General features: G+C 34.0%; 8 protein-coding genes across 11 annotated transcripts; 4 read left to right on the top strand and 4 right to left on the bottom strand.

The window, feature by feature from the left end:
• The first annotated feature begins 39969 nt into the window (after positions 1-39969).
• Positions 39970-63181, top strand: LOC118190428 (carbohydrate sulfotransferase 11-like). The gene is made up of 5 exons (XM_085810382.1): positions 39970-39981; positions 43238-43364; positions 52010-52047; positions 53213-53374; positions 60622-63181. Exons 1-5 carry the CDS (start codon positions 39970-39972, stop codon positions 61297-61299), a joined length of 1017 nt encoding a protein of 338 aa, XP_085666508.1. The 3' UTR covers positions 61300-63181.
• A 7678-nt stretch (positions 63182-70859) lies between these two features.
• On the bottom strand, positions 70860-94285 carry LOC146999596 (uncharacterized). 2 transcript variants are annotated; one of them, XM_085808733.1, is made up of 6 exons: positions 93991-94244; positions 79364-79545; positions 76577-76695; positions 76344-76388; positions 76150-76260; positions 70860-71459 (listed from the first exon to the last, which is right to left on the bottom strand). In XM_085808733.1, the coding sequence occupies exons 1-6, from the start codon at positions 94110-94112 to the stop codon at positions 71364-71366; spliced, it is 675 nt and encodes a 224-aa protein (XP_085664859.1). In that variant the 5' UTR covers positions 94113-94244; the 3' UTR covers positions 70860-71363. The 2 variants fall into 2 exon arrangements, with proteins under 2 accessions (XP_085664859.1, XP_085664860.1); XM_085808734.1 differs by lacking the exon at positions 76150-76260 and having other exon boundaries at positions 93991-94285.
• A 20744-nt stretch (positions 94286-115029) lies between these two features.
• Positions 115030-116721, bottom strand: LOC146999595 (E3 SUMO-protein ligase ZBED1-like). The gene has a single exon (XM_085810371.1). The coding sequence runs from the start codon at positions 116719-116721 to the stop codon at positions 115030-115032; it is 1692 nt and encodes a 563-aa protein (XP_085666497.1).
• Positions 116722-130186: 13465 nt separating this feature from the next.
• Positions 130187-154124, top strand: Cox17 (Cytochrome c oxidase copper chaperone COX17). The gene is made up of 2 exons (XM_085808732.1): positions 130187-130501; positions 153903-154124. The coding sequence occupies exons 1-2, from the start codon at positions 130422-130424 to the stop codon at positions 153985-153987; spliced, it is 165 nt and encodes a 54-aa protein (XP_085664858.1). The 5' UTR covers positions 130187-130421; the 3' UTR covers positions 153988-154124.
• Positions 154125-154155: 31 nt separating this feature from the next.
• Positions 154156-377554, bottom strand: pont (RuvB-like helicase pontin). Of its 3 annotated transcripts, XM_035358769.2 has the most exons (14): positions 377434-377554; positions 370568-370691; positions 282350-282483; positions 214543-214652; positions 168855-168941; positions 168397-168529; positions 167344-167427; positions 164186-164343; positions 164041-164085; positions 163366-163534; positions 159312-159510; positions 159119-159221; positions 155024-155115; positions 154156-154428 (listed from the first exon to the last, which is right to left on the bottom strand). In XM_035358769.2, the coding sequence occupies exons 5-14, from the start codon at positions 168900-168902 to the stop codon at positions 154269-154271; spliced, it is 1191 nt and encodes a 396-aa protein (XP_035214660.1). In that variant the 5' UTR covers positions 168903-168941; positions 214543-214652; positions 282350-282483; positions 370568-370691; positions 377434-377554; the 3' UTR covers positions 154156-154268. The 3 variants fall into 3 exon arrangements, with proteins under 3 accessions (XP_035214660.1, XP_035214659.1, XP_035214658.1); XM_035358768.2 differs by lacking the exons at positions 214543-214652; positions 282350-282483; positions 370568-370691; positions 377434-377554 and adding exons at positions 174804-175467; positions 178849-178970; XM_035358767.2 differs by lacking the exons at positions 214543-214652; positions 282350-282483; positions 370568-370691; positions 377434-377554 and adding an exon at positions 178849-179089.
• A 77343-nt stretch (positions 377555-454897) lies between these two features.
• On the top strand, positions 454898-474737 carry LOC146999594 (uncharacterized). Its single transcript, XM_085808719.1, has 3 exons — positions 454898-455096; positions 473684-473745; positions 473915-474737. Exons 1-3 carry the CDS (start codon positions 455024-455026, stop codon positions 474050-474052), a joined length of 273 nt encoding a protein of 90 aa, XP_085664845.1. The 5' UTR covers positions 454898-455023; the 3' UTR covers positions 474053-474737.
• A 6530-nt stretch (positions 474738-481267) lies between these two features.
• On the bottom strand, positions 481268-513723 carry LOC118199244 (uncharacterized). Its single transcript, XM_035371050.2, has 6 exons — positions 512398-513723; positions 511159-511274; positions 507641-507936; positions 495324-495449; positions 484326-484459; positions 481268-481666 (listed from the first exon to the last, which is right to left on the bottom strand). The coding sequence occupies exons 1-6, from the start codon at positions 513636-513638 to the stop codon at positions 481465-481467; spliced, it is 2115 nt and encodes a 704-aa protein (XP_035226941.2). The 5' UTR covers positions 513639-513723; the 3' UTR covers positions 481268-481464.
• A 9457-nt stretch (positions 513724-523180) lies between these two features.
• RpL10Ab (ribosomal protein L10Ab) lies at positions 523181-540882 on the top strand. The gene is made up of 5 exons (XM_035371049.2): positions 523181-523317; positions 523482-523637; positions 531752-531900; positions 532864-533036; positions 540675-540882. Exons 1-5 carry the CDS (start codon positions 523313-523315, stop codon positions 540843-540845), a joined length of 654 nt encoding a protein of 217 aa, XP_035226940.1. The 5' UTR covers positions 523181-523312; the 3' UTR covers positions 540846-540882.
• Positions 540883-557995: the final 17113 nt, after the last annotated feature.

The following is a 557995-nucleotide window of genomic DNA, read 5'->3' as shown; positions in this document are numbered from 1 at the left end:
CTTTCGGACAGATTATGGAGGACTCAAACATCTGTTTTGCATATTTTTCCATTCTGCTTTAAATGTTCTTGGATGGTCGAACAAGGTTGGTTAAGAGTGTTTGACAGTTTCTCCATTGTTTGACATGGATTTGCTTCCACTTCTGCCTTTAGCACGCTGTTGTCTAATGTTGTTGTCGACATGCGCAGAAACGACATTACTTTCCGGTCCCCCTATTAACTATGTAGGAATCCGCCACTTACTTTAACTAACTTGCTCTCTATTCAGACTGTCAGGTGACTTATTGCCCCATCTGTTAAAACAGCTACAAATTCACAAGAAGGTTTAAACAAGCCATTGTGTTTAAATTTTGAACTTAACAAATGCATTTTAAGCATTTGTTGAACTTAACAAATGCTTAAAACTTAAGTTAAAATTAAAAGTAATTTAACTCTGGAGTTTCACAAATGCAAAATGCCTCAACCTAATCGCAAATGCCTCAACCTAATCTAATTTGTACGAGTAACTTAGCTAGCAAAAGGCTAACACTGGTCAACATTAATTCTCAGAACTGGGCGAGAAATAATACAAAAGTCGACCTCGCTGCCATAACTCTGTCTCTAATATTCAAGAACTCGGTTCTATACGTATCTAGTTTGCATCCTGGGAAGGGCTTAAGAAAAGTAGAATTTATAGGTTACCTAAAGAAAATGGCACTCAGAACTATAGTTACCATAAACCTCAGAACTATAGTATACTGATTAGGGCGGCGGAACATAATGCTGTATATCATTATTATCTTATCAACTGAAGCAGTAACTTAAAAATATTGCTCTATAAATTAAATAAATAACATGTCTGCTACTGCTTTAATTGTCGAGAAATCAATACATAAGTGGTTTTATTTTTTCGTACATTTTATGAGAGAAACTATGAACTTACTCTTCTGTCAGCGAATATTTCTGTAGTAATTTGTGGATGCAGAAATCCTATAATAAAAAAACGTTTTTTTCAATTAGAAACTGAAAGAAAATAACGTGTATTTTAATGAATAATCATTTTTCTGCTCCTATAGGTTATACGATGAACTTCCGATTAAATTAGGGTTGTGCACAAACAGCGAATTCTCAAGTAGAAACATGTGTGAGAGCAGTATAGTTTTAGAAAAACTACACGGTGAACATTCAGGATTGTCTCTTCCAGTTAAGCCTTAATGTCACAAAGTCAGACATTTCATTACGCACAATTGAAGAAGGACGTGCGCACCGAACAAAAAGGAAATTTTCGTTTCTGGAGATAATTGTTCACGTCGAGAAACGAGTTCCGAACGAACTTGGTATTAAGATATGCTTCTTTGATGATTTTAATTGTAAATAGTTTTTTTTTTTTTTTTTTTTTCGTTTATATTTTAATCCAGAAAAAATGGTTTTCATACCTTTATTTCTGCTGGGAAAGGTTTAGAAGGGACAGATTCTCTGAGACTAAAACTGTGAGAAAGTTTTCACAGGCTTAGAAGGGAAAGTAATTAGTAAATCAGTGTTTCATTCGCCTGATTTTGAGAAAGAATTTGTAATGCAGTGTGACGCGTCAGATATGGTTTAGGGGTTGTCCTATAACAATGAACTAGTACTGATGTGCGACTATAATGTATGCTGTAAATAACTGAGGTTTTACCTTTATGGCTGGCTTTTTGTAATCCAAACAGATCATCGTACTTTTGCATGGCTAAATTCTCAATCAGGTGCAAATCGAAGTTTAATGATTTAATTATTTTAATGAATTTTTAAACAATTACTGTATGGTGCAAATGTTTAATGTGATAAGTAAATGTGTTAGAAAAAGTGTTAAATTCTTAAAAGTTTTAATACTGTGAAGGTAGTACCTATTGTAAAATGTGTATTGTCTAAAACCTCGGAAGAACCTTGTACACAAGCTGAATTTAGAAATGTGTAAATATTATTTGACTGAGACGAAGCAAATTTTCTAAATTCTTAACTCCTAGGTCAGAGCCAAATAAAGTTGTTAGTTAGCCGAGCAGAGCCGTAGCTAAGGTTTCCAGCCCCCGATGAGTGAACGAAGTTCAGGTTTCTGTGGGCTCCTGGGTTAGAAAACCCTCATCCCAGTCGAATACATGGATCTGTTTCCGAACGTTGTCGATCGTGAATGAAACATAGATAAGCATTGAGGTAAGGCATAAGTTCCTTTTCATGAATCTTGTAGAAGATCTTGAAAGTCAATTCGAGTCTGGGAAGCAGAATAAGCAATATGGCAACGGGAACGTCGATTTAGGATGATTACCATCGGAGAGTGTCGATCGAAGGAGCTCGCAGGCAGCAGTGGTGGCGGCTGAAGGCTGAATGATAGAGCTGGAGCAAACCGCATGTATTCGTTACCGAGTAACGGGTACAACGGTTGACTCGAAGTACCGATTCGGTACTCAAATTCATTTCGGTTACTCGCATCTGTCGTACGATGCGGTTTATTCGAGTACGAATGATGCGGTTGCTATGCGAATATGAATGATGCGGTTGCTGTTCGAATACGAATGAATCCATGTGAATTATTTTTTGGGTGACGTCTGTACGTACAAACACATTTTTTTTTTTTTTTTTTTTTTCCCCAGAAACGGATTGTTAAATGTAATCCCATTTACTCTAAGCTGATACTTATGACTAATGATTATGATTTCAAGTTGATACTTGAAAGGGATTTTTTCGCGATGTGTAAGTACGTATATATGCATTTCGCATAACTCAAAAACGATTAGAAATTTTGTATATGGGCCCATTATAACATCTAGATGTGCACCTCCCTTTTTATTGCAATCGGTAATACTACAAAACGTAAATATGTATATTTTAAATAAATTATAATTAAATGTAAAGTACATATATATATATATCCTTATAATTAAATGTAAAGTACACACACACATATATATATATAAATATAAAATAAAAGCCAAGTAAGGCGAAAATAAAAGCCTTGGTTTTTATTTTATTTATTTATCACTAAGTAAGTTACTTGGCTTTTATTTTCGCAATCGTTGGTTGTAGTCAGGACTTAATTTATAAAATTAGAAGTGTTGGAGCTCTATGGAAGGCCATCAGGAAAGATGAATAAATAAATAAATAAATATAAATAAAAAACAAATAAAATAACTAATGCAATAATAAAATAATTAACAACTAGAATATTAAATGATTATTATTATAATTCAATAAAAATGCAAAGACAAATGAAAATTTAATTAATTCTTAAATTAATGATGAACAACTAAGTAATGAAATAAAATACCAGACATCGTCTGGTTTGGGGGCTGTGGCTGAAATTGCAATTTAAGAACCAAGCCAAGCATTAGCTAAATTTAGGCCCTTGATGAGCAAATAATGTACTGTTTACCAGAGTATAGATAGAAATTTGGTTATGTAGCCTATTCTTCTAAAACGATGTTTCGTCGCTTCCTTCCCCCACCAATTCCCTTTTTTTCGGTTTCGGATTATTTGGTTACGACAATGCACACTAGGGCTATTGCCTAAGGAAAGGGATTCCTTCGTGGAGGACTTTTTAAATGAAACTGGCTCATATGCAAGTTACACATGGGGAAAACCCCGAAAACGCCCGTGCAGCCAGCCGTTAGACGGGAATTGAAACCTGGACCGAACTATTAGTCTTCAGCGACTTTACCGCTGAAGACTAAGACCGCTGAAGAGCACTGGTGGGCTCTTCGCTGTTTGAAAAATAGGTGTTCACTTTTCGATAAAGCAAGCCCTTGTTTTCTTCAATTAAAACAGGTTAGACGATATGACTCTTACTACTTCATTCTCACTTAGCTTTTGATTTCTAATATTGATTCAATATTTTCTGTAGGCATTCTGATTAGAATAATGGATTTCAAACATGTGCAAAAGGTGTGTATCTGGATATAATTAGGTTTTTATAACATAGGGCCCATTTTATTAATTTCTAAAGCAATAGAAGCACATTATCGCTGTTTTGAAAGAAAGCAAAAATGTGACAAATGTATAATGAACATTAATATACATGCTTTACTAGAAATTCACCCTTTCGTCATTAGCGGTTCTGATAAAAGGAATGGGGAGCAGCAGCAAACGAAATAACGAATAACGGACAAATAACGAAATCTAATCTTTAATGCGGTCTTCCAGTTTCTTTAGCCCACCAGCGGCCGAGCGGTAACGTCGTTGAACACTGGTAGTTCGGTCTGAGGTTCGAATCCCGCGAACGGGTTGAACCCTGGACGATCCCATGCCAGCAGGTGACTGTATTTTGGCTAATTAATTGTTAATTACATTAATTTAAATCTCATCTATATAATGGGTAAATAAGGGCATTATCAGACTTTTGTACTAGGAAAATAAAGAGTTTTGCTTTTCATTAGCAGCTTTGATTTATGAAGTAAAAACCCTTCTTTGTACGAGATTGAAACATTTTTCAAAGCTATACAAGCATTTATTTTATTTAATATTTTTCTTATCTTACGCTTATTATCTTCTAATTCATTCAACTAGTTGACGAATTTGTAAATTGGCTAAAATTGTGTGACTAACTTTATGGCTCATAGGTAGTGTTCTGTTCTTGAATAAAAAGGAAACTGAAAAATGAATAACCTTTATGGCTGTCGTTTACATTTTAAGAGCAGGTAGGTACTGTTCTGCGAAATGACAGTTAAATGAAGCCTGTTACTTAATTCCTGCTTGTATGTTGCGTGTTTTCGTGGTTTTCGCCATGTGTAACGTGTATACGAGCCATTTCCTTTAGAAAGTCCTCCACGAATGCATCCCTCCCTTTAGGCAGATAGCCCTAGTGTGCTTTGCCATAATTAAATACACCAACACCAACCCAGTTTATTTATTTGTATTTGGGAAAGTTTTATTGTCATTATGAAAAGTGAAATTTCATATGGATACCGCATAACTTTTTAAATTATGCTTATTTTTGCTGTACTTCATTTAAATTTATTTCCTCGAATTATTCTAACTTAATTAAGCGATACCCGAAGGCAAGTTACAAATGGCATCAAACACTGCAAATTTTGAAATTAAATTTCCCGGTCAATCTCTGTCTACGGAACTCAAACTTCTTGTATTTTTATTTTTTCATAACGAGTATAAAACTTTGCCAGCTATAAATATAGGAACCAGAAGACAACATTAAAAGTTAGATTTCATAATTTGTCCAAAATTAATTCTTTTTAAAATTTGACATTGACAAAATATGAATATTTTCGTCATTTAAAATACTTCTGTATTTTTGTTGCACCGTATTTAAACTTGCTTCTTCGAGTTATTGACACTAAATTACATTAATTCCGTTATCTATTAGAAAATAATTATAGCAAATCATCTAATTACGACATCTCTAAGAGGTCACTTTCTAAGAAATCTGTATTTTTGAGAACATAAACAAACATTAGTAGTGAACATCACCTTTTTAAGACCACGATATTATATTCAGATACAACACCTTCTGAGCACGTCTGAAATTCATTCTTCTGCTCAGCATAATTCGTCTGCATAAAATAATAAATAGTATTAGAAATCAAAAGCTAAGTCGAAGTAGAAACAGCCATCTCTTCTAAACCATTTTAATTGAAGTAAACAGACGTTCGTCTTATCGTAAAGTAAACACCTATTTTTCAAACAGCGGATAAAACGAAAAAGAGGGAATTGGCGGGGGAAGGCAGCGAACGAAATGACACTTTTTGAAGCTGGGATGAAATGAGAAAGGACGAAAAGGTACCCTGGACAAGGTCCAGATAATAAGACAAGGTCTGGTATTTTACTTTATAATTTAACAATTCATCATAAATTTAAGAATTATTTTAATTTTTATTTGTCTTTACATTTTTGTTAAATTTTACTTATAAGTATTTTATTTCAGTTGCTAATTATTATGTTACTTTAATTATTCATTATTTTAATCACTATTTTTTATTATTTTAATTATTAAGTTTTTTAATAAGTAATTTTTTAGTATTTTAATTACTAATTAATGTTATTATTGTAATATTTATTTTGTTATTTATTTTTTATTTTATTTTTTCCTATTTTCCTGACGGCTTTCCGTAGGCGCTTCTGACTTCTAAGACACCACAAAAAGAGGTGAATTATTTGTAGGATTGTTAACTTTAATTATGTTTGCAAAGAATCGCTTTGCGATTTTAATCATAGTCTCAACTAGTTGAGGTGTGTTTGTTTCTCTGTGTAAGGCTTCATTTCTTATGTAATATGTGCTATTGTTGATTTGTCTTAATGTGATGTTTTGAAGTCGTTGTAGTCTTATTAGTGTAGTATTACATACATAGCCCCAAACTGGGCAGGCATAAGTAATTATTGGAACGAGCATGGCTTTATAAATGAGTAGTTTTGGGTCTAGTGCTAAAATGCTGTTTCGAACGATTAGGGGGTGAAGTGTTATTTTACTAACTCGAAACTTTGTAATTATGTGTTTAATGTGGGACTTCCATGTGAGTCTTTGGTCAAGTACTACGCCTAGGTATTTGACTTCTTTGGCCCAAGGGATGGAAGTATTGCAGAACACTAGATTTCCTTCAATTTTCCTTTTCTTGGAAAACATGACAGCAACCGTTTTATTGATGTTGACTTTAATTTTCCACTGAGAGAGCCAGAGTTCAAGTGCATGTATGTGTGTTTGTAGCTGTTGGATAGCTGAGCTAGAAGATGCATTTTGTGCGAGGATCGCTGTGTCGTCCGCGTACATAGCGAGTGTTGTGTTATGCATGTGTGGAATATCGTTCGTATATAAATTAAATATAAAAGGAGCGACGAGTGAGCCCTGAGGCGTGGCCGCGCGGATTATTCGTTTAGTGGAGAGTGTTTGGTTGATACGAACGATAAAATATCTATCGGTTAGATAGGAGCGGAGTGTTGTTATGATGAATTCTGTGAATCCCAGAATGATTAATTTGTAGATAAGGCCATCGAGCCAAACACGGTCGAATGCTTTGGCTATATCTAGGAAGATAGAAGCTGTGCAGAGTTTAATTTGAAATCCAGATGAAATTAATTCAGTCACTCTGAATAATTGATGAACTGTGGAATGTTTGCTGCAAAAACCATATTGCTGTGGGAGGATGATTTTTCTGTTTTCGGCAAATTTCTTTATTTCCAGGAGGATGACATGTTCAGCAATTTTGCTACATGATGGCAGGAGGCTGATTGGCCGATATGATTCAGGTTCATGAGGAGATTTTCCAGGCTTTGGGATCGGTGAAATAATGGCAATTTTCCAGCATGAGGGAAAGTAGCGTAAGTCAATGATGAGTTGAATAATTTTAATGAGGCGACAAATCATCAGGAGTCCCATTTTTTAATCATAATGTTGGTAATGGTATCATATCCAGGGCTCTTTTTCGTCTTTAATTTTTCAATATAGCCAAGAACATCCGATGGATTGACTGCGATGCTGTTGTTAGCGTGTGTTTTTGAGAAAAATTGGGTAATGGTGTTTGTGACTAAGTTTTCAGTGTATGGATCAGAAATGTTGTTTGTGACAAACTGAGTAGCATAGTAATCTGCTAAAGACTGAGCTTTCTCAGTTTCTGTGTATGCGATCCCGTTTTGGCCTTTAAGGGGCGGAATAGTTTTGTAGCATCTTTTTAATTTATCAGCGGCTTTCCAAATGGAGTAATCATCTGATGTAAGCCTTTCTAATTATTTAGCCCAGCGTTTTTGTGTGTGTAAGCGAGTTTGAACTCTGACTTCCTGATGTAATTTATTTAGAAGTTTTTTGTCATCTGGGTGTCTAGTTCTTTGCCAGGATTTTCTTGCATGATTTCTTCTTTTTATTAGGTCTTTTATGTCAGCATTCTGAGTTTTTCACAGGAATTGTTTTGGTATTATTCTGGTATGCTGTATTGAGGTCATTAGTGAATTTTTTGACTAAGTCGTCTAACTCATCACTCGTATGTATTGTGGGGATAGAGTACTGGGTGTTGTTTAGAGCTTTGGTATAATTTGACCAATTCGTGATAACGGCTCTTTTGTCTGGTGTGCTATGGCAACTTATGTCTAGTTCGTATATTAAATTAAAATGAAAAATTTGAATTCAATTTCGACTGGGTTGTGGTCCAAGGAAAGCTCATCTAATGTTTGAATTTTAGATGGAGCTTGGATATTTTTTAAAATGAAGAAGTCGAGGGTAGAAGCATAAGTAGATCCATAGCGTGTTGGGGGTGGGTGATGCTGCAATATGAAGGTTGGCTGTATTAGCAAATTTTCGTAGTGTGGTGCCTAAGAAATTAGTAGAACTGCAGTTCCAAGCGCGGTGTCTGGCGTTAAAGTCTCCTCCAACAATGGTTCGATTGTTGAGTTTGAATATCATGCTTAAATCTGCAATGATATCGGTAGTAGGTTTGGATGGTGGTACTGAGAGAGAGACTAATGTGTATGGTGGTGTGGTGGGTGGTATGATGGGGATAGCTACTGCCTCGGTGGCTAAAAGCTGTGGGATTGTGATTGGGTAATGAGTGATGGGGCGCTTAATCAAGATGATGACACCTCCAGCTGTGCGATTCGTGCGTGGTCTGTCATATCTATGTAAATCATAGTGGTTTCCAGCCCCCGGGGCCAACTGAAGATTTCGCGCCCCCTTCCTGTTTGCCAAGAATGGAAAACTAAATTTCTTGGCTTGGAAACTAAACTTCCTATTTCTTGGAAACTAAAATTCCTTCTAAAATTTCTTGGCATCAGTTAGACGCCCCCTGGATGCTGCGCTCGGAGACAGATGTCCTTCCTTGTCGCACCCCCCTGTATCCGAGTTAGAAATGTTTATTTTGTTGAGGTTGTTAAGCAGCAGGACTCTATGGCATTGAATTGTGCGATCAGGATAAGGGTTTACTTTCTTTAAAAACTTATTTTGCTGAGGAAATGAATTAAGGACAGCGAATTCTCATTTGCCAATGCCTGTAGGCAGTTAGGCTTAGAATTTTCAGTTGGTCTAAAAAGAAACAGAGTTCGCAGAGTTTAGCTGCGCATGTTTGCAAATCCAAGCTTCGCTAAATGTCACGAGTCACCAATAAGAGGGCAGAACAGCGGTCTAAAGCAAACATTTCTCAAACTATGGTCTGTCACGCGTTTTGGCCAAAGAATTTTAGAACAGAACAGTGGTTCCCAGCAGGGTCGGTATACTTTGGTCCAAGACAAAATTAGAGCGCGCTAATGACCAACTGCCGCTTCCTGGGCAATATTCATAAGCATGAGCTGAAAATTGTGATTAATGCTAAAAATCATTAAATGTGTTTCAAGAAATAGTTCTAAACGTCTTTTAAACATTAGAAAGCCCAATCTCGGCCGTTTGGTCAAAAAAAAGGGGGGGAGGCGAGAACTTACGGGCCAACCCAATATAATATAATACACTTCACCTAGGAAGAGCGCAATCGGATCACTGTTTGAAAAAGTGGGCTATGAGCCAAAAAATTGGAAAACTAAGGATTAGATTATTAATTTCTGGAACTGGAGTCGGCGTCTTTTTTCCTTAAAAAGAGGGCGGTAAGTAGTATTTTTTCTAAGAAAAGGACAGTAAGGTAAAAAAAGGTTGGAATAGAAGAAAGAGGTTCAAGGCAGAAATTTAATCTTCGCAGCAGTGAAATTTCTCTCACCCCTGTAAATCATAATAGCATCCCCCTTGTATTGAAGAAGCAGAAAAATGTGGGATCGTATGTTGCACGATGCACGAACAGCACGTCTAAAATGATTCCTGAAATCGCAATTTCATGCATAAATATTAATTTTTTCATGTTCAATTTCATTTATAAACATGTTGAAAAAAAATCTCCAAATCATATATTTTCTATTCAAGTTGGTAAAAGAAAATCTCACTAGCAAGTAATAATTAAATTAATTTCACTCTTTCTAACTCGTATCATTGTTCTTTCACAATCAGGCAGATTTCATTTTCTGAGAGCGGTGAAGACTGGGAGCTCTCTCTAATCTTCTTGCTTTTACCACACTCGAAAACAAGGAAGTTACATATCCCCGTTTCATCCTCTTCTTGCGTTGTCATGGAAACAAGAGCATGCAATGCAGTTAAATTCTTCGCATTGGATAAAGAAAATGGGTTGTCTAGGTTACGACTAGGTTATTTATACCTGTTGATCTTTGATCGTGGTTGTTCTTCAGACGTAACAGCCATTTAGGATTTTTACCTGCAGTTGTAGGGCTCTTAATCCATTGACGTTTATTACAAAATAAGCGCATACGCGCCATCATATAAACACGAATGGAAGCTTCTCGATCAATATGATTATTCGGGGGGGGGGGAGGATGTAGCTGATAAACTTTTTTTTTAATGTTTTATAAACGTTTTAAATATTGGTACCCAACAATTTTGCCCAGAACTGAATTATTTCAGTCATCGAAATTACACTATTGGTGTGGAATTCCCAGCTACTAACTTAAATCATATTGGACCACTCTCAAAAATTTCCGCTGGAAAAACGTAACACTTTAGATATATCAATAATTTGAAGTAGTAACACATGTAAAACAAAAATTTTAACTGGCATTGGCTGTGGCGCTCCTCAGGATTTTTGATCAATTTTGATGCAAAGAGATAAATTAAAATTTAATAAGCGATTTGCAATACGTTTTTATTGCAAAAAATAAACTGAAATTGTTGTTCAGTTACATAAAAGAAGCGCCGGAGCCGAACTCTGGTGCAATTTAAGCTCTGACAGATTGTCTGTACATTTTATGTCAAAGTATCCATTGACCATTTTCAGTCTACTCCTCCGATACCATAATCAGACTTAACTCTGTGATTAAATTATTTGCGGCGATGAGATTAAAAAGCACTGGCCTGAGAACAATTGATTTGTTTATTTATAATTGAATGGGAAAAACGTTTGTCACCTATACAGTTTTTCTAGATGTCGGATTATTACAAGAATTTTTCTTGGAAATAAATTATTTCAGTCATCGAAATTATATTTCCGGGGACTTCACGGTTACCTACCCATGAACTATAAATATACGCCACTAAAGTAACTGTTGCTTTATTTTAGATATTTTATTTATATTGTTCTTGATTTGAAATGTCATTACAGCTAACATTCGCAGAAATCGCTGGGATTCGAACCCGGAACTTCCAGTTATTAGGTTTACATTTACACAACGAGATCAAACATATATTATTCCTTTCATTCATCTTCTCTTAAGGCGACTGGGAGAGGAACAAGACTAGTAGATCAAACTCAAGCGACGATGAATCATCGTCCAACCTATTTTAGTTTGGGTGTCACTGATTTTTATATACGGAAGACATCTGTCTACTTATCTACATTGTGAAGTTCTGCTCCGTTCGCTGAAGAAAACTAGGGGAAAGCTGGAGACATGAAAAATCATATCTACTGATGCTGAGATCTGATAAATGAATCTGCCAGTTATTAATTAAACGTACTGATTATTTGCAATAGAACATGCATAGGGTTAAAGAATAAAGTTACAACTCAGTGAAACAAAATTATGCCTGCTGAAAGCAATTTTAAACTTAAAGTTAACGAGCTTCATTAAAATGTTCTAGATAAAATTTCAATATTCACACTCGACTGGAAAAAATTAAAAGGCCAGTTAAATCTTCCATCAACGCTTAACAAAGTAATCTTTTTATTAAAATGTATTGGGTCAGTCCATAAATTCGTGCGCATTTTTGGGTAAATTTTTAAATGATATAAAAAATTACAATTTAATATTTTAATCAATTATATATTTTCCTCCATTATCTACAATGTCTAACCATCTTACAGGCAGCATTTTTATGCCATTGCTATAGAAAGACTCTGGTTTTGATGCAAAAAATACTTGAAAGTTCATTGTGTACATCCTGTTTAGAATTTAATTTTTTTCCCAGTAAAAAATTTTTGTCAGGCACGGAATAAGTGAAAATCATTTGGGGCAATATCTGGGGAGTAAGCAGGATGTGGCAAAGCTCCCATTTAAATTCACTCATTTTTTGCAGCGTTGTTCGAGCCGTATGCGGTCTAGCGCTATCACGATGAAACAACACTTTCTTGATATTCACTCATCGTGGGCGTTTTTTGATCCATTCTGAGTTTAGACGGCAAAGTTGTTCACCATAAACTTCTGAATGAATCGTTTGATTTGGTTCTAACAGTTCAAAACGTCCTGAACAGGGTTTATCATCCATGCTGCGTTTTCCAACTTTAAATTTTTTAAACCATTTCTGGGCAGTCCTTACACTAATAGTGTGTTCACCATGTACACATTAATTTTTATCGCTGCAAACCTGGCAGATTCACCACACGAAAATAAAAAATGTTGCACAGCACGTTTGTACTGATTATCTATATTCATCTTCTATGGGTACTAAAATGCGTTCGATATTTACGAAAGTTGGTGATGAACTGAATAATATGTTAGTCAAACGATGGCAAGTTTCAAAATTGTATTGTTTTAGTAAATGCGTCATAGTGAATTCCACTCATACTCTTAATGCGCACGAACTTATGGACTGAACCGATAGATTATTCTTATGTCAGCGTTTTAAAATCTAGTATAATAACAAGAAATGAAATTCATAAGTACGCACTAATTCGACTGACGACGTTTCCCGTTGGTTTGGTTAATCAAACAAACGATGTAGTATGTAAGCAAGCATTTTGAAAGATAATATCCAATTATCTTTTATTTGTTGTTTTAAAATTTTTTTTCTTTGATATTAAAATAACTATTACATGATTGATAATATTCTTTTGATAGCTGAACTTATCAGGTTCAATGTTTCTTCTAACCTTCTTCGGAAACATACAATGACCTGGCTAGAACAGAGAGCTTACTAAAGCTATGTTCACTAATTGTAGTAAGTAGACAGGATACAGACGAAGGGTATACAAAACCCTTTATTTTTTCTTTATATACAATGACTTCCGTACTTCGGAATACAATGACCCTCCACTCGGGGTCTAACTTAAAAGATATCAAAATAAAACTAAACTCTAATTTAAATTTAGAATAAGATTGGCCTTATAATAACAGAAAGCGTATGTAGCACAGAGACTGTGAACACTACAATACGTTTAATTTATCAAGAGGATTAAAACCTTTGGCCTGGAAGGCAAAGTAGCAACTGCGTAACTTCTAAGGTAAGCGGCCTGCTTCGAACTCACGGCTTCCTCTCTTCTGCTTGGCAAAAAGGCCACACTTAAATACTTGGCGTTCGCCAGACAACTTTGCATAAACTCCTTCACGCTTATAATTCTGGCCGGAAGTAGAAAATAAGAAGTGATAGTAAAGATTTAAAATAAAATAAGCGTTAGTAAAACTTAAGATCCTTACATACTTCCCGCCAGAGTTAATTAGTTTGAAACTGAGGTCTAAAACGACCTTGTTGAAAACTTTTAGCTCTAGAAACTAACGCGAGGCCAAACTTTTACAATCATAACTTAGCTAGAAACTAGAAAATTTTAAAAGAAAGAAATTTGTTACAATAGCAGCTCCCGGAATATACAACAATCTTTTTTCTTTTTCATCTGTACTGCATCAAAACAGGAGCTTTATTCAATTCTGGTTCCTTCCAGAGATCTGGAAGGAAAACTAGTTTAATGAAATGTTACAGAATGACATTGCAAATAACATATAGAATATACTTTTCTTAACATTCTTATTTCATTCATGACTATTTTAATTATCTCTCCCCGTGCACTAATGTGTTAAAATTCAACATACGAGACCTCTTAACACACCCTAATTTCAACTCTAGACCCTGAGGTACTATTCTGAAAGTGGCTAACTCTAAAGTGTAGCGTCAGAGAGCCTAACTACATCATTCAACCTTTAACACATATTCACCATGATTTAATCTTTACAGTCACACGAATAACAAATTTTTAACATTACTTTCACTTTTACCATATCACAGTATTTCTAAACATTCAAAATAACAGTTCACATGTATACAAGAACATATCAAGATGCCGTTAATTTTACACATTTGAAAACATACATTAGTAGTACATTGTTAACTTCTATTCTTTTCAAATCAAGTGCCAATTCTTTCTACATTGAAATAATACTACATTTCAAAAAGTCTTTCAGACTAAAACTTCTTTCTTGTTAGAATGTTTTAAATAAAATTTATACAATAACTTTTTACAATATTTAAGTCTTTATACAACGCTATTATACATCAACTTTAGTTTTACGCGCGAGTAATTGAAAAACATAATAAGAAAATCGGTCACAACTCATTTCTCGCCCTTTTGGCGATAAAGGTAGACCTCGCATGAGGTAAAACTTCTTGAAATCTGCCACTTGCAGTAAGAATGAAAGATTAACTTAAGTTTGTAAAGTAACATAAAATTTTACTTATCTTTGTAATATTCAGACATCCTTTTCTGGGCCCAGTCTTTAAAGGTGCTGCAGACCGTAGCTTGGTTGATCCTCCTTCTTGTACGGGCTCGCCCTTCAGTGCTTTCCTCTGGAAGCTTCCGTTTTTCACCACTACGGCCACCCTTGAACATCTTCCTTCTGTCCTCTGCTTGTGGTCTTGGCCGTTTGAAGGCAGCTGGTCTTGGTGGAACCGGGAAACTTCTGTCGTGATCCTGCTTGGACCTCGTTGTTGGCCGTTCAAATTTTTCTTGTACTTTTTCCTCCGCCGCTGATGGCCCTTTCGCAGTTCGGCGACTTTTGCTGCGGAGAGTTCTGTCGGATGAGTCAATCTTCCGTTTCACAGCCGGGTTATAGTTGCCGTCCTTTCTCCCGGTCTTTTCCACATACGTCGTCCTTCTCCCTTCTTCATTCTGGGGGTGTTCGTGAACTCTGTTTTTTGGACGGTGGAACGGCTTCTTTTTCTTTGTACCTTCAATTTTTCCGCGGGGCAATTTTCTTTTCACTTGCTTCTGTCTCTCATTGGCTTGCCCTTGTACTTGTCGTTTTCCCACCTCTGGAACTTGTACCTGCGGTGTCTGCCGTACCGGATCCTGCAAAAGATCTGAAAAGATTTGCATTTTATTACGGTCATAGAATGGTTTTATCTGGTCAATGTTTGCGGAACAGGTTTCACCATTTCTTGCCTTTAACACTACAACAGCGTGAGTTATTTTTTCTATAACATATGGTCCTTCAAAGCGTGGAAAAAATTTGGCAGTTTTATCTTCTGGTGCTGAAGAAAGTGAATGCTTAATTTTTAGTACTTCATCCCCTACTTTATAAGTTACTCCCCGTCGTTTCAAGTCATAATACAATTTTTGTTTTCTTTGTGCTACTTCCGTATTCTTTTTTGCTTCTTTTATTAGTTTTTCTATATCACCCATTTTAAATTCTGGGGCTCTTTGTTGCACATAAAATAGTTTATCTAACGGTGTTATAACCTTTCTGCCTAGAAATAACTCAGCAGGAGTTTTGCCCGTTGTATCATGTTTTGCGGTCCTAAGGGCGAAAGCAAATTCATTGACATAGTTATCCCAGCTTTTATGAAAATTTTTAACATAACTACGGATAATTTTCACTATATTTCTGTTGACCCGTTCCGCTATATTTGATTGCGGCCGATACGGGACCATTTTTAAATGACGTATGCCCAGTTTTTGGCACATGTCTTCAAATATATTACTTACAAATTGAGGACCATTATCCGATATGACTTTTAGGGGCGCCCCGTATTTTAAAATATATTTATTTAAAATAGAATCGGTAACTAATTTCGCGGAGGCTCGTTTTAAGGGAACAATTTCGGTCCATTTACTAAAATGATCAACTATAACAAGGAGATAGCGACTTTTGTTTAACTGACTTTTTGGGAAAGGGCCCAATAAATCGATGCCGATTATTTCATTTGGAAATTCGGATTTAATACTATTTAGAAACCCGGCCGGGAGGAAATTAATATAATTAACGGCTTGACATGTTGGGCAGGACTGGACATACGCCCTTGTTAACTTTTGCAGTTCAGGAAAGTAGACTGCCTCGCGTACGCGTTGAGTAGTTTTTCGAATACCAGCATGAGAAGCTAAAGGGCTGTCATGGAGCTCTTGCAGGATATTTAATCTAAGACTAGCTGGGATAACAGGTCGAAATTCGTTGTTGGAATTCGTAGTTTTTGTATAAAATAATAGACCATCTATTAGTTCGTAATGGGCCGCCCTATTTCTTATCGCCACAATATCTTGGTGGCTAAAATTTTCAGGATCCTTCAAATACTCATAAATACTTCCAAACTCAGGATCCTTACCCAGTTCGGTTATTACAGTTTCTCGGGAATTTATTGTACACGCTGTCAGCATTGCAACTTTTACGGTATTACCCTGTTCGTCTAATTTAATTCGTGACAGGGCATCTGCTACGATATTTTCCTTTCCGGGGGTATGCTTGATTACCAGATTATATTCTTGCAGCTTGAGTGCCCATCTTATTAACCTTGGAGATAAATTTTTTCCAGAGTACAATCTAGTTACCGCCGCATGATCAGAATATACTGTTATCGGCGCCTTTCCAAAATAGACTCGGAACTTTTGCACTGCTAACAGAACTGCAAGTGCCTCTCTCTCGGTCGCGGAATAGTTTCTTTGTGTTTGATTTAAAGTTCGGCTAAAAAATGCTACTGGCTGCTGCTTTTGCGAAAGTACCGCTCCTACCGCATAATCCGAAGCATCCGCTGAAATTTCTAAATTTTCATCCTTTTCAGGAAATTTCAACACAGGGGCTTGCGTTAATGCTTGTTTTAATTTTTCGAAAGCACTATTGGCTTCGGCCGTCCACGAGAATCTTGCCTTTTTCCTTTTTAATTTTAACAATGGCTCAGCGATAGCCGCAAAATCTTTTATAAAGGACCTATAATATGAACAAAGTCCTAGAAAAGAAGAGAGCTTATTTGCCGTGTTTGGAGTCGGATACTTTTGTACAGCGATTATTTTTGATTCATCTGTCTCGATCCCTTTTTGCGATATTTTGTAACCTAAATATTTTAATTCAGGGGCTGCAAATTTGCATTTTTCGACATTAACTTTTAGACCGGCCTCATTTAATAAAGAAAACACCTGTCTTAAATCCTGTACATGTTGGTCTAGATTATCACTAGTAATAATGATATCGTCTAAATAGATAAATGTGGACTTTCCGAGAACAGGTCTTAACACAATGTCCATGCATCGCTGAAATGTTGCTGGGGCGCCTGAAAGGCCAAACGGCATTCGCAAAAATGCATAAGTGCCAGACTTGGTTATAAAAGCAGTCTTAGGCACGTCCTCAGGCCTGATCCCTATTTGAAAATAACCATTCGTTAAGTCTAAAGTTGTCATAAATTTGGTTGATTTTATGTTCCTTAAAATTTCTTCTATAATCGGTAACGGATATACCGGATATTTCGTTATGGAATTTAATTTACGGTAATCAATAGCGAATCTCCACCTTTTTGGATGCTCCAAAGGATAATCATTATTTTTCTTACATAAAACCACCGGACTAGCATAACTACTTGAGATAGGCGTTACGATCTTTTTACGTAGCATATCGGTAATATGCCATTCTATAATTTTTTCCTTATTCTTATCATACCGGTATGGTTTTTGACGAACCGGCAATGCATCTCCGGTGTCAATACTATGGTTAGTAACCTGGGTAAATCCTGGAATATCACTAAATAAGGAAGCAAATTCACTTACCACTTGTCGGATTCTATCTTGCTCGTCATTAGGCAGGTGGTCGAGATTTAACCTTGGCGGTTCAACCTTTTCTACACGCACTGGTTTCATCGTCAGCTTAAGAGACGCTTCATTAAAATCCAGTGTAGCTTGTGCGTCTGAAAGAAAGTCTATTCCTAGTATTAAGTGTGCTTGCAAATTCTTTACTATAAAAAACATCACCTTTACTTGTTCGTCCTTGATACGGATGTACAAAGGTACTTTACCTACGCACTTACATTGTTCTCCTTGCGCCGCTAATACTGTTGTATTATCCGCATTATATATGCGGTATTTGCGAAAATACTTTCTAAAAAAGACTTCTGCCACACAGGAACACTGCGCGCCGGTATCCAGGAGTGCGGTGGCCGGGATATTATTTACCAAGACTTCAATCTTCGGAAGAGTTAAATTTTTCACCATTACTGTATTTAACTTGTAGGAAGAGGGGTTTTCGTGGCCTTCGGATTTCCGCACCCTCTCGTCAGCAGAAATCCGTTTTAGTTTAAATTATTTTTCCTTTCGGTGCTTTCCTTCTTTCTCCACTGGCCTTGAGACTTTTTTCCTGGGTTGCTATTGAACTGTCGACGTTCGCCGGCTGTTTTTGAATGCTCGGGTTTCCTTGCCCACTGATTCGCTTTTTCTCCGTAGCCATGTGCTTGAGTTTGCTGTAGTCTTGGCGTACCAAATTGGTTTCGCTGTTGATATTGGCGTCTTCTTTCGACGTCCGCCGTTCTTCTACTTTCAAACTGGATTGCTAGCTCAAATAATTTTTCCAGTGTAGTCGGATTTCTCAATTCAATAAAGTCTTGCACTTGGGGTAGTAACCTCGGCAAAATCACTTGAATTATTTCAGGATCCGGACGGTTTCCATACAAGAGCTTGAAAACGTGAATTTTTCTTAAAATAAAACTCGAGATGTTTTCCATTCTTTGTTGATATATACTGAAAAGTTCTGTTTCTAATTTCGCACGATCCCTTACAACAGGGAAGGCTTTTAGTAGGGCAGTCTTGAAATTTTCGTAGGTATAGGTGGGACTTCCTGCTTGACCCAAGAGACTTCTGCCGATACATTTGAACCAGTTAAGCGCTTGGCCCCTCAAAGCGCTGGTAGCTAAGGTAACTTTTTGAAACTCGTGCACGGGGTAGAGCATGAAGTGGTCATCCAATTTTTCCAAAAAACTGGTTACCTGTGAGTTTCCATTAAACGTTGCTTCTGGTTTCATCGAAGCGCGCATGGTCTGGACAATATACCCAAATCCTTCCAGGGCGGCAGCTGGCATTTCTGGATTCTGAGCTGTTTCTGCAGGCAGCACAGGTTCTTCTTGAAACTCGGCCATGGTTATTCTTCGTCGGGCGCCACTATCAGGTTCAATGTTTCTTCTAACCTTCTTCGGAAACATACAATGACCTGACTAGAACAGAGAGCTTACTAAAGCTATGTTCACTAATTGTAGTAAGTAGACAGGATACAGACGAAGGGTATACAAAACCCTTTATTTTTTTCTTTATATACAATGACTTCCGTACTTCGGAATACAATGACCCTCCACTCGGGGTCTAACTTAAAAGATATCAAAATAAAACTAAACTCTAATTTAAATTTAGAATAAGATTGGCCTTATAATAACAGAAAGCGTATGTAGCACAGAGACTGTGAACACTACAATACGTTTAATTTATCAAGAGGATTAAAACCTCTGGCCTGGAAGGCAAAGTAGCAACTGCGTAACTTCTAAGGTAAGCGGCCTGCTTCGAACTCACGGCTTCCTCTCTTCTGCTTGGCAAAAAGGCCACACTTAAATACTTGGCGTTCGCCAGACAACTTTGCATAAACTCCTTCACGCTTATAATTCTGGCCGGAAGTAGAAAATAAGAAGTGATAGTAAAGATTTAAAATAAAATAAACGTTAGTAAAACTTAAGATCCTTACAAACTGAATCGAAAAGATAATTTTTTCATTCGAAAAATCCAAAGTCTTTGAAAATGTCTTTTTCATTTGTTGAATTCATTGAACGAATTAGTCATCAACGTTATTTTGCCCACTACCGGATAAACTACTATGTATTGGTCTTTGAAAACTAACTACAAATAATAACTTAAAATTAAAACAACAATCAAAGAAAATCTGAAAACTTTCAGATTTTATATTACGTCCAAAGGAACGTTAGCCCAGATGCGGTGCGGGTCTCGAAACGGTTATTTTGCGTCGAAGTACTAAAAGCGTTGAATCACTTTTCAAATTGTTGCCACCAAATGTTATCGCCCTGCATTAATAAAATTAAATAATGAAGAATCTGCATTAATGTATGTATGGTTCTCGCATTGCGATAAAACAACGGTACCTTGAGCCACCAAATTTTGAATAGGGTAGTCCTCCACCAGAATATGCGTATCTGGAAGCCCATATTGTGAATTTGGTTTATTATCCATTTCATATTTTATTAAACTTTAATGAATTTTTGATTAAAAAACTCAATAATTTCGAAATGAGCAGTGGCAACACGCTGTACAGAGTAAAAAATTTTTATCTCCAGTGCGCGAGGTTGTCCGGAAATTCTAAAGGTACGCTGTTTCTAAATATTCTTAGCCGAAAGTGGCATTAGCCCAAACGCTTTCGAAACGTGTATGTGTGTACAAATGAAAAAAACGCCCTTTTGGCCGTAATATAAAATCTGAAAGCTTTCAGACTTTTTCTTTTCCACTTACACGCTAATATACGTTTCGAAAGCCGTTTCGATAGCATTTCGGTTAACGACCCAAATGCCCCAAATGCTGGAAAATATCACTTCAGTCAGGCTTAGTGCGCCTAGAAAAAGCCGTTTCGATCTCCAAAAAAATTATTGAAAATTTTGATCCCGGTGAGAACAATATTTGTCTGCATCTGGTCATGTTTGAGCGCCAAATAAGGCGTGCGAATCTAAACAAATCGGAACGGGTTTCGGTTTTATTGACACTCTTACCAACTGACATAGTTCAGCTAATTATGCGAGAGCCTGAACAGCAAGCTTATGACAGGTCGCGGACACTTAGCCGACGAGACATTTAACCGACAGGACATTTAGCCGACCCAGACCACTTAGTCGACACGGACACTTAACCGACTAGGACGTTTAGCCGACAAGAACACTTAGCCGACAGGACAGTTAGCCGACATAAAGTCTCTCTCTTCCCAATGCTTTCAAATTTCTAATACTTTCACATTCCATTACTACTTTGCTCAATACATCATGTTACATTCATTCCTCTACGTCGTTTCGCTCCTCTCACTAATAAAATATCCTTTTCCTGTCAGGAAGAAAAGTGATTCGTCCTAATCCTCGCCACTCTGGAACTAATTTTTTTTCTGAAATGCTATTTACACCCTCAGAATGCTATTTACACATTAGGCATCGCATATTTATTAATCTTTGATAGAGCTCGTGATTAATCTTTGATAGCCTCGTGGCCTGCAGCCACCTAACAGAAGTGGATTTAGTTTATGTCATTACGGCAAAGCCAGAGGGTTATCTGCCTAAGGGGAGGGATACCTTCATAGAGAACTTTCTAAGGAAAATTGGCTCGTACACATGTTACATATGGCGAAAACCACGAAAACACCCATGCAACCAGTCCGTTCGAGGGATTCAAAATTCGGAGTAACTACCAGTGCTCAACGATTTTACCGTTCGGCCGCTGCTGGGCCTAACAGAAATAGAGTGACCGTTTTACGTAATATATAACCAGTCTCTTCCAATGAAAATTGCTTTTTTAGGCTAAACCCTTATAAAGGCGTTGCTAGAAGATGAGAAAAATGTTCCAAATCTGAATAGCTAAGTAAAATTCACTATTATTCTTGAATTATGCTTTTAAAGAAAATATTGACGATGGAATGTTAAATTAGCATCTCTATTTTATTTTTTTATTAAAAAATAATAAAAAAAAGAGAATTTTCAAGATTATGGTGACTGACCAGAGATGCTTAAAAATCGTTGTCACCAGGCAGTTCATTTTACCATTCTTAAGATAAAAATGAGCAACTCTAATAAAGTGTCGGAATCAGGCATACTCATTTTTGCTTACCAACTTTGCCCATTATAGGATACAACTTTAAAAGTTAATACTGAGGGGGCTGACTTATTGCATAGATGATTGCATATACTATATACTTATAGGGAAGAAAGATGATTGTATATGTGTATACATATACACACGTAGCAAAGCTTATGTATTAAGTTCCGCGTACTAATACACTTCGTTCTATGTTGTTCTGTTGTTCGTAACCTCTGTAATAGGGCGACGCTTCGTTCCGCTCTTTTAAGCTAAGAATAAGCAATTCGTCTTACGTTTGTGGGATTAAAAATCTTGGAATTACATAAGCGGTTCTGTAACGTAATTCTTACTGATCACGCCTCTCGCTTAAAACGTTACTTAGAATGGTATCATTTTAGAGAAATAAATTGTTGTGTAATGCCATATAATGATAATTTAGAAGAAAAATATTATTAAAAGTCATTTTATTTTTCAGTATTGAAGCAAAACCTAAATTTTCACTCTTCGTATTTCGAAAAAGACGCTGACATCCAACTCCCCTATCCAACTCCAGCTAGACTTTCTTTTACTTTAAACCCACCCGCTAAACAACCATCTCTTTTTACTTCCTTGTACGAAGTAAAAAGGAAGTATTGTAATCGCGAAAAGTTTCAGGCAGCATATTTCAACGAAAATATCCATTTTGACGGCTATCGAATGCAATTTAACGATGTTTTTGCGTGATATCTGTACGTAAGGACAGAATAAAGACACTTTTTCTCCAAAAAAATTATAAAACTGCTTTAAAATTAATTCTGAAGAGAATTTTTCGTGGCGTCTGTCCGAACGTACGTACGTACGTGCATATCTTGCATAACTCAAAAACGAGTAGCCTCAGAACGTTGAAATTTTGTATATAGGTCTGCTATAACATGTAGATGTGCACCTCGTATTTTGGTTGCAATCGGCCGCACCAAACGTATATAAATATATTTATATATATATCCACTCTGTTACCCGGCTCAGTGATCTCAGTTTCTTTACTCTTATATGTTTGTAAATTGTACATTTTTTGCTTTAAAAAGGATTGAATTATGTTGTTCTTATCTTCCGGTTAAGGTTTTTTATGCCTTTAGTAAATCTGTATGCAATATTTTTAGAATTATCAACAATTTAAAAATTGTTTAAGTGCCGCTAAGCCTAATAATGTTTTTGATGGCGGCCATTGCTCTTGTTTACATTTGAAACAGCAGGATAGCGGATTTGTTGCCAATCTAGAGAAACTTAGCTTCGCAAGAACAAAGACAACGCCTTCATTTATTATTTAAATCATGCTTAATCCTTTCTGGAATTTTTTCGAGGAAATAAGCGTTTAAGATTTACTTCGTAATTTTTAATACAGATATTTTGAGTTTTTATGTATTTTTGCCTTGTGGCGAAGTGAAAACTGAATTAATTGAATGAGAAATACTCAATCGTCTGTGAAAAACTGTTTCTTTTTTGTTTTGTTTGCTTAATTTCTTTTATACATCGTTCTAGCTTTGTTATAGTATTTGAATAGAATATGTGGCAACGATTATATAATTCTTTAAATGATATAAATTTTGTGCATTTTGAGTTATAATATGAACGAAATATAATACTATTAAGTAAACCTAGCGCCAGAGTGTCGCTATGGTAAACAAAGTGAATTTTAAAGAATGCATTTATTCTATTGTGGTTTATGCGCTGTCGGCGAAGTAGGTTTAATTCAATCTAATCAGTTTAAATGAAATGCAAGAAAAAATGCGTATAATTTTATATTCCGTACAAGGAAGTCATCCGGTGTCCAGATTTTTGGTTATTAAAACAAATACTTTATAAAATGTATTACGCGTGGTAAAATGTTGCGTCTAGTCTGAATATACATAAATGCACACGTGGCTGGGTTAACCACTATCTTAATTGGGCCTTATCTGTAAATTAGTAGCTCATTAAGTACGCCCTAAATTCAGAAAAATATAAATGTACCTTTAACAGACAGTGTTCAGTTTAGAATTTTTGTGATATTTCTTCAGAAAGATTAATATGGAGTTTTCACGAATTTTGCCAAACAACTTTTGGCATTTGAACGACTTTTGGCATTTTTATGTTTTTTTTTTTTTTTTTTTTTTTTTTTTTTCTAACTTTATTCAGAACGTTTTTTGGCGGAAAACTTTCGTTACAACTAGATATATCTAGTCTTGTTTGATGTTCAGAATGTACTGCTACCGAAGCAATCATCATTAGTATTATTTCAACTTTAATCAAATTATCTCGTTAAAATTTCTTATTCATTTCAATAGCTATATGCATATAACATAAACATTTCTTGATATACATTTGTAGAATATTTTATGTTAATTAGTCAATTATCTTATGATTTTGAACTATTATATTATCTCTCATACTTTTCTGTAGCTCTCACCAGGATTCAAATAAGACACGTGCATTTCAGAACAGAGTTCTTGAAATTTAGACAGCTTTGGAAGCGACCCTGACTGTGGTACCCCACTCTGCGATTTGAGTTATCCGTCGTTAGCCATTTTGGCAGTCAAATTCAGTCGGCATTTACTTAAAACTGAGCCATCGTTTGTTAGGCTTTTGCAGCTGTAAATCTTCAGTAACAAATTACTTTGAATTTTAAGTTCGTATATGTGTTATTTGAAATCTCGTATTTAAACTCAAGCTGTGTATCAAAAATGCTTTTAGCGATTCATTTGTATTTTTAATAGTTAAAGTTGCATAAATTAAATTAACTTTTAAAGGCTGATCAAATAATGTTTATGTATTCCAAATAACATAGAATTAAATTGCTTCCTGCAATAGATAAAAAACAACTCTCAAATATCCTAACATCATCTATTATTTCTGTCGTTATTTCACGCACTTTTTCCCTTTTGTATTCGTCATATCCACAGTTTCGTTTTACGCCGATGGTTTTGACAGTAGTATTTCCATCGCTACATAACAAAAAAAAAAAAAAAAAAAAAGCTTTTAGATAGAGTTCGAGTAATCCGCTCTTGATTAAGAAGATGATTGTAATAGCTACGCTGACTTGCATAAAAGATGTGTATGTAATAATTGTACTTACTCTTCGTATTCGACGTATCTTCGGTTGTTTGTCAACACAGTCGAAGCATTCTGAGAAGAGAGAAAAGATTTAAGTATATTTTTATATATATATTATGTATGACATATTACCTTTCCCATACCAGACATGAATTTTACGAAATATTTTGATAGAATCATGGCAGCGAATGGGAAATTTATTCTGGTACTGGTCTTCTAGTAACTGGTCTAACTCTGGTATTCTAGTAACTGGTCTAACTCTACGTTCGAATCACTGTTAAAATTTTTGTGATTTGTTTCCAAAAATTTGTGCAGATTATGAAAGCATGTTATTCTCCTTAAATAAAATGTAAATAATGCACTGATAGTTAAAAAGAGAGAGAAGAGAATGGGTCAGTTTTCATATCTCCTGTTCTGACTGACCGACAGCACTTTAAATTACACTTTTTCCTTTCTCGAAATCGGGATTTAGAATTTGTAGTAAATGAGTCTGATGATGAGATGTCTATGGTCCAGTGATCCTCATCCAAGCGGGCGCAACACCCGCAGTCCTCGCCCGGCTTTGTACAAAGCATTGGGCAAAGCTCTAAAACTACGATGCAAGTATGAATACGCTAGTCATTTTTGCTTCCGGGCACCACTCCATCGGCATCAATGTTGTCTATTAGGTGCTTTGTTCACTCTGCCAATGTCCGTCACAAGAATTGAATGGAGTCAAACCCCCGAGGACTTGGTCGGTGATCTTCGATCTGGCTCCACAAGGAACGGACACGACAGTACCAATACGGTCCCTAGCAAGGCCGAACCAATCTCCGAAGGAGCAGTGGCCTATCCTGTGAAGACCGATTATATAGTGCAAAGAAATAGAGAAAAAGAGCAGAAACACATTAATGGGACAGAAAATCTTTTATTGACTGCAACAGGTGTTCGAAATTACGACCAACCCAGAAAAAGTCCATGCATGATAGGCTGGTGATCTGGAAGGCCAATGAACCGGGCCACCACGACCTATCCACCGCTGTTCAAAGGTTACGTCGAGGTGTCGGCGGATATCCGTCGTGTAATGTGTAAGAGCCCCGTCATGCTGGTACCACATGGAGCGGCGCGACGACGGTGGAACATGTGCTGCATCAAGAAGTTCGGACAGGACTTGTTGCAAGAAGATCAGGCATGCCCTAATGTCCAAAGGATTAGGCAGAAGGTACGGTTCAATGAGGTAGTCTCCAAGAATGCCCGTCCAAACATTGACCGAGAAACGCTCTTGAGCTGCACATGGTTGCGTACGATGAGGGTTCTCCAAAGCCCACACATGGGCTTTATGCTGATTGAAGGCTCCCTCATGGGTGAAGTATGCTTCATCTGTGAACAATACGGAAGCAGCAAATGCGCTGTCTGTAGCACTTGTTGCAAAAACCATGCAGCAAACGTCCTCCGGAATGGATAATCCTCAGGCTCTAATAATTGGACGGGATGAAGGGGGTATGCACTCATTTGGTTTGCTGCGAGTATCCTCAAGACAATGGATTGAGATAACCCCACTTGTTGGGCTATCGCTCGAGTACTCGTACTTGGATTGTCTTCTGCCAGACGTAAGACCGCCCTTCATTGCCAGGTGTCCTCGTCGTTCGCTGTCGATTCATCGTAGCTCTCGTTAAATAACCAGTCTGATGTAACCTCCTGTTCGCACTTGAGAAGGTCGTTTGATGTGGAGTATTCCTGTTCGGGTAACGTTCCTGATACAACCGCCAAGCGGCATCTCCTTTACAATCCGCATGCCGACCATACGCAATCAGCATGCCGACCAGTTAATCGTTCGCATACGCGTTCATCCTTCTACCTCGGAAAATCACCCCGAGGGTCGACGTAGAGAATTCTGCGAAGCTACTGGCTAGGATCTGTACCTAGGCAGTCTCGACCACAGGGGTATAAAATTCATGAACTTGGTGGTTCTGAAGGCCCTGGGAAAGGTCACGTTTTGACCGGCCTCGGGGTCTGGCATGTTCTGAGCGGTTGGATCCGTAGCCGGGGGATTATCCCCCCGGTTTGCTTAGTAACAGCCTTCTGCGACGGGCTCGCCCATGCGACTGGCAGGTAGCAATTGACGACCAGTGATGCCTGGTGACGTATCCAGGTGGTGCGCTGCTGCTCTGGAAGGGTAATAGTGGAGGTTGAACCTTCACGAAGTGCCCAAAGGGGGAATAGACCCGTAATGTGATTTAGTTCACGAGGCGAGGCAGCCAAAATTACCTTACGTCGGGAAATGGATCCTAGATGACGACTTCCAGCAGCATCGTTGTTCACGCAACCTTCCGTTCAGCGGCATCTACTGCAAGATTGTCGGGAGGAATCTTCCAAACCGTATGGAATTCTATGCAGCGCCGCTGTCAGGCCAGCCTGACAACTTCTGGTCGTAATTTCGAACACCTGTTGTTGTACAACCTTTCAATAAAATGATTTCTGTCCCATTATTGTGTTGCTGTTTTTGTTTTTTTCTTTGCTTCTGTGCATCATAGCTCGCAACTACAGCCTTTGCGACTCTGCATTCCTATGTCATTCTGAGTAGTCTCTGTACCCCCTACGCACCCTGGAATTTTGTCTGTCTAGTAGCGAATCACCCAGTATAAAAAAAAGGGCATTTAATACTTCGTTAGATATCCTTTAGTTAAAAATTACACTTTCTATGCGCTTTAGCATGGATTTAATTAATATTTTCCAGTAAAAATGTAATATTTTGATCCATTACTCCGGAAGAACTGCTGTTAGTAGAGTTTTCAAAAAATATCATGTTTAATTACTCTCTTCTCTAAATTAGACAGCACATATGTTCTATATATGTTAGACCTCACATATATTCGATAGGAATTTAAGTCCGAAGAATATGGAGGAATTTTGATAACTTCAGAACAATTGTATGATATAATTACTAGCGAATCTTTAGGGTTTGAGATGAATAATAAGATTGGTTGAACTTTAGGGAAATCAGAGAAGCGAGGTTTAAAATTATTTTTCAGTGCAATTAGGTTTTCCGAGTACTTCTCTGTTCAATTGTCTTAAGGTTATTAATATGGCTTGATAAATTCTAAAAATCGGTGAAATTTCTTTCTTTCATCTGATTTATCCACAAATTTAACTTTATCTGAAAAGAAGTTACAGTCCCAGTTAATTGAGAAAAGGTTTTTTCTTTTCCCTGGAAATTTTCGTTCAGTTTAACTTTTATAGCCGTGAGAAAATACAGATCGGATAACCAATTATTATCTTCCAATTCTTTATAACTTCCGTTCCCGGATTCCCAAAACTGCTTTATTGGCGAAAGAAGTTCTACAAATCATTGAAGTACTTTTACCCTGCTGAGCCATCTAACATCGGAATGAAGCAATAAGATTCCATGTTCGCTATAAAGTTAATCAGTCAGAAATCAATTATTTTATAACGTCTTGCAAGATATCTCTTATGACTGAATATAAATTCTTAACATTTTTTAACAATTAAGAAATATAAATGAATGGTTTATTTTTTTAAATATTTTTTGTTCATAGTACCTAATCGGGCTGGCGAGCACATGCAAAACGATCCGCGAACACACTTGTGCTCGCGAGCAAAAGGTTGGGCACCGCTGTGTTAAGGATCGTTATCCTGACAGAATTTGAATGTATTTTGCAAATTTCTTGCAGATGCTTTCAGGTATTCAATAAAAATATTTATGTATTTATGCTGACCCATATTATTTTCCTTAAGAAATAAACCTCCCACCCCAAAGGCAACAGAAACATCCCTAAACTATTATGCCTGCACCGTCATGCTTAACAGCAGGTTTTTCGGGTTCTATTCGTCATTGCGGTTTGACCACCATGTAATTCGTCCATGGGATGGAAATATTGTTCGACACGTCTGCGAATATAAGATTGTACCTCTATGATAAATCTTTGCTTAACGTGGATTTCTGAAATACCAGGCATATTTTCTTCTTTTTCTTTGTGAAAAAGAATTACCTTCTTGCTAATTGCCCTTAGTATCCATCTGCCGTAATGACTGAACAGATTCAGTGCCAGCTTTTATTGCAGATCGTTCTTCTAAATTCTCGGCAACTTTCCCAGCACTAATTTTTGAGTCCCGTTTAATTTTTTGTCTGCTCACGTATATTTGAAAATAGGTCAGTATATGAGACAGTAACGAAATATTTCCAGATTAAAGGATTAGATTACATCCTAGCATATAATATAGTTAGGGAGGCTACAAACTCTTTAAAAGCCATTTCTAGAAACTTCGATTTAATATTTAACGAATCAAAATCATTTGCAATGGATTGCAATAATAAATAATTAGAAAGGTTGGGTTTGATGTAATTAAAGAAGAACTACCTGCTAGAAGATGCCGAAAAGTGCAACAAATGGACGACGAAAAATCGTCCGACTATAATTTCAATTACCCTATCAAACAATTCGAAGTTGCTGTGTTTAACCCTTTGTTGCATACAAATAATCTAGAGAACATAAACGAAAATGTTTGTATTTTTTCTACTTAAAATAACCTTATTAATAATAAAAAAATTAATTTTATTCAAATTTTGTTTTAAATAATTGCTACGGTTTGTTCACTACAGTGGACAGCATGCATATACGTACATGCATACAAAACTCTTCCCAACGATTTACGGTCATTGCATTTGAAATCCTTTCCTCCCTTGTTTGCAGTGATCATTACCATCTTCTAAATGGTAAATCTACAACTGACGTGTACATACAGATCCCCCAAATACCTTCATTTCGTTGATTGTGATTGAATTCATTTTGCTACGATTTTGTAACCTGTACCTATTGGATTCAAATGTCAAATGTTCTAGAAATTCCTTGCCAAACATAAACATTTCCGGTGGTGTTTTCGCTTGATAAGCAGTACATTTGGGTTTCAAATCACTCTTTTCGGTAGATCTTTATCTACCCACTCCACAATTTTCTCAAACTGACATTTAAAATAAACTGTCTAAAATGACTAATTATGAATAAAAAATGGTAGTATAAGAAAATGTAAGCAATATTATATAATGTTTACTATGAGAAATTGTACTAACTTGGAAACAGAAGTAGCAGCCATTTTCCAAATAGCAATGCTATACAGCCATCTATGATCGACAGTTGACAGTTCTAATAATATGGAATGAATAAACACAGGAATGGAATCTGTTAAGGCATTTACAGAAGAATAAACAAAGTTAAACTTTTGTCTACTAGAGTGGACATGATGTAACAAAGAGTTAGTTTTATAATGGTTAATGCCATTTCATTGATGGAAAGTAGGTTTAAAGGGCAAAAGAAGTTCTATGAAGACAAAATATCACTTCTCGATCCCCGAAACTTTCCGAAGCGATTGTCGCCAACTTTCGACTATTTATGTATGTTATTAGGTTACTATGCAGGTGTAACAATTGATAATCTTAAGGATGAATATCAGGACTTAGTAATTAAATGGGAAATACTAAAAAATTCAATTGAAAATCATTATTTTAAATCTGAAACCGAGTCAGAAGGAGAGAGAGCTCTATCTATTAATGAGCATTCATCCAAAACTAAATGCAATTTTTTTTTTCAAATTTTTTTTAAGTGTATATAAATTACTCTTGAAATATAATTTATACATTTAATGCGTGCGCCAGTGTCTTTTTTGCTTATAAGTTTATATTCACCCTATCTATAACGCAAGTTGAATGCGAAAGAGCTTTTTCAAAATTAAAAATTGTAAAAAGTAGATTAAGGAGTACTATGAAGCAGGCTAATTTGGAGTCATTGCTGTTGATGAACATAGAGGAGGATATTTTGGCTAAAGAAAAAATTTAAGATATAATGGAGGAAATATTTACCCAGGCACCTGAAATTAAAAAAATATTTAAATGGATAATTATGAATCAACCGCTGTTTTGTTTATATAATTATTTAGTCACTGTCATTTATTGTTTGTAGTTTATTTGCATATAGATATAGATATACGAATAAAGTGTTACTTTTCTGCAAAAGTATATTTTTAATTTTATAAAATTATTTCTTCTGATGAAGATGATGACCATGCTAACTTATATGTATAATGACATTTCATATGGGGCCTTAGGACTGACATATTTTCCCACCACGGCCGATTTCTTTGGCCAATCCGCCACTGATGATGAATAATTAAAATTATAACGGAACTTATCGTTGATTTGTAGTGTCTTGCCAAGACCAATTCATGTATAGTGTTTATAAATTTTGCTGAACAAGTACTAATTTAAAAAAGCATAAACAAAAATAACTATGATTTAAAACAAAAATAACTATGACGAGAAGCATCGTCTACAGATCTTTCGAGTGTCCGAATTATTATGTGAGTTACATTTTGGATAAATTAGTATTTGACATTGTATTTAGCATAACATATGTATTTTCAACAAAACTGGATTTTCTGAAATGAACACGACTCTTTTTTTCACCTTAGTAGCTTGATTTTAAACTCACCTTAGTAGCTTGATTTGAGTAAACTGTTTCCGACATATTTGCATTTAAAATGTTTTTAAATTGGTGCAAAAAAATTTCACTTGGAGAATTTCTACTTCCCATAAGTTTTTTTTTTTTTTTTTTAAACCTCTTCAAGGAATAATATGACTTTAGTTAAAGAAAATCTAATTTTAGTCAAAGGTATTTGATATTCCATTATTTTCATGTTTTTATTAAATATAAACCGCCAGTTTAAAGTGTTCGAATACTTATGTGAGTTCATTTTCAAAACTTTTTGAATGAACGTTTTTCTTTTTTTAAACCATAAAGATTTCGAATAACATTTTCGAAAACAAGGAGGTTTTAAGAAAGATGATCCGTGCAAGAAAAGCAAAGTTATTTCGCTAGCGCAAAAAGTCCGAAAGAAATACGAGCCTGTTCAATTAACGTGTGTCACAGTTATTCTTTTTTGCAATGGCAGGCACATGTCATCATAGACGTTGGCCACTACTAAGACCAGAAACGGTGCTCACTTTATTATGAAATCGCCTTACAGATGAGCCTCCTATAAAGGGTCAGACAATTTACATCCATGCCTTCTTCGAGATTCGAACTCGGACCCTTCGGTACAGCAATCAGTGTCACTACTACCTTCCCGTCTGGACGACATATCACAGCTATCATCTCGTTAAAATGACCACCACTTGAAAAGTGACCAATATTCCTCAGAAAATAATCAGAAAGAATTTAACTATTCTCAATTCGAAAATTTCAGACGGACAACTCAAAAAGAGCTAACCATTAAAATAGTTTAAATTAAAAAATATAATTAAATCCAATAAATACTTCAGTTTCTTCTTTAAGAAAAAGTATCTGATGTTGTCAATTCGTAAATCTAAATTTTTACCGCTGCTGATTAAAATTAAAACGCAGTTCAAAAATAATTTTTATTTTAAAAGTTTCTTTGTTTGTTGTTTTATTTCTTTTCTGAGCGTATAATAATGTGAGCAGAAGAATATAAAAATATATTAAAAAACTTCAAAATATTTTGATTTACCATTTGAACAAAATTAAAAGAAATTTGCAAAAAGAAGCTCGCAATGTGTATGCTGCCGCAAAATGTTATCATTGCCTTTATGTTATCATTTCATTTCTAATGCAGACACGCTAGTATTATTATTAGAAATCTTACAATCGATAAATAGCCATGTGTTATCGCAACATTGCATATTGCAACCACCTTTTAACAGGAATCTCCATTTTCAGGAAGCGCAAACTCTGCCAACCACGCGCAAAATAGTATCTTCAGGTAATTGTGCGCATGGCTTTCCCACACAACATTGTACCATTTTCGTATGACCAAACTGAATAAGATGTGCGATATTTCTCTGTCGATTAGGCGCTGTCTGTTTCTGCTGTGAATGCTCTTTGCTATTTTTAAAACTGCGCAGGGGCAGCAAAAATTTTTAGTAGCAATACATAGGGAAGGTAAAATTTTTAGAATTAAGGCGAGGCACTGAGCAGCAAAATTTAGGATAGTTAGATATTTAGGTTTTCAGCAGAATTTGTCGCATCGAAAGGCAAAATGCTTAGCGCTGGCTCTAAAAATGCATACTTGGATCAAAAGGGTCTGTGCTATGCAGGCGGGTGCAGAGGAAACGGTACACAGGGTTGAATATTCTGTGTTCGGAGATGCGTTTGGTGGGAAGCCGGTAAAACAAATCGGATATAAATAATAGATCTTACCTGGTTCTTGATCTTCTTAGTTTCTAAAGACAGTACTTGAAAATTACTTAGCTCTGAATCCTTTATTGACACATTATGCGAGGAGACAAGAAACATCTTACACATTATTGTTTTTTCTGCTTTGGAACCAAAAAAAAAAATAGTACTTAAACGTTCCTGACATATCACCTCCAACTTTAATTACGAGATATCTGTTTATCAATAAAAGTTCTTTCACTCCCTGTATCTAATAAACATTTAATTTTCACTTCTTGTTTTCCTTTAGTTAGCATACCTATGGCTGTCTGCAAATATATGTTGAAACCCTCTCGTCTTGAAAAGAAATATCAGGTTGTCCGGAAAATAATGCACGTCTTTGCAATTGTTTATCTTTCCTGTATATTTTTAGCAACAAAAATATTTTGAATTACATTGGTTTATATATCATTTTGAAGCTCTATTTTCACTCTATATTTTTATAATAATCGTTTTATTCCAAAATTATTTCCGAAAATATTTATTAGGTGTTTTTGTTTAGGTGTTAAAACGAGATTTTCTGCAAATTTACTTTTATGAGTACAAGCTAGGCCCCAGCGCAGCACAAACGGCTCGAAATGTCAACGAAGTATGCGGCGAGGAAAGTGTTAATGAATCTACAGTTCAATGGTGATACCAAAAGTTTCGTCGTGTAGAATTTGACCTGGAAGATCGAGAGCATCGTGGACGCTCTTCAGCTGCTGATGACGATGATTGGATGACTTTCGTTGAAACAAACCCGTGCATAATTGTTCGAGAGCTTAGCGTAAGCAAAACAACGATTTCTGATCACTTGAATCGTATTAGAAAGTCAAAAAAGCTCGATAAGTGAGGGCCTCACGAACTGAGCGAAAATAAAAGAAAAATCGCCGTTTTGAAGTGTGGTCTGTTCTTCTTCTCCGCAACAAAAATGACCTTTTCCTTGATCGAATTTTTACGTGCGATGAAAAGTGGATTCTCTCTAACAACTGGCGACATTAGGCTCAGTGTTTGGATCGCTGTAAGACACCATATCACTTTCCAAAGTCAAATTTGCACCAAAAGAAAATTATGGTTACTGTTTGGTGGTCTGCGGCCGGTTTCGTCCACTAAGCTTCCTAAATCTGGGCGAAACGATTACGGCAGATAAGTACTGTCAGCAGATCAACGAAATGCACCAAAATTTGCAACGTATGTGCTCGGCATTGGTCAACAGAAAGCGGCCAGTTCTTCTCCATGACGATGCTCGGCCGCACGTCGTGCAACTGACCCTACAGAACAGTTGGACGAATTGGGATACGAGACTCTCCCTCTTCCCTCATATTCGCCTGACCTCTAGCCGACCGATTACCACTTTTTCAAACATCTGGGTAACATTCTGCAGAAGAAATGCTTCAGAAACCAAGACGAGGTTGCGAACTGTTAGTTTAGCGTAAGTTCAGAGAACTGAGATATTTGCGGGTAGCTTTCTCTTTAGATGAGTTTTGCATTGCATGTGTTTGAAGAAGAGCGTATTTTATTCCCGAGTGTCAAGATGTGGAAACATTTTTACTCGGCTTCTGATAAGCAATCTGGGGGAAGTTGACCGCTAAGCATCAGCTTCTTTCTTAGTCTTGTATAGGTTCTATTTGAAGGACTCTGTAAATGTAAGTGTTTGGAATATACCAAGGAGTATTGACAATTTCTCATAAGATTTTATTTTGTAGTACTTGTTTAATATTGGTTTTAGCTGCATGTCCCCAGGCCGCAGCTGCACAAAGGAGGGCTGGACGAAGTATGGAGTGATATAAAATTAAATTGTTTGTTGTAGATATGTTGTTTCTTCTACCAAGAAGAGGTCGCATAGTAGCTGAGGTGATTTAAAATTTTTGTGCTACTGAGCGGAAGTGGGTTCTGAAGGTAAGTTGTTGATCCAGGGTGACTCCAAGGTACTTGGTTTCATCAATATTGCATGTGTTTAACGTTCTTAGTAGTTTGAAGTGTAACTACTGATTGTACGCCGTGATACTGTGAAAACCTGTACGAGTATTTCTGTGAAAAATTCCAGGACTCTGAAATGTTACTTGAACTTATCATCGGACGTGCGGATGGGCCGAATAGAAAAAATGTTGTCTCCTACCCTTTTTTTTTATAATTTTTGCGAAGTTATCGCCTTTTTATGAAATAAATTTAAAAAACAGACGTTAAGACAATCATTTATATTGCTACTGCTTATTACTATTACGTTGCTACCTACGCTCCACAAAATTTTGAGTTCGCGGTAAATATGTGAACAAAAAAATTTAGTTATGGCATTTAATTTACTTTTATTTTACAACTAGATATATTTATTCGTCAATATTGAAAAATTAATTTCCCTCAGTTTTAAAACTATAATTTTAGCAACCTGTGTTACTCTCAAAATTATCAAAAATATTTGACAACCTGCTCTGTAATTAAAGATTTAAGTCTATTAATTTTGAGATATAAATTTCAGATTATGATAATTTAAATTTTTGGATTTAGATATAAATATTTTCATTGACTGAAACATTGATTAGCATTATTCTTGCATATGATTTCAATCTTCTACGGAAGTGCTCGTTTTAGATTATGCTCAATACCGATGTTTATTTACGTTCTCTGAAATAATGAACGCAATTGTCATTTTAGATATATGGTCATCATAAGAGGACTCATTGTATTTTACTAAAATATTTCTGAGTACCTGCAGTACACAAGGTAGTGTTGCGGCAATGTTCATCTGGCAGCTTATGCAAGACGTTGTTCCTGTCAATTTGTCGTATAGTAGGCTCGCATGGATGATAGGTGCTTCTTTTAACATCGGATAGATGCACCCTGCAGAGAGATGGATACTTCTGAGCGTATTCAGGAAATTTATTTAAATTCCTTTCCGAATGAAAATCATGTTCATTGGCAGATCTGTGACTACGTCTCATTCTCACTTCAATTTTTTTAAAAGATTTTTAACTTTTAGATGTTGAACAGTTCACTAAAATCTAATATAACGCGGATAGGATTATATTTGAATATCTCATGTTTAATTTTATTTTCACGCTTAAACGTGTTTACTAAAGACCTCGTTTATGAAAAGGACACTGAAACCAAAAACTTTAAAAAAAAAAAAAAAAAAAAGTATCGAAATAAAGCACGGATCTGATTTATTTTGTTTATTTATAACTGTGCGTTTGGCATCATCAAAAATAAAAAATGAAGTGAAGTGAAAAAAGTGATTTATTTAAAAATGTTAATGAGGAGATTTAATAGCTGTCATATGTAAGAAATACGAATTAGTATTTGCATTTTTAAAATGATATCTATAAATCGTCATCGGTTGTATATGTTTATAATTTTCATTCTAGTTATTGCTCCATTTTATATTGCTTTGTCACGATTTCAAGGTAAAAATTAAAAATATTTTGTAAGCTGTCTTTTAGATTGATCGCTTAATAATTATGTCTTTTTAAATTATCAGTATCCTTTTATGTAAAATGTATAATATGAATAGTTTAATTTTCTTTTAAATATATATTATTTCTTTTTTGCTAACTGCAATTTTAATTAAATTAAAATTTGAATTAACTATAATGAAAACCATACCTTGCAGTAATTATTCCAATCTATTTTAGAATTCTGAAATACCTAAAAGATATTTGTTTATTTATTGCTAAGTGAAGGAAGTAAAATATTTTGCATGAGAAGTTATGTGAAGGAGACTATCATAATAAAAAGGTGTACTGTATAATATTAATTTTCCATTATCATATGTTTTATAATGGCAGTAGTGATTTCTTAACAGGGGCAAAGAATGATCTTCTAAACTTCTGAAACGATGACCATGATTATTATACCATCTTGAATTTAAAACTTTGAAAAACAAGAACCATGAAACCCCAGTGTTTTAATCATAAATTGTCTTTTACATAATCATTCCTTTACATAAGAGTAAGTTTGGGTGAGTAGATTTAACACGCCATAATTTCGGAGACAAAAAAAAAAAAAAAAAAAAAAAAAAATCTATAAGACTAGAGTTTTTATATATTTCTCTGTTTTATTATTACCCAGTTTTGCAGGGGGATTATTACAAAACCCTGCCCTCACGAAAAAGCAGTCCTTAGGTGACTTAGTAAACTGTCAAAAAACTTTTGTTTGGCTATCTTTACAATTTATTGGTACTATTCTATTAGTAAATAATAACAATTTTCAAGCATTTTACCAGAAAAAAAAGTTATAAGGGTGGAGGGACTCTTAACAGTGATATGGCAGTTAAAAATAAAGCATACAAATCCATATATACCCAAACATGGTTCTACTTTTGCAAAAGATATTTAATTACTTTTTTTATGTCCGTGCATTCACATATATTTTCCGTATTTTAGTAAAGGCAATGCAAATCAAAACTCTGTGGCTGATCTTTGGAATATGGTAACAGGTAGTTTGGTGACATTTTGGAGGCGATAAAGGTTACTACCTAGGACTTTGGGAATAATGGGAGAAGTACTGAGTTCCGATTACGCATTATTTTGTGTGAGGGAAATGAGAGATCATGAGATATGTCATGTGATCACATGTCATGTTCTTTAATCGGAAAAGGGTGTAAATTTTTAAAAATATCTGCTGTACAGCATTAGTTTCATTCTATGTTCTGTGAAACAGTGTTGTTTAATATTTGGATCCCATGGCCCTATGTAAAGTAAATCCGAAATTTTTATTCCATTTATGTGTAATTGAAAAGAATTGCTTAATTGCGGATAAGTATGAATGTCCAACATGTGGGTATGAAATGAAATTGTGTGAAAGGAAGGATATTACAGATAGTTTGAATGGCGTTAGATAAGTTTGAATGGCGGTGCAAGAAATCTGGTGAAAATGGACATTTTGTGATCCACCATGCAATCAAGATTCTGTAGAAGATTAGGTAAGTTAGTATTTTTAATTATTTGAGGATATTATTTTTATGCATTGTTCTAAATGTAAGTAGTAAAATTAATATGGTATTATTGGAAAATTGTTATTAGCAATGATTTAGTTTAAAGTAATTAGGATTGTAAGCTAATGTCGTGTTTAAAATATTTTTTTGTTCAAAGTTTAGGTTCTGCAGTTTTTATATTTTTGTTTTATTTTAGGAGAGAAGTTATGATTATTTTAGGTTCGGTTGTTCTAACTTATAAATTGGGAGGAGGTCCTTTTTTTTTTTTTTTTTTTTGATTTCCTTCAGTTTGTGAAGGGGTAGATTGAATAGTATGTTTTATATTAATAAGATTACAAAAAATTATCCCTTTATTAATTATAGTTTTGGTAGTAAATGGTATTTTATGAATTATGATTATAATTAGATTAATTGTTGGGGTAGAAGGCTCTTTTTCTCAAAGAAGAATTAAACGATTATTTGCTTATTCATCTGTTCATCATATTGGTTGATTAATTATATGTCAGATTGAAAAAATAGGATTGTGATTATATTATTTAATTGTTTATTCAATAATTTTGTTAAGAGTAGTAATTCTTTTATTAGAAGAAGAAATTGTAAGAATAATAGATGTAGATAAAATTAAGAATAAATGACTATTTGTATTTGGAATGTTAAATTTAGGAGGAATACCTCCTTTGTTAGGTTTTTTTTTTTTAAATGGTGAGCTTTAATAAGATTTATTGAGTGTGATTTGGTAGTAATATATATAATTATGTTATCAGTAGTAATATTTTATGTATATTTTCGTATAGTCTATGATGTAGTAATAGGATTTAAGATGGAGAGAAAATGGATAGAATCTTTTTTTTTTTTTATAAAAATAATAAAATTGATATATTATCGAATATAGGGGTGTTGTTAGGTTTAATAGGTGGAGTAATTTTAAGAATTTTATAGAATAATAAGATAAATATTCTATTAACTTTCAAGGTTAAAAGTGGAAGCTAATATGAATTTACAGTTCATCATCAATATGATTTCTAAAGTTAGTATATTAAATTTGCAATTTAATGTTTTAATTAAACTAAGTTACTGCGATGAATTTATTCAACTAATCATAAGGATATTGGGACATTATATTTAATTTTTGGAGTTTGGTCTGCAATGTTGGGGACTTCTATAAGAATAATTATTCGTACTGAATTAGGACGAACTGGAAGATTATTAAGAGATGATCATTTATATAATGTAATTGTTACTGCTCATGCTTTTGTAATAATTTTTTTTTATAGTTATACCTATTATAATTGGTGGCTTTGGAAATTGATTAGTACCATTAATATTAGGAGCTCCTGATATAGCTTTTCCTCGAATAAATAATTTAAGTTTTTGATTGTTACCACCTTCATTATTTTTACTAATTATATCATCTATAGCTGAGATAGGAGTAGGAACAGATTGGACTGTTTATCCTCCTTTATCGTCATTAATAGGACATGCAGGCAGATCAGTAGATTTTGCTATTTTTTCTTTATATTTAGCTGGTGCTTCTTCTATTATGGGAGCAATTAATTTTATTTCTACGATTGTTAATATGCGTTCTTACGGAATAACTATAGAAAAAGTTCCTTTGTTTGTATGATCAGTATTAATTACTGCAGTATTATTATTAATATCATTACCTATTCTTGCAGGAGCAATTACAATATTATTAGCTGATCGAAATTTTAATACTTCTTTTTTGATCCCTCCGGAGAAGGTGATCCTATTTTATTTCAACATTTATTTTGATTTTTTGGGCATCCTGAGGTATATATTTTAATTTTACCTGGATTTGGGATTATTTCTCGTGTAATTAGTGCTTCTGTAGGGAAGCGGGAACCTTTTGGAAGATTAGGAATGATTAATGCTATAGTAGGAATTGGAGGTATAGGATTTGTTGTATGAGCTCATCATATATTTTCTGTAGGGATAGATGTTGATACATGAGCTTATTTTACTGCTGCCACTATAATTATTGCGGTTCTGACTGGGATTAAGGTATTTAGATGAATAGCTACTTTGAGTGGATCAAATTTTAAAATAGATGCTCCTATATCATGAAGTATAGGGTTTGTTTATTTATTTACTTTAGGAGGAATTACAGGGATAATTTTATCTAATTCTTCTTTAGATATTATTTTGCATGATACGTATTATGTTGTTGCTCATTTTCATTATGTTTTAAGAATAGGGGCGGTGTTTGCAATTTTGGCTGGAATTACGTATTGATTTCCTTTGTTTTTTGGTATAAAAATAAGAGAGAAAAAAAACAATTTTACAATTTTATTTAATATTCATTGGAGTTAATTTAACTTTTTTCCTCAACATTTTTTAGGATTAAATGGAATACCACGGCGTTATTCAGATTATCCAGATGCTTATTTATATTGAAATGTAGTTTCTTCTTTGGGATCGATTTTATCAGTATTTGCTGTAATATTTTTTGTAGTAATTGTATGGGAAGGAATAGTAATAAAGCAGTCTGATTTTATAATTTATCATGTAAATTCTTCATTAGAATGAATAAATAGAACACCTCCTTTAGATCATACTTTTAATCAATTAAGATTAATAAGTGATTAATTTTTGCCAATTTGAGGAAATTTATATTTTCAAAATGCTTCTTCACCTGTAATAGAACAATTAATTTTTTTTCATGATCATACTATAATAATTATAGTATTAGTAGGTTATATTTTATTAAGATCACCTTCATTACGATTATTATATTTAATAGAAGAAGTTGAATCTCCAGAACTAACTGTAAAGGTGGTCGGTCATCAGTGATATTGATCTTATGAGTAGAGAGATTTAGGTTTGAGAAGTTTTGATTCATATATAATTTCAAGAGAAGATGAATATTTATATTTTAAGTAGTGTTTTTTAATTTAATTATATTTTAATTTAATGATCGTGATTTTGAGAGTTATATGTTTGTAGTATTTTGGAATACGTTTGAGTAGAAGTAAATGTGCATGGAAAGAATTTAAGTATTTGACACTAAGTATTTGGAACCATTTTTAATGTTTGCGTTAGAAATTGGTAGGTGAGGTTTATAATAGATAATTTAGAGGGAAAAGTTTTTGGATATTTTATTTATTTTATATGTGCAAATGTTCATCCTTGGAAAGGGTATATACTTTTTCACGATCAGGTAATTTCATATATGTCCTTTTTACCGAATTTAAAGATTCACAAAATTTTCATGCACTTTCGTGAAATTTTTCAAATTTATGAGAAAAAAGCAATGTACATGGATATAGTGAAGAGTGTGCGCAATGCCATTTTTGTGCAATTCTGGGATGTTTTTTTAAGTAAAAATAAGTCGACGTGTACATGGTTTAATTATATTTTAATTAAATGATAGTTATTTTGGGAATTATATGTTTGTAGCAATTTGGTATACGTTTGAGTGGAAGTAAATGTGCATGGAAATAATTAAAATATTTGACACTAAATATTTGTAACCATTTTTAATGTTTTGTTATGCATTCGTTGGTGACGTTTATAATAGATAATTTAGAGGTAAAAGTTTTTGGATATTTTATTTATATTATACGTGGAAATGTTTGTCCTGGGATAGGGTATATAATTTTTCGCGATCAGGTAATTTCATATATGTGCTTTTTACCGGGTTTAAAGATTCACAAAATTTTCATGCATTTTCGTGCAAATTTTTGTAATTTATGAGAAAATAGCAGTTTAGATGGATAAAGTCAAGAGTGTGCGCAATGCCATTTTTGTGCAATTCTGGGATGTTTTTTTTTAAGTAAAAATAAGTCGACGTGTACATGGTTACTGTGTATGTGCGATTTTGAAAAACGCGGCAAGGAGTTTGCGATTCTGCACTTTTTCCCAATTTTGCAGTTAATATTTGTCATGATTAAGCAGTTTTGTTCCATAAAATTTCTAGCATAAGTGTAATTCGGCTAGTAGATTGTTGGAAAAAGTGTTGAGTAAATAAAAAGAAAAGAAACATGTCTTTACTTCGTGAAGACAAAATTACGCTGAAAAAAAAAGTAGAAGGTTGCTGTAGCAGAGTTGATTGCCAAATTTTCGCCAAATTACCATAATCCAAAGATTAACCAAAAGGTGCATAAAATTACTTTTTTAATTAAAAAAAAAAACAGAGGGTTGCTGTAGCAGAGTTGGTCGCCAAATTTTCGCCAAAAAATCGCCAAGCTACCATAATCCAAAGATACCAAATCTGTATATTGTATATTATTTTTTTATAATTTTAGAATATCATAAATTATGATTAAAATTTATCTTCTTCCCCTTCCTGGCATCCCCCCCAAAAAAACACCATTAAAAAAACTTTTACGGAATAGATTTTACAGAAACTCTATCAATTTCAAAAGCAAAATGATACAGCAATCATTTTCTCAGAAGCAAAAAATTTTTATTTGTGTATTTCTCTTTCATATTTGTTAAAATTATTAACGTTTTTCGTGTAAAGATATTATATATATCTTTATATTAAAAAAAACTAGTTTAATCTTCGGATTATGGTAACTTGTCGATTTTTTGGCGAAAATTTGGTGGTCAACCCTGCTACAGCAACCTGCTAGTTTTTGTTTGTACGCCATTTTGTTTTCACGAAGTAAAGGCATGTTTTGTTTTGTGTTTTTTTTTTTTACTCAACATTTCCAACAATTTGCTAGCCGAATTATGCTTATGCTAGAACTTTTATGGAACAAAAGTGCTTAATCATGACGAAGATTAGGTGCGAAATTGGGACAAAGTGCAGAATCGCCCACTGCTTGCCGCATTTGTACGAATTGCACATACACGGTATTATCCATGTACACGTCAACCTATTTTCACTTAAAAAAACATCCCAGAATTGCACAAAAATGGCATTGCGCACACTCTTGACTATATCCATGTACACTGCTAAAGTCCTAGCTAGTAACCTTTATCGCCGTACCAAAATGTCGCCAAACTACCTGTTACCATATACCAAAGATTAGCAAAAAAGTAATTTTAACCAATATCTTTTACACAATTGTATTTACTACATCTGGCAAGAAACAAGCTGAAATTGTGATAAGCATTGATTTAGGCCATAATTATTTGAATTATTTGTTACCATATAATAATGGAATAAACTTCTTTTATTCATTTATTTTTACTAAAGTCTGTGGTGCAACAGCCCTAGTGGGCCACGGCCTGCAGTGCCCTTTTTCTGCTTTCTTGAACTTTGGGCCTCAGAGTGCAACAGCATATGCCCTCGACAAGAGGTTAGCTTGTCGCAGGGCCCCTGGTGTTTAGTCCCCAAGTGAATTTTGTACTCATTTTATCAACCCACTCAAGGGATGAAAGACTGAGGCAACGTTATCCAATCCGGGGATTGAACCTTGGACCTGTGGTGCAGCTGCACGACATGCTAGCCACTGGGTGCTTCATTTATTTATAGCTGAAAGATTTTCAAATTTCTTCCCCAAACAAAGTGAGTAAGTAGAGAAAGCCATCTAAAAATTTTTAAATCTTGTCTATTTACTAAGCAATATTTTTCATACATTCATCATTGGTTAACTGAAGTGAACTGCATCCTATTAAAAAATTGCAGTCAAGTTTACTATGTTACTGTCCTGCAGTCCAGTTACTGTGACCTTAAAGATTGTGGCTCTTTCTTTTATACTGAATTTATAATTTTTAGAGTTATTCTTTGATATAATGCTATGTACAGGTTGCAGTGTACGATGGCTCACAGCTTCAGTCAGTACTTATTTAATTTATATGTTACAATCTTGTATTGTTTTGAATGTTAAAAAAAATATTTTTTAATTTGTTACAGAAAGCTAGATACTTCTCTAGTAAAATGGCTACTGTAATTAATCTCCAAAATTGATAAACTTAATTTCCAAATTTGCAAAATCTGCAAAGGTTTGTTGTTGACTTAATGCCCACTTGTCTGACCTATAGTCAGCCTAAGCCTACGAAATTCCTCGTGGCAAGAAATGCAAGATATGCCTGTCGTTGGCCTCAAGCACCATAGAAGTGACAGTGTGATTTTGCTCAGTTCTATCCCCAATTTTGATGGAAAACACCAAGGGGGATGGGTCTGAGGGTCTGCCACTTCACTTTCCCTATCACCAACCTCTCGAGAGGACTTTTGGCTCACAGCATATTTAGAGCGTCTCCATGCCACGTGGATGCTATAAATTTACAAACATCCATGCCTTCTATCTTCTTCATCCAGATCCTTTGGCACAGCAGTGATGCTAACCACTATACTGGTTGGGTTGCTCCAAAACAGAAGTATTTTAATTTTCATTCGGTGTTCTCACCCTGCTGTAAATAAATATCAAAGTCATTGCCTATATTTTAAAAATGCATAAATTATCAATACAACAAAGTTGATAATTTAAAAAGTAATTTTATGCACCTTTCGGTTAATCTTTGGATTATGGTAATTTGGCGAAAATTTGGCAATCAACTCTGCTACAGCGACCTTCTACTTTTTTTTTCAGCGCCATTTTGTCTTCACGAAGTAAAGACATGTTTCTTTTCTTTTTATTTACTCAACACTTTTTCCAACAATCTGCTAGCCGAATTACACTTATGCTAGAAATTTTATGGAACAAAACTGCTTAATCGTGACAAATATTAACTGCAAAATTGGGAAAAAGTGCAGAATTGCAAACTCCTTGCCGCGTTTTTCAGAATCGGACATACACACTAACCATGTATACGTCGACTTATTTTTACTTTAAAAAAATCCCCAGAATTGCACAAAAATGTCATTGTGCACACTCTTAACTTTATCCATGTACACTGCTATTTTCTCATAAATTACAAAAATTTGCACGAAAATGCAGGAAAATTTTGTGAATCTTTAAACTCAGTAAAAAGCACATATATGAAGTTACCTGATCGCGAAAAAGTATATACCCTTTCCAAGGATGAACATTTCCACGTATAAAATAAATAAAATATCCAAAAACTTTTCGCTCTAAATTATCTATTTTAAACGTCACCAATGAATTCGTAATGCAAACATTAAAAATGGTTGCAAATACTTAGTGTCAAATATTTAAATTATTTCCATGCACGTTTACTTCTACTCGAACATATTCCAAAATACTACAAACATATAACTCACAAAATCACGATCATTAAATTAAAATATAATTAAATTAAAAAACATAATTAAAATATAAATAAGCACATACATTAAATTAATAAAAATTAGCTTACAATCCTAATTACTTTAAACTAATTCATTGCTAATAACAAGTTTTCCAATAATACCATATTAATTTATTTATTCCTTACATTTATTCCTTACATGCATAAAAATAATATCCTCAAATGATTAAAAATATTAACTTACCTAATCTTCTTCAGAATCTTGATTGCATGGTGGATAAACTTTTCTTATAGATTCAATAATCCAGTAGTCAACTGGCAGTCTATTCACCCAGTAATAAGAAATTAATAAAATTTCACCCATACTCAAACGACTTTCAGCAAAACACATACCCTTCCTTACACTCTGTTTCACAAAATGTCCATTTTCACCAGATTTCCTGCACCGCCATTCAAACTTATCTGTAATATCCTTCCTTTCACACAATCTCATTTCATTCCCACATGTTGGACATTCATACTTCTCCACAATTAATCCTACACTCATACACCATTCAAGCAATTCTTTTTGATTACACATAAACGCAATAAAAATTTCGGGATTTACTTTACATAGGGCCATGGGATCCAAATATTTTTACAAATTTACCCCCTTTTCTGATTAAAGAACTGTGATTCGTCCATAAATGTCACATGACATATCTCATGATCTCTCATTTCCCTCACACAAAATAATGCGTAATCGGAACTGAGTACGTCTCGCATTATTCCCAAAGTCCTAGGTAGTAACCTTTATCACCTACCAAAATGTAGCGAAACTACCTGTTACCATATTCCAAAGGTTAGCCCACCTTTCTTATTAACATTTTGTTAAAAACATTATTTTTATTGTTAGTAGATTATGAAATTTCTAACTCGGAAACTTTTTATGTATACTGTGATCTGCATCAAAAATAAAATATTTATGTATTATCCTGTTGACCATGAAAGTGTCACTAAGCAGTATGATTTAGCACCAATTATGGATAAGCATAATGTCGCAGCACTCATAAAATCTGCACTTGCATTTCATGTAATCCCAATTGATTCTTAATAAGCCATCTTCTGTTTTTATGAACAAGTTATGTATAGGTTGGTTTTTTTTGAATCTGACGCTTAAACGAACCATCTGGTAGCTTGATCTGTCAACTGGAATGCCACAAATTTGCTAGGGGGAATACGATGACATGGAGAAAAAAAGATTCTAGGACAAAAAAATGTTCAGGAAGTCACCAATTAATGGACTTTTGGAATAGTTGTAGTCTACACAGCTGAAATTATTACAAAATGCTAGTAAAATTCAAAAATGTAAATGGCAGCAGCAACTAATAATTCAGTCTATAAAGACAAGGGAACAAACACCAAAGGGCAATGGCTGCCTCACTTCTCGGATCTAACTCCATGGGACTTTTTCGTGTGAGGTTATTTTAAATCCAAGGTCCATCTTAGTGAAGGTCTACCTTCCAAGATCTACCTTGACAGCCTTAAAACACAACATATTGTTACGAAATGTACAGGCTCAGTAAGATGGCTTCCCCGCAAAGGTAATAAAATGGCAAGGGAAAGCAGGGTTGCCACATTTGGTGAGAAATCGCCCATTTGGCGACAAAATTGGCAATATACCATGGAGAACCTTCTGGAATGAATTTTTACTGGTTTAGCCCAGAATGTTCTCGAGCACAAGCTGAAAGCTATATAAACCCTGCTGGTCCGCAGTCAGGCAGTGTGTGTCTCGTCGAGAGGGCGAATGTGTGTGCCTCGTCTAGAGTGCGAATTAGTTAGTATTGAGTTGGTGTCTCGTCTAGCGAGTCAATTCCCTGCGGAGTCGATCGAGTCGACAGCCGTGCAGTGAGCGCCGAGTGGGTCGTCGAGTGCACCGCAAGAGTCTCACGATTAGTGCAATGTCGAGAGAGCATGTTGAGCTCCGGGAACAACTGAACCGAAGAGTCGAGAGCTGTGCTTGTGTGTCGTCGAGTGCATCGCGAGTTGTAGTGTTGAGAGTCTCGAGAGCATGTGGAGTTCCAAGAACGACGAAGCAGAGTCGGGAGCTGTACCAGCACCTTCTACATACAAAGCCACGGCACAGCTGACACTACGTCACTAAAGTCGTCCTTATCTACAGAGAGAATGGTTGTCACATGAAGCCACTTATCGCTGTTATTCCCTTAAGACGAGAAAATGAAATGTAGTCCCCCCTGCAGAAGGCTTATATCATTTGGTTTTAAATAAATAAATATGTATATCTGATTTGCCCTTCATCGACTGCATTTCCTAATTTCAAATACGTATCTTAACTTTTCTTAAATAATTTTACACTTAAAATAATAGAACAGAAATTGATTTAACATACTTCAGACGGTGGTAATAAAATACATGTGTAAGATCTGGCTGTTGCTAGTTTGTTTTTTGAATATATATTTTACTAAATATCCTCTTCCTTAGTAAAAAGGCAACAATAATGCATAATGACAAGTTAACAGTTGATTAAAACTAAAAATCCCTAATCCTAAATTTATTAATCGTGTTTTATTTTTGCAATATCAGTTTTTAACATTTGCTATTTACACGTATTTGTTTAGTAATTTTCCGGTTTTGATCTTGTTCACTTCACTTCACTGAAGGATTGAATTTTGTAACCTATAATAAACCTGGAGTATGATTTGAATACTATTTTTGAGCAATATGAAAAATACTGTTTTTGAGCATATATTGGTATTTATTCAGTGTTAATTTTCAATATAGGCGCTAATATTTAATAATATTTAAGCTTTTTTCAATTAGATTCCTATTTTTGAAGAATATGTAATTGCATCTTTCTCAATAACGAAAAAGGAAAATTGCAAAAATTCAACAAACTTTACACTTGTTTGGAATTCAAAATTCTCAAGTTTCATTCTTATCATTTAATGTCTGTAACATCCCTTTTGTTTAATATGTACATATATAATTTTCTTGTAACTAGTAAATTTTTGTTCCTAAAAATCATTTAATTGTAACTTATCTAAGAATTTTTTAGCAAATGATAAATATGAAGTTGTATAATTGATATGCACTTACTGGAATTTTTTTATCAGGATAATCAGCAGAAACTTTTAAAACATCTAAATAGATCAAATACCCTGAATTTTTAGAATTGTAAGGAATAAGGAGTTTAGTGTTAAGGTAAGATTTAAAATTTTCAGAATAATTTCAGATCTTTATTAAGAAAATAGCACAACTAGGGTGCAAAATGCATTAAAAAAAGACTTATTTTTTACCTGAAAGTTTTCTACCAGTACAATTATAACTAGAAATAATAGGAAATGACACCATGTATTATAGTGAGAAAAAGGGGAGTAAATGTTTATTTAGGCAACTTCATGCTACTTACTTTTTATTACAGTAAATCCCTTTGAGAAAAAATAACTTAGTACAAATGTATGAGGCCTTACAGCTGGGAAGAAATGAAAGTACTTTTTTATTCTAGTTTATTTTTTATAGAGTTATCAGATGCATTTTTCCCTGTATATGTGCAACTATATTTCTTTGACAGAATTAAACATAGAATATAATAACAATAATATATTAGTAAATATCTATAAAAATTAGTCATCTGGAATTGTATTTGACTACAAATTGTACATACTTCCTTCTTACAGTTTAAAATTAATGTAACAAACACATCTGTTTCAATTAAAATAAGATTAGAAATTTCAAGATATTGATTTTAAAATATAAACGAAAGTAATATTAATTGACAAAGTATTTTATCTTCAAAAATGAATACTCTTTAGTTTATGATGAAAAAGCTTAGTATATTATATAACAGACCTTAGAGCTTTAGCACTTTTCTATGATAATTGCAAATATTTCCCTCTTTTTTTTTTTTTTTTTTTTTTTTTGAGTGTAAGCGTGCATGCATTTTGGAATAGGTGGCAAAGATTTCACAACACAAATAGAAAAAGCACTTTTTTATTCAACATATTATACACATTCTGCAGAAAATATTCATTTAAAAAAATGAATTACAAGTCTGAAAATATTAAGAAAAAATAGGTTAGTTTCATTATCTTATATTGTACCTTAAACACATAACATATTTCATTTCTGCTACATACATAAACTATTTTTTTAATGTTTTCAATTTCCGTTGCTTAGTTAAATTATTGCTTAAAAGATTATCATTTAACTTTTTGCAGTAATTATTTAGAAAAATATTTGTTGATGATAGTATGATATTTTTCAAAATAATCTGAGGGTTATGAAGTTTTGCACAGTCATTCAGTTCCAAAAAAAATTTTCATGAAGTAAATTTAAAGTAATTTTACACACTGTATCTCGTGGATTAGCCGAAAATAAAAATTTTTGCTCATATTCATCTGAAATTAGTTTCTTCACAACAATAAAATTATATATAACAGCATGTAAAATATCAGGATGAGGATAGTGGAGAGACGACTTTTGTGACGTCAGAACGTTCAAGCAACCCTAGAGCCTTGGCTTTGTATGTAGGAGGTACTGGCTGTACTCCGGAAAGCAGTCGGGTGCTTTGCAGGAAGCTGTCGCCACCGTGATAGCCTGATAACCTGAAGGCTGTGTCGCTGACAGCATGTTAATAGTAGTTCATCGACGACTGTAAAACAAGTTCTGGAGCTGTCCTGACAATACTGGTAAATAAAGTGTGTTTCGATACTTCATCAAGTGTCGTCGTTATTCACTCCAAATCTACAAACCCCGTATGAACGTGAAGAAAGAAAATAACGTAACAATTGGTGTCAGAAGAAAGAAAAGAAAAACGCAACAATATCCTGTGCTATACAGAGCATTCCTGGTGAGATGTTACATTTAGCCATTGAGAATGTTGCATACATTATGCAGTGTATGAAGACAAGAAGGGTAGTCACATAGAGGTCTATGCCCTTATTGAGGAAGTGTTTTAATAAAAGGCTATGGTATACTGAAAAAATAGTCTCTATAAACCTTTGTGACAGTTCATTTGTAACATTTAATGTTGCACTGAAATTTCTTTTTTATTCCTTTATCTAATTCTAAGCTGTGCAGATTACAAGAGTGCTGCATTTCCTCCTTGTAGTGAATTTTGGAACTAATTTTTTTTTTTTTTTTCACAAAATCTTTTCTCCCTTGCAACCATTAGTCCTCCTATCTTGTTGGCATTTCAGTTGATAGGTCAGTCTACAGATGGCTCTGAGTAGTGTTAGTTTATTTTTTTTTTAAACATATACATTAATTTTTATTACTGTATTTTTTCTTACATTCTGAAAAAGTGAATTTGATGGCTGTTCAATCACTTTTTTGATTGTACTCAGTTCATTTACAGTTGGTTGAGAAAATTAGAGAATGTGGAGTAGAACATCTGGATATGGCTGACAGAATAACAGTAGATTAGAACAATCACCACTGGGGCTCATACCACTCTAAATAGAGCTTCTAGTAAAACTAGTGGGCCTAACAAAACAGTAGCAGTTTAGGAAAGTAAGTTTACGAAGTGCAAAATCAAATTGTGTCGATTACTTTTGCAACAATGATTATGTGGTGGATTGTGCATAGAGACTGATAAATGTTTTATTGTAAGAGTAGAAATGTAAGTGTGGTTCGGAATTCTGCGGGAAAGTTCAACACAGCTTTGACGGGATATCTGTTAACTTTCGTGATTTGATGGCTTTCATGGCCGATGGATAATATGTAAGTACCAGTAAAATTCTCAAATGGAAATATGCTTTGCATTATTTGGAACTACTCTTACATGCACCCTCAAGTCACCAAATTTCTTGCCACCGAGGTGCCATATTACTATATAAATTTTTGTCTACATTTTGAACTTTAAGCCTAAAATGTCACCAAAAATGCGGTTTTTGCACTTGCAGAAACCACATTTTGAACACACAATTTAAGCTAAAAATTAAAAAAAAAAAAAAAAAAAAAATTAGATAGCAAAAACATAGTTTCTAACCAAAAATATTTGACAAGAATCCATGTACACGATATGCATACATGCAATATGTTTTAACTCTAAAAAAAATCTACGAATTGCACAATCTAAGCAGCGAAAGAATCTATGAACTACACACACCTCACTTTAATAAATTAACATAACAATAATAAATTTCAAAGACTACCATGTACACAGCATTCTGTTTCAACTTTAAAAAACATCTTCGAATTGCACAATCTAGGCACTATGCACTAATCAACAAAATAAACTAACTAAAATAAATTTCAAACAATTAAAAAAAAATAATAATAACGACAGAAATTCATACTAAAAGAACAATGAACATAACATTCTACAAAATAAGAACAAGAACTTACCATGAATGAATACTTTTTCGAACAGCAGAAATACGAATTTCATGCTGCCTTTAACATGCCGCCACGTATTCACTATCGTATTTATATGACTGACAGACACATTATCCAGAAAATTCATACTATGGTTCACAAATAAATGTTCAAAACCTTCTTTTCCTAAATCCCTGTAAGTTTTCCAGCCATCCGAAAAAATAGTCGTACAAGGCTCAATCCACTCTTTAATACACTACATCAGCATTTCCTTACTTGTATCATGCACAGCCACTAAAAATAATCTCCCAGACTCTCTTGCAACCACATCTCTCATTGCAACATTGGCCATTTCAAAATACGAACCATTGATTTAGCAAAAGAGTGTTCAATGTCAAAAGGGTTGCGATACAACATGCAGTCGTGCAAAAAACCAGTGCAAAACACATATCGCCACATTCGGTGATCTTAAGGCGCATTACTTTTTCAATTTATAACATTTTACATTCTGAAAAGAAATATGCAAACTAAACCTAGAGCTTTCAAAGTGGGAATTCTTTCATTTTGAATTCGTTTATTTTAATTTAAAAGTTTAATTTTGTCATTTGGCAATGTTAAGTATTGTATTTATTTATTCAGTGCTAAGTCATAACTGAGAAAAAAAAATATTTTTTATTGTTTTAGCTGATCTAAGTAAAAATCTTGAGAAGTCAAAAATATTGGTAAGTACAGATTTCTCATGCATTTGTTTAATAACTGCATAAGAGATGTTCTTATTAGAATGATCGTATATGCTTAATTTCATTATATCTTTATATGGTAGAAGTTCAATAATCTGGCATTCAGTGGTTGAACTTATTTGACAATCTGCGATACATGTCCTCAACCTATATGCTGTCTGAGGGCAGTGCAAACATGTCATTTAGTAGCACTATTTAGAAACATCCGGAAATTGCTTCAAAGTCTTTTTTTTTTTTTTTTTTTTTTTTTTTTTTTTTTAAGGTATGTATAACTGATAATTAAATAATTTTAAAAATGGACTTTCCCTTTTGGGACTCCTTGGTTTTCTGCTAAGGACCTTTCTGTCTTGAACAACTGTAGGGCTATTTCTCTGACTTCTACATTCTTTCCAAAAATATAACACACCTAACACAGTTATAAAAGTATGAGAGGATTTTTAAGTACAAATATCAACATTCATTGAGCAAAATTTATCAAGTTATGCCTGTAGTGTTGAAGAAATTATAAGTTCAAGTCATATAAAAGCAGTTTTCGTTATTGCTTGGAAACATGTAAAGAGTGAAACTTGTAAGAAACTTATTGAAAATTATTACAGAATATTAAGGAGCAAAATACTTTTGAAGAAGGAAAAAAAATACATCAATCCTATTATCATTTGCTTTGAAATGCTGAAAAGCCTTAATCTACTGCTCAGTTAGCCCTGTGGGTCAAAGCCAAATATTCATTTCATATATAACAGCTCTCTGTTCAATGCCCTACAAAGCAAACCAAGAAACAGACTTTAGTCTTACAGAAGCTAGACGGATTATCATTTGTTTTTGTTCATTGAGTTTGCCAGCTTTCAGTATGTGTGTGAATAATCAGAAAGTACCCATAAATTTTATAATTTCTGTTTCCTACCTGAATTAGTTAATTCTTTTTTAAGTGAAGACAATTTGCTAATGATTAATGTAATTTGGACTATGCAATTTAATGTGGCATATTTTCTTGAAGGTATATTTATGTAACTTCATTATGAATATTTATGTCCTTTTAAAATATGTTTTTAAAACTTTAATTTTTCAGTTGGCATACATTTTTTAAATTTATAAATATAATTATTCTATAATTTGTTATGTACTTATATTCGACTTTGTCAAATTTCAGTCTTATAACTTTGATTTTGAACAAAAGAGAAGGAAGAAAATTATTGACCAGACATGCAAATTTTTAAAAATAAACCAGAGTATTGCAGATATTCAACCTGCCTATTTGGATCATTTTATTGTGGATGATGCGAATAAATTAATTTATTGCTTTGTACCCAAGGTAAAATCAAATAACATTATTGTTTTAAAATATAAATTATTTTTTCTTTTAAATCTCTTTTAAATGTTTATATTATGTATCTTTTCAATGTACACTGCTCAACATTGAAAATGCAACACCAAAAAGGAGTGATCAGAAATTTATGACAGTGTCTCACAAAAGTGATGGGACACTTGTGCTTTACAAAAAGAAACTGTAATAAAAAAAATTAAAAAAACATGTAAAAATTTTTGTGGGTGTGTTTCATACTTAAATTTAGTAACAATTATTACATAATATACATTTTCTCAAAATATTAAAATATTAATTTAATAAAAATACAATTGTTTAAAACGGAGCAACAGCAGATAGACGATTTTAAGAGGGGTATGGTGATCAGACTGAGAAGGGCGGGTTGGTCCTTACGTCAAATTGCAGCTGATACGTACATGGATGCGAGCACGGTGCATCGGCTATGGTGAACATGTTTGGAACAAGGAAATGTGGGAAGAAGGAAGGGTGCAGGTGCAGCCAGAGTGAAGTCAGCACGCGTGGATCAACTCATCCGCCGATAAGCTGTGGCGGTCCCGCAAGTCACTCGTACTGCGATTCTGCAGCATGTGCAAGATACCGTGGATGTTCTTGTGTCGACCAGAACCATTTCCTGTCGATTGGTTGAAAGTGGCCTGCACTCACGGCATCCATTAAGAAGATTGCCATTGACCCCACAGCATAGACGCCAACGTTTATAATGGTGCCGGACTGGAGCGATGTAGATGACGAAATGTTGTGTTCTCAGATGAGTCACGCTTCTGTTTATCCAGTGACAGTCGCCGCATGCGTGTGTGGCATCGACGTGGAGACAGATCTAATCCGGCAGTAACTGTGGAATGCCCCACCGTGCAAGCACGTGGCATAATGGTTTGGGGCACTATTGTCTACGATTCCAGATCACTTCTAGTTCATATTCAGGGTACTATGATGGCCCAACGATACTTGGATAATGTACTGCAGCCAGTAGCAGTCTCCTACCTTCAGGAGCTGCCTAATGCAATTTTTCAGCAATATAATGCCCGACCACACAGTGTTCGCATCTGCCAACATGCTCTGCAAGGTATACAGTTGCTTCCCTGACCACCATACTCTCCTGTCCTGTCACCAATCGAACATGTGTGGGATGTGATCGGACGCCGTTTGCAGACACTCTGCCCCTGCCTTGTTCAGAAGAGGAACTGTGGCAAATGGTTGAAAGAGAATGGAGAGCCATCCATCAGGACACCATCCGCGTTCTTATTGATTCTATGCGTAGATGTGTTTCTTCGTGCATCGCTGTCTGCGGTGGTCCTACATCCTACTGAGCCAACACTGTTCTCGCTCTGTATTCTGACTATCATTTTGAAATAAATATCACTTATTGCTGCTTGCTGTCTCTGTCTTTTTTCCAAATTTCATCACTTTCTGACCATTCCTTCTTGATGTTGCATTTTCAATGTCAAGCAGTGTTTATATCCTTCTTCTTCTGAATCTATTTTGAACATATTATTATTATTTTCTTGAGGGGGCTAAAATATGTAATTTCTGCAAGATAAAAGATATAAAATCTGATATTACTTAATGAAGTTAAAAATCTATCTTGAGTATAAAAATTACAGGGTACAGTCAGCTTCCGGTTAACAAGTAATACTGAAGATTAAATCCGTGATTAACTCAAACTCATGGTCAATCCAAAGCCAGTTAAAAAATCAAAGAGGAATGCCATTTTCTATTATAATAAAATGAAAAATCTATGAATATTTGAGCCCGTTTTGCACAGCACAAAAGATGATAAGTCCAGAGCTATGGAATTTGGAACATATGCTGCATAAACAGTGAAGATGCACTTTGAAATATTTTTTTTAAAAAAAATTAAGTTTACATTTTTAGCTCAAAGGAGTGTTAGCCCAGAAAGGCTATTTGTCTTGAAACGGCATTTTGTGTCGGTTCACTATAAGCGGTGTTTCAGTTTTTAAATTGTTGCCACCAAATATTATCACCCTGTATTATATTTAAAGAAATTAAATTATGAAGAATCTGCATGAATCTCACATTGTGAAAAAATGATGGTACCTGGAGCCATGAAATTTTGAATAATGTAATCCTCCACCCGAATATTGGCACCTGGAAGCCCGAATTTTTAATTTGTTTTATTATCTATTTCATATTTTGTAAAACTTATTTTTTATTAACTAACAAATTTTTCATTAACAAACTCATTGATTTCAAAGCAAGCAAAGCGACGTATGTGGGGGAAAAAAATATCTCCAGTGCACAAGACTGTCTATCAGAAATTCTAAAGATATGTTATTTTTAAATACAGTCAAAAGTCGTTAATTCGGACACCCATAATTCGGAATGATCTATAATCCGGACATCAAAACTAAAAACTTTCTGCGCATGCGCCGCGTTGACACATGCGCAGAGGCGTTCACGCGTGCGCGTAAGACCTTTTACGACTGCGCATATGAGTGTGCGCAAGTGCAGAATACGTTTTCGCGTGCGCATTTTATGTATAATGGACGTATAAGCTAAATAATTATCTATTTCAGTTAATGTTGATGATTGCGTTGTTCCTTAATTTTCGAATTGCATCCGGCTTATTATTTTTTGCAGACTGTAAGAGCAATTTTATAAAAGTAAGCTTAAACTTTCGATTATATCAAATAGAATTTCCGATATATATTTGTTAATATGTAAAGGATCTAAAGCGAAAGTATGTTTTGAAATCCGAAATCTGTTTATCAATTTCACGCTGCTCGGCGGCGGGCGCGTAATGAATTGGAAGTTGATTTGTCAGCACTATCTTTATCTCTAGCGCAGATGTTTTTATTTTATTTGGCTTATAATTCCTTACCAAATGTAGTATTTCATCTCGATATGCTCCGTCTTTGATATGATTTAAAACAAGTTCCTCGTCATTATAATTCGCTTCCGATAGCGAAGAAAAGTGACAGAGGTTATTGAAAACAAAAAAAATTTCGATTGACAAATTAGTCGGTGTTCTTGACACAGCAATTATAGGACTTGAACGGCGGAACTTTGTAACTGAACAAGAAATTATGTCTGTTTAATAGAATTAAAGAGAAAGTATTATCACATGAAACGAAGCAAAACTTAAACAACTTACATTGAAAGAAATGTTTAATAAAGTAAACAAATAAATATTAAGCTTTTTCTTTTTGCAAATTTTGATACCCTTTAGATCATAATTGTTCTTTATTTCATAAATTACGGTTTCATATTTTTAATTTTAGAATTTCTGCATGCCATCTTACGAGATTTAAACTGATGATCTATAATCCGGAATTGCCGAAGTCCCGACGAGTCCGGATTAACGACTTTTGACTGTATTTTGTGATATTGCTGTTGGATTGAATTTTGTGTGGTTAAGTGCGAAGAACATGATATTTAATAAATAAAAGTAACATACAAACCGTTAAAAAAAAAGCCCCTTTGGGTGTATAAATTCTGAAAGCTTTCAATTTTTTTTTTTTTTTTTTTAATATAATGTTGAAAAAATTTTTTTACAAATATTGCTTAACTCTCTGGCTGCTCATCCCGCGATTTCCATAGGCAACTCAAATGTAGCAAAATCTGCTCATCCCGCGATTTCCGCGGGCATGTCTTTTTCTTCCTTTATTGAGGAGCGCATCCCGTTTAACCATCGAAATAAATTATATACAGTATTTGACGTATAGTTTACGTTTTGGCCAACATATATCGTTAGTTGTCCACTAAATCGCGGGATTTGAAGGTACTTGCTATTACAGCTCAAACTTCACTTTTTGCCGCATTTTTCTTACAGAAATGGCTGCTAGAAAACATTCAGCGATTATTTTGATTATTTAATAAAATTGTTGAATATTAGTTCGATTTATTGATTAGATTTATAATTAAATTGATTATTAATTAGATTTATTGAATCTGGCGCGAAGACTGTGAAGTTGGACTTTGCCTTGAACCCTGTTTTGAACTCTATCGTACTAAACTGCATTTCTAAGGTATTTTTTCCTCAGTGCTTCATATTTTCTTAAAATTTATACATTTTACTTTTTTATATTATGTAATAAATATAAATTAACTGTAATTCGATTGAAATTTATTATTATTATTTTTTTTTTTTTTTTTTTTTGATAGCATCTGAAATTGGTTTTTCTGGCAACTTAGTTTCTCATGATAAAAATCTATATAAAAGTGTTTTCTAGAAAGAAAAAGTGCATTTTTCAACTTTCCAATATATATAGATTTAAAATATGAAAAAAAAAAAAAAAATTACACATTTTTTGAAGCGATTTCGGTCCACAAATTGAGCAGTCAGAGGGTTAATGAAAAAAACTAAAAATCTCGGAATTTTACCGTTTGCACCTTCAGGTAGAGTAAAAAGAATTTTTAAAATTAAATTTGTACCGAATTTTGGTACTTACGTATTAACACCACCGCTGCAGAAGTTGTGCCGATGCGCCAATAAAGAGTAATCCTGTAGTTCACACGCAGTTGTCTTTTGGATTCCTTTTTGCCTTGTTGTTTGCTGATTTTTTGCACAATTTTTTAGTCGTATGAAAATGCGTCTTTGGGATTTGCCAAGCACAGAAGATGCAATTTTATTTTTTTCAGAAGCGAAATATTTTACCAAAAAAATGAAAATGTACCAACTCGCATGATATGAAACTTTATTTTGGTAAATGTACATTTTGGAAATGTAATTTAAGACAGTGTGATCAGCAAGGACTTAGAAAAGACAACTGGTTTGAAGGAAGCCAAATTCCATTTTGTTCAGCTTTGAGATTCATATACTGCTAGTGCTAGGAGTTAACGTCGATTAAATTTTGTGAAAAGCAACTTGATTTATCGGATAAAACTGTTATAGATTGGAACAATTACATGCGTGAATTATGTGTCTTGGATATGGAGAATAAACCAAACAAGAAGGTAGGTGGACCAGATTGCATTGTGGAAATTGATGAAAGTTTGTTTACTAAGTGTAAAAATAATTGTGGTCAAATATTACCCGAAGAGTGAGTGTTTGGTGGTATATGTAGAGAAACAAAATATTCGTTTATTGTCACTGTTCCTAATAGAATTGGCTCTACCCTTCTTAATAAAACTATTGAAAGCATTGCAGATGATAGCATAATTTATTCGGACAGTTGGAAAGATTACCAAATAAATAGAATAGAATAAGGATTCCTACATGCTAAAGTTTCCAAAGGTTTGACTTTCTGATTTCTGATTATTTTCATTATTATCATCATTCTCCAAATTTATGGAAGGTACAGAATCACTGTTGCTATGTTCATAATTAATTTAGTTTTGTTTTTTAGTCACAGGTAAAACATCACTGCAACCCGGCAAATCTATAAAGCACTCGTTTGCCGCGTAAATGACAATACAGTTCCCACCAAGCATGAAAGAAGCAACAGCATTGATCATGTTTGGCAGCAAAGAAACAATAGTACTCCCTTACAATGCTATAAAACCTGTAGCGCCATCTAGGTGCAAAATGAAATGTAAAATATGAGTACTATTACAGTATTCTTAGCCTACACAGAGAAAAAGGTGGGATACATATTGAAAATAAGAGAAATAAACTAAACGTATGCTATTTTCACGGGACCCGTATTACGAGACTGATTTCATATCCTGTGGAAATCATGGCCGCCGTATGCGGAAGGTTAACAGTCCTTGACCTGTGACACGGAGCCCAATCTGCATGAAAATTAATCATCTGTGAACATCCATGTTAAGCTTCAGCTTCTCATGAAACAAATTAAGGTACCAACTTCCGTTTATAGTTGTTTTAGGTGGCAGAAAAAACAGAGCAGCATTACCAAACATTGCACCCCATATCATTTGGCGTGGAGAATGTTTCACAGTTGGAGTTATGTATCTATCAACTTTCTTGCTACTGTCATGTGCAGAAAAGCCAACTTTAAGCTGGGTCATTATTTTTGCACTTTTTACAAAAGTAAGTGAAGGATTTTACCCATTACAAAAATAACTCAACAGCACAGTCTGTGACAAAATCCAATAGACAACTAGTAATAAATCTATCTATTCTGTTCACAGGGATTGTAAAACAAAGCGCATCATGTCTGGCTCTATAATATAATGCTACTAGAGCACTTTGTGTAAGTAATTCTGTAAAGGAGTTTCCAATGAGAAATCGGAAATTGAGAAAAGAAAATGATATTGAAACGGAAATTGAGAAAGAAACGAAGCCAACTTTAAGCTGGGTCATTATTTTTGCACTTTTTACAAAAGTAAGTGAAGGATTTTACCCATTACAAAAATAACTCAACAGCACAGTCTGTGACAAAATCCAATAGACAACTAGTAATAAATCTATCTATTCTGTTCACAGGGATTGTAATACAAAGCGCATCATGTCTGGCTCTATAATATAATGCTACTAGAGCACTTTGTGTAAGTAATTCTGCAAAGGAGTTTCCAATGAGAAATCGGAAATTGAGAAAAGAAAACAATATGCCATAAACCCATGAGCCATGAATACTGTAAGGCAAGTCAGAAAATGTACAGAAGTATGAATAAAGGATATGTCAGAATGCTGACAAGAAATATCATGCCATGATGAATATATGCAAAATACAGTTCAACAAAGATATATAAATACAAGAAAGTGGAAATGAAAGAAACCTATGCAAAAGGAAAAGCAGTGAAATATATACAGTATGTACAAGAAAGTATGTGTAGAAAATAGTCATGTTGGAAAATTGCTGTTCAAAAAATGAACCTCAAATGGCCAAAGATGTTTGTTAAGTATAATGTAGTTGAAAAGATTAATGGCATTTAAATGGCCACAGTTAAGTGCTTTTATGTAGAAATCTGTATTAATTTTATTTATTGCAGTAGAGTGTGTCAGATGCAATCAACTTATGAGATAATGCAGTAATCTGTTAAAAGGATGAAATGTGTTAAAGTACTGAAAATCGGCTACCAGTCTTAAACTTTTGCAAATGACTGTATATATATTATGGAATTGTATTATAGTATACCTTAAATTTTGTTTTGCATGAAAGTTTTTTTATTTTTTTATTTATTAAACCATGTATGTGCAATTGCTATTCTATAGACATACAATTCTGTAACATTTATATGGTTAATGGTTTAATGCACATTTATAAACTGAGACTATAAAATATAATACTTTGTTATAATTACTTGTTTCTTAGGTATTGCAGAATGTGATTTTTTCCCCCATCTGTTTTTTACAGGTTGCATGTACAAATTGGAAAAGAGTCTTATTATCATTACGGAATTCTGAAACAAAAGATCCTCTATCCATAAGTGGCAATGAAACACACCAAGCAAATGCATTTCAGACATTAAATCTGTATTCACCAGATGAAATTCAACAGAAATTAAGACATTATTGGAAATTTTTTTTTGTTAGACATCCATATGAAAGGATTCTGTCTGCATATAGAAATAAATTAGAGGAAAGTTATGTGGATTACTTTAGGACTCGTTTTGGAACTGAAATAATAAAAAAATTTAGAGTTAATCCTTCAGAAGAATCATTAGAAAAAGGTCATGATGTCAGATTTGTTGAATTTATTCAGTACATTACAAGTCTGAAGGTAGATGATTGGAAGAAAGCATTTAATGAACACTGGAGACCTATATTTGATTTGTGCTTTCCTTGCCATGTAAACTATGACTTTGTAGGTAAATATGAGACTCTAGAGAGTGATGCAAAGTATATCCTAGAAAAAACTGGTATATCAAAATATGTTCAGTTTCCTGACAGATTACAAAGTTATAAAAAAACACCTACACGGAATGTTATGCAAACATACTATAGAAATATATCCACTGAATTACACAGAAAACTTTTTGAAATATACAAAGAGGATTTTACTTTGTTTGAATATGAATCATTGTATTTATGATCTAACTTGTATTCAAATTGAATATGAATAATTATATTTATGATCTAACTCATGTTCAAATTGAATATGAATCATTATATTTATCAAATTGAATATGAATCATTATATTTATGTTCTAACTCAACTTGCATATTGTTATGTAAATTCTCATCTGAATTACCATACGTATTTTTATCAGACAAATCATACACAAAATGCCATATTTCCCCCTTTTAATCATTTATTGAGTTATTAATTTTGATGTACTATTTTTTATATATGGTACAAAGTAGCAATCATCAAAATTTTGAATTGTCATTCTATACTTATATTATGTACATATATATTAAAACATTCTTACAGGTTTGAAATATGTTATTTGTTAAAATATCTGGATGCTTTTTCTTTCGTAATCAACTTTTATTCAGAAATAAATAGATGCTAAATGAGAGGTGCCTTAGTGAACAATATTTTTAAGGGAATTGTGCCTGTATTAGCATTATATGAGCAAAAACCACAAAATCTCCCACACAGCCAACCTATTTACTGGAATTTGAACTTAGTCAAACTGCTGGTGTTCAGCTGTTTTATCACTCAGCAAAGGTAATATCACCTTATTATTTCTTTGAACTTTCATTTTGCAATAATATTAAATGTACAGATGTGTTAAAAATACTTATTCACAGTGTAGAGTCTTTGTCATTGACATTAATGATTTCTTCCCAAACTTTAAAAACAGAAATAAGGAACATTATGCTATTTGTATCAAACTTCAAACACATGATATATTAAGGTATCTCTCAAAAGCAGGTGGCAGGGGAAGAAGAAAATGAGACCCTCAGATTTCACCCTTCCAATGGCTAAAGTCAAAATTGAGATGAAAGTAGCCCATGTGTGTTTGCCTGAATTAAGTCATCCAATCCAAGCTTGATATGTACCATTCATATGCAGTTTTCAAACTGAGATTTGCCTATCAGTGTGCACAAGATAGTAAACCATGGCCCTAGTTAAAGTTTACTGTGTTCAAATAATACTTCTTGACTCTCAGCTTATGTAAAGTGGACATATGCAAATGTCGTTTTTGTGTAACTTTTTAACCTTATTCCGCACAACATAGTAAAGCATGGCTGCAGTTAAGGTTTACTGTATTCAAATAATACTTGTTGACTCAGCTTATGTAAAGCTGACATCATGCAAATGCCATTTTTGTATAATTTTTTAAAACTCTATCCCCCCCCCTCTGAAGCTCTTGACTTGTTCATATTGCTTTCAGAAGAATTCAGATACATTACAGGTAATGCTGAGTGTTGTAAGTTGACTGGAGATTTTGTTCCATCATTTACTTCAACATTCAACAACAGCCACCTTCTGCATGGATTACTAATTCTAGATAGAACAATTGTTTTACTTAGGTATTTTTTAAATCCAATTGTTGTCATTCAGCTTGAATCAAAAAATTTATAGTAGCAATTGATATCTTTTGATCTTATTGGGTTGACAATCAGAGCTCTGCCTTTATGTCCCATCCTGCTGAAACCAGATACATCCTTCTGTTATTTGTCAAACCTGTAATTGTGATGCAAATATAAATGTCTGTTTTGAGAGAATATTCCAAAAGTTTTGATTAGCAATAAAAAAGTACAGAAAAAACTGATCAATGCTTATATAAAAAGAGATCTGTGAATGTAATATCAGCTAGTTACTCATTTATGCCAAATGTACATATTTTTGTTTTATAACTTTTAATCTATGCTTATATGTAAAGTATTTTTATACTTTTTTTTTATTAAATATAGCTTGTAAATATATACCGTTTTATATTGGACTATATTATGTGTTAAAATTTGCCTGGTGTTAATAAAGTTCTTCAAGAAAATGAACAAGCTCTGTCAGCAATCTATTACTTAGATTTTTTTGTTTGTTTATTTATTTTTTGGTTTTGCTCTTAAGAAAACTGCATTTAAAAAAATCGAAATAACCAGTTTTGTTTTCCGACATTAAATGTCTTTTATTTGTGATGATTCTCTGACATAAAATTTGTTTGATCAATAACCCATCAGTGAGAAGCACTTGAATTCATATGACTTTTTTAAACTTTCTAAAAATGAAAACATTATGAACTCTCAAGTACAGTTTTTAAAATCACTGTTTAAAATTGCATGATTTTTCTCAAAAGAAAATTAATATTTTCTGCTAAAAACATCTATAGATTATGAAACACTTGTTTTTATAAAACCATTATCATGTGGCCTTTTGATTCCATTGTTAGTTAAAAGCCTAATCTCTTAACTGAGAGCTTTTTATATTTATATTGTTTTTTAAGATTTCATTTCAAAATGTATGAGTTAAGCAGTTTTCAAACAATAAAACAATGTCCACCTTTTTTTGAAATGTTAATCTTTATATATATATATTTCATCTGGGGATTAAATACCTCTTTCTTATGTGAATTCAGTTAGTTTCATTAAGACATAACAATCTAAAATGAATAAATATCATACTTGACAGAAGAATCGATACAAGTTTTTTTTTTTTTTTATATATAGCATATAACCTACACGGTCATGATATACCAAGCATATGCTAAGAGTATATAAAGTATTAAAATGCACATGCTGTGCCAGTAACCAGGTTGGAAACATATTTTAAAAACTAGAATCAGTCTAAAAAAAAACAGAGGAAACTCATTTAACCTAGTGATTAATGAATACATCAGTGGTGTCAAACTGGCGGCCTCTGACGCAATTTTTCACAGCCTATGAATACATTTCACTGAAATTAATTAGCATTATTTTTGTTACCAAAAATGAACATGAATAAAATCTCACAGAGTTTGTTTACATTGTGTTATAAATCTTATTCAGAGATTTTGAAGACACAGATTTTATTAACTTTTATTTGTACTAGTCAAAAGATACTTTCACTTGCGAATTTTTGCAATAGAACGAAATCTTTGTTTGGGAGTATACTGATTTGTAAACTGTTACCCCCAGTTGAAAATAAGTCTAGGGGAAAAAAATCAGACTGATCGATGAATATTTACAGTTCATGATGAAGACAGTCTCTAGTAATTTTTCTGCGTTACAAACTGTACTATAATCAGAATGCTATAATATAGTAAGAAATAAAAAAGTCTATTTGCATACATGTGTACTTTTTCTGCATGCATAAAAGAAAATTTAATAAATAAAAGACAGCACAAGTTGTCAGTATTTATTCTGAAGTTTTGTCCAAGTTGAAAAATTTTTATAATATTGTGTATTATTAACTTTAATTAGTTATTGAATGTATTAGAATTATTTGAAATTAATATCAGTCTGAAAATTTAATACTTAGCTGTCAATAAGTTCGAATTACATAGTGTAACCAGCAGAAATTTCTTGTAGACCTTTAGATTTCAGACCAAAAATAAGTATACATTTGAATTTTTTCTCTACACCATTATTCTCCATTACTCTTCTATTTTCCTATTCACCATTACTCTTCATGTATGTTTTGGTATATATATATAATTACAAAACAATTTTTTGAAAACAAAACATGCCTAGTATTTTTGCGCATTAAGCTGCTGAAAAATTATCATTAAAGACATAAAGTAAGAAATTTAGAACTATTTTTTCACAAAAACCAAAAATTGAATACTAAAACTTTTTTTTACTAATTCATGGTTTTAATTGAATTTCTGTTCTTTGGAGATGGTATATAAAAAGTTTTCTAATTATAAATTATTGGTTTATACATATAGTAAATAAAATTTTTAATTTAATTAAAAAAATTCTGGCTCCTCAGCTGCTTTTAGATCATGTATTCAACCCATGTGCATTTTGAGTTTGAGACCACTGGTATAGAAAAACAATTAGTTGTAGTTAAAAACTTGTGCAATGTTAAATACATGATCTGGATTAAAAATATAAAAAATTGAGTTTTACTGTAAAAGCCTGTATGTTCTGAAAGTGAAACAGATTTAAAATAAGAGATTCTAATTAATTGAAATACAGTTGAGTTGAAAGAACCAAAATGTTCCAATTTAAGACATTTAAAATTTAAATAGCCGATTAAAATGTGAAACATAGAATAATGTGGTATTATACTTTGTACAGATTGGGATATTTTCCCTATTGAGAGATGCTAATGAGTAATTTGAGAATAATCAAATTGTAAGCATGTCGGAAGAACTTTTCGATTCAATACTTCATATCAGGCTTCACACTTACATGTTTTATTTACAGTAGTAAAGCTGGTGCCATTTCAGAATAATTTGCTGCTTCACATATTTTTTTTTAATATCTGTATAATATCAGGTACCCAAGACTGCATCAACAGATTTGGCAGCACCATGTGCCAGTTCATTGCCTCTTATACCAGTGTGGACAAAAATCCAACAATATTGAATATAATAAAATCTTAAGATATACATGGATAATTAATGATCTCAGTCATCAAGGGATTTCCTGAATGACCTCTAGTACTAACGATATCAACACTTAGTGAGTCAGAGTAAGAGATGAATATCCTTTTTTTTTTTTTTTTAAATAAAAGTGCTTGAAGAATAACTGTAATTCCATCAGAAAAATTAGAATAAGTTTGTGCAATCAAATGCCCTTCATAATAATGCCACAAAGAAATGCCAATCCAGCATGATCATTAGGCTTTGAGTTATCAGTTAGTAAAGGAGTATAATGATTGTAAATATTTTTGTGATCATAAAAGATTTGTCATAATTTCACCTATTAGAATTGGAAACTATCCTATTAGAATTGGAGTCACTCCTATTAGAATTGGAAAAATATTCAGGAGCTCAATTTTTGCATTTATCCATGGAGGAATAATGAAGCTCGTATTAGTTTTAGGTTTAAAATCATTCAGTGAATACTTCTCAAGATATAAGCTGATTTAGAAACAAAAAGAATATAAGATGGCCTTGCTTGAAACAGGGGAAATCCTGTATGAAAATTATCCTGTAGAGCAGAGTTTCTTAAACTTTCAGTCACGACCCCTTTTTATCACCAAGATTTTTTTGCAATCCCCCAGGACCCCATAATATTTACAAAAATTTTGTGGGACATAAGTATTGTGCAAATCCGACACACACGAGTGAAACTCAATTTTTCACTTGTGCTGTAATATACTATTGCAGTTTTATGTCATTAACTTTAATTTCTAATTTTAAGACGTAGAACAACATGAAAATTTTAAATAATTAACAGATGAAATGACGCGTCACATGCAAAGCAAGGAAAATGAACATTTATGATATAAAAAGAATGCGTCAAAACGTTTTCGTTTTTTTCTTTGTCTGTACTGTTTTATCTTTATTTTCAGATACATTGTGTAAAAATATCTGGTAATTGTAAAATTATTATAATAAGTTAAAAAATATCAAAACTGCTAAAATTTTTGGCGACCCACAGTTTAAGAAACCCTGCTGCAGAGGTATGTAAGAAATATGAAAGAAATTTTACCCCTGATAGCACCAAGATGAAACAACTCTATAGACAGAGCTTTGGATTAGAATATAGGTTTCCCTTATGAAAAAAATGGGCCTTCTGGTTAGAAAACTTTATTTGCCTGTTCAAGATAGTTTGCAACTGTCTTTCTATGCAATGCATATCAGCACCTTGGCAGGTTAGCTGAAGATTATCAATGTATAAAGCTCCACTTATTGTTAAGGGGAGTTTGCGAGTTCTTTTAAAAATGAGGCTAAAAAGAGTAACATTTAGCAATACATTCTTGTAGCACATTGTCTTCTTGAATGGAGTTATCTGACATCAGAGAACCTAACTTTACTTTGAATGTTCTATCCCTCCCCCCCCCCAAAAAAAAAATCTGCACAAAAATTGGAAGCTTGCCATGCAAGTGGCTACAATATAAATCACAAAGTATGTCATGCCTCTAGATCTTATTGTAAGCTTTTTCCGTATTACAAAAAAAAAAAAAAAAAAAGTAAACTTTGTGGTTCCTTTTCATAAATGCATTCAGAATAGCTATCTCCAAAAGCGAGATATTATCAATAATTGATTGACCACTTCGTAATCTCCTTTGATAAAAAGAAAGGAGACATTCTGCTCAAGGTAATATAAGCCAGCAGCTAACCATCTTTTTCAACTTTTCAGAGGCAAATGGGTGATAGCTGGTGGGATTCTTTGGAGCCTTACTTTGCTTTAATATAGGGATATGAAAATTTTTCTTCAGGCTGTTGGGAAAATATATTGCTTCCACACTTTGTTATGTGAAAAGGACTGTCAAGAACTTAAACTGGATAAATATTTAATCATTAGATAATTAATGCCATCAGGATCCAAAGTAGTCTTACATGTCTACAATAACTCAAGCATGCTGAAATCCATATAGCTTTCTAGTTCTAAGAAATTGGCACCATGAAAGCATCAGGAAAAGAAAATTTTATCAAAATAACCATTAGCTGATCAGTGTTGCAGTGATTCAACAAACTGTATTTGCATATTTAATACTCTGGGCAGAAGTAATTGGTTTTCAACCTTTAAAATGTTGTTTAATATAAGACTTAAAAAGTCATTAGAAGATATGCAAGGCAACAGACCATATCAATTTAAAGGGATGTCATTTAGATTATCACTGCAATATTAACACATTGAGTGCCACACAAGTTTGTAAGAAAATCTCCTTTTTGCTACACCATGCATCAATTGTTTCTGATCATAGGAGTTTAGAATGTCCAGTACGAAACATTTGGGGGCATGCATTCAGTTTAAAATATTCCGTCAAGAACAAAGCATCTAAGAAATGGAGCGAGATTCAAAAATTAGTTCTTCTTTTTCAAATATTTCTTCTGTAGTGACAAATAGTTGATTTTTTTTTTTCCATTAAAATTGTCCCAACTTTTTGCAATGTCTAAAAGAAAAATGAAAGAGTCATTTTTAAGTGAATCATATAGCAGTGAAAAAGAAACCTGCTGGATGGCAATAAAAATTTGAATAGTAGCGATGAGGAACCGTTGAGATTTTTCAGAAAGAAAATTATACACAAAATTACATCTTTAGATTCTGATTGGAATACTGATAAACACAGTGATAACAAATGTGGTGTACATACTACTGATCATATCTTACAAGAACTGATTGTTTAGGAAGAAAGAAAAGTTGATACCGAAGAAAGCACAATTCAGTTTAGTGAACAGAATGAATTTAACTATCGGCAACAATCATTTTCATTTCTTTCAACAATCGCTTTTTCAAACACCTACTTTACCTCATTTGAAAATAAAAGAACTGTCACCCAAGTACTGATGACATGACCTTATCAGAATTTTTGCTGTCGCTCGAATATGGATGACATGGCAGTCAAATTAAAGTGGCATTCCACTGTTTAATGAAAACAGTTTTAAGAAGCTTATTTCATTTATATTGGTGGCATTATAGTAATGAGATGTTGGGTTTTTTTGAAATGGCAAAGTCATGAGGCTATCTGCATAAGAAGAGGGATGCTTCCATGGAGAAATTTCTGAGGACAACTGAGATTCATATTCATATTACACATGGGGGGAAAACCAATCATGGAGCTAGCCCATTTGCCTGGGTTTGAATCCAAGTCATATTAAATTACCAGTATTCAGTGGTCTTAACCACTTGGCCACTAGTGGGCCTAATCAGATGTTAGAGAAGGTTAGTTGTACAATCCTGAATCATCTTTTATCATTTGTATTGTTAAGCCCGGAAATTTGGGACTAAAGACTTTTTTTTTTTTTTTTTTTTTTTTGCTAATGCATAAGAATGCCATGTAGTGATTTAGATCAGCAGTCACCAACCGGAAAAATTTTTGGTGGTCCGCAGAAAAATTGGGACATTTATATTTTAATGAAGATTCAATTTAAAAAATGATGAGTAACAAAATATACTATGGAATATGGGTTATACTTTTCTTAATTTTAGCTACTACTTTTGCAGGTGTATCTTGCGACATTTGAAAGTGAGAGTTGGCATCCATGGATATGCTGCTGTTATCAATAATAGCATGAAACTCTAATTCTCTTTTCTTTTGAATTACAGACATATTGCAGTTGTTAATAATACAGTTTTTCTCCTTGTCAATAGGCATCTTGGTGGATTTTTATGAGAACCATCTGCATTCTTGTTTATAATTGCATCACTGGAAATTTCCACTTTTATTTTGTCTAACTGTCTATAGATGGCGTCATTGCTGAGTAAGTGTTATTATTACAATAATTAAAAATTAGCGGCATAACATTCTTAGTTTATTGATATTGCTTTGCAGTTACTGGTTTGTTCTTGCTTTTCATGAAGTTCCTTTACAGTGATATGGAAATATGAAGCTTTCTGTACAAGAAGGTAAGATTTTTGTACTTTTCATATAATTTTTCAATGTGAACGAAATATGTGTTAATAGTGTTTTAATTGTTACTCATAATCAGGGGTGTAACCTGAATTTACATAAAGGCATGCTGCTGAACACCAAATGTTTTGAAAATTATATTAACAAATAAAAATCAAAACTACGTGTATTGCAAAGTTGAATATTGTTTTTGCATATTAATATGCTGTTTTTAAGGTCTGATTTAAGGTTTTTTTTTATTTTTTTTAAATTCATATTAGTGTTTCACCAAATATAAAATTATATATTGTGAAGATCGCCGATTTAGATGATCTTGGGCTATAATGTTCATTTACTATGAGTTTACTTTTTCAACTTCACATGCAAACTCTTTAAATTCAGATATGTTATGCATCACTGGATGTGCTATATTTATCTCAGTACCTTAAGATTTCAGATATTTTTAGAAAACATTTGTCAGTTAACCAAAAAGAAGACTAGCACAGCAGATGTCAAAATGAAAACTAGATACAATGTCAAAGCAACATATAGAAATTTCAGGGAAGATGACCAACTGTGGTTGTGGAACTCCAAACATCTCTAAGGATTGGATTGGATTGGATTGGATTATTCAATTATTGCAAAGCACACGAGGGCTATCTGCTTAAAGGGAGGAATGCTTTCGTGGAGGACTTTCTAAGGGAAACTGGCTTGTATACACATTACACATGGGGAAAACCATGAAAACGCCCATGCAGCCAGCCCGTTCACGTGATTCGAACCTCAGACCGAACTACCAGTGTTCAGCATCTACCGCTCGGCCGCTGGTGGGCCCCATCTCTAAAGAAACTCACTGATGTACTGTACATATTGGAAAAGGTCCTCTCATTTAATAAATAAATTTAACAGTTTCTTGGTGGGTGTGTGTTTGTGTGTATAGAGAACTTCTGAACAAAAGTATTGCAATATGATAGATTAACTTTATATATTTAGGACAATATACCTTAGTAATGTATTTTTTAGCAATTTCTTTTAAAATATTTTAGTGTTAAATGAGAAATTTGCAAAAATAATTATCTTTAATTTAATTTTTATCACATGTGTTCACATATGCTATACATGTTTACATCTAAAAATGAGTGCGGATTGCAAGTACTCGTAAATTATCACTGTAAAGCAGTAAAGTTAATATATGTTTCTTTCTTTCTTTCTCAGCATAACTTTTATATTAATATCTAACAACCATCTAGTTTACAAACAAGTTATAATACAAATTCTCTTATACTATACTTTATGTTTGCATTTTTTGAAAGCATTATTAAACATATACATAAATATTCAATTTCTTATCCACTAATGGCATAGTAAAATATTTAACATCACAGGTTTACATCAAATTTCATACTTGTTTTTAGTTTTTTACACCATAACTTCACATGAGAAACACATCCATATATTTCATTTCATGTATTACTGCATACCATAGTGATTGATTTGAAAATCTACGGTACTATTATTGACAAGTTAGCATTCAGAAAATTTAGTTTTTATTCAATTAATATCTATTCTCAAAATCTACATATTACAAAATATTGTATCAATTCTTAAATAATGTTTACTATCTTTAACATTATATTTTAATAAGCTATAATTTAAATAACAATGTTCTTATTTCGAACAATTGCATTTTAATTGGTTTTTATATACAAAAGATTACAAATTGGGATATCTTAAATAAATAATGAACAATAAAAATAAAATCTGAATACAATGAACAGTTAATCTTGAGGGTACAGAGTTCTTAACCACGGTCTTGGAATGTATTGTGCACCATCATAATTCTCAAAATGATCATCTAGAGATGGATGTATGATCTAATCAAAGATAAAATTTTAATTATTAAGAAAAGGATTATTTACACTCAGCATTACCTACATAATTATCAAAACAATGCAAATTAATATTTACACTACTTGACAATTGCTGAGGAGCTACTGATTTACGCAAAGTAATATCCCAGCTGTCACATAACCACAGAAAAAATGGATATATAAAGCATTATAGGCAAGACCGTTTACCTCCATAAAAGGCAGCTCACAAGACTTGTTTATTTATTCCAAATCTCAAACACTGAAATACGAGGATGCAATGAGATAAGTTTCAGAGGATAAAGCTATAAATTTTCCTTTTTAACAGCAAAAATTTAGTGCAAAATGTTTACAAGCCATCATGCTTACAATTGTGAATAAGCAGTGGGATGGCTTCAGGAAAAGCAAAATGCCATTCAAATTGTCACAACATTAAGCATGCTGAAAAATATTATCTGATGGATAAAAAGGGCTCCAGAAGGTAGAACTGCTCTGCATTTTGGAGGCCATAAAAGTAATACTTCAGGATGATGGATATGCATTACTAATAATGAAACACAAAATACAAATCTTGCATCTGACCAGATAACAAGAGACTTAGCAAACATTATTGGCACCTGCTATTTGCCCACACTGTTTCTTGTTAATTAAATCATGTTGGCTTGTACACACTGAAGCCTGTTACCAGGGTTCATAGCCACATTTTAGTTAAAAAAATAAGCACCTCTCTAATTACATCATACACAACTGCATAACCTTAAAAATTAGACTTGTAATTTAAAATATGAGAAATGCAGCACTTATTAAGAGAGAATAAGCATTACCTCAACCATGGAAAATAATTACTTTTTTGTTTTTAATTTTAAATAATAGTTTAATTTACAGAACTAGTTTACAATGAGATAAAAAAACTATGAAGAACTAAACTATATTACAAGATTTAATAATGAAATTTTAGTTCAAAATAGAGAAAATAAATAATAATAAAGCAAATTCATTGTATTCACTTGGAACTTAATAATAAATACAATTTATTTTCCCACTCATATTGATATTTAAATAATTTAAATCTAAATTCTGAACATTTTCTAAATTTTCATTGTATATCAGTTTTCCCTTAACAGATATTGCAAGAAAAGTAATTTAAGTAAAAAAGAGGAACATTTCTCAAATCAGAAGACAGAAATTTATTTCATGCAGTCATCCTTTAACAGTAAAAGCTTAACTAACCTGCAGACTTGGAAATTGGCGAATATTTGGACAGTCGAGTAAAACTTGAAGGAGCGGAGGGGGGGGGGGGGTAGACTGTGGCCGCTCTTTAGATTTTTCCGCTAAATAAATGCTTTTGACATTTCGATATGCACATCATATAAAAATAAACCAACAGAACTAAAAAATAATCTGCTTACAAGCACAGTAAAACTCTTAAGTGTTCATAAACAAATCTCGCACTGAACATCAAAATTAATTATTTCTGCAAAATATCGCAAACGTTATTGCGCAATACGTGCGCCGTAATTCTTCCCTACATGATATTACGCAGTTGGAATCAACAACTGCCGGTATTGGGAGAATAAAGAACTAAATAACTGGGGTGTTTTTCATTCTAATTTTCAACATACGGTGTTAAATTTCCGGAATAGAATCATTCTTCGCTTGATTTGGTAGACCACAGAACTTTTAGCCCTATTCAATCCAGATTGGAAAGTGACAAAAAAAAAGGGGGGGAGGTCCGTTGCTTGTTTTGCAGCGAACTGTAACAGTTTCAATATTCAAGATTTTGAGGAGAAAGGGGAGAGAGACCTTCCAACCTTCCTACTGTATAATGTATTGGCAAAAAAATGAAATTATTTTGACTATTCGATTACTTTCCCTTTATTTAAGCCAATCCAAATATTATTCCTTAGAAAGCTAATCTGTGTTAAAACACAACCATTTTTGAAAGTTTACTATACTTCAGCAGTTACTGCAACTATGTTATTATAAACATTCATACATAATAAACACGAATATGAACTGACCAAGCAGAACGAGAATGCAAATTTTTAAGATCTTGATAGAAATTCAAACGTGTGTAGTATTTGGGTGGGAGGAAAAGAATGCCGAATGTATCAGAATTTTCTACTGTTTTCGCAATTCTTTGACCAATAGAACGACGGGCACCTGTCTGTACTCTTTGTGCACACCAAAGGTTATGTTAATGCAGAGAAAGGGGGAAAAGCTATTTCCGGGAGTATGATTCACCATCTGACATTCCATATTAGGAAGAAAAGTTGTTTATTTAGTTTTGGCTTTGGTACAGGGAAAAATAGTGCGTTCAATAAAAAAAAAAAAAAAAAAAAATCACTAAGAGCAAAAAAATAAACACCAAAAACAAAAAGATAAGGGCTTTAAAGAAAAAGTAAGCACCTATAAGGGCCTTTATATTTTATTTTCAAATATATGGACTTATACGCACTTATAAGGACCGCTACGAACCCTGATTCCACTAACATATGATCTGGAAAGATTATGTTGATGTAATGAATAAAATTCATTAGCATTAGCAACAGTGATATTTTTAGACAATTCATGATTCACCATCAGTAGTGATTATGGATACCAACTAATATGTAGAGAGAAGAGAATCTATTACCTGTCTGGCTTTTGTTCAAGAAAGCATGTCGGTGACTTTTTGAACACAAACCCAACTACTAGATTCTGACCAGATTTACGTACAAGCTACACAAGCTAAAGCTTAATTCTCCGAGCATTATGGGTTTAGCCCTGAAATTTCTCAAAATGTTATGAATAAATGGTATTTTCTTGATTTTAATTTTAAAAAAATTACTCTCTCAACCTTATACCTTGATTCTTTTTCTTCCATATACATTTGACGCAAAATCGGACATATTTAAAACCTAGTAGAAAGTTCCATGTGTAATGAATAAGAGAAAGCCACCCTTCTGTGCGGAATTTTATGTCTATAACGCTGAGAGTTGAAGAAGCCATTTTTGGAAGCACTTCCCAAAAATTATACCATATAAAAGGAATTGTCCCTCATCTTTAATAAAGGGCCCTTACAGCCTCATAAAGCTGGGCCTGATCCTGACCTCACAACTGGAAGCTAATAACCAACTAGTTTTATATACCCCATATATGTTTATAGCTAAAATGACACTTTACATGATGAATGATTTAATATAGGAAAAATCAATGAAAAATTAAGATCCTTCACCCACCATACTAATAATGTTCAAGACACCTAGTTGTAGAATATAGAAATCTGTTTAAAAAGTTAGTTGTTAAGGAAGCCCACCTGAAGTTGGAAAGTTTAAAATTCAACAAGCAAGTACAAAAATTTCTATTATGGAAACTAATTTTATATACATATGCAAATAATTTTCATCGTAATTCTCTCTTATGTTTTATAAATAGCAAATTATCATCCTCATTATCAGAAGCTATGTGGTAGAGCTTATATTATGTCAGGAAAAATGCAATAACGTAATAGGATACCAAACATGCCTTGGAATAACACTATCTCTCCTTCCTCCCTCAATGAAATTCACAATTTTTTAAATATTAAATTTTCCTCTGCTTTCATTTTATCAAATCACTGAAAAATATTTTGAAAATATGCTTATTTTGATATTCAAATTATAGATTTTTTTCATACAAATTATCATTAAATAACACATTTCCAATAAATTTATGTGCTTTTTAATTGACATCTGAATTTTATACTGATGCAACAGAAATTTTTTTTAATAAATAAAAGTGGAGTTTATGACCATCTTTCCTGTGGTACAGCGAGTTCTAATTTTCTGTTCATGAATGACAATGTTTGTCCATGTAATCTGAAGAAATGTTCCTATGCATTGGAAAGGAAAGATACTGAGCACTCAATAGCTTACTATTTGCCTGGCTTAAATCCAGCTCAACATGCTTGGGATGCTCTTGGAAGATGTGTTGCACCCTCCCAGAACTGTATAAGAAATCAGAATTGCCCTTTGAAACAAAAAGACAATACCTTCCAACTCTCCTTAGCAATTTAATTGACAGCATGCATATCAAATGCCAAACTTGCATTAGTATCCGAGATTACAAACTCATATCTGACACTCTCATCAGAAGGAGTATCTTCCATGACTATTTTAATGAGCATCTTGCTGTCTTTTTTTTTTTCCATGTACCACCCAGCTGGTATATTGGTTAGTGATGACGACTGTAAAACCGATGGACCAAGGTCTAAATCCTGGAGAAGGCATGGAGTGGCAAGGAAGCACTCAAAAATTGATAGCGATCCAAAAGTCCTCTCAAGAGCTTGGTGGAAGGGGAAAAGAGGTGGGAGACACTCAGACCACCCCTGGGTGTTCTCCTTCAAAATTAGGGGGAGGAAAAATTTAATGCAGCGGGACTGTACCTGTACAACCAATGGTGAAATTCTGGTATACTGCCTACTTCTACTTGTACCTGTCTTTTTCTTATCTTGGTTTTCCACATGGCAATATCTGCATCATTTTGCATTATAAAGAATATACAGTATTCTTACCATATAATGCTAAAATTCACTTCTTCAATTAAGGTTTGTTAATAATTATCACTAAAAATGTCTTTGTTTCTAGCGAAGCAATGTATTTTGAACAAATTACAGTATATTACGGCACTGAATAAGCATATAAATATAAAAATATTCGTTCCTGCATACACTTACCCTAACATTCTTTACAACGTCTATATTTTCTTGAGGTACATATGTCATTTGTGGAATAATTCTATCCCTGATGTCAACTAAGATCGAATAATTTGGCATGTTTCGCCATCGCTATAAGTAAAGAGATTTAATTTTCTCATTAAATGAATCTCATTACAATCAGAAGTCTAATAATTTTACATAAAATTACTTACTTTGTTCTCAGGCCCATGCATGTTATCCAACCATTCTTCAGGTGCCTAGAAATAAAGAGATAATACAAATAATTAATCACATAAAAACATACAAATAAAATAATAAATATCTAAAACAAATACAAAAAATATTTTAATGAATGGCAAAAAAATTATAAATTATAAAAAATATAATACATAAATTAAAAGATATGCTTTTAAAAGTTTATAAATTATCACTAAGTATTGGATACCTTTGCTTTTTCATCCCATCCAATTACCACACCTCTGTATTTCCAATTTTTATGTATTACTACTTGCCCAACACGTAATTTGACTTCTGGTGACCTGTAAGTTCTTGGCTCTGGTGAAACTAAACAGATTATTACAATGTTTAGTATACATAAATACACACATATACTAATACAGTTTTTAGTAGGTGAAATATTTAGTAGAAAAGTTAATAATTTCTTGTATCAAAACTAATGACTGAGTATTTCATAAGGCAAATTACACTGCTGGCCATTAAAATTGCAACACCATGAAGAAATGAAAATACAAGAAAAGATATTGTACGTAAACAGTATGGCATAAAGATAAAATGATTAAATTTGCAAGCAGTTTCGGGGTTTACAGGCGCAAAATTAGTAGAAACAGTTGCCACCTTTGGCATTTAAAACGGCCCTTGCCTGGTTAGGCATGGAGTCGAACTGGGCAACTCATTCCATGCAGCTGTTCAAGTCTATGCCACATTTCATCAACAGTATTAGTTGGAGAAGGATGGTGGGCCAGTCTCTCAGCAACCCATGAACTGATGTTTTCAATGCATGACAGATCTGGAAACTGTGCAGGCCAGGGCAGAAATCAAATACCCTGTGTATCGAGGAAGGTCAGAACACGATGTGCAACATATGGTCTTGCATTATCTTGTTGGAAAATGACATTTGCATGACTCGTTCGAAAAGACGACGTTTTGCCACTCCTATATCCAGCTTTGTCGTTTGGTGCACCAGAGTCGTTGTCTCTCTCTATGCTGCACTGTTAAGGGAAGCCAAAGTAGTGGTCACCGTGTTGAAAGTCTGCAAATCTTGATGCACCATACAAGTGGATACTAGGCATGCTGCAAACATTCCCATTTCCTGACCAATGGTCTGTGATGTGGTTGTAGATTTTGCTGGGCTGACCTCACAATATATCTGTCCTCTTGGGTGTTAGTCATAGGAGGCCACTGAGATCCTGCATGCTGTTCATTATGACCCTCAGCAAACCATTTATTCCATATTCACATGACAGTGGTTGGATATTGACCACTGCGAAGGGCAATATCATGGAACGATAATCCACACTCTTGATAGGCAATGATCTTGCCTCTATGGAATTTTGACACTTGCTGGTAAGCATTTCTTCTTATTATTCGAGACATAACACAATATTTTGAGCAAACTCTGACTTTACAAAGCACTTTCCGAATGAGAAATCCATTACACAACTTTTCTTTTTTGCAATGCTTTCAGGTGTCGTTTCTCCCTCCTGCGTCGTCTAAATGGACTGAAATACTAATAAATAGTGAAGAAAATTCAATATAAATCACTTGGCATAAGGTTGGTGAAGCATTAAATACATTTATGAAATTTGCTGAAACAACTAAAAATATATAATATTGAAGAAATAATGAATATTCATATTATATGGTATTTGTTTTGCAAGGTGGAAAGCAGAAGCAAATGGCTATTCAAATTTCATTTGGAAAAACTGTATGCAATATCAGTATTCATAATATTAATGATAATATTTATTGATATCTTCAAAGCAAAAAATAATTAAACAGAATTAAAATCTGAATAAATTTATTTACTTAACTGGTTAAATAGGTTTTCAGACAATTTTTCTCATCCCTCAATGCATTCAATAACATGAATTTTTTTTCACTGCATTACAAAATTTTGATTCAATAATAGCATCATTAACATCCTGAACATGCCAAATTACTGGACTTTTGCTGTAGATTTTCAATAAATTCAACACAACAACATTTCCTTTTGATGGAACAAAATCTGTATCTTCAAATCTTTGAATAAGATTTATATCACGCTGTAAATTAATTAACAGCATTTATAGATTTTCAGATGTGTGTTATTCATATTCTTTTTAATGGCATTTCACTTTTTTTCAATAGAGAACTATTTTGTTGTTATTAAAGACTACCAAAGTAATTTAGATATTAAACTTTTTCTTTCGGACCAGATGTACACTGCAAAAAATAATAATAAATAAATGGGACAGTTCTGTATCTCCAGGTCTACTGGCCCGATTGACGAAATTCAACATGTGTTGTATTATATTTATATATAACATTGTTTTAATATAGGTATTTTGACATAAAATCGGACTGAAATGACATGCCAATGTTTTTCCATATTTCAATTCTACAACTCAAATTACGCCAAACTGCCAAGTTTTGCAAAAATCGAACGAGTAGTTTTTAATAAGCTCTCAAAATTTTAGCTCCTCAATGTTACTTGAGTTTGGTATATATTTATTAATCTCTCTTTTTTTTTTTATTAAACTTATACGACTCTCCCTTTCACATTTCAAAATTCAGGTTCATTCCAAATAAAATTTGCCCATTTTTAATGATTTATTTTTTAAATTTGCATTTTAAAATAATTTTTATAAATTTTTCGAAAACAATTTTGAATTATAATCTACAAAATTTTTACCATTATCTTAAAGTAGACGTATTTCTAAGCATACCAGCAAAAAATTACAGTTTTTTATTCAAAATTTCCGAAGATATACTGAATTTATATATTGGCGCGTTTTAAAATTTGGCATACTTCTTGAAAGTGATAATAACATCAAATGTGGTTTAGGCACTTTGTTAAAATTATTTGAAAGGATTCAAACTGATGATCTAATATCCAGAAAAATTTGGAATCACCAAAGTTCTGACAAGTTCAGATCTAAGACTTTGTATTGTATATGATTTTAACATGATGAAATGAGAACAACATATATGTAAAAAAAAAAAAGCAACTTACAGGCAAAAAATCCATTTTTTTGTTTGTATTTCATAACTTCGATAGCTGGAGATTCTCCCACATCATCAGAGTCATCCGTCAGGGGGTAAAAATATCCAATTTTGAGCAACTGAAAGAGCCATCTCTTCCAGTTATTAAACACTAAATAGTTATCCCGAAATTCGACGAGACGATTAATAAACCTGAAAGAAAATAACAAATCATATAATTATTAGACAACTGAAACTATGGTATATCAAACAAATTAATATGGTTTAATACAGTGAGAAGTGCTTTGCAAAGCTTTTCTTAAATTATTTTTTTCTTTTCTCAACACTTGTTCCAAAGCATTCATTGGGAATGGTAGTTGTTTAGCCATTTTACCACCAAGAATGTTGTCCAGGCTGCACTATAGAGAGAAGTCCAATACAACACACAAGGAAAAAGGGAGGGACAAACATACAATTAAGATTTATGTGGAATTCAAGCCTATATCCATTACTTCAGGCATTTGACTTCCATTATATCATCCAGAGGTGTCTAATATAAATAACATAGAAGCATTTTACAAGAAAATACAAGAATTGATGGCCGGGTAAAAGCCCGCTAGAAGAAAGCACACAGAACAAAAACCCCACTGTGAAAATTACGCACACAGCAAATACCCACACAAATGGAAAGCATGCAAAGATAAAATGCCACACTGATAGAAGTCCATATGGATATAATAGGGCAACTGGAAACTAATGTCACTTTTTTACATTAAATTCAAACGAATAAATTTGTAACAAGTTTTTATTTTTAATCAATAATATAATCACCCTCGTTATCAGCAACCTTTTGCCATATAGTATGCAGGTTTCAATCCCAGATAAATAAAAATCAATTGGTTTTTGAGTAAAATATCTCAAGATGGCATTTTGGACATACCAAATTTTCAAATTTTTTGCCACTAAGAAAAATGTTGTAAGGATTGGAATAAATGGAAGTCCGAGGTTGAGATATCGAGTGAATATGGTGGGTGAGTATGGCAGTACCTCCCACCACAATTTCATTATATTTTTCCAGTGTTCGTCAGTGCGGTCTTGCATTGTCATGTTGCAGAATGACACCTTTTCCGTTTACGATCACCAGATATTTTTCGATTAAAGACTGGTTCACAATAAAGGTCTACATTAACAGTTTTTCCAGGTTTCAGCAATTCAAAATTAACAATTCCACGAATACTCCATCAAACACCCAGAAGTGCCTTTTTGGGATGTAAACCCTTTATAATCCCTATTGAAACTGCCTTTTGAGTTTTGGATTATCATATAGGACTTATTTTTTTTGTCTCCACTAATCAAACGATCAAAAAACGGTTCTGTATGGTGCCGTTGAAGCAATATGTTGCATGCGATGGATAGGTTGGCTTTGTTCTTTTCGGACAGATTATGGGGGACTAGAACACCTGCTTTGCTTATTTTTCCATTCTGCTTTAAATGTTCTTGAATGGTTGACCAAGGTCGGTTAAGAGTATTTGACATGGATTTGCTTCCACTTCTCCCTTTAGCATGTTGTTGTCGACATGAGCAGAAACAACATTACTTTCCGGTCCCCTTATTATATGTATGCCATGTACACAATAATAATTTTTAGTTTATATAAAGTAAGTCCAATAAAAAATATGGATAAAAATTAAATTAAATAATAAATAATTAAATGATTAATTAAAATAACAGAACACATTTTATTTGTCTAAGGATGAATTTAGTCTTTTATATACACTCGTGTGTAAAATTCAGAGAATTTGAACATTATGCCAAATTTCTGAACAACTAATGGCTAGATTTTGATGAAATTTGGCATGAATACACATTCAAAACAGAGAAAGAGATGTACCATTAAAAAGTCACTTTATGCATGCATAATTATCAGTAAAGCTCATAATGCAGGGATGTCCAAAATCCACATCGTGATATTAAAATTAAAATGAGTCTACCCTCAGACAGGTTATGCAATGTAACAGCATACTGGACAGGAGGCAGTTGAGGAATCTCTGTAGCAGTCGATCCCACTCCTGAAGTAAGGCCATTTTCAACTCCTGGATGGTTCTCGGAGGGAGATGGGAAGACAAAACTATTATCCCAAGAGCATCCCAGACAACCTGTACAGGGTTAAGGTCAGGAGATCTGGCTGGCCAATCCATGCTGTGAATATCCTCCCTTTCCAGGTAATCGTCAACCAGCTGAGCCCTATGTGGATGAGGATTTTTGTCCATAAACAGGAACCCAGGGCCAACTGCAACCTCTGGAAAGTTGGACATAGTGCTCCAAGATCTCCTTTCTATACCTCATAGCAGACAGAAACCCTTGGTCAAACATACACAGGTGCATGTGGCCATCCAATATAATGCCTGCCCACATAATAATATACATTCACCACAGTAATGATCCTTTTCCCTGATGAAGGAGGGATGGTATCGTACTCCAGCCTCTCTCCATATACAGGTATGCCAAGAATCAATGCCCAGGCTAAATCTTGACTCATATATAAAAAGAACAGTACTCTAATGAATTCTGGTCCAAGGTTCATGTTATCTGCATCATGTTAAATGCACTGTCTTGTGTGTTATAGTAAGCAGGATGCAAACAGCCAGTCTTTTGGCACACAGCTGTATCTTTGGAACCCTTCAAGCAACTGCAGATCACAAAACTTGGGTTCCAGTGGCAGCATACAGCTTATGTGAGAATTGCAAACCTGCAGCAGCCCTGTGTCACTGCACTGAAAGTGCCAAATAAAGATCCTCTTTAGTCATTGTGAATTTTGGTCAACCTTCTCCAGGTCTTGATATGTCCTGAAGCTGTTTCTAGAAACTGCAGATGACAATGGGCATTACATTGAGCTCTACAGCCACTGTGCTTTTGACTGGCCTACCTAAAATGTACTGATAATTCTCCATCATATTCTGCCATCTACATTCTTGTGAGAAACCGGGCAAATATCGTAAAGGTGTACAAGCACTCAAATCACCAAAAACCCCTTATGTGCTTATACCATCTCCACAATCACAGCTCTGCAGACATTCATATGTGCACTTGTGCATTCTACTCTGAATATTTGCATAATTGCTTGGCATAATTAGTACTTTTGATACAACATTTTTCATAAAAATAGACATAATTTTTAAATTCTCTTAATTTTGCACACGGATGTACAGGGTTATCCAAATTAAACTTCCCCAACTCAGAGGCCTGTGCAGTGTTGTATGGGTCATAATGTGATGAAATTTTAAACACAGACACTTCAGATCATGGGCTCAAGATTTATTACACAAAAAAATTAGTACAAGAAGTTGCCGATAGGTGGCGCTGTAACACTAGTAATATGCACATTGCAGCAACGTGATTTGCACAAATAAAGCTTCTGCGCAACGTATCCAAAAGACGAGCCCTACAAAAGTGGAAGACAGGCAGTTGTTTCCAGCTCGCTGATGCACAATGGCGACTTTGGAAGACAAAGCTCTGTTAGTGAAACTTTTCTACCAGAATGACGAGAACTCCTGTGCTGCGATAAGAGCATTCAATCGGCTGAAGATCTTACGCTGAGGACCAATGACACCATGCGCTCTACGAGACATGATGAAGAAGTTCAAAAGAATGGGACAGCTGGGAATTATACCAGGTAGAGGACGACAGGTTGTGGAATCTGCATGCATCGAAGACGTTGCTTCGGCAATCGTGGACACCACTAGCCAATCGCCACATGGTGTTATCAGTGTGCCAACTGTTTCTCGTGCTGTTGATATGCCCTATACAACCATCTGGCGTGTGATGCGTCGAATCCTCGGTTATTTTTCTTACAAAATCCATAGTCGTCATCAGCTGTCCAACGGGGATTCTGTAGTTCGGAAAACATTTGCGTTGCAGTTCCTTGCCAGAATGGAAGTCAATGCTGCTTGGCCGTGGAACATCCTTTCGACGGATGAGACCCATTTTCACCTGAATGGTCAAGTGAATACGCACAACTGCCGCATTTGGGCAAGTGAAAACCTGCGCGTAATCCATCAAGTGCCCTTGAACCCTCCAAAGGTTACTGTATTGTGCGGTTTCATTGCAACATTCGTCATTGGGCCTTATTTTTTTGAAGAGGTGACTCCAACAGGGTTCAAAACCTGCTCTGTCACAGGAAAATGGTATCAGGACATGTTGACAACGTTTGTGATCCCTGACCTGCAACAACGTGGCCGCCTCCAGCACACGATATTTATGCACCTCCCCATATTCTTCGTGGCATTCAACAGGTGTTACGGGCAACTTTTACCGATGCACATGTGATCAGCCGCTCTTTCCCTACAGCTTAGCCTCCCCGCTCACGTGATCTCACGCCATGCAACTTTTGGACTGCGGTCCGCTGTGGAACACACAGCTTTGCGAATGGAAAGAGTTGTGGAGAACCACGGCACACATATAGAACATCTGTAGAATGTCTTGTTTATCTGCAGCACCACCTATCGGCAACTTCTTGTACTAATTTTTTTTGCTTAATAAATCTCGAGCGCATGATCTGAAGTGTCTGTTTTTAAAATTTCATCGCATTATGACCCATACAACACTCTGCACAGGCCTCTGAGTTGGGGAAGTTTAATTTGGATAACCCTGTATATCTACATAATGCAAAACAAATTAAAAATATGTTTAAAACCCATCCCACATTTAATTAAAAACAAACTAAACAAACAAAATAATAATAAAAAAAAAAAAACACTCACACACAGAAACACAGTGGCAAATTACATGATAGGTGCAAAAAATGGAATGGAAAAAAGAAATTTACATCTTTCACTGCCTCATCACCAGGGGATTGGTGCAGCAAAACAAGTAAATACATCAGCCTATTTTTGAAGCAACAAAGACGCAAATTAAAGTTTAATACTTAAAATAATGGTTTCCGAATCCAAGTAATTCAATTTTTTTCCTTTTACGAACTAGTCATTTTTACTACATTTTACTTAATGTTACATCAGAAGATTTTTTTTTTATTATTATTACTAATCAGTTTAAAATTTTTAATTAATCTTATTTCATTACTTAGCACAAATCTTATTTCATTACTTAGCCTTAATATAATGGTCAATTGCTACTGGGCATGCAGTATTATTATTATTATTATTTTTTTTTCTTTTCAAAACTTTTGTTATCTAAGATTACAGATTTTAAGAACTAACTATTCCTTTTATTTCTATTTTATGTCTTTTGGATCAAATTTTCATTTATTATTTTTTCATATGTTTAATTGCTGTTTACATTTTTTGTTTTTTGAATCTGATCCACTTAAATGGAATATAATTTTCATTTGATTTTTAAAACGTTTTTTTGTTTGTGATTTTGATGGTATAATTTTACAAAAATTTTTTTATTCCAGCCTGTATGGTTTGAAGTTTTCAAATTTTGATACATTACTGGCAGGCAAGCCCACTAGATGAGTGGCATGCAGCCAAAGCAAAATTCATAAGGTGTACATCTGAAAAGAAAATGTATAACAATATTTCAATATGAAGTGTTTCAGCTTTATTTTGGCTTGATTAACAATTTTCGGCCATACAAAATAGGGTTGTATAAATGTTGTTAAAAAACAATCTGTGACTATAAAACTGTTACTCTGTATACTGCGGTTTAACTCTGAATCCTTGACCATCATGAGGAAAGTAAATTACATACGTCATCAGTTCCAAGTTAAGATTGAAAGTATTGATGTTAATGGGACCAACACCTCTTGTATGTATTACAATATCTCTGTTTGATGGAGAAATGCCATTTGCACTCTTGAAAACAACTGCAACCTCATTTTCTTTTGGAGTATTATAATGTCCTCTGTGCTCACTTGCAATAACATTTTCGTCCTTGATGTACATATGGATAGCAGCAGCAGTTTCAGCACCTTGCTCTCGTAGAGTTCATTCAAATTTTTTTCAGCATCTTGTAAGCTTTTGCATATGGATTCACATTCCTTAAAACTACATCCAATTACGTCAGCAGTTCAGAATTCAGAGCACCATTTTCAAGTATATTAATTCTCTGTCCGAGTGCTGGATCCAAATTCAAAATATACAGCTGGGTATACTGTTCTTGATCAGGATGAGGTGGATGAAGGTGCTTTGCTCAATGATATACAGACAAAAGTCTTTAATCGGACTCGTCGGGACTTCAGCTATTCCGGTTTATAGATCCTCAATTTAAATCTGGTAAGATGGCATGCAGAAATTATAAAATTAAATATATGAAATTGTTGGCTTTAGTTTTCCTCATGCAAATTTTGATCGGAAGTCAATCGGCGGTAAGCTAACGTGGTTGCCACTGATTGGCCGATGATGTCAAGATCGGCAGGTTGGACAAGTATTATATATATGTACACTGGTATCTGCGAATCTGTCTTATTATGAGTTAGCATAATGCTAGTTTTTTTTCACTCAGTGATTTTAAATGTAAAGGCTACAGTGTTAGCTATTTCTTTTTAGCGTATAGACCCATTTGCTTCCTATAATAGTTTTATTTTCTGGCTTTTTGACTAATTCTTTTCTTCATAGTGTCAATTTCTTCTTTCATTGCCTTATCCCATTCTTCGGCATTTACTGATTTTCGTGCTTCTTTAAAATTTTGTGGGATAACAATTTCTACGGAATTTGCCTTAACTTTCCCCGAGTATTCGTTTTTTTCACTAAAATCAAACTTATCTTTTTCAGATTTAATATTTCTTGCCTCACAATACTTTTCAATATCATTATAGGATCTAAAACGGGTGTCTCTTCCCTCTACATAATAATATATGTTTGTACGTGTTCCGTTTGGCCTTTTAACTGCTTTTCTTTGTTAGTTTAAGTCTGATACTTCTTTCGGAGTAGATTTGTCATCTGACAATTTTATTTCTTCTCTAGAAGTTTCCTGTTCTTCATCTGATTCTGCTAATAGCTCAGATTGCTCTAGTCTTTTAAACTTAGTTTTTGATTTCTGTTCCAGGATGCCATTTGCTGCATTCAGTTTTTGATCGAACTTCACATTACAGGTTTCTATTAATCTGCGTTCTTCTGGCAGTCATATCCTATAACCCCTAGTTTCCTTCGCATATCCTACCATGATTCCTTCTTTTCACCTCATTTATAATTTATTTCTAATCTGTTTTGGCATGCCAACATAGGTTTTACAACCAAATATTTTAAAATAAACAATACTGGGTTTTCTATTTAGGACATTTCATAAGGGGTTCGGTTGCTTTTATGACATATTCTGTTCCACATATGTACGAAACAGACAAGAGCTTCTGCCCACCATTCTATTCCCATTTTACCATCATCAAGCATAGCTTTAACTGTGTCTTATGCCGTTCGGTCAAAACGTTCACACACACTGTTCCCTTCTGGGTGTATTCATTTGTGCGTTCAACACTAATTCCATTTTCGGCTAAGTACTCATCGAATTGCCTGTTACAGAATTCCCCACCATTAACAGTGTGTATACTTATTAATTTTCTATTCGTCAGTCTTTCCATTTGCTATGATAATTCTTAAAGTTATAGAATGATTCATTTTTATTTTTCATACAATACACTGTTACTAATCTACTATAGTCATCCATAATAGCAAGGAAATATTTACTCGCACCCTTAGATGGAACTGGGAGTGGGCCACAAACGTCTAAATAAACCAACTGCAATGGTTTATCCGATCTCTTTAGAACAGTTTTAAAAGTTATTCTACTAGATTTAGCAATAATACACAGTTCGCACCTCTCCATTGGTTTTCCAATTTCTGGTAACCCTTTCATGCTTTGATTCTTACTAATATTCTTAATATAATCAAAATTTACTTGGCTAAATCTTTGATGCCATAGCATTGCATCGTCTACTTTATTTAACTTTCCAATTTCTATACCGTAACTAGCTTCCTTTTTACCTGTTGCATATCTAAATGGTTTTATGTGATAAAGACCGTCATATCGTTTAGCGTAGCATAATCTATCTCAATTATTAAAGTATATCCACATCTTACCTTTTGAAATCACAAATTGAGCACCTGCTTTTCTAACCTTGCTCCCAATAGTAAATTTCTTCTTAGATTTGGATTATATAACACATTATCTAACTCAATCCAATTTATTCGATTGCCCACTTTTACTGCAAATTTGATGGTACCCTTTCCTAGTACACTCAAAAGTCGTTAATCCGGAATGATCTATAATCCGGACCTCAAAGCTATAAAATTTCTGCGGATGCGTCAACGCACAATGCATTCACGCATGCGCATAGGTGTTTACGCACGCGCATAATACGTTTACCCATGCACGTTTAATGCATGTGTTTAATAAAATGTTTAATAGAGTAAACAAATAAATATTAAGCTTTTTTTTTTTTTTTTTTTTTTTGCAAATTTTGATACCCTTTAGATCATAATTGCTCTTTATTTCATAAATTACGGTTTAATATTTTTAATTTTATAATTTCTGCATGTCATCTTACCAGATTTAAACTGATGATCTATAATCCGGAATCGCCGAAGTCCCGACGAGTCCGGATTAAAGACTTTTGACTGTACTTTACTTGCACAATTTCCTACAGCTAAAGACATACGTATATCGTTTTGTCATTAAATTTCTATTATTACAGAAATGAGTTGTAGCTGCAGTATCTATGATCCAATTAAATTACCTCTTTTATCAGTAGTTGTTACATAATTTTCTACTAACATTAATTCTTTATCTTTAAACTGTCCATTTTTATCATCTATTTTAAATTTCTGATTTTTACTTACATTATCTTTACATTGAGCCATTAAGTGTCCAAATTTATGACATCTGAAACAAGGTCCTATTCTCATATTCCCCATTTTTTCTTAGAATTATTTCAGATGCATGAGGAAAACTAAAGCCAACAAACGACCCTCTTTTCCTCATGCAAATTTTGATCAGAGATCAATCGACGGTACGCTAACGTGGTTGCCCATGACGTCAAGATCGGCGGGTTGGCCGAGTATTATATATATGTACGCCGGTATCGGCGAATGTGTCTTATTATGAGCTAGCATAATGCTAGTTTTCTTTCACTCAGTGATTTTAAATGTAAAGGCTATAGTGTTAGCTTATTTTATTTACGGAATAAAGCATACATTTTATTTAGAGTAGTCTTAGCTTTATTTAAGGGAAGCAAAATATGCTTTGCCTTTATCTCCACTGCCAACAGGGTTATGGGCCCAGTGCCAACAGCTAATCTGTCATCCAGTTCACATCCAGTTCAACTCAGCATTGAAGGAATGTAGGTGAAGAGGGCCATTATCCACGAAAAGAAGCTGACCTGTCTTAGAAGTTTGTTAAAGTTTTTGTGCTCACACTTAATTGAAGATGTCATTACTACCTGAAGGTTTTGAGCTGTTAAACCATGACAACAGGGCCCATAACCCTGTTGGCAGTGGAGATAAAGGGAAAGCATATTTTGCTTCCTTAAATAAAGCTTAGACTAATCTAAATAAAATCATGCTTTATTCCATAAATAAAATAAAATAAGCTAACACTGTAGCCTTTACATTTAAAATCACCGAGTGAAAAAAAACTAGCATTATGCTAACTCATAATAAGACACATTCGCGGATACCGGCGTACATATATATAATACTTGGCCAACCCGCCGATCTTGACGTCATCAGACAATCAGCGGCAACCACGTTAGCTTAATGCCGATTGACCTCCAATCAAAATTTGCATGAGGAAAAGTGGGCCATTTGTTGGCTTTAGTTTCCATCACGCAAATTTTGATCGGAGGTCAATTGGCGGTAAGCTAATGTGGTTGACACTGATTGGCCGATGACGTCAAGATTGGCGGGTTGGCCGAGTATTATATATATTTACGCAGGTATCGGCGAATGTGTCTTATTATGAGTTAGCATAATGCTAGTTTTCTTTTACTCACTGATTTTAAATGTAAAGGCGGTTGATCTTTACAATATGGTAACTGGTAGTTTGGTGACATTTTGGAGGCGATAAAGGTTACTACCTGGGACTTTGGTAATAATGTGAGCAGTACTCAGTTCCGATTACACATTATTTTGTGTGAGGGAAATGAGAGATCATGGGATATGCCATGTGATATTAATGGACGAATTACGGTTCTTTAATCGGAAAAGGGGGGAAATCGGGAAAAAATCTGTAAATTTTGTATTTGGTTTATTCTGTGTTGTGTGAAACAGTGTTCGTGAATTTTTAGATCCCATGGCCGTAACTAAAGAAAAGTTTATCGGACACGTAATCAAGATTCTGAAGAAGATGAGGTAAGTTAGTATTTTTAATTATTTGAGGATATTATTTTTATGCATTGTTCTAAATGTAAGGTGGAAGTAAAGGAATTTGGTATTATTGGGAAAATTGTTATTAGCAATGATTTAGTTTAAAAATTGTTATTAGCAATGATTTAGTTTAAAGTAATTAGGATTGTAAGGTAATTTTTATTAATTTAATGTATGTGCTCATTTATATTTTAAGTAGTGTTTTTGAATTTAATTATATTTTAATTAAATGATAGTTATTTTGTGAATTTTATGTTTGTAGGAATTTGGTATACGTTTAAGTTGAAGTAAACGTGCATGGAAATAATTTAAATATTTGATACTAAGTATTTGTAATGCTTGCGGTATGAATTCGTTGGTGACATGTATAATGTAATAGATGATTTAGAGGTAAAAGTTTTTGGATATTTTATTTATTTTATATGTGGAAATGTTCATATTTGGAAAGGGTAAATACTTTTTCGCGATGAGGTAATTTCATATATGTTCTTTTTACCGGGTTTAAAGATTGAGAAAATTGTCATGTATTTTCGTGAAATTTTTCTAATTTATGAGAAAAAAGCAGTGTAGATGGATATAGTGAAGAGTGTGCGCAATGCCATTTTTGTGCAATTCTGGGATGTTTTTTTAAGTAAAAATAAGTCGGCGTGTACATGGTTTATGTGTATGTGTTATTTTGAAAAACGCGTAAGGAGTATGGTATTGTGCACTTTTTCCCAAATTTGCAGTGAATATTTGTCATGATTAAGCAGTTTTGTTAGATAAAATTTCTAGCATAAGTGTAATTCGGCTAGTAGATTGTTGGAAGAAGTGTTCAGTAGATAAAAAGAAAAGAAACATGTCTTTACTTCGTGAAGACAAAATGGCGGCGGGGAAAAAAAAAATAGAGGGTTGCTGGAGGAGAGTTGGTCGCCAAATTTTCGCCAAAAAAACGCCAAGTTACCATAATGTAAAGATCAACCGTAAAGGCTACAGTGTTAACTTATTTTATTTTATTTACAGCAAAATGCATGAATTTTATTTATATTAGTCTTAACTTTATTTAAGAGAAGCAAACTATGCTTTGCCTTTATCTCCACTGCCAACAGAAATAAAGAGCAATTATGATCTAAAGGGTATCAAAATTTACATAAAAAAGCTTAATATTTATTTGTTTACTTTATTAAACATTTCTTTCAATGTGCGCATGCGTAAAGCATACATTACGCATAGTTTCTATATTGGCAGCCCAGGAAGCAAAACTAAGAAGACAATTAGTTATAAGTACATATGGTAGCAAAAAAAAAATCTTGAGAAAATTAGCGGCTCACATTCATTAACTCTCTGACTGCTCAATTTTTAGACCAAAATCGCTTCAAAAATTGTGTAATTTTTTTTAAATATTTTAAATCCATATATATTGGAAAATTGAAAAATGCAGTTTTTCTTTCTAGAAAATATTTTTTTATATAGATTTTTATCATGAGAAACTAAGTTGCCAGAAAAACCAGTTTCAGATGTTTTCACTAAAAAAAATTTTTTTTAAATAGTTTTCAGTCGAATTACAGTTAATTTCTATTTATTGCATAATATAAAAGTAAAATGTATAAAATTTAAGAAAATATAAAGCACTGAGGAAAAAATATCTTAGAAATGCAGTTTAGCATGATAGAATTCAAAACAGGGTTCAATGCAAAGTCCAACTTCACAGTCTTTACACCAGATTCAATAAATCTAATTAATAAGCAATCTAATTATTAATCTAATCAATAAATGTAATTAATAATTCAACAATTTAATTAAATAATCAAGATAATTGCTGAATGTTTTCTAGCAGCCATTTCTGAAAGAAAAAAGTGGCAAAACGTGGAGTTTGAACGGTAATACCACGCCTTCAAACGTCGCAATTTAGTGGACAACTAACGATATCTGTTGGCCAAAACGTAAATTAAACGTCTAATACTATTATTAAGTTATTTCAGAGATTAAACGTGGAAAAAACGGGATGCGCTTCTCAATAAAGGAAGAAAAACACATGCCCGCGGAAATCGCGGGATGAGCAGAATTTGCTATATTTGAGTTGCCCGTGGAAATCGCAGGATGAACAGTTAGAGGGTTAAATTACCCCATTCTTTTGGATATATTATTTCCGCTTCTACAATTTACTCACTGTGACAGCAGTGCACATATCTTCCCTGTTCCTTTCTTTTGAAGAGAAGAGTCTACTGCAGAGATCGCAGCAAGCTTCCACTGAGCCGACACTGTGTTGCTCAACGTAAACTTCGAGTCCCCATCTTCCTGCAATGTGAAGAGTGCTACACGAATAGCATGCTGTACTCATGCGGAGCCTGTCTTCTTGTATAACCATTGTTTTTTCAGATTGGACATGTATGTTAAGTGAAGCGCCTTGCACTCGTCATTTAGTGGCATCCTGTTCTAAATTTGCTCAAATTTGACGGTGATGCCGAGTCTTGTGTCTACTTGGAACTACTTCTGTCTCTTCATTATGCATATTCTGTTGATGTTCCACTTGTCTGATGAGCCTCCCACTCGTTTCTGCTTTAGTTTCTTGAACATGTAAATTTTCTTTGTTTTCTGCTTGTCTGCTGAGCCTCCTACTAGTTTCTGCTTCAGTCTCTTGAGTATGCAACGTTTCTTGAATTTTTGCTTGTCTGCTGATCCTCCTAGTGGTTTCTTCTTCATTTACTTCAGCACGTAAGTTTTTTTTTGTTGGTGATGCACTTGCTTGCTGAGTCTCCAAGCAGTTTTTACTTCAGTTCCTTGAGTAGGTAAGTGTTCACGTCATTGTGCTTGCCTGCTCAGTCTTTTAGTAGTCTCTTCTTCATTTCTGTTACACTCACCATAACCTTTTCCCCTCAGATCTTTGCCTTCTTAATGCATCTCCTGTAATGCCTCTGTTGCGCTTTGGCATTTTAATCAATTTTAAAACAAATACAACTGTACTTAAATAATAATTCAACTAAAATACATTAAATACCTAAAAAAGTTTAAACTGTACTCAAAAGGAAACAATTAAATACTTATAAATAAAATTATTAAAATGCACTGAAAAACTGAAAACAAAATGCATAAAAACATTTCAGTATGAATCAGTTCATTCTTTCCAAGTGACAACCAATTTGTAAATAAATTTTTTATTGTCAAACCAGAAAAAAAAAAAAAAAAAAAAAAGCTTTTGATACGTCAAGTTGATACTTATGATGAATATAAGAGTAGAACCACTTTTTCTCAATACTATGAATAAAAGACTTAATGTGGCATTAATGTATGCTGTCAATTATACTAACCTGAAACACAAAAAGTTGCCAATAGCAGCTATTTATTTAAAATGCTAACATTAATGAAAAATTTTCAACATACAATGACGTCGCATGCTTTATTCAATATCAGAATATGACCTTATGTAATAATAACATATTTAATGTTTGGCAATGTAATGTTTATTTCATATTTTGTAAAACTTACAAATTTGTTATTAACAAACTCTATGATGTGATAGTGAGCAGTGGCAACAATTTTCAAAATAAGGCAGATTTTTATTTTCAACATGCAAGACTGTTGCCACTCGGATAAACGAGTCTGAAAATTGGTGTTTTCAGAGTTTTTAATTAATATCTCAGATGATTAAAGTCTTCTGAAAATGAGAACAGTCGAAATGGCATCCCTTGAATCTTTGGAATCCAGGGGTACCTCAACTGAACTCCCCGCCGTTCCAGAGGAGATAATGCCACGAACAAACTGACAGCTTTCACTCGACCTTCTCAAAATAAAAATATTTTTTTAAAGTTTTCTTATGATTTTGATGCTATAATTTAGCAATTTTTTTACACTACTTATGACCTGTACGGATTAAAGACAGATTACTTTCATTAAGATTCTGGGATTATTTTAAATATTAAACTTTGTGTCTTTGTTGGTTCAGAAACAGGGTGATTTATCTTTTTCATTCTTAAGACGCTGTGGAAGATGGCAAAATACGACTTTTTTGGGAAGAAGGAATACGGATAATCAGAAAGTACTAAATATTTTAATATCGTACAATGATATTTGATTCTTACAAACTATCAGTTCATATTGTTAAAAATTTACATAATCATCCCTCATAAATGTATGGAAAGACAACAACACTGCAGTTTAAATTTTCAATATAAACTATTATTCTAAAAATAATAACATCTTATAATTTCAATGACTATTAATTTTTTTAATTATATAGTTAAATTAAGCTCTATTTTAAGTTCAGCCCGTATAAATATGTTATCATATATATCCAACATTACAACAGAAATATATAATTTAATGACTTTCAAAATATCTCAATAATTATACACAGCTTACTAACCTATTTATAGCATATGCTCTGCTTGATTCCGTGTTCCCCCAGTTTTGTACTAAAATGTACTGTAATGGTACACACGAAAACAGCACGACAGCTACTAAAAAATCCGGCAAAGTTAACGTCATCTAAATCGTAGCTCTCACACATTCATACTACACATAAATAATGACGACACTTGTCATCTTAACGACATAATTACGCTTGAATAATAACAGATGAACATGTTGCCATACTGAAATGAGAATACTTCGACAAATTATGAATAATGGTTGAAAAATAAAAGAAAACACCTTTGTTAGATGTATTATCTGAGAAGGTCGAGTGAAAGCTTTTAATTTCTTAAACAGAACTTTCCTTACTAAGAAGAGCATTAGGTATATCATTCTTGAATATATTTATATAAATTATATGATAGTCATAGTTATAGTGCTTTTATCCAGAAAACCTTTATTTCTAGTGCTGTAGAAGTAACGAGAAATTGTGTACCCGTATGTATTCGTTACTCGGCCCAAGGCGATATTTTCCGGAGTACCTTTGCAACTTAATGCAATTACCTCCACAACTTCGTTAAGGAAAACTGAGGTGATTAAGACAAAGCACTGGCTGAAGGGTAATGAAGGAGACCATTAAGGGTTTACAGAGAAGGAAGTGAATAAGGAGTCCGTACTATGGACGATAAATTCTTTCTGCTTTCAACGCTAGGTTGAAAGAGAGAGAGGTGATGGATAAGGCGAATTCCTGAATGCATTGCATTAATGGAATCGGAAAGATTGAAAGACAATTAGCCGGGAAACATAATTTTCCAGGGCTCGGGAAAGGTATATTAGGTAATACGGAAAACCGCAGTAATCGCTAATGCCTTGGGGATGGGCTGGGGGGGAGAGAGTCTTACGACTAAAGCTCGGAGCAAGGGATGGTGAAACGAAAAGGGGGGAAAAGGATTCAGGAGGCGAAAAAGTTCTCCTACCGCCCGTGAGAGTACAATAGGAGCAACTTTTGAAGCGGAAAGAACCGTGAAGAAAGTTAACTGTAGAAAAGACGGAGAAGTTTTAGGATAGTTAAAGGGAAGGGAAGCAAGGAAAAGTGTTATAAGTTGGAGAGGAGAGGTGGATTAAAAGGGGAAAGAAATAAAAATTGGGACAGAATTAACCAAAATTACCTGATTGCATTTGGTGTTTGAAGATATGCAAGCTTGTATATATGCAGATTGCTGGAACAAAAATTCATGAAATAAAAGTGTTTTGAGTAGCATATGGGGGAGTTAGATTTAAAAGATTAGAATATTAATTTAAATTTCAATAATTAAGCAGTTTAAGTTAAATAATTAAGTTAGATGATAAAATAATAAAGAAACGTTAAAACTATTGCAAATCTGATTTATAATTGTCTGGGCCGTGTTTTATGAAAAGATGAGGTCTTGGCAAGTGGAGGGGCATGTGACCTATAGCAGCACGGATATAAAACCGAGAAACGAGGCCGAATTAGGTCCGGCGGGCATGTGGAAGTATAGAAATAATTAAGGGTCGTCGGGTTAGGCCCGTGAAGTGCTTGTTAATTTAAAAAATTTTTAGAAAGAATTCCTAGTCAAGCAGACACCTCCGCTTCGGCTTCCTAGGAAAGATGTTATAAGTTCTATCAAGAACGCTCCTAGGTCGCTTAGCTGAGCTGGGCTCAGCTGGATCATAAGCAGGAAGTGAATGCAAGACTGGATTTTCGATCTGTGTTAATCTATTAAAGAATTTGGCCGAATTTTGCCTGAAAAAGGCGTCAAGGGGAAGAATTTTGAGGTCGTTATGAAGCACTTCATTACGGACGAAATAATGAGCATTTGTCAGAATACGAAGCGTGACGCTCTGGAATACTTGAATTTTCTTCAGGTGGCTATTGGCGGCAGTCGACCAGACGACAGCTGCGTAGGTCAGGATCGGAAGGATGGTGCTTTTGTACAGGAGGATCTTGTTGTTGAGAGAGAGGTTGCTGGTTCTATTGAGAAGGGACATCAGTTGAGTTCTTGTAGTACGAGCTTTGGATATGGCATAATTAATGTGTGTATTCCAGAGCAGCTTCGCATCTAGATATACTCCCAGATATTTGTAGGCTTCCACCCAGGGTACATTTTCTTCAAATAATCTGAGTGGAGGGAGTTGACTATGGACGTTCCTCTTTCTGGAAAAGAAAACTGTGGCGGCACTTTTTGCGACATTAATTTTGATTTTCCAGGTAATGAGCCAGGACTCCAAGTCTGTTAAATACAGCTGTAGGTGGTTGAGAGTGGCATGTAATGTTGAGTGCTGTGAAATGATGGCTGTGTCGTCTGCATAGAGTGCTAGGTCGACACTTGGTGTTTGTGGTATGTCATTTACATACAAGTTGAAGAGCGTAGCGCTAAGAATTCCTCCCTGAGGCACCCCAGCCAGGATAGGGCGAGGAGAAGAGACAGAATATTTAACTTTAACAGAAAAGGTACGATTAGTGAGGTAAGAGTGCATTATGTGCACAAAATTAGCCGAAATTTCAAGTCGCATGAGCTTGTATAAAATTCCGATATGCCAACATCTGTCGAAAGCCTTTGCTACGTCTAAATAAACAATAGCTGTAGGCTTTCCACTGCGAGATCCTGTATGAATGATTTCTACTACCCTCAGTAGCTGGGCCTGAGTTGAGTGTTTAGCACGAAAACCGAATTGCTGAGGAATAATAATATTTCGGTTTCGGCAGAAATCATTCAGGTATCTAAGCAGTATAGCTTCGTAAATTTTACTAAGTGAAGACAGAAGGCTGATCGGTCTATAATTTTGAGGGACCTTTGGGTCCATTCCAGGTTTTAGAATAGGAATGACTAATGCATTCTTCCAGCTATGAGGATAATATTTTAGCCTTAGCATTGAATTTATCAAAACTGCTAGGTAAAATATGAATTTTACTGGTAAGTTTTTAATCATGCGATTAGAAATCCTATCCAGGCCAGGTGCTTTTGCAGGGGTGAGATTTTTGACAAAAGCAGAAATCTCAGTCATTGTTGTGGTGATGGGTTCCTCAGAATTTGTATCTGAGGAGAGAAATTCTTCAACTTGGTGTTGGACTTCATGCGTGTGCTCTGCACAGGAATCGAACATGAGTCCAGTGTTAGGTGAAAATTGTGTTTGAAGGCTGTCTGCTATGCGTTCAGCCTTTTCGGTGTCTGTTAGTGCCATCCGGTCGTTGACCGTGCCCATTAGGGGGGGAATGTCGTGTTTTGGTTTGCGAAGCCGTGCGCTAGCAACCCAGAGGCTATTGTCAGAAGTCTTTATGGACTTAAGATAGTTTGCGTATTTTTCGTCTGTGTATTTCTTAATGTCAGACTTGATCTCATTCTGGATCCTTCGCAGTTGCACTCGAAAGTTTTCCAAACGTGTATTTTGCCAATCTCTGCGAAGGCGGTTTTTAATTTTGATTTTATCTTTAATGTGATCAGGTAATTTATAATAATTTTGCCTGAATTTGGGTTTGGAAGCGGCTGTAAATGCGCTTCCTAGGGTTTGGTTGAGCCTGTCAATGGCAAAATCAACCTCCTGATTATCGTGAATTTTGATAGGGGGGAGAATACCATTTTCCAAGACATACCGAAAGTTGTCCCAATTTGTGGAGACTTGCGCCGGTAAATTTTGGTTAATTTTAGATGTTTTAAGGGTGAGGTGAACCGGATAATGGTCAGAGGACAATTCCGGAATCACTTCGATCGAATAATCTACTGGGATATTTTTAAATAAGGCCAGATCAATAATGGAAGGAGCACCTAACCCCCCAGGAAACTGGTAATGGGTAGGTGTGTTTGGCGCAATAATTTGGATACGGGCGTCCTGAGCCCAAATTTTGAGTTTATCGCCATAGTTGTTGGCAGTGACACAATCCCAACTTCTATGACGGGCATTTAAATCTCCTGCGATAATCAGGTTATTTGCTACACCACTTAATTTTCTGAGATCAGAGATAAATGCGGGTCCCTGTCTCGGAGGCATATAGCAGGACGCTACTGCTATTGGGGGCCAATTTGGAATATGAATTTGTACTATAGTCGCTTCTAAGGCCTCCAGTGGTGGCGTGGGTATCCTAGAATGCTTTAGGGAGCGTTTTACATAAATGCTAGTACCGCCACTAGCACGAACAGTGTCACTGATGCATACCTCTCTGTCATTTCGGTAGCAGAAATAATTCGCGATGTTCGCGCTAAGTCCCTCAACCAGATGTGTCTCCTGAACGAGGAAGAGGTCCATGTGATGCTCATTAATAAAATCCCGGACTTCGTGAATCTTCTTCTTGATTCCGTTAGCGTTCCAGTAGGAGATCAGGAGAGAATCTTCACTAGTTGCACAGTTGAACTTGAGGCCTTTAGTTTAAGAGGCCACAGTATGCCTCATAAATATAAAATGCTCTCTCAGGCCCCGTGGAGACATTTCGGAGCCTAGGGAGAGCATTTCTAAAAGCCTCGAGGAGGATCTTATGTTCTATACCGAATTCCGAGGCGATTTGGAAGACGCTCCGGAGGGTATCTGTGCAGCTTCCATCATCTACGGTCGGGGCTGGAGCCTGGGCCGGTGGAGTTGGCTGGAGGAGAGGACTCTGCTTCGGCGCTTGCTTCATCACAGGAGCTTTCTTCGGTTCCTTAGTAGATGATGGTAGTCCGGGATTTTTCCGTCCGGAAACGACATCACTAAATGAGGGATCCGTGCTGCTAATTGGAGCTTTTACCGGAGCCGGTACAAATTTTGAATTCCCGCTATCCGATCTAATAGGGGGGGTTTTATTTTTATTGGCTGGGTTTCGGGGACAGTGAAACCAGTTGGCTGCGTGCCGCCCAAGGCAGTTCGCGCAGGTGTTGGCTTCCTCCGGGTCTTTGGTGCATTGGTACGCGTAATGCGGGCCGGCGCACCTCAGACACCGGATTGGCAGTGTGCACACTGCGGAACTATGGAAGAAGCGCCTTGGCAGCGCCAACACTGGCTCGGCCCCTTCTTCCCAATATGCTTTTCGAATTTAATTTCAATGCCAAACATCGTGGTTTCTTCAAATATGTCATAGACATTTAAGGCAGGATTTAATTGGACTAAAAATAATGGCATTGGATAGCGGGACCTGTGCCTACGGAGTTGGGTTACAGATATGACAGAATAACCTAGGAGTTGTAACTCAGCCTTGATTTTATCTGCTTTTGCGGAGTTGGGTAAGCCGCGTAATATTGCCTTTACGGGCCGATCCTGCTTAAGATTAAACGACTTATATTCGGCGCCCTGATTGTTTAAAATTTGGGCTACCGAACGATAATCTTCTTCGGTCTGCATTTCAATGCGGAGAAACTTACCCTTCATCCTACAGATGGCCGTAGGCACAGTAGCTTGCACTAAGGACGTAAGAAATTCAAAGTCTTTTGGCTCTACAAAGAAGAAAGGAATTTTTCTCTTTGAATTCTTAGAGCTTTCAGTAGGGGGGGGGAGTACCGTCTCCGGGTTGCTCCTCGAGATCGTTTTTCTCTTCCACCCTAACCGCAGGTTGGGTGGGAGGCAATTCCTCCTCTGGTTGTTCGCTCCAAAATGGAGGCAGGCTATTGTTTGCTTGCGGTTTCGAAGGGGAATTTGGCGTACCACGTGCTACAAGATGGCGAGGAGGCTGCTGAAATCCTTCATCGTCAACTTTTCTAATTTTCTTATTTTTAGGCAAATCGTTAATATCTCTTGAGTTTAAAGTTAATTTTTGAATCTTTTTAGCACTATGGAGGATTTTTTCTGCGTTTAACTTTGCAGGTTTTAGGATTGGGCTATTGGATTGATTTTTATTTAAATTTTGAGTTTTGTCAGAATTAGCGTTATTTTTTCCCGAGATAACATCTTTAGTTAGTTCTTTAGCCGATTTGAGTAATTTCTTTATACATTCGTCCTCAGTTGGGGGAATGGCAAAGAGAGGCAGATTTAGGCGTTTAGCAAGAGTGGTAAGATTAAAAAGCGTTACCTTAGATTCTTGTTCCACGCACTTGAGATCGATGCTTGCAAGAGGAGTTGATCTTCGAGCCCTGGACAGATTCTGCTCCAAATCTGTAAATCTAGCCTTGAGTAGGTAGAGTTGTTTGATCTGGATGAGTAAATCGTCCGGATTTACCTCTGGAACTGGATCTGAGTCGGAGACAGGGACGGTCGTGTCCATCTCGGCGCTGATATCCGTGGGGTTGCCGGCCATGATTTCCGGCGTCGCGTCGCTGCAGGTGGCATGTGGGGAGTCGCTGCAGGTGGCATACTCGTTACTTTCGGTAAAATCCATCGGTATCCGTATCCTGAGCCTATTTTATCGGGGAGCGACTAAATTTCAACTCGGCAGGAAAATTTGATTGGTCAACGGTACACGTCACATGTGACGTCAAAAGCGGGATGTTTTAGATTTACCCCACAGGATTACCTGCCATTTTCGGTTGCTTGTTTGCTGAGCTCTGCAGTTATATTTTTTGGCGGGCTAAAAGTGTTTTTTGATAAAATATTTTAATTGGTAATTTAGGTATTGTTTGCTTGTAATTAAACATGTGATTACAAATTATTGTAAAGTATTTATTTTTGAGACAAACTTTTTGTAATCTATTTATTTTTCATATATTGCCTTTTGAGAACAGATAAATTTAGCGGAAATTCCCTTTGTTGAACAAAGAAAAATGAAAAATGTTTCAGAATAGCAAGCCGTGTTAGTTTCAGTCAAACATTAAATATTTTCATATGCTACCATTTTTTGTGTCAAACATTAAATATTTTAATATCATATGCTACCATTTTTTTGTGTCAAACATTAAATATTTTAATATCATATGCTACTAGTTTTTATTCATTTCTTAATATATCTGATGACAAAATAAGTTTTTATTTTCTATTGCAGTACATAACTTTTTGTTATAACAATGGAATATGAAAAGATAGCAGTATTTGAATGTATGTACTGCTGCAAAAAGTACAAAAAGAAAAAGGTTTTATATGAACACATTCGGGAAGTACATAAAGTACCTGTTGTGGCTGAAGGAAATTTGAAATGTCCTATTAATGCCTGCAATTTTTCATGTAGAACGTTTGAAGAGTTAAGAAATCACGCAAGAGATAAACATGGATACACTCTTAACTCCGTTGAAATGACATTTAATACATATGAAGGTAAGATATTAGAAATTTGCATTTTCTGCGATAAACGTTTTTAATTTGAATAGCCCCAAACTGAGTACAAATTACTATTTTTGCAAATTCATTCATCAAGCTGGGGAATAAAATACATCTATTTTTGTGAGTATAATTGATAACAGAATAATTTCCTTAGCATCTTGCTTTTTTCTGTTAGCCTGATAAACCCCCATTATTCTTCAGTAAAAATATTTCAAAGTAATATTTCTCTTCCTCAACTATTTGAAATATGAAGTAAACATTTTCTAAATAATAAAAACATATATAGAGATGCACTGCTGCATAATTATTTATACGTGTAATTCAGTGCTTCATTAAAAAAAAAGACTATCCTGTTATTACACAAATGGATCTCTTAATGCATATGTATATTGAAGATATCAAAAATGATGTGGACCTAATAAAAAAATTAGTAAAATCTTTATTAAAGTGGCAACCTTCAATTGTAAGTTTAGTATCATAATGATAGACACTTATTTTATTATATGTAAATGAGGCTTAAAATTTATTATATGTTATTTTAAAACTACTTAAAGAAATTTATTCGATGTCTTAAAATTTTAATAACCTATACACATTGTATCAGTTATCAAGAAACAGGCTACAATGTTTTTTTACTTTAGACATAGGCCAGATGACACTCATGTTATGGAAAATGTCTGATGACAATTTGTCTCTTAAGAATAAATTTCTTGCATTATTATACAACTTTGGGGAATATGTTTTAAGTCTTGTTTAGCTGGAACACGAGTACTAGTAACTGTCAAATAAGAAGAAAAATATGCCAATGTATAACTTAAAACAGAGTCGTAGCTAGGGTTTTCAGCACCCAGGGACAACTAAAGGTTTCGTGCCCCTCTACTGCTTGCCAAGGATGAAAAACATTTAATTCTAAAATGTCGTAACATCAGTTTGGCGCCCCTTGGATTCTGCGCCCGGGGACAGATGCCCCCCTCTAGCTACGCCTCTGACTTAAAATTAGGCAACTTTATTTCAGTGTAGATTTTAAATAAAACTATCAGTTTTGAGAGCAATTAGACATAGGTTCCTCTTCTTGAAGAGAAAAAATATTCTGCTAAAGTGACCAGTATCTATTTACAATCAGTGCCAAAATAAGATTTTGGTTAGTTTTAAATTAGTAATTTTGTTTTAAAGATTCACTAGTTCACAATTATAATGGGCTTTTATATTGTATGTAGGCTAATGTTTACCCTTCAAATTTAGATTTCTTACAATGGAAAAGTGAGGAAGAACGAAGAGAAAAAATTTCTTACTTTTTGAGAAGTACAATAACTCTTAAAGAAGATGGGAAAAAGAGTTACTTCCTTTGTAATCGATCTGGATTTTATAATTCTAAAAGTAAAGGTGTAAGAGCTATAAAATCACAAAGTACCTGCAAAATAGAGGGGCACTGTCCATCTACTATTGAAGTTACCAGTAATGGCATAATTAAGATTTTATATTTCCAAACACACGTGGGACACACAGTAGATCTAGAACATTTGCCATTAACAAAAGATTTGCGAGAAGTGATTGCAGGTAAGTTTCTTTATGAACTTGATTGTGAAATTCAATATAAAACAGACATTATTATACAACATTATCATATAAATGCAATATTTTCAGGTAAATTAAATGAAGGCATTCCACCACAGAAAATATTAGATTCCACAAGGAATAGTATTAAAGAAGACATTTACAGGGAGCATTTATTGACAAAAAAAGACATACATAACATTTCTAATTCTTACTGTATTGGTAATGATGAACAATATCATCCAACTGATGCTGTCAGTTTAAGGATCTGGATAGAAAAAATGAAATGTTTAGATGATAATCCAGTTCTTTTTGTAAAATTCCAAGGAGAAGCAGCAGATCAGCACTTGGAAATTAGTGACTTCTGCATCATCATAATGACAAACGTTCAAAAGCATATGCTTTTAAAGTTTGGATCCGATAGCATATGCATTGATAGCACACATGGGACTAATGCTTACGATTTTCAATTATCGACAGTTTTAGTCATAGACGAGTTTAATTCAGGATTTCCTGCTGCTTTTTGCCTAAGCAATAGAGTAAATTTAGGTTCAATGCAAAAATTTTTTCAGTGTATTAGGGACAAAGTTGGACTGCTGTCTGTAAACTGCTTTATGAGTGATGATGCACCAGTATATTATACTGCATGGACATCAGTAATGTGTGATGCCAAATTTAGGATTCTATGCACCTGGCACGTTAAAAAGGCATGGCTGCAAGCAGCAAATTCAATTATCCCCTCAAAACGAAAGGAAGTTTTGAAATTTTTAAATGTAGTATCTGAATGTCATGATATAAAAGAATTTGAAGCACTGATATCTGATTTCCTCAGCAAACTCTTTGCTGATAGAGATACAGACAAGTTTGCTAATTATTTTGCTTCAAATTATGCAAACAGATGTGAGTTGTGGGCTAAATGTTATAGAAAAAGATGTAACATCACAACTAACAATCATCTTGAAGCACTGCATCGAGTTTTAAAATATTCTTATCTTGATGGATTGAAAAACAAGAGGGTTGATAGGTGCGTTGCGAAGCTTATTAATATGGTGCAAGATAAATGATTCCAGAGATTTATCAAAACAACAAAAGGGGCAAACACATCAAAGATCAACCAAACAAATTTACGACACAACAGAGCAATAAATTTTCCAGCTAATAATATCACAGAAATCAATGAGTTTTCTTGGCATGTGATTTCAGAAAGTGACCCTACTCTTGAATATACTGTTACTCAAATACATACACAATGCATTAATTGTAACATTGTTTGTAAATGGTGCAAAATTTGTAACGATGCATTTGTATGCACATGCACAGATGCCACGATTAAAGGAAGTGTCTGTAAACATATACATGCAATAATTTTAAAGACAAGATTACCTAATAGAGAACAGCCAGCTAAAACTAAAGAATCAAATGATGTAAAATCCTTTCTTGATCTATCAGCACAAAAATTTAAAAAATCAGGAACCAAGCACCATATTATAGATCAACTGAGTATCATATCAAAACTTGTAACATCAACAACAGTAAATAATATAACTTTGGGAGATATTGAAAACACACTGAATAAAGTGATTACAAAATTAAAGAACGAAAAGCCGAAATTGAAAATGGTGAACTATGAACCTACAAATAAAAAAGCAGAGAAACAAAAGAATTTCTTTTCTACGAGAAAGAAAAGAAAACGTCCATGCAGTACTGAAAATGTTGCAACAACTTCATACAAGAAAGCTGCTATACATGCCATTGGAAATAATGAAACTCTTATAATTCATGATTCTTTTGATCATGCATATTGATATCTCATCATGTAAATATATTGTATATAAAATAATCTCTAAATAGTTTATAAATTAAAATATAATGAATTAAAAACAGTATATAAATTTAAAAGGCTCTTAATCTTGTCACTACTTCATCCTTGCTAGTTACACAAGTAATTTATTAATCAATTTTTGATCTGCATATTCTGTCGCAGTATTTCACTACTAAATTATTAGTGTAAAGTTCTCCAGTTGATGGTACACATACAGTACAGTTAGCAACATCATTTTACAAAACATCGACATATAATGTGTTTATTAGGACGTATCACAACAATATGTGCAAAAGAACTAAAAGTTTCAGCATGAAATATGCAGTTACAGATTCAGTCAAATATAGATAGTAACATCATATACAGATAGAGAACATAACAGGAATAACAATTGCACTTGATTATTACAAAGGAAAATCATAATTTAGTATCTGCTGACAAATGAGAGCGTGCTGGTATTTCTCTAAATAAATGATTAAAAATGCCACAAAAATATAATAAGTGCTTTAAAATTCTTAAATTCATATAAGTGTAAATCTTAGTGTTTTTGAAAATGCTACTGTATTTTGTTATTGAGCATTTTTGAATCGCTAGTTATTACAATAACAATTTATGAATAGTGAAAACTTAAATTATTCCAAGAGAATTGATTAATAAATTTCATACAGTAAATAAATCATTGGGCTGCAAAAGTATGCAGATATATGACAACCAATAACAGAAATAAAAATAAAATCTTTAAAAATTTTATGAAGTGGCGAAGCATGCAAGAGCTATTTATTTATCTTGTAAACAATACATTTTCAGTAGAATCAGTACTTTAAAAAATTGATATACTTTGGAAACATGCTCTGCAATGTAGTTGTTTTGTGATGAAACTGTTAATAGTGATGCTTTGATAATGCTTTTGTTGATTTGCTCCACACAGTAAAACTGTAGAATTTATGTATACATAGTTCTTGCTTTTATGTATGGATGCAAATTATACAGCTTTTAATTTTTCATGAAACTTGCATACATATTAAAGTCAAGTGACTTTTCAGAATATTACAACATTATAAATCTCACACCTTGAGATTACTAAGGCTTATACACAGATTTCAAAGGAAAATATTATTGATATAGACACAAGTATATAGTTTCCATTAATTAACACATTGTTATTGATGAAGATCTCTTTAATGATTCTTACATAAAGCTATTTGGATTTTTTTCCAGAGGAAAAACAAAGTTTCATTTAAGAAAATAAACCACAGAATATTCTTAATTTTATTATAAACTTTCATTACATCACATGAATCTGTAAACACTGAACTAATCGTTTTTAATTTAAATCACAAATGTATTCTTCATATTGATTTATTGACAGTATGAATAACGACCAAAACTTAATATTATCTGTATATAATAAGAAATCATTGATACATAAGGTAAAAATAAGCATGAAGCTAGACTATATTAGCATGCTAATGGATCAACTAATGGCAAAAGACTTAAAAACCTTTACCTAATCATTTGTACAAGATTATTTAATGAACACAAAATGTATAGGAGTTACTCCAACCCTTTTTTGACCGTGGACACATTCTAACATATATTTTGAGATCTTGTACCCTTATGACTAAACATTCAAACAGATTTCAGGCATGAGACTTTAAGTGCTTCTTTGTCATGAAATTACCTTATGATCATTTCATTCAACTACTACAAATCAAGGAAAGGAGAATTAATTACCAGTGTTTTATACTTTTAGTCACTTGATAACATTACATAATATGGATTAACTCAAAGCACATTCTACTGATTATAATCAGATAATTGCATATCTCTTCTGAGAATTTAGATTCTTCCGCATTCATTTCTTTGCAGATCTTGCTCTAAATGGATTTCAATACATATTTACCACTAATAATCGCAAATGATAGTAAATAACAAATTAATTTTTATTCTAAACATGATTTGGGATGGCTGCATAGGCGTTTTCATGTTTTTCCTCATGTGTAACGTGTATATGAGCCAGTTTCCCTTAGAAAGTTCTCCAGGAAGGCATTCTTCCCTGTAGGCAGTTAGCTCTCGAGTGCTTTAATCAAATAAAAACCTATTTTAAACTACAATTTCAAATTTCGTATTTTGTCCTTATTTATTTCACTAAATAATTGAAGTCCTCTTTAGTACATACACATATCAGGCGCTATTTTATCTTCATTTACAAAATAAAACAGTTGAAGTAGTTTTAGGACTTTTCTCTCATGGGGAAAAAATATCTGCATTTTATCCAATTTCCTTTATGAAAACTGAAGTTTTCATACCAAACGACATTCTTACAATATAACCTTCCTTACGAACTCTCTTATTTACCATATAAACCATTTCGGATCTTTGCTTTGGTAAATGGTCTAAGGCATTTTACCAGTATATAACTCCTAAGGAAGCATATTAGAAAAACAAAACGGTCAGCTATACACAGGGTTTAATTTCAAAAATTAGAAGTACCAGAGCCCTATAGAAGACCTTCACGAAAGAGGAACAAGAATAAATAAGAGAATAAGATGACTAATAAAATCATTAACAATTAAAAAATTAAATAATTCATTATTAAAAAATTAATGGTTGAAGTAATTAAATAATTAAAATTTAATAAAATGCAAAGTGATAAATTAGAATTTAATAAGCAATTTTTAATATAATTTTATTATTAAAAATAAAGCTTCCAAGACCAGGTTTCTACTGAAATTATTGTTCAGTTACATAAAAGAAGTGCCAAAGCCTTCTTATTTAGGGCTCCGGCTAAAATTATGAATTTTTCCTAAAACTAATAAGTATCTGAGCCAGCCTCCGGTGGGCTCAGACGCAATTTAAGCCCTGGCTATACGGATATCTTGGTAAAGCAAGAGAAGAACCCATCTTTGGTCATGACCAAACATGGCGCATGATGAGTTTTGATTGTAAACCACATGAGAGGCGGAGTTTAAATACGTTGAAATGACGTCACCAGAGCCAACCAATCAAAATTTCCTGCCAAGTTGAAATTTAGTCTCACCCATTTTATCGGTCGCATCGCATTGAATCACGTGAGCTTTTCTACCCCGCGGGAACTGGGTAGTGCTGCGATAGGGAGTTTTGCGTCACATTTTTGAGTAGAAATAATTCACTTTATTTTGGCTATTATTTTTTGGTGCACTGGATATGATTCATTATTAAATTTTCTATTGCTGTCAGGGCTTAGTTTTTAAAGTCAGAAGCGCCTACGGAAGGCCGTCAGGAAAATAGGAAAAAATAAAGAAAGAAAGGAAATAAATATGACAATAATAACATTAATTAGTAATTAAAATAATAAATTAAAAAACTTTATAATTAAAATAATAAAAAATAGTGATTAAAATAATGAATAATTAAAGTAACATAATAATTAGCAACTGAAATATAAAATACTTATAAGTAAAATTTAATAAAAATGTAAAGACAAATAAAAATTTAAATAATTCTTAAACTTATGATGAATAGTTAAATAATAAAGTAAAATACCAGACCTTGTCTTATTGGCTTAGTACCGTTTCGTCCTTTCTCATTTCATCCAGAGCTCGAAAAAGTGTCATTTCGTTCGCTGCCTTCCCCCACCAATTCCTTCTTTCTCGTTTTATCCGCTGTTTGAAAAATAAGTGTTTACTTTACGATAAGACGAACGTCTGTTTACTTCAATTAAAATGGTTTAGAAGAGATGACTGTTTCTACTTCGACTTAGCTTTTGATTTCTGATACTATTTAATATTTTATGCAGACAAATTATGCTGAGCAGAATAATGAATTTCCGACGTCTTCAAAAGGTGTGTATCTGAATATAATAGGCCCACCAGCGGCCGAGCCGTAAAGACGCTAACACTGGTAGTTCGGTTCGAGGTTCGAATCCCTCGAATGGGCTGGCTGCATGGGCGTTTTCGTGGTTTTCCCCATGTGTAACGTGTATACGGGCCAGTTTCCCTTAGATTCCTCCACGAAGGCATCCCTCCCTTTAGGCAGATAGCCCTCGTGTGTTTAGCCATAATTGAATAATCCAATCCAATCCAATCTGAATATAATAACATTTTTGTTATATAGTATCCATATTTTTAATTTCACACATTTCTAAAGCAACAGAACCACGGTATCACTATTTTGGCACACACACCAAAAACATGTTTAATTAAGATTAAAGTTACATTCTTTATTAAAAGTAATGGGTCCTCTTTAAATGCAACCATTCATGCTTTTAGAGCATCTTACATGTGGTGGTCTTAAAAATGTGATGTTCACTACCAATGTTTGTTTATGTTCTCAAAAATACAGATTCCGTAGAAAGTGACCTCTTAGAGATGTCGTTTAAATAGCTGATTTGCAATAATTATTTTCTAATAGATAATGGAATTAATGTAATTTTAAAAAAATGAGCGATTTATGGCTCTAATTTTTCTTTCGCAATTAGCTGTTATGCGAGTTTAATTCTTTTTTTATACTTTTTATTATACATAACTGAAATATTTACTTTGAGACAGGCACACACACACGTAATAATAGTAAATCCTACATATACAATAAACAAACACAAAAAATACTCTATTAAATTTTTATTTCAGCACAGCAGATTTAAATTATTTGGAAATTAATATGATATCTCTTTTTGAAAAAATCTCTACATATAATAAAAGAAAGTGTCTGTGTGTGTGTCTTTCGTTCGCGCTGCGCATAAGCTAATAGACCCACGGCTACGAAATTTGGCACATAGTAAGTGCATCTAGTTAAGAGCCAGTGCACCTCGAAGCAGTTTTTTCGAAATTAGAATTAGAATTTATTTTATTTTATGTTTTGTGACGAAATCGCGTCATTTTGAGACATAATGGGCTATAGGAAAGCGAGATTTTACTCTACACACTCCATTTTCACATCGTCATGAAACGTAAGTACTTAGCTATTTTACGAACTTAAAATAAATTCGTCTTTCAATAAATCGATTCAGTACGAATTTATTTAACAAAGGGAGCTTAACACCATTTCAACCGGATTTTTTATAAAAAGTTTTTTTTTCTTTTTTTCTTTAAATGTACAGTTTATTTTTCTTTGATTTTTGGAAACATTAAACTTTCATCCTTGCAACTGCTTTTGCAAAAGAATTTTGGAAAAATAATAATATATTGTATTTTTAAAAATTTTTTTAAATGAAGCTTCCGAGTACACTTCTCAGATCTTTAAAAATGTGATTTTGGCAACAATTTTCCTGTCTTATTGTTGTTGATAGATTTTTGATGAAATCTCATCATTTTAAATTGTTTCATTTTTTTTAGAAATATGGGTTTGGCAACAATTTTTCATCGTATTTTTTATGGTATTTCATCGTTTTTAAGAGATTGGCATATTTCATTGTCATTTATATATATATATAATACATTTTTATTTTGCCCTGCAAAGTAAAATTCCGCGCGGATTTTTTTTTTTTTTTTTTTTTTTGTTTTTGTTTTTGTTTTTTTCGTGTTATTTTTTGTTTATTTCATTGTTTGTAAGATATTGAAACGTTCCGCATGATTTTTTCCCTTCAACGAAAAGTTGAATAATTTTTTATTAGGATAATTAATATTTTTATTAAGGGATATAGCTTATTTCATTGTAATTTTTTTCTCTTGAAAATATAAGATAAAATATCATTAATTATACTTTGATTTTCAGAATTTTTTGTTTTTTGTATTCTTTTATGTTATATATTGCTCATTTCACAGTTTTTAAGATATTGAAAAGTTTTGAGTGATTTTTTTAGGAAATAAAGTTCTTAACCTCCTTTATACCATTTGAGTTCTTAAGATTTTGCAAAGGGAAGTTGGTTAATTTATTTATTAGGATAATTAATATTTGTATTAAAGGATATTGTTTATTTCTTTGTAATTTTGTTATACGTAGTAACTTTTTTTTATGAAGTTGTTCTGCAGAGTAAAATTCTACGCAGTTTTTAAATTTAACATTTGGTGTTCCCTTCAGCCATTTTTCCGGTACATTTAAAAGCCAGACGAAGGCTGGCAGCGAAGCTCCTAGTTAAAAATGAAAATTATTTTCTTCGAAATCTTTTCTCAACTTATATCCTTTCATACGTTGTTATAATAATAATTCATGTGCACACAATAAAGTTCGTTCGAATACAAAAAATTGTTTTTGATTACATTTTTATTTCGGCACAACAGATGTAAACGGTTAAAAAACGCAGTTCCTTTTTCAGAATATTTTTTTCAGCATAAATCATCTACTTTTTTCTTGTATGTGTGAGGGCCAATAAAGGCCCGAGCGATAAAGTCGCTGAACACTGGTAGTTTTGTGCGGGGCTCGAATCTCGGTGGACGGACTGGCTGCATGAACGTTTTCGTAGTTTTTCCATGTGTAACGTGTATGCGAGCCAGTTTCCCTTAGAAAGTCCCTCCACGAAGGCACCCCTCCTCTTAAGACAGCTCTAGTGTGCTCCTCTTAAGACAGCTCAAGTGTAACAAACCAAACCAACTAGTATGTGTGTGCGCGCCGAACGCACATATGATGACTTTTTTTCAAGTGTTTTTAAGTTTAACAACAGTTTACACTGAGCAGCGAATTACTAAAAATTTTCTTAAATGAATAAAACTGTGCTTATTGCATTATGAAATAGTACTGATTGACAAATTTTGAGCTTTCTGTTATCCCTAAAAAAAGGTAACACAAATATTTTCTTACCTTTTAAACATTTCTTTTTTTCTTGATTCCTACTTCATTTGTATATTTGCAAATGTGTGTATCGATGTTTGGTACATAGTTGACATTTGCTATGTAATGTTCCCTATGTCAAGAAATGTGCCTCTCAAGAACGACTTTTTGAAAGGGGGGTTGAATTGGGGGAAAGTCCCCCGTCCGTGAGTAGGGGTATTGATGAGGGGGTGTTGAAAAGCAGTGGACGAAATGGGGAAATAAATTGTCAGTAGGGGTGTCTAAAGAGGGGATGAGGGATAGCAGCGAATAAACCGGTACGATTTTAATCACAGGAGGAAACCGGGAAATCTTCGTCTTAATTGGGGATGTGGATGAAATTACAATTTCGCAAGAACTAAAGCTCAGCCGAGCATTTGCTAAATTTAGGCTCTGAATGAGCAAATAATATAATGACTCAAAGGATGATAGAAACAAAGACCATGATTTTTACGGCATGCCAATGAAGAAAGGAAAACAATCAAAGCTCCACTAATGAGAATATAGAGAATGCTGGAAATAGTACTAGTGTGTGGATGGAAATTTGGTTACGTAGTCCTTTCGTCCAATTCTCCCCCATTGTCCTAATCTCAGCCCATGTGCTAGATGGAGAGAGAGAGAGGGAGGATTTTTTTTTAACTCTATCTAAGTCTTCATTACTTCTGTTTTCTTATCTTTAACTTACTCTGATATCTACAGTTAGTAAACTATTTTTTTAAATGAGTTTCATTATTGTTAAAATACCTTGTTTAGATTCTTGTATTTTTTATTATTATCTTTTAATTTTAAATCAGTTATTGCTTAATTTACATATTTTGATGATTTATTTACATATGTAAGCGATTTTAGATCATAAGCGTTGATAAGAAACACAACAATTCTTGCAATAAATAAGAATAGTAACATCCTTTTCATATATAAAATTTCCACATACATATAAAACAAAGTTAACTTTTATGCAATAACGAGGCATTATTTGTTTTTCATTCCCATATTCTCTCTATTCAATGTCAAACGCGATTGCTGCAGAGTAATATTTCGAGAATGGTTATTATAGATACTTTTTGAGCTGGGGGAGAATTGAACTATTTGATTAGTACAATGTAACATTTCCTGAATACCGAAAATTAGTCACTCACTGGGGGAAAAAATTACTAGACGAATATTATTTTGATTAAAGCCCTAAATAATAAGTTAGTATGCTAAAAATTTCTTTTCGTCTGCCTACATTTAAAGCAGAAATAGCTTAAAATTCCTTGCATCGAAAAAATTTGCATATTTTCATGCAAAGTAACTTAAGTAAAAGACTCGCAACTCGAGATTTTCCATATGCATAACGGGAAGATTATTCTCTTTCCGGTAAACAGCATTCTACGAATACAAATCTTCTGCTAGGCTGATAGTTTTCATGTATCCTGCAATTAATCAAAATTCAATCTTCCTCAAAGGTAGACACTCCAGTCAAAACTATTTTGCGCTAGTTCCCAATCAGATCCGCATTCGTCTTCTCAATTTATTTACTGTTATATCTTTATTCTTGAAATAAACGTAAGAAAACTTTGTCTGTTCAGGTAATCATATCTAGAACGAGGTCGATCGTGAGCTACTAGTACATCATCACAACACTCTTAATAGCTCACATATAAATATTTTTTTAAGGTAATATAAAAAATAATATAATAATGAATACATGATTATATACTAAATTCAAATCATAACTCGAAAGTCGTGAGATAAACACAGCAGTTATATGACTTAAATGAATACAGAGTCGGCATTGCGCGACTCTCTACTCTACCAGCGTTCTTCTGTCCACTTGATATCTTTGCTTTGGTCTATACAGCCGAAGATTAATTTATTTGCGGCAGTAGTTAGAATTTTGGGCTAGCTTGTTAGCTAATTAATTTAGACTTATTTGTTATTTACTTAAGTTCTGATTTTGCGTTATTAGCACATTGTGTGCGGATGAACTTGTGAGGCCAAGTAGGCGAGCTTTGTTAAATTCTTCTTGTAAGTGAAAGGTTGATTTATGGCTTGGCAAGATAAACCTGCATGCAATGAGTTAAACTACCAGTGCTCTACAGTATTATCCATTCAACTGCTGATGAACACTAATTATGAAAAATGGTAACAATTTGTCGGAGTCTGAAAGCTGTTTGTCTGTTTTATAGAACGATTTCCACTTTACTTTGCAGCAATATCTTTGGATAAAGTTACGATTACATGATGTATCATCATTGGTATTTTTTCATTTCAAAACTGATTTGGCAGTTGCATTTTCTTTCCTTTAGAAGAATTATTCATAGTAGTAGAATAACTATATAAATATGATTCTTTATAATTGCTTTTTTTCAAGCAGATTTAATAAACTATCATCATTCAATTCATTATACTATCTACTTTATCACAAATAGGTGCGTATTTGAGAATAACTATGCACTTAGTTACATAATTAACATTAATATACTGCTTTACAATGGTTACACTAATGTTATGTTTTCAGAATATCTAATGTGTTAAATGGTCTAAAGTCTATTTTGCTTGGTTTAAGGTTGCTTTCTAAGAACCATTATAAAATTTAATTAATTTGTTAATAAATTGAGTGTGAAATATTAAATTAATACAAAACTACTTATTTGTACATAAGAAACAAATACTTGAAATATTCTTACTTCAGGTTGTATTTTGTGATTATACATATGACACCGTGTGCAAAATATAATATCTCTGCTGAAAATTTCTAAGAACAAACATAGAATACTATTATGAAAGTTGGTAAAGATAACATATGAAACCTTTATTCTCCTAAAAAGTACAGCAACAAATTTTTTAATAGAATGCTATATTATTTTACACACTGTAAATTTAGAAATAATTATATATAATGTTTAAAATATATAAAGAACATACATGACAGGCAATGTATTCATAGATTGGTTGTTATATAAAATAGTTAATGTGCATGTTACCTTGCTTATTTTAAATTTTATAAAATTATTTTAAAAAATCTTTCGCGGAGCCGGATTGATAGTCCTGAAAAAACATGCAATGAACATTTTTGTTTTGTTTTATTTTTTGAGATACAACACCGTAAACAACATACACTAATTTATTTACAAATGCATTTCTTTCTTTTGATCTCCAGATTTTTATTACCCATTTCACATGAGTATTCTACAGATTTTTTATTCACTTCGGTATCTTTTCTGAGAATAAAATCTAGAAAATTATTACAGAAAATTATACATTATTAAGTCATTTATTTCTAAATAAAAATGATAATATCAACTCAGATACATAAAGAGGCATTTGAGTGAGAGACGAATAAAAACCAACCCCTTAACTTGTTGATATAAAAAACTGCTCACCAAGAGTAGTCTCCGGCAGTGTCTTATTCTGACTGGGTCAGTTTCTTCAATTACCGGTTGGTTTTAGCAAACTTTGTACATATAAATATTACATATTATACATATTTTACACATTTCTGTATTTTGAACTATTCTTGTTTTGTTATTCTTATTCAGATCCCTTTTTATGTTGGCCTATTGATAAATCAATGATTATGATTATAATATGATATGTAAAGCATTATGTTTGTTCAGGTCGATCATAACAATTCCTAACATTGTTTTAAATGACATTCGATTCGACAACATTAGGAAAATTATATATGGACATTAAAAATTAAAAAAACTATGAAACATTTTATGCACATTTTAAAAAACTTACAAAAATAATTAAATTAAGCATTACAGAAAGAACAATTTCATATTATTTTTAGCGAAGTAATCTTTTGTTCATGTTTAAAAATAAAACTTTTCCCATTCGTTTTGGTTGAATGGAACAACGTTTTTCACTTTGTATTTGCCCCGATTTCGAAAACGTTCTTTCGGATGGTCCCGAGGTAGCCATGATCGATAAATATTTCTCTGCTAAAGTTGAAAGTTCGGGGTAGAGTAATGCCCGCGCCTGCCACCATTTTAATGGGCACTCATTCCTAGAAAGAATGCGTTCCTCAAAATATTGCCTCATAGTGACGATGCTGGATACAGTTGAGTTTGAGACGGAGTTTGATGTCACTCTTGCATCAAAGTCTTTCCATATTGAGTCCTCGTTAGTGTCAGTGAATATTGCTGGCGTGACTTTATTTGATTGCACTGTCTGCTGTTTGTCAACATTAAAATATTTTTCAAGTTCAGTTTTCAGCAGAGTTTTAGCACACTCATAATTTGATTCATCAGCTAGTCTGAATGCCAACTTCTTAAACCGCGGGTCTAATAGTGCTGCTTTAGATAATATTGGGTTTCTATAACAATTTTTGAACCTGTATTTGAATTCTGTTATTATTTCATTAGATAGATTTTTTCCAATTTCTGTATTAATATTTAAATTTAAATTTTCAAACATGCTAATTACACTTTCAGTCGCAGCTAAGACCATTGAAACAGTAACCTTATTTTCAGACGACATTTCTTCGGTTAGCTGCTTAAATGGTCTTAAAATTTTAATTACATCTGGAAGAGCCTGCCAGTCACTTTCTGACAGATTTGCAACTGGATTGTGTAGGAGTCCAAGGGCCGCTTCTAGAGGCTCCTGAAGGATACACATTCTTTCTAGCATATCCAGGTTGCTGTTCCATCTGGTCACTATGTCCATTTTTAATTTAAGAGGCTTTTCGCCAGGCCTCAGCTGCTTTTGCACCTCAGCAAATTTTTTCGTTGCCAACGGACTTCTGTGAAAATGCTCCACGATGGTTTTTATTTTTTTTATGAGGCAATCTAGTTCAGCGCCCTGAAGTCCCTCACGCACAATTAAATTAAGCGTATGCGCGACACAAGGCAAATGTTCAAAATTGGCCAACCGTATGGCTGCTTTCATATTTGGTGCATTGTCTGTTACGCAGACAAATATTTTATTTTGTAAATTCCAATGAAACAGCAAGTTACATAATTCCTTCTTTATATATTCGGCTGTATGTCGCTCATGACATTCAAAACAGCCCAATAGTGCATACTTCAGCTCCCAATTTAATATATAATGGGCAGTAACGGCCTGATGTGAAGTCGCTGCTCGCGAAGTCCAAGCATCGGTCGTAATTGATACAAAGTTTGCACTCTGCAATTCTTCTTTTAATCTGCTTTGGACTTCAAGGTACTGAGCGTCCAGGAAGGTATTACTAAATGTGTACCTTGAAGGTAATTTGTAACCAGGTTCTAAATAATTAATTAGCTCTTTAAAACCAGTATCTTCAACGACAGAAAAAGGCTGTAGGTCTTTGACTATCATATTAAAAATTAAGTCATTTATTTTTTTTTCCCGTACTACACTTACGGGGAGTTTAAGGAAAGTACTCAGCGTCGTTTGTTTTAAATTTGTTTGAGATATCAGTTCTATTGAATGATTAATATGTTCAGTACTTGCTGCTGATGTTGATGACACAGGAACTTCTTGAATTATTGTATCCGACATGGAGCATAGAATGACGTTTTCGTAAGTTGACCTGTGTTTTTTTTTAATTTGTTGTTGAGCCACCTTTTACTGAATATAGCGAGTGGCAAATATCACATTTTGCCTTCTCATCGGTAGCCTGTGTAAAAAACCTCCATAGCCGACTTCTCTTCCTATCCATTATAGATTGCACTCTAACATAAAATAATAAAAGCTCGTTAAAAATGTTAGTGAAAATAAGTATCAAATATAAATAATAAATGCAGTCTATATAAGTTGAAATCAGTAAAATCTCATTCAGTCAGTCTTAAAATAAATTACTTATATTTGCATAATGAAACTCAGAATCGTAAGAAGTGAACGTGCGCCAAGCTATATATTGGCTAGAGACTGAAGGTCGTAAGATCGATCCTCAATTTGACTACCTGTATCTTGTATAGGCCTTACACCTACCTTGTACTTGAGCCAACGGTCTCCATCACTCAATATTTTCTCTTTCAGATACTGTATTAAATTATGTTCCTATTATTATTGCTAAAATAGGTAAGCCTGATGATATTTAGGCCTGATAACGAGTCTATGTAAGTTATTTTTTTAACACTTCGATTTGAAATGTCTGTGAAGATTATTAATTTAATCTTCGTTATACTTAAGCAAAATTTTTTTGAATAGTATTATTATTTATATTTTTAATTACGATTGTATATACTTTCTAACATCCCTTCAGGAAGCTATTAAAATTTTATTCAAAAATAGTCTATCTGATAATTACTGTTTAACTTAAATTAAAATCTTAAAATCTAGAATATTTCCTTACGTTGATACCGATATTTAATGACAACAGTATTACACTTAAGGAAATACATCTTATTGGCTGGTACTGCGTGAGTCAGTAATGAAAATATGAATAAGCATCTAATTTCTTCCATGTAATCTTTAAAGTAATTTTTAAGAGCAATAATATTACTAAACTAATCTTAATTTTCATTTTACACAATAGTTTTGGTTCTAGACACAACACAATAAAAACTTTAACATATAACGTAACAAATTACTTTTATATGCCATCAGAAATTCATAAACCCTAATTTTTATTGATTACACACGATATTGATCCTTAAGCGTTTGTTTATATTTTACTTTCCTTTCAGCCATCATAAACTTCTCATTAGTTCAAAAACCGCTCTATTTTCCTTGACCATAAAATTTTCGTTACCTTGAGAAAACATATAATGACGTTTTCATTAACTAAGCACAGTTCAGGACAATAAACAAAGGCCCCATTCAGATTCCACTCACTGATAAGGAGAGTTCCCCCCCCCCCCGCAGTGCAAAACCCATCTAGGTAAGAAAGGAAGGAACTCTGCACTAAGTGAAGCACTGCTCCGAGGCTTCTTTCTCCAGATCGGGGGGGGGGGTGTTTACATTCAGAAGCTTCCTTGACAGCGCTTTGATAGTATTTCGACACACGACAGTTCCATACAAATCAAAAAACGGAACACTTTCGCATAAAATAAACATTCATTGTGTGATGGATAATAGCAATTTGTACAGTTTAATGACATTTAAGCAAAAATCACATCTTGGTTATTTTTCGATAACTAACAACAGCGATTTTGATTATAAATTTGTTTTATAAAATTGTAAGCTGTTGAAGTACAAAAATATAGATTTTAGCAAAAATGTTCTTCTTAAAGAATGTGTGTGCGATTATGGCAAAGCCTCGAGGGCTATCTGCCTAAGGGAAGGGATGCCTTCGTGCAGGACTTTCTAAGGGAAACTGGCTCGTATACACGTTACGCATGGGGAAAACCACGAAAACACCCATGCAGCCAGCCCATTCGCGGGATTCGAGCCTCGGACCGAACTACCACTGTTCAGCGACTTTTCCGCTCGTCCGCTGGTGGGCCTGCTTAAAGAATGAAAAATACCTTACGTTACCTTTAAAACTGTATACGCCTTCTGATACCCTTGATAGAGTATTCGCTGCTTTTATTTTACGCTCCAAACGCCAAATTTTTTTAAATAAAATAAACTTTTTTGTTATTCACATATCATTATAACGTGTACTTTTTAAAAATTTTTAGAGAACAGGCTTTATAGTTGCTCATTTTGAACTCATCATTTTATTTTTATATAATTGAAAAATAATCACTTTGGGTTTCGAAGAAAATCTGATCTTTGAGTGGGTATTAAAAATAACGCATGTAATTTTCATTCAAATTATATCTATACATATTTCTTATGTAAAAATTTCGGGTTTATGCTAAATTATTGTCAATTACTTTACTCGAAAAATATAGTGAATGCACAGATTTATACATGCCGGAAATGAAAAATATGAAATATGTATGGGTATTTATGCAAATGCTTGCAAAATGCATGTATCTGCCTTTAACAAAATACGTAAATATTTATCAAATTATTTATAAATGTGTTTGAAATTAAGGATTTTTTCATTCACAAACTCCTGTGAAAGTTACTGTGAAAAAATCTAATTATTCAATGCATCTAAATTTATAATAACCTTAACATTGAAATGTACAAATAAATTGAAATCCTGTTGACAAATCCGTTTATAAAACTACTTAAGCAAGAATTTTTCGTACAGGAAATCGTACAGGAAAGCAATCTGTTAAAAGGTATTGTAAAGTAAATTCTATAAGATGCGTACTTAAGAAAGTAGTAAAAAAAAAGAGTTTTAGAATATGTATTGTTGAAATTAAAGGTAGAAAAAAAATCTGATAAGTATAATTAAAAGAAATATTCCTTTACATGTTAAAATAACTCTTACATGTTTTAAATAATATATAAAAAAAACTAAAGAGTTGGTTGCTTTAAGAGTTCCGCTTTAAAGGTATCAAAGGCATGTTGAACATCTTCTAACCATTTAAATTTTTCCTTTTTTTAAGTCAGTTTCGTCAGAAGTCTCTTTAAGCAAAATTTAGAATAAATTTACGATAACACCCAATTAATCTCAAAAATCTTCTAACTTCCTTTTTGTTTGAAGGGAGCTTATATTTTTGAACCACTCTTAGATTCCTATCGTCCGGTTGTATAATTCCTTTGGACAATTTATATCCCATATACTTCACAGTGAGCTATAAGAATTTGCATTTGTTGGTTTGAGGCTATGCATATTTAACCAGTCAAAGAAAAATTTTCAGTTTTTCTAAATAATCCTCAATGCTTTTGAACCATTTACAATATTATTGTCAATATAAATTCTTATTTGTAATGGGAACAAGCCGGACAGTGTCCATTAACCGCTGAAAGGATAGGAACTCGAAGCGTTTTTAAGACCGAACACCACTCGAGACCATTCTTAATGTCCTGTGGCAGCGGAAACCTATATTTGAAGATGCCCGACGGGTGCATCTTCATCTGAAAGAAACCTAAAGTCGAGGATAATTCAAACAGCCCCCCAATCCTTTCATTAACCATAATGTGTTCGGAAGGGAGAAACTATCTTCCACCGTCTTTTCGTTAGCTTCCTGAAATCTGTGACTAATTTGTGGGTATTTTCGGGCACTATAAGCAGAAGTGCTTTCCCTAATGATGTCTGAGATCTGTCTATTTAATTTATCCCTCAGGTGACATGGCACTTTGACGCGCTGAAACGCTGTCGCGTAACTTAATGTTATGAAGAATAGCTAGACATCTCGACAATTCCAATACCGATAAGGTTAAAGATATGTCTATAACGACTCAATGGATCTTGCAGCTTTTCCTTCTGAGCTGTGGGTAAATGTGATAGATCAAAATCACTTCTCCAACTTTCAAAATCTTCTCCCACTTATTTGGATTTATTTTAATTATGGGAAAGCTTTTGAGGGCAGTCTGCCTAGGGGATGCCTTCGTGGAGGCCTTTTTAAGGTAAAATGGCTTGTATACACGTTACACATAAGGAAAACCACGAAAACGCTCATGCAGCCAGCCCATTCGCCTGAAATCGAACCCAGATCGGAAATACCAGTGTTCAGCGATTTTACCGCTCGGCCGCTGGTGGGCGTAATGAGAAGGACTTGTGATTTTGGAGAAGCAACAGCCTCTTGAGATGGGGGAATAGTCCTTGTGTAAAAACTGACAATAACAACTCCAGACGGTGTGCTTCTGAAATTGGATCTTTTTGTCTATCCAAGATTACAGATACGATACGATTACAGATACGATAAATTATACGATAAAGCTTCGACGCGAGCTGCATTTTGTCAAACTGATTCCCGAAGCTTCTGAAAGGCTTAGATCAAGGCTCTGTAAAGCGAATGCAAATTTTGAGTGGTAGAAAATCTCTGTTTAAGAGATTCTAACACAAATTTTAAATCCGTTTTTCTTCGTAATCTGGGATTATTGCGAATGAAACTCACGACTTATCCTGTTAATGTTATTCTTTGGCCATCAAAGTTTCTGAGTCAGATTACCCGATATGCGAATCTATAAGGTTAACTCTATCTATAAAATTTTAAAAATAACAATCTGAGTCGGAGCCTGAAAACTGTGGACTCTAATGGATCAAAGCCGGAAACACGACTGAAACGATCCTCGCTTGTTACACCGAGTACATCTTTTTGTCTAACTCTTCCCATTTCTTAAGTTTCTGAACCCACATAGCACCAATACATAGTTCTAAATATAATTTGTACTTAACTTTCTAGCAATGTTTTTGAGAACAACTCAGTACCAAACAACTAAAGCAAAAATCATTAAACAATAGCTAAAACACATATACATAAGTTATAAACCACTAATGCAATGGATTGAATAAGTAAATTCCTAGTTTTCAATAACATATTTAAACAGTCAACGCTCTCTCCAATTATGATGAGACTCTAATGTTTATCGCTTATTTTGGCGGCGCTCTTCGCACTACTTCATCACTATAAATTAATACAAGCGAACAGCCATAAAGTTAGGTACTTGTTTCTAATGAGATGATTCGATTCGATATTTAAATAGGTCAGTTCTAAAGTTCAATCCAATATGCACTCGTAATAAAAATAAGTACTTGCAAACAATACACAAGTTATAGCAATAGTCATAACAATGAATGAACACGTTTTAACAATGGATGAACTGAATAATTAGGTAACGAACTTTCATTAAATTAAGTAAATAAATAACTAATTTTCAGTCGAATATTCATACACAACACAATAATCTTCATAAAATTATTTGTAATTAATTAAACTAACCATAAATTAATTTTATCTGTCCACTCACATTTACATTTAACTTGCAAATCATATTCAGTCTGGTAATTAGGGACTAATATTATGGTGAATTTTTGGGGTGAAAAATATCAGTCACAAAATTGTGAAACATATTAAATCACTTTTTCCGAATGAATAATTAAATAATCAATTACAACTGGAAATAATTAACAAAAGGTTCTTTCACATCTACAATTTACAGTTCCTTACGGGAACATTGAAAGTTAGCATAACCGCAACATTACAACACTTTGATAAATAATATACAATTAACAATACGTTATTGTGTTGTAGTGGACAGAAAACATATTCTTAAATAGCCACATATCCTAGTTATAAATTATTCATTTTTATGTATAGAGTCCTAAATAACATATTAACACCTTAAGATCACAATAAATATAGGAATAGAAACATTTCCTTAATCTCGGATTTAACTCTTTAATACATATTAAAATATCAATAATAGTTTATATATAGATCACTAAAAGTAAGAGGAAAAATTGTACATACCTTTTCAGACTTTGTTCCCACACAATCAATAAAATCAAATTTCTCAGCTCTGAAAGGTAATAAATACACTAAGAGTCAGGCTATGGATGAATTTTTATATTAAGTCCTATATAATCATCGACTCATACAGTCAGTCTTTAATTGTAAGGCTGGTTCACCGCGGTCAGGAACTTTTATCGCTCAGTCGATTTTCAGCTGGAACTCTCCTTCACAATCTTTTTCTCTCCGTCTTGACTTAAAAGTCTATAAACAAGTACAATCCATCTTAAAGTCTATAAAACATGACATGATAAAACAGGAGCCTCTATGAATCAGTCTAATCTAAGTCATCTCTCCTTAAGTCATTTATTGAATATCTGCAAACCATCTGTAATCATTCGGACAGGAAACTTTACCAGTCCTAAACTCATTTCGTAAAGCAAAAAGGAAGAGAAGCCCATTTCACCATCTTTAAAAACTATATTTCTTGCGATTTTTTCAATTTTCTAACTCAAGGCCCAAGCAAAAGGACAGGCATCATTTTTCCAAAATCTTCCTATTTTCCTCACTTTTCAAGGTAAAGCGACATTTCATTTTCAAGTCTCCAAACCAAATACAGGAAGAAAAAAAAAAAAAAAGAAAGAAAAACTCAGACTAAAAACTCTTTTCGACGAAATTTTTCCCTATTTAACTCCCCACCTAATTATTAATTAAAAGTCATCTTCTGACACACCACGCCTCACTTGAATTTAATTGGCGAATTCCAGTTTATCACAATCTACTCTAGGCCAATTATAACCACGCAGAAATTAAAATTAGGCGTCGTGCAAATCTTCACAGTGTCCTAAAAGCGAGGGGCTAAAATTTTCCTCTTTTCGTTTGCCGTGGGAAATTCTCAGTGATTCCCGTTCTGACAAAATGTCTCTTTGAAAATAATAGGTTTGTCTATTCTTCTGTTTGCTGTTAGAGTAATGTAATATGGAGACAGAGTAAGATCCGATTAAACAATAACTGACGCCAACGTTAGATCAAGTTTTTTTTTTTTTTTTTTTAACAAGGTTGCCGTATCCGTTTACCTCCTCTTACGACGAGAGGCTATTTGACAATTTTACACATAAGAAGCTTTTTTCAAAGTACTCCTGCCCCCAAGAACAACCCTATGGTCAACTTCTCATTAACGGAGGAGCAAAGTTACTCTCTGTTGAAATACTCAGAAGAGAAAAGGGATATTTTTCTTTTATTCGCAATCTAATTGTTTAATTCTTACTGGCGCTCCCGCTCAGAAAAAAAACCCTTGAAGCCAAATTCGCGACATATCAGGGTAGGTGAGGATAATTAGGATCATAGTACTCTAGTGATACGTACTGTTTGTTGTCTGTGAGATTTTTACTTTCTTTTCATTCATTAGATGGTAATACTAATCAATAATAGGTTTGTCTATTCTTCTGTTTGTTCTTAGAGCAATGTAATATCGAGACAGAGCAAGGTTCTATCGTCCAAGGTCCGATTAAACAATAACTGAAGACAGTGCTAAATCTTTTTCTTTTTTTTTTTTCTTTAACAAAGCCGTCGTATCCGTTTACCTCCTCTTAGGACGAAAGGCTTTCCGACAATTTCATACATAGAAAGCTTTTTTTCAAAGCGCTCCTACCCCTGAGGAAGAACCCCGTGGTTCATTTCTCATTAAGGAAAGAGAAAACTTACTCTCTATAACATACTCAGAAGAGAAAAAGGATCTTTTATTCCCAATTTAATGGTTTAATTTTTACTGGCGTCTCCAGCTCAAGCCCTTCCTTAGTCGGCCTTTCTTGTGGAGGAATCCACAACACTGAGGATAAACCTTGAAGCCAAAAGCGTGATATAGCAGATCTTTTCCTCTTCTGAATTTAACAGGGTGGGTGAGGATAATTGAGATCATAATATTCTATTATGATATATACTTTCTGAAACTTTCTTTCTATTCATTAGATAATAATACTAATAAATAATATTTTTTCATGTTGATTTTGCATTATCCACATGTTTTATTTTCATTCTCAAATACCCTTGCTCACTTGACATTTTTATTTCGATGTTTAGAAACATTTCATAGTTTATTTCATAGTTCTAGACTTTTATTTTATGTTTTAAAAACTTTATTGGAATTATATTAAATTGGGACAGCAAACATTATTGAATTTTGAGGAGGAAACTGATAAGTGATGATAGTTTCTTATGAAAGAGACTAAAGTGATGATTCTAATGTGATTCATATCTTGCAAGTTTGGGGAAAAATATTAGCCCAAAAATGCTGTTAGTCTCGAAACATTAATTTTGCATTGTTTCACTTTTCATTCGAAAACCCCCAAGATATTATTCTGTCATATCTAATCTGTTACTAACTAACAAAGATCTGATGTAAACACCACACACGGCATCCTTGTAGAGCCTTTTAAATTGCACACATTTTTTGCTGCACTTCATTTAAACGTTTTTCAGTGAATTAATCTAATATAATAACTGATCTCACAAGGCAAGTTAAAAATGACATCAAAAGCTCCAAATCTTGAAATTAAATAACATGGTCAATTTTTGCCGCACGGAAGTCCACTTTGACCACTCCCGAATTCATTTAAATGATTTTTTTTTTTTTTTTTTTTTGGTGTGTGTGTGTGTGTGACATGTGTACGTACGAACTTAATAAAGATTCTTTCTTCCAAACTGGTTGTTAGATGAATTGAAAAAGAATTTTTTTCATGACGTCTGTACGTACGTATTCATGTATGCATAATTTAGAAACTATTAGTCGTAGAACGTTGAAATTTTGTATATAGGATTATTATAACATCTAGACGTACACCTCCTTTTTTTATTGCAATCAATAATACCAAACGTACACACACACACAGAGAGTCGTAGCTAGGGTTTTCAGCGCCCAGGGACAACTGAAGATTTCGCGCCCCCTTCTGCTTGCAAGGATGGAAAACATTTAATTCTAAAATGTCGTAACATCAGTTTGGCGCCCCTTTGATTCTGAACCCGGTGACAGATGCCCCCTTGCCCCTCTTTAGCTACGCCCCTGCACACACACACACACATATATAATGAAAGTAGAAAGATAACATGAACTATATATATTCTCTCCTCCCTGACCTGGCTTTTATTTTCGCAATCGTTGGTCGTAGTCATACATTCCCAATTACAGAAGTGCTTTAATTCATGAAAATATTCATGATTTGCAATGTCAAATTAAAATAAAATAAATTCTGAGCAGATAACGAAATCTATCTTTCAATGCTGTCTCCCTATTCATATACTTATATTTGGGAAAATTTTATACTCGTTATGACAAAAAAAAAAAAAAAAAAAAAGATGTTTGACTTCCATACGACAAAAATTGATCGGCATATTTTATTTAAAAATTTGCAGTTTTTGATGTAATTTTCAGCTTGCCTTGAGGGTCTGGTGAATTAATTAGAATAACTCGAGGAAGCAAGTTTAAATACGGTGCAACAAAAATGCAGAAGTATGTTAAATGACAAAAATATTCATATTTTGTCAATGTCAAATTTTAAAAAGAATTAATTTTGGACAAATTATGAAATCTAAATTTTAATGTTGTCTTCTGGTTCCTATATTTATATCTGCCAAAGTTTATACTCATTATGAAAAAATAAAAATACAAGAAGTTTGAGTTCCGTAGGACAAAGATTGGCCGAGAAATTTAATTTCAAAATTTGCAATCTTTGATGCCATTTGTAACTTGCCTTCGGGTATCGCTTAATTAAGTTAGAATAATTCGAGGAAATAAGTTTAAATGAAGTGCAGCAAAAATAAGCATAATTTAAATAGTCGTAGAAGGAAGTCGTGGTATCCATATCAAATATTCACTTTTCATAATGACCATAAAACTTTCCCAAATACAATACAGAAACTGGGAGACTGCATTAAAGATTAGATTTTGTTATTTATCCGTTATTCGTTGTTTTGGTCGCTGCTTCCCCCCATTTCTTTCATCAGAACCGCTAATGACGAAAATGTGAATTTTCCCCGATTTATCCCCTTTCCAAAAACTCTTTGTTGAGACAAGGAATGCTATATGATAAATGTCAAATTGCTTTTTACACTTAACAATATGATCGATAAACACATTTGCACATGTATAGGTTAAGTACGAATTAATAAAGAACATAAAAGAAATTTAGAAATTTAGAAAAGGTAGGAAAATTTTTATGTTACTTTATTAGAGATAATAGTGAAGCACTAAATATTTCAATCGGTGTTATTTCATAATATTATGAGTATAGCTTCATTCATTTAAGAAATGGCCCACCAGCGTTCGAGCGGTAAAATCGCTGAACACTGGCATTTCCGACCTGAGTTCGATCTCAGGCGAAAGGGCTGGCTTCATGGGCGTTTTCGTGGTTTTTTCCACGTACCTGCTTACAAGCCAGCTTACCACGAACCATACGAGCCGGCTTTCCTTAGAAAGTTCTCTACGAAGGCATTTTTCCTTTTAGGCATATAGTGCCAGTGTGTTTTGTCATAATCAACTAAACCAAATCATTTAAGAAATATATCAGTTGATCACTGCTCAGTGTACATTTGCTGTTTGCTTACAAAACACTTTGTAAAGACATTTCCATTATTTTGCTAATAATTCTGGAAGGCTCATAAAATCCGAAATTATTTTACACTAGCTAACAGAGAACTTAAGACTTAAGTCTGCTTAATGCAACAAAAATTTGCTTAACTTGCTTTCATGTCTCTGGGAAACTTAAGTATATGCAGAAATAAATATTAAAATCTATCACGCCTATTTGTAAGGATGTAAAGCATACCGTTTTGGTTCACGATAATGATAAATATGCATCATGTTACGACAGTTTTAAAAGATTACAAATAACTATACATATGCTAGACTTCTAACAAAATTTCTGTTACAATATGAATACGCATTTATTATTATATGAGCCGATAAATTCAGTATTCGTTATTTTTAGATTCTAGGTATACGGCAAATTTTTTTTTTTTTTTTTTTTTTAAATTTTTGTCTTGTTTTTAAAAATTAATTCACTTCCTTTTCTTCAATTTATTATAAAGGAATAGGAGTTTAAAGTTTGATTTATATATAATATAATATAAATTCATCATTCATTAATAATATTATGTATAACAGAAAAATTATTATTAATGTTTCAAAATTTAATTTTTTAAATGATTTGTCTTACATTTGTTATTTATTTGTTGAATGCGTAACTAAATATTTCAATTGTACACAATAAAGATTATACAGAAAACAATTCAGCTAGCATAACAGCTAATTGCGAAAGAAAAATTAGAGTCTTATTGCTCTTAATTCTTAGTACAAGCAGCCATTTTTAAATTGACGTTAAAATAAATTAATTCTATTATCTATTAGAAAATAATTATACTCTATCATTTATTGACGACTTCTAAGAGGTCGCTTTCTGAAAGAGACCCGTATTTCTTGAGAACGTAAACATACTTTGATAATTGAACATCGCTTTTTTAAGATGGCAGAGCAAATGCACAGAGCTCCCAAATCATTCTAAAAGCATAGACGGTCACGTTTAAAAAGGCTGACTACTTCTAATAAAGCATGTATATTAATGTTCATTATACATTTGTCACAATTTTACTTTCTTTCAAAACAGCGATACTATGGTTCAATTGCTTTAGAAATATGTGAAACTAATAAAATGGGCCCTATCTTTTAAAATCTAATTATATTCAGATACACACCTTTTGAACATGTTTGAAATCCATTATTCTAATCAGAATACTTTGTCTACAGAAAATATTGAATCAATATTAGAAATCAAAAGCTAAGATTAAAGTAGTAAGAATCATATCGTCTAACCCATTTTAATTGAAGTAAACAGGTGCTTGCTTTACCGTAAAGTGAACACATGTTTTTCAAACAGCGAATGAAACGAAAAAAGAGCCCAGCAGCGCTCGAGCGGTAAAGCCGCTGAACACTAATAGTTCGGTCCAGGGTTCAATTTCCGGTTAACGGCTGGCTGCACGGGCGTTTTCGTGGTTTTCCGCATGTGTAATTTGCATATGAGCCAGTTTCCTTTAAAAAGTCCTCCACGAAGGCATCCCTCTCCGTAGGCAATACCCTAGTATGCTTTGTCGTAACCAAATAAACCCAAACCGAAAACAAAAGGGAATTGGTGGTGGAAGGCAGCGACGAAACATCGTTTTAGAAGAATGGGCTACATAACCAAATTTTTATCCATACTGTGGTAAACAGTACATTATATGCTGATCAAAAGCCTAAATTTAGCTAATGCTCGGCTTAGTTCTTAAATTGCAATTTCAGCTACAACCCCCAAACAAGACGATGTCTGGTATTTTATTTCATTACTTAGTTATTCATCATTAATTTAAAAATTAATTAAATTTTCTTTGTCTTTAAATTTTTATTTGTCTTTAAATTTTTATTTGTTTTTAAATTTTTATTTGTCTTTAAATTTTTATTGAATTATAATAATAATAATTTAATATTCTAGTTGCTAATTATTTTATTATTGTAATAGTTATTTTATTTATTTATTTATTCATCTTTACTGATGGCCTTCCATAGAGCTCCAACACTTCTAATTTTAAAAAATAAGTCCTGACTGCAACCAACGATTGCGGTTTTTATTTTCGCCTTACTTGGCTTTTATTTTATTATATATATATATATATATGTACTTTACATTTAATTATAGCCCACCAGCGGCCGAGCGGTAAAGTCGCTGAACACTGGTAGTTCGGTCCGAGGTTCGAATCCCGCGAACGGGCTGGCTGCATGGGTGTTTTCGTGGTTTTCCCCATGTGTAACGTGTATACGAGCCAGTTTCCCTCAGAAAGTCCTCCACGAAGGCATCCCTCCCTTTAGGCAGATAGCCCTAGTGTGCTTTGCCATAATTAAAATACACCACACATTTAATTATAAGGACATATATATATGTACTTTACATTTAATTATAATTTATTTAATATATATATATACATATTTACGTTTGGTAGTATTACCGATTGCAATAAAAAGGAATGTGCACATTTAGATGTTATAACGGTCCCATATACAAAATTTCAACGTTCTACAACTAATCGTTTTTGAGTTATGCGAAATGCATACATAGGTACTTACACATCACGAAAAAATCCCTTTCAGGTATCAACTTAGAGTAAATTTAACAATCCGTTTTTGGAGGAAAAAAAAAAAAAAAGAGTCCTTCATTGTGTTCGTACGTACAGACGTCGCCCAAAAAAATAATTCACATGGATTCCGTAATAGTCAAAAATGGATATTTCCGTTGAAATATGATACCCAAAAGTTTCCTGGATTACAATACTTACTTCCTTTTTATTTCGTACAAGGAAGTAAAGAACCTATATTAACCTACATATTCTTATATAAACAATACCTCAGTACAGTATATAAATATTTCAAATCAATAAAATCTCACCATGATACGCTCAAGAAAAAAAAAAAAAAATCAATAATCATCTAAATTTCCAAATTACAAACATAATATGCACTATAAATCTTAATGTAAAGAGAAGTACAAAATAACGCTTCACGCTATCAAAATTGCTCATCTTTTTAAATATCAACTAAATAATATTTCAACTAAAACACATAATGTAAACAAGAGTTTTCCCGATGCCCAAAAGAATTCAAAATTATCAATGAAAAATACGAGCGCATTGTGACGCAACTGTATCATTCGTATTCGAACAGCAACCGCATCATTCGTATTCGCACGATAACTGCATCATTCGTACTCGAATAAACCGCATCGTACGACAGATGCGAGTAACGAAAAGATGCGAGTAACGAAATGGATTTGTGAGTACCGAATCGGTACTTCGAGTCAACCGATGTACCCGTTACTCAGTAACGAATACATGCGGTTTGCTCCAGCTCTATATTTCTGTTTTTGGAATGAAAACAGCATGAATCCTGCGTAAGTTACCGTTTATATTGTGCCGTCAATAAAGTATAGATTTTACATAAGTATGCCAGGTGAAGCGGAACAACCAAAGAAATTAAAACCTTGTTGTGCGTGTCCTGAGACGAGAAAAGCAAGAGATGCGTGGTAATTTTTCTATCTGTTATTATAATTATTTTGTAATATTTAAGTTTTTCGGCATTTGTTTAGAACAAACTTGTTTCTATTGTGTCTGGTTATACTCTTCAAAAGTAATGTTGGAAAACTGTTTCTTTTATAGCGGAAAAACAGTATCTCTCCAAAAGAACTTAAATTGCTCTATAGCTTACCTGAGCCCTAATGTTAAAAGCCTTTTTCTGTATTTATTATTTCACTCCAAATTGTAATGTTTAATTTTTAGAATATTGAAAATAGTTTTCACGTGTATTCCAAAGAAAATGTTTGTAAGATAAAAATAATTAAGCAGTTCTATACATTTATTTTCTTTTTACTACTGTATGTAACTTCTGGGTAAAATCCAAGGAGAGCCCCACACCCTTGGCGACAAACTGGGAAAGTGCAGAACCACCCAGTTCTCCACACATTTCTCAAAATCGCCTACTTGAAAATAACAAGTCAAAAAATTGCACAAACTCTGTATCCATGTACACATCGACCTATTTTCCCTTAAAGAAACATCCCAGAATTGCACAAACTTGCCATTGCGCACTCCCTTCATTTTGTCCATGTACACATTGATGCGTGCCATATAAGTGGGCGCACCAAGGGTATGGGCTCTGCTAGGATCCAACCCAATTTTACACTTTAAGTTAGCTTTGGCTAATCTTTGGAATATGAGGTAGTTTGGTGACATTTTGGTTAGGCAATAAAGGTTACTAGCTAGGTCTTTAGCAATAATCTGAGAAGTACACAGTTTGAATCGCAGATTATTTTGTCTCGGAGAAACGAGAGATCATGAGACATGTAATGTGACATTTTCCGGAAAATTCCAATCAGGATTTTAGCTAATAAGCACTTAGAAACAATTTCGCTGATAAAGTGCAGAATTGCCCACTTATTTGTTTGGCGCTTTTTACAAGAGTATGAAGAATTGGATTTTTGTCAATTTTCTTTGACTATTTAAGTGAAAATAGGTCAATGTGTACATGAATAAAGTCAGGAGTGTGCGTAATGCCATTTTTGTGCAATTCTGGGATGTTTTTTTAAGTGAAAATTGGTTGACGTGTACATGGATATCGTGTATATGCAATTTGTTGGAAAAAGTGTTGAGTAAAAAAAAAAAAAAAAAGACTAGCAGGTTGCTGTAGCAGGGTTGGTCACCAAAGTTTTGCCAAAATATCACCAAGTTATCATTATCCGAAGATTCACCTTAGCTTTTTATGTTGATATTCAACACCTAAATAAGAGGGCTCTGGCACTTCTTTTATGTAATTAAACGACAGTTTCAGCTGAAAATCCTTTTTATCTCGAAAATTTTATCCCAGTAATAGAATTAAAATAAAAATTGGTGTAAAAGTTTACAATTGGGTGCCCCTTGTTTTTTAGCAATTCTTTTTTGATACCAAGATCGGCACCAGGAAGGCACAATTTCAAGATGGCCCATACACAAAACCAAAGTAAAAAGGTCACAGAATTGCACAAACACTGTGTCCATGTACACATCCATCTGTTTTCACTTAAAAAAACATCCCAGAATTGCACAAACTAGGCATTGTGCACTTCCTTAAATTTGTCCATGTATACATCACTCTATTTTTAAAAAATCAGGAAGCTAAAACAAAGCTAAAACTATCATGGTAACCAGAAATGAGGTTTAACCGCCAAAATTCTTTAAAAAAATTGTCGCTAATTGAAGGGGCACCCAATTCTACACTAGAGCCAAAATTCGGTTCTAACTTCTGAATGCATTCTTCTTTTCCTGTGCGAAACAAATCCTTTGATACTAGTTAACACATGTAAGGAAAGAAGAGCCTCCCTTAACATGTAAAAGGGTTATTCAGAAAAAGTATGAATTTATGGCAGTGGGTAAATTTTGCGTTCCAGTTTTTGTTTCTTGTTTAAAAAAGCACTTGTCATTTTGGAGTAATGTAACAGGGCATAAAAATTGTCACAAAAATATATTTATGGGCGCCCCTCATCGAAAATTGACGATTTTTGACTGTATATGGACACTGAGTTTGTGCAGTTCTTTGCTTTGTTATTTTGGTTTTGTGTAGCGGCGATTTTTGCACCAAAAATTGCCGCTACACAAAGCCAAAATAACAAGGCAAAGAATTGCGCAAACTCTGTACCCATGTACACATCGACCTATTTTCACTTCAAAAAACATCAGAGAATTGCACATTCTTGGCATTGTGCACTCCCTTGACTTTGTCCAGATATACATCGATCTATTTTCACTTAAGTGAAAGGAGCACCCAATTCTACACTAGAGCCAAACAAAAAATATATAAGCTAAGTAAACTACATTTTAAATCAAGCAATGAAATAACATTAAAAAAAAAGGAAATTCATCTTGTACCATCTAAGCAATACACAAGGAAAATATTTACGTACCTTATTTAGAAATTTCAGCGTCTTCAGTCCGTGGCACTCAAAATTCCTTAACAGCATCCAAACACTCACTTTTTTCACTTTATTCATATTTCCTTTCTAATGGAACACTTTATATGGTGAGCATTTGAACCTATCCGACAAACCCATCTGAACGATCTTTACGTTCGACCATATGCATTTCTGGTACTACTCTCTTATATATGCCCTCAGGTCACCAAATGTGGTGATATGTGTTCTGTGCTGGTTTTTGGCACGATTGTGTGTTCTACGATGGCTTTGGAACGATGTTGGTTTCTATGGCAACCCTTTTTGCATGGAAACTTGGATTTGACTGTAGTGGTTTTAGTTACTAGTTGGTTTGAAATGGTTTATGATGCAATGCAAGATGTGTTAGCAAAATTTTAGTCGCATGTTTGCTGCAACTATTTTTTCGGGTGGCTGAGGGTTGATCTTTGGATTATGGTAACTTGGCGATTTTTTTGCAAAAATTTGGCGACCAACTCTGCTACAGCAATCCTCTATTTTTTTTTTTTTTTTTCCCGCCATTTTGTCTTCACGAAGTAAAGACATGTTTCTTTTCTTTTTATTTACTGAAAACTTTTTCCAACAATCTACTAGCCGAATTACACTTATGCTAGAAATTTTATGTAACAAAACTGCTTACTCATGACAAATATTAACTGCAAAATTGGGAAAAAGTGAACAATCGTAAACTCCTTGCGCGTTTTTCAGAATAGCACATATACATAAACCATGTACACGTTGACTTATTTTTACTTAAAAAAACAACCCAGAATTGCACAAAAATGGCATTGCACACGCTCTTCACTATATCCATGTACACTGCTTTTTTATCATAAATTAGAAAAATTTCACGAAAATGCATGAAAATTTTGTGAATCTTTAAACCCGGTAAAAAGAACATATATGAAATTACCTGATCGCGAAAAAGTATATACCCTTTCCAAAGATGAACATTTCCACAAATAAAATAAATAAAATATCCAAAAACTTTTACATCTAAATTATCTATTATATTATAAACGTCACCAACGAATTCATACCGCAAACATTACAAATGGTTACAAATACTTAGTGTCAAATATTTAAATTATTTCCATGCATGTTTACTTCAACTGAAACGTATACCAAATTCCTAGAAACATAAAATTCACAAAATAACTACCATTTAATTAAAATATCACTAAACCATGTACACGTCGAATTATTTTTCCTTTAAAAAAAAATCCCAGAATTGCACAAAAATGGCATTGCACACACTCTTCATGTATCCATGTACTCTGCTTTTTTCTCACAAATTAGAAAAATTTTCCGAAAATGCATGACAATTTTCTGAATCTTTAAATCCGGTAAACAGAACATATATGAAATTACCTGATCGCGAAAAAGTATATACCCTTTCCAAAGATGAACATTTCCACATATAAAATAAATAAAATATCCAAAAACTTTTACCTCTAAATCATCTATTACATTATACATGTCACCAACGAATTCATACCGCAAGCATTACAAATACTTAGTATCAAATATTTAAATTATTTCCATGCACGTTTACTTCCACTCAAATGTATACCAAATTCCTACAAACATATAATTCACAAAATAACTATCATTTAATTAAAATATAATTAAATTCAAAAACACTATTTAAAATACAAATAAGCACATACATTAAATTAATAAAAATTAGCTTACAATCCTAATTACTTTAAACTAAATCACTGCTAATAACAATTTTCCAATAATACCATATTACTTTATTTACTCCTTACATTTAGAACAATGCATAAAAATAATATCCTCAAATAATTAAAAATACAGTCAAAAGTCTTTAATCCGGACTCGTCGGGACTTCGGCGATTCTGGATTATAGATCATCAGTTTAAATCTGGTAAGATGGCATGCAGAAATTATAAAATTAAAAATATGAAACCGTAATTTATAAAATAATGAGCAATTATGATCTAAAGGGTATCAAAATTTACCAAAAAAAAAGCCTAATATTTATTTGTTTACTTTATTAAACATTTCTTTCAACGCGCGGATGCGTAAAGCATACCTTACGCATAGCCGAAATTAGAAAATTGCAACCAGAAAACTATTTGATTTGTATTTGTGGTATTTATAATGACGAGGAATTTGATTTAAATCATATCAAAGACGGAGTACATCGAAATTAAATACTACATTTAGTAAGATTTCGGAACGGTTAGATAAACAAACAATATGCCTTTATCCATTTTTTGTAGCAATTCGTTTTTTGTTTGATGGACATCGAAACGTACTTTCGTTTTCTAGATCCTTTGGGAGCTCCAGCATCGGAAATTCTATTTGACATAATCAAAAGTTCAAGCTTACTTTTAAAAAATTGCTCTTACAGTCTGCAAAAAATAATAAGCCGGATCCAATTCGAAGATTAAGGAACAACGCAATCATCAACATTAACTGAAATAGATAATTAGATAATTTTAGTTTATAGCGTCCGTTATACATTAAACGCGCACGCGAAAACGTTTCTGCACTTGCGCAGACGCATATGCGCAGTCGTAAATGTCTTGGGCGCACGAGTAAAACGCCTTTGCGCATGCGCAGAAAGATTTTAGCTTTGAGGTCCGGATTATAGATCATTCCGGATTATGGGTGTCCGAATTAACGACTTTTGACTGTACTAACTTACCTAATCTTCTTCAGAATCTTGATTATGTGGCGGATACACTTTTCTTTTTTCCTCCGCTAAATAAAAAGCAATCGTATGTGCACCTGTTTCAGGATCTTTAAAATCATGCTTATAGTTCACAGCAAGATGTTGAAAACTTTCATCCTCCCAACAGACTTAATAAAACTTAATAAGCTATCTTTACTTCTGTCTCGTACAACCTTAAAAAAACACTTATTACTACCCCTTTCAATCCCACTAAATACCCATTTTGAATTCACTTTAGATAGGGCCATGGGATCCATAAATTAACCAACACTGTTTCACACAACACAGAACAAAGCTAAATACAAAATTTCCAGATTTCCCCCCTTTTCCGATTAAAGAACTGTAATTTGTCCATTAATGTCACATGACATATCTCATGATCTCTCATTTCCCTCACACAAAATAATGTGTAATCGGAACTGAGTACTTCTCACATTATTACCAAAGTCCTAGGTAGTAACCTTTATCGCCTCCAAAATGTCGCCAAACTACCAGTTACCATATTCCAAAGATCAGCCCTATGTTGCCTACTTATTATGGAAATGTGATTTGGAGTTTTATTTGGTGGTTTTATATGTTTTTCCATCGTTGTTCTGAAACGGGAGAAGATGCTTTCTATAAATTTGTGTTGAAATTGTTTTGATGATGTTTGAAATTGGTATTTCTGGTGTTCGAAGAAGCATTCATTCTTGAGAAGTACATTTAAATCTTGTTCTTATTTTGTAGAATGTTATCTTCATTGTTTTTTTTTAGTATGATTTTCTGTCATTATTGTTTTTTGAATTGTTTGTAGTTTATTTTGTTAATTAGTGTGCAATGTCTAGATTGTGCAATTCGTAGATGTTTTTTGAAGTTTAAACAGAATGCTGTGTATATGGTATTCTTTGAAATTTGTTGTTGTTATGGTAATTTATTTAAGAGAGATGTGCGTAGTTTGTGCAATTCTGTGATTTTTTTTAAGTTAAAACAGATCACTGTGTACATGGATTCTTGTCAAATATTTTTGGTTAGAAACTTTACGTTTTTACTATCTAAATTTTTTGTTTTTGTTTTGGAATTTTAGCTTAAATAGTGTGTTCAAAACTGCATTTTTGGAGACATTTCAAGCTTAAAGTTTGAAATGCAGACAAAAAATTTAGATAGTAATATGGCAACATGGAGTTTCTCGCCAAAAATGTTTGCCGAGAAATTTGTCGCCAAGCGAGGGCATACATGAGAATAGTTCCACATTTCCTTCATAGAAACAGAACACTTATAATTATATTGAATTACATCCAACAAAGTTTCCTTTCTTCTGTCCTTAACCACTTCCGCTCCCTCATTCTATATCACCTAACACCCATTTTACCACTGGCAGCCATTTTACGATTCACAGTATACAATACGTTACATACATCCTAACTGTCATCCAACAAATATTTTCGCATCAGTCAAATTCACCGGTCATGCAACCAATCATGCCATAATAGGACCTGTCACTTTTTACTTGAGAGCTCAAATTATATTAGCAAAAGATCGTAATCAGAAAGTGTTGAACTCTTCTTTCTCTGTTTCCATACCTCCATAACCTCCGTTAAAATTTCCTTCATACTTTATTACTGTTTATAGCATTTTCTTTATTCTCATTAGTAATGCTGTAATTATTTTAATTCTCTTTATTGGTGTGGTGATCCCTTGAAGTAGTACATTGTAATCTTCAAGACGTAAATTCAGGTAGAGTCCAGGAGTTCTTCAGTATTTTTAGTAAAACGCCAGTCAGCCCCAAAGAGGACAATGCCCAGTATTTTATTTGACTATTTAATTATTTGCCCTTAATTTTAAAATTTATTAAATTTTTATTTATCTCTTTACAGTTCATTAATTATTTTACTATTTTATTTATTTATTTTTCTTCTTTTCTCAGATCCGTAGCTAAGGTTTTCAGCCCCTGGGGACAAGTGAAGATTTTGCGCCCTTTTCTTTGTGCCAGGAATGGAAAACATTTCATTAAAAAATTTTGTAATATCAGTTTGGCGTCCCCTGGATGCTGCGCCCGAGGACAGATGTCCCCCCTTGCCCCATCCTAGCTGTGCCACTGTCTGTCCTGCAGTCGTCCATATAGCTACGATGCCTCTAATATCGAAATTAAATCCTTCCTCTCAAACCATTCCTCTATAAGCATGATAATGACTGCTACAGATAAAAGGTCAAATCCTCTTGTTAATATCCCATAATTAACTCTGTGTGATGATGACAAGTTATGTGTGTAAATTAGCAGAGGGTCACTATGACATTGAAGTGACTGTTTTAAAGTAACAAGCTATAGCTTGTCAATGTAGAATATTTCATTTCATTTTAAACCTAAAACTTTTTTTTGTAATTTTTTTTTTCCCTGTATTTTTGTGATTTTTTTAAAAAAAACTTTCTTTAACTGAAAAATTACTGACCCTTAAAATTATCCAGTGTTTCGGATGATGAAAAATATTTTTACATTACTGTTCTCTGTGTGCTATGTAAAGGTTATTTGAGGTAGATATGACACCCAATTTTATGACTAAAAAAACAATAAGAATTTATGTGTCCAGTATTTAAAACAAAAATTTATGTATCCAGCATTTAAAGTTTCGTGAGTAATGAATAATGTTGGGCAAAATGATGATTAAAAATAAAACATGTTAATCACATGCAATAAAACATGGCTGCTATTCTCATGCATGAATTACCATATTTGACGGCATATAAGACACACCTATATTTAGAAAACCACACACAAGGAAAAAAAATTTCAATAGTCCGCACGAAAGCGTGGTACCACAATAACTTAAAATGTGGTTTCTTTTAGTTCTCACGTTTCGTAAAAGCCAAATAAACAATAATTGAATGCAATTACCAAACATATTTTTATTAAGGAAAATTAACAAATGGCAAGCTATTTTGAACATGATATGTAAATATCAATAATAAATAAATGAATGAACGGCAAGCAATCAAACATAATACAAAATAAAGCAGAAACAACAAAAAACACAGATTCAAGGAAAACGTTGCCTATCATGAAATTAGACTTTAATCACTTTCAAAACCATAAAAATCCTTTTCGCTATCATCATCATCATCGAAAACGAGAATATTGTCATCACTACTGTTTCCGTCATCGCTAGTATCACCTTCTTCGAATAATGCGTCGTCTTGTGTTCCGTCAAGAACATTACCGATTCCACACTTCTTAAAGGACTCAACAATTACTTCAGCCTTTATTTCCTCCCAAGATCTTTTTATCCACTCGCACACTTGTGAAATAGAGGGCCGCTTCATTCTACGAGGGCGTGATGTGGCTCTCCTATCCACTTGTTCCATCGTTCTCGCACTTTTTCCTTAAATGGCTTATTCACTGATATATCTAAAGGCTGCAATAGGCTAGTCAGTCCACCAGGAATGACAGCTATCTGGGTTTTTAATTCTCTCGCTTTATTCTTTATGGTTTCGGTTCTATGGGCGCTAAACTGATCCAAAACCAAAAGAGAGGGCTTTCGTAACCACTTGCGCTAAAAAGCCATGCCACGCACATTGAGATGCTTTTGTTTCACACCGCGAGCGGCGTGAACACCCCGTCGATAGGTATTTAAACCAAAAATGAAAATAACGTGGTGCACACATTGCCTAACAACGAGATTGTTTATTTCTCCAGTTACAGCTCTGGATTGCACTCCCAGACATGGAGTGCCATAAATGAGATACTTTACTGCTTGTTATATTGTATTGTAGCGCACGGCACAGCAACCCTGAAGTTTAGTCGTACCGCAAGTGGTTAAGGGTCCACCAGGTCGCCTCGCCCATACTTTCTTTAACCACAGTTTCATTCTAGCTTCATCTATCCAGCCTTTCGGATGAACATGAACAATTACACCCGTTGGAAGTTTTTCTTTCAGATGAGTTTTTCTTTTGAATATGAAAAACGGCGGTAATTTTGTGCCATTAGCACAACATGTTAGATCTACCATATATCGGGTTTTTCATGACGTGTGGTCTTTTTTATGGTTATTGATTTAGACCCTTTAATACTCACAGTCTTGTTGGATGGTACATCAAATGTGAGTGTAATTTCATCCATATTTCCTATCTGACCGAGCTCAAAAGAAGTTTTCTTGTGTGCATTTATAACAAACCTATGAAATGCTAGTATTTTTTCTTCATAATCTGCTGGCATTTTCTGTGCAATAGTTGTTTTTGTGCACATTGATAAGCCTTGCCTTTTCATAAACCTGTAGCACCAGCCCTCAGTCCCTGAAAAGTTCTGATTCCCATGTTTTTCTGCAAATCCTTTGGCCTCATTTTGGGTGAAACACTTATCACAGATTTCCTCTTATCTATCACCCGCATTTTTACGGCATTTTCAAGTTCAGGCCAAGATGGAGCTACGCATCGAAAAGTTACGTTTTTGTTTTTTAGCAGTCTTCATTTGATCTTCCTGCAGTCGCCAAGTATGTATCATTTTTTTGGTAGGTGGTGGACCAAAATGCCTTGCTGCTGCTCTGTTTCCATGCACTTTGATGTAGTTTAACAGTCCTAGTTTATACTGAATTGTATAGCTTAATCTCTTGTTTCCTGTGGTCATATTTTCCAGGTTATTTTTTTAAAACAAATAGTTTTAAGCATCGATACCGTCACATTTATACAGAGTAGCAACCGATACCGACATGTATGTTGGCTGAGTCAAAGAAAGTCTATGTAAAGAAGGAAAGGCTCCATAGACGTAATGTAACCGTCGAACCTGTTCCAACTTCGACATCAGCTCCGAGCTTTGGCGCTTTTTGGCGACAGATATTTCACGCATGCACAAAATAATTATGGATGATGTAGAAAAAGTTGTGTGTCTAAAAAATGCGGGTGATAGATAAGAGGAAATCTGTGATAAGTGTTTCACCCAAAATGAGGCCAAAGGATTTGCAGAAAAACATGGGAATCAGAACTTTTCAGGGACTGAGGGCTGGTGCTACAGGTTTATGAAAAGGCAAGGCTTATCAATGTGCACAAAAACAACTATTGCACAGAAAATGCCAGCAGATTATGAAGAAAAAATACTAGCATTTCATAGGTTTGTTATAAATGCACACAAGAAAACTTCTTTTGAGCTCGGGTCAGACCATGGAGGTAGGAAGTAAGATGGAGTCGCCCTAAACAAGTTTCTCCTGTACCCTGCTCTGAAGCACCGGCGATCCCTACGTGGTGACCAAAACATTGGGTCATTTACCATTGAGTTCAATGGGATTTGACGCGTTCGGATGTAAATATTTTGTAATTATGTCGTAAATATACATATAAATGTATATATTTTCTTTTTCTACAACACTTCAGAGTTCTAAGTATGTGAAAACATATTTTTAAACATTTCATTCTGAACGGAATTAAATGCTATACTTTTCACAGGACTGTTTTTTCAGAATGGTTTAATTTGAATGAAATATTTTCACAAGTTTTCGTTAATTACATTAGAAAAAAAATTAAGGTAATTCGATTTTATTAGGTTTAGGTACAAAAATTAAGATCAAAGTTTATTGTATTATTAATATTAAAATTATACATTATTTCTTTTCTATTTATAAAGCTTCTTCCTAAAATACTTTCTTAAATATGACATGATTTTTTGGCTTCTGAGGCATCTTTTAAATCGAAAAATGTAAGTCAATTTATAATTAATGCTCTATTCGGTTCATTTTAATTAAATAGGTATTAAATAGTACTTGACTTTCTCTGAACATTTCTGAAAGGGAATAAAATAATTTTTTTTTGGGGGGGGGTTTGCTTTTTGTTTTTGTTTTTTTGTTAAGTATTATTTAAAACTTGTAACTGAGTTATTATAAAATGTAAGGGGAATAATTCTTTTAATTATACTTATCAGATTTTCTTTTAACCTTCATTTCAACAATACATATTCCAAAACTCTTTATTACTTTCTTAAGTGCGCATCTCATATCATTTGCTTTACAATACCTTTTAACAGATTGCTTTCCAATACGAACAATTCTTGCTTAAATAGTTTTATAACGTATTTGTCAACAGGATTTCAATTTATGTTTACAATTCAATATTAAGGTTATATATTTAGATAACATTTATAATCATTATAAATTAGATACATTTAATAATTAGATTTCTTCACAGTACTTTCACAGTTGTTTATAAGTGAATAAATTCTTCATTTCAAATACATTTATAAATAATTTAATGAATATTTAAGTATTTTGTCAAAGGCAGATACATGCTTTTTGCAAGCACGTGCATAAATACCCATACATATTTCCTATTTTTCATTTCCGGCATGTGCAAATCATTAATTTCTGTGCATTCACTATATTTTTCGTGTAAAGTAATTTACACTAATTTAGCATAAACCCGAAAGTTTTACATAAAAAATTTATATGAATATAATTTGAATGAAAATTATAATTATTATTTTTAATACCCACTCAAAGGTCAGTTTTTCTTCAAAATTCCTCCACGATGGCATCTCTCTCTTTAGGCAGATAGCCCTTGCATGCATTACTCTATTTAATAAAAACTTAATCTGACCTATGTGCCTAATTACAAATATTTTAACATACGTAATTTTATATTTATAAAACGTGTAAGCCCAAAGTGATTATTTTTCAGATATATAAAATTAAAACGATGGGTTTAAAATGAGCAGCAGTAAAGCCTCTCCTCTAAAAAATTTTAAAAGGTACATGTTACGATAATATATGGATGTGAAAAAAAATTGTTTTATTTAAAACATTTTGACGCTTGGAAAATAAAATAAAAGTAGTGAATACTCTATCAAGGGTATCGAAAGATGTATACAATTTTAAATGTACCGTAAGGTATTTTTCATTCTTTAAGCATAACATTTTTCTTAAAATCTATATTTTTGTAGTGCAACAGCTTATAATTTTATAAAACAAATTCATAATCAAAATCGCTGTTGTTAGTTATCGAAAAATAACCAAGATGTGATTTTTGCGTAAATGTCACTAAACTATACAAATTGCTGTTATCCATCACATTATGAATGTGTCTTTCATGCGAAAGTGTCCCCCCTTTTCGATTTCTATGGAACTGTCGTGTGTCGAAATACTATCAGAATCTTGTCAAGCGAGCTTCTGAATGTAAACAAAGAACACCCCATCTGGTGACACAAGCTTCAAAGCAGTGCTTCACTTTTAGCGCGAGTTGGCCCCTCCTCCCTTTCCTACCTCCATGGTCTAGACCTTTATCCGGGCTAAAAATAGCATTCGGTATTGAAAGTTAACCTGTATCCTTCATGTATAAGACGCAGGTAACATTTTTGAGACCAAATTTAGGGAAAAAAGTGCGTCTTATATGCCGTCAAATACAGTAACTATTTTTATACATATACTCAAAGATATACTTCATAATGGCAGTTTTACTGTGTGTTAAAACTGAGCATGCAGGTATTTGGAAAGTACCAGAATGCTAATTGTAAATTTAGTGAATACGATATAAATTCAAAAATACTGCTGTGACATTTAGGAGAGACCATGATTTTTGTTTGCTAGGTCTTACTCTCAGTGAATTAAGACACATACAGTACGAGATCTCGTCTCATATCAGAGAATTTTTACTGTATATATCTTAACTCGCTGATTGAGACTAGATTGTACTGTATGTATCTTTAATTTTCATCCTTAATCAAAACTGGTATGAATCTTAAGCAATCAGCTTTGTGTTTTGCCTAATTACATAAACTGTATTCTGGTATCAGGACTGGATTCAGGAGTGTATGTATGTGTCTATGATACATATATACACACATGCATGAATACCTATATATACATGCATACATACATACATTTTGGAACCTAGTCTCCTGATAAGAGAGAAGAGTACCATATAAACTAAGCAATTTCCATTGACATATATTGATTTTTCCTTAATTACATATGTAAACAATTATTTTTAAATATTTAGTCTTGTAATCCATTAATGTTTTTACTAAATAAATGCCTGATAAAAAGATGTTGGTAAATGAAATTTCCTGAGTAAATTATGTACTTCTACTGAATCAAGTCTCATGATTTAAAACTATTTTATATAAGCTGTTGGTAAAACATCTGCTTTTATCTGGGAGTTTTCAATACAACATGCCAAAATATATCATACATTAGTAAAGCATTTTCCTAAATTAATTTTTGCCATATGCTTTGATTGCAGCAGGGTATTTCAAATGGAGAATGAAAGTTTGCTACAGTCAAGGCAAACAAATGTTATTGCTAGTATATACAGGGAGGGTAAAAAATAACTCTTTGATATGAGTTGTTAAAAAAATCACAGCATTTACAGGAAATAAAACATATTGTGATCCTTAAAGTGGAAGAATTGTAATGTTAGTGTCTCATTTTATTTCAATGATAGGAGCTATGCAAAATAACTCAGCATTTGGCAGAATGACCTAATACTGAATTAAATACTGAAGTCCGAAATCCGGGCATCCATTATTCAGAATGATCTAAAATCCAGACCTCAAAGCCACAAACTTTTTTTTTATGCTTAATGCATGCACATTTAATTTTTCCTTCCATAATAAAACTTGTGGAGATTTTTCACTTAAAAATTCTGATTCTTAATTTCATTCAGGCACTAAATAAAAAACCTTGTTATGGAAAAACAATCATGTAAGCATAAATTTGTGAGATTAATAATTTGGCTCCATAGCTGTGTGTCGGCTTGGCATACCCTAAACATTTATCTGTTTTATATCCCTGACCCCGACCTGGCCAGTCATTATTTATTATATTTTGCTTTCATCACCTATGTTTATCAATACATGACAACTTCAGTAATAAATCATGCATTGATGTCTAAACTTTTTTTTTTTATATATTAGTAATTGAATAGCAAGAGTATGGCAACTTTTTATGCTAGCATTATGCTTGGCGATGATTATAGATTTTTAAATGCTTCAAGAAATGTTGATGAGGAAAAATTCAACAAAAATTTCTTTTCATATGCTAAAAATAGATTTTGTTAATGAAACTCATTCACCAAAAGATTACATTTAGTGCTATTTTAATTAAGAATAACTGATATGTTATTCACCATAAACTCGGAAGCAATGGCAGAATATGTCAGCACCGGTCGACAAAATTTAGGGAAGATAAAATTTTTGGAATTTGGTGAAGCACCGAGCGGCAAAATTAAGGGATGAGAAGTTTTTTATAATGCAAACTTTTTGTACAGAAAACATGCACGACCTCGAGCATTTAAAGGACTAACAACATTCTCATATATCGTGCAAATTAAACAGCATGGATGACACAAGTGTTCATGAATGATTGGTTTGAAAATCATTTTATACCCAGGGGATGACTAAAAAATAGTCCTGATTGTATAGACAACTGTTCGGCTCAAACTTTTAGTGAAAGATAATGTATCCATATTATTCTTCTCTCCAAAATTGTACTCCTGTCATTCAGTCTAAAGAATCAAGAATTTTGCAAATATTTAAGCATAAAATCTGCTCTGTGGTGCATCGCAAGACCGTGGAAGAATGTGTCTCCAACTACGTTGAACAGTTAATGGATTTTGTAAAGAAATGTGGAGAAGCGGTAATAAATGAAGATGTATAACAGAAGTTTTTCATTGCGATGACAATGCCCCAATCATCAATCAATTAACGACAGCGAAATCTGTAGTATGGTTCTAAATCCAGAAAATACTGCTACAAATAGTGAAGAAAGTGACAGAGAGGTTACTGAAAATGAAAAAATTTCGATTGACAAGTTAGTCGGTATTCTCAACACAGCAATTACAGGACTTGAACTGTGGAACTTTGTAACTGAACAAGAAATTATGTCTGTGTATAGAATTAAAGAGAAAGTATTAGCACAAAAAACGAAACAACTTACATTGAAAGAAATGTTTAATAAAATAAACAAATAAATATTAAGCCTCTTTTTTTGGTAGATTTTGATATCTTTTAGATCATAATTGCTCTTTATCTCAAATTACGATTTCATTTTTTTAATTGTATAATTTATGCATGCCATCTCACCAGATTTAAATTGATGATCTAATATCCAGAATCGCCGAAGTTCCAGCGAGTCTGGATTTCGGATTTTGTACTGTACTTGTATCAGATGCACCTGGTTATGATATGCAGTAATCTGTAGTGAAAGAGCAAACATAGTGGTACAGTGTTAAATGGGTTTTGTATTTCAGTTGATGCCAAGGTCGTCTTAATGATAGTCAAACATCATAACAAATGGTTATGCCATATTCATAACTACAGATCTGTGGGAGACCTTTGCAGGAGCAGTTGTCCCTCAGCATCTAAAGAGGAGAATACAACTGTTCAGGAAATTTCATACAAAGTGTGCAAGTCAGAATGCCATGTTAAATGTGAAAATTGTTGTCTATGCTGCTATTTTCACAGTAGAAGCTATTTTAAATAAATAAGATTTCCACATGCCTTAACAAGATGCAATTCTATGGGATTTTCAATATGAGATAATAACATCTCTTTTATATGAATTTTCCTGAGCTGTATTTGATATATTTGAAAAACTGATGATTACCCCCCCCCAAAAAAAAGGTTATCCTGCCTTTTTTAACCTTTTTTTTGGGGGGGGGATGGATTTGGATTATCACCAAGTTGTTTCATTTATGGTAACCTGAGTAGTTGAATGTTATTGAAACCCTATTATCATGCATGATTGCATGATTGTGATGAATTTGACTGATGGGAAAAGGGTAGAGTAAACTTTAAGGTACCCCTTGTATTATGGCAAAGTTGTTGTTTGATTTATCGCCAAGTTGTTGTTTTATTTATGGTAGCCTGAGTAGTTGAATGTTATGGAAACCCTATTGTGACGTAATCGGGTGCAAGATTCTGGAAAATTTCGAATCATGGGATGTTTTGTAAGAGTTTTTGTGGTGTGTGTTGGTATTATTCTTTAGACGGTAGAATGGAAGAATGTTGTAAGATTAATTTGAAGTTTCTGTACGATTTAGAGCAAAAGGGGAAAAGAGCTTTAATTGACTGGTGTGTAAATGAAGGTTTACTTAGTAGCCATTATAAGTTCCTGTATGTAGGAAGCATATGCATCTAGTCGAACGTAAAAACCATTTAGATGGATTTGAATGGGTTTGTAGGAAGAAAGATTCAGATGGTCACTATGTGAAGCGTTCGATCAAAAAGTGTACCTGCTTTGAAAAAGTCATTTGAGTATGATTGATATTTTGATTTTTACGTGGCTCTGGGTGTATGAAGTGAACTCGAAAATCATGATAAGTGAATATTTGCTGTTGGTAGTGCTTAAATGTATAACATGTTTTCCTTTTTTATATTATTTTATTGTTTGGTTTAAAATGTATTTTATTGAGATTATGTATTTTTTGTTTGCCTATATTGTAGAATTTGGTGCTCATCAAAAAGTGTACCTGCTTTGAAAAATGTGTATACTGTATGTTGTGCGACTGTATGTATACTTTGTGTAGCGGCGATTTTCGCTACACAAAGCCAAAATAACGAGTCAAATAATTGCACAAAATCGGTATCCATGTACTGCCAAAAATCACCAAGTTTTACCAAGGGGTACCCTAAACTACTTTTACCTGGGAAAATATTTGTTAGATGTCAGTTAGGAAGTACGTCACATACCATGTGCTTTGCATTGTAAAATGGGTGTTGGTCGAACGTAAAGATCATTCAGATGGGTTTGTCGCAAGAAAGGTTCAAATGCTCACCATATAAAGCATTTCATTAGAAAGGGAACATGGTTTGAAGAAAGTTTTTAGTTGCTGTTAAAGAATTTTGTGTGCCACAGACTGAAGACACAAAAATTTCTAAATAAGGTAAGTGAATATTTCGGTTTAGAATATATTTAAGGATGCCCGTTTGATTATCACTAAGTTGTCGTTTCATTTATCACCAAGTTGTTGTTTCGTTTATGGTAACCTGAGTAGTTGAATGTTATGGAACCCAATAATGACATAATTGGTTACATAATTGCGGTGAATTTTAATGATGGGGAAAATATTTGTAAGTGTGTTAATGGCTGTTTGTGGTATGGTTAATTTGAATTTCTGTACAATTTGGAATGAAAAGGGAAAAAAGCATTAATTTACTGGTGTGTAAATCAAGGTTTTCTTAGTAACCATTATAAATGTCCTGGGTACTTTTCCGTTTCGCCGGCGCAAATCTCGTTAAGCAGACTTTATTGGCGACAACATACAGTATACACATAAAAATTTTTTACAAATGTTAGTTCTAAGAATTTTTTATTTTGAAGGCATAAACATTTTAATATCGTTTAAACTTTTGTAAAAAGCCAATAAATTTGTAAAATAACATTAGTTTAAGAATTTACTATGCTTTCATAGTTCAACGTCCTGATTCGCCGGTTCATATCACGTGACCCCAAGTGATCTCATCTCACATAAACTATGCTATAAAAATCTAATACTCTCAGTAATTATTAACATTAATTTTCAGTTAAATCTTAATTTGGAATACAAGTTTAAATGCAAGAATTTCTTCAATTCGTACGAATAGCTTATGTAAAGCCGCACTGTTTTATTTCGCTAGTGCATTCTCATTAGAATTGATGAATTTAACCCTTGACTTTGCCTTTTCTATATTTTCACCTTCGGGTGTGTGGTGTGATGACATCTTAATTGACTTAATTACCGCGAGTGGCCTTAGGGCATAAAATTGAACTATCTGGTAAAAATTCTAGGTAATTGTATGCCAGTATTGGAAGAAACAACCAATCTGATAAGAAATTGCTGCAACTTCTTTTGAAAATAAGGTGTGAAAGGTTACCAGTGAGGATATTCCGTTTGGCATCAGTTGTACCATTATTGGCGACTTTATCACATGCCCGGCAAAACGGAAAAGTACCGTGTCCAGTTTGTAGGAAGGAAATGTGTATGGTCGAACATCGAAGGATGCCAGCACCATGGAGGATATTTTTGTGAATCTATGTGGTGATGCCAGTATGCAGATTCTAGTTCAGATAATTTTAGGAAGTTTTTGGATGCTGTTAAGGAATTTTGTTTGACCGAAGACACATAAATTTCTAAATAAGGTAAATGGATATGTCCTTTGTGTAGTGCTAAGAGTAATTTCTTTCTTTATGTTATTCCATTGTTTGATTTAAAATGTGGTTTGTTTTGGCTGTAATGTAGACTTGGCTGCTGCTTGATGTTTTAAGTGAAAATAGATAGATGTGTACATGGACAAAGACAAGTGAGTGCGCGTTGCCAAGTTTGTGTAAATCTCTGATGTTTGTCATTGTGTACATGCATACTGAGTTGTGCAATTCTTTGACTTGTTAATTTTGGCTTTCTGTAGCAGCAATTTTTCAAGTCAAAGAATTGCACAAGCTCTGTGTCTATGTACAGCCAAAAATCGTGAATTTTCACCAAGGGGCACCCATAAATATATTTTTATTAATATTTCTTGTGTGTTGTGCATAGGTACAATAAAATTTATTTCCTTTTTTATGTTATTTTATTGTTTGATTTAAAATGCAGTTTGTTGACATTATATATATATATATATATATATATTTTTGTTTGCCTCTAGTGTAGAATTGGGTGCTTCTTTGATTTTTAAGTGAAAATTGATCGATGTGTACATGGACAAAGTCAAGTCAGTATGCAGTGCTGAGTTTGTGCCATTCCCTGTTTTTTTTTTTTTTTTTTAAAGTGAAAATAGATCGATGTATTCATAGACAAAATCGAGTCAGTGTGCAGTGCCGAGTTTGGGCAATTCTCTGATGTTTTGTAAGTGAAAATAGATCGATGTGTACATGAACATGAAGTTTGTGTAATTCTTTGACTTGTTATTTTTAGTTTTGTGTAGCAACCATCTTGAAATTGTATCTTGCTGGCCAATTGCCAAAGAGCACCTTTAAATATATTTTCGCAAAAAAAAAAAAAAAAAAAAAAAAAAAAAAAAAAAAGAGGATAACATTAGTTTAAATTATTTTCTGATATTTTGCATGAAATTTCATTCTTCTTGGCATAGTCATGCAAGTGGCAGGTATTTTATCATTCGGTGAAGCAAATGCAATTTTTAAAAAGTTATTAACATTTTTTATAGGAAGCTATTTTTTACTTGCCATGTAATTTAAGAGATGTCCAATACATTAAGTCATAACAAATGCTAACATTCCTTTCTGTAAATACCTGACAACCTTGTATCCAATGCTGTAAGTGTCTCAAATACGCTTAACCACTTGTGGTACGACTAAACTTCAGGGTTGCTGTGCCGTGCGCTAAAATACAATATGACAATCAGTAAAGAGTCTCATTTACGCCGTTCCGCATCTGCGAGTGCAATTCAGAGTTGTAACATGAGAAATAAATAATCTCGTTGTTAGGAGACGTGTGTACCACTTTATTTTCATTTTAACGATAAATGCCTATCGACGTGGTGTTCATATCACTTGCGGTTTGAGACAAAAGCATCTCGACGTGCGTGGCACGTCTTTTTAGCGCAAGTGGTTAATGTGCACAAATACAAAAGTTTACATTGCCTGCAAAGTGCTATGCCTGTTTGGGTCTCCATATCTAACCTTTTCTCATACCTCTTGTGGAATATGAGAAAGAGAAAAATTTGTGCTATTATGTCGCACATTATTCAGTGAGTAAAAGAGAATATTATTGCTTCAGCTGATGATATCAGTCATACTTGGTTCACCTGCTCAAAGATGCCTCCTAGAATAAAGTGGTGCCTTCAGTGTTTGTTGTGATGCAAAGCACTGGATATCTTTTAAAATATGTTTTACCAAAAATTGATGCTTTATTACAATAAAATGTATAGTAATACAAAGTATTTCTTCCACATTCTTAACGAGCCTTCGTGGTGTAGTGGTCAGCACACTCAACGCGTAATCGACAGGTCCGTGGTTCGATTCCTGGCGAAGGCATTGCTAATTTTTCATCCTGCCTGCTACCAAAAACATCCTAATGTCTCTACAGTAATTAAAAAAAAAAAAAATACCCTGAAAATTTAGTGGAATGTGGTAGAATTTTTATTCATTTACTTGTACGATATATTCCATTCAATTTTTTTCTTTCAAACAAGTTAGCCCAATAAAAAATTATTATTATTACAATTGAATATTTTATAAACGAATAAATTTTTCAATCAAGAAAAACATAAAACTTCATATATTTAATGTTTTTTAATTTGTGTAATTAATGTGTCTAATCTAGTTAATAAAGAATGAATATTAATGAACAGTTTAGCTACTTCATTGTGCTTAAAATGTAAGAATTTATTGATTTATAAAAATGTGTAGCTTTATTAAATCATTCATTTAGTTCTGAAATATGATTGTCCTGTTAATTCTCTTGGCGGCAACTCTGTGAAGAGATATTAAACGTTTCATTTTATACTTTGAATTCTTTTGGTTTATTTTTTATGTTTTTCTTGCTTAGAGATTACTTTAAGTTCTTGCTATTCTGAAATTATTGTAAATTTATTAATTGTATTTAAATTATTACTGCTACTAAATTTATAGCAACTTTTAAGTGTGCTGTTTAGTTTTAAAGGCCTTTATTTAAGCTTACTAATTTTTCATTTTTTAAATTTTTAGCATAAGTATTGCCTCCCCCCCAAAAAAAAGCTAGTTAAATTATGTAAATGAAAGTATTTAAAGTAATATAACAATGTTATATTTGAATAAAGTAGATATATAATATAAATGTGAAATAAGTTTATGTCCTAGTAATTCTAAATTTATGAAATAAAAGTATCTTATAAAAAATTTAAAAAGAATATAGCAGTCATGTAATACATTCATAAGAACACAATTTTTCATAATATACATGAAGATACTGACATTGAAGAACTTGACTCCTTCAATGTATTTTTTACAAAATGAGAATAGGTATGAAGCATACTAAATTAAAAATGAATTGTTTTCTCTCCTCGATAAATCCAAATGCAAGGTGTATTAATATACTAATGTTCCTTTTATTTTCTTAACATGCTTTTCGTTATATTGGTAGAACACTGTGACAGTTTAATATTGTGATTATTTAGGTATACCTTTGCATTATATTGAAGCTTCCAATTTAGTGTATCGGAAATGGGATGAAGGGATTGTTATCATTAAATTTTTAGCAGTTAATAGAAAAATGTCAAAGTAGAGTAATCCTACAATATATGATTAGCATTCATTTTGGATTAATAACAGATTTTTCTAATATGAAACTTAAGTAAAAATGAATTTTAAAAATATTTATATTCTGTGCTTATGATGTACGATAGATTATGTTGTTTTGACCCTATGGCAGTCAAATTACCATTTAACTACAGAATAACAGTGTATAACCATTTTTATAAGAAAAGCATGTTGGTGTCTTAATTGGCTGACTAACTATTTGCAGTTGTAACTAGATCCAGGCTTGCAGCAGTCTATTTATTACTTTATGCAAAGAGGATTTGAAATACAGATTCTTTCATGATTTGATGCTCCTAATCCTACATCAGGATTGAAAATTAGATTATTAATTAAATACAAATAATATAAAGTGTATTATTTTATTCAATAAAATAACTAGACTCTTTTTATTTATAGAATATGGTAGTTTTCATTTTGCCTAAAATCGCCAGTAATGGTAAAACTGATGCCAAACGGAATATCCGAATATCCTCGCTGGTAACCTTTTATGCCTCGTTTTCAGAACATTTCGCAGCTATTTCTTATCGTACTGATTGTTTCTCTCAATACTGGCATACAATTACACAGAATTTTTACCAGATAGTTCAGTTTTATGCTCTAAAGCCATTTGCGGTAATTAAATCAATTAGGAAGCACCATTTGACTCTGCTTGAAACTCGCTTGGTATCAGTGCCATTCAAAGTTTGTCCAATACAATTTGTTGTTGTGTAAGTTTCAAAATTCTTAAAGCTCTGTTCAGATGGTAGTATAAATGTCACAGAAGCATATTCATAAAACGCGGGAGTTCCATTCACACGTGCAAGACAAAGTCTCCAATTTAGAGAAGCTAAATTTGTGCATGTGTCTACAGATTTCCTGCTCAATAGGTTTTGCATATTTGCTCTGATTGGTTGACTCTTATACCAAGTTGGCAGAAAGTTGGGATGAAACCAATTTTTATGACGTAGCAAGGTGTGGCTGAACATACATAACATTGTCATTGAAAATGCTTATATTGTAGCTTTTTACTGCTTTATTTAGAAGATATTGTTATATTAAAATTTTGCATCTTATCTTATTTTGCAGCTGAAAGAACTAGGATCATATTCCGTTGAAGACATTTCTTCCACAGTAATATTTTGTAGCTGTTTTCGAAGATCATTTTTGTAGTCCTCTAGGTAACTGATCCACATCTTTATTGTTAATTTCCAAGCCCTTGATTTTGACTAAAGACTCGATGCCATAGATAACAAAATAATCGCAATAATTCCACCAGTGCTTCAATACCATTGCTGAATTCAAGATCCGTAAGTCAAATTAGATTTCCAGACGTCCCCGAGTATTAATTTTGTGTCATAAGTTCCCTCAAAACATCTACAAATAATCTGAATAATTTGTTACTGACTTGGGTGTTCATAACTTGAGACACTGTTCATTATCCAAGACATTTTTTTAATTAAGATAATTTTTTCATGATTAAAGGAGTTTGTAAACCAAGGTTTTATTTTGGATTCTACTTTTTTTTCCCCTCTTTTGGGTTACCTTAAAAAAAAACAATAAACCTCAGGAAGAACTGAGCAAGAAGCATTATGAAAACAGTAGATGCCTGTTCCAAGGAAGAAGTTGGTCTATTCAGTAACTGTGTATAATTGAATTTAGATATATCTATTCTTGTGTACATTTTTCTGTTAAATATATGTAGCCAAAGATAATTGTGTTCATATAAGTATTATACATAATCATTTCATATATTCATTCTGAACAGCTTTGGGTACATGAAATTTATTTTGTTGCGACACAAATAATCTTTATAGTAGAAATTTCAAATGTATACTTTTACTTACCTTTATCATTATTCTTAGATTATGTATACATCCAAAACTTTTCAGAAATTTTTAATAATCATTTAATCTTTCTGGAAGAATTCTTATTTGCATTTTAAAAATGAGACATTTATCATCTGTAGAATAATTTTTTCAATAAAATTTCACCTAAAAAATCATTATGTGCTTCTGCCTGCCCAATTTTACAGAGGGAGGAGGGAGATTAAAAGCATATTTTACAAAACTTATTTTATACCATTCTAATTTATAAATTTCTTTTTCAGTTTAGTTGAAAAAGGAGAAGAAAAATGCTTTCATTTAATTGAAGCTCACAAGGAATGTATGAAGAAATTAGGCTTCAATATATGATGAATTACATTTTGTAAACACTGTAAAAGCTTACAGTATAATTAAGAATTACCTCTCAGCAGGAATTTGTAAAACTACTTATGTATATAATTGTAAAATGATTTAGACTGGAAAATAAAATTTCCAGTTTAAAAAAATGATTGTTTTTATATTATTAATTAATAAACATTCAGATGATAATCAACTTTTTAATTCAGAAAGCTCATTTATAATATACACTATTGCAGTAATGATGCATGAAAAGAATTACAAAATGAAAACATTATCACCAGTTATAGTAGTTATTTCAGATATTTGTCTTTGTGTTCAACTAGGAGTTTAGCTGAAGATTTTGCATCACGGAAAAGGGAACAAATTTCATCAATATCTTGCTTCTTGACGGATGTTCTGCCATTTACTTTAGCTAGCAAACTTGCAGGACTTAATAACTGTACTGCATACCTTCAAATAACAAAAAAGAAAAGCATAGAATTTTTAATATGACTGACAAACTAAGACTAATAAAATGGCAAACTGAAAGCAATAATACTTATTCGAAGAATTAAACCTGTGCGGTGATATTAAGTTTATACATAGGTATGCAGGTTGGAATTAATTTTCATTAAATGAAGAGCAATACATAATGTGCAAGATTACGAAGCTTGTTAACTTATTACACGGTCAATATAGCTTTTTGCTGTGGCTGAAAGCTTTGGTGGACAAGAGTACACAAACAATCGCAAAGGGTTGGGAGGAGAAAGAGTTCTATAGTGTTGAAGGAACTCCATAAAATAGTTTAAATGAAAAGCAATTTTTTCATTGCAGAACTTGTCATACATTTACAACATAAATGAGCTGCTATAGAAGCTATCAGAATTTGTTAAATCTTTTGAAAATCTTCAACTGAATAATAAAAATATTAGTACTAATAGAATGAAACGCTGCATACAGTTAATTTTTCAAACTATACTATACAATAAACAACTCTGCATAAAATCTAGTATATTTGAACTTTAATTTTTGGAACATATACTGGAAAATAAGAGAAGGAAATTACCTTAAAGTAGTTTTCATTCCTATTTCTCCTAAAGCTAGAAGTGATTCTTCATCAACTGCTATGCCTTCTACATTTGCACGAATTTTCAGAATCTAAAATTAAATTTATACAAAAGGACATTAACTTTTATTATGAAGCAATTATTATAAAATTGTCTCAATCAATAATTTTTATAATTTAAGCAAAAAATTGAGCAGCTACATAAAATCGATCACAAGGATAAACATTTTGATTTATTTGTAAAATATCAGTATTTACATTATAGCATTTAATCCTAGTTTTACTCTCTCTATATATATATCCAGTGTAAGCTTAACAAAAAAAAGGGGTAAGGTAAAATTACCGAGATCGAAAAGCGGAAAAAATAGAAAATTTATCTTCACCCCACTAGTGTTTTAAATTATGGTAAATTTCTGGAATAAAGATATCAACAGAAATAATTTGTGATTTTATGCAAATATGTAAGCAAATTCACTTGGTAACAGGCATGTATGGACTCTGAAAATTTTCTAAATTGTTTAATAAATAAACATTAACCATTTTTAGATATTAATGAAAAAGAATATAGAATGAAATAAGCTAAAAGGAACTATCCATTTTTTACTTCTTCAGTGAACTATAAAGGATAATGGAATCTAAGAAATAAAATGCAGATGGTTGAATCCGTAATGAACAGTGAAAATTTTGATGTTGCAGAATGCTGAAATGCCAATCCACAATGAATAGGAAACTGGCAGCTCAGGCAGATAAAAATCTCTTATTTTATTTCAGCAAATGTGTTGTGGCCACAAACAACTTGGCACATTACTTGTGCCTATTTTCAAGAGGTTTGCGTTTTTAATAACTTTGCAGTATGAAGGAAGCACCAGTTCAGCTATATCGAAGAGTAGTGAGTGAGTGTGTTATGTTCAGGGTTAAATTCGGACTGAATTAGAGTTTTGGTTTTCAGTGCAATTTGATTGGATGATTATACTGCTATAAAGTTAATGTGCATGAAAAATAAAGAATACGTAAAAGATAAAATTTAAATTAGCAGAGTAAATTAATTTCCCTTCTGTATTCTAAAAACAGTAATCTCTCTTTGTATTGCATCATTTCAAGATTAATTTTGAATGGCTAGTACTAGGCTGCATTTTTAAGCACTCGCAGCAAATCTGTAAATGAATTTATTTTTTTACTTTTTCGTATAGCTGTTAAATTACACTGCATTTATTAAATCATTGAATATGCTGGATTAAATTTCGAAGAATGGATTTTTCGCTTAAAATATTTATAACTTACAACACACTTCTTTTGGAATGATTGACTTGCTGATTATTCTCTACATAATTCTGATGATGTAAATGGAACTAAAACAGCCAATAACTTTACATATATATGTATTTGTGTGTGTGCATGAAAGAAAGTTAAAAATTTATAGGAGTCCTGCATGAGACTTTCCTCACATGTAATAGGAGCCAGTTCCCATCAGGAAGTCTTTCTTTCCCAAGAGTTTTCCCCTCTTTTAGAAATATCTCTAGACCGCTTTGCTATCTTAAAATAAACTTACAATTTCGAAATACTTTAAAGGCGAAAGGTCTTTCAGAGAGAAATGTTTAATTTAAAAAAAGGGGGAGTACTCTTCTGTCATCAAAACCGAATTCAGAAATGCAGGTTTTCGAAATACTTTAAAGGCAAAAGGTCTTTCAGAGAGAAATGTCTAATTGAAAAAAAAAGTGAGTACTCTTCTGTTAACAAAACCGAATTCAGAAATGCAGGTATGTATGCATGTATATATATACTTTCATTAATACATACATTTTTTAATCCAGTCTCGATAACAGAAGAGTACCCCCCCCCCCAAAAAAGGAGAAATCAACTTGGCAAGCATATTTACAAATGTATTCCATTCTATAAATATTGAACAAAAAAAACTTCCTCGTGAAAGTCAGGAAGATAGCATCAAACTAATTTTAAAAAGAAACACATTTAATGAAAAGTTCTCTAGCTTATTTATTGTGGTTACTTTCCTTATTTACTTTTACAGTATAGTTTTTATTCATTATTACTTTATAATAATGACATATCTGTACATTATATGCACTGAACAACCAAAACATTATGAACACTTAAACAGTGATGCATTCCGCGACCTCTAGCCTGCAATTCGCCTTGGCATGGATGCCAGAAGTTCTCAGTAGATTACTGCAGACATGTTATACCAAATATCTAAGCAGCGGTCACACAAAATCGGGATAATTCCGACATGGTGGTATTTGAATTCTGCTCTATGACATCCCAAATGTGCTCTGTCAGGTTAAGATCCAGAGAGTTAGGTAGCCAGGACATTAACTGGAATTCATCCTCATGCTCCTCAAACCACTCCAACACAGTTTGAGACTTGTGACGTGAGGCATTGTCCTGCTAGAAGATTTCATTTCCAATTGGAAAGATAGACACCATGTAAGGATGAAACTGATCCACAATTATTTTCAGATAGTAAGCAGCTTTCACAGTCTGTTCTACCACAACTAAGAGACCCAGAGTCATCCATGAGAATGTACTGCTGTACGGGAGAGCGGGGGGAGTAATTGTTCGCCTGGAAGACGACATACCCTGACACAATCATTGATGCACTCAATGAAAAATCTTAATTGATCCGGCCAGATAACTGTTCTCTACTTATCCATGGCCCAGTCTCAATGTTTCCGGGCCTACTGTACACGTAGTTGACAATGACACTCGGTCAACAAAGGCACACAAGGGTGAGATGTCTGCTACGCAGTCCCATATCCAACAGTGTCCACTAAATTGTGTGTTCTGCACTGTATTGGGCAGTCAGCTGAGCTACTGTTTGGTTCGATTTTGCTGTACCAAGCAGGACAGTCTCCAATGTCCTTTTTCTTTGATGACGCGTGGACATCCAACATCTTGGCATCTACTGCTGGTTTCACTGTCATCTATCCACTTTGCATAAATACTAACAATGGTGGATTGTGAATAACCTACCAATCATGCAGTTTCGGAGATACTTGTTCCAAGACCATTATAAGTTGAACTCTACCAAATTCGCTTAGATTAGCTGCGTTTCCCATCACATGCAAAAGTGCAAGAATAATTCTTTACTTACTTCAGCAGCAGTTAAATCCCACTTAACTATGTGCCCTCCAAGTTATCCAGACAAGTTCACTGAAATATGTGGGGATGGTTATAATGTTTTGGCTTGTCAGTGTACAGCACATAAAGAAAAATAAAATTCACAAATGCTATTTAATAAAAAGACATAGAATAATGAGAATTTTACTTTTTCCTCAAATAAAAAAAAATTACAATTATCATTAAACTTAGCTTTATTCAGTAGCAAGATTTAAAGGTCTTACATTTAAATCTTGCTACTGAATAAATGAAAGGAAATTTTTCTTTATAATATTGCGAAACCTCTCATAATATCTCCAATGTTTAAGATGATTATTTCCTTAGTGGACCATAATCATTTGGAATTATACATGGTCACCATAGGGGTCATCACCACTAGAGTTGTTTTTTTATTACAAGTTTTAACTGTTATGTAAGAAAGCATAGTTAACTCAGATACAATGTGATAGACATTTTGGTTCTTTCAATGAAGAAGTACATACAAAATACAGAAAATTATAGTTGCTAATTTAGCAAAACACACTATCATGTGCAATTTGAAACAATCAAATCATCACATTTTATACAATACTTTGCTCTGGATTTAATACCGCTTAAAGCATGCTGTATAAAATAACGTTAAATTTCTCCTTATATGAGAAAATTTTGTAGAAAGATTCGATTCATTTGCAGCATCCCGGACGTATTATGTGTTCTTCGGTGTATGATTTTATGTCAAGCCTTGTACTAGATAATTTCCAAAAGAAATTTACTACACATTAAACACTGAATTTTCACAAATAAAAGTTACTATCCTATTAAAGAAAAGGGATGGGTTTGCAAAATATTTTGAAGAATTGTACAAAAATGTCAATTTCTATCATTTCATTAAATTCTTGCAAAATTACTTTAACATTAGTCTAAAATTACTGATCTATTATGCACTCATTTTAAACTGTGTTTTCAAAAACAATTGCTCACTTGAATCATTTCAGAACTTGTGTAAGGCAAAGTACGGATAATCATGAGCCGGTCCAGAAGATCAATGGGAATACCATGAGCTGATATAATATCTTCAGCACCTCTAAATAACAGAAGAAAATAGATAAAAAGTTACAAAAAGACAATGAATCACTGTTGTTCACAGCAAAATATGTTAACAACCATTACATACCTGATGCTACATCTACCACGATTTGTAGCAAATATGACAATAGGAGCTATTGATGATTCAAGTGCTCTATGTAGGTAAGTAAAGCATTCTATGTCTAGCATGTGCACTTCATCAATAAACAGAACACCAGGTACAAGTTCTGCTATTCCTTGATCAATATACTTATTGACAACTTTATTGATTTCCTTCCTTAGTTTATCTACAAAGAAAATATTAAGATTCTCACATAACCAGTATCAATACACATTAAAATAAAATGCAAATAATTAATTACTGATGTGGTAAGCATGTGTGTAACAATTCTTTAGTTTTAACAAGCAGCAGCATCATTTTCATAGGCATTCTTTTTTTCTTTTGCATTTCAAGCTATGGCCATAAAACAAGTATGTAGATAGACAGCTGGCTATTGCAAAGCACAAAAACTATAATCAGCTGGCTATTGCAAAGACGAGGCTGCACTGGGGACTTTTAAAGTTACAAATGGGCCTAAGTTAACCCCAAAATGCACAGAAAAGGAATAGGCAATACACATCTGCCGAGTATAGCAGAAAAAATTTAGCTACTAGTGCTCATTTAAGGAATTGTTGATAAAAAGAATCAAGGAATAAACTAATGAATAAAATTTAATCTAACAAATTTATTTCACCTTTGACTCATCAGCCATATAGTGGGTTTTTTTTTTTTTTCCTGATTTTTGATCTCTGAAACTTTTCATTGATATATAGTGCTCTTACCAATCACTTATCTAATTTTTAAAAAAATCTTTTTGAAAATCAACCAAAGAGAAAAACTTAAAAATTGCTGGCAAATGTTTGTCATACAACTATATTCATATGATAAATCTTTTCTTTGAAAACTACTCTTTTGAGTATTTTTGTAAAATGCATAAAATAGAATATATACCTCATTAAAAAAATTGGTAATAAGAGGTAAATATAAAATTATAAATAAAGCCAATCCACTTTAAACAGAAGTTTTAGGCTTAAATAAATGAAACAATAACTATCCAAATTTCATACACCAGTCGGTACTTTTCCGTTTTGCCGGCGCAAGCGATGAAGTCGCCAATAATGGTACAACCGATGCCAAACGGAATATTCTCGCTGGTAACCTTTTACGCCTCATTTTCAAAACAAGTCGCCGCTTTGTCTTATCAGATTGATTGTTTCTTTCAATACTAGCATATAATTACATAGAATTTTTATCAGATAGTTCAGTTTTATGTCTAAGGCCATTTTCGGTAATTAAGTCAATCAGGATGCAATCACAGCGCTTACACGAAGCCGAAAATATAGAAAAGGTAAAGTCAACGGTTAAATTCAGCAATTCTAATGAGAATGCATTAACGAAGTAAAGCACTGCAGTTTTACATAATTTCTGTGTAAGCTATTCGCACGAATTGAAATATTTCTTGCATTTAAACTTGTGTTCCAAATTAAGATTTAACTTGAAATTAATGTAGATAATTACTGAGAGCATTAGATTTTTGTAGAGCAGTTTACGTGCGGATGAGATCGCTTGGGTTCACGTGATATGAACCGGCGAATCAGTATGTTGAACCATGAAAGCATAGTAAATTCTTAAATTAATGTCTTTTTACAAATTTATTGTCTTTATTTATAGGCTTTTTATAAAATTTTAAGCGATATTAAAATGTTTATGCCTTCAAAAAAAGAATTTTTAGAACTAACATTTTTTATGTGTATACCGTATGTTGTCGCCAATAAAGTCTGCTTGGCGAGATTTGCGCTGGCGAAACGGAAAAGTACCCACCAGTCTTAAAACAATGCTCAACATGTAGCAAAATGTGAAAAATTTTAGTTGCATATTTTTCCAGTGTTCTCAGATTAGTTTATATTTGTCTTAGGAAAAGAACGAAAAATTCTGGTCGACACTGGATAGCTTCAATACAGAGTAAAATTATTACTAAAATCAACACTTTAGCCAAGTAACCACTTAGGACCATCCATAAAAGAAACTACAGACTCAAAACTAAAGAAAAACACACCAAAGTAAAACATAAAATTCACAAAGAAACAATCTTGTGTTGGCATAGTAGTCAAGTTTACCAATTTCGTTTAGTTTACCAATTTCGAGGGAAAATAGGTACAGATCCCTCTTCATCAGGAGCAAAGAAATCTGGAATGAAAGAAAAGCCAGTTGTATTTATACCCAACAGGAGTAAAGTAAAGTAAACGAGAAGTTAGTACCATCTGTCAGCAGAAACAGTAATCAAAATTGAACAATAGAATTTTAAAAGTGTTTGGAAGGACTGGATTGGAATTAAGTCATTAACTAAACAAGATAAATCTTTATGAATGTGAAAAGCTTTAAGAAAATCCAATTCATAATGGAAGAAGCTTTCTGGATAATTTTTGCTGACCTGAAGTCAAAATTACTATTAAATTTCGGAACTACTCTGATATGCGCCCTCAAGACGCCAAATATTTTTGGTGAGAAACTTCACGCTGCCATATTACTATCTAAATTTTTTGTCTACATTTCGAACTTTTAGTCTAAAATGTCTCCAAAAACGCGGTTTTCGCACATGCAAAAACTACGTTTCGAACACACAATTTAGCTAAAAATCCGAAACAAAAACAAAAAATTTAGATAGCAAAAACGTAAAGTTTCTCACCAAAAATATTTGACAAGAATCCATGTACACAGCAACATGTTTTAACTTAAAAAAAAATCTACGAATGGCACATATAGGCAATGAATGAATCTACAAACTACGCACACCTCGCTTTAATAAATTAACATAACAACAATAAATTTCAAAGAAGACCATGTACACAGCATCCTGTTTAAACTTTAAAAAAAATCTACGAATTGCACAATTTAGGCAAGGAATGAATCTACGATCTACGCACTCCTTGCTTTAATAAAATAACATAACAACAATAAATTTCAAATAATACCATGTACACAGCGTTCTATTTCAACTTTGGAAAACATCTACGAATTGCACAGTCTAGACACTACAAACAATTTAAAAAACAACAATAACGACAGAAATTCATACTAAAGAACCAATGAACATAACATTCTACAAAATAAGAACAAGGATAAAATAAAATGCACTTACCATGAATTAACGCGTTTTCGAATAGCAGAAATATCAATTTCATACCGCCTTTAACATGCCGCCACATCTTCACTATTGTATTTACATGACAGCCAGACACACTATCCAGAAAATTTATACTATGGTTCACAAATAAATAAAATTACAAATCCCTACTTCTATCATGCGCTGCCATTAAAAATAATCTCCCAGACCCTCTTTACACACTTCTAAATACCCACTACCCCTCAACAGGATAGCCACAATGATATTTCCTTTTGCCGAACTTCAATTCAACAACTACCATTTTATCTTTCCCTCCCATCTTCTCAGACACAGAGGCGAATCAACGAGCTCCAGCGAAAGTTTTTCAATGTCAACAGGGTTGCCATGGAACACACAATCGCGCCAAAAACCAGCGCAGAACACATATCGCCACATTTGGTGAAATTAGGGCGTATATTAGAGTTGTACCTAAATTTCCAACTATGATTAGCTAAGACTTATTAATTTTGCCTTTTTGGACATAAGTTTTTTTTTTTTTTTTTTTTTTTTTTTTTTGTGTGTGTGTGTGTGTGCAAAACTTTTGGCCAATATATCTCAAACCATGGCTTTCCCTTCATTGCTCTGATGAAGAGGGACCTGTATCTGTTTGTCCTCAATATCAATAGTCTTGACTAAAATCTACACGAGGTTCCTGCATTGTGAATTTCATGTGAAATTACAAAATATTAACATATGCTTATTAAACTACTCTAAACCGCTCTTACTGTGCTATACTGAATTAAACAAACAATAACAGAACTCTAATACACATAAATTAATAATTATAGTACACATGAAAAAACATAGTGGTAATGAGAAAAATATGATAATGTCTGTAGTTTATTACAGATGCAACAATAAATAAACTAGTAATTACTAAAAAGGTCATTTTAGGTTTGGAACTATTATTACATGTTTTTATAATATAAATCAAAATACCTGTAATTTCTGTCTTTTTCGGCTTTATGAGCATGCCCATGATCGACAAAATATCTTGACCACCTTGTGGTTTAGCATTTGCTACATCCAGATCATGAAGCGTGACATCTTGCACAATTTCTTTCTTTTTATGTACATCTCCTTTAGGCAGAGGAACATATTCTTCTGCCTGCAATAGTACAATTCTTTAATATATTTTATTCACAATATACTAGTATAATAGATAAAATACCTCTCTATTTTGAAACAATTTCACTTCAGATGATTATATATTGAAAATAAAGAAGTAATATATAAAGATATTAGTCAAAGTAATTTAAATTTAGAAAAGAAAATAAAAATTAAGAACTGATAAAAATTATGCATAAAATTTTGCTGTGAAAAAATTTTCGTCATTTATGTTGGAATTCAGTTATAATTTTTCAACGTTTATTTCCGATGTGATTCAACATCTGAGTAATCACATACTTTACATAGCTTATATTTAAAATTTTTAGATTTAATTTTCTTTCTTTCTCCCACTTATTTGTACTTTTAATTCTAGTTACCACTTAAAGATATAATATTTTAACACTTCTACACCTATATGTATTACAATAACATTGAATTCATTTTAATATCAATACTTTAAGAATAATTAAGAAGCAAATTGATATGACAATCTTTTCCATTTACCTCTAAATCAAACTCAGTAGCATATGTATCACATCTTCCTTGTCTCTGAAAAAAATACATCATATAAAAATTGTATCACAAAAAAAAAAAAAAAAAAAATGTTAATTATAACTAAAATTAAAATGTTTATGAATGTACAACTTACCTTAACAGCTCCACTGTTAGCTTCAATATAAATTACATCACCAACAGCAACCTTCTCCTTTTGAATACTTTCAAAAATTGTTGGATCTAGTTTTAATTTCTTGGAACCCTTCGCTGTTTTTAAGCCAACTGCTACATGTGTTGTTGTTTTTCCATAACCTATAATTTGCAAGAAATGTATATTTTATCTATTTCCCATTCAAATTTTTATGCAAAAAGTATTTAATAAACTAATCAGCACATCACCAACCACAATAGCTTCTAGGGTTGTAATTCAGGCAGAAAAGCAAATCTATAGGTGGACTGTGAACAACTGGGTCTTAGTTAGCACATAAATACTATTTGATTTTCCCCACTTGCACGGATTAAATAAGAGATATCTCATAATTTTCAGTTAAATTTATTGATTATTTTACACCAAACACTATTTAAATAAATATACAAAAATTCATGGCTCATAATTTTATACTAAAAACTTTTAATACTTATAACAAAAAAATTCACTTAAAATATATTAAACCCTCATTTTACTTATTTAACCTTAATAACAAGATTAAATTATCTCACTGTGATTACAGTGACCATGACTATAATTTATCATAAATGCTGATCTAGACTGACTTTCTATTTCTTGGAAGTTCCTCATAACAGGCAAAATGCTTTCTATTCTTGTTTTTGACTGTTGTACTCACTCCTTATCCAAAAATCACAAGGATATTTCTCCTAGCTACAAAAAGATTTAAAAATTAATCATTCTGGGATTTAAACCCTGAAGTGAAGTATCAGTGTTCGGTAGTTTTACCCACCCAACACTAACAGGCAATGTTTCCCAAAGACTACTTTTTAAACAAAAACTGAGGTAATGATTTCAAAGAACTTGCCATCATTGACTCTCTGGAACCACATTTTTATCAAAATGCAATTAAGAAAAAATAGTGATTTGTTTTAAAACTCCTAACAGATAACAGTGATTGCAAACTACCCTTTTGTTAACACCATTAACAAGCTCTGAATTTTATGAACAGTTTAACCCTTTGCGACACGCATATTTAAAATATATTTTAATCTTTAAAAAAATGCCTTAGAATAAGTCAGATGGATTTACTTAAGTGCTTGAAAAAATTTCTGCGCTTTATTTTTTTATGGGAGAAGGTGGGATACCGTTTGTCCCACCATGCAACTAGCGCATGTCTTATAGCATATTGGTGTATAGCAGGGAAAAAAATCATATGTGGAATAAATAAACAAAATAAAGCATGCATTCTAAAATATTCATTATAAACACACTAAAATGCATTTTGTACTTATTGCATATATGCATGACTTGTAAAATTCTGCATATGCACATTTTGCATATATATATTTAATATTTTTAAATTTTAGGAACAAAAGAAAATATTTTCTTGAATATTATTTTAAGATTAAAATTTGATACTCATACATATGATACTAAATAAAATATGAAAATTGGCCCTTGATTCAAAAACATTTATATATGATTAAAATTGAAAAAAGTCATTTTTCATGAAACTTTGAAAAACATGTTGTTTCATTCTTTTGTAAGCATAGAGGCACTTCACATGTTTCACACATCCAAAATGTTCGTCGTTCTTCTTTCGATGTGCTGCAATATGCACATCTTCTCCTGCTCGTTCTCTTTGGCGTACGACTTGCATTTTTTAGTCTCTTTTCTGGTTGTACGAACGGGTTTTTAGTTTTTATTTGAACTGGGTATTTCTATTTAAGTTTTCTTTTCAGCTCTTTCTTGCCTGCAAGTGCCATTAGACCTTCTATAACTGAGAGAAGAAAATCTTTCATTGTTTTTACATCATGATCTCGTTCGCGAACAAACTTAAATAGAATAAATGCGTTTATTATACTCGCATCTAAAAAGTAAAAAAAAATCATGTGCCACCATTTCTTGCTTCTGCGGTTTATTCCATATAGTCCTTTCAGTTGATCAATCAGTCGACATATCCCATATTCTTGTTGTATGAAATAATGCTGTTTGGGCACAGTACTTTTTTGTCTTTCCATCTCGTTCTTTTCTATTAATTTCTTTCATTTCAATTGCCTTTTCCAAGCAAGACAGGATAGAAACGGATCATTTATCCTTCCATTTTATGCAATAAATTGAATCATCGCTAACTGAAAAGTCTATATATTCTCTTGACATAAATTTGTCTTTTAAATTTTTGGGTAGATACTTTCAATTCATATTTACAATGCCACATGCATAGATGGGTCTGTGTCTTTAAAAAGCGAAACAAATTATATAATTCCCTTTCTTCTTCAGCAATAACTTCAACCTCAGTTATTCTCTCCTGGATTTCAATTTCACCTCAATAAGAACTGATATCTGAAGCATTTGAGTCGCAATCGGATAAGAATTCAGCAAAAAGATCCAAAGCTTCCTGAGTTGTTAATTTTTTTCTAGACATTTTAGCACATCAGAGCATACAACGGATGTAAAAGCGCGCATAATCACGAAAAAAGTAGATGCAAAAAAGAAAAGAAAAATAATCGTGAGTGCTGCCATCTATTGAGCGGAAACTCAAGTGTGTGGTGGGACAATTTTTAACCCACTTATTTCAAGTGCAAAAATAATGTTATAAAATATTGAATCCAATTAAGATTTTTGAAAATAAAATACCTTTGAATATTAAAAAGAATCATACATATCATAAATTGTATACCAAAATGTTTAAAATATTGAAAAATGCGAGATGCATGGATATCACTCTTGTGATCCTGTTTTGAATATTTTTTGCTTATAAACTTAAACCGTGGTATAGTAGTAACATCTACTGAGAAAAATAATAACTAAAATAGATTATTTTTAAAACATTAGAAAATTTCTAACGGAAATTGCTAACTGAGAAAATAAATATTAATTAGGTGGGACATATATTGACCCACCATGCCGCAAAGGGTTAAGCAATCCCAAGAAGTTAAAACCTACTCTATATTATAGTATAATAATGAAAGCTATAATAGATTGCAAAGTACTGTGTTTAAAAACATTAAATTGTTGGTTTTAACCTTCTATAACTATCTAACATTGGCTATAAAACTGCAAGAAAAAGGTAGATACACAAACCTTGAAATTTTTCAAATAGGCTACACAAATTATTTCTGTAAATAAACTAATAAACATACCTCCCATAGGATTTTCACTTTCAACAGGGCTGATTTCTGTAACTTCTCCTTCATAAATTTCTTTTACTTCCTTAATTCTCAAACCTGCCGAATAAATAAATAAAACAAAATTTTTCTTTAAAATATTCAGCAATGAATATCTCAGCTGTTTTAGGTACTTTTTCAGTATATTTCTCATTTACTTTTATTCCAAATAAAAATGCATTATAAACTGACATACAGAACACAAATACTCAATAATGAAGAATGTAAATAAACTCCTAAAGATTTCAGATATTAAAAAAGTAAAATTAGTGAGTACTACAATGCTACTGGATACTAATATTCCAGTTATTTTAGCTTTTAAATTAGTTGAATATCAGATAGCCAGGCTTTTACTGTACTTAAATATCAAATAGATAATTTTAAATTGTTTACCTCTGATTTAAACAATTTTAAATTAATTTTGAAATCAATTAATAATTATTTATTACATTCTGGTATTCTAGAAATACATAAGGGATAAAAGTAAAAAAAAAAAAAAAAAAAAAAAAAAAAAGAGGAGCATATATTAACTTTATTTGAAAATTAATTACATGGAAATGTGTACAAGACAATCAGAAAAGGAATGATAATTAAGATACTAAGTAAAAAAAAAAAAAAAAAAGGAACAGTCCTTTCAAATTCAAATTATTTTATTCTAATCAGAGCTGTAATTTATTATGATCATCTTCTGTTATCCCTATGATAGGTGATACCTAACCGCTGTCCCTGCAATGTGGCACATACACCCTCAGAAAGTTTGCCAAGTGCTGGTTTCAGATGAGAAAATTAATAAAAATTTTCTCAATGTACAACATAAATTAATTCAAATGCACATAAAACTTAAAGGGGGGGGAAGATTAAGTAAAAACATTTTTATAACAAACTAAAAATTTAAAAACATTTCCAAATTTTAACTATGTACAGATGCATAATGAATAAAACATATATACATTATTACTATATGCTTAAGTTATCATGAACTATTCCTATTTTTAGAGACTTAATGGAAAAGTAATTTTTTTTTTTTACCTATGGCACGACGAAAGTTCTCCATTAATACCTCGGTCTTCTTGATTTCCGATGAGTATACTTCACTACCAACCATAGGACAAAATGGTACTTTTGATCCTAATTCTTGAGCAACAGCTAGTGCAATAGCAGTCTAGAATAAAAATTATTAGACAACAGTTTTAGAGACACTTATTATAAATCCATAAATATTCCTATTGGTACTTACATATTAGTGCAATCATCTTGGTGCAGTTTAGCGATTTTTTACAGAAGAAAAAGATGATTCAGTGAATTTTAGAATTGCAACTTGCAATAGATATAGTTACCTAAAGAATTGTTATGTGCATGGTTGCCACTAGTTTGATGATTAAGGTGGTTGCAATAATATGTAAGTACCTTTCTATTTGTCAATAAAAGACCCTATTCTCGCTATTGAATAAAAATTTAACAAATAACAGAAATTGGTTAATTCTTACCTTCCCCGTGCCAGGAGGTCCAGCAATAAGTAGAGCTCGACCTGCCATTTTTTTAGCATTTATTAAATCTACAACAATTCCAGCAGCCTGAAATATGAGGGAAGGTTAAAAACTAAGAAATGCGAAAAAATTTTTAAAAGTTTTTATGGGCAGCCATGAATTTTACTGCTCTGAAACACATTTGATAATTTTCATTATTAACAAAATTAATACTGATGCAAATACATTATAGAATGATGATTTATTATTTAACTGACTAAAATAAATCCCAATTATTTTTCAATTTACACCACCACTGAAATTCCAATATGTTTCCTATTTTAAAGTACACCGTGTTTGAAAAAGAATATACATATTACAAAGTGTTTTTTCGTCCAAACTATCGATCACTGCGCCTCGGCTCGACTATTGGCAAAACAAATACATAGTCTAGTTTATATAATTAGCGTCTAGATGTCAATTGTCTTCTGTTTTGCATGGTAACCGTCACATGTTTATAATGGCTACTCCGCAACAGAAATAATTTTGTGTTCTCGTGTTTGAAAACCTGTGACTTCTTCCTGTGGGGTTTGATTAAAGACAACGTTTATGTAGCACCACTCCCACAGAACCTGGAAGAGGTGAAGAACCGGATTCGTACTGTCATAACATCAGCGACGATGGACTTGCTTGCCCGAGTATAAGAGGAATTTGAGTATCAATGTGATATTGTTCGTGTCACTGATGAAGGACATATTGAACATCTGTAATCTGAACTTGAGAGGTTTATACATATATGTGTAAAGTTTCATATTCGTATATCATACAGTTTAATAAATATATGCATTCGAAATACATATATTGTTTTTGAAACATGCTGCATTACTAAATGCCTTCAAATAAAACTCTGAATTTTTTAGCAAATAAGCTACAAAAATTGTCAGACACGATAACCTATATAGACAATTTGTTTATATTTACTGGTAAATCACAAAATTATAAAAAAAAATCTTTAAAATATACTTTAAATTTAATTATCACATTACTGCACATATTTTTCACTACCACATATTTCAAACAGTTTTATTTCCATGTAATACTTTTTAAGTAGAACAAAATATTTGAATATTTTTTATGTGGAAAATACAAAACTAGATGCATGGTACAAAGTCTGAAATCCGGTCCGATACCTAGACCACCAGCCAAAAATTTAGGGTTGCAAAATGTTTAACATTTAGGGAGGTAAAATTTCAGATCTACAGAGAGTTCACTAGGCCACAAAATTTCTAGTGCTTAGTCCTGAGTAATTAATTAATTAGTCCTTAAGTTACATATGGGAATTTATGTATTCAGAAATGGTGAAGCATGTGTGGAAAATATCCATTCAGTATAATAAATAACTAAATTAAATCCGGCTTACTTTGTCAGTGTGTGACAGAAGAAAGACAAAATGTCTTTAGTGACAAAGATCTCGTGATCTTTAGTAATGATCTCATGATATATCACCAATAGTGTGTATACTGGATGCAAGCTAAGATGTATGATGACAGCTGTGAATTTGAAGGTTTTCAAATGCAAAAGAAAAAGAAAAGTTTTCCAATGAATAAAATTTGTGGAGAAGGAGTAATAAATGAAGATGATATAACAGAATATTTTTCATTGCAATGACAATGTCCCATTATCAATCAATTAGCGGACAACAAAATCTGTAGTATGGTAGCCAGAAAATATCGCTACCAATAGTAAAGAAAGTGACTGAGAGATTATCGTAAAGGAAAAAATTTCGAATAACAACTTAGTGGGAATTTTTGAATCTATAATTACAGGAATTGAACAACGGAACTTTGCAATAAAATATATTTAGCTATAGAATTAAAGAGAAAGTTGTAGCCCAAGAAATGAAGCAACTTAAATAACTTACATTAAAGAAATACTTAATAAAAACAAATAAATAATGAGCCTTTTTTTAAATTTTGATTTCCTTACGGTCATAAATGCTTCATTATTTCACATTTTTAATTTTATAACTTCTACATGTCATCTTACTGGATTTGGTACTTTTCCATTATGCACCTGCCATGCTTTTTGACATCAGTAAAATTGTATTGTTGTAACTAAAAACTGTTTACAACTAAAATACTTTCCAAAATACATAGAAGGTGCATAATGGAAAAAATACCCTAGATTTTAAATTGATGATGTAATATCTGGAAAAATTCCACATCCAAAATCGCTGAAGTCCTGACAAGTCAGAATATTGGATTTTGCACAGTACTATACTGATTGAAGATATCGAATAACAACCTGTAATAAATGAACTTGATTTTCTTTTTAATTTTCAGAGAATTCACACTTAGCAAAAATATATTATTTATCCACTACTTAATAAGGAAAAAATTTAATTTTTCTGAATAAATATGTCAAATTTTAAAATATTAAATCAGTGCAATAAAATGAAATCTTTTATTCAAGGAACCTTAAAAAAATAAGTACAGTCAAAAGTTGTTAATCCGGACTCGTCGGAACTTCGGCGATTCCGGATTATCGATCATCAGTTTAAATCTCATAAAATGGCATGCAGAAATTCTAAAATTAAAAATATGAAACCGTAATTTATGAAATAAAGAACAATTATGATCTAAAGAGTATCAAAATTTACAAAAAAAAAAAGCTTAATATTTATTTGTTTACTTTATTAAACATTTCTTTCAATGTAAGTTGTTTAAGTTGCTTCGTTTTATGTGATAATATATTCTCTTTAATTCTATAAACAGACATAATATCTTGTTCAGTTGCAAAGTTCCGCTGTTCAAGTCCCGTAATTGCTGTGCCGAGAATACCGACTAACATGTCAATCGAAATTTTTTTGTTTTCACTAACCTCTCCGTCACCTTCTTCATGCCTTTATCCATTTTTTGCAGCAACTCCACTTTTTGTTTGATGGATATCGAAACATACTTTCCTTTTGTACAATCCTTTGGGAGCTCCAGCATCGGAAGTTCTATTTGACATAATCGAAAGTTCAAGTTTACTTTTAAAGTATTGCTCTTACAGCCTGAAAAAAGTAATAAGCCGGATCCAGTTCGAAGATTAAGGAACAACGCAATCATCAACATTAACTGAAATAGATAATTAGATAATTTTAGCTTATACCGTCCGTTATACATTAAACGCGCACGCAAAAACGTATTCTGCACTTGCGCAGTCGTAAAGGTCTTACGCGCACGTGTAAACGCCTATGCCCATGTGTCAACGCGGCGCATGCGCAGAAAGTTTTTAGCTTTGAGGTCCGGATTATTGATCATTCCGGATTATGGGTGTCCGAATTAATGACTTTTGACTGTATTATTATTTTGCTCATCCAATTTTGATATTTAAAACTTCCTCAAAAACGCAGAAAAAAAGTATGAAAATATAGTAATTATGATAAAAAACATTGCTGTGAATTTTCTAAATATTTTATAGATAATATAATACCACTAGCAGCTTCGCTGCCAGCCTTCGTCTGGCTTTTAAATGTACCGGAAAAATGGCTCAAGGGAACACCAAACGTTAAATTTAAAAACTGCGTAGAATTGTACTCTGCAGAACAACTTTATAAAAAAAAAAAAGTTATTACGTATAACAAAATTACAATGAAATAAGGATTATCCCTTAATACAAATATTAATATCCTAATAAATAAATTAACCAACTTCCCTTTGCAAAATCTTTAGAACTCAAATGGTATAAAGAAGATTAAGAACTTTGTTTCCTAAAAAAAATCACTCAAAACTTTTCAATATCTTAAAGAAAGTGAAATGAGCAATAAATAACATAAAAAAATACAAAAAATAAAAAATTCTGAAAAACAAAGTATAATTAATGATATTTTATCTTATATTTTCAAGAGAAAAAATTACAATGAAATAAGCTATATCTCTTAATACAAATATTAATTATCCTAATAAAAAATTAACCAACTTGAACCAACCCTTGAAGAAAAGAAAATCACGCAAAACTCTTCAATATCTTACAAACAATGAAATAAGCAAAAAATAACACGAAAGAAACTCAAAAAACAAAAAATTCCGCTCAGAATTTTACTCTGCAGAACAACTTTATCACAAAAAAAAATCAATAAAAATGTATTATATAAAAAATGACAATGGAATATGCCAATTTCTTAAAAACAGTAACATAAAAAATACGATGAAAAATTGTTGCCAAACCCATATTTAATAACGATGATCGTGGGTTCAACTCCTTATGTGGAGACTTTTCCCCCCCTTTTCTATCTTTTTATATTATTATTTTTCCAATTAAAGAGGTGTATAATTTATTTTATATATTTATTTATACAAAAAATGCCTAGAAAAGGTAAAAAATTGGGATTTCGGACTTTTCATCAAGGGATTGTAATTAAAGTGCATACTGAAAGACTTTGTACATGAAAATTCAAAACTTTATTATTTGACAATCCCTGATTTGCATGTGTCAGGATGATATTTATCGTAGAAACAATAATTATTTCTGAATCTACACTCACGTTTGTGAAAATTGCAACACCAAGAAGGAATCGTCATAATTGAATGCAATTTAATACACAGTTGAGTGGTAGTGGTACAAATAAATGATTAAATGTTCAAAGCAAACAAACAAGAACAAGAGATCAGAATCAGTATTTTGTGTGGCCACCACGCGCCGCAATAAGTGCTGCTACACGACGTGGCATGGAGTCAAACAAAGTTTGAATGTCTGACTGAGGAAGAGCATTCCATATCGTTTGTACGCGTACCCAAAGTTCGTCTGCAGACGCAACAGGACGAGGATCACGAGCAAGACGCCGACCAATGACATCCCACACATGTTCAATTGGCGACATATCCGAGGAACACGCAGGCCAAGGAAGAAGCTGTACCTGCTGCGCTGCAAAGAAGGATTTAACAATCCGAGCAGTATGAGGGCGGGCATTGTCCTGTTGAAATACAGCGCCTGGCAAGCTTTGAAGGAAGGGAACAGCTTCGGGCTGTAGAATTTCACGGATATACCGGTTGCTGTTCAGATTGCCCACAATTCGTAGCAATTGAGATCGTCTATGATATGCTATGGCGCCCCAGACCATAACTCCGGGTGTTCGTCCACTGTGGCGTTCGATAATGCACTCCGGAAGGTGGCGTTCACCGGCATAGCGTCTGACACGAATGCGGCCATCATGGTACCACAAATTAAAGCGGGATTCGTCAGAAAACACGACATGCTGCCAATCAGCACGCCAGTCTCTATGCTGATTGGCCCATTGTAGCCGCAGGCGGCGATGGTCGTGCGTTAGGGAGATCCTGTATAAAGGAGTCCGTGCGCGCAGTCCACACTGCAGCAGACGTCTATGAATTGATGAAGCACACAATGAAACACCTGTAGCTATTGACCACAGTGCTGCCAATTGTCTAGAGGAAGCTGTACGGTCCGTCCGCGCCATGCGGACCAGGTGTCTATCATCGCGAGCTGTCCGACACTCGTCTGTCCACTGCTTCCAAACACGCATCACTGTGCTGCTGTTACGCTGCACACGAGAGGCTACTGCACGATACAACAATCCAGCTTCACGAAGGCCGATGATTCTCCCTCGTTCAAACTCTGTAAGTTGTTCAAATCTCGCTCTCTTTCGTCGACGAGGCATAAGTACAGATTGAATTAACGTTTACCACTAGCAGATAACCACCGATAACCATACACGCCTCGCTACAGCCGTCTATTTATTCGGATCCATCAGCCGTTCAGAGGGCGCTGCTCAGCATACGCATGCGCTATGGATTTGCAATTCTAATCATTTGCATATCATGCGCTACTTTGCATTTCCTGAAAATTTCAGCTCACTCGCGTAAGTCCTTCATGGTGTTGCAATTTTCATAAACGAGAGTGTAGCATAAGTTATAACGCCGGATTTTTACAACCACATTGTTGTTTCAACATCTCCACAGAAAAACATACCTGACTGACATTCATAAAGCATTCTCTCTCATCACAAAGTTTAGAAGCAAACCACATGTAACGTAACATGTTACCGAATATTGGCATGGATAATTGATGATGAACAATCGAATGTATTTTTATGCAGTCTTCTCGGGAAGTTATTTCCTGTTTCTTGCTTGATGAGATAAGAGCAATTTTATATTCTTTTAATAAAGTTTTTAACCTGACGATAAAAATATATATCGCAGGGTTGCACCAGTGGAGTACACTTAGGGGAATTACTTTGACACCAATCCTTCTTCATCTTGCAAGAGTTTGTCGTATAATTGCGGATTAGTTTGTCCTCCCATGAGTTAATCAGCAGAAAAATTTGTTCTCATATACGTATGGCTTCAACACATCCATTAAAAATTTTGTGTACAATGCGGTTATAAGTTTTCCAGATTTTGAAGAGGTGATGACGATATTCTTGTATTTTGCTGCATATTCATCCACCATTTTTTTAATCCTCGGTCCAGAAGAGCCAGTATTCTCTTGCAAGCATATGTAAATGTTTGGCAATAGCTTTCCAGAAGGGCTCATAGCATATTGTGCTATATATAAGTAGGTCACTTGTTCACATCCTTTCTTTTTTACAAAAACTGTTCCAGGGTTCGGTTATATGTTGACAAGTGCTGGCAACCTGGAAAGATAATATACATATGTAAATTTATTATATGTGCAATTAAACGGAGTATTTCATTTGAGGTAGACAAATAAGAATTCTTGACTTATCTGTTTGATCAGTGTTAATAACAAAATCCTTGTAGTATTAAGGAATGAGAATTTGAGTTTGGAGTCGGAACTTATCTGCCACAGCAAGGATTTCCTCTTGTGTAGCCGTCTCTTTTTCTGATACAAATCTTGTATCCTCAATTGAATCTTATGCCTTTGTTTAAAGTCCATGCCCCACGATTTGGAGGCTTTGAATTCCAACTCTGGAAATTGACTGGCAGCAGACAGTGCCCATTGTTGCAAGTTTCTTGTGGTGATTTGCTGGTTACATCGCGCTTCTACGAAACGATCATGTCCACGAATCAATTGTATTTATCCTTTCGAGTTATACCATTTTAATATGTTGTTTCTAAATTTTCAAATCTCGCATATGCTTCAAGCGAGATGATCCTTTCGTTTGCAAACTTTTTAAACTCTCCATTGGATGCACTTTGGCAAGATTAACCACCATTATTTTGTGCTTGACAATGATATGGCACCCTTCAACATCTGATCTTCTTCTCGTTCGATTTGTTCATGCCACATCCAACTCTCTGTCGCATATAAACCGATACTCCGATAAAACTTCCACTATTTTCTTGTGTATTTTATTCTTCATTTGAATGGGTTCTTCGGTTACCACTTCAGAACTTTCTGATGAGATTAGATTTTCTTCGGCCAAAAGATGTAAACTATAATCCCTCACCATCTTCAATCGCTGCTTTGACGCTTCACCGTGCATATTATTGTCTGGCTCCTGTTCTTCTTCCGCTGACGTTCCAGGGATATCAATAGTTTCACTTTTTTCTGACATTTACGATATTTCTTCACAATTGTATTTCACAAAAATGTTGATATCTTCCAGAACGTTTTCACAGCCTTCTCGCACAATTCAAGTTACTTGGCCAAGAGCTAGCAAACGAATGAGTTCACTATCAAGCGCCGTCCCTAAAGGTCAGGTGTGTGTGTGTGATTATGGCAAAGCCTCGAGGGCTATCTGCCTAAGGGGAGGGATGCCTTCGTGGAGGACTTTCTAAGGGAAACTGGCTCGTATACACGTTACACATGGGGAAAACCACGAAAACGCCCATGCAGCCAGCCCGTTCACGGGATTCGAACCTCGGACCGAACTACCAGTGTTCAGCGACTTTACCTCTCGGCCGCTGGTGGGCCCCCTAAAGGTCAGGAAAATCTTCTTTCTACCTGTGACAAGAATCTGTGGTTAATCTTTGGATTATGGTAACTTGGTGATTTTTTGGCGACGAACCCTGCTACAGCAACCTGCTAGTTTTTGTTTGTACACCATTTTGTTTTCACGAAGTAAAGGCATTTTTTTTTTCCTCAAAATTTTTTTCCAACAATCTGCTAGCCAAATTACGCTTATGCTAGAACTTTTATGGATTAAAAGTGCTTAATCATGACGAAGATTAGGTGCAAAACTGGGCGAAAGTGCAGAATTGCAAATTGCTTGCCGCGTTTTTAAGAATTGCACATACACGGTACCCATGTATACGTCGACCTATTTTCACTTAAAAAAACATACCAGAATTGCACAAAAATGGCATTGCGCACACTCTTGACTTTATCCATGTACACTGCTAAAGTCCTAGCTAGTAACCTTTATCGCCTTACCAAAATTTCGTCAAACTACCTGTTACCATATTCCAATGATTAGCCGAATCTGTTGTTTGTGTACAACTGCCAGGAATGACTTTCAGGTGAAAACGAATCTTATTGTGAAACAACTATTCACGTTTACAGCAGATTCCCCAAGCAGTAGGAAATAGCCAATAAAGGAGAAAGAAGAATTCCCGTTTGAACATGTCAGGGTAGTTCACAACTTGGCCATCTGAAGTTCTCACTTCAGGTACTTTCATTTCCATCAAAGCCCTACATGTCCTATAAATCTGAGCGAAATTGGTGATGACAAGTAGGGAATGGCCCCTTGCTAATTTTGCCTCCAGTTTTGATGGGAGAGCACTCCAGGAGAACGGACAAGATGGTCTCTCTCCACTCTTTTCCCTACCACCAACCTCTTGAGAAGACTTTCAGCTTGCCATATATTTAGAGTGACTTCATACCGCAAAGGTACACATTAAAAAATATCCATGCCTTCTCCGATATTCGAACCTGGACCCTTTGGCACCATAGTAGGCTCCCATAACCACAATACCATCTGAGCAGCTAGTCGAAAGTAGTGACAAAAGTTAAAATGTGGTCAAAAGTGATAAACAAAAGTGCGCAGTCAATCACTCAAAATTTTTCAAAAAAAATTATTACTTTATTCTAAAACTTATAAAATTAAGCTTCAAAAACTACTTTTATTTTGCATCTCTGGTTGTTAGAAGCAAAATTAGGGTTGTTCTTGTTCTACACTGTGAACCAGTACTTTCTGTTTAAGAACCTAGAAGTTGATGTCTAAGGGTAAACAAACTACTCTAAAATGAGAATTTTTAATTTCAAGTACTTTTGATGATGTTCAAAAGATGATTTTGAACCTTTCTGTTCATTATTAAGCGCTTAGGAACAAGTTAAGTTTCGAATTTAATTTTCATACTTGGTAACATATTCTTTTCCTTCCCCTTAAGTTTGCATTACATTAAACCTATTTTTTTGTTAAAACTTGATTTCTTAGTTGAAAAATAACAAAACTAGGTAACAAAAAATTTTTAAAATATTACTACAGTTAGTTCTGTTGCAAAGGCAAAAAAAAAAAAAAAAAAAAAACTTAAAATATTACAATAGTAACTGTATGAAACTGTCCACAAATATTTTGAATTAAATGGATTTTGCAACTTTGCAAAAGAAACGAGAAATTTCTGGAAAGAATAGCTAAAGTATGTAGTAGGTCTTAGTTTGTCACATAGATTTTAGTCCATTTAATTACTTATACCTTAATAAATACAAATGACAAAATTAAAAGCAAATACTGAGAAATATTTCTGACGGAACATATCTAGTAATAGTGATATTTAACACATTAACTCAAAATGTAAGAAAAATATAAAAAAAATACTTTGATAACATGTTTATCGCCTTTTCCTATGATTTTAAGTAACCAAAGTAGCACCTATTATTTTTCTAAATAACACCAGTAAGAGATTTATTTAGACTATTTTCCAAAATCTGCGTGTCGAACGTAGTCGCATACCTTAATCTCTGCACAAACACTTAGAAAGCAACTGTGATAACTTCCGGCTCTTATATGTAAAATAAATAACGACCGAAATAAAAATAATTGTAAAAACCTGCATTTAATACTATTATAGAGCACATTTAAACATTCCATTTATTAATTCAGTTATCATACCTCACGTGCTGCTGTTTGACCAACAAGACCGGCAGCAACATCAATTGCATTTCCATTGTCATCTAGACCCAATCCTTTGACATGGCTATGAGCAGCAATACGCTGAGCTTTTGTTGTACTCCTAACTTCCTCAATTTTCATTTCAATGGTACTTAATATGGTACTTTGATTTACAACTAAATACTCCGTCTAACCTCCGTATACGAAAGAAATTCTAACTTCAAAAACACAACACAATGTCTGTAGTAGAAGTTGAAGTTTTATGAGACATATTTTTATAGTCAAATTAAAAATTACTAATCGAAGACTAGCGACTGTGAAGTAAAACTGCCACTCTATAGGCAAATTTAAAGTTCCTCTGAATTCAGATTACTGTATATAACTATGAATAAGATATGAAAACACACATTGACTTATTTTATAGCACTACGATATGAAAGCACACATTGCAAGCAAGAAAATACAAGAAAATGTTTATAGATTACTTGCAATCAATGCACATAAAATAAATACTAAAAAGCTATAGAATAAACCATGTTTGAACATCGATGAGTACAGGGAAGCATAACAAAGCAAATGAAAACAAAAAATAAAGCATTAAATAAATATTTACAGGTGTAAGACACTTATTTTTACATATATTATCAATATTTTATATTTTATTCAATTATGTGCTATTTCTAATTTAATACTCTTTACTTGATAAGTAAACAGCAAACATAATAATATTTTCTGAATAGGTATCCCGATCTGCTGCTAGGAATAATCCCTTAGCAGGGAAAATGTATCACGCTGTCCTCCTAGAAGAAGTACGGATAGCAACCATAACGTGGTCTACCATAATAAGCTGTTTCTCCCCGTTTTGGCGTTAAGGCTGTTCTCCGAACCTCTTATCCGAGATCACTTTTGAAAACGAGTGATTTTTCGTATTCAATTGAAACACCTCACTACCAGACGAACTTGTAGAGGTTTTTAGAGGTTACTTGATGAGAGATGTTGTTTATCACGTGTGTTTGGGTAATACCAGCTACAACTGAACTCTGTAAGTTTTATGTTTTAAAAATAAGCTCTACAAAGAACATATAGTGAATTTGAGTTTCAGAAAGCAGCTCCTCCTTTTACTCTGTATCACGTGAAGAACATCAGTAAAACAAAAAGACGAAAGTAAGAGTCAGGTGGCCGCCATCAGTTGACGAAAAAGGTGAGTATCTGGTTGAAGGTCCAAATCAGTGAACTGAAGAATCTAGTATAAGTAAAAAATGTTAAGGATGGAGAATGTCAGATGGATATTTGTGCTTTTCTCTGGGAAATGGACAACATCTAAGAGAGTTGATGCAGTTGTTAGGATGAGTGAGAACTGAACAGAAGAAATTTATGGCAAGTTTTTTAATATAATCTTGAATTTTATCTACTATGAGATCACGGTGGATATAAGAACTTGGAATGAACCATGGCGCGTTGATGATATCTCTCAGTGCTTTGTTTTGAAGAACTTGGATGTGTTGAAGGTGAGTTTTGGCAGCGTGGCCCCAGACAGGACTAGCATAGAGTAATGCTGGTCGAAGTATAGATTTATATAAGAAGAGTTTATTAGAAACAGAGAAGTAGGCGCAAAGTTGTAAGCGTGATATTGATTTTTTTCACAGTTTCCCTGAGATGTTTCTGAAAAGTCAATTTTTTATCAAGAATGACTCCTAGATATTTAACTTCATCAACCCAGCCAATTGTTTCATCAAACAGAAGAGGTCTAGATGGAGTGAAATATGTTTGACCTTTGCGAAAAATTATTGCTTTTGATTTTTCGGTATTAACTGCAATCCTCCAAAGAGTGAGCCAATTTTTTAGATAATTGAGGTAATGTTGAAGAAGGAGCTGGACATCAGTAACAGTAGAAACTTGGGTCATAATTGCAGTATCATCAACGAAAAGAGCAAGGGTAATTTGTGGGTCCTTAGGAATATCATAAATGTAAATGTTATATAAATATGGAGAAAGTACAGATCCTTGGGGCCCCAGCGAGTATGTTTCTCGTGGAAGAAACAGAACTGCCAGTTTTCACTGCAAAGATTCTGTCTTAAAGATAGGAAGCAATAAGTCTAATACAATGATTGAGGAGGTTTAACTTGATAAGTTTGTATATAAGTCTACGGTGCCATACCCTATCAAAAGCTTTCGCAATATCAAGGAAAATGGCTCCGGTAGGGAACTTACAATTGAAACCGTCAGTAATATAGCTGATGACACGAAGCAGCTGGAGATTAGTACTGTGAACATGACGGAAGCCAAACTGTTCGTCTGGAATGTAGGAGCTCTGTGGAATAATTTGATTAAGATCGTAAAGAATAACTTTTTCAACTATTTTAGAAAGTTGACTGAGAAGGCTGATTGGGCGGTAGTTCTGGTAAACGTTAAATTTTGATGCGGTATTGGGAAGACGACGATGATGGCGTATTTCCATATATTAGGAAAGTAAGAGAATTTGATGATAGAGTTGATTATCTTAGTAAGACAAGTGATGTCATTGATAGGAAGATGTTTCAACGCTTTGGTAGAAATACCATCAACACCAGGAGCTTTTCTGGGTTTTAAGGAGCTAATATAATCGGCAACCAGCTTAGGTGTGGCAAGGAATGTAAAGTTCATAGGACCTAGGATTTTTAGGAAGGTATTAACAGCATCATTAACTTTGGAGATATGATTGTTGTCGTAGGGGGTAGTATTGGGAGTAAACGTTTCTTCTAGTATATCTGCAAAGATGTTAGCTTTATCTTCGTCTGAATAAATCATTCCGTTGGTACAGTGAAGTGGCGGAATTTGCTTGAAGGGTTTCTTAAATTTCTTTGCAATGTCAAACAGAGAATTATCTTCAGTTGCGAGAGAGTTCAGGAAGTTTCGCCAGCGTTGCGTCTTGAAGTTGAGTTTTTAGCCTTGGGTCTCTTGTATTTCGTCAATTTTTCCTAATACGATTTTTGCATTTGATTTTTTGTCTTATGCTGGCTGGAAGAGGAAGAAAAAAATGGGAAATGATGAATTTATTGGTTGAAAAATTGATAGCATGTTGAATAAAGGTGGTAAATGTTTTGATTTCAGACTCAATATCGTCTTCATTGGTAATTTTGGGATTTCCAGGAATGGTATCTGAAATGATTTTTGAGAATTTTTTTCCAGTCTGTAACGCCAATACTCTTGCCCAGTGAAGGTAAGTAACTATTTATGCTTTCAAGAAGAATGCGATTATGACCAGATGAGAGAGCTGGAATAACATAAATTTGGCAATTATAGTCGAGGTTGTTAGATAGAAAAAAGTCAATAATAGAAGAACTATTATAGCCGTAATGCGTAGGTTCATCAGAGTCATGAATGGTATAATTTTTATTTTGAATCATGCCAAAAATTTCTCGTCCTTTTCTATTGCTATCTCCTTGATTCCAGTATTGATGCTTAGCGTTAAAATCTCCTCCAATTAAAGCAGGAGAGTTAAAATCCAGTAGCTTTTCAATTTCAGAATGATTAGACTATTATTAGGAGGTATATAGATATTAGAGATAAGGAATTTTTTGTGCTCAATTTGAATTTCAGTAGTATTACTTTCAAAAGAGGTAGAAAAATTTTGTTTGAGTTGATGCTGGATGCTTCTTTTAACAAAAGTTATAATTCCACCTTCGCGTCCGGTTTCTCGATCCGTACGGTAAATAGAATAATTTGCGTAGAGCACTTTTAGCGCAGGTTTCAAATGCGTTTCCTGTATAAGAATTACATCAGGATCCAGTTCCATAAGAAGATTGCCAAATTCATTATTTTTTGGTAAGAAAAAGGCCATTAGCATTCCATGAAAGAATTTTGATGTTTCTCCGATTAATACTGCGTGGCATGTTAAAGGCAATTACTATTTTTGTCAAGAATGTCCACAATTACACTTATTTTGTCTATAGGCGAAGTTTGCTTCTTCATAGTTTTGAGGTCTTCTATAATAACAGTCCATATTGTTTTTAATGAACCCAAATAAAATAATTCTGAAAAAGTGGAGCTTGTGGTTGGAGTTTCAGATAAGTTGGAGTTCTTATTATTTTCAGGCTTCAGAGAATCTATTTCTTCGTTGAGAAGTGGAAAGTTGTTGTCTTGTATATTCCAAGGATTTTTGGTTGGCGGATTGCTGGGTGTAAACTTCTGCTTTGTTTGCGGTCTGGCTGGAAACTTGGAGAAGTTAGCTGGATGTGGACCACCACAATGGCAGCAAATGGCAGGCTTATCTTTGTCAACTGGACAGTTTTTAGGCTCATGATTTCCACCGCAACGCACACAAACCCAGTCACGAGTACATAAAAGTGAGCTGTAGAAGTATTGCAGGCAACGATAAAATTGTGGAGGCCAAACCTCCGTTTTAAGGCATCAGCAATGACATTCATATATCCGATGTGCTTGATGTGATAAATCTTTTCTGATGCTTCAGTCTTAGGAAGGTGAAGTAAGAAAAGCGGCATTGGCTTATTTTCCTTTCTGTTTCTCATGATAGTGATATGATTTATGGTAAAGCCTTGGTTTGTTAGTTCTTGGACAATATAATTGGGGTTCATGGTCACTAGCAGGCATCTGAAGAAGAAATGTATGGGCTTTAAGATGTGTTTCTTCTATGATTTTGCGAATAAAACGGTGAGACTCAGCATCTGGGGATTCAATTTAAAGTCTATTTCCTTTAAAAGTGCCCATTATCTTTCTTCCAGATTGATTACTTAAATTTGCAAGAAATTCGTCAGCTTTAACAATATTATCCACTATTATGGGTGGAACTCCATTCTTTTGGGTTTTATTTTCAGAGTTTTGGGTTTTATTTTTTGGGTTTTATTCTTTTTGGTAGATTTTGGAATAGTGACGCGTATAGATGGTTGACTAGAAGTGGGTTGGTGGTCTTCAGTATCATCTAAATTCATTGAGTCATTATCGGTTTGGAGAAGTTGAAACTTATTATTAGTTTTAAGATTTGGTTCGTCATTTTCGCTCTCAGAATCTGAAGACTTTATTAGTTGGCGTTTCCATCGTTTACGGAATTCACCTCCAGTTTGATGAGCTTCGCAGTATTGTTTCAAGTCGTTTATTTGTGTCTATAAAAAACCTAGCTCCAACTACAGCCCCCATCAATTCCAACCTAGGGAGAGACCACTTTTTTAACAGAGCTATCCTACTCTTCGACATTATAAACGGCGTACATACCTCTCTCCTCTCTTATTCTTATATGTAACATATGCCACCGCTCCATATGCCACTACTGACGCATCACTGAAAATATGAATTTCAACCGAATGACCTTTACTTAGAACTTCTGTAAAGTAGTACCTCTCTATTTTCAACGCGTTTAATTTCTCAATTTCAGCGCACCACTTTATCCATTTGCACCGTAACTCTTCTGGCAACTCTGAATCCCACTCCAAACCTCTCTCCCATATTTCCTGCATCAGTCTCTTAACTCGCACCACAAATGGAGAAATAAATCCGACTGGATCAAACACCTTAACTGCTGTGCTTAACACCGATCTTTTACTATTTCTCAACGATTCTAAACTACTCAACAATGATGTAACGTCTACTCTCAAACCATCCTCTTCTAAGTTCCACACCAAGCCTAAAACTTTCAACTTACTATTTCTCTCAAACCTACTTTCTTCACACAACCCTTTCTGAAGCCACAAGTCATACAACTCTTTAGAATTCGTGTTTAGCTTTCTCAAAGTGAAACTCGCATCTTTCAAAATAGATACCGCCTCTGATGAAAGACTGAAAGCCGATCCTACACTTTCCCCTCCATAACACAAATCGTCTGCATACAGTGAGCTATTTAACATCTCGACACAGTTTTTGTTTGTTTCCGCGTATTTCTTTAAATGATATTTTATCGTTGCACTCAACGGTGAACAATTACATCTAAATAATAATCTGTTCATTTGCATAATTTTAAAGTCCTCACTGTCATTATCAGGATACCACAGAAATTTTAAATATTGCCTATCTTCCCTTGCTATCCCAGTCATCAAAAACGCCTTTTCTATGTCGCCGCAGAATCCAATTTTAAATTTTCGAAAAGCAAGAATGATATCCAAAATATTCGAATTTAGGTTTGGCCCCTTTTCTAAGCAATCGTTTAACGATAGCTTTCCTCTTCCGCAACTGCTGCAATTAAATACGATTTGAACTTAAGTGCTTTTTTTATCTTTACGGACCACTGCTCGGAATGGCATAAAGTACCCCTCTTTCGTATCCTCACACTCTTGAATAATATCGTTTTGTGTTTGAAATTTAATTATTTCCATAAACTGTTCCCTTATAAAGCTGTTACTTTTTAACTCTCGCTCCACCCTTTCGAACTGCCTTCTCGCTAAATCAAAATTATTTTCCAAATGCTCTGGACTCCTATTCCACAACAAGCGAGCCTCATACCTCCCGTCTACATACAGTGGTGGCCAAAATTGTGGATACTTTTGGAAATTTTTATGTTTTTGAACTTTGTATGCTTATAGAAAATGTTACGTTTCGCAAAATGCAAACTTGTATATATCATTTTAAAGAGAATTTATTACGGAATTCAATACAAAACACAGAATTCAATTATTTGCTATACGGGCAATATACATACGGGCAGCGCAGCGCCCTCTATCTCTTTTTTTCTACAAAACATTCATGCAGATTCTTCATTATTTAGTTTCTTTAAATATAATACATGACGATAATATTTGGTGGCAACAGTTTGAAAAGTGAATCGACGCAAAATACCGTTTTGAAGTTAATAGCCCTTTTGGGCTAACGCCCTTTGAGCTAAAAATAACGTAGTAGCTAAATTAAACTTTGTAATTTCATTATTAATGTTTGCCTCACACTGAAATTATCGGGCAACAAAAACAAATTATTTTGTACAAATGTTTTCGTTTCGAACATTATTAAGAACATTTTTTAGAGTTTTTTTACTGTGCAACGATTTCCCTGCCATATTTCATAATCTATAATGTCTGGTGCATTGTTTTCCTGCCATTCAATATGCGAAAATTTTGCTTCAGAGTATATTTATAGACCACCTGAGAAAAAAAAAAGCAATAATAATTCAATCTGTTTCCTGTGTGTCCAGAACAGAATTCGCGGCAAAGTTTTTCTGAATTTCAAAAAAGAACAGTGGATTAATCTTGCTGTTCTCTTTAGATATTAAGAGAGCTAATGTAATAGGGTTTACAATTCTTCTTTTTTATAAATGCGAAAATTTAATAAAAATATGCAGTTTTTCACCGTAACAGACAATGGCTAACAAATACACTTCATGATTTGTTGCTTCATCCTTTTGCTTGCTACATTGCGCAAACGATAGTAGAAGATTAACGTTGTTTATTATGACACGGAACATATGAATTGCAACAGCGCCGTAAGAAACATGTAAGAAAAAATACATCCTCCTTGCTTTGACATTTAATTTGCAGAGTTTAGGCGACTTCCGCCTGTCAAATATTAATCCTTTCCAGCTTCCTCTTTCGGACGAGACACTCCCATTCTCTCTCGCAAATCCTTTTATCTTCACAGAATCCTTAAAATAATACTCATATCTCAGGAACAAGTAGATAAAAGTGACTGTATATTATTAGATATGATTAATACATTCAATAATATTTCTTGCGGAGTGCTATAGAATGTCTGAGAATTTCATTGAGCACTGTGTTAGACTTTAAATAATGAAATAGAACTAAAGCTTAAACCTTAAATTTAAATAAAAGTAGTTAAAAAATGTAAAACGTACGAATTTGCAAGCTGCTTTTGCAAGTCATAATTTTAACACATAAAAATTGACTTTATTTGTAGATAGGCTCTTTTTAAAGCAGAATACGTAAAACATCAGCTCTCCTGTCATTGGGATTCGAACCATGGATCTTCCAGTGCTAGCTAAACGCGCTGAAAGCAACCACGAAAATCGAGAAAATTCTTTTCATTCTCCTCACTTAAAGCGTGACCGGAGAAAGGCTCGACAGCCAGTCGAACAGGTACGAATGATGTTGAATTATCGTGCTCTACATTTTAGTTCAGGATCACTGTAGAGATTGTCGGGTTTTTGGTAGCAAGAAGCGTGAAAAATAAGCTATGCTTTAGCAGGGTCCCCCCCCCCCACACACAGTGGCGGGGAGTACTAGCTGTTATAGGCATTAGCCACTACTAAGGCAGACGTGGTGGTCATTTTATTACAAAGGCACCTAAAAGGTGGCTCCACCATCGCCTCCCTTGAAGGGACAGAAAATTTATATCCATGCCTTCTCCGGAATTCGAACCCGGGGTCTTCGGTACGGCAGTTAGATTTAGTAACCACTTTCCCGTCTGGGCCGCACCTTAGTAGGAATTTGATTTACGAATCTCCTAACGGTATCTAGATGTACTAACCTCTTGCCAGACCATGTTAGGCGGTAACTAATTGGGGATAGAGAATGTGATAATTTCTTCCATATTCAGTTGCTCTTATCCACGGCATAATTTTTCTGAAGAAGTTGAATTAGATAAGTACATTGTTCCGTATCCTGCAATGCGATTCAGTATTTATTAAAAACTGAACATGAATGAATTCATTTAAAAAGGCGACATTGCATAGATTTTTATCTGCCACCAGCGGCCATGAAACCGCTGAATATTGGTAGTTGAACCATATTTAAATTCTGGCAAATGAACTGGCTGCATAGGAGTGTTTTTTTTTTTTTTTTTTTTAAGTATGTAACTTGCATACAAACTACATAGTGCCCCATTCCAAAGGCATCCCTTCCCTTAGGCAGATAGCTCTGGAGTGCTGTACCTTAATCTGAATAACTGTAATCTTAACCATTTTCCAGTTTTGTTCGTCTCCTTTAGTTTTTTTCATTTTTCTGCATTTTTCTCTTCTGCATAGTATTATAAATTATGTTATAATTATATGTATAAATGTATAAATTATGTATAACAGTATAAGTTGCATGTATAAATGTATGTATAAAAATGTTAAAAGATGTGTAGAACTTATAAATTATGTTATATATATATATTTATACATTACACTATATCTCTCATATATATTGTTACGAAAAGTCCAGCCGCGATAAGACAGCTTCCCCGCAAGGCGGTTTTAGGGTTGCCAGAAAAGGGGCAAGGAAAGGCAGGGTTGCCAGATTTGGCTCTAAATCACCCATTTGGCGACATGCCATAGACGGATGCAGAACATTCTGGAACGAAGTCTCACCGATTTGGTCCAGAATGTTCTCGAAGACAAGCCGAAAGATATACAAAACCTGCCTGTACGCGGAGTTGCAGTGTATCGCCAGTTAGTGCATCGTCGAGTTTTATATAGTGTTGAGCTCCGAGAGCGATCGAGTGAGTCGGGAGCTGTACTTTAGTGTTTTGCCGTGAAGCTGTCTTCACGGTGATAGCCTGATAGCCTGAAGGCTGTGTTGCTGATTGTTTCAGCATGTTTTTGCGTAGTTTTTCGAAGATTGTAAACGTGATTTTGGAACTGTCCTGAGTAATACTGGCTAAATAAATTGTGTCTTCTTTCTTCATCAAGTGTTGCCGCTAATCACTCCAATTCCACGAGCCCGTAGAACACAACAATATTATTATTAAAATTATGTTAATAGTTTTTAATTAATTATTTTAATCGAATCCGAATTATTTTTAGCGACTTAAGGCATATTTTATATCACACTTTCTTTGGTATTACTTCTATCAACTTCACCAGAATGGAAGTTAAGTGAGATTTAAACAGCGAAAGAAAATGTTATTTATAGAAGAGAATTCTGGCAATAACAGTTGACAGAAATTTTGGTAATTTACGGAATTTCGGTAACCTATGGTCTATGCTTAAGCTCACAATAAACCTATGTGTCACGAGTGCAGATATTTACGCATTTGTATTCTCTAGATCAACATAAACAGCAAAGCATAAATGTTATTAGGCTTTAGCTGTACCTACAAGGCGCGTCAATGAACTTTTAATTTAGTTTTACCTCTTATCTGCGTTTCTTAGAGTTCTAAACTTCAAGATAAAGTACGAAAACGATACGTCCTCCGCAGGCCTACATAAAGTGAAGTTTTAAGAGCAAATGAGGTTGAAATTTATAGCGAATTTTTTTTTTCTCTTTTTGTTTTTCTAACAGTGTACAAAGCAATATAGTGAACGCCGTGCGAGACACTATGACAAAACGAAAATTACAAAATCTGTAGAAAGTGAATTATTCAGCTTCATGTCTTCTAGATTAGCTTCTGTTTCGAGGCTTTTAAATTGAAAAGTTAAAAAATAAATAAATAAATAAATAATATGAAAGGTTTCAGATTTTAACGGTTGCCCAAAAGAATTTGTTAAGGTTTTCTACGCTCTTGCTGATCTCGCAGTCTACCAGTCTGCTCTTGTGGTCATTCCTGCTAACCTATAATTTTTTTTTTTTTTTTTGTTGTTGTTGTCTTTTTTTACCTTTATTATTAAGCATCGTTTTCTTCACACGTACATACAGTTCAACAATAAAATCACGAAATTTTTAAAAGCTGCATAACAGCACATGCTTAGAATGTCCGATGCAGCATTGAGCGTTGGCACATACTTTTATATTTTCTTCAGTCTTTTTTCAATTTATCATATCAATATTCAGTTTGCTTAGTTAGAACGATTAAAAAAAAAACAATTTTTTCTAGCGCAAAGGGACGTTAGCCCAGATAGGCTCTTAGTCTCGAAATGGCATTTTCCTTTGAATCACTGAAATGCGATGCATCACTTTTTAAATTGTTTCCACCAAATATTATCGCTCTGTATTATATTTAAGAAACTAAACCATGAAGAATATACATGAATGTAGTTTCTTGCACTGTGAAAAAACAACAGTACCTAGAGCTAACAAATTTTTAATAATGTAGTTGTCCACTCAAACATGGTCACATGGAAGCCCGAATTTGGTATTTAAAATTTGTTTTATTGTCTATTTCATATATTGTAAATTTTTAACGACTTTTTTATTAATAAACTCAATGACTTCAAAGCGAGCAATGGCAACATTGTACGGAAAACACATTTTTATCTCCAGCGCATGAGACTGTCTATCGAAAATTCTAAAAGCATGTTATTTTTTAATATTTTTAGCTCAAAGTGGTGTTACCGCAAATGCTGTCGAAACGTGTGTGTGTGTCTGTAAATAAATAAAAAAAAGGTAAATCTTTTTAAGTCACAAAGTAATATATATAAAATAAAATAAATTTGAAAAATCTGAAACTTTCAGATTTTACATTACACCCGATGGGTCCTTTTTTTTTTTTCACGTTTGGTGCGCTACCTTTACTTATTAAATATCATATTCTTCGCACTTAAACTATAAAATTCAATTCAACAGCGATATAGCAAAATAAATTTAAAACGAGCGTATCTTTAGAATTTCGGATACACAATCTCAGGCGCCTTGAGATAAAAAGGTTTTTCCTTTTGTACAGTGTTGCCATAGCTCGCTTTGAAATCGTTGAGTTTTTTAATCAAAAATTCGTTAAAGTGGTACAAAATATGAATTTGATAATAAAACTAATTCCAAATTTCCAATTAGGGCTTCCAGATGGCCATATTTGGTGGAGAATTACGTTATTCAAAACTGGATGGCTCTAGGTACCGTTGTTTTATCACAATGCGAGAGACATGCACACATTTATGCAGATTCTTCATTATTTTATTTCTTCAAATATAATACAGGGCAATAATATTTGGTGGCAACAATTTGAAATGTGATAGGGTCGTTTATAGTGTACCGACGCAAACTTCCATTTCGAGACTAAGGGCTCCTTTTCGGCTAAAAAATGTACTTTAATGTTTTCGAAATGTTTTTTCATACTCTTCGTTTGAATTTTCTGCATGAACTACTGATATTATATTTTATAGAGCAACGCAAGTAAATGCAAACAATGTTTTATATGATATCATTGAAGGTTAAACGAACTTATTAGGTTTTGTTAAAAGTGATTGGAGATGTAGCTTACTTCATGCTGTTATGAAAGAGCTATATGCAATTTTTATAATATTTTTAAGCTATAATAATTTTTATTCTGTAAAGAGTATTAGAATTTTCGGGCCAGGAAGCATTAGAATTAATCAATAACGGGTCTTCCACTGCTATCTGGAAGTGTTAATTACTTATTATGTGCAAGTATATGAATACATAGTTCTAACAGGAATAGGATATATGGTATATATATATATATACCATATAATATATATATATATATATATATATATATATTATATGGTATATTATATTATACCATATAATATATATATATATATATATTATATATATAGTTCTAACAGGAATAGGAAAATTATTAACGCAATAGATACGTTTATGAATGATATATCTAAAAGACGCATTAATGGATTGCTTATATGATAATGAATCCTGTTATGCGATCAGCAAAAAGAATAAAACCAAACTCACATACAATCAAATTATTTATAATGTAAAATAAAATTTCTAACATAAGTTGCCATACATTAGACAAGAAACTCAACTATAAAACTATACGTACTCAAACTATAAAATTCAGTTCAACAGTAATAACGCAAATTATATTAAAATAAGCCTATCTTTAGAATTTCCGATACAGAGTCTCGTGCACTGGAGATAAAAATGTTTTTATTTTTCCGTTTACAGTGTTACCATTGCTCGCTTTGAAATCGTTTAAAAATTCGTTGAAGTGTTACAAAAACTGAAATCAATAATAAAACAAATTTCAAATTCAAATTAGGACTTCCACATACCCATATTCTATGGAAGATTACGTTATTCAAATTTTGATGGTTCCAGGTACCGTTGTTTTATCACAGTGCGAGATACATACTTACATTTATGCAGATTCTTCATTATTTAATTTCTTTAAATGTAATACAGGGCGATAACATTGGATGGCAACAATTTAAAAAGTGATACAGGCTTTTAAAGTTTTCAACGAAAAATGCTAAAACGAAATTAATAGTCCTTCAGGGCAAATTGCTCCTGGACTAAAAAAAAAAAAAAAAAAAAAAAAAAAACTCTGAATGCTTTTAAATTTTATATTACGTTCAAAGACGCGGGTTTTTTTTTTAATGGTTTGTTTGTTACTTTTATTTGTTAAATATCATGTTCTTCGCATTTCAACCATAAAATTCAATTCAACGGCAATATTTCAAAATAATTTTAAAATGACCAAATGTTTAGAATTTCCGATACAATAATCTCGTGCGCTGGAGAGTTGACTTTCGTAATCAAAAACTCCTAAATGCTTTACAAAATATGAAATAGATCATAAAACAAATACCAAATATGGGCTTCCAGATACCCATATTCGGGTGGAGACGTATGTCATTCAAAATTAGATGACTATAAGTACCGTTGTATTTTCACAATGCGAGAAACATACATACATTTATGCAGATTCTTCATTATTTAATTTTTTTAATATAACACGGGCGATAATATTTACTGGCAAAAATTTAAAAAGAGATTCGCCGTTTATAGTGAATTAACGCAAAATGCCAAAATGAATTTAATAGGTCTTCTGGGCAAATGGCTAATAAAAAATAAGTAAAAGAAAAATCTGAAATATTTGAGATTTTACATAGTTTTTTTTAATGTTTTGTTTGTTACCTTTATTTATTAAATATCATATTTTTTGTACTTAAACTATAAAATACAATTCAACACCCAGCAATGTCACAAAATATTTAAAAGAGCATATCTGTAGAATTTCCGAGATCCAATCTCGCGCGCTGGAGATAAATTTTTTTTTTTTTTTTTGTTTGTTTGTTTTTGTATAGTGTTGCCATTGCTCGCTATGAAATTGTTGAGTTTCTTAATCAAAAACTCATAAATTTAAACACAATATATGAAGTAGATAATAAATCAAATCCCAAATTTCTGTTTTGGGATTCCGGATGCCCATATTCGAGTGAAGATCTATGTTATTAAAAATTTGATGGATCTGGGTACCGTCGTTTAGTCACAATGCCAGAAGCATACACACACATTTATGCAGATTCTTCATTATTCAATTTCTTTAAATATAATACAGGGCACTAATATTTGGTGGGAACAATTTAAAAGAGATTCGCCGTATATTGTGAATCAATGCAAAATGCCAAAACAAAATTAATAGCCTTTTTGGGCAAATTACCCCCTTGGCGTAAAATAAAACTAAACTAAAAAAGCAATAAAGTAAAGAGAACTCAATAATCTAACTTGAGAATGAAATTTCGAAAAACAGAAATTATCTCTTTAGTCCGGAAAAGTTCAGAAAAAATTAGTGGCCAGAGAGGTCAAAATTGCCTGAAGTAACTTCCTCTGCTGCATCTGATGAATACACTCAAGAAGAATACACTTAATATCTTCATCACCGCTAACGCAGCTCGCTTTTTATTATTATTATTATTAGAGCATCTATAGCAGGGCCAGAAATAATTGAAGTGAAGGCCAAACAAGAAAGAAACTTACAAGAATTCATGGAATAATGAACTTGTTTTGATCGCAGGAAAATGAAATGAAGAAGAAAATCCATCCTCCAGTAGAAGACATTTAATGCAAAATATTTCGACTGCCCTCCAAAAGGGATATATATGATTTACATGCGTTCAGGTGTCCGGAACAATGCAGTTTTGTTGTCTGCTGCAGTTTATACTCGACTAAGTATGTGGGTCAACTTTTTTTTTTTTTTTTTTTTTCAGAAGCAAAAGGCTCGAAAAAGCCCGCTATATACCAAATGAAATAATAAGTATCAAAAAAATCTTTCATAGATCTATCAGGACTTGTATGTCTCTTGATCTGCTTTGGGAACATGACGTGTCCTGAATGGGAACAGGGAGCTTACTCAAGCTATGTTCAAATATGTGCGGAATGGACGACACAAGCAGGAAGGGTTAATTTTACCCTTTATTTTCCACAACATTACAGGTGCTCCCACCCTTCGGGAAACAGAGACCAACAGCTTGTGGTCTGAACGTAAAAATATAAAACTACTAACTAAAATTTTAAATTAGAGCTGACTTTCAATAGTTTACACAAATGCCTAACAGTAAGATTGGCTTTTTAAATTATTACGTATGTAGTACGCAAACTGCTGAAAATTACAATATGTTTTAAATATCGAGATGACTAAACCTCTGGCATTAAAGGCGGGCAGCAGCTGATTGAAAACTCACGTGGAATGCAGCGGCAAGGCAGCTCACTTTCTCTCTACCTAACTCTGTTCTTGGCGAAAAGCCACAAATTAAATACTTGGGCGTTAGCAAGTACAATTTGCATAAACAAGATAAGACGTTTAATTCTGGCCGGAAGTGGAAAATAAGAGAGGATAGTATAGATTTAAAACAAAATAAACGTTAGTAAAACTTAAGATCCTTACAGATCAAAGTACTGTAGTATTAATAAAACATGCATAAAAAATATTTTTATCAGCTACAAAATAAATGATTTGATAAAGTTAAAAATAAAAAATCTGATGTGTACACTGCATGACTTCCTTGTGCGGAATATTAAATTATACGCAGATTTTTGCTGCATTTCATTTAAACTTATTTCCTCGAATTTCATTAGAGATGTATTTCTCATTGAATTAATTCTGTTTTTAGCTCGCGGCAAGGCAAAAATGCATAAAACCTCAAAATATCGCCATTAAAAATTGGAAAATGTAGAAAACAAGTAAAACACCATATATATAGTTAAAACCAAATATAGTTAAAACAATTAAAACAAATTTTTTTACAAAAACAATTAGAGTTTCTACGCAAAAGCAAACAGTTCGGCTTGTAGGCAACAAGGCAGATTTTTCGGTACACAAAAATGAAAGTTTAATTTGGACCCACTCGGCAAAACGACACTGAAGGTGCAGAAACAGAATTCACTATTCTGCTAAGTTTCAAATGTAAACAAATATGACTGCTATTGTAAACAAAAAAATTAAGCTCAGCCGCCCTTAAACAACATTTAAATTGTTGATAATTTTGCAACTACTGCATGCACATTAACTAAAAGCATAAAAACCTTAATCGGTAGATAAGAACAATGCTATTCAATAATTTGGAAAGCAAAAAATACAGAATTTTCCAACGTACAACAATAATAATAATAATAATAATAATAATAAATAAATAAATAAAAATTAAAAAAAAAAAAAAGCTCACTGAGCCGAACAACAGAGTGGATACATATATATTTGGTGCAGCCGATTGCAACCAAAAAGGAGGTGCACAGCTACATATTATAGCAGTCCTTTATACAAAATTTCAACGTTCTGAGGCTACTCGTTTTTGAGTATAGCGAGATACATACGTACGTACAGACGCCACCAAAAAAATTTCTTCTGAATCCACTTTAAATCAGTTTTACTATTCGTTAGGGGAAAAAGAGTCCTTTATTCTGTCCTTACGTACAAATGTCACGGAAAAACATCGCTAAATTGCATTCGATAGCAGTCAAAATGGATATTTTCCTTGAAATATGATACCCGGAATTTTTCGTGATTACAATACTTCCTTTACCTCGTACAAGGAAGTAAAAATGGAAAAGTCTGAATATTATTAGGTGAACATAGAAACACAAAAGAATTAAAATATAATAGTGTATGAAACTTTTTATTTTTTCAATATTTATGCTCTACGATGAGAAATTGCTCAGTTGCTTTGTATAATATTTATGCACAGTCATTATCTTGCCTTATCAGAAGTATAACATGTTAATTTTCTAGCTTTGCTATCATATTTGCAATTTTCAAACATCAATTTTATTTCGAGGGTTCCGTAATAGTCACAGCTTAGTACATTTTATTATTATTTTTCAGCTTCTTCTATTGGAGAGTGACCAATTCATTTGTAATCGCTCATTCTTAATTTCTGAAATTAGAAGTGGAGTTCTATGAAAAGTCGCCAAGAAAGTTAGACAAAAATAAATAATTAAAAAAAAAATAAATGAAAACTCGGAAAGATTTCAGACTTTACATTACGCCGAAAGCGGCTTCCCACCATTTACATACGCATACACGTTTCGAAAACATTTGGGCTTAAAGTACTTATAAACAACATATCTTTAGAATTTTCGATAGACAGTCTCCCTCTCTGGAAATAAAAATATTTTTTCCGTAGAGTGTTGCCATTGCTCGCTTTGAAATCGTTGAGTTTTTTAACCAATTTTTTTTTTTTTTTTTTAAGTTTTACAAAATATAAAATAAACAACAAAACAAATTCCAAATTCGGGCTTCCAGGTGCTCATATTCGGGTGAAGGACTACGTTATTCGAAGTTGGATGGCTCTAAGTACCGTCGTTTTACATAATGAGAGGGAAAAGTATACATTTATGCACATTCCTGATTGTTTAATTTCTTTAAATATAATATCGGGCGGTAATATTTAGTGGCAACAGTTTGAAAACTAATACAGCTCTTTTCGTGATTCGAAGCAATACGCCGTATTGAGACAAATAGCCCTTCTGGTCTAATAATAAATTGGAATTATATAACATGTAAAGAGATGAATAAAAAATTAATAAATTAAGTACACTTAATTAAATAATATAAATTAAAATACTGGAGTTAATTTTATTTGGGGCTTCAACTGAAAGTAAAATTTCGTTCAAACACTGAAAAGCATCAGCAAAGGGTTTTGCTGAATTTTAGCTTTCCCCCTCCCCCCTCATGGCGAGCCCAAGCCGTCCACAGACGTTGGCCTGTGAAGACCAGAGGCTTCACACTTTATTATTCACTTGGTCACTTTATTATGGAGGCACCTAATCATGGAGGTAGGAGGTACTTCCTACCTCCATGCACCTAATAGATGGGCCACCTTTGCTTTCTATGATTGAACGGAAACATACAGCCATCCCTTGTCTAGGATCCGAACCGGGACCCTTTGGAATCGCAGTAGGCTCCCCTAACCACTATGCTGTCTGGGTGGCTTTTAGGTCTGATTACATATACAATACGAGTAAATCGAGGCGATGCAAAGATCCTATTGTTTTGTAATATTTGAATTGATCGAATTCGTAAATAATAAGATAGGGTGGAAGTCCTCAGGCTACGGTTATAGTGATGTCATTCAAGTTAATTTGGCACTTCAGAAAGATTAAAAATGCTGATGAAATATCTACTGCGATCCAAAAGCTTCAGTTCTTCGATTTTTCTTTCTGAAATGTTTCTGAGAAAGCAAAGCCAAACAATATTCGTATTTTTCAATGATCACTACTCGTGTTAGCATGCAACGCTTTACACTTACTGCAATACAAATATTAATTTCGTTCCATAAGATTTGCTTAATTGAATTTAATATATGTAGCTTGATGAACAAAATGAGCATTTAAAATATTTTTACGGGAATACAATTTATCTGTACACAGCATAATTTAAAATCAAAACAGTATTGTAGTCCTGTAATGTTCCATGAATATGAATAATTTTCTAAACATGTCCATGGCTCCTAATATGAATCTGATTTAGCATCAGCAGCATTTTCATTTGCATTATCTCGTTGAGTGATTCATACTCGCCAGCGTAAATTAAATTTCACCCAAAAAACTACAGTCATTAATCATATTACCAATACTTTGTGTTCTTTAACCCTTTCCGGCACGCTACCTTTTAAAGTCGTTGTTTTGGTTAAAAAAAAATTTAAAAAAAAAAAAAAAAAAAGTAGGCAGTCTAATTAGGCCTAGAGGAGTACACAAGTAAAATTTTCTGAAGCACTTATCGTTTTAATTCTGTGGGTGTGCCCAAAGTGTCACACTGATTGAATAGAGCTTCGAAAAGAGTGCTGAAACGAGCATTGTTTTCAATGAACTGACCGATTAAATGCAGAGAAACAAAGAATACAGACTCTCAGTTGTCCTAGATGATCTGTGAGCCCGGTCTGGGCCCACCTAGGCTTCGCCGTTTAATTTTAGGCAAGATTTCAAGGTAAAAATTTAAAACTAATCTAGAATAAGGAGATTAGCATACAGCCAAAAATATAACATAGAAATTTCTTTTCAAACAATCCTTTTATACCCTAAAAAAATCTGAACGATTTCTTTGAAAAATGAGGATCTTAAAAAACTAAACATGGCTAAAATATATGGACTGGTTTGTGTTGAACTGCCATCTGCTATAAATAAAGAAGGTTCAGAGTAACCTATAGTAACTTACAACTCCTTTTTCATTCAAATTTTCTGTACGTACAGAAGGAAATTTTTAGGTGTGTCCAGACCAGACACACTGTGCCGCAAAGGGTTAATCGCGGCTCCGGATCCTAAAAGTCTGGAGAAGAAAAATGTCAGTTTTATGAACCTTAAAAGAGATCTTTACATATTTTCCATTAATGGAAAAATGTTATGCATTGTGACATAAAAATTCCATATCATAATCGTTAACTTTAACACGCAAACAGCATCATTGTATTATATGTAGCATAAAGAATTATTATTTTATTACAAAATTCACGGATTGCATCAAGAACATTTTCATCATAATCTAAGCCCTAAACAGTGTTTCCTCTCCTTAACCCCCCTGTAATCTTGCAGCCGTTATTAGAAAGTAGTCAGATGCTTCCGATCTATTAACCTTTTCACGAGCACTTCATTCATTTTAAGGTAAACATGCATGAGAAGCCTATAAGTAATTTAAGAAGTAATCTCTCACAAATTCGAGACACAGAAAAAACATATAAAATCATCAATTTAAGCGAACTATCAAGTCTTGAACGCTAATTTATTGAAAAGCAGTCTTAACTACTCAGCTACAGGACTTTTTTTGGGGGGAGGGGTTTGTTTTTCTAGATCGGTCGCGCATGAGAAGCACATGAGGATTATAATAATTATTTCTCCTAAGTAAAGTGATAATCCTTCGTACTTCTTCAAGACGGTAAATCCGCGAACTGAAAAGCAATAACTTTCTCGACAAGGTTTCTTTCAAGGTATTAATTTGCTTTTTCTTTAGCCCAAAGGAGCATTAGCCTAGAAGGGCTATTAGTCTCAAAAAAGGATTTTGCGTTGAATTACCATAAAAGTCTGCTGCCCTTTTCAAATTGTTGCCACCAAATACTATCGCCCTGTATTATATTTAAAGAAATTAAATAATGAAGAATTTGCATGGATGTATGCATGTTTTTCGCATTGTAAAAAAACAACGACACCTAGAGCCATCAGGTGTCGTTGTGCCCAGGGAAGATCTGCTATAATTGTTACCAAAGAAGAGATTGCATTTATTATCGATTATAAAACAAATGAGATAGTAGCCATCTCCTTGAGAATGGAGAACTTTACAATGGGTGTTGTGTCGGTATACTTCTCCCCTGCGGAAAACTTGAATTTACATTTGACAAGACTTGAAAACGTTTTGAACAAGTATACATTTTATTTTATTGCTGGAGATTTTAATTCGAAACATTTTAATTGGGGTTCTAGGACTGTGGATGATAGGGGTGTTTTAACCATGGATTTTTTTTAATACAGAATAATATTATTTTATATAATCAATCAGACTCATTACCAACTTTTGTTTCCGCAGTAGGGAAAGGTTGGACAGACTTGATTCTCAGTTCTGCCTCTCTCTCCCCGTTTCGTATTGAACTCAAGATACATGAAGAGGAGAGTCTTAGCGACCATAGATATGTTGCTGTTGATATTGAAGATGTTTCAACCTGTGAGACATGAGAGCACTGTTTTTACAAAAAATCTTGTTAGAATAAATAAATTTTGTAAAAAACTTAAACTGGATATGGAATTATTAATGACGGATAGACTGAGATCAATAGATGATGAAAATAATTTGGAGAATTTTGTGGATGACTTTGAAAGGTTGATTGTCCAGAGGGCTAAGAGGTACCTGACTATACGTGAAAATAAGGTCAAGAAAAACTATTGGTGGAATACGAGTTTGCAAAAAATGAAGCAACGGACGAGAGCATTGAGAAAGAGTTTTCAGTTCAGAGATATTGATGAAGAAACAAGAAATAAGAGAAAAGTTTTATATAAAAGAGAGATGGCACTTTATAGAAAGCAGATTAAGAAGAGTAAATATGAGAGTAAAATCAAACATTTTTTTGGAAAATAAGGTATATCATGACTGTTACTTTCGTTTTGCCCAGGGAAAGCGTCGGCTACCACAGATAATAAGTAGAGTCCAGGAGGGTGAATATAAGGAATACACTGAGGTGATTGAGGAATATTTTAATAAGAATTTTGACTGTGGTGAGTTTGAGGATGGTATTGTTGATCATGAATTGTTAAAATTTTCAAATTGTTGTGCTGATGATCTGCCTTTTACTTCTAATGAGATCGGATATGTAATTAATAAACTAAGAAATAAAAGTGCTCCTGGACTGGACAACATTTCTACAGTGGTTGTGAAGTGCCTTTATAAGTATTACGAAGAGTTTTTGTTTTATTATATAATACGTGTTTCCGCTTGTTGGTTTTCCCGAGGGCGTGGAAAATATCAAGAATTATATTTATACCGAAAAATGAACATGCGGTTAGACCAATTTGCTTGTTAAAATTTTTTAGTAAGGTCCCTGGATAGACTTCTCACCAATATATTGTATCATTTTTTCTACAGAGAAAATTTTATTTCGGATAGACAGTTTGGCTTTGTCGCAGGCAGATCAACCAATGATGCTTTGTATAAATTGATCAATATTATTTCTGGGAAAAAAAGAGATTATCATGTAACTGTTGTCTCATTTGATAAGGCCTTTGATTCCATTATATGGTCATCGCTGCTCTCCACCCTCGTGAATTTTAAGATTCCTTGCAATATATTAAAAATTTTTTGTAGCTACTTTCACAATAGGAGGGTTGTGTATTCATATGGTGGGGATTCTGAAGTGGTTAAATCAGTTTATAAAGGTTGCTCACAGGGATCCTCGAGTGCTCCGCTGCTCTGGGATGCAGTAATTTACAACTTGCTGAATACGAGTCTTCCCGAGAGCGTTGAAATCATCTGTTATGCAGATGACATACTTTGTGTGGTTTACGATGTGTCTCTTGGAAAATTAGAAAAAAGATTTACATTGGTGTGTGATGTCCTTGAGAGATGGGCTATAACAGAAAGACTCATCTTCAACTTACAAAAGACATCTTTTTTGTTTTTCCCAAATGGGGGAAAAAAGACTAGACCTCCCAGATTACGATTCCAGGGAACATTATTAAAAAGAGTCGAACAACTCAAATACTTGGGAGTCATTATAGATGATAAACTGAATTTCGAGTCACACTTCAAGGAAGTTCAAAGGAGAACAGATTCAATATTCTTATTTTATAAGAGAAATTTTCCAGCGGATGTCATCGACTTTAAGAGACATATAATTAGAACTATTTATAGAGTAGTTGTTGTTCCTATTGTGTTATACGGAATTGGTTGTTGGGGCTCCAGAGCGGCGGAGTTGTTGAGAATCAGGAATAAGTTATTGACGATTCAGCGGCCCTGGCTGCTGTCACTGGCTAGGTGTTTTAGGACAACTCCAACTGAAACTGCTTGTGTATTGGCCGGCACGCCGCCCCTCTCGATTTTTTATAAGTTCTTTTATGATAAATTTTTGTTATCTACATGTAAGATAGATTTTATGTATTATAGTGATTATTTAGCTTGTTGTACTGCATTTTATAATGTTAATCCTTACTGCGTACACCCAGCCAAGAGAATGAGCATTAATTATGAAATGAATTTTGATTGTTTTGGTGAACTTGATATTTTCACTGATGGTTCTAGGTTTGGGGAAAGTGTTGGCCTATCTTTTGTTGTTTACTATTATGGTATAGAAATTGATTATTTAAAGATAAAGTTAGAAAAATTTAATTCTGTGTTTCAGGCTGAACTTGCTGCTGTTTATTTTGCTATGAAATGGATTAAGAAAAACCTATCTAAGAGTTATAGTATTGTAGTTTATAGTGATTGTTTATCTGGATTACAGGCTTTGAAAAGCTACGATCGTAATAACTCTTTAGTTATGGATATTAAGTGTTTATATAAAGAAATTGAAGGTTTGCATGATATTAAATTTAGATGGGTTAAATCCCATGTGGGTATTGAAGGTAACGAGAGGGCCGACGTGTTGGCCAAAGAGGCGACTTTGGATGTTTCCGGGAAGTTTTCCGTTATCCAGCATTCAAGAAAAATGGTTATTACTAGAATCAAACAGTATTATATTGATTTGTGGTATGATAATTGGAATAATTCGAATAGAAGAAAAGAATATGCCTATTATTTAAAACCTATGTTTAATAAAAGTATTTCTTGTCATTTGGATTTTAATCAAATTGTTACTGGACATGGGCGCTTCCCGGTGTATCTTAAAAGATTTGGCATACAACAAAATGAATATTGTCATAATTGTGGAGTTGTCGGATCGGTAAGGCACTATGTGGAAGAATGTACACTTACTTACGACATACGAAAAAAATATTATTTTATTAAGATTTTTACAGGTGCTGAAAAAGAATTTAAATTTGCAAGGGAACTTACGTGTTTTCTAACTAATAATCGCTCTGATGTTGGTATTTTTATTTGATAAAAGTTTGTTTTTAAATTTTGTGTTACAATAATTTAAATTGAGATATTGGTGCTTATATGGAATTTTAACATAATTTTATTCAGTGCGTTATGTGGTGTATTTTATGCGTTTATATAATTATGTATTTTATATGTATTTCATGTAATATGTAATTTCATGTATAATTATGTATTTTTATATGTATTTTATATGTTTTGTTGTTGTTGTTGTTGTTGTTTTTGCTTGGCGCAGCCCTTGTTTTGTCATAAAATCTTGTCGATTAGGTGGATGGGGCTGCGCCCTATTTGTACCTGTATTTGTACTTAGAGCTATCAAATTTTATATAACATAGTCCTTCACCCGAATATGGACACCTGCATGACCGAATTTGAAAGATGTTTTATTATCTATTTCATGTTTTGTAAACCTTTAACGAATTTCTGATTAACAAACTCAATGATTTCAAACCGAAAAAAGGCAACACTGAAGGACATTTTTATCTTCAGCGCGCGAGACTGTCTATCGGAAATTCTAAAGGTATGCTGTTTTTAAATATATTTAACCCTAAAGAACATTAGTCCCAACTGACTTGCATACACCTCCCACATGGGGAAAACCACGAAAATGCCTATGCAGCAAGCCCGTTCGCGGGATTCGAACCTCGGACCGAACTACCAGTGTTTAGCGATTTTACCGCTCGGCCGCTAGTGGGCCCTAATTTGTACAGAGAAGTCAGGAAAGAAATTTTTTAAAGATAAATATATAAAGATAAAAAATATTTAAAAAAAAGAGGGGGCCTTTTTTCATTTACACATACTACATACACGTTTCAAGAGCATTTGGGTTAAAAACAATTAAAAACAGGATATGTTTAGAATTCCGATGCACAGTTTTGCGCGCAGGAGAAAAAGATATTTTATTCCGTAGTGTGTTGCCACTGTTCGCTTTGAAATCGTTGGGTTTCTTAATCAAAATTCCGCTAAAGTTAAAAAAATATGAAGTAGATGATAAAACAAATTCGAGATTCGTGCTTCCAAGTGCCATATTCGAGTGGAGGACTATATTCGAAATTTGATGACTCTAGATATCATGGTTGTTTTTTTCATAATGCGAGAAACATACACAAGTTCATGCAGATTCTTAATTATTTAATTTCTTTAAACATAACACCAGGCGATAATATTTGGTGGAAACAATTTGAAAAGTGATACAGCCGCTTATAGTGATTCGACGCCAATAGCCCTTCTGGGCTAAAGCCGCTTTGGACTAAAAACCTCTTTGGGTTCAGCTTAGAGCTGCTCGAATTATTACTGGTCTTCGGTATTCTTTCCCCAATGACATTGTGCTTTATGAGGTAGATCTGCAACCACTGGGTCTTAGAAGAAGTGCATATCTTGTTAAATACAATAATAAATTGTGTAATCTGGTTGTTAAATACAATAATAAATTGTGTAATCGTCGAACTTCTGATATCCTTCAGATTTGGCGTCGCAATCAAAGGCATCAGAGAAACAGTCCATTTATTACACACTTGCAATTTAATTGCTAGTACTGTGGAACAGCCCACCTGAAACAGTCTATCGATCCTTCGAAGGGCTCTTTGATGTCTTTTTCCATACTACCTATCTGTTCACATAAACAAGCAAAAAGAACTTCTTGATTATTTAAGGCAACTGACTCTCGAAAGAATCAATAATATTCCAGTGGACGCTGTTTAAGTGTATACGGACGGTACTATCTGTGGAGTTTACATAAAATCACTAAAATCAAGAGATAAAGATTCAGATGAAGAATCCCGACTATTGCTTTGTCTTTCGTAGTGAGCTAATAGCCATAAATGAAGGCCTTGATTCTCTTGTGTCACTCAGTGTTGGAAAAGAAATCTCGATCCTCTCTGATAGCAGAAAGTTCTATTCAATACTTGGCCTGGTGGCATAATGTGAGAGATAATATAGGAGTGATATTCTTAAAAAGCTGAAGCTTCTTTCCTTGTCTCATCAGATTCACCTATAATGGATTCCTTCCCATTTTGACATCTTGGGCAATGAGAATGCAGCGGCTAAGTCCGGTGCTGGAGATGCCTTGGTGCTTTCTACGCCTCTCACCTTTTATGGAGCTTTTTTCCATGATTCAGTGCAAGAATAAACCACTTGGCTTGTTCCACCCGTGTTACTTTGGAATCAGAGTAATCGGCCGGATAGTTCTCTGACACCTGATTGCAACAGACAAAATCAAACCACCCTCACCCGCTTCCTCAGCGGACATAGATCTTAGATATTTTTTAGGGTTCCAGTTGTTTTGAAGTCTGCACATAGTGTTCTCCTGAGCAAGCTTTCGTTGATCATATCTTTGCTTGCCTGGGGCTCTCTAGAAAGGATCTTAACTGACAATCTATTGTTAGTTCTGGATTTCTCTAGGGTGCACAATGTCATGGACCAGATTTAGCCTTGGCAGTCTTTGGGAATAAGCAACAACAACAAACGTAAATATTATTTAAAATTTATAAATTTATGAAGACTAACTTGCAGTATTACTTTTTTTTTTTCAAAACATGCCGGCCTATAGGCACGGTCATGGGGAAGTGGATTGTTATACCATTAAGCCCGGATTCGAATCCTGGAGAAAGCATGGAACGTTCCATATAGGGAAAACCAAGAAAATGGTTTTCCAGTTCCATACAACTAGTTCGTTCGCCGAAAAGCTAACGAACAGTGTTCAGCGGCCGCTGGTGGGCATTATACATCATATCAGAACCCATTACTTAATATTGGATTTCTGTAATACGAAATAACATATAATCATAGTGTCTCCTTTTTAGAAATCTAAAATTTAAGGAAATTCAATATTCCGTAAATCCCAAAGAATTCCGTAAATACGAGTAACGGTTTCTCCCTTGTTACTCTGTGAGATTATACTTCTGGATTGGAAAGCAGCTGGTTGATTCGGACTTTGATGTGGAGAACGTGGCTGCTAGAAAGGCCACAATCGAGTTAAACACAGGGTGAGGAGTAACGGTTTCATTTTTAATTACAGTGTGGCCCCCACATACCTTTCAAGAAGGTTTGAGAATGAATCAAAATGTGTACCAAAACATTCTGGCGACGACAGTTAAGCCCTGAATTGAAACTGTTGCAGCAAAAAGATCATAGATGTTTCAGGATGAATCATTGAGAATACGGTCAGAAAAACTCGGAAGCTGATGTAGGTTAAATTTTACTTGCATTATGGCCTCCAAACTCACATGACTACAATCCCCTTGACTATTACATTTGGGGGGCGTGGTTCAAAGAATCACTTCTAAGTCTGTCGTGAGCCAAGAAGAAAAGTCTGAGAGATGATTTGTCGACTGAGGTTATAAAATGCGCCTGTTCTTGTTTCTAAGGTTGGTAACTGCCAACACTTCCACCATTCATCAGATGTATGTAAACTACAGCTGCGCTGTTAAGTGCGCTGGCTCACATCGCACAGAGAATTGTTCGGCTAAAAGGATAAATATTGTAAAGTGCTGCAAATGTTTACAGCAAGTACATACTGCAAATTATCGCTGTTGCCCGAAATTCCCGGTGCATAACAAAAATGTTAAAAGTGATAAAAGTAATGTTGATTATAATTCTAAGCCATTCTTGAAAAATGTTGTAAATAATGATAAAATTGAAGGTGATAGTTATTCAAATTCGTATGCAAATGTGTTAAAAAATGGTAAAAGTATCCCGAAACGAGTTAGTAAGCCACAAACTGAGAATTATCTTAATGTTTTAAGTGATATAATTACATTTGTTAAAGAAATTTCAAATGTTTTTAAAGGATTATCAATAATAAGTATTTTGAAAAAAATTGCTAGTAAAATGCCTGAGATACAGGCTACTGACAATGCTATTGATAAGCTGTTTATACTATTTGAAGTTTTCGAAGGTATATTTGGTTCTCTGAATAATGAAAAATAATGGCCGTAAATGTATTTTTAAGTTAAATGGTTGTAAATGTATTTTCAATGTAAATGGCTGTGTGTATTTTTGTTTATGTAAATGTAATTAATGTAATTGTATGTATCTCACTTGGCACTGAAAGACTTGCACTGACCCTTTTACTGATATCTGCTTGTATAGTTTGTTCTCAATGAACTCTATCATTATATATATATATATATATATATATATATATATATATAATAATAATAAAGAGAAAAAAGGAAAAAAATATAGAAAAAAGAAAAAGAAAATTATTATTTAAAATTTAAAAAAAAGATATAATAATTACTATTATAGTTATGTATTTTGCAATACTTCATATGTGTATATTTTTCTTTCCAGTCATGATTCTAAATTACTTATGTTCTACAGGGGGTAGGGTCTTTGAACCCAGGTACCCCGGTGTTTGGACACCATTCCACTGGATCGCTTCTAAGGTTGGCTGGAGGTTGTAGCTGATGCTGAAGTTGTCTTCAGTGAATAAGTTTTATCTATAGAACACTGCTTTCTGTTGTTTGTAGAAATTTCAATAAATGTTTAAAATTAGAACATTTAGCAATGTTTATCCTTAACTTATTTTTCACGCCGAATCAAACCCTGTGTATAATACCCATTATAGTCTGTATTCTGGAAATAACTCGAAGTCGTAAACACAATTACATTGTTTTTACAGTTTTTCCTTATGTGTATTATGCATATTATTACGTGCACACTAGTTCATAAAGGATTGAATGCCTATCATCGATGATAGCTTAATGAAATTTATTTTCCCAAAAGAAATACGTCACAGCTCTGGAACATTTCACAGAAGTCAAATGCGTAAGCTCACACAGTACTCTGAACTCAGTACTCTCAATAATCTGAGATAAACTATGAACTAAACCCAGAACTATAACTGCAAACCGATACACTCTCTGATCTTATATATATATTTCCTCGTCCGCAAAGAAATTTTCAGTACATTCAATTTCTCGAAATTGTTGGAAGGCATACACAGTTACATTTGCATCGGACCAGTTGCAGTTACACAGGGATCAGACTCAAATTTGGGGTAATTTCGCAATAAAATTAGTCGCCAAAGCCATCGCCAGTTTGATGCTATTTCGCAAATTTGACTCCATTTACCTCAATGTTAAATGGACTTAACCCTGTAACCGTATTTTTCAGAGGATGCTTCGCACTCAGAAGCTTTTCACGTTGCATTACACGAGAGATACTACGGTTTGAATATAATTTCACTAAAAATATTACTATAAATGTCCGATTCACTTTTCAAATTGTTGCCACCAAATATTATCGCCCTCTATTACATTTAAAGAAATTAAATAATGAAGAGTCTGCATAAATGTACGTATGTTTCTCGCATGATGATAAAACAACGGTACTTAGAGACATCCAATTTTGAATAACGGACATTTCCACATGAATATGGGCATCTGGAAGCCCGAATTCGGAATTTGTTTTATTATTGATTACATATTTTGTAAAACTTTAACTAATTTTTGATTAACAAACTCAACCATTTCAAAGCGAGCAATGGCAATACTGTACGAAAAAAGAAGTATTTTTATCTCCAGCGCGCGAGACTGTGTGTATTGGAAATTCTAAAGATATGCTCATTTTAAAATTATTTTGCGATATCGCTGTTGAACTGAATTTTATGGTTTAAGTGCGAAGAACATGATATTTAATAAATAAAAGTAATACAGAAAACGTTAAAAAAAACGCCCCTTTGGGCGTAATGTAAAGTCTGAAAGCTTTCAGGTTTATGTATATATAAATGTATATATTCCTTTTTTGACTGCAACATAAATTCCACAACAATAAAAGTTTGGGAATGCGGGTTGAAGGAAAAATGAATATGAATAAGAAAGTCTGAAAATATGCCGTCAGAATGCGAAAGCTGTACAGCTAACTTCGCAGTAAGAATTCCGAATAGCACCCACAGATTTGAAACTCTCTTCTCCAAGCAATGAAGGAACATCTCCATAATTTTCTCTAAATTTGCTCTATTTCTTGATGCATTGTACCGACTGAAGTTTCACAAACTGTTTCCTAGTTGAACTCTAGAAAATTGATTTATCTCTGATATTGTATTATAAATTTTCCTGGAAGTGAGTGGCTTTATTTGCCCAGTAAAATTATGGCGAAAGGAAAGAGAACTTATTGCATTTCTTTAAGAAGTCGAGGAGCTCGTTTAATATTTTATTAAATGTGGGAACGCCACATATTTTACGTTTCCCTATATCAAAAGATTAATCACAACATTGCATGTTTTAAAAACAATTTTTACACATAACTCACTTTAGTCCACAGTTTTCTCTGCCATTCTCATTTTTGCAGAGGTTGCGAAATGAAAGAATCTAATTCCATGAAACACAAAAATGGTGCACTACATTGCGTGATATTTCAATGATTTCGTGAAATAATGTTGAATAATTATTATAAATTTACATTCAACAAAATGTTCTTTATGCTACTTTCAAATCCGATTACGAAATTTTCTATCAGAGATTGTTCCTGAGGAATCGACTTCTTATCTTTCGCAAAAAAATATAACAATACATTAAATCTTCTTGCGGCGAACATGTTCTTAAGGCGGTGACTTTTAAAAATGACGAATATTTCCGACAACATAAATAAGCATCGCCTTACTAAAGCAATCGCCTCCACAGAAAACCAAAACCATCCAAAATTATGAATGATCGTCGTACAAATGCACAAAAGGTACACTACATTTAACAAACAGAAGTCATTAAAAGTAGTGATAATAATCTTAGAATAAAATTCGAGTCGATTTGGTTGGATATTTTACCTTTTGTACCTCGTTTTTTTTTAAATCCTAAAGTAATTAATTAGTTTAAACAACATGTTTTATGAAGAATGCCTGCATGCTTTATCATGTATTCTGATGGAAGAATTCTCTATTGCTGTCACTTAGGGCTCTTAAATTCTCCACGGTAAAGTGATCAGGACAAAACAAAAAAAAAAAAAAAAAAAAAAAAAAAAAAATTAAACAGTCTATTGCACTTCAGCGCTCTGCAGTTTCACAGAAACTCTTTTATTATTTCTCTGTGATATCTCGCCTTTTAATGATCTAAGAATTTCGTCACCATATTTTTAAAGGAATTTCAAACATAAAATTACGTCTAATTTATTTTACTTCCAAAGTTCAAAAAAGTTCAAGTTCACTCGTTAGATACCTAATATAAAAACTTAAAATAAATAAATAAATAAATTCGTTTTGAGAAAATGAAATTCCTTTTCCATGCACTGCCGCCAAAAAATTCTTATTACGTTTTGTTTGATATGAGTTGCAAAAGGTAAGCACAATATTTGAAGATGTACTAAGGACTCATAAATTAGTATATTTTAATTCTCGGAGTAGATATATAGTTTATCAAGTTTAATAATATAAGACATAATTTTTTAAACATAATTTTCGCTTTCTCTATCCAACTTGCACGAAATGCAATTGCTTTTTATCCAAGGTATAGAGTTATGTCGTTCAGATTTCTATAAATGTTTCTCGTACCTCATACTGCTGGACAAATTTTTTACAAATACATATAATGTTTCAGTGGGTAGAGCATATATACAAGTGATACTAATGAAGAGTGTCGTGACCGATGACTATGGGTTCTTTTCTGACCTTATTTGGCGTCAAACATCAAATAAACTTTTACTTTTAAACGATTTAATCAGAGTAATACAAGTACAACAACTATATCTTTCGTGTATCTTACAAATTTGTTTTTTTTTTTTTTTTTTTTTGCTAGTTTGTTTGTTTTGTTTTGTTTTTAGTCCAAAAGGGCAATTTGACCTGAAGGACTATTATTTTCGTTTTGGCATTTTGCGTTGGTTCACTATAAATATCCGATTCACTTTCAAATTGTTGCCACCCAATCCTACTACATTTAAAGAAATTAAATAATGAAGAATCTGCATAAATGTATGTATGTTTCTCGCATTGTGATAACACAACGGTACCTAGAGCCATCCAATTTTGAATAGCGTACGTTTCCACCCGAATATGGGCATCTTTAGGCCCAAATTTGGAATTTATTTTATTATTGATTGCATATTTTGTAAAACTTTAACGAACTTTTTATTAACAAACTCAACGATTTTAAAGCGAGCAATGGCAGCATTTTACGGGAAAAGGGAATCATTTTATCTCCAGCGCGGGGAACTGTGTATCGAAAATTCTACAGGTATGCTCATTTAAAAATTATTTTGAGATACTGCTCTTGAGCTGAATTTTATGGTGTAAGTGAGAAGAACATGATATTTCATTTAAGGTAACACACAAAACGTTAAACAAATGCCCCTTTGGACGTAATTTAAAATCTGAAACCTTTCAGTTTTTTTTGTTTTTTTTTTTTAAATCATTTAGCGCATTCCGCGCTATCCGTGTTGAGATACAATATAATAATTGTAATAGTTTCGCGCGATCTATTTTATTGTTTTTTTCTCTGCATTTCGCTGGCGTTTTCACCCTCGCTCTTCATAGAGGGCGCCAGTGCCTCACAAATTGCCTTTTACGTTACGAAGCAGATACATTTTTAATCTTGTTAACAAAAGGTTTAGGATTTTCATTCTTCTACTCCAGCGGTTCTCAACCTTCGACTAACGCGTACCATTTAAATAAACATTGAAAAACTTTAGTACACCATTACATTTTACAATAATTAGTTTTCAATAGAAATATTAAACTATATATATATTGCTCTTTGCACAACCTGTTGGCTATTTGTATTAAATATGAACACATGAAAAAATATTAGATTAAAAATTGGTTACTATTTTACTTATCAAAATTTAAATTATAATACTTTAATTCTAAAATTTAGTGTGAAATTTGGGCGAAATTAGTGTGAATTAAAAGAGATCAGTTTCTTTACGTCTGGTCTTATTTCACTTAACTTTTACCGTAAATTAAAAACCGTTGAAGGTGGAATATAACGAAAAAGAACGCATACGGAAATGGCTGTGTTGCTTGACTGAAACGATTGCTATAAGCATCTTTGTCGGAAGAATAGTTATGCGCATGGCTCCCAGAGCTTGGCCCATTCAAAATATCTGGCGACTTTCAGTGCTTAAATTGCGCCGGAGCTGACCGGTGCCCGGTTCCGGTGCTCCTCAATTTTTAAAATAAATTACAGTTTTAGCCGGAGCGCACAGGAGCCCTAAATAAGATGAGCTCCGGTACTCCGGTAAACTGAACCACATTTTAAAGGGAAAAAAAATTAGAATTCCTAACGTTTTAGTTTAACAATAAGCAATAACAATATTAATAATTTCCCTATAAATACGAACTCATGAGAACATGAGACGTTCAAGTAAAGTTCCCTCACTCGCATGCAGAAACCTTTCCCTTTAAGAAAAGCAATAAATTTGAGGGAGTTTGTTTAGAACGCCTAAATTTCTCGCCATGCCATCGTATCTAGTATCACTGTATCTATTGTATTGTTATCGATGCTTACAGTTAGTTATTCTCGCAGGAAGTAAAATGTGTGTTCTTAAATGTGCGTTAAGTGACAGCGAGTACAATAAGAGGGAAATACCGAGACAAACTGCTCAAGCATGTCCTATACATTGTCTTTCCCACAGTATCCACTAATTGGGGGTGGGGAAGGGTAACCAACAACTTTACATTTAGGAGTCCGATTCAAGATTCATTTACCCCTGACACCCATCTGCTTGAATTATATCAGCAGAGAGCCGCGGTCAAAGAGAACGTTCTCTCTCACCAAGGTTCCCCTCATTTTTTGTTTCCACCCATTGTTTCGCCCTGGAGTTTTCATCACCTATACTTAAAGCATATTTAATTTTTGTAATGATAAAAGAACTCCCCCCCCCCACCCTTTACGATCAGAACTTAAATTGGGCCGGAACACACCGGATTTCAATTCCGGTGCTTCTTAGTTTTTGTAATAAATTATAATTCTAGCCGGAACGCACTGGAGCCCTGAATAACAAGGCTGCGGCACTTTTGTTACGTAGTTAAATAACAATTTCAGTAGAAATTTTATCTCGAAAATTTTATTTTAACACTAAAATTATATTAAAAGTCGCGTATTAAATTTCAATTTATCTCTTTTCATTTTATTTAATTTTAATTAATTAATTACTTTAATCTTTATTTATTTCAATAAAGAATAATTAATTATCTAATAGTTATCAATTAAATTATAATTAATTAATTATCTAATAATTGCTGATTAAATACCAATTTATAAACATTAATTAAACAGCTATTAATTAATTTGATAATAATTAACTATTTAATTTTAAAATTATTAAGGAGTTTAATAGTCATTTTATTTATTTATTTACTCTTGTTTCTCTCTACTGACGGTCTTCCATAGGGCTTCGGCATTTCTAATCTTAGAAATTAAGCCCTGGACTTCTACTATGGTGGTTACGTTAACACATAAAGCGGTAAAACTATTTTTATTCAAATTTTTGCATATGTCAACATTTTTCTACACTTTTTTGTTTAATTTATGAAACACATTAAAAAATAACCTGAATTTTTAAAAAAAAAATGTACACCTTGCACACACAAAAAAGGGGGGGGACAGTTCTATATCTCTCGTTCTACTGGGCCGATTGACGAAATTCAGTTTGCGTTTTTCATGTCTCGAAAGCTCGACTTAGGGTATATATTAGATTTATATATAGCATTGTTCTAACATAGGTATTTTGACGCAAAATCGGACTTTTTCTGAAACGACATGCCATATTTTTCCCATATTTAGATTCTACAACTCAAATTATACCAAATTACCAAGTTTTGCAAAAATCGAACCAGTAGTTTTTAAAATATTAGCTCTCAAAATTTTAGCTCTTTCATCTTAATTGAATTTGGTATATATTTATTAATATCTCGATTTTTATTAAACTTATTTGATTCTCCATTTCACATTTTCAAATTCAGGTTCATTCCGAATAAAATTCGCCCATTCTTTAAAATTTGTATTTTTAAATAATTTTTATAAATGTTTCGAAAAACATTTTGAGTTGTAACCTATAAAATTTTTACCACGATCTTAAAAGAAACATTTCTAAGCATATCTGCAAAATTTAGAGTTTTTTTTTAATTAAACATCGAAATATTTTTTTCGATTCTACGACTGTTATTTACGACGACTTACGATGGTATGTTATTTCATAAAAAGTTCGATTTTATGTGAAAATACCCAAGTTAGAACAATGCTTTACATCAGTGCTCCGCAACCGGTGTGCCATGAGTAGGATATAGGTGTGCCGCAATCAAATACATGTATTTGACATTTTGCAATTTTTATCATGTATTTAATACACAATGACAATTTTTTTTTCCTTAATAATGTCTATTTTAAATGTTTTTATATATTTCACTGTTGTGTGGTTGTGTGTGTGATTGTAAGTGTGTCAGCATTTGAATTTTTTCGGCACTTCCTTGATAACTCGGAACTCTTTGGTGTGCCACGAAATTCCAGAAAGATTTTTTGTGCGTCGCAGGTGAGAAAAGGTTGCGGAACACTGCTTTACATAAATCTAATACATATATCCGTGGAAAACGCAAGTTAATTTTCCACAATCGGTCCAGTGGAACGAAAGATATAGAACTGCCACCACCCCCCTTTTTTTTTGTTTGTGCAAGATGTACATGCATTTTTTGAATTATAGATATCAGGAATGATCGTTTATTAGTAATCGATTATCGCGAAAAGGGTACATGGGACAAAAAAAGTTGTGCATCCCTGCTCTATACCTTTTTTCCTACTTCCGTAAGCCCACCAGCGGCCGAGCGGTAACGTCGCTGAACACTGGTAGTTCGGTCCGAGGTTCGAATCCCGCGAACGGGCTGGCTGCATGGACGTTTTCGTGGTTTTCCCCATGTGTAACGTGTATACGAGCCAGTTTCCCATAGAAAGACCTCCACGAAGGCATACATGCCCTTAGGCACACAGCCCTCGAGACTTTGCCATAATCACACACACTTTACGATATCCATCGAATGCAAGTGGCGCATAATGTTAGTATATTTACATTCCATAAGTTCCGCCAACTTCGCGATTTATATGACGGGGATTCACATGAAGATACTAATTTAAGCAATCTTCTTCAAAATTTGTCCTCTTCTTGAACGTGGATTATTATCAGATAAGTCGAATTATTTTCTCTAAATCAGAACGAATCACTTCCTTTCCATATTTTTAGCAACATAATAATTAATCTTTTACATACCACAAAATGTTTCCGTCGCTTCTACTGCACTTGATCCTGGGTTACACTTTAGGAGCAGAATGTTCCGAAAATATTTAGTTTTGTTCACTTGACATTCCAGCTTATACCACCTGCAAAAATGTACTCAACATTAGAATACACTGTGTTTTAGCAAAAACAAAATTACAAATTGAGAAATAACTGCGACATAATGGACAACGAACTCTTGTCAGCGCAATGTTGCCAACACATGACAAAAAGATACAAACTCATGCACCGACACAATAATATTTTTAAACTTTTCAACTTATATCGTTTTAACGTAAAACAACAACAACCACCAAAAGAAGAAGAAAAAAAAAAAAAAAAAATTCAGGAACTAGATGCTGTTTAAATAATTATCATGTATCGCAATACATTATATGAACCGTAAGAAACCCTTTTATTGATTATAATAATGAGGCAAATATTCATAATTTAAGTGTAGTATGTATTATAAATTATACTAATTACATATCTTAAAAAATTAACATTTACAAAGGATCAAAAAGTGCTTTTATTGCTTTTATAACACATAGTTTGTAAAACAACTATTGTTATAATTTAAAAGTTAATTAAAGATCTTAGGCCAATTATAGTAACATATCTGAGAAAGGGCTATTTGCCAGCTGAATGGAAAATGAATTAAAGATTTTTAAATATTCCGTGAAATAGCTATACGTTTGAATCCATGTAATTTATAAATGCCTTGGTAACATTGCGTAACTGCCAGCAAATTGGAGAAATTAAATTAATGTTAGATGCTTCTAACACTAAAATGAATTACAAAAACAAATACAGGCTTTTAAAATGGGAATATTTTTATTATTGACGCATATATTTAAAAGCCATTCTAAACGTAGTTTTCACATCTCTATGCAAGAATTTATAAGTTATTATTGCTGTTTAATTGAACTAAATTTAATATGTGTATTTTATTTTAATGCAAGTTTTAGAAAACATTAATTTTAAAGTAAAAGCGTCTTGCTATGTAACAAATGACAGCTGTCTTTTGTTTTAATTTTATTTAAGACAGGAAAATTATCCCGATGGGCGATCGTTTGTTAGAAATGTGTGAAAACCACTTTCAGACGCTAGAATAAAACACAGAGGCAATTTAAGAGTTTTGATTATTTCCTTAACATACGTGCAATAAGTCTATCAAAAGTAACTTGAATTTTTTTGGAAATTTAACTAAGCTGAATTATTGTTCAGATACAAAGAAATGGAGTATTATCTAAAAGCTCTTTTCTGTTCAGTTTTATTTAGTTTGGGTTTACAAAAGACTGCATTGTTTGAAAACTCTGTTGAAAGATTTCCTGCTGTTTAGCAAGAAAAATCCCATTTGTTAATCAAAAGAGATCTTTTTATTTCGTTTTAGGTGCCTTAATAGTTTTGTAATGATATATTGAATAGAAACTTTTGAACTGATTATCAAACTTTCATTAAAAAGAGAGTTAGATTGCGAATATAGTGCTTTTTTATTCTTTTGTATTTAATCTTCGCTTCTAAAAAATTCATACCATATCGTTACAAAATTTCTATTCCGTCATACATTTTGCCTTTGATTAAGACCTTTTTGCTTTACATTTATGAAACTTATGTTTGTTTTGCAATTCTAAATTGCAATAGATTTTAAAATTTGATTTCTTATTACATTTCATTTTAGATAACTTTCTTTTTACATCTGATTCTTAAATTAATTTACTTTCACTAACTGGCGAAATGCACATTATAATATTAATAAATAAATAAATAAACGAAAGGTTTCAGATTTTAAACGGTCACCCAAAAGGTTTTGTTAAGGTTTTTTACGCTTTCGCTGAGCTCGCAGTCTACCTATCTGCTGTTACACTCCCTCCCACTATTCCCCCCTTTTTTTTTTTTTGGTCTTTTTAACTTTTTCATTAAGCATAATTTTCTTCGTCCATACGCCATATATACAGTTCAACAGAAAAATTACAAAAGTTTTAAAAGCATAGCAGTTTACAGTAGAATTCCAGATGCAGTCTTAAGTGTTTGGCATACAATTCTCTATTATTACTATTTATTTTTTTTTATTTTTATTTATTTATTTATTTATTTTTAAAGTCTTTTTTCAGTTCATCATATTGTTCAGTTTTCATACTAAGATGGCTTTACAATATATTTTTTTTTATAAAATTCGATTCAACAGCAAAATTGCAAAATATTTTAAAACAGCGTATCTTTAAACTTTCGATAGATAGTCTTACGCATTGCAGATAAAAATGTTTTATTTCGTACAGTGTTGCCACTGCTCGCTTCGAAATCCTTCAGTTTGTTAATCAAAAATTCGTTAAAGTTTTATGAAGTATGAAGCAGATAATAAAACATATTCAAAATTCGAGGTTCCAGATGCCCATGTTCGGGTGGAGGACTATGTTATTCAAAACTTAATGGCTCTAGGTAACGCTGTTTTATCACAATGCGAGAAACATACATACATTTATGCAGATTCTTCATTATTTAATGTCTTTAAATATAATACAGGGCGATAATATTGGGTGGCAATAGTTCGAAAAGTGATACTAATGACTGTACAACATTACGAGGAGTTATGCAGCCAGCAAATTCAGTCGCGGAGTCAGTAAGGAACTACCGTTGTAAATGATTTTATCAACTCAGCTGCTTATCGAATCCCTGACATTTTATTACAAATGTTTTAAGCCGCCCTAATCGATAAGCTGTTACAATGATAGAATAAAAAAAAAAGAGAGAGAGAATCCTTATAAATATTTTTTAATTTACTATATCAGCACTTTTTCTGAAACCACCTTGCGTGCTCTTATGGCAAAAGCCCAGTTAGCCAGGTTAAACTTTAACAGCATATTTTAACAGTATCTCACCTCGATACCACCATCTTATCCCAGACAGCATATAAGGGGTAATCTCGTGGTTAAATCTAGCTCGCAAACTAGAAGATCCGTGTTTCGAATCTAGTTGAGGATATAGGTACAGGTAGAATTAACGGACGAGATAACAGAATTTCAGCATTATCGTATAAGTATAGTCCCTGTGTAGCTCTACTCCAATTTTGAATGAAAGCAGATCGGGGGATGGATTCAAGGATTTCTTCCTCTTTTACCATATCACACGACAGGACATGTCGCTCCCCAGTATTTTAAGTGTTCTGAAGCCGCACAGACAGTTTACGCTTACAAACATCCATGTCACCCTCGAGATTCGAACCCGAGCCCAATGGTACGGCAACTAGCATCGTTAACCATTGTACCAGTCGGGCTGGCTAAGTTAAGGTATTAATAATTTTTCATTTCCTGTCTTCCAAAAACTTAATTTTCTTACATACCAACATCCAAATCGTGTGGGTAAAAGCACTTAATGGACTCGTAGCAATGAAACGGCTGATCATCTAGTCAAAGAGGAGGTGTGCGAAACTAACGCAAGACAATGTCACATATCAGCGCACTCGTCCCGCCATAAGCGAATCCTGCACCATGCGGCATTTATCCTCTGGCAGCAAGAAGGATGTAACCATGACACAAGACGTCCTTCGTGTAATCTCCAATGCTGACTGATGTCTGTGTTTGTGGTCAAGAGGGCGACTCTGAACATCACATGTACAGTTGTCCTTTTACTCTCTTTTTGCAACTAAGACCCCTCCAAACAACCAAAACAACATAGCAGCATACAAACGTATCTTGGTTACAAATCGGGCAGCAGTAATGAAAATCTGCAAAGTCCTGGATCCAGTAACTGCTCAAGGGACAGGGCATCTGTCAGGCTCACTGAGCAAGGCATTCCTATGAGCAAAACTTGCATGTCTCACCTAGTATGATCAAATCTGTATGTGGGCGAGTATGTAGATTCAGTGCCACAGTGCCAGCACAAGTGATGAAATCCGAGTAACTGTGCAATGCACAAACTGTATTGAACCATGAATTTTTTTTTTTTTTTGTATATAATTGATAAGTATTTGTTTGTCTAGCTTTGGTGCAATGTTTTCTATTCATTTTTATGATTTATGCTTCATGTTTTATATGTATTTAAATCTATATTTATATTTATGTTTTATATTAATGTTGCATGTTCTATGCAACATGTATTGCAACATGTTTCTTACAGCCTCTGTTTCCATTGTATCGCCATCTTGTCCTTGTATGGCTATGAAATTGACTTATATTCAACTATGCATAGTGGAGGAGAAGGGGCATACACCTGCTTACACCTACTCGACGCAAAATGCCTCCGTCCTCCGAAACCTATTTCATATTCACTTTAAAATCGCTGCTCAGTTCCCAAGACGTCCAAACAAATGCCACATCAACACATATTAAAGATTATTTCTCCGTTATGTGATATTGTTCTGCGCATGAGATCACTTTCATCACATCATGTTTGTAAAGAATTAATTACCGCAATCCCTCTTTGCTTGCTCTTGAGACGTAGGTGTCTTATGTCCTCTTAGCAACTGGCAGATTTATGCTTTGAATTCTGTTGGGAACATAAGTGATTATTCAACTTTTTCACTTCGAAACACCTGATTCACTCCACAGTGTGATGTATATATATAAACCTAAAGTTTCCGGTTCTTCACAGTTTGTTTTTAATTATTCTTAACTGTGCAAAGTTGGGATCGGTTTTGTATGAATTAAATTATTACTATTTAATTCGAAAATTTATATTGTCAACAAAACCTTAATTTTGTTTTCATGCAATCATTAACCGAAATTTTTTTAAAAGGAATTTTTTTTAATAGTTTAATATTTTTCAGAAGTTTAGTGAATTAGATGGTAGTTAGGTTCCAATCACATTATGTTTCGGTTACGCAGGACTTAACGTCGAAAGGGACAATTCTCAGAACCCGCCCATTTCCAGGAAACCCTCGCAAGCTAGTTTACCATTTCATTTACTACAAAGACTTGAACGCCAAACAGTAATCGATTATCGCTCAGATTAAATCCCGCGTAGTCGCTACATCGCTTCCGTAGCTAGGTGGGACTTCACTTCAGGCGAAGCTCTTTTTTTTTTTTAGGAATCCTCCCGTTTAAACCAGTGCTAAAAGAATCTCGTTTCTCAGAAAAGTTTCGTCTAGCAGGGACTGTCGCCAGATGTGATAACCTCTTTACGTATTAAAGCAACCACCTTTTACAGATGAAAAGGTAACAGTTACTCATCGTGTGTGAGTTGGCGGTTTCCGCGCCTTTTGTTTAAAAATTTCGGTACTTATAGTAAATCGGTAAACATTATCACCATACGAAAAACAACATACACAAATTTGAACTATTAAATAAGGATTACGTGAATGCATTTGAAAAATCAAAGCTTGCATTCTTCTTCAAATCTTTCTGCAATTTTTTTTTTTTTTTTTTTTTTTTTTTTTTCTATTCTTTTGCAGTTTTTTCCGTTGCTGGCAAATTACTCAAGCTTATATTTTAAAACTAAGTTTTAAGGCAAGAAATATCACGAATTGTTTTTAAAAACTGTTGGAACTTGGAATGCAACAAAAAAAGAACGCATACGGAAATGGCGGCATTGTTTGACTGAAGGAATTGTTATCGTTGCCGAAAGACTATTTATGCACATTGTTGCCAGAGTTTGGCAAAAATATGGAAAACTTGGCGACTTCTACTAAGGTGGTTACGTTAATACATAAATGCCAATTACATGATGCACACCACAGTTTTTTTTTTTTTTTTTTTTTTTTTTTTTTTAATAAAACCCACTTGATAATTCTCAAATAAATTACTTCAAGAAGCGAATAATATAATACCTCGAATTTAAGCCGCCATTTTTATTTAGATTTCGAAGGTGTAAATTTAAAGCACGGCTTAAATTCAAAGTAAATATTTCATTTGTAGATCTCCCACTATCCAACGATGGAATCTAAGAAATTACCAAAAAGGCCTTTTGTTGCATTATTTGTTATTTAAATTTCATTAAGTATTTGGTGAGGATGTAGTGCTCTGATGCATCAGTGAAGAGAATTCAAGTTCTGAAAGTGTAGAAGTCAAAATGATCACATATCTGAAGAAAGATTCTCAATAAATAAGATAGCTTACTATATTTAATTTTAGCAGCTATTCAAGTAAATAAAAAAACTTCTCCTTTTGCAATACCTATTATAATATCATTTTCAATTTTTATTAGCCGACAGCGGCAATTTGCCCAGAAAAGCTATTAATTTCGTTTTAGCATTTTGCGTCGAATTACTATAAAAAGGCGTTTCTCTTTTTAAATTGTTGCCACCAAATATTAGAGCCCAAATTTGGAAATTTGTGTTATTATCTAATAAAATATAAATCTTTCAGGTTTTCAGGTTTTTTTAAAAAGATTTTCTATCTTTAAAATCCCAGTGGGCTAAAATTCGAAGGCAGCTACATTTTTATTATCTTGAAATTTTCTAATTTTAAAATCTTACTGCGTCTCAAATTGTAGTTACGTGATAAATTAGAAAATCTGTAACTTACTCAACCAAATGGAGTGCATCAGTTTCATAAATAAACTCTTGTTACATTTTTGACAACTTTGTTGCCATAAGTTTCTTACTAATTTATTTACTTTGTTTCTTGCATGTCAATCTAGCAATTACGATGAGTTTCTCTTTCGAATAAACATAAACTTTTATAGTGAATTTGATCTTAATTTTAATAGATTTCGTTAACAATTTAAACAAAATCTTTCACTTATGGCCAGCATAACAATTTCCTTGAAGTATTTTAAAATTTTCTCATAAATTCTTTACCATCAGATATTTGATTTTATAAACGGAAAGAATGACTGTTTTACGCAAAGCAAGACATTAAAAGTAAATATTCTAAAGCATTCAAAGTAATTGGCTTGTATAGAACACATCGTCTTACGAGCCCATCTATGAAAAATATGATATCGTATTTCATACTTATTGTTAGCATCATTATGCTATCATTAATGGTGCAGCAATACGCATTCCCTGAAAAATCATTTTAAAAAGACCAAAAAATAAAGAAGTAATTCAGATATCGAAATCAACTTTAGTATTTATGTCTCAATAATCTAAAAATACCTTTACGGCCTTGACATTACAGACGCATATAGAAGAAAGAATAAAAAGAATGAACAATCAAATATTCAGTCTAGTCTGAAATTTTCAAACAAGAAAACCTGCAACAGGCATTGATATATAAGTGAATAGTGCGTGGGAGTTCTTAAATGTCTAAATTTCAAAACAGAATTTCAAATAAGCTGTAAAATAAAAAGAACTTTACAGATCCGGAATATGAAATCAAAGACTGCAGCTGTATTAGTTCGGTTTAGCTCTTGGCCTTTCTGAATTTCCTTTAATAAGTTATTGTTGCGTGCGTACCAAATTCTTATTATTAAGACATTGATGATAATACATTAATAAAATTTATTTTTATCAAAAGCAATATTTCAGAACTCTGTAATTTTCCACGGAAATATTCGTACTAGTGTTCTAGGTATCACACAGTATAATCCGTAAATACACTTCAAACTGTTAAGAACGTTAAACACAACGCAATGCAAAGCGCATCTAAAGAGAAAGTTAACTCGGATTTACCTCAGTTCACGCGGAACTTTAGCTCGCAAGAACAATAACTAAGAAACTAACTGAGATGCTTCTCTCCGTCCTTATAGTTTTCAACCGGCCGCCGAGTTATTTCTAGTACTTTTTGCTTCTCGAAATTACCGGAAAGAGTGTGGAATTATGGTTACAGCTCACGTAGTGGTCACTTACATTTATTCAATTTCAATACATATTACGGTAATACAGGGACTGGAGAAAATGTCGCCAAATTTGGCGACTTTTGGCGATTTATTGCCGAACTACCGAGATAACCATTTACTTGATGTTAAATTCTCCTGCCCTGTGTTCTTACTTTTCCGGCATAGCTTTGTCTTAAAATTTGTCGCGCGCTACCTTACACAGAAAGATACAACAATTTTACTTATAATTCTACTGAAATTACCTATCTAAGTACAATATTCGTAACACTATTTTTTAACTATGGAGAATTTAATGAATGTTAATTTATTTTTTATGCTAAAAAAGGGTCTCTAGACTAGTTCTTTTCAATTTTTGCTATTTTTAAGCTACCAACTAGCAGTCTATTTAAATCTTCAAATTTTCTTGAAAACTGTCAGTTTCTTGGGCATAAGATTATGAATTTATTTAAAATATCAAGATAAAGTAGTTCGGATATCGCTTAAAATTACGTCTAGAAAATCTTTTACTAAACAGGAGTACATTTTGTAACACTAGTCCTAAAATGATTATATATTCATGCAGTGGAATCAGAAAATTCGTGAGTAAGGAAGAATAAAAAATACGTAATGAAAAGTAAAGATACGTACTAAAGTAAATTAAAAAAAAAAACTTGCACTAAAATCTGAAAGCTCTTTCCATAAGCCTAAAATTAAACAGTCCGACTGTTTTGTGGTGAATTTGTTTTCCGTCACGCTCAGCATTCCAGTCTCCTTTTATAACGCGCATAGAGCAGACAATATTACCAGAACGTTTTTTCCTTTCATTTTCAGTTAATTCTGTTAACTGTATAGGTATCGTGTACACAGCATATTTAAACACATTTTATTTTCTGTTAATTGTGTTAATTGCATAGGCATCGAATGCATAGAATACTTAAACATATTATATATGTGACGAAAATTAGAGATACTTTGAAGGTGTTCGGTCAGATGCCAACTTTCACCAAATTCTTCAACAAGTTGGAAAGATTACGATATATTTATCTTTATCTAACTATCAGAAAACTACAAAAGATCATATACATAAAATTTCCAGTTAATAAAATAAGCAATTAAGTACAAGAAACAAGTGTACAAACAAAAATGTAAAACCTATCTCCTGAAAATCACAGTTATATATAACTAAAAAATAGTTATATAATAATGTTTAGCAAAAGAATACAAAACATACAATCAGTTACCGATTAGCTGGGTTAATAAAGGGGCCGATGTCAACGATCAGCATGAAACCCTGGTTGATTCCCATATATTTCCCAAATAATTATGACAGAATCTAGCTATCAATACTAATAGCTCACTAACTTTGTTTTTCCTTTTTGTCTTTCCGATCACATTAAAATATATCATATTATATCACCAGCATGCTATACTTGGAAATAGAAAAGTTTTATTTGATGCTAGTGGTTTGTGATAATAATTTTTCTTCTGTTCTACAATAAATAAATCTAACGTACTCTTTAAACAACACACGGTCAATCCGCACCACGTATAATCGAGAGCTGAGCGTGTAGAAAAATTTATCGACATAAAAACAAATAAAAAGAAAATCTGAATGGTTTCACATTTTAAATTACGTTTTATTTTAACATTTCGTGTGTTGCCTTTGCCCATATTCACAGTAGGATTACGTCATTCAAAATTCGATGGCTCTAGGCACCGTTGTTTTATTACAGTGCGAGAAACACACATACAATTATGCAGATTTTTCATTATTTAATTTCTTCAGATATAATATAGGGCGGTAATACTTGGTGGCAACAATCTGAAAAGTGAAACGGACATTCAGAGTGATTCGACACAAAATCGCAAAACGAAAACAATAGACCCTCAAGGACAAAGCCCCTTTGGACAAATAAGGACTGTTACGAATTTTGGGCACAGATAGATGATTTTAGTGCAATTACATGCGAAATTGTTGTATTTTTCTGTGTAATGTAACGCGAAACCAATTTTAAAAGAAAGCTATGCCATAGAACTGAGAATACAGGGCCAAGTAGCATTTAACATTGAGTAAATGGGTATCTCGGTAATTTGGAAAGATATTACCAAGCTAGCAACGGTTTGGCGACTTATTTTGTCACCAAATGTGGCGACAAATTGCCAAAAGTAGCCAAATTTGGTGATTATTTGGCGAAATTTTGGACCGGTAGCTGTATCACCCTGTCCTGGCCAGTCACCATGTATCCTCTGTCCTGTCACCATGTATTGAAATTGAATAAATGTAACTGACCGCTGTACTAGCTGTAACCGAAATTCCACACTCAATTATTGCTTTCCAGTAATTTCGAGAAACAGAAAATACTAGAAATATCTCGGAGGCCGGTTGAAGACTGTAAAAGCCCGGAGAGAAAGTGTCTTGAATTTAGTTGCTTAGTTATTGCTGTTGCGAGCAGTAGTTCCGCGTGAATTGAGGTAAATCCGAGTTAGCTTTTCCTTTAGATGCGCTTTACATTGCGTTGTGTTTAACTTTCTTAGTAGTTTGAAGTGTATTTATGGATTATAATGTGGGATACTGTGAACACTTGTACAAATATTTCTATGGAAAATTCTAGAATTCTGAAATATTTTTGATAAAAATAAATTTTATTAACGTATTATCGCGCTTGTGCATTCAGTCTATTACAAATTCGTGCGCACTCAACAGTACATACTTAACGCTAATTTAAAGTATTAGAGCTCCAACAATCAATAAAATCGTGAACTGTAGCACACGAGATCAATGAAGATTTAAAGTTTCATCTTTTGAAACTTGATAAACAAAATTGTAGCTCCGCCCCCTTTGTGCTGAGGTAAGCATCATCATCGATCAAGGATATGTTACTACATTCCATAGCAGCAAATTTAATTCACTCGGAATGCGTTCAGGAATGACTTCCTCTCTTGATTATGTTCAAATAATAAGGTGTTTAAGCCATCTAAAGTCTTTTCTCGTGAAGAGAATAAAAGGTACATCTTTTGCGTCTTTTTACCAAACGCACTCCGCTTTTTCTCCTTCGCTCTTCAATTTTATTTGCAAATAAGCAATTTTCGTCCAAGGAAACGTCATGACGACTGATATTTACTTTCGCTCTGACGTCAAAGAATGATAATTAAATTTGCAATGATATCGACATGCAAAGTTGGAAGAATTCATAGTATGTTTGCAAAGCTTTAAATCTTGATTTCCCAAATTAATACAGCAAAGTTGTCTAACAATAAGTAACAGCAATGACTACTCACACAGCTTAGCTGCTTTCAAAATCGTCTTTTAGCGAAAAGAAGTTTAAACGGGATATTTTGTTTCATTTTGGATAGCAGTTTATAGTTAGAGATTCAAAAACTGAACAATGGAGAAACAATAAAATTTTCTTCATGAAAATATCTGAAGTAGCTTATTGCAAAAAAAAAAAAAAAAAAAAAAAAAAATTGTAAATGATAGCGAAATGATGATGAAGAACAGTAGAATTAGGTCCTGTAGATCGTTTTCTGTTCCTTGATGTAAAATCTCATCTTAAAAGGAATTGCTAGAAATCTGCATTTTCTATGGAGCTGAAAATGACGTTGTGAAGTTTTATGATTTAAACATAAGCGTAAGATGGATCAAGGCGACATTCTCTGCTTTATGGTGAAAGTTTTTTTTTTAATTTAAAAAGTATGTGTCTTAGGTTACTCATTTCGATAAACAAAGAATGAAATAAAATAACATAATATGACACACTTTAAAAACATTTTTGTTGATAATACTTACTTCATCCTACCAAGAGGATAGATGATATTATCACGCATTCTCGCGCATCTACCGTTAGGGAATACATATATAATGTGGTGAGTTATTGTTGCGTGCGTACGGGTTCGTTATGAACTGAATGCACAAGTCTGATGAAAAATGAACAAAATTTATTATTATCACAACAAACAAAACAAAATGCTTAAATTTCCTCAGATATTCGTACAGTATTACAATATCTCACAGTAGTTATCTTTTAACTACTCAAACGTTCAGACAGAACTTAATTCAAAACAGCTAGAGAAAGCTATTCCGCGAATTCGCTACAGTCAACAAGAGCAGTTTTCTAAACAAACTCTTAAAACAACCAATTAACCGAATTGAGAGGTTTTCCTCCCTTTTTATAAGCTTTTTAAATCAGGCGCGAGATTGTTCTAGCAATTTCTCGAAATCAAAAAGAGATATTTATTTATTAAATATTATATGCACATGCTCTTGTATTTTTAATTTTCCGGCTTAGCTTTCTTTTAATAGTCGTCACGCGCTGCACTGCACGGGGAATAAAACCATTTTATTTATACTTCTACTAACATTAACTATTTAAATACTTTACAGCAGAACATACACTTTACAATAATAAACATTACACTTCACAAAGGCAAAATTTTACAAAACAAACCTTTTGCAAACTTTACAGAATTTTACGAACGTACTTTATGGGGCATCCAGTTATAGCTGTTATACAGAAAGCTAAATTTCTAGAAACAAATTTAGCGAGTATTAAATTCTGGCTCTAAGTCCTCTTCCTACTTGAAAATAAAATAAAATAAAAAATTATTATAATAACGAGGCATAGGTCGGCACAGGGTTTTGCAAACGTGTTCATAATCTTGGTCATCCTCGATGCAAGATGAAGCTTTTTATCATAGATTTGTAGTAGGTTTGTGTATTGATGTTACTAGGGATTACCATTCTCTGACAAGTAGCAGACAGGCACAGAAGTCGGTGTTACTGATGCCTTATCTATCACAATTCTGGGAAACTAACCGTGTCCTTTAATAAATATTGTTAATTGTGGGAAAGTGATGTTGTGTTGTCGTCTACTAGTATGATGTGGTAGTGAGTGCGGTAGCCTTATTCACATTCATCCCACTCTGTTTGTCATTTGATTTGTGCCTTGCGTTTCAGCTATTTCTTCAAATATGACGTGGCCAAAAGTGCTGATTTTGGATAACGAATCCTTCCTGATGTTGCCATTTTTAGCTAATCTGCCAGCAGTTTCGTTGACACTCACCCCAGCATGCGCTTTCATTCAGGATAGCGTAATGTTACGATGCTGATGCTTCCTTAAATCTTTGGATTTCTGTAGCTATTGGGATGTGTGGCGATGACTGAGTATGTGCAGAAATACGGACATGCCGTCTATGCGGATGATGACGCTCTGTAGGATTTTGGGTAGCTTTGTAAATAGCGATGGTGTAACGGTAGGAAACTCGCCGCGTATTTCGAGAGGTCCAGATTCGAGTTCCGGCGAGGACATTGCACATTTTTCACATTTCCTGCTTAAAATAACCTATTGTCTCTACAGTTTAACTACGTAGCGAATATCAAAATTATAATTATTGAAATCATAATTAAATATAATGTAACCGTACGTAACAAATTCAACCAACTGTCATGTTATGTTAAGCAAAGAACTAATATATTTATGTAAATTTTATTTACACTTTAATAAAGCAAACCGAACAAACAGAAGGAATCTCAGGTGCCGCTGGTGCTGGTGAGGCATTAGGTGCGCGATGAGTTGAATAACTCTGTAGGGTTCGGTGAAGTATGGGAACGCTCAGGGTTCTGTTGGGCTCTAGTGTATCTGGATAACTAGTAGACGGTGACAACACTTCGATCACCTGTTGGTAAATACAGGGTGCCCCATTCCTATATATGTATTATTTGCACGGATGCCCAGCCGGTATTGTGATTAGTGACGCTGACTGCCGTACTGATGGGCACGGGTTCGAATCCCGAAGAAGCCATGGATGCTTATAAGAGTATAGTGTCTGTACGGCAAGGGACACTCAAAACACACGGCGATCCGAAAGTCTTTTCGACAGACTGATGATAGGGAAAGAGGAACGGAAGACATGCGGACCGCCCCCGAGCTGTTCTTGCTCAAAAATGGGGAGGAAATGCGTAGTTGGTATGGCGGGACTATACCTGTACGACCAAAGGTGAAATTTTAGTGTCGCGTCCACGTCTATCTGCACTTACATTGTATTCCTGGATGCACCGTTACTCCGGAACACTGCTGTACGTGATGAGAATAGCACATTTAATTTAACGATGGGTGACATGAAATGTCGGCATATATATGGGCATTTCCGTGGTTTTCCCATGTGTAAAATGTATGCGAGCCGGTTCCCTTAGAAAGTCCTCCACGAAGGCATCCTCTCCTCAGGCAGATAGCTCCTACGTACTTTGCAATCACTAAATAAGCCAAACCAAACCAAACTTTCTGCAGATAATTTTTCGGCGCGTGTTATGTTATGGTATAGGAAGAATCCATATTTAATGCTTTTTCGTCTACAATTTTTTTTGGTTACTTTTTATGCCTAATTACGGGCTTTAGAATTTGCTTAAAAAATAACTTGTTTTTTGTAGCTGTCACTGAATTATTTATATACTACTACTGTTTGAAACACCCTCGAAGGTTTACTAATTCTGAAATTATAATCAGTTGCATGAAAAGAAAAATAGCAGAGGGAACTGTGACAACTGCTTGCACTTTCTCGACGTAAAAACAAATGTGTGCAAAATTATCGCTTCACTCTTATCACACAAGAATTGCAATATCAGATTCAAAAATGTTCACAGAACTGAGATTGCAACAATGCAAGACGCAGATGCTTATTATCTTGTTTGAAGGAGTGTCTGAGCTGTTTACTATCGAATGATAATATTAACATTGTAAATTCTTATCCTTGGCTGATTTTCATAAACATCTTGAAAATTAGAGCAAATTAAAGTGTGAATACCCACTGCAGGTTATCTTGCAGTATTCAAATCTCGTCTGAACAGCCCAAAGTTTCATAACATAAAAAAAAAAAAAAAAAAGCCTTGGAAGAAAACACGCACGAATCACTATTTCTACAGAAAGATGTATGTGTCAACGTTCCCTATTGGCTGCCACTTAATTTTTTTTTCCCTTCTCTTATAGCATTTTTCTTTTCAAAGCAAATGCTAAACAAGAAATTTTTAACGTGTGTTATTCTGTTTCCTTCTTTTTTCATTGGCATAACTCTCCTAAGCGATATATTTGCTTTATTTAGAGATCTTTTATCATAGTCAAAACGAGCTGACAACGAAAGTGTGTATCAGGTATTTAGAAATATTCGACTGACGTTTAAATATTTCTAGAAAAATTGTTTGGCGCGTGTCTTGCTATAACAGGAAAAGATCTTAAATATTTTTAATGTAGAACGTTTTAATGTTTAACGTTCCTCCGTAACGGTCTGATGGGAAACCAAAAATTAACGAGCTATTTTAGGTGTGCCCGAATGCTTATATCTTCGAAACTTCAAATGTTACTATCAATCTAAATACATCGTTAGATGAACGAAACAGCATATTAGAAAACACACACATACCCCTCCCCCCCAAAAAAAAGAAAGAAAATCAAAATTGGACAATGTGTATACACATAGAAACGCGTTAAAAATAACCAAATTTTGGCGAAGTCAAAGCTCCGTGCGCATGCGCGACCGCATGTGAGTGGCAAGGTCGTCTGGTAGACAGTCCGTGTGTTCGGGTAGTGTCTGTTGTATTTTATACGAAATGAAAGCCATTTTATTTTATAAAACATCATTTTAATGTCAATATAGTGCCCAGTAACTATCCAACTACACTTGGCAATTCGCTTATATATTTAACATTTTCTAGGAATATAACTGTAGACATCTTAAATTATGCATCTTATTTCTCATATCATCAGCCAGTTTTACATGGGGTCATTTTGAAGGACTAAACGTAATAAATGAACGAGAGAGAATACAGTCCGAGGGATTCCCAGCCTTCTTCCCTAATACCAATTCCTCGAGATGGTTTCGGCTCATCATGTATTTTGAATACCCCTTTGGCGCACAGACACTTTACGCTTACAAACGTCCATGCCATCTCCGGAATTTCCTCTTCGGAATCACAAGCCCATCAGTACAAAAATCAGCCACCATACCGACTTGGGAACAGTTTTCTATAGCATTATTTATGCGCCAGGATTGATTATTGGTCACCTTTAAGTTAACTGCGTTTTTCTTATCACTTAACAGTCCATCAGCGACCGAACGAAACAATCGCTGAACACTGGTAGTTCGACCCGGTTCAAATCTTGGCGAACTGTTTGGCTGTAGGAGAGTTTTTGAGGTTTTCCTGTATGTGTAATGTAAATGCCACACATTTTCCCTAAAAATGTCCTCCAAAGCATCTCTTTCCTTAGATTGTTATTGCGTGCTTTGCTTAATCCGAATAATCCTCTCATTTATAACAGCATTCTTGTTTTCAAAGTAAGTATAGTTAAAAAAAAAAAAAAAAAAAAAAAAAAAAAGGTAAAGGGTGTCATTCTATTTAATTCCTTATTTGTTGAAATGATTTTAATGTAAGATCTATTTTCCTATGTTTAGAAAACTTTTACTAAATTGAAATCAGATGATGACGAAAATAAGTTTCAGCTGTTTGCGAATCTTGTCCAGCACCGGAAAACATCCGTTTGCTGTTTCAATAAAGAAGGAACTAGAACGACACACTTTAAAAACTTTTATTGACTGCTTACACTGAAAACAAGAGTTCTGTTAAAAGAAAAATAAGTTTAGTTTGAGGATGGGCGACAGACAACGCATGTATTTCTGTAGAAAATTGGTTCAACAAGCGAAACTTTAGAGAAAGAGGATCTGCCGTTTTTATCTGTGCAGTTTCTGCTTGTTTTTCTATTTGTTTTCTGTTGATCGCGTTAAACAGTAATTATTTTTTATCTTCTGCTGTTTACTTTCTTTCTACTCTATGAAAACGCTCTTTGATTTCTTTCGGCCCTTACTAAAATATGTTCTAATTTTCAGTTTTTTTAATCACTTTTCCCCTCATTTTACACTTCTGATAAGCACTTATTCATTTATTATTTGTTTTTTAGGTTTGTCCATTTGTCCAGCGATAAACTTAAAAACAACATGCATCCCCCCCCCCAAAAAAAAAGGTAGTGGTGGTGAGGGAGGAGAAGAAAGATGGGAAACTTCCGCTCCGCTTTATTTCAAACTGAAATGCTACAACAAAGAAAAGAAAAGGGAAAAAAAAAAAAAAAAAAACTTTGAAGCATAGTTTTTCTGATTTTCAGAAAAATAATTTTATTTTTCATATTTATTCCGAAAAATGGGCTAATTCTCAGAATAAGAATTTGGTTGCTCATACTTATTTCAGTTAAAGGACAAATATGAGCGTGAACAAACGCCATTCTTCTCCAAGTTTAATAACGTAACGAACGGTTGTTGTTAATTGGGGAACCGAAAAGCGTGCACAAGCGGAGATCTAAACTCCGATCTTGATGACAAGAGTTGCGTCAAACAAGATGCAATTGCGACGTCCGAAAAGCTTTTGAATTCAAGGGCAAGGCAGCCGTTTCCTCGTTAGTCTCGAGGCAAACGTGCCGTTACTTGCAAGAAAGGCGGCTTAAACGTGTATTCCCGAAGAAGAGCTGCAAGGATTGCAACTCCTTGCGTAATAACTGGGTGTCGCTGCACTAGTCGACCAACACGAGCCGTTCTAATTTATGATAACAATTTTCGTATGTTACTTTCAAGTGAAAAAAGCTCTTCTTTCGCTTACCGAGAAATTGTTTTGTCGCGGTTTGGTATCTTTAAATGCTTTTATATTGCTAGGATTACTTTTTTTTTTTTTTGTTTTTGTTTGTTTCTTTTGTCTAAAATATCCATTTTTTTTTTTTTTTTTTTTTTGAGGGAGGGTGTTCTTTTTTCAAAGTTACAGCGACACCTCTTAAAAATTACGACAGATTACTGATAATGCTTATATCTAAGTTAATAATAAAGGCAATATAATTTTGTCTTCAAATTTTTAGCCTAAAGGAGCAATTTTCAAAGAAGGGCTATTAATTTCGTTTTCGGCATTTTGCGTCGTCCACTATAAAACTGCGTTTCACTTTTCAGAATGTTGCCACCAAATATTACTGCCCTGCATTATATTTAAAGAAATTAAATAATGAAGAGTCTGCATGAATGTACGCGTGTGTCTCGAACGGTGAAAAAACAACGGCACCTAGAGACATCAACTTTTGAATAACGCAGTCCTTCACTCGAATATGGATATTTGGAAGCCTAAAATTTGGAATTTGTTTTATTATCAATTTCATATTATGTAAAACTTTAACGAAGTTTTGATTAACAAACTCAAAGATTTCAAAGCGAGCAATGGCAACACTCACTGTACGGGGAAAGGAAACCTTTTTTTTTATCTCCAGCGAGCGAGATTGTGTAATAAACATTGCGTAACGCACAAAACGGTAAAAAGCAACCCTTTGGGCGTAACATACTCTGAAAGCCTACTGTTTTTTTTAAATTTTTTATTATTACTTATTATTATTATTCTTTATCGAAGTTGTTCGAAAAACGCGTAAACACCCTTTGTACTGATGTCTTTAATTTACAGTTTCACGACATTTTACATATCTGCTGAAAGAATTTGCCAACAATTAATTTACAATTAATGTATTATTTTTAGTTACATAGTGCAAAGATTTCTTTCTTCAACTTTTATACGGCTTCTGAAAATTATTTTCGATTTTTATCGAAAATATCTCGTTCATTTTTGTAGTACAGGAATCAAATCTTTAGTATTTTATTTTTTATAACGAGGACAAAATTTTCCTAATAAGCAAGAATTTGTAAAAGTTATATTTCTTATTTTGTATAAAATTATCTTCTTTTTACATCCTTGTACGAAGTAAAGGAAGTACTGTAATCGCAAAAAAATTCGGGTGTCATATTTCAACAAAAATGTCCATTTAAACTGCTCTCGAAACCATATTAAAGAATGTTTTTGAGTGACATCTGTACGTACGAACAGAATATAGGACTGTTCTTGCCAGAAAACATTGTAAAATGGATTTAAATTGGATTCAGAACACATTTTCGTACGTACAATTTCTTACGTACCTACATCTATACGTACGTTTCCTGGCGTCTGTGCGCATGTATGTATCTCGAGTAACTCAAGAACGACTAGTCATAGAACATTGAAATTTTGTATATGGGACAGCTATAACAGGTAGTTGTGCACCTCCCTTCTTCGTTGCAATCGGCTGCACCAATCATACATATAGGTAAAGGTCTAGATAATGCTAATTAAAGTACTGACTAAATTTTTTTCTTATAATTCATGGTCTTAATTGAATTTCTGTTCCTTTGAGATAATATACGAATAACCTTTTCTAATAAATTATATATATATATATATAAATTGAACAAATATTCCCTATTCGCATAAAGCAAATATAAAATTAAAATTTAAAATTTAATTAAGAAATTTTAATTTCAAAAATAAAAATAAAAATAATTATTATTGCTGCGAACTAATTTACAATATTATTTAAATTCTAAGAGCATATCTAAATTAATTGCACTTATCTAAAACCATGAAAAAATATATTATTCCAAAAAATTAAATTTGTTATTTCTATTGTAAATTAGTTCGCAGCAATAATAATTATTTTTATTTTTATTTCTTTGCAATTAAAATTTCTTAATTAAATTTTAAATTTTTTGCTTTGTACGAATAGAGAATTTTATATTTGCTTTATACTAGAGAATATTTGTTAAATTCAAATTTCATTCCTTGCAGCAATGGCGCAAGAGAATTATTTAAATTTTAATTTAACTTTACTATTTTCTTGTGAAACAATATATATATAAATTAAGAAATTTAGAGCTAATTTTTCACAAAGACCAAAAATTGAAATTCATAGTTAGTAAATTTCAAATAATCCTATAAATGTAACAAAAAACTTAAAAATTTGTTAAAACCAAAACTTTTAAACAAGAAATACACCAATTCAAAAACTTTAAAGAACTTTAAAAAAAAAAAATATTCAGACTCTAGTTACCTGGCTCGGTGAGCTGAGTTTTTTTATTCTTATATGTAGGTAAAGTGTGCATTTTTTACTTTAAAAGTGATTGAATTATGTGTTTTTATGCCTTTAGTTAAACTGCATGTAATAATTGTAGAATTGTTAAGAATTTAAAACTTTAAGTGGCGATTTAAGCTAGTGTACTGCCATTTGTTCACATTTGAAACTCAGTAGAACAGTGAATTATGTCAGTTTCTGCACCTTCAGTGTCTTTTTGCCGTGGGGGATGAAAAGTAAACTTTCAGTTTTGACCGAGAAATCTGCCTTCTTACCCTCTGACCGAATTGCTTGTTTTTGCGTAGAAACTCTAATTTTAATTGTAAAAATTGTTTTTTTTTTTTTTTTTTTTTTCAACTATTTTAACTGTACTTGGGAAAGTTTAGGGAAAAGAGTTAAATTGATATTTATCTGAGAGTCTAGAAGTCAGAAGAAAGTGGGAAAATCTTTCTTTTTTCTAGTCTGTAACATCGAATCGCTTTAGTCGAGTAAAATTTTTAAGAATAATTAATAATAAACACATAAAACATCCAAATGGTAATTTTTTATTTCATTCCTTAGGATTTTATGTCTTTGACAACACCTAAATTCGCCATTCAGCGGGCTAGTATTCTTTCTCCTGATCTATTAATTTCACTGTCAAGAGGCATAGTTTTATATCTGCGTAGAAACATTCGACGATTAATCAGTTCAAATATTGTACATGACTGAAAAAAATATCAAAGCTGTGGGTTGAAGATTAGCCAGAAGTGGTAAAAATGAAATTTATTGCAGCGTTGCATTCCACTGGAAAATTCAAATCAATAGCTCATTGGCAATCACAGATTTAAAAAAAAATATTATAGAATGGAAAAAAAAATCTGAAAGCTCTCAGATTTTATATTACTCCCAAAGGCCCGTTTTTTAACGTTTTATCCGTTACCTTTGCTTATTAAATATCATGTTCTTCGTAAGTAAACCATAAAATTCAATTAAACAGCAATATCGCAAAATAATTTTATATTGAGCAAATTTTCAGAATTTCCGATAAAGTCTCACGCATTGCGAATAAAAAAGGGTTTCTCTTTATTTATTTATTTTCACCGTACAGTGTTGCCATCGCTCGCTTTAAAATCGTTGAGTTTATTAATTAAAATTCTTTAATGTCTCACAAGATATGAAATAGATAATAAAACAAATTCAAAATTCCAAATCTGGGCTCCCAGATGCCCATATTCGAGTGGAGGACTTCGTTATTCAAAATTTGATGCCTCTAGGTACCGCTGTTTTTTCACAGTGCGAGAAGAATACATACATTCGTGCAGATTCTCCATTATTTAATTTCTTTAAATCATTGCAGGCAATAATTCACTTTTTAAACTGTTTGGTGGCAACAATTTGAAAAGTGAACTGATATTTATACTGAAGCGACGCAAAATGCCAAAACGAAATTAATAACCCTTCTGGGCAAATTGCCCCTTTGGGTTAATATTAATTTTATTTTATGTATTTTAAGTTATATTGCCTTCACTATCTTTAATTCATTAAACGCAAAATAGCTTGTAAATAGTACAAGTCTAAAAGTTAGAATCCTAATGTTCTGGAAAGCTTATCATAGAACAAATTCCCCGTCCTCCTACTTTAAATTTCAACATAAAATGTCAGTGGCGACTTAATAGCATCAACCCACGAATACAAATAAGAGCGTCAAGTTTCCCAGGTGGCTCGTCGGACGGCTGACAACACCGTATCCCGTTTTCAAGGCTGACACCGAATCGTCTGCGTAGCTGCATCTACTTCTACAAACAAAGTTTATAAAATTCGATTTTTTACTCAGTCATCTGTGTACGATAACAATTATCTCATTAGCCAAGCGTCTATCTGTCCGTCTCATCTCCAAAGATGTGTAATGTAAGTCACTCGGAATGCATTTTCTTTGGGAGTCCTGCAGTATTTCTTCTCTTTTACCTTTTTTTTTTTTTTTTTTTATATATATATATAAGAATCGCATATGTCTTACTCAGACAACAAAATGAAAGCAGATGTTAGCCGATGATACCAAAAATCGCGTCAATTTGAATTTTACACAGAAATCCTATGCCAAGAGCTGGCTTAAATTTTGCAGTATATATTCACATGCTGGTGTGATCACAAAGTCACTTTTTTTGCCCTGCAGCGGCAGGCTAGTAAAATCGCTGAGTACTAGTAGCTCGAACGAGATCAAATCTTGGTGAATATGCTAATCTTCAGGGTGTCCTGCATATGCAACAGGAATACGAGACAATTTTCTTTAAAAACTAAATCAAAAAAAGAACTACAGACTTTCGCTTTAGCCACACTGGTCGACCCCTAAAGCAGTGAGAATGTAAACAGCTGTAAACTTGTGATGAATAATCGCATCTCCCCATGCGTTCCGTCATGGTGTAAATTGCTAGCAAGCTTAATTAGCATCTGAAAGATCCGTGATTCGGATCCATGCAATGGCACAGCTAATTTTTCATGTTTACTGATCAGAAATGTCTATTTTCAGGTCAAAGAAGGCCAAAGAAAGGGATGAATGATTGGATGATTGTAATTAAGTGCAACATATAAAAATCTTTAGCTTCCTTGCGAATTATATGTTGCAAGAAAAGATTTAAAAAAAAACTCAGAAAAAATTAAAGATTATGAATTTTATATAGAATTTGATCTCTCCAAATTTGTACATACGCATCATGTGTTTTCATGCTGGCAGCAACGCTGTTAACAAAACTTTGGGGAACTTTCACTCCTCCAGCAATGCTGCTTTCAAAGGTTGTTCGGCAAGAATATCGCGGGCGAAAATTTGCACAGAAAATAACGCATCGAACTACAAACGATCAGAGGAGTCAAAAAAGCAAAGGGAAAACATTACGTTTGTAGGGTTTATATTTATTTTAACTAACATTTATTTTAAGTTTAAACTATCTTTCCTGTCAATCCTTACTTTCCCCTGGAACTGCCAATGCCAGAATATGTAAATTTGAGTAGAACGCGCAAGCATTCAAATTATCAGCGGAAGTAGTATGATTTAAATAGAAGGAAACAAGTTCGGTGAGAGGGAGTTATTCTTACTTAGCGAGCGCGGAGGTAGTTATAGAGATTTGAAAAACCCCGCGTTGCGGCCTATGTGCTTGGCGGGAAGTAGTTGCAATTGTTCCAGTGAGCTTCAAGTCTGCTGAATTAGCAGCCGTATTGTAAAACGCGGTGAGTTAGTTATTTGAGAGAGCCTCGTAGTTAGAATATTGTCTTTAATTTCTTTTCAGGTTTTTATTTTTATTTTGACTGCCGAGTTGGCACCGTTTGTAAGCGTCAAGAGAACGCAATTGTAAATTAGTACGTTGAATAAAAAGGGACTTAAACCCTTTATAAGACTCTGTGGTTTATACAAGCTTTCACAGTCACCTCTTGGTTGCGTGCTAGTTAGAGGCGCGCAACGTTATATTGGCGCCCGAACACTTATCGAACTGAAATGGCCGAAAACTGGATGGAAGCCGCAGGACAACACCAAGAAATGACAACGCAGTTAGAAGGATTTGGATACCTGGTCCAGACTTTGAGAGCATCAATCAAGCCAAACGTCTATTTCGACGGAAAAAATTCGGTGTCCGTATTTTTAGAAGGTATAGAAAACCACTTTCAGCTCTATCCTGTGCCCGAAAGACAAAAAGTTGCTATCGCCACATCAGCACTAAGAGGACAGGCCGCGCTATGGTGGAAAAATATAGGCAAATTTCTTCTCGGTGAATTTGGAAGCCCGACGTATACTTTTGAAAATTTGAAAAAATCGTTAGTAAAGGCCTTCCCCATAGTGAAAGATCGCGCACGGCTGGAAGCCGAGCTATATAGTTTCTATCAACGGGATACAGCACAATTGACGGACTTTATTTTACGAAAAATCAAGCTAACGGATATGTTGTATGGGAAAAAACCCGATGCGGAGATTATTGAAATAATATTACCAAGATTGTTACCCGCTGTCCAAGACTACTCTGTCCAAGAACCGCGTTTATAACAAAATCGGGCACTTATGCATTTTTACGCATGCCTTTTGGGTTGTGTGGGGCCCCATCAACATTCCAGAGAGCTATGGACATTGTTCTAAAGCCTGTCCTAGGAAAATCAACCTTAATTTATCTAGATGATATAATTATAACGAGTAATACGTTGGAACAACACATTAATGACCTCGAACAAGTTTTTAAATTATTAAAAGAGGCCGGTCTTACAATTAACGCCTCAAAATGCAAGTTCGCAACTAAAGAACTTAAATATCTCGGTTATAAAATTTCGCAAAAGGGTATAGAAACGCAAGATTCAAAAATAAAAGCTATTAAGAATTTCCCACCGCCCAACACCGCCAAGAAACTTTCGTCTTTCCTTGGACTATGTTCTTACTATCGATCTTTCATAAAAGATTTCGCTAATATTGTTGAACCACTCTTAGTAATCAAAAGAAAAAAGAGTAAATTTACGTGGACAGCGGAAGCTAACACGGCTTTTGAAAGATTAAAAGAAGCGCTTATTAATGCCCCTGTTTTAAAATTCCCTGAGGGGGACGAAAACCTGGAAATTGGGGCAGATGCATCAGACTATGCGGTGGGTGCGGTTCTTATGCAAAATAACCATCCGCTGGCATTTTTTAGTAAAACATTGAATCAAACACAAAGGAATTATACAGCTACAGAAAGAGAAACATTAGCCGTATTAATGGCTGTACACAAATTTCGAGTTTATTTCGGCAAATCGCCAGTAACTGTCTTTTCGGATCATGCGGCTGTTGGTAGACTTTACTCGGGAAAAAACCTAACGCCCAGGTTAATAAGATGGGCTTTAAAACTCCAAGAATATAATATCACAATAAAATATAAACCGGGTAAGGAAAACAATGTAGCTGACGCACTTTCTCGTATAAAACTGGACGAGGAAGGTAATGAACTTAAATGCGCTGTGTTGACTTCAAAAATTTTAGATTCTAGAGATACGGTTATTACTGAACTGAAAGCTGATCCTGAATTTGGAAATATCTATGCTTATTTGAAAGACCCCGAAGGCTTTGAGCATACAGATATCGATGCGATAAGAAATAGAGCAAAAAACTATGAAATAATAGATAATTTATTATTCTATGCGAAAACAACGAACGAAAATCTTGAGTATAAGCCAGTCATCCCAGCCTCGCTTCGATTAAGCATTTTGAGGGAGTTGCACGAAAAAAAAACAGCGGGCCACCTCGGGGTCAGAAAGACTTTAAAAAGGGTACGCGAGGCGGTATATTTCCCGCAATTATACAAAATAGTAACGGCGTATGTCAGGTCCTGCAATCAATGTCAGTTAATAAATGATATTAATTACAGCCCGGCCGGGTACTTAAATAGCATTCGCGCTACATTTCCGAATGAAATTTTAGGCATAGATCTCCTTGGTCCCTTCCCCCAGAGCGAGTTAAATAAAAATCGTTTTCTTTTAGTAATAGTAGATCATTTTTCAAAATGGATAGAAATTGTTCCACTTAAACGCGCGTCAGCCAAAACAGTCGCAGATGCATTCTTACACAGATACATTTTAAAATACGGTGCACCGATAAAAGTCATTAGCGATAACGGAAAACAATTCATTAGTCAAATATTTGAAAACATATGCAATGGACTTGATATACGCCATATCAAAATGGTTCCGTATAGACCACAGGCTAACATAGCAGAAAGAGTTAATAAAAACATTGTAAAAATAATTCGCAGTTACGTTAGCACACATCACAAGCGCTGGGATGGCTACATAAATGAATTAGCTTATGCTTTAAGAACGGCACATCATGATACTACGGGAAAAACTCCAGCAGAATTATTTTTAGGCAGAAAGTTAATTACGCCTTTAGATAAATTATTCTTTGTGCAACAAAGAGAGCAGGAATTCAAACAAAAGGACGTGCAAAAACTAATTGATCAGGCGCTTAAAACCTCGGATATGGCAAGAAATAGGCAGAAAATTTATTACGATAAAAAACGCCGTGAAGCAGATTTTAAAGTTGGTGATAAAGTATTGAAACGGAAATTTTCTTTATCAAGTGCCCCAGACAATTTTATGGCAAAGCTAGCTCCAAAGTTTGAAGGCCCCTATGTAATTCAGGAAATCAAAGGAGTAGTTTTATATCTTAAAAACGAGAGAGGGGAAATCTGTAAAGCAAGTCCCGACCAGGTGAAAAAATACTATAATCCCAATGATTTTGAAATCCTTAAAAGTTTCTTGCAGGACTCAAGTCTAAACGAAATAGAAGGGCCAGAGACTGCAACAACTATTCCACCACCCAAGAAACGGAGAACTGAAGAGAGACCTAGCACTTCTACAACCCGGACGTCGGTATCAAAAAGAAAAAATGATTATCAAACTCCGGCGTTTAAGAAAAACAAAAGTACAGATGAACCGGGTAAAGAAACCGTGGTAAAAAGAAAAACACCACCTACAAAGGATGGCAGGAGGAATTACACATCAAGAAGAACGCGCACACGGCCACAGAGTCAGGTGCCAGCAAGGCCGCCGTTCCGGAAACTGAAACGCCAACAGGAAGCACAGAAGTACGAGGAACAGAAGAAATTCAAGGACTCCAGACCGGAGGACGTCAAGACCAGCCGTCCCAGGCAGAAACGCAAAAGCCAACAACCAGACGATTACTCCGTCAAGAGGCCAGCATGTAGAGGACGCAAAAGAAAGATCAACGGGGACGACAATTGGAGATCAACAAGGAGAAGATTGACATCCATGACACCTCTAACTTGGGATCAATTTTGTCAAGAACGGATGACGGAGTTTCAAGCATCGAAAACTCAAAGATAAGTTAAAACCTTCTATAAATATTTTTCTCTTTTGTTCCGAAATGTTATGCATAAGTACGAAGTTCTATGTTTTGACGAAAGTCAATATGTCTCGGTTGAGACTTAGTTTTGTTTTACTTTATTTAGCTAAGGCAAAAGTATTATTTTCTTTAAGTGTAAAAGCTAAAAACAAGCATTTTCTGTTGGTCGAAAGACTAATTCTGTTATGTTAAAGCCAAAATTTGGCCGGAGATAAAAATAACTTCGTATTCTTGTATGTACTAATAAGAATTTTAGTTTCAGTGCCGCCAGCTTGGCGAAGGATGAGTAAAGTAAAAATTTATTTTCTCTTATTCATTTTATGGTAAATTGTAAAAAGCATATGTATTAAACTTTTGTAAATGTATGTAAATACTTGCATGTTATGTAAAAGTAGAATTTAGTCTAGAAGCATAAAATTGTAGATGCTAAAAGTGAATGCTTAAAAGCAATGAAGTCAAAATTTAAGTATTAAACTGTAAAGTCATGCTTTAGAGCGAAAGCCTGCATGTTTAAAAGATGAATGAGGGGGAAGTTAGAATGAATGTGTTTTGTAGGGTTCTCCACCTACATTTGAATTTTTAAGAATATTAAAGTAGCTCATTGAGTTGTAGAATGTCGAGTAAGGTGTGTCTATTTGGTTGTTGAATTCTAACAAATCATGGTGGTTAGGGAAAGTGTTGTAAGACTAAAACACGAATATTCCCGTTTGACACCACACACGGTGGAGAGCCAGGGTAAAGTTAAATTAATGCTTGAAAAATTGAATGAATGTGAAGTAAGCAATAACTAAGAAAAACGAAACGTTAAAAATAAAAATTTATTGTGTCAAGAAAGTGTAAATTATAATGTATGTAGAAAGATACTGATACTTATTCCTTCCAGATGCTGGAAGGAAAGACCAAGATTGATGGATGAAGTCCAGGAAAAGTTGCTGTAAGAAGAAACCTTTGTAAAGAGTAACAGAATTTTAATTGTTACATAAGATTATTTTTGTGTAAACGAGGCTTTCGCCAGTTAGTTCAGAATTAGATAAACTTACAACAGGTCGTTTGTGGGACCTGCTTCCAAGTTTTCCAAATTCTGGTAGCGGCAAATGTAGGGTTTATATTTATTTTAACTAACATTTATTTTAAGTTTAAACTATCTTTCCTGTCAATCCTTACTTTCCCCTGGAACTGCCAATGCCAGAATATGTAAATTTGAGTAGAACGCGCAAGCATTCAAATTATCAGCGGAAGTAGTATGATTTAAATAGAAGGAAACAAGTTCGGTGAGAGGGAGTTATTCTTACTTAGCGAGCGCGGAGGTAGTTATAGAGATTTGAAAAACCCCGCGTTGCGGCCTATGTGCTTGGCGGGAAGTAGTTGCAATTGTTCCAGTGAGCTTCAAGTCTGCTGAATTAGCAGCCGTATTGTAAAACGCGGTGAGTTAGTTATTTGAGAGAGCCTCGTAGTTAGAATATTGTCTTTAATTTCTTTTCAGGTTTTTATTTTTATTTTGACTGCCGAGTTGGCACCGTTTGTAAGCGTCAAGAGAACGCAATTGTAAATTAGTACGTTGAATAAAAAGGGACTTAAACCCTTTATAAGACTCTGTGGTTTATACAAGCTTTCACAGTCACCTCTTGGTTGCGTGCTAGTTAGAGGCGCGCAACGTTATACGTTTTAGAGACATTAGGGTATTTCGAAGTAGGAGACATGCCCTCGCCTGGAATCGAACCTCGGACCTCTTGATACGCGCCGAGTGTGCTAACCATTACACCACGAAGGCATACTAAGGAGGCGTGAGAAATACCTTATATACTCCCCCTTTTGAAGGGCGCCTGGGGATTAAGGTACCCATTCCCCAAATCCTGGTAGTGGAGAATCATCATCCACCACCTTTCTTTAGTTTGGACTCGATACGCGCCGAGTGTACTCACCATACACCACGAAGGCATGCTAAGAAGGCGGGAGAAATACCTTATAGCAGTTCTAAAACATCGTCGTCGGAAATAAACTGGTTCAAAAGCATCACCGTGAAAGATATCGTGGTAAAATATAAAGCATATGCAAATCATCGCATGACGGTAACGTCGCAGACACGTGTTTTTCAGGCTTTAACTAATGTAACAGGTTTTTGTTGTTACTTATGGCTGTATTTCCTCTTGAATTATTTTCTTGTTGGATGATCAAAAGAACTTGGATTGAGAGCATACATGAAATTACAAATCACGCGTTCCTCATCTGGATAACGACGTGGATGAGGATGTACTCAACTATGCAATTTTCAAATGTAGGATTTCCCAAAAATTTTCCAGCGAATAATACTGCTTCTCGGAATGCCGGGAATACATGTATTAATTATAAAATTCAACATTTTATGCGTATTTTAAGAGGGAACACAACTCTAGAGATGATTAAAATGTCGGCTTTTTGTATTAGCTAACGTTACAATTATGATATTTTTAAATATTGTTACAAAATGCTCAGCCGCGGTAAGATAGCTTCCCCGCAAAACAGATTCAGGGTTGCCAGATTTGGCTCGAAATCGCCCATTTGGTGACATTTGGCGACAAAACTGGCGATATGCCATAGACGGATGGAGAGTATTCTAGAACGAATTCTTACCGGTTTTGCCCAGAATGTTCTCAGAAATATGGGACCAGAATGTCCCTAGAAAGGCAGGACCGAAAGCTATATAACTCCTGCCTATACGCGGAGTAGCAGTGAATATCGTGAGTGTATCACGAGTTAGTGCATCGTGAGAGTGTATCGTCAGTGCATCGTCGAGTTTTATCCTGAGTGTGTTGAGCATCAAAGAGCGATCGACCGAGTCGAAAGCTGTACTATGGTGATTTGCCGTGAAGCTATCTTCACCGTTATAGTCCGATAGCCTGAAGGTTGTGTTGCTGATTGTTTCAGCATGCTTTTCGTAGTTTTTCGATTACTGTAAACGTGATTTTGGAACTGCCCTGAGTAATACTAACTAAATAAATTGTGTTTTTATTCTTCATCAAGTGTTGTTATCAATCACGCCAAATCCACGCGCCCGTATAACGCAACAATATATTGGGTAAGTATCAAAGCTGCGCCTTCAAAAGCTTGGGTTTTGTTAAGGCATAATTTAAACGAAGTTTCCTCTTAAACGGCTACTTCTGTTAGGTCATGCCTTGAAGAAATATCAGATTACAGAAAATCCTTTTATCATAACCATCTCTGACAGTAACGAGTTTTTATTTATTTATTTGAGATTAAAAATTAAATTGGCATTGAAAATCGTGGCTTGTCTTAAACGACTTTCCTTGCAGGTAAAGCAAACATTTCAAATTTTTTGAACATGTTTCTTGTTATGTATTTGATAAAAATGTTTATGGAATTATTATTAGCCTTTCCAGTTATCGGGGGGAAAATGTTTAAAGTAGAAAAATATATCAACTAGTTAGATTCTGTCGTTTTTTCGCTAGATACGACAGGAAGACATTTTTATTTGATCTAATAAGAGAAACATCTAAAATACCAGCCACAGTTTTTGCAAATTATGTTACAAAGAATGCGGATAAAAAAATAGAATAAAAATATTAATATAAACAAAAATCTGAAAGCTTTCAGATTTTACATTACGCCCAAACGAGCGTTTCTTCATTTACAGGCACATACACGTTTCAAAAGTATTTGGGCTAACGCCACACAGGGCTAAAAATATTTAAAAGCAGCATATATCTAGAATCTCCGATAGACAGCCTCGCGCGCTGGAGATAAAAATGTTTTTTTCCTTACATTGTTGCCACTGCTCGCTTTGAAAGTGTTGCTTTTTTAATTAAAAATTCGTTAAAGTTTTACAAAATATGAAATAAACAATAAAACAAATTCTAATTCGGGCTTCCAGATGCCAATATTCGGGTGGAGGACTATGTTATTCAGAATTTGATGACTCTATGTAAAGTTGTTTTTCTACAATGCGAGAAACATACATCCAGCTTTCATGTAGATTCCTTATTATTTAGTTTCTTTAAATATTAAACAGAGCGATAATATCTGGTGGCAATAATTTGAAAAGCGATTCCGATATTTAAAGTGATTCGACGCAAAATGCCGTTTCGAGACTAATAGCCCTTCTGGGCCAACGCCCATTTGAGCTAATAATGTAAAATAATAATAATAATAAATAAATAAAATAATAATAATAAATAAATAAATAAAATATTTTTAAACTTTATTTATACAAGAAGATTAATAATGCTCTTTTTTTTCAATTTATCTTCATAATTTATTAATAAAATATAACAAACATAATTTTAGCCATAAACTGAAACCCTGAAAAAAAAAAAAAAAAAAAAAAAAAAAAGAAAGTTTAAAGGTTATTCATTAGATTATTTATAAGAAACAAAGAAAAACTACAGCATGATGTTGCTTTCCTATAAATAAAACAAATTTATTTGTAAGAAAAATAAACCAAATTCTATCACATTGTTTGCATAGTATTCATTTCAGCACATTTCAATTTACCGAGTGTAAAACTTTTGCGTGTAACTAATACATAGACTTACACAGACAAAGATTATTCTTTGTAGTTGCATCTGCAGTAAATCTATCTACGCCATCTAATTTGTTTGTAAGTTCTTGTATGGTTTCTTTTTCTTGTCAAAATCTATTAATAAAGCTTCTTTCTGTTTACCTAAAAACTTCAGTTTTAGCATTAGTTATTCTCTTCTCCGAGCTGGTGTTCTTCATCTTCAGTGCTTGTAAATATAAACACTGTCGGTTTATTCATAAAATACTTCAAACTTGAGGGACAAGCTCAGTTACAAAGCCTTCAGATTTTATATTACCTCTAAAGGGGCGTTTTTTTAACGTTTTGTGTGTTACCTTTATTGATTAAATATTATGTTCTTCGCATTTAAATCATAAAATTAAATTAAACACCAATATCGCAAAATATTTAAAAGAGCATATCTTTAGAATTCCCGATACACAGTCTCACACGCTGCAAATTTTTATTTTTATTTATTTTATTTTATTTATTTTTTTTTTTTTAATGGTGTGTGTGTGTGTGTGTACAGTTTTGCCATGGCTCGCTTTGAAATCGTTGAGTTTCTTAATCAAAAACTTATGAATGCCTTACAAAATATAAAATAGATAATAAAACAAATTCCAAATTCCAAATGACCCTATTCGGGTGGAGACGTACGTTATTCAAGATTGGATGGCTTTAGGTACCGTTGTTTTATCACAATGCGAGAAACATACATACATTTACGCAGATTTCTCATTATTTAATTTCTTTAAATATAATACAAGGGTCTAATATTTGGTGGCACCAATCGCCGTTTATAGTGAATCGACGCAAAATGCCAAAACGAAATTAACAGCTCTTCTGGGCAAATTGCTCCTTTGGGCTAAAAATAGCAAATTTAAAAGAAGTAACTTTTGATTTAAATATTTTTAAATAAAAATAATCGGTACTTCTTTTTATTATAGCTTCCATTTTTTAGACAACGTAAATCCCCAACGCATGACGCGAGTGGTCGGTCAACGACTGACCACTTCTTGGCATCTTTTCCACTCTTTGATAAATAAAATAGTATCTGATGTGGACACCGCATGATTTTCTTTTATGGCTTATTAAATTAAATACAGGTTTTGCGCCTCTTCATTTAAATTTATTTCCTCGAATTTCGTTACAAGTATATTTCTCCTTCAATCAATTCAGTTCTCATAACGTGGCAAGGCAAAACCATATGTAAACGCAAAACATTTTCATTAAAAATTGTAAAATGTAGAAAAATTTAAAACACAAAATACTGTTTAAAAAAAAAAACAGAATAAAATTAGAGTTTCTGTGAGAAAACGAGCAATTTGGCCAGCGGGAAGGAAGAACAAGTTTTCGGTGTACAAAACTGGAAGTTATCTTTTGGTCCCACTGAGCAAAAGACACTGAAGATGGTGCACCAACCGACTTAATTCACTCTTCTAATAAAAGTTTCCAATGTAAACGACTGACGGCATGGTTAGGTTTAAAGATTTCCAAATTTTTTTTTTTTTTTTTTTTTTCCGTATCAGCTAATGTATCCTTTCACGAACGCTCGAAACTAAACTGAGATGGACGATAACGCGTTACTACTTGGATTTGGCAACTCAGTTACGTGACTCTTTACAGTCCGCTTTTAAGTAGGGAAGAAAGGAAGATGTTACGGCACTCTCTCGAGAATGCTTTTTGGTGCACGTCCAACTAGCAGCTGTAAAATCTGAGATTCGAATATTGGTATAGGCACTTCTGAATTTTCATGTTTTCCGATTTCGGATATTTTATCAGTTTGTAAGGTTCCTTCCTTTTATTCTATTAAACTAAGTGTTAAGAAACCTAGAGAACAGCTAAGCCAATGATCGCTTAAGTCCAAGAACAGAATGTAAACTCAAGAAGGGCTAATTAACCTTTATTTGCTCCAAATAAAAATTTAACGGTTGGCCCCTTTCTCAAGGCGTACAGAAAAGCCCAAGTGGAGGCGGCTCACTAAAAATGTAAGAGCTAATTAATTACTAACTAATGATATTGAGTCGAAACTAACACATTTCTAAACTAGCTGGCCTGTAATATTAAATTGGTCAGCAAAGCTATTGTTCCGGTGCACCGGAACAGAACAACTCAACCTCACTCTTTCGCTTTTGGAACTATGCCAAAGAACATTCTTAATTCAGTTGAATAGTCAGACTAACGCATTCGCAAGGCAGCTGCTATGCTGTCTATTCTTCACTATTTTGTTCTGTTCTCGTACTTATAAGTGTTATATGTTATTTTCTTGTTTATACTTGTATTGTGCAGTTATTTAATATAAGTTTCATGTTTAAAACGAGGACGTGTTTTGAGTTCCTTCACATTTACATCGCAACATAATATTTTGGAGGCACCGGTGAGATTAAAAGACTTTTGATTTCGGTTTCGTCAGCACTGCAACGCTGCATTCGGTACAGTAATGGATACTACTGGATACTTTTAGCTTCGAACTTCATTTAAAGACCAAGCAAGATAAGTATTTTTTTTTTCTTTTTTTACAAGTTTGACTTTGGTTTTCCTCATTGCACCATTACGTCGTAATGGAAGACAAGATTAAGATTGCAAAAGGTAGAGCGAAAGCTGCTCTTACCAGAATTTCAAATTTCATTAATGATGATAAGCAGTTATTCGAAAAATACGATTTAATGAATAAACTTCAAAAAATTGAAAGCGTTTATTCTGATTTTGACAAGGCAGACTCAGAACTTCCGCCGGAAAGTTCTGAAATGGAAGAATTTGAGAAAAAATACTATAAAACCAAAGCCAAACTACAACAAGAACTTGAGAAATTAAATGTTACTGTTAATATGCAAGTTACTAATGTTAATGAATGTCAAATGCCAGGTTATAGTACTACAAATACTGCTAATAATTTTAAATTACCGAGAATAAATATGCAGTCTTTTAACGGTAATTACAGAAACTGGATGTCTTTCAAGGACTTATATGTATCATTAGTGCATAACAATGAAAATTTAAGCAACATTCAAAAATTTCAATATCTAAAGGGTTTATTAACTGATGAACCGGCTTCTATTATTAAACATATTCCCATTTCAGAAAATAGTTATATGGAAGCCTGGGGAAAATTATTATCTAGGTATGATAAGAAAAAACAAATTGTCACATCACTAATAAAAACTTTCATGGATCAATCTTGTGTAATTAATGCAAACTCAATTAATTTGCGAAAAATTGCCAATACATCTGATGAAATTATCAGAGGTTTAAAATCTATTGATCCAAAAGCTAGTGAAAGGGATGTTTGGCTAATTTATATTTTATTACAGAAGGTTGACAACGAAACATGTAAACAATGGTCTGAGTTTTCAGCAAAAATGGAATTTCCTACTTATGAAATGTTTATTCAATTTATAAATGATAGATGTTCCTCTTTAGAAATTTTCCACGAAAAAGAAAGGGAAAAAACTCAGCCTAGTGTTAAAAGATTTTCTGTTAACAAAACTATCAAATGTATTATGTGTAAATCAGATCATTTTCTCTTCAAATGCCCCAAATTTAAAGCACTAACTGTCAAAGAAAGAAATCAATTTGTCAGGAAAAATAATCTTTGTTTAAATTGTTTTTCTAGTCAGCACAAAAAATCTGAATGTATGTCTCCACATCGTTGTCATTATTGCCAGTTATTGCATCATAGTACTATGTGTAAAAATCAGTTAAAAAGTTATTCCACATCTGCGTCTCTTTCTGAGACCAGTTTTCAGTCAGAACAGCAAAGAAAGAATCCAACCGCGAATGAAATACCAAACATTGCGTCTACGAATGAAAATAAAAACGGAACTGTAATTCAAAATAATAGCGTTCAAACAACTTTTGGTTTATTGCCAACTGCATATGTAAATGTAATTGATTCGATGGGTCAAAAACGTAATATTAGAATGCTTTGTGATAGTGGTTCCGAATCAACATTATTATCTGAATCTTGTATTAATTTATTGGGATTTAAAAGGAAAAATGCGCGTTTTTCTGTCAAGGGTTTAGCTGAGTCAGAAGTCGCAGTTACAAAAGGTTGCGTTGAAATCGAGTTGATGTCAATCCATGATGCATCAGTGAGAATGCCAGTTAAGGCATTTGTATTAGATAAACTAACTGCTGCGCTTCCAAGCCAAAAAATAAATGAGAAAGACTTTTCGCATTTGAAAAATGTAAAGTTAGCTGATCCATATTTTCACATTCCGGATAAGATAGATATTATTCTAGGATCTGACTACTTGTTTTCTATTTTACTTCCTGGACAAATAACCTGTTCTCAAATTGCTCAAAACTCAATTTTTGGTTTCCTCATATCCGGAAAACTACCGGAATCTCAAACGAAATCAAATTCACTTTCAAACATGCATATTTATGAAATAAATATTGACAGCGAATTGAAAAGGTTTTGGGAGTTAGAAGAAGTGCCAAATTCAACTGACACTGTATTCTCACCTGAAGAACAATTTGTTGAAACACATTTTCGGGAAAATTACTCAATTAATTCAGATGGTCGTTTTGTGGTGAAGTTGCCATTTTTAAAATCTAAATCTGAATTAGGTAATTCAAAACCAGCTGCACTTTCTCGATTATATACTATGGAACGTAAATTTAAGGAAAATTCGGGATTTGAAAACCAATACAAGCATTTTATGCATGAATATGAAAATTTAGGTCATATGGAATTGGTCACACAAAACTGTTTAAATAGATTTCAGAATGAGCAATATTTCCTTCCCCATCATGCAGTGATCAAGCCGTCTAGTACAACTACTAAATTAAGAGTCGTTTTCGACGCTTCATGTAAAACTTCCAACGGTAAATCATTGAATTCTATCTTGGGTGTTGGTCCTAAATTGCAACGAGACATTTTCGAAATTTTACTTAATTTTCGATTTCCGGAAATAGTCTTTTCAGCAGACATAGAGAAAATGTACCGGCAAGTTTTAGTGTCCGATGAGGATCGGAACTACCAACAAATTCTTTGGAGGTTTAATCCTAACGAAGAAATACGCACATACAAGTTAAACACCGTAACATATGGTTTAGCTCCAGCTTCTTTCCTAGCCACTAGGTGCATTAAGCAAATTGCATTAGATTATTCACAAAATAGTGCTGTGTCTCATACTTTACTACACGATGTATACATGGATGATTTGCTATCGGGTTCTAGTACCGATAGTGATGCAATATCACTTTGTAAAGAAATTACCAATATTTTACAAACACACGGTTTCCACCTACGAAAGTGGAATTCTAATTCAAATACATTTCTTGCAGAATTTCAAGAACATTGTTCAACGGACGCTAATTTAGAAATAATTCATAATGATAAGGAAAGCACGAAAGTCTTAGGATTATTTTGGAATTCTTCAACAGACATATTCATGTTCAAACCCGCACTTGCACTCACCTCACCGTTGACAAAAAGACACATTTTGTCCCAATCGGCACGCATTTTCGATCCATTAGGATTAATTTCACCATGTACTATTGTAATGAAAATTTTTTATCAGAAGCTCTGGCTTACAAAAGGGGACTGGGATTCTCCTATTCCACAAAGTCTTGCTGAAGATTTGTTTGAATTTCAGAAATCTTTCAATGCAGTTGAACATTTTACCGTTCCTAGAGGTGTCACGCTTATTTCCTCTGACACATTTGAATTGCACGCTTTTGCGACGCTTCAACACTTGCTTACGCTGCTGCAATATATTGCAAACAAATACACGGAAATGAAATAAAGCTTTCTCTCTTAGTTTCTAAAACTAAAGTCGCACCTATTAAACAAGTATCTGTTCCTAAATTGGAACTGTGCAGTGCTCATTTGCTTTCAAAGTTATATCGTGCAGTCATGAACACTCTCAAAAAATATAAGTTTGATATTTACGCTTGGACTGACTCCAAAGTCGTACTATCCTGGCTCTCGGCACGTCCTCGTAAATGGAAGACTTTTGTTGCAAACCGGACGTCTCAAATAATCGAAGTACTTCCAACAAAATACTGGAGGCATGTCCCTTCCAAAGAGAACCCAGCAGATATCGCTTCGCGTGGTATTGATCCCAAATGTCTTCCTAATTGCAACTTGTGGTGGAATGGCCCAAGTTGGCTTTTTTTGGATTCGTCTCACTGGCCGAAAGAGGAATCCGCTTCCAAAGAAATCGAGGATCTAATTAAAGCTGAACAAAGATCTGATCCTATATTTTCATTTCATAGTGCTACATCAAATGAATTATATAGTGATTTATTTGGAAAATATTCATCATTTTCTAAGATTATACGCATTTTAGCATATTGTTTAAGATTCATCAATAAGTGCAAAACCAATAACAAATGTCAAACACTTATAACTGATTCCTTTTCTCCACTCACTTACACGGAAACTAAAAATGCAGAAATAATCATAATTCGATGGGTTCAGAAAGATTATTTTAATGAAGATCTAAAATGCATTAAAAATCAAAGATCGTTGCCTAAGAAAAGTCAGCTACACTCCCTCCATCCGTTTATAGATGAAAACAGTCTTTTACGGGTGGGAGGGCGTTTACAAAATTCAGAATTGTCTTTTAATCAAAAGCACCCAGTGATTCTACCTGCTAAACACAAGATAAGTGAGCTCATCGTAAAAGAAAAGCATGTGACTTATTTACATGCTGGTGCTTCATTACTGTCCCACATTATCAAACAATCATATTGGATCATAGGTGGAAAAAAGCTCATTAATAAATGTGTTCACAAATGCATCAAATGCTTCAAATTTAAAGCATCCACCACATCTCAGCTTATGAGTAATCTACCTAAGCATCGTGTAACACTCGAGAGGCCTTTCTTCAACTGCGGAGTGGACTATGCCGGTCCTATTTCAATCAAATTCAACAAGGGTCGTGGAGCAAAATCAACCAAGGGTTACATTGCTCTATTTATTTGTCTCGCTACTAAGGCACTAACCATCGAGGCAGTGAGCGATTTAACCGCTGATGCATTTTTAGCTGCTTTGCGTCGCTTCAGTGCTAGACGAGGAGCTCCAAGTCACATTTACAGCGACAATGCAACAAACTTCGTTGGGGCTAATCGAAAACTCAGCGAAATACAACGATTGTGGGCCTCACTTCCTAAGAACGAAGCCGTTGCTCATCATTTAACTCAAGCATCAATAGAATGGCACTTTATACCTCCAGCATCTCCTCATTTCGGAGGAATTTGGGAGGCCGCAATTAAATCAACCAAATATCACTGTAAAAGAGTAATAGGTGAAACGCTACTTACTTTCGAAGAATTGACAACTCTATTGGCTCAGATAGAAGCCATTTTAAATTCTCGTCCGTTATGTAGTGTAAACAATACTGACATTGATTGCATTAATATTCTCACTCCTTCACATTTTCTTACAGGAGACGTGATCCTATCCCCTCCTGAACTACCTCTTACTAGTCCTGCCAATATACGGAATAGGTGGGATCTCCTTCAAAAGATGCGCAAGGACTTCTGCAAATCATGGACCAAAGCATATCTCTCTTCTCTTCAAACCAGAAAGAAATGGAAGGACACTCAGCCGAATATGAAAATTGGAGACATCGTCCTGTTACTAGATGATGGTCATATTCCAGGTTCTTGGCCACTAGGACAAGTGGTCGAACTTCATCATGGTATTGACGGACTAGTTCGTGTGGCCACGGTTAAAACTAAAAACTCTATTTTTAAAAGAAACATTCATAAATTAGCACCTTTGCCCATATATCAGGACTAATGCCTGATAGGGTGGGAGTATGTTCCGGTGCACCGGAACAGAACAACTCAACCTCACTCTTTCGCTTTTGGAACTATGCCAAAGAACATTCTTAATTCAGTTGAATAGTCAGACTAACGCATTCGCAAGGCAGCTGCTATGCTGTCTATTCTTCACTATTTTGTTCTGTTCTCGTACTTATAAGTGTTATATGTTATTTTCTTGTTTATACTTGTATTGTGCAGTTATTTAATATAAGTTTCATGTTTAAAACAAGGACGTGTTTTGAGTTCCTTCACATTTACATCGCAACATAATATTTTTACATCGCAACAGCTATCAAAAGGCACGTCATCCGGCCGGGCGTAGTAATAGTTAGAGAGGCGTAGCCAAAAAGGCAAACGCGCGCTATTCAGGAATCTTAACTCTCACTGGCGAAGTCAGTGGAACTTTGACTTAAATACTTTCTACTTCTCATTTACATTTAACGCGATCCTAAAAACTCATTCTGGTAAGGAATTGTAAGCTGAAGCTAGAAGAGATAGGAAAGTGGCATAAAATGACTATTATAAAATTAAAATTACCTTACAAGTTCTGTGCAGTGACACGTATTATGTTGCAGAAGGTAACTCGTCAGCACCTGAATTTGATCTACTGAGCATGAAACTCTGCAGTCGCCCCTTACGTGGGGTAAATGAAGGAAATTCTCTCATTCCTCTATGCGTGCTGTCGTGGTGTAACTTATCCAATTAGTAGTTGGAAGAACCGTAGTTCGAATCACGATCTCAAATCATTTTCCATGCTTCCTGTTTTAAACACTTACTGGTCTCTTGAAACCATTAAAGTTTTTGATAACATATTTTTGTAAATTCGAGGGATTTACTTGAAAGCGCGCATGTGAAATGGAGAGATTAATAAAGCTGTTTATAACGGCTGGATTTTTTTAAACGGTTTATGAAGAAATGGGGGGGATGTCATAATAGACCTATGGTTTCGAATGGAAAATGTACAGGGAAAATATCGTTATTTGTACAAGCGTAAACACAAGTTCTAAGGAAGTTTTTTCCTTCCTCGCTGTGTGCGTTCGTGGTTTGACTGGTAGCACGTTCAGCTAGCATCAGAAGATCTGGAGTTCGAATTCCGGAGGTGGCATCGCTGATTTGTCGTGTTCTCAAGACGCCAAATAGACTCCGCAAAATCACATAATAATCTGCGAATAAATTTTCTGCCAGTGTTTTACAGTTTCATTGATTCTGCTTCTTTTAACTCAGTTTCATCTCATTCTTTTATATATATATATATATATCAGACCCACTCTTAACTCTTTTCTAGTTTTTGATTTATTCCTTTTTTCCACAAATAAATATTTAAACAATCATATGTAAAATTTTTAATTGACTTTTGCCTTCATATTTAATTCTCCCTCCCTTTCTTAAAATAAAAGTAAGAAAAACGGCGAAATATAAATAATGTAAATGATTAATGAAAGAAAACATTGAAACAAAACACGCGTATTCTTTACAGACTTTGTTACGTGAAGTCACTGCTTATCCGAGCTTTTGATAGTATCATTTGTCAAAAGTTTGTCTCTTAGCAACCTCAACAAAACTTCCACGACGAAAGACAAAAACATGTTGTCATCTAAGACTTTCACATGAACTGTGGACGGCGAATTTATGGTGACTCTCATCGACAAATATCATCAGGTAGAAGATTCCTCAAACGTTGCCAAGTAACAAACAAGCGTTCTGAAAACATAAGAATGTTTTTTTTTTTTTTTTTTTTTTTTTTAACTTTATCTTTATTTTAAAGGGCAGTTAAAATTATTTTTAGGAATTTTTCTATTTCATTTTATTTCTGCTAATATTTGTTCTTCGCTCTGAAACATAACAAAAAATAGACCCGAGGAAATGCACTTTTGAATTTAAATTAATGTTTCCGATTCACTTAATTTTCTTTTTAAGCCAGCAGTATTAAGCTTGTTACTGATTTATTCACTTATCTAAAATTGTCTTCTTTGAACCAAATAATTTAAAGGATATTTTATTGTTACTGAACACTAATTTATGTTGTTTATGTAAAGATTATTATTCTACGCCAGGAACGGAATTTTGCCTTAGTTTAATTTTAGTTGAATAGATACAGGTTATGCGATTTGATTTTACGCGAATTAAAAAAAAATCTTCATTTAACATAAGAAGAAATGAGAAACAATAAATTTCTTAAGTAAAAAAATCATCTTTTTCTATTACACTTATTGCTATTCACGAAACAGGGAACGACATAATATTAAATTCATAACTTCACTAATCGCTTTAAAATATGATTAGTTCCTTTTTACTTAAATTTAAATAATTCATGTTAAATATTAAAACATAATTCTTTTAATTTAAATTTGAACTAAATTATTTTAGAACTTAATTCAATAAATTCTTCTTATATATGCAAAATAAAAGCAAAATTACTGCATTTATTTAAAGATTTTTTAATACGTTTTTCTTCAGATCCTTCATTAAGTGAAACATTAGCTCATTAATTAAAAATAACAATTTTGTTGGAAAATTATCTAACAGAAATGGTCTGATTTATGCCATTTATGTGATTACGGCAAAGCCTTGAGGGTTATCTGCCTAAGAGAAAGGATATCTTCGTGGAGGACTTTCTAAGCAAAACTGGCTCGTATATACATTACACATGGGGAAAACAACGAAAACGCCCATGCAACCAGCCCGTTCGAAGGATTCGAACCGAACTACCACTGTTCAGCGACTTTACCGCTCGGCTGCTGGTGAAGGAAATCATTTAAAAAAAAGAGACAGAATTTTTTTTCCCGCTGTTCTAAGTGGTACTCTTTTTAATATTACATATTCTAAAAGAAAGTTGAAAGAAAAATGGATCGAAATTTAGCAGCCTTTCTCGCCGCCTTAAATGCTAATTCGTCTGGGATTCTTGCTAACCATTAGGATGCTAGTAGGTAATATGCGCTCAATCGAGAGGATAAATCAAACAACAGATAAAAACAATCATTATCCTGAAGAAAGAATTAATGAATTCCGTTTCTTTTACAAACTGGTAGTATAAGCGCTTTCGGTAAGCATTTATTTGAAAAAAAAAAAAAAGAAAGAAAAAAAAATTGCAGTTATCGAAGAATGGAAAAGATGTCCAAAAGACGAAAAAATGAGTGCAAACTCCTTTCGCTGGAAAATGTTCAAGATCAAATGTTCTACGAGAGAAAATATTTGGGACTTTGAGAAAACTATTTTTTAAGCTGAAAAACATAAATAATAAAAAATTTCAAGGTTTTATTTTTGTTGAAATATATATGGGTTTTGTGTTTAGGCGAATGTAAAATGCAGCGAACTCTCTCTTTTCGACTATCTTTCGCAAATAACCAATTGCAAAAGTGATCAGCAGTAATTCTGATGTGGGAGGGGGCTAACAATTATAATACACTCTTAACTGGACCGAGGCCTTCAAATATATTTATTTGCAATCACCAAATCTTTCGACAGCCAAATCTTTCGAAAGGATTTTGAAAATATACGATCTTTTGAAATCCTGCTTTTGATCAGAAGATAATTGTTGTAGAATTTTAGAAGAGTTTTATGAAAAAGAATCTTAAAAAACTTGGCTACAATTTGTACACAATCAAGCAGCTCTTTTTCAGAATGCTATAAAACGATTGAATCCGTTAACTATCCGTCATAGTATAAGCCAGCAAGAAGAACAAGGTGCAATAAATCGTGCGGATATCATGAATTACTTAAAAAAGTTCTATTATAACTACAATGGACGGTACATTATCGATAATTATTGAACATTTTCATTGGGTTACATTAAAAGAAACACTTTATTGGAATGATGTGCAAAAAATCATTCGAATATATTACTCAAAATTTCTCATATAGTTTTAGAGCCATTAGATATTGTTGAAAGCAGGAGAGATGAAAGATGAGGAATGCCCTCATCGGGAATAAAGCCTCGCGATTCGGGAGAGACGCAGGATCCAGTCGACGAAGTCCAAATGGCGAGGATGTATCATTCTTTACATTTTAATTCGGTTGCTACTGTACAGATCATTAAATTTTCTCGAGCGGGATACATAAAAAATCAACTGTAACTTAGCTAGGATTCGGACCAGCGATATTACACTTGCCATCTGGACGTACTAACCACTTACACTGCGAAACATGCGCAGAGGAATGCCAAAAATTCCTTATAAAATTAGGTTTTATTTATACAGAGCCCTCCATGCCACTGTGCCACCAGCGGTTGAAAGGCTTAGACTGTTGCACACTAGTCTGTTGACCCGGTTCAGATCCCAACAAATAGATTGGCTGTATGGAGTATGTAAAGGTCCCTCTAAATGAAAACTCTTTCGAGAACTTTTTGTTCGCGGGAGACAAAACACTTGAGGAGGTTAAGTGACGTAGCGACTGGAAGAAAAAAACTAGAGAACAAGTCTACTTATATTTTATAAAATTTGCTATCAAATCATCCTTATTATTTTAATGTTATTTATATTCACGGGATAAATGCAAATCATTTACCAATTTAATTATTTTTAAAGGAAAATGGATTCATTGGCAACATTGTATTTCATATTTAGTTTTGGCAACAGTAAAAAGGAGTTCTTGGGTTTGGTTTGGAAAAGAAAAAGTATATTAGAGGTAACTGCTAAATAACCAAAGTATGAGAAACTTCTATGAGTATGAGAGGGATGTTGTAAAATAATAAATGCCTGAATGTCAAACTGCATCTCTTTAATCCAGCAATATCAGCAACATAGCCACCTATTTATCTCTTTTTCCACGTACCTCCTTATTTATTTATTTATTCTTCAGTCTGTTCATATAAATGTGCGGCTAATTATCTGCCTAAGTCACTGTGCATTCTATTACGATGAAAGTACAGCTTAAAAAAAAAAAAAAAACTCCAAGGATGAGACTACAGAGTATTTTCATAGTTTTTGTATGTGTTGTAGAGCCATTAAGTGTTTTTGGATGCGGAAGACGTTAATGAGCTATGCTCTCTCCGGGACTCGAACCTGGACCTTTCGAATGCGTGCCGAGTCTGCTAACCGTTACACCACGAAGGCATGCTGGAAGGAGGAAAAAATTACCTTATAGTATAAGGTAAATATGAGGTAGTTTGCATTCAAAGCCCTCCACAAAATCACCGCTCTCCTCAAGCAGGTAGTTGTGTGTTTTGCTTTATACAGGCCAAAACAAACTTACTCACAGTGTTGAAAATGTTCTCCTAAACATATTTATTTGTTTAGGTTTATTTTAAGAAACTCGGAGCTTAGAAGTAAACATCTAGCCTCAATATTTAAGACAATGCAACCTGCACTCTCTATGTGTGCATAATTTAGAACATATATACTTATATAGACCTAAGCTTAAATTCCATTCGAAAACCTCATGATAAATTTAAAATTTCTTTGCACAGATGAAGATCAGGAGTACTATGAAAATCAAATTTGAATGTGATGTTTATTCCTTATTCAAAACACGATTCTGGCGCACGATATCGACCGAGAATTGCTTTTCTTATTCCTCTACCCGCTCCCAGTGTCTTCCGTTCACACAACCCTGCAATCTGCAGAGACAAACAACTGTTTTCGAATATCTAATAAACTCCCGTGTTGTTGTCGTCTCTGATATCGTAGAAAGGGCGTTAGAGAACACAGCCAGAGCGTGACTTCGAAGTAAACGGGATCCGCCGGGGATAATTGGCTTTTCGACTCATGGCCTCTCGCTTAAAACCTTTTGAGCCAGCTCGCAGCATGAACATGGTAGTAAACGTCACTGAATGGAATTTATTGTCGCTTTGTGACAAACTTTCGAGTGCTTTGTTTTCGTGCAACGTGCGATTTAAACTGCAAATTAGAAAAGAGAAGCAACGACGAGTAAAGGAAGTGTTTTTTGAGGGCGATGTAACAGACAGCGCACGTTTTAAAGCAACGTTTTGCAAAACTTTTGCAGCGGAGTAGAGCCATTCCTAGATCATTGGTTGTCCGGGTACTTTCCAAAGATTGCCGCCCACAAACTAAAAAAAAAAAAAAAAAAAAAAAAAAAAAGAGTTCAATAATTAATAAAATTTTTATTTTATACTCACTAAGTACTTACATATGACAAATCGTATAAAAATTACTTATATATGACAAGTACCTCGCAATGAATTTAATGAACTCAAAAATTTAGTCGTGGAATCGCGAGAGTCCGGCCGCCACTGATTTTCGACACCTGCGTACTTTTTACGCTGCACCCCCGTTAGGAACGGCCCTGTAGCGGAGGAATTCTTGAAAAATATTTTCCAGTTCGTATATGGAAGCACAGCATAAAAATGCTACATCTACAGTAAACTCAACTGGAATTAGACAGTACTGAATTACTATGTTTGCGTAAATCAGGTCAATTGCACCTCTTCTTATCTCTTTCAAGCGCTTGCCGAAGATTTGCTCAAAAATTGGTCAGGAATGGCCTACCGATACCACAGGAAGTAAACCGATATCACATCCGCAAGGAATGGGGATCGATCCATGTTTTTTTTTTTTTTTTTTTTTCTCCCAGGCTTCGAACATTACGGCCCAGTGATATGGTTTACCATTATACCGAATAGGAATCAGGAACGACTATCATTACTAAACAATGTAGATATAATAATCTAGTAAAAACTGGCAGCGCTCTTTCGAGAAACATTTTATTTTTGTGCGTATCTATTTTTTTAATACATTCCCTCTTTTTTACAGAGTTTACTCGCACTCATTTTGAGTCAAAGGAGTTATTGAAAATGAAAATGACTCGGTAATGTTGAAGGAACGCGAGCATTGAAAAATATGCCTTTTTTCCAAGATCTCAGACTCAAGGCATTTACCTTAAATCTTCTTTTTGAAATTAAACGTTATGCGCCTCACCTTCTTTTGTGATTGTACAATGGCATTTTCTGACATGAGGGGAATTACAGATACTGAAAGAATTTGTGCTTGACAGTTGCAGTTGCAAAGAGAGTCATAAATCTTAATCATCTTCTTTTTGTTGTTTCGTCCTACTTCCAACTTGCTGGGTGAAAATACTTTTTTTCCCACTGACTCCGTGATTATTATAATGTCATCGCTTCTATTCGCAGGTTGTCGAAATATGTCATGCAGTCGAATTCGTTTACGACGAGCGTGAAGGAACTGCGATATTTGCTCGTTATAACCGAGTCCTCGTTAAAAAATGGGTACATGAAAATATCATAAAAATTTATATATACTTACTATATTATACAGTACAAAGTCTGTAATCCGGACTCGTCGGGACTCCGGCGATTCTGGATTAAGGGTTTTTCCGGATTAGATCATCATTTTCAATCTGGTAAGATGGCATGAAGAATTTATACAATTAAAAATATGAAACCGTAATTTATGAAATAAAGAGCAATTATAATGTAAAGGGTATCAAAATTTATAAAAAAATATTTATTTGTTTACTTTATTAAACATTTCTTTCAATGTAAGTTGTTTAAGTTGCTTCGTTTTTTAAACGCGCATGCGTAAACACATTACGTAAGTTTGTGGTTTTGAGGTCCGGATTATAGATCATTCCGGATAATGGACGTCCGGATTACAGACTGTGTGCTGTACATACTTTATTTACTTTTTGTTTCTTTACAAAAGCAAATTAATCAAAAGAAGTTGGTTAACTTCCATTTCGTCCCTTTTTTCAAAGCCCGAAAAAAGTTGTCATTTGTAGCCCTGGCTTCGAAAAATGTTTTTGAAGTTTTTCTACGCACTCAGAAACCACTGAGTATGTTGGGGGGGGTGCTATTCAAGCTAGAAGTGCTTCACATTCGTCGTTATCATCGTCGCTTTCATTATTTTTTTCATCTGCTTGAATTTCAGCTACAATATCCTCGGGGTTGGTATCTCGGAAGTGATAACATTGGCGTCAACAGATACATAATTTTCAAATTCTTCTCTGTTCATTTCCAAATTTTCCAAGACGTCTACTTCTTCTTCTCCTTCAGTGATTAGCCTTTGAGAAATGTCTGGTCCAGCCTTACAGAAGCAATTGGAAATGCGTACTGATGTAGCGTTTTCCCACGCATCGCTCATTAAACATATCGCTTCGAGTATGTTTTAACGAACATACACATGTGAAGTAGTTCTTATTTTTTCTGTTCTGCTGAGAAGCATCAGAATCATCTTACGAAAGTTTAAAACTTCTGATGATCTCTTGGTCCATAGACTGGATAACGCTTGTAAAATTCGATGGAAAAAATTCAATCCTTATCATTCCCCAAGATAAAAAGAACCACCGTCACGTGTTTGCAGGATGACTGATCACTAACTTTTGGTTGTCTTCAGAATGTTAAAGAAATTTTTCCAACAAAGGATTAGATGAGCTGGAGAGTTGGAAGTCAATAGGAATTTCATGAATTACAAAAATATTGCTCGCTATAAGCGGGGTTTGATCGTTCAAAGCGAGTTATGCTCCCATAGACTTAACATTGTATTAGCCAAGTATTTTTGATTTCGTCGTTAAATCCGGGTTCTAGTTAAATCAGGGCTCGTATAAGCGAGTTGTACTGGATAATATGAAACTGTGTAAAATATGTTGGTAATAGATACAGTATGCTTCAATCAGTTCCTTCCTTACGCATATTTACTCTGTTGTGTAAAATTCAAAGATAATTTACAGAAACTGAACTCAAATCGCGGCTATAAGTTTAACTCAGGTTATTTTGAAACTATGCATAGGCAAATTTAAATATGAGGAAAAGTAAAATGTGTGACAGTTTTTACTTATAGTTTACGCAAATAAAGAAACTTTTATAACAAGGTGCAATAGAGACTCTTTTTTTTTTTTTTTTTTTTTTTAGTCCGAAGGAGCAATTTGCCCAGAAGGGCTATTAATTGCGTTTTGGCATGTTGCGTCATTCACTACTATAAAACGGCGTTTCACTTTTCAAACTGTTGCCACCCAATATCAGAGCCTTGCATTATATTTAAAGAAATTAAATAATGAAGAATCTGCATGAATGTATGTTTCTCGCATTGTGAAAATACAACGGTACCTAGAGACATCCAATTTTGAATAGCGTACTCCTCCACTCGAATATGGGCATCTGGAAGACCTAATTTGGAATTTGTTTTATTACCTATTTCATATTTTGTAAAACTTCAACGACTTTTTGATTAACAGACTACACGATTTCAAAGCGAGCAATGGCAACACTGTACGGGAAAAAAATTATCTTCAACGCGCGAGACTGTGTATCGAAAATTCTAAAGATATGTTCTTTCTAAATATTTTGTGATATATTGCTGTTGAATTAAATTTTATGGTTTAAGTACGAAGAACATAATATTTAATAAATAAAGGTAACAGACAAAACGTTAAAAAAGCGCCCCTTTAGGCGTAATATAAAATCTTAAAGCTTTCAGATTCCCCCCTTTTTTTTTTCTGTAAGCTTATTCGAAATTTATATGTATTAAGTGTTGCTGAAAATATTTGAAAGTCACATTTAAATAAATTGCAGCAAAGGCAAGTGATTGAAAAGACATCAGCCCCTATTGCATGTCTTCAAAGAAGTTAATATCTTCCAAATTTCACTTCAACAACTTAAGAGCAGTTTTATAACTCTCAGTGGAGAAGATCTTCGTTAACTTCTAAGCTATAAGAGCGATAATTTCTTTCTAAGAAGCCCAATCGGGAAGTGGTTAGCGACGCTGACTGCCGTACCGAAGGGCCCGGGTTCGAATCCCTGAGAAGGCATGGATGTTTGTAAATGTATAGTGTCCGTGCGGCATGGGGCACTCTACGACGAGCCGGTTGGTAGTAGGAAAAGAGGGGTGTAAGATCCTCACACCTGTCCCCCCGGTCGTGCTCTCCATCAAAAGTGGGGACGGAACTGAGCAAAGTGGTATTGCCACCAGTGTGGTGCTTGAGGCTCTTGTCAACGACAGACGAAATCTTGCACTTCTTGCCAGTATGAATTTCATGAGCTTGTACTGATGTTACTGTCGGACAAGTGAGATAAGTCACAACAATAACGATACTACACTTCTTTCTAAGACTTCTATATTGCTTTAATCGTAAGATCTCGGCAGACAATAGTTAGGTAACACACTATTGACTCTACAACAGCCACTGGGACGACAATAAGTAAGTTTACTTTTTACTAGAAGATGCGAGAGAAAAATTCTATGTGAGGCGACATATGACTTGTAGCATTTTAAATTCTTTTCTTTTTTTTTTTTTTTTTTCAGAGCCACACGTTTAAGTTGAAGACGCCAGCAATTCTTCAGGAGTCCAGATGATTTTCGCCAGTGGCTCTCAACCTTTTTGCCTCCATGCACCCCTTTCACCATTGCTAGACGATCATTCCCCCTCCTTTCCAAAACTCGAAAAATACATATAGATTTATTTAAATTTAGATTATTTCTTAACGTATTTTATAAACTAAACAAGAAAAAGCATAGAAAATGTTTGGTATATACCAATAAAATAAAAGAATGTTTTAATAATTTAATAATGGAATAAGAATGTAAAGATAAGTAAGTTGAATAAAAGTTGTAAGGATCATTTTAATTTTATAACCCGTTTTAATATGTTAGCTCCCTTTCCTGTTAAGCCTCGTTTCATTTTCCTGCCAGAATGCAAATTTCCAGCGTGCGCGAAATCAAATTAGGTAGAAAGACGGAAGTATTGGGTCAGTCCATAAATTTGTGAGCATTTTTTGGTAAATTTTTAAATAATATAAAAAAACACAATTTAACATTTTAATCAATTATATATTTTTCTCCATTATCTGCAATGTCTCACCATTTTACAGGCAGCTTTTTTATGCCATTGCTGTAGAAAACTTGAAGAAAAAAAAAAAGAAAACTTTAAAGTTCATTGTATACATCCTGTTTAGAATTTAATTTTTTTCCCAATAAAAACTTTTGTAAGGCACGAAATAAGTGAAAATCACTTGGGGCAATATCTGAGGAGTAAGCAGGATGTAGCAAAAGCTCCCAATCAAATTCACTCATTTTTTGCAGCGTTGTTCGAGCCGTATGCGGTATAGCGTTATCATAATGAAACGAAACAGCACTTTCTTGATATTCACCCATCGTGGGCGTTTTTTGATCAATTCTGAGTTTAGACGGCAAAGTTTTTCATTATAAACTTCTGAATAAATCGTTTGATTTGGTTTTAACAGTTCAAAACGTTCTGAACGGGATTCATCATCAATGCCGCTTTTTCCAACTTTAATTTTTTTAAACCATTTCTGGGCAGTCCTTACACTAATAGTGTGTTCACCATGTACACTGTTAATTTTTATCGGTGCAAACCTGGTAGATTCACCACACGAAAATAAAAAAATGTTGCACAGCACGTTTGTACTGATTATCTATATTCATCTTCTATGGGTACTAAAATGCGTTCGATATTTACGAAAGTTGGTGATGAACTGAATAATATGTTAGTCAAACGATGACAGTTTCAACAGGTTCAAAATTGTATTGTTTTAGTAAATGCGTCATAGTGAATTCCAAGCATACCCTTAATGCGCACGAACTTATGGGCTGACCCGATATTTATTAAAGGAAGGTTTTGGGGGATGAAACTCTAATGTGTTCTGCTTGCTTGAAGGCCACGTTGCTAACTTTGATCCTTGCGAAGCCGTTAAGCTAGAATTAAATTTCTTTAATTTCTGTTTTTCCATTATCTTTAGTTATGACTTCAAAATTAAAATCAAAAGTCAAAAGTGTTGGCTTGTGTAAGCATCAGTTGGTGCTACCTGTTAAATTTTATTTGGATTAATAGAAGGATCCTTTACACCCTTTCTCTCTTTGTGTGGTACTTACAAGACATAGCGATAATTCGACACTTGTCTTTCAGAGTTTTGGTCTAGTATATGCTCCTTAAGAAGACCAAACTTTAATGTTCCGTACCATAAACTAAAAGTAAATATTTAACAGGTAAATAAAAGGCTGATAATATCCCCCCTAAAACTATGAAGTTCTCCTCACAGAGAGAATTCTCCGAAACAAACCCTGACTCAAGCGAAGCAGTCACAATAGAGTATGAATTCTCATTCTTAGAGTACTTCAATTTAGTGAGCACCGGAGACCTTCATGAAGGTGGTTTTCTTATTATGTAGGTATCATCATAAACTGCCTTGCCTTTCTGCATATCGCCCTCCAGTGGCCGAGCGGTAAAGAAGCTGAACACTGGTAGTTCGGTCTGAGGTTCGAATTCCGCGAACGGACTGCTTGCATGGACGCTTTAGTGGTTTTCCCCATGTGTAACGTGTATACGAGCCAGTATGCCCCAGAAAGTCCTCCAAGAAGGCACCCATTCCCTTAGGCAGACAGGCCTAGTTTGCATTGCCGTAATTTCAATAAACCCAAACCAACCTTTGTGCACATTTTTCCGAGAGGATTAGTGACTTGCCATAGATATACGCAACAGACTCTACTATTAGGTTCAACAGGGGTGCTACTTTCCTGAAGTTGTGCTAAGTTATATGATAAGATCAAACGTCATCGAGCTTATTTACTGGAAGAATAAATAAAATCTGAAGGTATTCAAATTTTGATCGAAAGATTTCTCACTGGGCTTAAACCCTTCAGACAGGTCTGGAACACCGAGCTGCAGAGAAAGTCCTCAGCAAATTTTAGAGAAACGGCGCTTAGTTCCATTTGAATTAACTGAATGTTTCCCAGCCTACATTCCCCCCCCCCAGTAGCAGGCACTAGCCATTATAGTTGATTGACAAGATGGCTGACTATATAGGGGGTAACTCGTTTTACCAGAAGAGGCGCAGTTGGAGTGATATTATGCCTAGTATTTGAAATGTAATTAAGCGGTGGTACGACTTGCGCAACCTTACCCTACAGGAAATGATGTTTATTAATTTTATCCGATATCTTTTTCAAGCAACTCTTCAGAGCAATTTATCATTTCCACGATGCCTCCTCCGGCAATTTCTTGTTCAGCTAAGCATATCCATACTGCGAAATTACCCCCATTGATGAATTAGCCCCTTGTAGAGTTGTAAAGAAATTTTTTGCTGCTTAGAAACCTATATTTTATCAACTTCGCTCATTCTCAGTTCACGATGAACGAACTCGATGTCGAAGGATAAGGGGTATTCTGCTTCTGTGTTTACGTGCATTTTTTTGCAACGTACACGATGCTTTTATCAGCTGCGATTATCTCTGCAGAAATGTGAAGGACCTGACTCACAAACTTTTAGTAAGACTTCTGAATGTTTCGTACTCTAGCCCATAAGATATGAGCTAGCGGACAAAGAATTTTCATTGTCTTTTGGAAGAGGTTTTTCACGATAAAAGAAGTATTTTGTTTGATATTTTTATCTCTTGGAGGGTTATTTACCCTCAATTTACTCACAATATTTAACTGAATCATTTTCTAAAGTAGGCCGCACATTGGAGATCTTTGTCAATACCACAATAACCCGTCATAAGGAGGTAAATAACTTCCACCTTTGAGAATCTTCATGAAGCAATATATTTACAGTTTTGAGGAGAACGCCAAAGTAATACGAAATTCAGAAGCTATTGCTGAGATTGTTAAAAGATTCAAATTCACATACAAAAGCGCTTATAGGTATGAAGCATTTCTTAGATTGTGTGGTTCTAAAATGCTAATTGATATCCACAGATTCCAGCTTTGCACCAGAAGGGAAAGCATGTAAACACAATGCGCAATTTGTTTATTTTTTCTCTTAAATTTATTTCCATTGGCAAAGAAAATTACAAAATCAGAAATCATTAAGAACAATAAGTACTGATAATTACAAAATAGTTAGTTGGTATGAGAGTGAGGTCATTGCCTCAAAACTTCTCGAGCTTGCCAGTACAGGACTGCCTTGAAGTCAACACAAAGTACCCCACTACGGTGGAAGCGGTCTTCATTTGTAGGTTTGTTTAAAGTTCGAGTGAATTTACGTGTCCTTGGCTACGAGAACTTTAGTGAAGAGTCTAGCGACTGTTGACTGGTCTTCTCACAACTATAAATATAATTCCAAAGAAAGGTTAAAATACCCTTTTATTCACTCAAAGAAATAATACAGTCGGCCCTTCTTGGGCTTTAACTTAAAATAGAAATAAGGAACTAAACTAATTCTAACTAGTAAAACTATACCCGAAGCTGTACAAAAAATAACTAACCGACTTGCCCCGTAATTAAAACCTCACCGGCGAGTACTAACCGGCACGTTAGAGACTACGACCGAACGTAGTAAGATAGTCTTAAAGCAACGACGTGGTTCGAAGGCAGAACACGCTCTACCGAGAACTTCTAAGCTCTTATACGGAAGTGACTGAATGTTTCATTATGTAATGGTTTTACCTCATTTATATAAAACACGATACTGAAATCTCATTCTGGCAGGGAGTTGCAGGTGGGAAAGGAAAGTGTTTTAAAGGAAAGGGTTTCAAAATTAAAATAACCCCTATAGGTTTCATTATATTAGGAAAAGTTAGTATACCGGCCACATCACATTGGCATTTACGGATGATCATCAATATCCAATATGCTGGAAGTAGCACTTTTTCAGATAGTCATAACCCGTTAATAACCGAAAGTAGGCCATAGCTTAATATCTCGGCTTGTAGATATTTTAGAAACAGAGGCAGTTCTAATACTTTTTAACGAGCCCTTCGGCTTGTCATTCAGTCTATTAATGCGATAGTTGAAATCGTTTCGTAGTGTCCTTAGCAAAGTATCGATACCCAAATCAACAATGTTCGAAAATAAGAATGCTATAACGAATTACTTTAACGCTTTTTAGGGTTAGCAAGAAAAGGCCACATGAGATCGAAGTCGGGTCTTAAATCCTAATAATTATAATTGAATAATTTGAAATTAAAATATATTCTAGAGTTTTTCTCTCATTTTGTGAAACGATTTCAGTAGTTTGCAAGGTATATTTTAATTTTATAACACTTATTTAGTTTAATTAACCTTTCCTATCTTGCTTATTTTCAACTTTAAGACACAATAACACGCCGAATAAATACTAATTCAGAAGTCAAACAACAAAAATCAGCGTTATATTTACAAAATTTTCACAGGACTATTTTCGATGGTTTTACCGAACCACCATCTTCAGCTGCAAAACCGCAAATGAACAAGATAGGAAATAATGATTAGATAAGATAAGAAAGCCTGGACAAGAATAAGCAAGTGGCGCCATCTGTTGGTGAAACCAGAACTAAAACATAATTTCTTTAAAGGCCGAAGGCAAAGTTGGATTGGAATTAGGATCGTTAACTAGAACAGAAAGAATTTTATGAATGTGAAATGCCTCTATAAAATCCAGTTCTCCAATGGAAGATGTTTTTTGAATAATTTTGGCAGCAGAAGAATTGAAAGTGTGATTTTCGGACCAACAATGTTGAGCAACAGAAGACTTCTGTGTTTCCTTTTTTCTAACATATACCTCATGTTCCTTGACGCGAAATTTTAAGGCTCTCTTAGTTTGGCCAATGTAAATTAAACCACACTGGCAAGGAATCCTATAAATACCCCAGGAATTCATATCCGGAATGGGGTCCTTGAGTATGGAACTCGGAATTTTATTGATGGGAGAGTAAACAACCCGAAAGTTAAATTTCTGCAAAATATGTGCAACTTTATAGCTAATTGATGGAAAGAAGGGAATGACAACAGAATTTTTATAATCTCCTAAAACAAGATTGTGCCTTTTAGTGTGTTGAGATGAGAATTTTTTAACTGCTTGATTAATAATGTTGGGTGGAAAGCCCCTGTCAATAGCTATTGTTTTTAAATACTTTAGTTCTTCATCAAGGGCTAGTTTGGAGGAGCAAACTTTATTATAAAAATTCTGTTGTCATTCCCTTCTTTCCATCAATTAGCTATAAAGTTGCACATATTTTGCAGAAATTTAACTTTCGGGTTGTTTATTCTCCCATCAATAAAATTCCGAGTTCCATACTCAAGGACCCCATTCCGGATATGAATTCCTGGGGTATTTATAGGATTCCTTGCCAGTGTGGTTTAATTTACATTGGCCAAACTAAGAGAGCCTTAAAATTTCGCGTCAAGGAACATGAGGCATATGTTAGAAAAAAGGAAACACAGAAGTCTTCTGTTGCTCAACATTGTTGGTCCGAAAACCACACTTTCAGTTTTTCTGCTGCCAAAATTATTCAAAAAATATCTTCCATTGGAGAACTGGATTTTCTAGAGGCATTTCACATTCATAAAAATCTTTCTGTTCTAGTTAACGATCCTAATTCCAATCCAAATTTGCCTTCGGCCTTTAAAGAAATTATGTTTTAGTTCTGGTTTTACCAACAGATGGCGCCACTTGCTTATTCTTGTCCAGGCTTTCTTATCTTATCTAATCATTATTTCCTATCTTGTTCATTTGCGGTTTTGCAGCTGAAGATGGTGGTTCGGTAAAACCATCGAAACTAGTCCTGCGAAAATTTTGTAAATATAACGCTGATTTTTGTTGTTTGACTTCTGAATTAGTATTTTCAACTTACAACTCCCTAATAGAATGAATTTTTAGAATCGTGTTGAATGCAAATGAGGAAGAAGTAGTATTAAGTTCAACTTACTTCGGTTAAACTTCTTAGTTAATTATAGTAAGGTCTTACTTTTTATTTTTCAATTCGAGCCCGAGTGGAGGTTTTGTTGTAAGCCCGAAGAAAGGGACCGACTGTTCACCTTATTTTTGAGTGAATAAAAGGTCATTAACCCTTCTTGAGTTTACGATTCCTGTTATTTTGAACAAAGCGATAATTCCCTTAATAAGTCACTCGGTTTCTCGACATTTAATTTAGCGGAATAAAAGTGAGGAACTCTGCAAGTGTATTTGGAAGAACGCAAACTAGGAAGAGATACGGCAATTCAGTTCTACAAGACATAATCGCATTACAAACATTATATGGGAAAATGATATGGAGATTTCAACATGTTGTGCAAACTTGAAAAGAATGATTCTTATTCTTCAGACAATTATAATAACTGATCGCTTCTCAATGCAACAAAGACAATCATTCAAAAAAAAAAAAATTGCATTCTATATTTTCAATAAATTATGCAGCAGTGAGAAGAAAGAAAAGAATGGAATTGTTTCACGAATAATAATGGAGGCATCTGTGCCAATGATTTCAATGCCCATCATTCGTAGCTCGGAAATTACGGGTACATGTCAGTTTGATATCGAGTTCCGAGAAATCGCATAACAAAGTTTTCAGGAAACGCGTGACATTAACGAAATGGAATTACGATGTGTTTTGTTTCGATGATATATTTTGTTAAAATTTTCTCTTGTTTTAAATATTTGCTATTCAGTGTTTGGGTTTTCGAAATACGGAACTGAAAATGAATTTGTCCGTAAGCTAAATAAATGATTTGCTGCAACAATATAACAGAATTTCGGTAATTCGGTAAAAAGGTATTTCTGTGTGTACTAAATAAAGAAAAAATCTGATGTGTACACCACATGACATCTTTGTACGGAATATTAAATTATACGCATTTTTTCTTGCATTTCCTTTAAACTTATTGGATTGAATGAAATCTACTTCGTCGGTAGCGCATAAACCACAATAGAATAAATGCAGTCTTTAAAATTCACTATATTTGTTTACCATAGAGACACAGCGTTACATTTCCTTCATTTTTTAACTATGTCTATGTCTTATAACTTAATAAGAGGTAATCGGCCATTAATGGCCTTTACCAATATATTATACTTGACTTTTAAATGCGTGAAGAATCGAATAAGTTGTATCCAATAATATGGAAGTACTTTCATTTTTTAACTCAGAATGCTCAAAATTTATATCATCTTAAGAATTATCTAATCTTTGCCACGTGTTCTATTCAAATACTATAATAAATCTAAAACGATGTGTAAAAGAAATTAAGTAAACAAAACAAAAAAGAAACAGTTTTTCACAGACGATTCAGTATTTCTCCTTTAATTAATTCAGTTCTCACTTCGCGACAAGGCAAAAATACATAAAAACTCAAAATGTCTGTATTGAAAATTATGAAGTAAATCTTAAACACTTATTTACTCGAATAAATTCCAGAACGGATTAAGTATGATTTAATTCGCAATAATAAAAGAAGGCGTTATCTCTGTTTTTGCGAAGCTTACTTTCTGTAGATTGGCAACAAATCTATTATTTCTGCTGTTTCAAATGTAAACAAGCAATGGCCACCATGGCAAAAATTATTGGGCTTAGCGGCACTTAAACAACTTTTAAATTGTTGATAACTGTAAAAATATTGCACACAGATTTACTAAAGGCATAAAAACTTAACCGGAAGATAAGAACAACATAACTCAATGATTTTTAAAGCAAAAAATGCACAATTTACAAACATATAAGAATATAGAAACTGAGATCACTGAGCCGAGTAACAGAATGGATATATATATATATATTTATATACTTTTGGTTCGGCCGATTGCATCCAAAATACCAGGTGCACATCTGCATGTTATAGCAGTCCTACGTACAATATTTCAACGTTCTGAGGCTACTCGTTTTTCAGTTATGCGAGATACATACGTACGCACCAGACGTCATGAAAAATTCTCTTCAGAATTCATTTTAAATTAGTTTTACAATTTTTTTGGGGGAAAAGAGTCCTTTATTCTGTCCTTACGTACAGATGTCACATAAAAACATCGTTAAATTGCATTCGATAGCGGTCAAAATGAATATTTTCTTTGAAATATGATGCTTGAAACTTTTCGCGATTACAATACTTCCTTTTTACTTCGTACAAGGAAGTAAAAACGACAAAATCGGGGTTTAATTTCTAAAATTAGATATGCCAGAGCCTTATGAAAGGCAGACAAGAGTGGGAGACAATGTAATACATAAATAAAATGAGAATAAATTAAATAAATAATATAGAGTTAAAATAAAATAAAATGTAAAAAGATAAAAAATATTAATATATAAACTAATTATTAACTAGAAAAAAAATTAAATTAAGGTATTAAAAAACTGAATAAAGTAATTAACTAAATGAAAATTAAAAATAATTATACAAAAAAATTAATAATAAACATATAGAAGTATCACCAAATTCAAACTAAATGAAAAAAAAAGGGTTCATAAAATAGTAAGTAACAAGACATGGTGCCGCATATAAAAAAAGCTATATATTTTAAAAATTAATGCCTTCGTAGTGTGGTATTCCAGAGGTCCGTGGTTCGATTCCCGGGGAAGGCGCTGCTCATTTTTCATCTTCCCTGCTTCCAAAAAACACCTAATGTCTCTACAAGGTGAGTAAAAACGTGTAAGTTTCCTTGATCAAATGGTTGTAGTTTATACAAGTTCATTTTGAAGGGCACTTCTGCATAACGACTTTTGGTACTCTTCCTGTAATCGGGGAATCGGTTTCAGAAATGTATCTATGCATGTGTGTATGTAATGCATGTATATATGCGCGTACAAATGGATGTATGTGTATACACACACATATACGCACATACATACATAGATACACCATGTCCATACATACAAACATACATTTCTGAATCAGGTCCTGATAACAGAAGAGTACCGGACTTTCGTCCTCAGCGTCTTTTGCTTTAGTGGAGAAAGTGAGATACATTCAGTATTTAGTATGAATGTAAATTTTGTTAATTGCGAAATAAAAATGTTATAAAAAGGAATGGATTTTTTTATTAATATTGTGATTCAGTTATACAAGCAAATAGAGGAACTTACTTTATTTGGGGCTCCGATCAGAATCAGTTTGAAAATTTAATCAGGCTGAGTACCGAAGTCAGATTACTGTGGGCTTCGGCTGAATTTAAATTCTGGACAAAATTATTTTATCGCCTGTTAATTTTCAGAAGAAAAATTTCAATGCATTCCGAGGGACAACTGTGTTGCACTTTTTCTTCGGGTATATGTCCTACTGCCAACATTATGCAAATCACCCAATTTCTTCAGTTCGACCTCTTAATTTAAAAGCTATCAAAAGAAAGACTTTAAATTTCAAAAAATATATAATATACAAGAAAAAAGTTTAAATATGTCAAGTAAATATTTTCAATAATATATTTATTTAGAGCAATAATATATCAATTTAAATGAGTAATTTTGAAAAATTAATTATTTCGAGGAAATTTAGAGTTTTAAGTAATTTAGAAAAATTAACTATTATAGGAAAATTTACAATGCTAAATTGCAGCCCATTTTCAAATGAGCACTTTTTTAAGCAGTGTTTCATGTGAAAAAAAGGATGCAACTTAGAAGCCAAAAATATTGCTATGTGTTTGCTGTAGTACCATTTACATATAGTAACATTTTCTCAAAGATTTGAAATTTTTTTTATTTTGTATTTATTAACGTTTTACGTAACGTCCTACGCCGAAATTTTCAATAATTAAGTTCTTTTCCCTTACGGCAATTATGGGGTCAAGCACATTTAAAATGTCAAACTATGTGAAAAATATAACACATTCTAAAGCTTATTATAATCTTTATAACTAACTGGTGCTATGACAGTAAAATTGCAAAATTGTGATTTATTTGTACTTTATTTCGAATCCACTCTTTTACTTTACATACCGGATACTAAACATTTTAAATAAAATAAAAAATTAAATACTTTCATAAAATTGTAATAGGTACTTCGTGCAGCATTAAATCGCATAAAAAAAAATCACTAATTTTTAGCTAATTTACCAAATAAGAAAAATAATGTACAATTAAAAGGATCTACTTTAAAAGTAATCGAATTATAAGTTCCCCAAAATAATAATTTTGAGATTATTTTTACTTCCTTCTACGAAGTAAAGGAAGTACTGTAATTACGAAAATTCCAGGTATCATTTTTCAACGAGAATATCCATTTTGACCGCTCTCGAATAAAATTTAACGATATTTTTGCGTGACATCTGTACGTAAGGATAGAATAAAGGACTCTTTTTCCCCAAACGAATTATGAAACTGATTTAAAATGGATTTAGAAAAGATTTTTTCCGTGGCGTCTACGTACCCCGTACGTATGTACGTATTTATCTATGTATCTCGCATTACTCAAAAATGAGTAGCCTCAGGACGTTGAAATTTTGTATATATGACTGCTAAAACATGCAGTTGTGCACCAAAAGTGTATATATAAATATATATATATATACTTTGGAGGCAACTTCCCCTTGATAAGTCTGTCTCCTGCCTGCTCAACAGTCATTCACTTATGCATTTTTTTATTTATTTTTTTTATTTTTAGATTAATTTTAAATTTGCTAAATTCGTGAATTTATTTTCATGATTTGGTTTTGCACTTGATTTACTTATGCTATCTGAACTTAAATGATATTGTAGATTCGTTCGAAAATTAAATCTTTTATATGTTTGCACATTTTTTAATTATTTTAACTTGCTTTTTACGTATTTACATGTTTGTTAGAATTTATGTCTATATATATATATATATATATTCAATTTTTAATGAAGATATTTTGAGTTTTTATGTATTTTTGCCTTGCAGCGAAGTGAGAACTGAATTAATTGAATGAGAAATATATCTCTAATGAAATTTGAGGAAATAAGTTTAAATGAAAATGCAGGAAAATATACGTATAATTTAATATTCCATGCAAGGAAGTCATGTGGTGTTTTTTTAACGTAAAATTAAAGTTAATTTTTATAACTTTCATGCCAAGCATAAAAGTTATTTATTTTATACTCATATAATATTTATGCAATTAGTCAAAACCCAAAATTCTTCTAATAGGTGTTTGGTCTGTGGAATGAAACCAGTGGCCGAGCGGTCACTGGTTTCAGTCACTGAACACTGGTTATTCGGTCCGAGGAACGAACTCCGGCCAACGGATTGCGTGTACGGTAGCTTTCGTGGTTTTCCCCATATGTGACGTGTATAGGAGCCAGTTATCCTTTGAAAGTCCTCTTCGAAGGCATCCCTCCCCTTAGGCAGATAGCCCTCGCGTGCTTTGTCGTAATTAAGTAAATAAATAAACCAGAATATTCTGAAATTTTGGAAACGGTGTAGAGACATTAGGTATTTTTGACAGCAGGAGTGATCGACCTCTCGAATACGCGCCGAGTGTGCTACCAGTACATCATGGAGACACGTTAAGAAGGCGGGAGAAATACCTTATAAAATAAACTTAACAAAATAAAGAAAAGTGTATACATGAAGTCAATCATCCAAACGGCACTATTAAGGGGACAGTACACCTTTAACAATCCGAAAATGTTCAAAATTTGACCAATGTTTCTCATTTTTTTAAAAAACAACTATTCCAGTTATATGCATAAAACTTTCAGAGTATGTAGATCCATTGTTTATAATAAAATAAAAAAAATAATTAATGAAGGAAATTTAATATTTAGATACTTAAAAATTATCTTAAATAAAATTATGTTTTCATTTTTCGAAAATTCAACTTTTCACTGCGCGCCAGATATTTAATTTTATATTTATTTTTTAGTAAGAAATTTAATGCTAAATTAAAGAAAAGATTTAGTTTCTAATTTTGTTCTATTATATATTAATTATTTTAAAATTTTTATTCTTAAATATTACAATATATATATAAAAATTAATTTTGCATAATTTTTGCTTTTAAGATGGTCATAAAAGTGTTAATTTACAATGTATATCAATGTCAGTAGAACACAAGGGTAATAATAATTGTTGTTAAGTGTTTACAAATTTGCAAAAGAGTTACTTAAATAGTTTTGGAAATATCCTGCGCGCAAGTTGTAAAAACAGCGTTTTGAGATAAATGCAATTAAAGTATAAATTTATGAATAAAGTAATCTATTTTGAACTTTCATAAAAAAATACATTTTATACATGTAACTATGACTATTTGCCAGTGTATTAATAAATTTTGGAATGAAACATCAAAAAATGACAAAAATATGACTTCTTATGTATACTTACGTGGCACAAATATCTTCGAAAAAAAGCTAAATTCTTTAAAAAAATACAAAATTTGCAAATTCACTTAAATAAAAGAAGAAAATTTAAGTGATAGTTAAAAGTTGATCATAGTCTATATAATAGAGATCTATATAACACAAGTATTATAGAATATTTTAATTTATTAAAGAAAATATAAAGCAGCTTTAAAATTTTCCAGCTTCATATAGAATGCCCTCTATTTCTTTCTGAGTTTCAAATTTTACAGAGTTTGCCATGCGTTTTGCTCTGCGACTTTCTAAACTCATAGCTGAACTACTAATTTCTGCATCAAAAATTCGACTTTTATCAGCTTTTTTTGCTGATTCAATTGCATACTGTCCTACACGAAAGCCCATTCTTTTTATACATTCAAGTCGACCTATTCTCCCATCATTGAATGATATAATTGCTTCATATGCAGCAAGCTGTGCGATAAGTTTACTCGATCCGCTTGTTTTGGGGCATAGTTTCCACACAAGGGAATTAAATGATTCATTGGAGTTTTGTGTTTTTGCCCCAAGGCAACGTTTCAAAAGTTTGGGATCTGAAATATCTTTAAATATAGGTTTTATACAGTCCATCACTGCAGCTGGCATGCTGTTCTTGTGTTGGAATCCTTTCTCAGAACCAGCAGCTTTTGCTCTTTGGAACGCACACCATGAATTCTCACTTTGTGGACAAAATTCGTGAAGAGGTTCATCATCAGTAGAACGTTTATGATAGAATATAGCCCACACAGCTTTACGCATATCCATGCATGATCCCTTGTTGCTCCTAATAGCATTACCATAGTACGTTGTGATTTGATCTATAACTTTATCTGTTAATCGACCTTTTCCACTTAGTGGCTTATGATCAGCCAATTGTTTTCCTCTCATATTGATTTTTAATTGTCGCAACCTATTACCCATTCGTTTCTGTACATGACCAACACATTCGATTTTTTTCAACACAATATCACTTCCATAGTTATGATTTTTCTGCAATTCAGAAAATGTTTTCGTATCACCATCCCCAATATAGCTGACATATTGGACACTGTGCTTTTCTATGGAACGATTGAATATTTTGCATATTCCATCTTACCTGCAGATCCTTCGTGATTTTTTATACATTTTTGTTCATGATTTGCTTTCCATAAAAGATATTGTGCTCCATACTTTGGCCCTTTCCAAGATTCACAACCTTTACAGTATGATGAAAGTACATCAATGTCTAAAATTTTACCAGTTTCTGCACCAATTACACTCACAAATCCCACGCGTGATGAATGGCCGCGCGTTTTCCATGATCCATCCCCACTAACTGTGAGGTCTGAGCAGCCAGTTGCTTCAATTTCTTGTTTCGCAGCATACGACATAGACATTTCAGCAATTTTTGAAGTTGTCGACAGCATTTTTCTTAATTTTCTACAATATGCAGATTTTTGGATAGGTGGTGGTAAGTCCATTACACCACAAAATGTGCGCATACCTGCAAGACCTTGACTAATACATCTCATTCCATACATAAATCTTTCATTAATTTCTGGAATGTTTTTCTTGTCACCCATCATAGACGAAGAATAAAAAGAAGTCAGTTCACCACAACTATCGCAAAGCAGAAAAAATTTTGAAGATAATCCATTAGTGTTGTTTTCGCACACTTGTACATCTGATCCACATTGTTTACAACACAGATACTTGGAAATATTACTGACTAAAATTTCTATATCCAAAATTCTATATCCTTTAAATTTAGAATCAACAATTACGTTTTTAAAACAACTAGAATTAAGTTTTCTTGCTGAAGCACTCACAAAAATGCTTTGCTTGTCTGGTGTTGTGAAACGATTACCATGAAACTTTCGCTTCTTCTGACGCTTGCCAGAAGAACGTTTAGGAGTTTCACAATCCATATTCATAACTAAATTAATAAAGTACTTGTAAAGAGTATTTAAAGCGTACTATTTAGTTAATATAATCAGTAAATACACACAATAAACCACGGTAAAATCTTATAAACAAGGCAACAAACTTCAAACGAAATCACAGTTCTTAAACTTAGCTCTCATTTTCTACTACAACGTGATAAGCAAGCGATAACGTATCAAAACAAAATTAAAGTAGAAGTAACGTTTCATCTCGTCTTCTTCCTCTGGCATATTTTTATTTAAAAATAGCAATGGCTGGCTTTCAGCACACGAAATCCAAACTGAGGCCCTTTAAAACTATAAACAAACACTACAGCAGCTGCCACGATCTTTGCGGGTGTAAGAAAAACAGCTGCTTGGATATTTACATTATTTTCAATATCTCGCAAACTAATGAACGTATGAAAAAAACAATTGCGTCAAATTACTCAGAAATGATTGGGCTATAAAAATATCAGAAAATTAAAAAATCGAATTTTTGAAAATTTTAAAGGTGTACTGTCCCCTTAATAGACAGTAATTGAATTCTACATAGTTACAAGTCTACATCGTCTAAACTATGATTAGCAGTGCTCTTATTGGACATGTCTGGAGGAAAACTTCTGGTCCAAGAAATACGTTACTTCTAACTGCCGATTTTCCTGAAATTGATGGCGGAAATACGCTAGGTAAAAAATGTTGACAAAATTACTACCTGTGGTAAGACCCGCCTAACGCTAGAGGGCGCTGAGAGCGTCATTGTGTTCTGAGACTCGGGAACTCAAGCGAACTCGGGAACTAAAACTGCTGGGGCTTATAATCGATGAAAAGCTCTCCTGGATGCCTCACCTCAGAGCAGTCCGCGCGAGGACACACGCAATTGCAAATACCATAAGGGGCCTTCAAGGCTCAGACTGGGGCCTTAAACCACATATCCTAAAAATCCTCTATCAGTCCGTCGTAGGAAAAATGGCCCTGTATGGAGCGGCAATCTGGGCAACTCCAATGAACGAAAGGAAAAAGAAATTGCTCAGTAGTATACAACGCCCTTTTGCTCTGGCTGTTACAAGAGGATACCGTACAACAGCGACAGCGGCAGCCACAATACTGGCGGGACTTTTGCCATTACATATTCGAGCCGCACAAGAAGCAGCAGTAACGACTGTCCTCCAATTACATCTCTGCACTACTTTTGGACCGCTATGCTATGATCCAAAGGAGTATGAAACAAAACGTCTCATAAATGCAACCCATCCTTCACACCATGGAAAAGGGATTATAGCACACACCACCTCTCAGCACAACCCCCATGAAGAAATAAGGCCAGTAAATGTCATCCATTCGTCTAACTACGGAAAAGGAGTCTCGGTCCACACATCATGGAAAAATGACTCTGACACAAAGGATCAATACTATGTTTATACGGATGGTTCAAAAGTTGACGGACCAGTAGGCTGTCGCCTTATAGTAACTAAGAACAAGGAAACGCTGATAACATGGAAAGGTCATATGGGACAGAATAATTCAGTTTTCCAGGCTGAAGCAATTGCGATTCGCAAAGCTATCGTGTTAACAAGCCCCCCAGTAGGATCCACTATTAATATTCTTACAGACAGCCTCTTGGTCATATATGCCTTACGAAATCCCAGACATCCTTCTCCTATCATAGCGGAGATTCAGGACATGCTGAAGGAGCGTTCACCGACAATGAATATCCTCATATCTTGGATAAAGGCGCATGCCGGCATTCAAGGTAATGAGGAAGCGACAGGCTAGCAAAAGAAGTAGCTCACAATATCGATGCACAAAGCGTTATTACCAAACTCTCGTGGTCTCACCTTAAAAAAGAGACAAGGACAGCAGCTCAACACCAATGGCAATGGGAATGAGACACTACCGAACAAAGCAGGAAGACCTATGAATATTACCATAAAGTTTCGCTCGATCGTCTTGAGTCATCCCCACAAATAACAAGATTTGTGACGGGGCACGGCCATTTCCCTCTCATTATTATGAGCGAGGAATTGCAAATACTGAAAGTTGTGTCTGTGGAGGCATTGGCAAACCAGACCATTACTTTGTAGAGTCATTAGGTTAATTAGAAGCAGAAAAGATGAAAAATTTGCAACCGCCTTCGCCGGGAATCGAGCCATGGACCTCTGGAATACCGGCCCAGCGTGCTACCGTCACACCACGAAGGCACGCTAGGGAAGTGGGAGAAATACCTTATAACTTGACCCAATGGCCTCTAACCGCACAGTGGCATGTGCAGCTTCCGGAACAGGCAATTTCTCACAAGCGTTATCTGATCAAACAGCGAGCATTTCGCATCAAAATATGCAAGATAATTCAGAAACTGGAGGAATTGGGAACAGTTTTGTGCAGTGTGAAATAGTTCCCTGTCAATCTTTTTTTTTTTTTTTTTACTGTATATATTATGAAACACGTATGTATTATCGCCAATGAAAATTATTATGAACTATATATGTATTATGTAACTGGTTCAATATATTATGAACAATGTAAGCAAGTATGAACTATGTAAGCATGTATATGTATGAACTATGTAAGCACGTATTATGAAAGATTTATATATTATGAACTATTTGTATATAAGCATGTACTATGAACTATGTAACTATGTAAGCATATATTATGAACTATGTAACTATAAGCATATATTATGAACTATGTAAGCATGTATACAGGATCAATGTATGCCCTTATAGGGCCCATGAGGTGTTTCCCCGGATAGTTGCGGAACCTGGACTAAACCCGAACAGTCTAAGTAAGCCGCACGGGTGTCCAGATTCTGTTCTCAACTGTCAACTGTCAACTGTTCTGAGACTCGATGGAAGTTACTCGATGGATGATGTGCGATTTCTGAGATTGAGATATTATTACATTTAATTAAATCAATTTATATTTTATTTATTGGTGATTATTGATTTTGATTTATTCATATTTGATGTGATATTATGTTTTGCTGAACCACCACAATTTCGACAAACTTGGATTACCACTGAATCTTAAAACCACCGATGCGCATTTGATTCTCCCCGCTTAAACTCCCATGGAGTTTACATATCAATTTCCAGATATTCAAATAAATTTAAAGTCACTAAAATTACACTGAACTAAATATTAAATTGGTAAACTATTAAATATAAAATAAACGTTTTTCAAGTTCATTCAGTCTTTAAATGGTAGAGGAATAATTTTGTTGATGGCTCTCCGAAGAACACCTGTAGAGGTCTTAACTTCAACTACTCTGACCAGACCATCAGCACCAGGATACACTTGTTGGATGCGACCCAATGGCTAATGCAAAGGATTGGGGTTGGAGTCCTTCAGCAGTACTATAGTTGACCAACCTGTTAATACGAAACAAGATAAGAGAGGATTTGAAAGGGAAAAATATGACTTTGCGAATTTTGACCCTCTGGCTGGCATGAAGGATAGGCGACATACAGGCATCCGCTTATGATACCGATTTTCGGAAGGTGCGATTTAAATTATTTTCACAGCTGACGCTTACATTTGGCCATCTTAAACGTAGCTCTTCACCAGATTTAACGTAAACGTCTTTAGACATGGAAATACTTATGGCTTTGACCTTATCTACAATGACCAGCCATCCTGTGTCGCATATTAGTGTAGTATAAGGTATTTTCTCTTTCCTTTCTGCATGCCTTCGTGGTGTAACGGTAGCACACTCGACGCGTATTCGAGAGGTCCATGTTCGCGTCTCGGCGAGGGCACTGCTTATTTTTCATACTTCCTGCTTCAAAAATCCTAATGACTCTACAGTGGCGCCCGAACTAAAAGGTGGTGGATGATGATTCTTCACCACCAGGATTTGGGGATTGGGTCCCATAACCCACAGTCGTCCTTTTAAGGGGAAGTATATAAAGTATGTTCTGCATGCTTTCGTGGTGTAACGGTTAGCACACTCAAAGGACACACCTGGACCTCTCGAATACTCGACACGAAGTCCAGGTTCGATTCCTGGTGAGAGCATTGCTCATTTATCACGTCTCCAGCATCAAAATAACCTAATGCTTCAGGATACGTCCTGGAAAATGTCTAGCAATCTCTAAATTTTTCAGGCTTTTTTTAACACAAATGACATGGATTTTCGTGCAGCTTCATATGGTCAATAAGAGGATCAGAAATATGTTCGATACTCAAATAATCGAGATTTCTAGACATACCTTTTCAGTTTCTAAAGATGTTCCTGGATTTTTCATTCCTGCTGTCTTTCGTATTTGGAAAGTGCACGGTGAAATTAAATCATCTGAATGATTTTAAAAATGGGTCCCTTTTGTAAATACTGTAGCATGCAAACCTGCAAAGGAAAGAAAATATTTTTACGAAGGATAACAATCTAATAACAAATTATTCAATGAAATATTGTATTCAGAAATATATGAAACACTCGAAAAATTAAACAGTCAGACGAAATTTTACCCACTATCAGAACGACCGCATTTCTTTCGAACATATGAGATAATCATCGAGCTCTGCTTGAACAGGCGATTATTTTTCCGATGCCAGAAAATTTGAAAAATCAGCTACACCCGTTTTGGAATTCGAATCACGGACACGACAGCATACGCGGGGGGATACAACTTCCCCCACTTAAATGGTGACTGGGAAGAAAATAAACATTGGCATTAAGCGTCACTGAAAGTCATATTCTCTAACACGACCACCTTCACAGAAAACCGAAATCGTTTGAAACTATGAAGAATCTTTCTGTAGTTTCATTGTAACATATGAGCAATAGGAGGGGGGGGGGGAATCTAAACCTGATTTTTTGTTTGAAACAAGATCATACTTCAAACAAAATGTGACGTTCTTTTACATGTTCCTAATAAATAAAGCAATTGAAATTAATTTTTGCATCTGAAAGAAAAATTCTTTCGAATACTATGTGTTGACCGGAAATAACATTAGCTAAAGAAGAAACTAGAAGATGTTGTGTATAATTCCACAGAGTATGAGGAGTAACAAAATCGCCAATTAAACTCCTGATTTATTTTTTCTCCCCCTCCCCAGTCATTGTCGTATCCCGCACTGGCTTCGAGAATACTTCTGGTCACTTTGCCGGTACTTTTCTATTCTTTCACAGCTATGTTTAACATTCTTTTTCGAAAATTCTCTCAGATCCTGTCGTTTATTCTTGGATAACAAGATGTTAGTTCACGCTCTAGTAACACCCAGACCTTTAAACAACTGTCTTTAAATCACACTTTCCACTTATAAGTCTAATTTAAAAGAACTAAACATAGAAAAAAACTGGAAATATTTCCAGAACGTTTCTCAAAAAAAGGAATCACGAAATAAATGATTGATCAGGTTAAAACAACGTTTTCTGCAGTAAACTAAATTTAGAACACTGACGTAAGGAAAAGATTCCGAGACATAAACGACCCTCAGCCGAAGCCGATAAGGTCCGCATCTTCTGCCTGCGTCACCACGCGCGCCGTGACGAAAGGGGTCGCCCCTAGTTACGTAGCATTTGTTGTTGTCTGGCAACACCTGTGGATCTCTGATGCTTTATCTTCGCAAGTTGTAACAGTTCACACGGCGGGTGAATGGACCGAAATCTTGTTGCTATATGCTTGAGTTATCGTTTTCCATTCGCTGACAAAATTTTATGATTTGTAAGGCAGAAAAGACACAGTACAGACACAGTTGCTGGGTGCTGCTCCGCTATGAAGCGCCTTCGCTTTTAAGAATTCATTGCACTTATTTTATTGTCGACTTCAACTAGAAGTTTAAAAAGAGCGTCCTGGTCAAGAATGAGATAAATTGAGATTTTTTTTTTTTTTTTTTTTTTTTTTTTTTAAGTTACATCTCTAATTCATGTAAAATTAAAACTTGCATCAGAATATTATTCAAGTAATTCTTTTTTGATGTGCATACTAAAAAAACTCCTGCACAAATTTCCTTTATGACCACTGTTAAGAAGCCTAGCCTCATGCATGTTTCAACTGTTTCTTTAAAAATTGACATTGCTAAAGGTAAATTCTTTTACACTGAGTCCAATTTTTTAGACCTTTCTTTTATATGGAGTATTTCCTTTTAATAATGCCCCAAAATATTTCGATACTTCTAACCTGGGATATAGCATTCACCCTTTTTAGACACAAAATCAGTTTCTGATTGTTCAAACGTTGATAGCATCTTTCGCCTTAACATCTAATACCTAAATCCGGCCAGAACAAAGTATATCTTCGTTTTACTGATGCTTTTTAATGAAAGGAATCAAATTTTTTTAATCCACTGATCTAAATAAATGGACTCATTATAGTTCCCTGAAAAAACAGTTGTTTAGAAATATCGCTTTTTTGTTTACGGCTTTATATCTCTTGCGAATTTTCTTTACGCTACATGTTGAAAGGGGCAGAATTAGAGAATATTGGATGATAATACCATGAGACCACAGAGATAAAGATCAAACCTAAAGTACGATTCATCACATATGACAGCTTCTGTCCATTTCTGGCTCGAATCGATTGCTTATAAATTTTGAACTAATTTTTTTTTCCTCAATTTTCTCGACCTTTTATACTTTAGAGCCGCCTTTTTAGAGTAAATTTTTAAGCAAGATCTTCCACAATTCGATGAACGCCTCCGTCAGTTTTCGAGCAACATAAAGGATATAAATGTGTATGAATTTTCAGCGACTTTCCGTTGCTGAACCTGTTTACTTATTCGGATCTTTTCCTAATTTTATTTCATATCAACATGTCCGTGCTCTTCATATTGTTTTCGAATTTGATAAATCACTGCTTTTGATATGTTACTATATTTTTTGACGTTTAAAAACAGCGGTGTGCTTTTTTAGCCCAAAAGAGCGTTAGTCCGAATGGGTTATTAGTCTCGAAATGGGATTTTGAGTCATCCATTATAAACGGCGAATCACTTTTCAAACTGTTGCCTCCAAATATTATCTCCCTTTACTATTTTTGAAGAAATTATATAATGAAGAATCTGCATATATGTATGTATCTTTCGCACATCTTGAGAAAAAGACGGTTCCTAGAGCCATCCAATTTTGAATAACGTAGTCCTCCCCCCGAACATGTGTACCTGGAAACCCAAATTTTGAATTCAAAATTTTTATTTCTATTTTGTAAAACTTTAATGAATTTTTAATTGAACAAACTCGACGATTCGAAAGTGAGCAGTGGCAACATTGTACGAAATACATTTTTATCTTCAGCGCGCAAGAGTGTCTATCCAAAATTCTAAAGATATGCTATTTTAAAAATATTTTACAATTTTGCTGTTGAACTGAATTTTATTAAATAAATAAAGTTAACACACAAAACTTTAATAAATGACAAGTAAAAATTTGTGTTAGCCATCTTACTAGAAACTGTGAACTGTGAATATTGTGAACTGAGACTGTTCAAATCTGAAACCCTTTACACTTTTTCCCCTTTCTTTTTTAATTCTTTTTTGAAATCTCTCCCTCACTACTTTATTATAAAACATATATCTACTTTGAATACTCGCTTATATTGTTGTATTTTATTACATTATTTCCGTATGATGAGGAGGAGTAAAATGGTCAATACTAAGCAAAACTAACCTGAAATGAAATCATTGTTTACGTGCTATTGCCGTCCGGATCACTCAGCCAGCAAAAAAAAAAAAAAAAAAAAAAAAAAAAAAAAAAGAAATGCCGTATGAAAGATTAATCAGAGGGAATGAATATATTTAACAGAACGATAATGCGGTGTGAACGAGAGACAATAGAGAATCACAAACAATAAGCCATGAAGAAATCAAAACCTTTTCTTAGGATTTTCGATTTCAAAATTACTAGCGAAAAAAATGTTTTAATAATTGCAATACAGTTTCACCCTGACATTTAAAAATGAGATTTTATGACCTAGAATTTAAACAAGGAAGTGAAATAATAACACGAAATAAAAAAAAAAAAAAAAAAAAAAAAAAAAAAATTATAAAATTGGTTGGAGGGGAGATAGAAAATATATGAGTGTAGGAAAGGTTTTTTTTTTTTTTTTTTTGTTTTGTTTTGTTGTTGTTGTGTGTGTGTGTGTGTATGTGTAAATAAGACAGAGGATATAAGGCTGTGGAAGAAAAAAATAACAAAAAAGAAATTTCATGGTACAGAGAGAGTGTAGTTTTGATCCCATTGTTCGTATTTTCTATTCCAAAAATACGGAAGTGAATGCTTCACTGGTAGAAAAAAAACAATGGTCATTGTCGATGTTCTCTTACACGTTCCTAATAAATAAAGCAATTGAAATAAATTTTTGCATCTGAAAGAAATGTGTTGACCGGAAATAATATTAGCTAAAGAATAAACTAGAAGATGTTGTGTATAATTCCATACATTATGAGAAGTAACAAAATCACCAATTAAACTCCTGATTAATTGGGGTAATATACGGGACAATATTGCAATATCTTTTTGAATTAAGCAATTATTAATTCAAAATCACAGTTAAATAGGGGAAGAGGGAAAATGTTATAGTTAATAAAAAATTCTATTGCCAATCTATACTGTTACCGGTTTTGTATTTATTTAGCTATTTTTGGTAGAATAATTTGTAATTAAATCTGTTTTATATTCCCATGCAATGCAGCACGAGACTTATGTGAAGAGAAAGCTTAGCCGGAAATATTAAAATACACGAACACGCGCGTTTAACATTTTAATAAATAGATATCTCGTAATTGTACTCTTTTGCTATCCAGAAAATACGAGAAGCTTCTCGTGCTGATTAAAAAGCTTATAAAAGCGGGAGGAAAACATCTCAATTCAGTTGTTTACTTACTGCTGTTATTGATTGTAGCGAATTCGCGGTGAAATCGGATTAGCTTTCTCTACTTTGAATTGTGTTCTAGAAAACGTTTCAGTAGTTTAAAATGTAACTATAAACTAACTATATGTAAGATATTGCGATGTTGTACAAATATCTCTGAAGAAATCTCAGCATTTTGTTTTACTTGCTGTGATAAGAATAAATTTTATTCACTTTTCATCGGACTTATGCATTCAATTCATTACGAAGCCGTACACACGCAACAATATTATTAAAATCTGTGCGCGTCTGTCTATTTGTTTGTTTGTTTTTGGCATCATCTGCTCCGGAACGGCAGGGAGTTGAGTATCAAGAAAAGTACTCCCGGATTCCAAAAATTCGTGGGAAGCTATTTCGACCATTTTCATCTTCATACGACTTTAATCAGCCGAGATATTAATTAAAAACTCTGAAAACGCTAATTTTCGCCTTGATTTTTGCGAGTGGCAACAGTCTCGCACGCTCGAGAGAAAAATCTGCTTTATTTCGAAAAGTGTTGCCATTGCTCGCTTTCAAATTGTAGAGTTTAACAAAAATTTGTAAGTTTTACAAAATATGAAATAAAAATAGCATTGCCAAACATTAAATACATTATTATTACATAAGGTCATGTTCTGGCGTTGAAGAAAGCAAGCGATTTCGTGTGACGTCATTTACGTCGAAAATGTTTTGTTAATGTCAGCATTTTAAATAAATAGCTTCTGTTGGCAACTTTTTTATTGTCGAGTTAAGATAATTGACACGGTATGTTATTGCCGCTTTAAAATGTCTACTGAAATGTTTTTATGCATTTCCTTTTCAGGTGTACAAAGAACTCTTAAATTTTGCTTTGGCCGCAGCTAGCAACTTTATATACAGTACATTAAATTAATAGTTCATTTTATTTTCAGTTTTTTAGTATCTAGAGTTTATAAATATTGCTTTGGTTTTAGTCCGCTCATCTGGCGGGCTTGCACGCTAGTTTATCTACATTTTTGAGCATTTAATCTGGTTAATAAGTTCATTGAGTGACGTTAATTTATTTAATCATCATTCAAAATAAGAAAAGAACTGTAAATGACGGAAGAATAAAAATCATTAAGAATGAAGCATTTTAATTGGCTCGCTATTTGTAAATTATTCTTTAATGCAGCAAAGGATTACCATATACAGAAGAACTTCAACTATGTCACTGAGTTTACAATCAAGAAAAAAAAAAAAATGTCCATTAGAACTTCTCAATTTTTATCGCATAATTTTAATATATATTCAGGATTTATACAGTTAAATTACACATTAAATCAGGTATAATAACAATTTCCAAATACTATGACATCACCTACCATTATTGCTAATATTCCATGCATGAAGCCGTATTCTAAAAACATTTACCGCATATCCACGACTCGATTAACAAAACTGAAACCCGATGTTCTTTTAATTTTTTTCAATATAAAAAATAACACTAACATGACTTAGACGAAAGTATTAAATTTCCAAATTAAGTGTTTGTTGATCGGTGTCAGATTTCTACTGATTATAGAAGAAAGCAACCGAGGAAGTTAATGCAAATGTTTTAAGTCATATGGCACCGCAATACCTGAGGTGATGCAACTGTAATATTTGCTTCGTTTAACGAACGTTAAACACTGAATATTGCCGACATCTGGTCAGTATCGGAACCCAGTCAGTTAAGATTGTGATATATTTATAAGTTCAAAATTGGAAAATGTGCTCGACTTCAGTAGAAACCATCAACGTAGCATCCGGTGGAGTAACAATTAGTGAGAGATCCACTCGGCTGTCGGTCTACATAATTTCGCCCTGGAGATTTAATACTACAAAATGAGTTTCATGGCCATCGTTCTGCCTCTACTAATCAATTAATTATCTCAAGTTAATTAGTAAGGCAAGATGATAGCTCAGGCAGACATTGAAGGTACCAAAGGGCTAGATGTTATGTTGCTATGTTCATAGGTTAGAACATAGTTTTGTGCTAAGTTAGAGCAGTGCAGAGGTTACGCTGTTAGGCCGTGGCCAGCGCACAGGTTACGTTGTTAAGTTAAAGCAGTACACAGGTTAGGATCAGTTGCACAGGTTAGAACACAGTCTTGTGCCTAGTTAGAACAGCGCGCATATTATACTGTTAAGTTAGAGCAGAGCACAGGTTTGAACACACTATTGTACCAAGTTAGAACAGTGTACAGATCAAGCTGTTAGGACAGAGCTTAGGTTAGAACCAGTTGCACAGGTTAGAACACAGTATTGTACCAAATTAAAACAGTGTATAGGTTACGGTGCTAGGCCGCGACACAGTGCACTAATTACGCTGTTAAGTTATAACAGTGCACAGGTTACAACACAATATTGTGACAAGATAGAACAGTGCACACGTTATGCTGTTAGGCTGTGACACAGTACACTGCTTACGCTGTTAAGTTAGAACAGTGCACAGGTTAGAACACACTATTGTGCCAAGTTAGAACAGTCTGCAGGTTACGCTGTTAGACCGTGACAGAGTGCATTCGTTACGCTGTTAAGTTAGGGCATTGCACACGTTAGAACCAATTGCACAGGTTAGAACACAGTGTTGTGCCAAGTTAGAACAGTGCACAGGTTATGCTGTTAGGCAGTGACACAGTGCACTGATTACACTGTTAAGTTAGGAGTGCGCACAAATTAGAACATAGCATTGTGCCAATGTACGGCACAGATAAGGAATAATACTTGACAAAGAGATGTAGATGCATTGTAACTATGCATCCTATGTATATCCTAGTCCAGAGCTTCTTAAATTTTTCAGTCACAACCCCTTTTTATCACTGAGATTTTTCATGACCCTAGAACTCCATAATATTTACGAAAATTTTGTGGGACCCCACAAGCATTGTTCAAATCCGACACACGCGTGAGGGAATTTCAATTTTTCACTTCTACTGAAATATACTATTGAAGTTTTAGGTCATTAACTTTAATTTTAAAACATAGAACAATGTGAAAATTTTAAATAAGTAACAGACGAAATAACAGCGTCACGTGCAAAGCAAGTAAAATGAACGTTTCTATTATAAAAGGAATGCCTCGAAACACTTTCGTTTTTTTCTTTGTATTGTCTTATCTATTTTCAGATACACTGAGTAAAAATATTTGGTAATTGTAAAATTATTATAATAAGTTAAAAAACATCCAAACTGCTAAAATTTTGGTGACCCCCTGCTGTAGGTCCCAAGAAACTCTGTCCTAGTCCATTATATGTATCGACGCAGTTGTCAATGAGTGGGAAACGCATACTCGCATAATGAAAATCTCCTAATGACCAGTTGTAAATCAGGAAATGTAAGTCAAACGCGCCAAATTTCAACGTGCTTAAGAAAACGATCACAATAATAACTACAATAGCAAAAGATAAATACCAGCCTTTCAATACATCTTGATTTGGAAATAAATAGCAATCACATTCCTATATTTTGCGCAGTCATGTAAAGGGTAGAGAGCAGGTATCCTCCAAAGGATAGAGTCATGCAAAGGATAGAGATATACGTATACTTCGTGCTGTCATACAAGGGTCAGAGAGAACGCGTTCTTATTAAAGTATGTATATAATGAAAAAACACTAGAATAAAATACACCTCAAGGGAACAGATTTAAGTCTTTCCTTCCATCCTCAACGCCGTGAGGGAACTTTGTGCTCGATGATATTTTAAGTGTCCCCATGTCACAGACACTGTATATTTTACAAACCCCAATAGTTCCTCTGATAGTCAAATCCGAACCCGAGGATATAGTCAGCCGGCACAGTCAATCCTACAAAGATCCGTTCGTGCAATTTACTGCATCTGATGCAAAAGAGAAATATGAAATGCTTAAAGAAGGTTAAGAGGAGGCTACTATTGGTTAAGAGATAACAGCATATCAAGACTTGTGTTTCTCTTGATTTGCTTTGGAAACATGGGATGTCCTGAATAGGAACAGAAAACTTACTCAAGCTATGTTCAAGATTTGTGTAAAACAGACGACACAAGCAGGAAGGGTATACAAAACCCTTTGTTTTCAATACTTTACAGGTACTTCCGAACTTCGGAATACAGAGACCAACCACTTGTGGTCTGAAGGTAAGAATATAAAACTACTAACTAAAACTCTAACTAAAAGCTAACTTTGAATTAGTATACAAATGCCTAGCACTAAAACTGGCCTTTGTTTAAAAAGGTACGTATGTAGTACGCCGAACTGCTGAAACTACGATACGTTCTCAAATATCAAGAGGGCTAAACGTCTGGCCTTAAAGGCAACCAGCAACTGAGTGAAAACTCGTAAAGCTGCAGTGGCAAGCGGCTTGCTTCCTAAATCTCCTTCTCTCTCTCTCTCGGAAAAAAGCCACAACTTAAATACTTGGACCTTAGCAAGACAATTTGCATAAACAAGTTAAAGCATTTAATTCTGGCCGGAAGTAGAAAATAAGAAGTGATAGTACAGTTTTAAAATAAAATGAACGTTAGTAAAACTTAAGATCCTTACAAGCAAACAAAATGCCTGTTTAATTGGATTGATAATGCACTGAAAATTCAAAAGACGCTAAATAAAGGAAAGGAATCTTACAAGAACTGCTCATCCTATGTATATGTGTTTCTGTACTTGTGTATATTGCACTAATTACCTGCTCCACTTAAATTATATACAATACGTTAAAATGTCATATATGTGTAGACAGACTGATTGTATAGACAGTGTTTCTGTGATATAAAAGACAAAATCTTTTTTTCACTCCACGCGCCACTTCCCTCACTCGCAGCTCACTCGCCTTCTGGACTACTGCTCTCCGCGACGACTTGCTAATCCTCGGAAAAGACTCATGCCATATTTTCACAAATATGAACTCTTCTTCATCGTTATGAACTCTAGGTGTTAGAAAACCGGCTACGAAAGTTATACTGCGGTAGAGCTGTTGCGCGGTAACCTGATTTGCAAGCACCGTTTTGCCTGAGCTGAGATTTACAAACAACTCATTTATGAGTCTCATGTTGGGACGCGAGCTCAGAATTTCAAGGATTTTCTGTAATCCGAGAAAATACATAAAATTCAGTAATAGCCATTTATGTTCCACATATTTAATTACAGCGGTACGATACGAACGTTCATCTGAGTGGGAAGACAGCACTGGGTGTATCTATGTTGCTATATTTTGACTATATATAGACTATTATTATTTGTGCCATTTTCAAGTTCTATTGATCATCACATTGTCAGGCTATTATCTCATTTTCAAATGACTGCTACTTTACAAGTGTTGTAACATTGCTTGAAATCTATAATATACATTTCAGTAGATATTCTTTTATCATTGTGACAACAAACCAGTATCTGAGTATTAAATAACAGTTTCGTTCTCTCCGCCATAGCTTTCTAATGAATTTAAAATCACTGCTCTTATATTTCGAACCTTAGAATTTACGAAACATTCAGCAAAAATTTTTTCCTTCCCCATCTAACCGCATACAATGAATCCGCGGTTACGAGGCTGGAAAGCACAGATTTTTTATAAAATTAAAGCGGTATTTTCTCCCTTCTTTCCGCATGCCTTCGTGGTGTAATTGGAAGCATACTCGACGCATATTCGAGGTACGCCGCTTTTTCGGATGGCAAAGACTGTCCTTCACCATCGATAGATAGACTTGTATCATCGATAAGCAAGTGAGCGTTGTTTATCTATTACGAAGTTTTCAAATAAATAAAATTTATTGATTCTTTTCCTCATGTGCTCAACCGCATACTTAAATATTATTTTAAATCGTACCACTAGATTCTATTATCTATTTTATAATCATGCATATTTTCTTGTTAGATAACAATACAAACACATACATTAATTTTCATTATTTTGTACACTGATTACATGCACAATTGCTGTTTTTTTATTAACAAGAGAACTAAACTAAGGATATCAATACTGTTGATCATTGTGTCAGCAATTTGAGTCTGTTTCTGTTTATTAAGACTTTTATGAAGATCTCACGTTGAAGAAATTCGAACAATGGAAACGATTGACTGCATCATATACATTTATTCGTATTGCGTCCCGTCTCGTATATAACAAGAAAAAAATTAAATGTGAAGGTAGGCCTTTTCTGGAAAATTTTGTATACAAACTTACCACAATTCCGTTTAAGACTTAAACGAAGTATTGAGACTTCGTAATCGATTACAAAGTGCGGTTCGAATACCGGAGAGGGCATTGCACATTTTTCCTTTCTCCTGCTTTAAAAAAAAAAAAAAAAAAAAAAAAAAAAACTTATAACTCTACAAGTGACGCCAAAACTAAAAATGTGGTGGACAATAATTAATAATTCTTCACCAGATTTGGCAATTGGGTCCTCTAATCCTTAGTCGCCCTCTAAAGAAAGGAGTGTATAAGGTATTTTCTCTCTTCTTTCCGCATGCCTTCGAGGTGTACAATCGGCTTATCATAAGAAAAGCTGTCGCCAGTTAGTCTGCAGATGTCTGTTGCCGTAGAAAAGAGTCTGCACCCATTTTCCGTGGGGGTATCTTGAAGACGAATGATAACTCTTTTCACCTCAGCCAACAGTCGCCAAAACAAAATAGCAATAAGGCAACACTTGGCTCGCCCTATTTGAAATATACTAGCCCTGTTGCTATAGCGACCGCCACTCGCCAGACAGTGTGGCGGAGCTCTTCTTATCGTAGACAGACAGTAATTGGAAGCATACTCGGCGCGCATTCAAAAGGTCCAGGGTTCGAGTCCCAGCGAGGCACTGCATATTTGTCCCGTCTCCTGCTTCCAAATAACCTAATGACTCTATAACATTTTATTCTGAAATTTAATTTGCTTCATATTGTCTCATACATCCCAAGCTGCAAAATGTGTTTCAAATAAATGTATTTATCTGATAATAAATAAAATTTAGTATTTAAATTAAAAACATTTAAAATTTGTGCTCATGCTTATTTTAAAGGACATTTAATATACATATAATGGAATCTGTACTGTTTTCTTCTTTTATCATAAGATTCACATCATAACTTTTCGAGGCTCTAGAAAGATATTCCCTGCGTCTTTCAGATTTTAGCCCAGACGTCTATTTGAAACTTTGTCGTCAGGGTCTTTCTTATCTGTGAAAGGGCTTTCTTATCGCCTTAATGCTGTTAAGAAGCAACCTTTCAGAGAAGCGCTTCAAACTGCCTTCGACAGGTTGCTCGCCTTTTCCTTATGTTTGGTCAGGTGCGTTCCTTCAAAATCAGATTAAAGTGGATTTCTTATAGATAACGATTACATAAGATCTTCCTTTTCGTCCGCTTTTAGCGTTTTTGTGTTGTAATATTGATTTAAGTCATTGGGATATGAGATTTATACGTTCACTAGAAATAGAGATCTATGTAACACAAAGGCCTACAGCGAAAACAAATCGCTCGATTTACTGCAAAAATAACAAATTGATAAAAGAAAAACACTTTCCTCTGCGTTTTAAAGACTGTGAAAACCAAGTACAGTAGAACTTCAAATATCCAGATTGACTGGAATTACAACTTATTCAGATATTCGGAAAATCCAGATAAATGAGTTGCCTTATGTGAGCCAAATACGAATTTACTGCAGTGAAAGTGAGGGTATTTTTGTTTTTTTTAGTTTAGCACGTTTTATTTTAAGAACTATTCATTTAAAAAAACCATTTTTATTTTTGTAAAACAAAGTACGCAATAAGTTTTTTCGACAATACTGCGCAGTTAAATTAGTTATTATTAGCTTAACGTAGATTAATATGTTAGCGCCTAATTATCATTATTTGGTGTAGAGGTTACTTTAACTTTCGTTTTAAGTTTAAACATGCTTTACTGTCTATTCTCGTTTCCCATCTATTATTTCCTACTAGAATGAGTTTTTAGTATCGCGTTTTATGCAAATGAGTTAGAAGGAGTATTTAAGGAAGGTTCAACTTCGAAAGAGAGAGAGCTTAGGAGTGCTAAGTGACGCGTGTTTGCCGTCTGGCCACTTCGTTCTTATTCCGCTTCGTCCGTATTGTACGTAGTACGTGTTCATAATCGCCGGCTAGGTTAAATTTTAAGGGCCAACTACGTTAGGTATTTGTGTCTGGCTTCGGCTAAGTCTGTTTAGTTTAGTATTAGATTAGTTTCTTATTTTCTTATCTTGAGTTAAAAGCCGGAGTGGAGGCTTTCTTGTAATCCGAGAAGGAGCCATCTGTTATTATTTCTTTGAGTGAATAAAAGGGTATTTTAACTCTTCCTTGGACTTGATTATTGTACACGTGAACTCAGCGATAAGTCGCTCTATAGTTCATTAGGTTCTACTTAGACAAAGCACCGAGGAACATTATATAGTTAGTTATCAGTAATGCATAACAGCGAATACTTCAGCTTCTTGTAGTCACAGCATTAATTGTCTGCAGATAGAATGGCCGAAAACTTTATTCATTACACAAGAAAATTCTTTGCATCTTTCAAGGGAATATGCTACTGCATCTGGCCATCAGGTTCCTCTAAAACTCCCTTTCCCAGGTAAATACATAATTTTTGTGTAATGCATAATTTTTGTTACATTAATGATTCATAATAAATAGGTACAATAATGTCTACAAAGCACACAATGTCCCATAAAGTTGCTCAGTATACGCAATGCGATTAGATTCTGTAAGCCGTATAGAAATGTTTCTGCGGAATGAGAAAAGCCGACTTTGAGAACGGCCCTTGCAGAATCTTACAGACTTGCGTCAAATTTTACCCCATGAAGCCGCAATAACTGACCAAGTGTGACTTCCGAAAAGAATGCTTCTTGAATGACATGTGTGAGTAAAAACAAAACGTAGGCACATCAACGTTATCATAGGTTAATTCATTAATCACAATGTCTTAAGCAGTTAAACACTGTCTAAGTTCGAATATATCCGGAAGTCTCGCACTGTTCTGTCTGTTCCAGTAATTAATACGTAAGGATCTATAAATTTTATATCAGATATTTATTCCCTTTAACAAGTAGCCAAGATGTTCAATTCCTAAGCATGTTCATTAAAAATATCGGAACCTGTCTTCAGATTCAAACCCAAGCCAATCAGCATGGTTAACTGCTTCCATTAACTACCTTTCCGAACGGATGGTGAACTATAATGTTCAATGCAAACGGAAAGAAAAATAACAGCAAAGTATTCCAAGATAATTAACACAGAAAAACTAGCGGTTGACTAGAAGCATACACTGCGGTTACAAATTTCTTCTGTAATGTTCATACTTTAAGGTACATAATGCATTTATACAAACAACTTTGGTTAATATGAAGCAACAATAATTGAACCAGCTCTTTATTTGGAGGAGATCACTATACAATAAATTCCACTGAATGTAATGATATTGATTTTCCCTCTTTATTTCAAAAGCATGGGGATTGGAACAGTTAATTTTCTAAGAGATATATCTAAAGCAGGCACCCCTGACGGGATCAGTATTGACTCTCTGGGGGCTGGAGGAAATTTTAAAGGAGGAAAATGATGGATCAAGGGGTCGACTGATCGTCGATAGCTGAATCTGCATCGAAAATTTATCGACAAAATTAACATCCCATTATTTACAAATATATATAAATCAATTATATATATAATAATTTATTTCTTAAACAATATTGATATATATATATGTGTGTGTGTGTGTGTATATGTATAATTGATAATAAATTGTTTATTGATATAAAGCTACCTTATGTAATAAGGAAGAAATCATATAAAATAAATAAAAAATCTGGAGCGGCTTTCAGATTCAGATTTTATAATTACATCAGAAGCTTTCAGATTTTATAATTACATCCAAAGGAACGGTTTTTTTTTTTTTTTTTTTTTTTTGTTGTTGTTGTTGTTTTGTGTGTTACCTTTATTTATTAAATATCATGTACTTCGTACTTAAAACCATAAAATTTAAATCAACAGCAATATCACAAAATATTTAAAAGAGCATATCTTTAGAATATCCGATATATATTCTCGTGAGCTGGAGATAAAAATGTTCGCCCCCCCCCATCTACAGTTTTGCCATTGCTCGCTCTGAAATCGTTGAGTTTCTCAATCAAAAACTCATAAATGCTTTACAAAATATGAAATAGATAATAAAACAAATTCCAAATTTGTGTTTCCAGATGGCCATATTCGGGTGGAGACGTACGTTATTCAAAATTGGAGGGTCTAGGCACCGTTGTATTATACATACTAGAATTATATTGTATTATACATACATGCCTAGACGAGAAACATACATACATTTATGCAGATTCTTTATTATTTAATTTCCTTAAATATAATACAGGGCGATAATATTTGGTGGCAACAGTTTGAAAAGTGATTCGCCGTTTATAGTGAATCAACGCAAAATGTGAAAACGAAATTAATAGCTTTCTGGAAAATTGCTGAATTTGGCCTAAATAAGCGAAAAAATACACAAAAATTATGAGTTACATTTTAAAAATCAGTACTGTTTTTAATATGAAAATTTTTCATGCGATAAACTCAATATAAAACTGTAAAACGCAGGAACACACACACACGGGGGGGGGATGCGAAAGTATAAAACTTTCTAAAAAGATGTATTACTGTATACAAGTCTCTTGCAAAATTTTAAAAAGAACTTAATGTTTGCATAGAAGAGGTCTAAAATCTGAATGTTGAATATGGTTCGCAGAACCGCTGAGCTGCAACATATTTGATCTTGATACTATATTGCAAGAAGAATTAGTTCATTGCACTGAAGGAGGATGTTCAAGCACAAGCCTTATTCGAAACACAAGGGAACGCGAAATTTTAGAATTTTAAAGGTCTTTCGAGAGAAATATCCCAAAACAGAAGTTGTTACCGAACTAGCATAACTGATTTTTCACTCTTCTTATTTAATAGAAGCAGACTGCAGTCAAGTCAACATTTCAATACGGAAAAGAAAAAGAAAAAAAAAAGAAAAGAAAAAAAAAAAACAGGTTGACTATTTTCCAAAGAGGTGCTTTAAGAATTAAGTTAAGCAATTTTATACCAAATATTTAAAATGTTGCATCATTATATCAAGCACAGTCATTGTATTAAATAAAATGGAACTTTTCGCTATTAAAATCTATGATTTTTTTAATTAAAATTTGTTTATATTAGTAAAATAAAAAATAATACTAATAATAATAAAATAATAAAATATTAAAAAAAAATTAAATTCTTTCAGATTTTACATTGCGCTTAAAGGGTTTTTTTTTTAAAACTTCGCGCTTAAACCATAAAATTAAGTTCATCATCAGTATCGCAAAATAATTTTTAAATGAGCATATCTTTAGAATTTCCGAAACACAGTCTCCAGCGCTGGAGATAATCCCCCCCCCCTCCGTACAGTGTTGCCATTGCTTGCTTTTAAATTGTTGAGTTTGTTAATCAAAAATTCGTTCAAGTTTTACAAAATACGAAATCGATGATAAAACAAAGTCCAGATTCCAAATTTGGGCTTTCAGATGACCATATTCAGGTGGAAACGTACGTTATTCGAAATTAGATGGCTTTAGGTACCGTTGTTTAATCACAATGCGAGAAACATATATACATTTATGCAGATTCTTCATTATTCAATTTCTTTACATATAATACAAGGCTGTAATATTTGGTTGCAACAATTTGAAAAGTGAACCAACATTTCAAAGCAAACTACCAAAACGAAATTAATAATCCTCCTGGGCAAATTGCCCCTTTGGACAAATAAATCTTATAAATCATTTTTTCGAAACTTTGGTTCATATTCTTAGTTTAATTGTTATTTTAAGGTTATTTATGTGAAATTATTAGTATTGCGATTATGTTGCGTGCTGTATGTTATAGAAAAAAAGTGTAAGCCTGTTTATAAAGAAAACTATTCTTTTAAAATGCGTCGATGCAAGAAAAGGGTTGGGAATCCTTGATCTAAAGTCTAGTGCTTAGAAAATTATAGTACTTAAAGACAATTGCCAATAAAATTACTGCCTATTTTAGTCATTATTTATTGTTACTTTAGTTATTATTTTTTCAGCGTTAGCAGCAACATCAACATCTTGGTTAATATGATTCAGAAAGGCGAAGAGAAAAAAATGGCGGATGAAAAAGAAAGAGAAACAAAATGTATACTATGGACGCACTCAAGACAGGCCCGCGCCGACAATAGGAGCAGGGTCGTGCGGCGCACGTCGGCGCCGAGTTAGAAAGGCGCCGGGTATCATTAAAACAAGCAGTCTGTCTCGGAGCCTATCTCAACAGAGAAATTCTTGTCTTATTTGAACGCCACCTCCAGGGGGGGATCGACTCAAATCAAACCTGGGAAGCTACCGATTAAGGAAATCTGTACCTTGGCAGTCTCTGCCATACGTATATAAAAAGCTTTTATCGAACTTTTGTTAAAACTTTTTCTTGCATTCAACGGCTGAAAAAATGCCTTGCTGCAGGATTCGAGCTCGTTACGAGCAACTGTTAGAGTTTGACAGAGGTCGTATCATTGGATTGAAAGACGCAAGTCGGGTAAATCGGAGAATTGCTCGTCATATGAGCCGAAGCGATGCGGTGATTGGAAGATGCTGGCAAGAATGTGTGGACAATGGCAGATTTCAGCGTCATAATGGTAGCGGTCGACCTAAGGCCACAACCGATCGGGAGGACAGAATGATTGTCAAATCAGATGCACAGAGCCTGATTCATCGCTATCAACCATCAGACGTGCGAACCGCACACGAGTGTCCACCATGACCATTCACAGACGGCTGAAAGAGCGAAATCTACGCTCGTACCAAACGTTACGCCATCTGCCACTCACGCCTGCACACTTGTCGAGCCAGATTACAGTGGTGCTTGGTTCGATTAGGTTGAAACGATGCTGACTGGGGATGTATAGTCTTTAGAGACGAACCCCGCTTCCAACTGTGTCGTGACAATCATCGAAGACATGTCTGGGAAAGCCCAGAGCAGTGTGCCGATCCTGCTTTCACTATTGCACGCCACACAGGAGTTATGGTCTGGGGTGCCATTTCCCTTGATAGCCGGACACCTTTGGTCGTCATTAGAGTCACACTTACAGCACAGCGGTTCGTCGACGACATTCTGAGACCTGTTTTGCTACCGTCCTTTCGCAGTACCCTGGCCTTAAAGCAAGATAATGCCAGACCACATACGGTACGTGTTGCTATGACCTGTCTTACAGCTTGTCAAACACTGCCTTGACCAGCCAGATTGCCAGATCTCTCTCCCATTGAGCATGTCTGAGATATGGTGGAAAGGCGACTGCATCTACGTGGGAATGTTGATGACCTAGCCCGACAATTGGAGCAAATTTGGCAAGAAATACCGCAGGAGACCATCCGGGAGCTTTATCAGTCTAATCCACGCCGTGTGGCAGCTTGCATCCAGACTAAACGTGGGTCAACATCGTACTGAGCTCGTTACGTTGTAACTATGTAACTTTGAAATAAATCATTCAACTGTTCTGAAATTTTAATCATTTTCTATTCTGTACATAATCTTCCTATTCACCAATTTTTTGTCTCCATCGGACGACTCCTTCTTGGTGCGTCGATTTTTTTGTTACAGAGTGTATTCGGTATCCAATGCGTTTAGTGTATTATTTCGCTTGGCTTGCAGTGTTACTTTTTTATAAAATAAACATACATATAATTTTTCAATAAATATGTTTGAGTGTGGGTTTTAACAAAGCACAAAATGTTTGCACATTTAGATAAACTGAAAGATAAAATGTAATTTTTTTTTTTTTTTTTTTGGTTTCTCATATTTTTTATGTTAATAATACTTCATTTTAAGTGCTAACCATAAGCAGTTTCCCTTTAATATCGTCACTGCATAAAGGCTCTCGCTAGACATTTGCACGAAGGCGCCGATTAGGCTTGGCACGGGCCTGCACTCAGCTGATCAATGTTTATATTTACAAAGTGTTGCCATACATTTTTTTAATATTCGCTATACTATTTATATTTGGGATATAAATTGATGAAGATATCTGGATGACGAAGCTATTCCGGTTTACTCCGGATAGTTATGGTATAAAATAAAACAATAAAATAATATATTCGTCTAATCTTTATTCTCATACCAACTTCTGGAAATGTATATATGACTTTAAAGTTGTATTTATTCTGTACTTTTTAATTCTCTTGGCCAAAAGCCACAACTTAAGTACTTGGCGTTAGCAAGACAAATTTGCATAAATAAGTTAAAGCTTTTATTTCTGGCCGGAAGTAGAAAATAAGAAGTGATAGTAAAGATTTAAAATAAAATAAACATTAGTAAAACTTAGGATCCTTACATATTTCCAACCAGAGTTAATTAGTTTGAAACTGAGGTCTAAAGCGACCTTGTTGAAAACTTTTAGCTCTAGAATCTAACGCGAGGCCAATCTTTTACAAACATTTCTCACTAGAAACTAGAAATTAAAGAGCCTTTTTTACATTATCAACTCCATGGGCAAGTAATTTTCATCTGTACTGCATCTATAAACAGGAGTTTCTTAGTTGAAATCTGGTTCCTTCCAGAGATCTGGAAGGAAAACTAGCTTAATGAAATGTTACACAATCAAATGGCAAGTAACATGAATATTTATATTTCTCTTTTAAAATTCTTATTTCATTCATGACGTTATGTAATTATCTCCCCGTGCTCTCTGACATGTGTTGTAAAGAAAAACACCAAACACGAGAGTGTCTATGTACAAGTGTTCAACACTACCGCCTGCAATCAAAACACTAACGTATTAAAATTCAACATAACAAGACCTCAGAACACACCTTATATTCATCTCTAAACCCTGAGGTACTATTCTGAAAAGTGGCTAACTCTGAAGTGTAGCGTCAGAGAGCCTAACTACATTCATTCAACCTTTAACGCATATTCTCAATAATTTGCTCTTTTTACAGTCACACCAATAAGTTAAAATTTTCGGCATTACTTTAATATTTTCACTTTTAACATATCACAGTATTTCTTAACTTTTAAGATAACAGTTCACATTGTATATAAGGACATATTAACATGTCGTTAATTTTACGCATTTTAAAACATACATTAGTAGTACATTGTTTGTTAACTTCTATTCTTTTCCAAGCAAGTGCCAATTCTTCTACATTGAAATACTACATTTCAAAAGTCTTTCAGACTAAAACTTCTTTCTTCCCAGAATCTTTTAGATAAAATTTTATACAATAATTTTTACAATTTTCTTAAGGTACCTTTCTCAAAGATTATGCTCAAAGAAATGCTTTTACAATATTCAAGTATTTACACATTCCTATTACACAATAATTTTAGTTTTACTCGCGAGTAATTGAAAAACATAATACCAAAATAGGTAACAACTCATTTCTCGCCTTTTTGGCGATAAATGTAGGTCTCACATGAGGTAAAACTTCTTGAATTCTGCCACTTGCAGTAAGAATGAAAAATTAACTTAAGGTTTCAAAGTAACATAAAGTTTTACTTATCTTTGTGATATTCAGACATCTTTTTTTCTGCCCAGTCCTGGAAAGTGGCGAAGACTACCATCTGGTTTATCTTCATTCTTGTGCGGGTTCGCCCTTCGGTTCCTTCCTCCACGAGCTTTCTTTTTCTTCCAGTTCGGTCACCCTTGAAGACCTTCTTTTTAGCATCTGCTTGTGGTCTCGGCCGTTTGATGGCAGCTGGTCTTGGCGGAACCGGGACAACTGTCTCTCGTTGTTGCCTGGATCTCGTTGCTGGCTGTTCAAACTTTTCTTGCTTCTTTGCATCTGCAGCTGGTCTTCCTTCATCATTTCGTCGACATTTGCTGCGTAGACTCCTATCCGATGGGTAGATCTTCCGTTTTGGAGCCATGTTATAGTTGATGCCATTTCTCCTGGCTCTCTTTGCATTAGTCGTACTTCTCCCTTCTTCATTCTGGGGGTGGTCGTGCCCTCTCTTTTCTGGTCGGTGGAACGGCTTCCTTTTCTTGTTACCTTCAGTTTTCCAACGGGGGAACTTTCTTTTCAATTGCTCCTGTCTACTAATGGCTTGCCCTTGTGATTGTCGCTGTTCCACCTCTGGAGATTGTGCCTGCCGTGCCGGATCCTGCAAAAGATCTTGAAATATTGGCATTTTATTACGATTATAAAATGGTTTTATCTGGTCAACGTTTGCGGTGCAGGTTTCACCATTCCTGGCTTTTAACACCACTACAGCCTGAGTTATTTTTCTATGACATATGGTCCTTCAAATCGTGGATAAAATTTGGAAGTTTTATCTTCTGGTGCTGAAGAAAGTGAATGCTTAATTTTTAACACTTCATCCCCTACTTTATAAGTTACTCCCCGGCGTTTCATATTATAATAGAGCTTCTGTTTTCTTTGTGCTACTTCAGTGTTCTTTTTTGCTTCTTTAATTAATTTTTCTATATCTCCCATTTTAAATTCTGGGGCTCTTTGTTGAACATAAAATAATTTATCTAACGGCGTTACAATCTTTCTGCCTAAAAATAACTCAGCAGGAGTTTTGCCCGTCGTATCATGTTTAGCGGTCCTAAGGGCGAAAGCTAATTCATTGACATAGTTATCCCAGCTTTTATGAAAATTTTTAACATAACTACGGATAATTTTCACTATATTTCTATTGACTCGTTCCGCTATATTTGATTGCGGCCGATACGGGATCATTTTTAAATGACATCCAGTTTTTGGCACATGTCTTCAAATATATTACTTATAAACTGAGGACCATTATCCGATATCACTTTTAGGGGCGCCCCGTATTTTAAAATATATTTATTTAAAATAGAATCAGTAACTAATTTCGCGGAGGATCGTTTTAAGGGAACAATTTCGGTCCACTTACTAAAATGATCAACCATAACAAGGAGATACCGACTTTTATTTAACTGACTTTTTGGGAAAGGGCCCAATAAATCGATGCCAATTATTTCATTTGGAAATTCCGATTTAATGCTATTTAGAAACCCGGCCGGGAGGAAATTAATATAATTAACTGCTTGACATGCTGGGCAGGACTGGACATACGCCCTTGTTAACTTTTGCAGCTCAGGAAAATAAACTGCTTAGCGTACGCGTTGGATGGTTTTTCGAATACCAGCATGAGAAGCTAAAGGGGAGTCGTGTAACTCCTGAAGTATATTTAATCTAAGACTAGCTGGGATAACTGGTCAAAATTCGTTGTTGGAATTCGTAGTTTTTGTATAAAATAATAGACCATCTATTAGTTCGTAATGGGCCGCCCTATTTCTTATCGACACAATATCTTGGTGGCTAAAATTTTCAGGATCCTTTAAATAATCATAAATATTTTTAAATTGAGGATCCTTACCCAGTTCGGTTATTACAGTTTCTCGGGAATGTATCGTACATGCTGTGAGCATTGCCACCTTTACAGTATTACCTTCTTCATCTATTTTTATTCTGGATAGGGCATCTGCTACGATATTTTCCTTTCCGGGGGTGTGCTTAATTACCAAATTATACTCTTGTTTCTTGAGTGCCCATCTTATTAACCTCAGGGATAAGTTTTTTCCTGAGTACAATCTAGTTGCCGCCGCATGATCAGAATACACTGTTATTGGCGCCCTTCCATAATAGACTCGGAACTTTTGCACTGCTAACAGAACTGCAAGTGCCTCTCTCTCAGTCGCGGAATAATTTCTTTGTGTTTGATTTAAAGTTCGACTAAAAAATGCCACGGGCTGCTGATTTTGTGAAAGTACAGCTCCTATCGCATAATCCGAAGCATCCGCTGAAATTTCTAAATTCTCATCGTTTTCAGGAAATTTCAAAACAGGGGCTTGCGTTAATGCTTGCCTTTTTAATTTTAACAATGATTCAGCAATAGCTGCAAAATCTTTAATAAAGGACCTATAATATGAACAAAGTCCTAGAAAAGAAGAGAGCTTCTTCGCCGTATTTGACGGCGGATACTTTTGCACAGCGATTATTTTTGATTCGTCCGTCTCGATTCTTTTCTGAGATATTTTGTAACCTAAGTATTTTAATTCAGGAACTGCAAATTTGCACTTTTCGACATTAACATTTAGACCGGCCTCATTTAATAATGAAAACACCTGTCTTAAATCCTGTACATGTTGGTCCAGATTATCACTAGTAATAATGATATCGTCTAAATACATAAATGTGGTCTTTCCTAGAACAGGCCTTAGCACAATGTCCATACATCGCTGAAATGTTGCCGGTGCCCCTGAAAGGCCAAACCGCATACGCAACTTAGTTATAAAAGCAGTCTTAGGCACATCTTCTGGTTTAACACCTATTTGAAAATAACCAGTCGTTAAGTCTAACGTAGTCATATATTTTGTAGAAGTTACATTCCTTAAAATTTCTTCAATAATAGGTAACGGATATACCGGATATTTAGTCATGGAGTTAATTTACGATAGTCAGTTGCAAAACGCCACCTTTTCGGATGTGTTACTGGATAGTCATTATTTTTCTTACATAACACAACCGGGCTAGCATGACCACTTGAGATGCGTGTTATGATCTTTTTACGTAACATATCTCGAATGTGCCACTCTATAATTTTTTCTTTATTCTTATCGTACCGATACGGTTTGTAGCGAACTGGCAGTGAAACTCCTGTGTCGATACTATGGTTAGTAACTTGAGTAAATCCGGGAATATCACTAAATAACGAAGCAAATTCACTTACCACTTGTCGAATTTTTTGTTGCTCTCGCTTAGGCAGGTGGTTGATGTTTAATGTGGGTGGTTCTCTTTTTTCTTCAAGAACTGGTTGCATGGTCAGCTTAAGGGACGCTTGGTTGAAATCCAGCGTTGCTTCTGCCTCTGAAAGAAAATCTATCCCTGAAATGGCATGTGCTTGTAAATTTTTTACTATAAAAATCATGATCTTTACTTGCTCGTCCTTAATGCGAATATATAATGGTATTTTACCTATGCATTTGCATCTTTCTCCCTGCGCAGCTAACACTGTCGTATTATCCGAATTATATATTCTGTATCTACGGAAGTACTTCCTAAAAAAATCTTCTGCCACACAGGAACACTGCGCGCCTGTATCCAGGAGTGTGGTGGCTGGGATGTTGTTCACCAAAACTTCAATCTTTGGAAGAGTCAAATTTTTTACAATAACTGTATTTAACTTGAAGGAAGAGAGGTTTTCTTGGCCTTCGGATTTCCGCACCCTCCCGTCAGCAGAAATCCGTTTTAGTTTAAATTTTCTTTCTTCCTTTCCATGCCTTCCTTCTTTTTCCGCTGGCCTTCAGACTTTTTTTCTGGCTTACTACTGAACTGTCGACGTTCGCCGGTTGTTTTTGGATACTCAGGTTTCCTTGCCCACTGATTCGATTTGCTTCCGTAGCCGTGTTCTTGCCTTTGCTGTGGTCTTGGCGCACCAAATTGGCTTCGTTGCTCATACTGGCGTCTTCTTTCAATGTCCGCCGTTCTTCTGCTTTCAAACTGGATTGCTAGCTCAAATAACTTTTCCAGTGTAGTCGGATTCCTTAATTCAATAAAGTCTTGTACTTGAGGAAGTAACCTCGGCAAAATCACTTATATTATCTCAGGATCCGAACGGCTTCCATACAAGAGTTTAAAGACGTGAATTTTTCTTAAAATAAAGCTTGAGAGATTTTCAATTCGTTGCTGGTATATGCTGAAGAGTTCCGCTTCGAATTTTGAACTATTTCTTACGACAGGGAAGGCTTTTACTAAGGCAGTCTTGAAATTTTCGTAAGTATAGGTGGGGCTTCCCGCTTGACCCAAGAGGTTTCTGCCTATACATTTGAACCAATTAAGCGCTTGGCCCCTCAAAGCGCTGGTAGCTAAGGTGACTTTCTGGAATTCATGGACTGGATACAGCATGAAGTGGTCATCCAATTTTTCCAAAAAACTGGTTACCGGTGAGTTTCCATTGAAGGTTGCTTCTGGTTTCATCGATGCGCGCATGGTCTGGACGATGTACCCAAATCCTTACAGGGCGGCAGCTGGCATTTCTGGATTCTGAGCCCCTTCTGCAGGCACCACAGGTTCTTCTTGAAACTCGGCCATGGTTATTCTTCTTCGTCGGGCGCCACTATCAGGACTTGTGTTCCTCTTTACTTGCTTTGGAAACATGAACTCTCCTGACTCGGAACAGGGAGCTTACTCAAGCTATGTTCAATAATTTGTGAAGTAGACAAAACACACAGGAAGGGTATACGAAACCCTTTATTTTTCTATCTTTACAGAGATTTCCGGAACGTCGGAATACAGAGACCAATCACTTGTGGTCTGAACATAAGAATATAAAACTACTAACTAAAATTCTAACTAAAACTAACTTTGGATTAATATACAAGTGCCTAACTTAAGATTGGCCGTTATTTAACAAAATCCGTATGTAGTAGAGAGAGCTGCTAAAACTACGATACGTTTGAAATTATCAAGAGGACTAAACCTCTGGCCTTGAAGGCAACCAGCAACCCAAGCGGCCTGCTTCTAATAACTCCTTCCTCTCTCTTGCTTGGCAAAAAGCCACAACTTAAGTACTTGGCGTTAGCAAGACAAATTTGCATAAATAAGTTAAAGCTTTTAATTCTGGCCGGAAGTAGAAAATAAGAAGTGATAGTAAAGATTTAAAATAAAATAAACGTTAGTAAAACTTAGGATCCTTACAATAAGAGCAAGTTTTCCTTAGAAAGTACTTCACGAACCTTGCTCTTCCTTCGGCAGAGTATTCTAATGCACTCTGCCGTAATCTACATAACATTAATTCTAATCCTTTAAACCACAGACGTAGATTTGCAGTCAGTCCTCATTATCTAGTTTTAAAATGTTAATTTATTTCATTTGTATTTTTGACGCAGCTATCGCATTATTGTATCTCTTCTTTCCATAAATTCATTACCAATCTTTAACCTTCGTTAAAATCTTCATTCGCATTAGATTCAACACATTCAATAGCACACGCGTAATGATGTATCAAATTCATCGACTTTTTTTTAAAAAAATCCACGTTTTTACAGCATCTTTAATTTTGCGGCCTGTGTTACCTGTTTTTAATAAGTATTCTGATTTCCTCATGATACCTTCCAATATTTTTTTGTTTTTTGTTATTTCATTCTTGGATAAGGTTATCGTTTATGTTAAGTTCTCTGTTTAGATACTGTTCACGGAGATCGATTTATGTACTGCATCCACTTAAATTGAATGATTCATTGGTTGAAATCAGCGGATTGGCTCATACGCCTGAAAATATGGTATATGAACTCTGAAGTACCCCTATAATGAGTAAAAAATTCATTATTCCCTTCAAGGCCCATTTTAAATAATATAATCAAATGTAACTATATGTTTGTACAGGAAGTCAAGTGTTCTTATCCTTTTTCTTATCATATTTAGGATTAGAAACTTCAAATTTAGAAAGAACTTATTAAAATGAGCAAATAGTAGAATAAATACTGGATTTCGCATTGTATTAAAATTGTGTTGAACAATTTTTGCATAAACTTTTAAGGAAAAGTTGAAAAATGACTTAGCCGCGCAAACTTAATAAAACTAGCCGACGACCAGGGCGTGATTTACAAAAACCGAAAGCCCGAGGAAAAATATGTTACACAATCTCCTCCCCACCCATTTTTTTTATACAGTAGTTGCCTTTATGCAAATTTTATTTGATATAAAGTATTTTGTAATGTAAGTTTATAATTCAATATATTTTCTACCAAAATTATTTAAATAAAATACATATTTCACTTCCTTGTACGTTTTATTTTCATGACCTATGCTATTATACGTCACATACCTTATAAACTTACATGTTTTAAATCAGAACGTTGTATTTTATAAAGAAATTGAAAAAATAGGAGAAAGAACCTAAGGCACTCTTATAGATTTTACTTCAAACTTTAACACTAAGTGATAGAGATATGATAAAATGCTTTTAATTTTATTTATAAATGCCATAATTGAAAAATGTATGAAAATTTATATATTTTAAATAATATAGGAGCCCTCGCTGGGACGAAACACGTGTCCTAACTTTCCCTACGAAAACGGCTCTGCAATGAATTCTTAGTTAAAAAAGTAATTTCTTAAAACTGTTCTTAATGTTAAATGACAGGAATTTATTAAAGATGACTGCATTACTCAATGTTCTATTGTACACAAGCTGTGGTTGATTTCTGCCTGGTTCTCGGAATCTCCTGCTGTTACCAGACTCAGACATCCACTTACGCCTATCAGGATCATTACATGTGCCATCAACAGCTAGCTGTCTTCATCCTTCGGCGTTGGCAACAATTTTGAAGCTTTGCGTCATAACGCCTCCAGATAATCAGCAGTAGAATCCAGAGACTTGATAGTATAATTATTTCATGAAATTTGTTCTGACACACGCAATCATTCCAAAGAATGATGGGAAAGAAAAATTAAAAGTTACGTTTAATATCATACAGAACTACAATTATTTTCACTTACATTATTTCCTTCTTCTGTTAATATTCAGTGCCATAATAATAAATCCACTCGAACAAAACTCTATAATACTAATATTATAAAAGAAATTAATATTTTAAGCTTTTGTAATATTTATATAAATAAAATTTTATATATTTTATGAATTTAGTTTGTATAAAGTTTTATTGCATTTAAATAGCGCTTCAGATGTTAGGTCGATATTGTTGTTCGGTTTTAAACTAAAATTTAAAAAAAAAAAAAATACTAAAAGGAGGAAGTACAATTGCTAAGTTGCTACATTTAAAAGTCCAATGATCTGCTCTTAACTGGAATTTAAAACAATACATAAATGTTGCTCTTAAAATAATTGCAGAGATAATTACGTTTTCATATACTAGAAAACGTAAAAAAATTAGCTGTAATCTAGGATTCGAATCCCAAATCTTGCAGTTGCTAGCTGGACGTGCTAACTATTTACACCACGGGCATAGCACTGTTTCAGCCCGTTTCCAAAACAGCCCTGTTCTCATATGAGCTTTAGCAGGAAGGATTTAATAAATCTTATTCCCAGTTGAGCCCGATTAGGAAATATCTCTCTATTTTATTTGTAACACTAACAGGTATTTCCTCCCTCCTTTTAGCATGCCTTTGTGTTATAATTGAAAACGTACTCGTGTACTAGGAAGCTTATCGAAAGGAACAGGGTTCGAGTCCCGGTTAGGGTACTGCACATTTTTCATGTATCCAGTTTCAAAATAACCTAATGACTCTACAAAGCGCGACCGAATTAAAAAGTGGTGGACGATAATTCCTCACCACTTAGAGGTCTCATTTTAAAAAGGGGAGTATATAAGGTATTTTCTCCCTCCTTGCCGAATGTCTTCGTGGTGTAATTAAAACCATACTCAACGCGCATCCGAGAGGGCCAGGGTTCAAGTCTCGACAAGGGCATTGCACATTTTTCACGTATCCTGCTTCCAAAAAAAAAAAAAAAAAAAAAAAAAAAATAATGGCTCTACAACACAGTCTGTACACCCTCTTCTGTATATAAAAGAACTGTAAAGTTCTATGCTTTAAACGGCAAAAAACTACTTTTTCGTGATTTATCTTGTTGAGATATGATTATATACGAAAACACTGTTGCATAAATATTTCGATTTTAGTTTTATTTTGTATTATTTTATTTAATATTATTTTACACTATATCCACGAAATGGTTGTCAATTCTTCCCGACATCTAAAACAAATCATTTTATGTTTCTGTACTTCAATCTTTGCTTCATTTTTTGGGCATATATGACTTTTCTGCTCAACTGTACTTATCAACTGTATTTATTTTCTCGACTGTACTTATTAGAACACTTACAATTACAACTGTTAATCGGCAAGCCGCAAGCCCAGTGCCTTCACTTTTTACATGCATGCTTTAATCTAAAAGACCTGGCATCATAAACTAAGGTTTTTTGGCCTTCCTGACTTTTAATATATTTCATTTTTTTCTAAGAGCTTATTAAAAAGAATTCCTCACCTAACCAGTACAGTATATTGCAATAAGCTAACAAGGGCTTGATTTCTAAAAGTAGAAGCACCGTCACGAAAAAGCAACAAGAGTAAATAAATAAATAAAATGACTATTAAAAATCAGTAATAATTAAAAAATTAAATAGTTAGAGTATTAAATGAATTAATAATTCTTTAATTGGTATTAAGAATAATATTTATCAACTATTATTTAGTTCATTATTATTATTTAATTAATGCATACTTAATTTATTATTAGTTATTAAAATAATTAAATATTAAACTAATTAAACATTTAAAATTAAATAAAATCCAAAGAGATAAATTTAAATTTAACAAGCGATTTTTTTATAAAATTTTATTGCTAAAAGTAAAATTTTCTAGATCAAATTTTTACTGAAATAATTGTTCATTTACATAAAAATCAAACAGTACTTGAAGATTAATTTTTGTAGAAAACACTTTTTTCACAGTTTTTGCGATGAATAAAAAACCAAACGTAGCTACAAAAGCATAGCATATCTATACCAAATCACAGACGATATTAAAAAAATAACAGCCGATGTCAAAAGTTTTTTTTTTTTTTTTTTTTTTCTGTTGCCAATGTTAAAAACAAAAATGTCTATTCTTTTTTGTTTGTGTTGAGGCCATTTTCGACAGGCGAGCAAAATCCTTTCTTTTCTTTTTTTTAACAAAATGAAAAATTTTTATCAACAAAATAAAGGAATATTTTAACTAAATTTTAAATTCAGCTTACTAAATATTTATGAAACATATATAAGCAATAAAAAAATAACGCAAAGAAAAATTCAAATTTATATTTATTTTGTATCTGAAATGTAAAGTTCGGTACCTGCAAGACATTTTTTAGTTGCTTTCACTTTGTAATTTAAACATAGTGAATGCTAAATATTAAATATGCAGACTGACATTTATTACAACTAATTCCAGTGTGTTTAATTAATCATAAAATAACTTGCTTTAAATTAAACTAAAAATTTTTTAAAAAATTATGAATACTTTCTAAATTTAGAGTGAAATTTTCCAGGCGAGACAAATCTTAAGAATAAATGGAAAGATATAAAGAAAAATTAATAAAGAAAATTAAAACAAAAATCTGAAAGCTTGTCAGGACTACTCTGCCTTCTAATTGCCTTTGGAAACATCTGGCTAATCCTGAATAGGAGCAGGAAGCTTACTGAAACTATGCTCGTGTGTGTGTGGAAGATACGACAAAGATGAGAAGGGTTAAATTTACCCTTTATTTCTTACAACGTACAGCCGTTCACTTCGGGATACAAAGACCAGCAGATAGATAACCAGCAGAAAAAGGAGAAGGGTTAAATTTACCCTTTATTTCTTACAACGTACAGTAGTTCCCGCACTTCGGGATACAGATACTCTAAAACGTAGAAAATAAGAAGTAAAACTAAACTAAATAAGAACTAAACTTAGATACTTTACAAAGACTAGTGGCGCGAAGATTGGCCTTTTAACTAAACAGGTGTAATGAGCAGAATGCAGGAAACTACAATACGTCTTCAAGTATCAGCGAGAATTAAGTTCTGGCCTTAAAGCCAGACATGAGCTGAGTGAAAACCACGCGCGTAGTAAGGCAGCGAGAAGTCTCTAACTCTTTTGGCTAAAAACCATATCTTAAATACTTACAAGCTCATTTGCATAAACGAATCTAATCTCGCTTATTCTTGCCGGAAATGGAAAATAAGAGAGAATAGCAAAGTTTTAAAATAAAATAAACGTTAGTAAAACTTAAAATCCTTACCAGCTTTTAGATTTTATATTATGCCTAAAGGAACGTTTTTTAACGTTTCGTGTGTTACCTTTATTTATTAAATATCATGTTCTTCGCATTTAAACCATCAAATTCAGTTCAACAGCAATATCATAAAATAATTTCAAAATGAGCATATCTTTAGAATTTCCTATACACAGTCTCGCGCGCTGTGGAATTTTTTTTTCCCCCCGTACAGTGCTGCCATTGCTCGCTTTGAAATCGGTGAGTTTGTTATTCAAAGATTCGTTAAAGTGTTACAAAGTATGAAATCGATAATAAAACAAATTCCAAATTTGTGCTTCCAAATGCCTAAATTCGGTGAAGGATTACGTTATTCAAAATTGGATAGCTCTAGGATTTATCACAATGCGAGAAACATACATTCATTTATGCAGATTCTTCATTATTTGAATTCTTTAAATATAACACAAGGAGATAATATTTGGTGGCAACAATTTGAAAATTGAAACGGACATTTAAAAGTTTCGAGGCAAAATGCCAAAACGAAATTAATAACCCTTCTGGGCTAACGCCCTTTGGGCTAATAAATAATGGCAATTTAGTCTCTTTCTCTTATTTGTTAAATTTTCCTTGAATACATAAAAAAACACACTTATTTTTATGTAAACAATAATAAAATTCCTTATTCTTACTACAACTTGAGATTTGACAGCGTTTGGATTGTAATAAAGTTTGCAACGTTTGAGAAAAATTACTGGAAACTATCTTCATTCCGGATCGTAGATCCTCATTGATCAATCGAGCTCTTTTCTCATTAATTTTCAACTGTAATAAAAACGCTGTTCAGGTATAAATGTATTCCACTGATCTGTATCTTCAGATCTTTGAATAAGTTTTACGTAGATTTTTGTAAATTAATCAATTTCATTTGCAACAAGTTACATAATTGAAATGCCTTCGAGGGCCGTATAAAATGGCTTCAGGAACTGGCAGTTTCAGGTCAAGTTGAAAAAATCAGAAGGGGAGGGAGGGGATGTTCCATAAGAGGTTTTGTCTCCCCCCCCCCCAGTTTTGTAAATCGGTCTCGGTTAAACATATTATAAGGTATTTTCTCCTTCCTTCCAACATGCTTTCGTGTGCATCGGCAACACACTCGACGCGTATTCGAGAGGTCCAGGGTTAGAGCCCCAGCTAGGGCATTGCACATTTTTCCCGTTGTCCAGTTTCAAAATATCCTAATGACTCTACAGTGGCGCCCGAACTAAAAACGCGGTGGACATTATTCATCACCATCAGGATTTGGCGATTGGGTCCCCTAATACTCAATCTCCCTTTAAAAAGAGGAAGTATATACAAGGTATTCCTCCCGTCCTTTCGGCATGCCTTCGTGATGTTACGGTAGTACAATCGGTGCGTATTCGAGAGGCTCAGGTTCTCGTCCCGGCGACGGCATTGGTCCCGGCGACGACATTGATAGCTACATCCATGCCAAAATCACAAATGAGCATTTCTTACTTTTTTCCAGATTAATTCTTTTTCTACGTTATATTATTTCTATGATAAAAGGGAGAACTATACTTTCTTAGATTAGGTTAATTGAATATAACAAGTCTCACGAGAACTATCTGCTTACGGAGATAAATGGTTTCGTGGAGAACCTTTTAAGGGATTTGGCTTTACGTATTCATAATTACACATGGAAAAAAAGTACGAAAACCAACCACACAGCCAGCTCGTTCCTATTTAGCGATTTTAATCACGTGGCCACTACAGAGGTTGAAATGTACTTTCTATGAGATAAATATATGAGAATAATTCCACAAAAGTCACGAATCGATTTTTTTCGAAATCAAACACGCACTAGAATGCTTTTCATAATACAAAATCTTAGAAATTCAGGGTTTTGTGGTGGTGCCGACGATATGTTCTTAACGTTTCTCAGAAATGTAAAAAAAAGGGGGAGGGAGCAGGTGGGTTTACATAGCACATGGAAAAAGTTTTTTATGTGAGCTAATGTGACGAAATCGTAATGTATGTTACGTAAACAATCAACATGATTACGGTGATAAAGAGTTTTATTTATGAGTGAAAGAAATCTGATAAGTTAAAAAACAAATCATCAAGATAATCTTCTAAAAATGTTGCTAAAGAGTAAAGGAATGCTGATGTAATATAAAGGGAAGCGATCTGGAATATTATTGAAAGCCGATTGGAAAACTTTGGTTGATATGTTCAGATTGTACTGTTCTTACTTAGTTATCATTAAGTGACGTAAGTTAAAAATTGCACTATTTGGAACGGTTTCAAGATGTGAATGAACCATTTCTACTCGCTTTAGTAAATATTTATTTACGTCACTTTGAAATATTTGTAGAACTGTTTTGGATGAAATTTTTAATCATTGAATGTGATAATAAGGGTGTTAAAGCTTTTATGATATGGGGAGGGGGCGGTAACTTCTTCGGTCAAAAAAATATTCAGACTTATCTGTCTGCATTTTTTTTTTCTCTCTTTCTTCCTCCCTAAATCTTAATCCTTATTCATAATTCGTACTTTTGCCCGTCCCACCAATTGCCAAATGGATAAATTTTAAAAACAATATCGGAAAAATGGTGATAAGTGAGAAGAATGGGATGTTTAAGTAGCAAAGTTCAAAATACAAGAAAAGTATCCGAAACTGTAGGAATCCGAAAAAGCAAATTGGTAAACTGCGTTTTCAGACAGAACATTAAAAAAAAAAAAAAAAAAAAAAAAAAAACTAACAAAGCTTCTGGTGCGAAAAAACTTGAATACTTTCACATTCCACCCACCCCTTATTTTTTCTGTTTTCCGTAGTTTTATTTTACTATGAAGGTTTGTGACCCAGAACATTTTTCCATCTTTTCACAATAAGCAAACTTAATTTTATTTTATACAGCGCCTGATTACATACCCTCCAGTCAATCGGTGGCTGGCTTTAAATTTACGCAACAATTCATTTAAACATATAAAAATTATAGATCAAACTTACTAAAATATTACTCCAATAATTACAACAAATATCACTTAAAATTGTGGGGAGAGGAGACTAGTTCACAAAAGTTTTAACTAAGATAGTTTTGTAAATACAATGAAAATCGTCTAAAAAAAATGTGCAAACAGCCGCTGTGTATCAGATATCTGTAAAAGCAATAAACTCTTTAGAGCCGAATTTCTGAGAAACTGAATTGCAAACAGTAAAAATCTGCAAATTAAAATAAAGTGTTACATTTTCATGAAACGGAGAACAGCGCGTTTTGTTCAGTGCAATTAGCAACCTATACCCATTACAAATAAAATAACTACTGCTTAAACAGCACAGTTTTCATTTCCGAATAATAGTTATTATTTCTAAAATGCATAAAGAAGAAACCACATTGCAGCAGAATAAACAAATAATTAAGCTCCTGGCATTAAACAGCATTCGGTGATTACCAAAGCACGTGCATCATCCCACTTCACCTTTTGTCAAGTAACCATGACAACGTATGTTTAGATTTGGAATCTTTTCAAGTTAAAAAATCATCCCTAAGCAGTTCATTTATTTGTAGAAAATGCTAAATTTTAGTGTATTTGAGCAGATTTTCAACTAGTCTTTACGGATCAAACTTTAAGATGGATAAATGAATGAATTCCGAAAAAGAGTATATAAAATAATATGTACAGTGTACTCTCGATTATCCGGGCTAATGCCGGGGAAACAGGTCACGGATAATCCAAACAATCAGTTTTCATACATATTTTATGTGTTTATTTCTTATAAAGAAGTCAATAATTTCACTTTGTTTTTAAGAACGTTTAAATATTTGTTGAATTTCGCTACGCATTTTTCGAAATGCTATTACATCACTATATTCAAATCCCCTTCGGTCGACGAAGTCCAATAGTGTTACAACAGAAACCATCGCTGTCTTAGAACTAGATGTAAAAAATTCTCAATAAATGCCCGCTGACCACAAGGCCACCTCTTTGGCTTTGGTGTAGCAGATAGTAGACGGTATCCATCGATGGAGCGTTTCCGTCTTCTGTCTGAGAACTATCGCTCGAATTTTCAGTATTATCCTCTGCTTCTTCTGGTGTTTTTTTTTTTTTTTTTTTTTTTTTTAACATTTGAAACGATATTTGAATCTTTCAAGTATTAAAAGCCCGGTTCAGCCGAAATGCCCTCGAACCATTCCTCTCTGGATTCCTCTTTTGGAAGAATTTTACATTTTCAGTTTTCAGCATGCAATTTCAATTATTGTCTCGACTCTTTCACAATTAGATAAACATCCATTTTCTATATTAGGAAGAACTTTTCTCCATCATTCAGTGTTATTGGTTTTACTTTCGACCAAGCTTTTGCTACTCTGTATTTGACATCAATACAGTTAACATTTTTTTTAGAATTTCATTAAATTGTTTACTTTTCCAGAACTTCGAACTGCACCCGGTAAGCAGTGAAACTAAGAGTAAATGTAAAGATGCAGTTCAGAATATGCTCGGACTCACATGCATTCTTTTTTTTTTTTTTTTTTTTACCACACGTTTAACGTTAAGCGTACGTGCGTCGGCACGGACACCCACGGATAATCCGCAAACCGGATAATGCGCACTCGGATAATCACGAGTTCACTGTATTAAATTTTAGCCGTACATAACTTTTACAGCCCTGGAATATGATAATATAATGTTATTGAAACGACTCTCCCATTCTAATTTTAGTAAGCATTATTTATGGAAGAATCACGATACACAACTTCGTGGAGGACTTTCTAAGGGAAACTGGCTAGTATACACGTTACACATGGAGAGAACCAAGCGATGTGTATCTTCCACGTTTTCGTATACAAACGAGTTAGACTTCGGCAGTTTCATAATAGTATCATAATTACCCACGATTACATTAAGCGGCGTATAAACGCAGTGAAAATGTAGTTGAATGTTTACGTAACGTTTTAGCAAAAATATACGTTTATAAAAAAAATTTTCCCGAGATTTACGTAAATTTTCACGGAATTGTACTTTATAAGAAGTAAGAAATAGATTTACATAAATTTGTACCAAAAATATACGCGTTCATACACAGGGAAAAAAAAAGTAGGAGATTTATGCTAATTTTTACAAAAAAGGACACTTACGTATTATCCCGTCAACCGTGTGAAACTGTCGCCAAGCAGAAAAATTTAGTTCCAACTGCGAATACGCGTGACGTCACAGCACACACATAATATATGCGCTTTTGTTTGATGTAACCTTGATTAATTCTCGATAAACCGCGTTTAATTTTTATAAATAAGGATATAAATTTATTATTGCTGCATTTTTTTTTTTTTTTTCAAAGAAATTATTAAACTTAGCAACTTGCCTGTTACAGAAAGCAAGACAGGGATTATTTTCAAAGTTATGGAATCCTATCATCAAAAAAATGGTGTATCGATGGACACGATATATGATCAGCTGAATATGGTCCACAAAAACGGCAATAGATTTAGAACAATTAACCTGGGAAGTTCGTATTCAATTGCTTCCGGTAAAAACAGGCAGCCTTAGAAAAATAGTAGAAATAACCGAAAGCATTTTTACGAAGCGCAAAAACGAATACTGATTTCTTATTAATTAAACAGGCGTCAATTCCTTCAGAATTCCCCAAGAACAACTGAAGCAGTTTTTCCGCAATCTCAGCCAATTTTCATGTTTCAATCGACTCCAAAAATATATACATGTCTGCGAAATGAAATACCGGGAAGATTTAAGTAAATATGATAAATACGTAAACATTTGAAATATGCGGAAAATTACACTTAAAACCTACGAATAAAAATCTGATGTGATCACATGACTTCCTTGTACGGAATATTAAATTATACGCATTTTTTCTTGCATTTCGTTTAAACTTATTGGATTAAATTAATTAACTCTACTTCGCCGACCGTCAGGAAAGAGGAACAAAAATAAATAAATAAAATAGTCAAGTAATTAATGATTAGAATAATAAACTGTATAACAGTTAAAATAATTAATTAATTAAAATTAAAATTTAATAAAATGTAAAGAGGTTTTTGATTGGGAAGGTAAATACGAATTTAATAAACTATTAAATTAATGCTAAGTTAAACAATAAGACAAATTGTTGAACTTCTTTTTATTCTAGTTTTCGGTTGGAAGTACAGTTTCACTCGAAAACTAAGAAATAGCTCAACCTGGCTCCGTCTGAATTTAAGCTGTAGATCAGTGCTCCGCAACCGGTGTGCCGCGGCACACTGGTGTGCCATGAGTGGGATATAGGTGTGCCGCAATCAAATACATGTATTTGACATTTTGCAATTTTTTATCATGTATTTAATATACAATGACATTTTTTTCCCTTAATAATGTCTATTTTAAATGTTTTTATATATTTCACTGTTGTGTGGTTGTGTGTGTGATTGTAAGTGTGTCAGCATTTGAATTTTTTTCGGTACTTCCTTGATGTGCCACGAAATTCCAGAAAGATTTTTTGTGCGTCGCAGGTGAGAAAAGGTTGCGGAGCACTGCTGTAGATATATAGTAAAATGTGACTGAAGTGATAGAAACAAGGACAATTTTTTTTAGCTCACCAATGAAAAAAGAAAAAAAAAAAAAAGAGTTAAAATGGTTAAATCGTCAGTAACGAAAATACAAAGAACAGAATGAGAGTATAAAGGAAATTTTAGCGAAGGATGCGTAGGAATGAAAACAAAGAAAGAAGAGTCCAACACTTTTTAAACATGACCCCCTGCCAATATAATTCTAGCTGTCAAGCAGAAAGTGACAGGGAAGAAAATTTTCCACGTGCTTTTTTTAAGCGGGGAGACGCCAGGGGTGGAACGAAAAAATTTACTTTTAGGGACTTACTAGGACTTTCTGGAAAAGAAGCTTTTGACATACGATGGGGGCTTTTTTCCCTGTCAAAGTCTGTCTGTTTAAAAGTCTCAACATCCGTCCAAGGGTTTGTTTCCTAGACAAAGAAAAGCATGAATTTAGGAGTTAGAATCGATTTTTAATTTAATTTTATTATTAAAATAAAATCTGCCAGATTAAAAGAATTTTCTGCCAAAATTGCGGTTCAGTTAAGTAAAAGAAGTATCGTAATCCTCTTATTTAGGGTTGCGATTACGATTTATCTAAAAAATTAAGAAGTACAGGACCCAGCTCCGGTGAACTTTGACAGGGATGACTTCGCAGAGAATTTTTTTAAGAGACTCTGGCTCGTATTCATGTTACACAAGAGAAGACAACAAAAGGCTCTACGCAATCAACCCATTCGATGAGATTTGAAGAGCCAAAAATGTTTTATTTCGAACAGTGCTGCCACTTCTTACTCTCAACCTATATTCGGGTGGACTGCATGTATTAAAACTGAAATGGCTCTATAGGTGCCGTCGTTTTTCCACAGTGCGAGGAATAAACATAGTAATACGGACAAAAAGTGAGTTTCCACACTAATAGCACTTTCGGTACTAAAACCGTAAGGCTATAGGAACAAATTTGAACAAACATGTGAACTAATATGAAATTTAGAGCAACAGCTGGTTGAAATAAATGTCGTAACTATTCAAATACTAGGAAAGCAGGGCACAAATTATAGAAATGGAGGCTCGGAGCAAAACAAAGCAGATCGGTCATTCTCAGTTCTTCTTAATATAGTAGATTGAACTCATGGAAATTACATAAAAAAATTTGTGAAATAACCTAATTGTTTTTATATATAAATATTTTTTATGATAAAACGAAAAAAATGTATTATCACTTTTTCTATCTCATATTTTGCGGTTTCATTTTATTACGAATTGCATAAAAATAAGCTTATACATTTTAAAGGATAGGATCTTGAATCCCCTCTTCTGGAAAAAAACTAGAATGAACAGAAGAGCCTAAAAAATTCGCATTGACTTTATTATAAACCTTAATTCAAATTAAATTACAGAAATAAGATAAAAATGATACAATTAAATAGTACATCAGTTTACTAGATAAGTTTGTGATTATGTGTACGATAATAAAAAAGTTTCACTTTCAGGTGACATATGAATTTCAAATGTAACCATCATCCGAAAGCTGAAACTGGTCGTGAAAGTTGGTTTACAAATCGAAATTTCGGTGAACAATATCAGTTTTCAATAAGAGTGCAAAACAATGCTCTATTATTTGATTTTTGAAGAAAGCAATAAACAAGTGATATAATTCAACAAAGAAAAATTTTAAAAACACAAAAAAATTAATACAGAAAAAATTTTAATTAAAAATTTAAAACATTTTACATTTAAAAATTTTTAATTTAAAATTTTAACTGTTAAATTAAATAAATTTAAATTAATTTTAAATTAAATAAATTTAATTTTTTTAATTTAAATTAAAAATTAAAAAATTAATATGTGAAAAAACTGTATTTTGGTTTACAAATCGAAATTTCGCCGAACAATATCAGTTTTCAATAAGAGTGCAAAACAATGCTCTATTATTTGATTTTTGTAATAAATAAGTAATATAAAAAAAATTTTTAATTCCTACTTAATTCAACAAGAAAAAATTTAAAAAATACAAAAAAAAAAATTAATACAGAAAAAATTTTAATTAAAAATTTAAAACATTTTACATTTAAAATTTTTAAATTTTAAATTTAAACTGTTAGATTAAATAAAAAAATTAATTAATTTTAAATTAAATAAATTTAATTTTTTTAATTTAAATTAAAAATTAACAAAATAATATGTATTGACATCAAGTGTCATCCACTACAAGTTTAAAAAATGTATTTGAACTTGAGTGGATGAGTAAAACGTATTTTATTTACGATTGAAAATTAATTAATTAATAATTAATTAAATAAAAAAAATTAAAGTCAACTCCTACTGAGGTCAAGAAAAAAAAGTTTTTAAATGCAAAAAAAAAAATTTTTTTTTTCAATTAAAAATTAAACAAATTTTTAATATGTGAAAAACTGTATTAACATCAAGTGTCATCCCCTACAAGTTTAGAAAAATGTATTTGAATTTGAGTGGATGAATAAAAGGTATTTTATTAACGATTGAAAAGTGGAACAAGATATAGGAAGAATATGAGTTGATAGTAGGAATTTAAAAAACTAAAATGAAAAATTTTTAATTTCGTTCCTTTTTCTAATTTTGCATTTTTAAAAACCTAGAATCGAAGAACATTACTTAAGCATTAACATTACTTAAACATATTAAGGTCGGAGTACATGCTCCGTTTGTCCTCGCTTAAATCCGGTAGGATAGCTGCGGAAAGTAAGCCTTCGATCGCTTTCTTTGGCCAAGGCACTAAGAAAAGTATCAACTACCAGAATCGATGAATGAGAACAGATTTGTCGTCCAGAAAAATGGACGTCCCATAAACAAAATGGAACACTCGTGATTCAAATGGTCATCCAGGGTGAAAAGGGGGTATTTCCCCGGGTGCGAAATGGAGCACCCTCAAGCAAGCGAAAGAGAACGAGCGAAGGGGTCATCTGCGTAGGAGTATTGTCTGTACAATCATAACAGCAATAAAAAGTTCTTAATAAAAGTTTATCGCTTTAAAGGAAATCCTGCGTTCTCATTCACGTCTCATCTAGGTTGCAAATCTGAGTGCAATCGGGGCAAAACTTCAGTGAGAAGAGTGTTTTCTATTCAACTTAGTTGGAACCATAGTTCGATCCCTATACCTAAGGCTGTCGCATAGTGTTATGATTTAATAGTAAATAAAATTTTCCTTCCGTTGTATTCCCCCCCCCCTCAAAGACTGTAAAGAAAAGAGATTTTATGACAGAATGGTTCCTCACCAAGCAAAAGACAATATTATTGAATTTCCTTTAAAAAACATTTTATTATGACACGACAAAGATGCCGCAATTCATTTAATATTCACAAGACGTCTAGTGCTTCAACAACATACCAACTGTTTTGAATCCTGCGTGCCTACTACATACCGACTGGTTTGAGATTACCAATGGCTCTCATAAAAAATTTTTTAACAATAGCATAATTTCCCAATTTTCGTATTCTATCTGGTCATTGCGATAGACAAATTTAAAGAATACAGATTCTTTTTTTTTTTTTTTTTTTTTTTTTCATCTAAGACTATTTTGAAGAAAAAAGATATGAAATAAGCCATAGCCCGTACAACAGTTTAACGCCAATATTCGGCAAATAATATAATAGTTAGAAGCTAGAATTTCTAGTTAGAATTACTAAGAATTCCGTGTCTACATCACGTCAGGCTGAGGCTAATGATGGCCGCCATCTTCTAGATATTATTTTTTAAAACATTATTGAAACGTATTCCCAAAAATCACATATAGTATTAAGAACGACAAAAAAAATAATAATAATAAAAAGGAACAAATATTTGGTTATGTTTGTATAAATTTTTAGATAACATGTTTTACGCGTGCCAGAATGTAGCTAGCAAAAAATAAATACATAGTTCAGATTTTAAATTGCACTCAAAGGGGCGTTTTTTTAGCGTTTTGTGTGTTATTTATTAAATATCATGTTCTTCGCATAAATGGTGAATGCGTTTCACCATAAAATTCAATTCAAGAACAATACCACAAAATATTTAAAAGAGCATATCTTTAGAATTTCCGATACACAGTGTCTCGCGCATAAGATATATATATATTTTTTCTCCGTACAGTGTTGCCATTCCTCGTTTTGAAATCTTTGAGTTTCTTAATCAAAAACTCATAAATGCTTTACAAAATATGAAATAGGTAATAAACAAATTCCAAATTATGGCTTTCCAGATGCCCATATTCGGTTGGAGACGTACGTTATTCAAAATTTGAGGGCTCTAAATACCTTGGTTTTATCACAATGCGAGAAAAGTACATACATTTATGCACATTCTTCATTATTTAATTTCTTTAAATATAATATAGGGATCTAATATTTGGTGGAAACAATTTAAAAAATGATTCGACGCTTATAATGCATCAACGCAAAATGCCAAAACGAAATTAACATCCCTTCTGGGCAAATTGCCCCTTTGGACTAAAAATAATGAAGACTGAAAAGGGAAAAAATATATTCTTTATTTAAATTTATAGCGTTTATTATGCACCGTCTATATTGCGCTTTTTTTTTTCCTTTAAATTTTGACATGCACATAAAAAAGCTGTTGCATTAATTGCAATAATTAAATATTAAAATACGGACATAGTGGACAAGGTTTTCAGCATGATTTGAATTACTTCTGGTCGGAACTTCTCTCGGCTAATTTAATTCGGAAAGAAACTGAATGGAGTTTATGGATTTCGAAACCGTGGGCGACGTCACGAAGCATCTGGGATCCTGTATTTGCTCACAGCTGGAGATTAAATATTTGTCGAGTTTCCCAACGGCAGGCCAATATGCGTAGCCAGTCAACAACACACTTTTTTGAACTATTTCTTTACGCCCACTCCATTGACCTTTATCATTTTCTGCGAATCTGCAATGAACGCAGACTCTTAATTCAACTCTGGAAATGCAAAAATGTTTCACTTTTGATCTGATTGATTATAAAACTGAAAACTGCGAATGTGTATAATAAAAAGACAAGAAGCTCGTTATTTCTGTGTTTCATCATAATGTAAACATTTGTTGGCTACGCGCGCAGCTGACATTCGTCTGACGGAAGGGACAAAGCGACTCGAAGCTTTGATCTTGATTTGAATCGGAGCATTGTTAGCTTTAATTTTGGTTTTAAATTAACCGCTTAGATTTTATTAGAACAATTGTAGGGATGTTATTGTTTTCGAATACCTCAGGGGATGTAATTGTTTACACTTAGCTGATTTTTTGCCCGATACAAGCAATGATCAGAATCTAAGGGATCTTTCATCTATTTTCTGTTATTCTGTTCTTTCGAATTAACGGAGGATTGTTCAGATTATGGAACCTTATCTTCTGTTCTGTAATAAGTAAAATATCAATTTTTTAAACCTAGACTCCTTTATCAATTTCACTGTATGAAGCAAAATCGCAAGTGTGAAGTTGTTTTTTTTTTTTTTTTTTTTTTTTTTTTTTTTATTTTATGTGTCTTATAGCACGATCTTCAGGGGGTTAGAAGCAATTAACAATTTCTTTTTTTTTTCTGGTCTCCTTAATTTAGCAGTAACTATAGCGATTTTACTTAATTGTGGCCGTGAAGTCCAGGTATGTATAAGTCTGCATAGGCACTTGTGAATATGACAGGTTCCTGTGTCCTTCATTGATCCGTGTCAGATCGAAATAGCGTTTCAAAAATGCTGTGTTATAATGGCATTTTCGCCAGTTCTCGAATCGCGTTACTACAAAATAGAACTCACAAGAAGCAGAATTAAAAAAAAAAAAAAAGTATTGCCACGAATTGTCAGTTACAAAATAAAATTATTACACCATGAAGGAAGCGCACAACAAAGCAGAAATTTACTTAAAACGTAGACTATGCTAATATGTGCAAATGATTATCTTTTCATGGCATGCGCCTCTTTACGGTCGAGAATAACGATAGCTCGAACCAAATAAAGTAAAGATTTTTCGTTTGGAAATTGTATTTACTCATTTGGGGGGGGGGGAGAGGAGGCTCTAGAAACAGAGTTATGCCCCCCTCGTGTAAGAAAATCTTCATATCAAATATGCTTCAGTATTCGATATCAGCATCCTTCAGTATTTCGGACGAATCTTACTCTACCGGGACTGAGATCATTGTACCGCGCAATTGCTACTCGTGTTAGTCGATCGATTTCCGGTGATTAATATAAGCATTTTTAATCGATGGATACTGGAAGACTGCCAAACAACAGACATTTTATTCGCATCATTGTTAGGGATCGTACAACCATATACTGAACCCTAGGACAGAAAACTGGGTGTGTTGCACAAACCAAGTATCCCAACATACTATGCGACCACATTTAGAACGCAACCAATTAATCTGCAAAATGATCATCACTTCGGCTTTACAAAAAACAAAATCTCAACGGTGCATTCAGCAACGCATGAGGATGCTACAGTGGCATGCCGTCGTCTTTACTGACGAATCCTGCTTTTGCTTCGTGCTTTGAGTATCGTGGCGGAAATATCCGTGTGTAGAAGGAGAGAAAAGAATATTCGACGCTTGTATTCTTCATCACCATACATTACCAACATCCCGATTGAAAGTGGAGAATATTGTTACGAAATGTACAGGCGCGGTAAGATAGCTTCCCCGCAAAGCAGTTTTTAGGGTTGTTATAAAATGGCAAAGAAATGCAGGGTTGCCACATTTGGCGAGAAATCGCCCATTCGGCGACAAAATTGGCGATATGCCGTGGACGGAAGGAGAACCTTCTGGAACGAATTTTGACCGGTTTAGCCCAGAATGTTCTCGAACACCAGTCAAAAGCTATATAAACCCTGCTGGTACGCAGAGAATCAGTTAGTATCGAGTTGGTGTCTCGCCTAGCAAGTCAATCCCTGCGGAGTCGATCGAGTTGACAGCCGGGAAGCGAGTGCCGAGTGGGTTGTCGAGTGCACCGAAAGAGTCTCGTAGTGTATCACGGTTAGTGCATCGTCGAGAGAGCGTGTTGAGCTCCGGGAACGACTGAACCGAAGAGTCGGGAGCTGTGTCGTCGAGTGCATCGCGAGTTGTAGCGTGAAGAGTCTCGAGAGTACGTGAAGTTCCGAGAACGAACGAGCAGAGTCGGGAGCTGTACTCTAGTGCTTTGCCGTGAAGCTGTCTCCACCGTGATAGCCTGATAACCTGGAAGCACTGTCGCTGATCGTGTCAGCGTATTTATAGTAGTTCATCGAAGACTGTAAAAACGTGTTTTGGAGCTGTCCTGACAATACTGGCCAATAAAGTGTGTTTCGATACTTCATCAAGTAGTATTGTCATTATTCACTCCAAATCCTTACGAACCCCGTACGAACGTGAAGGAAGAAAAGAAAAACGCAACAATATCATAGGATACACATTGGGTACTTGCAGTCCGCGTATTGGGTACATTGGTAGCCACCGTTACAATTACTTAGGTTTTAATGTGCATGGCTGTGCTAAATCTTTGTAGCACCAGCTTTGAACAGGGTTATACGAGACCGCATGTTGCCCTGCGTCTCCCAAATACACAAGGGTATACTCCTACCTCTTCTAGCGCATTCTCCAAATCTCTCGCCAACTTAAAATATTTGGTCAATGGGTACGAGAGAGACGCGTAGGACAATACAAGTAAGCCAGTACGACAAAGAGACTTTAACATAAACTTAAAACCCCACGGACATCACGAAATGCCATCCAATCAGTGATACCTGGAAGCCTACCCAGAGCGAACCTCAGCCTCCCTCGCTTATTATAAACAACACACATCTTGTTCTGTCTTTTCGATTCCATGTCAACCTGTGAATCAAGTGTTATTTATTGTTACCAGAGAAGGATGCTCAGAATAGTGATTTCTGTATATGTTCTATATGTCTTGAGATTTTAATCATTTCATCTCACCATTATATTGAATTCATGATAAAGTATAATTCTGCTAATTGCTTTTCTGCGTCGTGTAGCAATTTTAATGCCAAGCATTGCACATATCTCAAAATAATAGGGGGCCGGAAAGTAATGTCGCTTTCTTACATTAAATTCAAACGAATGAATTTGTAACAAGTTTTTATTTTTAATCAATAATATAATCATCCTCGTTATCAGCAACCTTTTGCCATCTAATATGCCTATTTCAATCCCAGACTGATAAAAATCAATTGGTTTTTGAGTAAAATATCTAGAGATGGCATTTTGGACATTATTCAAATTTTCAAATTTTTTGTCACTAAGAAAATGTTGTAGGGATCGGAATAAATGGAAATCCGAGGGTGCGGTATCGGGCGAATATGGTGGTTGAGGCAGTACCTCCCACCCCAATTCATTATATTTTTCCAGTGTTCGTCTTGAACAGTGCGGTCTTGCATTGCCGTGTTGCAGAATGACGCCTTTTCCGTTGACAATCACCAGATATTTTCCGACTAAAGATTGGTTCACTAGATCCAATTCTTCACAATAAAGGTCTACATTAACAGTTTTTCCAGGTTTCAGCAATTCAAAATGAACAATTCCGCGAATACTCCATCAAACACCCAGAAGCGCCTTTTCGAGATGTAAATCTCTGTAACCCCTATTAAAACTGCCTTTTGAGTTTTGAATTATCATCTAGGAATTTTTTTTTTTTTTTTTTTTTTTTTTTGTCTCCACTAATCAAACGATCAAAAAACGGTTCTTATGGTGCGGTTGAAGCAATACGTTGCATGTGATGGATAGGTTGGCTTTGTTCTTTTCGGACAGATTATGGGAGACTTAAACACTTACTTGCCTTGCTTATTTTTCCATTCTGCTTTAAATGTTCTTGGATGGTCGACCAAGGTTGGTTAAGAGTGTTTGACATGAATTTGCTTCCACTTCTGCCCTTAGCATGCTGTTGTCGACATGCGCAGAAACGACATTACTTTCTGATCCCACTATTATCACTACGAGAACAGTTGTATCTTTAGCCCAAAAGGGCAATTTACCCGGAAAGGCTATTAATTTCGTGTTGGTTTTTTGTGCTGATTCAGTATAAACGGCGAATCCCCTTTTAAATTACAACAATGTGTATTATATTCAAAGAAACAATGTGTATTATATTCAAAGAAATTAAATAATGAAAAATCTGCATTGTGATAAAACAACGGTACCTAAAGACATCCAATTTTGAATAATGTACGCCTGCACCCGAATATGGGCATCTGGAAGCCCAAATTATAAATTTGTTTTATAATTTATTTTATATTTTGTAAAGCATTTATGAGCTTTTGATTAACAAACTCAACTATTTCAAAGCTAGCAATGGCAACACTATACGGAAGAAAAAAAAATTATCTTCAGCGCGCGAGACTGTGTATCGGAAATCCTAAAGATATGGCCTTTTAAATATTTTGTGATATTGCTGTTGAATTGAATTTTATGGTTTAAGTGCGAAAAACGTGATATTTAATAAATAAATGTAACATACGAAGCGTTAAAAAAAAGGGGCCCTTTTGGGCGTAATATAAAATCTAAAAGCTTTCAGATTTATTTTTATTTATTTATGTATTATATCTGCACTTTAAAATCCCTTTTTAACATAGCAGATTAAGTTTGCTAAGGAGGCTTTAAAACGATACTGTGTTACATGCATTTTTCAAGAGTTTTATACATGTAATTTGGTATCTCAAATGGCTCGAATAAAACTTCAACTTAGCAGTTTTTTAAGTTTTCAGTATCAAAGTTTAACAACGGCCGAAGTTGCTTGAAATCGGAGTTCTACTGCACGTAAAAGAAAATTCTTCAAAAAAGTGTAAACAGATAAAAGGCATATTTTTTTAACTGTACCACATCTTCTCAATGATATTCGCGTGATCTTCGAGGAATGTTATATATAATTCCGGATTCCAAATTTCCGTTCCAGTTCGCGCCTTTATTCACTACCACATTTCAACAGAGCAATATCCGTTTCGCTGAATTCCTAGAATTCGTTACACCTCTCCCCCCGTCCACACGCTTTCTAAGCTGAAAACTCTGTCATTTAAAGTTTTGCCACGGTATGACAACTTTCGGTTGATAAGATGGCATACGCTGTTAGTTTTGAAATGCTTTGCTGTCAACAATGTGCTATTAATAACCATAACTTGAACGAAAAGTATGACCTTAATGACTGGTGAGAACTGTCATGTCAAGAGTCGATATTAGAACAATTCTTCAACGTAATTTTCCGTGTGTAGTGTGACATAAAACTGGCTGCGCGTTATACGCCAGATATATTGTAAAAATGATAGCTTAAAAGTAAGGGGGGGAATGAGATTTTTACATGCACCAAAATGCTGTTTATTTAAAAGATATATTGTAAAAATGATAGCTTAAAAGTAAGGGGGGGGGGAAATGAGATTTTTACACGCACCAAAATGCTGCTTATTTAAAAGAAATGACATACCTTATGAAATTAAGCATTTTAATTGTCGAAAAACACGAAGAGTTCGTCACGTTCGTCTTCCATTATATCTTCAGGTGTATCATCGAATTTTGTTTCATCTTCACCATCATTGTTATTTTGACCAATAAATAATCATTAACCGTTCCATGTTTTACCAACACCAAACATCCTTGCTGCAACGCGATTTCCATTTTCTTTTGGAAAAAGAATGGCTTTGTATTTGAAACCAACACTGTGTTTGTTTCTTTTCGCGGGAGCCATATTTACTATTAAAAGGAGCACTATCAAATGACTACAGAAAGAGAAAACATCTAACTCCTAATTCCACGAATTCATTCAGGTTGGAAGTGCTCAACGATAGCATTCTTTTGGACACCTGCATTGAATACAATCCCCTTTTGCCGGAATATTTACTCCCTCAAACATTTAATCCATGCGCATATTATTCCCCTTATCGCCTGTTACTGCTGTTTACCATTGTTCTAAAAGCTAGGAGAAATGTTCGAATAAATAACCTCAAAAGATTGCGCATGTATCTTTTAGGTTTCTTCGTAAAGAACTGGGTGCGCGTTATACATAAAATATACCCAAAAATTTAAAAATGTAGAATGAAATTATAGGTACGATTATACACTGGTGCGCATTATACGCCGGAATGTTTTGCAAATCTGGCGCTGAAATTATTTCAAGATTTTAGTTATTTGAATTCCGAGTTTGCATTATTATTCTGCCATTAAAAATGAACGTGAATAGTGCACCATAAAATCTACAAATTAAGCTGGTTAATTTACAAAGGTATGTAAATCTTATTCACAGTTTTGCAGATACGAGTGTGTGGAATACATTTATATCGGGACAGAATTTTTTCAGAGTTGAAAATACACTCTTAGACAAAAAAAAAAAAAAAAAAAAAAAGACGCACCAAGAAGGAGTTATCCGAATGGGACGAAAATCGGTGGAAGCGATGTACATGTACAGTAAAACAAATGATTACAGTTTGAGAAAAATTGGATGACTATTGAAGTGATAGAGCTTCACAAAGTGAAAAAGTTAGTAACGCGTTTGTCCACCTCTGGCCCTTATGTGAGCAGTTATTCGATTTGGCATCGATTTATAGAGGTTGCAGATGTTCTCCTGAGGGATACCGTGCCAAATTCTGTCCAACTGGCGCGTTAGATCGTCAACATCCCGAGCTGGTTGGAGGGCCCTACTCATAATGCTCCAAACGTGCTCAATAGGAGAGAGCTCCGGCGACCTTCCTCGCTAAGGTAATGTTCGGCAAGCACTAAGGCAAGTAGTAGAAACATGTACAGTGTGGGGGCGGGCATTATCTTGGCTGAAATGCAAACCCAGAGTGTCGTGACATGAAGAGCAACACAACGGACCTTAGAACTTCATCGACGTACCGCTGTGCTGTAAGGTTGCGACGGATGACAACCAAAGAGGTCCTACTATGAAATGAAATGGCACCCTAGACCATCACTCCTGGTTGCTCACGCCTGTCTGCCGGAAGACAGTCAGTTTGTTATCACACCGCTGTCCGGGGCGTCTTCAGACTCGCCTTCGCTGGTCATCCAGGCTCAGTTGAAAGCGGGACTCATCACTGAAGACTATTCTACTCCAATCAGTGACATTCCAGCGCGAATGAGTCCGACACCACTGCAGACGGGCTTGACGTTGTACAGAGGTCAATGGTAGTCGGCGCTTCTGTGAGCCGGCTATGAATGGTCCTTGTGGTCACTGAAGCACTAGTTGTACGTACAATCGATGATAATAATGCATCTGGGGTTGTGAATGCCGCTCTGACGATTGTTTGGTCTTCACGTTCTGTCGTTTCTCTAGGCTTACCACTTCCTTCTTGACGCTGTGTGCGGCCATGGTTCATCCATTCCTGCCAACATCGTTTAATAGTGGCATCGCTCCTACTCAAATGTTGAGCTATTCGCCGATAAGACCAACCGGCTTCTTTGAGCGAAACTATACGACCTCTCTCAAATTCTTACATCTGCGCATATCGTTCGCGCACCTGTATGCGAGGCATAGTTACTGTCTACCATAGGACACGGAATGGAGTTTGTGAAAATTTTATGACCTGGAATCGTAATTTCTCCTCTTAAATATCCTGCCAGTTGCGCAGATCAGATGCGCTGTAGCGACAACTGTTCATTCATTGGCAGCCAAAATCTACAATTTTGCATTTTCCGTCGAAACCTGTATGCATATCAATTTGTGTCCAATTTGCTTTATATCTTCTCGGTGCGTTCGTGGTGCGTCGTTTTTTTTTTTTTTTTTTTTTTAAAACGCTATCAAATATCAAGTTGTAGTAATAGTAAAGAATTTTATAATTATTTCCATGAAAATACATGTGTTTTTATACGTACTGCAGAAAAATTTAATAAATAAGAGAAAGAGACTAAAATGTCATTATTTATTCTTAAGATTTGTCCCACCTGAAAAAATTCTCTAAAAACTTAGAAAGTTTTCATAATTTGTTTACGTTATTTTTAGTTTAATTTAGGGTAAGTTACTTAATGATTAATGAAACACATTGGAATTAGTTGGAATAAATGTCAGTCTGCATATTTAATACTTAACTGTCTCTATGTTTGAATTACAAAGCGAAACCAACAAAATTGTCTTGTAGGTACCAGGCATTCTATTTCAGACTCAAAATAAATCTAAATTTGAACTTTTTCCCTTCGCATTATTTATTGTCCATTTACCTCCGACTACCATCTCCAGCAGCCAGCAACTGAGAGTTGTCATGCATGGGCAGCTAAGGCTTACAAAAACAGGCGTGCGGTATCCTGTACGGAGCTTCTCATGCTGACATTATCACAAGAAGTATAATCCAGCCACACTGTAATGTTTTGTAACTAGTATAAAACCATGTTACACTTTCAGCTGTATGAAGCCATTGTATATGCGTCCAGATACATTCTTGTTAACTTAATTTTGTAATTTTTTCTTGTTTGATGCGTAATGCTTAAATATTTGTAATGATTCTATTTTATTCCTTTCTATCTCCAAAATATCTGGACTGCCATTCTTAAAGGCACAACATTTCAAAGGACTATCCGCCATAATGCTTGTCTTTGAGGAACTGCTAAATTATATTTTCTTACGTTAATAACTGCTTTTTGGGGCTTTACTTATGTAAAGGAAATTTTTTTAGGTTGCTGCTTTTCCGCAAGGACAAATCTTCGAAAAGCACAATAACCCCAAACCCCCAGAGAATTGAAAAAAACAAGTCCAACAGAAGGAAACCCAAGCCTTAAAGATAGTACCGACACGTCCACAGTGGCTCCCGAACTAATAAAGTGTTGGCTGAGTATTCTCCACACCCAGGATTTGGCGATTTGACCATTGGGTCCCCTAAAAACTTCAATCGCCCTTTAAAAAGGGCAGTATATAAGGTATTTCTCCCACTTTCCTAGCGTGCCTTCGTGGTGTAGTGGTCCTGCACGCTAGGCCGGTACTCCAGAGGTCCGTGGTTCGATTCCCGGCGAAGGCGTTTGCTAATTTTTCATCTTGCCTGCTTCCAAAAATTACCTAATGTCTCAACAATTTAATGCTAAAAATAGTAAAAATAATTCACGACATGATTTACGATTAATAAACTAAGTTAAAGAGAACTACAATAAATGATATAATATATAAATAATAAAGGTATATTCAAAAGAAATGTAACCTAGCTCGTGTCAACCTATCTTGCACCAGACGTAATCAAATGATTAAAGCACTTGCACGTGTTGACTGATGGACATGTCGGCTAAACGTTCGGCCGGTTAAACGGATGTGTCGGTTAAATCGAAGTGTTAGCTGAATGTCCTGTTGGCTTAAGAGTCATTACCCACTTTTACTACGGATCTTAGGCGAATCAGTAAGCAAAATCTGCCTGGAGAAAATTGGGAGAATGCGTGAGACGTTCCAATGCTATCACATTTACTTTGCTAAATATTGTTTAACCAACATCCTCTATGTACCGTTTTGAATTCTGACGGAAAATTTCTCTTTTTATGGTGGAACGGCGTAGATGGTTAAAGGCATCCGTGACGTAATAACATAAATGCTTCCAAATTTTCTACCAGTTTTTAGTATTTCACATTGGAAAAGCTTCCAGTAATGTTTTGTGTTAGTCTAACGCTGATACTAGATTCATAAAATAACAATTTTACTTAAAATTTAATCTTTTATAAATGTACCTTATTCTAGTAAATATCCGATTAAAAGTTTTCACTACCATTAATATATTGAATATATAGTAATATAATTTAACAAACATTCTCTATTCGTAAAAAGCAAATTAAAAGCAATTTTAAAGAAGGTCAATGATGATCAAGAGGTCGATAGTCAAATAAGCACGGCCATTTGAAAGGGATATTCAAAATACCAATGATTACAAAAAATTAGTAATTGATAATTAATTATTTATTATTTACTAAAGCTATATCGTGATTATCTCCTGATTTCGTTTTATATTTGACTTGTTTAAAACAATAAGAATTGAAAAGAGTTCTATTATTTTAAAAACTTAATGCGATTGCTTGTTATTGAAAATGATTAAGGTAAAATAACACGCCGAACAAATATTAATTTAGAATTCAAACAGCAAAAATCAGCGTTATATTTGCCAAATTTCACAGTTTTTGTTGTTCTGGCTTCTAAATTAATATAGGATTGTATTTGCTTAGTATATTGTTACATACAAAGCCACATGCGAAATTTAAAAAAAGGATTTTAACATTCGCTTCAAAGACATTGAATATTTGAATGTGCCAACATAGATCACTTAGAACCACTGAAATGCAATATGTCTGATTTTGATATTATGATGCTAAAACAGCTGATTTCCCTGAAGGAAGATACTCAAGCATATAGATAGGCTAAGTTTTGGGATTTAAAAATCATCCAAGAGAAGTATCCCAAAATAAAAGTTATTACTGAACCAGTATTATTATTGACTTTTTCTCTTTTTACTTCCTTATACGAAGTAAAGGAAGTATTGTAATCACAAAAAATTTCGGGTATCATAGTTCAAAGAAAATACCCATTTCAGCCGCTCTAGAAACACTTTGAACGATGTTTTTGTGTGACATACGGACAGAATAAAGGACTGTTTTTGCCGAAACGAATTGTAAACTATATTTAAAATGGATTCAGAAGAGATTTTATTTTCTTGACGTCGGTATGTACGTACGTACGTATAATACGTTTCTTACGTACGTAAAAAAAACATAAGTACATATGTATGTATCTCGCATAACTCAAGAACGTGTAGCCGTAAAACGATAAATTCTGTATACGGGACTGGCTATAACATGTAGTTGTGCACCTTCGTTTTTCGCTACAATCGGCTGCACCAATCGTATACTATATATATATGTATTCCGACCTGGTTACGTGAGCTTAGTATTCTTGTTCTTATATGTTGGTATGCATTTTTTGCTTTATAAGTGATTGAATTATGTCTTTTTTGGGGTTCCGATGAAGGTTTTTATGTCTTTAGTTAGTTTGCATGCAGTAGTTGTAGAATTATCAAAATTTAAAAGTTTAAGTGGTAAGTTAAGCCTAACGAACCGCCATTTGTTTACATTTAAAACTCGGTAGAATAATGAATTCAGCCAGTTTCTGCACCTTCAGTGTCTTTTTGCCAAGTGGGACCAAAAACAAAACTTTCAATTTTGTGCACTGAAAAATCTGCCTTTTTTGTCCGCTGGCCGAATTGCTTGTTTTTGCGTAGAAGCTCTAATTTTAATTGTAAAAATTGTTTTTTTAACTGTATTTGGTGTTTTATGTTCTTCTGTATTTTACAATTTTTAAATGAAGATGTTTTGAGTTTTTATGTTTTTTTGCTTTGCGGCGAAGTGAGAACTGAATTAAATGAATCCAAAATACATCTGAAATGAAACTCGAAGAAATAAGTTTAAATGAAATGCAGCAAAAAAATGTGCATAATTTAGTAGGCAATACGAGGAAGTCGTGGTGTCCACATTAGATTTCTTGATTAAAGTTCTCAGCTGCAGTATAAACAGCTTCCAGTTATCTAGGTTGGAATTCGCCATTTAAAAAAGGGTCCTTAGACCAGTGTTTAAAGAATAAGAATACTCGCAAATATTAGAAAAAATTAACAAGAACGCTAATGTAGTAAATTTCTTATATGGCTTAGACTGAAGTTTAAAGAAGAATTTATTCATGACAGAAAAAATTAATTTGAGATAGCATAAAATAAAATAGGTCGATACAATAGTAACAGCACTGTGTCTCACTGAAATAATTTCTTGTGCTTGAAGGTTTGAAAATGTAATTGAAAATAATTTAGAAATATGGAGAGGGAAATATAATGAACCGTGAAAGCTACAGAAATTGATCTGACCAAGACATTTTTAACAGAAGGACTCAGGAGAAGTCAGAGGAATGCAATGAGGAAAATGATCATAAGAGTGAAGCAGAAGGGTGGACTCTGAGCTACTGAAATATATAAAAAATATTACAAATAAATAAACCGCCCTCGTATTTAATGGCATTATAGTTTAGCTGAATATTTGTTATAATGGCTGTAAATAAAATCAACTTCACTCTCACGGAAAGAAATAAAGTATAATGTTTCCAGCACGCACACACACACACATACACACACAGCAAAGGCAAACGATGCATGTGCTCCGAGCTTCTATTTTTAAAGGAGATTCCACACCTTCTATGAATTTTAAATTATGTATGTAGCAGAACTATTTGGATGTAATCGAACTATTTTATGGAACGCCATCTAGTGGCAACAAGAACAACTTGCAGTCAGTCCACCTCCAGTTGCGATGTGGGTAGGTCTAATTAGGTTTTTTTCGGGGGGGAGGAGTCGGAGAGATGAAAAATTAGCAAACGCCTTCGCCGGGAATCGAACCATGGACCTCTGAAATACCGGCCCAGCGTGCAGAACCACTACACCACGAAGGCACGCTAGGAAAGTGGGAGAAATACCTTATAGGTTCTCCTATATGTCTGTAAAGCCCCGTTCACATGCAACGCTCCTTCGCACAGCTGCCGTTAGCAGGAGGAGAAAAAGGAGACACGAAAGAGTTTCGTCTTTAGGACCCGTTCAGAAGACCACCCTCTTCCTTCCCTTTGCACCTAAGCCTCTGTGAACAATCACTTCTCCGAATTGGCAGATTTCTAATACTGTTTACACATTTTTAACGTTGTTTAATGTTGTTAATTTTGTAATCTGTACTTTCGCAACTGGTACCTGAACTTTCGTAATGGTTCCTGAAAAATATATGCTTTTTAATTATTATTATTATTTTATAAGTTGTTATTTAGTTCACTCTTGGTGCTTGTCGCTATGGTTAAAAGATGATCATGAATTTTTAAATTGCTTCCCGATAAGATATAGAACTCAAACTTTGTACTTACACTCCTTGTGGATGTGATGTCACGCTTCTGATTTTTAGAGGATTAGATTTTATTCAAATTTAAAGCTGAAACGATTTTTTGCAAATATTAACAAATAAACTGAGAATCTCAGAATATTATAGTTTGCACCATAACACACTGTGGAGGAGAAAAAAAATTAAATGAAATTTTTAACGTAATATTTTTTAAAAATATTTTGGAGAATTTTTGAAAATCGTTCATATTTTTAGACTTTTTGACGCCCATTAATTTTAAAATTTCATATCTAAAAATATATCGGTTACAAACTTCCGACATTTTCACAGCTTATAAAACAAACTTTTCGCATTTAAAAAAATGATAAAGGAAACTAACTGCATGACTCTTTTACTTTTTTGAAAGATATGCAGTGAAGCAAAATGGGAAATATTGGTTCTTCTTGGGCATCAATTAGAAACATTGGTTTCAAAGTAATAATCTCATTATACCAAACTATTTTTATGACATTATTTATGCTCTATAATTTGTTATTGTTGTCAGTTGTTAGTTCAGCGTGAGATTGGAGATATTTCTGAGTTAATTTTCTCTTAAGATGCGTTTTGCATTCCGTTGTGTTTAACGTTCTTATTAGATTGAAGCATAACTACTGATTATACTTAGTGATATTCTAAACACTTGTACGAGTATTTCTGTAGAACATCCAGAACTTTGAAATGTTTCTGTTGATAAAATAAATTTAATTAAGCTATCATCGGATTTGAGTGCAATGACAATCATTTACGAAATATTATCAATCTTTTACAAACCGGTACGCACGCAACAATATTATAATTAATTAATGTATTAAAATTGTTTTGAACATGTTTTACAAAACAAAAACAGGTAAAGAAAAATTCTGCTTGCGTTTTATGAGTTTTTGCAATTTTTCTGGCCACATAAGGTTTTGAAAAAAGGTTTGCAATTTTATTTAATTTATATTTACCAACTGAATAAATAGCACTAGGTTTGGTGCGTATTGAAATTCAGTAATAAAATTTTAAAGAAACTTGAAATGATTTAATGTCTATTTAGACAGTTTGTATTCTTTAAACTGCAATCTGAGAAACCTTTTGCATTTTTTTTAATAAATCCTTTTACTTAAAGTCCTAAAACATATACAGGTATGGACTAAATTTTTTATTATTTTTACTGCTGATTTAAAATTATATACTTTATAGAAACAAGGATGGGTTTTGCAGAATGCTGAAAGGAAAAGTTATTTGAAATGAAAATGTGACTGAGATCATATTTGTTTTAAAGATTTTAGATAAAAGTGTATTTTTATTTTTTCTCTGAAACTAATTCATTAATTGCAAAATTATTCCTTGAAGTTATTAAGAACTAATAAATACAATAAAAAGACTGGGGGGAGACATTGAAAATTGTAGGAGAAGAAAAACATTTTAATTGTAAAATTTTTCTTCAAAAATTTAAATAAAAAAAATTACTAGTAAAAACTTTTTTTTCAGCTTAAAATTATTTTGTCTCACAAAACCATTTAATAATATTTATAAAAAGTAGATGAAAATGCTTATTTTTTTTTTTTTTTAAATAATCATTCAAAAGGTTACCGAGTCCCTTGTCGCGTTGAAGCCCATATGACCTTGTCTTAACTTTAGTTTTAATTTGAACGATATTTCTGGAATTATGAGATAATCTTGTCTGTATTTTTCTATAATTTCCGTATCTTGTACAGTTCTATCTAATTTTTGGGGGGATGCTATCACATCCTCAGACATCTGTCAGCGCGATTGTTTCGCTGACAGTCCAGCGAGCAGTAACTAAAATTAAGTGAACCGCGCAATATAGTACGGGAAATCTCCCCATTTGCCCTGCTCCCGAGAGGTAAGGAGCATTCAACCAAATTCTACCTCCAATTCGGCGAGGCAGTTAATGCTTGTCCCATGTGAACGGGACACGTTGGAAGAACCGGTTTTCGCTACCGGTCGAATCTGCTCTTGTGAACGGGACTTAACTGGAACTATATTCTAAAGGTTAGGTCTTCCGTTGTGTTTATATGTTCTGTTTTGACGTATACTTTCTTAGTAACCGTTACTGTGCTTTGTTAATAAATACTTTTAGAGATAGCCGGGCTTTGTGTTTTATAGAAGAACGGTTACAAAAATGGCGCTCAACGAAATTTTGAGACTATATTTACAAAATGGCGTCTAAAGAAATGTTTAGAATTACTGGTTACATGTAAAACTTCATAAATACCTTGCCCCTTCACCCCACCCCCAAAAAAAGACAGCTATATCTTCCGTTCTACTGCCTCGATTGACGAAACTATTTCACTTTCGTTTTTCATGTCTCGAAAGCGCGACTTATATATTAGATTTATATATAGCATTGTTCTAAGATAGTTATTTTGACATGAAATCGGACTTTTCTGAAATGACGAATCGGAATTTTCGAATTTTGTCCATATTTCGATTCTACAACTCGAATTATGCCAAAATATTAAATTTTGTAAAATTTCGTGAGAAACTTAACAAAAATTTATTTTGACAAGCATTAATAGCAAGAAAACCGCCGAACAGAAACTGCTATAGTAAAATTGCAACTAGTAAAGTGACCGTCAGCAGGTGCAACACGCTCTGATTAAACAAGCTAACACATTCCTTTAAATACTACCTCTTTCTATCTCATTTGAATATGCATGAATTAAAATTAACTTTCTGGCAGGAAAACGGAAAGGGAGAATGACAGTAAAGATATTTAACATAAAATAACCAGTTAGATAGAAGTAAATAAATCCTTGCATTCTAGCCGATCGAAAATTATATAAATAATTTAATGATATTAGCGTTCTTGCATTTTTTTTTTTTTTTTTAAGCTAAGCAACGAAGGAAAACTAAAAAAAAAATTATTTTTTTTAATTCAAAAAGACATGAGTCTTACTGAATTAATTTCCAACTCTATTTACCGTCCAGTATTAAATTTGCTCAATAATAATACAGCCATGTTAACGTCATCTGATGGTAAGTAAATATTGCGGTGACTGCTCCTAGCAATTAATTTCCCTGTTACGTGACCAGCTAGTTAAGTGACCTCCACGACAATGGAGTTCTTCATCTAATAGAGCAAGGTCATCCACTTCTTCAGCTGAGAGGCAAAAGATCACAAAGACTTGAAAAAGAGAGAACAATAAATAAAAAAAAAAAAAAAGCTAATTCACGAACTGAATCATGGTGCAGCATTTTTTCTCAAAATAAATGTTACGATTTTATCTTAAGAGCTGCAAAGCCGCATCGACACATGAAAAGTGGTGTCAATGAAGATAGCTTTGTGTTGAAGTCTGTAAAAACTTATGATATCGTATGCACTTGCGATTTTTAATAACTTAAAATGATTCCGTTAATGATTTTTTCATTGATTTTCTTATTTGCTCCACCTCAAATTTTAGATACAAGAAAATGATGCCAAACTGACCATTAAAATTACGTAAAATTCACTCTAAGACCGCCATTAGTTCTAAAGTAAAGAAGTGCTCATTTTGAGATTTCTCGTCTTCCTCACCGCGTTCCCTAGTATAAAAAATAAATATCTTTAAATAATTTTAAAAGAACAATAACTTGAGCATCATGTATTCAGTAAAACAGAAAGGAACCTACCAAAAAATATTTTTTAAATGCGTTAAAAACTTTGGGAAGAATATTTTTGCTTGCGTATGGTTTCGTAATAGATTGAATGCACAAAAAACCGATGATAACTTGATACAATTTATTTTACCAAAAGGAACAATTTACAGTTCTGGAATTTTCAACAAATATAATCGCGCAGCTCTTCTAAGCATCACAGAGCACAATCAGTAGTTACACTCCAGGCTACTAAGAACGCTGAACACAAGGCAATGAAAAGTGCATCTAAAGAGCGAATCTCAGGGCGACATATTTCGATACTCTATAGTCGACTTGGAACTGAGAAACTGAGGATTACTGGCGATATACTGTATTGTACTGGGTTTCTACTTCAGGAGCAATACTTCCCAGTCATGCAAAGAGTTCCATGCGGAGCCTGGAATTAGAAAATTCCTTATTGAGTTTCCTCTGAGGGGAGAAATAAGAGGGAAAACTGAGGATTGATGCTCTATCCGGGCTTATATAGCCTTACCCTGGGCACCGAGAAATCTCTAACACCTTCCATTTCTTCAAATTACTGGAAGGTATATACGGTTAATGGTACATATAAGGGCCGGATACGGTTACATTTACACATAGGAATTAACTACAGTTATTCAGTTACAATACAAATTATAGTTAAACAGTGAGTGGACAAAATGTCACCAAGTTTGACGGCTTTTAGCAATTTCTTGCAAAATTTGGCGACAGAATTAGTTGCCAAAAACCATCGCCAGCTTGGCGACATCTCCCCAGTTTAGCTAGATGACGATTTGCTTCAGTGTTAAATATAGTTACCCGTGTAATTCTATTTTCCCAGCACAGCCTCATCTCTTTCAGGCATTTCATGCCACACTATACAAAAAATACAATTTCACTAAAATTATTTATATATATCCAAAATTTGTAACAATATATTTGATTTTACATCACCCTGAAAGGTACATTATTTATTTATTTATTTTCTTTTTTTAAACGTTTTGTGTGTTACCTTTATTTATTAAATATCTCGTTCTTCGCACTTCAACCATAAAATTCAATCCAACAAGCAATATCATAAAATAATTTTAAAATGAGTAAATCTTTAGAATTTCCGATGCACAGTGCCGCGGTTTGGAGATAATTTTTTTTCCCCTAGAATGTTGCCACGGCTCGCTTTGAAATCGTTGAGTTTGTTAATCAAAAATTCTTTAATGTGTGACAAAATATGGAATAGATAATACAGAAAATTCCAAATTAGGGCTTCCAGATGCCCATATTCGGTGGAGGATGACGTTATTCAAAATTCGATGGCTCTAGGTACCGTTGCCTTATCACAATGCGAGAAACATAACTACATTTATGAAGATTCTTCATTATTTAATTTCTTTAAATATAAAATTTGGTGACAACAGTTTGAAAAGTGATTCAACACAAAATGCCAAAGAGAAATTAATAGCCCTTCTGGGCTGACGCCCTTTGGGCTAAAAAGCCAGAAAAAAGAAAGTTTTCTAAAAGCATTATCGGTGATAAAAGCAAGTTACCGTATGATGGTTTAGAGATAATATGCCTTTAACACTTTATTTACACGTTTATTTAGAGAAATCGTGCAAAAGAAAAGCAAGTATTGTAAAAAAGTAATAGAAATTGCTGTTTGTCTTCCATGACAGCAGGTTGATATGGGTGAAGACCACCTCAGAGACTGCCCTATAGTTATCAGTTTTATTTTTGACAGGCAGTTCCTCGGAAGCTGATATTGATTTCAAGACTTTTTCACTCTTTCGACACTCTGTTCGGTTGATCGTCGATTGATGCCAGATACCGATGACGGGTGTAGGATTGAAGAAAAATGTGTGTATAATTAAGATATGTAGATAGAAAGAAAGGAATACAAAAAACAGTATGCAAGACGTATACAGCGTTTTAAACCCGATTCATTCTCAGATTCTCAGCAAATGGACCAAACCTTAAACTGCATTTTATTTTCTTGTAAAGGAAGTGTTGTAATAACGAAAAGATTTCGGTTATCATATTTCTAAGAAATATCCATTTTGAACGCTCTCCAATCCATTTAAACGAAGTTTTTGCGTGACATCTGTACGTGCAGACAGAGTAAAGGACTCCTTCTTTTTCCAAAACGGATTTTAAAATGGATTCAGAAGATTTTTTTTTTTTTTTTTTTCCTTGATGTTTGTACTTAAGTATGTATCAAGCGTAACTCAAAATTGAGTAGCGATAGAATGTTGAAATTTTGTATATGGGACTGCTATGACATCCAGTTGTCCATTGTTTGTTACAATCGGCTGCACCATACATATATACGAGACGTATTCGGAAACTAAGTACCGTTTTGAAAAAAAAAAATAGTAAAACAATTTTTTCGAATCCAATTTTATTTTTACATGAAAATACATGTCTTAAACTATTTTTCAACATAATTTCCACCAATGATCAAACACTTGTCATAGCGGGTGACCAGTTTTTGTATACCATCGTCAAAGAAACTTCCCGCCAGTTTCGATAACCACGACTCCACAGCATTTTTTCGGAGAATGAGTGTGTCTCCACTCCATCGATTGTTGTTTCGATTCTGGTGTGAAATGGCACACCCAAGTTTCATCATCTGGTCACAATTTGGTTTAAAAAGTTTTCTCCCGTGAACATCAGTGAGCATTTTTGGAACTCATCGGGAACACAGTTTGCGATAATTCAAGCGGTCAGACACAATTTCGAACAAAACAGTACGTGAAATTTCTGGAAATGCCTCTGAAAGAATTGTCATTGTGAAGCGTCTGTTCTCATGAATTGCTTCATCAACTTTCCTTACCAAATCATCGGTGACAACAGAAGGCCGACCACTCCGAGCCTCGGCGTGGACATTTGTTCGACCTGCATTAAACATTCTTATCCACTTTCTCACCATTCCATCACTTATCGCGTATTCACCGTAAACTTCTGTCACTTGACGATAAATTTCGGCCGGTTTAACATTCCTCTCGTTCAAAAATTTAATCACGGCACGAATCTCACAGTCAGAGGGAGAACTAATTGTCTTAAACATTTTGAATGTGCACAGCAAATTGAAAATACAACATAGAGCAACCAAAATGGCGGCAATTGAAAGTCAGTGAACAAGAAAGAGTAGTGCGCATGCGCGGGACGCCTACCACAGCGCTGCGACGGCGCTAGAATGAAACGGTACTTAGTTTCCGAATACGCTACGTATATATATATATATATAATTCATTATAAGAAAAGGTATTTATATATTATCTCCAAGGTAAAGAAACTAAATTAAAGATGTGAATTATTAGAAAAAACTTTAGTAAGTATTTTCAAGTAGCTTTCCAAATCATTATCCGATGTTACCTAGATCTATTGCAGCAAAAATTATTTCGGAGCTGTTGTAGTAAAAATTATTTAAAATCTATAACGAAAAATTTTTTAACCGTAAAAATTCCAAACATTAAATTAAAAATCTAAAGTACTGAAAAAGTAGCTAGCTGTTGTTATTGATCGCAGATTAATTGACTTTTCAAGGAGAACAAACCAACTTTCTATCAATTAACAATAACCAAATTAAGCGAGAGTGTTTCATCTTTTTTACTTCCTTGCATGAAATAAAGGAAATATTGTAATCACGAAAAATTCAGAGTACCATATTTCAACGAAAATATGAATTTTGACCGCTATCGAATGCAATTTAAAGATGTTTTTGCGTGACATCTGTGCGTACGGACAGAATAAAAGACCCTTTTTCGTCAAACGAATTATAAAACTGATTTAAAATGGATCCAGAAGAGATTTTTTTCGTAGCGTCTGTATGAACGTACGTATGTATCTCGCATAGCTCAAAAACGAGCAGCCTCAGAACGTTGAAATATTGTATATAGAACTGCTATAACATGTAGTTGTGCACCTCCCTTTTTGGTTGTAATCTATGAGCTTAATAAGCTCAGTTTTTTCATTCTTATATCTTGGTAAACTGTGCCATTTTTGCGTTAAATGTGTTGTTCTTATTTTTCGGTTAAGGTTTTTATGCCTTTAATTAATCTACATGCAATATTGTAGAATTATCAACAATTTAAAAGTTGTTTAAAGGGGTAAGCCTAATTTTTTTACCATGGCAGCCATATTTGTTTACATTTGAAAATTAGCAGAACAGTGAATTAATTCTTTCCGCACCTTCATTATCCTTTTGCCAAGAGGGACCAAAAAGGAAACTTTTCGTTTTGGGCACCGGAAAATCTGCCTTCTTGCCTGCTGGCCGAATTGCTTGTTTTTGCGTAGGAACTGTAATTGTGATTATAAAATTAAAGTTTTTAATCGTTTTAACTGTATTTGATGTTTTATGATTTTTTTATTCAATTTTTATTAAAATATTTTGAGTTTTTACATATTTTTGCCTTGCCGCGAAGTGAGAACTGAATTAATTGAATGAAAAATATATCTCTAATGGAATTCGAGAAAATAGGTTTAAACGAAATGCAGGAAAAATTGCGTATAATTTAATACACTGACTACCAATAACTATTTGGACACCTGTGATAGAAAAGAAAAACTAATTTTATTCAAAATCAATAGTTGGTAGAGCCTCCACGAGAGGTAATTACAGTGTGGACCCTCCGGGGCATATTTTCCACAAGTCTTTGTATGACAGCTAGTCGTATTTTCTTCCCCTCGGCTTGGAGAAGACATAGAAGTTCCTTCACCGATTTTTCACGGGTAGTGCACCCCTGAATTCGGCGATGCAACTCGTCCCAGAGGTTCTCGATAGGGTTCAGGTCTGGACTCTGGGCAGGCCAGTCCATTCGATGAACTCCATTGGCACCATACCAAGCCTTGGTTAACGTCGAAACATGACAACTGGCATTGTCGTCCTGAAAGTAACAGGGGTCCAACCCGTAAAACTGCCACAACGTAGGAAGCACATTGTCATCCAAAATAGTGCAGTAGGCATCGGAGTTGAGCTTATCACGAATGGGGACCAAGGGTCCCAGCCCATACCAGGAGAAACACACCCAGACCATAATTCCACCTCCTCCGAACTTGACTGTTGGCACAAGGCAGGAGACGTTCTCCAGGTAGACGCGAGACCCAGACTCTGCCATCCGAACAGTAAAGGGTGAACCTTGATTCGTCACGCCAAAGAACCCGTTTCCACTGATCTACGGTCCAATTTCGATGTACTTTGCACCACATTAACCGAGCAGCGCGGTTGGATTTTGTGATCAAAGGCTTATGGGCAGCAGCACGACCATGAAAACCAAGCAGATGTGCTTCCTTACGGATGGTATTCATTGAAACAATACTCCCGGATGCCTGTTGTAACTCCTCGCGGATGAAGGCCATCGGTTGGGGGCAGTTCTTCCGAATTTCTCTGGACAGCACTCGTCGGTCTCTATATCCCAGTTTCGTTGGTCTGCCGACTTGGGGCACATTCCGACAATCACCGCTCACCTTCCACTTCTTAATCACATAGGCCACTGTCGATTTTGGGTTTTTCAGATGGCTAGATATGTCCCCTAAGGATCGGCCACATTTGTGATACCCGATAATTATACCTTTCTCGAAATCATAGAGCTCCGAACTGTGAGGCATCTTGCATGCGACTAAAGCCGATGCTGTTTCCTGCATGAGATATACCGGCGGAGTCCGTGACGTACCTTAGAACCGCAGATATCGTCATTTGCATAGGTGTCCAAATACTTATTGGCAGTCAGTGTATTCCGCACAAGGAAATCATGTGGTGTACACATCAGCTTTTAGCAAATAAGAGTCAAGTTAGTTAGTTTATCTTAGTTTATAAATTAAGAACAATACTTAATTATTAGAAAGATAATGGTCTACTTAAGCCAAAAAATTTATATCATAAACAAAATCTTTAAAAAAAAAAAAAAAAAAAAAAAAAAAAAAAGTAAGAAATTCTTCTTAATTTAAAGTATACGTTAAGAACGAAATTAGACAGCTCTTTATATTAGAAAAAATATTCCCCCAACACTCTCATAGCATAGTAAAAACAATAAAACAAATATCGCTATTTTACAAATTAATATATATAAAAGAAGACATTAATATAAAAATGTACAAACGAATATATTGTTTTAGATTAAAACTTTCTTTTAAAATCAAACTGAAAATCCAAATTAAAAATGAAATTTATACATTCTTTAGTACTAAAACGCTAATTTCAAAATCAAAAGTAAAATGAGTATATTATTTTAGATTAAAACTTTCTTTTATATCCAAACTCAAAATTATATGTATGTATATATATATTCCCACCCTGTTACCCGGCTCGGTGAACTCAGGTTTTTTATTCTTATAGTTGGTAAATTGTGCATTTTTTGCTTTAAAAGTGATTGAATAAGGTTGTTCTTATGTTCCGGTTAAGGTTTTTATGCCTTTAGCTAATCTGCATGCAATAATTTGAGAATATTCAACAATTTAAAAGTTTAAGTGGTGCTAGGCCTAATGAGGCCGCCATTTATTTGCATTTGAAATTTTTAATAGAACAGTGAGTTAAATCAGTTAGCGCACCAAATTCAGATTTTTTTTTTTCCCAGTGAGACCGAAAGTTAATTTTTTTGCATAAATTTTTAATTCTGGGCAGCGAAAAGTTTTTCCTTTTGAAATTTAGGTATTTTTGCCTTGCTGCGAAGTGAGTCCACATGAGCTATTTAAGTCGTATGCAGTCATTTACGCAGTGATTACAACATATACGAACTTAGTTTCTCCAACCATATCGTCTGCTTAGGAAAATAAATTTAAATGACATTTTTTGTTTGATTTTATGCAACTGGAAATCGTGTGAATAAAAGTTGTAGTAAAAACGCAAAATAAAGAAGTAAAATAAAAATACGTTTCAAATCCATCTTATATTCAATTCGGAGTAAACCATATGCAAAAACCAAAAAGCAAAAAACAGAAGCACAGTGGTAAAATGTAAGAAAAAGAGGGGCAGAACAGGCCAAAAACAAAAAGGAAATATGAAATTTACATCTTACGCTGCATAGTCATCCGGGGTTGGTGCAACGAAAGAATTAAAAAAATTAAAAAGCCTGTTTCTGAACCGATAAAGACACAAATTAAAGTTTAAAATTTTTAATTATCTTAGAAAAAAATCGCAGTAATCTGCGTCTTATCAGTCCAGAAAAACAATCGTAGCAATCTGTCTTATCAGTCCTACACGGCGAAGAAAATAGTGCAAAAGCATCAAAAACATAAACAAATTCAAAAGGATTGCGAATAATACACAAATTTAAAAAACAAAATAGTAGATCGAGTGCAAAAATAAAGCTAGCAAAAATAATAATCCAATATTTCAAAAAGCTATATGCAGATTTTTGAAAACAATAGTATAAATCATATACAAGCAAAAATGCTTAAAATCTAATCAAAATTTTTAATTTGAGTGGACCGAGTCCAAAAAACATGTAAAACGGAAGTAATCCAACATACGCAAAAATAAAATCCAAAAGTAAAAATTTGATCTAAAAAATATAAAATAAAAAATAGAGAATGGTTCGTTTTTAAAAATCTGTAACATCAGAGCAACAAAATTTTTGAAATAAATATATATATATATACTTGTGTATAAACACGGCCTAAAATGTAAAAGGTGAAAAATGATAAAAGAGTAAAAAATATGTAAAAGGATCAACAGTGATAATTTGCTTCCTTTCAAACTGTGCGCAGACTTCAGACTATCTTTTTTACCTCCTAAATTGCCAGAAACAACATTCTATCTATTGATAACAAAATGACTCATTTATACGACCGTCTTGCGGCCCATGCTTTGTTATGCTTATGTGATCCCGCCATACTCATGTAAATTTTAATAGGAGAAAGTTGCAAGCTGCCTAGAAGAAATGTTCTGTGCACATTAGTAGTAACAGGATTCATGAGCAGCTTGGCATCGACAAGCTCAGAACCTATTACTACCATCCACTGTCTTATGAAAAATAGTAACAACACTGAACTGCGAATTTACAATTACGGTTATAATGATATGCAAGTATCTGAAGACGTACGGCTATTCTTAATCTTAGAATTATTATGGAAGATTAGTGTATTTAATTTCCTGTATGTATTAATGTAATTAATGTAATTAATTTGTTGTAATAATGTAATTAATTTGCATTCTTTTCTTATATATTGTATGTTTGTGTATTTTTATATGTAATTTTCACTGTTGGTATGACTTTTTGCTCTTGCGCATTGTATTAGCTCGACGGCTTTTTAATGCCTCTCCCCATTTATCCACTTTCTAGTACAAATTTTAATATTTTTTATATTATTAGAAAGAAAAAATATTGGTTTAAATCTTTAAATATAATTTTATTATAATCAATCTTAAGTTAGTTGAGATACTATTTCGAAGTTTTGTATTTTTCGATTCGGGGGTAATGTTCGCCCAGGTACCCGGGTGTCTCAAACACCGTTCTACAAGAAAGACTAAAACCTTTATGGACGTAACTTCACGCATCGTAGTAGCTGCAAAACTAATTTGGCTCGTAGCAGGAAATGCGGTATAATCTTCTCTGTCGACTTAAGAATCAACACCGCAGTTCAAACACCGGTGTTAATTGTACTTCGTCGGTGTTAATTGTATGCAAGTACCTTAAAAGCCATAATTTAAACACAATTGTACCCTCTTGATCCTACCCTCTGCTAATTTTAAGATTTGCCTATGCTATGAAAATGTCGACTGCATACCGGTGTCGAGCCTGAAGTAACAATGTGTATATTAAGCCTGTCATTCATCAATACATCATTATAAAAATTTCTTTTTCATTTCGTTCATCATGTGTGGTAACTAGTATCGATTATATGCGATTAAGTCGCTCTTGTGTCGAAGTCGATTACGTAATTTCGATTCTATAAAGTGTCGTTGTTATGCACTTTTTATTCTACACGACGCTGTACTGTGAGATTTCACGCAACGTTAATTTTAGGAGAGTACACCTAACACACTATATTCCGCACAATTTCTATTCAGAATGCATTGTTCTAAATTCTCTTATTTTCTTATAATAAAAACTTTTCTTCTTTCAAAACTTTTAGTTTTGAGACCCACTTTTCAAATTATTTTTTCAGTGTTATTGCAATTAAATAATAATTCGAGGCCTTTCGAAGCTATATAATTGCATTCGTTTTGCTTGTACACACGCGCAATAATAAGTGTGTTATTACAAGTCTATTGCAATTAATCAGAAAACAAATTTTCGCAGTATTCCTGCATTACCATCCTAATCTCCAGCATAAAATATTCGATTGTATTAAAAAAAAAAAGCGGCTTCTTAAATATTTAAGTCTGATTGTATAATTAAATTAAAGTGACTGAAAATTACAAACAAAACTTCAATTAAGATTTATTTTATAGTTTAAGAGTTAGACTGAACTTGGCCTTATTTTATAGACTCAGTTCTAGATAAGAGCGTTTCCTTATCAGTCTTATTCCGTGTTAACTGTTCGTGATATTAGATCGTAAAGTTCACAGTTCTCTGGCATTGTATTCAAATGAATTTGTTCATAAAAAGCTAAACTCAAGTACAATGATCTTCCACCAAAGGTGAAAGGGGTGTATGGAACAAAAAAGTTGAGAACCCACCTTACTATACGATCAGGACAACACTGTTGAGTAAAATGTTCAACGTTTATGGAGTATTACATTCTTCCCTTGAATGATTCAAGAATAAATATGCATCAACTTTTTTTTTTTTTTTTTTTTTTTTCCCCAAGTAGTGCGTCTTTTCAAAATAGATAATGTAAGCTGTTTGAAACGTTAAATACCTTGCTTGCGTGTGCACAAGCAAAACGAGTGCTATTATATAGCCTCGAAAGACTGAAACATAAATGTGAGAAATCACGAGAACCTTTAAATGATTCTATGATTTCAGAGAATAAGGGACTCCTTCTTCAAAGGCTGCTGAAAAGTCTAATATAGAAACTTGAAAACTGATCTGTCGAAGACTTCAAAAAAAGAATTTACGAAAACAAAAGAACTTACAAGGAATCCATTATGCGTTCTTTGCAAAAGATGAAAAAAAAAAAGCCGAACGATGTCCCTAATGCACATGCGAAACTTTCAGCAGGTTCACGCGTCTCAACGAAAAAACATTCGAAAAAAACGCCAAATAACACGATGGTGCGATCAGATTCGAAAAACAAGCAGTCAAGGTCATTGGTCGCGAGATCGACAGAGCGACTCTGATTGCTTCGATGCCATTTATGTTATGAATATACAGCGGTAACCCTTTGCAAAAAGAGGCTCAACAGTTTAATGAGAAATATCGAAAAACACAGTGCAAACGCAAGCTAACTTTAAGGAATAAACTGGAGATGACCTAAATCCCATACATAATGTTAAGTGAGCTTTACCAGTATTACAAATTGGTTCCGATACACTGTTTTCCCGCCCGTAACTTTGAATGAGATTTTGAGAAAAGTGTGCGAGTGTTAGATGCAGATCTCATGCTGCAAGGGGATTTTTCCTATTGAGTAAATAGTTTTAACGAGTAATATAGCAAGCGAAGTTTCGGTTAAACACCTGAACTCTTAGTTACCCTCCCCCCCCGGAAAAACAAAATGTACACTTTATTAAAGTATTTACTGACTTTCAAAAATGCCCTGAAATAAATTTGGTGTAGTGTGTACAGTAAGACATTAATATTTTAATTTAAATGGGACTACAGTCCAGCGTAATATTCAAAAGATCCTTTATTTTATTTTATTTATTATTCGTAGGGTAAATATACATGAGTACTTCTATACAAGCCAGAGAGCTGCATTTCTTTTTAGTGACATTTCATTTCAATAAATATTTAACAATTAAGTAATATATTTCATCTTACATAATAGAGCATAAAAAACTAAAATACCGATATAAAACAAGTTATATTCTTATTTTTCTTCTGCCTATCTAATATATTGCATGTAACGTAAGCAATAACCAGTGACTTTTAAGGTTTGTAAATAAATATCTACACAGTTTTAAATTACGAAAATTTTAAAATTATTATCAGAAACTAAAGGTCAAATGTATTCCATTGAAATTTAAATAACATGCAACTTTTTATTTCTAAAAAATAAGAAACTGATCTCGATCTTATGAATTTCCTGTTTTATATTTATCTATTTAGTGCCTTTTTATATTAGCTGTTCTAAATTTTCCTTTAAAAATTCAAGGCCTTTCGAAATCATTAGCATCTGCTTGCAGTAAATTTATTACTTGTATTTCATTTTTTTGTAAATAATCTAATCTGAATTATAAATCGATTTTAAGCATTTACTGGGGGAGAAACGTTGAAAAGTGTACAGCAGAACTGACAGCATAGTTGTATTATCTCGTTTTAGTTTTTTAACGGCAGAGGAGAAAATTTTGTTGCCGTTAGGAAATACTTTTTATTCCTCAAAAGAATTTTTTTCCTTTCTCTCTTCATTTCGCCACTCGTCGCTTCCCAGCGGGCATGCGATCACTGACGTCATAACGCGGGAAGCGGGAAGCCCGGTCATGTGATAAGACGTCATTATGAGATTTGCTTTCCAGGTTGCAAAATAAACAAACTTATCACTTTTTCTGCGCCAAAGAGTTAAAAACTCCAATTTTATTTTACATTATCCAAAAATTGCAAGATTTTTTAAGTATTTGAGCTTGGTACTCTTAGGAAATTTATAACTGAGCAATTCTACGAATAATGATTGCGATATAAAGGAAAAACTATATATATATATAAAAGAGAAATGTTAGAATAAGGATGAAGTTCTCGCAATTACTTATTTCCTTCTCAGTATATTATTTAAACACTATTACTTGCACAATCAAGCAATACAAAAGGAAATTTTGTGTTAAAACAAGCTCTAGATCTTACGGTAGAAAATAAAAAAATTTTGTTTTTTGTCCGTGGAATTTGAAATAAGACATTCGACAGCGGATAATTTTTTTTTAATCTGTGAGTAAATACATGAACGTTCAAGCAGTTGCGTTTTATAACGATTTACAGAATTTAATCATAACACCAGCTTTATTTTTTTATGCAAATGATAAAACAACGCATAAAAAAATTAACGAGAACTTTTGTAGCCAAGAAACCAGTTTCTGACATTAAGACATAAGACAGGCTTTCATTAATTGAGACATAGGACATTATTAAGACATCTGACGTAAGAAAGGCTTTCCTTATTTGTACTAAAAAATGTAAATAAAATGAGTAATTTTCCTAGAATTTAGCGCTCTTTTTTTCAACTAATACTGCCTGAAAATTATAAAAACTCTGTTTATATCTGTTTGAAATAGATCACTTTGCTACACTGATAAATAATGCGTTATTTTAATTAGGAAAATAAATGCATACCGTATTTTCCAACGAGAAATCGAAGCGACATGTGAGTCGACCGCTATTTTTTTACCTAAAAACCTCCTAATAATTTTAGGATAAGTCGATCCTTTAATTATTATTAATCGATGATCCAAGTTTTCAGTCTTTGAAAGCAAAAACGCCGAGATTAATAGCATTTTAAAACGCGAAGGTCACTGAATGGAGCAGTTAATTATTTTGCGGAAGTCTGTTTTGCTTTTTTGATGAGAAAGCAAAGCTTCCGGTAATTTAAATAAGGATATTTGATTGTGCAGCTGTTAAAGGTTAAAAAGACATGAGTAAACATTCAACTTTAGGTCATGATATTTAACTTTAAGCCTATACTTGTGATGAAGACAGGGCCGTTCCTAGCGGGAGTGCAGCGAGTAAAAGCACGCTGGCGAAGAAAATTAGGGGCGGTCGGACTCTGGCGATACCACGACTAAATATTTTAAATTCATTGTAAGTACTTGTTATATGTAAGCACTTTTTATACAATTTGTCATATGTAAGTACTTAGTGAGTATGAAAATATATATATATATATATATTAATCACTAAGGTGTTTATATATATATATAAATTTGGGGGGCGGCAAACTTTGGAAAGTACGCGGGGAACCAATGATCTAGGAACGGCTCTGGATGGAAAAATCAGCACTTTTATTTACAAACATTTCTTTTTTAAGACGCTTTGGCAAGCACATATAGTCACCATTATTATTAAGATTAAAATTTTTTCATGAGTAAAAATATTTTTCTTTTATTTAATATTTTATTTAAAATAATAAACATGTTACAAACAATTTTGATGGTGACACAGGTGCTGCATAAAGAAATACGTGCATTATGAATTCTTTCACAGGTCGTTTATTGCAAGATATTTCGCTGAACGAAACGAAATAAAACAATACAAAAGCGCAGATACGAACAGAACACCTGCTGATTCCACACCTGTAAGCAACCTCCCTCGTCGATGTGGTGGTTAGCAATACTGGCTGGTGTGATGATGAACCCGGGTTCGAACCCCATGTAAGAACTGGATGTTGGTAAGAGTGTCCTTGGGACGTAAGGCACTTCAAGTTAATGCCAGTCTCCTGTGAGAATTTCTATCAAAATTGGGACGGAACTGGGCAAAGTCCTACTCTCACCTACAACGTACCAAGAGCCAGGCCAACGATAGATGCAATCATGAACTCTTGATTTCTTATGTTGTTACTATAAGACAAGCAAGGTAAGTCACAACAACAACATAACTGCAAGCATAAATCTTACATATTTACATTATAATCGGCTATAAAGAAGAGAAGCGGCGGACATTTCATCAGAGCAGAAAAATGTGAAAAGAATGCTTATGCTACCCTATGCATACTAGATTATGAATAGCGATTATTGCTTCCATTAATTAAGATTTTGATTTGCAAATTTTAACATTATCATTAGCTGAAAGATTTAAGTTACACTTCCTTTTTTTAGGGGAAGTGGCTATGTGAGTGCATACGTCGTCGGATATTATATAAAAATCACATGACAAGATATATTGCCCGCTTTGAAATCAAACCTTTGAGTTAGAATTCTTTAAAGTTTTACAAAATGTGAAATATATCATAGAACAAATTCCAAGTTTGGGCTTTCAGATGCCCATATTCGAATGGAAGACTACATTATTAGTCCAAAGGGACTTTGTCCCTGAAGGACTATTTTTTTTTCGTTTTGCGATTTTGCGTTGAATCACTATAAATGTCCGTTTCACTTTTCAAAATGTTGCCACCCAATGTTAGACCCCTGCATTATATTTGAAGAAATTAAATAATGAAAAATCTGCATCAATGTATGTATATTTCTCGCATTGTGATATAACAACGATACATAGGTGTTGTGGTGTGGTGTATTTAATTATGGCAAAGCACACTAGGGCTATCTGCCTAAGGGGAGGGATGCCTTTCGTGGAGGACTTTCTAAGGGAAACTGGCTCATATACACGTTATACATGGGGAAAACCACGAAAACGCCCATGCAGCCAGCCCGTTCGCGGGATTCGAACCTCGGACCGAACTACCAGAGTTCAGCGACTTTACCGCTCGGCCGCTGGTGGGCCCAACGATACATAGAGACATCCAATTTTGAATGACGTAATCCTCCTACGAATATGGGCATGTGGAAGACCAAATTTGGAATTTGTTTTATTATGGATTTCATATTTGTAAAACTTTAACGAATTTTTGATTAACAAACTCAAGGATTTCAAAGCGAGCCATGGCAACGTTGTACAGGAAAAAAAAGAAAAAAAAAAATTTCTCCAAGCGCGTGAGACTGCGTATCGGAAATTCTAAACATAGGTTCAATTTAAAACTATTTTGCGATATTGCTCTTAAACTGAATCTTGTGGCTTAAGTACGAAGAACGTGATATTTAATAAATAAAGGTAACAGACAAAATAAACTCCCCCTTCGGACGAAATTTAAAGTCTGAAACCTTGCAGAATTTTTTTTTCATCTAAATCTTAATTCTATTTTATTTATTTATTTATTTTTTTATTTTTTTATTTTTTATTTTTATTTTATTTCCCCCCCCCCCTCCTACTAGTTTTGAGGGCAACTGCCCATGGAGAAATTGTATAAGTAAGAATCTGCCAGATAAGAGTTAGATAAAGTTTTTGTTTTACACAAAGATGCAGTATGAATTTTCTTTTTATAAGACAGCAATTAGCCGTAGGGGCTGTAATGGCTTTTGTGCTCGCCTAAGAATTTTTATGTATTTGATTGCCTGAGCTTTTCCCATTCTGTAAATTTGACGACTTCTACTAAGATGGTTGCACGAATACTTAAGTGCTTGTGTCACCGTGATATATGATTTTCTTCATAAAATGTAAATATATCCTTGGGTATTAAAACAGCACATCTATGGAGAATATATATATATGTGTGTGTGTGTGTGATAAAAAAGAGAAAAAGACGTAGCAGTGTTGTTAGGCGTAGAATACTGAAATGCTGATCCACAATGAATAAGAAATTTGGCAGTCGAGGCAGTTTTAATTCCCTTTTTATTTAAATTAACATTTATAGTCATAATTCACTTGGCACTCTAATCGTGCGTATTTTCAGAACATTTATGCTTTTGAATACAATTGCGACAGGAACACAGCACATTAAATTATGTCCAAGCAGCAACAAGCGAAGGGCATTTATCCAATATGGCAGTTCACCAAAGGTAGGTTGGTTTTGGTTTACGTTAGATAGGTACGTTAGAAAGCTTTTCAATTCAGAGAGTTTAGGTTCCGAAATAACTACGTCATCAGCATTACGCAAGCTCTGGCATAGAATAATCTATAAATGATGCAGTCCAGAAATGTTATTATTATTTTTAGGATAAAGAGGAAATAACAACATTAAAAATGAGGAATTGAGAGGCTATTATTGAATTATAAAGCTGATTTACATATTTTTTATCTTTCACACACACACATATATATAGACATATATATATATAGAGAGAGAGAGAGAGAAAGTAAGAAATTTAGAACCAATTTCACAAAGAACCAAAAAAAGTGAAATTCAATACCATAAAAAAAAAAATAAGTCAGAAGAATAAAATGTGAAACCCTAAAACCTGAAAAATTACAAAAACCAGAAAAATACTAAAGAAGAGGAATTCAATCGAATCTGATACAACGTTATCAAGAGGAGGAAACAATAGATTCAATTGTACTCCCCCCTTCCAACTGAAAACCAATCTGTTTCTGTTATTTAAAATCCAAAATTAGCTGATAACTTGGAAAAATTTTGTTTTTAAATAAAAAAATTATAATACTCTCTCTCTCTATATATATATATAGAGAGAGAGAGAGAGTATTATAATTTTAAAAGAAATTAAGAGAGAGAGGATATATATACGCACGCTCCGGATTGGAATTATTGCGATTTATAGAAGAAAAGAAAAATGCTTTTACATAACTTGATTGTTACACAGTAGGCTGTATGCAATTTTTTTATTAAATCCATTGTTCATTGGTAAAAAAACAAGAAAGAAAAACTGAATGCAGATATTCGGAAGTAAGCAAAAATGTATCAAAATAACAAACCGAATTTTTGTCTTCCTACCACGATCACTGTGTGAAAAAAAAAAAAAAAAATAATAATAATAATAATAATAATAATAATTTACCGTATTCAGAAGCACATAGCAAATATATTACTTTTGCATTTAAGGACATTGCAATGTATACTACGAAAAGGCGTGACCGCATTAAGGAAATGCCATCATGGCCTGGGATGCTTTTGGGGTGGGTCTGGATGTAAAGGTATGTAGACGAAAAGAAAGTTACGCGAAAAATGCCCTTGAGCGACGACTGAGGCATGCAGCATAGTTGCTTCAAAGCAGAACACTGCTGATAGAAATTTGGATGAATCAACACTGTCATGAAATGCCGCATCTTTTTTAAACTGACTAATATTTGATTTTCATCATCATATCATAGAAACAGATGCTGCCATTTGATCAAATAATACAAATGATGACATTTCTTTCTCTCTTTTATTTTTTATTTTTATTTTTAGCTCAGAAGGGCTATTAATTTCGTTTTGGCATTTTGTGGCGTTTCACTTTTCAGATTGTTGCTACCAAATATTATCGCCCTGTATTATATTTTAAGACTAATTAAATAATGAAGAATCTGCACATGACTGTATGTATGTTTTACTGTACTGTGAAAAAACAACGATGACTACAGACATCCAATTTTGAATAATGGGCATCTGGAAGCCCAGATTTGGAATCTAGTTTATTATCTGATTCATATTTTGTAAAACTTTAACGAATTTTTGATTAACAAACTCAACGATTTCCAAGCTAGCAATGGCAACACTGTACGGGGAAAGGAAATCTTTTTATTTCCAGCGCGCGAGATGGTGTATCGGAAATTCTTCTAAATGTACGCTCTTTTTTAAATTATTTTGTGATAATACTGTTGAATTGAATTTTTTCGTTTAATTGCGAAGAACATGATATTGAATAAATAAAGGTAACGCAGAAAACGTTAAGAAAACGCGGCTTTGGGCGTAATGTAAAATCTGAAAGCTTTCAGGTTTTTTAAATTTATTTATTTATTTTGTTGTTGTTTTATGATATCTAAGCCGTTAATAGGATTTCTGAAGTGCTAAGATTTACTTTTCAGTGAAGACAAAAAAATTTTTAAAAAGATCTCAGTTTATTAACTTAAGATTATAATCTAAAATCTCGAAGAGTTTAAGTTCCAAAATATTGAAAAAGTATAAAATATCATAATATTAAAATGAAGTGGAATATAAACTGCGAATACAGATTTTAGGTTCTATACCTACAAGCCTCTTTCCCTATCACCAACTTCTCGAGAGGACTTTCGTCTCGACGCATATTTAGAGTGCCCCCATGCCTCAAGGACACTATACATTTACAGACAGCCATGCTTTTTCCAGGATTCAAACCCGGGCATTTGGGTACTGCAGTCGGCGTCGCTAACCACTACCCCGGTTGGACGGCATTAACAAGGTAATTAATAGTAATAATTTATTTTACAACTTTAAATATTAATAGACTTCGATTCTTTCATAATGAAAATATCCGCTGCAAAATATACAAAAGAGATATAGTTATACATATTTTTACAAAGTACATTTTGATAGTTTCCGAAGGATATTCTTTCAGATGAAAGATTTGAACGAGTTGCTTGGATCGGCAGAGTTGATGTTTTGTCGATCTGACTTTTATTGAACCAATTTTTATGCGGTCGCAACAAAACGCTTGTCAACTCTTCAAAGGCAAACTGTATAAATGAGCTGAAGGGATCACAAAGGAAACACATAGAAGCAACTGAGAAATGCTTTTAACGAGTTTGGAAGACAGTTTTCATGAAATGTCACGAAAGCAGAGCAGTCACCTTGAGAACATTAGAAATATCTACTGTTTTGTAGTAAAACTTCAGACATACAACTTTATATGCGGTTTATAGTGTTTTTCTACTTTTGCAAAACTTTCATGAAGTAGTCAAACTGTATTATTATGGCCTAGGCCTCCAAAATATTTTCAGCGTTCTTTCACATGCATATATCGTGACACTGATAATGAGTAACACTTTTTTGAGTATTTTTTTTTATCTAATAGCTAGCCTATGCATATTTATTAGCGGCTTCAGCATTTTTAAAGTAAGCTTCAAAATTTCTTATTGTTCGTATTGTAGAGACATTAGGCATTTTTGAAGCAGGAGTACATGAAAAATGAGCAATGCCCTCGCCGGGACTCGAAAGAGGACCTCTCGAATACGCGCCGAGTGTGCTACCAGTACACTACGTAGGCACGCAGAAAGGAGGGAGAAAATGCCTTTTTAGGTATTTTTGAAGCAGGAATACATGAAAAATGAGCAATGCCCTCACAGGGATTCAAACATGGACCTCTCGAATACGCGCCAAGTGTGCTTACCCTTACACCACGAAAGCATGCAGAAAGGAGGGAGAAAATACCTTGTAGTATGATTTTCAACCTACTTCATGAATTCGGGAAGTGATCTTTTCCACAAAGATCGTTAGTTCCTGGAAATTCTCACATTGCTCTTTGCAAATGCAGATCAAAAACCACTCATCCTTTTCTCCCACGGAAATGAAGAAGGAAATGAAATGAACTCAGAAGGTGTTGAAAAGATAGAAAATTGTGTCTTTATATCCATGTAGGAGTAAACATGTGTCTTTTCCCGGAAAGCATAAAGTCGTAACAACAGCCCATTATCGTCTCACTGATGTGTTTCTCCTCATGATCCACTTGCAGAGACTATCGAAGACGCACTGTGTGATTTTCTACTTTCTTGGGTCATTTGAATGTTCATTATTAAGTATACGAATCTTGAGATCTAAACTGTGAAGTCTCTTTCAGGTTAAGGCTTCTCAAACTTTCCTATTTAGCGACCATTTTTACTTGCGCAGACCCGGAGTACGGAGGTATATAAACTAGGAATACGAATTAAAACATTTCTTGATAATAAGTCTTAAATAAAATTCATTCGGAAACAATTCTTAATATACATATAAGTATAATTTTATCAAGTATTAAAGAAAAAGGCCAAATATTCATACTGAATTCATACGAGGTATGTTTAAGTCATTTCAGATATAGTTGAAACTTTTATCCTGTTCTCCAGTTAACGATGTTGAAAATCTTAAATTTCTTACGTTGTTAATGCCGCCCAACCAGGGTAGTAGTTAGCGACGCTGACTGCAGTACCGAAGAGCCCGGGTTCGAATCCTGGAAAAAGCATGGATGTTCCACGAGGAAAGGGATACCTTCGTGGAGGACTTTCTAAGGGAAACCGGCTCCTATACACGTTACTTATGGGGAAAATCAAGAAAACGTCCATGCAGCCAGGCCCTTCGCTTGGAATCGAAGCCAGTTCGGAAATACCAGTGTTCAGCGACTTTATCGCTCGGCTGCTGGTTGGCCTTACTTTTTTGAGATGCTAGTCAGAGGTACGATAATAAATAGCAGTTTGTGAGTTGGTAAAATCGCTTTTTCACAATCAGAAACTCACAGGCATACTATACATGTAGTGTTTCCAAACAGGTTTTGAATTAATTTTCGGTCATTTCATAGTGTAGCCGGAACTTTTTCATTTTACTAAAACTTACGAAATCGTCAAATTTAGTTACATTAATTTGAGAAGCTTTATTTGTTTCAAAAGCTTTATTTCCCCACTGTTTATTTATTTTCTTAAAATGCTGGTTATTTTCAGAGGCGGTCGCCATGACACGGTGCACCGTACCTAGCTTAATTGCGAGCCCTTTCTAAAACGATTGCTACGTTTCCAAAGAACTTTAGTTTTTTGTGAAGAAGATCGTCTAAAAGAAATTATGTTTAATAATGCGTATTTGTTATCTCAGATGCATTACTCACTTTCAGAGATGGTCGGGAAGACAGGATTCGTTACGTCAAAGCACTCGAGGGCTATTTATTTAAGGGGAGGGATGCCTTCGAGAAGAACTTTCTAAGGGAAACTGGCTCGTATGCATGCTGCACACGGGGAAACCACGAAAACTTTCATGCAGCCAGCCCGTTCGCCGGGATTCGAAACCCAGACATTACTATCAGTGTTCAGTGGCTCTACCGCTCGGCCATTGGTGAGCGGAAGACATGATTCACCGTACATAGTTTAATCGTGAATCCTCTCTAAAATGATCGACAGACTTCCAAAAGATTCCCAAAGGGAAAGTGAACGTCTTATAGAGGAATTGTGTTCAAAACCGAGGTTATTTTGTTTCCTTATATACGGTGGTCACTTTCAGAGGTGGCTGCTGCAACACAGTTCATTGTACGTAATTTAACAATATGGATGTTATATTAAGAATAATGAAATGATGGTTCTGTTTTATTTCTCTTGGTTAATAATAGTCCGTAAATTTTATCATGATTACTGGATAAAAGACATTTCTGCCGTTTTGCAAACACACGTGTTATGAGCAGTATGTAAGAATCATATAACAAGGATTAAGTTTCAGAATCACCGTGCTAAAGAGGATTTATGATAAGAATATTACTATTTCTAGGATAGAAAATGTAAACAAATTAAAAATGAAACTGAATCTTTTTTTTTTTTTTTTTAATTAACGTCCTTTATCTTGTGTGTTTCTTATCTTACGTATATATTTAGTTAACATCCTGTCCCGCGATGGTTGCTACGAACTTAGGCAGATGTAATAGACTCAATAGATTTTTCAAATTTGTAAGAAATATAATGCTACGAGAACGAAGAATGATTATTATTTAATTCTTCTCTTTGAAAAATAAAGAGAACGAAGCTATTCTATATAACAAAAAAGTAATGAAAATGTAACAATTAAAGCATCTGGGAGTTATCAGACGTTTCTCTCAAACCTTCAAAAAATGACTCAGGAAAAGCAAATTACTCTTTATCAAACCGGCCATCGTAATCCTCGTGATTATCAGAGCTGATACTAACCGCCGAGCGAGGCTTGAGATCAGAGGATTTCCGGATGGAACCGCTGTTGTATTTGCCAAAGGATTCGACAGACCGTGGCGTGTTGTGTTAATGATAAACGATTTTCTGGTGGTGATAACATAACAGCCTCAAGCAGTCTGGTTTGGGCGGGTTGATAATAATTCTGTCTTTTCAACTTCGGCATCTTATGAAAGCGTTAACAGTGAGCAGAATGAATTACCTAAATAGACGGCATCACGTTCTCCTATCAAGAATTTGAAAGATAAAGAGTGTTTTGATGACAAAGAATGCAGATTTTATTTGCTGTGTTCGCATATTATTCACTCTTGTCAGTCTTCCTACAAATGGAAGACTGATTAGGTGAATGAATGTTTCTATAAAACGATCATGCTTCTTCACACACCGTTTACAAGGGAGTTTTGTTTTGAACTTCGTGTTTTGGAGCAACTTCTGAAACATTTCTAGAATGCATCTAACTCTTGCGTAGGGTAGGAAGAAAGAATTGCGTCTAACATTTAATGTTACTTGAGCCCGTTTTTAGCCAGTTTCCTACTCAGCTTTGACAGCTGTGCTCCCCTAGAGAAAAAGATTCAGCAACTTCATCCTTAGGTCAGCCCAATTCGGAAATATCTCCTCATTTCATTTATAACACAGGCTGCGTTTTTACGTCCATTTTTGCTTCCTTGAGCGAAATAAAGGAAGTCTTGTAATCACGAAAAATTCCGGATACCATATTTGAACGAAATATCAATTTTGACCACTAACGAATGCAATCTAACCATGTTTTTACGTGGTATCTGTACATAAGGACACAATAAAGGACTTTTTTTCCCCAAATGAATTATAAAACTGATTTAAAATGGATTCAGAAGAGATTTCGTTCATGGCGTCTGTACGTACGTATGTCGCGTAACTCAAAAACTAGTAGCCTCAGAATGTTCATATAGCTGTGCACCTCCCATTATGGTTGCAATCGGCTTCACCGAAAGTGTATATATATATATATATATATATATCAATCTGTTACTCGGCTTGGTGACCTTAGGTTTTATTTTTATTTCTTTATATTTTTATTTATTTATTTATTTTATTTTTATATGTTGGTAAATTGTGCATTTCTGCTTTAAAAAACATTGAATCTGTTCTTATCTTCCGTTTAAGATTTTTATGCCTTTGGTTAATCTGCATGCAATAGTTGTAGAATTATCAGCAATTTAAAAGTTATTTAAGTGCGGCTAAGCCTAATCTTTTTTATCATAGCATATTCGTTTACCTTTGAAACTTAGCAGAATAGTGAATTAAGTCTTTCTGTACCTTCAGTGTCCTTTTTTCCGACCAAAAAGTGGGACCAAAAAGAAACTTTTAGTTTTGTGCACCGAAAAATCTGCCTTCTTGCCGCTGACCGAATTGCTTGTTTTTGCGTAGAAACTCTAATTTGAATTGTAAAAATTGTTTTTTTAATTGTTTTAACTGTATCTGATGTTTTATATTTTTCGATTTTTAATAAAGTTATTTTGAGTTTTTATGTATTTTTTCCTTGCCGCGAAGTGAGAACTGAATGAATTGAATGAGAAATATACCTGTAATAAAATTCGAGGAAATAAGTTTAAATGAAATGGAGGAAAAACTGCGGATTCTTTAGTATTCTGTACAAGGAAGTTATGTGGTGTACACATCAGATTTTTTTAAATAAAAGAGGTTAACGTCAGTGTTTTCAACAATACAGCACATTTTTTTTTACTGTGGATTATCTTGTGAAGTTTATTTATTGCAATGCCATAGATAATTACTATCACAAACCGACAAGTTGAAACAAAACTGTACACAGGAAATACAAAATGGAAAAGAAAAGCTGCCGAGATAAGGGCAGTGATAGCAGATGATGGCATAATACCTTGGAGTTGTTTTTTTATTCACAATGAAACATAATTTAATGGTATGTAATCCGGAGAATTTAAAACATTTTGATAATTCGGATTATATGAACAAAATATAATCATTAAAAATAATTTCTAACTCTTAAAATTAAATCAAGTATACAACTATTAATTTTCAATTTCAGTGACTCGTATAGAAATGTAGAAGTAATACGAATAAAAACCTTTTATTTTGAAATGCGTTCTTTTTGCTGCAAGTGCTCATTTAATTTACGTAACAAAATGAACTTTTTTTCCGTATTCAGCTGTGTGACAATATAAGTAAACAGTTAATAACCGTTTTCTCTTAGTCATAGCATAGCTAATTCTCTTTCTTATGTATTTTTAACCGCCCGTATTTTCACGTTAACTGTGTATCTCATCCCATTATCACCTCCCTTAATCACAAGTATACAAGCAGCATAGGAAAATTTAAGGCCTTTCCAAGGATTTATGTGTTTTCTTTTCTGTCCCTCCTTCTATGTTCATTTGGTATTTCTTTTGCATAGCATATCGTTGATGAGCTCATTCATCCAAAAATACAGAAGTAGCGAGGATTTTCCTCGTATAGCACACCCCTTCCCCAATTCGTTAAGACCTTCGCTTCTTTTTTTGCTCAACACTCTCCACGAAAACAGGTGAATGTAGCTTACCTCTTCATTTTCTGGAATTTCCACAATTGTAGGAACACGACATTGGGGAAAGATCACGCAATTATTTTGGGGTTTTTGTATTTCATGGAATTTCATAACACAGAAAATAATTGACCAGTTATTTTAAATATTAAAAAATCACGCTGTGAAAATCATAATACTATCAAATGCACGTTATTTCGGTTTGCATGGAAAGAGGAAGTATCTTATAGCGATCATTTTCAGGCGAATTTAGACATTTACAAACACGTGCGCTTAGATTATTTTACTCTTGTTTACGGGAAAATCTTACAGTAAACTGATAATCTTCGTAAATAAACTGATAATCTACGTAATCTTCACGAAAGCGGAACAATGTTAATCGGCATGTGCAAATGTTTTTGATTATAAGAACTGACTTTAACCATTCTCTTATCGAGTTTAGTTATTTTGATAGATTTGTTTTTGTCAGACGGCAAATCGTCATCTAAGTCTAGGCTTATGGGCTTATGTCATACTTTCCCATATCACTCATCGGTGGGCACTGAAGAGACCGAGGTGGGGGGTCGTAACTCCGAGTAGCAGTAAAGGGGCAAAAAAGCAAATGAACAATAAAGAACACGTTTGGCAAATTTGTGGTTGTTCTGAACAAATTTAGAGTGAACATTTGAAGATTCAATACTAGAGTCATGCATTTTTTTAAGAATTCCCCGAAATCATGTAAATTTACCTTTCAGACACGTTGAGCGAGCTTGTATGAAGGTTCGTCGTTATATTCCAAGTAAACGTTAGTTTTAAGTTATGGGCCTAATATTACAAAAACATGACCTCAAAACGGTACTTGAAATATATTCAATATGCGCAAGTAATACGGACATCCAATACATACTTCTGTTGGTGCTATAAAAAGAATCTGTATAAAACTGTATCTGTTTTGTTTATTAAGTCTTAACTCGGTACCATTTCTTTTTCATATTGCTTGGTGAGTTTTAATTAATAACTTGATACGCAACGAGTGATGGTGTATCACCGGGGTGCCTTGACAAAGGACTCTACTCCCAATCAAAAATACGCTAGTTCGAACAGAATGCAAACTAAAAATATGCCCAAGATTTCTAATACACATTTTTTTTTTTTTTTTTTTTTTTGCAAATTTATTTTTTTTAGAATTTTTTTAATAAGATTTATATATATATATGGGCTTAATAATGAAGTTAGGATGATTAATAATGAACAATGAGAGCGTACATGATTCACATAGAGAAAATGCAGTCCAGGAAAAAGCAAAAAATGATGCAAAAATATAGGTAAGTGCAAGACCCAGTGTGCAATATTAAAAGAAAACATGAATACATCCATAGAATAATTTACAAATACAGTACAGGTAAGAAGTAACATTAATGCACAACACAAAACATGCCATACAGAAGTTAGTGAACAGCATCACTAAGAATGGCCTTAGGCCTTTTGATGTTGCATTGATCATTGACATCATAATCATAAATTTTAATCACGGAATTACCAATGGACTCCAGGTCTTCGTGAAATTTTTTGGCCAGTCGATAGTAAAAAGTTCTAATATGATCTATTTTCAGTTCAGTATGTAGTCTGCGATTTCGAACATACCATGGGACATTGGCAATTTGTCTCAAAACCTCGTTCTGTGCAGTTTGCAGCCTTTTCCTTAAGGATCTACTAGAATAAGCCCACACAAGGCAAACATAACACAATAATGGACGTAGAAGGGACTTGTAAATGAGTAACTTGTTGTCTATAGGAAGAACGCTGTTTCGAGCAATTAAGGGTAATAGTGTATGTTTACGTACTCGAAACTTTCTGATAATAGATATAATGTGCGGGGCCCATGAGAGAGTTTTACTGAGGATCACCCCCAAGATAAAGGACTTGCCTGGACCAGGGAATTGACACTCCATAGAACTGCAGGTTTTTGGTGAATTTCTTCTTTTTTGTGAACAGGATAGCCTGAGTTTTTTCCACATTAACCTTAATTTTCCATCTGATGAGCCAGGTCTTTAATGCGTGGATGTGGTTTTGTAGCCGTTGTATAACTGGACTCAAAACTGCACTTTGTGTAAGGATCGCAGTGTCATCAGCAAACATTGCGAGTGTTGTGTTGTTCAGAGTAGGTATGTCGTTCACGTAGATATTAAAAAGTAAGGGTCCTAGAAGACTTCCCTGCTGAACGCCCGCAAGGATAGGCCTAGGTGCAGAAAGTGTTCCTGTGACACGAACGACAAAGTGTCTACCTACCAGATGGGATTTAATTATGTGTGTAATGTACTCTGGGAGTCCCAGAGTGTGTAATTTGTAAATCAGAGCATCCAGCCAGACACGATCGAAAGTTTTAGCTATGTCGAGGAAAAGGACACCAGTGACCTTTTTTCGTTGCAAGCCTTCACTAATTAGTTCCACAACTCTATACAGTTGATGGGTAATAACTTGGTACAGCGCAACCGTAATAAATGCTTACAAGGTTTATGTGTTTTCATTCAATACCTATAGATTCCAGGTGGAGGACTGCGTTATTCAGAATTTGATTGTTCTAGGTACCGTTGTTTTTTCACAGTGAGAGAAACATACAAACATTCATGCAGATGCTTCATTATTTAGTTTCCTCAAAAATAATGCATGGTGATAATATTTGGCAGCAATAATTTGAAAAGTGATAGAAAGCTTTTAGTGATTCAACGCAAAACGTCGCTTCGAGAAGTCTTTCTGGGCTAAAATAATTAAATTTTGCACAAAAAGGCATTAACAACATTTAATTAAATACATTACACCTTATACTTGCTATATTATAAAACAAAATAATATAAAATATACTGTATCTATATCTTTCTCCTTCATAAGTATAAGAGTAAAGAATTCAGGTATGTCATCTTTAATCATAAAATGCGAATGCGAAATCATTAAAATATGGCTTCTGCATTGTAAAGAGCAATAAAGCAATTCGGAGAACAGAAATAAAAGTTTGTGATAAGGACACCACATGACTTCCTTGAACTGCGAATTAAAAATTATACACATTTTTTGCTGTAGATTTAAACTTAGTACCTCAAATTATTCTAACTTAACTATCCGATCCCTCAAGGCAAGTTGAAAATGGCATCAAAACTGAAAATTTTGAAATTAAATATAGCGGCTAGTTTCAGCCCTACGGGGGTCTTGTAATTTTATTTATTTATTTATTTATTTTCATGACCAGTATACAGCTTTCTTTACTTTCTATACTGGTAATATAAGCATAGGAACAGGGAGATCGCATTAAAAGTTGCATTTCTTTCATTTTTCTAAACAGGCTTACTAGCGGCAATGCTTGTAAAGTCGCTGAACCCTGGAAGTTCGGTCCAAGGTTCGAATCCGGTGAACGGTCTAGCTGCATAGTGGCTTTTCCCATGTGTAACGTGTATACGAGCCAGTTTTCCTTAGAAAGTCCTGCACGAAGGCATCCCTCCCCTTAGACAGATAGCCTTCGAGACTTTGCCGTCATCACATTTAAAAAAAAATTGACATTGCCAAAACATGAATATTTTCGTCATTTAAAACAATTCTGTAATAGGAAGTATGTGACTATGGCCAAGGATAGCAAAAATAAAGGTCCAGTAAGGACTTTTAAGCCGGGTAAGGGAGCGGATATATATATATTTATATATGTATATTTAATAGAACATACTTATCTCCTAGAAATAGAAAGGAAATTTGGGAACATTGAAAACTAGTGAAGTAAAAATTATTATATAATCTAAGTAAAAATTAGTATATATCTGTTCTATTAAATAAATTATTTTTTTTTTTTTTACTATTCAGCTTTAGAGCAAGAATTAGGCTATTCATGTGCAAAAAATTACCTTACGTAATTAGTTCTTTGAATTATATATATATATATATATATATATATATATATATACAAGTTTGGTGCTGCCGATTCCAATAAAAAAGAGAGGTGCACATCTAGAAGTTGTAGCAGTCTCATATACAAAATTTCAACCCTTTTTACAGCTAATCATTTTTGAATTATGCGAAATACATACATACGTACGTACGTAGACATGTCACGAAAAAAAAAAAATCCTTTTGGAAAAAATAGTGCCAATTTTGGAAAAAAACACTTTTTTATTTTGTCCATACCTAAAGTCATCACGCAAAAACATCGCCCAAATGAATTCGGAAATGGTCAAAATGGGAATTTGGGTTGAAATATGATACCCGAAATTTCGCGATTTTAATACTTTCTTTACTTCGCACAAAGTCAAGTAAAAATCATTTTCTAGCAGTGGTAGCATAATACTAGTTTCTGAGTTCTAGAAGTATCACATTACTAGTACGCTTCGGGGGCCATTATTGCAACAAATAAGAGTTTTTTTAACATAAAAGGGTATGCAACTCGGCACTAATGACACTAAGAAGAATGCTAGAAGTAGAGTAGAGTCAAATTTACGATTGTTGCTTAATCGATGAAAACAAAGCCTTCGTGAGCTGTCTTCACTTCGTTATTATTGGGCGCGTAATTAAATTTAACTATTCAAAACGAACATGTGAGAGAGAGTGTACTTACTTGTGAATACAGCACTGGAAACTCCTGATCGCTATAAGACACTCTGTTAAACACCGCTGCCATTTGGGAAACATGTCAAAAGTCCTTTTTCTTTGTTCGTATTCTTTTTTGTTTCGCATTTCTAAACCACGTATGACTGAAACGGCGGATATTGAATCAACGGCTGCTAAAGAGCGACTTTACATTCACAGGATCAACCAATCAAGTCCTGTTATCCTTTCCTACAACTCAATACAAATAGGGAGATAAACCATGATCAGCCTCCGTATTAGGCGAGAGGGCTGGACATTGTCCACAAGGTCCTTCAAACGAAGATTTATACCACTCCCTTGATGCACCGCGGAGGCCTCAATCGCACGGCGCAGTCTTTTTAAAAGAATTTTTTTCTTAAGCTTCCTCCCCGAGGCTCAAATGGGTCACCAGGCGCTCTTTAAACCGTGGGTCTCAGGGACCACCTTAGAGGGAGGCACATTACGGACATCATGGAGGCTCCATGACGGACATCGTTTTAAACCTGGAAGTCTGACTGCTCGTCAGTAATGTCCCCGACAGTAATACGCGAGCAGGCAGTCACCGAGGGACATTATTCGGAACATTCGGACCAGCCGAGTTACCAGTGCCACTGGCTGTAGGTTTGACTCGAAGACCTCTCGGTCGTCTGAACGTATAAACGATCTTCCCTTGGGTTCTCCAACCGCCAGGTTCGTGTTATTGTTCCCCCAGAGCTCTACTACCGTGGTAAAATACCACTTAGTGTACAGACTCCAAAGCATAATATTCAAAGGATATCTAATTTAACACTGTTGCAAGGAGTACTGTGTTGAAAGAACCTGAAAGGGATACTAAGCAAAAACAAATTCGAAAAAAGGGTGGCAAACCCAAAGAAACTAGGCAAATATAGCTGTACCTCGCATGATAAAAGCAACCTGTTCCGCAGCGGCATTAATTAAAAGTAGTAATGATAATTTGCCAGTTGTCTCAGAAATTTAAACAAGCGTTTAACTTAAGTTAAAGTAAATTTGTAGATTTAGCTTTGAATTTAGTATATAGTATTTACTCCATGAGAATTCAGGTCGCAGTCGCAAGGATTTCTACAAATATACGACATACAGAACTGCCTAATATTTCTAGCATCATTATTTGAAATTTTCTACGTAATCATCTCTTGAAGTTTTCCTTTCATAAATTACTCGTCTTCTGCATGCAAACTGCTTCTTTTTACAACAAACGCTTCCTCCTGTTACTTAATCACAAGAGCTTCCTCTTATCTCAACGCATAAAACAATGCCTCACGCGACACGAAAGCTATATTCGGAAAGAAAAATGAACCAAGAAAATTGCAGTGAATTGTTCCGAACGAAAGGATCAAATACTTACAAACATTTAATTTATAGCATTTAACAAGACAGCTAGAAGTGTGTGATTTTTCTCTTATCTCAAAGAGACAATACTTACAAAAGGTGAAAAATGGTCTGCGCTAGGGCTTTTCATGGTCCATTGCACGTCTTTGGTGATGTTACCTAATACAGCCGCAGAAGAGAGGACTTGAAGGATTGTTATGACACAGATGTTAGCAAACCTAAGACGGATTTAAAAAAATTTTCTCAGAAAATTCATATTTAAATTATATAATTCACTTGACATAACAATTATATAGTACATCCCTCGTTCATAAAAGTCTTATTTTATTTCGGGACTTTTGGCGGTGTGTGTGTGTATATATATATATAATATATATATAATTAGAAAACCAGTTTTTTTTTTAAATAACATAATATAAACATGCCTAGTATTTTCGCGCATTAAGCTGCTGAAAAATTATCAATAAAGACATAAAGTAAGAAATTTAGAACCAATTTTTCACAAAGACCAAAAATTGAAGTTCATAAGTAATAACATGTGGAGACAGGTCCAATCCCGCAGTAATTGTAGAGCGCTCAACTGCGCAAAAACGCGGAATCATGATTTTGGAGGGCAATTGCGTACGATTCCAGGTCACCTTCAAGACACTATGACGACTCAAAGATACGTGATGTTTTGCGGCCGGTGACACTCCCCTACCTTCAGGAAGCGCCCACTGCCCTTTATTAGCAGGATAACACCAGACCACACAGTGTTTGCATCAGCCAACGTGCTCTGCAAGGTATACAGATACTTCCCTGACCACCGTTCTCTCCTGATCTCTCGCCAATCGAGCACATTTGGTATGTGATTGGACGCCATTTGCAGACCCCGTGGCTGCCGCGTTCAGAAGACGAACTGTGGCAAATGGTTGACAGTGAATGGAGAGCTATTCCTCTGGACAACACCCGTAGTCTTATTGATTCTGTACCTGGACGTGTTGCTTCGAGTATCGCTGTCCAAGTCGGTCCTACAACCTACTGAGCCGACGCTGTTTCTCGCTCTGTATCACGCATAGCATTTCGAAATAAAGGTCACTTATTGTTCCTTACTGTCTCTCTCTGTTTGCCGAGTTTCATCACTTTCTGGCCATTCCTTCTTAATGTTGCATTTTCAATGTCGAGTAGTGTATAATTTATATTTACATATTTTTTCATTTTTCTTACATATTTAATGCGTAAATATAAAATATGAAATAAAAGTTTAAACTTAATTGGAACCAACTGGCAATGGATCTTCAAATTCATAAATTTTAATTAAACACATCACCGCTTCAAGGATATGTTTTTTTGCACAATTTTGTGTAACTCTGCAGCATGTTACATTACTCTCTGCCTGCAGTTTCTCTACACTGCGAAATATTTAGCCCAACTGCTGGTCATCAAAACAAAGACTTTCCGTCTTATAAACACTACCGCAGTTAGTACCCATCACTTTTACTCACCTGCTGTTGCTTGAATAACCACGTCTGTCGATTCGCCTTTTTCTCTATTGTTTGAAAAAATGGAAGTCCGAATTTAAAAATTTTGAGGAGAAGATTCCCCCCTTTATGCTGTGCAACTCAGTATGATGTTTGAACAAAGTAATCGTCAAGTAATAAAGTCAAGAAACTGTGGTGAAAATTAGGTCAGAATGGCAGTCCGCTTGTTCAAAACAATTATGGAGTTATCACTGCTACGGACGAAAAGCAAAATGGCACTGTCTATGACGTGGACGAAGCTGCCATTCACATGGACTTGACTACAGCAGAGAAATTTTGATTCAGATACTGACATTAAGAAATTTTATTAATGTATAGTAGCATCAAATAAAGTTATAAAATATCATTTTTGTAATAATTTCACTTATTAACATATTTTTCAACAATGCTTTTTGTGATCGAATTATTTGAATTCACATACAAGCTGAACGTTCAAACATAGTACTCGGCTTATACACAGAAATGTAAGGTATACTTAGTACATAAGCTACACGAATATCTTGATTCATATAACATGTTTTCATGGTATGTTTTGGAACGAGCGATACTATTCGCAGGTATATCTGTGCATACTTGCAATCTATTTCTGAAAAATATTAGTCACGAATCCAATGATTTACCAACTAGTGATCCTGCCTAGCGTGTGAAAATGACTAACCGAATAGAGATGTATTGTTAAGCCTTCAGATAAAACAGCTAAAGAAAGAGATAATTTACGTTTCCCTCTGTCTGCCACATTTCATGACTCCTCTCGTGCACGTATCTTCTGACTATAAACAAACCTAAAAGGAAAAAAAAAAAAAAAAAAAGAGAATTCCAGACAAGACATTCCATGCAAACAAAAGTTATTTTTATACTGATACGGAGTTAAGGAAGAAACCATTTCAAAAGATGGAATCAATTCAAAAGTATCCTTGTTACAGTTATCAGAGAAAGAGATATTTGTGTTGCCATAAATCAGAGTAACTTTCAACGTGAGCAAGGTTATTTCAAAACAGCATGTAAGTTTTTAAGATTTGCGGCATATAAAAACCAGATAACTTTGTTAATAAAACTGATTCTTTTGCGAAAAAGAAAGTAATGAGGATATTTTCCTTTATTGGACAACACCCGTCAAGCAGTTTCCTAGAGGAAAAATATACAACAAATTAAGTGTGTTTAAAAATTAAACTATTAAATGGCTAGATTTTTATGATATGAAAATGTGACATAACAATTAAAGCGAAATTCAAGAAAAGTGTTGTCTAATTGACTGAATAATTGCAAAAGCATTTCCGACTAATGTTTATTTACATAAAAAATTATTCCGGGAAAAGGAAAATAATTGACAGACAATAGCGTCAACAACTTTTCGGAAAATGTTTAGATCATGGCAGCGGCTAATTGGAAACTACTAGATGTAAATAACTTACACCACAATTCAGAATAAGTTTTCAAACAAGTCACATTTTATGAAAACAAATGTGCTAAATTTCTCGTAACCAAATCATAAACAAAGCAAACTAAAGTAGGTTCTGTATAATTCGTTGAATCAAATATGTGTGAATAACTCTTGCTTCGCAGCACAAAATGTGCGTAAGGCAAGTATCTGTGGGAGATGGAAAGGTCTATCGAAAATCCACTAGCCGCTGTGCCTGATTTCAAAATGCTCAAAAACCTGATTCTCAGAAGACCAATTCTCTCATAAGTTTGAGAATTATCAAGGTTTGGGATTAGTCAAGATTTAAGCATTATCAAGGTTGTGGATTAGTCAAGATTTGAGGATTATCAAGGTTTTGGATATTTGCTTATTTCTTTGGCAGATACACAGGTAATCTCAGAATTACGTTATCTATTAGAGATATAACCCCCCCCCCAAAAAAAAATACTTACATGTAATATAAATTGCGCCTGTTTCACAAATCTGACTTTTAAAAACCCTCTTAGAAGTAACGGCAGCAAAGTTTATTTTGGAAAGGATGCAGATGCTCCCAAAATACCAACTACCTATGGCAGATTTATGATTGCTGAAGCTTGCACTTTTTGAGATTTTTTTCAAAATCAATTAATTGTAAGTTTTCAGTTATATGCTACAATTGAAATCAGTATGTTTAAAATAAGTAAAATAGATTTATATGAACGACGCTTTTTATTGCAAACATATTTTATATTTTCATAATTTTTTAAAAAAGACATTGTACGAACTTAAAGAGCAACATTTTTATAAATAAATGATTCCCAACTATTTTCGAAGGAGATATATCTCACCAGTGGTCGAGTAGTAAAGACCGCTGAATTCTGGGAATTCATCCGAGCTCGAACATGCTGGCTGCATAGTTACTTTTCCTGGTTCATTTGTAACGTGAATATACTAAAACAGTAAGAAATCTGGAAATACCAAAACAGTGAGAAAGATTTTTAAAAAGTACAATTTTTAAACAGTTTTGTTTTTTGAGTATCTGGAAGAAAACCATTCCTCAGACGAGAGAATGGAAAAGATAGGCGAGAATTCGTTATGACTTAGATTGATCGATTTGGGTCTATCATACTTGTAAATGAATCTAACGCCAATATTTTTCACAGCGATTGAAAGTAGATAATGCAGCGAAGACTTTGTCCTGAGAGCTTGAACTGACAGATCTTAATCCCACAACCAAAACGTGGAAGTAATAAGGCATATATTCTGGATTTGTATGAGTGCTCAGGTCATTGGAATTTGCATTCTGTATAAGATATTTATGCGCTCAACTGAAAGAGAATATAAAACAAAGGACTCAGAAATGGGCTCCTTGTTAAATTTTAAAGGAATACATAGAACAATGATTCTAAACATATTTTCGGAGTATAGATTATGTCCTGTTGTCGCACAATCATAAAAAATCTTGCCCCAAATCCCATCCTCAATCCTATCAGAATGTGTAGGATATTTTGAAAAACAGAACACATACGACAATAATTTCCCAAAAATAGGAACTAAAAGGCAGCACCCCCCACAGAATACCCCAATCAATCTCAAATACACTAAGGAAAGTCATAAAACTTAAAGAAAATCAACATACATTAATGTTACATTGAAAAATTTATTTATACCACGGATGTCCCAATAAATTTTTTACACTTATTTGCCTCAATAAGCTAAAGACGTGCAGTGTTCATATTTCTTTATAGTTATCTATGTCTATTTTTTAGCTTTGTGTTTATGTTTTATATTATTATTATTATTATTATTATTATTATTATTATTATTATTATTTTTAAGTACAGTGGTAATTTTCGTATGAGAAGGAGGAACTGAGGTTTACAGAATGATTATTTATTATATAAGGCATTTCTCCCTTCTTACCGTGCCTTCGTGGTGTATAGTGGTTTGCACGTTGGGCGCGTATTCCAGAGGTCGGTAGTTAGATTGGGTCCCATAAACTCCAGTCGCCATTAAAAAAGGGGAAGTACTCGTATATAAGATGTTTCTCCAGCCTTCTTAGCGTGCCTTCGTGGTGTAGTGGTTTGCAGGCCGGGCGCTTATTGCAGAGGTCCGTGGTTCAATTCCAGGAGAAGCTGTTGCTCGCTTTTCCTGCTTCCAAAAAATACCTAAAGTCTCTGCAATTCTTCAACAAAGGATTGAAATTTTCTTGCTTCCTGATACTTATTTGAATAGCCGTATTTTAGTTCTTGAAATAATAATAATAATAATAATTAATAATAAATATATAAGGTATTTCTCCCGCCTTCTTAGCCGCCTTCGTGGTGTAGTGGTCTGCACGCTGGGCGCGTATTCCTCGGTTCGATTCCCGGCGAAGGCGTTGCTCATTTTTCATCTGGCCTGCTTCCAAAAAAATACCTAATGCCTCTACAAATACCTAATTAAATAAAGTAGATAAAAAATGTTAAGTCGTTTAAAATGCGAGATAAAATATCAAATGGCTCAGTTCGTCTTGCTACCGAATAAATATTTAGATTAAAATCAATATTATATTAAAATCCTATTTAAAGATGGATTTTTAAATACTCATGAAAGCGAAAATATAGTTACTTCAAAATATAGCCAAATTTTTATAAAAACATGTAACACAAAATTGCTTCGCATTTTAAAAATTCTGCAAAGGAGGTTTCAGACAAGTTTGGGTTTGGAAATATATGATTTCTATTTAGCTGGGATGGGAGGTGGATTATAGGATCATTCATAAAAATTTTCGCCGTATCGAATATTTCAAATTACAGAAATGTGACTTTTCCATAAAGACATAACATTAGTACATATAGTCTGCGGAAAACATTCATTTGGATTAATTAAAAATTAAAACCGAGTTCAGTCAAGTTTCCGCGTGGGTAATTCGTTAAGAGATAAATCGCGTAAAAGCTAGGGAGAAACTTGCCAGATTTAATTTTAAAAAAGAAGAGAAAAGAAATTCAGTCAGGAAGATTTCGTCCTTGGCATTATTTTGCACCTGTTCTACGATTCCCCAACAGATCAGACAGCGTTTAGCAGACATTAAAAAAGCGGGGAAAGAAAAATAAAGATAAACATATTGTAAGGAAAATATTCTAATGTTTTTCTTCTTTTCTTTCCTTTAACTTAGGTTTTCATGCATGTTGTAATGAATTTCTCAAAAAAAGACTCGTCAGATTCAAGATCCATAAAATGTTTTCGTGCCGAATGATCCTTTCCGCCCTTGTTCATCCCAAAAAGCAACAAAAAATTCATTTTGAAGAATAACGATAAGTTTTCCAAGTAATCAGTTCTCTGCTTTCGCATATAATTACGGAATTTCAACGTATCTTTGAACTGTTTACAACAACAATTTTATTTTAAGAAAATTATTTGCCTTTCTGTTTAGTCTGAATGAAAAAGCGGTTAAACAAATATTAATATCGTTTATCATGAGATTCAAAATCCAACTTAATCATAATTAACTGAAAATAAAATTGCAAATTCACTTTTAAGCGAGAATAAATGGTTTCAGACATCATTTACATTGATAGTTGTTATTAACTTTAATACTGTATTGATGTGTATGTATACTGCCTCTAAATTTCTGGATTTGCTCTAAGTTAGCTCCTTCAAAAGTTTAAAACGTAAAAGTCTAACTTGTTGCGGAAAGGCAAACTTTAGACATTTCTAGTTTGCCAACTATCCTGATTAAATTACTTGATGAAGATTTGGTAGAGTAACGTAACGAAAAAAAAAAAAAAAAAAAAAAAAAAAAAAAAAAAAAAGAAATTATTTTTCTAACGCCAAAGCAACTCGAAGGCATGTTTACTGTATGTTCTAAATGGAATTTGAAAAAATTCTGATTATAATTTATAATTGCATTTGGCATGTAGAAGTAGGCTCCAATTAAGGTAATCTTGGGCTTCGAGCACAGCATCCTTTCAGGGATTCTCAGCGTCCACTTTCCTTACTTAATGAGGGGAAAATATGGTTATAAGAGATGATTAAGTTAAGAGAGAGAGCTACACCTACCAGAAGTGGTTTAGTGCAAGCATGTCACAGCGTGGAAATAAAAGTTTCTTTTTAAAAACCTACGATGCCATGGACGGGTTGAGTCATCTTTCATTTATGAATAAGCACTTAAATTCCTAGTTTACTTTCATGCATCATTTTCACTGCTGAGGAAAAAAAAATTACAAGTAAATTAATTATGAATATAGAAACGAACTATGAATATAGTTATTTCATTTTATTTCTGCATATGAGTGAATTATTCTTAACAGAATTCCAAAAAGTCTATTAAAAAAACTTTGGATTTTGACCAAAATATAAATGACATATAAATCATATTTTGGTGTGCTACTTACTTTAGTAGCACTATTTTAACTTGAAATAAAATTCTCAGGAAAATTATCTTCTCTGATTTCACAGACATAAAGTTCGAGCAGAGGATCTTTCCTAGTTGAGTCCAGTGTGTGATTGGCGGTCACTTAATAACATCTCGCCAAAACACGCCAAAGAAGCGCACGCGCATTTCACCATAGCACAGCAACCCTGGGTTCAGGATTGCCACATCATGAAAACGATGTTGAAGTCGAGATTAAGAGTTGCAATAAAAGAGAAGGTTTTAGTTCAGTCTCTATCGTCTTGTTGTCGAAGCAAAGTAGTAGCTTAGCAAACGTCGTGCGACCGAGAAATCGGTTGTCATCATATCGCAATAGCGCGAATTAATTATCGTAAAATGCCTTGTGCGCCTCTTCTGCGTTTTAGTGACAGTCCGGCTGATACTAGAGCCGAAGCTGGTGAAGTTATGTCTGGTTTCTTGGAAATCATCGGAGGTTCGAATTTCACATCAACGAATTCACCGAGCCGTTCAGTGAATAGTTCTAATAGAAAAACAAGTACATCGTCTAACAATAACATCACGCAGCGAGTTTTTGTTAGAGTGTATCGAACGTCGAGTGAGCATTTTGCTGTTTTGTACCCTGTGCGTGCTATAATTACAGCCTGCAGACCGTTGGCTAGCTTGAACCTTAAATCTTGTACTGTGAAGCCTTTACCGAACTGCGAATTTAGAGTTTCTCCCAGATCCTGCGAAGGAATGTCAGTCACTTTCCGAGGAACTGAGAGCAGCAGCGATAAACAAATCTCAGAATGGTTAAAAGCTTTCAGCGAAGTTCAAGACCAAGATCCTACTAGTCAAAGGCGAAAAAAGGTTTCTGCACATAGATTACCCCTTCCAGTGCTTGAAGAAAGCGAAGAAGATGTAACAGAATGATACGTTTCCTAACATTCCATCAATAATTTATTCACATTTTGTCTGAACTTCCAAGACTTGTAACCGAAGTATTCTATCAAATTTCCGTGCATTGACTTCGTAACTGACGCTTTGGTTACTTTTCTTAGCTGTGATAAATATTCAATCAGCAAACGATATGTACTGAATCGGTACAGAAACAACATTTGTACCTAAAATGGTTTTCATTCCGATTCCGTATGTTCAAGTTTGGTTGAGTTCAGGTTAGTAGCTGAACAGTTGACAGTGGTGCCATGTGACTGAATTCTTTCCAAACTTTAGATTTTTGTTTAGTATGTGTTTTTTGAATTGTGAAAGTAATTGCATTTAATAATGTTGTGTATATATTGGTAACCATTTCAAATTTATAAAATATTTTTTTTTCTAATCCGAGATGTGCAAAAATGAAGTTAGTTCTCATAGTATCTTAAGTGAGCAGCTTTTTACTAATATTAACAACATTTTATGCAAGTACACGAGTAATTTTTCTGTAATTTGTGAAAAATCTCTGCATGTGTTTAACTATCAAGTATTTTATTTGTATGAAATTTTTAAGTTATATAATAAGGGCATTTGGACAGATAATTTTTCATATTTTGGACCTTGCAAAGTGAATTAAAAGCAAAGAGTTGAACATCACCTTTTGAAGATAATTATTTGGTCAGTATCATTAAATTCTTATTTCATTAAACAGATAACAAATATTGGAAATATTTTTATTTGAAGACTTAATTTTGTAAATTTACATTAGTAATTTGTGAAAAGTAATAAATGGCCTAACAAGTGTAATTTTTAGACCGACAATTAATGTTTTTAAAATTTTTTCATGTAAAGGTGCACAAATAGCATAAAAAGTGGAAATTTTTTCTGTTAAAAATAACCTTTATGCAACTTGTTTCAGTCAACTAGTTCATGCAATTCATTTACATACATTTTTAAACTGATAGAGAAAAAGTTAAATGAAGGACTGAAAGTTTTGGCAAATTTGTTTGTTTCATGTGGTATTTGCAAATTCACTAAACATTCCATTTTCTTTGTTGTATATATGTTCTTTTTTGCAGGGTTATTGCTTTCTATATGATCTCCCCAATTTTATTATTTTATTTTTGAATTGAAAATATTAAAAAACTAAGATTATTTGTATTTTGTCTGTATTATTATCATTGATTTTTATGTGCAAATTCTTAATTTTTTTAACTTATTATTTGTTTACAATTTGAATGGAGGAATTAATTATATTTAGGAGTTTGTAAGTGTATTTCAGTATATTCAATTTAGTTCATGGAATTAAACTTTTTTTTTTTCTCTTCGCATTTCAATGGGAGAAAATCTATATTAAATTAGTTATTGAAGTGCATTTTGTCTTTAAAATATTATAATTTAAATATTTTGCACAATATGGCTGGCACATAATTATCCTAGACAAAATAATCTTAATATAAATATAGTTTTTAAAATTTTTCTAATGAAGTTTTGGGTCCAATTTTATAACAAACCTGGAATGCCTTTATAGCAGTTCATTTTAACGATGTATATAAATTTTGATATTGTATTTCCTTACTGTTTAGACTATACATCCATAATTGAATTTCTTAGTAATATAAATTTCTAATCTAAAATGTATTTTTAAAAATGTTGTATTTATAAATGGATCATTACTGTATACTGTGTAGTATGTCTCTGTAAATAACGTAACATTCAGTTTTCATGTCCTTGTTCATTTAAAAGCTTATTTATTTGCAATTCTTAATAAAATAATGTATCTTTATTTTGTTTATTAACTATCCCATCATATTTTGACAAGTTTAAAATAGACTGAAATATAATCTCGGATTTGAATAAAAAGAAACTTTTTTTTTTTTAACTTCTGAAGAAGAGAAATCTAATATATCAGATCGTTCTTGAAATCAATAGTTTTAGTTTAATCTTAGTGTTAAGGTTGTATTAGTCTAATTTTAAAGTCTGCATAGCTGTATTACTTTTCTAATTAAGACTTTTCACATTGTTTTTGAACAAATACTAATACTGAAATTCTAAAATGTAAAATATGGTTAGTTGAACTACTGTATAAAATAGTCTGTTACTTAAAATTAAAATTTCCAATTATATAAGCATTAAATTATAAATAAACTGTCATTACAAATATAAACCAAGTACAAATAAATTTTATATTGTTTTTTAAAAAATGGATAATTCAGAAATCTGAATGTAGCCATTGCATGCTTAAATATGACATTTCAGCCATTTTCAAGTGTTAAGTCCATGTATTTTGAGAGATTTATTTTAATGATCTTGGTATAAAGCATTGACATAAATTTTAGATACAAATTAAAAATTTCATATCAAATGCAATCATTACGAACTCTTGCAATGTTTAATTATTGTCTCCTTGGGATAATAAATAGCCTTGGTAAGTAATAATTTTGTATGTCTTTCACAAAATTTTCAAATATACAGTTAGCAGTGGTTTTCCATTGTCCTTTAATGTTTGTTATGTTTGGAAAATAGGTGAATTTTTAACATTTTCAACTTCTAGTCGGCCTCAGCATTGGTTTTTTTCACAGGTATTGTGGGAGCATGATGTTTTTAAAAAAATTCTAAGGTTGTTATTTTCTTTAGATTAAACCTGTATTTTTAATTGTTAGTGGGTGTTTAATACAGCCTATGATTTTTTAAATGGTCTTTGAAGCAGCAAGTGCCATTAATTCGTGCAAATATAGTATGAACTTTTTTTGCGGCCTAAAGTGATTTTCCCTTGAAGATAATTATTAGATTCATAGGCAAGATCATAATACTGCTACAAATTTTTCCCATTAACATTAGGACAACACATCCAAATGATGGGTTAAAAGTATGTACATTTTAATGCTAAATTTGTTATCATTGCCAGTAATAGTAATATGTACTTGTTAGATACATTAACATTAGGAATACAGTACTGAAATGTGTACCAAATTTTATGTCTAGATAATATGCTGGGTGATTGAAATCGTAATTAGAGGCACATTTAAATCATGCAATGTAAAAAAATTAACATATGGGAAATATTCATGGAAAAAATTACAATGAAATTGGAATATTAAGTTTTTATTTTCTGGCAGGAGATTGAGAAGCAGAAATAATTCATTCTGATAAAGAAATATTTATATGACATGGAGTGACTACAACTATGGTTAACCTTTTAAATGTCGCATTATGGCAGAATATTAGGAAATGTTATTCATAAAAACTACGTTAAAATGCAGTCATAAGAACTGTAGGAAAAGAAATTTCTGAGCAAAAAAACTCGCCATGTAATGACGGATTTTTGAATGTTTTTCTCGATTATAGTAAATTAGTATTAAAACTTGGCATATATGCACAAATTTTAAATAGTTATGACTAAGAATTTATTATAGAATTGCATATATTAAGCTTTAAAAACAGAAACAGAAAAGAAAAAAATGAAACAAACAGAAAAGAAAAAAATGAAAATGGACAAGTTTTGTATACAAACTTGACAAAGTTTTAAAATATTATACATAGGTTAAACATCAATCATCTATAAAACATGCAGTTCTTTATCAATATACTCATAAAAGAAATTATTAATGGAAAAATGTGAAATCCTGTAGAGATATAAATTGCAAAAAGTAATTAAGTTATGCAAAATATTTATATAAGAAAATGGAAAATAGTAACCTTGTCAAATGTTTTGCAGACTTAATTTTTAAACATTTATAATTTATTTAATTGTAATTTTGTTTATTGATTACTTGTGGTTTCGGGGAAAAATCAGGCAATCTTTTTTTGCACTCAAAGCACTTTTTTTTTGAATGAGAAAACTACAATATGATGTGCAGAAATGCTATGAACTTTCAATTTCATTCATAGTAAATTTAAAGTTACTTTTCTTCAAAAGTTGAGATGTGACAGTACTGTGTTTTTTGGACATTTGTTATGCAAAATTCATCTATTGACAATTGCCACGTCCAGCACATCATTGAATTAATTCCAGTACCATTTTTGACTCCAAAACTGAGTCTAAAAAGTCGATCTGGTAACTCTAATCCTTCCATTCCTTCATTATACGTCTTTATAAGATGTGGCTGAAGGATATCAGTTCTTTTCTTTTGTACTTAGTAAAAACATTAGAGTTTAATTTGGATGAATAAATGGATGCAATAATTACTATGGTATAATCTTTTCAGCAGCATATGTATACTTTGACATTGCTTCAAAAATCAAACTTTTCTCTTTGACACTTTGAAATTACCCTAGGAGATTCCAGATAGCATTTTCTTATTAGATTCTGTTGAACTCTTTCAGTTGATTTGGCACCTTTGTCAGGTCAGTTAGACTTCATGATGTAAAACAGTTGTCAAAGAATTTGCGATGATTTTCGGGATTTCTAACGTGAGATAAAAATTCTCGCACATTTCTTGGTGGCAGGGGTAAATTTGGATTTTTAGAACTTGTGCTCATTGCATATGAGTATATATATATATATATATATATGCTTATAATCTTTCCATCAGCATCTGTATACTTTGCCATTGGTTCAAAAATAAAATTTTTCTCATTGACACTTTGAAAATACCCTAAGACAAAGGTTCTCAACTGGTGGTATGCGAAGAAGCAAAGTATTTTTAAATATTAAATTCAAAAATTAAAACTCCAACATCCTGATTGAGTTTTTTTCTCTAACACTCGTAAATTTATGCAATCTGATTTTTGTTCAAGAGTGGTGGTGGTATTAAAGGTGTTCAATTTTTGTTTAGATGGTATGCATTAGTCAAAAGGTTGAGAACTGCTGCCCTAGGAGATTCCAGATAGCATCTTCCTATTTGAATCTCTCGAACTCTTTCAGTTGCTATAAAACCTTTGTCAAGTCAGTTAGACTTCATGGTGTAAAACAATTATCAAAGAATTCTTGATGCTTTTCGGGAAGCCCACCAGCGGCCGAGCGGTAAAGTCCCTGAACACTGGTATTCAGTCCGAGGTTCGAATCCCACGAATGGGCTGGCTGCATGGGAGTTTTCGTGGTTTTCCCCATGTGTAACCTGTATACAAGCCAGTTTCCCTTAGAAAGTCCTCCACAAAGGCATCCCTCCTCTTAGGCAGATAGCCCTCGAGACTTTGCCATAATCACACACACACAAGCTTTTCGGGATTTTTAACACAAAATAAAAATTCGGTAAAAATTTACAATTGGGTGCCCTTTTTTTTTTTATGCCACGCAGGCACAATTTCGAGATGGTAGCTACACAAAAACAAAATAAAAAGTCAAAGAATTGCGCAAACTCTATGCCCATGTACACATCGATCTGTTTTCACTTAAAGAAAAATCACAGAATTGCACAAACTAGGCATTGCGCACTGCCTTAAATTTGTTCATGTACACATCAATCTATTTTCATTAAAAAAAAAAAAAAAAAATTATTGCTAATCAAAGGGGACACCCAATTCTACACTAGAGCCAAAAATTCTCACACAAATCTTGATGGCAGAGATAAATTTGAATTTTTAGAACTTATGCTCATTGTCATTGCATATTAGTAAATAGTACATGCTCATTGAATATGAGTATCCACTAGCTGGGAAAAGCATTCAGATTTTGTATCTGAAACATATTGGTTTACCTTTGATGCACATTTAAGCTGAATGATGACCATTATAAGGCATAATTTATTGATGGTACTGAAATTTTCATGGAGTACGCCAAATTGATAAATTTTTCTGAAGTTATTCATAAATGGGAGAAATATTTCCCATTTTAATCGCAGGGAACTAATTTCGCATTATCAACAATATGAAAGTATTTATTTAACTTTAAAAATCTGAACATAATTTATTGGAACTGTTTGTCTTTTCCTTGCAAGTCTGGTATAATTTTTCTCCACACACATGCAAAGGCTTTGTAGAATCTATGCCATAATGGATTTCAGCTGCTTTACATTCCATATAGAATTTTATATTACAAGGGTGGTCTTAATGATTTGAGAAATCAATATACATTGATTTTTTTACACAAAAAACTAACTGCTATTATGATTTTAGCTTTATATACATTTCCAGTTTTTGGATATATTTGGAAAGTTAATTAAATTTTTCGTTATTATATGCACTGAGCAAGCAGGATAAAAGATATGTGCAGTGCATGATAATGAAATAAAATTTATAAAAATGTTACAAAAGTATAAATACATTTGTTTAAAATTTGTGAGTTTGTCATGTTTATTGCAGCAAGGTGTATATCGGGTTCTCAGCCAGTGGTAGGCAAGAGAAAAATAAGTGGTAAGCAAAATATTTTTAACTATTAAATTCAAAAATTAAAACCACAACATTCTGATTGAGTTTTTTCTCTAACACTGTAAATTTAGTGATCTGAGCATTGTTCAAGAGTGGTGGTGGGGGTAGTAGTACTTTTCAGTGGTGGTACTAAAGATTTTTAATTTTTGTTTAGATGGTACGCATTAGTCAAAAGGTTTAGAACCACTGGTATATATCATTTGATGTATATAAGCAGATATTTTAATTAAAAATGGAATCATATAAACTATCTGAAAACTCTTTAACTCTTTAAATAAAATTTAAAAAAACTATCTGAAAACTCTTCAGCCCTTGAAACAAGATTTAAAATACAGATTGACTCATGGATCCAGAAGAGGTTATGGCAATTATTAAAGTTCTGAAGCTCCAAATGAAAAAAAATCTGATAAAAGCATTAAAAATATTTACATGTGTCATTTTATGAATATGTAAAATAGTTCTTTAGGGCATGAATTATTTTATAGTTTTGTACCTTTTTATTTGGTGAAAGTTTTTTTTTAGTCCACAGGGGCAATTTACCCTGAAGGACTATTACTTTTGTTTTCGCATTTTGCACCGAAAGCTTTAAAAGGCTGTATCACTTTTCAAATCGTTGCCACCATATATTATCGCCCTGTCTTATATTTAAAGAAATTAAATAATGAAGAATCTGCATAAATGCATGCATGTTTCTCGCATTGTGATAAAACAACGGTATCTAGAGCCATCCAAATTTGAATAATGTAATCTTCCATAGAATATGGGCATGTGCAAGCCCTAATTTGAATTTGAAATTTGTTTTATGGATTTCAGATTTTGTAACATTTCAATGAATTTTTGATTAAAAAACTAAATGATTTCAAAGCGAGCAATGAAAATACTGTAAAAAAAAAAAAAAAAAAAAAAAAAAAAAATTACCTCCAGCGTGAGACTCTATATCGGAAATTCTAAAGATGGGCTCATTTTAAAATTAATTTTTGATGTTGCTGAACTGAATTTTATAGTTTGAGTATGTTGAACATGATATTTAATAAATAAAGGTAACACACAAAATGTTAAAAAAAAAATGTCCCTTTAGACATAATTTAAAATCTGAAACCTTTCAGATTTTTTTTCAAGTATTCCTTAAGAAATTTAGACATGAAGTTTTGTCCTAATCTCAATTAAGGCTAGTTTTAGGAAGGCTTGCATTAATTTTTTTATTATTATTTGTTACAGCAATGATATTGTTTGTTACAGCAAATCCTTGTGAATTCTGCCATATGTACACTGACCCTGTCATTCAGTAATATTTCCAATAGATGATACAAGAAGGATTCAGATTTCAACAGAGCAATATTTAACTCGCATCGAAGTCGCCTGTAACGCCTGTTCATTCAGGCAACGGCAAACCACCTCAGCGCCTGGTTTATTTTCTACCTAGTTCTTTCCCCTCCACGTTAGTGTATGGCTCATTGGTTTCGCGGGTTGTTAAAAGATATGTCAGTTATTCTTTTGAAGCAAATAAAGGAGAAATACAGAAAGCTATTGACGTTCGCTGGTGCAATCCGGCCCTAAGGTGAAACTGTACACAATGGATGAAACCGCAGAAAAACCTCCAAGAGAGAAACAGTCATTTCACTTCAGTAGGTTATTGTTAATGCTGTAGCTATTTACCAGGCAGGGGGAAAGGAAAACTATTCCAAGACAAATTCGTAAACACGGGCGTTTTCGATGTTTGTTGAAAACAGATTTGGTCGTCTCTCAATGCGAAAGAGTTAACTAACTACTAATCAACTAAACAATATAAGAAGATTTCGGTAATCAGTGACCAGGATTGAAAAGATGTGGATGTGAAAGAAGCATTTGCAACTTTAAAAGGGCAGCAATTTTAATTTAATGCTTTATGCACTTCAAGAGATGATCTGATACAAGCAAAATTTTAAAATTTATAAAGCTTTCAAAACTTATAATATTTTTTTTTTTTTTTTTTTTTTTTTTTTGCAGGCGACTAACGTTCAAAACACTGGGTTGTTTGTCTCATTTTCTGTTCATAGCTGCAATGTATTTTCTGTATGTGCAGTGCAAATGCATACCATTTTCTAGTGTGAAAATATCCCTCTCCTTTGACACTTTGCCTTAATTAGTGAATCCGAAACAGTCTAATCCTCCCTTTTCACTTTTATACAATGCTACATGCTAATTTATTAAGGTAAGATAACTTGTTATGGCAAACTCCTTTCAGGACTATCTGATTTAGAAGATAGTCATCAAAACCTTTCTTACCTGACTCTGAAAAAAAAAACTGGTTTGTATTTGCATTATTCATTGAAGAAAAAATACAAAATTCCCATGTATCCAGCCTGTTTTATTTGCTGAGGACAAACTAAAAAAAATAATGTTCAGCAGAATATAGTTTCTATATCATGCAAAGTTCTGGATAAAAACTCAACATTTACTCGAAAAAGAGCAAGATAAAAAATCTACAACCCATCTGCTATATGCAATGTTACATAAGTTTTAAGATTAAATTCTCTGAAAGGTATTAAATCTAAATTATGATATATAGTTGAGGAAAATCATTTTGCATCTTCCCTCCTTTTAATTGAAAACTAAACAGTTGAACTTCAGTTCATAGTCTTGTTAAATAATTTGATATTCAGCAACAAATTTATTGAAAACAAACGGCCTCTTTTTAGCAGCTTCCTGTTTAAATTTTAGGCTATCTACAATGTTTTTTGGCTTAATTCTCAAAAAGAGAAAGACTAACGTAAGTATGATTATAACATGCAAAACGTGTTTTATTCTCAGAAAAAACAAAATGAACAAGGGGCTTGCAAATTAGAGATAAATTTAACAAAAGTCTCACTCAAGCTTCCTACTGTTAACCGCTGGATATATAAGTGAGAATTTTCTAATTTTAACATGGAAATGTTTTTGAATAAAGCAGCGAGAATTAAAGCAGATAGGAATTTCGAAATATATTTAATTTAGGATGAAAAATAGCGAATGTATTCATCTGCAGTTGATGCGTGTTTGATCGTTTCAGGTTCGTGGGCGCACGCTGCAGAAAATTCTCCCATTGTTATTATGACCTTTCTCCCTTTGGAGGAGCGGGGGAGGTCTGTTTGTTTAGGGACGAGCAGTGCATTCAGCTGATTTTTCAATTACAAGGAAGTTATGTTTCACTAAATTAAAAATTACGCTATTTCACATCATGCATGTTTCGTCAAAATGGTGAAACCTTGCTGTTTCCGTATTCTTCAATATCCCATTCCGAGATGTTTTCCTTCCAGGTGTTTGATGTAATTGAGTGTGAAGGGAAGCAAGTCTCTTTGCGTAATGCATTTTTGTGTGCTGGCGTGAGTGACGAGAGTGTTCGATGCTTCCTGTTTGATTTTAAATCGAAGCGAAACAATGAGATTAGACAACCGAGAGGTCTGACTCACCGAGCTATTTATATTACTCATCGAGTGGGATGGTCTTCTCCCGGGTTGTTAACTTCTATACGTCGCAATAAAGGGAGGGGGATATTTTGCCTAAAATAACACCTTATTCAATAATATATCCGAAATTCCACGTTTCTGTGTGCAGAAATCTGAATTTGCTCATTATTTTTTTACTTTCGTGAATATTAACTCATTCGGCGCTGAACAGCGCATTTCGAATGCACTGTGTTGCCAGAACAAAAAAGAAGAAATAGAAGCAACAAGGGCTGTGGACAAGGATTTCCTCGTATCTGGTGACTATGCAGCGTAATAGGAGGCTGTACAAGGGTAAGTCAAAATGAATGCCGGGATTTCAAAGCTTTTTACTATGTCAAATACTCACTGTAAGGAAGGTATACAGAAGTTATCTCCACCATTGGTTTTAACGACCATTGTCTGATTTGAAAGCCCGTATCACAGCTGCTATCGCCAGCATTGATAAAGACATGATACACAAAGTTTCACAAGAATTGCATTACAGACTTTATATGCAGTGTAAGAAAAGGAATGTATATTGAACATTTGTGGGGACTACTTTGAAAACTAGATTTTAATACCTGCACAGTATGCATCTTTTTGAGAAAATAGATTAATCACATTTTGCCTTCGTAAAACTTTGAAATCGTGGCATTCATTTTGCCTCACCCTTATATTAAAAGGAATATTTATTCCACTAGCAACTACTATCTCTTAAAACTTTCCTCCAATAACAGACAAGGATTTCGACTTAACAATGTTTTGTCTCGAAACAGACTCAAGGTACGCAATCTGAATGGTGTAATGTAGAAAGAAAGAAATTAATAGCCATTGAAATAACTCGCCAGTATGGCAGAAGGCTAGAGTGGATTAGTTGATAACGATAAAATATAACAGCTGTGTCTGTGCATGGATTGAATACATTATTATTATTTTTATTTCCATTTATGGGCACTTAACCGACTTGGACGCTACTAAGGCCGGAAGTGGTGGCCAGTTTATTGTGAAACACGTAATAGGTGGACCACCGCTACCTCCCATAAAGGAACAGACAATTATAGCCATGCCTTCTCCGAGATTCGAACCCGGGGCCTTCGGTAGTGCAGTTAGGCTCCTCTAACCATTATACCACCTGAAAGGGCCCACCAGCAGCCTGGCGGTAAAGTCGCTGAACACTGGTAGTTCCAATCCTGGCTGCATAGACGTTTTTGTGGTTTCCCCATGTGTAATTGTACACGAGTCAGTTTCCCTTAGAAAAGTCCTCCACGAAGGCATCGTAATAAACCAAACCAACCATCTGAGAGGCGACTATGTTATTATTTACTTAAAGTACAGCACACTAAAGTTATCTACGTTTCGCGAAAGAAACCTTCATGGACAATTTTTGAAAAAGAAATTGGGTTATGGTATCGTGTAGTCAACCCATTCGGCAACAAGAAATAGAATTCTGGGGGGGGGGAACTTACCAGCATTTTGCGCTTATATACTCACGGGCACTGGTGAGTTATATATTTAATACTATCCGTGTACAAATTTGCATAATATATGCTGTGCATATATCTCTATATTTTGAATTTCATTTGAATCCAGTTTTGCAAAAGATTAATTTTTTCTCATTTGTTCGTGGGCTATGTCTTCTGAATTCGCCTAAGCTTCTACAGGACACTGAAGTGAGATTTTTTTTCCTCGGTGTATATACCTGTAATCTGCCGATAGATGGCATTGTAAGAAACAAGCGTTAGATGGAGCAGAGTAAGAAGTGTGAGATAGCGCGAAGCGAATGCTATGCCGATATGTTGCATTTCGACGGGAGGGGGGGGGAGATGTCCCTGCTTGCGGCTGGTTGTACTAAATTTCTAATATACCGTAGTCCAAGATAATTAACTTTACTCAGCGAATTTAAGCCTTCATAGGATCGAGAGTATTAGCAATTATAAGTACTTCAGAATTGACTGGATTAAACTAATTTATGAGAAAAAATGTACAATACGTTTAACCTTCCAGCACGCGAGTATGCGCACAATTTACGACAAATTCAATTTTTAATGCATTTGACTTTTTTAACTGGGCTTTTGTGCTACATGGCAGCTTTTTCATAAATTTTACGACACGCGCGTGGTCGTGTTTTAAAATTCGGAAATAATTTTATTTCCTCAAATATTTTGTAATTTTGTGTTACTAATTGCCGTGTATTGTTTTAATGTGAATACATTTGCCAAGCGCGCGTGCTGGAAGGTTAAGTCTGCAAAAATTTGCATGAAACACTGGAGAGAACAATAATGCCTATATACTTTATAGCGAAGGGAAATTTTTCTTTATCAAAACACAACGAAGCTGTTTTCGTAACTGTGAATGATTTTTGTTTCAGATAACCCAGAAAATAAAGATATTTTTTGTAGATTTGCAATTAGTTACTTATATGAAATAAATAAATAAATACCTGATGACAACAGGTTACCAAAAAAAAAAAAAAAAAATCGCTGAAAACTAATCATTCAGCTCGAAAATCGAATCCCAGCGAACAAGCTGGCGGCATGGTTTTTGTTTTCCCAAGTGTAAACGTAGATACAAACCAATTTTCTTTAGAGAATGTCCTCTACGAATGCATAGCTCTCTCTCTTTAGGTAAATAGTAGCTAACCCAATAATTCAATCCAACGCCAAGTAATTAACGTAAAAAATGGTTGTGATTACAAACTTGTATGAAGGATAAAATTCACCTAGACAACTCTGTATCAAATAGCAATGTGGGCTGGAAATGGCATGTGTTCGGGGTAGTAAGTACAGAATACTTTAGAAATAAAAGAGCACCACGTAAGTGAATATGCGCGTTAATAATAAATGTGCATTCACAAGAGTAAGACAGGAGGTGGTCGCAATGTCCACCAAAAGTTGTAATGCAGGTCTTAAATATGTGACGCATGGAGCTCCGAATGTCTTGGAAGATTCCGGGTATGCCTCAGACACTACAACCACATCCTCGGCATTGTCAACTTCGACACTACAACCACATCCTCAGTATTGTCAACAAGATTATCATACACCTATTACTTTCAAACGCCCCCAGAAAAAGTAATCAAGGCATGATCGAGGAGATTAATGGAACGGACCACCATGCCCCATCAACTGTTAGACAAATGTGTTGTGAGGTCTTTGTTGTTACAAACGTTGCGGCTGATATGAACAGGTGCCTTATACTAGAACGACAATGAAGGTCACATCCATGCAAAAATTTGTTCCCCATTCAAGTAAGAATAATACGTGCTCCAAAAATATCCCATAGTTGCTACCAGTCAGATGAAAGGATAACAGATAAGGCCAATGCCAGCCCATTTAGCTCTAAATAGCTCTAGGGTGCATGACTTCGTGTCGTCTGGAGGTTCATCGCTGTCCATTCATGAGTATCATATGGGTTGAAGATTCCTTTCCTTGTGAAGCACGACGTTTCCATTAACAATACACAAGCGGGGAGAAGGGAATATGTAACACCAGAGGAAACCATTGGAAAAAGAAATTTGAGATGAGCTGCACTGATGTGTTTATTTTCTCTAAGAATCCTCGGAAACTGCAGCAGAAAATACTGACTTTTTACGCTATAGTTTGCGTATCCGAGCCTGGAGAGTCCTGTACATGATGTAGCGTAAACTTTTCGATGTCCGAAGTCCGTGCCCGACTCAGCGTTTCCGACTCATGTCAGCTTTCTGGAAGGAACTTATATCAACTAACTTGTGGTATATCACGCCAGAGAAGAACCTAGGCCGCAGAACAGCCCATAAAAGAAAATCACTCCAACTCCGGATTTGATCTAAATGGCGATATAACAATCACACAGCCCGAGATAGATTTGCAGTACCCTTACAGTCTCTGTCACGTCTGCATGGACGATACTGACTCTAGGCCTGTGAAGGCAGTTAATTTCTTCCATACTGTCCACTCTCAACGTATGGACATAATGAGTGATCACCTCAGGGTAAAGGGTTTGGCCCGATTAGCCACGCAAGCAGGACAGCCAATTTAAGTCCCTATCACATATGCATCCACTACGCAGGACTGGACGTCGAAAAGGACATTTTTCAAAACCCGCACATTTCCACGAAACCTACGAAGCTAGGTTACCATTTTCACTTACTAAACAGACTTGAACGCCAAGCAGTAATCGATTATCGCTCAGACTGGGATCGAGTGATCCTTCAGAAGCAGAACTTTCGTCTGATTGGTCGATCTCTACGCGGAACATTTTCGTGGAAGTGTCAAAATATCTCGCGTAGCCTGGACATCGTTCCCGTAGACAGGCGGGACTTCGCTTCCAGCGGAGCTATTTCTTCCAGGAATCCTCGCGTTTAAACCCATGCTACCAGAATTTCGTTTCTCCGAAAAGTTCCGTCTAGCGAGGACCGTCGGTAGATGTGATAACCCTTTACGCGTTGCTGCCCCTCTCCCAGGTCGAAGGAGAACTTACGGAGGAATAATCTGTTGTGGAGTGAAAAGAGTTTTATGGCTGGAAGTACGCCTCATTGAACAATGTTCCTCATACAACGTTGTGGCTCCCCTTTACGCTCTGCATGCCCCGTATATCAAATGTAATCGCTTAACTCCGCATTCGTATAATCGCTTGTTCTTCCACCTCTGCGTTTGTGTACGAAATGAAGCCTCTCTGAGAGAAAGCCCAGATTAAAGCCATCCACCGTGTCTGAAAAACATTTCAAACGTTGCATTGCTATGTGACTCTGAGTCATCTGGATGCATACTAACAAGGAATGTCACTGAATAGGGGCTGAAGACTTAGGGGGCCTTTGAATGTGTTGCTAAACTATAGTCCGTCTTCTTTTACGCTTCTTTTACGCAAACAGGAGGTCCTTGGATTCAAAACAGTTGGATTTAGTGTTACATATACCAAAACTTTAACTACGGGTTTATTGTGAAAACAAGTTCTGAATTTCTTGAGGCTACTAGGTGACAAAAATGAAGGTACAGGAAGTCAGGACCCCTGAAGTTCACTGGAATTTCCCAGTTTATATATCCACCTCATGTCAAATTTCCTCGCAAATACGAAAAGAGTGACTAATGTAAAAATTTTTACTTCTGCGTGGTTGCACAATTAATTTATTTACATATATCTCATGATAATGATTCACACCGGAAGAAAATTTAAAAAAAGGATTAAAATCTGTCTTCCTCCTTTCTTTCTATTATGTTTCGTATTTTCAAAGTTTCCCCCCTCCAGCTGTTAAGACTTGACTTCTGACGTAAATTAATTTCAGTAATACTTTTTATGTACATAATTTTAGGAAACAATATTTAAGTCTCTTTGCTTACTTAATTTTTTAAACTGATAATGAAATCTTATTCGATATGATTCATAAGGTATTGATGTAAATATATTTGAACTTCTCACATTGCATAGAAGAAACCTTTCACACTGGTTATTGTAATAGAACGGCCTTTATAACAAGCGTCGTTTGTGATAACAATTTCTAGCATGTTTTTCTCAGAATCTTAACTGTTTAGGCATTCACTTTCCAAATCAGAGAAGATATAAAGGAGAATAGAACAGCAATCAGCTATTTTACATAAACAAAGAATGTTTTCCCGAAAACTGAAAAGCCCCAATCGAAGCTTTTCGTAATGTTATAGGCCAAATAAGAATATTGCCTGAAAATTTTTTATAAAGCTTTTCTCTAAAATTTTCCATAAATGTCTAGTCTTAAGAACTTTTTGTGCGCATTCGCATTAGATATGTTTCATGCATACGCCTAATCAGAGTCAAGCAAAGGTTTCGCCGAATAACTTAACTTAAAAAACGAGAATAGCGAAATTAAATTACAACAAATCAGCGTTTTGAATGCGGTGATCAAAATATAGGTCAGAGTTAATATGTGTTTAAAAAAAAAAAAAAAAAAAAAAAAAAAAAAAACGCTCCAACTGAAATATCGGGTAGAAAAATTCTGCTCCCTTAATCCCTTACACTTTGAAGATAGTTATTGTCCGATGACCTTCCTTGTCGCTTGTCCGATGACATTTGCGCTAGTCACAAAAAACAGTTTTGTATATTCCCTTTCGTTTTTCGTCAACAATGCAATGTCGGAGCAAAAAACGTTCAGCGCCTTTGGCACAATTCGCTCACTCTCTAGAATTCTGCAGTAATTCTACCATCTGAGAAAATACCAAATGTAATGAAATACAATTAAAATATTATTAAAAAGAAAGCTACTGTCACAAAAATACAAGAAAGAAAAATGAACAATGATACGGTTCGAATGATGAAGTATTTGCTAAAATACAAAGTGGAAAAATCACTATTTTTTTTTTCAAACTAAATGAGAATGTCGAAAGGAATACTCAAAAGAAAATAGATGCTAATATCACAAAAATGCAAGGGTATTTGGTTAATATATATGTATACAGCTAAAACTGTTGCTCGATTTTCATACAAAAATGAATGCGAATTGCCGATTTGGAAATGAAACAAATGGCCAAAAATTAATTTCGTATTTAAATTAAAACTGTTTATCAATACATGTAATTCTAAACTATATTCAGTTTGAAAAACAAACTAAAACTGATTAGATTTTGTACTGATGTTAGGCGTACCCAGTAAATATTTGCTACCAGAGCTTCTTTTTAATATAAGACAGTGTTTGCAAAAGTTAATGTTCCATCATTCGACTATGAAATAGCAACGTCGTGAGTTTAAATAGTTTAATAATAGCAGTCAGCAGAAAACAGAAAAAAGTTCTTTTGTGTTCACCAATATCTTATCTGAAAATTAACAACGGCGACCTCTTTCAAAGGAAAGGTTTCAAAAGTCTGGTAGTTAGTTCCTTTTACAATTCCAACTCAAAAAGAAGGCGGAAGTGCGTTCCTATTTCCGGTCTTTTTTAAGTGAAACTTTTGTAAACTTTACAATCTGTGTTTTCGTGATGTAATGGGAAGCATACTGGACACGTACTCGAGAGCTCCGGAGTTCCAGTCCCGTCCAGGGTATTGCACATTTTCACCTTTGACCTTTCACGTACACGGTTCAGACTGATTTACGTTACATTCCTTCTACAGCATTTCATTAGTTGCAGCCAGATACGTTGCGCTTTGCGCGATATCCCAGCTAAGGACTATACAATTTTTTAAAGGTTAAAGAAGCTATTCTAAATACAAGGTCACTTATTCTAAAAAGTATTCGTTAAGTACTAAATCTTCTCAAAGTTTGCACGTAGCGGTATGGAAATTTAGTACTTAATTAATTAAAATGCAATGAATGATTTATTAATTAGAAATTTGCCTCGATGAGATCTGTATAAAAATTTATCTGTGCGTTTATTAGTTTTGTACAGGAAGACTGGGAAAATAATTTCATAATACCATATAATTATGTAAATTAGAATATTACATATTCTAATTTTAAGCAATTTCGTGTTTGGGTGTGTACGTATGGAATCAATCTGTAATAAATAAAGCTGGAGAGACATTTTCTAACATTCTCTCTTTATACAATAAACAAATTAAAACTTTCCCTCTTTCCAAATTTTATGAGAAAACTCTTCAGTGAATTCGAAATAATTATTCAGTTTGCTTTCAATGTTAATAATTTTTAGCAAAGAAATTTGAACGTTTTTAATGGGTTGGTTTTGTTATGTTGCATACGATGAAAGTAAATATTCACTCCATAATCGAACTCAGCATGAAACTAGGAAATTTTAGTAATCATAATGTCTCAGCAATTAGTCATTATGTTTCTAGCGGTATCTAAAGTAAAAGTTCATTGAGAGAGTAATGCCTAAAACATTTAACTTTAATCTGCAGTAATAAGCGTTCAATACATATGAAATGATTCGTAAACCTTTACGACTTTTAACAAAATAAAACCACAACTACAAGAAGCTGACATCATTAACAGTAGATTTTATATAAAAAAATTAAATTAAGGATATTGCCTCACTAAAGAACACTAATTAAATTACACGTGCAAAAGTATTTAAATTACAAGACGATGAAACAGGCATAATATTTTTTATTACATCGGTATTATTTTATTTTTAATCAATTATTGTGTAGTTTAATTAATTTTTATAATTCATTTTTATGATCGAATTGTAAGGATCCTAAGTTTTACTAACGTTTATTTTGTTTTAAATCTTTACTATCACTTCTTATTTTCTACTTCCGGCCAGAATTAAAAGCTTAACTTATTTATGCAAATTTGTCTTGCTAACGCCAAGTACTTAAGTTGTGGCTTTTTGCCGAGCAAGAGAGAGGAAGGAGTTATCGGAAGCAAGCCTCTTCCCATAGTAGTTTTACTCGGTTGCTGGTTGCTTTCAAGGCCAGAGGTTTAGTCCTCGTGATAAGTTCAAACGTATCGTAGTTTTAGCAGCTCTCTGTACTACATACGGATTTTGTTAAATAACGGCCAATATTAAAGCTAGGCACTTGTATATTAATCCAAAGTTAGTTTTAGTTAGTAGTTTTATATTCTTACGTTCAGACCACAAGTGGTTGGTCTCTGTATTCCGAAGTTCCGGAAATCTCTGTAAACATAGAAAAATAAAGAGTTTCGTATACCCTTCCTGTGTGTATTGTCTACTTCACAAATTATTGAACATAGCTTGAGTAAGCTCCCTGTTCCGAGTCAGGACAGTTCATGTTTCCAAAGAGAGTAAAGGGGAACACAAGTCCTGATAGTGGCGCCCGACGAAGAAGAATAACCATGGTCGAGTTTCAAGAAGAACCTGTGGTGCCTGCAGAAGCGGCTCAAAATCCAGAATGCCGGCTGCCGCCCTGGAAGGATTTGGTTACATCATCCAGACCATGCTCGCATCGATGAAACTAGAAGCAACCTTCAATGGAAACTCACCGGTAACCAGTTTTTTGGAAAAATTGGATGACCACTTCATGCTGTATCCAGTCCATGAGTTCCAGAAAGTCACCTTAGCTACCAGCGCTTTGAGGGGCCAAGCGCTTAATTGGTTCAAATGTATAGGCAGAAACCTCTTGGGTCAAGCGGGAAGCCCCACCTATACTTACGAAAATTTCAAGACTGCCTTAGTAAAAGCCTTCCCTGTCGTAAGAAATCGTCCAAAATTAGAAGCGGAACTCTTCAGCATATACCAGCAACGAATTGAAAATCTCTCAAGCTTTATTTTAAGAAAAATTCACGTCTTTAAACTCTTGTATGGAAGCCGTTCGGATCCTGAGATAATATAAGTGATTTTGCCGAGGTTACTTCCTCAAGTACAAGACTTTATTGAATTAAGGAATCCGACTACACTGGAAAAGTTATTTGAGCTAGCAATCCAGTTTGAAAGCAGAAGAACGGCGGACATTGAAAGAAGACGCCAGTATGAGCAACGAAGCCAATTTGGTGCGCCAAGACCACAGCAAAGGCAAGAACACGGCTACGGAAGCAAATCGAATCAGTGGGCAAGGAAACCTGAGTATCCAAAAACAACCGGCGAACGTCGACAGTTCAGTAGTAAGCCAGAAAAAAAGTCTGAAGGCCAGCGGAAAAAGAAGGAAGGCATGGAAAGGAAGAAAGAAAATTTAAACTAAAACGGATTTCTGCTGACGGGAGGGTGCGGAAATCCGAAGGCCAAGAAAACCTCTCTTCCTTCAAGTTAAATACAGTTATTGTAAAAAATTTGACTCTTCCAAAGATTGAAGTTTTGGTGAACAACATCCCAGCCACCACACTCCTGGATACAGGCGCGCAGTGTTCCTGTGTGGCAGAAGATTTTTTTAGGAAGTACTTCCGTAGATACAGAATATATAATTCGGATAATACGACAGTGTTAGCTGCGCAGGGAGAAAGATGCAAATGCATAGGTAAAATACCATTATATATTCGCATTAAGGACGAGCAAGTAAAGATCATGATTTTTATAGTAAAAAATTTACAAGCACATGCCATTTCAGGGATAGATTTTCTTTCAGAGGCAGAAGCAACGCTGGATTTCAACCAAGCGTCCCTTAAGCTGACCATGCAACCAGTTCTTGAAGAAAAAAGAGAACCACCCACATTAAACATCAACCACCTGCCTAAGCGAGAGCAACAAAAAATTCGACAAGTGGTAAGTGAATTTGCTTCGTTATTTAGTGATATTCCCGGATTTACTCAAGTTACTAACCATAGTATCGACACAGGAGTTTCACTGCCAGTTCGCTACAAACCGTATCGGTACGATAAGAATAAAGAAAAAATTATAGAGTGGCACATTCGAGATATGTTACGTAAAAAGATCATAACACGCATCTCAAGTGGTCATGCTAGCCCGGTTGTGTTATGTAAGAAAAATAATGACTATCCAGTAACACATCCGAAAAGGTGGCGTTTTGCAACTGACTATCGTAAATTAACTCCATGACTAAATATCCGGTATATCCGTTACCTATTATTGAAGAAATTTTAAGGAATGTAACTTCTACAAAATATATGACTACGTTAGACTTAACGACTGGTTATTTTCAAATAGGTGTTAAACCAGAAGATGTGCCTAAGACTGCTTTTATAACTAAGTTGCGTATGCGGTTTGGCCTTTCAGGGGCACCGGCAACATTTCAGCGATGTATGGACATTGTGCTAAGGCCTGTTCTAGGAAAGACCACATTTATGTATTTAGACGATATCATTATTACTAGTGATAATCTGGACCAACATGTACAGGATTTAAGACAGGTGTTTTCATTATTAAATGAGGCCGGTCTAAATGTTAATGTCGAAAAGTGCAAATTTGCAGTTCCTGAATTAAAATACTTAGGTTACAAAATATCTCAGAAAAGAATCGAGACGGACGAATCAAAAATAATCGCTGTGCAAAAGTATCCGCCGTCAAATACGGCGAAGAAGCTCTCTTCTTTTCTAGGACTTTGTTCATATTATAGGTCCTTTATTAAAGATTTTGCAGCTATTGCTGAATCATTGTTAAAATTAAAAAGGCAAGCATTAACGCAAGCCCCTGTTTTGAAATTTCCTGAAAACGATGAGAATTTAGAAATTTCAGCGGATGCTTCGGATTATGCGATAGGAGCTGTACTTTCACAAAATCAGCAGCCCGTGGCATTTTTTAGTCGAACTTTAAATCAAACACAAAGAAATTATTCCGCGACTGAGAGAGAGGCACTTGCAGTTCTGTTAGCAGTGCAAAAGTTCCGAGTCTATTTTGGAAGGGCGCCAATAACAGTGTATTCTGATCATGCGGCGGCAACTAGATTGTACTCAGGAAAAAACTTATCCCCAAGGTTAATAAGATTAGCACTCAAGTTACAAAAGTATAATTTGGTAATTAAGCACACCCCCCGGAAAGGAAAATATCGTAGCAGATGCCCTATCCAGAATAAAAATAGATGAAGAAGGTAATACTGTAAAGGTGGCAATGCTCACAGCATGTACGATACATTCCCGAGAAACTGTAATAACCGAACTGGGTAAGGATCCTCAATTTAAAAATATTTATGATTATTTAAAAGATCCTGAAAATTTTAGCCACCAAGATATTGTGGCGATAAGAAATAGGGCGGCCCATTACGAACTAATAGATGGTCTATTATTTTATACAAAAACTACGAATTCCAACAACGAATTTCGACCTATTATCCCTGCTAGTCTTAGATTAAATATAATGCAGGAGTTGCTCGACTCCCCTTTAGCTTCTCATGCTGGTATTCGAAAAATCCAACGCGTACGCGAAGCAGTTTATTTTCCTGAGCTGCAAAAGTTAACAAGGGCGTATGTCCAGTCCTGCCCAGCATGTCAAGCAGTTAATTATATTAATTTCCTCCCGGCCGGGTTTCTAAATAGCATTAAATCGGAATTTCCAAATGAAATAATTGGCATCGATTTATTGGGCCCTTTCCCAAAAAGTCAGTTAAATAAAAGTCGGTATCTCCTTGTTATGGTTGATCATTTTAGTAAGTGGACCGAAATTGTTCCCTTAAAACGATCCTCCGCGAAATTAGTTACTGATTCTATTTTAAATAAATATATTTTAAAATACGGGGTGCCCCTAAAAGTGATATCGGATAGTGGTCCTCAGTTTATAACTAATATATTTGAAGACATGTGCCAAAAACTGGATGTCATTTAAAAATGATCCCGTATCGGCCGCAATCAAATATAGCGGAACGGGTCAATAGAAATATAGTGAAAATTATCCGTAGTTATGTTAAAAATTTTCATAAAAGCTGGGATAACTATGTCAATGAATTAGCTTTCGCCCTTAGGACCGCTAAACATGATACGACGGGCAAAACTCCTGCTAAGTTATTTTTAGGCAGAAAGATTGTAACGCCGTTAGATAAATTATTTTATGTTCAACAAAGAGCCCCAGAATTTAAAATGGGCGATATAGAAAAATTAATTAAAGAAGCAAAAAAGAACACTGAAGTAGCACAAAGAAAACAGAAGCTGTATTATGATATGAAACGACGTGGAGTAACTTATAAAGTAGGGGATGAAGTGTTAAAAATTAATCATTCACTTTCTTCAGCAACACAAGATAAAACTGCCAAATTTTATCCACGATTTGAAGGACCATATGTCATAGAAAAAGTAACTCAGTCTGTAGTGGTGTTAAAAGCCAGGAATTGTGAAACCTGCACCGCAAAAGTTGACCAGATAAAACCATTTTATAATCGTAATAAAATGCCAACATTTCAAGATCTTTTGCAGGATCCGGCACGGCAGGCACAATCTCCAGAGGTGGAACAACGACAATCACAAGGGCAAGCCATGAGTAGACAGGAGCAATTGAAAAGAAAGTTCCCCCGTTGGAAAACTGAAGCTAACAAGAAAAAGAAGCCGTTCCACCGACCAGAAAAGAGAGGGCACGACCACCCCCAGAATGAAGAAGGGAGAAGTTCGACTAATGCAAAGAGAGCCAGGAGAAATGGCATCAACTATAACACGGCTCCAAAACGGAAGAAAAGTTTGAACAGCCAGCAACGAGATCCAGGCAACAACGAGAGAGAGTTGTCCTGGTTCCGCCAAGACCAGCTGCCATCAAACGGCCGAGACCACAAGCAGATACTAAAAAGAAGGTCTTCAAGGGTGACCGAACTGGAAGAAAAAGAAAGCTCGTGGAGGAAGGAACCGAAGGGCGAACCCGCACAAGAAGGAAGATAAACCAGACGGTAGTCTTCGCCACTTTCCAGGACTGGGCAGAAAAAAGGATGTCTGAATATCACAAAGATAAGTAAAACTTTATGTTACTTTAAAACTTTTAAGTTAATTTTTCATTTTTACTGCAAGTGGCAGAATTCAAGAAGTTTTACCTCATGTGAGACCTACCTTTATCGCCAAAAATGCGAGAAATGAGTTGTTACCTATTTTGGTATTATGTTTTTCAATTACTCGCGAGTAAAACTAAAATTATTGTGTAATAGGAATGTGTAAATACTTGAATATTGTAAAAGCATTGATAATCTTTGAGAAAGGTACCTTAAGAAAATTGTAAAAATTATTGTACAAAATTTTATCTAAAAGATTCTGGGAAGAAAGATGTTTTAGTCTGAAAGACTTTTGAAATGTAGTATTTCAATGTAGAAGAATTGGCACTTGCTTGGAAAAGAATAGAAGTTAACAAACAATGTACTACTAATGTATGTTTAAAATGCGTAAAATTAACGGCATGTTAATATGTCCTTATATACAATGTGAACTGTTATCTTAAAAGTTAAGAAATACTGTGATATGTTAAAAGTGAAAATATTAAAGTAATGCCAAAAATTTTAACTTATTGGTGTGACTGCAAATTATTGTGAATATGTGTTAAAGGTTGAATGAATGTAGTTAGGCTCTCTGACGCTACACTTCAGAGTTAGCCACTTTTCAGAATAGTACCTCAGGGTTTAGAGATAAATATAAGGTGTGTTCTGAGGTCTTGTTATGTTGAATTTTAACACGTTAGTGTTTTGATTGCAGGCGGTAGTGTTGAACACTTGTACATAGACACGCACGTGTTTGGTGTTTTTGTTTACAACACATGTCAGAGAGCACGGGGAGATAATTAAATAACGTCATGAATGAAATAAGAATTTTAAAAGAGAAATATAAGTATTGATATTACTTTCCATTTGATTGTGTAACATTTCATTAAACTAGTTTTCCTTTCAGAGATCTGGAAGAAACCAGATTCAACTAAGAAACTCCTGTTTATAAATGCAGTACAGATGAAAAGTAATTGTTTATGAAGTTGATAATGTAAAAACGACTTTTTAATTTCTAGATTAGATAATTTCTAGAGAGAAATGTTTGTAAAAGATTGGCCTCGCGTTAGATTCTAGAGCTAAAAGTTTTCAACAAGGTCGTTTTAGACCTCAGTTTCAAACTAATTAACTCTGGCGGGAAGTATGTAAGGATCCTAAGTTTTACTAACGTTTATTTTGTTTTAAATCTTTACTATCACTTCTTAATTTCTACTTCCGACCAGAATTAAAAGCTTTAAGTTATTTATGTAAATTTGTCTTGCTAACGCCAAGTACTTAAGTTGTGGCTTTTTGCCAAGCAAGAGAGAGGAAGGAGTTATCGGAAGCAAGCCGCTTGCCATAGTAGTTTTACTCGGTTGTTGGTTGCATTCAAGGCCAGAGGTTTCGTCCTCTTGATAAGTTCAAACGTATCGTAGTTTTAGCAGCTCTCTGTACTACATGTGGATTTTGTTAAATAACGGCCAATCCTAAAGCTAGGCACTTGTATATTAATCCAAAGTTAGTTTTAGTTAGTAGTTTTATATTCTTACGTTCAGACCACAAGTAGTTGGTCTCTGTATTCCGAAGCTCCGGAAATCTCTGTAAAGATAGAAAAATAAAGGGTTTCGTATACCCTTCCTGTGTGTATTGTCTACTTCACAGTTTATTGAACATAGCTTGAGTAAGCTCCCTGTTCCGAGTCAGGACAGTTCATGTTTCCAAAGCAAGTCAAGAGGAACACAAGTCCTGATAGAATAACCTATAGACATATTTTTTATATATAAATCAAACAAGTAACTAAGCACGATTCAGTTACTTAATTTGGAATAAAATTTGCAAATTAAAAGAGAAATCGTGGTATGTTGTTTGCAGTTCTCAATTTTTGGAACATGTCATTTGCAGCGTTTAATTTTGTTCATATGTTAAATCTGTTACTAGTACTTCTATTAAACCAAAGTCCAAAAATCATTCTTAATATTAAACTTAAAATTGAATCTATTAAAATATGAATGATTCTTACAGTTTAGTATAACGTGTATTGCTTCCGTTCACCATAAACGGTATATTACTTTTCAAATTGTTACCAACAAATTTTATCACCCTGTATTATTTTTAAAGAAATTAGATAATGAAGAATCTGGATGTATGAATATATTTTCCTCGCACTGTGAAAACACGACGGTACTTAAACGGTACCGAACGGTCGTTTACGGCTCAAATTTTGAGCTTCTAATTTCCTAGTCCAAAGGGGAAATTTGCCTAGAAGAACTATTAATTTCGTTTTGACATTTGGCGTTTATTCATTATAAACGTTGATTCACTTTTCAAATTGTTGCCAGCAAATATTAGAGCCCTGCATTACATTTAAAGAAATTAAATGATGAAGAATCTGCATGAATGTATGTATGTTTCTAGCACTGTGAGAAAACAACGGTAAATAGAGACATCAAATTTTGAATATCGTGGTCCTCCAATCAAATATGGGCATTTGGAAGCCCAAATTTGGAATTTATTTTATTATCTATTTCATATTTTGTTAAAATTTAATGAATTTTTGATTAACAAACTCAACGATTTCAAGGCTAGCAATGGCAACACTGTACGAAGAAAAAAAAAAAAAAAAAAAAACACTTTAGGCGTAATAATATAAAATTTGAAAGCTTTCAGATTTTTATTTATTTATTTTACTACTATATATTTTGTGGGACGATGTTTTCAGACTGCAAAATTTTCTCACTATTTTTTCATTTTCTACCATGATGTTTTAGAACTGCGGTGTTTCTCCTTGCTTTATTTTTAACAGGACAGTTTGCAACAACGACGTTTTCCCCTCGCATTGTTTTCTCTACCGCGTTTTTCGTTTGCAATGTTACCATCTTTAACCTAAGAATTAATCGGAGTGGTCATCTTACCCAATCTGAGGCGGAAAGACTCAGCTTTTAACCCCCAGTCCCTTTCTTTTATCAGCCCACATTCACTCTCTCATTACGATGGGATGCTATAAGCGTCAATGATACTCTCAACAATAATTTTAATACTTTTTTAAAGCGATACAATTGTTTGTTGTTCTGGTACTGGATGCTCAGAAAAATACGATAAATCTAAGTAATGAGTCTAAGTAAATGAGTATTTTGGTTCAAAAATACAGAATTGTTCCCGAATTTCATAAATGCTGTACAGACTGTGAATACTGACGTTGCAGAGGAATCAGATTTCCGACTAAGACTTCAGCGACCCACATGTTATCAACCTTTCAAGGGAACGCGAATCATTTTCAACAAACCAGAATTGATAAATAACATATTTTCTTCTTGTTTAAAGCGACTTTCTTGCTTCTTTTAGTTTTCTCTTCATTTACTGCCGCGGGCTAAAATTTAGCTGCAAAGACCAAAGCAGAATGCCGATGCCTTCGATGCATATTGACCTTAGACTGCTTTTGAATGATGCAGGCACTTTTCTCGGTGTTTTATTTTATTATTATCTCGGTTTGAATGTTTTAACTTTCACAAAAAATGAATAAGTAAAAAGCATTCATTATTATAACATAATGTATAAACTGTTAATAAAGGAATTAAACAAGTGTTGTATAATCCTAATTTATTTGGTAAAGTTATAAAAAGGCTTTAAATAGATCAAATAACTTGTAATATTGAACATGTTTTAGTAACAGTAGTATAAATACATAATAAAATGATGCAATATACGAGTGTAGAAAAATTATCAGCAGGTTTCCAAGCTGAGATGACGCTAATGAAAATTGCAGAATCAGATTTCAACGTGTACCATCTCACATAGATCGTATGCTGCATATTTGTGTTCCAGTTCTTAAGGTCGTCAAGACAGACAATTTTATGAAAATTGTTTTAACGTTGTGAATGGGAATGTTCTCTAAATATAAAATCTTAATATTTATATGATCCATAAGAAGTGCTTACGTGTTTAATGGCGATGCAATATACTGTTGTTTATGCTGTATTATAATGCAGAATATTTTGTGCAAAAAAGTTGTAAAAAATTCAAGGAGAAATCTTAACCGGCAGAAAACGAGGGAGAAGCTTATGCTTATCCTTTCACAGCATGCATCAACTACGTACAGTTTTGACCTGTTTATTCAAATTTGCCATGAATGGCCGTTCGCGGCTGTGAAAAAATAAGAGCATGTACTTTAACATGCCACCACCCGAAGGCGAAAAACACAAATATGCAGCATACAATCTATGTGAGATGTTACACGTTGAAAGGTCTTTGCATTAGCATGCCGTCGTGGTAGGTCCAAGGTAATCATCAGAGTCCAAGTTCCTCGATCAGCAACTTAATCATCTGATTCTGCAATTTTCATTAGCGTCATCGCAGCGTAGAAACCTGCTGATAATTTTTCTGCTGTCGACTTGAGGAAGAAACGTGTGGTATAGCAGGCATGACCCCTACGCAAGGGGGCGGTAGAAGTGCTTTGGACGAAAAGTATCAAAGAGAGATCCAACTGTTACCCGTCGATGAAACAAGGAATTTTTGGATGGAACATGTTTTGGGCGAATAAGTGTAGACATAGAGATAGGTCAACAATAAGAAGTTCTATAGTTGGGCATGGACAGGTGCATCTGCTGTTCCACAATGACAGATTACGATTCACGTAATTATAGTATTGTTTCAGAAATGTAATACGTTGTAGATAAATCCTGGAGTGCTTATTCATAGCCGTAATTCAGAGACGCGGAAAAAATATCTTTCAAGAATGTTCAAAAGTAAGTTAAGTGTTAATTCACGGTACGTTTGCCTGCAAATCATTCAACCTTCTACTACGCAGTTATACTATTACCAACTGGTCAACGGTCCATGATGTCAACTGTTTTGCTATAGATAGCTCAACTACTACAAAGACTGCCAGGAATCTCTCTTCGTTAAAAGGTTTATAGAGTCTCACTTTCCTTGGAAACATAAACTCATGAGGTCTAGGAAGACTACAAAGGAATAATAATCCTCTTGTCTTTAAAGTGTAGACAGTCAAAGTCAGGAAATCAGTGTAAGCCATTTTATTTGACTCACAAAGAAGTAACAGTGACCCAGCTTGGGTTTACACGAGCCAACACTTCTGGCTTAACTTACAAGTAATGTTGAACTAAAATGAGATGTAGTTGCATTAGCCTAACGGCACACAGGATAAAGTAACGGCTGGAAGGCTGTGGGTTGTAGAAAACCGGCGAGACAAACCTAATGGCTAGAAGCACTAAACGATACAGGATCATATCGCTATTTAGTAAGGGTAACAACGTGACCACAACTAGGCAGAACACTCTCTAAAATCAACTTGCGAAACCTTCGCTTAAATAGCACTTCTTCCTCCCTCAATCCGAATAAACGCGCGCTATCTCATTTACATTCTGGCATAAAGAGCACGGGCGAAAAGAAGAACGACAGAAGTTGCTTTAGCTCAAAATTAACTATTAGCCAAAAATAAATAGGTAAATCGTCACAGATTCACTCAATCCCCCCTAATTCTGTTTATTTTCATTACACACACACATACACATTATAATCTTTTAAATTTTTGACATACATAAAACCTTCAACTTGAAACCGGATAGATATGAAGTTGACCATAACTATAGGATTTAATAAGCTCTTGAACAGAAAAATGAATTTTTTTAAAAATGAGGTTAGGCTTTCGCTTTCGCCCGAAGTAGAATATTTCGAAAAAAGCCTCGTAAGAAAGGGTTTTCGACCTGCTTGAAGAAACAAACCGTTCATCGTTTCACTTTTGATGAATGTGTTCGTTTTGTTTACATTTCAGTTGAGAATTTCAGTTCAAATCCAACTAATCTTAGAGACACTTAAAACTTTATTTCAGCTTGAATGCAAATTTGCATTATGTCCACATTTCTTGATATTGTGCAGAAATTCGTTCGCATGCTTATTCTTAAAAGCTTAAGAACAATAAAATGTTTAAAAAGAATTAAATTTTTTTAAATTTAAAATATGAAAATGCTTCTCTTATAATATATGGATGTTCCTTACAATTTTCCTTCTTTAACCTTAAAATCTTTTACTTATTACACTAAAAGTAAGAATGTTAATAATAACATTAATCCTTTCAAAAGAGCCCACCAGCGGCCGAGCGGTAAAGACGCTGAACACTGGTAGTTCGGTCCGAGGTTCGAATCCCGCGAACGGGCTGGCTGCATGGGCGTTTTCGTGGTTTTCCCCATGTGTAACGTGTATACGAGCCAGTTTCCCTTAGAAAGTCCTCCACGAAAGGCATCCCTCCCCTTAGGCAGATAGCCCTAGTGTGCTTTGCCATAATTAAATACACCACACACCACACCACCTTTCAAAAGATATCAAAATATTACAGAGATAGATCAAGAACTTTTGTTGCCTGACTTCTTTACAGTTCTCTACTTTCTCTAGAACTTTCAACTCAAAATGGAAATAGTAGCACCTGTTTCAGGTGTTAAAAACAACAACACCTGTTTCAGAGGTAAATAACATACATATTTATATAAAGGTTCGATCAATCCCAGCGTGCTCTGTGTTTACCTCACGTTTACAAGATCTAAATTTGGAAGTCACACATGGAAAGTTTCATGACTGGTTTTCAGTTTCCGCAGTACGCCTGTACTAGAAACTATTATAATTAATTTTCCCCCTACAAGCTGATTTTAAAAATTATTCTTCTCTTTTTTTCCCTCCCTTCCAAAATTTAGGAAACACCAAAACAGTACATTTAATTTATTTCTAAGATAATCATTTCTAAAGCCAATGAACTAAGCTTGAATCTCTGCATGAGTAATTTCTTAACATGCTGATAATCATCCCCTTTCACTATTAACTGGGCTACATCGTAAGGTAATAAAGGAATTAATTGCGAGACCCAATCAATCTCATTAACGTTCTCTTTATGAGCTTGTCTCTCAAATAGCTTAAATAATAATGAAATATCTATATTACTCGGTTCAAAACGCGGTACTAGATCTTTCAAATTAACCTTTTTTTCTCTAGATTGTTCAACTTTCGAAACCGTGGAAACTAGGCTATTAGTCTGAACCACATTCATCAGTTTTAACCTTTCCAATTCAAAAACTCGCTCCCGTTCCCGTTCTGCTCTCTCTTGTTCCCGTTCCCGTTCTGCTCTCTCTTGTTCACGTTCACGTTCCCGTTCTGCTCTCTCTTGCTCACGTTCCCGCTCTGCTCTCTCTTGCTCGGCTATTTCTTCTGCTTTTCTCTGCTCAGCCGCAGCTCAAATTCTTGCCGCATATTCTTTCGCGGCTTCTTCTTCATAGTCCTCGGCATTTAGAATAGCCTGCCTAATTTCTCTTACTCTATTTGCCTGAGACATATTTGTTTCAAACTCCTCCGCTTACTCCAAAAGCAGAGCTTTAGTAAACTTCCTCATAAACTCACCCATTATGGAAAATTAAATAAAAATAACCTGCCTCGAAATACAATAACACAAAAACAACAACAGGTCTATCTCTCCAAAACTGAATAATTCCCTAACAATTCTGAACACAAATTGCCTTACAACACTTAATGATAATACTTATGCCTATAAACAAAGCGTATATAACGAAAAAATGCTAATTAAGACGCAACCGTTTCCTGCTCTATATCTAAAATAAGCCTAGTCTCGAATAACTGGCATAACCTCTCCAAAATCACAAAAATGGTACTCACCAATTTTGAAGACACCTTCGATTGACTCTCCTGGCACTACTTGGATATTCTTCCGGGAAATTTCACTATTTTGCTGCACTAGATCACGCTTCCTCCGGCGTTCCCTTCTGACACACTGTAAGGATCTTAAGTTTTACTAACGTTTATTTTTATTTTAAATCTTTACTATCACTTCTTATTTTCTACTTCCGGCCAGAATTAAAAGCTTTAACTTATTTATGCAAATTTGTCTGGCGAACGCCAAGTACTTAAGTTGTGGCTTTTTGCCAAGCAAGATAGAGGAAGTCGAAGCAGGCCGCTTGCCTTAGCAGTTTTACTCGGTTGCTGGTTGCCTTCCAGGCCAGAGGTTTAATCCTCTTGATAATTTTAAACGTATTGTAGTGTTAACAGTTCTCTGTACTACATACGGCTTCCTGTTAATATACGGCCAATCTTCCACGTAGGCCCTTGTTTATTATTCCAAATTTAAGTTAGAGTTTAGTTAATATTTTTATATTCTTACGTTCAGACCACAAGTAGTTGGTCTCTGTATTCCGAAGTACGGAAATTATTGTAAAGAGTGAAAAATAAAGGGTTTCGTATACCCTTCCTGTGTATCTTGTCTACTTCCCACATTTATTGGACACAGCTTTAGTAAGCTCCCTGTTCCGAGTCAGATCTTTGCATGTTCCCAAAGAAAGTAAGGCGGAACATAGAACCTGATAACACTGTCACTTGTGTCTGAAGAGGCTTCACCACGCGAACTGTCCTTGCACCCAAAATTAAATCGTTCTTGAAGAGAAGAAAGTCTTGACTGTTCACAGGCGAAAAAATCCGTTCCTAAATTTACTCTCAGGAACAATTCCTAAAAGCTGCCACCAACTTTTAATATTTACTGCTGTGATGTAGTGACCGAAACCGCTATACAAACCCTGGGTTGTGACATCAGGTTCAAAACAAAACACAGCATAAAAATTTTATTGAATGCTAAAAAAGAAAATGGCTACATACAATTCGACAAGAGAGAAACTTACTATTTTTAAAAAATCCAATTCTATACATTTTATGTGCGAGAGCATTTCGTGGCTCTCGAGCTTGCGTTTTTAACATTGCCAACGATTTAATTATTTTAATAAAGACTATTTTAATAACTATTGAAAACGTATTTGTAAGTTAAAAAAATAATAATTTTCAGCTTACGCTCACGAGACATCCTTGTCTATATAAATCTTCAGTTTCTTCTTCTTTTATGTAACCTTATAACAGCGGATTTTTTTTTTAAATTGTAATTAGTTTTATTCCGTCCTGAATTAACTTCTGCTGAGTTTGTAATACAAGTCGTAGTACTACGGAATAATTTGTAAGGTTTCAGTTTAATTAACCAGTTGCACTTTTGGTTAATTTTTCCCTTGTTTATTTTACTTCTGAGAGATAGCTTGTTTATAGTTTCTTTTCCCTTTGTCTGTTTTAAGAATGTGGAGCATTGCAACACAATTTTTGTGGATTGCTATATAAGCGCAAACTGGTTTTATTTAAATTCGCCAATATATCGGTGAATTTGTTTATTTGTTCATAGTGATTATTGGATTTCATGAAGAAAGAAACACATAAAACAGACAGCATACACCATGGAACTCGAACTACTAATTTTCTTGTTGCTAACTGGGTGCACAAACACTTGCTCCACAGGAATATGCATGAGGGAAGTCCTTATATTCTCCCACCAGTTAAAAAGATAGGGAAGTGAGTAATAATAATAAAATAATGTATAATAATAAATCATATTGTTACGAATTTGGTATTTAAAAAGCTAATGTTAGTTCAATTATAAATTAAATGGTTTTATTTCTCGCGCAGTGCAGCGCGTGACATATATTAAAAGAAAGCTAAGCCGAAAAAATTAAAAATACAAGAGCGCGTGCGTTAAATAAATAAATATCTCTTTTTGATTTCGAGAAAGAACTGGAAAATTCTAGCGCGTGATTTTAAAATCTTATAAAAGGAGGAAAACATCTCAGTTAGTAGTAGTTGCTTAGTTGTTGTTGTTTAGAAAACTGCCGTTGTTGATTATAGCGAATTCGCGGATTAGCGTTCTTTAGCTGTTTTGAATTACGTTCTATTGTACATTTAAGTAGTTAAAAGATAACTACTGTGAGATATTGTGATACTACATGATAATTTGAGAAAATTTAAGCATTTCTGTTGTGATAATAATAAATTTTTGTTCATTTTTCATCGGACTTGTGCATTCATTTCATAACAAACCCGTACGCACGCAACAATTTTTGGTGGCAGCGGTGGGATTTGAATGCCAATAACAAGAGGGATGGAAGAACAATTGAGACAGCTCATTACTGCTTTTGCTGCTTTCCAAGAAAAGATGGAAGCTGGCCAAGCATCTTTTAAAGAAGAAATTAAAGAGAAAATGGATGCTGGTCAAAGGTCCGTTAAAGAAGAAATGAAAATGGGCCAGGAATCCCTCAAGGAAGAAATGAAAACGGCACAGGAACAAATGAAGTTGGGCCAGGAATCCGTTAAAGGAGAAATGAAATTGGGCCAGGAATCCGTTAAGGAAGAGATGAAATCTCTTAAAAATGAGATGAAAGCAGGTCAGGACGAAATGAAAAGAGAAATTACCTGCGTAATAGAAAATAAATTTGAGGCTATGGAAGGCAAAATAGACGCGGTTGAAACTAAAGTTGGACAAATAGAAGAAGGAGTTTCTTCGGTAAAAGAACAAGTAGAAGAAAGAATTTCTTCTGTAAAAGAACATATAGAAGAGAGAGTTTCTGCCGTCGAACAACAAATTGATGATAGGGTTTCTGCTGCCGTCGCCAAAGAAGTTGACAGCCTAAAGAAGTGCATAGCGACGGTAGGAAACAATTCTGAAGGTTTCAAATTTTTATCGATGCCTGCTCGTTCCGTTCTGAAACTATCTACATATGATGGGAAGACCTCCTGGCAGGTGTATAGGACACAATTTTCTATCGTTGCGGATGCGAATGGATGGGATTCCCAAGCTAAGGCCTGTCATCTCGCCGCTTCTCTGAGAGCAGACGCAGCGGATATCCTGCAGACGCTTCCCGAAAATCAAAGGCTAGATTTCGAAGCTCTATCCGGCGCTTTGGAGCTTCGCTTCGGCGAGAAATGTTTAAAAGACTACAGCAGGCTCCAATTAAAATCTCGTCAACAGAAGCTCACCGAAACGCTTCAGGAGCTCGCCACGGATGTTGAAAGGCTGTCACATCACGCCTTTTCGGAGTGCCCGACAGAAACAAGGGAAATCCTGTCCCTGCAATATTTCATCGATGGCATCCGGGACTCTGAAATACAGAAAGCACTGCGAATGGCGGATGTTAAAGATCTGAAAAGCGCTTTAGTGTATGCCATGAAATTTGAGGCAGCCCAGCAAGCAACTCTTAGGGATAGCTACCCAGTCAGAGCTGTGCGAGTCCACGACCCAGGGGACCAATTGATGGCTCGTTTAGATGATTTATCCAGACAAGTCGATGCTTTGATACGGAGTAGCAGTGAGAACAAAGTGGCTGTAAGATGTTGGAGATGTGGTTCTGAAGGTCACCTACGACGGCATTGCAGAACACCCCAGGGCACGGATAATAAAACGGATGAGTTGACAAGACCAGTGAATGCTTTAAGACGGAATAGTGGTGAAACAAAACCGACCCTAAAGTGCTGGAATTGCGGTGTTGAAGGCCACCTACGAAGGAACTGCAGAACTCCCCAGAGCACGGAAAATAAGGCATACGATTTAAACAGACAATTAAATGCCACCGCAAGGAAAAGGACGGACAAGAAACCAAAGTGCTGGAACTGTGGAGCTGAAGGTCACGTACGAAAGAATTGCAGAACACCCCAGGGTACGAAAATTGAGACAATTTCTGAGCAACGACGCAGGAAACAAATTAATGACCATATCAAGGAACGGAGGTTGCCAGATAATGAAAAACCCTGTTTTAAAGCGCTTAAGATCTCTATAGTGAGTGGCAACAATAACGGATTGTCCATCAATGGGAATATCGATGGAGTTCCTTGCAATATGATCATTGACACAGGAGCTAATGTTACCATCATTAGGAAAGATTTAGCTGAACAGTTTAAAGATAAACTTATTTGGACGCCATCCTGTGTTACCCTTCAGACTGCGTCTGGTGACAAGATCGACATAACTGGGAAGTTAAACGTAAACATCACGTTTGGAAGTGCCGTCTACCATCACACGGCATATGTGGCGGATATTACAGATCCATGCATACTCGGATTGGACTTTTTAAGGAAATACAATTTTTCCTTAGATTTCAAAAACGATAAGCTGCTTTCAGCATCTGATGGCATGACTATCCATCCTCAAAAGGGATCCTCGCCTGGAAATGTCGACGCCTTGTCCGAAAGATCGAGCTCGGGAAGCTGCCGAAATCATACCAGGGTCGAAAAGAAACTCAAGACTACCAGCTATTCTCCATCCCAGAAGCTCTTCGGTCGAGACCTTCGTCTGCCTTGTGACCGCCTGTTTAGTCGCCCTACGGATGCGCCTTCATCGCCTGAGGAACACATCCAAGATGCCCAGGCCCGGTTTGAGGGGATGCACCGTTCTGCACGAAAGCGAGTCAACTTGGCGACGGAGAAAATGAAGACCAGATGCCACACAAGAGCTACTAGACAGAGATCCAACAAAGGAGACAAGGTGTGGTTGTGGAACCCGATTCAAAGAAAAGGACTCAGTCCTAGACTACAGTCACCTTCGGATGATCCATGTACAGTGCTGAACACGAATGACGTCGTGGTTCGGATCCGTGAGTCTTCGAACTCTTACGACAGGTTAGCTTATTACTATGGCCATAGTACGTAATGTAAATAATTGTAAATAGTATCAGACCATGGTCTTTTTGTTTATAAATGTGTATTTAGTATTTGATTTGTTTAAGTTAGTTATTGCATTTATTGTTTACATTGTTTGATATTGTAATGTAATGTTTATGCCTCAGTTGCATTTATGCCACAGTTGTAAGTTTAGCTTCCTGTCCAGGGATTGTACTGCCCGGGACGTGCAGTCCTTGGGAAGGGGGCAGTGTTACGAATTTGGTATTTAAAAAGCTAATGTTAGTTCAATTATAAATTAAATGGTTTTATTTCTCGCGCAGTGCAGCGCGTGACGAATATTAAAAGAAAGCTAAGCCGGAAAAACTAAAAATACAAGAGCGCGTGCGTTAAATAAATAAATATCTCTTTTTGATTTCGAGAAAGAACTGGAAAATTCTAGCGCGTGATTTTAAAATCTTATAAAAGGAGGAAAACATCTCAGTTAGTAGTAGTTGCTTAGTTGTTGTTGTTTAGAAAACTGCTCTTGTTGATTGTAGCGAATTCGCGGATTAGCGTTCTTTAGCTGTTTTGAATTACGTTCTATTGTATATTTGAGTAGTTAAAAGATAACTACTGTGAGATATTGTGATACTACATGATAATTTGAGAAAATATAAGCATTTCTGTTGTGATAATAATAAATTTTTGTTCATTTTTCATCGGACTTGTGCATTCATTTCATAACAAACCCGTACGCACGCAACAATTTTTGGTGTCAGGAGTGGGGTTTGAATGCCAATAACAAGAGCGATGGAAGAGCAATTAAGGCATTTAATATCAGCCTTTGCCTCATTTAAAGAAGAAATGAAATTGGGCCAGGAATCCGTTAAGGACGAAATGAAATCCGTTCAAGCTGGTCAAGAAGAAATGAAAAGAGAAATTACCTGCATAATAGAAAATAAATTTGAAGCTATGGAAGGCAGAATTGACACAGTTGAAAATAAAGTTGGACAAATTGAAGAAAAAGTTTCTTCTGTAAAAGATCAAATTGAAGAAAGAGTTTCTTCGGTGAAAGAAGAAATAGAAGAAAGAGTTTCTTCTGTAAAAGAACATATAGAAGGAAGAGTTTGTGCCGTCCAACACCAAATCGAACAACAAATTGATGATAGGGTTTCTGCAGTAGCCAAAGAAGTGGATATTTTAAAGAAATTCGTAGCGACGGCAGGGAACAATAGTGATGGTTTTAAATTTTTACCCATGCCTGCTCGTCCCTCTCTGAAGTTATCCACTTATGATGGGAAGACCTCCTGGCAAGTGTATAAAACACAATTTTCTATAGTGGCGGATGCGAATGGATGGGATTCCCAAACTAAGGCCTGTCATCTCGCCGCTTCGCTGAGAGCAGACGCAGCGGATATCCTGCAGACGCTTCCTGAAAACCAAAGACTTGACTTCGAAGCTCTATCCGGCGCATTGGAGCTGCGCTTTGGCGAGAAATGTTTAAAAGACTACAGCAGGCTTCAATTAAAATCCCGTCAACAGAAGCCCACCGAATCACTCCAGGAACTCGCCACGGATGTTGAAAGGCTGTCCCACCTCGCCTTTTCGGAGTGCTCGACAGAAACAAGAGAAATCCTGTCGCTGCAATATTTCATCGACGGCATCCGGGATCCTGAAATACAGAAAGCTCTTCGAATGGCAGATGTAAAGGACATAAAAAGCGCTCTGTTGTACGCCATGAAATTCGAGGCAGCCCAGCAAGCAACTAATAGAGACCCAGTTAGCGCTACCCAGTTAGAGCTGTGCGAGTCCATGAGCCAGTGGATCAACTAATGGCTCGTTTAGATGATTTAGCCAGACAAGTCGACGCTTTGATACGGAGTAGGAGGGAGAAGAAAGTGGCTCTAAGGTGTTGGAGATGTGGTAGTGAAGGTCACCTAAGACGGAATTGCAGAACACCCCAGGGTACGGAATATAATAATATAAAGCAGATGATTTTACCAGACAAGTCAGTGGCTTGAGACGGAACATAAGTGAAAAGAAACTAATTCTAAAATGCTGGAACTGCGGAGTTGAAGGCCACATACGAAGAAATTGCAGAACATTTCATTATTTAATTTCTTCAAATATAATGCTGGACTCTAACATTTTGTGGCAACAGTTTGAAAAGTGAACCGACGTTTATGAGTCCGACGCAAAATGCCAAAACGAAAGCAATAGTCCTTCGGGACTGAAATCCCTTTGGACTAAAAAAAAAAACTGAAAGTTTTCGGATTTTAAATTTTGGATTTCAGAGCCTTTTTTTAACGTTTTGTGCGTTACCTTTATTTATTAAATACCATGTTCTTCGCACTTAAATCATAAATTTCAGTTTAATAGCAATGTCGCAAAATAATTTTAAAATGAGCCTATCTTTACAATTTCCGATACACACACGGTAAAAAAAAAGTTCGCTCTTTACAGGCAAAAGTTTTGTAAAGTTACAGAAATAAAAAAGTTACAGAAGAATTTCCTGTAATAGTAACAGGTTGAAAGCAAACTGTAGCGGTAACAGCTGATTTGCATGTAGCATTACAGATAATGTTTCAGTAGCCGCGCGGAAGAATCACGTGACTGACTGGAAATTAGCCAATCAGGAGAAAAGTGTTTGAAAGCTAGTTGCAGAAAAAAAAACATGGCTGAATGCATGTTGGTTGTATAGCGCAGGTAAGTAAGAAAATGTTTGCAATTACTGCTTGAAATATTTTTTGTTCATTTTATGCAGATTATTCTCATGCACTTTGCACTGTTATATGTAGTGAATAAGTATTTAAAAGTTTAAGCTTTGCGATTAATTAATATCAGTGTTCGTAATGTCTAATGAGTTGAAAGAGTGCAAAATATTTATTCCAAATGCAGATCTAATAGTAGTATTTTGTCATTGTGCATCCGATAAATTACGCCTTGAATTGCCCGTATTATTTTTTAAACTAATTATTCCAAAATTTAATCACTGTTTGTGGTATTTAATTGAAATGATAATGTGGTTGTTGAAAACAAAACTAATCATGTTAGCGTTCGTTTACAATCGTTTGACATCTTTTTCCCGGCAGGCCTTGCGAGAAACGTTTATATAAACATTTAGAATTCTGAATGTAATGTATATATTTTTTGCTTACTAGGTTTAGTTTATTCTTTTTCTAGGATTATCTAATTAGTTATACCTGGTTTATAATTCAGTCTAATATGTTTATGTACGAGTGTGTTATGAAGTAAAATTACAAAAACTTGAACAACGCGGTCGAGAATCTCGTTTATTCCTTTAGTGTAATAATATTTTTTTCAGTGGTATTAATTTCTTACGAAAATATTATAATTCCAAAATGAAGTAATTATATTGATTAAAAATATGCCGTATCATACTTTTCGTAATGTTTTGTTTTACTAACTAGATGCAACTTAATTATTCCATATATTTTAATATACCAATATCAACAGGGGAAAAATGGAAATGACCTAAAATATTTTTTAACAATTCGTTAAACTGTAAATAAAACAAAACTAAAATTGTGTGCATTATTTCCAAAAATATCATTTCATTAATATTTTATAAATGACAACATATATTACCATTGCATACTTATAAGTTTTTAAACATTTAATGTAGAATTTATGTTGATTTTATTTTGCCCAGTTTTAATACAGTTTTGAAGTATTCAAAAATTTAATTTTGAAGGATGTGATTACAATAAGATCATAACCAATCAAAAATATTCATGAATGAACTACTGGTAACTATCATAGTATTATTATTTAAAAGAAACCTACATTCCAATAAGAACGCTTAGTAACATAACCATTTAAGTTATCTGATAAAAGTAATTTTCATTCCTACTTCCCTATACCTTGAATTTCACTCTTAGTATTGCCCACTGCTACTCCCTAGACCTCAAAGCATTTAATGCATCTGGAACTGCAATTTGTGTCTTCTTCTACAGCATGCAAGTTATCACTGTTTAGTTTGTACTGCCACGAGCAATGATCTTCAGAATTACCGTATTGCATTGCATATTCCACCCCACCCAGCTTTAGAACCAGATTCTGAAAATTAAAAAAATATTTACATAATTTTCCCTCTTTTAATGCATTCAGAAAATGAATATCCCAAGATTTTAAAATGGATTTATCAACATAATGATTGTTTTCGTCATACTAACAAAGGCAAACTTTTGCTCACGTAAGGCCCCGTTGAATCTTTCTCTTCTAACTGTTGAATATTATGTCAGCTTAATACAAACAATGATCTATGATAGTGAAAGCAAATACCAACTGCCATTCGCTGTGCAATTTTGCCATATCAGCTGAATGTTCACCCTAGCAAGCATCAGACCACAACCTTCTCTAATTATTTATGTATGATCTGAGGCCTAAGGATTTGCAAGAACAACAATGAGAATGACAGAAGTTCCAATTATAAAGAAGAAATGAGATAACTTATTAGATGTTGCAATTATGTGTATTCTTATTGAAATAGAGGTTTCTTTTAAATAAATAATATTGTGATAGTAGTAGTTTATCCATGATTACTTTTCATTTTTTATATTCCTACTGTGACTGTGTCCTTTGGAAATTAAATTATTCGTTTAATTTTTCCCTCTTAATTTTCGGAAGATAAAATTAGTAAAAATAAGTGGGAATATGGCATCAAGAGCATTAGATATCCCCATTTTCTTGAAGCTGTTCACTATTATTATTTCATCAATGATAGGCCATGCACCCAAAATCCACTAGCAAATCAGTTAGTAAGATGAAAATGACCACTATGCGGACAAAAAATTTAGGGTAACTTGTTTTGTGAACGCCTTAAGGAAGACAAACATTACCTAAATCATTAAAACATATTCAGAATCCTGTGCTAAAAGAAAGCTAGGGGGAAAATGTTGTCCGAATTTCAGTGATTCCTTTGGACAAATATGTAATATTGTTTTAGAAATTTAAGGTAATAAATATAATATTTTTCGAATGCTAAAACAGTTCGAGAAATTTATTCAAGTTCTGAATTCTGAATATAAGTACACTGTATATTATATTTAATAACTATGGTGGCTTCATTTATGAAAATATTTGAATATTGGCTGTTTTTGTACAATGAACCTTCTCTAAGCTAGCTATACGTGATTCCTGAAAATTTTGATCTTTAAATGAATAGTGGGCATCCTAGAGAAGTTATGTTTACTAATTAGTTATTTTATGAGGAATGCTGGTTAAATTTAAAAAGTGATTGACTGAGGTAGCTTGTCGTAATGAGACGGTTCACTGTAATCCAATTTTTTAAAGAATTTATGCTGTTCTTAATTAATTAAGATATTATAAAGAAATATGATTAAAAGTGTTATATAAGCACATGTTTAAAACATCTATTAAAATAATTTTTATAAGCTTTTTAAGAGCATGATTATGTTTTTAAAAGAAATGTTTTTTTCTTTATTTAGGAGACATGGTTTACAAAGAGGGGAAAACCATTCATTTTTTCCAAGCAGTCGAAACGAATTTTTATGAAATGTTTATTAAATTATATTATGTTATTTTTTAATTAATTCTTTTTTTTCAGGTTTTATGTAAAGTTTATGAATTAAGTAATAAATTATTTTTACTTCTGTATTTTAATTAGCATATTATTTGCTTCATAGTGTTTCACAATAAAATTATAAATTCAATAAACTTCTTAATTAACATGCTGTAATATAGAGAGAGCATAAAGTTTGTTTTCTGTTGTCACATGTTTATTTCACAATTTCGTATGCAAATTTCGAAATTTATAATAAACTAGGAATACTTTTTTAGTATCACTTTCGAAATGGTAAATATTAAGCTTAGATTTATTACATATTATGTTTATAAAAAATTGTAGGTAAAATTAAAATGCATTAAATTTTAAGCTAAACTGAAGTATTAATTTTAAAAATAAATTTCTTAAAGGCATAATTGTATTAAGAATTTTAAGGGAAACAAGGCTTTAAAAATTAAGGTCAGTTGGCAAAGTTTTATGCTTATTCAAAAAGCATGACATTAGGTTTTTAATGAAAGACTTCTATCTGTTAATTCAAAGGAAATTATTTGAAGGTAAGTAAAAAAGTTATGCATTATTTCAAACAATAGTAGACTGTTGACAAACACTGAGTGCAGATAAGAATATAAAGATTAGTTAGACGTTGTAATTCAAGCATATGAACAAAATTTGAATTCCTTTGCTATTTTGAATTCTTTAATTTACTGAAAATGTAATTTTTTAGAAGGAGAGAATATATTTTTGAAATATGAAGAACAGCTGTTCTGAGTTCTTCATAGAAATATTTCACAAAATGTCTTTTACTGTAATAATATGATCATATCAACATGCAACACGTTTACTCATATAAGTTAAATCTAAAGCAACATGTGTTTATTTTAGCTAAAATTACTAAAAAGAAAGTTCTAGAACATATCTTATTAACTGACACTAAAACATGCAAATAAAACATACTATTTTTTTCAGCTATTTTACAGGGCAAATATAAGGAGTAGCATATCAATTTGAACTTTTAAATTAATCAAAATGATAATATGAAAGGCCTTTCAATAATATCAGACATAAGTTTCTCTTCATAAAACAAAAATACTCTGCAACAGACTAATGTTACTTTTTGAAAAAGAACATTGCTGTTGAAAGCATTAAATTAATGCAGTTTCAACATTAAATTAATGTTGAAAGCATTAAATTAAGCAGAATAGCTTTTAAATTAATGCTATTCTGAGGTCAAATTTACTAATTTAAAAAGCCAAACTATTATGCTTCACTTGCATATATCTGTATAATGATATACACATGCAGATATTGTTTTACTCAAAACATCTTGATTTCAATATATTTTATTATAATAAGCATCATTTTAGACAAAAAAATCTATTACTTTTATAGACATATCCTTTAGTATTATCTATGAAAAATATATTCTACACACATAATTACTTAATGGGATATTAGAAGGAAATAATCTGAAACCTTCACAGAAACAACCATTGGAATTTTACGTTAGAAAAGTATCTTCTACTCACATAATAACTTGCTATAATAATACAAGCAAATAACCTGTAACGGTTACAGATATATCTGTTGAGATTTTACATGAGAAAAACATGTTCTTTTTACATAATTATTTGCTGTAATATTACACGCAAATAATCTGTAACCATTACAGATATATCGTTTGGGAATTTGCATGAGAAAAATATGTTCTGCTTACATAACTATATGCTGTGATATTACAAGAAAAAGATCTGTAACCATTACAGGCAAAACTCTTGTAATGTTACAAAGAAAACACCTGTTTCTGTTACTCAAATAACCCATGGCATCCCAGTTTCCATGAGTTTTCTTAGTAACCTTACAGATTTTTTTTTACAGTGCAGTTCCGCGCGCTGGAGATAAAAAGGTTTCCCCCCCATCGTAAGCTTGTTGCCATTGCTCGCTTTCAAATCTGAAACTGAAACTGATAGAAAACGGTGTAGCACCAGGGTGCCTGGGATAACGTGAACCCTACTCCGTGTAAAATGAGTAAGCTATTGGGAATTATATCAAAAACAATAACTCGCAGTTGAAATGAATCATATGAGTATTTACATAATTCTTTATTATTATTATTATTATTTAAAAAATATTTTATTTTATTTTATTTATTTATTTATTTTTTTAAACTTTAGTGGGCATTACTAACGCAAACTGGGAAAGCTGAGAAGGTTGTCATAAAAATTTCGGGCAAGCCGGCTGTACAGTCAAAAGTCTATAATCCGGACTCGTCGGGACTTCGGCGATTCCGGATTATGGATTTTTCCGGATTATAGATCATCAGTTTAAATCTGGTAAGATGGCATGCAGAAAAGCATACCTTACGCATAGCCGAAATTAGAAAATTGCAACCAGAAAACTATTTGATTTGTATTCGTGATATTTATAATGACGAGGAATTTGATTTCAATCATATCAAAGACGGAGTACATCGAGATTAAATACTACATTTAGTAAGGAATTATAAGCCGAATAAAATAAAAACATCTGCCCTGAAGATAACGATAGTGCTGACAGATCAACTTCCAGTTCATTGCGCAACGCGACGTCCCCCCTCCCGCGCAGAGCAGCGTGAAATTGATAAACAGATTTCGGAACGGTTAGATAAACAAAGGACATGCTTTTATCCATTTTTTGTAGCAATTCGTTTTTTGTTTGATGGACGTCGAAACATACTTTCGTTTTCTAGATCCTTTGGGAGCTCCAGCATCGGAAATTCTATTTGACATAATCGAAAGTTCAAGCTTACTTTTATAAAATTGCTCTTACAGTCTGCAAAAAATAATAAGCAGTATCCAATTCGAAGATTAAGGAACAACGCAATCATCAACATTAACTGAAATAGATAATTAGATAATTTTAGCTTATACTGTCCGTTATACATTAAACGCGCGCGCAAAAACGTATTCTGCGCTTGCGCAGACGCTTTTGCGCAGTCGTAAATGTCTTGCGCGCACGCGTAAAACGCCTATGCGCTTGCGTCAACGCGGCGCATGCGCAGAAAGATTTTAGCTTTGAGATCCGGATTATAGATCATTCCGGATTATGGGTGTCCGAATTAACGACTTTTGACTGTAGTAATGTCTAAGCTCCTTAATTTGAAGTTCCTCGTGTATCTTCCTATTGCGGACATACCATGGTGAGTTAGTAATCTGTCTTGACACAAGATTTTGCATTTATTGCAATTTTTTTCTCGAAGATTTACATGAGTAAGCCCAAATCGGGCAAGCATAACTTAAGATGGAACGCAATACGGTTTTATAAATGAGCAACTTGTTGTGTATTGAAAGTAGGCTGTTTCGAGAAATTAAGTGGTGGAGTGTAATTTTACTAACTCGAAACTTTTGCATGATAGATGCTTTCAAATCGTTGAGTTTGTTACTCAAAAATTCGTTAAAGTTTTACAAAATATGAAATGGATAATAAAACCAATTCCAAATTTGATCTTCCACATGACCATATTCGTAAGAGGATTACGTCATTCAAAATTCGACGGCTCTATGTACCGTTGTTTTATCACAATGCGAGAAGTATACATAGATTTATGCAGATTTTTCATTATTTAATTTCTTCAACTATAATGCAGGACTCTAACATTTGGTGGCAACAGTTTGAAAAGTGAGGCGGACATTTATAGTGATTCAACGCAAAATCGCAAAACGAAAACAGTAGTTCTTCAGGGACAAAGCCCCTTTCGACTAGCAACGAAAAATCTAATTTAAAACACAAAAATGATGATTAAAAATACGATTTGCAGTTAATACAATAGTGGAAATTAAAAGTACAAAATTTATATATTGCATATAATATACAACATAATACTATTCTTCTCCTCATGTATATAGCAATCTGTTTTCTTTTAAAAAATTGCATAAAGCTGGAATCGCGCTTTGCCTCGGCATTGCGCACTGCTTCGGCAGTGAGCACCAGCCATGATCATGATCCCCCTAGAACAGTTCCAACTCCAAATACAGTGAAAGTAAATAAAGGTTACTATTTTTAACCTTTTAAAAATAACCGACAGCAATCAGAAATACAGGAAAAATGACCGTGAGAGAAATATCACCCAACTCCATTGATTCGAGTTCTAAAAAGAGTAACGTTTCCAGAAGAATGATCCAACGATGCAACTAAATCTACCATAATAATGCCATTAACTTAATAACGAAATCTCTAAATATGACGAGAATCTGATTTCTCACTTTACCCGATAATAATAAATAAAGCCGCTCAACCGCTGACTGCCGTACCGAAGGGTCCAGGCTCAACTCCCAGAAAAAGCATGGATTTTTGTAAATACAGTGTTTGTGCAACATGTCCTCACGAAATACCCTCATATGCGGTCGGTTCGTAAATTTAGAAGCCCTTTTTTCACAGGGGGGCTAAAAAGTAGGGAACAATCTTGCTCGTGGTCTTGGGGGTCGTTTAAACATCTAACTTCTCTACATTCAGTTTTATACAGAGGAAAATACAAATTGAATTCTTCGAATGAATGCAATTTTGTACAATGAAAATGTATTACTTAATGGTAAACTGTAAGATAAATAACATCTTTTTTTAAAGCCATAGGTGTAGAAAGACAGATATTTGTTACACGAATGGATTTGTAGTAAATATTGAGTTTTTCATTTCAAATGCTATGTTCCATGTATGCGAAGTAGCTGAGTATGTGAGATGGCTTTCAACCTTTTCACGGCTAAGGACTGTTTCTCAATTACATTGTGGTCGCTGCTTTTTGGTTAATTTTCTAATGACATATAAACAATAGTTGTTTTTATTTGAGACTTATGAATAAAATAACGCAAACTGGACTGCAGAAAATTCTTAAGAATGAAGTTAAATAATACTGAAAAATACATTATTGATGCACTTTTGTGTTTTATATGTAGTAGTATTAACTACTACTATAATCCTTAAATGGAATCCTTAAATTATATATATCTATGTATAGGTATATATAAATGGAACCAAATATAGAACAAGGTATAAAATATCTTTATTATACAATGTTCATTAGCATACGTATATTTACGTAATATCAATATAAATAGTTAGTTAGGTTTCGTACATATAATAATTTATTTTTATATTTTGTATTTATTTGCTATTAGATTCAGTATTGTATACGTATCTGAAGTTTAATTTGTTCTCTTTTTGGGTTACGACTTTATGTGAGAAAGAATTGTTAGGGCCTTCATAGGGATTACATTATATACAATCAGTTAGGATCCGACTTTTCCTTTCTTTTAATCATTATATATATTGAAATACTACTTGATAAGTATACGTAAAATATAGCAGTTTTTTAAGCTACTTATTTATATATCTATTGTTTGGTCTGGTTTGTTTGATTATAGCAAAGCATTCGACGGTTATTTGCCTAAGGGTAAGGGTGCCTCGTGGAGAACTCGAAAACCTCGAAAACGCCAATACAGCCATCACCGTCGATCCGGATTCGAACCCCGGATCGACATGCCAGAGTTCAACGATTTTACAGCTCAGCCGCTAGTGAGCCACACACACACATCCACACATATACATTAAATAGTATTTACATGTCGTTTATAAAGTATAATTGAGTGCAATTTAATCATAAAGAGAAAATATTCTACGGAATTACTTCACTTCGTAGGCTTTTTGCTAAGCTTCACCATATTTCTTAAAGAGAATCGCAACGCTGATTCCATTTCCTAGCCCTTTATGTATCTTATTTTTTTCTACACTGAATTATATTTAGAAAATTATTTCACTTGGTTATAGCTAAAAATGCAGTTTTTTTATTGAAGAATTTAAGGGTAAGAAAAGAATTATGCTCTTTTCTAATTATTCTTGAAGCATTTAATTTTTTAAAAAAAAAAGCGCACATTAATACGGATCACTGAACTAAAGTGCTCGATACAGGACAGATTAATTAGCTACTAAATTTTGATTTTCGTTGAGTAAACATGAATTCATCTGCATTCTATAAGAAAGTAAATATTCAAGAAATTTTTTTTTTTCCGATTCTCGCAGTCATAATATTTTTCTTAAGTATTCAGCTAATTCATATTCAAATATTCCAATCCATTACAATAAGTAATAAATCGATACAATAAATAAATAATTAAAATCAATTAAATGGAATTTTAATTGATTTTAATTGCCATTTTCCCTCTGATAAACCCCTTTTTAGAGTTCAATAGCAATCGATCAGCTTTTGTTGGGGGTTCATTTTTCTTTATGGTATGCTTACGTTATATATGTATGTATTATGCGTTGCTCACACTCGTCAATTGCAGATTTTCTGGATTCTCATTTTGATTTTTTGGGAAAATGATTCTTAACGACGCTAAAACTATTATTACTAGGCACTCTCATGCCACAGTGTTTAAAAAAAATCCCATTGTTTAAAGGTAGATTCTATGCTCATATTTTAGTCTAAAATTAAAAGCTGAAAGTCAAAATTAAGGGGGTTGCTCTTAGAAAGCCTCAATTAGAAGTAGTAATAGGAAATGTTAATCAATACTTATAATCTTACGGATAAAACAATTATTCCCTATTTGATCACGTGTATGGCAAACAGATATTCGTCATTCATAAAGAAAAGAAAGGTGAATCAAAATGAGTTATATTCTTGTTTTTTTAACTGCAAAAACATCTTAAGATACTATCGGATTTAATCTTTAAATTATTCCAGTAATAATCAGAACAATGGGGGCCATTATTCTTAACTATAATTTACTAATGAAAATCCTATTTTGGTTTCAAATGGCTTTCATTAATTACGTTAATGATATACTGATATACTGATACTGAATGAGACCTAAAAACACTTTTTTTTAATATATCTCCCCTTATGATCCCCGACACAGCCGTTTACTTTCCCCTTCCGTAATTAACGTCAGTCTCCTGCTGTTGACCGCATTTGCCAAGCCACCGTCCTCTGCTGCTCAGTCAGAAAGTAAACTGAGCAGTCCAGCACTGCTCAGTTTACTTTCGAACTTTCAAGCAAACAAAAAAGAAAACTTTCAAACAGACCTTGTAATTCGATGCTTACAATCGCTTCTCGTAACTTTACACATCTGCTCAAAACCATCTAATAGTTCTTTCGCCAATCAACATTTTCTCTACTCAATCACGAATTTGTTTTTGTATTTATTCCTTCCAATTGGTTCCAATTGGTTCCAATTTTGATTTATTTAAATCAAAATTCTACTTTTCATCTATACTGTGGAAGCACCGACATCAGACATATTCATTAAAGAATTCGTTGAGGCAAAAGAACTCTCTTCGTTGTTTTGAGCAGTCACGGTTACAAATTTTAAATCTTTTGTTCAATATTCTTAGTCGTTTGGTAAATCTTAATGCATTCTTGAAAGCTAACGCGTTGTGTTAAATATTAACGTGTTAAATATTAACATGCAAGACAGTGGATTTAATTGTGTTATAAAAAAATCTCGCACAACATTTTAACTCAGTTAAAGAACAATTTAATTTTTCTTCAAATATGAAGCTATAGCATACCTATAACTTGTTTCTAGAGAGAGGCGTAGCCAATATTACGTCATAAAAAGGCGTGTCAAGAAGTAAACAACGTCTTGATTTGTGCAGCATCTTCTAGTGTTGAACCAACGTTTTTAAATTCTTTTATAAAATTCTTGCTGATAGTGTATCGAGACCAGAACGGTAATTGTGATTGTTTTCTTAAGAATAATTAATTCATCTAAAATTTTAATATGTAGTAGTTATGTATTATTTAATAACACAAAGAACTATTAGTGTAGCAACTTAATATTCTAATTCAAATACGGTTGAGTTCGTTAATACTGGTTAATTGGTGACTGGTTTGATTTGGAAAAAACTTAAAAAGCAATGACATTCCGCAAGAGAAGAAGAGGAAGAATGACCTGTTGTGTTTGCATAAGTCACGTGATCTCTGATGTCATCGAAATTTATCTCATTTTCAAACTGAAAGTCAGTTTCTTTCATTTATTTCGAGTAGCATCCTTTTAACTGGGGCATACCTAATCAAAGCATTTAGGTGACTTCGAATTTTAGGTCTATTAGTAATTAAAAATATTATATCGGGTTTTAACGAAAGTTTCCCGCCACCGCAAATGTCGTCTGCGCAAACAGTGCAAGTTGGAGTGCTTAATCATATTTATCGAACAATTTTTGGCATTTGAAAGAAAGAGACTTGCATTTGAAAGAAAGAGACTGTGATGTAAAATTTGTAAAAAAAAATCGTTATCATTTAAGTACAAGGTGTCTGAAATGGAACTATCTCGCTACCAGATTAAGAACCATCATTTACTCCCAGTTCTGTTGCAAAACATCAGCTACAGAATATCACTAAATCATGTGTACAGCTTTAGGTACTGATGTTGTATTATTGACACTGTGAAGGTTTGGTATCGACAGTTCAAAAATAAGGACTATGACATTCAAGAAGCAGAGCGCTCCGTCCGTTCTACTGGTTCTACTGCGAGAACTTGTGGAATAAGATCTGTATGCAACCACTCCAGAGTTTGTTAAAGAGTTAGACTGTAAGTGTCATGTCCATTAGTCACTCTATGCGTCGCATAAACTTGACGTACAAGTTCAATCGCTGGGTGCCGCATAAGCTTACTCTAGCAGATAAGGACAGACGTGGTCGAATCTGCAGTAATCCACTCGAATATCAATGCAAGGATAAAATTCTGGACCGTATCGTCCCTTTTGATTACAGCCGCAAAGGGGGGGTTACGCCCGGTAAGCCTATCGGCAGCGTCGCAAAGCTCAAATTGTCTAACAAAAAGATCATTCATTTAGAAGTCAAACAACAAAAATCAGCGTATTTTCAAATTTTCACAGGACTACTTTCGATGGTTGCAGCTGAGGATGATGGTTCGCTGAAACCATCGAAACTAGTCCTGTGAAAATTTGAAAATATAATGCTGATTTTTGTTTTTTGAATTCTAAATTAATACTTATTCGACGTGTAATTGTATCTTAATTAAAAAGATCATTCTTTGTATCTGGTGGGATTGCCGTGGTATTATCCACAATGAGTATCTGGAAAAAGCTAAAACCCTGGATAAGAAGGTGTATAGAGAGATGTTAGTCTGTGTTGATGATGCTATCAAGGAAAAACGTCGAACTGAATTCCGGCGCAGAAAGGTAATGTTCCATCAAGATAATGCAGGACCACATGTGCTGCATTCACCGGCTGGACTCTGTACGGAATTGAATGGGTTCTTTTGCCACACCCACCATATAGCACGGCATTGCTCCTTCGGACTTCTACCTCTTTTCACACCTGCAGCTACATCTTGCTGGAGCTATCCTCTATTCAGCACAGGACTTCCGAAATGAGGTTGATCTGTTTTTGGACTCGCGGCCACTAAGTTTCTGGGCCGAAAAACTACCAAAACGTTGGCAGAAAATCATAGATTTAGGTGGTGATTATTACCAGCAGTAAAGGTACTACTTTTTTTTTTTTTCGTAAAACTTTCGTTACAACCTGATATTTTTATATAATATTCTAATCTGAATATTAAATATACTATCTTTTAGTGCTAATAATAGGGCTAAATATTTTAGCCCTATTACTAGCACCTCGGGTGGCCTTGATTTTAGAAGTCACGTTTACTGAACCTTCCTTTGTGATCTTTTAAAAGCAGACCTACAGGGATGAAAATTATAAAGTGAGGCCCATGAAGCGGAAGAATCGTGGGGATTCCTATGGACCCATGGGCATCTGGATGTCCCTTTAGGTCTTAGGTCTTAGGTCCTCGCTTATTCAATAAGTATACGACCCTGAAGTCTTTACCTATCTATAACTGTCCTTAATAGGAATCCTAAAAGTGAAAAAAAAATTCCAAGTATTGGAATAAACCTGTACACTTGAAGTGTTGAATGACATCCAATGTGGCAGTACGTAACAGTGGCATAACTTTGGTAAAATAGCGATTTAACATCTGAAGCATAACTTTCACATCGTAAAAGAAATTTAACACATCTGTAGCATAAAAACTTTGGCATAACTTTCTCCTCGTAGGTACTACGGCTGAGTGTCCTCCTTCCTCCGTGTCTTGGAGCAACAGAATAGCGTGGGCATAATAGTCGAGGCATATAACAGTAGTGGGCGGAGCATAGTTGCACTGACCAAACGTTGAAGTTTCATACACAAAAGAGAAATCAAAGTCCTGCCTCCGGAGGCGCAAAGTCCATATCGCTTTGCAATAATTAAGTAAATATAAATACGAGTAAACAATGAAAAGTAGAAAAAAACATTAAATTCACTATGTACATCGATCACCATAACTCGTTATGGTGTATCGTTCTTGGTCTTTTGCAGCGTTGAATGACTGTATAGTCATAATCTATGCTACGTACAGCTTCAATTTCGTGATTATCACATTTGGTGTACAAATTATGTGAAGCAATTAAGATCTCGCTATCTAATGGTTTGATTTTCATTCCACGATGTATTGCAGTGTTTCTTACAAACCACGGTGAGTCTGTGATAGTTCTAAGAAATTTATTTTGTAATCTTTGCAAAATCTGACGATTTGATCAGGCTGTAGCGGCCCATGCTGGTGCTGCGTACAATAAAATCGGTCTTATTGCTTGAAGATAGAGAATTCTCTTAGTACTTAGTTGTAATTTTGAATGCCTCCCTATTAAGGCATAAATAGACTTAAAAGCTTTGTGAGCTTTTTCACGAGTATACATAATATGCGGCCTGAATGTAAGCTTATCGTCAAGAATTACACCCAAGTATTTAATATTTTTAACTGTAGGTACTGTGGCACCATCTAGTGTTATGTTGTTTACTTCTTTGAGGTTGTGTCTAAAAAATACGACTTGAGACTTAGTTGCATTGGTTTTGATCTTCCAAGCGTAAAAACACTTGGTGAGGATATTAACGGCTTTTTGAAGCTTATCTCTTGCTTTGATGGGGCTAATAGAACTGCACATGATTGCGGTGTCATCCGCATAGCAAGCATAAGTAGTATCTGGGATATTTGGCATATCGTTGATGTATAGACAAAATAATATTGGCGAAAGTAAACTTCCTTGCGGAAGACCGACCTGAATAATTTTCTTGCTGGATAAAGAATCTTTAATTTTAACCTGAAAAGTTCTACTGTCTAGGTAGCTAGAATGAAAGCCACCTTGAATGAAAAATTCCCCCTTGCTACCTTAGGAGTTAGAGTTAATGCAATAAGGAAAATCCAAAAAGGAGGACTGGCAGTAGATTGCCCCACAAAAGAAGACCTCTCTAAACTAGCCAATACATTGGGCAGTGAAGAAGGTCAAAAACTTGTACAGACGGAACTCCCGGAAAAAAGGCATCCTAGGGTTGCAATTCACGCTGTACCGCCAGAAGTACAGAAGGAGGAGGTCGAAAGGACTCTAGCTTCAGAATTTGCTCTTACAAAGTCCACAGCAAAGGTTCTGTACAGACTAAAAGAAGGACGAAATGGAACAAAGTGGATTATCCAATGCGAACCTGCGGCATACGACAAGCTTACGCAACTCAAAAAGATCAGCTTCGGATGGAGAGTCTACAGAATCTCAGAATATTTTAATACGCGACGGTGCTATAGATGTCAAGCATTCGGACACCTACAAAGTGAATGTAAATTCCAGCAACATTGCGCCTTCTGCTCACGAAGTCACAGCGTTAAGGAATGCAGAGCCAGCAGACCAACCTGCATCAACTGTGCCGATTTTAATTTCAGAACACGTGGTAAAATCAATACCGCGCATGCAGCATACACAGCCTCATGCCCGACATACGCACGATATATTGAACGGCAACAACGCAGCACAGCGTACTAACAACCAACTAATAGCAACAAGTAATAATCAACAGATACCCACAGAATCAAATAACCCTACGACAGCACAGATAATCCGCTGCACACAAATAAACCTGCAAAGAGCAGAAGTTGCTACAGCACAGGCGATACAACATGCAACGGAGCATTCTGTAGACTTCCTGATGATCCAGGAGCCGTACTGCCAGGAAGGACGCATTGCAGGTTTCCCTATAGCATGGCAGGTCTTCCAGTCAAAAGCAAGGAATCAAGATCAAGCACCAAGAGCGGGTCTAATATGTTGTAACCCAGCCTGGAATCCGCTGCTAATTAAACAGGACAGAGACTTTGTTGCCGTTTTAATTGTGCTCAAAAATGCACAACTGATTCTTATATCTGCATACTCCTCCCCAACAGACTCCATCGACAATTTCGTAGCAAACGCAACGTACGTCCGATCTAAATGCCATTCAACGCCACAAGTCTATGGGGGTGATCTTAATGCGCATCATGTAAACTGGGGATACCAAGATATCACTCCCAAGGAACAAGCGCTAGAGGACTACTTAACAGCAAACGACCTACATTTGGTCAATACCAGCGGCGCACCCCCTACCTTTGATAATACGTACTGCAAAGGTTGGCAGATGTCACCCTGGCAACAGGAACGGCTCTATCGCAAGTACAGGACTGGAAAGTTAGCGACGAACTAAGCTGCTCGGATCACCGTTACATAACCTTCACAATCATCTGTGACACCAACATCTGTATTTTAAAGAGCTTTAAGTTACCAAAAGCCAAAATCCGTCCTCTGACAGCAGCCTTCTCTACTTTATTAACAGCAGAACAGGAGACACTAGAAGCCTATAGCGGCAAAGACGAGATGGAAAAATTTACAGAACATCTTCTGGATAATATTAAGACCATCTGCTCAAATTTGCTTCCAACGTGAGCTGCCAAGAAACGGCACAGTATTTCATGGTGGAGTAAAGAACTCAGGCAACAGCGTCAGAAATGTCGTGCTCTAAGGCGCAGAATAAGAACAGCAACCGACGAGGACACAAAAATGCACTACCTTTCAATTTTCCGTAAGGAAAGGGCATCATACAAAAAGAACATCCTCGCAGCAAAGATAACAAGTTGGAGAACTTTTTGCACGCAGAATAACAATCCATACAGCGTCCTCCATAAATTGTCGACTAATAAAATCTACCAGCCATCACAGATCTTCGCCCACCCCTCTCTTACAACAGACATCGCAGGAGCCACAGCTGCCACCTACTTAGACGCACTGTTCCCGAATGATGATCCAACACAGGACACAACAGAGCAAAGGGAGATACGTGCATACTCAACACCTCCAGCAACTGCAGCCGACGAGCCCTTCAGTGACTCAGAAATCAGACAGATCTACCGCCATCTCCCTCTCAAAAAGGCACCGGGACCCGATGGCATCGATTATAACATCCTTAGAATAGCCTACAAGGCAAGACCATCTTTCTTTACTAAATTCTTCAATCAGCTCTTGCACCATCGAGTTTTCCCTCGCGTCTTTAAAGAGGGACAAGTCGTCCTCTTCTTAAAAAAGAATAAAGATGCAGAAAATCCGCGCTCCTTCAGGCCAATATGCCTTCTATCCTCCCTAGGGAAGATATATGAGAAGTTAATAGTCAATAGACTCAGATTTCACCTTCATCGCAGCCGCTATCTCAGTAATAGACAATTCGGCTTTAGAGTTGGACAATCCACCACTCATGCTCTGCATGCTATCTTGGAGGAAATACAAAGGAATAGATCAGGCAACCTGCACACCGCCTTCATCTCGCTGGACCTCCAGAGTGCCTTTGATACACTCTGGTGGCCAGCAATCAAGCAGGCACTCAGGAAAGCGCAATGCCCCATCAATCTCTACAGCGTCCTCTGCCACTACCTGCAGGACAGAAGTCTACTAATAACTCATAACAACGGAGTTACTACTAAACACCAAGAAAGGGGCTGTCCGCAAGGCTCGTGTGCGGGACCGATTCTTTGGACGATTACTTTCAACGCCATCCTGGAGGCCACATGGCCAAGACATACGTCCATCGTCGCCTACGCTGACGATGCCGCATTGTTAGTACAAGGAAGAACCCGCGACGAGCTTGAGAAGAATGGCACCGAGTCTTGTGCACTATTTGCAGAACTCTGCGGCAAACTTAAACTTCAACTATCTGCTGAAAAGTCCTGTGCCCTGATCATACCGAAGCAAAGAGCCAACCTGAGACGCAAACCATGCATCAAGTTAATGCAGAGGAACATTAAAATCAATAACACCTTGAAGTACCTTGGCCTTCTGTGGGACAACAAATTAACATGGATCCCCCACCTCCAAAGTATTAAACAGCGAACTTCCGAAATAGCAAGAAAAGCCCGCCTATTTCAGGGGCGAAACTGGGGTCAAAATCCCCACATACAGAAAATTCTTTATCTCACAGTCTCAGAGAAAATAGCACTTTACGCTTCAGGCAGTGGGCCAATCCGATGAGTGGTAGAAAAGTCAAACAGCTGGGAATTATACAATGACCTTACGCCTTACTCTTGTGTAAGGCCTACAGAACAACGGCCACTAGTGCAGCAGTGGTATTATCTGGTCTAATGCCACTGCACATACGCGCAGAAACTGAAGCTGCTTACGCTACTGTTATCCATTTAAAGAAGGAAGCTACCTTCTGCGGAAACACTTATAGTCCAGTTCAGTATGAGCATCCAAGGAATACCCTGGAGACGCACCCTGCGCACAAGGGAAGAAATATAAGGATTCACGTCAGCAGAAGTGGCGAGCAAATTACAATACAGGATCCGCGGTACCCAATGCAGTACTATACAGATGGATCCAAGCTCGACGAGGGTACAGGTAGTGCCTTCGTCCTGTACCACGGAGGATGCAAGGAAATCGAGTGGAAGGGGCATCTTCTACCAATAAACAGTACATTCCAGGCTGAAGTCATAGCCATTACCACTGCGATTCAGCATGCAATTGACAGCGGGATCACCGATGCAATGCTGTTTACAGATAGCATGTCAACGCTATTCGCCCTAGTCAACCATAACCACACCTCCCCATTGGTAGCGGACCTCCAGAATATTCTACAATCACATCCTCAACTAATTGTAAATTTAATATGGACTAAGGCACACGTTAACAACGAGGGTAACGAGACAGCTGACCAACTGGCAAAGGAGGCAGCAAGCAACATAGCTGCACAGATGGTAACTATTCCAGCGCCACCCTCGTATCTCAAGAGAACTCTTAAGGAAAAAGGTCTGCAGAAGTGGCAAGCTGAATGGGAGACCTGTGATACGGGTCGCAGAACCAATTTATTTCTGCCTAGAGTGAAAATGGAGCGCCACTACTCCATACCTCCCATCACTAATTACATCTCGGGGCACGGGCCCTTTCCCACCTATTTTGAGCGATTTGGTATCTCTAATACAGGCTTGTGCGTCTGTGGGTCGCTCGGAACTCCAGACCATTACATCTTTGAATGCCCGCTCACGGAGGATAATCACCTCCACTTGCCAGCAGACAACCAAATAGCCTTTAAACGATTCATAGTTAATAACAAAGGCACAGTGAATACCATTTGCAGAATAATCAGCCAGATAACCGCCCTGGGGCAAGACCTATGCCAACCCCACTAATTCAGGGTCTTAAGTGAATGTAAGTACTCCTCTGCATCTAAGGAAATACAGTATCTTCCTTCTGCTAAGCGCATGTACCTTCTTTAGTAATAGTATTTATGTGTCATGTCATGTATGTGTTATGTTAATAATTTTTTCTTCTTTTTTTTTTCTTCTTTTTCTTTTTTTTAAATGTGTAACCAGTATGTTATGTAACGTATAACTTGCAAACCTAAAATCTGTAATACAATATAAATAGCCAATGTATCTCTCATCTGCCCCTGTATGGCAATGTAATAAATCTTTTAAGATATCAATAAACCCCCGGTAGATAGGGGAGGGCGCGGGACATATGCCTGTTTACCTCTGTGAAACACCAGGCGTCCCCGTCCTCCGTCACCTGTCACCTGTCTAGGTAGCTGAATATTGTCGTAATAAGGTGCGGAGGAAATTGATAATTTATCATTTTTACAAGGAGGTCAGCATGCCAAACCTTGTCAAAAGCCTTCTCGATGTCCAAAAATAGGGCAGCAACAGTCTCTTTCTTATTCAGATGTTGTCCGATAATTTTTGTAATTCTTGTGATTTGGTGCACTGTAGAATGACCTGGTCTGAAGCCAAACTGGTAATTCTTTAGCAAGTTGTGACTTTCAATGAAGTTATTAACTCGAATTACAATAATACGTTCAAATAATTTAGCAAGAGTAGGGAGCAAGCTGATTGGTCTATAACCGTTCGTAGTTGACCCGTCTTTTCCTGGTTTTCTTATGACGATAATGGTAGCGTGTTTCCAGATACGAGGGAAATAGTTCAAATTTAAGCAGGCGTTAAAAATTTTTGTAATGAGGAATATCCCTTTCCTGTTCAAGTTCTTGACGGCTTTGTTACCAATCCCGTCATAACCATCCGCTTTCTTTGGGTTCAAAGTATCAAGACAATCTTTTACTTGTCGGGGAGTGATGAGATTTCCTACGCTGCGACTATTAGCAGCAATGTAATCTTTTACATGGTTTTCGATGTTAATATCATTTGGGTTGGGGTACTGATTTAAAGTGAATTGGTCTTCGTAATCGCTAGCGAAGATGTTTGCTATATCCTCAGCTTTATGAAAAGCTTGGTTGTTATGTTTGATTGGGCCAATGTTGTTCTCCTCCTTTCTGAGCGCTTTACTAATTCTCTAAACAGTAGAATCTGTGTGGGATAGGCTGTCTACAAAATTTTCCCATGCCTCTGAGCGATACTTAATCATCATGAGCCTAAGTTCTTTATTGCATTTATTAAAATTTCTTCTATCCTGCGGATTTTGAGTTCTCTGAACAATCTTCCGAAGTCTGCTTTTCTCTTTAATTTTTAATCTGATGTTGTAGGGGAGGGTTATGTCTTCATTTTTAACAAACTGCGCCTTTTTTAAGGCACTCTGGATTTTAATATTTAAGTTTTGTATAGCAGTGTCTATCTCTTCTTTTGAGTTAAGATTTGCATTAGGAGTGATGTTATTATTAATTTCATTCTGGTACTGAATACAGTTTGTCCGAGTCTTCATGGGTGGTAATCCATGTCGTAGCCCGTAGAGGGTAAAACGAACAGGTAAATGATCGGAGGATAGATCATTATCCACACTGAGATAGGGCTGTTGCGAAACATTAAAAGTAAGCATAATATCTATCAGAGTTGCTGCGAGTCATAGGGCAATACGTGTGTTCCGTAGGAGCAAAAATTTGTACATTATTGTTTATTATGTAGTTATATAACACAATTCCATCTTGGTTGTTGGTCCTGCAGTTCCAATTTGTATTTTTACAATTCATATCACCTGCGATGATAGTAGGATAGCCCAACCTTGCAATATAATCTAAATCCTGCGTATTGAGCGAGTTTCCGGGTGGCTTATAAATCGAAACTATGAGATATTCTACTCCTTTACTATTCAGAATACACGCACATGCTTCTATGCTGTTAAAAATGGGTAATGCGAATTTGCAGCATTTTAGGTACCTTTTGGCAGCTATGGCGGTGCCTCCACCACGGTTATGTATTCGGTCGCTTCTAAACACATCGAAGTTTGCGATCTTTAGGGAGTCAGTCGTCCTGAGATGCGTCTCATTAAAAAGAACGATATCTAAGCTAGGCCTGTTAATGTAGTCTTTAATTTCAGTTACTTGACTTTTTATGCCATTACAGTTAAAGAACATAAATTTTGCATAGTTAATATGCCTACTGTTACATGCTAGGTTGTTTTGGATGTGATTATACATGATTGTTCATATCAAACATCTTAATGGCTTCAAGAGCCACGCTTAACTAATTCATCTGGTCATCTGCTTCTTTAAATTGTAGGTACAGAGAGTATAAATTTTTAATAAATCTATTAAAACCTTCAATATCGTTTTCGTCGTTATTTTGAAAGGTTTTTCCTCCTGGCTTGGGTTTATTTCTAGTTATCATCGGTGCGGCGGCGGCCGCGTACGTTTTGGAGTCGGAGCCTTTTTCTGATTGGCTCTCAGTAGAGCGAGTATAATTTTTCGCTTTTTCAGTCATGGCACTGGGTATGATTTTCTTATTTTCAAAGTGTTTGGGAGAATGTTCCATATTTCCAGGCCTCTTGGGGCAATCAAGACTACACGCTGCGTGCGAACCGTTACAAAGGACACACTGGGCTGCATGTTATTTTTTATTTTTATATGGGCATTCGAAAGATTTATGCGATTCAGTACAGCGTACACTGGATGCCCCTGGATACATCTAGGCTTTTATAATGAGGCCCATGAGGCATCTGGAATAGGAAATGGGTTCTTCCTGAAAAACTTTGAGTTGATAAGTGGTGGCCACTTTCTGTACATAACAAGACCTACTTGAGGCATATTGGCCCGGGCACAGCTTATCATCTTTTTAATTCAAAATGGGTTTGTAAACAGCTTTACAGATAGAACACTATTAACCAAATATAAGATGGCATACGTCCGGAACCCAAGCGTCATTTTAAGTGCATTTTTCGAATGTTAATGCTCTTAAATTTTAGGTCTCAAAAGGTAGTCCAAATTAATGAGAACAAATGTAGAAGCATGCGCAGCAAAGTTCATTCAAATTTATTTTCAGATACAAATTATCAAATAGCTTCACGAGCTCTCTACCTCTGTTCATTGTATATCATCAAAAAGTATTCCTGTTCATCATCATTATCGTGATCCTTAATGGCAAATAAATTTTGTTAACTTTGCGTGTTGGCAGTCCTGCTGGCCACATCTGATGTAAATGATATGTGTAATGATGATGAAACAAGCGTGTTTTAATCTTTATCACATACTGAATAAATGTCTGTATAAAAATTTACGAAACGTTCTTGAAAAGCGATGGGTTACATGATAGTGTCATGATTTCAAATTTTTCCCACACTGACAAGAACTGTTGATTGTTGAGAAGTAGGCTAAACCTTGACGCCTTAAAAGGCTTCAAATATTTGTACCAAGCTTTTTACACGCATAAATGGTTTTTAATGCTAAGCTTATAAGCGTTTAGTCCTGAATAACTAATACTAAATTAGCGCACAAAACTTATGAAGTGCAAATTAGAATTACTTTAGGAAAATATATTGACATAATTTTCCACAGTTTAATAAGTAAGCACATTACCTCCCCCCCCCCCCCCCCAAGCATTACAATCTCTTGCAAGTACTTAGCCAGAAACAAGCAGTAAGCTAACATAAACCTGTTTATGACACTGGAAATTTATTCATGGAAATGCCAAATATGATTGGAATAAAACCTGAATCCATTCCAGAATTAAAATGATTTATGGAATTATGATGGATTAGAAGTTATCGAAAATAACGTCGAATGTATGCCATGATGAAAGTGAAGATTCAAACGATAAATCCGTTGTAAGCATCCCATCGGAGCATCAAAACGAGAAAGTCGGGCGAAAGAAGTAGCAATGAGGATCCCTTGGAGTGTAAAGGATTTTCTAGGATTGCTAAGCAAATATTCTGATCAGTTCGTGTAAAAGCAAAGACGTTAGCCAATAGTAAGAGATGAATATTTCTGCTGATTTATTTTTTTAAATTCATAGCATGTCACGAGCGTTCAGGGCTCGAATTTTTCAAGCAATAACATTTGGATAAAGTTCCCATGTAATAAAGGCACTTCCGTGCAATTTATTATTTCGTAAGATGTAGCTTAAAAAGTAATAATTTTCGAGAATAAAAATATTCTTAAATACTGAGTATGATATTTTAGTATTTAAAGAAAAGGAGAATAAAAACATCTTTTAGCGAACTTAATGATTTTTAAAAATTTTAGATTATATACTTTATAGTTTTTTGTTATGTATTATTTATCTAAGTAAATAATTTATAGTATCATAAATATGATTTAAGATTTTTAAAATTTAAAAATTAATCTTTGGGTTATTGCCTGTAAATAAGGTTAATAACTCTTTTTGGCATGGTGGGATTAAAGCCGGCTGCTTCGAATTTCATAGAATAAATAAATGTTTGTAAATATAAAGTGTTTTTTGCGAAGCATTCGCAATTTTATAAAAACTTATTACATTCTGAAACAGTAGATGATACAGCGAAGCGATACGCACTAGTAAGGCAAGAGCGGGTAGAAAAGTGATTGCACAATATCAGGCCTATTTTTAATATCTGAATCCTTTGGAACGATCCTTTAGATCTGATTCCTCTTTTGTGGTTTAAAATACTTTTATACCATCTAGCCGAATTCCGGTATTATTCTTCAAACTACAATTAGATATCTCCATTTTAAACTACGAATTAATCCTCTAGTTTTTATCATGAAAAGGACGCTATACAGATATGATGCTTATAAAAATTCATATAAATAATTTTGTTACTGATATTCGCAAAAAACACGGTGTCTCTGATTAATATTCTTAATATTCTGCTATAAATTTAAACACAGAATTTTTATTTTCATATTTGTACTAAGTATGAAGAGTAAGGATAAAATGTCACAATATTTCAGCTTAATGCAATTTTAAAACTAATTTGCTCCAAAGAAATCAAAGAAAGGCGAGAAAAAGTTCAGCTGATATTGGCCTAGAATAAGAGACTCGATTCAATATCACTGAAACGCGTAACAAAAATTGCTTCATCTTGAGTTTAATATATGACTGAAACAGAGAAACATAACTTACTAGCACTGAACTGTGAAAATTCTCTTTTACTTCAGTAGAAACCGCTTGCTTACCCTTTGTTGTAACTCACTCAAGCACATCATGTATAAAAATCTTTTAAATATTTAAAGAACTTGCGATTTGTCTCTTAGCATTTTTAATTTGTCCTAAAAGAAAGGAAAAGCTGTAGTCGAAAAGTAACTTATTTGTGAAAGAGATTAAAGTGGGGAAAAAAATCTATACTTCCAAGTTATTTTTTAGTCATTAATGTATCAGAAGTCTGATTTCGATCTTTTGTTTGAATTCTAATTTCAATCTTTTGCTTTTATATCTACCTTCTTTGTTTTTTTATCTACCTTCAATTATGATTCAGAGATACAACTCCAATTTAAATTTCTTACATCATGAAACTTAGTTAAACTAAATTCATTTAAAATAATTAGTCAAGCAAATCTATAACTATTTCCATTTTTAAATGATCCATGATCATGATAACGGTTAAATAAAATATTTAACGTATGACTAATGCTTTTTCTTCTTAATGTTGTCTTGCACTACGGAATTTTTTATCTAGTTTTACAGTGGTAAAAGCCAGTCACCTTATGGTAAGGAATGGAGGTTTTTATGCGCTGTTTTGTAACTAAGCATTCCATAGCCATCTGCAAGTACGTACGCTGATTAGCTCGTGAAGACCTGCTTCTTTTTATCAAATTATGTTGTTATTGCATTGTATTTTGTCACTTTTTTATGCTTTTTATTTCCTAAAATTCATTCTATATTGCTTTAAGAAATGTGGATTGTTTTATAATAAATAATTTTAATAGAATTTCATGAACATGTAAAAGACAATTTTTGGGTTTATATTAAATACAACAATTTTGAAAAAGACTTTCAAGAAGAGGACTGTAAATATTCCATTAATAATATGCAAGCAAGGATTACAAGAATTCTGAACTTTTGATATCATCTCTTGGAAAAAAAAAATCGGGGGGGACTGTCTTTACAATATTTTCAGAGAAAAATTTATTTGCAAACTTTTGAACTTGGACTGAAAATTTCAATGGAACTCTGAATTTCACATTCATTGGTCAGAAGTGTTGTATTTAAAATTTAGAATAAAATTTCATGATTTTTCACGAAATATATTTCTCCTCCTTTGCTAACCCTCCAATGCTTTCTTCTAAAAAGGCTTTTCTATCACTAGGCCTTTTCTCTTTGAAAGGGGAACATATGTAAGATATAAAGTATGAAAGTAAACTGCTAATTTTAATTCAACAATAGTCCTTTGAATTCTTCATTTTAATTTGGTTGTCTCCCCTCTCTGCTCTAAATTGTTTTTAATAATTTTTCTGGACTGCGTCTTCCCAAATTAATTCGTCTCATGTTTCTTATGTAATCATGCTGCAGTACAGATGGCTGCCATCCAATCAGAATAAAGGAAATTTTTACTATAAATACCGCTATGACTATTACGCAAATCCTTTTTTCCTACTTCCCCTTGCTGATAGCCGCTCATAGTTTCCGCTCGATCGTTTGTTTAAGACGATATAAGCTGTGCAATTTGTGGGCTGCAAAACCCCCCCATTAAATGATGCTGTGTGAATCTGTTTATGCGTATCAAGACTTGCTCTGTTACGAAAATAAAACTATTTTGAATCAAACGCCAGTTCTGCTAAAGTTGTTCTCCGTTGTAGTATATATATGTGTGTAATAGCTTGGGAGAGTTGGCTACGTAGAAGATAGGCACATTAAAAAAAGAAAAGACGAACAGACAGTTATTTCCTTTATATTCATGGGCGACACATATTTTTCTTGAATCCAACGCAGATAAAAAGGACACTATAGTGTCTTGCTCTTAAAGAATGTTTTACATCAGTACCTTTAGAAGACAGCAAGCAAAGGTAAGTGTGCTGTAGCGAAGCGGAAGAGAAAAGTGACACATCCAGAAGAAAGCGTGGAAGAGACAGTTAAAAAGCTTCAGTTTTTAAATGAAATCTTAAACATAAATATCTGCATTGCTGCGTTATTATGTAAGACAGCATGAAATGGACTAATTTGGAATGACGCACTTTAAATTCGTATATGATTAGTTACTATTTTTAGAAAAGAAGAGAGAAGTACCCAAATGAAAATGAAGAGTAAAAGGGGCTACTACTAATTAAAATTATAAATTTGCTTTCATATTTTTATCACATACAAACACACACAAAGATATATATATATACGCACCCCGCTATAACGAAATTCAAGGGACCGGAAGTTTAGTTCCTTATAACGGGTGGTTCATTTTATCCAATCAGGTAGGAAAGTCGATTATCTCACAAAAACTGAATAATGAATCCCCCCCCCCCAAAAAAAACCTACTGTCGTGCCTACCAAAAGATGTGAATAATATTTTAAATATCGTAATAAGATTTAAATTGCAATTATTATTAAAAGGAAGATAATTGCGTCGCATATCTCTTATACAATGTCCTATGAAAAGTAGGCATTTTCCCTAAAATATATTTGGCTGCAAAGCAAAGACTGAATAACATAAATCTTGCAAAATAATTAGAGAATGTAGAACCCCCTTTCGGTGGACAGTTACTAGAGAACGTTTATTCTCAAATAAAACAAATCGCTAAAGATCAAAATTTCTAACTTGCCGTCCAAACGGGAAAATGGTTAGTGACTCTGAGCGCTGTACAGAAAGACCCGGGTTCGAATCCCAGAGAAGGCATTCATATAATTTGTCCATCTCTTCATAGGAGGCAAAGGTATCGTATTAGGTGCCTCTATAATAAAGAGACCACCGAATCCGACCTTACTAGTAACCAACGCCTAGAAAAGGCTACAGCCCGCCATTGGAGGGGGGGAAGGAAAAAAGAATATTTCTAACATTCAAATCGTACATTTCTAACATTCAAGAAGATGACAAGTGCCTGGATGTTATAATATATTTCCCCCTTCTTCTTAGCATGCCTCCGTGGTGTAGTGGTCAGCACACTCGGCGCGTATTCGAGAGGTTGGTGGTTCGAGTACCGGCGAGAGCATTGCTCATTTTTCATCTCTCTTGCTTAAAAAAAAAAAAAAAAAAAAAAAAAAACTAATGCCTCTACAGTATGATTAAGCAAAAGTTGAGGATCTGAATGAATAGTTTCCTCAAGATGAGAAGAAATATGAAGTGACAGATAATGAAATCGTTAATATGGTGCTCAGCGAGAAAGATACAGATGGTAATGAAGACGAAATAACGATGGCAGAAAGCGAGACCAGAATTTTTCATACCGAAAGACGGAAAGCCTTGGAGATAGCTTTGAATTTCGTGGAGGAGCTGCCAGAAATTTCATCAATGGAGGTTTTACTTCTGCAAAGATTGCGAGATCTAGGCGAGAGACTGCGAGAACAAGCTAGGAAACAAAAGCCAGTTACCAATTTTTTTAAACAGGTTTGATTATTCTTTGTTAAATGTAATTCTTTGTAAATTGTTCCTTGTGTTACATGAAGTATAAATTTGAAATGTGTTCAAGTGACTAATATATAATTTTTTAAAAATAATATAAAAATAATGAAAGTACTTTTTTAGTTGTAAATATCGTATTTGTTACTTTCCACGTCATCCGACCATGCCACGGTACGTTTAGGTTGGATAATTAGGACTTTGAAGAATAAATTCATTTGGCTACGTTAGTTAAATCAGTATTTAAAGTCAAAAGAACATGCTTTAAAACAGGCGAAGAAAAATATTTTTATTTACATTATTCTTTTTCTCAATAACAGTCAGTATGAAACAGATTATTGACTGTGCACTTGATTTATTTTCCATACTGAAAAATTAAATTCTGATGTATAATTTAACAACGATCATATCTTCTAAATTACTTGCTATTAAATTACATGTTGTTGTGGACGCTTTCAAATTTTATATTACGCCCAAAAGTCTGGGTTCTTATTTATTTATTTTATTTTATTTATTTTATTTTATTTATTTATTTTTTCCGTTTTGTGTGTTACCGTTATTTATTAAATATCTTGTTCTTCGCACTTAAACCACATAAAATTCAATTCAACAGCAAATATCACAAAATATTTAGAAACAGCATACCTTTAGAACTTCCAATACACAGTCTCGCGCGCTGGTGATGAATATTTTTTTTTTTTTCTTTTCCCGTGCAGTGTTGCCATTGCTCGCTTTTAAATCATTCAGTTTGTTAATCAAAAATTCGTTAAAGTTTTTGAAAGGGATAATAAATCAAATTCGAAATTCAAAATTCGGACTTCCAAGTGCTTACGTTCTGTTGGAAGACTATGTTATTAAAATTAGATGGCTCTAGGTACCGTTGTTTTTTCACAATGCGAGAAACATTCACGCATTCATGCAGATTCTTCATTATTTAGTTTCTTGAAATATAATTCTGCTTTCGTGAGCGTGATGGTGATTCTAACTACATATGATGGTAATATTTGATGGCAACAGTTTGAAAAGTGAATCAACGACGCAAAATGCCGTTTTGAGACTAATAGCCCTTTGGGTATAACAACTTCTACATATTATGGCATGAACTGCTATCACTGTTATTATTACATGCCTTTTCTTTTTGCATTTTTCATAAGTAGTTTAAACTGATGATTTGCAACAGCAGTTTTTCTATCATTCTGCAATAAACAAACTTAACATTTTTAAACATGGTTTGATGAATTAGGAGTTGACTATACTTAGCAATTTTCGTAATGCTTTTAGTGTTTTTTTTTTTTTTTTATGCTAAAATCAAGTACAATAATTTATTGTGATTGGAATTTGGATGCATTTTTCATATTCTTAATTTTTTTTTTAAATATAGTTTCAGGTTAGACAAAAAAACTGTGAAAGCCACAAATCACTTTCAATTCAAATTCGAAATTCTTTTTTAACATCTTTTCACTATTAGATGAAAAATAAAACACTTTTTTTTTTTTTCAATTTTTTTATTCTAACCTGTACATATATAGTTCATTCTAGATACAATGTAACTCACTAGTCACTGTTCTTATTCATTCTTACTGTAATTTGCTATCAGACTGTGTACAATTCATTTTTAAGCGACAATAAATCTAGCTCAGGTAATAGCAAATTACTCCATTCGCAATCAGATTTCCTCCTCCCTTCACATCCGACTCTAATAACAGACTTTTGGTTACGAAACTTTTTGTCTGACAAATAGGCTGACATCTTTTTGAACATCAACGTCCTTACATTAAAGGCCATTGTACTTTGTTGTAATTCATAAAAAAATTTACCTTTAACTTCGCCAAAGTTCTTATTAGAAGTTTTCGCAGAAGTTCTTTTATAGTTTAAGTTCTGTTCACAAATCAAGCACGGAAGATAGGTCAATATCGTACGCTGTTCCACTAAGAAATGTTTCTTATGTTGCCATAGTAACGAATAAAAAATTGCTTCATTTTATTTTTTGACTTTGGTCTTATTGCTTTTTACCTTTAAAAAAAAAAAAAAAAAGATAATTAAATTTCCACTCACGTTATATTTCACCTCGAGGTACAAAAGATATTTCATTTATTTGACATATTACGCGGTAAAACGCCTTAGTTTCACAAATATTTTGGCCATCTTCTAGAGAAAGTTGTAGGGCGTGGAATGACGTGTATGAAATTCTTCGAATTCTTATTTTTTATTTACTTATTTATTCATTTATTTATTTATTATTATTATTATTATGATGCGTCGAGGTCACTAGCTGAACAATTAAAGAGGTGAAATTTTTATCAAAACTGTAATCTTTTTTAAAGAGTTTCAGAAATTTGGAACTAAAAGGATAAATGATTGCGCTATCATTACACTGCTAATTTAAGAATCAGTCCCATAGGAATTCATAATATTGAACGTAAAATTATATATTTAAAATGAAATGCTAAAACTAGCAATTCCAACCGATAAGAAATATTATTTCTTTATAAATTAACACCACATAGAAACTTAATAAAGAAAATACTTAATTATTCAAGACGTAGCTGTACGTTTATTGCATTGAAGTTCTAGGAACTGACGTTTACAGCACATATTTTCCAAAAGTAGCAATATTGTTCCAGAATCCTAAATCTGTTTACTGAAAACAATAACCACCCCAAAAAGGTTTTCTTTTAGGTATTTAAGAAAGCATAGGTGGGGAGAGAGTAATTTAAAAATATAAGGGTAAATGATAAATTATCTTAATAGTTTTTAAATGCTAGGCTGTACTTAGGTAGGGTAGGTAGTAGGCTGTACTTGAGTAGGGTGGGATGAACATAAGGGAACAATACGGGATTCCTCAAGAAATGGGGTAACGAAAGTCTTTCTCTTTTACTCACTCGGATTTTGTATATTATTTTGTACTTCAAAAATTATTTTCTTGAATACAAACCTTTATTTTTTTAGTAATAATAATAACAATAATAAACACATAAATCAGAACATTTTGGTAAGCTAAAGACGGTGCTTCTGGCAGGCAGCATTGCTTAAAGTGAAACACATCATCCTGCTTGAATCCGTGCTTTATTGCCGTTCGGCAAAAGGAAATGATGGAATCGTTCACATCCATCGCGGTTAAGGGCACGCAAATTTCTACATGCATCCTCCCTTACCATTTCATATCATTAGAGCGAAATGTAACGACACCCCCGGGCTCGACAACGGACAGCGATGACTCAGGCATCTAAGTGCAGATCGCGATTCAACCGCTGACCCTGGGACAATACCAAGAAGGACAAGCTTGAATGATTCATCCCCCTCCCACCCTCTTTCTGTGGGCGGACGCGGGACTTCTGTTCGTTGGTGAGTCACGATTGAGAACTAGGTTGACCGCTTATCACGATTAACAAACCTTTTTTTTTTTTTTTTTTTTTTTTTTTGTTCTTGTTGCCTTCCAGCCTCCCCTTCCTCATAAGAAATAGTAGAACACTCAAAGGAAATGCCAGCCCCAATTTACCTGCCAAAATATCCTCTCCGTTTGGGCTACTTTATTGCTAGAGTATGCGGTCATCTTCACCATTTTAAGAATATGTCTTTATCCAGACAAGAAGAATATGTCATAGAATTTTAAGAATATGTCAGACTGTGGAGCATAAAAAATGTCCCTTTTTTTATCTATACCGTTCCTTATAAATAACAGGATATCTGTTCTTCAAGATCTGGGGAAACGAAATTCGGTCTTTCGAAAGATCTACGAAATTTTAATACGGTCAGGAAATTCTTTTTCCCTTCACTTCCCCCCCCCCAATTCCAAGAATATTACGTAATGGATTTATTTCGGCTGCTTTCACCCACGTGTAACTGTCTGATATAGTCTTATGCAGCCTTGTTGAGAAATAGATTTGGCCACTTTCTTCAGGCCTAATATGGACGCTTTTGGATTTTCGAACATACCGCCAACTTTTTTTATCACGAATTATCATTGCGTAGCAATTACACCTTTACACTAGAAAAGCTTATAAAAATTTTCACAATCTACCTAAAATCTTCAAATGTGTTATTAAATTAATTAATTAGTGTCCTCTTGATTTTAAAAAAAACTTCCATTTTATGATATGGCATTTTTTTTTTTTTTTTTTGTGCTTGGTCAACAAAGAAGCGACCAGAAACATATCGACTGCAAACCTCTATGTTTCTATTCTTAATGTTGGTTGTAAGCGTCTTTAATAGTTTCATGTCATCTTACATTCAAAAAAGGAATGCAGATATGAAAAGAGTTTTTAAAACTGAAATTCTTTCTTCATGATTCGAATTTTTTTTTAACGTGAGTTTACATTTACTTTTTTAACTAGTTATTTTTATGTTAATGTTGCTTTCCTATCCTCCTCATTCCCATTTCTTGCCAGAATGTAAATTTCTAGCTCGCGTGATATTCAAATGAGGTAGAAAGAAGATAGTATTCAAAGGAAGCTTTTTGAAGGTAGAAACAGAGTGCGTTCTGCCTACTGAAGGCCACGTTGCTGAGCTGATTTCCTTGTAAGTAGTATTCTGTGGCGTTGCGTTATTCTTGCCATTTGGCTTATCTCGCCGACTTTTAGGTCAAAGCCGCCAGCTTGCGCGTTACTTCAACTGTGTAACCGTGAGGATAACTTATTATTATTAAGTCAAATTCTTTATCTTGATTTAAGCCATAACTGCTGACTATATTTTGTAAGCACGAGTGGGGCCTTCTATTAACTTTCATTTGGGTTAAATAAAGGGTTCTTTACACCTTTTCTCAGTCTTTGTGGTACCTTATAAGATAGAGTGATAATTCACATCGAAATCGTTTCAGACATTTCGTACATTTTATACTTCCAAGGAAGTACATTTTATGTTTCCATAGAAAGATCCTGACCTATTTTAAAATGAGTATATCTTTAGAATTTCCGATACACAGTTCCGCGACCGCTGGAGATAAAAAGGTCCCCCTCCCCCGTAGAGTGTTGCCATTGCTCGTCTTACAATCGTTGAGTTTGTTACTCAAAAATTCGTTAAAGGTTTACAAAATATAAAACCGATAATAAAACAAATTCTAAATTTCAAATTTGGGCTTCCACATGCCCATATTCGCAGTAGGATTACGTCATTCAAAATTCGATGGCTTTATGTACCGTTGTTTTATCACAATGCGAGAAATATACCAACATTTATGCACATTTTTCATTATTTAATTTCTTCAAATATAATGCAGAACTCGATAACATTTTGGTAGCAACAGTTTGAAAAGCGAAACGGACATTTAGAGTATACTGAACTATCGAAAAACGAAAACGATAGGCCTCCAGGGGCAAAGCCCCTTTGGACTAAAAAAAACTACCTACAGATTTTCTGAATGATTTAGAGGCATATTTCTTTGATATTTTTCTTTTATTTCTTTCACAGTCATAGAAGTTAATTTTATATACGTTTCTTAATTATTGCTTTGCATTTTATAGTAAACCTATAAAATTAATCTTTTGCTGATGCTCAATTTAAGCTAGTTCATTCACTACGTTTAATCAGAGAGATTATTCTATTTGTTATGGAAAGTGAAGATAATTATAAATTGAATTTTATTGGCAATCCTATCTATTCTTCCTCTGCAAGTCCTATAATTAAACTCAATATTATACATTTTAGGGCTTTTTAAATGAAAATTTCCTTTACTACGATGCTTAATATTAATGAATACGAATGAAAATGTTACACATTGCATATTTTTATATACTACAATAATATTCTTGAATGCAAATCATAGGGAGACCAAAGACACGTCAGTTTCAGTATGACCAGTGGCGGTCTGGCTAAAGAAATCGGCCCTGGCAGGAAAAAATATGTCGGCCCTAAGGGTCCATATGGAATTTCTTTACATATATAAATTATCGTTGTCATTATCATCATCATAAAAAATAATTTTATAAAAATAAAAAATATATCTTTGCAGAAAAGTAACATTTTATTCATATATATATTATATAACAATAAATAAGAGCGACTAAATAATTATATAAGCAAAACAGAGGTTGATTCATAATCAGCCATTTTAGTATTTTTTTAAATTTAGGTGCTTGGCAAATATTTCCTTCATTGTACTTCAATTTTTGCTTTAGCCAAAATATTCTTCTCTGTGTTCACCAATAGCAATGATTCCAAATTAGCTTGCGTCATAGTACTCCTTAATCTACTTTTAACAATTTTTAATTTTGAAAAAGCTCTTTCGCATTCAACTTGCGTTATAGATATAAACTTATAAGCAAAAGGTGAGTATAAAATTATAAGCAAAAAAGAAATTGGCGTACTCATTACTATATAGATTATATTTTAAGAGAAATTTACATACAAAAAATTTTTCCAAAAATTGCATATAGCTTTGGATGAATGCTCATTAATAGACAGAGCTTCTCCTTGTGACTCGGTATCAGATTCAAAATAATGATTTTCAATTTAATTTTCTAGTTTTTCCCATTTAATTACTAGGTTTTGATATTCTTCCTTAAGATTATCAATTATTATACCTACATAGTATCCTAATAATATGGATATACACTCAAGAGCCAAAACATTATGACCACCTGTCAATAACGAGTTGGGCCACCTTTGGCGCGCAACACAGCTTCAACCCGCCTTGGCATGGATGCCATAAGTCCTTGATAGATGGCCGGAGACAGATTCTACCAGATGTTGTAGCAACGGTCACGCAAATCCGAGATATTGCGAATTGGTGGTCTTTGACCTCTGAGCTGCCGTCCCATGACATCCGAAATGTGTTCTATAGGATTGAAATCTGGTGAGTTAGGCGGCCAGGACATTAACTGGAAATCAGCATCATGTTCCTGGAACCACTCCAACACAATTGTAGCCTTGTGACGCGGGGCGTTGTCCTGTTGGAACATTCCATTTCCAGCTGGAAAAACAGAGGCCATGTAAGGGTGCAACTGGTCCGCAATGATGTTCAGATACCCTGCAGCATTCATGGTCTGCTCTACCACAACCACGGGTCCCAGAGACGCCCAAGAGAACGTCCCCCAGAGCATAATACCGCCACCACCGGCATGTGTATGACCTACTGTGCATTGAGGGAGCAACTGTTCGCCTGAAAGACGGCGTATACTGACACAGCCATCGGCGTGATGAATGATAAACCGTGATTCATCTGACCAGGCAACTCTCTCCCACAGACCCATGGACCAATCGCGATGTTCCCGGGCCCAGCGCAGGCTCAGTTGGCGATGACGCTTGGTCAGCAAAAACACACGAGTGGGACGTTTGCTGCGCAGCCCCGTATCCAACAGTGTCCGCTGAATAGTGTGCTCCGATACTTTTCTACTTGGTAAGTATTTTTAACTATTAAATTCAAAAATCTCGTGAAGAAAAAGAACAAGTGATAGAAATTTTCTGTAACTGAATTCTAACTGAAGATTTCAAAAATAACACACTTGTTACCTTTAGGCTGAACTAGGGGAAAAAAAAAAAAAAAAAAAAAATAATAATAATAATAATAATAATAATAATAATAATAATAAATAATAATAAATAAAAATAAAAATAAATAAATAAAGGCATTTCGAATAAAGCTATTAAATTTTTATTCCCTTTCCGCACAACCTTTTTCTGTGAATAAAGATTTTGATTTTCTTCTGTGTTATATTTGAAAAAAAAAAAAAAAAAAAAAAAAAACTGAAAGGTTTCAGATTTTAAATTACATCTAAAAGGGCCTTTTTTTAACGTTTTGTGTGTTACCTTTATTTATTAAATATCATGTTCTTCGCACTTAAACCATAAATTTCAGTTCAATAGCAATGTCGCAAAATAATTTTAAAATGAGCCTATCTTTAGATTTTCGATACACAGTTCCGCGCGCTGGAGATAAAAAGGTCCCCCCCCGGTAAATTGTTGCCATTGCTCGTCTTCCAATCGTTGAGTTTGTTACTCAAAAATTCGTTAAAGTATACAAAATATGAAATCGATAATAAAACAAATTTCAAATTTGGTCTTCCACATGCCCATATTCACAGTAGGATTACGTCATTCAAAATTCGATGGCTTTATGTACCGTTGTTTTATCACATATATTTATGCAGATTTTTCATTATTTAATTTCTTCAAATATAATGCAGGACTCCAACATTTGGTGGCAACAGTTTGAAAAGTGAAACGGGCATTTATAATGATTCAACGCAAAATCGCAAAACGGAAACAACAGTCCTTCAGGGACAAAGCCCCTTTGGACTAGCAATGAAAAATCTAATTTAAAAGACAAAAATGATGATTAAAAATACGATTTGCAGTTAATACAATAGTGGAAATTAAAAGTACAAAACTTATATATTGCATATAATATACAACATAATACTATTCTTCTCCTCATGTATATAGCAATCTGTTTTCGTTTAAAAAAATCGGAGAATTACATAAAGCTGGAATCGCATCGCGCTTAGCCTCGGCATTGCGCACTGCTTCGACAGTGAGCACCAGCCATGATCATGATCCCCCTAGAACAGTTCCAACTCCAATACAATGAAAGTAAAAGAGGGTTACTGTTTTTAACCTTTTAAAAATAACCGACAGCAATCAGAAATACAGGAAAAATGAAAAAAAAAAAAAAAAAAAATACTGAGCAAAATTAAAAGGTGGATCCTAATTTTAAAGCTAAGTGAAATATGACCAGACATAAAGAAGTTGATCCCTCTTGAATAGGCCCAAATTTCACAATAAATTTTAGAATTAAAGAATTATTACTTAAATTTTGATAATTAAAATGGTAACCAATTTTAAATCTAATATTTTTTATGTGTGCATATTTAATTACAGTGGCGTAGCTCAGCTGGGGCCAGGGGGGACATCCGTTCCCGGGCGCAGCATCCAAGGGACGCCAAATTGATGATACACATTTCAGAATGAAATGTTTTCCGTTATTGGAACACAGAAAGGGGCACAAAATCTTTAGGTGTCCCGGGCGCTTAAAACCAACCTTAGCTACGCCTCTGATTTAATACAAATAGCCAACAGGTTGTGCAAATATACATTTTTTAAAATATTTCTATTGAGAAATTGAAAAATAATCATTCTGAAATGTAGTGATGGTATTAAAGTTTTTAAATTTTTGTTTAGATGGTTAGCATTAGTCAAAAGGTTGAGAACCGCTGCTCTAAATCATTTAGAAAAACTGTAGGTAGGACTTTTTTTTTTTCAGTCAATTTTTCTGTTGGTAGGTTTTTGTTTTTCTGTAGATTTCCGAATCAGACATAAAAGAAATAATTTCTACTTTCATTCATTTAAAATGTAGAAAGTAAAAATTCATATGTAAATATGTATATATATATATATATATATGCATAGTTTTTAATAATTAAATTCAATTTGATTATCTCCTAGGAAATGAAAAGAAATATTAATTTTTAATTAATATATATATATATGTATGTAGTTTAATTAATTACAATTTTTATACATAAATTGTTTAATTAATTTTTAAATTAAAAATACAATTTAACTATTTAAAACATAGTTTTTGTTTAATTTTTTTTTTATTGTAGACTCTCTTCTATCACTGACGGAGAATGGAAACAAAAAAGATGATTACTTTTTTGTAACAAACGCTATTCTAAGTTTTTATGTGAAATTGCAATGGCAGTCGAAGCCCCAAATAAGATGAAATCCGGTATTTTAATTATTTAGCTATTGAATTTTCATTTAATTAATTAAATTTTTATTTAGCTCTTTACATTTTAATCAGTTTTAATTTTAATTATTTTATTTACTTATGTTTGTTCGTTTTTTCGTGTCTTTCCATAGAGCTTAGGAACTTCTAATTGTAAAAATTAAACTCTGGAAGTAACTAAAAGTAAAGTTTTTTGCCAAACGTGCATTAATTTTTCAAAGAATATTCATGAATAAAACACAAGTTTCATATTTAACTTATATATTCCTCCATGCTCCTGAAACGAGAATTTTTTCATAACCACGCAGTGGAATGAAAAGTAACGTTGAAATACCGGTGTAATTGAAATTCAAATATGCACTTGTAAAGCGTGGTAGTGGTGGCGGCATCTATCGATATATGTAGTAATTAAGAACTGATGTTGTTTTATTTCTGTTAAAAAAAGGTAGAGTTTAGAAAAATATTTAACTTAAAACTGAACTTCGATATATACCGTTATATGAATACACTTATGAGATCTTTAAAAAATTTGTAATTAATCGTGTAACACAATAACATTTTTATTTTTTAATTTAGATTTGTTTATAAGAAATCTTTTCACTCTAGATTTGTTTATAAGAAATCTTAATGAAACTAATTGAAAACAATATTTAAGATTTTTCGCATTAAGTATACTTTCAAAGTGAATAATCTTTAGCTTTTTATTTAATATAGGTATAATTTTTCAAAACGAAATTCTCAATAAATTTTGTGTTTACATCGAATTATATTTGCAACTGAAAAGGATTTTTCTTCTTTTAGTGTCAGTTAAAACATTTAAATATTTTTAGTATAATATTTTATAGAAATATTAACTAATTATCTTAAATGAAGTTTAAATTGATTCAAACGCTGCAGAAACGGAATTTGTCTTTCATTAGAACATTTAGAAAGCATTATTCTCTCAAGACGGGAACTTAAACTTATGCTTTCTTTTTTTTAAAACCTTTTCCAAATAAATGTTGTGAAGTGTTTGATAGATCATGTCATTCCTAAAATGCATGCTCCAATTATACACTAAAATGAACATAAATATTTTTAACTTTAATGCTTCATGACTACTAAAACAATCTTTGTTCTGTCTTAAAATCAAGATGAACTTTTAAAATTTGAATAATTACTCTGTTACTGGCTATCTTTTTTTTGGGGGGGGGAAGAAAGAGATTCTCGGAAGATAGATTTCATACTAAAAATACTTAAATCTCAGTTAGCTTTACGTAAAAAAAAAAAAAAATCAGATTATTAATGCTCATTTTTAAATGATTTAATCAAGGGAAAAAATTCTTGAATATCTTATTCGGCAAAATTAGGAAATAAATTTCAAGTTTGACGGACAACGAAAAGTAGCTTTTCATGCTGTACGAGTGCTTCATTTTATATTTATTTAATATTATTTTTTTTTAATTAGTATAATTATTTTCCAAAAATAATTTTTTTCTCAAATTTCATCGTTGTAGTTTGAATATTGCCGAACCAAATAATTAATAGTGAAAGAAGACGTGAAACAACTAAATTGTGGTGTTTATGCAAAAGTCGTTAGTATTTTGATTTTTCGCAACGGTTTGAGCGGATTTGTTTCCTCCCTAATTTTGAATTTTTTTATATATATTTTTAAACTTATTCTTTGCATTAAGTTAAAAAAGAAGTATGCCTCAAGGATCTCGTTTGAAGGGAAAGAGCAATCCCAAGAAACCAAAGATTACAAAAGTATCCAAAAAAGGTGAGTATTTACTTTAAATTTAACATCATAAAGACATGATATGTGCAAATGGTATATATCTAATAAAATATCTCAACTGAAGTAAATACAAAGATTAATTTTTTATATTATAGATTTAGTATATTGTGCGAAATGGCAAAGAGTAGCTTTCAGTTTTCGCGCCAAATATGAATTTTGTTTTTCACTAAATGTTGAATCTGATGTAACGGTTTTTATTGTAAGTTCTAATATGCATAAAAATCTTCGTTTTACAAATACATTTCTTCTTGTCATCTTTTGTAACAGTTATATAATCAATATTCGGGCTTTTAATCTAGTATAATTACTATGTTTTCTTTATTATTAGCGTATACATATTCAGTAATCTTAAATTGAAAAAGTAACTATACTTTTCAGGAAGCGTTGCAGGATTCCAAATGTTTAATCGTAAGGTGATAAAAATAGATATTTAATACTTATTTTTAATTCCAATATTTATTTTTAATTTTCCCTTAATTTTATTATGAATAAGCTGTATTATTTTTCACTGTCTAAGTCCAATATAGGATTTAAAAGAAAAATTGGTAAAAGTATATTTTAGGGTATCTATCCCTTGGTAGTACATAGATACCGAGTTTGTGCTATTCTTTGACTTGTTATTTTGGCTTCTAAAATATCTTGCAAAAGGCGGAGTTTTTGTCAAGCCATTCTGTTGTTATCACTATTAGATGCTCCTTAAACTATTATTTCAGCAATTTGGTAGATGATTTAAGTTTTAGTGTTAGAAATACTTAATGCTAAATTACTTACTTAATACTAATGTTATTTACATGTAAATCAGTTTCTGGTTGATCTTTAGTTTATGGTAACTTGGTGACCAACTCTCCTACAGCAACTCTCTATTTTTTTTTTTTTTTTCCTGCCGCCATTTTGTCTTCACGAAGTAAAGACATATTTCTTTTCTTTTTATCTACTGAACACTTCTTCCAACAATCTACTAGCCGAATTACACTTATGCTAGAAATTTTATCTAACAAAACTGCTTAATCATGACAAATATTCACTGCAAAATTGGGAAAAAGTGCACAATACCATACTCCTTACGCGTTTTTCAAAATAACACATACACATAAACCATGTACACGTAGACTTATTTTTACTTAAAAAAACATCCCAGAATTACACAAAAATAGCATTGCACACACTCTTCACTATATCCATGTACACTGCTTTTTTTCTCATAAATTAGAAAAATTTCACGAAAATACATGACAATTTTCTGAATCTTTAAACTCGGTAAAAAGAACATATATGAAATTACCTGATCGCGAAAAAGTATATACCCTTTCCAAATATGAACATTTCCACACATAAAATAAATAAAATATCCAAAAACTTTTACCTCTAAATCATCTATCATATTATAAACGTCACCAACGAATTCATACTGCAAGCATTACAAATACTTAGTGTCAAATATTTAAATTATTTCCATGCACGTTTACTTCAACTAAAACGTGTACCAAATTCCTACAAGCATAAAATTCACAAAATAACTATCATTTAATTAAAATATCACTAAACCATGTACGCGTCGACTTATTTTTACTTAAAAAAAAAATCCCAGAATTGCAAAAAAATGGCATTGCGCACACCCTTCACCATATCCATGTACACTGCTTTTTTCTCATAAATTAGAAAAATTTCACGAAAATGCATGACAATTTTCTGAATCTTTAAACCCGTTAAAAAGAAAATATATGAAATTACCTAATAACGAAAAAGTATATACCCTTTCCAAATATGAACATTTCCACGTATAAAATAAATAAAATATCCAAAAACTTTTACCTCTAAATTATCTATTATATTATAAACATCACCAACGAATTCATACCACAAACATTACAAATACTTAGTGTCAAATATTTAAATTATTTCCATGCACGTTTACTTCAACTAAAACGTATACCAAATTCCTACAAACATAAAATTCACAAAATAACTATCATTTAATTAAAATATAATTAAATTCAAAAACACTACTTAAAATATAAATAAGCACATACATTAAATTAATAAAAATTAGCTTACAATCCTAATTACTTTAAACTAAATCATTGCTAATAACAATTTTCCCAATAATAACCTTAAATAATTAAAAATACTAACTTACTTAATCTTCTTCAGAATCTTGCTTACATGGTGGATACACTTTTATTATGTATTCAATACAATTATTGAACGATTTTTTCTGCGAATTTTTCCTCCACACTTCCTCCGCTAAATAAAAAGCAAAATTCTCTTTATCACAATGCCTCGGAATGGCGCTTTTTATAGCACTCCACGTGCCCTCTATTGTATTGGTATGTGCACCTGTTTCCGGATCTTTAAAATAATATTTGTGGTTCACAGCAAGATGTTTAAAACCTTCATCTTCCAAACATTCATACGATTTTTCACTTTAGACAGCGCCATACAATCCCAAAATTATTCAACCCTACTTCACACAACACACAATGAAGCTTAATACAAAATAATATACAACCACAGATATTTTTCCAAATTCCCCCCTTTTCCGATTAAAGAACCATAATTCGTCCATTAATATCACATGACATATCCCATGATCTCTCATTTCCCTCACACAAAATAATGCGTAATCGGAACTGAGTACTGCTCACATTATTACCAAAGTCCCAGGTCGCCTCCAAAATGTTGCCAAACTACCAGTTACCATATTCTAAAGATCAGCCCAGTTTCTTTCAGGCAGAAAATCCTTTGTCACCTATGCTTTATAGACATTCCTCTTGAAATCTGTAGAAATTCTGGAAATAAATGTAACACAAGTGCATCTTAATTTAATGGGATAATTAAAAGATATCAAATAAATGTTACTTAACGTATTCACGCTATCACCTTGCCACATTTAGCAACTTTTTCCAGGTGAAAAGGGTAAAGTTACTTATTGGGAGCAAGTTAGTGTTTTTTGCACTTGTTTTAAGAAAGATTCCCAAACTATTGATATTTATTGTAAGCTGCTAAATATTATCAACATATGAAAAGAAAACATACTTAAGCAATTTAAAATACAAATTTGAATTATTAAATAAGGATTACGTGATACATTTAAAAAAATACATATTCTTCAAATCTTTTTTTTTTTTTTTTTTTTTGTGTGTGTGTGTGTGCATTTTTCTTCTCCTTAACTACACAGTGACCTGTTTTAGCTTTAAAAAAAAAAAAAAAAAAAAAAATTGCACAGACTTTGGCTTGCAACAAGAGCTGCTATCTAGGAAAAGCAGTAAAAATATATTTATGGGTGCGCCGTGGCGATTTTTTATGGTACGTGGATACAGAGTTTGTACAGTTCTCGTTATTTTGGCTTTGTGTAGCGGCGGTTTTGACACAAAAATCGCCGCTACACAAAGACAAAATAACAAGTCAAAGAATTGCACAAACTCGGTATCCTTGTACACACCAACCTATTTTCACTTAAAAAAAATCAGAGAATTCCACAAACTTGGCATTGTGCACTCCCTTGACTTTATTCATGTACACATCAACCTATATTCACTTAAAAAAATATCAGAGAATTGCACAAAGTTGGCATTGTGCACTCCGTTGACTTTGTCCATGTATACATTGATTTATTTTCACTTAAGTCAAAGGAGCACCCAATTCTGCAGTAGAGCCAAACAAAAAATACATAATCTCAATAAACTAAATTTTAAATCAAACAATAAAATGACATAAAAAAGGAAATTCATCTTATGCATCTAAGCGCTACACGAATCAAATATCCACTTATTTTGAAATTTCTGAGTCCTTCAAACTGTGGTACACAAAATTCCTTAACAGCATCCAAAAAAGTTCCTAAAATTATCTGAACTAGAATCCGTGTATCTGCGTCGCCGCATAAATTCACAAAAATAAGTGTAAAAATTATCCTCTACGTTCAGTCATACACATTTCCTTCCTACAAACAGGACACTTAAGATGGTTACTAAGTAAACCATCATTTACACACCAGTCAATTAATGCACTCTTCCCCTTTCGTTCCAAATCGTACAGAAATTCAAATTAATCTTAACATTCAACCATTCTACCATTTAGATAAAAAAACAAGTAGTGTACTTCCTAACCAACACACACCACAAACCTTGCAAATCTTTTTTCTCGTCATTCAAAATTTACAGCAACATGCAATCGATTGCATTATAATAGAGTTTTCAAACTCAGGTTACCATAAATGAAACAGCAACTTCACGATAATACAAGGGGCACCCTTCAATCTAACCGGGAAAGCATTTCCTTGTTGCTTCCTTTAGAATATTTTCAGCAAAATTCTATATTGTTGCAGAAATTTTATCCCAGTTTTTTTATAGTACTGGCAAAATCTACAAGTTTATATTTTAAAACTAACTCAGAGGCTGCATATTAGGATTTATTCTGAAAACCATTTGAACTTGGAATTTATTGAAAAAGAATGATAAAGTGGCGAAATTGTTTGACTGAAACGATTGCTATGAACATGGTTGCCAGAGTTTAGCACATTCTGAAAATTTGGCAATTTCCATTAAGGTGGTTGCGTTAATATGTAAACTTTTGACAAAAAAATTGACTGTTTGGTTATAAGTTTTTTCTGTAGTTCTGAAGAATTTTTTATACTGTACAGGAGTAACAACAGAAAAGTTTAGGGAGTTATGCCAAAATTTATTCACATAGAGGAAAAAAAGAAATGTATAAAGAATAGCTGTATATGATACAAAAATGAAATTTGCATAAGATCGTGTGTAAAATCATGATTTTATTATACTTTTAGATATGTTTTAACGTAGGGTTAATCTTTGAATTATGGTAACTTGGCGATTTTTTGGCGAAAATATGGCAACCAACCCTGCTACAGCAACCTGCTAGTTTTGTTTTGGACGCCATTTTGTTTTCATGAAGTAAAGGCTTTTTTTTTACTCAACATTTTTTCCAACAATCTGCTAGCCGAATTACGCTTATACTAGAGCTTTAATGGAACAAAAATGCTTAATCATGACGAAGATTAGGTGCGAAATTGGGAGAAAGTGCAGAATCGCCCACTGCTTGTCGCGTTTTTAAGAATTGCACATACACGGTATCATCCATGTACACGTCGACCTATTTTCACTTAAAAAAACATCCCAGAATTGCACAAAAATGGCATTGCGCACACTTGACTTTATCCATGTACACTGCTAAAGTCCTAGCTAGTAACTTTTATTGCCTTACTAAAATGTCGCCAAACTACCTGTTATCATATTCCAAAGATTAGCCTAAAGTAGAATTCCTTAACATTTTGGCTTGCAAATGTTTAGAAATAAAAATCAATAGTAAATCAGTATTATAATTTTTTTATTAAATTTTCGGTACTTACGTATTATCGCAACCAGGTTGGCGCGATTTGTAAGTTTGAGTAAAAAAGTATGAATAGAAAGAAAATGTACATTTATTAATTACAGATAATTTTTAATACAGTTTTTTATATTATTTTGTTTTAAAATATAAAAAAGCAATTAAACCCTTCCGGTTTCGAATTTGAATAAATTGCAGAATTATTTTTTCGGCGGAAATCTTTTATCGCCTTACTAAAATGTCGCCAAACTACCTGTTACCATATTGGAAAAGATTAGCCTAAAGTAGAATTCCTTAACATTTTGGCTTGCAAATGTTTAGAAATAAAAATCAATAGTAAATCAGTATTATAATTTTTTTTTTATTAAATTTTTGGTACTTACGTATTATCGCAACCAGGTTGGCGCGATTTGTAAGTTTGAGTAAAAAAGTATGAATAGAAAGAAAATGTACATTTATTAATTACAGATAATTTTAATACAGTATTTTATATTATTTTGTTTTAAAATATAAAATAGCAATTAAACCCTTCCGGTTTCGAATTTGAATAAATTGCAGAATTATTTTTTCGGCGGAAATCTTTTGGCTATTGCTTTTAGCACTGATTGAAAACCGTCTTCGCCATTAACAGCTTGAGCTTGGCGCCATATAAATCCGATAAGCTATGAGTCAAGATGATGACGGGCTGTTCCTCTCTGTTTTTTGTTGCGCTATTTGGCTGAGCCCCACATGCACTCTACATGTTGTGTGTGAATGCCCGTGTTGGGATCCACAAAGTTATATTTGTGATTAACAGTTCCATGCAGAAATCCAGCATTTTCGAACTCACTTGTATTGTATCCTTTCCAGCAATCCGAATAAATGATGCTTCCTTCCTTGATGTTTTCGCAAATTTTTTCCATGAGGGTAACGGCGCTTCTGTTAGGTACAGTAACCAAAAAAGGCCCTTTCTTTTCTGGGCAAATTCCGCCGAAAACCCATTGCTGTGGTAGTACATGCCCAGTGTTATTTTTTCTTTTTACAAATAAACTTTCGTATAACACGTAGGGTCGCCAAATTTGGCGATTTATGCGAATTTTGGCCTGGTTGCGTTAATACGTAAGTACCAAATTTTCTTTAATTTCATTAACTCAATTTTAAAATAATTTAAACATCTTTTCAATAGATCTAAAAATATAATATGCAGTAAAGCTATTCTGATGACCTCAAACTACTAGGTTATTATAAATGATTTACTGCATTTCAAAATGTTCTGTTTTCAGATAGACTAACAGTTAATACTTGGCAAGTTTTCTTACATTCTGGAGTTATTCTCTGCATACTTTGTTTCTCACCTGACTTCCGAGCTGAGTTGAATTTTGTACTATGAATTTCCTCTCAGGTTTCCTGATCTAATGCCACATCTAATGAACCTCCTTGTTCCTTAAACTGTGTTTTTGTATGTATTTCTCTACCAACAAGAATAGAACTTGGAAGTCCCTTTATGCTGTTATGATGATCCTAACAAAAGAAAAAAAAACCTAAGAAATGTGTATGATAATTCATAAAACCAGACTGGCTTGCAAATAATGATAAATAAAGAATATTTTTAATGCAATATTTATTTACAAATATGAAAAGCCAGCTAAAATGTCTAAAAGATGACACCACAATTTGAATACATTATAACCACTACTGCCATCTATGGCAGCTTAGAATACAAAATCATGGATTTACATTTAACTATAAAAGGTATGGACGGAACTTGGATGTGCCTCATGACCAAAGAACACATAGTAGAAATGGACAATCTGCCCTTGAAGTTATTCAAAGAACCAATCAATTTTACTTAGCAAATTAACTTTGATTCCAGAAAATGGAGCTGTAGCTCTTTTACAGTTCACAGACAGCTCTTTTTGAAACCATGCCAGGAACAGAGATCTGCTGTTCCAATCTGATTCGTTTTACTGAGAGAGCAACTGCCTGATAAATAAATAAAAATTTAGCCTATTTTAGTTTTCTGTAATAATTACAACAGATTAAAAGATATATGGCAAAACTGAAAAAATATTTTCCAAATTTGTATGGATTGGAACATTAACAAATTAACTATACCTAATCAAAATATTAGAATGAATGATATCTTATTTACAGAGGAATTCAAATGAATTAAAAGATCAGAAAGGACGATCCCTGTCATAAAATTTTACAAAAGAAATTTAAAATCCATAATTATTTAATATTAATTACTCTAGTTAGTGAAAAAAGAGCAGAAGGAAGTTGGAACCATACCAGTAAACTTTGATTTCTATATTCGGGGAGAAAACTATGTTTATCCCCCACGTTAAAACTGAATTGAATTTTTATCATTTCTCAGCTTCATGAAAAATTTTTATTCATGAATTTTATTATTTGTGTAGGAAATATATATTCTAGGGAATCTCAAAACTGCAGTTTAAAGAAATCAGTTTGGGTATTAGGTAATGTTTGACTGAGTTGATTCTTTCCATCCCATAGTTTGCTCAATCTTTTTAGAGGAACCTTGCTAACGACTCTTGATTCATCCTTTGTCCTGAATATTTTTTATCAAGGTTCATTTCAGTGAGGGAACAGTTCTGATCCGATCCGATAAAAGGGCAGTTTTGCCCATCTCATCATCTTAGAGCGTTCGTAATTATGTGGAAATATTCATTAAGTGTTATTCTTACATATCCATTATTATTTTATGTATGATATTTTTGAAATTTGATGAATTATTTAAAGTAGCCCTGTATTTAGTGATTTTATAACTTAGTAACTCAGTTGCAATTATTATTATTATTATTATTGTTATTATTTTCATAAATGCAGTAACCTTTTAGTTTCATGTATTTGTACTAGGATTGCTAAAATTAAAAGCCTGTAAATAAAAGTATATTTCTCTTAACCTTAATATATGGGCTTCGAAATGTGAAGATATTTAACTTTCCTTTCCTAGTATAAGTTTTCCCCTCTCTGAAATATCTACAAGCCATTTCTTATTTTCAAATGAAAACTGTGATCTCTTAAATGATCGAAAAGTTGAATTCATTATCAACATTGAATTGGGCTTTCAGTTATTCAAACTAGAGCAGTGGTTCTCAAACATTTTTGTCCCATACAGTCCTTTCACCATTGCTAGATCAATCCCCCCTTTTTTACAAAACTTAAACTATTATATGCACACATACATACAATTATTTATATTATTTTCCAAGGTGTTTTATAAACCAAGTAAGTAAAAGTAGAGAAAATGTTGGTAAATACCAAAGCTTTAGTAATTTTTTTTTAATATTCATAATTTAAAATTAATTGCTTAACAGCCAAATAGAGGTTAACTGCATTCCTCCCTTGGGGGAGGGGAGGAAATTCTCTCTAGGTTGAAAACCTCTGAACTAGAGTAATTAATATGAAATTATTATGGATTTTAATTTCTTTTGTAAAATTTTATGGCAGGGCTTGTCCTTTCTGATCTTTTAATTCATCTGAATTCCTTTGTAAATCAGATGTCATACATTCCAATAGTAAATGTTGGTTAGGTGTAGTTAATTTATTAATGTTCCAATGCATATAAATTTGGGAAATACGAGTATGTTTCAGTTTTGCCATATAGCTTGTAATCCGTGGTAATTATTATGTAAAACTAAAATAGACTAAAATTTAGTTTATTTATTAGTATAAATAAATTTTAAAGAATTACATTTTTATTATGAAAATTCTATATTATATTATTTGTAATAGTAAATTCATACTGATAGCCCACTTATAATTTTTATTCATTATATATATTCAAGACTCTCTCTCTTCCCCCCTCCCCTTTGAAAAAAGCACAAGGAAAGTATTTTTCTATGTAATCACAGTCAAAAGTAAAGTATGGTTTTAAATGTTTCCCACCAAAATCACTTGTCTCCAGACAGAAAGACTGAAAGAGTCTTTTTCAGTTCTTACTTGCTTTTATGTAGTATTTTAGACCAGTTATAAGTTTCATATTTACAATTTCCTCTGTTGATAGGCCCTTTTTAGAAAGTGCTGCAAAAAGATAGGCAGGATTTCAAATAGTGGTTGCTCGGTTTGTAAAACCGGCAACACTGTGCACACAGTTGCGTTAGGTAGACAAAAGTATGCAATTGCCAGTTATCGACATTGCTTGGAGCGGAGTGCATTGCGCTTTCGTTGTTGAGGAGTTTATTAGAAATCGGGAATCTGCAATAGCGATACAGCGTGCCTTCCGTAATCAGTTTGATGTTGGTCGCCATGGCGCGGTTCCGGATGGAAGAAAAATTTATCGGTGGGTTTTACACTTCAGAGAAACAGGTTCTGCGCTTAAATGAAAATCTAAACATCGGAAAATGTGAATGCAGTAAGAGTTTCCGTACGACAGTCTTCAAGGCATACAGCTGCTTTGGGAATTTCCGATAGAAGTGTTCGAAGAATTTTACACAACTTACTCCAAATGCATCTGTAGAAAATGACGGTAGTGCAGGAATTAAGTGAAAGAGATTTTGAAACGCGTACAAATTCAAGCTAGGATATTCTTTAAAATATTCCCCCGAGGTGCTGTATTCATGTCTAGCAATGAAGCTCACTTTCACCTATCGGGTACCATAAATAAGCAAAATTTCCGTTATTGGTGGGCAAATAATCCACAGAAACTTCATGAGCGACCACTTCACAGTTTAAAGGTTACCTCTGGTGGTCAATATCTGAATTTTGGGTCTTTACTTTTTCGAAGAAGATGGAATAACGGTAACAGTCAACGGAGATTGATATTTTGATACGCTTAACAATTTCCTGTGTCCAAAAGTTAACAAGTTGAACGATAATCGAGAACATCTTTGGTTCCAGCAGAATGCTACATCGCACACCACGTGTCATTCACTTAATCTTCAAGAAATGTTCCCAAACAAAGTGGTGTCTTGACGGGGTGATCTCGGCTGACCGCCGCATTCGCCTGATTTGTCTCCTTGCAACTTTTTTCTTTGAGGTTACCTCAAATTGAGAGTTTTTACACATCATCTGCGGACTTTGGAAGAATTAAAGGCAGACATAAGACAAGAAATTGCCACAATTCCCCAAGAAATAATCCATCGGGTAATGACGCACTTCCGTAAGAACTTACAAGAGTGCATCGACAATAAGCCGCCATTTAAAAGATATCATTTAAAAAAATAATGTTCCTAAATGGCATGAAATGTAGATTTCAAAAAGAAATTTAAAAAAAATTTTGCTTTATGTGATTTGGTTTTTATTAACATCCCAAATAGTACCTATCATTTTGCCGCACCTTGTCATGTCACCTTTCATGTCAAAAAAAGGTAATATAACTAATTAATTAAAAAATTTTTCTTGATCTCACCATTCAGTTTGTTATTAAAAAAAATAATAATAATGTCGGTTCATGTATGCTTAGCATTTTAACGCGTTGCTACCAGCTTGACCCATCGGCGGGTCATACTTGTCTGTTCTGTGGGGCGGCATGACCCACCGGTAGGTCATGCTTGATTGTTCTGCGGGCTGGCATGACTTACCGTTGGGTCACGCTTGTATATCAAAACATATAATTATTAAGAAATATATAATTTTATAATATAATAATTTAATTTTAAAATTTGGCGCCGTGCCGCCCCACAAAACGAACCGCTAATTTAAGCGTCGCCGCATGAAAAGAACAATGAATATCTGCACCACTGTCAACGTGTTAATGAATGAATTCTAATCAACTTCACATCTAAATTCCATTATTATTTCAGACTTAACAAATCCCTTATCTTAAAGCTGAATCTCTTATACTCTATAAAATGTCTTCCTTTCTATGGTATTCTAATGCAGCATTTTCTGAACTACACACAAGTAGTCACTAAATGGTCTGTGAATAATTATCAAAATTGAGATTAAAGAACAATAAAACATTATTTGCTTTTATTTATATAAGACAATTTAAAACAGTGGTTTAAATTGCTTTCACAATATATTTAATAATGTAGCATGATATCAGATGACTTACGTTGCCAATGAAATACATGCAGAATTCTGTTCTGTACTCAGAAGTAGAGAAATATTTCAGTGTCATTTCAGCATTTAAAAGTGTTAGTTTTCTTTGTACATTTTACTTTTTTTAATTGATATTTAAGTATAAAATATTTACTAATTAATAAGAGCAGTGGCGGCTCGTAATAAGCACTATGGAACTGCAGCACCCCCTATTTCCACTTACTATTATATTTAATATAGTGTGCCCTTTAGTCTTGAATTCTTTCTTTATACTTTTACAATACATGATCCTTAAACATAATGTCAGTAGCTATCCCCCACTTTGTGAAAAGGTACAAAAATCTTTGTTTGGAACTGCGAGCTTCACAGTTCCAGCGACGTGGTGTTTGGCTGTTCTGCGCATGCGCACACAGAAAACAGCACGCGAGCCGGGTAGAGAGAAGAGCACTGTCGCTTTTGCAGTGCCGAAATTCTGGCATGTTGTTGAAAACATGATTTCTTTTTACTCTGCGTGTGTGGTATTAACAGAGTTCATGAAAATTTGCCTTACAGAAATTCGCTCAACATCAAATGCAGACTAAACTATTGCAAAAGCAACAGGAATTTTAAAATATCTAAATGAAGATAATTTCAAGTTTTGGTTAGAGCTTTTTTATCAAATGCCTCATGTTGAAATAATATACAACTAAATGCAATCCAGAGAAATTAGTGTGTTTAAAGTTAATGAATATATAACAAATTTCAAAACTGCTATTTTATATTTAAGAAACTCAAAGAACTGTGAGAATTTTTCAAAGACACTGGAAGCAGAAGCTAAGGAAATATGTGACTTTATACTATGTATTAATATAATGCACAGATATTCTTCCACTAAACACTTAGCAGCTGCTAAAGTGTTTAACAGGAAATGCTTAGTTTTAGGAATGAACATTCTACAGAAGAAATAGTACTGACTACTGAAGCATATCCAATGATTGGCAAAGAAAAGCTTGAAACTGAACTAAAAGTATTCTATTATAGTTTTGATATCCATAAATACTAAAAATTAATTGAGCTACTGAAATTTATCTTCGAAAATAATCTAGATGATGTTCTTAGTGAAATTACGAAACTGATAAAAATTCTCTTGAGAGTTCCCCTGACTACATCAGATGCAGAATGCTGCTTTTCAACATTGAAAAAAATGAAAACTTTTCTAAGAAGCACTAGGAAGACTAAATGGGCTTGGATGGCTTTCAATAAAGAAAAATTTCCTCGGTTGTCATTGAGATTAAGGAGAAAATTATTGATCTTTCATGCAAATTAAAACAAAAGGAATGGATTTCATTTTTAAATGAATAGATAAAGATTGAACTGTAACAATTTTGGTTAAAGTAATTAAGAAATGTTTAATTTTTTTCTTGTAAGATTTCATGAAGTTACAAAATAAATTTTCTTTTTATATTCCTTTTACACAATTTTAAAACAAAAGTTAAATTTTTTTGAAACAGCACCCCCAATAATTTTAGCCACGAGCCGCCACTGAATAAGAGTATGATTTTTATCATTAAAAATACTAATATTTTAAAAAATGACTATTGTACTTTTTGTTCTAATGTAGATATACCAGAACATTGTAGATTTCTTCACTAGAAAAGAATGAATTTGACTGTTTTCTACCTTAGATAACTTTTTTAATGAAAAAGGGTACTTGCATATCATCCTGTTGACTGTGAAACTGTTGCCGAACAATTTAATTTAGGGCCAATTATGGATAAGTAGGATGTAATAACACTCATAACATTTACACTTGTAACACAATTTAATCTTGATAAGCCACTGTTGAATGAATACTTTAAAAAACGACTGCCCGTTTAACATAAGAGCCAGACCATCGGATTTTAATACTTGAAACAAATCTCATAATTGCTTCATCTAAACATTTTTATAAAATCCCTATTTATGCTGCATTTGCACCCTTTGTTTTGTGTTTGTTTTGTGTTTGACTCCAAGACTGGTACACCTCTATACTGTAGAGATTCATCCAGATCAGTGGTCGCCAACCCTTAGAACTTTACGGACTACTAATATGATTTATTAAAAAAAAACTTAAATTAGACCTTAAAAACAACATATTAATACGCAAAAACAATATTCAACTTTCCAATACATGTAATTCTAATTTTTATTTGTTAATATAATTTTCGAAATATTTGGTGTTCAGTAGCGTGCCTTTATGGAAATTCAGGCTACGCCCCTTATTATGAGTAACAATTAAAAACACTATTAACATCTCACTGATACGTATATTTTGTTCACATTGAAAAATTACATGAAAAGTACAAAAATCTTACCTTCTTGTACAGAAAGCTTCACGTTTCCTTATCACTGAAAAGGAACTTTGCGAAAAGCAAGAACAAACCAGCAAACGCAAAGCAATATCAATAAACTGAAAGTGTTGTGCTGCCAATTTTTAATTACTGTAAACATAATAATCATCCCTTATTCTGCAAGGCACCATGGATCAACAGTTAGACAAAACAAAAACAGAAACTTCCAGTGATGCAATTATAAACAAGAATGCAGATGGTTCTCATAAAAATCCATCAAGTTGCCTATTGAGACACAGAGAAAAACTGTCTTATCAACGACTGCAATAGCATATGTTTGTAATTCAAAAGGAAAGAGAATTCCAGTCTGCGCTATTATTGATAACAGCAGCATATCCATGGAGGCCAACTCTCACTTTCAAATGTCGCTAGATACACCTGCAAAAATAGCTAAAAAGTCACTAAATTCAGAAGGAATTTTGCTAAAAGTAGTAGCTAAAATTTAACAAAAAAAGTATAATCTATATTCCATAATAGGTTTTGTTACTCGTTATTTTTTAAACTGAATCTTCATAAAAATATAAATAATATCCCAATTTTTCTGCGGACCAACAAAAAGTTTTCACAGGCCACCGGTTGACGACCGATGGTCTAGATTGCATGAAAGCTTTTTAAAAGTTATGCATTATAAAATAATATTTTTTTGGTATTTAAATTTTAAAAAAATAAATAAATCTGAAAGCTTTCAGATTTTGTATTATGTCCAAAGCTGTCTTATTTTAACATTTTCTGCGTTACCTTTATTTATTAAATATCACGTTCTTCACACTTAGACCATAAAATTCAATTCAACAGCAATATCACAAAATATTCACAAAGAGCACATGTTTAGAATTTCCGATACACGCTGGAGATAAAAATATTTTATTCCCTACAATGTTGCCATTGCACACTCTGAAATTATTGAGTTTGTTAATCAAAAATTTGTCAAGGATTTACAAAAAAACGAAATAGACAATAAAACATTTGAAATTCTAAATTTGGACTTTCAGGTGCTCATATTCGGGTGGAGGACTACATTATTCAAAATTTGATGGCTGTAGGTACTGTTGTTTTTTAAGAGTGCAAGAAACATACATACATTCATGCAGATTCTTCATTATTAATTTCTTTAAATATAATACAGAGTGATAATATTTGAAAGCTTTGCAACACATTTCTTTTAACCCTTTGAGGTTCAGTGCATAAAAAAAAAAAAAAAAAAAAAAAAAAATCAGGTAATCTTTTAAAGTAATTTATGATGCAGTGGAATACCACTTGTCCTGCTGTGCATCTAGAGCAGTGCTCCACAACCTTTTTTCACCTGCGACGCACAAAAAATCTTTCTTTAATTTCGTGGCACACCAAAGAGTTCCGAGTTATCAAGGAAGTGCTGAAAAAATTCAAATGCTGACACACTTAACAATCACACACACAACCACACAACAGTGAAATATATAAAAACATTTAAAATAGACATTATTAAGGAAACAAAAATTGTCATTGTGTATTAAATACATGATAAAAAATTGCAAAATGTCAAATACATGTATTTGATTGCGGCACACCTATATCCTACTCATGGCACACCAGTTGCGGAGCACTGATCTAGAGCAATAAAATGACATCTTTGCCTGAATGTAAATTCTCCTAACATGCTTATATAAAGTGCTAGTTTTACCAACCAAATGAAAATGCAAGGTATATATAAAAACGTTTCTGAATAATTATCTAGGATATATTGATAATATTTGCAAAATAAAAAAATATTTTGTTTAAAGAATTACATAATTTTAAAAAAATTGATTTCCTGTGTGACTTTTTAGATATTTTTTAATGATTTCATAATATGTTTGAAACAGAAAATTTTTGCTTTAGTACTTTATTTGCTACATGTTTGGAAAAGAGAAAGTTTAGAAGGCCATCATGTTTATTTACATTTCACCTCTCTTTTCATGGCGTAGGATATTTTCTTTAGTGACTCACAGCTAAATATACATATTCATTCAATTCAATGACATTTCATGTTACGGGGTTATATTTTCATTTCTTTCAAAAGAAATATTAAATCTTTTTCAGGTTTTAACATTACTACAATGTATTAAAAATGTAAATTTGCAACATCTATGTATGAAATGAACTTGATACTTGAATTTTTAAAAATAATTTTGTTTAATTGGATGGTGCTGCCACCTAGTAACAGCATTTCCTACATGCGCAATAAGACAAATTTGTCCCGCCTTTTAATTTCAACTATTTTTAATTATTATATATGAATTAAAATAATATTTTTTATCAGAAAAGGAAACTTTTAGATAAAAATATTCATTCTAATACCAAGAGCTGTTGTTCAGAGGATTTAAATTGTATAAGAAATTGGGGAGGGGGCTGCTTAAAAATCAGACCTGCAAAGAATTTTTCTGTATTACTCGTATTACCATGAATGAATACTAGTGTTGCCATCTGTTATATATTTAGAAAACTAAAAGGTTAAATTGTATGTATTTTAAATGGAATTTTTCAGCTTTCATCTTGGAGATAAAAACTGATTTAAAAAAAAAAAAAATTGGGGGGTCAAAGGATTTTAAATCACATAGTTTTTAGATTAAATTTGAAACATAAATATCTTATGCTTTGTCAAGTGGCCACACACTGTTTTCATATCCCTTAGTCTGTTAATGAAAATTTCATTTAACGCTCAGAAAACAGAATAAATAAAAACCAAATTCAAAATTCAGGCTCTGAGGTGCATATGTTCAACTGGTGTTACAACGTGAGGAACATATCTACATATAGATTCTTCATTATTTAACAATAGACATTAAAGTGGCAAATCATATTTTATTGCTGGTTGTAACTTATTTATTTAATGCTCTGAGTGGTGCAGGATTTCAGATTCATCATGAAGACCGGTATTTAAACTGCATTTATTAATCAAGTTTGTATAATTATTTATTTTAGTCTGTATTTTTATAAACTTGCATTCATTAAGATGGTATTTACATTATTAAAGAAAGTAAGAAAGCAAAATATCTTAAATGGTAAGCTAATGTATGCCAAGTAGCAAAACTTCTGATGACTGGATAAAGCCGGTCATAACGTTCAGAGGGTTAATTTTTATGGATTTATTCTGTACATTGGACTGTAGATTTTTTTTAGTGACTAGTAGTTAACAGAAATTGATGAATAATAGAGGAGTGGATAATCATGTTTCTATTAATGAGAAATATGTTATACCCTGCTGGCCATTAAAATTGTTATGTCATGAAGACAGCATGCAACAAACATCAAATACGCAAAAAAGCTACCATGTGCTGGGATATGCAAATAATGAGTATTCCATTACATGTGCACAGAGTAGTTATCAGTAATGCCATCTACAAAGTATCAAAATGGGAAAAGTGCACAGTGGGTTTCTCATATGGAAATTGTATTTGAACTTTGATGTTTGTGTAGTATTTATGTTCTGCCTTGTGTAAAAAGCAGTTTATTGTTCCACAACATTGCTGCTTGTATTGTTCAGGATCCCATGACTGTCTTGCTAGTATGGAATTGTAAAGTCGAGGAGCACGATATTGAAAGTCATTCAGGATCTGAGTGAGATATGTTGTCCTCTCCGCCTCATGGAATTGCATAGCCACATCACAAATCCTGGGTCAGAAACCTGACTTATGTGCAGGACAACAAGTACCTACATGAACAGTGATGACATGTGCAGCACTATTGACTATCAGCACATTGATCATTGTTGCAGCTTTTCTTGATACTGTAGGTGCACCTACAGTTGTGGAATGAATGACAGCACTGAACATAGAAATGTCGCTACATCTTGTTTTCAGGCAAATCCCGGTGCTGTGTGCAATGATGGGCGTATCTCTGTATGGAGTCACCGAGAACAAATGTAACCAGCTTGCATTCATCACCATCATATGGGTCCAGCACCTGGTGTGCTGTTATGGGCTGCTATTTTCTTCTTTGCGTAGCCAGTAATATGGACAACTGATGTTTAAGCCTTGTTGCTGTGCCATATCTTCGAGCCTGCTTGTGCCATATTCCATCAAGCTTATGCACAACCATATGCTGTATGCTTTCCTGCTGTCTAGATCTCTCCCATTGAGTACATATGGGAAAACTAGGAATGAAAACCTTAGGTGAAGTCTAGGCATAGTCACAAGAAGTACTCATAACTGTCATCCAAACTTGATTTGACTCGGTGCCGAGATGGATTACTGCCATTATTGCTGCCATGCTGCTAGAAGTGGCAGCTGTGTGAATTAATTCCACAAGCTGTGTAAACTCAAACTACTTGCATGTTTAATCATGTCTTCCTCCCATTATAATGTATATATACAATGAATAAGAGTCTGTTATTTGCTTTTCTTCCTAGTGTGATAATTTTAATGACCAGCAGTATATAATTTACAACATCCCTTGTCAGTGTAGTTTAGCATTTATTGAAAATATCAAGATAATTTTTAAATTTCTCATTAAGAAGCAAAAATATTACATCGTAAAGTGAGAAGTTAATAAATTTTTAGTTTCTCAGCATTCTTTAGCTGAGATTATCAAAAAAAAAGAGGGGGGATTTCTTTTTTAATTTTAGAATTTTTCAAAATCTAAATGTTCATTAGGACTTAACAATTTTAGTTAATACTTTGAATTTTAACTTTAAAACTTTTATCTCTCTGTTTTCCTCTCTTGCTTTAGCATTCTCAGTTTTTTTTTTTTTAGGTTCTATCATATGCTTATGTATTTAACTTTCTGTTTAAAACTGTGAATTTCGAAGTTGTTCAGACATCGGACACAGTTATTCAGAAGCAAAAAAATTTTTTTTGATTTTTTACTAGCAATGAATTTTGCCTAATTTTAATATTTGTTTATTTATAGGCAGTAGAATCACTAAAAAGACACCAAAGAAAAGTGTATCTGAGAAAAAGAAGTTACAGAAGGTAAATTTAAAACTTTCTTCGTTTTACAGTTTAGTAACATGTGTAGCATTCCATTTCTCAAAATTAGAATAGTGCTAAAGATGTTACTGTTTTTTGTCAAGTTTGTTACTGAACAAAAGATTATAGTTTTATAGTTTTTTTTTTTTTTTTTTTTTTTTTTTTTTAATAGGCACTGGAAACCACTATAAAGGCAGACATTGAGAATGAACTACGCACAAAAGCAGGTGGCTCTGGTTTAACAACTGACAAGAAGAAAGCGGCACCCTCTCCAAAAGCAAAAAATATGCGCAAAGGAAAAAAGAAATGATTTCACTTTTGTCGCTTTATTTTATATAACCAAATAATATTGGTTTTTAAACAATGTAATGTGTTTGTTTTCTCAATTATCATATGATTCATTATAATTTAATTCTATGATGCATGTTTCTGTGACATAAATTTTGTTTAGAATTTTTCTTTTCTTTGTTATTTAGTTTGGTGTGAATCTCTTTTAATGATCTGTATTGCATGTTTCTCTTGATTTGTAATAACTGAAAAACAATAAGGATTCTATCATTTAAATTAAAATTTATTATTGATGGATTTATGCATACACATCTTATATGGTTTAAAGAGCAGGAAACGTCCAGTTTGTTTATCAGTTGGATAGGAATGAGTTTCTAAAGCATAATATTTTCTGGTTTCTTCGACAATTTCTGAGACATATTGAGTATATCCATAACATGTAATTTGTAATTCTTCAAAAAAATGTTTGTTTTTCATTTGTAATTTTTTCCCAGATGAATTTTTCTCATTCAAAAAAGCACGTAATGCAAAATTGAAAATGGGAGCTAAGAACGTTTCTTCCTTTCTATCCTTTTGTACTTCATGACTTCCTGGTGCAATGTTAAACCATTCTGTAAAGAGAAAAATGTAATTGCATTAAATTGTTTTTGATGTTTAACTATGACTTGTGACTTCTGAACATAAATAAAAATGTTTTTACATTATGATTAATTTTTTTAAAATTAAATGACCTTTTTTCATTTTGTCCCTGACATTTTAGTGTGATAAATAATCGTATTTTGATGAATTGTAGAAAAATCATTAAATTAAAAATGATATCCACAATATATATATATATTTCGCTTCCCATTTTCAAATCGAACGTGGCTACCTCATGTCGACTGCAATAAAATTGTTCTAAGCATAAGGAATATATATCTTAGTTTAATTATCACAGTAAACATAGAAGGAAATAGAATGATGTTTATTATTATTTATTTATTGGCAGTGTTACTTTAAGGAAAGCTGTTAAGTGTGTATCATTCTGTAATAGAAAAAAATATCATATACTTTAACGAGAGCTATGGTTTCATTACATGATTTTAGAAATAGTTTACTACCACAGTTAGTTCATTAAAGCCCCTAAATCCATGACAATTCTTAATTAGACTAATAATCCTATGTTGATTATAGTACTTGAAGGGACTGAACATGACTTTCTGAAAATTATCCAAGCATATTTCCATCGCTGGTTTGAGCTCTGTTAAATGCAATGAATTTTGCAGCTCCTACCTTTTCCATTATTTTACTCTTAATATAGATCATCAAATAATCCTTTTCAATATGATGAAGTAAAATTTGTAGCTTCCATATAAAAGATACTCGTCCGGAAATTTTGCTTAGCAACTACGAAATAAGTTCCTTGGGTTTCCTGTTAATATTTAGGCCCACACGTCACAAAGTGAATAATACCGGCTTCTTGTCATGCTATGGATCATAGTGAATGGGATGCATATAATGTTTGAACATTTCTCATGTGTAACTTGAAAACGAAATTGTCTTTTTAGAATAATCCTTCATGAACACCCTTCCTAAAGCACACACCCTCATGTTTATAATGAATTAAAACAATGAACCAGCATTTACCATTCATATGTATTTTAGTCAACTGAATTTTTATTGCAAGAAAGGCTTAATTGAGCTTGAGCAGAACTTTGTTATGTATTTGCAATTAATTTTATTTGCAGCAATAGCAATCAACTAGTTTGCCACACTTGCCATGATTATGTTTGATGTTTTCTTTTTTAAATCCATAGCTTTATCACGTTTATTTCTCTTTCTAAATGTTTTGATCTTTCCGAAACTGTATTTCTTAAAATTTTTTTTAGCAAGAATCGTACCTTTTATAAGAATATTTTTATATCAGTTATCTTAAAGGTCAATAATTTTATATATATATGTGGGTTCTTTAGTTTCAAAATAACAATTCATGTTCAAACAAAACACATTTAATAAAACATTAATACATCTATAACATTGTTTATCTATTACCACGATATCTATAACATCTTATATCTATTAACGTGACAACTATAACGTCTTACATCTCTTAATACCACATCTATATCATCTTACATCTCTCATAAAACAAAGTGGCGAGAGTTCTATCAATTTCACTCGTGCAGTCAACAGCTAAAATTTAGACAGCGCGCGAGGAAAAATATTAAGCTATGTATTTAAAATCCCACATTTGGCCTTCCTGCTATGCGTCGACCTCGACGACATTATTCTACTCTTGACAACATAAATCATTGGTCATCTTACATCTTCGTTGTCTTCGGTAAAAGGACCATCATCAGCAATAAGTCGAAACCTGAAAAGAAGTACGAAAGGAGAGGGGAAGATTGTGTGTGTGCTAAGGACAATATTGAAAGGAAACATCTTAATTGTCCTTCATCTTTGTAACTATAACATCGTCAATAGTCCCTTCTATTTTTCAGAAATTTCATCTAAATCGAAATGTATCTTCAATCTTTAACATTATTGGTAAACTTCATTTCATCTTAAAAATAATATTAACTGAAATAAAAGTCATTATTAGGTAAAAAATCATAGTTCGGTTATCAGTTGTATCACTTCAGATTAAAATGTCATAGTCATTCTATACATCTTCTGCTTGAAAATTAGAAGCATTATGTTTGCTTACTCCTGATATAAAATTAAGAGCTGATTTTACTTTAGAAAATCTTGTTTTGGGGACTGAAGATTCTTCACGGGAAGATTTACGCCTTTTATATAACCTTGTCTTAGGTTTAGTTGATTGGTAAGCTGAAGTCACACTAGATGGTGTTCTTCCAACACCAGCACCACATAGGTCTCCATAATGTTCCCAATCATCAGCATTAAGAATTTCTCGCAGTTGACAAAATTTTTCATGAGTGATACACATTTTTCTTTCCAATTCTGCTTGTTTAGCAAATAATCTCTTCTCCATAATTTCCCTCATGCAATCTTTTTCTAAAGCTAGCATTTCTTGCATGTTCAGTTTAACATTTTGAACTTCATTTTGTTTCTCAGACAGGATTTTATCTTTGGTTCTCTGTGAAATTTTGCAGCTTCTACTTCATTCTTTGCTTATGATAGTTGCTTCTGTAACATTTCTACGGTCTTTTCTGATACAGAAAGTTTTCTTTCCAAAGATCTAGCATCCAAATCCATTTGTAAAATAGATTTTTCTTGTTTTAATGGTTCTTTACCTATAATTGATAAACATCTGGGTCTGAAAGAAATAGGTTGGCCATCTTTTAAAGTAACATGCATTCGGTATTAGAAGATTTTCCTTTGGCTTGTCTTCTTTTAAGTTTTTCAGACATACCAGGATCCAGTTCTTCAGCTGGAAGTCTCTCTTGCTGTTTACTCATTTTTACTGTTGATATTTCTGTTTCACTATTATTATCTTCAACCAATATCTCAGGTTTTGAATTCTTTCTTTTTCTAGAACTTCTTGGCTCTGAAGTGGGTTTTTTTGGAGTCATTAATTTTTCCGTTACTCTCTTTGATTTCCTGAACTTTCTTAGGTGGAATTTTTCTTCCTCTTTTAGGAATGGAATTCTTCCTTTTCTCTACATTTTGCAATTTTCCTTTCCCACTTTTTACATCACATTTTTCTTCCTGAGACTCCTCTACCTTTAATTCATCTTTAACTACATCTGTTTCTTCTATAGGGTTTTCATTATTATTAGGAATATGATTTTCAATTAAGTGTTTTACTTTGGATGTACATACTTTATTAATATCTGAATAATCTATTTTCTTGATCAACACTTATATACATTAAATTCGATTCATTTTTGTCTTCATTTTCATCTTCTATTACTTTCATAGATATACCGTTCTTGTTTATAATAATTTCCCTTTGCAAAAGCAATTCATTTCCAATAACAGCATTTTCTTTCATTGTTCCTTGAGGCACAACATAAATATCTGATTTAATTTCACAATCAGCAATTCGTATGAAACTTTCAAAATAACCAACAGGCTTTACTTTATTATTACCAAAGCCTACTAGAATCAAATCAGAAGAATTAATACTAAGTGAACCAATTACTTTATAAATATTTTCCGATACTATATTTATATCACTTCCTGTATCAATGAGAGCTTTTACTTCTACATTATCTATCGATATAATTTTATGCATATCATTTAACTGCTTCTTTATAAATATATGATTCACTCTGGCAAGATCATTTATATTCGTCTTATTTTTTGTACATTCTGCGGCTATGTGTTCAAATAAATTACAACGAAAGCATTTTTTTCCCTTGCTCTTATTTTTGCAAAAATTCTCCATGTAACCAAGATTTCCGCAGTTATAGCAACGAATATTTGTTTTTATTTTATTTTCAAAATGGTCGCTTCTGGTTTTAGAATTAGGCTTAACGGATTTATTTTTATCATTATCTAATTTAATTTTTTCATGTATCTTAAGTTTTTCCTGAAATTCTGCCAACGTTTTACAACCATAAAGAATAGCTTTGTTAAATATAGAATCATTTATACATTAATAACATATTCAAATAAAGCGGCGTTTTCAATATTACCTTTAGAACACATAGTTTTAATTACCAAAAAATATTCATATAGAGATTCTTTTTCCTGCATTTTACATTTTGATAATAATTCATGTAACTGAGCAGAGTTATACTGAACACCATATTCATTTACTAATAAAGCCTTAAGTGCATTCCACGAATTAATTTTCGTTTCACTTTCAATGAATAATTTTGCTTTGCCAGTTAAAGATCTTTTGGCAAATATCAGTTTCTGCAATTCATTTAGTTTTAACAAATTAGATACATCCTCAAAGTTTTCAATAAATTTGTCAACCGAATTATACGGATTACCTTCAAATTTAGAAATCAAGCTTTCAATATCATTAAAATGTATATATGCATTTGAAAACTATTTTGTTTTAGCTCATGATCTTCATTAACAGCAGCAAAAGAAGAGTCGTTGAAAATTCAAGCAGTTGATGCATCGATTTCACTATTAACAGAAGTATTTCTTCTTTCATCCAATATTGCTTCATATTCCTCTATTTGTTGTTTGTAATTTGATCCCGATTCTGACACCAATTTTGTGGGTTCTTTAGTTTCAAAATAACAATTCATGTTCAAACAAAACACATTTAATAAAACATTAATACATCTATAACATAGTTCATCTATTAATACAAAATCTATAACATCGTTTATCTATTACCACGATATCTATAACATCTTATATCTATTAACATGACAACTATAATGTCTTACATCTCTTAATACCACATTTATATTATCTTACATCTCCTCTCATAAAACAAAGTGGCGAGAGTTCTATCAATTTCACTCGTGCAGTCAACAGCTAAAATTTAGACAGCGCACGAGGAAAAATATTAAGCTATGTATTTAAAATCCCACATATATATATCTTATTCTCGGTTTGCGGAAAAGCATCGAAAGTCAACAGAACAGAACTACAGTTTGTAAAACATGTTCTTTTATATTAAAATTAGTCAGAACTATTCGTCTTAAAAATTCAAAATTTTAAACCCATTTTGTATTTCTTTTCTAAACAATTAATTTTATTGTTTCATTATAAATAACAGAACAACTCAACATAAGTCATGTTCCAACCTTACAAATTATGAGGCAGATTAATGCACCAATTCGCTTAAACCCACCCAGTAATATATTTAACTGATTCAGAAAAACTACAAATGAAACCATTCTGTGCAAATAAAATATGGATATAAGATAAAAACTTGTACTGCGCATGTCGTTCATTGGTAAGTTCTACCCAACAACACTGATGATACTGTACATTTCATTTTCAAACATCAGTGTTTAGACTCCCGATGATATTCCATTAAGGTCTGATGCTAGAAATTGTTAAAGCTATTACATCATCATCCATTTTCAGTTAATTTTCAGCAAGTGCTGTTTAGAAAGCTTATTGAAGCGAAATAAAAGCTATATTTGAATTAAAGAGATATAAATGGTAAAGAATTATGAATGTCAGCAGCAAGGTGCAACTCCATAGGTTGTACACAAGGTCTAAATTAATTTCAAAGGTTATTTCCAACTATAATTTTTAATGTTAGAAAGCAGTGTATGTACTGCACAGTAAAGTTCAAAACTTTTGAAAATGAATTAATGCTATAAATTTTTCTCTTAATTCATCTGGTTTGTTTACAATAAAATTCTTTTGATGCTTCTTGTTGTGTTCTAAAGTTGAGAATGGAATAAAATTAATGATCATAATTTATATTTTAAAATGAATTTCGAAATTTTCATAGCTAATTTCGCACCATTTTTAGTTGTTTGTTCACCTGAGGCATGTGCCTACTTGCCTCACCCTTGTCACGGCTCTAGTTATGAGTAAATAAATTTTGGCACATGTTAATCATGTAACTCCAGGATTGCTATTAAAAAACAGTAGAATATGTACTCAAAAATAAGGTTTACCTAAAGCAAAACATTTGTATTGCTTTGGGTAAAAAATGGATATTCAGTATCCATATAAACCCTTTGCTTTAAGGCCTTTTTAGCTCGGCTCACCAGCAACTCGAGACGTTTCACAACCTTTTTGATGCATTTCTTACCAGTAACTTAAAAATCATTACACACACATACAAATTAATATATAAAATTTTTAGAGTTTAACATTTTATATATCTTTACACCTTCATAAACATAATATCTTAAATATTAGTCTCTGTAATTTTTGTGTGTATGATATTTCATGTAACCATTCCCAAGACGTAGGCCTGGCTGGTCGGGGCTCATTTGATGCCTTTTTCCGGGTTCATTTCTCTGAGAACAGACTTTATGATAGATAAGAAAAGGCAAGATCTCAGATAAGAAAATCTTATTTTCACTTAAAGGGGTATAATTTTACACTTCATAAGATTATACAGAAAGAGTGTAAGAACGCGCTTCGAAGAAATTAAACAGTTATTACCGTGCATCGAGTTTCCGCATCAAACCAAGTGGGGAGCGAGAATCACCTCTCGAGTTGCGGCATCGAATCACATGGTGAGAGAGTCACTTCTCGAGTGCAAAGTGTTAATAGAAAGAAAGAATAGGGAGTTGGCATAGAAACGGTAAATGATCTCAATAGTGAAATAAACTCACCTCCCGAATCAAAATTCGTTTTAATATACTATTGTTAAAAAGTTGGTTTTCAGATACATAAAAAAATTGCTGTAAATTTTGTCATAGTGAATTTTTTTTAAATTCAAAATTTTGTTTGCATCCAAAATCAAATGCAGATTTTCAAATTCTTCTGTAAAGAATGAAATCTGTAGTTATGAAAATCTGGGTATCAGAAATAAATATTCTGAATAGATAATTAACAGTTATAACACAAATCAAATAATTGCTTTAAACACATTTTCATATTTAAAATTCATGTTATGTTTATAATCTTACGTGAAAGTTTCTTTTTCAAAAAACTCAGTCCTGATATCTCCATTTGAGGAAAGTTTTCTGACTTCTGAATGAGCTGTTTAATAATTAGTGTCATGAAATGTCCAAAGAAAGGAATTTCTAGTTTTGAGTGCCATTGTATTTTTTCATACCAACCAATTCTTAGAAGATCATCAAAATCACTGCAATGAAAATATGAAGAATATCAAAAATAAATATCTTAACCTTTTGAAAGAAACATTCTGAAGGTTTATTTTATCGAGGACTCTTCTAACTAAAATTAATTTAATGAATATACTTTTATTAATTTGTTAAATGAATGTTATAGATTAGTCTGTTCCCGTATAATACATCTATGCTTTATTAGGAAATGTATTCTGATTATATATATCAAGCATGGCTAAACCGTGACTCTTGCTCACAAGCTGCTTGCGGGTCTTGTGACCCCTTAAATGCGACTCGCTTGTAATTACAGTAGTTTTACTTTTGAAACAGAAATCTTGCAACTACATGCTTCATTATCAATCTGGTATTTAATTTCTTAAATTACATAACATTTGTAATAATTAATACTGTGTGCTTTCAAAGTAACAAACGCAAGTAAACAATTCGTGCAAATGCCGTTTACTACTCTTTATTCAGACTTGAGATAGCCTCATAGGCCAAGATTTTTTTTTAAAGGAGGAACTCTGTCCCTGCAGGTATTGACTGCTGAAGGATTTAAAAAAGAAAAATTTTAGGAGAAACTATCCATGCAGGGGCCCTTTTAATTTGGAAACAATGTGAAATCTAGTAGATTCCCGTGCAAACTTTATTGAAAATGGAATAAAGCTTCCTCGACGTATTTCCAGCAGATTTGTCCGAACCTTCTCACATACAACTGAGCATTAACATTCCAAAGCATAGCCCATCAATACACAAAGCAGTTGGTTTCTGTTAAATTTTCTTCGCAATTTTGGCAACATGCCAACACATTTTTTACGAATTGCATGAAACGCTATCTTACATTATGATTCTTAGAATCTCAAGTTTTACTTTTGATACTACATTTGTTCAACGACGATTAATTGAGGCAAAAATCCACTTTTATCACGAAATCTCCGTTTCACGAATATTATATTAAGAATGTTGTTGAACATTATATTGGCACCCAACAGAATTTCACAGTTATTCTAGTTTTATTTCTTTTATTATGCTCAAAGGATTTTAGAAATTCTTTTCACAGTTTACTAAAATTTTATCTACATTAATGCATGGAACTATAGTTATAACTTAATAAACATTAATTTTCATGAAAGATCACTTTATTTGTACATAGTACAATTTGCTTTTAAAAGTATGCTGCATTTTTTTTTTTATATCAATCGGCTTCAATTTCGCCTAATTCAATATTTTATATTATCATGCATATTTTCCATCTGTAATTTAATCGGTAAATTTTAAAAGAAAGGAATTAAATATTATACCTAGTACACACAAATGAGCATTCTAGTTTTCCTTAGGAAAGGGAAAGGCTGATTCATTTATTGTTAAGAATGGTAAAAGTCACATTATGATTACATTAACGAATATGCAAATAAAGAATATATTGGTTATTTTCTCTTATGCATTGTCTGGTTAGTGCTCTGTTTTACAATAAATTTATGGAAGAATATTTTTAAGGAAATGCATGCTGGAGGTTTGAGTTAGCAAATGCATAAGTTTCATCTGTAGAAAATTTTACAAATGCAATTTTTGAAACTTAGCATTTCTTCATCATACATCTAAATCAGAACTCAATTTTTAAAATACAAGACATTGCTTGTTCTCTGTTCACATTTAATACTATTACCTTACATCTGCGTTTCTTTTTGCAAGTTATTCAGTGTGCCTTAGAAAGTGCAATGTAAAATCATCTCTTGCCTGTGCAAATAACCCATGTGAATTTTGCCATAGTCATTTTATAAGGTATTTCTCCCACTTCCCTAGCGTGCATTCGTGGTGTAACGGTAGCACACTGGGCCGGTATTTCAGAGGTCCGTGGTTCGATTCCCGGCGAAGGCGGCTGCATATTTTTCATCTCTCCGGCTTCCAAATATACCTAACGTCTCTACAAGTGGCGCTCGAACTAAAGGGTTGTGGATGATGATTCTCCGCACCCAGGATTTGGCGACTAGGTCCCTTAAAACCCTAGTTGCCCTTTAAAATGGGGAGTATATAAGGTATTTCTCCCACTTCCCTAGCGTGCCTTCGTGGTGTAACGGTAGCACGATGGGCCGGTATTCCAGAGGTCCGTGGCTCGATTCCCAGCGAAGGCGGTTGCATATTTTTCATCTCTCCGGCTTCCAAATATAACTAATGTCTCTACAATTTAAATAAACAATTCTTCTTATACAATGCTTATAGATTCAAAAGTATTAAAAACTGCAGCTCTAAAAAAGAAAAAAAAAAAAAAAAAAATTGTGTTCCTGAAGAAGAAGAAGAAGAAGTTAAGTTGCTTATAAGATTGAAAGAATTTTGTATAAATTCTTCATCCATCTCTCTCTCTTAATAAATAAATACTTAAGTTTTTCTTGCTCAAATTTAAGTTGACGATAGTTTGTAATGATTTGTTATAAAAAATTTTGTGTTAAAACTTAAGAAACAGTAAGAAATAAAATATTTGTTCTTTCATTTGTTAATAAAGTTCTGCGTTCGCAATTTATATCCAAAATTATGATGTTCTTTAGTTTTGCATGTATACATTTTTTAGATGTGAGATTCTATAACAGATTTTTCTGCTTATAAGAAAAATTAAAACTCTTATTTATATTTGAAATAAATTATTATTGATGAAGTTTGTCCGTAAACCTGAATTTTTACCTTAATTCAGTTTTTGGATCATCAAGTATGGAGGACCATAATTCATGGCATTCTGTAAGTATTGGTTCACATAATCCACAAAGAATTGCATAGGCTCCTTGATAATTGTGCATTTTGTAGGAAAACACTGCCACCTATAAAAGATAACTGTCAACAAAATTGCATTCTTTAATGAATTATTGAGTTAATTTCAGAATATTTCTGTTGTCTAAGACGCTAGTTATACATATCGAAACCACTAGGAAGATTCTATTCTACACTCATGTCCATAAATTAAGGATAATGCAAAAACAGGCAAAGGAAGAGTTAGAAGTAAAACAAATTTGACTTATTTGTAAAGCTTATTTATTAAACAAAAGGTAAAGAGCAAAAAAAGATGCTATATGTTTGATATTATTAAAAAAATTAGCGATTTTTTCTCCCTGGAGCAAATTAAAAAAAAAAAAAAAAAAAAACCTATTTACAAAAAAAACAATATTACATGGTTGGTATGATTCTTAATACATTGTATGTCTCCCAGACGATGCAATACAGTCCGTACAACGCCTAGGCATGCTGAGTATCAAATTATCGATCTGATCTTGGGGGATATTACACCACTCAAAAAGCAATGCTCTCCGACGTTCCGGTAGACATGTAGGAGTAGGTTGACAGGCTGCAACTCGTCAGCCAAGCATGTCCCACACGTGCTGTACTGGATTCAAGTCCGGTGAGAATGCTGGTCAGTCCATACGGGTGATATCTTCCGATTGAAGACATTCGCTTACGATGTTTGCACGGTGAGGACGGGCGTTGTCATCCATAAACACAAATTGTGCGTCCATGGCGCCCCGAAACAAACGTACATGTTGTTCCAGAATGACGTCCCGATAGATTTGACTTTTCATGGTTCCAATTTGAACATGCAGGTCAGTTCTGGAACCCAGAATAATCCCACCCCAAACGAGCACTCCTGCACTACCATAACGGTATCGTTCAATGATGTTTTCTTGGTGGTAACGGGTACCTGGAGCTCTCCATATGAAAGTTCGGCGAGAATCAGACTGCAAGCTAAACCTGGACTCGTCGGAAAACATCACACAAGCCCACTGTTGCGGTGTCCACAATGCATGCTCTCTACTCCAGGCTAACCGCAAGCGACAGTGACTTGCAGTAAGTGGAACGCATCTGACAGGTCTACGAGCATATAGACCAATCTTCCCTAAGCGTCTGTACACGGTCTGCCTTGACATTGTTGTACCAGTGGCTGAAGAGAACTGACGAGACAGGTCTGAGGCTGTGCTGCGCCTGTTTCTTTTGGCAGTAACTGCCAAATACCGGTCCTCATTCTGCGTTGTAACTCTGGGGCGACCTGTGCTGTAATTTCTACTCACATTACCATCATCTTGGAATCGTTGCCAAAGCCTGGAGATGACACTCTGGGCAATTTTAAGTTCGTCTGATACTTCCAGTTGGGTATGACCACATTCCAGACGGCCGATAATTCTGCCACGTAAAAAATCATCCAAATGCGTCCTTTGTGTCATAGCTATTCGTTTATTGCTTATAATGCTTATAAAGCGCCTGCGAACAATTTTACTTCTTTGCCTTTATTCCTTATATATCACTCTCTTACACTCTCGTCGTTGTGACGTACCATCGGTGTCATCTGGTTACTTCCTGAAATTTGCATATGATTCTTGAAGATGTGTGTAGTGATTTTACAGGTGATGTATTTATTTTAGAGTTCGATTTCCGTGTGACTCCGAATTATCCTTAATTTATGGACATGAGTGTATTTTAAGGACTATAGCTTTATTAAATCAAAGAATGCACTTTTTTATCTGAAGAGATAATTATTATTTAATACGAATAGCAACCTTCAATGTTGCGCGAATATGGATGAGTTTATATGTCTAAATTCTGAGCAGCAGTAAGTTATTCAGTGTGATGAGATGCAAGTAAGACATTTCACCTGTCATTTCAAGCGTTGTGCCGCATTCCGATGCAGAGTCGTAACTAGGGTTTTCAGCGCCCAGGAACAACTGAAGATTTCGCGCCCCCTACTGCTTGCCAAGGATGGAAAACATTTAATTCTAAAATGTCGTAACATCAGTTTGGCGCCCCTTGGATTCTGCGCCCGGGAACAGATCCCCCCTTGCCCCCCTCTAGCTATGCCCCTGCTCCGATGAATCAACATATTTCTGTCATAATTTCAGCGGATATATGTATCGTCTGCTGCATTTGAGCCTCCAGTTTCTCTGATTTCAAGTACCAAGGAACTGTGTCACTATATACATATTGATTATTTTTCTATACATATTATTATTGTGCATATTCTATACATATTGTTATTGTGCATATTTGATTGATCTAAAGTGGTTAACAACGATGCTGCTTCGCAATTGGAACGAGTGGCAGTTAAGTCACCGCCTTTTTTCTCGCCGAGGACCAGCGTTATGGTTCATTCAATTGGATGCGCAGTTGAGTCACATTACTGCCGGCGAAACTCAATTTTATACAGCGATCGCCGCGTTAGAATCAGAGGTACTGCAATCAGCTCGTGAAATAATTTTGAATCCACCGGCGACGGACAAATACAAATCTTAAAAAAAAAAAAATTAATTTCTGTTTATGAAGAATCCGAGACAGTTAAAATCGAGTAGCTGTTGCACGATTTACGGTTGGGTGATATGAGGCCTTCTCACTTGCTGTTTAAAATGTCAGACTTAGCCGCCGGTAACCTAACGGATAACATTCTTAAAACATTATGGATGAATAGACTACCATCTAACATGCAAACCATTTTAGCGGCCAGTAGCGAGCCACTTAAAAGTCTTCCCGAAATCGCTGATAAAATTCACGAGCTGGCCATTCCAGCGCAAATACACGCAGTGCAGGCTCCTGGTCCAGGTACTGTGTCCTCCGGGTATTTGTTTTTACCACCACAAATTTGGAAACAAGGCAAACAAATGCCGCCCACCGTGTCGTTATAACAACCAGGAAAACGAGAAGGGCCTTTGCTTGAAGTTGTGAACGACAGCGGCCGGAATTTTGCACGCCTTTTTGTCATCGAAACGAATTCGGCTTAAGGTTTCTTGTAGACACCGGGGCTGATGTTTCTGTCGTTCCACCATATTTTCACGAACAAAAGCGCCTTACCAAGTCACAACCTTGTGTAGCAAATGGAACTCCTATTCAAACTTTTGGTGAACGCCTGATATCTGTTGATTGAGGATTGCACCGCAACTTCCAATAGCCATTCATTATTGCTACTGTTTCAAGTCTTATTATTGGCGTTGACTTTTTTCAAAAATTTTCTTTGCTTGTCGATCTTAAGAATCGCCGTTTGATAGATTCCGCAACCAACTTAATTTATCCGGGAGTAACTCGCAATAGTCAAGATTTGAGCATTAAACTGATTTCGGGTAACTCCCCATGGCATCAACTTCTCAGAGAATTCCCTACAAACACGCGCTCAGTTATGAGTATTTCCGAACCCAAGCACGATGTATTACATTATATTGAAACTACCGGACCTCCTATTGCCGCTAAATCAAGAGGCTTACCTCCGGACAAGCTTAAAGTCGCCAAAGAGGAATTTCAATACATGATGGAACAGGGAATTTGCCGTCCTTCAAAAAGTTCATGCGCCAGTCCGCTCCATCTAGTTCGGAAACGAAAGGGTAAGTGGCGATTATCGCTGGTTAAATGCAGCTACAATTCCTGATCGTTACCCAGTCCCTCCCATTCAAGACTGAAAGTGAAAAGCTATTTTTACAACCATTGATAATGAGCGGGCGTATCACCAAGTGCCCGTTAACCCAGTTGATATTCCAAAACCTGCGGTTATTACGCCGTTTGGACTATCTGAGTTTCCGGTCATGACTTTTGGCTTATGCAATGCTGCTCAAACGTTCCTACGCTTCATGAATCAGGTGTTAAACGGCCTCGACTTCCGTGTACCTTATATTGATGACGTCTTAATCGCCTCCTCTTCAGAGCAAGAACACCTATCACATTTGAGAACAGTTTTTGAACGTTTTCAAAGGTACGGTGTCAATCTTAATCCTTCCAAATGCGTTTTTGGCCAACCAAGAGTATCCTTTCTTGGTCATGAAATTTCCTCTGATGGCGTTCGACCTCTTCCAGATAGAGTCACCGCTATCCGCGATATGCCCGAACCATCTACAGTGAAGGACTTAAGAAGATTTCTTGCTATGCTCAATTTTTATCGACGTTTCTTACCTCATGCAGCAACCATACAAACACCACCAAATTCTTTTTTGATTGGAATCAAGAAAAACGATAAACGTGTTATAACCTGGACCACAGAATCTCGTGAAGCGTTCCAAAAATGCAAAAATGATTTAATTTCTGCAACAAATTTACAGTATCCTTCCACATCTAAATCATTATTACTCTACGTTTATAAGGTATTTCACCCGCTTTCCTAGCGTGCCTTCGTGGTGTAGTGGTTCTGCACGCTGGGCCGGTACTCCAGAGGACCGCGGTTCGATTCCCGGCGAAAGCGGTTGCTAATTTTTCAATCTCTCTTGCTTCCAAATATCCTAATGTCTCTACAGTGGCGCCCGAACTAAAAGGAGTGTAGAATGAGTATTCTCTACACCCAGGATTTGGCGATTGAGCCCCTAAAATCTCCAGTCGCCCTTTAAAAAGGGGAGTATATAAGGTATTTCTCTCGCTTTCCTAGCGTGACTTCGTGGTGCAGTGGTTCTGCACGCTGGGCCGGTACTCCAGAGGTCCACGGTTCGATTCCCGGCGATAGCGTTGCATATTTTTCATCTCTTCTACTTCCAAAAAGTAACCTAATATCTCTACACGTTGACGCATCAACAACATGTATAGGAGCAGTTTTAAAACAGAAAGATCAAAAATTATGGAAACCACTTTCATATTTTTCTAAAAACCTCTCTCGAGCACGAACCAGATACAGCACTTACGATCGCGAATTATTAGAAATTTATGAAGCTGTCAAATATTTTCGGCATATGCTAGAGGGACGCGTTTTCATGATCTTCACAGATCACAAACCCTTAACCTATGCTTTTCAACAGCGTTCGGATAAAGCTTCTCCTCGTCAAATGAGATACCTAGACTTCATAGGGCAATTTTCAGCAGATATCCGTTATATTGCGGGTTCGCAGAATATTGTAGCAGACATCTTGTCTCGTATTGAAGAACTAGCCGTTCCTTCGACAATAAACTTTGCTGCCCTTGCGGATGAACAACACCGGAATTCAGAACTACAAACCCTCTTGAAAAGCAAATCTTCCACCAATCTCAACTTGCAACCTATGCAGCTGTCACCTGGAAAATCACTTTATTGTGATGTTCAGGATTCAAAATTTCGACCTTATGTTCCCTCCGCGTTTCGCCATGCCATTTTTAGTCAGTTACATCGTCTGTCACATCCTGGCATCAAGGCTTCGAGGAAACTGATATAGCAACATTTCGTATGGCCTAGCATGCAAAAGGACATAGCCAACCGGACACGTTCGTGCTTGGAGTGCCAAAGATCTAAAATTGTCAGACACACCACCAGCCAACTTAAAAATTTTAATTTTTCCTCATCTCGCTTCAATCACGTGCACCTCGACTTGATCGGGCTCTTATATTTATTAATAATAATATAAAACATGAATAAAATTAATTATTATGTGTACATTTTTCTTACCTTGGATGAAGCAAATTTATCATTTACTTCATCAAAGTCGATCCTTTCAAATTTTTCTCTTTCCTCACTTAAAAATGCTAGATGACTTAAGGGATCTTGTCCCATCGTTGTTTGTAAATATGTGAAAATTTATTTTAATTTGCTGAACGAACGTTCACAGCTAGCATTTGATAACGAAACAGTAAGTAGTATTTGAAGTGCCACTCTTAGGTTTGGAAAAACATTTCCTCTATATATCTGTAGTAGAGTTTTAGGTTCTGTGTCTTTTCTACTGCGGAGTAACGTCATGCAGTCACATTCACTGCTCAAAACAATTAGGGGATATTGTGGGCTCGGTATGAAATAACCATATAATCGATAACCTTTTTGAACAAAAGAAAATAGAAGAGATTATAAAGTAAAATTATAACGTTTACAAATTTGGGAATATGCAAATTTAGTCTGTGACGTCAAAAACTATGCGTTTTAGATAAGGAGTAAGGAGCGACCTGCAGTATTCCTTTTGTAATAGAAGATTAAAAACAATTCACATGCGTTGAGTGCTTCGTAGCAGTGAATATACGATGTCTCAGCAAGATGACTTAGTTGAATCGGTAGCCAGGAAGGCCATCAGTCGTTTACAGGAGAGTCAAACGCAATCCATTGTAGCGGAAGCGTTACGAATTTCCCAAAATGTCATTTCCAGATTATGGAATCGGATTTTGGAAACTGGATACATTTGAGAAATTCGGGACAAGGTCGTGTTATCGTTTTAAAATAAAAACGGGAGATATACAATCATTTCGTTTAAATATATATATCTACTTTTTAGAAATAAAGTGGTCAGAAAGAACGTTTTGTTTGATGTACACATTTATATATTATTTTACACATTTATCAGAAAAATCAAGAAAATAAATAATTAATTATATTACAATAGTTATTAATTTTAAATATATTTTCCAGAAATTGATCAAAATAAAAACTGAAATTTTCCGGAAAATCTTATTTGGAGACCATTTGGCGCTCCTCTACGAGCGGCGCCCGGGGCATCATGTACCCCCTTTCACCTCCCTCGCTACGCCACTGCCTTATTTTGGCAAACATTTTGAAATCAATTTCGAGAGCAATCAGACATAGGAGCGAAACGAATTTATGTGAGAAAAAAAAAAAAAAAAAAACTGTGAAACCAAAAGAAAACAAATGCCACGCAATCTGTATAGGAAAATAACAATGAAACATGAAAAGGCTAAGATATTAGAATTCTGAAAGCGTCGAAAAATTAATGTCATTAACTAAAGTAGGTAGAAAAAATTTGTTAATGTGGAAAGGGTTCAAAGAAATCCATTTACTAACTGAAGAAGCTCAATCGATAATTTTTGTTGATCTAAAATCAAAATTAAGATTAAGTGCCCAATTGTGATTAGCTATCAAAAGTTTATTAATTTCTCCTTCCAAAAATACGATTCATGTTCCCCTGACGAGACATTGTAACGTTTTTTCAGGCTGGGGGATCTATGTCTACACAGTATTAGGGCAGTGTTGTTACGATTATTTTTAATGTTGAAATGTGGCATTATGACGGCAAGAGGTATTTTTTAATTGCTTATTATGTACTGTTATGCGCTAGACTTTTTTTCTTTTTTGTTAAGTGATCCATTTTTTAATATAAATATCTATGAAAATGTTTTTTAAAATTTTCTTATTGTATGCTAAAACTTCATAATTATATATGCAAATTAAGAATTAAAGTAAGTATAATAGTTATCAAGATTGAGCATTTCGAACAGATAAATCCAAAATTGTTTTGGTTTGTTAAAAATCTGGTAGCTGCAAAATGGCACTATTTATTTTTTAAAAAATTGCTGTGCATTAGCAGCCAAACATAACGGATGTAACATCGGATGAAGTAAAAGCAGAACTTTTTTTTTTCTGTAAAGTACTCATAAATATCATTTGAAATTCTTCAGTGTCAAACATCCTATTTCACAGTATATCTTATATATGGTACGTTATATTTTTCATTTTCGGCACATGCCTCATATTTCATTAAATTCATTATGGGTAGACTGGTCTCACATTTCACTAAAAAACTTAATAACTTATTACTTAAAAAACTATTTACACAATGTCTTAGGAATATTATATTTCATTGAATTTTAGGCATGTTACAATGTCACAAACATGGTCGCCATTTACTGGAGGTGTTTTATTTTCAGGTAGTAGAAATTTCCAGTTCGACTCCTTAATGTTTCATATATAGTGATCGTAATTCCTTGTCTAGAACCAAAATCGTTTACCGTAAATCTATTTCTGTTTGATTCTCCATGGAAAGTCCTGTAACTCTGCCAATTAAATAATATCCCCTTTCTACTACTGCATATATCATGCTCCCAAAATTTTCTTTCCAAAATATTTGCTTTCTAAGAAGGTAATTATTTGAAATCAGTTTCCATTGAGAGAGGATTTTCTGCAACTGACAGTGATGAATCCTTTCAGAAATCTTCCTTTTACTATCACAAATGACCTTCAGCTCTTGAAAATAACTAGCGGGCTGCGACCAAAAAAAATTTATAAGTTCTATGTACCCCGGAAAAGAAAATCTATAAAAATCTTTCAGTATGAATTGAAATCAATTCATTCTTTCAAAGCAACAACCAATTCGTAAATAATTTTTCGTAGTCAAACCAGGAAACAACAGATCAGGTTGTAGAGACATTAGGTATTTTGGGAAAGCAGGCAAGATGAAAAATTAGCAACGCCTTCCCCGGGAATCGAACAGCGGACCTCTCAATTATGCGCTGAGTGTGCTGACCACTGCACCACTAAGCTCGCTAAGAAGGCGGGAGGATTAACGTTGCAATAACATATCCTGTCAAATTTTTTAAAGAAATTCTGAGACAGCTTGAGTATTTCATTGTCTACGGGCAAAATTTTAATATTGGTGTAAATAACCAACCGTGTTACGTACGAATCATAGAGAGTTTGTAATTATGCACAAAAGCTTAATTTGTAATTTTTGCAATAATTGCCTGTTTGATTGTGCTGTAGCGGCCCAAGCCGGCGCTGCGTATAGTAGGATTGGCCTAATAGTCTGTAAGTAAATTATCCTTTTCATATTTAGATGTTATTTTGAATTCCATCCGATTAATGCATAAATAGCCGTAAAAGCTTTATGCGCTTTGTTTTTGACATATTGAACGTGCGGACTAAACGTGAGTTTCTCGTCCAGTAGGACTCCTAAATATTTGATGCATTTTTCTTTTGGAACTGAAACGTTATTAAGCTTGATACTGTCAACTTCTGTTCTATTGTATCTAAAGAAAATAACTGAGGACTTTGTAGGGTTAATTTTAATTTTCCAAGCTTGGAACCATTGGGTGAGGGTATCAGCTGCCTTTTGGAGTTTTTCTTTAGCGCGATGCGGGTCGATGGAATTGCACAAAATAGCTGTATCATTCGCGTAATAAGTTAAAAGCAAGTCCAAGATGGGAGGCATATCGTTTCTGTACAAGCTGAAAAGGGTAGGCGAAATTATGCTACCTTGAGGCACTCCGGCATGAATAAATTTGCTGATAGATAGAATATTTTGATTTTAACCTGGAAATTTCTTCTGTCAAAGTAGTTTGCAATCATGACAATTAATTCAGGTGGAAATTAGTAGTTGATCAGTTTGATAAGAAGGCCGTACCTTATCAAACGCTTTTTCAGTATCTAAGAAAAGAGCTGCGACCGTTTCTTTTCCGTTTAAGCAGGCTCCGATGTGTTCGACTAATCTTGCAACTTGCTGAACAGTGGAAAAACCAGGTCTGAAACCAAACTGATAATCCCTGAGAAGATTTTTACTTTGTATAAAATTTTTAATTCTAGTGATGATAATTCTTTCAAATACTTTTGCAATGGCAGGGAGCAAGCTTGTAGGATGATAGCTGTACTTGACCGTGCCATCGTTGCCTGGTTTTCATAACCAAATTACTAAAAAATAATTTAATTTAAGTTTTTGGTGATTAAAACTATTCCTTTCCTATTCAAGTTTTTGAGTGCTTTATTTCCAATATAGTCGAACCTGCAGCTTTCTTCAGGTTGAATTGATTAATGATTTCTTTGACTTGTCGTCAGGTTGAGTTGATTAATGATTTCTTTGACTTGTCGTGGAGTAGTGGGAGTGCAGCTAAGATTTGAATTTAAAGTGAGAAAATCCGAAACATTATTTATAATATTAGTATCCTTTGAGTTGGGGAAATCATTCGTGGTGAACTATTTCTCATAGTCGCTTGCGAAGATTTGCTATTTCTTCTGTGTCATGAGTGCTTCGGTTATTGTGAGTAATGGGGCCGATAATATTTTCTTCTTTCTTTAACGGTTTATGAATCCTCCATACGTGTGGTCCCTATGCGAGAGATTGCTGACAAAATTATTCCATCAATAAATTTGTTGTTCAATTTTTAAAGATTCCATCCCTGATTTTAAAACTTGCAGAATTTTAGCTTAATATGATTTTATCATGCATTTTGTGGAATTTTGGCTGAATGCGGTTTGTCATGTCATTGTAGTTTGATATATATATCAACTAGACTGAAAGAGTATTGAAACTTCTCGTCAGGAAACATGAATCACATGTGCGAAAAGGAGAACTAAACAAAATTTTGTTACCAAATCACAAATGGATACTTAATCATAAAATTTTCCTTAAAGCTTTTTCAGTTAGCAAATTAGATTTATTTGTACCTTTCGACATTATCGAAAATTTTTCTTCTTTAGTTAATGGTACTAATTTTTTAAGGGTTTCAAATTTCTGATATCTTAGTTTTTTTTACGTTTCATTACTATTTTCCTCGATAGATTACATTCGCTTTGATTTTATTATGAACATCATCATTTGGTTTTATTATGCTCATGATGGAAAACTGTTCCAAAATATGTTGATTCAAACCTACAACAATTTTGAATACCAAATCGTGTAAATTTGTTGGTACAAATTTTCAAAATTCAATATAATTTAAATCACTTGCAGTTGAAATAAGTTCCTTATATTTGCTTTTCGTGTACTATGGTGCTCTAGGTAAAAAATTTCGATTTGGATTTCAGGCGGATAACAATTAACGTCTTGCAAAGAAATTGACAAAGGATCCCCGCCATTCCGGAGGAGAAAAGATCAGCATTTTTTAAAATCATCTTAAAAAATCATCAAACCTAGCGCTGAATGAATCCTGCGAAATGGATATTAGTAGTTCGGAGCATTATTGACTTTACATGTTATGATGACTATTTTAGGCGACTGGCCACGCAAGCGCTTTGAGTAGATATACTTTTAAATTTGTAGGAAAAAAAAAAAAAAATACCTGGATAAATCGATAGAAAGCTTCCGTTTTATCCAGACTGTTCTGTTGCGTCATAATTTCTGTCACCACCAAATTTTTTATTCTATTAAAAAAGAGTAAATATCCACATAGGTAAGGGCAGTTCACCTATCAATAAAAGAAAATTACTTCATTCGTTAAAGAACTAATTTTTTAATACATTCGCCATTTTAATTAGACAATATTAGATAAGGACAGATATAAATATATATATATTTATGTTATAAATTTTATGATGTTAAAACTTTTCGAACATCATGTTCTAACATTAACAGTTGCTAAATCTTTATATATAATAAAAGAAAGAGTCTGTCTGTGTGTGTGCGTGTGTGTGTGTTTTTCGTTTGTGCTGCGCTTAAGCTACGAAATTTGGTACATTTGTGACGAAATCGCGTCATTTTGAGACATAATGTGCTACAGGAAAGCAAGATTTTACTCTACACACTCTATTTTCACATCGTCATGAAACGTAGGCACTTAGCTATTTTACGAACTTAAAATAAATTTCGTGTTTCAATAAATCGATTAAATAAGAATTTATTTAACAAAGGGAACTTAACACCTTTTTAACGGGTTTTTTTTTCTAAAAAAGTTTACTTTTAAAAATGTACAGTTTATTTTTCTTTGATTTTTGGACACGTTAAACTTTAATCCTTGCGACTGCTTTTACAAAAAGAATTTTGGAAAAATGATAATATTTTGTATTTAAAAAAATTTTTTTAAATGAAGCTTCCGAGTTTTTTTAATGAAGTTGTTATGCAGAGTAAAATTCTACGCAGTTTTTAAATTTAACGTTTGGTGTTTCCTTCAGCCATTTTTCCGGTATATTTAAAAGCAAGACGAAGGCTGGCAGAGAAGCTGCTAGTATTCTTATAAAATTATAATGGATTTCAGTATAAAAGCGCTACAAATTAAACAATATGGAAGAGAAAAGTAGTGACGTTTCTTGTCTGATCAATATTTTAATTGTTCAGAAAGAATTTTCACACTTCAGAACTCATAAATTTATTTAAAAGGAAATAAGTGTACTGCTATTTCAGGATGCTCCAATATTTTCAGCATTTTAAAATCATAGGAGTAATAATCTCTACTAATAAATAATGAAAAATCTGTTTGTATGTTTCTGGCACTGTGGAAAGCACCTATAGTCACCAAATTTTGAATATAATAGTTCTCCCCCCGAACATGTGCACCATAAAGCCCGAATTGGGAGTTTCGAAATTTTTTTTATTTCATATTTTGTGCGAGTTTAATGAATTTTTATTAACAGACTCAGCTATCTGAAAAGTAGTGGCAACACTGTTCGATATAAAACATTTTTATTTCCTGCGTACTAGACTGTTACCATTCGGCAAAATGAAAGATCTTTCAATTTTAATCAACAAACTCAACAATTTAAAATGCAAAGTGTTGTCACAGCTTGAAATAAAATACTTTTATTTTCCGCGCTCCAGGTGTGTTGCCATTCAGTAAAGCGTAAGATATTTAACGTTCACATTTCATCTGTCTATTATTGATTAGAAAACCAAGCGATTTAAAAGCAATAGGCGTAAATCAAAATCGTAAAAACAATCTTGTATTTAGCGTAGGTATAATGAAACACTCAATCGATTTCGAGGGCAGCTAAAGGTCCCTCCTCATCAGGAGAAAGAAGTACCTAGAAAGAAGAAAATAAAGCAGAAGGAGTCACAACTAGATTTTTAATCAGAGTTGCACTGGCTGCCTACTTTTACTGAGCCAGGCTGTCTGATCGAGCATGAAAAGTTAGCGAAGTTAAAATAGGGAGCGAGGGGCAAATGCACCTTACGCTCAAAATCTGATCTTCAAATAATGGAAAGCAACCACTGAACGGATTTTTATACCCTCAGGTAGTACCAAACGCGAGGAGGTAACGCCATCTATCGGCAAAAATAACTGAATTAAGATAGTAGAATTTTAAAGGCATTAGGAAGGCCTGGATTAGACTTCAAATCATTAACTAAACCTGCTAAATCTTTGTGAATGTGAAAAGCCTCAAGAAAATCCAATTCACCTATGGAAGAAGCCTTTTGGATAATTTTTGCAAATCCAAAATCAAAATTATGGTTAAAAGTCCAACTATGATACGCTATTGAAGACTTGTTAATTTCGCCTTTTCTGACATAAGATTCATGTTCCTTGATACGAAACTTCAACGCTCTTTTCGTTTGGCCGATATATCTTAAACCACACTGACACGATATACTATAAATTCCCCAAGAATTCAAGACAGAAACGCAATCTTTTAGAATCGAAGGGTGAAGTTTATTAATAGGGGAGAAACCGACTTGAAAATTGAATTTCTGGAGAATCCGTGCAATTTTATAGATAACAGAAGGATAAAATGGAAGCACGACGAGGTTATTAATATTGTTTCTAACAGTGGAATGTCTTCTTTGATGGGAATCTGAAAATTTTTTAACGGCTTTATCAATAATCACGGGAGAAAATCCACGGTGAATCGCAACTGCTCTCAAATAATTAAGTTCATTGGTAAGCAAAGATTCAGAGGAACAAACTTTAAGCGCGCGGAATACATAATAGTAAAAAGAAGCCATTTTTTGCTTAACAGGGTGGCATGACTTGGCATGGGGTGGTAAACAAACTGCAAAGGGTTTGCGGTACACAGTGGTGCTAAAATCGGTTTCATTGCGGATTATAAGAATATCGAGGAAGGGGAGGGAATTGTTGGATTCAATTTCAAGAGTCAATTGGATGGCTGGATCAATTGAATTCATAATAGATAGAATCTCGGATAAATCCTCTTTATAACCGTCAAAAAGTGCGAAAGTGTCGTCAACATACCGAATCCAAAGACGAAAAGAAAGTTTATCAAATAATTTCATCTCAAAATAGTGCATATAAATGTCAGCAAGTACCGGACTGAGAGGATTACCCATAGCCAATCCTTCAACTTGACGAAAATATGCATTTTGGAAAACAAAGTTGGTTTGACTTAGTTAGTGACTAACTTTAGTAAGCGAAACCAACTCATTAATTTAAGTATGTGTAAAGTGAAATTCCCGAAGCCTAGTTTCAAGACAGTTTAGTGCTCCTTTGAACGGAACATTAGTAAACAGTGATTTGACATCAAATAAACCATAATGGAACGAAGAAGAGAAATATTTTTAAGTTTATCAATGACTTCAACAGAATTTTTTACAGAGTGAATATTGTTAGCAAGTAGAGGAGAAAATCTGGAAACTAAATATTTGGCCAAAGGATATGAAGCAGTACCTATGTTGGAAACAATTGGTCGAAAAGGAATACCGGTTTTGTGGACTTTTGGAAGAGCATAAAGTCTAGCGCAATTAGTAATAGGTGGAATAAGTGATTTCTTCAACTGAGTTGGCAGAATGTGGGAAGATTTAATGGCACTTTTTACTTTCGTGAGGTCCGAAGTTGAAGGATCTTTAGGGATCGAGCAGTATGGGCCTTCATTTATCAGTTTAGAGACTCCAGTAATATAAGTGTGTTTGTCCATAACAACGATCTGTCCGCCCTTATCATCTTTAGAGATAATGATATTAGTATCAGAATGAATTTCACGTAAGATTCGAACCCAAAGATTTGTTAAAATTAACGTTATGAGTAATTAGGTGGCGGATTGTATCTATCCTTCTGCGTTTCCGAAATTTTGGAGAATTTAAAGGCTTTCTCTATAGGGGCGATGATTTGAGGAATTGAAGGTTTAGATGTCTTTGAAAAGTTGAAATTATATTTTAATACTTTTAACTGATCCTCCGAAAGATTCCTATTGGAGATATTAACGATGGGGTTAACGTTTACAGTGGGAAGATCAGCTAGATAGTTGAGACTATCCGACTGGTGTGTGAGTTTAAGGAATTTAGAAATAAGCACATTTTTATGCCGTTGACAAACGGTATCGGTTCTAGACCAGGATGAATGTTCAAATGATGAAAAATTTTCAGTGGAATTAGCAATTTTTAAATGGAGGTAATATAATTCAAATTCAATTTTAAATAAACGTTTGCGTGTGTCCCTTATAATGTGACGAAGAAGCCAATTTGAATTTATGCAAAATTTTTGAAACGTGAACGGAAGCTTTTGGGCTACATTTCACATGTATAAATTTGGGAATGATATTTTGATGTTTGCATTTAAGTAGAAACTGTAGATTATTCAAGAATTTCGCACGCTTAAGGCGTAACTTACAAAATCGGTTCCTGTCAGTGGACATATTGTGAAAAGGGCACAAGCAAGAAACAAGTGAACAAAAGAAATATAATTCCGAAAGTCCAAACAAGTAATTAATTATAACATGAAAAAACACCAATAAATAATGAAGACAATTTTCATCAACATATGACAAAAACATTCCAAAAGGAGATAAACATCCAATACTGAAAACCAATAGCCACGTGGAAAGAAGCAACGAAAGTCAAAATCGTGCACGTGGTAAACCGATAAAAAATAGAAATTCCTCTAAAATGCCGGTTGATATCATTGTAAGGATCTTAAGTTTTACTAACGTTTATTTTATTTTAAATCTTTACTATCACTTCTTATTTTCTACTTCCGGCCAGAATTATAAGCGTGAAGGTTTTTATGCAAAGTTTGTCTGGCGAACGCCAAGTATTTAAGTTGTGGCCTTTTGCCAAGCGAGAGAGAGGAAGCAGTTGAGTCAAAGCAGGCCGCTTACCTTAGAAGTTACGCAGTTGCTGTTTGCCTTCCAGGCCAGAGGTTTTAATCCTCTTGATAAATTTAAACGTATTGTAGTGTTCACAGTCTCTGTGCTACATACGCTTCCTGTTATTATAAGGCCAATCTTCCACGTGTATTATTCTAAAGTTAAATTAGAGTTTAGTTTTATTTTTATACTTTTACGTTAGACCCCAAGTGGCGGGTCAGTGTATTCCGAATTACGGAAGTTATTGTATATAGAGAAAAATAAAGGGTTTTGTATACCCTTCGTCTGTATCCTGTCTACTTACCTCAGTTAGTGAACATAGCTTTAGTAAGCTCTCTGTTCCGAGTCAGGTCCTTGTATGTTCCCGAAGAAGGTTAGAAGGAACATTGACCCTGATAGTGGCGCCCAACGAAGAAGAATAACCATGGCCGAATTTCAAGAAGAACCTGTGCTACCTGCAGAAACGGCTCAGAATCCAGAAATGCCAGCTGCCGCCCTGGAAGGATTTGGTTACATCGTCCAGACCATGCGCGCTTCGATGAAACCAGAAGCAACATTTAATGGAAACTCACCGGTAACCAGTTTTTTGGAAAAATTGGATGACCACTTCATGCTCTACCCCGTGCACGAGTTTCAAAAAGTTACCTTAGCTACCAGCGCTTTGAGGGCCCAAGCGCTTAACTGGTTCAAATGTATAGGCAGAAGTCTCTTGGGTCAAGCAGGAAGTCCCACCTATACTTACGAAAATTTCAAGACTGCCCTACTAAAAGCCTTCCCTGTTGTAAGGGATCGTGCGAAATTAGAAACGGAACTTTTCAGTATATATCAACAAAGAATCGAAAACCTCTCGAGCTTTATTTTAAGAAAAATTCACGTTTTCAAACTCTTGTATGGAAACCGTCCGGATCCTGAAATAATTCAAGGGATTTTGCGGAGGTTACTGCCCCAAGTGCAAGACTTTATTGAATTAAGAAATCCGACTACACTGGAAAAGTTATTTGAGCTAGCAATCCAGTTTGAAAGTAGAAGAACGGCGGACGTCGAAAGAAGACGCCAGTATCAACAGCGAAACCAATTTGGTGCGCCAAGACTACAGCAAACTCAAGCACATGGCTACGGAGAAAAAGCGAATCAGTGGGCAGGGAAACCCGAGCATTCAAAAACAGCCGGCGAACGTCGACAGTTCAATAGCAACCCAGGAAAAAAGTCTCAAGGCCAGTGGAAAAAGAAGGAAAGCACGGAAAGGAAAAATAATTTAAACTAAAACGGATTTCTGCTGACGGGAGGGTGCGGAAATCCGAAGATTAAGAAAACCCCTCTTCTTACAAGTTAAATACAGTAATGGTGAAAAATTTGACTCTTCCGAAGATTGAAGTCTTGGTGAATAATATCCCAGCCACCGCACTCCTGGATACTGGCGCGCAGTGTTCCTGTGTGGCAGAAGAGTTTTTTAGAAAGTATTTTCGCAAATACCGCATATATAATGCGGATAATACAACAGTGTTAGCGGCGCAAGGAGAAAAATGTAAGTGCGTAGGTAAAGTACCTTTGTATATCCGTATCAAGGACGAACAAATAAAGGTGATGTTTTTATAGTAAAGAATCTGCAAGCACATTTAATTTTAGGAATAGATTTTCTTTCAGAAGCCCAAGCTACGCTGGATTTTAATGAAGCGTCCCTTAAGCTGATAATGAAACCAGTTCGTACTGAAAACGCTGAACCGCCGATGGTAAATGTCGACCACCTGCCTAATGACGAGCAAGAAAAAATCCGACAAGTGGTAAGTGAATTTGCTTCTTTATTTAGTGATATTCCAGGATTTACTCAGGTTACTAATCATAGTATTGACACCGGAGATGCATTGCCAGTTCGTCAAAAACCATACCGGTATGATAAGAATAAGGAAAAAATTATAGAATGGCATATTACCGATATGCTACGTAAAAAGATCATAACGCCCATCTCAAGTAGTTATGCTAGCCCGGTGGTTTTATGTAAGAAAAATAATGATTATCCTTTGGAGCATCCAAAAAGGTAGAGATTCGCTATTGATTACCGTAAATTAAATTCCATAACGAAATATCCGGTATATCCGTTACCGATCATAGAAGAAATTTTAAGGAACATAAAATCAACCAAATTTATGACGACTTTAGACTTAACGACTGGTTATTTTCAAATAGGAATGAGGCCTGAGGACGTGCCTAAGACTGCTTTTATAACCAAGTCTGGCACTTATGCATTTTTGCGTATGCCGTTTGGCCTTTCAGGGGCCCCGGCAACATTTCAGCGATGCATGGCCATTGTGTTAAGACCTGTTCTTGGAAAGTCCACATTTATTTATTTAGACGATATCATTATTACTAGTGATAATCTCGACCAACATGTACAGGATTTAAGACAGGTGTTTTCTTTATTAAATGAGGCCGGTCTAAAAGTTAATGTCGAAAAGTGCAAATTTGCAGCCCCTGAATTAAAATATTTAGGTTACAAAATATCTCAAAAAGGGATCGAGACAGATGAATCAAAAATAATCGCTGTACAAAAGTATCCGATTCCAAACACGGCAAAGAAGCTCTCTTCTTTTCTAGGATTTTGTTCATATTATAGGTCCTTTATAAAAGATTTTGCGGCTATCGCGGAGCCATTGTTAAAATTAAAAAGGAAAAAGGCAAGATTCTCGTGGACGGCCGAAGCCAATAGTGCTTTCGAAAAATTAAAACAAGCATTAACGCAAGCCCCTGTGTTGAAATTTCCTGAAAAGGATGAGAATTTAGAAATTTCAGCGGATGCTTCGGATTATGCGGTAGGAGCGGTACTTTCGCAAAATCAGCAGCCCGTGGCATTTTTTAGCCGAACTTTAAATCAAACACAAAGAAACTATTCCGCGACCGAGAGAGAGGCACTTGCAGTTCTGTTAGCAGTGCAAAAGTTCCGAGTCTATTTTGGAAAGGCTCCGATAACAGTATACTCTGATCATGCGGCGGTAACTATATTGTACTCAGGGGAAAATTTATCCCCAAGGTTAATAAGATGGACACTCAAGCTGCAAGAATATAATCTGGTAATCAAGCATACCCCTGGAAAGGAAAATATCGTAGAAGATGCCCTATCAAGGATTAAAATAGACGAACAAGGCAATACCGTAAAGATGGCAATGCTTACAGCATGTACAATAAATTCCCGAGAAACTGTAATAACCGAACTAGGTAAGGATCCTGAGTTTGGAAGCATTTATGAGTATTTGAAGGATCCTGAAAATTTTAGCCACCAAGATATTGTGGCGATAAGAAATAGGGCGGCCCATTACGAACTAATAGATGGTCTATTATTTTATACAAAAACTACGAATTCCAACAACGAATTTCGACCTGTTATCCCAGCTAGTCTTAGATTAAATATCCTGCAGGAGCTCCATGACAGCCCTTTAGCTTCTCATGCTGGTATTCGAAAAACTATCCAACGCGTACGCGAGGCAGTCTACTTTCCTGAACTGCAAAAGTTAACAAGGGCGTATGTCCAGTCCTTCCCAACATGTCAAGCAGTTAATTATATTAATTTCCGCCCGGCCGGGTTTCTAAATAGTATTAAATCCGAATTTCCAAACGAAATAATTGGCATCGATTTATTGGGCCCTTTCCCAAAAAGTCAGTTAAATAAAAGTCGCTATCTCCTTGTTATGGTTGATCATTTTAGTAAATGGACCGAAATTGTTCCCTTAAAACGAACCTCCGCGAAATTAGTTACTGATTCTATTTTAAATAAATATATTTTAAAATACGGGGCGCCCCTAAAAGTTATATCGGATAATGGTCCTCAATTTGTAAGTAATATATTTGAAGACATGTGCCAAAAACTGGGCATACGTCATTTAAAAATGGTCCCGTATCGGCCGCAATCAAATATAGCGGAACGGGTCAATAGAAATATAGTGAAAATTATCCGTAGTTATGTTAAAAATTTTCATAAAAGCTGGGTAACTATGTCAATGAATTTGCTTTCGGCCTTAGGACCGCAAAACATGATACAACGGGCAAAACTCCTGCTGAGTTATTTCTAGGGAGAAAGATTATAACACCGTTAGATAAATTATTTTATGTGCAACAAAGAGCCCCAGAATTTAAAATGGGTGATATAGAAAAACTAATAAAAGAAGCAAAAAAGAATACGGAAGTAGCACAAAGAAAACAGAAGCTATATTATGATTTGAAACGACGGGGAGTAACTTATAAAGTAGGGGATGAAGTTTTAAAAATTAAGCATTCACTTTCTTCAGCACCAGAAGATAAAACTGCCAAATTTTTTCCACGATTTGAAGGACCATATGTTATAGAAAAAATAACTCACGCTGTTGTAGTGTTAAAAGCCAGAAATGGTGAAACCTGTTCCGCAAACATTGATCAAATCAAGCCCTACTTCGATCGTAATAAAATGCAAATCTTTTCAGATCTTTTGCAGGATCCGGCGCGGCAGACACCGCAGGTACAAGCTCCAGAGGTGGAAAAACGACAAGTACAAGGGCAAGCCAATGAGAGACAGAAGCAAGTGAAAAGAAAATTGCCCCGCGGAAAAATTGAAGGTAACAAGAAAAAGAAGCCGTTCCACCGTCCAGAAAAGAGAGTTCACGAACACCCCCAGAATGAAGAAGGGAGAAGGACGACGTATGTGAAGAGAACCAGGAGAAATGACGGCAACTATAACCCGGCTTTAAAACGGAAGATCTACTCATCCGACAGAACTCTCCGCAGCAAAAGTCGCCAAGCAGGAACACGACAGAAGTTTCCCGGTTCCGCCAAGACCAGCTGCCATCAAACGGCCAAGACCACAAGCAGAGGAGAAAAAGAAGATATTCAAGGGTGGCCGAACTGGTGAAAAAAGGAAGGTTCCAGAGGAAAGCACTGAAGGGCGAGCCCGTACAAGAAGGAGGATAAATCAAACTACTATCTGCAGTACCTTTAAAGACTGGGCCCAGAAAAGGATGTCCGAATATTACAAAGATAAGTAAAATTTTATGTTACTTTGCAAACTTAAGTTAATCTTTCATTCTTACTGCAAGTGGCAGATTTCAAGAAGTTTTACCTCATGCGAGGTCTACCTTTATCGCCAAAAGGGCGAGAAATGAGTTGTGACCGATTTTCTTATTATGTTTTCAATTACTCGCGCGTAAAACTAAAGTTGATGTATAATAGCGTTGTGTAAAGACTTAAATATTGTAAAAAGTTATTGTATAAATTTTATTTAAAACATTCTAGCAAGAGAGAAGTTTTAGTCTGAAAGACTTTTTGAAATGTATTATTTCAATGTAGAAAGAATTGGCACTTGCTTTGAAAAGAACAGAAGTTAACAAGGTACTACTAATGTATGTTTTCAAATGTGTAAAATTAACAGCATGTTGATATGTTCTTATATACAATGTGAACTGTTATTTTAAATGTTAAGAAATACCGTGATATGGTAAAAGTGAAAGTAATGTTAAAAATTTGTTATTCGTGTGACTCTAAAGACTAAATCATGGCAAATATGTGTTAAAGGTTGAATGATGTAGTTAGGCTCTCTGACGCTACACTTTAGAGTTAGCCACTTTTAGAATAGTACCTGAGGGTTTAGAGTTGAAATTAGGGTGTGTTAAGAGGTCTCGTTATGTTGAATTTTAACACGTTAGTGTTTTGATTGTAGGAGGAAGTGTGGCACACGTAGACAGAAACACATTCGTGTTTGGTGTTCTTTTACAACACATGTCAGAGAGCACGGGGAGAGATAATTAAAATAGTCATGAATGAAATAAGAATGTTAAGAGAAGTATAATTGTATATGTTACTTGCCATTTCATTCTGTAACATTTCATTAAACTAGTTTTCCTTCCAGATCTCTGGAAGGAACCAGAATTGAATAAAAGCTCCTGTTTAGATGCAGTACAGATGAAAAAAGATTGTTGTATATCCTGGGAGCTGCTATTGTAACAAATTTCTTTCTTTTAAATTTCTAGTTTCTAGCGAAGTGTGTTTGTGAAAGATTGGCCTCGCGTTAGATTCTAGAGCTAAAAGCTTTCAACAAGGTCGTTTTAGACCTCAGTTTCAAACTAATTAACTCTGGCGGGAAGTATGTAAGGATCTTAAGTTTTACTAACGTTTATTTTATTTTAAATCTTTACTATCACTTCTTATTTTCTACTTCCGGACAGAATTATAAGCGTGAAGGTTTTTATGCAAAGTTTGTCTGGCGAACGCCAAGTATTTAAGTTGTGGCCTTTTGCCAAGCGAGAGAGAGGAAGCAGTTGAGTCAAAGCAGGCCGCTTACCTTAGAAGTTACGCAGTTGCTGTTTGCCTTCCAGGCCAGAGGTTTTAATCCTCTTGATAAATTTAAACGTATTGTAGTGTTCACAGTCTCTGTGCTACATACGCTTCCTGTTATTATAAGGCCAATCTTCCACGTGTATTATTCTAAAGTTAAATTAGAGTTTAGTTTTATTTTTATACTTTTACGTTAGACCCCAAGTGGCGGGTCAGTGTATTCCGAAGTACGGAAGTTATTGTATATAGAGAAAAATAAAGGGTTTTGTATACCCTTCGTCTGTATCCTGTCTACTTACCCCAATTAGTGAACATAGCTTTAGTAAGCTCTCTGTTCCGAGTCAGGTCCTTGTATGTTCCCGAAGAAGGTTAGAAGGAACATTGACCCTGATAGCATAAACCAAATCCGAAAAACTAATGGCCACGTGGAAAGAAGTAAATAAAATGGTGCACGTGGTAAAACAATAAACAGTAAAATATTCTCGAAAATGTCGGTTGATAGCACAAACTAGACTAGAAGAGAAACACGCTAATGTGACAATCAAAATCGTAAAAACAACCTTGTATTTAGCGTAAGTATAATAAAACACTCAATCGATTTCGAGGGCAGCTAAAGGTCCCTCCTCATCAGGAGAAAGAAATACGTAGAAAGAAGAAAATAAAGGAGAAGGAGTCACAGAAACACGTGGTCCTTATCAGCACTGCACGTGGTTGTAACTAGATTTTTAATCAGAGTTGCACTGGCCGCCTACTTTTACTGAGCCAGGCTATCTGATCGAGCATGAAAAATTAGCGAAGTTAAAATAGGGAGCGAGGGGCAAATGCACCTTACGCTCAAAATTTGAACTTCAAATAATGGAAAGCAATTCAAGTAAAAGATAAAACACAGAAACACAAAAACAGAAAGGGTGTAAATAACCCTTTATTAACTCAATATTATTCTCAGATGGCACCGGCTCGTGCTTAGAAAAGCCAATAGTTTTGACTTAACTCAAAAGGTAAACTTAAAATAGAATAGAATTAAGTTAGCCTAACGGCTTTTCACAGGTTTCTTAACGCGCACGCAGGCTCTGACTCTTAGAAGTCAGCGTAAGCAAGCCTAATGGCGAGAAGCGCTCAACGCCACAGAACTAGCAAATTAAATATACACCTGCAGAACACGCTCTAAAAACACCTTCCAAAACCTTCCCCTAAATACTAACTTCATTCTTTCTCATTTGAATACACGCGCGCTAACTCATTTACATTCTGGCAAGAAAGCGGGTTTGAAAACGAGATCATTAGAAAAGGTTGCTTCAAAAAGTACTAACTTAAATAAATCCTCACAAAGTATTCCCACCTCAGTAACGGTTTCGGGTTTCAGGATGTATCTTGTTATTTCTGCGCTCTCGATTTCATAAAAGAGTCTCTGTTGAATTCTCCTCAAATCTTGTGCCACTTGTAGAGGCTTCAGTTCGTTTATATTTTTAAATGATGTCATATGCTTCTTCTCGGCGACAGATTTTCTGCTGCGTTTCTTGTTCTTTTCTGCGGTAGGTTTCTGGCTTTTATTTCGGACGCGGGCATTTTTCCTTTCAGGGGATTCCACCCATAATGTCTGGCGCTTAGGATATTCTTCCTCAATCTGATGAATTACTGAAAATAAATTTTTCAAAATTTTCGATTCATATAAGAACATAAAACTGAGTGTCATAGATCATAAATTATTTTTTCGTACGAAAGCAAATACTAATTTAATTCGTTTCAAACAAAATACTTGTCATTTAATTAACTATTAAGCAGAATACATTATCTTCGATGCTATTGCAAAATTCGAAGCTACTCTCTTACCTTGAACTTCCAAGGGAGTTTGGCTTAAAATGAAAAAAAAAAAAAAAGCATACTCAGATTATCAGGTTCTATGTTCCGCATTACTTTCTTTGGGAACATGCAAGGACCTGACTCGGAACAGGGAGCTTACTAAAGCTATGTTCAATAAATGTGGGAAGTAGACAGGATACACAGGAAGGGTATACAAAACCCTTTATTTTTCACTCTTTACAATAATTTCCGTACTTCGGAATACAGAGACAAACTACTTGTGGTCTGAACCTAAGAATATAAAAATATAACTAAACTCTAACTTAAATTTGGAATAATAAACGTGGAAGATTGGCCTTATATTAACAGGAAGCCGTATGTAGTACAGAGAACTGTTAACACTACAATACGTTTAAAATTATCACGAGGATTAAACCTCTGGCCTGGAAGGCAACTAGCAACTGAGTAAAGCTTCTAAGGTAAGCGGCCTGCTTCGACTAACTCCTTCCTCTCTCTCGCTTGGCAAAAAGCCACAACTTAAGTACTTGGCGTTCGCCAGACAAATTTTGCATAAATAAGTTAACGCTTTTAATTCTGGCCGGAAGTAGAAAATAAGAAATGATAGTAAAGATTTAAAATAAAATAAACGTTAGTAAAACTTAAGATCCTTACAAGATGAATGACCTTGGGCTCAAAATCTACAGGCTTTTCTGCCTAGCTTTATCTATTAACATTTAACGAGCATATACAAATACACTGATGGAAAATAAAATCCCATCACTGAGAAGAAGTTGTGCAAGGTAAACGAAATTTGGGGAGCGAGTTCACACATCTTAAAGATGATGTCGATTCAGATTTCAAGCTAGATGAATAAGTACGGTGCTATTGGCGCCATTCTGAGCATTCAAGTAACATTTTCTTCAAATACAAGAGGTAAACTTTGTATAATTTATCTTCTCGGCTGGGCGTGAGACAGATTTGAGTCAAATATCTCTTTAAGGAGACGAAGAAGGCAGTAGCAGCAGCTTACTGAGCTTGAAAGAGACAGTGCATTTGGACTACGAGAAGCTGGATTTTCACAATATTGTGAAACGTTTTGGAAGTAATGTATCCACTGTGCATTCATGCTGGCAGCAGCAGTCATTGGAAAAGTACTATACCAAGAAGGCAGGGGTCAGTCCTTTTGAGATAATTATCTCGCCACCGCTCAAAGGGAACACCGCTGTATTCGCTGCATGTCTGTGGAATCTGTATGTCACATTGCATCCGCAGCAGACATTCGAGCTTTTTTGGCACCAGAATGTCAACGCACTTGAAGGTAGAAACTTCTTAACTTAGGCTGTAGATCAGCTATTAACATGGCGTGACGCCTCAACCTCTAGAGGCGATCCTGCAATGAACAAGGTCAGGTTATATGAACGCAAAACAAAAGCTACCAGGCTCCAACTGGTCGCCGAAAAAAACAAAGGCAACGTCAGTCAAAGATCATTTCTTCCTGAGTTGACCAACGGAGGCGAAACCGCAGAAGACAGCTTTTGAAAATCAAATATATAGCGATCACAGGGCTCGAAAGAGACTTGAAAGTATCCGTACTGTCCCTTCCGAGCCTGAACGGACCACTGAATAGTCGGTGTCTTTAATCCTGCGAAGATATTCTGTGCACCCTAGTAGTCGTGTCTGTATAAGTACAGATCTTAGCCAGAACGCCAAGGGTTGCCTCCCAGTCGATCGTCGGGGGGGGGAGCACCAATGTGACGCACCAAACTGTAACAAATGGATTACTTTGAGGGGCAGTTCCGAGCTAAACGCCCTTAACTCCGAATCACCTCCAATTGCGACTTCGCAGGAATCAAATTAAAACTCACTGGTGGACTGAGTGGAGATCTGCTGTGTTGACATACGTTTCTGCCTTAGTGCCAGTGATGGACATATGTTGATTAGAAGGAGTCCAAGTGAACGTTTGGAACCAAGCTGTCTTCGACGTAGACATATTGAACCTACGCCAAGAGTTATGATATCTAGGGAGCAATTTCCCATGGCAGCAGAAGCACTCACACCATTATTCAACGCACAACAAATTTGTAACTCAAATTGCTGATTGTTGTACTGCCATTCTTGATCAATATTCCAGAGGCCATTTTCCAATAGGATACTGCTCATTACCATGCTACTGCTAACAACCAAGATGTTCTACACAGTGTCAATATGTTGCTTTGGCCTGCGGCGTCACCCGATTTTTCTCCCGTTGAGCCCGTAAGAGATATAATTTGACAATAAGTACATCATCCACAACTAGCGCGGACCGTTGCTGATTTGACTGATTAAGTGCAATAGGCATATAACTTCAGCCCGCAAATAACGTACGCCACCTTTACGACATAATACATACGTGTTTTGAAAGCTTGCACTCGACATCATGGCAACTACAGCGGTTATTAATGCACCATCATTTCACATTTGAAATAGCTTTTCTTGCACATGTTTTAGCCTATGACCTTGAAACATTAACCAAATAAATATGTTACCTAGACAAATGCTTTATCTACATTTCTATGCCTCTAAACCGATTTCTTCTTAGTACCGGGATTTAATTTTCCATCAGTGTAAGTACATTTAAAAAATGAAACAGAATATTTAAATTTACTTTAAGTGATGGAACAAACATTTACTTTAAATTATAATCACTTACTAGAATAAATATTTTCTAAATTATGAATATTTGCTACATATCTAGCTTTAACACCTATTTGAAGTTGTAGGAATCGACGCTATCTCAACTGTAAACTCCCAGAAGCGTAAAGACAGACGCACAACTTATCGCTCTGTCTTGCTTCTAAAGCACAGTAAGCATAAACTCAGATGAAAGTTTAAAACATGTCATGTTATATTGATTTATCTTGGTGCCTTTCTATGTTATATGTTATCATCTATGAATTCTTACGTAGTTTTCAGTATGCCTTGGTCATGTTTTCAACATACATATATCTATGTTTCCTCCTGATCTTAGCTGATATTAAAGCGAAATTTTGCTATGAGGATACATAGAAATAAACTTACCTTTGCTGGCTAATGCTGCTGTCTTTAAAAACTTAGTATTCAAGCTATCATCATCAGAATGAACTAAAAGGTTACATTTTTCTCGAATATCATACCATCTGCCTTTATTTCTCCACCTAAGGGAAAATTCTCTTATATTCGAAGAACAAAAAAGAGAAAATGTATACTAACGTTTATATCTAATTAACTTAATAAACACTATAAGATTTTCATGTAATGCTCCAGCCATTAAGTTATTACACTGACAGAATTGTTGAGTTTAAATTTACATGCATTAAGCAGCAATAAAATAAAGGTAAGGAAATACTTGTCATACCTATCATGGTAAAGAAATAAGGGAAAATTAATGAATTTGTAGAATTTTTTACAATTTTCTTGCAACATAAGAAAAAAAATTAACAGAAAGATTAGCAGAGTAAACAGGAATTCATTATTGTAAAATTTTTTGACCAGTTCCTCTACATATCTTATCTTGAAACAGATGCTTTATTTCGCCGTATTTTTCTAATTTGGAATTGGCCAGTTCATTGACAGCAGCCTACTTTTGAATCGATTTTGAACTGTTCATCAGTTAAAGTTATTACACTATTGCTGTATTGCTTTATTTCGCCGTATTTTCTAATTTTAGATCTGTCCTGTTCATTGACATTGCTGCACTTTTAAATCGATTACGAACTTTTCATCCGTCATACTATTAGGCTGTTGTTTTATATTTTGCTTGCGTAGCTCTTATGTGATTTGGATTTTTATGAATGAAAAATTCATGTAACCTGACCCCCTCCCTCGCTATTCAGGAACGCTAACATCTACGATGATTCAAAAATCCAGTTATGAGACAAGAAATGTCTGTAGAATATTTAAGCAAAATGCTGTGCTAAATTTAAAGCATTGTGGGACACAGGAAATAAAAAGGCATGCCGTTTAGATTTTCGTGCAAGAAATTGTCTCTTCAGGTTTAAAAGGATTTCGTCAGTTCTCAGTTTATTTGTGAAGCTTCCGTATTTTCTATTTATTTTTGATCTTGATATGCTTTCAAAAGTGTTCTTGGATTATTGAACTTTTAGAACTTGTTTGTAAGAATATAATATTGAACTGTTGTTTACGATACTACCCTAGATTCAAAATCACGGAAAAAGATACTTTCTCATTATCATGTCTGCAAAAAAATTTTAAAAATAAGAAAATTTGTGAATTTTCTATAAGTTTACAATACTGGTAAAAATAAAGAAAGTGACAAACCTCAGAAGATTTAATTTTAATCTCTGGGCTTTCATCTTTCGGTGTATTGGATCGGTGGAATAAAATCTACCATAGTTTTGTTGTCCTGTCCCAGGGTTTGCGATCCAAAATGACAGAGGTTGTAGAGGATTATCTTCTCGAAAATAATATCCGCTTTCTATGTTCTCCTCATCGAAACCTAAAACATATGAAAGTCTGCTAGTTCTACGAAATAGTGCCAGCTCATGCAGATTGGGTAAAGATACATTAGAAGTCAGATACACGTTCTGGTATTTTGTTAAAGCTATTGACTTGAATGATTCAACAGATTTTACTTTTTTGATACCTTTCTCAAGAACAGGAAGAGAAGTGTTTTGGAAATATCTGACGGCTTTTAAAATTTGGCGGCAGTCTTCTTGATACTCTCGCTTCAATTCTTCCTCGCTTGCGTTGTTGTCTGTCTCATAATCAGACCATTGCTGCAATGTTTTAAGGGCAATTTTCTCCGAAGAAAAATCATCAAACAACCCTAATTCGGTGCTTTTTTTTCTTTTTGGCGGTTTTGGTTTTGAGTATTCATTCTGATCGATTTGGTCATGGTAACTTAATGTCAAGTCGAAAACGCATCCATCAGGTATTCCTTCTCCAAACCTTCGAACCAGTCGCATTTTTTTCCTTACTTCTGCTGCCTGTCTTCCATTTAAGTCTTTTGATCCTTGATTGGTCTTCACATACGAGGGTAACTGTTCTCCATTTTGAATAGTTTCGGCTTTCGTATTTATTGTTACATTCTTTTTACTCCCGCTGCTTGTTGAACCAGACTTGAAGTTACTTAATCTGGATTCACCTTTTATCCATTTCAGCATCGACGAGCATTTCTTTGCTGGTGCCGCTCCATATTCAAATGATGCAGTTCCTTTGGAAGTTTTGTTGTCAAAAATTGCTATGTGGAAGGTTTTGTTTAAATCGAATGCCTTCTGAGAACATCTTCGTAAGATACGCAAACAATAAATAAATTTTTCATCTTTCAACTGATTTTTTATTTTCTTGTCCAGATCTATGAAAGGTATTAGCCTTAGTTCAACATTAAGTTTTAACTTTTCTTTAGGAATTGTTCCATGGAGAGATTTCCATTTTGACCAAGCCGTACCACATCCTCGATGTTTGATTAATTTATAGAAGCTGTACGAGCCGTCTAGGGTGCAAATTTCTAATTTCCTTCTGGAATATTTTGTTATTCTTAAAGTCTCTATAGGAATCATGCTGAGAAGAACTGAAGAACTTTCCTTATGTTTACTGGTATTTATGCTTTCAATATTATATCTAAAAAGGATAATATAATTTGCAGTCATACCTGAAAAGAAATACTTGTATTACTGCGATATAGTTAGCGAAAAAATATAGAAATAAAATATATAAACAAAATTTCTTGGTAATTAATTAAAATAGCTTATCTTAGTTAGAAATTAGCATTTTTTAAAAGAACAAAATAAATTCATACAGAACAGCAGAATACTTTAACGGTTCATTGTTTCAAAAATTCTTTTATTGCCATCGTCATCTACTTCAATAGCCTCTTCCAAAATTTAACTTTACATGAGTTCTAAGGCTCCTTTTTCTACGTTCATAAATAGTTTTAAAAATGCAATAAAAGTAGAATAATAAGATTCCATAGGGTCGGCGGTATTATATTTAGAACTCTGGGCGAATTTTTTTATTCGAATTAAAAAACGTTTGAAATCGTTATATAACTTTTTACGAATAGTGTGTTAGTACATAACTTAAAACTAAATTATAACTCTGATCCTTATCGGCCAGTCGAAATTTAGATATTTTTACATAATTTATTTTAAAAAATTATTCCTTATTAAAAAGTTTTAAGTTAATAATTTAAAGTTAATTTTTTCGGTATTTTTGGTCCTTAAAATCCCTTATAAAAATATCATCTGCTACGTCCTTTATTTATTTGAAACAAAGCACCCGTAATCAATTAGCCGATCAATTAGTCGATCCGTAATCAATTAATCAATAGATCAAAGTCGCTAGTCTACTTCGTCGTGTTTGTGACGCTATCGGTCTTAAGTAAATTTTATTAATTTAAATTTATAAAAGTTATGTTCTTAACTTGTTGCACTTACTGTATACTTATTAATACGAACAATGCTGTCTATGCGTTGGGATAAATTTCTTGAATATTTAGTTGCTTAACACGTGGAGTGCGGCGCCGAATTTGCTGTCCTTTCCGTTCAGCCGGCGCGAGCGATCAAGCGGTGCAATGCTGCAGGGTGATCCGCGACTTCATGCGCTGATTAGAGCTTATCTGTTGGTGAGCTTTGTCGGCTACCGACATACAAGCCCTGCCTGTGCGTGACAAAGCTCGTGGTCGCCAATGTTAATACTGTCGGTTCCGCGGACCGATGCCAGCCAAACGAAATTCCAGTGCCGGTCCCCAGGGATCCAGCATTGGATTCAGCATCCAATTGGTACAGAATATCATACCAAGATATTAAAGATGCAATAAAATTAATATATTTTAATTATTCTTCAAGTGCAATTACGTTTTACCAGGAAATCAAGTACGAGAAGTACAAGGTTAGGCGATCACTTTTTAAAGTTTTATTAGCTAGCGTACTAATGCTTCATAATGCTTCATAAAGGTTGAGTTCTAACGTTGTCAGTTTTAATTTTCTAACGAAACTCACTCTTTTTCTCACCTAGAAGTTTTCAAGTAATCAATTAAAATTTTCCTATTTACTGATGATAAAATTAAAAAAAAAAAAAAAAAAAAAAAAAAAAAAAAAAAAAAAAAAACACTTTTGAGGAACTAAGGAAGTAATTGATTACGGATGATTTTGCAGCATTACAGAGTATTGAATCATAATAATGAAATTCACGTACTACGAAAAGGCTTAAAGCAGAAGCATCAGTTGTGTCATCAACAGCTAAAAAGTTAACGAAATGGTTTTTATATGTTCTTGATATTATCAATAACATCAGCGTATCTATTGATTACAGAAAATCTTCCGTATGACCACAGCAGAGATGGACGTGAGGCGAAAGCGGTTCTTTTAAAGGTTCCTTTGAGATGGTGGTATAAATGTCATAATAGTTGAAGCCGAGCTTCGTTTCTGGGTAACCAAACCCTCCTACGTCTCAAAAACTGGGTTAGGTGTTTCGGCATAAAGCTCGAAGTTTTCAACTTTATGCTGACATGGTATAAGAGTCGACCAATCAGAGCGAACGCACGCGCGAAACCTATTGAGCGGAAAAAATAGGCAGCTGTAGATAGTTCAGGGCAGCTATAGATACATCCCCGCATGCGCAAATTTAGCTTCTCTAATTGGCTACAGCAGCGGTTCTTAACCTTTTGACTAACACGTACCATCTAAACAAAAATTGAAAACCTGTCGTACCACCACTACAAAGTACTACTACCACGACCACTCTTGTTGGGGTTTTAATTTTTGAATTTAATAGTTAAAAATACCATCTATTTCGCTCTTGCGTACCACCGGTTAAGAACCCCTGGGCTACAGCTTAGACTCATTCTCGCAGGTGTGAACGGTACTTCCTCATTTCACGCGTTATGACTATGTCTCTATGACATTTAAGCCACCATTTTAAGTTTTATTCAGACGGTAATATAATTTCATAAGTGGTTTAAGCTGAGCTTCATTTCTAGGTAATTAGACCTTGCTACGTCATAAAAACTGGTTTAGGGGTTTGGCCATAAAGTCCGAAGTTTTCAACCTTATGCCGACTTTGTATAAGAGTCGACCAATCAGAGCGAACGCGCGAAATTTATTGAGTAGTAATGCTGTAGGTGCATCCACGCATGCGCAAATTTAGCTTCTCTAATTGGTTTCGGCTTAGACTCTGTCTCACAGGTGTGAACGGAACTCCCGCATATTATGCCCTATGACTATGCTTTCGCCACTATAGTATAATTGTCTATGCGTCTATGACAATTATACCACCTTCTGAACGGAACCTTAATTGCTTTCTCCAGCCCGTTAGCAAGTCCTAAATCTTTCCTACCCGATTTTGTACGTAAACTACTGAAATCAGCGGCCGGAGTTGCACATCTATTGTTTCAGTATATATGCGCAAATACATGCATCGATATTTAGGGGGTGATAAAAGGCACCCTAATGTTCTGCTCTCTTGTTCAGATTCACCCTGTATAAGCTAAAATTAAAAATTTTAAAAGAGTTAAAAATTCACATACTTCTGATGAATATAAAAGGTGCACAGATAAAGGCTTATGTAGGGCCTTGAATGAATGAGGGCGTAAATAAATGTGACTGGATGCAGAGGCGTGAATTTACTCCTTTGCCTCAGGTGAAAAAATATCTAGCACGCCTCTGGTGAGAAAAGCAGTCATTGAACATACATGGATACATCAATGGAATGACATCGTCTTTTCTGGCGAATTTTTCTTTTGCTTTCAGCAAACGGAAGTAAAATAAAGATTCAAAGGAAAGCGATTTTCGCTTGCAGCATCGTGATAGCCGATGCGCTACTGGCGGTACCGAAGTGAAAGACATCATGACTTTTGTCTAATGCATCTCTGTACTAGTCCGTCGGCTAGAATCATGGACTGGGACTCTCCTAATACGCACTGATTTAGATATAAGCATTACTTCCTAATATCCATTGCTATATAGCGATGGCTGCATACTCAGCAACCACCGTTATACATCTGAAGTTTTAATGTGCTTTATTTTCAAGGCTTGCTTGCTGCCAGGTTTCCACAGGTCATTGAACGCATAATAATTAAACTGTAAGGAATATGTTTATTTATCTAACTGTTAAACTTATAGAAAGAAGCGATAGGAAAGGAGTTAAAATACTTTCCTATCGCTTCTTAATTTCAACTTGCAACTTACGGCCGGAACATATTTTTAGAATCACGTTTGAATGCAAATTTGAGGAATAGTATTTAACTGGGAAGTTCTACTGTCTTAGTTAAAGAGAACCAGACATTCTGGCTAGTAGACGTCTCCTTTTTAGGCTACTCTCTCTTAACCCGTTCAGGACCAGCGTCGCGTATACGCGACGCAACAATTCCACTCCTACCAGCCCAGCGTCCCGTATACGCGACGCAACGATTCTGCTCCTACGAGCCCAGCGTCGTGCATACGTGACATTAAAACTGAACGATTTTTTTGAATTTTTAAAAGCCAGTAAATGGAGCTAAGTGGTAATTGTTTTCACATGGGTTGATTCATACGGCATTTGACCTTCATGTACTGGCATTAGTTTCTGTTTTGTGCTTCTGGTTTTGAGAGATTTATTGAAATAAACAAACTGGAAATCACGGCTCTTTATAAGTGCGCCTGTGAATTAAAGGGGCACATGTACAATGACACAGGCGTTATATTTTGGTATATAATGTATTTACGTATAATTTAATTATATATAATGTATATATTGACGTGATCAATAACGGATATCCCACCAGTGGGGGGTTTTTCCTTGATTACTTTCCGGTCATCGTGGACGCTATTTTCGATTTAAAAAAACAGGAAGTTATCTAATACAAACTTGATGTCACACAGGGTTCGAGGATGAAATATTTCTGAGTGTCTTTTGAAGAAGTTTTGGGACATGTGTCGGGGTTATATTCAGTTTCATTCCGTTAGCCATGGCTAAGAGACCTTACTTAAAAACTTAAAAATTTGTCCACAATCACCGTACACTATAACTTTCTGTCTAACTGGAAGACAGTTTCCGAAAATTTAAATTGACGGAAAAGTAATCCAGGTAGGAGAAGATGCGTTGTGTGCGCTAAAACCAAGGAAAAGCGAAAGTAAACAACGTATTGTGATTGCGAAATATGCAATTTAGGACTGTGTGTCGTTCCTTGTTTTGAGTTATTTCACACACAGCAGAATTTTTAAATTGGAATTTAATTACCTACAGGTAATTCTTATTTAGCTTTTTTTTAATTCCGTATTTATATTTTTTTTCATGTTTATAGTATTTATTTCTGCGTGTATAGTTATGATTTTAGTATTTTGTCTGTTTAATTTATTTCTATTTATGTGATATTCTTCACATTAATACACATTTAAAACAAATACATTAAATATGCAACTTCAAAAATTGAAGTCATAATATCAAAATGCTGAATTTATACTTTTTTTTTTTTTTTTTTTTTTGTAAAATTAGGCTGAACTGCTGAAAATGCACGGCCCGGTGGCGACGATCCTTCAGCGAATCCAGTCCCGTGACTGCGTTTCGTTCTCCCGGCGCTGGTCCCTGAGGGGTTTATTATTACGCTCGGCCGTACTTTAGGGCCTTGATAGCTTCGCAGTAATTAGCGTTAAGGGGCCAACTCTGTGAGAAGTTTGATAGCTTCAGCTATATCTTTTTAGTTAAGATTAGTTTAGTTCTTAGTCTCTTAAGTTCAAGAGCCCGAGTGTCGGCTTTATTGTACAACTCCAAGACGGAGTTCTGTTACACCTTATTGGAATAATAAAGGGTTATTTCACCCTTCTTACTTGTTGTTTTCTATCCCACTAGAACTAGTAACTAAGAACTAGTAAGCGATTATTCGCTTACTAGTTCTTAAGAATCTTCACATTCAACTGTAACTTAAAAGTACACAGTACAGAATCTTACAACACAATGCTTCAATGTCTACCAGGTCGCTTTGCTGTATTAACTCGCCTGTTTTCCCGATATATTGCCCATCGAACATTTCTGCTTGATATTTCGAAAACGAGTGGGCAAGCATATACCATCCGTGGTTTTGCATATGAAATTTATGTTTCAGTGGAATAGTGCAAGCACCAAGAAGCCTGCGCTCAAAGCTATCGAATGAAAATTTAAATTATGAAAGTTCACAAGAATGTTCCTTGTTTGAAGTCCTTTATAGTTCAAAAAGTTTCACAAGCCACGAAGCACGAAAATCTATGTGACGTGAATATCTAAATGTCAAGTAAAAATAGTAGAAGGCAGAGAATAAATTATACTGCCCATTAGGTCAAATTTACGTTTAGAATGACACATTGCTCACATCGTTAATGTCGTATCATATTCATTAATACAATCGTTATTAATTAGGCAAGATGTCTCGTGAAATTTCTTAGCTAGTTTTGTAGTACATGCTTTTGTGTTGTTCCAACATTCAGCTCCTTATGTATTTTGTTATTCCGCACGTACCAAGATACATCCAATATTCCAGTGTAGTGTTTGTTCTTAATAGTCTGTAAATGTTTCGATTAGTTCGGCATAAATACACCTTAGGCAGGTCAAGCATCATATAACGCGGACGCAAAATTGTTTTGTAAGCTAGTTTCTTTTGTATAGATAAAACATTGTTCCGAGCAATTAAGGGAAAGAGGCTTGCTTTACACTCTCTAAACTTCTGAAGAACAGATGTAAGCCAGACGCTCTCAAAAGCTTTAGCTGTATCCAGAAAAAAGCCGCGCCTACCAGAAAATGGTTAATGACTCTGACTGAAGGGAGCGTACCGAAGGGGGCGGGTTTGAATCCCGGAGAAAGTATAGATGCTAATCTGTGCGTCTCTGCATTGGAAGCAACGGTGGTCCACCTATTAAGTGCATCCATAATAAATAGACCACCACATCCGGCCTTCCTATTGGGCAATGCCTATAAACGGCTACAGCCCACCATTCGAAAATAATATCCAGAAAAAATCATCCACGGACTTTCTTCCTTTGCGTTCCACTAGACGAAATTTGACACGGGCGGAAACAGCGTAGACTGAAAAAGCAAATATTCAAATCCTGTTTCTTGTTGTGCCGAGGAGGATCACAACATTTATTACCAGCCATAGCGGCTACACAAAATAATAATTATTTTGTGAATAATTATTTTGTGTTCCGAAAGTTAAACGAAGCTGCAATTCCACTTTACCCTTGCATTTTATGTAGTTTTTGAAATAAATATGATCATGATATCTCTTGATCATCCCCATGTTGTATTTTGGATAACAATGTATTTAAAAAATGTTCAACAGTACCTAGCTAAAACATAGCAAGTATCCCATAGCTTTAATGCGAGCTTGCTGGCAACGCTTTACCTTATTTTTATCTCTAAATGTCGAAATTATAAGGACAGGATTATGTTTTTAAATTCATGTAGAGTTACATGAAATTTTTTAAACTTCTCAGTAATTTATTCATAAAGAACTTAATATCCCTTGTTTGCCAAATTTGCATGGAGATTTTTAATGGAAACATTTTTCTTTGCTCTTTTATTTGACAGTCAACTCGCTATATTATTTAAAGTAATGCTTTAATCTTTCATTTTGTATACTGCGACGGTGAAACTCTGCTGTATCGCCCATTGTGGCTTGCTAGAAATCATCATTTTTTAAAACTTATTTTCAAATTTTATTTAAAGGATTCCGTCTATCCACTGAATAGCCTCAGTAACTGACGGATAATAGAAGTTCAAGGATAAAGAATGGCATGTTACAGAGATACCACTGTATTTTAAAAATCTGATATAGACACACCACATGACTTCCTTGTACGGCCTATTAAATTATACACATTTTTTCCCCCCGCATCGGTTTAAACTTATTCCCTCGTACTATTTTAACTTAATTAACCGAATTCCCAAGGCAGGTTGAAAATCACGTAAAAAGTTAAAAATTTTGAAATTAAATAATCCGGTAAATTTTTGTCGCAGAGTTAAACTTCGTGCATTTTTTCATATCTAACGTAAAAAGTGCCGCTTTCATAAATACTGACAACTCGAAAAAGTCCATTTTTAATCTATTTTGCAATTCACTTTGCAATAAACAGTCCTTTAATCTGTCCGTATGTACAGACCTCACGCAGAAAAAATATTCAATATGGACGCGAGGATGGTCAAAACGAATATTCCGCTGAAAACTGATAACCAAAACTTTTCTCGGTCACAATACTTCCTTTACTTCGTACAAGGAAATAAAAATGTTGGAAAAGAAAAGAAACGAGGGGGAAAGTGCAGAATCGTCCACTGCTTGGCGCGTTTGTACATACATACGCGAATTGCACATACTCGGTATCCATGTACACATCGACCTATTTTCACTTAAAAAAACATCCCAGAATTGCACTAAAAGGGCATTGTGCACTCCATTGACCTTATCCATGTACACATCGACCTATTTTCACTTAAAAAGTCAAAGAAAATTGACAAAAATCCAATTCTTCTTACTTTTGTAAAAAGCGCCAAACAAACGCCAATCAGATATGTGGGCGATTCTGCACTTTAGCCGAAACGAGAATATATTAAATTAAATTTCATTGTTTATAAATAGTAGGGAAGATAAGATGCATTAAATATACTTTACCTAACTGAGCCTTCCATAAATTTTCGCATCCACTTGTTTGCTAAAAAAAAGTGTTGATAATTTTTTTTTTATTAATAGAGTAAGGCAGTTTAATATTTTTATATCAATCAATCAAAAAATCTAAACACGTTTATATCACGCATAAATAAGATATAATAATTTAAGTAAGCAGTACATGGAAATATTATTTGAGATTACAATACTTAAAAGTACAGATTTCGAAAGTATCGATCAGTGGAACCCTAGGTCTAACCAGGCTACCTTTTGCACAATAAAATGAAAAATCAGCACAGTATGCAATAAAATTTAGAAATAAATTCATTCTGTACATTAAATACGGAAATAACGTGAGAGAAAAATATTTCAAGAATGTCAGAATAATTTAGACAACACAATTTGCGACAAATTTTAAAAATAAATTAAATCTTCACATTAAATACTTACTTGCATAAATGTACTCTCTATTATTAGATTTTCGTTAATCAATTCATACTTGTACCTGTTTTTCCATATCAATGATAGTATATTACTATAAGCCATATACTGACACTTTGTAGCTTGAAATATTAAGCAGGATGAGTATCCGATATTTCCATTAAATATCAGGAATCTAACCAGATGTGAATTATTTAGTATAATTCCTCATTATTTTGAACTAAAAAGTTGAGCTGACATCAAGCTGGAAATTTTTTTTACAATTTGAAAGGTTTTTTTTCTGTTTACTGTAGCGTACATTATACTAGACCTTTTTCGTTAAAGATACATCACTGTTTGTATGTACGTGTTGCACGTACATCCGCCCATTATTCTCGGCTAATGTCTGTTTAATGTAAATGTATAAAAAAATTATGAAATATCCTTTATTACGATACTTGATGACCATTAAATGTGCTTATGTCCTTACTGACCGTGACAGAAAAACTAAAATAAATCATAATTTTACCTTACCTCCGAACCTTATCCCAAACTTTTAGTTTTTTCTTCCCCCCCCAGCGGGCAATTAACTTTTATAGAGAGAGAGAGAAAGTTTGAATCTTGCATTATCTGATAATGTAAACCTAACTGCAAAGATACCTATTTATTAATTAAGTGAGACTGCTTGGAAAGGTTTACAACCATTCCTGTAAGAAAATATTTATACAATTATAGCAAGCCTTACAATTTATTTTTCATTTAAGCTAAAATTTTAGCATTACTTAAAATTCTCTTTTTTCTTTTCTTAAAAGAATCAATCCGTCACTTCGTCAGTTTACTAGCAGCTACTAATTTAAAAATACTTTTAAATCAAAAAATATTTAATTGCTAAAAAGAACGTTTCTATGATGCAACCTTTGCGTTTCAACCTGATTTTAACAAAATATGAAAAGCTAATATTTTCATTTATAGCTATTCTAAAATCATAAGTTGATTACTAACTAATTTTGTTGTTCATTTCTTTGATTATGGGTAACATTTTGATTTTAATATTTAAAATTAGGGAAAGGCTGACCAGCTAACTCGAGAGCTATTCATGTAGACGGCACGGCTTCACAGCGACAGCATCTCAACTCATTATTCGGAAATTACGTGTGAGTGTCGTATCTCTGCTGCGGGTGAAGTTTTCGTCTTAGGACATTAAATATGAGGTTAGTAATCTTATTTAATCTATTTATTACGTTTAAATATTATAAAAGTAAAAGAATTTTTATTAAAAGTGTGTGGTGTATTATTGAAAATGATGCATTTGTTGTATTTAACATATGATATTCAATTGATACACGTGTAGTACAATTTATGTCTTTCATTTCAGCTCAAAAGTTAGCAGAGATACTTTATATGAGTGTGTGAATAATCTTCTGGAACATTCACAAAAGAAACCCAGGAATTTTGTAGAAACTGTTGAATTGCAGATTGCGTTGAAGAATTATGACCCACAGAAAGACAAGCGTTTCTCTGGAACAGTCAAGTATGGCGGCTTTTACATTAACCTAAGTATAATAAGTCCTGCTGAAAATGAATGATTATCTTAATGGTTAATCGTAAATATTTTATTCTACAAAACGGTTATAATAATGGTTAATCGTAAAATAAAAGGTACCTTAATGGCCTGAAGTAAGCATGGCTTATTATCTCAGGTAGCTAAGATAATCTTAGCGGACCTTCACCCAGGGTCTTAAATAAATTGGGGAGGTAGTAACAGCTGCTTAGCTATTACTACCGTTATTTTTAATGCCCTGCATGAGGTGGTAAGTCGAGTAATTTCTTTCTTCTCTTTTGGGTATTTTCTATAGTGAGCGAACTATACGTACGCAGAATTCTGCTTGATATAGCCTATGCATGGAGTAGTTAATGTTTGTTTAAAAAATGTAAATTGTTGACTAATATGTGCATTTAGAAATATGTAAATTGATATGCATATCTGTTCTATGATGACAGTGTTTTATGCTGATCTTTCCTGAGGCAGTTTAGAACTGAGATCTGAGACCTTACTGTTTATTAAACCACTTTTTTATATGAAGAACTAGTAACAGTACTTGTATGACATGTGCGTAGTAGGATAAGAACTGCATGTTTATATTAATACTAGATTCATCATTTGTTCGTTGATGTTAATGTGCGGTAAATTTTTTTTAGTATATTTTGTATGAATTTGTTGACTGACCTGAGAGAAATGGCACATATTTAATTTAGCAATGATTAAAAATAGGCGGTTATGGGGAATTTCAGAAATGATAGTCCGGGTTTTCATCCGCAGAGAACCCTTTGGCGCCGTGAGCCGAGCCGTATTGTAAACGTGGTTTTTAGTGATGTAAATTCAAGTTAGCAGACAATGGTAGTAAAAATTCACAGATAATAAGTATGTAGATATAAAACTAACAGGTTAAATGTGATATACGAAAATAAATTTGTATTAAATTCAAGTTAGCACAGAAAACAATGTATTAAACATAACGGGAGGTAAAAATTCATTTAAAAAATAACGATTAGTATTCTTATGCTTATGTTTACAATATACTTATATGTATTTTCTCTAATTCATATAGAATACTAATATTTCTATTACAAGTGTCTTTTTTCACTAGTAAGTACTTTGCCTGTTGATTAATGTATTTCGGTAAGAGCCATGCCCATGTAATAAATTAATGAATGCATGACCTTTAATATATCCATTTTACATAGTTTTAAGTATTTTTTTTTTCAAGTTACTTGCATACAGCTTAAAGCATTTTGCGTTGAAACAAATACCTATCCTTTTTCATAATATATTTTACAATACAAATAACCTTCAACAGTAATCAAATTTTCTTCAGTAGCATTTTTAATAAAACTAGAACTTTATACATTTTAAAATTATTATAGGGGTTGAAAACCTCATGGTTCTGCGTGCTTACAGCTGTTAATAATTAAGAACATAACGTGAACAGCCATGTTACAAATTAGCATTGACCCCTCCCGCCATAATTTCTTCCTTTGATCCCGAACTAATGACCCAAGAACCGGCATCTTTCGACGTAAACTTTAATTATGCAAAAATATTAATCTATTCGTTGTTAAAAAATTCAGAAAAAGTAATAATAAATAAGAGAAAAATAATATAAATCTCCAAATGCGAACAACGACAACCTTTGCATAAGCAAATAGGATGAATTAGCTAGGTTATCAGGTTTGAACTATTATCGCCAAAGTTGGTGATGTTTACATTTACTTGTAAAAAAATGTGGCCTGATAACAGAACACTACGAAATAGGCGTTTTACTGTGTGTAAGAAGTCTGGGATTTTGACTGTTAAGACCTTGTTTTTCTAAAGAAAAAAGGTTTTTGAAAATGTTCTTGGTAGAAAGAATGGGGAAAGTGCAGAATTGCCCACTTCTTGGCATGTTTTTGGTATTCATGTAGACATCGACCTATTTTCACTTTAAAAAAATCCCAGAATTGCACAAAATGGCATTGTACACTTCCTTGACTTTATCCATGTACACATTAACCTATTTTCACTTAAAAAGTCATAAAAATTGACTAAAATCCCATTCTTCTTACTCTTGTAAAAAAACACTAATCAACTAAGTGGGAAATTCTGCACTTTAGCCGAAAGAATTATTCTGAAAGTTCTGAAAAATGATCTCATATAAGTATTTGGATAAGCAGTTTATATTTAATAAAAGCATGAAAATAATAGGCCATTCATTGGATTGGAGTATTTCATTGTATATTATGTTTATGAATTGAGTAATATTAGTACTCCTCTGCTAATCGGACCAGATTCACAAATGTACGTTTTGTTTACACACATGTAAGAGATGTCAGTGAAAGAGCAGAATCACCCACTGCTTGGTGCGTTTTTAAGAATTTTATGTACTCGGTGTCCATGTACACATCGAGCGCACTCCCTTTATCCGTGTTCACATCGAGAAAGAAAATTGACAAAAATCAATTCTTCTTACTCTTGTAAAAAGCACCGAAATAAGTAGGTGATTCTGCACTTGGTACTTGTGTATTGACGCCATCGCAGCTGCAGATTTTGCAGTTTTTAAGTGCTGCCAATCTACACCTAAAATTTTTGTGACAAATCATAAATTAAAACACTATTTAAAATCAAAGCAGTCAATCGGATTTCAGTGGAAAATGGGCTGATATAGAGATTAAACATACATTCTAAATGTCTCGCTGTCCCCCCATGCCTCTTGTTCCTCCATTTAGCACTGCCCACAGTCTGCGTATGAACGCCTGTATTAGGATCAATAAAATTGTTAGCATGTAGGAATCCTTTTTGTATTCTGTTTGTTTGGTGTAACCTCTTCAACTGTCAGAATAAGTTGTGGTACCATCTGCAATGTTTTCAATAATTTTCTTAAGAAAGGTAGAGCCAGTTCTCTATTAGGAACAGTGACAACAAACGAATCTTTTGTACCCACTGTTCGGGTAATAATCGGTCCACCAGCGGCCGAGCGGTAAAGTCGCTCAACACTGGTAGTTCGGTCCGAGGTTCGAATGCCGTGAACGGGCTGGCTGCATGGGCGTTTTTGTGGTTTTTCCCATGCGTAACATGTATACGAGCCAGTTTCCCTTAGAAAGTCCTCCACGATGGCATCTCTCTCCTTAGGCAGATAGCCCTCATGTGCTTTGCCATAATTAAAAAATACAGTTGGGTAATACTCAACCACAATTATTTTTATGCTTAGTAAACAAACCTTTGTCAATATCCACCTACCTTCTTGTTTGGTTTATTCGCCATATCCCAGACACATAATTCATGCATGTAATTGTTTCAATCTATAACAGTTTTATTTGATAAATCAAGTTACTTTTCACAAAAGTTAATAGATGTCAACTCCTCGCACAAGCAGTATATGAATCAAAGCTGAACAAAATGGAATTCTGCTTCCTTCAAACCAGTTGTCTTTCCTAAGTCTCGGTTGCTGGTCACACTGTCTTAAATTACATTTCCAAAGCATACGTTTACCAAAATAAAGTTTCATTTCATGCAAATTGGTACGTTTTTGTATTTTTGGTAAAATATTTCACTCCTGAAAAAATAGCATGTGTTTGGCAAATCCCCAAAACACGTTTTCGTAGCGCTAAAAATTGGCATAAAAAATCGGCAAACAAGGAGAAAAGGTAATTGCATGCGAAGAACAGGATTTCTCTATTGGCGCATCAGCGCAACTTCTGTTGCAGTGGTGTTAATACTTAAGTTACTCTGCACGTTACCTGAAATGTCTTACTTTTCCCTGCACCTCACTGCATACATGTTCAGTGTTATTTAAGTCTAAAGGGTACGGAAAAATTTCATAATAGCTGCAAACTGGCATTTAAGGCAATATTAAAAGATAGTTATCCTGATAAGAAAGTGAATATATTGTGCGAGTACGGGTTTGTGAATCCACTACCGATATGAAGTTAATAAAATTTATTTTCCCAAGAATAAATACAAAATGTTTAAATTTCCTTAGAGATATTCGTCCATCATTGCAATATCTTGCAGCAGTTATATTTATTACTAAAACATTTTACAGAACAAAATTCAAAACAGAAAGCTAATCTGATTTCACCACGAATTCGCTGCAGTAGACAATAAGTTTTTTAAACAACTGAGCTGAGATGTTTTCCTCTAGCTTTTTAATCATTCACTAGAATTTTCTAGATTTTTCTGCACAGCAAAAGACCACAATTAAAGATATTCTGTGGCTAATCTTTGGAATATGGTAACAGGTAGTTTGGCGACATTTTGGTAAGGCAATAAAGGTCACTAGCTAGGACTTTTATTGCCTTACCAAAATGTCACCGTACATGGATAAAGTCAAGTGTGCACAATGCCATTTTTGTGCAATTCTCGGATGTTTTTTTAAGTGAAAATAGGTCGCCATGTACATGGATGATACTGTGTATGTGCAATTCTTAAAAACGCAGCAAGCAGTGGGCGGTTTGGCACTTTCTCCCAATTTCGCACCTAATCTTTGTCATGATTAAGCACTTTTGTTCCATAAAAGTTTTAGCATAAGCGTAATTCAGCTAGCAGATTGTTGGGGGAAAATGTTGAGTTGTTGGAAAAAATGCTGTCCAAAAGAAAAAAACTAGCAGGTTGGTGTAGCAGGGTTGGTCGCCAAGTTACCATAATCCGAAGATTAACCATATCTGATTAAATGTGTATGCTCCCGTATTTTAAATTTTTCTGCCTAGCGTTTTCTTCAAATAAGTCTCGTGCTGCATTGTACTGGGATATAATACAATTTTAATTAATTCTACTAAAATGGTTAAATAAATACAAAAATCGTAACAATATTTTTATTCCAAGTGTTCTTGCAGATTTTTTTTTATAAAGTAAATTTCCTGTCCCAAAAACATGAACATGCTTTCTTGGATTAAAGTTCACTTGGCTTTCACATTCATTTGCAAATGTAACCTTATTTAACCCTCTCAGTGTTACGGCCATAAAATTCCACATGGAAAGCTGGCGTCTATATTCATTATACATGAAAATTTCTGCTAATTTTTGCAGTGGCGTGTATCGATGTTCATGGACAAAGGGAGTGCACGTGCAATTCTCCGATATTTTTTAAGTGAAAGTAGGTCGTGTACGTGGATACCGAGTTTGTGCAATTTTTGACTTGTTTTTTTTTTTAAGTTGATGCAGAATCGCCCACTTATATAGCAGGCAATTTTGAGAAATGTGCGAAGCAATGGGCGATTCTGCACTTCCCCCATTGCCAAACATGATTAATATTTATGGGAAGTCATGTTATCTTGGAATATGCTCCAAACGTTGGAAAGTTTCAAGCAGTTACACCATGTTAATGCATCAGAACATGTTGCATTAAGGATTTTTCAATGTGTGTTGTAATTTTATCAGTTTTAAAATTTTGATGAGTTAAATTTCATGTAAGATATGGAGAAGTAATTTAATATATTTTGCAAAACAAGGAAATTCTAAATGCAGATGATAATTCTGTAAAAATGGAAGTTACGGGCCAGTTTGTCATGTTTTTGAAAATTCGCCAAATGGGTTGTTTTCACACGTTTTAGAAAATTGCCAACTCATCATTAGATGGTTCCGATTTTGAATGAATCAACAGAAAACCATATTTGTTTATATCTTTACTAAAATGTAACAATGCAATGCAGATAAAATTCAAAATGGCATGCTCATTTTAACAATGTGCTTAATCACGTATAATGTACTTCACATCTAATGAGAAGTACTTTTATTGTAATTTATACTTAAAGTAAAATCTGTATTAATCGATTCCTGTATTTCCAATTTAACTGTATCATCCATAATAAACTGATTCATGTATTTCTGACCTCACAAATATGTTGAAGAATCGGACTCGCAGGTATTCATCCCTCAGAAAAACAAGCCCTTTCACTCCTTTTGACGTCGTGCTTAACCATAAATCATGCACCATTCTATCACATCTTTCGTCATCTTGCATCTGAATCAAATTAGCAAAATTCACATGTTCAACTCTTTCTGATGCCAGCCATTTTGCTCACATTATTCACAAGAAGCACAGTGTGAAACGACAAATATTCAGTGAATAAATGTATTCCTCTAAGTGGTATTCTTTTCTTCCTGTGCATGTACAGCATATCAACAATGAAAGCAATAATTGTAGGACGAATATTCAAATTCCGGTTGAATGATATAAGCTGTAACCCTAAACTCTTTAACAATTTTCGTTACACCAAAAAGGGGGTGGCTGCCAGATTTGGCACGATTTTACGAAATTTAGTGACTGGCTTGTAATATCGATCTAGCTGATAATTCTTATGATGTATTTTTATTTCAAACTGAAGCTTTGACAAACCTAGTCATCCAAAATCTCAGCAAAGTTATTTAACTTATGAATAATGCCAGTTCCTGGTTAACTCTTTTGGAATAAATTATTTTATTTCAACAAAAGGAAATCTCGGATAAGTGACACTTGGCACGGTTTTGTCTACGATCTTAAATTGTGAAATCACCATATCCTTGGGATGAATATTTTGATGCCAAAGAGGGAAATGACATCAAAAAACGCTTTCTAAAAATTTCCCTCTTCAGCCCAATATTGGGATGAAAAGCTTCACTGGCCGAAAATTTCAATAATGCAAAGTGTAGCATTTGCGCTGAGAGTGTAAATCGTACACATAGAACAAGTTGTAAACGATTAGTCATGATTAAGTAAATCTGTGTACTTTTTTCATCTTGGTGTTTTAGATTTTGATACATTTAACTTCACCATTATTAACTGTTATACTTCTCTTTTTTATTTCTTACCATTAATTTGAACAATTATCTGTAATAATGGGTATGTACATATGAAAATATGTTCTTTATATAAATGCAGTAGCGATCATGAAAATGAAGTATATATAGTTAAAGGTGGAAGTTTTAAAAAATTTAAATTATTTCCACAGCATTATTACATCCTCAAAATTTATTCCTGGCTATTAAATCATCATTCAGTTCGGTTTATATTGGACATTCCAGATTCTTTTATTCACATAATTTCACTTAATAAGGTTAAGATGGTTATTTTTATTCTTTTTTTCTTTAAATGCAAAAATAGTTTTCATATAGGTAAACAAAGAAATGTAATCCTGAATTGCATAACTGCAGGAAGATTTGCAACAAGCGTTTTATTATAAGTACATACACATGGGATAATGTGAGCCATAAATACAGAAAAGGAGCATAATTTGTAATTCTCTTGATTAAAAATGAAATTATTTTAATTACAGGTGTAATTAATTTATTTAGGAAATAGTTAAACCATGAATTCAAAACGTCTACTACAAAGTCGTGTTCATCAGCACAAATTTATCTGCAAAGTTGCGACACCCAACTCATATCTACATATAAAAAGAAAATATCCCTTTCGTTTTTCCCTATCTTAGTTAACCTAAACACTTCCCACTGTTTACCATATATCGCTCAAGTTGGCAAACTCGATTTTGGGATCCTTGTGAAATGCCAGTTATCTGAGTTACCCTCAAAGAACATTTTGATATTTATTTTGTAACAAGCAAATCATAAAACAGGAAAAAATATATGATAGAAACATTTGGCGTTGCATTTCAATTCAGTAAGAAAATTTGTTGTGCACCCTTTCCTTGATTTTTATATTTTGATATTAACTCTTGATAATCCTCTCATCTGAAATATTTCTTATGAGCAAATCACAAATTTTGTAATGTATTTAAGTATTAATTTGTATTTCAGTGCAAGAATGTTAAGGTATGAATAATTAGTTACGTTTATGGAAAGTTGGGTGAAAAATTATGCCCATGATTTTAACTTTTTATATTGGTTGAAATTGAAGGACTTCTGCAAGGTACTGGTGATCTTTTAACAGTAAAAGACAAATCCATTCCTCATCTTCCTTTATATCCCTCAGTGAGAAAAAAATTATAGAGTTCAAAATATGTTGTGTAGCCAGAGATTGATTTTTTTAACTTGTTCCAACTACCTGCAAAGTTTTAAATTTTGTACTTATTTACTCTGTATTTTGTATAGTAATTTTTTAATGTTATTTTATGAGAAAAGTTATGAATTTATGTGATATAACAGATTTAGACTATATCTAATTTCATGTGTAGGCTGAAAAATGTTCCTCGTCCAAAGTTCACAGTTTGTATGTTGGGTGATCAGCAGCATTGTGATGAAGCAAAGGCAAATGATGTTGCATTTATGGATGCTGAAGCTTTAAAAAAGCTGAATAAGAACAAGAAGCTTATAAAGAAATTAGGTAAGGGTTTGAGGTAATTAGAATAGTTGCACACTGAACCCTCCTGCTTGTGCTTCTATGTGCATTCAGGTTCCTTAGTGTGTGCTATATGGAAGTGATTGTAAATTTTAATAACAAGGTTATAATTTGTTGAAATTTTCAATCATACATGAGTAAAATTTTCGTTTTTTTCTTTATAACTGTTAAATAATTAAAAATTAAATAGGTACTGAACAGTTTTAGTACCCTCTTGTTCTTCTCTAAAAGATGTGCAAAGTGCTAAATATTTATGATTGATGTCGCCAGACAAGGCATTAATGGTTATATTTTGTGTATTGCAAACTTCCAATCCCTTTTTTCCCTAGTTTCATGTTTATGCATGAGGAAAAATTTAAGCATGATTTAGTTCGCATAGCATGTTGTGGGTTTAACTTTTCTGCATTTATATGAAATTTGGGCAAAAAGAAAAAGTACTTAACATTTTTTCTTAAGGTTTGAAATGGCAGTTGAACTAGTGGCATTGGAATATGCTTCATATTATGTAAACATAAATGTATATATTTGCCTCCAGGTAATGGAATTTCAGTCGAGCAGTACTGGCAGGTATTCTAAATATTATAGTTAAACGTTAATTAAATACATTAATTATATTATAATAAGCATAATATTGATAATGTTTGCATTCTGTGAAGACCTCCTAACTTAAATTTATTAATACAGTATATTGTGGGATTACAAGTTTTGAAGAACTGATATTTTTAATGTGAATATAATTAATCCTGTTTGCACCTATTCCCTCCTGCATGTGTTAACTTCCCTGCAGGGTCCATTATGTGTGCTATATAAACTAATGGCATGTTGTATAATTAATAACATGTTGCTGTTAATAAAATATATGCCTGACATAATTTTCATTTGTAACTTTTTGCTAAGTTGCATACTTTCAAATTTTTTTATTGATAGTGGTTTAATCTTTTCTTTTAGCCAAAAAGTATGATGCCTTTCTTGCATCTGAACCTCTGATAAAGATGATTCCAAGATTGCTAGGACCCGGTCTGAACAAGGCTGGAAAATTTCCGACTCTCCTTACCCATAATGAATCTATGATGGCAAAGATTGAAGAAGTGAAAGCTACTATCAAGTTTCAAATGAAAAAGGTAATATTTTTGGCAAGTTTTAGATACCCAGTACTTAGTGATATTTTCTGCCATCTTGGATGATACCAAATCCAAGCAGTAGAGAAAGACTTAACTGCCCAAGTAACCTTCTATAATGTATGTGCCTTTGTAGTCCTGAGAAGGGAAAAGTAATAACTGAAGGGCACTATTTTAGGCAAATTTCATGCTCCTGCTAAAAGTGAAAACAGTTTGCTTATGAGAAAGTTTCAGAGTTAAGAATTTAACTTAATGTTTCATTGATTTTTAAAAATATTTTGATGATTTCTTATTTTTGTCCATATTCTTCAAATTTTTGTAAAACAAAGCTAATTTTATGAAATTAAGCATATTTGCATTATAAGCTATTTTTTAAGGTTTACTATTTTACTTCAAGGCATAATTGCAACTAGATACAAAGATAAGTATATAAAAGTAATAATAAAGATACATTGATATATATATTATTTGTAGTAATTCTAGTTATATTACAGGGTTCGTAGCAGTCCTTATATTTGAAAATAAAGTATAAAGGCCCTTATGGGTGCTTACTTTTTCCTTAAAGCCCTTATTTTTTTGCTTTTAGTGCTTATTTTTTAATGAATGTGGTATTTTTCCCCATACCAAAGCCAAAACTAAATAAACAACTTTTCTTCTTAATATGGAATGTCAGATGGTGAATCATACTCCCAGAAATAGCTTTTCCCCCCTCTCTCTGCATTAACATAACCTTTGGTGTACAGGTGCCCGTCGTTCTATTGATCAAAGAATTTTGAAATCGGTAGAAAATTCTGGTACATTCGGCATTCTTTTCCTCCCACCCAAATACTACACATGTTTGAATTTCTATCGAGATCTTAATAATTTGCATTCTCGTTCCGCTTGGTCAGTTCATATTCGTCTTTATTATGATCGTTATACTTATATTATGAGCATATGTATGAATGTGTATAATAACATAGTTGCTGTATTGTAGTAACTGCTGAAGTATAGTAAACTTCCAAAAACAGATTAGCTTTTTAAGGAAATAGTATTTGGAATGGCTTAAATAGAAGGAATAATGGAATAGTCAAAATAATTTCATTTTTTTGGCCAATACATTATACAGTCCGAAGATTGGGAGGCAAAATCTCGAATATTGAAACTGTTACAGTTCGCTGCAAAACAAGCAATGGACTTTTTTTTTGTCACTTTCCAATCTGGATTGAATAGGACTAAAAGTTCTGCAGTCTACTAACCCAAGCGAAGAAGGATGCTGTTCCGGAAATTTAACGCCGTCTGTTGAAAATTAGAATGAAAAACACCTCAGTTATTTAGTTCTTTAATCTCCCAATACCGGCAGCTGTTTATTCCGATTGCAACAAATTTATGTAAGTAATATCATGTAGGGAAGAATCATGGTGCACGTATTGTGCAATAACGTTTGCGATATTTTGCAGAGATAATTAATTTTGATGTTCTGAGTTTTACTGTGCTTGCTAAGCAGAATACTTTTCAGTTCCATTGGTTTATTTTTATATTATGCACATATCGAAATGTCAAAAGCATTTATTTAATGGAAAAATCTAAGGAGCGGCTACAGTCTACCCCTCCTCCTCCGCGCCTCTTTTTCAAGTTACATTTGACTGTCCAAATATTCGTCAATTTCCAAGTATGTGGGTTAGTTAAGCTTTTACTGTTAAAGGATGACTGCATGAAGCAAATTTCTGTCTTCTAATTTCAGAAATGTTCCTCTTTTTTACTTAAATTACTTTGCTTGCAATATCTGTTAAGGAAAACTTATGTACAATGAAAATTCAGAAAATGTTCAGAATTTAGATTTAAATTATTTAAATATCAATATGAGTGGAAAAATAAATTGTATTTATTATTAGGTTTCAAGCGAATACAATAAATATGCCATATTATTATTTATTTTCTCTATTTTGAACTGAAATTTCATCATTAAATCTTGTAATATAGTTTAGTTCTGCAAAGGTTTTTTTTCTCTCATTGTAAACTAGTTCTGTAAATTGAACTGTTATTTAAAATTAAAAAAAGAAGCAATTGTTTTCCATGGTTGAGGTAATGCTTATTCTCTCTTAATAAATACTGCATTTCTCATTTTAAATTACAAGTCTTAATTTTTAAGGTTATGCAGTTGTGTATAATGTAATTAGACAGGTGCTTATTTTTTTTTTTTTTTCTTAAAATGTGCTTGAAGAGTGCTTCTAGGTGCTTATTATTTTTAACTAAAATGTGGCTATGAATCCTGTATTAGATTAATTTTGATTAGGTGGTTTTTGAAAAAGTATTGAGCATACTATTAAATAACATCTTAACATGTAAAAATTATTCTCTACAAAAGTTTTTTCCAATACTCTAGAAGCATTGCAAACAAAAGGGATTATACCCTGTTTATAGATCATACCAGTAACGTTAGATTTTAAACCAGAAGTTATGCTAGAGATTTGATTAAATCCTCTGATTATATGTTCACATTTTTTGGATAAATACACGATAAAAATAATGGGTAAACATTTAATTTCATTCACCATTTACAGTAAAGTATCAGAGTACAGTTGTTTGTTTGTACAACTGACATGCTTTCTTTGAATGGTTGTAATAATAATTATTTTTAACTTGACTGCATCTGTAATATTTAAATGCATATTAGTAATTAAATAGAGATATTTTGGTTTTTCATGCAAAGAAGCCATGAAGAGTGCCAAGTATGTTTTCAAATGTATGATTTTATGGAAATGGGTCTCCTGGAAAGGTTTGATTCATATTCTAATTAGGTTGGTTGTCATTTTGAAAAGTTTTAATAATTGTCTTAAGAAGGCAATAGTGTCAAGTTTAACAGAATAATTATGTTGTTTGCTCTATTCTTTCATGTAATGCTTTCTGTGATTGTTATTTCAGTGTCCTTTTGGCAGGGATTCTGCCAATATAGCAGTTAGAATAGTGCGAAAAGATTGAAATCTTGGAATGGCACGAAATGTTAAATAATAAAGCGATTGTTTGATATGATGTTGACTATCATATAATTTTCTGCATTCTCCATAAGTCCTTCAAAAGCTCTGGCTTGTGCAGCAATCTATCATGTTATCCAAATGGGTTGGGCGTTGTTAGCTCCAAGAGCAGGTTATCTAAAAACTGCTTTTTTTTTTTGTGTGTGTAAATATTTGAAGCAGTTTTTATTGTATCTCTGATATTAAGTACTGTAATCAGTATCAGTACTGTAATAAATTAATTTTGATGTGTGTGTGTACTTTTTCTGAAATTAATCACTCTCAGTTAATGTTTGATAAGGATATCAGAGGTGCCAACTCTCCCGATTTAGGCAGGAGACTCCCGATTTACGACCGCTCTCCCGCCAACCCGATTTACAATATATTTCTCCCGACTTTTTCTTATTCTTAATATTTCTCACGATTTTTATGGAACTTGGTTTAATACTTTGTTATATGAAAAAAAAAGTGATTTTGGACGTCTGAAAGCAATTGAATTTCCTCTAAATTATATTTAAAACAAAACCTTGCAAATTAGATAACTTCTGCTTTGTGAGTGAGAGCATACGTATCCAGAAACGTCGTTCTCCAATGGACATCGTGCTTCACTGCGTGTCTTCTAACATATATTAGCCAATGAGGACAAAGCAAGCTGTTATTTGAATGTTCTTTAGGTAATTTTGTCGTGAGTTGTGCGACTACATGTGCCTTCGGGAAATAGTTTTAGAAATTATCATCTTTTGTTATGTCTGCAAGAAAGGTGAAATACTCGTGTACATTTCAAAATTCGTACACAGTTGACTATCCTTCCATTATTTCCTCAAGGAAATGTAATAAATTTGCGATGTGTACCGCCTGTCCTTGCGATTTTTCGATTTCGCGTGGTGGAAGGGCGGATGTTCTCAAACATGTGCGTACACAAAAACACGAGTTGTTTTGGGGGGGGAAATGAAAAATTAAATTTTTCTTCGGAAACAAAAAGTTATTAATGCAGAATGTCTGTTCTCTGCCTTTTTACTGGAGCACAACCTGCCACTGAATGCATCGGATCACGCTGCAGCTTTATTTAGAAAAATGTTTCCCAATGGTGAAATCGCTAAGAAATACTAAAGTGCAAGTACCAAAACAGGTGCATTTGTTAAAGAAATGGATTTGAAAAATAAATCTTCAGTTATTGATTGCATTAAAACAGCTCCGTTCTGCCTCTCTACGGATGGAAGCAATAATACCAATTCAAAACTGTATCCAATTGTTTCTTTTTTTAATCCAGAGTCCTCAGTGCAGTTTTATTTTCTGTCCCCACTGTAGAAGGACATTTGACAGGCTTTAATATACCACAGCTAATTATTAAAACTTTAAAAGAAAATGCAGCTCCTCTGGATAATTGCTTAGCACTTGGTGCCGATAATGCACCAGTATTGGTAGGCTTGGAAGACTGGTGTTGCAGGCATCTTGAAAGGAAAATTCAGATTTGCAGATTATGAGGAGCAGCTTCTTTACCAATAAATGTGGATGAACACATTGATATTTATTATCTTGAAAGGAGTTCTAAAAGGAAGGAAAAATTTAAACAGTTCCAACAGCTGCATAACAGCATTTACAATTAGAAAACTTGGATGAAGTTATAAAATCAGCTAGGATTGACACCCAATGGAGTTTAATTGGAAAACTGGAAGATGCTGATGGAATTTTAAAATATAGTGAACTGTCTAGAATTATGTTGGCCATCTTGACAGTTCCCCATAGTAATGCAGAGTATGCGAGGATTTTCAGTGTTGTTGCGAAAATGGACTAATTTTGGATCTAATATAAGTGATGACACAGAAAAATTTTTATTAGCAAAAGCAGACCTAACGTGGCAATTGCTATGAACAAAATTATGAAGTTTCTTAAAGAAAGCAAAATCTGCCACTGTTTTTATAACATTTTCTGAAACTAAATAAAATAAAACTGATTAAAGTGATTTTTTTTTTCCTTAAACGATGAAAGTAATAAAAAAAATTTTCATGTGTAAGGTATTTTTGTGTTGCTTGCATTTAAGAATTAGTTACTATTTAAAGTTAATTCATTGTTAAAAACTATATTTTCATCATTAAAAGTCTTTTTAACATTGTGAAAAATCTCCTGATTTTTGAGTGTCATAGGTTGGCAAGTATGGGATATATACAGTACAGCATATGGGTTTTTAGTCTCTTATTTTAGCATTACCGATATAGTTGTGTCGTTTTACCTGTCAAACTGCAGAATGAACCTAAATAGCTGATATGATCACAGAAAAAATTGGATGAAGAGCTTAAAAGCTCTTTTTATTAAAAATCTTTACTCCATGTAAGTATATTGGAATCAGAGCAAAGATATTTTGTTTTTGCTGCATTTGCTTGTATATGCCATAGATTTTTAAATTTGCAGTTAGCTAATTGAATTTATTTAGCATCAGTTATTAATTTTATTTTTGTGTTTAAAAGTACTTAAATTAATAAATTTTTTAAAAAACTTTTGAAATGAAATTAGCCTAAGATAAATTTGATGAAGTATTAAATGTAGAATCATGGGTACTATTCTGTTTTGAGGATTGTAAAAAAATCGCCAAACTATTGTGATGCCAGTTTATAATTTATATATAAAAAAGTAAACATAACTGATGAATGGAAGCATAGGAGTAAATAACTATTTCAGATTATTATTTATATAAAAAAAGACTAAACATAACTGAATGGATTCCTGCATCACTATTTTGCTATAAAGTTATCGCTAAAGCATAATTTCATCTCGTTGGTTGTTCAAATATAATTTTCTATACTTAATGATGCCTTTTCTTTGAAAAAATTCTATTGCAGACTTTTCAGTCATGGGCAAATCCCCAAGTGTTAAACCCATAGGATATCAAAAAAGGATTTAATAATTAAACTAGTATTTCAATACTGTCTTAAGATATATAGAACTATCTAAACGTACGCAATTTGAAGTCAGCGTTGTTAAATGGACACGTTTCCTAGATTTGGCGCTTTTGCGCATAAATTTTCGCTGCCATTTTTTTTACTGTCCTCAAAATGGAATAGTGCCGAATCATGTGTAATGAAGTGAATTTGGTATTCTCTTGAAATCAATACACTGTACAGCAAATTTTTTATAATTGCTAATAAATTTTGTTAAATTTTCATCAAATGGCGTGAAGTATAAATTGGTGCCTGTATTTTATTGTTGACCCTGAGATCTGTTACCTTTATTTCTTTTGTACGTCATCTGTTTGCTTTTAAAGTTTTTAGCAAGATCAGTAGTGTTTGTTAAGTGCATGATTTTTATCACATTTACATAAAAAAAAACTTAAAGAAATCATTCAAAAGATCTTTAATGCTCAATGATGAATTTATTCTGCATGTATTATCTGACAGTAATGAAAGACTTTTTGTACTGAGAGCATTGAAAAAATTTTTCCTTACTACTTAATATCTAAAGTCCAAAATGATAGCATATTGTTCTCGTCTGCTTTTAGCTACACTTATGCAATGTAAAATTTTTTTAAATATATTTCACGACTTTCGGTAACACACCTTGTATTCCAGTGCTTTCTGAGTATTTCTTGATGAAGGGAGCCAGACACAGTAGAATGTTCACCATGAGAGGATATGTATATTATGTTTTTTAAAACTAGTACTAGTTCTTTCCGATGATTCTTTGTTACGGACCTGCCACACATTGCAAAAGAAAGACATTTATGCTGTAAGGTATTTCAGAACCATGATGCATTTATTTCTACTTACATTCACTACACTGCACCATTTTCTAAGAAATTGGATGCATTTATGTATAAGTAGCCTTGCATGTTAAAACTGAATATTTTGAAAATATTCTGTAGGAAATGTTTCATAAAATGCTCAAATTAAAATGCTTTGATATATAAATACAATTTATCTTAATTTTTATTAGACATTAGAAGCATGTGAAATTATTTAAAAAATATTTGTATATCTAGCCCAATATAGTATTTTCACAGAGAGTAAAGAATCTCGCAGTACTAAAAGTAATGAAGAACTAATGTAATATTGTGAGATATGCATTTTAATTCTGATATTATAATTTTCCACTTTAAACAGTTTAAGAATATTCTGTAATTTTAGTTCCTCTTTTATTCCTAGCATTAACGGTATAGTTATGCTAGTTATTCCAAGAGGTAAAATAATATTGTCATAATATGAATTCCTTTCTTGCTTTGTTAAGTAAGGATACTATAATGACATACATAATAAAAAGATTTGTTAAAGCTGATTGGAAACTTTCTTAAAATGCACTGAAAAATGATAAAACTTGTGATAATAAATGTAAAAATCAGTACCTATTTGTCCTGGGAACTACGGATACACCTGAAGGCTATGAAGAGAAATTTCTCCCTTTCCAAAATAAAATACATCAAATCTTTCTCCCACCTTTTTATTAAGTGGGTTTAAGTTGCTTTCATATTTGTGTTATAAAAATATTTAACTATGAAACATATGTGAACTGCATAAAAGTCTAATCAATTTTTGTGCAATTCTTTGTGTTACGTGTGCCTGAGTTGAGAGAAGAGGCAAAACTCTCAGGTACTTACCTTGCATAAAAGTACTTAAAGTGATATTCTTGTGTGATATTAACATTTTTATTATTATTTTAGGTTTTGTGCTTAGCCGTTGCTGTTGGACATGTTAAAATGACGCCTGATGAATTGGCTCAAAATCTCAATTTAGCCATCAACTTTTTAGTTTCACTTCTGAAGAAGAATTGGCAAAATATTAGGTCTTTGCACATAAAGAGCACAATGGGACCATCATTACGGCTGTATTAAATTCAGTGATGAATAAATTTCAGACTTGCTGATAAAATGCATACTGTCATTCTTTTCTTATATGGTATATAATTTATTATTCTTTTTCAGGTAATGAAAAGCTTTTAAATATTTGATACTGATAAAATTATTTACATGGAAAATATTGCAGTAGACTTTTAAAAATAAGGACCTGTATATCAGTTATAAAAATGGCTTCGTTGAAAGGTATTAAACATTCCATGGTGGAGTTATTGTTAATAAGAATTGTGTTTAAGTGGTACACGTACATGAGCTGACGTCTCAAAAGGGGTATGCCCTGCCCTACCTCTAGATTATTTATGGGCATTGGAACTAAATTTTTGAGTTTCCAATTATAGTCTTAAAAAGTTAGAGCAGACTGAGATGTTTCCATGTATGATGTAATATACGTGGAAAATGATACCTAAAATATGGTATTTAAAAATGTAAACATTCAGAATTCTTGCTACCTGAAATTCAACTCCTCTTTTTACTTTACCATATGGTTTATTCCCCTTCTTTCTCAAGTAGCCAACCTACATTTTTCTGATATATTTCTCTATTTTTCTGATAGAAAACTTCTGTGCAGATGCACACATGGTAGAACTCTGAATCCATATGACAATTTTAACCATTGATTATATGAACATTTACTTAAAACTTTTTGTCCCAATAACTACTCTGATAGTAGGCATTTTCAGATGGGGCTTACAACCACACGAAAGATCTAAAGCATTTGGAAATTGAACCTGTATATAATATGAATTGTTCATTGCAAAAGAATGGTGAGTCTTAAGTTGGAGAAGTGTCCTTAAGTTTCCAAAAACTTAAATCAGCTCTTAACCAGAGTGAAAAATAACATGATAAAAGACAAATCAATGTTGAATTAACATGGTTATGGTGTTTTTTAACTGAGATTATAGATCTGAGTGAAAAAACTGAAAATAATAAAAAACATGTTCCTTAAATTTTGTACATATTCCAAAATTTTAGTAAAATATTTCAAATTTTTTAAACCAAAATTATAAAATTGTTTATTCTAAAATAGTATATTTTCTGCTGACATACCAAATTTCAAGGTGATAAGCTCAGTAATTTTTTTAGAAATGTGTACCACGCAAATATTGCTCAAAAAATTTCATGTACTGTATAAGAAGTTAATTAGCTCTTGCAAAAGAATTTTTGCATTTAATTTATATACAAGCTGAAATATGTATATTTAATGTGAAAAGGTCTTGGTTATAGCTGTTTTTAATAAATACATGTTGAATCTTTTGCAATAGCTTTGCCCAAAATGTACGTGCACCACGATTATCCATCCGCAGATTTAATACACCTGAATGTCTTACCTATCTGTTTTAGTCGCTGTGGTATCACATGCTCGAAATCTTTCTAGCACACTTACATGCCATCGTAGTCCATATATCAGTTCTTCCTGACATATGATCTCATGATCCCCAGAGAGCATTGTCCAGTGTTCTGGACCTCAAGTCTGTCAAGGATAAGGGGCAAGTGAATTTTGGGCACTCATGTGCCACTGGCCAGGTAACGGCAAGTGTGAAATGAGCTTCATTTGTATGGGTAAACAGCCATGTTGTTGATATCCAAACCATTATTCTTCACCACAATAAATTGGTCAGTGTACAGACTTATTCTTTTGTCAGGCAGTCGCATTAAAAGTCATGTGAGGAGCAGCACTGCAGCCATATCAGCGATCATGATAAAGGGATGCTCCCTGTAAGTCAAGAAAATTTCCCCATTATTCCAATGATATCTGTTGAAGTCTGGACTGTTGTAAAGTGCATCCACGGAGGAATATTTAGGAAAATCTATCAAAAAAATTTTGCGTGATTGTGATTACTTTATCAGATGTAGGATTTCTGGATTTGAGAAAGTTATACCATGTTTGAAATCATGGTGTGTATTTAATGTCATGCATATGCACGACCTTCACAGGCAGTAATCTTAAAAATTAGTGTCTGTAATTTATTCGTATTAGATACAAAGATTGCAAAAATTACAAGGAATTGTGGGAATGTTATTTCTTGGGGAAAGGAGCTTGGATGCAGTCTGAAAGGCCTGTTATACCCTCCAGAGATAAACTACCCCTAAAGAATTCTTGTCTTCATCAAATGAAATGGTATGGTTCTCTTTGCGAAATATAAATACTCGTACTTCCCTGTCTAGCAATTACAAACTCAGAAATTTAACTTTTTCCTTTAAATTTAAAACTGTACATAATGCAAAGCCTAGTTTGTCTTTACAAATCAGTTTCCATTACTAAACTAACAGAAAACTTAAGTAAAGTTTCAGGTAAATTGACGAATTCATACAACAAAATACTCAAGCTTTGCATCCTATTTTGTAAAAGTATGAATAACAGAATGAAGTACTAATGAGCTGGGCAACAAGAGTCACAAGTCAATGTACTCACATATCTCTAACCTTCGAGCACGTGTGTATGCACAAAATTTACGATAAATTCAGTTTTTAATGGACATTTTTCGCATATCGAAGCTGAGACGTCTGAAAGTCATTTCTTTCTACCCTTCCCCACATCATGGAATGTGCCAACAAAAAAGTCATTTGACTTTTTTTAGCGTGTCTTTTGTGCTATGGGGCAGCTTTTTCATAAACCGCGCGTGGTCGTGCTTTAAAATTTGGAAAGTTTTTTTCTCAAATATTTTGTTACTTTGTGTTATTAATTGCCGTGTATTGTTTTAATTTGAATACATTTGGCTCTAAATTTTATATTGGTTTTCATGGCAAAAAGATATGTGAAACCAGCTGATTTTGCTCGGATTCTTCAAGAATTATCTGAATCTTTGTCTTTGATGAATATTAAAATTAGCTTTGATTTTAAAATATAATTATTAAATAATAAATTTAAGATTTTCTACAATGAAATACATCATTGCATTTCCATCTCACTAATATAAGAACTTAAAAAATAAATAATTTACTTATATTTGAAAGTGATATCATTTGTATTTTGCAATGATAAGATTAATATTTTATTAACAAATTTATTATCAATATTCACTCATTTCTGTCGTTTTTGTGCCCAAAATGTTAAAATAGTGGATGTCGTAAAAACCACATCTCCACCAGACTCTTACTGTGATTATTGTTAGCAAGGAAGAAATGAGATTTTTCACTAAATAGTACCTATACCACTCCCTGTGCAGCAGACCAGCACCTTTGGCCTCAACATTATCAGTCTTTCATTTCAGAGGGCTGCTGTCAAAAATTTGCAAGTGTAAACATGTCTGTGCATCAAGGGAGCCCTCAAATACACAGCAAACCGAAAGTCCTGTAGGAGTGGATGACGCTCGAGGTGGAGCTGAACAATTAATTCAGTGGGACTATCCTGTACCGAAGCTGCTTCCACAGAAGCGTCGTCGCCACCATATTACAGCAGGTGACTGCAGTGGTTGTACTGTGAACTAAAACTCTCTCCCCCAATTTAGTAATCTGAAAATAATGGAATTACTAAATTAAATAGATAATTTACGTCTGAAGGAACTATGCAGATCTTTAGATTTTTCCCCTATTTCTTCTAGAAAAATTGAGTTGTAACTTTGATGGATTTGTTTGAATTATCCAGTAAAAATAAGTTCAAACTCTGAATACATTTCTATAGATTTCCTATAGAAGAGCAAAGGTGTTAGTACTAGTATTTGGATTATTTTGCACTTTTGTATTTGTGAGCAGATTAGAAATGTGATTATTATCTATTTAAACGTGAGAATTTTACCCTGCATGATACGGTTTATATAATCACTGTGTGTCCATTAAATCACCATACACTGCAGAAAATTTCATGATTTACAGTAAGCATTTTAGTAATTTTTTAATGAAAAATGTACTGGGTATAAAAATGGTTGGTTTTAAATGCTGAAATCATTTAACACTTTAATGCGCATTTTTCAACTTTTACTAATTTGCTACTTTATTGCAATTCTCCAAGATCAGTTTGGGTATTAAATCTTACTGACAGAAAAACATGAAAATGCTTGAGTCAGAGTGATATGGAAAAAAAATATAAGTATAGCAACTTTCAAAATCATGCCAAAGCCAGGATTTAACCACATTTTAAATCAGCAGAATGAAATAGTACTACGTAATGCTACAATAAGTCAATCAAGTCGAGTAACGGCACCTACAACCATAACATGCACTATAAATCAAATGGCCTGGCCTAAAAATGCAGTCCTTAATTTATCTCTTAGAGAAATTGGCGATTTTGTTAAGCTTAAACATCAAATGTTCTATATGAAAGTTCCTCAACAGAGGGGACAACCACTCTCTGCTACCAAATGTTGGTTTGTGATTGGCATATAAATATTCTCTAATGAATTATCTACTTCTAATAAAGCACATTATAATAATATATAAAAAGAAAACTTTAAGGGAAATTGGTCATAAGAAACCATAATAGACTCAAGATGCCAGATACATTTTTAACTCATTCTTTTACAGTTTAAGAAAATATCAATGTCGCCAAAATATTAAAACTTAAAATTATACTTAATAAACAAGTACTATCATTAAGTGCTGAGAAGCTGTGGCTCAACGTCATTTATTTTTTTGGGGGGGGGCAATGATAATATACGTATATTTTTTTAATGTGGCAACCAGAAGTCGTCATTAAAAATTATTGTATTCTCAAATATATTTTCATCACTTTAAGGGCATAAGTATTTTGCTTTTTTTTTTCTTTGTTTTGTGTGTTTAATAGCATTCATTCTTGGAATTTTTGCTTGTGGTAAGACAACTCAGCCATGAGCTTGCTCGACCCTCTCAAGTGGCTGTCATTTCTGAAAAACTTATGATTACTACATGCAAATTTATTCAATCTTTCTATGTTACAGTTAGTTACACTTTGTGAAGGCTCAGGTGCGAAGCACATGGAGAACAGGCGTCTAGGCTAAAAGTCACATCCTGTGTGTAGCGCATAGAGAAATGACATAACTTTCCTACCATAACATTAGGGAATTTTGACCGAGAATTCTAAAAAAATAGGATTCTCGATGTTGCGCTGACATGAACCTTGCGTATAACACCTTTGGAGGTACTCTTAGCAGACAGAAAAATTTCACTGGTTGAAGAAGGCAGAATGGGAAAAAATTAAACAATAAATTCTGAAAATATTTGCAAGAGTTTCCTGTGTTCCTATTGTGTTGGCGTAGAGGGAGTACTAAATCTTTTCTAATCTTCAGACTCAGCGAAATTAATAAGTAACATAGTTGCTTGAAAGCATGCTTGTAAATTTTCTGCTGGATTCTTTGCTACTCTGATTTTACCAATACATGAGATGATCGAAGTTATTTTTCATCTTGAATCCGTTTAATAGCATCGTTTAGGTCCTTCGGTGGTGGGGGGATTTTTCCTTTCAGTTTCTCGCTGTAAGTAGTTTGAAGGGGGATTTTACTGCGTTGGGACGTGGCCTTCGAGATTAGATGGCCTGGTCAGCTGCAGAATCACGTGATTTGACGTCACGTAAGGCGTCTGAACTTTCACCCTTCGCACTGCAAGCGAAGACTTCTTATTACGTTGATTGCGTACTGTATATTTTTATTATTCCTGTCTTTTTTATTGCTAAATTTAAATAATGTTGTTAAGGATATTTTCGTTTTTAAATTGAGATTACTAGTTAACTTATTTGTTAACAAGAATAACGATCGACGTTCTACGTAGAGCTGTCTTCATCATGCCTGCACGATGTTGCGTTCCAGCATGCAAATCCAATTACGATGGCACTATTGAATATGTATCAGTATTCAAATTTCCAAAAGATACAGTAAAACGGGATTTATGGATCAAAAAAATTCCAAGGAAAAATTTTATTTCAAGTGATCGCAGATGAATTCCATGTGAAAAACATTTCGAAAAGATGATATTATTCGCTATGAATATTTACCAACAAACGAAAGTACTTTTATTCAGATGTGTAGAGGGCATCCTAAATTAAATAACGATGCTTATCCATGCATTTTTTCTGGTTGTCCAAAATACTTATCTGAAAGTCCAACCCCTCGGAGGATGAGCAGGGAGGAAAAAAGAGCTAAGATGGAGAAGCATATTTTTAATGAATTTTTGAGAAAGGACAAAATAGCATCATTTGAGGATTTTTCTTCTATGTTACCAAATAAATTAAATATTTCAGATACTTCAAATATTATTTTACACAAATCTATTGCTGGTATTTATATTTTATTGCTCAGTTTTCATCCATATCCTAAAATTGAAAAAGTATCTTTGTATCGCTTCATATAAATATAGCAGTTTATCTAGGAGATAAAGTTGTTCCAGTTGAAAGTAAAGAAGTTGAACAGCATTCTTTACTGGTCAAACTTACCGAGATATATGTTCAAAAGATTAACATGTTTGATGTTCATGAAACTTGTTTAATGTGTGGAATTCCCTTTTTTAGCAGATTAAAAAAAATAATGAGCACCGTTTCAAATATTTGTTTAAACAATTATATTAAAGTTCTTCAAAATAATATGCATACAAAAATCGATGAAAGGAAACTTAAAAAAATCAAGAATACGTGATGAAAAGATATGAGTATGTAAATGACATTGTTTTATTTTTTAAAAATAGTGTACTAAATATGATGCAGTTCAAATATATTTTCAATAATGTATCTTTTACATTTAAATTTATTAATCCTTTTGCTGTTTCCTTATTATTTGATAATACTTCATAATTTTTCAAAATAAATTATCAATTGCGATTAATTATTGCTTCAGTATACTAGTACAACTTGCACAGTATTTCCTAATTAGACAGAAATCATGGTTTGTTCTATATATAGTTGTTTTGAGGTTTTCGTTGGCAAATTTATTGATTTTACGCTTTTGTGAAACATTATATGGATGGCTTTTATTTGTAAATATATTATTTATTATGCATCTACATATAATTAATAATGTAAATATTATTAAATGATGTAAATATCCTTATAATTATTGCTATAGATAACATATAAATATGTGAAAATTATTCGTTTTCTGTAATGTTGCAGCAAAATTGTAATTTATTTAATTTACAAAGGTTTGAGATTTAAATTTTTTCTGTGGCTTTTCTGTTCATTTTATTAGATAATAATTTAAATGAATTAAAATACATTTGCATAATGTTTGGAAGCTCTGAAATATTTATAGTTTAAAAAAAAAAATTTTTTTTATGTCTTTTAATTTGCTAAATTATATTTACTTTTGTTAGTGAATTATTTATATTTCTAAATCTTTTCATTCCTTTCATTCCTCTCCTTCTCAAACTGTAAAGACATTTTTATGTTAATAAATAACAGCCTTTTTATTTACTTATTCCAGTACTTTCTTTTTTGAGTGTATTCTAACAAATTATTACAATACATTGTAAAAAAAAAATGCACAAGATAACCTAAAACATGGCATAGAAAATTTCGTGAATATTTCTTAAAAAATAATATTTATTAAGTTATTAATCTTAACTGCAAATGAATATACGACCTTTTATATAAGTTTTCAAGTCTCTGGAAATTTAATTATTATGCATTATTAAAAACAAAACACTCTAAACATCGAAAGAAACGCTCGCATTCAAATCTGAAGCAAAGAAAGTCACGGAAGAATCGGACGCCTTTCGTGACGTCACTCGTAGCTAACCAGGCCATGTTATCTCGAAGGCCACGGTTGGGATCGGAGCAGTCGAGCTAGGGAAGTTTTCCTCAGAGAGTTCGGGAACTTTAGGCTGGTTTTCTTTCCAAATGTTTTCTTACTCTCTCTGCAACCTCTATAGCTGCTCATGTGACAGAGTCTGCAGAAAATATTTTTAGGCTTAACTTCGGGCTTCATGGTGCATTGATTGCTTCGATGTTGTTGCCCGCACTTCACGCATCTAATGGGATTACTTCTACAGAATTGAGAGTGATCGAATTGCTGGCAGTGGGTAGCATTGGATTCGCCTTTTCTTGGGGTTGAATTTTTCGATGGTGACGTTGAAACTGAACACATTATTAATTTTAATAGTTTTATTATTAATTTTTAGTTTAATTTTTTGTCCTTCATTATTTTTGGAAAACTGCTTCACTTTTTCGATAGGATAATTCCTGAATTTAAGGTTTCGGTGTATTGGCGTCTCCTTTGATAGTAGCGAGGAGGTTCTTCGTAATGACCCGAATCTGGTTTTCGAATTCTAACTGGTAGGAGTGATAAGGAATCATTTTTTGGTACTATTCCGTTTCGCCGGCGCAAATCTCGCCAAGCAGACTTTATTGGCAACAACATACAATATACACATAAAAAATGTTAACAAATGTTAGTTCTAAGAATTTTTTATTTTGAAGGCAGAAACATTTTAATATCGTTTAAAGTTTTCTAAAAAACCAATAAATAAAGATAAAAAAATTTGTAAAAAGAGACTAGGTTAATAATTTACTATGCTTTCACGGTTCAACATCCTGATTCGCCGGTTCATATCACGTGACCCCGAGTGATCTCATCTCACGTAAACTACGCTACAAAAGTCGAGTTCTCTCAGTAATTATTTACATTAATTTCAAGTTAATCTTAATTTGGAATACAAGTTTAAATGCAAGAATTATTTCAACTCGTACGAATAGCTTACTCAGAAATTATGTAAAACCGTTCTTTACTTCGCGAGTGCATTCTCATTAGGATTGATGAATTTAACACTTGACTTTACCTTTTCTATATTTTTGCCTTCGGATGAGTGTTGTGATTGCATCCTAATTGATTCAATTACCGCGAATGGTCTTAAGGCATAAAATTGAACTATCTTGTAAAATTTCTATGTAATTGTATGACAGTATTGAAAGAAACAATCAATCTGATAAGAAATGGCTGCTACTTATTTTGAAAATGAGGTGTAAAAGGTTACCAGCGACGATATTCCGTTTGGCACCAGTTGTACCATTACTGGCGATTTTATCGCTTGCGCCGGCAAAACGGAAAAGTACCCATTTTTTCAAGTAGAAGCTCATTCATCGTGCTGTAATCTTTCAGGTTCTTAATGTATACGAAGATGGATTTTCCTCTAATTTTGAATTCGTGGGGATCTGTACAATTTAGCGAGAACATTTAATCAGAAGACATCCAGTCGATTTCGTCTTGTGAAAATACAATGGGTGGGGGCGGCTTATCAGCGTTGGCTCTTTTTTCGGGGTTTTCCTCTGCGATTTTCCTATATTTTATATAAATAATCGAATAAAAAATTCTAAAGAAATTCCTAATGATTATAGCTCTTTTTCATTAAAAGTTTATGATTAATATGTACCTGAGATGTTTCAATAATTTGAATTGCTTATAACAAATTCTTTTTAGTGATTTGTATTAATATTGGTTTAATTTACTTAAATATTTTGTAGAAGAAAAAATTTCACACTAAATTTATGGAAATAAATTTTCCGGGGGGGGGGAGTTTCTAATTTTCAGTCAAATTTGTTTCTTTATCAGAATCTTTATTTAGTAGCAAATGACATAAATGGCTTTCGACTTTCAAATAGTATATTATAGAAAATCATATGATGCATTTTGTATATGGAAGGAAAATTAAATTTTTTTATTTAGTGCAATAAATATTTTTTTAGAAACATGTTCTCAAAATAAGAAAAAGGTCTGGAGCACAAAATAGAAAAAAGAAATTGCAAAGAGAGAGCGCTAAGCAGAAACTGGCGGGATTTCTAAATAAATATCTCAGAAACACAATAAGATTAGACGAACAAGCAGTAGTGATAATGGAAATGTTTTGAAGTTGGTTGAAACCATAGCAAAATTTGATCCAATAATCGCTGAACATCTCCACAAAATTGAAACATCTCAAAAGAAGAACATTGCTCATTACTTAATTACATATGATTAAATCATCAAAATATTACTCACTAATTCTGGATACTACATTTGATGTCAGTCATACCGAACAGTTGACTGTTGTAATTCGATTTGTTTATAAGAACGAGGAAACCAATAAAGCACAAATTGAAGAACATTTTTTAGGATTTCAATCTATCGACGACACTACTGGACAGGGTCTGTTTGAATTCATAAATGCACATATAAAATGATTAAAACTAAATTTATCAGATTTATGAGGCCAGTCTTACAATATTGGTGCTAATACGACAGGAAAGCACAAAGGATTGCAACAAAAATTATTGAAAATAATTCGAGGGCACTCTATATACCCTGCTTTGCCCATTCTCTTAGTTGTAAATGATGCAGCTAAAATTTCCTTCGAAACAGGTAATTTCTCCGGACTTTTTCTTCATTCGTTAAACGTTGGTTTATTTTTCAACAGTATGTTGAAAATCTAGCTTTAAAGTCACTCTTGATCACCAGATGGGAAAGTAGAATTCAAGCTTTAAGACTGTTGAAAAACGATTTGAAGGGAGTTTTGAGAGCGTTAATAAATATTGAAGAAGATAAACAAGAGACATGGAATCGAGCAAAAAATTTGATTCAGAAGGTTTCTTCGTTTAAATTAATTTGTTCCATTAACATCTGGCACAATATTTTAAATTTAGTAAATCTGGTAAATGAAATAATGCAAAATTCTAAATGTGATTTACAAGTCGTGACTGACAGTTTACAAAATCTTATATCAGAACTAAATAATCGTAGATGAGATGAAGCGTATGAACACGCAACTGCCAATGCAAGTATCGTTGCTGATGATTTGGGGGTGGATACTGATTTTCCACAAAATCGAAACAGGTTTAAAATGAAACTATTTCAAGATGAACAAACCAAGACAAAAATTTAAGGCTGAATTTTACAATATAATATTATATACTGCTATTTCTTCAATTACTGAAAGATTCAGTCAATTAAAAGAACATTGCAATTACTTGAAGGTAGTACACTATATCCTTAATTTTAAAAAACTGGAGTGGCGGTGAAATTTTAAAACATTTAAAAAAATCAGAAGAAGAATTAACGGATACTAAAAATGTTAATGAAAAGGACATTGATAGATTAAATTTGTTCGAAGAAATAAAATCTTTGCGATGATTTACCAAAGAGGACATGCCGCCTATTGATGTTTTACGAAACAATCTTACCGATACATTTCCAAATATTGCAATAGCTAAACTCCAGCCCCAAAACAAGCAGAATTGATAAAGTGCCAATTATTGTCGTAGATGACGTACCAAAAGCAGATGAATTCTTAAAAAACTTAAACAAGCAAACCGGAAAAGAGATAACTGGCACCTTAAAAGGACGCCTAGAAATACAGCCTGCAGACTCTGACTCACATCGATTCATTCGCAAAATAGTCGAAGAAACTAAGCTTAAAGCCCACACCTACTTACTGCCCAAAGATAAAGTTTTAAAAGTCATAATAAGAGGCTTACCCATCACCACAGATCCCCAAACCATCACTCAAGAACTTCTTGACAAAGGATTTAAGGTTAACTTTATTACACTATTAAGAAACAGAAAAGAAAACAAACCAATGCCGCTTTTATTAGTACATATACCAAAATCAGAAGAAAATAAGGAAGTATTCAAACGCATAGGTTATATGAACTTAACAATAGAATCATTACGCAAGAAACCTGGCTCTCCACAATGCTATAGATGCCAGGGATTTTTTCACAGTTCCCTGCTCTGCACCAGAGACTGAGTTTGCGTCCGTTGCGGAGGCAATCACAAACCTATAGAATGCACCCGTAGTCGCGACCAGCCAGCCATATGTTATCACTGCAAAGGTCCTCACCCAGCCAACTTTTCAAATTGCCCAACCAGACCAAAAAACAAACAAGTTCAGTTCCAACCCATTCCTCCACCAGCAACCAATCCCTGGACTAACAGAAAACAAGACTTTCCTCCGCTGACATCAAACAGTAACGAAAATATCGCTCAAACCTCCATTCAAAACGAAATTCTAACAGAAGAAACTACCAGCACCGCAGAATCCTCCCTGTCAGACCTCTTTGACTTCTCTACGCTTAAAACAATCTGGACAATAGTGATACAAGGACACAAAAACATTAAAACCAAGAAATCACCTCTTGATAAAATAATCGCAGTAGTCGAAATCATTGAAAAAATAGGAAATCATCTTTAATGCTAATAAATTCAAGAACAGATGCAACATAAAAATCCTCTCTTGGAACGCTAACGGTCTTTAACATAAAAAAGATGAATTATCGAACCTCATTATTGAAATCGAACCTGACGTAATACTCATACAAGAGACTCACCTTAAACCAGCACTCAAAGTACTTTAAGCTAATTATAACACCTACCGTACTGATCGTGAGACAGGAAGAGGCGCTGGCATCATCACATTTGTTAAAAGGAGCATAAAACACGCTCAAATTCCTAATTCCAGTACCACTTTCGAAAGTAACACAATAGAAATTGTAATAGAACATAAAAAATTCAAAATTTCGAATATATACATCCCATCAAATAATAATCCCAGCGCACAAGAATTGATTCACCTCCTTAATTCTAATACTTCTACCATTGTCGTAGGGGACTTCAACGCCAAACAGCCCTGTTGGAACCGAGGACCTGCTAACAAAAAAGGAAATGACATATTTAAGCTCATTCAATCAAATAATTATAATATTCATGCTCCAGACGAGCCCACCCACTACGGGTACAATAGCGCCACCACAATTGACTTCTTCATCTCAAATAACATTACTAACAGATGCAATATCTCTGTAATCTCAGCCCTGTCTTCCGACCACAACCCCATTGTATTTGAAATCCCCATTAATAAATACCTCCCCTCACTTGACAGAAGTATAGGAATTACAAATTGGATCAAATACTCTGAAATTCTGAATAACTCCATACAAGGTAACCCATGCATCAACAATACAGAAGATTTAGAACACGAAGTCTCAAAATTTATCAACAACATCAATTCTTCTTTAAAGGAAGCCACCAATACTTTTTATGTGAACAAGCCTTTCCTTCCCCTGCCTCCCGATATAAGAAATAGGATTAAAGAGAAAAACCGGATCCGTAAAAGATGGCAAACCACCAGGGATCCACAACTCAAACACGAACTAAACTCTAAGCAAAAAGAAATCAACAGAAGAATCAAGAACTTCAAAAACCAAAAATGGACCAATTTCCTAAATAACCTAGCTATAGAGGACAATTCCCTATTTGACATTTCCCGCAAATTCAAGAAACCTTATAAACCTATTCCACCTATCCATGGACCTAGTGGAACTTCATATACAGAAGAAGATAAAGCTAAATCTTTTGCGGACTATATGGAAGATACATTCACTCTTAATCCCACTCCGTACAACAATAACCATATTGAACGGGTCTACCAGGTGGTCAATAACTTCCTTAACACCCCTGCTCCGTACAACTTCACTTTCCTGACTACCCCAACCATCGTTGCCAACACCATCAGCGCCTTACAAAAGAAGAAAGCCCCAGGGCACGATGGCATCTCGACCAAAGCACTGAAGCATCTTCCGATCAACGCTCTTACCTGCCTAACTAAAATAATCAACAACATTATCAAATTCGCTCATTTTCCTAACTCATGGAAGCAAGCTATAATAATTGTTGTTGCTAAACCGCAACAAAATCCAACTCTCCCACAGAACTATCGCCCTATTAGTTTACTTAGCCACCTGTCTAAAGTTACTGAGAAAATTCTACTTTTCCACATCCAAAAAATTCACCCTTCCATGAATTTTCTACCAGAAGAACAATTCTGTTTTCGTAATCATCATAGCACTTGCCACCAACTTCTTAGAGTTATCAACATTATCACTGAAGGCTACAATTGCAAGCTTCCAACCGGTGCTATATTTCTCGATATCGCGAAAGCTTTTGACAGGGTATGGCATCAAGGACTTATTTACAAACTAATCACTCTCAATTTTCCAGATCATTTTATTCGCTTAATAGCCTCTTTTCTCAGCAACAGATCATTCAGAATCAAAATCGGTACTGCTTACTCTGCCACCAGAGTAATCAATGCTGGTGTCCCACAGGGGTCAGCACTTTCGCCGTACCTTTTTAATATTTATACACAAGATATCCCTAAAGACCCTTCTGTTCATCTTGCACTCTTTGCCGATGACACCGCCATACTTACTAAAGCCTGCACTGTTATCGCCGTGAGAAACCAACTCCAAAGCTATCTCATAAAACTGGAAAAATGGCTTACCCTTTGGAGGATTAAAATTAACACTGATAAAACTAAGGCAATAATTTTCCGTAAAGGAAACATGAAATGCTATCCTCCACCCCCTGAAATATTTAACGAAGAAATAGACTGAATTAATGAAACCAAATACCTTGGAGTCACCTTTGACCAAAAACTTACCTTCAGAACCCATTTCCGGTCCGTAGTACAAAAATTAAAAATCACCACAGCTACTATGCGACCTCTTCTTGGTAGAAAAAGCAACTTATCTACTACAAATAAATTAATTCTATATCGTTCCATACTGCGCCCAGCTCTTCTTTATGCAGCACCGATCTGGGGACATGCAGCTAAAATCAATATTAAACAATTACTAATTCTACAAAATAAAATTTTACGAGAAATTATCAATGCTCCTTGGTATATTCCCAACATCTATATCCACAGAGACCTTCGAATGGAACTTATTCAAGAGTATATTAAACGATTAGCGGTCAATTTCTTTTATTCAGTACAAACCCACAGTAATAGCCTTATTAGCACTCTCAGACACTCCCCACGTCCCAGAGAAAAACATCGCTATCCTTCTGATATCCTCCCCACATAAGATCACAACCTTAATTGACTCACTCACGCAAAACTGACTCTGCGGTTTTACCACCCACAGCTTTATCAGGTTCAATGTTCCGTCTTACTTTCTTCGGGAACATGCAAGGACCCGACTCGGAACAGAGAGCTTACTAAAGCTATGTTCAACAACTGTGGAAAATAATACAAAACCCTTTATTTTTCTCTATTTACAATAACTTCCGTACTTCGGAATACAAAGACCCACTACTTGTGGTCTAAACGTAAAAATATAAAAATAAAACTAAACTCTAATTTAACTTTAAAATAATAAACGTGGAAGATTGGCCTTATATTAACAGGAAGCCGTATGTAGTACAGAGAACTGTGAACACTACAATACGTTTAAAGTTATCAAGAGGATTAAACCTCTGGCCTGGAAGGCAACCAGCAACTGAGTAAAACTTCTAAGGTAAGCGGCCTGCTTCGTCTAACACCTTCCTCTCTCTCGCTTGGCAAAAAGCCACAACTTAAATACTTGGCGCTAGCCAGACAAACTTTGCATAAATACGTTAACGCTTATAATTCTGGCCGGAAGTAGAAAATAAGAAGTGATAGTAAAGATTTAAAATAAAATAAACGTTAGTAAAACTTAAGATCCTTACATACTTCCCGCCAGAGTTAATTAGTTTGAAACTGAGGTCTAAAACGACCTTGTTGAAAACTTTTAGCTCTAGAATCTAACGCGAGGCCAATCTTTTACAAACATTTTTCGCTAGAAACTAGAAATTTAAAAGAAAGAAATTTGTTTTTACAATAGCAGCTCGCAGGACACGCAATATTTCATCTCTACTGCATCTAAACAGGAGCTTTTATTCAAATCTGGTTCCTTCCAGAGATCTGGAAGGAAAACTAGTTTAAAGAAATGTTACACAATGAAATGGCAAGTAACATGTATAATTATATTTCTCTTAACATTCTTATTTCATTCATGACTATTTTAATTATCTCTCCCCGTGCTCTCTGACATGTGTTGTAAAAGAACACCAAACACGAATGTGTTTATGTCTACGTGTTCAACACTTCCTCCTACAATCAAAGCACTAACGTGTTAAAAATTCAACATACCAAGACCTCGTAACACACCGTAACTTCAACTCTAAACCCTGAGATACTATTCTGAAAGTGGCTAACACTGAAGTGTAGCGTCAGAGAGCCTAACTACATTCATTCAACCTTTAACACATATTCACCATGATTTGGAATGGCAAGTAACATGTATAATTATATTTCTCTTAACATTCTTATTTCATTCATGACTATTTTAATTATCTCTCCCCGTGCTCTCTGACATGTGTTGTAAAAGAACACCAAACACGAATGTGTTTATGTCTATGTGTTCAACACTTCCTCCTACAATCAAAGCACTAACGTGTTAAAAATTCAAGTATACCAAGACCTCGTAACACACCCTAACTTCAACTCTAAACCCTGAGGTACTATTCTGAAAGTGGCTAACACTGAAGTGTAGCGTCAGAGAGCCTAACTACATTCATTCAACCTTTAACACATATTCACCATGATTTAGTCTTTTTACAGTCACACGAATAACAAATTTTTAACATTACTTTCACTTTTACCATATCACGGTATTTCTTAACATTTAAAATAACAGTTCACATTGTATATAAGAACATATTAACATGCCGTTAATTTTATGCATTTGACAACATACATTAGTAGTACATTGTTAACTTGTATTCTTTTCAAAGCAAGTGCCAATTTTTCTACATTGAAATACTACATTTCAAAAAGTCTTTCAGACTAAAACTTCTTTCTTGCCAGAAAGTTTTAAATAAAATTTATACAATAACTTTTACACTATTTAAGTGTTTACACATCGCTATTATACATCAACTTTAGTTTTACACGCGAGTAATTGAAAAACATAATACCAAAATCGGTAAGAACTCATTTCTCGCCCTTTTGGCGATAAAGGAAGACCTCGCATGAGATAAAACTTCTTGAAATCTGCCACTTGCAGTAAGAATGAAAGATTAACTTAAGTTTGCAAAGTAACATAAAATTTTACTTATCTTTGTGATATTCGGACATTCTTTTCTGAGCCCAGTCCTGGAAAGTAGCGTAGATTGTTGTTTGATTTATCCTCCTTCGTGTGCGGGCTCGCCCTTCAGTGCCTTCCTCTAGAAGCTTTCTTTTTTTTCCAGTTCGGTCACCCTTAAATACCTTCTTTTTCGCCTCTGCCTGTGGTCTTGGCCGTTTGATGGCAGCTGGTCTTGGCGGAACCGGGAAACTTCTTTCGTGTTCCTGCTTGGACCTCGTTGCTGGCCGTTCAAATTTTCCTTGTAACTTTTCCTCCGCCGCTGGTGGCCCTTCCGCAGTTCGGCGACATTTGCTGCGGAGAGTCCTGTCGG

Source organism: Stegodyphus dumicola, chromosome 1, assembly GCF_044657685.1.
Source record: "Stegodyphus dumicola isolate Sdum_Otavi_A_Nest chromosome 1, ASM4465768v1".
Lineage (NCBI taxonomy): Eukaryota > Metazoa > Arthropoda > Arachnida > Araneae > Eresidae > Stegodyphus > Stegodyphus dumicola.
Note: the sequence above shows the minus strand (reverse complement) of the source record. Positions and strands in the feature narration are given on the sequence as shown.

What these genes read in the sequence shown, in the direction of transcription:
- LOC118190428 (XM_085810382.1), top strand. An exon ending in AAATTTCTTCCCCAAACAAA is followed by an intron (nt 43,365 to 52,009) that starts GTGAGTAAGTAG and finishes TTATTGTTTTAG; the next exon opens with CTGATCTAAGTAAAAATCTT. An exon ending in TTGAGAAGTCAAAAATATTG is followed by an intron (nt 52,048 to 53,212) that starts GTAAGTACAGAT and finishes GTCAAATTTCAG; the next exon opens with TCTTATAACTTTGATTTTGA.
- LOC146999596 (XM_085808733.1), bottom strand. Translation starts at nt 94,112, where the DNA reads ATGACGTTAACTTTGCCGGATTTTTTAGTAGCTGTCGTGCTGTTTTCG. An exon ending in AGAGCATATGCTATAAATAG is followed by an intron (nt 79,546 to 93,990) that starts GTTAGTAAGCTG and finishes ATTTTCTTTCAG; the next exon opens with GTTTATTAATCGTCTCGTCG. An exon ending in ACGTTGTAAAGAATGTTAGG is followed by an intron (nt 71,460 to 76,149) that starts GTAAGTGTATGC and finishes ATCTTTGATTAG; the next exon opens with ATCATACATCCATCTCTAGA.
- LOC146999595 (XM_085810371.1), bottom strand. Translation starts at nt 116,721, where the DNA reads ATGTCGGATACAATAATTCAAGAAGTTCCTGTGTCATCAACATCAGCA.
- Cox17 (XM_085808732.1), top strand. Translation starts at nt 130,422, where the DNA reads ATGCCAGGTGAAGCGGAACAACCAAAGAAATTAAAACCTTGTTGTGCG. An exon ending in AGAAAAGCAAGAGATGCGTG is followed by an intron (nt 130,502 to 153,902) that starts GTAATTTTTCTA and finishes TTTCTTTTTCAG; the next exon opens with TTTAGTTGAAAAAGGAGAAG.
- pont (XM_035358767.2), bottom strand. Translation starts at nt 178,989, where the DNA reads ATGAAAATTGAGGAAGTTAGGAGTACAACAAAAGCTCAGCGTATTGCT. An exon ending in GTCAAACAGCAGCACGTGAG is followed by an intron (nt 168,942 to 178,848) that starts GTATGATAACTG and finishes CTCATATTTCAG; the next exon opens with GCTGCTGGAATTGTTGTAGA. An exon ending in GAAAAAGACAGAAATTACAG is followed by an intron (nt 159,511 to 163,365) that starts GTATTTTGATTT and finishes TTTTCTTTGTAG; the next exon opens with ATAAACTAAGGAAGGAAATC.
- LOC146999594 (XM_085808719.1), top strand. Translation starts at nt 455,024, where the DNA reads ATGCCTCAAGGATCTCGTTTGAAGGGAAAGAGCAATCCCAAGAAACCA. An exon ending in TACAAAAGTATCCAAAAAAG is followed by an intron (nt 455,097 to 473,683) that starts GTGAGTATTTAC and finishes GTTTATTTATAG; the next exon opens with GCAGTAGAATCACTAAAAAG. An exon ending in AGAAAAAGAAGTTACAGAAG is followed by an intron (nt 473,746 to 473,914) that starts GTAAATTTAAAA and finishes TTTTTTTAATAG; the next exon opens with GCACTGGAAACCACTATAAA.
- LOC118199244 (XM_035371050.2), bottom strand. Translation starts at nt 513,638, where the DNA reads ATGATTCCTATAGAGACTTTAAGAATAACAAAATATTCCAGAAGGAAA. An exon ending in TTAAAATTAAATCTTCTGAG is followed by an intron (nt 511,275 to 512,397) that starts GTTTGTCACTTT and finishes ATTTTCCCTTAG; the next exon opens with GTGGAGAAATAAAGGCAGAT. An exon ending in CTTTCTATCGATTTATCCAG is followed by an intron (nt 484,460 to 495,323) that starts GTATTTTTTTTT and finishes TATCTTTTATAG; the next exon opens with GTGGCAGTGTTTTCCTACAA.
- RpL10Ab (XM_035371049.2), top strand. An exon ending in CGTTTCTCTGGAACAGTCAA is followed by an intron (nt 523,638 to 531,751) that starts GTATGGCGGCTT and finishes TTTCATGTGTAG; the next exon opens with GCTGAAAAATGTTCCTCGTC. An exon ending in GAAGCTTATAAAGAAATTAG is followed by an intron (nt 531,901 to 532,863) that starts GTAAGGGTTTGA and finishes CTTTTCTTTTAG; the next exon opens with CCAAAAAGTATGATGCCTTT.